Source organism: Hesperophylax consimilis, chromosome 14 (assembly GCF_061612785.1).
Source record: "Hesperophylax consimilis isolate HC1 chromosome 14, BYU_Hcon_1.0, whole genome shotgun sequence".
Taxonomy (NCBI): Eukaryota; Metazoa; Arthropoda; class Insecta; order Trichoptera; family Limnephilidae; genus Hesperophylax; species Hesperophylax consimilis.
Genome location: NC_142849.1, coordinates 28,989,826 through 29,481,653, shown reverse-complemented (window position 1 = coordinate 29,481,653; position 491,828 = coordinate 28,989,826). Strand labels below are relative to the sequence as shown.

Genomic DNA, 491,828 nt, shown 5'->3' with positions numbered 1-491,828 from the left:
ACAGTTTGATAATGGCCTCAAAAGCCGAAACAGCTGTCACATTAAAAACTGTAAAAATAACAGAAATACTTGCAGAACTTAATAATTATTATAACATTATTAAATTTGATTTATTTTAAATTTATTTAAAAAATTAAATGGAGTTCTACGAATTAAACACCAAAACAATAAATAAAATTGGTTGTTTCGGGTGAAAAAATGTAACAAGCAGTAATTGTTGAATGAAACACTAGTATATATTGAATTATTTCGCGGACAAGAGATAAGCCGCCATAGCTCAGTGGTCAGAGCTGTCGACCGGAAATCGAAAGGACACGGGTTCAAGTCCCGTTGGCGTCATGTATCTTTTATCAGGAGATTTTTCAATGTGGATGAGTGTTTCAGGCTAATAAATATTGCTTATAAAATAATTGTTATAAAAAATACTGATTCAAATACTGAACATGGGGCCATGACGCTGTAATATTAAATGTTAGATAGCAGTTTCTATGTTTTTACGTTGGCAACATTAGTACCGCGCAAATTTTTTGTGGTTTCATAATCCGTAGTCGTGGTGTTTTTGGATTTACCATCATATAATATGTTTGTTCTACATTGATGTCCATTATTAAATGACGAAATTGTTTAAAAATTCTATAATTAATTTGATTGTTTGACCTGAGAAACCATTTTGCATTTTCAATGCATTTTGAAAATAGGTATTTTGCATTTGAAATGCTTTTCTAAAAACCATTTTGCATTTTGCATTTTCAATTCTTGATATTTACATTTTCAATGATATAACAGATCACCATACAAATATTTTTATTTATGATTACAATAAAAACTTAGGATTAAATGACTCTAGAAAAAATATTAACATAATTTCCAAATTGAACAATGTAAAATTAAACAATAAATTAAGTAACGAATCTTGGTCCTCAATACTAAATTGCCAAAACCCAGACATGTGCGCAAACTTCTTTGAAGAAACTTTAAATGCTCATATCGCAGACTGTACAACCTTTATAAATAATCAACCAAGTTCTAAATTAAGGCAAATCAAACCATGGATTACGCAAGGATTACTCATATCTATCCGGAAAAAAGAAAAACTTTTCATAGACACAAAAAAAAACCCTACCAATAGCCAAGTAAAAAACGAATACAAAATATTCCGGAACAAACTCATTAAAATTATCAAAGACACAAAAGAAAAATATTACAGGGAGAAAATAATCCTCACAAAAGAAAACCCTAAAAAAACATGGAACACTATAAATGAAATAATGAATAAAAATAATAAAAATAAGTCTACAATAAATGTCATAAACAATAATGGAACTAAAATAAATGCTATCCGTGAACCAAAAATGTGCGCAAATATTTTCAACAAATTTTTCGCTACCGTCGGTCAAAAACTTGCATATAAAATTGACCAAAATTATCAACCTGATGACATACATGAAGATAAAATAACAAATAGCAATCTTTTAATTTTTAAACCGACTTCAGAAAAAAATATTGAAAACATAATACAATCACTTAAAAATGGTAGTGCGCCAGGATACGACGGTATAACTACAGAAATCTTGAAAAAATACTGCAATTTTCTAACCAAACCGATTACGCATATAATTAATATAAGTAATAAATACGGAATATTCCCGTCTAACTACAAAAAAGCCATTATAATCCCAGTATATAAATCCGGAGATCCAAAAGAAGTAAACAATTACCGCCCAATATCCTTATTATCCAACATTGCAAAAATACACGAAAAAGTAATAAAAAAACAAATTACTGATTATACAGATAACCAAAAAAGTATTAACCCTAGTCAATACGGTTTTAGAGATAAACTTAGCACACAAGACGCAATTGCAGAATTAACTAAGCTTATTTACAAAACATTAGATAGAGGCAAAAAATGCTTAAGTATATTCATTGACCTCAGTAAAGCTTTTGATAGTGTCTCACATTCAAAATTAATTAATAAAGTAAATAATATAGGAATTACTGGCAAAGCTAAAACATGGTTAAAAAGTTATCTCTATCAAATAACTCAACCGGTTAAAGTAAACAACGAATTAAGTGAAATAGAAAATATAGATTTTGGAATTCCACAAGGAACTGTTTTGGGACCTTTACTTTTTATATTATATGTTAATGAACTTTTTCAACTCCCAATCATTGGAAACATCATATCTTACGCAGATGATACAGTTATAACTATTGAAGGAAATTCATGGAATGAGGTCGTAGTATCAGCTAATAATGCAATAAATATCGTTAAACTATGGTTTGACGAAAATTTATTGACACTGAATGTCGAAAAAACCCATTTTATACCTTATAGCCTAACAGGGAATAACTCAAATGTAAATCTAAACATAAAAATTCACGAAAGAAATTGCCTCCTTAAATTCGCACCCTGTAATTCAAACTGTATAAACATTAGTAGTAAAAAAGAAATAAAATATCTTGGAATAATTATTGATAATAACATTAAATGGAAAAGTCAAATAAATTCCACAGTAGACAGAATGAGAAAACTAATCTATATATTTTTTAGACTAAGAAATATTGTATCATTAAAAATACTAAAAGATATTTATTATGCATTGGCGCACTCTGTCCTACAATATGGAATCGTGGCTTGGGGGGGTGCATATAAATCATCCCTACTCCCACTGGAAACTATTCAAAAAATACTAATAAAAATCATCTTAAAAAAGCCATATTACCACCCAACTATAAATGTTTTTCAAGATTTCCCGGTTCCCCCACTTACAAAAATTTATGACAAAATTGCACTTCTACAAATACATAAAGATTTCTTTAGTAAAAATAATTTACCACAATTGAATATTAGCAAAAGAATAATATCTGTTGGAGGACTAACCGTGCCACTAGCACGAACCACAACAGCACAACATCACTATATATTCAAGGGTGTAAAATTATTTAATAAATTACCCCTTGATATACGATCGGAAGAAAACTACGAAAAATATAAAAAAAAAATTAAATTAAAATACTCTTGTACCACCTCATAACTTTACTTATTGTTTAGAAATATGTTTTTGCCTTTTAAATTCTTTGAATCATTTATTAACTAACCTATATTTTTATTACTTTTATTGTTATTTTTGTGTTATTTTTTGTTTTATTACTAATATTTTTTGTTTAATTTAAACAAATGTAAAAATATTTTTGTTGTCCTCTCCTAAACACAAGCAGCTGCTTTATTAGGAGAGTGATTGATATATTGGTGTTTATATTGTTAAAAAAATTGTAACCTTGTTTATATGTTTCAATAAATAAAAAAAAAATAAAAATATGCATAATTTATGATTACTCGTTATTTACATTAACTTAAAGGTACTGAACTAATTTGGCTTTGAACGTGTCATAATTGACATGAATCGGCGACATTTATTGTTATCAAGTTTAATTTGTAGAACTCCATTTTATTTCGATCTTTTATGTTTTGTAAATTGGAAAGGTATACAGGGTGTATCGGCACGTACCCGACAAACTTTAACCAGCTATTCCTTAGCATATTTGGAGTAAAAAATCTTATGTGCACTTTGCTGTCCGGTAACGTTTTTTTTTAATAAAAAATTTATTATTCATATTTTCACTACATGTCACCACTGTTTTATCCTTTGACAAAGTTTGAAAACCCATCTGGCAAATATTTTATTCGAATTCCGTTGAATAATGCACGTGTGTACCTATATTGGCGCACGTTTACAGTCACAACGAAATAGCACGGCACCATTCGTCTCATTTTTAACTATTATTATTTAGTGTGTGCGAAAGAGCGAAGACGCTTTTTGACATACTTGCTTATAACAGCTGTTGAACACGAAACGCATGCCAATGACAGTGATGTAGTGTGGAAATTTTAAAAAATTTTGTTTTTAATTGAAAAAAAAATGCTACCGGACAGCAAAGTGCCCATAACATTTTTTACTCCAAATGTGCTAAGGAATAGCTGGTTAAAGTTTGTCGGGTACGTGCCGATACACCCTGTATAAAAGAAAAAACTTAAAATATATTGGTTTACTGCCCAGTCCATGCTCCTGAACAGAATCCAACACGAAGTTATTGTTGTGAAATGTATCGTCAGAAAATTTATAATGTCAGGGCAGTCAAATCTCGAATTTAATGCAATAAAAGGATTTAACAAAATTAAAACTTCTATAAACTATATATCACTTTCGGACGAGCCGCCATTAGAGGTACTCTATTGTACCTGTGCTGTGTTCGCTTCTCAGAGACCTGACTCTTAAACTGCGAGGGTTCAAACTTCTTGCCTTGGCCTCATTACACCGCAGTCAAAAACCCCATGCATAAATCATGGGATCTTTCATGGGATGGGAATCCTGACAGGATTCGGCATTTTTTTATGACTAGCAGAATTTATTTTTACTCCTCCTGATCTGATCTCTTGGGGCGTATCTGAACCAACACAAGGTATCCAAAGGTAACAAAACCTCAGCATCCGAAATAACAACATTAAAAAGAAAACGATAATACTTTTTACTAAATAAAACAGGAAAAATCGATTAATTTAATACATAATTCTACACCTACTCTGCCGAACAATCTCATCCTTGATGTGTACCCGGTGTTACTGGGGGTTATCCTTAGGAGATAGAAATATACCATGGTGAACTTTTCTGTAGGCCTTTTTAAGATGTACAATTCCGTAGTACATTATTTTGATATATCTCATAAGGTTTAGCCAGCGTCAATAATGTAGTGCCCGAAAATATATATTTACGACATTATTATAAAACATCGACTTTTCTCTACTTTCTAGAAATATAATATGCAAGTATTATTCATGGAAACCTTCCAGAATAAATTCTCTAAATGATAGTGAAAACCCTATCAAAATCCGTTGGTTAGTTTAGAAGAGCTAAGCGCACAAACAGACAGATGCGGATAGCCACTTTATTTTATACTATTTAGAGACTGTGTGCCCCGGCATTGCTTGTTTTAGAAATCATCAATTATAAAATTCTGCTTTTAGGGGTGGGGTGGTTTTCCGAAATCTTTTCTAGATAGTGACCTTCCTCCGATTTTGATGACAAAGTTTTCAAAATTTCATCAATCTCGGAATTAAACGGATGATTTGTATAAAAAAGAAATCCATGCCGCTCGTCCGCCACAGATAATCTTCTTTATACATACCCGCTCGAGAAAAGCGTCACAATTCAAAAGAGGTAAGTTTTGAGGATCATTTTGTAACTTTATCATGTGACATATAAAATTATAAGCAAATATAACAAAGTACAGTTAAAACAATATTTTATTTGAAGCTTTCATATTTTCTGTTTAATACTAGCTATACCCCACCACGCGTTGGTGTGGCTCCTTCCAGAACTTTCAAGAGGATTCTCGAACTTTCCGGAACCTTCTAGACTCACCAACACACTCCGCCACTCAGTTTGGAACCTTCTTGAACTTTCTCCTTCCAGGACCTTCTAGAGCAGTGATACTCAACCTTTTTCTTCTGCGGGCCACCACATTCATATGTTTGTAAAGCTACGCGGGCCGCAACACTATACTGGTCAGTGTTGCCAACGGTGTGAGCTTGATTCCCCCTTTTATTATTCGAAATGGGGGGGGGGGTTGTTAGAAATTCCCCACAAAAAAAAAAAATTCAAATGAGTGCTCCCCACAAAATATTTGAAATCCATGGGGGGGGGGGGTTGTTGCAGAACTTAAAGCTGAAAAAAAATTCCGCACAACCAAAAACATCATATGTAATTCCCCACCCACAGCAATTTTTCGAAATCCATGGGGGGGGGGGGTAGCTAGAATTCCATTTTCGAAAATTTCCGGCCGCGAAAAACATTATATCAAATAGATAAGAAGATAAGTTCAAGAGGTTTTTGTGTTATGTTTAGTAGCCTAAATAGCGATACATACGCCGTCGTTGGTAGTAACACCGGTAACCATTTATCTTTGGAACTGTCAAAAATTTATGTGTTGCCACGAGCAAAATTATTTGCACGCATATTTGTCTGTCAAATCTTTGTTTTTTAGAGATAGATCTAGCGCAGTGATACTCAACCTTTTTCTTCTGCGGGCCACATTCATATGTTTGTAAAGCTACGCGGGCCGCTACTGGTCAGTGTTGCCAAAACGGTGTGTAACGGTGTTTATTATTCGAAATCCATGGCGGGGGGGGGGTTGTTAGAGAATTTCTGTAAAATATTTATTCCCCACGATAAAAGTTCAAACTGAGTGCTCCCCACAAAATTTTGAAATCCATGGGGGGGGGGTTGTTACAGAACTTCGCTGAAAAAAAATTCCGCACAGCCAAAAACATCATGTGTAATTCCCCACAGCAATTTTTCGAAATCCATGGGGGGGGGGGGTAGCTACGGAATTCCATTTTCGAAAATTTCCAGCCGCAAAAAATTAAAAATGCGTAGTAACACTGATAACCATTTAGCTTTGGAACTGTCAAAAATTTATATATTGCCCGAGCAAAATTATTACGCGCATATTTGTCTGTCAAATCTTTGTTTTTTAGAGATCTAGCATGTACAGTAATATTATATAGATAGTATATTATACTTATACTATCCTCTTCGGGTTTCAATGTCTGTACATCAAAGTCGCAATTAATCTCAAATTAACGTGACATAGAATGCCAGATTTTGTAAATGTTCCTGATATTAAATGTATTGAGGGCCGCACAAAATAGCTCGGCGGGCCGCATGCGGCCCGCGGGCCGCAGGTTGAGTATGACTGATCTAGCGTGTGCAGTTATGGTGTGCAGTAGCAACACTCTTATACCATATTATATTATATAGGTAGTATATTATACTTATACTATCCTCTTCGGGTTTCAATGTCTGTATGTCAAAGTCGCAATTAATCTCAAATTAACGTGATATAGAATGCCAGATTTTGTAAATCATGTTCCTGATATTAAATGTATTGAGGGCCGCACAAAATAGCTCGGCGGGCCGCATGCGTCCCGCGGGCCGCAGGTTGAGTATGACTGTTCTAGAGCATTCGGGAACCTTCATGCACTATCTGCAATACATCAATGACTATCTGAAACCTTCCAGACTCACCGACACAGTCGGCGGGCCCATTCTGAAATAATCTTCAGCATTCGCAGCCTTCCCATAACAAAGCACATTTTCATCACCCACTCCCATCAAACTGTCTTACTTTCGATGTGACACCAAGGGCCATCTACCATGGTACCGGTTGCAGTGGTTGGTTGTCAAGAAAATTAGGCGGGTAAAGAAACGCGGGATTCTTTTCATAATATATATTAGATTAGGTAGTTATATGTATAGAAATCTTTCTTCAGAACATAAATGCACATTGTAACCAAATATTGATTTTTCTGCTGACCGCAGCAATTGTCAGAGTAAAATATTAAGTCCACAACAGTTTCATGAATAATTGTGGTGACAGTTGGTTCCATGATAACTCCTTAAAATGAACTTTCAACACACCTATGAAAAGTGCTATGAGGTTATGAAAAGTGATGAAACAAAAACAAGGTTAAATAGTTACATATGTAACCTAGTTTTTGTTTAATCACTTTTTATAGGCGTGTTGAATTTTCATTTTGATGAATTATCCGGTCACCATTTTGAACATATAAACTAAATGCATTGCCTGTGAAAGACCATGCTAAAAGCTATATTCTCATGGATCGGCCTATTTCAGCAAATTGCTTGCCATACATTCCTATTGGGATTGTATGTTAAGCGATATACTGAAATAGGCCAAGTTATGAAGCGTATAGCGTAATCTGTCAGCCACTGAACACAGAAATGTTTTAACGTATGTATTATTATAAAATAAATAAAAAGAACATATTTTCTGGAATAATATATTTTTAATATTTTTTTCAATAAACACATAATTTTTTTATTTTATATCTAGCACTCTTCTTTTTCCAACAGAGACAATTTTTTTTTTTCATTTTGAAAGAGAAACTTTGCTTTTAAAGCCTCCTTGTCTTCTCCCATTGCATTTTCAAAACTATCCCATAATTAGTAACAATCTTTTTTGGGAATAAAAAAACTTGTATTATATTGCGAGTTAAAATTTTTAGAGAACATAATGAGATTTCTGGATTCGCAATCTATTTTATAATCTATATATATATCGGGGAAATTTTTGCCACCATCCCTTGTCGTTTGTTTCCTCAAATAATGACTTTCAATTCTGGGAATTGAGTTAAGGCCCCGTAGTAAGCGTTCAAAGATGGTTTGAAAGGGAGATATGTAAATATGAATTTTTGAGATAGCAGGCTAATATTAAAAAACGATAATAATTAAACGAAAATGGTGAAAATGTTTAATAAAACACGACTCTTTGAAATAGAACAAAAATCTCTCGACAAATGCTTTATTTGCATTTAATGATAATATGTGAATTTTTTCATGCCTATAACATATTAAAAAACAGAACAAAATGTGTCTTTAATAATTTTCAGAGCTTACTTTGGAGTTTTTTTCTATCGAGGGAGTTTAATATAATTAACATTTCGGCATAACATATGTATATATTATCTAAAAAAAAAACTTGGAACTTAAAAACTTGTTATAAATCTGAAGAAATTGGGAATGCGGGGGCTTAATGTGGGAACGTACTCCATCTTTAATTGCCGAGTCAATTATTTTGTGGTTTGGTGCTTTCCCCTATGATTTTCCTCTACAAAACCATCAATGGCTCTAACGGTGCGGTTGTTAATAATTAAATATGTGCATACCCTCACCCTTTAATTTAAAAGTACTCGTAATAGGCGTGATTGCAATTCTGCACTTTTTCTGTCTTGCTATATCTGTACTTCGGTATAATTGCAATCTTTATCTTGTGAATGTAATTTTGTTGTCTATTTGCAATATTCCAGTAACTTTCTAAAAACCTAGTTCTTGACCTATTATCTAACGTACCAGCACATTTAAGGCACTTATCACCACACAGTACTCTAACCTTCCTGACGGCAAATTACTTATGGGATTTCGATCTTTAAGTATACAGCTGACCAGAATTTCTTAGTTTCTTTGCTTTGGTGATTTTCCAATCGCATTTTACCCTTTTTCTTTATCAGAATGCACTAGCAGGGATAGCTGACCAAAATTTATTAGCCTTTCCACTCTTTAAAAATAATAAAATTTAGATGATTTATATAGAGGCATTTTTATGAAAAATCACCTTCAATGAGCTGAACATATACAGGGTGTATCGGCACGTACCCGACAAACTTTAACCAGCTATTCTTTAGCACATTTGGAGTAAAAAATGTTATGGGCACTTTGCTGTCCGGTAACATTTTTTTTTAATAAAAAATTTACTATTCATATTTTCACCACATATCACCACTGTTTTATCCTTTGTCAAAGTTTGAAAACCCACCTGGCAATATTTTATTCGAGTTTCGTTGAATAATATACGTACGTACCTACATTAGCGCGCTTTTACGATCACAACGAAATGGCATGGCACCATTCGTCTCATTTTTAGCTATTATTATTTAGAGTGTATGAAAGAGCGAACACGCTTTTTGACACACTTGCTAATAACAGCTGTTGAACATGAGAAACAATGCCAATGACAGTGACGGAGTGTGGATTTTTTTATCATTTTTGGTTTTTAATTGAAAAAAAATGTAACCGGACAGCAAAGTGCCCATAACATTTTTTACTCCAAATGTGCTAAGGAATAGCTGGTTTAAGTTTGTCGGGTATGTGCTGATACACCCTGTATATAATGTATTTCTACAATGATCTATCTTATTACTAACTATAGGCTATACAACCTATTATCAACTTATGACTAACAGATCTTCCACCCGCCTTCACTGTTTTGTCGATCACTAGTGCAAAACTATAAGTACAATGCATTTTAATTTTATTAATTTAAACATCCTGATGAGCTTTTACATGATATACTGCAGAGATAATAGAAGGTTTTTATTTTTAAAACAACAACAAAATAAGTAACCAATAACTTCAAAAATGAACATAATACATGGTACATATAATTTTCCATGTAAATGTACAAAATACATATAAGAGAAAAAATAAATAAATTTTAGACAGGTTGATAATACGTAATTTATAATAAGTAAATGTAATCACTCCCACGCGATACCCCTAATAATAATGCTACATAAAAAAACATCATTAAGGAATGTCTTATATTAAATATTTATTTATTAATTAACACCCTTTTTCGGGACTTTTATATATGAATATTAAGAAATATACATTATTTATTGTACATAACTGAATTGCTTCATTAACAACATTTTATATTTATGTTCACTGACTTGGTATTTTTTTTTTTTTTTTTTTTTTTATTAACAAAATTTTTGATACATATACAATTCAGGTACATACATAGTAATATAGAATGAAAGAGTAACAAAAAAATCCCACAAAGGCGAAGCCTGAGCGTGGGTATTATAGTGTAAGGATAAAACAGTGGTGTTTAAAATATAGTTTTTTTTAAACTTGTTAAATGTATCTATAGAGATCAATGTGATTGGTTTTTTTTTTTAGAGAAGTTTCTATTTTTTTTTTTTTTTTTTAAATTTACAAACATATACACACACACACACACACACCCTTACACACACAGATACACGCACACACAGACACACGCACACACAGACACACGCACACACAGACACACGCACACACACTCACGCACACACACACACACCCACACACACACATAAAACATAGATGCATGTATATATTTCTTTGATTTAAAGAAATTAATCTTTAATTTACAGAGAGACATGTGGTAGTTTAGTTATTTAGAAACAGATGGCTTAAATTATAGAAAAAAGTTACTCGCTTCGAAATTATTTCTTATCCAACTTTTAACATTTTTCTTATATAAGTTCAGGTTTTGAGACATGTTGATGGAATTGGGTAAAGAATTGAACAATTTTGGGGCAATATAGTTGATGTGCCTTTGGCCCAGCCTAGTTTTGCAGTGAGGGACTGTGAACACGCATGTGGTATGTCTCTGGCTCGAGCGATTTGTGTTTTTGGTGAAATTGATAGGACGCGTAAATATAAATTTGAGACATTGAATACAATAGATCCGTCTTAGTTCCATGATTTCTGTTTCTTGAAATAACTGGTTGGTGGGATATGTCTTGGTCCTTTGGTACATTATTTTAATGATGGATTTCTGAGCGATTTCTAAGGGTTTTACGTGATTATTGTAAGTTCCTCCCCAGGCAATTATTCCATAGGAAATAGATGAAAGCACTAACGCGTCATAAACAAGTTTCATGGTTCTTATATTGACAATGTTGCTCATTCGTTTGAAAATGTAACTTAGGTATCTCAGTTTATTGACCGTCTTTTCTATATGGTAAGTCCATTTGAGTTGGCAGTCTATAGTAACTCCTAAATACTTGATATATTGTCCGAATTTCACGTCTTCGCAGTTTAAGCATGTCGCAAAGTTACAATTAGGGTTGTGGAACTTCAGATTAAGATTATTTTTAGGGGATGACTTTTGGGAATTGTAAAAGGGAATAAAGATAGTTTTATTCAAATTTAGACTGAGGAGATTTCTATCAAGCCAATCTTTGACTGTTGCAATACATTTGTTGGCTTTCCTGGTTGTTTCTTCCCACGTTTTACCTTGTACTGTTATTGCAGTATCATCGGCAAAAGAGAGAATTTTACCTGGTATTGCAATATTGCATAGGTCATTGATGTAGATTAGAAAGAGTAGTGGCCCTAAGACAGTTCCTTGAGGAATACCATGTTTTGTCAAGTCATAGGTACTTAAGCTTGTTCCTATTTTTGTGCGTTGTTGGCGATTCAATATATAGCTTTTTAATAACATGAAACTTTTGTTTTTAATACCGACTTTAGAGATTTTTTTTAATAAAATTTTGTGGTTGACTGTGTCAAACGCTTTCTTTAAATCCAAGAAAATGGTTAGCGTTTTAGTGTTAGAGTCAAGGTTAGAGTATATGCTTTTGGTTAAGCTAAAGATAGCGTCATCGGTGCACAGTTTGGTTCTAAAGCCGTATTGATTAGCTGAGAGGATATCATTAGATTCTAGAAAGTTCATAATTTGTCGTTTTAAACACTTTTCGAAGATTTTGGATAATTGAGAAGTTAAAGTTATAGGTCTGTAGTTGTCTGTTTTGAATTGAGATCCGGATTTATGTATTGGAATGATGTGAGAGAGTTTGAAGTCATTGGGGTAAATGCTATGCCTGATGCAGTTGTTGAAAATATGATGTATTGGAATGATTATATGCTTTTTAATTGATTTAATTGTGGTATTGCTAATGTTATCTGGGCCATTTGCAGACTTCTCTTTAAGGTTGTCAATTTGTTTTGAGATTTCAAGTTCTGTTATTTCGTTGAATGTAGATAGTTCATATGTAGTGACATTAGAATCTGAAAGGCCGGGAGGAATTTGATTCGAGTGAATGCTAAGACTGGGATTATCATCTATGAGGGTTGAGGCGATGTTTGTAAAGAAGTGATTGAAATTGTTTGCAATGCTCTCAGCGTCTTCGATGGTTGTGTTATTGTCAGTAATGATTTTTTGAGGAGTTTTATGAACTTTTTGGTTCCTGTTTGAGATTTCGTTTATGACGTGCCATGTTTTTTTGGAGTCGTTATGAGCATTATGTAGTTGTGTAGAGTAGTATTGTTGTTTTTGTTTTTTTATGATTGAGTTTAGGTAGTTTCTAAATAAAATGTATTCGTTCCGTTTGGTGTGGTTCTGTGCTTCGTTTTTGGATGTGCAATATTTTTCGTGATTTTTATAGATCTTAAAAAGTTTGTTTCTGTGTTGTATTGAGATTATTAGTCCGCGCGTAATCCACGGTTTTATGTGTTTGTGCTTACTTTTTGGCGGTGCTATTGTTTCTTGACTTTTTTTAATATAATTTTGAAGTATTTCATAGAAGGTATTTAAAGCCAAATTTGGGTTGTCATTAGATAGGACAGCGATCCACGATTCTTCGTTCAGTAAGTTATTTAAAGTTGAATAGTTGATTTTAATCATTGCTTTGTTTTTCGGTTCAACAGAGATGGATAAATTTGGTGTATGATGGCCGTAAAAGGTGGGATAGTGGTCAGTTATGTCGATTTTTAATGTAGCGGATTTATGTTGGAAATTTTTGTGTGTTTTTAGAAATATATGGTCAAGACATGTATCGTTTGGATGATTAGGTCTGGTAGTGTTGTTTATATATGATAGGTATCCTGTGGAGTATAGAACATTTAGATATTCGTTTGCGGTCGGATTTAATACAGCGTTTTGTATATTTATGTTAATATCACCCATAAAAAATGCAAAATCGAATTGATTAGAGCTGTTATTGTTGATAAAAGTTTTGATTTCTTGTGTAAACAAAATTGGGGATAAAGAAGGGGAGCGGTATGCTGTTAAAATTGAGTATTTTTTTTCCTTTGGAGGAGAAGGTTGCATGGACGGCATTTGCATATTTGAAATGAGTGTTGTCTATGCTAATGTTGGATATGGTGTGTATATTGTAAAATATGGTTATGCCATCGTGAGAGGTGTGTCTAGACGGAATTGAAAAAGTAGTGTAGTTTGGTAAGTTGAAAGGGGTACATTCACGCATTTGTGTTTCAGTGAGTGCAATAAAATCAATTTGGAAGGTTAACGAATTTAAAAGGATACAGAAATCATCAAAATTTTTTCGAATGCTTCTGATGTTCATGTTTAGTATGTTGAAAGATGTGTCGTAGAAAAGTGTGTTTACATCTTCAAAATTGTCACATTCAAGAGTTTCAGGGATGCTGTTTTCTTCTGAAGGGGCCATTTTTAGTTGAGTCCGGAGGTCATCTTTGAAGGTACAGGAGGGAGTCCAGGTTATTGAAGGGGTATGTCGCTCGCGTCTCTGATGTATATAATTGGAGTATCCTTATTTTTGCGGAGAAGGACGTTCCCGTTCTTCGTCCACGCGTATTGGTAACCCATCGCCTTTGTTGCTCTCGCTAGCCAGAGTAATTGCTTGTTTTGTGGCGTCAGCTTTTCATTTATGTAGATAGGGTTTATCGAGGTGGAGTGATTTATATCTTTGGCGGAGAAATATCCCGCTTTCTTTTTTTGGGAAAGGATCCTGTCTTTCAATTCTTTTGTAGCCATCTTTATTGTTATACATTTCTTTAGTGAGTTGGTGTAAATGTTTATTATGGAATTATTATTTAGTAAATCTTCACACCCTATTTTTTTAAAGATGCATTCAATAGGTAATTTAGGATTTTCTTCTTTTTTAGTTTCGATTCCGTTGATTTCGAGCGATGTTTCAAGGCAGTTTTGTAGAGATTGATTTACAACAGATTTTAAATTTTTGTTTTCTTTTTCCACTTCCTTAATTTTTTTGTGTAGTTTATTTCTCTCTACTTCATAGTCATCGATTTTTAGTGAAAGAAAGTCAATGGTCTTGGTGAGTTCGCACAGCTGGTTCTTGAGGTTTTTTACATCTTTTAATTCAGCAGAGAATTTTTTTTCTATAATTTCCGACATATCTTTTTTTAAGCTATCGATGTTTTTTTGGTTTTCAATGTTTTGAATAGCTATTTGAGACATTATGTCTTTTTTCATTACGTCCATTTTTTTTTCTAGGAACTGTATGATTTTATCTTCGCTATCCAGAATGGTTGTCTTGCCTCTGGTGCTGCTCATTGTGTATTTTTTAAAATAAGTTTATTGTTTAATTAGATGTTCTATATTTTTGTTTAAAGGGTTTCAAAAATATCACACGTTACAATGCAGATTAAAATTAAATTTAAAAGAACAAAAAAAAAAAAAATGCGGTTGAAAAAAAAGCAGCAAAGTTTTTTTTTTTTTTTGGAAACTGTGGGGTTTGAACTGACTTCCCGTATTCCACGGAGAGAATTGGCGAAACGTTTATACCACCAGGCTACTGACCGCCTGTGACGTATCGATAAATAATTATAATATTAATTGTGAGGGCACAGGTCCGTTTGTATTTGTTGTAATAAAAGGTTTTGATTGAGTTTGCAAGGCGGTCACTGTCACTTCAAATTGTCACTTTAATCACTTAAAATTGTAATGACTAGGCCGTTTAGACTAAACTAAATTGGATGAATCACTTCACTGGTTTTTCAGGTAAACACCAACCGTCGGTTGTTTGATTTTGGTGAGATTTTAACTATGAATTTGAGCGATTTTTGTGGAGCGATTATTTGACGTGCGCACTGTTTTAAATGTTGTCGTACTTGATTGTTTCCTTCCATTAGTATTCTGGGCAAAGAGGAATACATATGGTAGTTAGTCCCAGAATTTCTGCACCGAAGTAAATCCTGACTTCTAGTATTACGTTGTGGAATCCGGAAGCTTATCAATTCTAGCAATATATATATGTCGATATTTGAGGTGAATTTATTTCCAAGTGTATGAAGGCGAGTTATTGGTGCGTGTGTGTGATAGTTAGACCCGGAATTATTATTGCAGAATAATATACTTTAAAGTCGTTGAGTGTAGGAGTTCACAACGGCCCAGTTTGGAATGAATAATTTTATACTAAAAAGTTAAGTAATTTATTTTTCTTCTATTTTCCGAGTTATGACCAATGAACTTGATGCTGCGTTAGAATGTACGTATATTATTAATTATTTATATTCTGTACAGGCAGATATCATAGATACAGGACCATACTTACCTGGGAAATCACATGAGATTACTATTTGCTCTTTTCTTGATTTTCAGAATTATCTGGTAGGTGGGGAATTACATTGCCATTTTCAATCTGCTCGTAAGGGTATGTATTATTCATTTGGCGATCAGTCATGTCAGCTTGCAAAACAGGACTTTGAGCAGGTGTCTGAGTAGGACTTGATGAACAAGTTGAACAATTACAGTAAGATGAATCAGAATCATAATTTGGATCTTTCATAAAATAATCACCATCGATTGAAAATGAAATATCATTGTCAATACGCGGTTTAGGTTCTCCCATTATTGCATTTCTTGATGATGATCCAGGGAATGTTGTGCACTCATTCTGTATATTGCTGATAGAATTAATATTTATTATTTCTTGTAAGACAGTTCTCTGATTATTGGTGATAATTACTACATTTTCGGGTGTCCTGTCCTCATTTTCTGAAACATAAGAATTAATAAATACAAATCTTTGGAATAATTTAATTTTTATTTCCCCTCAGGCCTCTGGCATATTGTACGTTATATTTCTTAAAGACTCTGTCGGAAAGTTGAAGAATTTTGTGTATTTCCGCTTTGTAGTAAAATATAAATAAATGGAATACATCTGAATGTATCCAAAAAGGAAAAACTGTTTTTGAAAGGTGATAAAATAAACTATCAAATTTTATAAACTTATAATTTTATTGTTTACTTTCTCACAGGTATGGTATATTTTATTTAAGGGTATGATGACAGCTTAAAAAGGTAAGTTTTTAGTTTGGACTTGAATTCTGTTGGACTTGCTATGGATCTTAGTTCCGGAGGGAGTTTATTCCAAGCCTTCGGCCCAGATGCTCCGAAAGCGCGATCACAAAACTTAGTATTTGGCTTGCGCTTAGGTTCCATCAGTCTGCCTACAGCTGATGATGTTGCAGATCTAAGAGTTGACTGCCTCAGACCAGTGTTTTCCGGGACGCATAGTTCAGATATGTAGGGTGGGGACATTTCAGTGATGGATTTAAACATCATCCAGCATAATTTGTACTGGATTCTTTCAGGGCACTCGAGCAAGTGAAGGTTACGGAGGTGTTCTGAAATGTGCGAATATTTAGAAACCCTGGTTGTGAGCCGTGCTGCTGCATTAAACACTGAAACTCTAAAAATCCTCTATAAGTTTATTCTTCTCTGTTTCCTTATTTTCTTTACTTGTATAAACATAACATAAACCCTCTCAAAGAATGGTCCATTATGATGATTAATAACAATTATTTTTAAGCAAAACAACTGTGTATGACGATATACGTCCGGTAATAGTTTCACTTACGAAGATATGAAAACACTATCACAATACAAAATGTATCACTTCTCTTGAGTGACGTGACGCAGAAAGCAATCACTCTTGCGGCATTAAGTCTGTTGTAACAATGCTCTCAATCATAGCCACGTTCAAATACCATAGTGCTAAAGAGTTCCAACATCTAGAGGTGAGAGGTCTGTGGTCACGATCGTCGACTGCCCCGAGTTCGATAACCATAGCCACCGTTTCCTTTTATTACCGCCCTTGAGGTGATTTTCTCATGAAAACGGCGCTACACAAATAATCCATACAATATTATTATTATGTAGAGAGGTGACGATTTTTTTGAAGATAGAATCATGAAATTTGGAATCTGCCTACATATTATATTAAAAAATCACAATTTTTTAATTGCGACAATTTTCTTGAGGGGGCGCGACGTTGAGTACATACTCATGTTTCTTTTTAGGGTACAAGGATAATAAAATACAAAGGTGTTGTAAATAGGTGTTAATTATTTTTATTTATCAATTGACTATAGAGCCAAAAATGATATTTAATACAGCGGTGACATGAATACATATAGTGTGAGCATTAAAATATTGTTTTAGGTATACATATTAACTTGCGAAAGAGTTAAAAAAATATATAAATTAAATGATAATAATATGTTGACAGCACCAACATAAGATTCAAATCACTGGACGTTGCAAAAGCTAAAGAGTAACCATCTTGTGTTATAAATGCAAAGAATAAGTTGATCCGCACGAATTTAAAATACTTAAGCGATAATTTTACGAGATTAAAAAATATTTAGTTGGGGTGGTTTAGCCGTCTAGTTCGCCGCTGTGGCAGGCATCCTCGTAGCTCCGGCCGCCCGACTGCTCGGGGTTCAGCCTGATCATGTCGTCGATGCGGAGAATGGTGATGGCCGCCTCGGTGGCAAACTTCAGCGCCTTGATCTTAGAGATCTCGGGTTCCAGGACTCCGGCGTCTCTGTTGTTGACGACGATGCCCTTATAGAGATCCAGACCAATCCACTTATAATCTAGTTGGTCCGCCTGAAATAACAAGTATTATTACAAGTTGAATAACTGGGAAGACAATTATTAAGGTTACATTGATTTTTGTTCAGATCTGAGTGCATATCCAAACAGACTTATATTTCCGAGAACAAGTCACAGAAATAGGTCGCTAATGTTGTAAATAGTCATGCTACTATTCGTCAACATCCAACAAACAACGATATCCTAAGTAAGAACACGTTTGGAGTGTAGATAATTGATTTCTTTGGAGACACAGGAGGAACTACAGGGATATTCAATATTATTGAATACTCAAAATAGGATCAAAATTGAATATGTTTGAGGTGTTGATACATACTAACTTGAGCACGAGAATCTGTGAAGGTTTTCAACAATCTCAGTTAGGTTAGGTTTGGCTTAACATTCAAAAGAGTTGTTTTAATGCTTACCTTTGTCTGGCTGGCATTGTGGTAAGCCCTCAGCTTGGCTACCAGGTCAGTGGCGTCCAGCGCAGCGTTTACAGCCAGGGTCTTGGGGATGACCAGCAGGGACTGGGCAAACTGGGCGATGGCCAGCTGCTCACGAGATCCCTAAACATTACATGGGCAAATTATAAACAGATAATCATGCTTTACACTATATGCAGAACTTCCATCTCCGGCTCCCAGCCATCCGCTTTGTCCTCAGGCGATCCCGTCCTGCTCCAGTTTTTTAATTATACGGTTTACAGAGGAACATTAGAATGACAATATCATTAAATGGAAACCTTGATTGGGAAAGTGAAGCAGATATTGCTAGTGGTGTGCACCTGGGAATATTCCCCGACCTAATATAAATTCCCCAATGTCGGGATTTTTTTATTTTTATGAAAGTTATTCAGAATGAGGTTGTCTTTTTTTATGGAAATTTATTAAAATTTAAAGACTCAATATGTAATGTCAATAAAATTCGTGTTTTGATATCTCCAAAAATGTCCAAGTGTGAAGTGTGTTATGACGTCACACGAGATAATTCATAATGCTAATGGCTGTAGTGCTGTGGCAGTCATTGTATGTACCTTGACATCAGGAGCTTTTCAGACGGGTGCAAATATAAATATTTTTGTTCCATGATAAATAACACAAAGACAATTCAACACACATATAAAAAGTGATATAAAGTCATTGTAACGGACGTACTGCTCCGTGATCTAGCGGCTTCGGGCGGAACCTGGGCTACTCAGCGGGGACGCACGCCACTGCGCCGCGCCTGGGCTACTCAGCGGAGACGCACGCCACTGCGCCGCGCCTGGGCTACGCGGCGGAGTACCAACCGACAGCGGCGCCATCTAGCGGCTTCGGGCGGAACCTGGGCTACTCAGCGGAGACGCACGCCACTGCGCCGCGCCTGGGGTACTCAGCGGAGACGCACGCCACTGCGCCGCGTCCTGGCTACTCAGCGGAGACGCACACCACTGCGCCGCGGCTGGGTTACGGACCGACGCCGACGCCGGCGCCCCCGGGCGTACCTACTCAGAGCTACGCAGCGGAGGCGCAAACCACTGGCCTTCCACAGACTGCGGCGCCCCCTAGCGGCCCCGGTCACAGCCTCACCTACACAGTGGGGGGAGAACCCACTGTGCCACAAGCCACAGCCCAGACTGACGATGTCATTGAGAGCTCGCGCCGCGCCGTGAGGGCTCAAACCGGGACGGAGAAAAACCACGCTGCGGATCCACTCACAGACGGCGCTCCCCCAGGCGCCGCGACGCTGCGAGGTGGACCAGAGCCGCAGTACGGCTATCCCGGTGTGACCCGCGGGCCCGCCCAGTTCCCAGCATTTCCCCCGAGTGCAGACTCGCCATCGCAGCCCCCTATGGATGGATACGGGGCTTTCAACCGCGCAGACGAGGCAGCGAGGCAGACGCGGGACTGGGTGAACCAGGGGAGTGTCCCTCTCGCCCAGGTGACGGCCATGTTTGCCGACGCCCTCCGGCAGTCCCAGGCCGGCGGTACACCCCGCTCCCACCCCGAGGATGAGCGGATGGCGTCGCTCATCGCCCGGCAGTCCAGCGCCAAGGACCTGCCGCCTTACGCTGGTGACGCCATAGAGTGGCAGGCCTGGAAGGCACAATTCCTGCAGTCGACGGGATGCAGCCACCTGCGGGATGACGGCGGCCGAGAATTTGATGCGGCTACAGCGTGCCCTGAAGGGAAAGGCGCGCGAAGCCGTCAGCCCTCTCCTCCTGGACCCGGCGCAGGTGCCGGAAATCATGGATGTCCTGGAGCACCGCTTTGGGGGCGCGCACTCGGTCGCCGCGGTCATGTTCGACCGGATAAAGCGGCTAACCCGACTGCAAGAGGACGCATCGACCGAGGCTCTGGTGGAGTTCTCGGGCACGGTGCAGAACATCGTGGCTTCGCTGGGGAATCTGCGGGGCGATTACCTCTCCAACCCGGCCCTCCTCAGCGAAATCGCCTCGAAGATGCCGTTAGCCCTACGCCTCTTGTGGTTGGGTAAGGTGGCCGACCAGACGCACGCGGCCACCGTGGTGCAGCTTGCCGCGTTCCTGAAGCGGCTGACCAACGCGGTGCCGCGGTCGGGCCTCACCGACAATGGCCGAGCAGCGCGGCCGAGCAGCTCGGTCGAACATCAGCGGGCCGCCCGCCCGTATCGTGAAAATGTGCACGTGATCGACGAGCGGCCGGAACCCCGCAGTGAAGTTTGGTGCACACTGTGCAAAGACGACTCGCACAAACTCTACAAGTGTCCCCGATTCGCCGAAGAAACAATCAGTGCGCGTTGGGAACTTGTGAAAAGCGCACGGTTGTGCTTTAAGTGTCTGGACGGTGTGCACCAGACAAAACGGTGCGAGTACCGGACCAACTGCGGGGTGGGGACGTGCAGGGCCCCGCATCACCGCTTGCTGCACGATGACGCATACACTCGTGACCCCGAGACGCACACAGTCACGAACACGTGGGAAAGTGAGGGACAAGTGCTAATGAAAGTGATTCCGGTGACATTGTGCGGCCCCGGGGGCCGAGCGACCGTGCACGCGCTGCTTGACGAGGGCTCTGCAATAACCCTAGTCGAGGCAGATGTTGCAGACATCGTTGGAGCCGCGGGTCCGGTACGTGGCCTGCGAATTCGGGGCGCTAATGGGATGTGCTCATCCGATGCTACGTCCCGGCGGGTGAGACTGTCGGTGCGCGGCGACGGAGACGCGTTCACGGTGACGGCCCACACCGTAACGGACCTAGACCTCCCACGGCAAACAGTGGCCGGCCGCCGGCAAGTGAAACCACGGCTGCTGATCGGACAAGATAACGGGCTGCTTATCGTGTCGCGGGAGGTGCGGAAGGAAGTGAGCGGCCAGATGACGTCCCGGACAGCCCTCAGTCGCAGTCGCAGCACGCCTCTTGCTAAAAAGGTGTAGCCGAGCTCCACGGGGGGAGTGTAACGGACGTACTGCTCCGTGATCGGACGCGGTCGCCCCATATTAAAATCCTTTATTTTCCTTAACTTTGCCTGTCTTTAAATTTAATAAACTGGAGTAAATTATGTAAAAATGAAAATGTCAATGAATATATAAACAATAAATGAAACGTCGGAGCTTGGCTAGGAGACACGGGCAGAGAAGTATACCGAGAGAGCTGGTGGATTAGTAGCATTTAATTAGTATAGCATTTAATTCGGGCACGGTTATGAGAATCGTGCTTATACGAGAGGGAACGTTCGGCCGCGACCCGAAGCAAAGGGCCGTGCGCCGTCATAGCGTACGAGGTGGTTTGCCGCCCGAACGTTCCACCAGCGCGATTCTGAGGACCGTGCCCGAACAAAGAGAGGCCGTGGTCACGTTCGACCACAGGGCCCGAAATTACCGGCCGAGAGGCGGTAGCTAACCCGGCGGCGGGCCGCGGGCGCGCCACAAAACACGGGCCTCGATTCCAGGAATCAAAGAGAAAGCAGGCCCGTGTGAGCGTCGCTCGGCCAGCGAAGGCCGCCGGGGTCTTATAAAACGGGAACAGTCCCTTGAAACATTAGATATCCAGCAACCGCCACCAGCTCTACACTTCTCTCTGCTCAGCCTTCTACCTCGCTCCGACTTCTGACTCTACTCGCCTTCTCTTCTTCTTCTGACCCTCGCCTCACCCCGGACCTCTCTGCCCCTACGACAAGACCCGGACTCTACAGCAAGGACGAGTACTAGCATCGGACCAGCTACAACGGCTTCAGAGACGGCCCCGTTCTACCCCTCCACGCCACTGAAGGAAGACATCTTACGCCTCCACGGATTGGGATCACCGCCCCGTTTACAGTCTTGTGTGTCACGCATTACGTCTGGCACAGTCATTAAAAGCGATGAAAAAAAACTAACCCAGAAAGCTAACCTATTTTTTGTTTCATCACTTTTTAGGTGTGTTGAATTGTCCGGTTCCCAATCATTTTGAGAGTTTATATCTTCAGTACTATTCGATACTTTCCAAAAATTCTGTTCTCAGCACGCTCTAATTAAGATAAGATACATTTGTAAATAATATTAAATTTCATTGTAGGCGACAACCTCATGGAGATTGCACCATTCAGATGAAAATTTCCCCATGACTAGAGATGGCCCAATAATGAGATGATAACTTGAAAAGGGAATTACCAAGTAAAGAAACATTAAATAAAATATGAGGAAATTTGATTTGAAAGCAGCGTTATAAACTAGGAAGATGTATGAATGGTTATGTTATATGGTGACTCACCAGTGTGGTGGCAAAGTTCTCCAGGTAGATGGAGAGGGCAGCCTCAACGCAGCCACCGCCGGGTACCACCTTCTTCCCCTCGAGAACACGCTTCACTACACAGAGAGCGTCATGCACGGAGCGCTCCATCTCATCACAGTATGTGTCGCTTGGGCCGCGCAGGATGATGGAGGCTGCAGAGTGGGCCTTGGGGCTGAAGGAAAACAGTCATTATTTTCGCTGAAATAAAGACGATGTACGCTGACGTTGATGCTGATTTCGGAGTTGCCAAATTGTAGTGATTACACCCGGACATAGTGAAAAGTAGGTGGCACAAGTGAACTGAAGTGTCCCAAAGTTAACCTATCCTATTAACTTTATTTCTATGTTAACTCTTGACTGTAGATTTGAATGTAAACGGATGTTACTACTGACTTAGTACTTTTTGGTATTACCCACTTACAACTGCCCAACATTGTATTTCGCCATTTCATTTGATTGAAATAAAAATTCCATAAAGATGGATAAAAGAATGTCTGTATTTGAAATTTAACCAAAGAATGGTCAGACTTTTGGATCACAATACACGCCCTTATCACATTTCTTGTGTTCTTCCTTATTTTGTGTTAAATGCTAGATAGAAGGCTCAGAGGTTTTCCTCAGGGCGTGAATGGATGCTTTAGTGCTTGTGTGTACAGTTATAAGGAGTCTGCTTTTACTTTTCCACAAAAGTTTATATTAACTCACCCTTTAATGAGGATCAGCTCTTCATCACAGACGAGGTCTTGGACAACTTCTGCAGCTTCACCAATCATCTTGACATCGAAACTCTCCTCGCCTACAAAACAAAAAAGGTTAAATTATTAATATTTCATTGTTTTTTCATACGCATTGTCAACAGCATATTCATCATATTTTATATTAAGTGCCAAATCATAATGTTAAGCCGCGTACTCATAAGTGAGCTGTAACCATAAATCACAGTGTAGATGTGGTGAGTCGACTCTCATATACAACACAGCTTGGTTACTGTGCCTGTAATGGTACATCATGGTGATTTTTTAAATTTAATTTTCTGACTTCATGTCTGGGTTAAATCTTCCCCACAGGAAAAACTAAACCCTTCCACACACTTTTCCAAAAATGATCATCTAGTCAATCCACATTATGCAAGTGCATTATATAAGCATAATAAATACAAAATAATACAAGAACAACACGTCAAATCACCAGAGATCAAATGGGAAAATAATAATAGGAGATTTTTGAATAGCGACATCAATGATATAAGTTATTTTTTGAATTTTGTCATGTAAAACTATATCGGGTCTATTATGACTAATCGTTCGGTCTTTTAGTATAGTTTTATATTAATATATTTTATAAAATTAATTTTCTAAAAATGAATTTGGTTCGTATTTATAATATGGTACTATATTACGGCAGTCAATCAAGTTATGTTTAGTTACCAAACTTTGGTGAATTATTTTTAAAACTTGATTATGCCTAAAAGTACATATACTCGGACGGGGCTAATATAGAACATCCCAATATAATATGTTCCATAGTTTCCAGAAAAGCCAAACATTTTCTACGTAAATCATCAATTTGATTTACAATATCTTTGATTATATACATCTGGCTATGAGTATGCAGTTTTACAGGATCTCTTCATCATTTCCCAAAGATTATAATTAAATTCAACTGCTCATCTTTCAAGATAGCCTCGGCCATTTTAGTTGAGGAACAATAACAAAGACTAATGAAATCAAGACATTAACATCACAATCTGCACACTTGAGTGGGACTGCGCTTGAATAATCATTGAAATTCGAACATTATTAGACGAGATGAGCACACAAAGTCCAAAGCTGAATGCCAGAAGGCTTACGAAGACAATAATGAAGTTCTAAAGAATTGCGTGCCAGATCTGGACTGGCTGATTTGGGGAGACTCTTTGACCACCGCAACTGGTATTCTTGACCCATCGCCTTACACTAGAGTGGGAGGGATATAATCATATGTGCGTCACTCCTGAACACATTGATCTCTAGATTCCTATCTTTTACCTTCTCAGAACTTCCTTAAATTAAAAAAGGCCCTCCACACAGCATCCCAAAATATGACATAGACCCTGAGGGAAATTTACCTCAGGGACTTCTGTGTGGAACTAATGTTAAAAAGAATAAGGTGAACTTAATTCATTGACCCACCTTCCAAATTAGTGAGAGAAGTAAGATATTTGGCTCCGGTTGCTTTGGCGATCCTCTTCAGATCTGTTTTCTTACACCTCCTGACAGCCATGGCTCCCGCCTCCACAAAGTACTTGAGGCAGAGGTCGTCGATCCCTCCTGTGCACAGGACCACATTCACTCCGGTAGAGAGAATCTTCTCAATTCGCTCTTTGGTGATGTCGAGTTCACGAGCGCGGATGGCTTCCAGCTTCTCGGGGTCTGTTACCAAAACCTGCAAGTATAAATTTAAATTATGAATAAATATTATTCAGAATCTCCTGGTCATTCTTTTTATAAGATCACCATGTAAGCGCAATCAAAGGCAAAAAAAAACACCTAAATGTGGTCTCAAACTGAAGATGAACATTCCTAAGTTACAAATAAACTGACAATATTTAAAAAATTTCTAGCACCACCACAGTAAGCGGAAAATGTTGCTTGTGTTGTGATAGAGGACTTAGCCAGCCGAGGAATTGAACACACTATGCCTGGGTGGGACCCAAATGCGATGCCAACTCAGCCACTGACCGGTCGTTGTTGAAACTTGAGTGCTAATTAAAAATCAAGGTTTTGCCATTAATGGTTTACGTTTGCAAGCTGCACTAATTTTACATTTGAAACTCACTGATTAATATATTTTTAAATCATCAAATATTATGAAAATACCTGCGCCAAAGTTCTTTGTTGTTCAAAGATTATTAACACAGTAATAATGTAATGATTTGCACAGCACCATTTTCATATTCCACTATAAATATCAGAAGAAAAAATTATATTTTGGGAAGTGTTTAACGTAACACACTTCGGGCGGGAAGGATAGTTGTACCTTTTACACCGGTCCTATTTGAATGGCAGAAAAGGCATTGCTGTAAGATAATTTTATATTAACATTTCATAAAGGGTCCCAACTATCTGTATTTAAAAATGTGAACCAAGCCTTCCTCATTTTTTAATTCTTGTCTTTTGTGTGGAAGAATATTTTATCAAAAGAAAACTATATTTGAACCCGTAGAACAGGTAATACATTCTTACAGTTATCGCACCGGAGATGCGGAAGTTTTTTGTTTTTTTTGTCAGATAAAATACATATGTACATTTTTTTAGAAATAAAACATCACTAAATTGCTCACCACTGACTTTAACTTCAGTTTATGGAGTAGTATTACGAAAGTAGACTTTAATTTCAGAGAATAATTTTATAGTTGTGGTGTGGTGAGTACTATGCAAAAAAAATGCAATTCAAATATATGTATTATATTCAAAGATATAGCTGCTTCAAACAGAATCCATTTTCTCAAATGGGATCCTTGTTTTCGCCCGCTTGAAATGTGTTAACAGATATTATTAGCGGAATGTTTTCTAAGCAATATATAAGTAGTTTTGTTTTCAGGAGGGAGAGGGTAAAAATGATGTATTGAAGAACATACCTGGACTCCCATCTTCATCTTAGCCTTCTGCAGTGAGAAATCAAGGCAGGCGATCTTGGCATCTGTGACTTTCTTCACCATGGCTTGGGAGGCCACGGTGCAGTTGAGGGCGTAACCATTGACCAGGACACTCTCTCGAGTGCTCTTTCCATGGGCCTTGAGTACATTCACAGACTTGATTGGGTATAGTACGTTTCCTTTGGCATCGGTCTGCTTCACGGCGTTGGCGGCATCCACCACCATCTCCGAGAAGAAGTTCATGTCGGCCCCGATGATCTTGGAGGACATGGAGGTCTTGGCGCAGTTGATGATGCACTCTTTGCCGAGGGCTTCCGTGGGGATGGAGAGGTTGTCTGTTATGTATTTGCAAGCTTCCTTGCAGGCTAGTCTGTACCCGGCAATAATACTGGTGGGGTGAATCTTTTGCTTAACCATATCGTCGGCATTCTACAATTAAATTAATTTACATTATTAGATACAAAACCTCATTTCTACTTCAAACACTTAAGGCAGTATTTTGTGACAGGGTTCAACATAAATTATTACAAAACAGTATAACTTTATCTCCAACAACTCGGCATCATGCACACACTGGATCGAAATGTAACAGGAGATAATATTTTCTGCAGTTTCTTACTGCAGCATTGCGTATATAATCTTTAATTAGAATATTATCCCCATTTAAAAAAATCAACTCGTAAAAAAACAATTTATGTTTTTACTATAACACTCCTTTTTTAAAATGTTTTTTTGGTTTGAAGATTGAACCTTCCTACCCAGGAACTGGAGTCGACAACTCTCTCAACTGAGCCAAATCCCGATAGGATAAGACTGACATTTATTGCGCATTAACTGCAGTAACATTGAATTTTGTCCGCGCCTGTGTGCATGATTGCCACCAAAAGTTGATAGAATGCATTATCATCGACATTGAATCTATCTACTAAGTTTTAGCTCGATCGGATGCCGGGAAGTGGGTTAATTTCTACCTCCAAGATTTGCATTGTGTGATGTATTTGAAAATAATTCTTTAGTTGCGTGAATAGCACATCTGACATTTTCCAACATGTCTGCATAAGTCAGATTTTTCATGTAATAAAGTGTTAATAACAAACCTTAAGGAGTTCAGCAGCAAGAATGACAACGGATGTGGTTCCATCGCCCACTTCCTCATCTTGAAGCTGAGCCAGCTCAACCAAGACTCGGGCGGCGGGGTGTTCTACTTCTAGAAGCCTGGAAATAGTAAAAAAAAAAACAATCAATGCACGGCCACTAATTTAAACTAAATGTCTAAACATTGACTTACAGCACCCAGGATCACAATAACTTGTGTATCAATTGATCCCTCCTTTAACATAAAATGGTCAATTCAATTTGAAACTGAAGGTTAGTGCAGTCGGCATTTTGAAAATTTGTCATTATTTGAACTTTTCTGTCAAGTCGCTGAAAAATGTATTGCAGTTTTGTCCAATCACTAACAAAGCTTTTGAATAAATTGATTGAAAAAACAGAAAGGTGTTGACTACAAGTTGAAATACTAAATAGAGTTTTCACGTTAGCTGTTTTTCCGCAGTGGGCTTAATAATTGTCTTTTTTGACAGCAGTAGGGCCATTCTCAGGTCATAAAAAACCAACATCACAACACTTAGGGGGTATTTCACTATCTCTGATTATGTTCTGACCAAGCACTCATCCGCGGAATAGTCATTTTTTCGTTTTCACTATATCTGAATAACGCTAACGCTCAGGTTAAAGTTAGATTTGACTAATCAGTGCTCGAACTTCACGTTAGGCGCTATTCCTCGAATCAAAGATGGCGTCAAAACATTCCGAGTTTAACAGCTGAGAAGTGAGTCGAATTTTGTAGAATGAATTTGAATGCTTGTATGATCCATCCTGAATTATTTGATTGTGTTCAAAATAAGAAACAATGTATTAATTCGACACGAATCTATCTAAAATGACCTGATAATCAACATAACATAACCAAAAAAATGCACACTTCGCAGTGTACGGACTGTGACGCATGACAGCCGTGGCAGTAGGTGGAATAACTGCAAACATTTTGCGATGTTGCCAGACTATTTCGAGTGTTATCTATCCGGAAGCTAGAAACAATGGTGAAACGGTCGCCGTTGAATAACGAAGTTATTCTGATCTTTAAATCCAGCCAACGGATAGCTAGTCAGATATTTAGCCCGACATAGTGAAATACCCCCTTAGTCCTGGTAGTCTGAGACTATAAGTACAATAATTTGAAGGTAATAATAATCCAATTAGTGGAATTCTTCAATTTATCACTAAATAAATACTAAATATTGCATAAACTTATTGAATTCCACCATATGCTTAATTATAAATAGTATTTGGTCTCAACTTTACTACAAAAAAAAAACTAATTATGTCGGGGGAGATGGTGAAAGATGTATTAAAGTTCCATTTTTCTCAAGCAAAGTTAAGTTTGAAGGTTAGGAAATATGCATAAATTATCAAAATAACGCAAAAAAAAACCTATTTTGGGCATGTTCATTCAAAACCCCAAATAATTGTCTTCATTAGAAATTAAGTTGAAATCAAGTTTTGTTTTTGTTAATAACTTTTGTGTGAGGCGGAATTTGACAACTTCCGTTGTCAAATTAATACTGTTGCTGGGGCAGTTCAGTTATGTATAAAAGAAAAAAGTATCTATAATTTTACTATACTACTTTGTAAAAGCTACAAACATAGAGAAACAAAGGAGAAGGAACCTTCTTACCAGGTAATTTTTTTTTTGTGATTTAGTAGTAATGAAAGGAATCCAGAACATTCCATATTCTTTTGAATTGGTCTATGGAATGATTCTAGAAACTTCATTTGTAAACTGCTTCATGGGAAGCCTAAGGCGTTAAAAGATACGGTTGAGTAACTGCAGTCCAAAATCATTGAACTTAAAAAAGAACACCGCTCTTGGGCGGGGTTGTAGAAAGAATACATATTTGTGGCATTGAAACTGAATTTTTTATATGAATTATCAGGCGTAGGTTCTGCCTGGCAAAAATTGTGCAAACATTATTCAAATTGATAAAAAAAAAATGTAAGAAAAAATAAACTTAAGATTTGTATTGTAAATATTGAATCTAATGAACTTAAATTTCAAAGTAAATACTCACTTTAAAATGGTAGCACCATCATTTGTGACAGTAACATCTCCAATGTCGTCAACAAGCATTTTATCCAATCCCACGGGCCCTAAAGAGCTCTTTACTATATTTGCAATGGAACATGCTGCCATAACTGAAAACAAAAGAAACAGTTTTTGAGGTGTGACAAAATATAACGCCTACACAAAACAAAATAGGTTATAAAAATTACTAACACTATTACGAAGTTAGTAAGAATCTTAATCAGACAATGGTGGTTTGTTATGTTTATTTTGATATAAATACATGTTTTGAAATCATTATTTTTAATTCAGAAGGTATATAACATCACGAGAATGACAATCGGCGAAGCATGTGATACACCGCGTGCATTATGGGAAGGGTTTCAACGGTACAATTTTGTATGATTTCTTTTATATAAAGCGTTTATTTTACCATTTTGGGTCCGTACTGGGGCACCAGAAGTTCTGGTGCCTGCGACTGATAGAGCACTCGCAAGTGTCGACATTTTCTAAAAAATTATTCAGGAAGGTCTTTCTAGAAACAAATGCGGCGATGGAAACAAAACTCACAGACGAAGTATTATTACAGAAGTGAAACTTGCTACTAGTGGTACTTGCTCGCCAACCACAGACAATTCCATAGACGGACGTCGGTAATTACCATAAACATTACGACATTCTATTGGCAGGTACTTACCTTCTAAGCCATAAAAAATAATGATACAATCCCAAATTACATAATAGTTATTGTACAATTTACTGCTTTTCATATGAATTTTGGTACAGAAATTATCCTAGAGAAAGTGGGTCCCCAATTTTAAGGGGTGTCCACTAAAAGGCTATTGTCCATGTAGGTACTATCATCATTTTCTATAGTTTTCACACAGATAAAAAAGGCTTTAATATTGTTGGTGTGTATGGAATGTAACATTTCCCCCTTATTATTTTTTGAACATAAAACATTAATATTACACGAACTTTAACGATAGCAAAAAGAAGAAAATGAAATCTGCCATAGGCAGCTGCAGGTTCTATAATTTTTCTTAATTTAATAAACAAAATAGTATAAAGTTTTAGTTATTTTGACAAATATAAGAAATGAAGGACCTGATATTTTTTTTCAGAATCAAGACTACAAATAATTTTCACTGTTGTTTTTACTAATTCATGTTATCCACTTTAGTTTAATTTGAATGAAAAATAATAAGGGACTCACACCTAATACACAAAGCTAGAAAATTTTCTAAGTGCGCATATAAGGGGAGTGTTAGTTGATTAAACCCCCCCCCCATCGGACTCAGTTTTGCGTAAAAGAAAAGAGAACAGTATGCGTAGATTACATTCCTTGAAAATACAACAATTTTGCACAACCTCTTTTATCAATGTAAATAAAAAGGTGTTGGTAAGAGGTCCCAAAAAAATTCTATTAAATTTTTTCAACCCTCCCTTCTCACCTCCCCCCTACCAGGGTCAAAACCCTTACAAATATACACAATTTATATTTGAGGTCCCAAAAAAATTCTATTAAATTTTTTCAACCCTCCCTTCTCACCTCCCCCCTACCAGGGTCAAAACCCTTACAAATATACACAATTTATATTTTGCACATTTGATAAACAACCTTACCTTACCTTACATTAATTTTTATTTATTTTGTTTTTATTTATTACAAAATAATACCAGATATCAAATTATAAAAGTATGCAAAATAAATATTTTTTCCTAATTATTCTACTAGGTACTCCGTAAGGTGAGCTCTAGAAGCTTGTGTTTATGGTTGTTTATCAGCTGTAAAAAATTTAAAACACGACTAGTAATGCCCTTAATCTTTTATGTATTTACCTTCATTACTCCATGCGTGCACCTGAACAAGTCAAGAACATATAAACTAGTTACAATGAATCATTAGTGTTACCTATATACTTTTATACGTTGTAATGAGTGTATTTTATTTCTAAAAGAAAACCAAATATTGTGTGAAATTATTTATTTAATTTATATCACAAAACATCAATGTAATTAGTATTTTGACTCCTAAGAACAGTGAAAATCTGCCTCTCCCCTGCATCCAATTTAAGTTGATCATTTATCCAAGTGCTGACAGCTGCAACCCGAGTCCAAACCCCCGGAAAGTTGGGCCTTGCGCACCCAATGCCCCAGGAAGTGAGGCCGATCAGGACGCCATTCCTCACGAGGGGGCCCCCCGAGTCCCCCTGGCAGGCGTCCTTCCCAGGAGCCCCAGCGCAGATCATGCGCTCGGTGACCAGGAGGTCGGCTCCGCTGTAGGCCGTCTTGCATTCCTCTTGGTTGACGATTGGAATGGACACTTTGCGGAGAGCGGTGACCAATACTCCCCCTTCCTATAAAAAAATATAATTTAACTTCTGATCCACGTTGAAAGGAAAATTCTTTATGATTTACGAGCACTTTTTGGAATAAATAGGGTAGGGGTTTGATCATACCTTAGCTGTACATTTATTTGTATACTAAACCTAATTAGATATTTTGAAAGATACCTCTTCACCAAAATGATCTTAGTGGCTGAGTAAGCATCGCTTCTGGGCCCCACCCAGGCGTCGTGAGTTCATTTCCTCGACTGGCTAAGTCCTCCATCACGACACAAGCAACATTACTGTTGCGGTACTAGGATATTTTAACATATTATCCCGGGTTACCGGGAATGTTTGTCTTTCTTAAATATTTTTTTATAACGGCTCAAATTTATGAATGTATTTTTTGTACATATAATGTTTTAATAGCTGTAGTGGCGCCTAACCCAGAGTTACAAACTATCTATCTTTATATGTTTATTATGTCAAACGTTGCTTGAAATGGCTTTAGCCGTGTTTGGTGACCAGATCTGAATAGCCAGGTACTCCCCACCTTTCACTTCCTCATCTCCTTTCCCCTCACTACCTCAGCCTCACAACATACCCATTCGGGGATGCTATGGTCTCACTACCTCCAGACGGTTGGGAGCATTTGAGACACTTGTGCGGTATTCACATAAAAAGTCATTAGGCAAAGAAGCCAGATGACTTGATTATTTTTGCGACATCATTTGTAAAGGGAAGAACAGAAGTGCACCCAAAACGGATCCCTGGGGTACCCCTGGCGAGAGTGTTGCGAAGTTGGACAGTTTATTTCCAACCTTCACTTCTTGTATTAGCTATTTTAAAAAATTCAAAAAGTTCTATCCTGAGTATGCTGTAATTAATATATTTAAAAAACATGATATTTCGTTGTAGGAGACGACCTCATGCACGGTGAGAGAAGCTAAATCACAACTTTTGATGATGATTCAGAGACAGTTAGATATCAACGTAGGTTAGGTACCAACCAACATATAATAATTAATGATGACTATAAATAATATCAAACGAAATGGAGGAAAAGAAAAGAAAGGGACTACGGACTATAACATGAACCTAAAAAGACCAGAGCATTAGTGCGATCTTGTATGAATGACAATGAAGCCGAATCAAGGGTAATGTGAAATTGCCTGGCAGCCATCTTGCATTACAAACTTTTTAAATAGTTTGCATGCAAAGTGGTATAAATGAACTATTTTCATTTAATTTTTATATTATTAATGCAATTATAACGGCTTATAGTTTTTCTGGGAATTTGATGAGACATGTCATTCAACAATAAGTAGGCAAAGGCATTTTCATGCATTTTCCCCCTCATCTAGCGGCTTCAAATTGTTCTCGAATAGCTTTGTCCTTTAAGTTTTACATTTTAGGTTCAAGGGCGATAGCAATAATGGGTATAAATATTATTTTAACCTGTAATGACCCCCAACCAGAAGCAACGGCCAAAGCATTGTCGGGAACAACGAAATCCTGTGGGGCTATTGCCACTGTAGCGATCAGTACATTATCAATATTCAAAGTCTCCGACAGAAAGAGCAGAGAGACGTCGTAATCCATTTCCTTGTCGTTGAACTTCCTGTGGTAAATGGCTCGACTGAGGGACACCTCCTGACCTCCTCTGTCATTGTTTGTGGATCCCACCCGAATTATCACAACTGAAGGATCACGACTGGAAATTAAAACAAAAACACATATATTTACAGTCAAACCATGTCAAATTACATATAATACGAACTCAATACAAGGAGTAATGTTAATACATAGAATAAATAAATAAAAATACAGCTATGACAAAAATAGGCCACAAAAAATAAAGATAATGTCAAGTCAAGATAAACAAGGTTTTGATGGAGTTCACGACTTCTGCCACATCATTAAGGGCAAGTTATTTAACGGGATTTGAACAATTCATCCAATTTCAGCACGTTAATTTTCTAGTTCTGTGAAATTTCCATTCAAGTTCTGTGAAACAACCGGCGCATAATGGAATAATAACAGAACTTTCACGTAATTAGAAAATTTCAAATTTTGTAAAACAACTAGCCCTAAGACATGCACCAAAAAATTAAAAATCCTGACTTGAGTTGACAAGTCTGGCCATTCTGGACATAGGTGAATGGTATCCATAATTTATGAAGTATTGATTGAGGAAAAGTAAAGCAATTTTTTTTCGGAAGGGATATTGAGAGGGATGGGCCGCAAAAAAGTAGGTGACCAATCAAACTCTTCATAATTTTGAAAATGCCTATGAGATCTATGATGTATGGTAATAAGGTTGAGTATTTAAGCGATATATGGCGCTAGTCATAAAGCCTACTCCAGAATCCATCAGATGTCGCTAGAGTGTAACAAGTACTTGTGAGATGATATTGACAGGGAACAAGCTTCGCGAATCAGATAATTACCAACCCTCGGGTACTGAACAGTGTAGCTAAATCCAGAACTTTTTACTGTAACTCAAATAAACACAATTATAAGAAGAAACTTAGAGTTCCCAATACCGAAATCTGCATAGTAAGGCAGATATAACAAGATCAAAGTCCTTCATACGTTTTTTTAAAAGAAGAAAGCTTTAATTTTACAAGTTCATCGTATGAGTAATCGCCTCTTTCTACCCTTAACCTCCAAGCAATTCCCGCTGTACGGATGCGATTTGATCAATGAGGGCCCCGTTAACCGTTGATTCTCGGCCCGTATAAGCGATTCATCAAATTTTGACAAACCGTCAAGCCTAGCGGTTATGTCACTATGCACGATTGCCATCAAGCTTATAACTCTCAATACTCCTTCGATAGGCATGTTAGAGAGTTGCCTCTTGGGCCACTGGTGGTCGGTTGACTTGCTATATTTTTTACCCAGAGAAGATGCCTCATTTTAATATAACGGCTCTCCAGCCAATTGGCATAGCTCGTGGTTGTATCATTTTCTTCTATGGCTCTTGGAATTAAGACTAGGGGAATCTATTTTTCATCCTTCGTATAATGCGAACCTTTTTTTATTTATTTATTTTTTATGTGAAACCGCATGCACAAGAGTCTGATACTGCTCCCAACCGTCTAGAGCCAGTGAGACTATGGCATTCCCAATTGGAGTTTTTTGTGAGGCTGAAGGTAGTTGGGAGGGGAAGGAGATGGGGAAGAGGAAGGTGAGGAAGTGCCTGGCTTTTCAGATCTCGTCACTAAAACGGCCAAAGGCTTTTCAAGCAACGTTACAATTCCGAATTGTGGTCTTACACCAGGGCGATACTGGGAGTATCTTCCACTCTGGAACGTGCCGCAAATATACGTTATATGAATTAAATTGTAAAATAATAAAAATTAATTAGATAAAATTTACTTAGCGATCTACGGATTGCCAGTCAAAAACCTTACCGCTTGACCACTGCTGTATTTGACCTCTACAAAACCTGATTTAATAAATTCCTTCCTTACAGCATCTGCCTCACAACGCTGCCTAGCCGAGTAGGGATATAATTCCCCTGTTTTTACACCGTATAGACAGGGGTGATCTTCTGCGGTGTAACATAAAACAAATAAATAAACAGAGGAACTACCCGACGACACAATGGGCGGCGCTGATGACCGCCCTAGGCGTGACGATGGATCCTCCGCAGAACAGCATCCCGAAGTACAACAGGGCGGCCTGGTACGGCACATCCTGGATCTCGGTTAGCTCCCCGCCCACTATGTAGTTCGAGGATGACCTCAGGGCGGGAATGGCTGAACCTAAAATATAAACAAATCTTGTGTTACGTTGACAGGTACCTGATGAATATTGGTAGCATCACAAAAAGAACTACTTACTCAAAAATACGTACTTTTTAAAGATAATTTATTTTATAATAGTGTAAAATTTTGATGTGATTACAAAAGTCCTGGCAATTTTTTAAATACATCTTTTGAAAATCAATTTTCTTTCCGTGAGTGAGATAATGCACGATCGAGCTGAAACTCGACAAATATACTCGTTGTCGATGACAATGCATTCTACGAGTATCAACTTTTGGTGGCAATCACGCACACACACGCGGACATATTGGAATTTCTCTGAAATTGGAAGGCATTACAGCAGTTAGTATACGAAATAAACGTCGATCCGAATTAATTGGAATCTGACATAACCCCTTCAGCGTTTTAGGGTCATATATGACCGGACGTCTTAATGTAAATTTATTTTAATCTTTTTTTCTATGATGCGGAAATACGTAATTTTTTAATAAATAATAATAATTGTTCCCAGTTTGCCTCAAAAACTTATAATGGAATCCATTAGTAAAAAATTAAAAATTCATTACAAAATTTAGGCGTATTAGATCTATCAAAAAATTTATATATAAAGATGCAAAAGTCGGTCATTTTGAATACATGTAGGATAAAGAATGATTTTTTAAATATGTATGTTGAGGGATCAGTAGGATTTATAGGCCCTGTTAGGAGTTCTACCGAACCGAACCCTCTGATATGAAAATATCTGGAGTCGGTGAATTATTTTCCCATTTGATCTCTGGTGAGTTAACGTGTTGTTCTTGTATTGTTTTGTATTTATTTTGCTTATATAATGCACTTGCATAATGTTGATTGACTAGATGATCATTTGTGGAAAAGTGTGTGGAAGGGTTTAGTTTTTCCTGTGGGGAAGATTTAACCCGGACATAAAATCGGAAGTTTAAATAAAAAATGGAATCCATTAGTAAAATCCTAAAAAAAGCCAAAATGAAAAATTCGTATTCCGCACTGCTATTGTAACAATCGGTTTAACTTTAAAAATTATTTCCAATATTTATTATATGAACGAGATAAAAGTGACTGTATAGTTTTCTTACAATTACCCAAAAAGAAACGAATGTATTTTCGAAATTATCGAGTTCTCTAATTTTTTCTATGATTGGAGTAAAAAACATGGTTAACATTTTTGACATCATTTTTCACATTTAATATTAAAATTTACATTTACATTTAATATTAATTGTTTATTTTAACGAAAATTTAATAAAATATATGTATGGAGCCCATTTAAAATACACAGAAAACATTCCAAACTGAACAAAAGTGTTGGAAGTACTGAGGGTTAATGTTAGCGCGGTTGACTCATCGATCATTTTTTTTTATGTTTAAAAAGATCACAGCAGTTAATAGCAAGTCAATGGGGAGCGAGGTTTAATCCCCAGTGAAACCAAAACTAAATAAATTAAAATACATCTAATTATAAAAATGATGTATTACATTTAAAAAAAAAACTTACGACGAGGTGTTTCAGAGAATTTTGAACAATTCTTCAAATTTTAAAGTTAATTTTTAAGTTCCTATAATGATATAATAACAGAACTTGAATATGTCTTTCAGAACAGAATCAGAAAATGAATGTTGAAATTTGATGAATTGTTCAAATTCTCAGAAACAATTCGTCCTTAGTTTTTTTTAGTGATTTGTGTCTACATAATCATATATTATATTACAGTCACGAATGAATAATTTTTATTTATAATGTTACCTGTTGTTATAACACTCGCAAATAAACAATAAAATAACACAGTGAATACCGTCATGTTTTCAAAATACTGTCTTGTCTCTAGGAATACCGACCACTTATAAATACGCACCGGTATATGAATGAATTGAAAATATTTAATATTTTCAATTATCTTTCATTTTGAGACACTTTAATCAAAATAATAAAAATGTCGAACATGCTTACTGAAGTAGGTTTAAACGTCTTAAACAATAAAATTATTTGTGTATCTAATGATAGCTGATATGGGAATTTTCAAATTAGTTAACGAAAGATAAGTTGACAAAGTAGTTGATATCTACCTAGGAAGTAGATACTCCTAACTAGGAACTAAACCGACTTCGTCCATCGCGAGTTTAGACTATAGGAAGATTTTATTAAATATGAGTAGTTAGGTACTATTATTTCTAAATAACTTCGCCCGAGTTACAACACTATTTTTAGGTTAAATGTTGAGGTTAAGTTTAAAAAAAAAAAATTAAATTTAAACATTACGATGATGAAGGTATTTTCAGTTTATTTTTATGTTGTTTTTTCATTTGCCTCCAAAACGACTTGGTAGTTTTTATTCGTGGATCGTGCGTTGACGGCATGCCGGGCGACCTTGGTGACAGCCGGCTTACCAGACATTGGCGGTTTCTATCTCATAATGACGTTGTAGCCAGTTGGAACCGTTTCGGAAAGTGCGGTCTTAGATAGTTTTTGAAAACACAAATTATAAAAGAAAATATTAAAATTACATATTCTTAGTACGATAATCAAAAAAATAAACTTCATACAATTTTAACGGTATTCGTAGTTTGCTCCATTGAAGCGGTAAGTGGCGCCAAAAGAATCGGGTTCAAAGGAAGTCACATAGGTGTTGTGTAAAGTAGGTACCTACTGTAGATTTTGAAGTGTCGACAGTTTGCAAATGGCGGAAATTTTTGTTGATTCTAGTTGTAACTGTGTTGTTTGTATGTTTTTTTAACGCGAACATTGTAAATAAACAGAGCGATTAGACTATTTTAAACAGTGAAGTTTACTTAGCGATAGCTAAGCACTGACTTCGTAATTTGACGGTCGTTCGCCCAGGCTTGTAGGTACTCTAGTCGGCCTTGGTAATGGCCAATCTTGAATGACGTCAGGATTGGACACGTTGGATTTCAATCATTTTTCATGTCCAATAAATCTAATATAATATAAGTCATAATAATTTTTAATGTTATTTTTAACTGTCATTGGATTCTCCGTTGTATAATAGACAAGAAAGAAAGTTTCTATTATTTATTTTAATTGGTAGTAATGGAGGGACACGATATATTGTTTAAAATTTCCTTTTTTTAACTACCAATTTAATTTTCAATATCGTTAAAATTCGTGCGGGCTAGAATTACGTAAACTAAAAAATACCAGCGTAATTTGAAAACCGTGGTAAAGGAAGGTTTTTGGTATACATTGATTCCTTTGAATTCTATAATCTCTAATGAAATACCCAATGGTAATCCATTTATTGCAATGAACTTGTTTGCACCGGTAATTTAATAAACACGTAATAATAAAATTATAAATAGAAATCTCTCTAAACAACATAGAATATAATATTTACTGCTCCGTCATAAGGGGCTTCCCCAGATTATGAATGTGCCTTATAAATCATTACAACAATCTACAAGTAATTTTATATCACGTCAGTCAACGGAGGTAAAATATATGTATTATCTATATACTTATATGTTTAATTATTCAAACAATGAATAAGAAAATGTAAAATTTTTACCTAATCTCTGGAACTATACTTAATTCAGCTATTTTGTAAGAGGTTAACTTATTTGTGCATAACAAGTATACTCATGGGAGATCCTATGCACGAGGACTTCTGCTTCGATTCTGTATTGACCATCGACATTTTCAACGTCATTTACAGACAGTTCAGGGTATCGATTCTCCAATCCAGGCCGCTCGCAATCGCCGTCGAAAGTACATACATTGGTCGAGGTTCATATTCTTGAATCTTATCGAAGGTACGGTGACCGGTTAAATCATCACAATGATAATAAGGAAGTTGAGTGAAAAATATTTTGACTTATAAAAAATATGTTCATGTAGATCAAAAAATTTCGATTCTAAATATATAAATATATTTCTATATTATTATTCTTAGAATTAGTTAAACGTTCTTGAAAAAGCATAAAATAGCAATAAACTGAATACGCTCCACGATTGGTCGAAAGAATTCTGACGTCACATGTGTCGTGGCTTGTATATCACCGCATTGTCTATGGTGCATCTCTTTCTATTACATGAGAGATGGTCGGTTTAGATGAGAGAGGTGTATAGTATAGGCCAAACGTTTATTTGGGCCAAATCATAGCCGGTCGTGGAGTTAAAACTTCCAAGTAAGTATATCAAATTATTAATTGTGTTCATTTGTACGTTACGATAAATATAATACATTTTTACATTATAATAATCATTGCGTATCTACCCATCTGACATTTCGCCATAACCACTAGTTTTGTGCAGGTATATTTATTGATTTCGCATGACATGATAATTATTCTCTACTCATTATAATATATAATTTTATAATGTGATGATGGTTTTTAAATATTTCATCTTTTGTTTACCATGTAATACGGCACTGCTGAAAACCAGCTGCATTCCCGGAGAAACCCCTTTGTCAATAGGATCTATGTGAAAAAAATAGCTCCCATCTATTGTCAAATATTTATGTAGGTATTTGTTGTTATTATTATATAAAATGGATTTCTAAAGATACATATTCGTATAGTGCTTTATAATAATATGTTGTTTATTGCATCGCTTAGAAGTTTTTATTATTATACATGTCACATTACATGTGATTACACTTCAGGCCTCCGCGCAGAAAAGTCTCACAGTGAACAGGCTGTAAACCGTTATTTTACTTATGGTCTTACTTTTCTGCGCGGCGGTCAACAAATAGCGTCTTCAATACCGTGCCGGGCGGGCGGAAGCAAATATTCTAACTTAAAATATTAATTTAACTATGAAATCTTAATCAATTTTCTTTTTTTTAATAACACCAATTCTAATAGACGGTTAACATTGGTAAAAAAATTACTGGAATTCCTTATTGAAGAATTAAATTTTTTCCATACAAAATGTTTAAGCGACGTGGTTCTCACAGTTTGAATGACGTCACACCCACACCCCGCCTCTTACCGCTCGGATTCCGCTCGTTTTGGCGGGCTTAATAAAATTTAAACTTTGAGAATTAATTTAATTATGAAAACAGACTTCAAAAAAAAAAAAAAAAATCAGTATGAAAGTTTGAATGCGAACATTGATAAAAAAATTTAAAAATGGACTCAACTTCCTTATTCATCACACCTTTAAAAAGTTATATAAAGTCATGGAAAGTGATGAAACAAAAACTTTATTAACTGCGTTAAGTAGGTAAGGTCAGGTTTAATATTTTTTTTCATCGTTTCTAATGACTTTATATCACTTTTTAAAAGTGTGTTGAATTGTCACTGTGTTGAGTTATCATGGAACCAGAAGGTACATACTTACATACGCCAAACGTCAAAAGTCATTCCAATCGAACACCGAGTTGGTCGAACCACTCGTTGTTTGAGTGGAATGACTTTGTCGAGAATCGAGGCCCTGCAACAAATTTTTTTATGTATGTCATGTATATAAATAATATATTTGTATTATCTACATCGGCATCCATCTTAATGTCAGTTATCGATCAAAACTGCAAACAGAAATGTGTCTAGGACAAAATATAAATTTTATTAAATTAGGTACTTGGAAAAACATTAGACTTTTGTAGTCTATTTTTTTGCAGACACGTCTGGCTCTGTAAAATTAAAATGATTTTCTTCGGTGATTTAAGTTACAGATACACTATTACTCTTCATTGAGCTTAGCGAAGTCCTGTTTTAATTCGACCGTTTTGCATTACGTCCGTCTGCAAATTTGTTTGTAGATTCCATTTTCGTTTCAAGATGGTGGCCGTTTTAATGGTGCAGTCCAAGGTTCATAGAAAATGTATTTAACAAGGTTAGCTCATACAGGAACCTTTCTGAAAAAACACGAATAGGGCCGCTCGCAAGATCGTGACGTAGATCGAAGTCCAGTTGGAGTCTGAAAGGAACAATCTATTTCACTTTTAACTAGGTACATAATATAGTCTGTATGCGTGATCAAGTGAAATTTATTAGAGTCACTTGACGTATTGGAGTAAATTCAAATCTCCTAGTGGAAAATGGGCTTCTAGCTATTTCACGACTTTCTAGCCAATCACCGCTCTACCTCCTGTATGAGCTATGTAACTTAGTTATGTACATTTGCTACGAACCTTGGTTTCAGTCGACATTCTCTTTTCAAATATGAAGGCGTCGTGTTTATTTTTACTTTCTTATTCGAATTTTTCAATATTATGGTACCTACTCAAGGTTCATAGAAAAATGTTAAATAATTTTTTACGAACCTTGGTACCTACCTGCCTGAAGAAAATTTTGAAAAAAGAATTATCTGTAAAGTTTCTTTGGATACAATGTATAATTATTATTTGAATTTAACTTTTGATTTATAATAAGTAGGTAGCAAATTTAGCACTTACTACTTACAAATCTTACGATTTCAGAGGATATTAGATTTTGATTTATTAAATTAGAGAAAATTCAAAACACATTTTTTTAGACCCAATGTCTACTGTACACAGAATAAATAGTTTATGTTTTATTACAATTCTCTTATCGTATACTTTTTTGATGACTTGTTACATCAGTGGGTCATCAATTTTCAGCCTTGTCACGATTATAATTTTGTCCCTTTTTATGTGAATACCACACAAGAGTCTCAACTGCTCCTAAGCGTCTGTAGCCAGTGAGACTATTGTATTCCCAATTGGGGTATGTTGTGAAGCTGAAGGTAGTGGGGAGGGGAAGGAGATGGGGAAGATGAAGGTGGAGGAATACCTGGCTATTCAGATCTGGTCACCAAAAATGGCTAAAGCTATTTCAATAAACGTTCAAACTTACAAAAAAATATTAAATAAAATGTACTTGCGCACCTTATATCGCTGTATTAATTTAGCTAAATTCTGTAAAACACTCAATCTCGCATAATATAGGTGCTTAAATCTAGCTTTACAACAAACCCTCATCGTCTTACTAGCTAGATTTTTACACACCATTTCAACGATGGTGTTGTAAAGCCGGCCTCGAGCCTGGTTTAAAACCGTTTTAACTAAACATAAGCCATAGTAATAAGCCAAGTTTTAACATTTACACCACGGGTTTTAGGCTGATAATGTTTATTTTAATAAAAATCAACAAAGTTACTGCTTTCATAGTACCTTAAGTACTTTTTTATTCTTTAATATTATATAAAATATATAAAATTTCTGAACTCCTTTGTACGAGTACAACAGAACTTTCTATGACAATTTGTATTGTACCTGCTTATATCGTTTATAATCAGTTTATCGTATTATATACTACACACTTACTATATTATACTCCTGAACAACTTACCTATAACAATGTATACATGTAAAAGACTTCAAGGCCTGAATAAATAAATAAAGGATATTAGAAAATCTCGTTACAGATTTACGAAATTTGGGGTTTATTAGAAGGAAGTCAATTAGGCATTTATAATCCTTAAATCGAGTGTTGAAATTTGGAAATTCAAACACGTGTGCAATTTCTTAAGGCTCCCGGAAATTGCCGATGTTTTCCGATGGCGGCTGTCACCTTGTCGGGGAACATTCGACGACCCTCTCATTCTGGCGCCAAAACAAACGCCAAGACGTGCTACTCTCCCGCCATAAAGTAATAAGATCTTCACCATAGATAAAAAGCAACCAAAATAGATGCATGAATAACAATGTTCTTAAAATTCCATAGATTTTTTTAAGTAATGGATATAATTGAAGTGTTCCTTTTGAAGGGGGGTTCTTGACTGGTCCATGTAAGGGATGTTTTTAGGCGTGAGAGATGGGAAAGCGGAAAATGGCGCAATGGTGGTGGCCGCAGGCGCGGGAAGGATGGGTGCGCATGCGCCCCTTCTTCCCAAACGACCGCTCCCACTAAGCTAGTGCTGCCAGGTGCAATCCTATTTATTATTTCTTATTGGATAAAACTAAAATATTTTTTTACATCGATGGAATATTATTTTTCTAACCAAATTACAAATGGAGGAATGTTAGGTACTAATTATATAGATTAAATAAATTTATTAATAGTTAATTATCATGAATGAAAAATTGACATAAGTTCTAATTAATGATTCAGTATTATTAGAATTTACGTATTATTATTATTAACATGGAGAAAGTCTACACAACTGTCCTCACACGTGTAAACCCTTGACTGTAGCCCTCTCCCTTCAGTGATGTTCACCAGGGTTGTCGTTGGATGTTAACAGCTGATACCCGAGCCTTCTCCACATAAATATTAAAGTTAACGAAGAAAGTGTAATTTTTTTTTGTTATTGTAAATTTTCACGTAACTTTCTCGATTCTTCGATTGTTGGATTGAAAAAACTGGATGTCTTGTTGTCTGTAAGAAAAGTTTAATGAAAGTAGAATTAAAGGCAATTTTAGAGTTAAGTGAAAGTTTAAGAAATTTAAAGAAATAATTTTTTTGCCTATATTTAAAAGAGGTAAGGAAAAATGAAAGGTTTTTATAGTTTTGGGTAGAAATAATCAGATACAAAGCCCCGCATTCTAAATGGATTTGCAATGTGTGTTTGAATTCGGGAGGCGATGCGGCAACTCGGAAGTGGGTCCACAGCGGGTGATTCCTCACACGCGTGCCGCCAGCGGCCGAGTTAGCCCGCGTCACGGACCGCCGCGGGGAAGGGAACGATAGATCCCTAGTGTTGTGTTGTCAGGCCCGTTGGGACAAACATTTCATCTCGAGGAGTGATTGCCGCCATTTTAATTGACTGTCACAGGCCTGCAAGAGGAACCGAAGGCCCGCCGCGGGAGAAAACTAACGCAGAGGCTGCGCTCGATGGGAAAGATGGCGTCTATACCGCGCGATACAGAGTGAGTTTTCTTTCCGTTTTTCCGTCCCATCTGCAAGATCTCTATCTTAACCCATCACGAATCTATCGCATATTGTTCAAACTAGCGAAATGGTACGTTAAATGAGTCGGACGTTATTAAACAACGCTCGAAGATGCTGTTGTATTTGTTACATCACAAATCAATTTTCATCTCGTTAACAATGCACTTATCTGGCGTAGTTTTCTTGTTTTAAGTGTGAAATGGCGTATTTTTTCTGTATTGGTGATATTATTGTGTAGAAAGATGCATTAGAGGTGTGATTAACCCTGTTCCGTGTAAATTAGGTTCCGTGGCAAGGGGCGTGGTACGACCCGATTCGCGATAGTCACCCTTACGGAAAAGGTCCTTGCATCGCGGATGGGTCCTTTTGGAAGTGGATGCGACAGTCCGGGTTGGAACAAGTCCAAAGGGGATGGCCGTGCTCTGATGGCCGATTGTTTGTTTTTTTTGCACGTGCTTTGTAAATGACAGTGTGTCCACTATAACAGATCACTGACTAATTAACAATAACTTAAATCCTCCTTCCCCAAGTGTTGACTTTTATTTCTTGACCGCAGTCACCGTTTACTTAGTGATAACGACCAACCTTTGCTTTAATTAATTATGCTGAATGAAAGATATACCTCTCACGAAAACATCATCAAAACGTCGTTCTTTGTAAAAACAATATTGGCAATGTAAGAAGATTGGATCGTTACTAAATCGGTTTTCTTTTTTGTGATGTACATATTTTCACATTATTTTAAAGTAAAGTGATGTCCCATCGTGTACTCGTGTAAGAGCTTTTACCAATAATACTAGCAATCTTGTCTATACAACCGACATATTGATATTTCTTTTACAAAACATTATCGTACTCATCATACTAAATACTTACATGTTTTATGTTTACTGAAAGAGCATTTTGGTTGGTACCATAAAAAATATTCACATTTGATACTTGTTTTGTAAAAGTAAAACGTATTGCAACCTTAATTTAGTGAAAGCTCTACGTTCCAGAGTTAAGGTGATGCACTACGTCGTGTAATATTTTAAATCGTGCCGCTATCAATAACACCCCTTACGTAGATGGCGATAAGGTTTAAATTCCCGTTTAACACCATCCGCCTGTTTTGATTTATGCAAGTTAAAAACATGGCCAAAAAGTGCCTTTTATTTTATTTTGTGGATGTTTAGGCATAAATATTTAATTTTTTCCGATCATTTTATAAATAACTTAATTTGCCACATTATACAATAAAACCATAACCGAAAATGGGTTTGTGAGTAGGAGATTTTGAACTTTAAAGCAGTATTCATAGGCCTCATAAAAAGACTTATCTAAAAATACTCGATTATTTTAAAGGCCAAGATGTATTCTACTCGTAGTATTGAATTAAAGCATCTGAAACATTTCTAGGCGACCAAATTTTCAAACCAAAAACACATGATTTTGCATTACTACGTAGTGCATCGCCTTAATAGATCTTTTACGAGGCTTTTGAATTTCATTACAGATTTGTGTGTCACGTATCCTTTCATCTCACGTCTTACCCTTAGTAATGCTTTGTCTATTTGCAATGCCTTATTCTGTGTTTGTAATTAGGATAATATTCTGTACACAAGCCGGCAGTGTTTCTGTTTTCTTTGTGTATCAAATCTGAATCAAGCCGCCCCCTTCAAACTGGCCTTTATCCGAGAAGAACTCGTCAACGACTTGGGCCGGTCAGCTAGCTGTTGGATACTTGAAAGTTGGTCGGTGGGAAGTTTCAAGGGAATCCCGCTAACTATCGGGAAGTTAAAGTATGTTCAGTTGAGGGGGGAATAAGGGCTATCAACTATCAACAATGCATGAGGCAATCCCAACTAACTCTCAACCAACTACAGAATACCAACTTCTCGGAGGGATACATTCATTAGCCAACTTTTCTTTTACATTTTTTCAGTAAATTAATAGATCACAGCATTTACTTGTTTTACCTGTGGCATATTATATCGTGAACTCGAGGATATCATGGAGTCTCCACCTTCAGTGGAGATGTGTTAAGGAAAATATTACTTTGTGTCCAGTTTTGAAGGGTACCAATTTCAAGAGCAATCAATTTTGAAAATGTATTTATTTATTGAAGGCTTGTACATTTATACATTGTTAGTAATTTGTTTTATAGTATAATAATAAGTGTATAGTACATACTTAAGTAGGTTTTTATGTTGTATTCTTGTTATAATATCCCACTAAAATACAGAAATTTTCGTTTCTTATTAAATACTTTAAAAATACATACATTAGAAGAAAGACGTAAAATAAACGATTTATTCAAAATACTAAACATTAATTTCTACTGTTAATTTATTTATTAACTAACGCCCCTTTTCGGGGCTTTTACATATGAATATTAAGAAATATACATTATTTATTGTAGATAACTGAATTGCTTCATTAATTAAATTTTATATTTGTTTAAAAATAAATTGAAGATGTCCACTGACTTGGTATAATTTTTTCCCTCCATTGGTATTCTGGGCAAAGAGGAATACATATGGCAGTGCAAACTACTGAAACACATAAACCTACACATACCCACAATAACAACACGACAAAATACACTATTCCTCTGCAGCATACTTAATCGCAACTATATTGGCCATTCCCCTATACAGCGGCTTCACACTATGGGAAACAAATACTTGATATTGACTTCTTTTTACTATTTTTTCTCATGACAAACTAATGTTTACAAGACAAGGTTTCATGCATAGCACAAAGGATAGCAAATTATTATAAGCATAAAATATATAATAAGCAGTAATTGTTCATTGAAGTACTAGTACATATTGAATTATTTGGCGTGTTGGAAATAAGCCGACGTAGCTCAGTGGTCCAGAGCATCTGACCGGACATCAGAACGTGGGGGTTCAATTCCCGTCGGTGGTATGTATTTTTACTCGGAAGATATTTTCAATTTGTATTGATATTTCAGGCTATTAATAACTTATTTAATGTTAACTTGGCGAATTTTGTGGATTGTATTGAATATGTATTTTACAGTACTATTAAATCTTCTGTTATATTTTGTAAATGTATTTGATAACTGTATTTTTATTTTTTTTATATACTGTAATTTTATTCATATTATTTCTTCTTATGTTTATAAATTATCTGTCATCTTAAAATTTTACTACCTGCATGTTAAAGCCCTCTGTACGTAAAATACATAACAAAGTAAACTGAGTATGAATTATTTAAGCAGGTACAATACAAGTTATCTTGGAGAGTTCTGTCGTACAATAATTTTACATACTAAAAAAGAGTACAAAATAAGTAGTTAAGGTACTATGAAAGTAATTACAGAACAACGTATCAACTTACTTTACTTTATTTTTAAATCTTTTTATTAATGTTATACTGTTGTTTTTAATTTAATTTATAATTTTAATGTTAATGCCCAATATGGCTTTAATAAATAAATAATAATTTTATAATAGTTTTTCGATACTATTTTTTTTAACCTTTTGTGCTTATACAATACCTTTTTAGTTATTATATATTTAATATTTTTGAATACTTTATTTTTATTTAAATGGCACATGTTGGTTTTAACGTTTGTATTTGGATAAATATTTTGGTGATCTTTTTTAATATTGGTTTAACAAGCGATAAATTAAAGATGAACTCTTGATAGTACGATACAATCTGGTGTAATTCTAAAGTTAGTTAGAAAACGATTGATTTCTTGTTTTAGAATTTCTTGAAAAATATGGGTTTTTCTACTTTTCCCCCTAAACAAATTCTGCTGAATACTGCCCTTTTCCGGCCCTTCCAATTTTATAAATAATTTATTTTAAAGATAACGAATCAAAGTTAAATAATGGGTGCCATTATTTGTACAACAAACAGAATTAAAATATAAAAATGTGAAGGAAGAATTGTAGAAGATGATATAGAGTATAAATATAATATTATTTCATAACTAGAACGACAACGCTGAAATATTATATTTTGTTAGTATTTTATGAATGTTAAAATGATGTTCACGATAGATCTTTTGAGAAGTAGAAAAGGGATTCTCCTTTCGGATCCGTGGTCTTTAAAAATATTGAGGTTTTTCGTGGGAAAATATTGACTGATGAATTGAGGAATCAAACACTCACAGACACAAATACTTCCTTTTACGGTCTTGCCAAAGTATAACATCACAACTGCCATTCTACAAATAATTCAACACTCCTCACACACCAACACTAAACCAGTTTTTAATTCTGACATACACCAGCACAAAACACGATCACAAAATCAAATACATTTATCGTCATCTACTTACACGACCAAATTTGGAATTAACTCCTTACAATACATTGCACATAAACAATATAACGCATTACCTAGAAATTTAAAACTTCCGGCAACGAACAAAAAAACATTGGCAAAAGCTCTCAAAAGCTATTTCCTTAGCAGTTTCATTAATGACTAACACAATATTTCTCTAGAACTCCATAATAAATAACATCTGCGTTTATTTATTATAATGTATTTTGAAGTGAAACTTCTTTACGCGCGTCATGCAATTTCGAGGACCGGAGTAAAACCGACTCATGACCGAAACGAAAATGCGGGTACCCCCACCACCGATTAAAGTTCATTTGATCTAGTCAAAGTTTTGAAGTAACATATAAATGCTTCTTAGCTCATCCCGACAACTGGCGTTGGTGGTGTAATGGTCAGCATAGTTGCCTTCCAAGCAGTTGATCCGAGTTCGATTCTCGGCCATCGCACATTATTTTTTTGTTTTTAACGCCTTTTTCATTCAATATCTTATTTTTTAGTAGGTCAGAACATTTTTTAAAAGAAAATAATATTGCAAAATAATAAAAACACTTATCTCACTGTGATAAAACATTACTCCGCTAGAGCGCGCTTTGCGTTATTGTGTTGGATTAAAATTATTATCTAATCCGTATATTATGATAATTGTATTACATTTATTTAATTAATTTATTTATTTTGATAATATGTAATAATTTACAGAAAAAAAAATTAAAACTATCTCCCTCTGATAAAATATCCGTTCGCTAGAGCGCACTACGCGATCTTGTGTGGGATTCTATTTCTGTACATTGTACATTATTTTTAAAAATATATTATATTTTGGGTGTGATGTAGGTAACATTATAAAACATAACAAGCTCTCATATTTTCAGAACCTACATAATATAATCAATTTATGCGGCTTTGCTTACAGTTGGTGCTCAGCGTGGTTGGCTTTCAATCAGTTAAGCGAGGTTCGATTCTCGGCTGTGGCATTTTTGAAGTGAAACCTTGTTGAGGTGGGGGAGCCGCTCACGAACGTTCTCTCTCTTCTCTTCTTTCCTCTCTCTCAGACACCAGCGAACTGCGCCACGCCAAGCATCAGCTGAAACTAGAAGTTTCACTTCTGTCTTGCGTAGGCTTGACACACCCACTTTTTTATTTATTTGTCTTGTCCTTAATCTAATGTTGTCTTTCCCGAAATGAGTTTTATAAACTCACTGGGAATAATACATTATTACTTTGTTATCATTTTGTATTCTTCTTCTTCTTCTTCAATGGCGCTACAGCCCATTTCGAGCCTTGGCCTCCTTTAACATGAGCCTCCACCGCCCTCTGTCCTCGGCCGTCGTCTTCCAATCTGCAACATGGAGTAGTCCTCTGGCATCTTTCCTGACATCGTCCTCCCATCTCAGCCTAGGTCTGCCCGCCTTTCGTTTGCCTCCCGGGTGTCCTGTTAGAACCTTCTTTGGTACACGTGTGCTTGGCATTCGGTGCACATGTCCGGCCCATCTTAGTCTTTGGAGCCGTAAATGAATAGAGAGTCTGGGAGCTTGGTAGATGTCATATAGCTCCTTATTGTGGCGGATTCTCCATGCCTCTCCCTCTCGCACCGCTCCTAAGATTCTTCCAAGTACCTTTCTTTCGAAGGTGTCCAGCCGTTCCATTTTGTATATCTTGTAATAATAAAAAAAAAACCCACATAGAAGGCCCTGATGCAAATACTTTTCCTCAGGGCCTATGTCATTTGTAGGGATGCTGGGTGTAGGGCGTTTTTAAGGACAGGTAGGAGAGAAAGTTCTAGGAAGGAAAATGAATGAGGGGTCGGTAAGAATCTATTAGCCAGTGTGTTCAGGAGTGACGGACGTATGAATCCATTCCTCCCGCTGCGGTGCAAGATGATGGGTCGAAAGAGACTAGCTGGATGGGTCAATGGGTCTCCCAAAACCGGCCCCTCCCGATCCACAGAAGCTGGGAGGCAGGTGAATCCGTCGCCAAGATCTGAACACACCATATGAACCCGGGTACCCCTGCTAAGTGGCCAAACGTAACAAGCCACTTGGGGTGACCTATGGCAGAGGTTTTCGTTATCCAATAAATGGTTCGCGGGGCGGCGGTACCCTTACCCGCCTCCCAATTTGAAATAGGTTATCTTGAACCCCCTGTAGACCACTCAATTTGGTTGGTTCAACCGTTGTGTGTCATCCGTTGAGTGTTGCTTATAAATAACCCTGTCCTTGGTTCAATTTCATCAATTGTTCCTCTGGGGAATACACGCAGCATGCCTCCTACTTTATATACATGGTTTTCCAATAAAAGGTGTTATTTTGAATAGCCCGCTATTTCGATAGATGTTACTTTTGAAGCTGTCATCTTTTGACATTTGACAAGAAGAAACTACGTCATTAATAAAAATGGAACGATACACGCATCAACAACGCATTGAAATTATTAAAATTCACTCGAGTGTATCAAATGCAAATCATCTTGAGTGATGAGGCCCATTTCCACCTCAGTGGCTTCGTCAACAAGCAAAATTGTCGCATCTGGGGCTCGGAAAACCCAAGAGTTATTGTAGAAAAGCCTCTCTATCCTCAACGTGTGACTGTTTGGTGCGGTTTATGGTCCGGCAGAGTCATTGGACCTTACTTTTTCGAAAATGAGGCTGGAGCAACAGTTACGGAGAATGGATTGCGCTATCGAGAGATGATTAATGATTTTTTATGGCCGGAATTGGATGGTATTGATCTGGACAACGTTTACTTTCAACAAGACGGCGCTACGTGCCACACAAGCAACGAAACCATTGATCTTTTACGATTGAATATCAAAATAACACCTCTTATTGGAAAACCCTGTACAACGAACTTTAGCATTATTTTTTTATAAGATAACTACGCACGATGGCTCCCTAGGCAAAATGAGTTAAGTCGGTTTAACGGCTTAGCCACGCTACAGACGATTCAACTTGGTTGGCGGTTGGGTGGTTGGATGATGGTTGGATGCTCTGGCGGTACAACCGTTCACCTTGATGATACAACCACTCAACCAAATTGAATGGCGCCCATTATACACGAGGAAAGAGATCTGATTGTCAAGATTGTAAAGGATATATGAAATACACTTATATTAATACCTTGGATAATAATAATATGAAAACTCAAAAATACATCTCACTTTTGGCTTATCATGGTTTTGAAGCCAATCATAATTTTACCTACAATAGTTTCTACTACCCATTTCAAGCTGTATCGATCATATTAAGAAAATCTAAATTTGAATCACAGGGAGCTGTCACTACTAATATTACAGATCATGGTCGAATATTGCTGAAATTTATGAGCTTGATAGCCAATGACAGTGAAAAAATAAAAACCGTCGCAGATAACAATCAAGGTCAGTTGGTTTAAGTCAAGTTTAGTTGGCCTCTCAGAAGCTGGGCGTACTGTACAGGGCCCGCAGATACTTTAATAGTACACAACTGCTCACCCTGTACAAATCGCAAGTGCGCCCTACTGTCGAATTTGGCAGCCATCTCTGGTCTGGAGCCCCAAAATACCTGAAAAAAACCCTTGACTCTGTGCAGAAACGGGCGGTCCGTTTGATAGATTCCCCAATCTTAACAAACGGACTGCAATCTTTAGAGCACAGGCGTCAGGTAGGTATGCTGTCCTTGTTCTATCGGTATTACAATGGAAGATGCTCTGAGGAACTAGCGTCATTGATCCCTTCGGCACCGGTGCGTAGTCGGGATACACGCCAAACGCGCGCCCAACATTTGTACACAGTTGACACTTGTCACATGAGAACGGGTCGCTTCTACGATTCGTTCTTAAGTTCAACAGCTCGGCTGTGGAACGAACTGCCGGCCTCTGTGTTTCCTCCCTCCTACAACATGGGACTCTTCAAGACCCATGTTCACTCCTTCCTCTCCACAAAAAGACCCTCCACACAGCATCCCCAAAGATGACATAGGCCCTGAGGGAAATTATTTTCTTCAGGGCCTCCTGTGTGGAGTAAATATAAAAAAAAAAAGGTCAAATTAAAGGAAGAATCATGGAAGTCGTGTCATCACAAAATTTTTATTCTGCTGCAAAAAAAAAAATTTGAAAAAATGAGCGTGGAAAGTTGTTAAAATATTTTGTACATGTTTTTTTTTCTCATCTTGTCCTAATTAATCGCCATATATATATTTTTTTTCTTCTACATTTCATCGTTGTTCTTTCAAATTATTGGAAAATATGTTATTTCTCATGGTCACCCTGCATGTTTTTTACTTTATTGAAATAGGTTCCTCCAGCTTAGTAGGTACCAAATATATTAGAAGAACGAGATATGCTATGTTGGCCGCCGGACCGTAGCCGGAGTACTACCTAATTAGGGTACTTTGAACGGTATCGGGACGTGTACGCACAGAAATCTGTTCTATGTATTAGTGCGGATACCTTAGCGATGCCTTAGCGTAAGCGAAGGTGTGCAGTAGTATTGGTGAACAAAACCGGCGACACTCGGCAAAACAATTCCACTCAGTACGAACTGCGCATAGCACATCTCGTTCTTCTAATATCTTTGGTAGGTACCCATTATTCATGCATCAATATCGTTCTTTCAATAAACATATAACTTTGTGTTATTTTTATTATTTTGTAAAATTATTAACCTCGACACAGGCTAGTCCTAGTGAGGTTAAAAATTCTTTCAACGAATTGTTCAATAATAATTGATGGCGTTGAAAAAATTGTAAAAATGAATTAATTTAAGGTCTGTAAATAGTCTTCCATGTTATCCTCATTTTCTGTGGATTATAGAAAGGGGGTTTTCCGAATATTTTATAGAGTTGATATTATCGTAGATTTCTGTACAATGCTTTGATTGTATCAATCACTAGAAATTCACATCCATAAGTTCATACCTATCTGACTGTGAAATAATTATTGTATATAATGCGGTTCCTACTCATTATTACCAATACATATTTTATTTGTAAGTAGGCTCATCATAAATCGTTTGTTTTTGCTTCTGAATTAAAAGAATGTCAACCCTTGCGCACGTATTTAAGAATGTTATATATTCTAGTCAAAATGTTTTCAATTTGTTGTTGGATTGTTCCAAATCAATCATTTTACAGAATGAGATTTTTTAAGATGATTTTATTTATCGCCTATATTAAATCATAAAACAGACAATCTGCTGGAAATTTCTAGTTGAATGAATTCAAATACATTCAGCTAGCAATGTAATTTCCTTCACATAGTTTTTTGTTTATTTTTTACTATTGTTTATTCACGCCTTGAAGGCTTTTACATCTATGCATTGCTATAGGTTAGTTGTTCAGGAGTAAAATAATAAATGTAAGTAGGTAAATGTAACATAACAAACTGAATAGAAATAATATAAGCAGGTACAATATAAGTTATCATACAGAGTTCTGTTGTACAAAGGAGTTCATTAATGTATATAATAACAAAAGTACAAAATAAGTACTTAATGTAGTATGAAAGTAGTTACAGAGCAACGTGTAGTAAATTTGTTGATTTTTATAAAAATAAACATTATCAGCCTAAAAAACGTGGTGTAAATGTTAAGCTGCGCGTAAGCTTAGATCAGTGAATAACTTGGCTTTTGTTTGGTTAAAACGGTTTTAAATCAGGCTCGAGGCTGGCTTTACCACACCAACGTTGAACAGGTGTGTAAGAATCTAACTAGTAAGACGGTGAGAGTTTGTTGTAAAGCTTGTTTTAAGGATTTGGTGTTTTACACTATTTTACAGAACATATTTTTGTTGATATTAATAAAAATAAACATGATAAAATTGTACAGCTAAATTATTGCAGCGATAAAAGGAGCACGTGAAGAAGTATGAAAGATATAATGAGTAATCGAAGGTTGTACTGTGAAGTTTGATTAGTGTAATATTAAAATAATAACGTATTTAAAGTAAGTTTTTAAATAATATTTATTGAAAAATCACAAAGCAAGACGCCATGTTTTCTAGTCCATATTAATACATTCACTTAATTCAAAGATAAAATGTTTCGATAAACAAAGTGATAAAACTCGAGTAGATCTGAGTAAAACATCTAATGAATTTAATAATATAATTATCAAGTCAACACTGCACCATGTAACTAGGACTACGTCTAGTTCAATGCAATGGTATCATCAAGAGTACCTAGGTACCGAGTGCAGTCAGAACTACATGAACCAGCTACTCAATACACTTGTATGAAATATGCAATTTAGTTGTCAAGTTTAATGAAGTTACTGCAGTGTCTTCCGTTTCCCCTCGGGTTCGTCCTACACGAGTGCACTGCACAAAACTGCATCACAGCGCTCAGTACAACACTACCCAAGTACTTTTATTCGTTCAATGAGTAAAATGTACTGTCAGTTCATTTAATTAAAGCAATTAATGGATTTTACTGAAAGTCAGATATCAAGAAATTAAATTAAATTTATTAATACTTTCATAGAGTTCATCTCATATGTATTGTTCTTTTTTAAAAAATGCGTACCTACTATAAAAAATAATGAAATTTACTAATACTTTTTGGTTTTTGTTAGGAAGTTAACAAAAAAATCGTGAAAAGAACACTGTCGAATTGCACCGAAAACTAAATACCAAGTATCTTTGGGCATTTGCGGGGTAAGATGGGACTGAGGCGGGTGTTCCTAACTAGTTTAAGAATGTATGGCAAGCGATATAGCGTATCGCTTGCCATACATTCGCATTGGTAAGGTATGGCGAGCGATATGCTGAAATACGCCAAGCCATGATGCGTAAAGCGTAATTCAATTCAATTCAATTCAATTTGTTTATTCCTTTAAAAACATTACAAAATTACTTTTTATTTCGTTTTTAAGTACATTTGTAAAATGGTATTACATAATAAGTAAGCGGTGTATAAACTATACCAGCATCAATAGAGCTTGCCTTTTAAAGGCAGCTTCACCGATGCTAAATATGTCGATATCCGAATTAATTCTGTTCAACAGCAAGACTGCTCTCCCCACCGGCATGACCTGCAGGCAAGTTAGTCCTGCAGGCCGGGAGATAAAACAGTCTATGCTGTCGGTGACGGAGATAACCATCAAGAACATAGAGACGAATACTCTCCATGATAGTCGGATTTTCAAACCATCCACGAATCAGTTTGAAGAAGTGTGATACAATATGCACATCTCTTCTGACCCGTAGATGGTTCATACGGAGCATGCCCAAGAGAAAGTCAGTAGGATAGAGCCACGGGTAGTAGCCATACTCCCTCAGGTAGAGGAATCTCAGAAATTTCTTCTGCACTCTCTCCAACATGAGGGAATACTTCACCTGATGTGGGCTCCAAACCACCGATCCACTCTCAAGCCTACTCCTAACTAACGCAATGTATAGCACTTCAAGAACCCGGGTGTCTCTAAAATTCCTCGCAGTGCGTAGGACGAAGCCCAGCATTTTCAGTGAAGCACTACACGTCATTTCTATATGAGTATGAAATGTCAGCCTACTATCAAACATGATGCCAAGATCTTTCATAGTGGAGACACGTTTTAAACTTCGGGCATTCATGGTATACCGGTAAAACCAAGTATGACGTGCCCGTGTGAAAGAAAGAATGAAACATTTAGAAACATTGAATTCGATCCGATTCCGTTTACTCCAGTCAACAATTTTATTAATGTCCGATTGGAGTCTAATGCAGTCTTCTAAAGTTTTAATTTCCAAGAATAGTTTTAGGTCATCAGCAAAAAAAAGTGACCTGGAATGCAGAATATTTTCTGTAATATCGTTAATAAAAATCAGAAAGAGGAGCGGTCCTAAATTAGAGCCCTGTGGAACGCCTGAGAGCACAAGGAATAATTTTGACAAGAATATTCCATGAGATACAAATTGCTTTCTTCCAGTAAAATAGCTTGCAAAGAATATGAGAAACCGTAAAGAAAAACCTATAGTTGACAATTTATTTAATAATATGTCATGGTTTACGGTATCAAATGCCTTCGAGAAATCATTATATGAGCAATCTACTTGGTAGCCCTTATCTAAAGATTTGGAAACATAATCTGTGAGTACCAGTACGTTAGTATCTGTTGATTGACCTTTTCTAAACCCATGCTGTTCTGATATTAAGAAAGGCTCTACTTGAAACAGCACATGTTTATGAATTATCGATTCGAATAACTTAGCCGGGGCGGAAAGTATTGCCACTGGCCTGAAATTTTCGACAGATGTCTTTGATCCACTTTTGAAAATAGGACAAATTTTTGAGACTTTCCAGGAATCAGGAAACATACCAGTATCTAAAGATAGATTGAATATAAAACTTAGTGGCATTTTTAAAAATTCAACACATCCTTTTAAGAAAAATACTGGAAGAAAGTCTGGCCCAAGTGAATGTGTATGTTTCATGTTATTAATTGAAGATTTAACATCTGATTCGTCTATATGACTTATATCAATGTTTTGGGCTCCCTTCACATTCATCTTGGAAGCAGATATGGGATTTAGTAATGGAGGCTCATTACTGTACACTGATTGGAAATGAGTTGCAAATGCATTGGCTACATCCGCTCCTCTAACTTCCCGATCACCATGCATCATGATGTCTGTTATACCACCATCCTTGCGCAGTGATTTTACGTAGTCCCAAAATGCCTTGGGATCATGCTTGATATCACTCTCTATTGAGTCGACATACGTTCGGAATGCTATATGAACATTTCTTCTAACAACTGCTCTGAGGTTACTGAACATTTCATACTCATGTTGGTCACCAGTAGCTTTCCATTTTTTATGGTGAGCATGTTTTATCTCAATGCTCCTGATGGTATCTCTAGTGAACCACTTCGGATACCTACGTCCACCTCTGTTGGGAGGTTTCCTAGGGAAGCAAGCGTCAAATACATTATATATACATGAATAAAAATGGTGTAGCGCCTCATTAACGGTATCGAATTTAGAAAGTTCATGCCAATCCAATTGGCTCATCATCTGATAAAGTTTGACAAAATCACCCCTACCAAAAATCCATCCCCGCAAAGTGCCGTCTGTAGTTTTAGGTAATTTGGTAGTCTTCGGAGGCTTTTTACAAGAATACCGGAACTCTAATGCGGGGTGATATTTGTCCTCATATACGAGGGGAGAATCGCTATGTATGACATTTAATTCAATGTCACACAAAACGAGATCCAACATCCTCAACTCAGAATTGGGAATACCATTATTCTGGGTGAGCCCAAACACTTCGCATAAAAAATTGAGGTCATTTTCAACATCCTTGCCGCTACGCGCTGAATGGATGTTGAAATCTCCCAAAACAATAATATTCCTTCTTCCGAGAAGATCCACGTTTTCTTGAAACTTATCGAAGAATAGTTGATATGTTTCCAGAGTTGATGCCGGTGGAAAATATATTATACATATAAAAGTAACAAACAAATCGATTGTAATTTTTATCCACAAGTCTTAGATGTCAGCTTCCAGATCAGGCATGTGTTCGGCCTAAAACTTAGTTTTGACAGCCAAAAGGCAGCCTCCGCCTTGTCTGTGGCCACTACCACTATCTCTGTCTTTTCTGAACACTTGAAAACTGTCATCGAATAACTCCTGGTTGCACACACTGGAGTTCAGCCAAGTCTCAGTGAGCCCTATTACATCGTAATTGTTTACTAAAACGTTAGAATAAAATAGAGAACATTTAGTTTTCAGTCCCCTAACGTTTTGGTAAAAGAAATGAAAACGATACGATACTGTCAACTAGGTTTAATATTTGGTAGCCGTGGTGTAATTACCTTATTGACCCATTCTTTTAAGAACGAATGCTTAGGCCAATGCTTAGACTGCAGTAATTCTGCCACCGCTGACCCGGGTACACCGATTTTAAATGATGCATATTCTCCCCTCGTTTTGATTTTTGTTAGCTTAAATGAGGAGATACTGACAGATTTACTTATTGTTTTGAGGTGCGATGTTAAGTCATCTACTGTAGTGTCTGGATGCAAGGGGTAAAGATGGAAGTATTTTAATGTGTCGCCTACGTTATAGCGTGGTCTGTCACAGGCGTTAGGTGTATTAGCCGGTATATCTTAGAAGATCTTCACAGCTCTAAAGTAACGAATTAGTTTTTGATTTAGACTTCTTTCAAAATGGAAATCTTATTTTTCTTTATAGTCGTACTAGTAACTAATTAGTATCTAATTACTAACTAAGACAAAATTATCGACAACACAAAACAGTATGTATTATAAAGGTTTCGAAATATTCAATGCAGTTTTTCGTGTTCTATGTTCAAATATTAGTACGTAGGTAATGGAATATTTTTATTAATTTTGGAATAGAGTACACTAGATATAAAATGTGAAATTTTATAAAAAAAAATATGTATTAAAAAAAAAATATCATAGATTTCAAAAAATGTCCAGGCTTTCACTTGCTATAATGTTATAGAATCTAAAATTATGGGATAAACCCTAAAATCTAGGTGGAGTCATTGGCTTTAAATCGCGGTAAGCATTTCGTATATGTTTCCATATTAATATTTTGAAGAACGATTAAATGGAATGGCCAAACCGATCACCCATCGCTCGAGTAGTTATGTTTTTTTTATTGTATAGTTGGAAAATTAAGCTCTTTAGAAAAGGATCGTAAATGATTTAAATATTTGTGCCTGAACTTCGCAATTGTTTTTTACTTGCGTAAATCAAAACAGGCGGGCTTTAAACCTTATCTCCGTCTAGTATTATCGTTAGCGGTCCGTTTTCAATGTAACACGACGTGGTGCATCGCCTTAACACATTCATAGCCATCGATATGTTGGCTTGGCATATTTCACCATATCTATAGCAAGCGGTGTGGTAAAATAAGCCTTAAGTCCAGTTTTAAGTCAAAACAATGACTTATTTTATAAAACATTTATCAAAATTACTTATTTCGTGAGAAATTTAAATTACTTAATCAACCAGAAAGGTCATAAAGCGGATATTCACATTAATTATTTTATTTTATTTATTAATTTTATTTTAGCAATTTGTACATTTAAGTTTACAAATAACTAATTATTTTTTACATATTAATATTTTATGTTTTTTCTTGTTTTATGTGGCTTCTACACAACATCTTGAATTTTGTTGCTTAACATCTTATAATCAACCTGTAGTATTTTAATAAATTTAATTTTAAAATGCACTTAACACGTGTGTGCGGCCATCGATATATTATGAGAGTATTTTATTTTATTTATTTTTATTTTTGTTTATTGCAGAAACAAACAGTACATAATTACATAGATGACAATAGTTACAAAGTTATAAAAGTTAGTATAATAATTGGTACCAATGACATGTCGCTGACATATATACATAGGAGGTATATTATACATTTACGGTTAAGTTACATTTTTAAGTTAAGTTAATTAGTGTAGATCCTTCCCCAGCACACTAATTAACTTAACTTAAAAATGTAACTTAACCGTAAATGTATAATATACCTCCTATGTATATATGTCAGCGACATGTCATTGGTACCAATTATTATACTAACTTTTATAACTTTGTAACTATTGTCATCTATGTAATTATGTACTGTTTGTTTCTGCAATAAACAAAAATAAAAATAAATAAAATAAAATACTCTCATAATATATCGATGGCCGCACACACGTGTTAAGTGTATTTTAAAATTAAATTTATTAAAATACTACAGGTTGATTATAAGATGTTAAGCAACAAAATTCAAGATGTTGTGTAGAAGCCACATAAAACAAGAAAAAACATAAAATATTAATATGTAAAAAATAATTAGTTATTTGTAAACTTAAATGTACAAATTGCTAAAATAAAATTAATAAATAAAATAAAATAATTAATGTGAATATCCGCTTTATGACCTTTCTGGTTGATTAAGTAATTTATTCTGAATTGGTTGTCTTTCACCAGTGCGCTCCTGAGAATATTTACCACTCAGTACAGCAATATATTTTTATTTATTTATTATTATTTTTTTTTTAAATTTTTTATTAGTAAAAAAAGATACACGAATTACATTACACAATAATGAATATAGTACAGTTATTAATTACATAATATAAGTATTTGATGTACCCCCATAAATAAGCAGGGCTTGTGTGTATGGGGGGTGTTGTTATATTGGTTTATATTTGATATGATTCAGTTCAACTGTTCGGAATACTTTTTAAGGTGGCTTTTGAATTCGTTTATATTTGCATTCATGTTTCTAATTTTTTCTGGTAATGAGTTAAAAAATTTAACTCCGAGATATTCATGGTTGAACTGTCCTATTGTTTTTTTTACATTTAGGAGTAGGAAGTATGGACGTTTGTCTAAGATTTCTGTTATTTTTAAAGGGTGCAATTTTATTTTGAATATAGTTTTTATAAATTTGTAATGTTGCATGGTAGAAGTATAATGCACTTAATTTTCTGACCTTAAATTGTTTGAATAAAAGTTCGGACGAATATGAATAGGATTTTTTTCATATGGTTTTTATTATTAGTTTTTGTGATATGTAAATTGTTTGTGTTTGATTTTTATATGTACCGCCCCAGCCTATAATGCCGTATTGTATAATTAATTGACAGAAAGCGAAGTATGTGGTTCTAAGTAATTTTTCGTTTAAAATATCTCTTAAACATCTAAATATATATGTTAGTTTCCTTATTCTGTTGTTCAGAATATTTATATGTGGGGACCATTTTAAACGCTGGTCTATTGTTATGCCTAGGTACTTAATATCGGTCTTGCTTTCTATGTTTGTACATAACATATTGCATTTGTGGTTTTATGTATTTTTCACAGAGTGGATAATTATGTTTATTTCTTTAGGTGTTTCTTGTTTTTTAATGAAAAATGGTAAATAATAAGTTTTTTTAGAATTTAAAGTCAACAGGTTTTCATCAAACCATAAATTTAGTTCATTGATATCTGCATTTGCCATGTTATTTAATTAATATATATATATTATTTTATAATAAAATTTACTTGAGCCCGCCGGGATTTGAACCAGCGACCTTCGGATACGTAGCCAAGTATCGTTACCCCTCAACCATGGAGGCTGTCGTTTCCTTTATATCCAGCGCGGGGCAAGCGATTATATACATTCTAAGATCCGAGGTTTATTCGATCATTAGCCTAGACGCCTTTGTCGTCGCCTCTCGGTAAACCCGCGACTCATTGACTTTAATATTTACACAGATGTCACATTATTTGCATCTAATATGTGCTACGTGGCTGCCCTTCATCCTGTCCATCTCCCCGCGAAGTCGCGCCTCCCTGCCGATTATTCTATTAATAGAAATATATCCAGCGTAAACTATTCAACGCTGTTCCACCAAAACTGCCCACACATTTGTGAGAAGCCACGTAGGCATTTGATACGCATTTAAGTAAAAAAACACGAAAAATAAACTTGGGGACTATTTCACGACTTCTCAGTAAGCCGTTCATTAAGGCTACTTGATGAATTAATTTCATTAACCCTGTGTAATAAAACTTTATACATATGCTTATTACAAATCCTCGTCGATTCGGCTACGCATTCAAAATAATTTGTTATTAATTTCACTAACCCTGTATAGTAAAACTTTATACATAATATGTGAGCGCTTATTACAAATCCTCGTCGATACGGTTACGCACTCAAAATAATTTGTTAAAGGCCGAGTGTAGTTTTTTATTAATTTAAAATAATGATTATATTATTAAGCAAATCGATTATGATAGTGTTTTCAACAAGTAAAAAATTTTTTATACATTTTTTAAATTAACATAGGCTTAGTAATTATCAAAATCTAATCGAAAATATGACCTTTTTCAGACCGTAATACGTGCGTTTTAAAAAATACTATTAAAGGCTGAATATCGTCAAAAAATACCTGAAGGGGTTTTCTTTAAACGTACGAAAAAAAAAACTAAAAAATAAATAAAATAGGTTCGTAGTTTAATTTTTTCATAAACTCTAATTGTACTTGTTTTTAAAATGCAGATTATAAAACTTTGGATACGTTTATTTAACAAAACTAAACGATAAATTACTGGTATTATATTTTTCCATTTTTTAAAGTTAATTTAATATTTTTTATACTACAATTTAAGAAAGAACTTTTAGATTTTTAAATTACTTTTAAAACAGGCCGTCTGCTGGCGCCTATTTGAAATTTTAAATACGGTAGAACATCGAACTAAAAGCTTCTTTTAAATATCCCAACAGATGGCGCTATCATGGTTCGCTATTGACTCTTCCCATGTCATAAGCCAATATTCAACGTATAAATCGGTTTCAGTTATACAAGCCAAACGGCCACTGGCTTAGGTTATGCTATTCTGTACACTATACTGTAAAATTCTCGCCTCGAAGTTTGCGGGATCTAATATCGGAATGGGCAAGTAAATTTTATTTGGTTAATTTGTGTTATTCACAATTAATGAATTAATATACGTATGGTATATGCGCGTTACGTTCCATAGTGAAAGATACTCTCAGTATCGCCTGGTGTAAGACCACCATTCAGAATTGAAACGTTACTTGAAATGGCTTTAGCCGTGTTTGGTGACCAAATCTGAATAGCCAGGTAGATTCACTTATTCAATAAATAATACCCGTTCTGCGGTCTAAATTTAAATAATGATTTGTGGTCTTTCATCGGGGCGATACTGACAGTATCTAACGCTCTGGAAAATGCCGCAAATATAATTTTTTTTTTTTTTTTTTTTTATTCACATTTAAACCCGCTAAACTACTTGTGTAGTTTGTCAGCAGGGACATAGAGACAACATTTATACACTCATAAGATACAATTTGAACGGTACATAATTACATAAATTGGTTACATTGCAGAAAAGTTTAAATAGCAGCATAAAAGCCTTATATAATAAGCAAGTAAAAATAAATGTATGAACAAATTAGTATTATCAACATAAAACATAAAAGCCTTATAAAATAAGCAAGTAAAAATAAATATATGAACAAATTAGTATTATCAACAAGTACATCAATAGTTTCATAAATAGAGGTAGGTAGTCAGGTATTACAAAATAATTGTTTTTCCATTTTCTAAGAATATGAATTCCATTTCAGGGGCATCAGTATAGATCATTATTATCCAATAACCATTTCCTTAGATTATATTTAACATTAGCAGTATACATGTTATTATTTTTAATTGTCATTGGTAATAAGTTAAACATTTTGGGTACTATATAGTTTAAAGTTCTTTCACCATATTTATTAGTACATTTCGGAACTACCAGTCCTTCATTTTGAGTGAATCTTGTGTTATGTTTATGGCAAACTTTTTCCCTATACAATGAATCAGACAATATAACATGTTGACTTACAATATTATAAAACAATAATCCTCTGACAGGTAAAATATTCAGAGACTTGTATATTAATTTAATGTTACTTCTGTGTTGATTGTCATATTTATGGATTAACAATTTTATAATGGAGTTTTGTAATGTTTGTATATAGCTTATATTAGTTTTACAAGAATGTCCCCAAGAAGTAATTCCATAACGTATAGTGGATTCAGCCAGAGATAAGTAGATTAACTTTAAAGTACTTATAGGCACGAAATATTTTATTTTATAAATCCTACCCACAATAGCTCGTAGACGTTTACAAACATTAGCAATTTGTACATCCCATTTCATGTAGCAGTCAATAGTAACACCCAAATATACATAACTTTTGACAAAATCAATGGTTTCACATGAACAGGGCTGTGCAACATTTTTATGTATGCAGTCAAATGTGTGTGTATATAATGAAGGAATTACATTACATCTGGCGTGTGGAGATCTGATGTGCATAATTTTAGTTTTTTTGGCGTTTATAAAGAGGCCTGCATCATGCGACCATTTCAGTAGGGCAATAAAATCATGTTGCATAAGGTTCATTGCAGTAACCAGATCTTCGTGCGATATTACGAGCGCCGTATCGTCTGCATATACAAAATGTTTAACAAATGAAAACAATTTTCTCATAATTGAGACATAAATAATATAAAGGGTTGGCCCTAGAATTGACCCCTGTGCAACACCTGTTGAGATATATTTTCTTTTGCTAAATTTTTTAAGAATTTTTACTCTTATTTGTCGATCAGTTAGTAAATTTTTTAATAAAACTAGCAGCTTTCCTCTAATTCCTATTGCCTCCATGTATGTACATTGTGAAATAACACAAATTATTAAAATAAAATGTAGGTTGGTATTCGTGCACGCCAAGATTGTAACCCGCGACGTCACGGAGGTCGTCATCCTGTTGAGTCGGGCCATATCTCGATATTTTTTATTGTTTTTGTAAATTATTCTAAAAAACATGAATGAAAAGACTGTTGAACACAAGCGAATTTTGGGCCCGATGGCGTTTCTGTGGGCCTTAGAAAACAATAATGTTATTTATAACGGTTATTGTGACCGAGGTAGAACGAACAGAGGTACTCTGTTTTTTGACCAGATGTAGGTATATTTTTTACAATGCGTGCATCTGACGGCCGGCCTGTCCGGTGGTGAAGCTTTGGACTCCCATTCCGAATGTCGCGGGTTCGAACCCGGTGTACGCAAATAAAGAAGTATTAGCATTTATATCTGAACCTAGATATTTATTCTGGACCACAGAATCAATAAAATTTTATTTTGTTAAAAGTATTTTCTTATTTAAAATTTTAAGTACTTAAAAAATTATTTATTTATATTATTTCATTTAATTCATTGTTATCTATTGAATTTAATGTGTTAATTATTGTGCATAAAACTATGTAAAACCAAATGCCAAAATGTTTTTAATAGAGATATACATAATTAAGAAATTGGCACATACATCATCATACAAAGAATTGAAATGAAATAAAAAGAATTTGGCATTCTCAGACTATAAAAATATTACCATTCGTTATTTCGGCTACTGGCATTATACCTAGCTCTCTAATTAAAAATTTAGGCGTATTAGATCTTTCAAAAAAATTATATATAAAGATGCAAAAGTCGGTCATTTTGAATACATGTAGGATAACAAAAGATTTTTTAAATATTTATGTTGAGGGATCAGTAGGATTTATAGGCACTGTTAGAAGTTCTACCGAGCCGAACCCTCTGATATGAAAATATCTGGAGTCGGTGAATTATTTTCCCATTTGATCTTTTGTGAGTTGACGTGTTGTTCTTGTATTGTTTTGTATTTATTTTGCTTATATAATGCACTTACATAATGTTGATTGACTAGATGATCATTTGTGGAAAAGTGAGGGGAAGGGTTTAGTTTTTCCTATGGGGAAGATTTAACCCGGACAACAAAATCGGAAGCATAAAAAAAAGAAATGTCAGGCTTTCTGTAAAAATATTAAAATACATACAATTAAATTAAATGTTACCTTGTATATATTCGTTTATATTCTAATTAAATAAATAATACAAAAAATAGTGCCATCTGGTAACTGAAATTCATAACTTTTATAACGAAGATTTACACTACCGCCATCTTACTGTTTTCAGGCAAACGTTTTTAAAATAAATTCTAGTTAGAAAAAATATTGTTTTGGAAATGAACAACAGAGTTCGTGTGTGTCGAAAATAGTTGATTTTGTCAGGTATACAATCACTCTTAACCCTGTGAAGTAAAACTTTATACATATGCTTATTACAAGTCCTCGTCGATTCGGCTACGCATTCAAAATAATTTGTTATTAATTTCATTAACCCTGTATAGTAAAACTTTATACATATGTAAGCGCTTATTACAAATCCTCGTCGATTCGGCTACGCATTCAAAATAATTTGTTATTAATTTCATTAACCCTGTGTAATAAAACTTTATACACATATATTGCTTATTACAAATCCTCGTCGATTCGGCTACGAATTCAAAATAATTTGTTATTAATTTCATTAACCCTGTATAGTAAAACTTTATACATATGTAAGCGCTTATTACAAATCCTCGTCGATTCGGCTACGCGTTCAAAATAATTTGTTATTGATTTCATTAACCCTGTGCAATAAAACTTTATACATATGTAAGCGCTTATTACAAATCCTCGTCGAAAAATAAAGGACCTTACTGTTATACAACCATTAATGTGTGGCAAATGATTGTTTGTCACGTGTGTAAAAATTAAAATATGTTTATTAGTAAGGGAGGTATATATATTTTTAAAAGAAAGGCAAACATTCCCGGGTTACGAATAATATGACAATATTTGAAAATCTCCTAATACATCACAGTAAGCGAAAAATGTTTCGTGTGTCGTGATGGAGGACTTAGCAAGCCAGACGCGATGTCAACTCATTGACTGGTAATTAAGGTATATGTATAAATATTAAACATGTGTTTATTCAACCTGATTTTATAAGGTCCTGTTATTTCAAAAAATTTGAACAATTAATCAAGTTATTGAAATTTTAAATTATTGACGGGTCAGTTGTTTCACAGTAACTGAATAATTACAGAACTTGAAAATTAACTTTGTAATTTGATAAATTTTTCAAGTCTGTGAAACAAATGAGTGTTTATAAAAATGTATGAAAAAGTTAACTACGTCATATGAAAAAAAAATACTATTACAAAATCGTGTTTTTTGAATTTTTAAATTAAAATGTTTACAATATCGCACCCGATATAAACATGCAAGTGCGAAAAGTGACGTAATTACGAATCCACGACGACGTGGTATTAAAGATTGTAATGTGTAATGTTTAAAAAATAACTTTTTAAACGAGAAAAAAAAATAAAACACAGTAATTGTAATGTTTAGCCGTAGTCGATTCGACGCATTGTAATTTTCTAATGCAGGGTTAGTATATATTTTTTCAAAAGAACTAGTACCGACCCGGAGAAAAAAGAGCCCCGTCATATGAAAATTTATTAAAATACTGTTAAAATGTGATGGAAGGCCATTTCCTAATAAAATATTAGTACATTCAGATTATATCGGAAAACGTGTTCATGCAGCTGCGCTTATCCGGATGAATATAATGACGAAATCCTGATAACACATTCGAGTTTTACTGATAGTTTGTTAGGAAAACTGTCAATTCATTCGTTAAAAGGCTGCAGTCCCGATTTTAACAGGAATACGAATAATATGAACAGAATATTAATAATATTTTATATCAGTAAGTTTTCTACATAGACTTATCTTAGTGTAATCTCAGCACATCTCTCGTCTGTATGTATGTACGTAGAATGTAAGTTAGGGACTATTTGCATTCAGATCACGCGCTGGCAATTGAGCAAAAAGCGAGTATGATAGATGGAGTCCTTAGTCCTTCGCGCGGATGCAATAAAATAGTGGATTACCCTAGTCTCCAGTCGCCGGCCTTACGAGCACAGTATTTATAGCTGGCTTGTTTTCTCCACGCATGTATGTATTTATTTTGATTTTTTATATTTAAATTATAATATTGTTTTTTGCATTGGTACCCTAAAAAATAATATATAATTTTTTTTTTCAGTAAGTATGACAAAAGTATTAAAAAAGAAATTTTTTAGAATTAAATTAATATTTTAATTTTTTTATTATTATTTTAATATAGATCAAATGGGTTACATTAATACATACATATTTTGCAAAATATAATATTTAGGTTCATAATTGGTCATGTATACCTTATCAGAAAAGAGGAGCTCTTGTGCCTGATAAGGGAGCCACGATTCTTACTTAGATTCTATGTTATAATATTATGTTATGTGTAAACTATATATAATAATAGGTAAATATATATTTTTTTACTTTAAATTTTTTGGAAAAAAAGTTTGATTTTATTTATTTGTTCTTGTTGGTTCGTAATACAGCGCAATTCGGAAGGGAGATTATTGTAGTTTTTTCTGGCTTGGTAAATATAATGGTTTTGCATTTGAGTTGTTTTAAAGATTGGCGTAATAAATTAATTTCCATTTCTCATCAGTTAGTAAAATTCTTGATATTCTGTGTTATTTTTTTCTTTACACATTTTTATAATGGAAGTTTGCTTAAATATATCATCAATATTTGGTACTGGAAACAATTTAAAAAGCAATTTTGTTGGAAAAGTAGAGTTTTTTTTAAGTATTACCTTTATAATAAAATATATATAAATAAATATAATATTATAAATGGTACTTTCTTATTTTTTGTGACACCTCACAAAAGCACCCCTGTCTGTACAGTGTAAAGACAGACGAACACCCGGTTGGGCAGCGTTGTGAGACGGGTTAAGGTAGGGGGTGTAAATAGGGGATTTATTAATGCGGGTCTTGAATTTTATTAGACGAAGGAGGAAAAAAGTACCGGTAGCTCGTTTCACTTACGAGCCGACTTATATAAAAACGAGTCGAAGAAACTACCCGTTCTCAAGGAGCCAACATCAACTGTGAACAAGTGTTCCGCTCGTGTCCGCCGTGTTTTACACACGTGCGCCGGTACACCAGGTATTAATTCTGGCTCCATAGAGCAGGCCACGTGCTAAAATTACATTTTTTAATTAAGCCCCCTCATACCAAATTTCTACCGATTTATAACAAGCTTATCGTTGATGTTAAGGCGATGCACTACGTCGTGTAATATTTTGAAGCAAGCCGCTATCAATAACACACCTTACGTAGATGGCGATACGGATTAAATTCCCGCTTCACACCATCCACCTCTTTTGATTTACGCAAGAAAAAAACATTGCCAAAAAGTGCCTTTTATTTTATTTTGTGGATGTTCAGGCATAAATATTTTTTTTTTTCGATCATTTTATAAAAAACTTAATTTTTCACACTATACAATAAAATCATAACCGAAAATGGGTTCGTAAGTAGGAGATTTTGAACTTTAAAGCAGTTTTCGTAGGCCTTATACATTATTTTTTTCTGGGCTTATAAAAAGACTTATCTAAAAACTACTCGATTCTTTCAATGGCCAAGATGTATTCTACTCGCAGTATTTAATTAAAGCATCTGAAACATTTCTAGGCGACCACATTTTCAAACACATGATTTTAAATTACTACGTAGTGCATCGCCTTAAGTTCTTAAAATATAAAAAGTTATTTTTTAAGATAATATCTACACATTTGTTATGCCGAAAAGTTCATTATATGAAATTACTTCTATAGAAAAAAATAGATCCGAAAATCATTAAAAACACGTTTTGTTCTGTTATTTAATATGTTATAGGTATGAAAAAATTCACAGTGTATCTTCAAATGCAACTAAAGCATATGTCGACAGATTTTTGCTCTATTTTAAGCGAGTCGTGTTTTATAAAATATTTCACAATTTTCCATAAATTATTATCGTTTTTTTTTTAAACATAAGCGATTCCTTAAACATTCATATTAACATATAGTACCTCATTTTCAAACCATCTTCTTCTTCCTTTTGAACGCTTACTACAAGCCTTAAATTGTTATAGTATATTGTCTATAGTTAGCAGTATGATAGAGCCTCTGAAAATGAACATATATGTACAGCAAAAATGTGCATATATGTACAAAAAAAAACGGTAATTTGTAGGAACTATCCAATAAAATTCTCTTGAAATCAACCTCTCAGATCAGTGGCTACATTTCAATTCAATTATTAAAAAAAAATCTTTTCGACTCCTTCTTACAATTCCTCCCTCATTCTAACCGCCGATCCCGTATGACCCCCCTTGGCCCGTGTTCCTAGTGCGCAAGCGCAGTGCATCGTGACTCAAGGATAAACATAAAGGATTTGCTAAACAATGGCCTCAACAGCGAGATTTTGTGCGACCCGGAGCATTTCTACATTTCTAGCCAGCTTAGCCGATAAATAGTATTAATAATGCTGAAAACAAACAAAGACTTGACTGATTATCCCTCCTTCATTCAATTAGACCACTGTTTCCAAAACTTGCAACCTACTTGTATTCATTTACCCATGTAATATTAATTAGTTAAGGGGATGCCATACGTAGTAATGCAAAATCATGTGTTTTTGGTTTGAAAATTTGGTCGCCTAGAAATGTTTCAGATGCTTTAATTAAATACTGCGAGTAGAATACATCTTGGCCTTTGAAATAATTTTTTTTTAGATAAGTCTTTTTATAAGCTCAGAAAAAAATAATGTAAAGGCCTATGAAAACTGCTTTAAAGTTCAAAATCTCCTACTTACGAATCCATTTTCGGTTATGATTTTATTGTATAACGTGGCAAATTAAGTTACTTATAAAATGATCGAAAAAAAATTAAATATTTATGCCTGAACACATCCACAAAATAAAATAAAAGGCACTTTTTGGCCATGTTTTTTTCTTGCATATTTCAAAACAAGCGGGAATTTAAACCTTATCGCCATCTACGTAAGGGTTGTTATTGATAGCGGCTCAATTTAAAATATTACACGACATAGTGCATCGCCTTAAAACGCAGCTTTCCGTTAAGTCATTCTTTTATTTTATTTTATATTTTAGAAACAAACAGTATATGATTTACAGTGATGATACAATATACAGGAATAAGATACTTCATGTTGGGTACCTTTGATATGTATCCTTGTAATGTCTGCTAAGTGGTATGTTGATTCCTTAATTACCAGGTGACTTGTGTAGTTTATAGGTGTGTGTGTGACGTGTGTAATGTATGTGGGTGTTTGTGTGTGTGTGTGTGTGTGTGTGTGTGTCTGTATATATGGGCATTGGATAGTTTAAATTATTGACATGATGCCGCGTTTGAATTTGGGTAGTGAATCCGAAAAAATGTCAATGTTAGAGTTAAGACCAATATTATTTAGAGTATGAAGAGCTCGATTAATTGTCGAATTATATGCTGCATTTGTTTTATAATTTAGCGTGTGGAATAGCACTGTATGTCGTGTACGTCTCAAAGGTATGTTAAAGTTAATAAGGGACAGAAGTTCAGTACAGTCAATCTCATTGTTTAAAATTCTGTGTATAAATATTGAGTCAGCTACTGCTCGTCTTCGCTGCAAAGTTTCAAATGTACATTCAAAATTATTGCTGAATCTGTTGGTAATATATTTTATAATTTTTTTTTTTGGATACGTTCTATACTATCTATTTAAAGTTCATATTGTGGATTCCAAATAGGCGATGCATATTCCAGTGTACTTCTGACTAATGCGAAATATAACATTACTATTGTACGCGGTTTACTGAATATTTTACTTACACGTAGCACGATTATTTTAGATTAATCTTTATTACGAATTGTTTTACATTATGAGTATCAAAAAATATGCTTTGGATAAATTAAAGATTTTCCTATAGTTTCGCTTGAGTATACTTAAAATATAAGTGTTTATTACTTTATAAAAATGTAAGCATAAACTGCTAAAAATCTATTATTTCATTAGAAATGTATAAGAAATAACTTAAAGAATAGAATTTTTTAACTAAGATTATCTGTGACAGTTAAATGATGATCATGACATCTCATGATTAAATATATTCATTCTAACGAAACTATTCACAAAATAAATAAAAACTATTAGGTCATAGTATAAGTTTAGTATACTCGGGTGATATATGACACACTAAGAATAAACACATTTTTGACTTGTGTATTCCTTTTAACAATATTGTTCAATGCCATGAGTTGCTCAATTTAAGGCGATGTAATACGTAGTGTAATATTTTAAATTGAGCCGCTATCAATAACAACCCTTACGTAAATGGCGATAAGGTTTAAATTCCCGCTTAACACCATCCGCCTGTTTTGATTTATGCAAGAAAAAAAAACATGGCCAAAAAGTGCCTTTTATTTTATTTTGTGGATGTTCAGTCATAAATATTTAATTTTTTTCTGATCATTTTATAAATAACTTAATTTGCCACATTATACAATAAAATCATAACCGAAAATGGGTTCGTAAGTAGGAGATTTTGAACTTTAAAGCAGTTTTGGTAGGCCTATACATTATTTTTTCCTGGGCTTATTAAAAGACTTTTATAAAAAATACTCGATTATTTCAAAGGTCAAGATGTATTATACTAGCAGTATTTAATTAAAGCATCTGAAAAATTTCTAGGCGACCAAATTTTCAAACCAAAAACACATGATTTTGCATTATTACGTATGGCATCGCCTTAATGTACCTGCACGCTCCACACGCTCTTCAGTCCTATTCAAATCGGATCACCGCAAAACAAACTGAAAATAAAATTCCAGCTTGAACAGTTTCTGAAAAATTACAATAATATGACTGAACACTTTCATTTGCGAGCTGAATAAATATACTGTCATGTGTAACATTTTATTTCTGTTTATATAATTCTATTATGAATTTAATTTATTTTATTTTCATCCGGTCTTATAATATAATTCTGTTCTGTTCTAAGACAAGGAGGAAATCTGTAAATGGTTTTATTTTTAATTTAATGTAAATTTTTCAAACCCCTTTTCTCCCTTGCCCCCCCCCAGGGTAGAACCCCCCATATTAATGTTATAGCTACGCCACTTTGATTCATCCTTGCTTCATTACAAGTCTTTTACACTTGGTTGTTTCTACATGAAGATCACCAAGACGAAACAAATTATTTAAAGCAATAATGAGTCTCCTGAAATATCCATACAAATTGAAAATATCTCCTGATAGTAAAAATAAATGCCGTCAACGGGAATTCAACCCGCGCCTTCTGATGTCCGGTCAGGTGCTCTGTACCACTGAGCTACGTCAGCTTATTCCCAACGCGCCAAATAATTCAATATGTACTAGTACTTCAATCAACAATTACTGCTTATATTTTTTCACCTGTAAACAACCAACTTTATTATTGTAGGAAAGGCTTTGTTAGTGCTAAATTTCCCACTAGATGGCGTCGAGACATATTATATCTACATTTTTTGACCGGTCATTTGACCGGTCAGTGGTTGAGTGGGCATAGCGTTTGGGTCTCACCCGAGCGTCGCGTGTTCGATTCCTCGGCTGGCTAAGTCCTCCATCACAACACAAGCAACATTTTCGGCTTTCTGTGGTGGTAGTAGGAGATTTTCAAACATTGTTGGGTTATTCGTAACCTGGGAATTTTTGTCTTTCTTATTTAAAAAAAAAAAAAAAAATTTGTTGGTGAAATATTTTGACCTATCAAATATTATTATTTTTTTTAATGATAAACTAATGTTTATGAGACATTGTTTTTTAGGCAAAGCACAAAGGATAAAAATTATATGATTTAAAAAATAATAAATAGGACCCTAATTCTAAGACAAATACTCCATTTCCTACTAACTTATTTATTAATTACAGTTTTTCTTTAAAATGAAAAGTTACATTTAATATAATAGCACCCTTGAGGTGATTTTGCTTAAAACCGGCGCTATATAAATAATCCAAATATTATCATTAATACTAAAACTTAGGCCATTTATACACGGAGATATTCACAAGCGACTAGAGTTTTGTGTGTGTAAACATTGTTTATTGATAAAAAATCAAATAAATATATCTTTTTGTTCCATTCTGAACATATTTACAATAAACCGCTCTATTTTTACCAGATATCCTTTAATTACCCCTTCACCTTTGCTCACTTCCCACTCCAATACCAAGAAATGTATCTAATTACACAATACGTATATAGATATATATTGTGTATCTTATAAGTTAGTTTTAATATTCTCCTGATGAAGAAAGGGTACTTCTGAAACCGGTCGAGTGTAATTAAAATAAGGTGATCAAAAACAAATGATGTGTTTATATTTTTCTACTGAAATTTTTGATACTAATGAAGCTTTTATTTATTTTACAGGTGATCCGCACGGCGGGGATAGTTCTTGCTTATTACAAAGGAACTGACACTGACGATATGGTAAGTTTTTTCAATCCCGTTGCTGTACGTTAATAACCTAGCATTGTATTTGACTACCACCACAGACATAGGAATTAATAGACGAGAAGATAATGGCGAGGGGTAAAATCAACTGTTGAAGAACGAAGGGCGTAATAAATCAATCTGACAGTAAATAGGCATCTCGCATTATAATATCACCATTTACTTCTTAAAAGTAAAATCTGCTTTTGAATGAATAGACGTTTTTACATGGGAGCGCAAATTACTCGCCACGTTATGAACAAATTTGCGAAGTCCAAATTCGGCAAAAAAATTCGGTTCTATTTTCAGAGTCGAATATTTCGTTTAAGTATTTAGTTAAGACACTTTTATAAATCTTCATAATTTACTTCCCAGCAACCAACCAGCTTTGTGTTTCGCGTCCAGACGTTTCTCGATGTGATAGTATATGTTTCTAAAACTGATCTATATTATACGATGTGAATATGCTTAAAATAAAGTAAAATAAAGTAAAATAATGCTTATATATGGAATGTAATACGACAATTGGGTTTATTCTCTTTTTCACATCTATTTTTACAAATTTTCATAGTACAAGTCAACATTTTGCCGTGTTATTTCGTAAAATGAACCGATGATGCCTCGACCATAGTTCGCACAAGAATGATGACGTCACGTTTTCAAATTTCACTTGAGGCCATACGCGAGCCCAGCCGGCTCCAATGGAACCGGTATGGGGATTGGGGATAATACGCTTTTAATCACTTAGGGCAGGTCTACTAATATTCATATGTCTATGACTACCACCCTTTCTCGAACGAAGGCTTAAATGTGACTTAGTTTCCTGCTTGTGCTGTAAGTTTCAGGACACAGGATCACTGGGCACGATAGACGTGTAAACACACTACTAGAAACTAACCAGTCGCCTGCGCTGCACCCATAATATATTTTGAGATAAATTGCTACACTTTTATGAAAATTTTCCGAATTAAAAATTAAAAATAAAATGCTCATACAATCTGTACGCTGTGCGGGAATTGAACACGAAACCTTGTGAACTCAAAATTAAAGGCGTAAACCACTACTCTTTGGAAATGCATGGTTTTTGTTATCTGGTCCTTAAAATACACCAATATGCAAGAGTTTTATAGATTTCCCTCCGTCTTAGGTTTTAAACGATTTTGTTTGAGATAATTATGACATTGTCGAGTTTTTTGCCCGACTTTAACTTGTAGTTCTGTGAATAGTAAATTTCGCGTAATGTTGATTACTCCATATTGACAGGCGGAATAAAAAGGTACCATCAAACACGGCTACCATCTTGACCGGTCGACCGGTTACGGAACACACAAAAAAATTTACGACGGATGAAATGCAAGTGTTCGAGTCAAAATAGAACTTCGCTACGCTCAGTCAAATATGTAACAGAACATACGGTGTCTTGTCTTATTACTTGACAGTAAAAAAACAAAAAACATATATTTAAAGTCTCCACAGCTTATGACGGATGTGAATAACTGCTGAAAATAGCTACGTGTTATTTCCAAACAAAAGTTTACCAGGAAATTAAGATTATTAACAATTTTTTTTGGAATAACTTTAAATTACATGTGTAAAACCTCAAATTGTAATATATAATTATTTAAGACAATATTAGCGAATCTAAAACAAAAATTTGAAATAGAAAAAGATAGGTCATATCTAGGACTTGAACTCAGGACCCTTCCTTGCCTTGCCGAGCACCGCTGAGCTATTTGGACTCTATCTCCTTCGGTCATATTTAACTGTATCATACTTCGAATATGAACTACCAAAATTATCTTCTTTTATCTAACCACCCATTTTATTACCTGCTATCTTTATGTATGATCGCAAGACTCAACTCGAACTAAATGCAATCTAGACAGTGTCTTGAATAAATATATCTTATTTTAATGTTAATGTGACCGTATATTTTTCTAATTTTTCTATTTCAAATTTTCGTTTTAAGAATCGCCAACATTGTCTTCAATAATTAACTAATAATAAGTGTTTTTCTCCTATTAGATCACCCGTGCTTAGGATTAAATTTAAATGTAAATAAAATAGTGTGGATAATATAAATATATTCAGTAATGCTTTTCTGAAATAATTATAAATATATTATTACTATAACATATCTATAAAATGTATATTATAGATTTAAATGTTATAATATAGTTGTGAGTTTTGAATGAGAGTGAGATTTTGTTGAAGAGGTTTGTTTTTTTAATTTTTTTTTAATATTATATCCACACAGGAGGCCACGAGGAAAATAATTCCCTTAGGGCCTATGTCATCTCTAGGAAAGGAAGTAGTTAACATGGGTATTGAAGAGACCCGTGTTCTAGGAGGGAGGAAACACAGAGGTTGGCAAATTGTTGCACAGCCGAGCTGTTGAACTCGATAACGAGTCGTAGAAGCGACTCGTTCTCGTGTGACAATTGTCAACCGTGTACGTTGATATGTTAATATGTTGGGCGCGCGTTTGGCGTGTTTCCCCATTGTAATACCGGTAGAACAAGGACAACATACCTACCTGACGCCTGTTCTCTAAAAATTGCAATCTGCCTGTTAAGACAGGTGAATCTATTAAACGGACCGCACGTTTCTGCATAGAGGTAACGGTTTTTTAGGTATTTTGGTTGCAGGTGGCAGCTTGTACAGGGTTAGCAGTTGGTACTATTGAAGTATTTGCCCAGCTTCTCTGAGACTAACTTGACTAAATAGTTACTTAGTACCATAGTATAGGAAGCTTTTTGGCCCGAATGTTGTATTTGTAGTTAGTTACTTGTTAGCAGAGATGTGCAAAATGGGTACCCAAAACCATTTGAAATGCAAAATGGAAATGGGTCAAAACTTTTCCATTTCAAAATGCAAAATGCAAAATGGTTTTTAGAAAGGAATTTCAAATGCAAAATGCAAAATACCTATTTTCAAAATGCATTGAAAATGCAAAATGGTTTCTCAGGTCAAACAATCAAAATAATTATAGAATTTTTAACCAATTTGGCCATTTAATAATGGACATCAATGTAGAACAAACATATTACATGATGGTAAATCCAAAAACACCACGACTACAGATTATGAAACCACAAAAAATTTGCGCGGGACTAATGTTGCCAGCGTAAAAACATAGAAACTGCTCTCTATCATTTAATATTAGAGCGTCATGGCCCAATGTTCAGTATTTATTGTAATGGTATCACTCAATTGCCAAGTCTCCTACCAGGGAGCAATTTGACAAAAAATGTAAATTATATCTCATAGCGAGGTTGAGGACCGACTGATATTTGGGGCTTATGAAAAAAAGATGAGTGGAGATAGTAGGAAGAATGTTGCATTAAAGCATTTAAAATGGAAAATGCATTGAAAAAAGTATTATAATGCAAAATGGTTTTTAGAAAAGCATTTAAAATGCAAAATGGAAAATACCCATATTGCATTTTGCATTTCCATTTGAAATGGATTTATTTGAAATAAAGCACATCTCTGCTTGTTAGATATGTTTCTGACCTTGAGATCTAGTGTTTCTAATAGAGTAAGTGTTAGTTGTTATTTCTTGTTTTTTGAATGTATGAATATAAAGGATTATTGTTTTAGAATAGAATTGTTTGGTGATGTTACGTTTATTGAAGATTTCGTCAGTGCTAATTTTCGTTATGGCTTTTTGGGTTTTATTGAGTGATTTTAGGATTTCATTTGCACTACCCCATCCGATAATACCGTATTATATCAGCGATTGGCAAATATTTTTACTGTGGACATTCCTGCTAGTTATTTTAAAGAAAGACAAACATCTTCTGGTTACGTATAACCTGACAATATTTGAAAATCTCCTACTACCACCACAGTAAGCGGAAAATGTTGCTTGAAAAAAATTTAACACACGACGCCTAGATGGGACCCAAACGCGATGCCAACTTAGCCACTGACCGGTTATGAAAAAATAGTTTATTATTTAAATGTTTTGAAGCTCAAATATCAAAAAAGAGATTTTCTGCTTTATATTGATGCGAATTCATAGATTGATGCCGTTATGCTCACAGAAAAAAGCAGTGAAGAATAAAAAAACAGGGAGAAAGAGGCACGATTTAATTTTGAGAAAAAGGTCTTAAGATGAAAATCTCATTTGTCGTTTATCAAAAAGAGACGATAATGACAAAAAAGTGGCAAGATTTACGTGCGATTTGAGAGTGAAAAATATCCCGAGTTAAAATGTTTTCTTCCGACACTCCTGCAGAGGATTTCTTTTCGTATGGTTAAAATTTAAATACAACATGAAGATATAAATGTAGTTTTTTAGTGGCAAATCTTTCACGTTGACATTTATTTTTACTCCGCGTTTATGTTAAAATACGTACCATTATTATTTTCATTAAATTTATAGTGTGCATTATTTTTCATGTATGAATGATTTATTTATACGTTGGTTCCACACACGAGGCCCCGAGGAAAACCGTTTCCCAAAGAGCCTTAGTCATTTTTTTTATTTTATAGAAACAAAAGGTACATTGGTTTCAATGATAAAACAATTTACAAATATTAAATATTTCAAGGTGGATGTCTTTTTCTATATATATTTTTTTTAATGTGAATTTTGCACAAGAGTGCCAACTGCCACCAAACGTCTGGAGCAAGTGAGACTACGGCATCCCAAATTGAGATATGTTGCGAGGCTTAATGTAGTGGGGAGGGTAAGGAGATGTGGAAGAGGTAGGTGGTAGATAAGTTCCTGGCTATTCAGATCTGGTCACCAAACACGTCTTAAGTCATTTCAACTCTGAATGCTGATCTTACACCAGGGCCAAACTGAGAACTGGAATGGGTCGCAAATATACTATATATTGTTTTAAATGAATATTTTTTTAAATAAAACAAATAAATCAAATAAAATTTACTTGCGCACGCTGGGATTTGAACTTGCGACCTCCAGCTTGGTAGTCGAGAGCCTTACCCCTCTACCATGGTGGGCGTAAAAATTCATTATTGAAAACATTTTTGGAGAAAATATTTATTATCTATGGCATGAAAGTATCAAAAATGTTATTGTAGAAAGCAACAACTTTGTGGTTTGACATATTTAATAAAGTATAATACTTGAAGATGCTTGATCTTCAGCTTAAGCTTGAGTAAAGCGAAACCGGTCGGTTCTAAAAATTATTAAAAACTCGTGGTTTTAAAAACAAAAAGTATTTTATTTTATTATCAAAAATGTGTTAAGATATAAAATATAATAATTATCAAGACTCGGCGACCGTTAATTATAAATTTTGACCCAATTAAAAATAAAAGTACTTATCTGCTCCCCCATAATTAACTTTGAACATCTGGTTCATATTATTCACCCAATTTTTTTGGTAAAATTTTAACATTCTTTGTCTCAGCCACTAAACATTGAGGGGACTTTCTTCAGTTTTAGAGCAGTGGTGTTCAAAATTTTCAGAACCGCAGAAACCCGCCAATATAACTATTGAAAATAAAGTTTTAAAGAGGGTGACCGATTACGATATAAGTTTAAAGCATTTTATATAACTCCATATTGCTCGCCATACAATCCCATACAGACCTATCACAACAAAAAATATTTTTTTTTTTTTTTTTTTTTTTTTAAATTTAATATTTGTATGTTTTACAATAAATATACAATTTATACATATTATACAGTGTTATAAAGGTGAATAATAATAGCTTTTCCTCACCATAAAGAGACGAGGCTCTTGTGTTTGGTGAGTGAATCCTAGCTCAATTATATGGAATCATGTAAGTAAGTAAATAATATTTTTTCAAAACCAAAGGGATAAGTAAGAAATAGGCAAGATTTATCAATAATACAGTTTCAAGATTTGAAGGAAATAATAATAAGAATAAGATATGGACTTTTATAGTAGTTTTAGGTAATTTTTTAATTTTATTTTAAATTCCTGAATATCTTCAATATTTTTTAGATATAATGGAAGGATGTTAAAATATGTTATACCTAGATAGAGATAGGTATTTTGTGTGTGCTTCGTATTGAGTTTTGGGATTTTGATAGTTTTTTGATATCTTGCTGATGAATTGAATTGTAAGTTATTTAACTGTATTTCTTTATAAATTTGTAGAATTGAATATTTTTTATATATATTGTCTATTGTGGGTACGTTGAATATTGAAAAGAGAATCTCGGTAATATGATATGTTATAATTGTGGGCATGGCGACGATATTCGCTGTGATCTGCTAGCCCTCTCCTATCTACGGCAGGCGAAGGGTCAGAACAATTCTGTCATATTGACAGATCCCGTACAAATAAATGATATTCCGCGGCAGTCTTCCAATTGCTCATATGCTCACATACCTCGAGAAGAACAAAATTATCAACGACCGTCAATACGGATTCCGGCGGAACCGCTTGTGATCTTCTCGCGTATGTGTCGCATGTTTGGGGGCGGTGCCTGGAACGTCACGGTGAGACCCAAACGGTCGCACTAGACATATCCAAGGCCTTTGACCGGGTCTGGCGCCGAGGACTTGTCAACAAATTGCCTTCTTACGGACTTCCCGCATCCCTGTGTACGTGGATTGCTGACTTTTTAAGGGATAGGTCGATTCAGGCAGTTGATGACGGTTTCACCTCATCCTCACACTCTATAAATGCTGGCGTCCCACAGGGATCGGTTCTGTCTCCGACTTTGTTTTTGTTGCACATCAATGACCTTTTGACATGTGCACCGATTCATTGTTACGCGGATGACAGTACAGTTCATGATAGCTTTTTGTTTGACAAGCCCCCAAAGGGCACACAAACTCCAACGGCTCGGAGGGCTTTGAAGCAGAGAATGGACGGTTATCTCGAGAGTATTACCTCCTGGGGTAAAAATAATCTCGTCGAATTTAATGTTTCAAAGACCCAATCCTGTCTGATTACGTCTAAACGGGATCTAAATGATAATCTAGTCTCCTTCAACGGAAGCAATCTTCCGAACAGGCCTTCCATTGATATGCTTGGTGTAACTATAAGTGACCAGCTCAGGTATGGGGGCTCCATCGAAGCCAGAGTAAAGCTGGCCTCTCAGAAGCTGGGCGTACTGTACAGGGCCCGCAGATACTTTAATAGTACACAACTGCTGACGTTGAAGGTATAAAGAAACACTGATTTTTTTTCATACCTATAAAATGTTAAATAACAGAACCATTGATTTTATAATTTTCAGAGCACACTGAAAATCGGAATGCACGGTCACAGGTGTATTGTTAGTTGGTAATTGTAGCACATAATAATATGTACTAATCTACTACCTACCTAAAGTTTTTGAAGCCTGCAGAATTTTTCTTGTAACGTAGTAGAATTTTATGATGATCCTTTTGTTAACATTCCATATCCTCTCGAAAAAATTTCTCATTCATACTTTCAATAGCAGTGGCGTGGATCCATAAGTCTGAAAAACTGCGCCTACACGGAGAAAAATGAGTATTGCTTATTTATTAAAAATCTGTTCAAATTATTGGTAATCCGGTTAAAACGGAATTAACGGGTCTTAACGAATAAATTAACAGGTTTCTTGTAAAACCTTTACCAAACCACGAATATATTTTTACGAACACTTGTTCCGACATCGTGATAATATATCCTAAATTTACTAAAATACCTGTTAATTCATTCGTTAAACGCCTGCAATCTCATTTAATTACCGATAATTTGAAGAGATACGTAATAAATTATCAATGATCATTTTTCTCCGTGTACCTTCGAAAAAAATAACCTAAAAATAATTCAAATTATAATAGATGAACAAAGAACAAACCGAATTACGCAACTCAGTCTCGTGTGCGATATTTAAATAAAAAAATTAAAAAATCACACGGAACCCAGTTTGAGAACCATTGTCTCAGTAAATAAGAGTGAGAGGGGAATAGATGACCTCTACCGCTCTACACAGTTCTTTCATGGATGACTAATTCAGCTTTTGCAAAAAGGATATTATGATACGAGGTCAGAGCCTTTCTTAATTATTTGCGATTAAAGGAATAAGGGAGACTAAATTTAAATACATAAAGAGGCCCAAGAGAAAAATGGTTCGTTTGTTTTCATTCCTGCACCAAAATAGAAAAGATTATGAGTAATTTGGATCATATTTGCATTTAGTAAAAAATCAAAATAAGGGCTCTTTACAAAGCATATAAAAAAAAAACTTCTACGCCAATATCTTATGATAAAATTCATATGTTTTGAAAAACCTAATAAACAACAACGTTTAACACCTATCATTAATTAACAGTAGAAAATAATGCAATCATTTTAAGGCTACACAAGACTCTAATAACGGGGGCTTGCTCGAGGCTCACATTTAAATTAATTCCGACGAATTCGTAACAACAATGTATATTTTTAGACCGTTTCCTACAGATGTTAGTTTTTAATACTTAAAATTAATAATAAAAGCACCTTACCATTAAAATATTTTATTAAAAAAAATTTATAAAACGTTTAGTAACTATAAAATTAGGGGTAAGCACCAGATTTTATTTTTCTAGACGATGAATTAGTAACTTCCCGAGGGATCCCTCTAGAAACATCTGAGATTTTTAGTGATTTATAAATAATTAACTCGACGGAAAGATCGACTATATCCTGCTAGGGCAAATTCAACCGTAGGTCTTTCCAATACACCAGGGCCGCGCGTCGCGTATTTTTGTGCCCGGCTTCTTCACTTACGTCTTTATGATTCCGACTTTATTTTAGGGTGTTGTCTCTCTTAATTCAATATCGTATGTAATACATGAAAAAAATATATTGTATGCGTACTTCCCTCTTTAGATTATATTTTTAAAACTTTTGTTTACTTATTTATCAATATTCCTTATTACATTAGGTACTGTAAAGCCACATTAGGTCATCTAATCAATGGAAATTATCGTTAGATAATTACAGTAGCGGCTCATGGTCTTTTTCACTGGGTATTCAGAGAAATTCTAGGGAAGATATCATATTTACATACCTATTTCATAACATTTTATGGAGTTCCCACATTTTTAATTTCAAGCCCCTTTCATAAGTATATTTTGCCATTGTACAATAGTAGGTATAAATGGTTGGAGAAATATAGGATCAAGAAAATAAAAACGTACAAAAAATTTCTAATAACTACTATAAAGTAAAATAACACTTAAATTTCACCTAGTTGCCAGCGCAGGCGTAAGACTCGGCCAATCTCGGTGACACTCGCCAAACTCCCGAGGTCAAGCGGCATCAAACATTCTACTATTCGATACACCGATCGCGGCGCACAAAGATAGTCTTATTGTTAGCTTAAGTTATTGAATTTCACCGTCAGGGGGATTGCGTTGTTTTGTTTTTTTTTTGCATGAAGTATTTTGTGCTGATTCTATAACGCTCAACATGTGAGGATGTTGCTCATCGACCGTATTTTTCGGTAGTATGGATTTTATAGGCGGAATTTCAAGGTGCTGATATTATCATAATGCAAGTCTGTCATATTTGCTCTCTTCTTAATGAGGGTTCAAACACACTTTGGAGAAAATCGTTACTGGTTAATTAAATTGAAACAAAATATCGAGAAAAGTGAGGTTTGTGGAAATTAGGGCAAGAGAGATACTTTTCACTTTCCCTTTGAATTTCGAAGCTTTTCCGCCTAGTAAAGCAGAATAAAGAAGTAAACAACCGCGGTTCTGAAACGAAGTCTTTCGAGAGTTTGTTTTTATCAATAAACGAAGATAGAGGCCTCAAAAGAAAAGCAAACGATTAAAAGTTAACTAATTAGGTACCTATCAGTAAACCGGTTCGAACTAAATACTTTTTGCTACCCTTCATAGATAAGACTTTACTTTATATTCTGCTCTATTCAAGTCGAGAAAAACCATTGAATGATTTATTATTACAAAAACTAACTTAAAACTTATCTTAAAAAAATATTATCAGAAAATCGGTGAGAAGACCCAAGCAACAAAAACTATCTAACAAACTATATCTAAAATTATAAATATTTATTTATTTACGGAACAAGTATCATTCATTACAGAATAAATAATTATATTAATAATTTTACAACAAAAATTTACAATCAGGTTATAAGGAAACAAAATGTTAACTGAAAACTATTTTAAAAAAATACGTGAAACGCTTTTTTGGAAGTTCTTTCGGTGCTATTAAAAATATCTGCTACTTCTGTATATTGGTTGCCTAAACTATGCATGCATGGTATAAGGGACTTTATAAATTAATTGGTATTGTTATTATCGTCGCAGTGAAAGATATTTTAAGTTTGTGTGACTCTATTAGGAGCATGAAATGAAATCAATTGCAATAATGCAAGGCTATCAATTAGGTAATTAATTATTTTAAAAAGAAAAATTACATCAGTTATGAATCTTTTGTCAGTCAGCTTTATTAAATTTAGATTTTAAAGTAGACAGTAATAGTTTATATTTTGTAATTGTCAGTGTAATATTGACGTTTCTTTGGTCAAATTTATTTAAGTACCTACCTGCAAATTTTATGACTTCTAAGGAAATTTTGTGTTTGATTTCTTAAATCTAATAATTATTGCTAATAATTGAGCTGAAGTGTTTTACAAACAAAATATTTACAAGTCTCTTTAACTGAGAAAAATCCCTCCGATAATAATTTTATTTACGACCATGATATAACGTAATAAGTGACGCGAAAACCCTAAGATTCTCGACCCACCATTCTAATTCATTCAAGAAAAAATTCACATTACAATCACGGTCTTTGTAGCGTCTTGTCCTCTGGTTTAGAGAGTGCCGACTCAAACGCCACCTTCAAGGCGAAATTAAACAGACATTTTCAGCTTCCACCAGCAAGTTCTCCACTACCACCCTCCTTACACCCCTAATACTTCCCTTTCTGCCCAGCCACCCTCCCAACCCTTCCTACTTGAAATTCCTATTTGTTATATGGCCTTCGTGGTTGAGTTGTTTTGATTCTTGGTTACGAATTCGGAGATCGCGGGTTCAAATCACCTGACAGGCAATCAGAAGGTGCGGGTTCAATTCCCGTCGGCAGCATTTATTTTTACTCGGGAGATATTTTCAATGTGTATGGATATTATGTAATAATTAATAGTACAGTTCATGGCTATCCTACGAGAAGCTGCAAAGATTTAAGGCTTCTTTAGACAAATTTATCGGCAATACAAAACAATATTTATTATGAAGGTTTTAAAATGTTTAGTAAACTACCTTAAAAAATTAACGAAAAAAAGTCTTAGCTTTTAAAGTTTTTCGTGGGTTATGTCTCAATATTGTGAAGTCCAAATATTAGTACGTTGGTAATAGAATATTATTATAGTAGTTTTAGAATAAAATAAATATAAAAATTTATTTCAAGATAAGTTAAGCAACATACGTAGAATTCAACAAAAGGATATCTGACCGCTTTGATCACATGCTTTTTCAAATAGAAGACTGTAGATATTCACTGCCAGCGTTCTTAATTGGGGAGAATGTTCAGGCCCATTAAAATTGATCCGTTTCAAGTGATATCATGTACAATAATGTTGATTTCTCCCCTGTGCACCATCAGCTATCATCCATCAATACAACCTGCGCTGCCTCCTGTTATTGCGGAAGTTGTAACGAGCTCCCGATTCTACGACAAGACCCCTTACCCTCAACCTACCCCTACAGGCTACGGCCCCCTGCAGCTAGGGGTGATTTATTCAAATTTGGTTGGCGAATTCAAATATTTAATAACACTCGGATCAATCGCGAAGATATTACTTTCATTTTCATGGTGATGATTTTTCGATCAATTTTGAATCAGAATTTTGGAGGCAGTTACGGACTGGTACAATGGGTAGATTTGAGAGGGATTTCTTCTGTCAGCTGCACCGGCAGCGAAGTAATTAACAATTAAAATAATTTTCTGTTAAAATATTGCGTTATAAAGTAGGTTATATATTTCAATATTATTTAACATTGTTTCTGCTATTTTTTGTACGTTTTAATCCATTACTAATGCCATTTTGTAAATTTAGTTTCACGTTATCGGAAAAAGATAGGTTATTTCAGACCTTTTATTTTTTTAATTGACTGTGAATTTTATAAGAATTTCATGAGTGCGATGTTTTTAACCCTAGATTCATAACCATTCGTCCCACAGACCGCTCAAAACGTAAATTTGTTTCTAGTGTCTCGAGTGAAAGAGATAGAATGATGACCTCTCAAGTACCTTCCTAGATGGCTTGTTCATTAGTAACGCGGGTGCGTTTGCCTTGCAGTGAAGTCTTGTGGGCAAGTTATGGACCTTTGAGCGTCTGAGAGACGAATGTTTATGAATAGTGTAACTTTTGACGAGACTGCAAGTTATTTTGAAAACATTGTTTTTGATGAGTTCTGGTTATACAAAGTAAAAGTAAGTATATGATATTATTCTATATGAGTTATTATTTATAGTTACATCTTATTTTATCGTTCAAAATGTATTATTGTGTGTATTTTACATCAAATCTTTTTATTTTATTTTATAATGGATGATCGGCAAATTGAAGACTGTTTGAATCGTTTATCTGATTCTAATGATGATGATTTTACCAGTCAGCAAAAGGATGTAGAAATCAGTGATGTCGAAGATCATGTGGAATTAGATGAAAGGTCCCGACAGATTCCGACACTGATAACGACATGGTTACGTAAAAGACACAAAATGCCAACTTTGAAGAGATGCGTAAAAAGGAAAATCGCCGAAGTTTTAGATGAAATGCCTACCATTGCCACACCTGGTCTAAGTGGTACTCAAAAAAAGGTTTGTGGTTATTGTGATTATAAAAAACGGCATATGACAAGGTTCCATTGCAAGCAATGCAAAAAGTATATGTGCATGGACCATCGCGGACTCATGTGTGTGGAATGTAGCGATGAAATTTAATTTTAACTCGTTTATTATTTTTTTGTTACCTAATTAAACATATTAAAGAGTGCCATACTTAATTTATTTATTTTATTTACAAGTACCCCAAAACTCGTCACTTAAATTTAGTCGTCTGTGGGACGAATGTTTATAAATAATGTTCCTCTTAGATAAGGTTATGAATCTAGGGTTAATAACATAAATGCCTAATAATATTTCAAATAATATTAGATAAAAAATACGTTTATATTATACCAAAATTAATCCAAAATGTGTGATTTTTTTTGCTATCCTCTGGGAATATTATTATAATGTTTAATTGTATGAATGAGATAAAAAGTCAAGTGACAATTATCTTGCAAATTCCTTAAAGAGACTTTTTTTTGAAATTTTGGTTTTTTGAAATTTTGACTCTTTTTGATGAAAAATGTTGGTGGTAAGCTTTTTTTCAAATTTTTTGTGTTTGAAATGAATTTAAAATATTTATTTTATTTTATTTAAGTATACATCAAATACATTTTTTTTTTAGGTTTTTATATAGTTTCTTAAATAGTATTCATATATAATTTTTATGACATCTTTAAAAAGGAGAAATATCTAGAATACTAAATACCTTGGAAAAATTTCGAAATTCGATGAGAAATTATTATTATTTCAAGTTTATACAACAGATAAACAACCCTCGTTGACTGGATAAGCAATGTATATATATATATATATATATATATACATATATCTTTCAATGAACTATTTTATGCCAGTTTCTATTTTACGTTTCAATTGGTACGATTTTTTACTAAGACCTTCAATATTTAAACGTAAACCAAGAAAATATTTCAACACTTTTTGTACCTTCAAGTAGTTGCACTTTATCAGAACTGCTTATACATGATTTTCCAATAAGAGGTGTTATTTTGAATAGCCCGCTATTTCGGTAGATGTTACTTTTTAAGCTGTCATTTTTTAACAGTTGACAAGTAAAAACTATGCCATTAATAAAAATGGAACTATACACGCTTCAACAACGCATTAAAATTATTAAAATTCACTTGAGTGAATCAAATGCAAATCATCTTGAGTGATGAGGCCCATTTCCAACTCGGTGGCTTCGTCAACAAGCAAAATTGTCACATCTGGGGCTCGGAAAACCCAAGAGTTATTGTTGAAAAGCCTCTCTATCCTCAACGTGTGACTGTTTGGTGCGGTTTATGGTCCGGCGGAGTCATTGGACCTTACATTTTCGAAAATGAGGTTGGAGCAACAGTTACGGTGAATGGATTGCGCTATCGAGAGAGGATTAATGATTTTGATGGTATAAATCTGGACAACGTTTACTTTCAACAAGACGGCGCTACGTGCCACACAAGTAATGAAACCATTGATCTTTTACGATTGAATATCAAAATAACACCTCTTATTGGAAAACCCTGTATTATGTAGTTTTTTCATTTTTATTTTTTTTAAATTTTGTCTTAAACTTTGAATGTCCTTATTTTATTGGTCAATGATATAAAAATTCCGGGACCGGATAAATCGTCATAATGATAATTCATTACATTTAAAAAAAGTTATATAAAGTCATGGAAAGTGATGAAACAAAAACTTTATTAACTGGGTTAAGTAGGTTAGGTTAGGTTAGGTTTAATTTTTTTTTTCATCGTTTTTAATGACTTTATATCACTTTTGAAAGGTGTGTTGAATATTCACTGTGTTGAGTTATCATGGAGCCAAAAATTCCTAACACTGTAAAATATGAACGTATTAAGAAAGTTTGTATGGCAAGTAAATAAAATAAAATAAAATGTTGAGCTTTATAACCGGTGAGATCGTTTAGAGTCAGGGATGCTTTTAGAACCGCTGTCTACTTAATCCAGTGAACACATTAACCGTCAGCTAATAATAGGTGCATGTTTGGTTAATTTAAATTTAAATTGTGCTACTTCTGTGAAAGGGGGCTGCTGTACGCTTTAGTTACTCAGTATTCAAAGCAAGGACATTTTTTGTAGCAACATATGCACGAAAATGTTCCAAATATCAACCTACGTATTGCAAGTTGCCACGAATTGAAAATCCACGCCTTCGTATGAAGCTATCTGACGCTGTAGCTTCCGAAACGTTGGCTATCAGTTGACACAACTTCCCGTACTAAATCCGCAATGTCGTGCCGTTGCCGGGTGCCGGTGTCGGTTGCCGGGTGTCACAGTCTCTGTGTTGGTGCGATAAGCCCTTAACTTCACCTCCGACTCTCCCAATAGATAGCGCCACCTAATGATATGATGAAGATATCGACATTTAGATATACTCGTAGGAGTACAGTAAGATGTTAAAGAAGCATAATGGGGTATTGATTCCAGTAACCATTGTTAAAATAAAATCAAACAAATTACTTTTGAATTTTGCATCTTATCGATGGGAAAGAGTAGTAGGTACAATCAAATACTTTATTTACGGTCCATTAAATTCAAAGTATCGATGTTCGTATTAAATTAAAATAATTTTTTCGAAGATTCGAAAAAATGATGAAATGAAATGAATGAAAAATGAAGAAATGAAATGAAAAAAAAATCGAGAAATGTTCTTTTCACCGGGTATATTATTCTTTTGCTTATTTTATATGTGCATAGATGTTAACATTTTTTCTAGTTTTTTAAAATTCAAAATTATTTATCTGTCTAAATCTATCAAAGGTCTTAAAACCTGTATAAAGTATATTTAATCCAGTATTTACCTCAAAATTATGACCATTTTCTTTTAGACTGTACTAAAAAACAACTAAATATCAAGAGCAGGTTGTACGGTATCGCAGAATAGTATTTTTTAAATTAATAGATACTTTCTCTATCGCCCTGGTGAAAGAACACCATTCAGAATTTCCACATTGATTGAAATAGCTTTAGCCGTTACAAATTATTTCAAGCAACCAGGTCGCCTGAAATATCCATACAAATTGAAAATATCTCACGAGTAAAAATAAATGCCGCCGACTGGAATTGAACCCGCACCTTCTGATGTCTGGTCAGCTGCTCTGGACCACTGAGCTACAACACGCCAAATAATTCAATATGTACTAGTACTTCAATCAACAATTACTGCTTATTATTTTTTTTCACCTGTAAACAACCAACTTTATTTTTGTAGGAAAGACTTTGTTAGTTCTAAATTTCCCACTAGATGGTGCCGAGACATATTATATCTACATTTGTTGGTGAAATATTATTATTTTCTTTTTCACGGCTTTAGTCGTATTTGGTGACCAGATCCGATTTTTTTACATTTACTCCACACAGGAGGCCGTGAGGAAATAATTTCCTTCAGGGCCTATGTCATCTTTGGGGTCTTTTAAAGAAAGGGTATGAGTTCTGGGAAAAGGTCTGAGCGGTGGGTAGAAATCTGGGCGTCAGTGTATCCAAGAGTGACGGACGTATGAATCCATCCCCCCTACTGCGGTGAGGCGATGGGTCGTGAGAGTCCGGCTGGAGAGGACAAAAGATCTCTCTCAACCAGTATCAAGAAAGAATTAAGATACATAAGTACCTGATATTTTCATCATGGTTATTAAATCTTGTCATGAAAAGAAAAAAAAAATGAATTTGATAAATTAAGCAGTATGTCGTCAAAATACATCAGGTAGCCGTCAAAATACATCAGGCAGCCGTCAAAATGACGGTCTTTCTTATTATATTGTATTAGAAAAAAAATCTCTAAGCTAAGTAGAAATCGTTTGAAATAAATCAAATGACCCTGCTTGACCCTTTATTTGTTCGTTAAATTACGAGATGAGATAGATATTTATTTGATTTCGTATCAACCCAGATACATTGTATTGCGAAAGAGATAAAGTAACAGTTTTAATACAGATTCCCGTATTTATGTCTTAACGTATTAGCTACAAGACGTCAATGATTAAGTACTTAAGCCACTTTACTTTGAATCTGAAAGATGGTGGTACAATTCCCAACAGAATTAAGCAGATATGCACGTTTCTGAGAACAAAATAATGGGAGGTGTCAGCGTTATTGTATATTATTGGTATTTACCACGGAACAGATATTTCAAAGAATTGTAATCTATTGTATTACCATCAATTCAAATTATGCCCCAAACAGTGATGAAATGATCATTTTTTAAATTTAAATCTACATTACAAGCACCCGCTAAACTAACAAAGCAGTTTGTCAGCAGGTTAATTTTACACTATGAATTACATCACTAAAGCACACACATAGAAAGCCACAATGTAGAAAATAGAAGAATTACATTTCTCAAAGGCATGTATGAGTATATTGAGTGTGTTATAACATATCACAATCAATATACTCATAGGCATACAAACACGCAAAGGCACACGACACTCTTATAAGCATATTTATACAATTACATACTCTCAAAGGCACACATCATTCTCATGGGCATATTTATACAATTACATGCAAACACACTCAAAGGCAAACAACAATTCCATAGACATATGTATACAATTACACACACTCAAAGGCACGCAACACTCTCATAGACATATGTATACAATTACACACACTCAAAGGCACTGTAAATCACTCTCATAGGCATATTTATACAATTACACACACTAAAAGGCACTGTTAAACACTCTCATATCATTTATAAATTAATTGCAAATACACTCAAAGACACACAACACTCTCATAGGCATATTTATACAATTACATGCAAACACACTCAGAGGCACACAACACTCTCAAAGGCATATTTATACAATTACATACGAACACACTCAAAGGCACACAACACTCTCATATGCATATTTATACAATTACATACGAACACACTCAAAGGCACACAACACTCTCATAGGCATATTTATACAATTACATGCTTTCAATCAATGGATACTAATGTATTTATAAACAATATCAATGTAAAAAATCTTGCATTATTAACAATTTTTTATAAAGTTCAGTGGCGAAAGTTGATTAGCTTTTTACATCCATTGGCATTTTACGTGTATAAGATATAGAAGGTACAAGATAAGTTAATGTTTGTTGGACGTATTTATTAGTACCTACCTTTTGGAATGGACATACCTTAATTTTGATTAAATCTTGTAGTGTGTGTGTGATCTACCCTTTCTTTCAATATTTAATCTGACAACAGGTATTAGCGTTCAATTTTAAACCATTTGTTAAAGGAATAATTTTCTTTTTTTTTTAAAAAACATTTTACCAATTCATCAGAAGTGAGTAAAAAATTAACTTACTTATTGGCACACGGACACGCCACAAAACACTTAGATCGGTTTATATTTTCAGTGCACGGAGAGCAATCGATTTTTGCCCTCTGGATAAACTAACGGACCTTGTATCGAATTGACTTGATAATATAATTTCGGATTTTGTTATATAATGCACGTCTTACGACATCATGATAATATATTCGTAATTTTCTAAAAGTTTATCAGGAAACCTGTTAATTCGTTCACAAGGCCTGCAAATCCCGGTTTTATCCTGAATTACGAATATTTTTAAGGCGATGCACTACGTCGTGTAATATTTTAAATTGAGCCGCTATCAATAACAACCCGCCTGTTTTGATTTATGCAAGAAAAAAACATGGCCAAAAAGAGCCTTTTATTTTATTTTGTGGATGTTCAGGCATAAATATTAATTTTTTTTTCGATCATTTTATAAATAACTTAATTTGCCACATTATACAATAAAATCATAACCGAAAATGGGTTCGTAAGTAGAAGATTTTGAACTTTAAAGCAGTTTTCATAGGCCTTTTTTTCTGGGCTTATAAAAAGACTTATCTAAAAAATACTCTATTATTTCAAAGGCCAAGATGTATTCTACTCGCAGTATTTAATTAAAGCATCTGAAAAAATTCTAGGCGACCAAATTTTCAAACCAAAAACACATGATTTTGCATTACTACGTATGGCATCGCCTTAAGACATACTTAATAAATTAGCAATAGTAACTTTTCTTTGTGTGGTATCCACTGTAAGGATAAATCTGAAGTTATGTTCGAGGTGTTTCAAAGCGTCCTTTCTGTAGTGAGTCCCATCCCAAAATTTTGAAAAATTAACGTGGTAAATGATTGTGAAATATTTTCAAAATCGATCTGGTCGAGACGACGGAGAATTAATTATCTAGCTACTAAAGCCATTTCAAACAACTTTTTATTTATTTCTAAACGTTGAAAAATGAAAGTTTGATCTAAAAATTGACTAAAAATGTTATGTTCAGTGACTAGATCTGAATAGCCAGATCTCACTAATATCCCTCTTGTCCGAGAAGTATTAAAAAAATTTAACCCAAATAGAAAACCATTAAACCAGATACTTTGTAAAGCACTGCATAATCGAATTGACACTTTCAATTAATTCAGCGGGTCACATAGTGCCGTTTACGCCACGAAACATCAATTGTTGCCAAGACGTTGTGTCCCATTGCGCCAAATATGCCACCAAATGATACAAATAGTTTTAGAAAATAGAAAACAAAGTTTTTTTTAATTTTTAAATTTTAATTTTAATTTATTTATTTTTTATCTTTTATATATTCAATAATATTGTTATTGGGTTTATAAAAACAGTTTATTTTAAAACAAGTTCTGCTGTGTAGTTATTATTACGCGTGACAGCTGTTTCGCCCTCTGAAGGCATTATCAAACTGTCAAAACTTCAGAGGGCGAAACAGCTGTAACGCGTAATAATAATTACACAGCAGAAATTGTTTAAAAATAAACTGTTTTTATAAACCCAATAACAATATTATTGAATACATAAAAAATTAAAATTAAAATGGAGTTCTACCACAGACATATGAATATTAATAGACTAGAAATTAAGGATGAGGGGTAAAATCAACTGTTGAAGAACGAAGAGGGTAAAGCTGACTGTGATTCGTCAATAAATCAATCTGATAGTATATAGGCATCTCGCCTTATAATATCACCATTTAGTTCTTAAAAGTAAAATCTGCTTTTGAATGAATAGTCATTTTTACATGGGAGCGCAAATTACTCGCCACGTTATGAACAAATTTGCGAAGTCCAAATTCGGCAAAATAAATTTCTTCTATTTTCAGAGTCGGATATTTCGTTTATGTATTTAGTTAAGACACTTTTATAAATGTTCATAATTTACTTCCCAGCAACCAACCAGCTTTGTGTTTCACGTCCAGACGTGTCTCGATGTGATAGTATAATTATGTTTCTACAACAGATCCATATTATACGATGTGAATATGCTTAAAATAAAGTAAAATAATGCTTATATATGGAATGTAATACGACAATTGGGTTTATTCTCTTTTTCACATCTATTTTTACAAGTTTTCATAGTACAAGTCACCATTTTGCCGTGTTATTTCGTAAAATGAACCGATGATGCCTCGACCATAGTTCGCACAAGAATGATGACGTCACGTTTTCTAAATTCACTTGAGGCCATACGCGAGCCCAGCCGGCTCCAATGGAACCGGTATGGGGAGTGGGGAATAGTACGCTTTTAATCACTTAGGGCAGGTCTACTAATATTCATATGTCTATGAGTTCTACAAATTAAACTTAATAACAATAAATAAAAGAAAACCAAGTTTTCTCTTTGCATTTTAACGTTTACCTTAGACGCTCAGGCATATTTGAAATTAAATGTCAAATGAGAATATCAATATAAATAAAAATGTTTTTGAAACAGTGGTTCGTTTGTTAAGAAACTTAAATCTCCGAAAATTCTTCACCGATTGCTTTGTAATTTTGACGCAACATTGCATTCGAATACACGTGTGTTATTCTAAACATATATTATATAGATGTCATGCTTTTTTTAATAACAACGCTATCTGTTGGACAAACATGCTTTTTTGGAAAACAGCGCCGTTAGAAGTAAAATCAACACGCGCTATTGTTTATCTATCTGCACAGACAGACTGAGCCCACAGCACCGGGTGGCGGAGGACAGCAAGCGTAAAAATAAATCTCTAATTTACTGGAATTTATATCAAACATGATACCATATTCTCTAGGATAAAAGGGTAATGCAACTTGTCTATGACTACCGTAAATTATCTATATGTATATTGATTTGTTAAATAAAGTTTTAGGACACCATGGGAGAGGAGATTGCATCCCAGAGAACCAAACTGCCCACGATACCCGAAGTGAAAAAAAAAAGAAATTTTTGAAAGGCAAAATGTAATTATTTATGTGGGGATCTAATGCGTGCAAGCGAGAGATAATGCTTACCGATGTTATATAAATGTATGAATGCGTGTTTCGTTATCTCTTCATTAATCAGTTTCTTACAATAAACATTTCAACAATCTACCTACAATCTGTTTATCGAAAATATCACACAATACTCTTCCACAACCTTCTGAAGGTCTTTGTGTAGCCGACCAAAAACCCTCTACGCCATAGACATATGAATATTAGTAGACCTGCCCTAAGTGATTAAAAGCGTATTATCCCCACTCCCCATACCGGTTCCATTGGAGCCGGCTGTGCTCGCGTATGGCCTCAAGTGAAATTTGAAAACGTGACGTCATCATTCTTGTGCGAACTATGGTCGAGGCATCATCGGTTCATTTTACGAAATAACACGGCAAAATGTTGACTTGTGATATGAAAACTTGTAAAAATAGATGTGAAAAAGAGAATAAACCCAATTGTCGTATTACATTCCATAAGTAAGCATTATTTTACTTTATTTTAAGCTTATTCACACCGTATTATATGGATCAGTTTTAGAAACATATACTATCACATCACAATGTAGCGATTCTCAAGTGTGCTCATCGTTGTTTACTGGGGTAATTAAATTATGAAACATTTGTAAAAGTGTCTTAACTAAATACTCTGAAACTAACTACGACTCTGCAAACAGAAGAAATTTACTTTGCCGAATTTGGACTTCGCAAATTAGTTCATAACGTGGCGAGTAATTTGCGCTCCCATGTAAAAATGTCTATTCATTCTAAAGCAGATTTTACTTTTAAGAAGTAAATGGTGATATTATAATGCGAGATGCCTATTTACTGTCAGATTGATTTATTGACGAATCACAGTCAGCTTAACCCCCTTCGTTTTTCAACAGTTGATTTTACCCCTCGCCATTATCTTCTCGTCTATTAATTCCTATGTCTGTGCTTTACGCCAAGTTACCGATGTTACTGGGTCTAAGTTCTTTGGTGCCTAAAGGTGTCAGAGTTAAAACGCGTAACACTTCGCACAAAGGTATCTTTATGAAAACTTGTAAATCACATTGGCATATGGCGTGTCCCCGCATGGCACGAGAAAGGCAACAAACGCCGAGGTGAATTTATATGTAAATTGAAGATTGCTTTTCAACATTCGCATGTGTCTATTTATTTTCATCTAATGCATATTTAAATTGTGCGGTGAGACAGACCCACGCGGCTAGTCTCCGTATAAAATATGCGTATTGTAGGGTCCCTGTCAGCAGCCACCCCCTATCATCCTACTTCTTCAAAACCCACCCCAGTTTTCCAACCCCCCTCCGTCCCAGTTTCCCACCTACCCTAAACCCACCCCGCCCACACTCGCTGCATATTTCATGGCGGCAGATTATTTGCCACCCTTGCAACTCCAAGGAAACTATGCTTTAGAATTTTAGAATATTGTTTAATATTTACTGTACGGCAAGAAGCCCTAAGATGTGTACAGGTATTTCGTATTTAATTTTCACAACAAACCTCAAAGAAAGGCTTGAATCGGCTTGCAGCGCACTTAAAAACGATTATTTTTTGTGTTAAAAAGGAATAGATCTTGCAAGTAATATAAAATAAGTACTAATAATATTTATGAATGTATCCGAAAACTAAAACCTATTTTTAAAAGTTGACGAAATACGCCATCAAAGTTTATTATTAGAAATAAACATATTTTTTGAACAAATTTTGAATGCAAACATAAAAAAAGTACGAAAAAAGTTATTTATCTTTTATTTGTGTAATATCGTGTAGAATTATCTCCCGAAGTTCGTGCACATTTCCCCCGTCACCCTGTATATATAAGAAAGAGTTCAGGTATACAACTCTTAAGATGAAATTGGGAAACTTTTTCGAATCACGAAACTCCTCAACAGGAAGCCACAGATGCTCCTATACAAAATTATTAACTCAAAAGTTGAGTGCCCGGAGTTGTTAAACTAAATCGGGAGCATCTCCTATCCTTATTCTATATTCTTCTCCCTTTCCCCTATACCTACTTATCAGTTTTAAGGCATAATAAAACCAACTCATAATTACGTACCAATTCAAAATCGGGAGCATCTCCTATCCTTATCCTATATTCCTCTTCCTTTCCCGTTTACCTATTTATCAGATTTAAGGAATAATAAAACCGAACCAACCTCAAAATCGGGAGCATCTCCTATCCTTATCCTATATTCCTCTTCCTTTCCCGTTTACCTATTTATCAGATTTAAAGAAGAATAAAACCGAACCAACTCAAAATCGGGAGCATCTCCTATCCTTATCCTATATTCCTCTTACTTTCCCGTTTACCTATTTATCAGATTTAAGGAATAATAAAACCGAACCAACTCAAAATCGGGAGCATCTCCTATCCTTATGCTATATTCCTCTTACTTTCCCGTTTACCTACTTATCAATCTTAAGGTATAATAAAACTTTTTTGGCTAAACCTTAACAAAAATATATTTTTTTGCTTTTACCTTATTAGTAATTTAACCTCTTGTATTTAAAAAGGTGTTCGTTTCTTACAAATAAAAAATGCATTTGACGCACCGCTTTGATTATAGCAGACGAAATATCATAATAGATAGATGTTACACAGATTCCAATCAAAATGAATTTACGAAAAGGACCTGTAACCTGCTTAAATTTATCTCCTTGATTGTTATTGTTGGTTACATTTAGAGTATTGATTTAACTCATTTGTTATTAGGAGTTGATAACCTTCAAGATTTTGCGATTTGAAATTTCGGGTCGCTTTTTGTGAAGCTGGTTTTTGTAAAGTTGGTTTTTGTAAATTTGGTTTTTTTACAGTTGGTTTTTGTAAAGTTGGTTTTTGTAAAGTTGGTTTTTGTAAAGTTGGTTTTTGTAAAGTTGGTTTTTGTAAAGTTGGTTTTTGTAAAGTTAGTTATTGTAAAGTGGTTTTTTGTAAGGTGGCCATTTTTAGCGGCAGGGAACCACAGAGCCATTTATTAAAATGTAGGTACTTAGTCAACTTAGTTGTTTGGATACTCTTAGCGATCTTTAATAATATTCCTATTTGCGTGGGTACTTTCCTTCAAGGTTTAAATCAAACACTTCACAAGCGAGATCTCGCCTATTGTGTTCTGGAGTAACGCGTAGAATATTTAAACAATAACTCCGTTCTGGATCTTGATTTCGAGTCCCGGCATTATTGCTATTTGAAGTCCCATTTCAACTTTATAATTAGATATTGGTCCGACTCTGTCTATACCCGAATAGGGAACGGCAAACTTCCCAATATAAACTCATTTGGAGAGCGACAAAGCTTATCTGAACGTGCATACAATACGTTGTTATTTATTACACAGCATCCCATTGAGTTCTGCTTGATAAACAATGATCTTCAAATAGCTTTAACAATATTTCCTTCACGAGAGAAATTATTACACTGTAGTAGGTACGGATTTACAAACCTAACCAGGCAGGCTATTTTTCTGTTTTAATGCCGATAAATCTACATTAATTTGAATATACAAAAAAAATATATATATAGGTGGAAGATACTCCCAGTATCACCTTGATGTACGACGACCATTCCGAGTTGAAACGTTGCTTGAAATTATTTTTGGCGTACTTGGTGTCGATGTCTGAATAGCCAGGTACTTTCTAACCTTTCTCTTCCCCATTTCCTTCCCCCTCCCAATAAGTTCAGCCTAAAAACATACCTAAATTAGGGATGCCATAGTCTCACTGGCTCCAGACGGTTGGGCGCAGTTCGGACTTTAGTGTGGTATTTACATGAAAAAGAAGCCATAATTATTTTTATACATAATTTGATTGTATGCTGTACATTACCTACCCCACTAGGTGTAACCCGCTCTGAGGTGGTAGCAGCAATTAATAAAGTATTTAGTGTGTAAAGAAAGAATTTATAAAGTATGTAGTGTGAAAACGAAAACTTAATTTATTTAAATATAAACGACACGACATCTGCCATTAACATAAAATAAAAAAATATAGTTAAAATTACAATAATAAAGTATGCAGTGTGTAAAATCAGAATTAATAAAGTATGTAGTGTGTAAAAGAAGAATTAATAAAGTGTGCAGTGTGTAAAATAAGGATTAATAAAGTATGTAGTGTGTAAAAGAAGAATTAATAAAGTGTGTAGAATGTAAAACAAGAATTAATAAAGTATGTATTGTGTAACAGAAGAATTAATAAAGTATGTATTGTGTAAAAGAAGAATTAATAAAGTGTGTAGTGTCTAAAGGAAGAATTAATAAAGTATGTAGTGTGTAAAGGAAGAATTAATAAAGTATGTACTGTGTAAAAGAAGAATTAATAAAGTTTGTAGTGTGTAAAGGAAGAATTAATAAAGTATGTAGTGTGTAAAGGAAGAATTAATAAAGTATGTACTGTGTAAAAGAAGAATTAATAAAGTATGTAGTGTGTAAAGGAAGAATTAATAAAGTGTGTAGTGTGTAAAGGAATAATTAATAAAGTATGTAGTATGTAAAAGAAGTATTAATAAAGTATGTAGTGTGTAAAAAAAAAAGAAAAAAGCATTAATCTTTTTTATTAATAGATGTATTTTAAAAAATGGTTTGACTGAGGATTGAACCTTTCTCCCCGGGGACTGGAACCAACGGCGCTAACAACTGAACCAAATACCGATTGGGTAAGACCGGCATTTATTTCGCGTATTAACTCCTGTAATAATAATAATAACTATTTTTGGATTATTTGTATAGCGCTGTTTTCGTAAGAAAATCACCTAAATGCCATTCAATTTCATAGTATGCGTGATTACCACTAAAAGTTGTTAGAATGCATCGTCATCGACAAATATTTTATAAGTATGAGTGTGAGTATTGAGTATGTTGTCATCTAATTCAGTATTTTAACGTCAAAAATAATTTAGTAAAGCTTATTTAAAACGATTTTCAGAATTTTCTTCCATGAATTTTCACTCGATCAAAAAATATTTGATTAAACACTCGATGTGTCAGAATTTAGACATCGCTTTGCCATTAGTTTTTTCATAAAATTCTACGCTAAAGTATCAATACACAACATCAAATTCTGAATAAAATTTCTACTAAAAATAAACTTGCACGCCAGACTGATGTACATGGGATAGCACTTATCATGTTTGAATGCTTTTCCCAGCATATTTATATTCGACCTCGACCACTGGTCACTGATATCGACACTGGCTATTCAGACGAGTAACCGACCAACCACTCAATGTGACCCTAACTGTGCAAATCATACTTTGTCAGAATTTGCCGGGAAAAATATCACGGGATACCAAAATATCAACATTCTTTTACTCCAAATAATGTCAGATTCTGGTTAAAGTAAGTCAAGTACTTCCCTTAGCATTCTGTATTGGTCGGAAGCCTAGATATTAGTAATATTTCACGTGTTGTCTTTGATTTTAATAGAGGAATGTTCTTAATTTTTCTATGTAAATACAAATTACTATCTACGTTAGTACTACATCTGTGCTCTCTACTGTTATCGGAAGATCGAGAGCTTTCGAAACGTCAAATGTTTTATGCGGGCTAATTTGCGAGATAATTTTTTGCCTTACTAGACCATTTGTTTATTTCAGATTGATCAATTAATAACGTCAAAATCCCTCATCGCTCGACGAATAAAACAGTCCATATTGATAAAATTATGCAATTTACATATATATCGGTGAAATGGAAGTACGTAATTACTTACGTTAACGTCATAGTTGACATTTGTTTCTGCGCCTCGATGTCTAAAAGGGTAACTATTCTGCGGCTTACCATGGCTTAAGCGGCCGATTTAGCCTGGTTAAATTTGATCGAGGAATGTCGCACAAAGCGAAGTACACTTTTCATTCCTAACTAATATTATAAATGCGAAAGTGTGTTTGTTTGTCCCTTTTTCAGGTCGCAACGGAGCGATCGATCGACTTGAGTTTTTGAATAGAGATAGTTGAAGGATTAAGAAGTGACATATCAAAATTTTCATCCCGCAAAAATATTTCGTTCCCCGGAGCAAAACTCTTTGCACAGTAATTTCTCCCAAATACATGTAGAAGATAGTCTTTTTTATCGTCGCTGCACATCAAATATCGTTTATGTAACTCTGAGTACTTTCTGAAAAAATCGATAAAAAATGTTTTAAAAAAAAAACGGAAAGGAAAATAACTCTTCTATTTATGAAAAAAAGGGAAAAATATGTTTTATTCAATATAAGAATATATTTATTGCAATTGAGAATATCGCCTTTAATGCGATTAGATCAAATGACCCATACTATATGCACAGTTTTCGTCACATGGCCCATATTCTATGCATAGTTTTCGTCACCTGGCCCATATTCTATGCATAGTTTTCGTCACCTGGCCCATATTCTATGCACAGTTTTCATCACATGGCCAATATTCTGTGCACAGTTTTCGTCACATGGCCAATATTCTATTCACAGTTTTAGTCACATGGCCCATATTCTATGCACAGTTTTCGTCATATGGCCCATATTCTATGCACAGTTTTTGTCACAAGGCCCATATTCTATGCACAGTTTTCGTCACATGGCCCATATTCTATGCACAGTTTTCGTCACATGGCCAATATTCTGTGCACAGTTTTCGTCACATGGCCCATATTCTATGCACAGTTTTCGTCACATGGCCAATATTCTGTCCACAGTTTTCGTCACATGGCTCATATTCTATGCACAGTTTTCGTCACATGGCCCATTTTTAATACCAGCTAAAAAATATTTCATTTAACATTATTCAAATTTGATTCCGCGGCCATAGTCTAGTGCTGGAAAAATGTACCACATTATCACAAAATATAAGATCCTATTATCACAAAATATATGTGAACTTTTTGTATATACCTTAACAATTGATTTGTGTAGTATTATGTAGAGGATGTGGCTTTAATTTTTTATGACATTAATTTTTATACTATTTTGGCAAAGTACATTAATTTGACTTTGAATGCCACTTTTTGTTTCAACGTTTCATAGTGTTGATAACACAAATCTTTCTTTCATCACGGTACCAAGACTTGCAGAACATTTATACAAAAAAAACATGCAAACATTTTCTTCCGCAACATTGATATTATTTATTGGAACACAATTCCCAGAACAAAAAAAATTATGTTATAATTTTCCTTCTACGATTCTACGATTTCTTCTCGTATGATTCCTAAAAAGGGTGATGATCTTTGATTATCACAAGTTTTAATCACTGCAAATGTCTGAATTTAGATTCAGACAAGGAGAGGGTTTCGTATTCTGAGGCAATATGAAACCTATTCAACTCTAGCCAATTCTTCTATCGATATAATTTATAAAGAATATTGGTGAAAAAAGGATCCCCTACTTTATTTCCCGGCCTCAAAGATTTTAAATTTGTGTTTAATGTTACATAATTTTAAAAAAAAGTGAAAGCGGACATTTTTTTATATGGTTCGGCTGTTTGGGTCAAGCTATTTGCATGAAATGTGCGCTTGCAGATTCTTTTGTAGTTTTCTTGACAATGTTGGCTTGGTCTTTGCGTGTGATATGTTAAATAGTACTGCATTTAAAGTTCACACATATATCAAATTGATCTTTTTACTGATGGAGAATGAAATTTTTTCAGCCTAAAAAGTTGCTGAACATGTTTAAAAAACATATATTTAAGAAGGCGGAGACAGTACATGGATAATTTACGTGAGCACTCAGGCCATGGGTCCATTGTGCCTATCTCCCATTTCACCTCATTCCTTTAAGATGGGTTCCAGGTCCCGCTAGGGTCTGTGATTTCTCGCGAATGGAATGTAAGGATTTTCTCATTGAAAGTCCTTTTATGTTTGGGTTCGTTGAAGGCCCCACGAGGAAAGAGTCCACCGAGTTGGTTTCAGCTCTCCTTTCCACTACCCATTGGTTCTCCGAAGGCCCCAAGAGGGAAGAGTCCACCGAGATGGTCTCAGCTTTCCTCTCCACTATCCCTAGGTTGCCCATAGTCAAGTGCTTAGTGCTAACACACTCTATAGCAAGAGTTTTGTCTGACAGCATATGCAGTAGTCTGGTTTCTGTTGAGTGGAACTTTCTGTGTGCATATCGACGATTTGCGAATAATTCATTATAATTCAAGTGACAGGTTATTTGCGCAGCAGCTATTTTCTCCAGGCTCTTTGACAAGAATCTTATTTAAACGCAATATGTTGTTTGTTGGCATATGGCTCTTTTTCCTTAATAACCTCCTAAAATATTTGTTATTATCATATGGCTTAACTTTGTAGAAGGTGGAGAAAAGTATACAAAAATTCTGAATATTTAACTAATTTTCGTCAAAATCTTACATAGCCCATATTTGATGTATAATGACGATATATTAAATGTATCAATTTTCAATAGCAGATTTCCTAACAACTACTGTTTTACTTACAACAGTCTTGCGCTAACTGCTTGGTACACGACATAGTGAAGAGTTATGATTAAATTATTGTAATCTTCTATAAATAACATAATGTAAACCTTCCACATAAATCCTGTAAAATATTTGCTGAACATTTCCCATGAAAGGATTTCGGTGTATGGTCTCGTATAGAGGGAGGTTGCTGAAACAGCACATAGGGGGTAGTGGGTGAAATTCACCCCACAAACTGTAAAAATGCAACACGATAATTCTATTTACAACAAATTTATTGTTCTTCTCAAGGATGTCGTTGGGAGGCTCTTAACCTAACTGTTTGGACAAGGGAGGTAGACTGAGTTTAAATTGTAAAGTTGACATTAGAAAGGTTCGGAGAGCGCTTGGAAAATTATACAAAACAAATAAGGAATAAACAATGTCACACGCGTCACAACAGATTTCTTTGAGAAATTCAATAATAATTGTAGCATAGTTTATATTAGATGTTGAGAAAACATTTTCATGGCATTTCCTTAATTTTCAAGAAAATCAGTCTTTATCATCGTGTGGGTTAATAAAAAACATAATAATTCCTATGAATTTATTGCCGCTCGGTTTCGCTCGTGTGTATTACTTTTCCATGCACAGATATTTTAATCTATGAATTCGAATGTGCAGCTGGAGTAGTTTTTGAAATGTGAAAAAAATTGAAGATAAAAAAATAATTCCTTCGCTTGTTACTTGAACTACCAACATTGGTCGCCTACTGAGATATGTACCAATGTCAAGCTCTCATTAAACACATTTTTTTCTCAAATTGCTAAATGTTGGGAAAAAAAATAGTTTGAATTTTTGACAGTGAACTGAAATGAATAAATTCATGCCATAAGAAATGTTAAGGCGAAACTTAATGCTAAATCACTATTTTGATTAATCTTTATAGCGAATCTTTATATAAATATAAACTACTAAAAATATATTTTTTTAATAGAAATGTATGAACGATTAAAGAAAACAACTTTAAAAAATACAGTATTAAAGCAAAAATTATCTGTGACAGTTTCACTGCCTATTACCTACAATATAAGGGTAACCGGATAAATCATCACAATGATAATTCAACACATCTTTAAAAAGTTATATAAAGTCATGGAAAGTGATGAAACGAACTTTATTAACTGGGTTATGTAGGTTAGGTTAAAAAAAAAAATTTTTCATCGTTCCTAATGACTTTATATCACTTTTTAAAAGTGTGTTGAATTGTTACTGTGTTGAGTTATCATGGAACCAATATAAGGTAAACCAAGAATATACACATTTTTGGCATGTAGCTTCCTCTTAATTAATCGTCGCTTTAGAAATATTAGACAGAAAAAGCTTTGTAAATTTCATGTTGCCAGACTTCACTACTCGAGAATTTTGACTGCTTCAAACAAACACTTTCTATTTTTTTTTCGAATTGAACAAATACTTTGATACATGAAAAAGAATGAGTAAATGAAACAACACACTGAAAAAGTTGAGTAAATGATAAAACATACATTGTACTTCGCCACTTTTATTGAATTAATAAATGACAGAAAACCAGGTTTTGCATTTTTCAAGCTTCATCAGGGCTTCTAAGCTCTGATGAACTTTGATATAAGCCAAACCTGGTTCGCTGTCTTTCATTAACTATATAAAACCGGTGTATTACAATGTGTTTGTTTTTAAATTTAATATAAATATTCTACGCTGCTTTATAGTTAAGTTATTTCTTTGTTGTAATTTGACTGTCCCTGCAGCAGGGGTTACCGACCGTCGCAAATGCCGGGTCACAGACGTGCACCGGAAGGCACTAGGAACAGGAGCACAGAGGGTTGGGAGATGTGAGGGAAGGAGGGACTAGGGGCGGGGCTAATATATAGAGCTTTTACTGCAGTTGTGAATTTTTAATCCACCCGGCTGAAAGGTGAAAGGCAAAACGCCCGAGACAGAAAAAGCCATTATGGCTGGGGAAATTGGAATGAAGTGAAGGACGCTTACTTATGGCGGCCTCGCGCGTCGCGACGCCCTTAGTCCGTACATATCACTATTTAAATAACAGATAATGTAGCCCAGATGAGTCCATGAGGCCATGAGACCAACCTATGTTTACTTTATACTACAAAAAGACGATGATTTCCCGATGAGTGTATTTGTTTTGGGGCAGAATTCTGATGTTGTCAAGCATGGAATTTTTTAAAAATTTTTGTTCTTATTTATTACTTGAAAATAAGGTTGTCACAATATTTATATTTTTGATACTGACAATTCGTGGTGGAATTCCATTATGTCAATACATAATTCCATACCCCAAAAATAGAAGAAGAAAAAATACCTCAAGAATGAAAAAGTGTATTAAAATTTTAGATTGTTTTTAAATCGCTAGTTTGTTAGGTGCGTACAAACAGGACAACGTTTCCGCGAGCGAAAGGAGCGAAAGAAATTTTGTCCTGTTAATACGAAGCCTTACACACTGAATGCCGTAGAAATATGATTTATAAGATGTACGAGTTCTAAAATCATTTACCGTATATCTAGGAAGATCCGTAAACAATGCATGGCTAATTGAACAGGATTAAGGCACTGTTATAAGCATTCAAAAAGAGGAAGATGAATATTGCTAAATACGGTTTGGAAGGGAGATATGTTTATGCAAATGATAGAGAGAGAGAACTTTAATACATCAATTAACTATTATAATGAATAGGCGTAAGCGACTGTTGAGAAATCATTGAAATACGACTTATTTAAAATAGAGCAAACATCATTCGACAGCTAAGTTAAGTAGCTTTTAACCCTTAACCAGGTTAACCCTTAACCAGATTAACCCTTGACCACGTTAACCCTTAACCAGGTTAACCCTTTACCAGGTTAACTCTTAACCAGGTTAACTCTTAACCACGTTAACCCTTGATCAGGTTAACCCTTAACCAGGTTAACTCTTAACCAGGTTAATCCTTAACCAGGTTAACACTTAACCAGGTTAACCCTTAACGAGGTTAACTCTTAACCAAATTAACCCTTAACCAGGTTAACCCTTAACCAGGTTAACCCTTAACTAGGTTAACCCTTTACCAGGTTAACCCTTAATCAGGTTAACCCTTAACCAGGTTAACCCTTAACCATGTTAAGGGAACATCTTTCATGCATCATTTATCATTGATTTTACCTGGCAACCGCACAATTAGCCCCAAAATCTGTAATAACTAAAAATAAAACAGCAAGCGCATTTAATTGCTTGGCGTCCGAATTCGTATCTTTCTTGATAAAAAACGAAAAACCTACTACAGTGTCGGAAAATCGAAAAAGATCTAGTAGGATTTCGATCATTTTGGCTGCCTTTGGAAAATGCAGTCCATGAGGTTAAAAGGTTACTTTCATAAAGAAAATGACTGTAATTCCCTGTTGTTGAGCTAATTATATTAGGTATCTCTCGTGTCTTGTTTTGAATCTCTTGTAATATTTTTGCAATATCTGTAATTCGAGTGAGTTTGTACATAATTTAGCAATTTTGTGATTTTATGTAGATATTATAAATTTTTGAAATTTTATGTACCTAAGTAAATAACAACTGAGTTGTTATAACTGGATCGTAAAAAAGATTGTATGAATCCAATAAAATAAAATCATAACTTGTTGAAATTATAACATATTATATTTACTGATCATAAAAAAAGGAAACAAGTAGTCGGAGACACTCCACACAAGATAAGTTTAAATGTTTAAGCATTAGTTCCTTTCCCACAGAGACAGTTCCGCGAGAATTGTTTCAATTCAATCGGTACAAAGGAGAATGAGAACATTAGGCACTACATTGCGCATTGTGGATTTAGTGCCGTGATTGCGAGTAATTCACGAACCGTTTTATCGTTTCTAAAAGTTTGCTCGCGAAGAATCTATCATCAAAATGGCATAATCTTACTGGCACCAGATAGTTTGGACTCTTGTGCAGTATTAACAACAATAAAAAAATTTCTGTATTCATTAATCATATATTTTTTATTTTTACATTTTATCGCTGTAATAATTTAGCTATGTTTTGTAAAACACCCAATCCGGCGAAATTAAGGTTTTCTAAATACAAACAACAACAAACGGTTCGTGTTTATTTTAAGTACTGCATTGCTCTATAACTACTTGCATAGTTTTAAGTACTTATTTTGTACTCTCGTTATTAACTGCTTTGTACATCAGAACTTTCTATAACAGCTTTTACTGTACCTGCTAATATCGTTCATACTCAAGTTATTATGTTATGTACTATACACTTATTATTGTACTCCTAAACAACTTGGGGCATTAATCAAATTTTATAATTCACAAGTTCTGTGAATGTTCTATTCAAGTTCTGTCAAGCAACTGTCCCATAATATTTAGCATATTCCTATACAAAACATAAATTACAATTACCTCTTGGATAAAATGTCTCTATTGAAACTTTCAGAAAGAAGAATAAGCACAGATTTAATAACGTTATAAAGAATACTACATTTTAAAATTGACTGTCCCGAATTACTTCAATGTATCAATATCCATGTTCTCAAAAAATCATGCCGACATTTCTTACCTTTTTACTTCAATAACACCAGGACACTAGCTTACCAAAATTCTCCGATTCCGAGACTTCACAATCTCGGAAACAAATATTCTGATCTGGGTGATATATTTCATTTGAAAACTAATCAGTATAAATGTTGTATATTCTATCACTTTTATTCTTCTAGACACAAATAGACCTATGTACCCATATAACTTCTCCGCTTCTACTATTTTGTTTTGTTGAATCTTTTAAACTCAATTATATGCGTGAGTATTCATTTTTGCCATTATGTTTACATTCTTCTTTATTGTATTAAATTTTAAGTGTTTACTCTGATACAAAATGCTTGTATTTATTTTTAAGAAAAGCCCACTAGGGCGTGTAATAAATAAATAAATAAATTACAATAATGATGTAATAACAGAAATTGAATCACTTTGAAATTTCATGAATTATTCAAATTCATTTCCTCACATAGGGACACATGACAAAAGCCTTCAAGGCATAAATATTTTTTTTGTCGAGCCAGTGAGACTATGGTATCCCCATTTAAGGTGTGTTGTGAGGCTAAGTAAGTAACTGGCTGTTCAGATCTGGCCATCAATCACGGCAAGAACCATTTAAGCGACGCGCGACGTTTCGATTCTGAATGGTGGGCAATTTGAGGTTATATTCATTCAGTTATTCCAAAAATAAATATTTACTAAATAGTTCAGCTTCATAAATCCAAAAACAATAATTATAATATCTCGGTAGTAATCCACTGCATCAAATAAACTATAAATGCATAGCGCAGGTAGTGGGAATATCCATACATCTTCCAATATAAACAAATAAAGATATTTTAATACAGTCTAAACCTCGAAAGTTATTTTTAAATTACTACAACCTTACATTGCACAGCTGAAGTGGTACTAGACAATTTACACAGCTTTAATATATTTTGCTATTCTCTGGAAAATACCTAAATGTCTTTGAATAAGGTATGTTGGTTCTTCTACGTAAAAACTCTATTTTACTGAACAACTTCGAGGCCGAGTAGTCCAAAGCATTGGGTACAAATCCTGGGTTCACTCCTTTTCTCAAAACAAATTAATTAAAATGTCATGAGTGGGATTTTTCCAATTTCTGCTTTAATTAATTAAATATAAAATGACGTTCAAAATTTTTTTATTTTCGATGGCAATACAATAAAAAAGTTATGTTATTTCCTCCGTGTTTTTTTAACCATGTCACTGATATCGGAAATATTATTGACTGATCGTAGATAAGGCCTGTTTTAACTCGACCGTTTTGAGTTTCGTCTTTCCGTAAATTTGTTTGCATGTTTCGTTTCCTTTTCAAGGTGGTGGCCGTTAATGGTTCAGAAAAGATTATTTTTTCAAATCTGACGTCTTCGTTTTTAATTATTGAAGACAAAGACTAGCCTGACCCCCATAGAAATTGTTCAAAAAGCCATAATAAAAATAATACAAAAAAAAACCTCCAGACTTCCCCACTGAACGCGTATTCGAAGAATTCAAAGTTCCTACATTTATTTATGAAAAATTCAATTATTCAAAATATAAAAGAAAAAGATAAATACTCATTCATAGCTGAAAATCGAACCAGACTTAAATATATATCTGCATGCCCTAAACTACACACTTTTTTTGCCCAGCACCATTATACCCACCAAGGTAAACATTTCTTTAATAAATTACCAGAAGAAATTAGAAGCATTAATGTTAAAAAACAAATATTGTCCATATAAAAAAATATTTTAATTGATGATAAAATCGTTAACAAAAAACTGATTCCCCTAGTTTCACTTGAAAATCTCACAAATTAACCTACTATACTCTATTTATCCTCCATAATACATATTCTTTCTTCCTTCCAAATACAATAATTTGTATGGATTTTAAATTTGTAATATTTTTTACTTTGTAACCTAGTTATATTATTTTTTCGAAAGTGTAAACTTCTCTTCCATACACAAGCAAATGCTTTTAATGGAAGTGTAGTATAAATTAAAACAGTATGACCTGTAGATAAACATTTTTATTATTTTATTTTATTTTTTATTTAATATTTCGCACACCTAGATGAAGAGTAGTACAACTCAAAATACCTCTTTTTTCAGGAACAGCAAAAAACATTTTACTCGATTTTTATGTGACCGATTAAAAATATTTTTATATAATGTTGTTTGTTATTTTACTAGGATATTTATTTGCTCAATTACTTATCATCAAATACACGTATCACTTGTTTATTAATTAATTTCGTGTTATTTTAGTATTCGTGACTAAATCATTTTTTAATAATTTTATCAACTCAAATTAATCAACTATTATGAATTAGTAAAATTAAAATTCCTTACTTTTGTAAACAAAACCGGAGTATCTGGATTTGATATGTGGAACGCCCGAGAAACAAGACAGGTTCAATCTCGAATACCAAATCAACTAAAATAATTCACGCTTTATGACTGCAGTTAATCACGAATACAAAACTAAGTCGAAATAATCCAGTCTTTGTGCGTATTGACAGCACCTTCCCCTACAGCTGGTATGTCGTAATTGGTGATGTGTTACTGTTGTTGGTGGTTGGTGTACGTGGAGCAACTCAGAAAGACTAACTTACATCGCCATCACATTATTATTGATGGAGATTTTAAAACAGGTGTCTTTGTAGTTTGTGTAGTTTTCGACGCAGATTCCGAAAATCACAAAAACTCAATTTTGAATTATTTCGAGTTGTGCTACCCTTTATCTAGGTGTGCGATTTGAAAAAATTTTTTTTTTACATTGATAAGTATACAGGATATAAACAAGATATAAAACAATAGAAATTAAAGTAGCCTTTCCTCACCATAAAAAGACAATGCTCTTGTGTTTGGTGAGGGAATTCTCGTTCAATTATATATATGTTAGTATTAAGGTAAATAAATTATTAAGAAACAACACAAGATTTAAACAATATTACTTCTAGGTGTAAGTAGTGAACTTATTTTGGACTTATAATAGTTTAAGGTAATTTTTTAATTTATGGTGAAATTCCTGAATATTTTCGATATTTTTTAGATTTAATGGAAGGTTATTAAAATAAATTATGCCTAGATAAAGATAGGTATTTTGAATGAGCTTAGTGTTAAATTTTGGGATTTTAATAGTTTTCTGGTATCTTGCTGATGTATTGAATTGCAAGTTGTGAGTATTTGACTGTATTTCTTTGTAAATTTGAAGTATTGAATATTTTTTATACATTTTGTCTGCTGTAGGTACTTTGAAAATTGAAAAAAGAATTTCGGAAGAAAATTTTGACGGGTTTTTCAAAATTACTTTGATTACCAATCTTTGAACTACTTTAAGTGGGTTCAAAATTTTATTATATGTTCCTCCCCAACCAATAATACCATATGAGGGGTGGTAGGAATCTGGGTCAGTGTGTCCAGGAGTGATGGACGTATGAATCCCAATTGGGGATGCCATAGTCTCACTGGCTCCAGACGGGAGCAGTTGGGACTCTTGTGAGGTATTCACTATAAAAAAAAAAAAAAATCCCTCCCACTGCGGTGCAAGGCAAGGCTTCAATTCTGAATGGTGGTCTTACACCAAGGTGATATTGAGAGTATCTTCTACTCTGGTTCTTAGTTTCTGTCTACATCTGATTTAAAAAAAATCTGTGTCATAAACGTGCATAAAAATTGTATATTTATTGTAAAAAATACAAATAATAAACAAATATATATTTTTTTTAAATATCAGCGATTCCTAAACGAAAATTAGAAACAGAAAAATATACGGTCACATCTAGGACATGAACCCAGGGCCATTGCTTTTGTCCTTTGTCCTAGATGTGACCGTATATTTTGCTGTTTCATTTTTTCATTTAGGAATCGCTAATATTGTTTTCAATAATTAAATATTACAGTTTGTGGTTTTGCTCAGTAATTCCAAAAATAAAATCTTCGTTTTCTTTGGAGTTTCCTATCCGCATTTTTTCAATATTATGGTAATTACTTACCTGCCTGAAGAATGTTTGAATAAATGATTATTTATTTTATTTTTTATTATTATTATAATATATTTTTTAACATAATCGTCTTACATAATGTTTTCCCCACTGGGATTTGGATTCCCCGTGCTGGGGAAGACATTTAGAATTTTCCATATTTTATTAAATTTTAATTTTGATATAATCTAATGTGATCCATTTAACTAGTTAGAATGTGTGCTACAATTTTTTGTATTTCTTAAAACTTAACAGTTTTCAATGTAGATATAAAGCTAATATAGATTGCTTTAATAATACTTATATCACTTATTATATTACATAGGTTGTCTCACTTCAATCAGTCTGTGATTGGATGCAGTGCTCTATTAAATTCGTGGCTCCCTGTGTCCCAGATCAATTGTTTTATGAATGCTTGGAATATATTGACATTTGTTAGTTTCCTGTAGATGAGTGGTAATTTGTTGTAAAGTTTTATATCGTAGTAAATTAAATTTCTCTGTCCAAAAGTTGTTTTCGTTTTTGATTGTTGGATGTATTTTTGATTGAAAGATCTATTGATTTCGTTAGGTATGTTCGTTAGTAGATCAAGTTTATTATTTTTGTGGGTATAAATAAGTATGGTTTTAGCATAGAGTTGTTTAAGTGACATGATGTTTAGATTATTAACAATATGGTATTTTGGATAGTATTTTCAAGATGGCTTTTTGCTTAATAATTCATTCGCCATTCAATTATTCCATATTCTATTACAGATTGACATTTGGCCATATAGATTCTAATGAGTTCTCTTTTGTCAAGAACATTTTAAATTGTTTTAAAAAAAGTATGTAATATTTTTTTAATTTGTTAGTTTTACAGTTTACATGTTTTATCCATTTAAGATTTTTATCGATTTTATTGTCGTTGGGATAGTAACGTGTCTTTGAATACATTGTATATCTCGTTATTTGAATTTTTGTACATAAAATATATTGTTTATAATTAGGTAGATTAGGTACCTACTTACATATCTTATGATTTCTGAGAAAAACTTTTAACATTTTTATTTATGTATTATTATTTTAAATTTTTTTTTTACCATAACATGTCAACTTCCCTTATGTTTTATTATTTGTTCTGCAAAATATAACTATGTTATGCTTACATTAATCATGTACGACTATCATGATACGGGCATAAGCCTAGTATGGTAGTTGTAAATCATCAAAATTATGTAAGTTTTTTTAAATTTGTTAGTTTTACAGTTTACATGTTTTATCCATTTAAGATTTTTATCGATTTCATTGTCATTGGGATAGTAACGTGTCTTTGAATACATTGTAAATCTCGTTATTTGATTTTTTTGTACATAAAATATGTTGTTAGTAATTAAGTAGGTTAGGTACCTACTTACAAATCTTATGATTTCTGAGAAAAACTTTTAACATTTTTATTTTAAATATTTGTTTTACCAAAACATGTCCATTTCCCTTATGTTTTATTATTTTTCTGCGAAATATTACTATGTTATTCTTACATTAATGATGTACGACTATACAGGCATGAGCCTAGTATGGTAGTTGAGAAAATCATCAAAATTGTTATTTTTTTAAAATTTATAAAATAAAATATAAAAACCTCAAAATGAATTCGAAAACTCCATAAGAAGCGATAAGATTACGTTAATCACACTTTAACAGCAAACACTTACAGTTCTCCAGAAAATTCCCTTCCATTGAAATCATTTCCCCGGCAAATTTCCCCGAAAACTGTCGCTTTACCCGAACGATTTTTCCTCCTAACGATTGGCATTACCAGGAATGCATATTGACAGTAAGGGTGGTTCTCCGGCCAAAGTCACGCCCCCGCCGATATCTCCTCCCTGATCGATACCTAAAAGGTTAGATAAACCATTCCAATGGGCATTTAACCCCCGGAGACCTCTTCTCGAACATGGATATATACAGGGCCAGGGTAAACTTTTTGGCTGAAGTGGCACATTAGGAATTCCAACAGAACAGCGGTGAGCCGCAAATAAAATAATGTTTTTAGGCGGCACCATGATAAAACAGAACATTGAAAAAAGTTATGAATAAAAACTAACCTAACCCATAGAGCTATACAATTAGAGGCATTATTGCGTATCAATATCTTGTTGTGTTTAACTATTAGAAAGCGATAAGCGGTGCACGTAGACCGGATTCGGTAGATTTAGTTATAGCATCTGGAGCGTTAGTGGTTAATTGTGGGTAAAATGAGAATACAAATCTTGGAAGCGGAAATAAATCCACTCCCGACATCCGATCTAACTGAAACATTGCAGATAGACTCGATGTCGATCACAATGCATTCTATCATCTTTTGGTGGTTTTCCATACCTCAGAAATTGGATGACATTATAAAAAATTACAGCAGTTAATAAATGAAATAAAACTCAGTACCATACAATGTACAATAAGTGGTAGCGCGGTTCACTCATTTTCGTCAGTTCCTTGGGAGGAAGGTTCAATCCTCAGTCAAACATAACATATTTTAATATATATATATGTAAAATAGTAAAACAAACTTTTTTTAGCGGGTTGATTTAAAGAAAATACAATTAGAAAGGTACATATTGGCCGCGGGGCGCATAGAAATGTTTGGCGGACGCAGTATATCTATGATAATATAATATATAATATATACTCGTATATGTGCTCGTGGCATCTGGGTTCATTCTGAGTAGATATATTCTATGCACCGGGTTATGTGCGGTACAAAATATACTTTTGCGGCTTTGCGTAGGTAATAAAGTTCCAAATACACTTACTCCCTTGTCCCCACATGTTTTCTCGTATTTACTATTAATCACGAACCAGCCCGGATCATATATTATTCACCTGTGCGCAGCCAAATTCGATCAAAATAAATATTGTTAACACGACGAGGCATGTAGCATACATATTCACTTCTACGCGTAGTATGTGCATAAATGACATCATTATCCTCAGTAAAAAAGACATGTACATGGTTCTTTGCCAATAAATTTTAGAATGCAGTATTATCGGAGAGGGCATTGCAAATGACAATATCCTAAAATCAATAGTTAAACCCAAAAGGCTATTATGAGAATTATTCTGAAAGTTGCTGTATGAACTAGCATTGACGAAATCTTTAACACAAACATCGAAATCATGTCAATTAAACAACTCTATTCTGAAGCAATACTTCTTTGTATTCATAAATTCTAAACACAAATAATAACAACTAGTATCTACGTATATTGGAAACATGAGATATCAAGGTCAAAACCATATCCAACAAGCAACTACAAATGCATTATTTGGGCAAAAACATATATATATATATATATATTTTTTTTTAATTTGTGTATTACAGACTTGTGTCCATTTACAATACACATGTAACATTAACTACACAATGTAAAGAATAATAAATAAATGATACGAAACAATGAAAGAAAAAGAATAGAAATAACAAGTTATAAATAGTGATTTTTTACATTCATATGCCTCTTGAATTCTTCAAGGCTACTATTAAAAATATCGATAGTCTTGGAGGCGTTGTTTAACAGCGCCATACCTCGTGTCATGCTATGCCGAGCCAGTACGTCCGTTCTGCCACGTGGGATACATAGCAGATCATGGTGCCGTCCCTGGCTGTAGTTGTTCGGTACGTATAACTTATAGCATTCCAGAAGGTATGGGCTATCTATTAAATTATTAAGAATTTTGTACGCCGTTACTGCAAGAATTTTGTACGCCGTTACTGCAAGGGCCCCACTCCTCCTCGAGTGGAGACTTTGGTAGCGCGTTTCGGCAAGCAAATCTTCATGATGCATGAATCGCGAGTACTCTCCGTGCATTCTCAAATACATGTATCTCAAAAACTTTTTTTGAATCTGTTCTAATTTTTCAATGTATTTTTGTTGGTATGGGGCCCATACAGCGGAGGCGTATTCAATTTTAGATCTTATAATGCAGTTGTACAAAGTCATCATTGCCTCGGGATTGTAAAATTGTTTGCAGAGAATATATCCAACAAGCAACTAAAAATGCATCATTTGGGCAAAAACATATCCAATAAGCAACTAAAAATACACCACTTTGGCAAAAACATATCCAACAAGCAACTACAAATACACCATTTGGGCAAAAACATATCCAACAAGCAACTACAAATGCATCATTTGGGCAAAAACATATCCAACAAGGAACTACAAATGCACCATTTGGGAAAAAACATATCCAACAAGCAACTAAAAACACACCATTTGGGCAAAAAAGCTTCTTAAACTATGATATAAAACAGTACAAAAAATACTCTTTCTTTTAAAACTCACAACAATATTAAAAAAAAATTAAATCTATCTACTTACATAAATAAAACATTTCGGAGAATTTGAACAATTCATAAAATTTCAACGTTTATATTCAAGTCCTGCGAAAGATTTTTTCAAGTTATGTTTTTATTTCAGTTCTGTCAAGACACTAGCCTATAATTATATAATAACAGAACTTGAATAGAACTTTCACAGAACCCGTAAATTAACGTTCAAATTTGATGAATTGTTCGAAGTCTCCGAAGCAACCCGTCCTAAGGGTTCGTTTGTATCTCTGAAAGTTTTTCACCGATTGCTATGTACACAACTTAGCATTTGAATACGCGTGTGTTTTTATATTCTATCTACACACACATATATATATTATAAATACGTCACCAGCGACATGTAAAAACATGTATCTTTTTAAAACAACGCCATCTGTTGGACAAACATGCTTTTTTTTTAAACAGCGCCATCTGTGGGACGTAAAAGCACAACAACGCGTGGCGGGATACAGATAGTCTCGAATAAAAAATCTAGATACAAAGATTTTTTTCATGGTGATGAAAACAAAACCACTCAACTGCCCTAACACAATGTAAGACATATATAATTATTTTTAAAAAAACTATATGGTTCCATACTACTAAATTTTAAAAATATGTAAATGAAATCTTCTGCACGGGAGATCCCAATGAAGATATCATTATCTCTATTTGTTATAAAAAAAGGAAGATAATAGTATATGTATTATTTTTATTATTAGTACATATATTGATACGCAGTTTCTTTGTTTTATTTGGTCGCTTAAAATTAGGCGAAAATCGACCACTTAACCCCTGAAGTCGATAGGACACTAGGTTCGTTTTGGCATGCGAGAAAAAAGTCGCCTTTCATTTGTTTCGTGTTCAAGCAAAAGGCGACCGAGACGCCTCTCTGTGGGAAAAGAATTCAAGTTCAATTCAGCGTGCCAAAACGTGAACAGGAGTCAGCCTAATTTTGGGTAAGCTCGAACGGATTCGTACGGCGGGAGATGCCGGCAAAAATTAGAGGAACTCTGGCGGCAGAAACTGGAAGCGCTCGAGGCGCGCCATACTGAAGCGCTTCATTGCGCTTTCTCGCCGCCAGGAGGGCCCCACTCTGGCGAAAAGTCGAGTTGCGGCCGTATAATTGTCGGAGCTTCTCGATTGGGAATCGACGTTTTCCTTCCCTTTCGTGGTCAAGACGAAACCACGTGGTATGATTTATTTATAAAATCTACATGGTCATCCTAATGATTAAATTCCGTCGCAAACACGCAGTCTGCAGGTGAAATTATCGAAAAAAATCATCGTCCGAAGGTTTAGGAACGTTTTTCGGCCGTCCTACAGATGGCGCTCGGTTCAAAATGTCTTACAATAAGCGGCTAAAGTTTTGAAATTTGCAATTTGAACCGAAAAATGCCAACAGGCGGGCTTTTGGTTAATCAGAGATAATAGCCGATCGTAGACAAGCAGCGAAATGTTGTGAATTCAAAGAAACAATAAAAACTGTGTAGGTACTTACTTGGCAGTATATTTTTAAAAATCGATAGTGCTTTTGAACGAAATAAAATAAAGTTCGGTAAAAATAATTTGACACGGATACCGTCGCCCCGTAGTGAAAAACTACATCAATAGCGTCAAGCAAATTTATTAGTTGTACCAGGAGCGCAGAACTTGGATGAGGTTAGCCTGGGAGCCATTCATATTAAAGGTTTTCATCTGTTTATTTTTTAACGAGTAGGTGCCTAATTGCGTTATGTAAATATTTTTTCGGTAAATTTTTAATAGTTGGTGCAGGTACCTACACAGATGGTACCGGGTAGAGGTCCTAGGTAGGCAGGTACTGAGAGCGTGTTTTAGCCCGTTTTCTAGGTTAGGTCCGTAGTGTTGTTATATAACCTATGGATTTAAAATTTAAAAAAACGATCAAATCTGTTCAGGTACCTACTTTGGTAGTTAATATTATTAAAATCGATAATGCTTTTGAACGAAATAAAATAAAGTTTGGTAAAAATAATTTGACACGGATACCGTCGCCCCGTAGTGAAAAACTACATCAATAGCGTCACGCAAATTTATAAATTGTACCAAGTAGTAGGAGTAGGAGTAGGAGTAGGAGTAGTAGTTGGAGTAGTAGTAGAAGTAGTAGGAGGAGTAGGAGTAGGAGTAGGAGTATGAGTAGGAGTAGGAGTAGAAGTAGTAGTAGGAGTAGGAGTAGGAGTAGGAGTAGGAGTAGGAGTAGGAGTATGAGTAGTAGTAGTAGTAGGAGTGGGAGTAGGAGTAGGAGTAGGAATAGGAGTAGGAGTAGGAGTAGGAGTATTAGTAGGAGTAGGAGTAGGAGTAGGAGTAGGAGTAGGAGTAGGAGTAGGAGTAGGAGTAGGAGTAGGAGTAGGAGTAGGAGTAGGAGTAGGAGTAGGAGTAGGAGTAGGTGTAGTAGTAGGAGTAAGAGTAGTAGTGGTAGTGGTAGTAGGAGTAGGAGTAGAAGTAGTAGTAGGAGTAGGAGTGGTAGTGGTAGTGGTAGTGGTAGTGGTAGTGGTGGTGCAGGTACCTACGCAGATGGTACCGGGTAGAGGTCATACGAAAAACCGTACATACGATATGGGTATCAAATTACGCGTCTCGACTTAAAAAATCCGAATGGCTCAGTGAAAAAATGATCAGAAAGCTCCTTGGCACTTTTTTTTCTCAAAATATCCATTTCTTTCTCAACACACATATATTTTAATAAATTTGTGGTCACACATTCATTGCTTCATTCACATGCAAGCATACATATTTTGCGTGTTAATTGAGCAATTCTTTTTCCAAAATAACAAATTTGAAGAATGTCGGTGACAAAAACCGTACATACGATATGGGTATCAAATTACGCGTCTCGACTTACAAAATCCGAATGGCTCAGTGAAAAAATGATCAGAAAGCTCATTGGCACTTTTTTTTCTCAAAATATCCATTTCTTTCTATCCATACATATATTTTAATATATTTGTGGTCACACACTCATAGTTTCATTTATATGCCAAAATACATATTACATTTTTAAAAGTTTTTAAATTTTGCGTGTTAATTGAGCAATTCTTTTTCCAAAATAACAACTTTTGAAGAATGTCGATGACAAAAACCGTACATACGATATGGGTATCAAATTACGCGTCTCGACTTACAAAATCCGAATGGCTCAGTGAAAAAATGATCAGAAAGCTCCTTGGCACTTTTTTTTCTCAAAATATTCATTTCTTTCTAAACACAAATATATTTTTATACATTTGTGGTCACACATTCGTTGCTTCATTCACATGCAAACATACATATGACAATTTTAAAAGTTTATAAATTTTGCGTATTTTTGAGGTTAGGTTAGGTTAGAACATGAAAAATAGGTATTAGAATCAAATCACAAACCAGTCTATACAAACCTAGCGTAGACCACAAACTACTTGAAAACTGGGATATAACTCTTAAAGGGACGCGAGCAGGCGTTATTAAAGGGGCAATTTTTTTGTTACAGAAAATAACATGGATAATAGGTCTTAGAATTAAATCACAAACCAGTCTAAACAAACCTAGCGTAGCCCACATACTATTTGAAAACTGGGATGTAACTCTAAAGGGGACGCGAGCAGGCGTTATTAAAGGGGCAATCTTTTGTTACTTAAAAATTTGTAGTCCCACACCCTCGCCTCATCTACATTCAAATACTACACCACGCGATTAATTTTTACCCATTAGTTGCCTGCAACGGGCGAAAAGCTAGTATTATATTAAAATGCAGTTGAAAAGTGAAACATGATAAATAAATAATTAATTAGCGAGTCCTAACTTTTAACCCCCTTTTGTTGAAATCATCATTTTTTACCATGTATAACAGTTGTAATGCATTTGAAAGGCCACCTGATCTTATTTTTGAGAAATAAAAATGATATTTCTAAAAATTATCGCTACCTTCAGTTTAGTCAATCGTCGATACAACACTATTAATTACACCAGTACTTTTATTTTTGAAGTGACTTATTAAGGGTAGATTTCAACATCATTCAGTTTATTTCCCTTAAAGAATTTCACGAAATGGCTTGAGTCGTTAATTTATTCACGCCCCGCTTTTATATTTAATTTCAAGATTAATTATCTAGACAAAACTCACCCCATCAACCCGGGCACCCCTGCTAAGTCACCATACGTAGCGAACCATTTGGGGTGGTTTGTGGCAGAGGTGTTGGTTATCCAATGGCGGCGGTACCCACACCGCCTCCCACATTGTAAGGATTGTCAAGAAAGGAAAACAATTTTGATAACATAATTTTTATTATCTGATTGAATTTTAGAAATGAATTTTTAAAAGCTACATACTTATAGATGAAACGGCGAATGCGACCCCAATGAGCTGCATAGTCTGCTTTAATACTAGTCAACCTTCGATAGCAAAGGACTTGAATGTAAGACATCCACCATCATCATTATTATCAAAATTACCGTTTTTAGGGCAGCTTTCGTTCGTATTAATAATAATAATTGGATAATTTGTAGAGCGCCGTTTTTGTGAAAAATCACCTCAAGGGCGATTAAATACGTTTATATTACTTTATTCTATTCCAAAAGCAGCTATCAGTCCTAGACATTAATAAGGGAAGGTTTTGATTATATGGTAGCTAGTCCATAGCCTAAACCGTTGGCGTAATGTAACGTAGATAACGAATGTCCCACTTTTCGCAGCAAACATTTCCAGGCGGTGAGGAAAAACTTTCGCGTTAATCGTTAACACGAAAATAAACAGCGGCGTTATCTCCCCAGTGCATTAATATATTACCAACACGAACTGGGCGAGTACTGAGTGGGATCAGTACTGAGTTCAATGAGTATGTACTGGGTTAGGCAAGTACTGAACTGGGCTGGAAATTTAATGAAATGGAACTAGAATTATCATTATTTACTATGGTAACACAGATTTTAGAACAAATTGCAGTAGTTCAAATGTGAGGTTATATTTGACTTGCGAATGTGACATATCTGACTATGGACAGGATATCAGGATATTCACATAGTTTTTATTTTATTATTTTGATCAATTAATTTCATAAACAAAATAACTTCTATGCTAAGTTCAAAATTTTAATTTCCAATGAATATGATAAGAATCATATCCTTTCAAAAAGTAGCACCAATTTTTGAAAGCTCTTTGCTATTGATTACCTATAATTTGTAGAGATTCTTAATAAATTAGCAATAATACTTTTTCTAATATATTTCAACTCACTGACAAAACAATATAACATTTTTGATATTAATGTATAAAAAAGACACCTGTTAATTTCTGAAAATATTATGAGTAAGAAAACAAATTCAAATAAGTAAAGGAAACCTCTTGAACATAAAGTAAAAATCTTTTTACCTTCTCACTAAACACTCTCGAAAATTGATATAAACCGCCATGAAATTTGCACAAACTTTTCTGTCTGGTTTTTTCTAGGTCAATATTTTCAGCTAGCTAAGTAATTATGATATGTTTAATTTGTCAAAAATATGACAAAACGCCATGTTGTAATTTATTCAATATTTTTCAAATGTTGTTGTTATTAATGAATATAGCATTATAACACACCCTTTTACAGTACCATTGTGTGCAATATTTAAACAATATGCTATTTCATTTTCACATTACAGAAAAATTTGTAAAAATTTGTCCGCATTTACTGGAGGTACAATGACTACCCGTTATTTGGCGCTCAAAGAGTTGAAATTCAACCCTTCTCGTGCCTCGCCCGAGAAGCCTTATCTTTCCTTTAGGAGGGTGAAACATGCAACTACTAAAACCTCCCCCAAAACTCATGGAACTTCACAAAAAGGATTGAACATGACACTATGCTTACAAAATTATCGCTTAGAGTTGTTCAGATATTTTGTTGAGGGATGTTTACTGTTTAAGGGTTGGATATCGGATATAACGTTTGGATTAATTGTGTATGTCAGGTTTATCTTTGGTAGGCTTTTTGTTTTTGTTGAATTGTATTTTGCACGGTTATTTAAATTTTCCTCTGGTTTTCACCATCATTCTACTACCTAATTATAAATTGAATCTGTATTCCCAAATATTATACAGGGTTTTCCAATAAGAGGTGTTATTTTGATATTCAATCGTAAAATATCGATGGTTTCGTTGCTTGTGTGGTACGTAGCGCCATCTTGTTGAAAGTAAACGTTGTCTAAATCAATAATATTCAATTCCGGCCATAAAAAATCATTAATAATCTCTCGATAGCGCAATCCATTCACCGTAACTGTTGCTCCAGGCTCATTTTCAAAAAAGTAAGGTACAATGACATAATATATAATACCAAATAGTATAAAAAATAAATGAAAACCCACTAAGGCGCTGCCTGAGTGTGGGTAGTATAAAAACGATTACAATATTTCCAAGGACCTAAAGTATAATATACATAAGTAGAATTTTTTTGTTTATAGTTATTATAAAAAGTAAAGAGAAAACATTATGTACAATTTATACAAAAAGCGTTTCAATATCTGCGTCATTCAGCCATAATTTTACCTCTTTAACATATTTTATAGTTTTATTTATCATTTGAGTTTGTAGTGGTAGAAGGTAAAATGTACGAGGACCAATGAAACAACTGCTATGTGTCTGCATTAATATTTAGTATTGGTTTGGAGGGTGTAAAATATATTATTTGTTCTTTTGCTCATTGTGTTATCATAAATTTTGAAAATTTTTTGTTTTTAAATAAATATTTCAAAGTTTGTAATATAAATAATTTACGAATGTTAAATAATTTAGATTCTTTGTACACTAGGTCGGTTGAGAATGTTTTATTTTTGTTATATATGACTTTAATTATGTGTTTTTGAATTATTTGTAAAGGCTTAATAAATGTATCAGGTGCACCACCCCATCCTATTAATTATGCCATAAGTGATTGCAGATTGCACCAGGGAAAAGTAGATCATTTTCAATTTTTCAGCGTTTAAAATTTCCTTGAGTCTATAAAATATGTAGGTAAGATATCTTAGTTTAGAAGTGGTTTGATTAATATGTGATTGTTTAAGTATTTTACGTAGGGATTTTACGTATTCCTGCGCAAATACATAAGTCACCATTAATAATTGACTGAGTAATTGGGATTTCTGTAATTTAAAAGCCCATAAGACAGAAAAATTCATGGGGTCGTCGGAAGACCCACTTGGTTACAGACGTTTTGTTTGGCATATTGGCCTGTCAAGAGTTATTGAACACGTGCTTCGGAGAAGAAAATCAAATTTTATGTTGGGCGGTACAGCTGCACGAGGATTTGATTAGAATTTATTGAATGAAGCAAAGAGTGTGTCAAATTAAGAGTTGTGTTTCAGTCCATCCTGATGGCTAGTTAGTTAGTTTGTTAACTGATCAAAATATTTTCTCTTTTCAACCGAATTTTCAACACCTCAAAGTTGTAAATATTTACAAATATTTAGTTTTTCTCACAGTGGGTATTTTATAGCGGAAAAAACTATTCCGGTACCTATCCACGAGAGCCCCCAGGCCTTAGGGACAAAGTTGTGACAGTCCCACTCGAGACAAAGCGATTGTTTAGGTTTTCGCTGGAAGCTCAAGAAATGTTTTCACGAAAATAAATAATATTCGGGGATATAAAAGATGAACAAATCCTGACATCGCGCCTGATATTACTTATCTGACGAATATAAATGATTTTTATCTTTCAAATGTTTATATGACCAGTAATATTAACAACAGTACAGTTCTTTTTTAAGAGATCCTTGCATTGTGTAAAGATGTTTTGGATGGATACAAAATAACAATTATTCACATTTTTTTAATATATATGTGTATTGTAGAAAATAATGAAATATAAAGTACGAAGAGTAGATATAGCTTATAGGTACATCGTATTTCTTACAGTTTACCCAAATTATGTGAACATTACAAAGCGTAAAGGGGAATTTTCGCCAAAGTTTTTTTTTTACTTTTTTTAACCCTTTCAGGCCTCAGAAGGACATTACTAGCCACAAACATCATAATCCATTAGAGCCTTTGGAGGACAGATCTGACCCGGGCGTCCATACATTATAAAAGTTTTTTTTTCTATAATGCGTAGATAGGTGATTAGTTCGTAATTGGAAAGATAAATAAATTTTCTTCTTAGTTTGTATAAAATATTTATACATAATTACGTGGATAAAATAAATTAAATTGTAAAGTTCATAATGAGTTCATTGACAGTTGAAATAGTTTATTTTTATTTTAAAGAAGTAAAATAATGTTTTCTTTCTAATTACCCACACAAAAGGAATGTGTTTTATAAATATCAAATTCTTACAAAATTATGGACGTTGCCAGTCAAAATGTCTCTGTAAATTTTTTTGTTAACATTTTCATGATTGATTTCAAAAAATTTATATTTTACAACTATCAATATTTATTTCAAATTCAAACATTGCAAACATAATTTTATTTAGTTTCTAAAATGGTATTTCTTTTAACGACAAAAAGCAATATATAGCATATTTTAGATACCTCGGGAGCATATTTCACCGTGTCGTTGATACTTGTTGGTAAAATTATTTTAAACCTGAAGGGTTAAATATATTTTTAAATTCTTTCCACTTACTTTAAGTTATTTTTCTATGTTACCACAAATACCAGTTTAACTTATTAGTTCGGTATTTTTTTAGTGGAAAATTCTGGGACTCACTACCATATTATGTTTTTCTCAATTTTCAATTTATCACTTAATAAATACAAAAGATTGTTGCTGGGACAGTTCAGTTAAGTACAAAAACTGTACAATGGTAACATAATTGTAAGTAATTTTTTAAAAGAACTTATGGATTTTATAGCAGACATATTTTTCAATGTTTACAATGTCAAAATTTACGTAAAAATTGTATAGTGTCCACAAATATGACATGAGCTATTTAAAAAACCACGAAATTAATCTTACACCTCTAAAATTAATTACGATGTCAGACTTTGTTTCATTGAATGTAGAAATTGTAATAAATTAATATATATATAGTCGGGTAATAGTCTAAGGTAATAATAATAGTCGAGTCTTAACTAACTAATTGAACATCATGCCGTTTTCCGCAGGGGTAAGCAGAAAGCATGGACCGCCAAACAACTCGGTCTTGGCAAACACTTCTTGCCTCATTCACATTCATACATCGTCTCATACATATTCTTCTATCATATTGACTCTTGACATGGCCCGACTCAAATATCAGATTTTGATCGTACCATATCTTCCTCGGGCGTCCCCGACTTCTGCTACCATTCACATTTGCTTCATATATTATATTTACACTGCTTTCTTCTCTTATTAGCTCTACATACTCAAACCATCTAAGCGTCCCTTTCTTAATCTTACTCATTACGCTTACATCAGCCTTGCACTCCTTGCACTCTTTACGTCTCAGGGATCTCATTTCTATAGCATCCAGTCTACCTCCATCCGTGCCTGACTTTCATAGATCAGAGTGGGTACCAGCACTCCATTGTGGACTGCTAGCTTCGCTTCTTTGGACAATTTTTTGTTAGCGCCAACTGCGTTCAGTCCTCCATTAATCGCATGTCTTAATTCTATAATTATTCTTAATTCTATTCTTAATTTAATTAGTTATTTATTGTATTTGAATACATATATTAATAATGAATTGATTTGTGCACAAAGTAAACGTGCTTCACTTAATACATTTTGTTAAATCACAAATTTAGTTGTTAGATACTAATTTCCGTGTTATTTTGTATTGTAAAATATAAAATTTAATGAAATTAATACACCGCCCACCACCCTTAATACAAGCAAGAATACAAATTATTGTAATTCATTTAAATTAAATGATAAGTTTAAAAGCAAAACGGTAAAAAACACCTTCTTTGAAATTACAAAGAACTGATTTCATACAGTAATTTTCCAATTTGAAATTCAAATATTTATTAAAAAATATAATATTTTCCTGTTCAAACGGAGAAAAATTAGTACTATTCTTTATTAAAAATATCTTCAAATTATGCATAATCCGGTTAAAATCGGGATTGCGAGCCGTTTCCTAATAAACTTTTAGTACAATCCTAATATATCGGAACACGTGTTCATGCACCTGATTTTGCCTCGATAATATACTCGTATAATAATGACAAATTGCGAAAATATTATGATTTTTACAAACATATCTTTTGTTTCGACATCGTGATAATAATTTCTCTTTTACTATTTTTTTACAGGAAACCTATCAATTCATTCGATTGGGGCCTTCAATTCCGTTTTTAACCTGATCACGAATAATTTGAAGAGATTTTTAATAAATTAGCCATACTGTTTTTCTTCGTGTATGTGCATTCATTTCGGTATTATTTCAAAGAATTGGCTCAGCTGTACCACCAGGTACTGCCGGTGGAGAAAATACGAACTGCAGATGCCAACGTACTTATTTCTTGTTTAATAGCAAAATAACAAGGGGCAGAGAAAATGTTGTTACTTGCTAGAAATACTTAAAGTACAGAAGTACAGTATGTCCACAAAACGAATAAATTTAATAAAATATAACCAAAAAATTTCATCAGTATAGCATCACCGAGTAACTCCGATTTTAGAACAAAGATTTAAATTGAAATTTGAGGTTATGTTTGACATATCATCTGATAGGTTGACTGGATGAGAAAAACGATGTAATCCAATTTATCTCTGCTTTTTTTCTCTGGGGGAAGTTCTTCTTCTATGTAGTTTAATTTTGATCTAAAACCAAATAAATGGCTTATTTGATATGTGCATTTGAAAAATACAAATCAATCTTTTCCATGCAATTATCTGAAACAACCCATCTGTTTCACAGAATTTGAACAATCAATCAAGTTACTAAGTTTCTGGAAAGGTCCTATTAAAGTTCTGTTATTATTAAACCACTGTGAAACAACTGGCACATGATGAAATAATAACAAAACTTTAATAGAACATTAACAGAACTTGAATTTCGAATTTGAAATTTGATGAATTTTTCAAATTCTGTGAAACAACTAGTCTTGAAAGTGTAACAAGTTCGAATATTAAATTTAGTTAATGTGACGATTATCCTTCTTTGTGGTATGTAAAAAAAGCAGAGCTTCAAAGGACCTGCACCACAGTTTTTACAAAGATGACTTAGACCCCGAAGGAAATTATTGCTCAGTGCTTTAATTATCTGGTGCTTTTTAAAGTTACATTGTTTTTCCTTTCAACCATCTTGGTGTTGCCATTTAAAGTCACTTAAAAACGATCGTAGCGCCTTCCGTTTTTGAAGCGCTAGGAGTACAGCAGTACAAGGAGCACAGGAGCGCTTGGAGAATAGGTGTAGGTACTAGGAGAACAGGGGAGCTAGGAGGCTAGGTAGTAGGTAAGAAATCTAGGGGGGACCTACCCGAAATTCGCCTCAAGCCTGTTCCAACTTCCGCGAACTATTTGCATTAAAATTCCTGCCGCATCTGAGACGGACGGGTAGGGGTAGGTGAGGTGAGGAACTTGCTCCCGGGGGCGGAGGGTGGATACTTCATTTAAGCGCGGGATTATTTTAATCCGTTAATCTTATGAACACACTGAATATTTTTGCGAAAACCGTTCTGTAAAACCTGTGACAGACCACGCTATATTCTCGTGGCATGGCCGATTTCAGAATATCGCTCGCCATACATTCCCATTAGGATTGCATGGCGAGCGATATGCTGAGATAGGCCAAGCCATAATGCGTATAGCTTAATCTGTCATTCAAAAAATAATGAAAATCATTTTTGAATTCGAAAGTAAATTATAAATTCAAAATTACATTTGATTACTTCTTTATATTTAATTAGTTTTATCATTTTTATTTAAATCTAGCGCAGACCGGTCAAAAGTAAAAAAATATATTTTAATATAAGAAAAATTATAAAATAAAATTGCCAAGGTTGACCAAAATTGACCCCTGATCGAAATTGACCCCGGCTTTTGCTGATTTATTAACATCCTGTTAAAAAAGGAAATTGCAAGCCGTTTCCCAAAAAACTTTTAGTGCATTTATAATAAATCGGAACACTTGTCCATGCACCTGCGCTTGTCTTAATAATATAAAATGAGAATTTTATGAACACGTGTTCCGACATCGCAATAATACATTAGTGGTTTACAGTAATTTTGAAACCTAACAATTCATTCGTTAATTTGAAGAGATTTTTAATAAATTACAATATTTTATATGATTTTATGATATTTTAATTACGTTCTCCAATCTCTCCAAAATATACGTAAATTGCATAATTTTATCAGTGTGAACTCTTACATTCATCGAGCGATGGAGGATGTTGACGTTATTAATTGATAATCAATATAAAATAGACAAATGGTCTGGTAAGGTACTATAACAGGATTTTTTCAATGCCAGGACAGTGTTTTCATTGGTTTGTTTGTCATAATTTTATGAATAGTGCATTGACTACAGCAAACCAAATACTATTTAAAATAAATACGATCGATTATTAATATGAGAGTATGGAATGTATCGGCAGCATCTCCTATCCTCTTCCTATTTTCCTCTTCCTCTCCCCTTCCTTTAACACCAAATTAATTTTAAGAAACTAAAACTTCATTTCTAATGCACTTTAACATAAGAAACTTCTGTGGCTTGACTACAATTAACTTGTATATTTATATCTATCACTGCATATTATATAAAAGCTGTTTGTTTCTTACAAAATAAATAAATAAATAAATATCATCGCGAATAGCAAGCACCATGCTGATTGAAGTGCAAAACTTTATCAAAAAATCACTTAAAATAAATTATCCCGCCAAAAACATTTGACATTTTGAAAGCTCTCTATGGCGTAGGATCATAGATATAACATTCACGCAACGTAGAAAATCAAGTAATTTCCTCTAATAAAATCATAGACAATACATGTAGTATTCTGACATCTAGGCTTCCGACCTGTATGCGGATTATCTTCCAAGCCTCGCTAAACTCCACATTCCGACCAAGCCAAGCTTTAAATCAACCGATATACCGGGCCTAAGATACTAGGGAATAAATAGGCTGGAATATTGTAGTACAAGATATTTTTTAAAACATCTTAAAATTGACGGGTCAAGTGGTAAGGCTCTCAACTAGTAATTCGAAGATCCCGGGTTTAAATCCAGTGTGCGCCAGTAAATTTACTTTTGTAAATTTTTTGATGTTTCACAATGTATTAATTTAAAATAATATTTAGTTTATTTACTCAACATTTAAACATTGCTTGAAATAGGTTTAGCCGTGTATGGTGACCAAATCTGAATAGCCAGTTACTCCCCCACCTTCCTCTATCCCATCTCCGTCCCTTCCCCACTACCTTCAGCCTCGCAACATACCCCAATTAGGGATGTTATAGTCTCACTGGCTCCAGACGGTTGGTAGCAGTTGGGACTCTTGTGCTGTATTCACAAAAAATAGAATCAATATATTATAAGAAGGAATACACATAAAAAACATTTAAAAATGCATAAACGTAAAAAGGTATTTGACTGGGAGCCCGATCCGATGTAAGAAAAACAAATTAATACAGACGAAGAAATTAGTCATGTTTATATTTAAATATTACTCCTATTAGCATTACACGACATGAATTAGTTCCACAACCCAAGACATTAAATTTTGTGAGTGACAGCTGTTTTGTTATGCTTTCAAAATAATCAGTAAATATACCTGTTTCATTATAATATTGTAATTCAAAATACACCCCTTTTACATAGGTCCGTGGCGTGCATGGAGCCAAATAGATTTTTGCCCTCACAATAAATTAAAAGGCCTAATTAATAAAAACTTATCGATTTGCTTTGATAAACTATATAAAGAATTTTAACCATACAAAGAATTTTCGTTGTTATCCGAAGTATTCGGAGAGCATGATAATAAATATATTCGCTTTGGACCTTTGACAGAATTTGAACAATTCATCAATCATTTATCAATTTCAAAGCTAATTATCAAGTTCTGTTAATATTTCAGCTATGTGAAATAACGCCCCAGGTGGTTCGTTACGTTTGGTGACTTAGCGGCGGTGGCCGGGTTAAAAACAGTTATCAATTGTCAGAATTGTAGTTTTCTTTTTTTCGTGTTATACCTACTACCTACTAAAAAACTAACAAACTAGTTAAGCAACACGCCTTTCCCCGAAGGGGTAGGCAGAGAAACCGCCAAATAACTCGGTCTAGGCACACACTCCTTGCCTCATTAATATTCGTACATACTCTACTATTAACTCTTGACATGGTATCTGATTCACTCGGTCATGCCATGTCTTCTTCGGGCGTCCCCGACTTCTGCTACCATTTACATTTTAATCATATATTCTCCTTACACTCTCCTTTCCTTGCTCATTCGCTCTACATGCACAAACCATCTAGGCGTCCCTTTCTTGATCTTACTCATTACGCTTACATCAGCCTTGAATTATTTGCGGATCTCCACATTTCTCACATGATCATACATGGTTTTAGCACACATACGCCTCAAGGATCTCATTTCTACAGAATTCAGTCTACTTTCATCCTTTCTCTGCCAGTTCCATGCCTCACTTCCGTACATCAGGGTAGGTACCAACACTCCATTGTGGACTGTAGCTTCGCGTCTTTTGACAATTTTTTGTTAGCGCCAACTGCGTTCAGTCCTCCATTAATGGAGTTACTATATCTTTACTGATTATATAAATGTCTATACACATCTTCTTCTATACACATATTATTTTTTTCTCATTCTGTTATATATAATGGTTAAGGTAACCTTCTGTATGAGATTAAAAAAAATAAGAAGTTTAAAATCAATCCTGTTACATCAAACCTTTTTTAAAAGCCTTATTCGAATTGTCTAAAAATTATTGGCTCATAATTCTTCCTCCCTCATATCTGTACACCACTACCCAAAAACTCATCCCAATTGTCCGCATTCAATACGAGGAACCTAGTACGCATGCTTCTAGAAACGTCACCTACCAAAGAACCCACGCAGATGTTACGTAATTGTTTGGAGCCTACATACACTGTAGCCATATATAGGTACGTTGGAATAAAATCGAGAGAATTGGAGAAAACAAAGATTTCGGCCCATCTTGGCGATTGTCGGAAAAGCACACTCTATCGGCAATCGAGTCCGTTACTTTACAACGTGCCTTCACGGTACGAATTCTATAAAATTTTCACCTAGCAAATTGATCCCTTCTATAAAAAGTGCCTAGCATTTTTATCGCAATTTTATGTGCTTTTGTGGATGTTCTAACACTTTTATTACCGTAAAGGTACTGTCCATAAATAAACCACTCAAGTACTGTCCCCAGAGCGCTTCTATCAGACGAAACATTTGAAATAGTTACCAATTTTCACCGCTAGTCGTCGCCCTTACACAGTTAGCAACTTTCAGCGCAGCTCGTGCGGTTTGCGTTAAGGAAGGAAAACTCTTGTGAGACATCTGGCGGAATTTTTCAGAAGCTTTTGCGGTTTACCCTTAATTTACATTTTCACCGGTAGATGTCAGCAGAAGATATAATTTCAATGAAGTTGACTTAATGAAGGATTTCATAGGCGAAATATTTTACCACCGGCTTCGTTTTCTTCTATATATTACTAATTCTTATGATTTTATATATTTCACCGAAAACCATTTTCCCCTTTCCGTAAATTATAACACTTTCTCCGAAATGTTCTCGCAAAGCGGTGTAGATATTGGAAAAAACAATAGTAGGTGTAGCTAAATTCGATGGATATTTTAAAACTGTTTGTTTTTAATATCTGTGTATGTACACTCCAAAATTACCGATTTATCTGAAAATTTCAAAGTTTGTTCTTATTAGTGCTGGAATTGTTTAGAGAGTAGCTTGAATTGTAGAAGAAGTCGGGGACGCCCGAGGAAAACTTTATCGAGCATTATCTCTGCACGGGAATGAGATAAGGAGTCGAAATAATGTAGATTTTCTAAAGTAGCAATGTGGTATACATTAGTGAATAGTAGAAAAAGTCAAGGACACCCGAGGGTCCCAAGGAAGACTTATTTAAATTGAATTACTTATTTAACTCTTATTTTTGCACCGGAATGAGATTAGGAATTGATTTAAATCGATAAAATATAGTTTTTAACAGTAAAAATGTGGTTTTCATGATATTACATGAATTAAACGGTAGAATAGGCAAGATTAAATAATTATTTGTGGTAAAATGAAGTGTATCTACGTGACGAACGAAGAAAGATGTATGAGGATAGTGTGTGATTGAAAGTCAATGATTGAAGAAGTAGAGAACGCCTGACGAAGACATGGCACTATCAAGTGACAGGTAAAATAGAATTTATAACCTCAAAACTTTAATTTTTTTTTATTTTTTTTTTATTTTTTTTTTTTTTTTTAAAATTTTATTTTTTATTTTTTATAAATTTAATTTAGATTAAATTTGATGATATTATTATTAAGTTCTGCAAGTGTTTTAGTTTTTTATTATTGTGACAGCTGTTTCGGCTTACAAGGCCATTTTCAAACAGTTTGAAAATGGCCTTGTAAGCCGAAACAGCTGTCACAATAATAAAAAACTAAAACACTTGCAGAACTTAATAATAATATCATCAAATTTAATCTAAATTAAATTTATAAAAAAATTAAATGGAGTTCTACGAATTAAACACAAAAACAATAAATAAAATAAAAAAAATAAAAAAAAATAAAAAAAAAATAAAAAAAAAATCAAAACTTTAAAACCATTCCCGAGTAACGATTTGGAAGGTGCTTTTATGAGTGGAAGGAGGTGCATGGACCAGATCTTCTCATTGCGAATGCTCACTGAGAAGTTTCTGGCAAAAAAACAGAAACTTTTCTGTGCCTTTGTAGATCTACAAAAAATATATGAGTCAACAGGAAAAATCTATGGAAGGTGTTGTCCAAGTATGGTGTGAATATGAATCTCACTCAGCAATTGCGTCTCTGTATTAGGGAAGCACTGCATGCGTTAGGGTGAACAGTGGTTTGATATCACAGAAGGTGTTACAGAAGGCTGCGTAATGTCACCGTGGTTGTTCAATCTAAACATGAATAATTGTATGAAAGAATTGAAAGAGGTGGGATTGGGCGCGAATTTGAGTAATCTGAAAGTCTGTTGCCTGTTGTATGCTGATGATGCGGTGCTGATTGCACAAGTATTGGAGATTTACAGTCTCTCGTGTCTAGGATAATAGAAGTATGTATGAAGAATGAGTCAATGATGAATGTAAGTAATTCTAAAATTAAGGTATTTGAAAGAGAGAGTACGAAAACAGTGTGCAATATAGTTGTGAATAAGGAATATTTGTAGCAGGTGGATAAGTTTGTGTATTTAGGAAGTATGTTTACGAGAGATGGGAAAGCTGACAGAGACAATGATATAAGGGTAAATGCAGGTTATTCCATTAATGCAAGACTGAACGCAGACTGAATCTAGCAGTCCAAATAGAGTTTTGGTACCTACCCTGATGGAAGTGTATGGAAGTGAGGCAGATAAAAGTAGACTGAATGCTGTAGAAATGAGATCCCTGAGGAGTATGTGTGGTAAAACCATTTATGTTCGTTTGGGAAATGTGGAGATCCGAAGAGTGAAATGCTAATGTAAGCGTAATAAGTAAGATTAAGAAAGGGAGACTTAGATGGTTTGGGCATGTAGAGCGAATTAGCGAAAGGAAAAGGAAAGGAGTGTAAGGAGAATATATGACGCAAATGCGAATAGTAGCAGAAGTCGGGAACGCCCGAGGAAGACATGGCACGATCAAGTGAATCAGATACTCGGATCGGGCCATGTCAAGAGTCAGAATAATAGAAGAGTATGTATGAGAAGATGTGTGAATGTGAATGAGGCAAGAAGTGAGTGCCAATACTGAGTTGTTTTGCTATCCCTCCTCTCTGCCTACCCCTGCGCTGCGTACATCGTACATCGCAGCTTTGTGTTATTTCTCTTCAAGTGCGCTTTAATATAATAACTTTAAAACATCTACAGTGCTCCTTGCATAATTGATAAAAAATGAGAAAATATTCCCACATGGATTATAATTTATAATAGTATGTGGGTTTATATACATCCAGGGTTTTTATTTACACTGAAATACCTGAGAATGCCTTTGAGAACACCAAACATGTCACGCGTACAAGTAGGTAAACGGAAAATTCTTCTCATGAATAAACATGTCCCTTGTCATTTCTGATGGATCGGTTAGTTGACTTCTGCTCTGCCTCTGGGGTCCGCAATTTGCATATTTTATAAATAACTCGATCCAGCCAATAAATTTAGGTATTATTCATTGACTGAGTGTAACGAAGTGCCGTTTTAAATCGACCGTTTGGATTTCATCTGTCTGTACAATTGTTTACACTGTATTATTCAAGCAAGCCTTACTTTGACTATACTTTGACTATGATCAGATACCTTATAACATAAATAAACCACTTACTAGATAGATATCTTCGGGCTTTTTGTATGAAACAAATTCGTATTAAAAAAGCATAGATATCTAAATATATAGACAGTACATAGAGCCTACCTTTACACCAAGGAAAAACTCTGAAAGTTTATTCCATAGACAGAGTTTTTCGTTGGTGGATATAGTTGGCAATCATATGACGTCACAATATTTCGATTCTAACTTTCGATCGGAGTTATACGTCCCTGCTCTATAATATTAACTATACCCTAATTTGATTTAGTAAAGATTCTTTTTTCAAACGTGGAATCGCCGTCTTGATTTGGACTGTCTTATTTTTTCAATATTATGGTACCTACTTTCCTGAATAAAGTTTGAAAAAAGAATTGTCATTGATAGTGACACTTCTTTGGACAAATTGTATAATTCGTTATTTGAAATATGAAAAAATGAGACATAGAATATATGGTTTATAATTAAGCAGGTAGGTTTTTAAGTACCTACTTACAAATCTTATGATTTTAGTGGATTTTTTTTTGATTTAGATAAAATTAGAAAAATACTTTTTTGGAAGCGAAGTTTACTGTTTACCGAACTATTAGAATAATTTTTATTGCATAAACTAAGTCTGAACACTCTATAAATTTTTCATCATAATTCAATATCGTTAATGATCTAGAATATTTAATGTCGCTATCTCTAAAAGGTTTCCTTCTCAAACACAAGATTTACTAGGTTTGCCCTTCATCGCCTGATAATACAATAATGTTCCTTCGTTAAAACGATTTTTCAATTAACCTAACATAACAAATTATATAAAATATAAATTGTTCATAACTGATACACGAAGACTGTTATACATTGTAATGAGATAAGTAATGGATACCTCACCACCGTATAAATTAAGATAATTATATAGTAAGCATTTGAAATAAAAAATCGATACTTAAGTACTTCTTTGTCTATTTTTATTTCTTTTTAACCCAATTTTTACTGTAATTTGTACACCAGAATTCAATTCCTTTTGGTATGCGGGGCAGAAAGTACCTGCTTATACTGAATAATATACAATTTGGTTTCCAGAAACCAGTGGCACACATGACAAACTGATGAATCTATATTACGAGTCGATTCTGTAGCATAACTTTTTTTGGCTTTCGTTTTCAAGCGTTCGTTTTTGACCTTTCGTTTTTGAGCTTTTGTTTTCGAGCTTTTGTTTTTGTGCTTTATTTTTCGAGATTTCGTTTTTGGGCTTTCGTTTTAGAGTTTTGTTTTTGTGATTTCGTTTTCAAGTATATCGAGTTTGAAGTTAGAATTTTTTAGGTTACATTGAAAAAAGTGCTGGCTTCTGGATTAGATAACATCAAATATATTAAAATGATCTAATAGTTTATTAAACATGAAGATTTACTAACTATGTGATGTACATTCCCCATTTTCCCGCCTTTACACGGAGAAAAATGAGTACTGATTTTTTTATCAAGATACTGTTAAAAATGTGGCTGCCGGACCATTTCTTATTTATATTAGTCAATCAGAACATATCTGATCACGTGTACAACGCAGGTGACTGGTCCGAAAAAATATCATGGACAAGTTGTGAAAGTATTATTATTTTTCATAACACGTGTTCCAACTTCCTCCCAACATAATTGGGCTTTACTGAAGTTTGTCATGAAACATGGCCAGATTTGACCAATTTTTAATAAATCAAAAATATTTCATTTTAGTTTTCTCCGAGTAAATTCCACAAATTTCTGGAAACCATGTACATGGCTCTAATAATAATAATAATAGTATTTTTTATTCCATGATGTGGGGAGGTAAGTGCAATACCACACATCCCATAAAGATATACATATTTGTGTACAATATATACCTACGTGAAAATGCAAAAATAGATAAAGAAAAATAAAGGGCAATTTAGGACAACTATGTAAGGCGTGGTCTTGAGTGGGCTAAATACTAAACACAGCTAAAACCATTTTTAGAAATCTTTCAATCGTTTACCAGGGCGATACTGAGAGTTTCCACTCTGATGGTATAGTAAAATTTTCAAACGTAGAAATTCACAAAATGAAAAATGAAATATAAGTTTTCTGTGGATTCCACATTCCGTAACAATGGTCAACCCCGTCCCTATTTATTTCAAAGAATTTCCCTAAAGAAAACATACATTCACAAAAGACGAGAAGAATTTTTTACAAAAGACAAAGAAATTTGCGAAGCGGCCTTTCCGTGTCCCCTCAACAATCCATTTTCATCCCCGTTGACATTTTGTCTCGAAATCGCCCAGTAAAATGCTTTACAGTAATAGCTTTTCCGGGACTTCCCCCTGTGAATAAAATTTCAAAAGATATAAATTTTTTTCATATAAAAAGGTATTATTCGTTTGAATTTGCTTGTGGTTAGAAAATTCGTGGTAGGCAATAAACGATATTTATATTCATTTTCTCAGGTTTTTTTGTCTTATTTACGTTTTTTACTTTGAAACAAAAAATAAGATTTTGATTTTGGTATGATATACAGGGTGTATCGGCACGTACCCGACAAACTTTAACCAGCCTTTCCTTAGCACATTTGGAGTAAAAAATGTTATGGGAACTTTGCTGTCCGGTAACATTTTTTTTCAATTAAAAACAAAAAATTATAAAAAAATCCACACTCCATCATTGTCATTGGCATTGTTTCTCGTGTTCAACAGCTGTTATTAATTAGTAAGTGTGTCAAAAAACATCTTCGCTCTTTCATACACACTAAATAATAATAGTTAAAAATGAGACGAATGGTGCCATACCATTTCGTTGTGATTGTAAAAGCGCGTCAATGTAGGTACGTACGTACATTTTTCAACGAAACTAGAATAAAATATTGCCGGATGGGTTTTCAAACTTTGACAAAGGATAAAACAGTGGTGACATGTGGTGAAAATATGAATGAAAAATTTTTTATAAAAAAAAAATGTTACCGGACAGCAAAGTGCCCATAACATTTTTTACTCCAAATGTGCTAAGGAATAGCTGGTTAAAGTTTGTCGGGTACGTGCCGATACACCCTGTATTTGCAGGAATATCAAATTTGAATGATAAAGGCTGTATGAAAAGTTGATCGGTATCAGTTTCGTGTTAAAGTGTAAACGAACTGATAAATAAATGGTTAGCATTTTAGTTGAATCCATGCTCCTTACTAATGAAAATATGTATAGTTGATTGTTAGTGTGAAGGAAAAAAAATATTCGATCGGTGTGCACTGAAAATAACAGATGTATTTTTTGAGATTTGAAAATAAAATTTTATTTAACTACTGCTCAACCATCCTTTTCTTATGTAATGCCAGAGATCAAAATTAGTTGCAAATTCTCTAAAATATAGTAATGAAAAATAGATTTTCAAAAGTAACTAAATTTTTAAGATAAATTGGGTAACAGTGAAACAGATGCTGACCTTGAACGCGATGATATTTATACATTAAATAATGAACAACCTATTACCAAATACTTCATCGACAGTTTACTATACAAAATAATGAAATATTATAATGCGTTTCCGGAAACTATAAAGTCTTCACAAATTGACGGATTCAAGCTGTATCGTAGGGGCCATATTAATCAAATTAAATGTAATAAATAGTAAAAATTTAAATTGACCGGTCGGTGGCTGAGTTGACATGGCGTTTAAGTCCCTCCCAGGCGTAGTGTATTAAATTCCTCGGCTAAGTCCTCCATCACAACACAAGCAACATTTTCCGCTTACTGTGGTGATAGTAGCGATTTTCAAATATTGTCAGGTTATTTGTCACCCGGGAATGTTTGTCTTTCTTCAGAAAAAAAATAGACATGTTTCGTAAACTTGAATGTACAAATTTTCGTATTTGATGTATAATAGTTAAAATAAAATTAATAAATAAAATAAAAATTACGAAAATATTGCATGACCGCATCAAAATACTTCGAAAATAACTGCTTGCTGATGAAGGGTAGATTGTATTAATAGAATTGACATAAAGAAATCACCACCCGTACATCTAACACGATTAGAGGTAAAATTGAAATGAAGTCTCAATCACACTTGTAATATGAACTTTGTACTACACGTAGGTAACTTGTCTTTAGCACTGAAACTTAAAAGTTTAATTGTATACTTTCTTATTATAATAGAGTAAATTATTTTCAAGTGGTAATTTTTTTTTTAATTAGTAAAAAAAAGATACACGAATTACATAATATAACAATTACATAATATAATTACACAATATAGTACAGTTATTAATTACATAATATAAGTATTTGATGTACCCCCATAAATAAGCAGGGCTTGTGTGTATGGGGGTGGAATAGATGGTAATAGACGATTTCTGTGTGTAGTTTTTAAAGCCACCATAGACGAGAAGTCTTTTCCGCACAAGTAGTGGCAAACGGGATTAATGTTTGAACCGATACTAAGCTTCCGCATTCACACCGTGGTGCAGGCCATCACTTATCTAAATCTTGAGACAAAAATCTGGTTACAGGTATTTATATTTTTGATACTGACTATTTCTGGATCTAGGATTTGGTCAGTCGATATTTCAATTAATCTTTACTACAAATCGGTTTGCAGTATGAATACCAAAAAAATGATTTGGATAAATTGAAATTTTTCCTACCGTTCCGCTTGAGAAGAATGAAAAGAATTAAAATCTTAATAAAAATTTAAGCGTAAACTACTAAAACTGATTTTTTTCATAAGAAATTATGTTAAAAAGCTTAAAAAACAATAATATGGCTAAGATTTTCTGAGACAGTTTCCTTTGATTAATTTTTTTCTTTCTTATAAAATTATTCACAAAATCAATAAAAACCACTAACCGAAAATCGGACGTTTCTATATTCCGTTTGTCAAATTATCGTTATGCCTATAATAAGAATATACTCATTTTTGGCTTATGGCTTACTCTTAAGGGGATCACAACACTAAGGTTAAGAAACGATGGTCTAATACAATCTTGTTGGTGAATTTAGAAAAGATAGGAAACTGATTCACACACATGTTCCCAAACCCGACGACATCTTAAAACTGGTTAGACAAATTACATTGACATGTTGACGAACCCGACGACATCTTAAAACTGTTTAGACAAGTTAAATTGACATGTTCGCAAACCCGACGACATCTTAAAACTGGTTAGACAAATTACATTGACATATTGACAAACCCGACGACATCTTAAAACTAGTTAGATAAATTACATTGAAATGTCCCCAAACCCGACGACATCTTAGAACTGGTTAGACAATTTTACTGAATTATTCTAATTTACTTATATAATAAATCGTTTTGCTCGTGAGAAGTAAACTATATCTCCTGGCCCTGAAACCGTAACCCCTAAATCATTCCTTAGCTTCATCAATCATCGCTGAGGGTAGGTTGTACTATACTGAACCCTCCTTACGCTGATACGCCAAAGTAATTCCACGCTGTAGCTTAAATTTGAGGAAATTAAGGAAACCTTCTCACATTTCTCCTTGAAATATCTTCAAGCGACTCGCAAATACGTGCACATAGTGATATTATAAATATAGGTTTGGGCTCCTTCTGGGTAGACGTCGTAGAACTACAGTTTTCATGTAAGCGACTTCGAAAATTGCAAGATCATTTTCAAGACACATTATGTACGGTATATTCCCAAGGCCTAAGATTTTAGATAATGGAAAAGGATAAACTCACAGACATAGGAATTAATAGACGAGAAGATAATGGCGAGGGGTAAAATCAACTGTTGAAGAACGAAGGGGGCGAAGCTGACTGTGATTCGTCAATAAATCAATCTGACAGTAAATAGGCATCTCGCATTATAATATCACCATTTACTTCTTAAAAGTAAAATCTGCTTTTGAATGAATAGACATTTTTACATGGGAGCGCAAATTACTCGCCACGTTATGAACAAATTTGCGAAGTCCAAATTCGGAAAAAAAATTCGGTTCTATTTTCAGAGTCGAATATTTCGTTTAAGTATTTAGTTAAGACACTTTTATAAATGTTCATAATTTACTTCCCAGCAACCAACCAGCTTTGTGTTTCGCGTCCAGACGTTTCTCGATGTGATAGTAACAACTGATTCATATTATACGATGTGAATATGCTTAAAATAAAGTAAAATAATGCTTATATATGGAATGTAATACGACAATTGGGTTTATTCTCTTTTTCACATCTATTTTTTCAAGTTTTCATAGTACAAGTCAACATTTTGCCGTGTTATTTCGTAAAATGAACCGATGATGCCTCGACCATAGTTCGCACAAGAATGATGACGTCACGTTTTCAAATTTCACTTGAGGCCATACGCGAGCACAGCCGGCTCCAATGGAACCGGTATGGGGAGTGGGGATAATACGCTTTTAATCACTTAGGGCAGGTCTACTAATATTCATATGTCTATGGATAAACTTAAAAAAAATTGTTTTATTTATCGATAAAGGTTTTACCGACAATGTCGGTAATTTGTCATCGTGCGAAACAAACAACAGTACACTAAATAATATGCTCAATTTAGTCGATCTTAATGAACAGCTTGTTCTTCGGCGGTCCGCAGAAGTGATCGGGAACGATGACAAATTACCGGCATTGTCGATAAAGTCTTTGTCAATGTGCTTATGTGAGCGACCGTGGAGTAATAGGCGCCTGGAATACTTTGAATTTTTCTAATATATATACACTTTCTAATATATATACACTTTCTAATATATATACAATTTATACACTTGCGAGCCGAACCACGAATCATGGGATAGGAACACACCAACCGCAAACGCCGCGAACCGCCGCTTGCGGTAGGTTCGTTCCTTTCACATAATTCGTGGTTTGGCTCGTGCTTATAGTCGCAAGTACATACGCAGCATTACGGAGACAGCTATTGGTATTTGAACTATCGTTATATGCGATTATTGTCTTATTACTACAGTTCTATTAGTACAATAAATATATCGCTTAGGCACTCGCTGACGCTGCCGCATATTCGGTCATAGCGTAAAATGTGTTCAATGGCAAAGTTGTAGGCAAAAAATTTGTAGTTGTAGTTTTAGTTCAATGGCATAATGTAGGTGAAAATAATATATGCGTGTAAATTTAAAAAAATTCACAGTCCCCACTAGGGTTTCCTGTTCTCACTAGGGTTTCCTGTCCTCACTAGGGTTTCCTGTCCTCACAAAGGTTTCCTGTCCTCACTAGGGTTTCCTGTCCTCACAAGGGTTTCCTGTCCTCACTAGGGTTTCCTGTCCTCACTAGGGTTTCCTGTCCTCACAAGGGTTTCCTGTCCTCACTAGGGTTTCCTGTCCTCACAAGGGTTTCCTGTTCTCACTAGGGTTTCCTGTCCTCACAAGAGTTTCCTGTCCTCACTAGGGTTTCCTGTCCTCACTAGGGTGTCCTGTACTCACAAGGGTTTCCTGTCCTCACTAATGTTTCCTGTTCTGAGGAGGCCTGTAGTTTTTTAAACGTTTGTATTTAGTTTCAAGTTTTCTTAACATCGTCTTCATAATGTTTGTAAGTTGAATATCACTTTGTTCTCTCAGCCAAGTTTTTACTTTTGCTGTAAATATATTAATTTCCGTTAATTTTTTAGTTTGATTTGGTAGAGCATTGTATAATTTCGTAGTAAAGAATTTAATATTTCTCTGTACAAAAGATGTATTCAAACTATACATATTTTTTTTATTTTTCGTATTCACTGCCCAAATTCAAACGTGCCATATGTCAATAATTTAAAGTATTCAATGCGCATACATACAGACACACACACACACACACAAAACTCACACATACATTACACACGTCACACACACACCTATAAACTACACAAGTCACTTGGTAATTAAGGAATAAACATACCACTTAGCAGACATTACAAGGAAACATATCATAGGTACACAACATGAAGTATCTTATTCCTGGATATTGTTTTATCTCTGTAAATCATGTACTGTTTGTTTCTATAATATAAAATAAAATAAAAAATAAAATATTTTCGTTCTGTTTCCAGGACACAGTATGGCCCCAGAATATTGGCTCAACTCACACAGAAGCCTGTCCCTTTCGTTGCTGTGCCTGTTTGCTGCCTCTCTTCAAGTCACAAGTGGTAAGTCCACCCTTTCTACCTTCTTGTATTTTAGGCGGAAAATAACCGGCTTTCGCCAGAGTTCTACAAACACGAAAAAGCCACTAAATTAGTTGGATTTCAAATCGCCAATCTCGAACCGATACACGAAAACGTTATTATTTTTTTAATGATAAACTAATTTTTATAAGACAAGGTTTTTCATGCATAGCACAAAGGATAACATATTATTATAAGCAATAATTACTCGCCTGAAATATTCATACAAATTGAAAATATCTCCCGAAAAATAAATGTCGCCGACGGGAATTGAACCAGCACCTTTTGATATCCGGTCAGATGCTCTGGAATACTGAGCTACGTCGGTTTATTCCTAACCCGCCCAATAATTCAATATGTACTAGTACTTTAATCAACAATTACTGCTTGTTTCATATCCACATTTCAAAAATTAATTGATTAATGAGTAATAAATTATAGGTACGCATTACGAAATAAGGTTTTCATGGTTTCGTTTTTTATGTATAACTGCGAATAAACAACTTTTACTAATTTTGTTAGTTTGCAGCAACAGATTCGTTTTCTGTGTTGATTTTAATAATAATAATGTTTTTAATAACTGCATAATCATTTCAATATTCATAAAATTCATGCTAAACAACAACGTGTTTATCAGTAGGTACCTATTGCCGATATTTTATCTAATTGCATGGCACATTTTTAAACGAAACATTAAACAGAACAAGTAACAGATAAATTAGATAAAATATCGGCAATAGGTACCTGCTGACAAACACGTTGTTGTTTGTCAGCAGGTACCTATTGCCGATATTTTATCTAATTACATGGTAGATTTTCAAACGAAACATTAAACAGAACAAGTAACAGAAAAATTAGATAAAATATCGGCAATAGGTACCTGCTGACAAACAACAACGTGTTTGTTTTTATTGCCGATATTTTATCTAATTACATGGTACATTTTTAAACGAAACATTAAACAGAACAATAGAAAAATAAAAAAGTAACGGTCTCAACTGGGAATCGAACCCAGTATCTCTGTCTTCCGGGACAACATCTCTAACCACTCCAATTATTTTACGTAATTTTTGTCGATCATTTCAAATTCAGAATGAATAATTTTACTCTCAACTAATTTTTTCCGTGTTCTTGGCTGCTATGTTTATGAATGATTACAAAGTTATAAGGAATTTGTTTGTAACCTAGTCTCGGATAAACATATCCGATTTTTATTTATGCCGAAAAAAAAACTGCCGTAATTATAATGCTCGTAGAAAAATGAGTATTGCTAATTTATTAATCACGTTTTTAACCGGATTACCAAAAATTTGAAGAGATTCTTAATAAATCATTAATATTTAATTTTCTCCGTGTGGCCACACTTAAGATGGAGCAAGCGAAATATGATAAAACCGCACAAACAATTATTATTTCTTTACATAAAAAATAGGTTTGTAGGTTGCTATTTTTCTGACGGTATACAGAAAATGCCAAAATATTATATTTTGAGCACTAGTAGATATTTGTAACGTCCCTTTCTGTACATAATGACTACGGTTCCATGATAACTCAACACAGTGAAAATTCAACACACCTTTAAAAAGTGATATAAAGTCATTAGAAACGATGAAATGATGATTTTTTTAACCTAACCTACCTAATCCAGTTAATAATGTTTTTTTTTCATCACTTTCCATGACTTTATGTAACTTTTTAAAGATGTGATGATTTATCCGGTCACCAATGAATACGCAGTCCCACATTTCGTGCACGTTTATTCCAATAACATTTGCGTGGACTCCCGGAGTATTAATAACTTAAGTATACTATTTTAATTACCAAATTTCGCACAGGTTCAATGCGAGATAAATAATTATCTTAGCAACATCAAAAGCGTTGATGTGTTTGTTAATGGAAATGGCCCAATCCTAACCTAACCTATTATTTTAATCTTACCGTGAATTATTGATGCTTGCATGAATCAAGGAACAGTACATTATTGTGAATATTCGCATTTCTTATTCAAATATGCTTGTTTTAAAAGTAGGTCATCTGCTTGAACTATCTTTTAAGGGCACCGATTTCCACTTTATTTATAGAATAAAAAATAATACAATTATTGTGATGTGGGCGTTTTTCGTTGTCCAAAAGTCTAGGAGATTATCTTTTAAATTTCAATCTCAGAACTGCGTTTCATCATCAATATTAAATTGAGCTCCATACAGGAGGCCTTCAGTAAAATAATTTCCCTATGTCATATTTAGGGATGCGGTGTGGTGGGTATTTTTATGGAAAGAAAGGAGAGTTCAGGTGGGTTGGAATCTGGAGGTCAGTGAGTCAAGGAGTGACGGGCGTATGAATACATCACTTCCACTGCGGCGCAAGGCGATGTGTCGAGAGAGTCCGGATGGAGAGGTCAAAAGGTCTACCTAAACTAGTCTCTTCCGAATCGGCCCGCAATGCAGTAGGTAGGCAGATGCAACCGCCACTAAGACCCAGGCAATCATAAACCATCATCTCGGGCACCAAACGTAGCGAACAATGTGGGGTGACTTATGGTTATCCAATAAATGGTTCCCGGGGAGGCGGTATCTATACCGCCTCCCAAACTGTAAGATAAAGAGATACAGCACATGCTAAATAACCTAAAACCAAAAGGTACAAAGTCAGTGGAGACATCGGTTGGCATTCAATTCTGCAAGGATGGCTTCTATCTTAAGGCGTATTTTATATTTATTTATTTATTATTCATTATCCTATATACCAAAGTCATATCGGGTTTTTAAAAGGAATATTGATCATTTGTGTATGTAGGTGTAACAGGATACATGGATAATAGCATAACTATATAAAAAAATAATCAAATGCTATTACCATGTAAATAAGTGAAAACTAATTGTATGAATTATTTTAGTTATATTGTGCATTCGTATATGCATACAATTATTCATGTTTGTTGCAAACCAGTAAAACTGAAAACAGTGAGATAATTTACTCGTAAGGTGTATACTAATATTATAAAAGAAAGGAGTTAAAAAATAATATCAGTTGTATCCATAAAAAAAAGTAATGTCAGAATACCAATGCTGTAATTCATATCGAATTTAAATAATATTCAATATCTTCACTACTTTATCCATTTACTGATAAAAAAGGTATATCTCTACTTTTGTCGATCTCTACTGCTCCTTATGTCGAAGGGTGCAGTGTTAACCTCGTCTCTTTTAGTCCACCTAAGGTTAGTTCTCCCAACACTCCTACATATGATAAAAAAGCTGATTCGGCGGCTGACCATCTTCCATCCTTGCTACATTGTCCTCATTTACCAAAGTTTAGTCCCCCCAAGGCACTTTGGTGGTTGATAACCTTTAATCCTTGCTACACTTCCTTCAGTTACCAAGTTTAGTTCTCCCAATAGTCCTTCGTCCCCTGCATAGTATAAATAAGCCAATTGGGGGTTGGTCATCTTTCATCTTAGTTAAATTACTCTACTCAGTGGATCTGTGCCAATTTTATACATCTTGTTCGCGTCTCTTTCATCAGGGAATCCTGCATAAGATTTTACACCACGTCTTGCGAGGTTTGTTATATTTATGCTGACATTATTGTCTAAACTTTGTTTGATACTTAACAGGCATTCCGAACACTATTAAATATTTCATTCATGCTATAAGGCAAATACTGTAAGTATACTTACGGCTTTTTTGTTGTTTGTTTTTGGGGTGTTATGCCGTGTTGAGCTAACTCCTTCTTTAGCCGACGTTTCGGACATCGTTGCAGTGTCCATCATCAGGGCAGATCCGGTAGATCCGAAGATGTGTCTACCGGATCTGCCCTGATGATGGACACTGCAACGATGTCCGAAACGTCGGCTAAAGAAGGAGTTAGCGCAACACGGCATAACACCCCAAAAACAAACAACAAAAATGCTTTTGGCCGTGAAAATCTAAAAATTTACTTACGGCTTGTTATTATTTTAGTGAGAATCATCGCCTTTACGCGAACTATCCTGATGAATGAAGGTCTCTACTATTTACGATCTTGGGCTGCATGTAAAGCTGTGAGATTTGATCAATCGTACGCATCGATGTTCTCCCTCGACTCCTGTCATTTAAAAAATAAAAGTTTCAGAGGTTGTGATGACGGTTTGAATGCGTGCATAATTATTCGAAGATCTCTTCAAGTTGAAGAGATCAAGCACCATGTTGGCCAAACTGGATGATATTTTAGTACTGCCCTGGGAAAAGACCACTAGTCAAAATTCTCCTTAGCCTATCTCAATTTCTCAGGTGTCATAACCCTCCCACCCCAGGCATACTCGTGTGATTATCTCACGAGGACATCTCCTACAATGAATTTTCATATTTTTATACAAAAGTATCATATTGAACACATAAACCGTCTAAATGTTGATATTTGCGGTCGACCGAAAAGGCTGTGACACGGAAAAAAATGAGTATTGCCAATTTATTAAGAATCTCTTCAAATTATTCGTAATCCGGCTGAAAATGGGACTAATGAATTGATAGGTTTCCTTATAAACTATTAGTAAAATATTAATGAATTGCCACGATGTACGAACACGTGTTCATAAAAAACCTAACATTTTCGCATTTCGTCATTATATATTATTAAAACAAACGCAGGTGCATGAATACGTGTTCCTATATTATTACGAATTTACTAAAAGTTTACTTATCAGTAAGCGGCATGCAGTCGCGTTTTTAACCGGGTTACAAATAATTGAAAGATTTTTTTAAATAATCTGTAATGCTCATTTTTCTCCGTGTATGTTTCCTGATAAACTTTTAGTAAAATACGAACGTATTATCACGATGTTGGAACACGTGGTAATCCTTATATTTTCGCATTTTGTCATTATATATTACCAAGGCAAATGCAAATGGATGAACACGTGTTCCGTTATTTTATTCACCAAAATTTCTATCAGGAATTATTATGCAATCCTATTTTTAACCGGATTAAATTAGCAATACTAATTTTTCTCTGTCTATCTCGATACATGCGTAATGATACTGCAGCACTTCCATTCGAATCATGAATTATACGGAATCCTGTCTCTTGTCACGTCACGTCACATTGCATACGTTTTACTCAAGTACACTTTGAAAGTTCATAAATTCGTCATTCCTGGAGATATCGAATAACTAATGTTACTGTCATTAATAACTGTTTCAATATAATATATTTTCATTAAAAAAATTATTAGACGACTTCATTGAAAATCTATATTTGAACCAGACTGTTTCACGTTTTATAATTAATATCACATGAACGAGTAGAAATAATACTACCCGTATGGTTTTTTAATAATGCCTGAAATGAATAGGAATATTTTTCCAACGTGGATTATGAAAATGTCGGTTTGTATTATTATCAGGGCTGGTGGTGGTTAAGCCCCGATAGCGGGGGCAGGAAAATTAAAAAGAACCCACCCACATTGGTGTAATGTACCAATATACTTTGAAAATGGGAGATCAAAGATTTGTAGAGGGTACATCCATGAAAAGTTAACTGCAAGGGGACAAATAATGTCTCTTTTTTAGCTTATAAATCTTTACTTATAATGATATATTGAAATATGATTTAAGATTTTCAAGGCCAAAAGTATTTTTGTTATTTGTTTTTAGGGTGTTATGGCATGTTTAGCCAACGTTTCAACATGGCAGAAAGATGTGTTGATGATGGACACTGTAACGTTGTCCGAAACGTTGGCTATAGAAGAAGTTAGCGCAACAGGGCATAACACCCCAAAAACAAATAACAAAAATATATTGAAATAATTTTATACTTTTTTTTTCTGACCAATACCGGTAAAAAACCCTACCATCCGGATGGGAGACACCAACATCAAATTTGCAGACACGGTCAAATACCTAGGTGTAACACTCGATCGATCGTCCTCATTTCTGGCTCATGTTAAAGATGTTTCAAGCAAGGCTCAGGCGCTGTTCCTAAAGCTGAGGAGACTCTCCACCGCTGAATGGGGACTACGCAGTCCGGCACTACGTGCTCTCTACAGGGGCGTATACGTTGCGCAAGTTTCGTATGCTGCCTCTGTTTGGGAGCACCGCCTGGATAACTGCCTTATACTCCTCGCTCTTACTAGGGGCCAGCGAACTTCTTTGCTGGCACTATCTGGCGCATACCGTACTGTTGCTTCGGACGCTTTGCCAGTTTTGGCCGGCATTTTGCCAATCGATCTGGAGATTAGGGAAGTCTTAACCAAGCAGAGACTTTCCAGAGGATCCCCGGCAACCCATCTTGGTGTCGTTCTGACACCAGGTGGACCGGGAACTCTCCCTGGACTGCTTCGGACGATGAGGGACCTTTCGCTTAAAGAGTGGCAGGTCCGTTGGGATAGGTCGAGCATGGGAAGATGGACCTTTTCCTTCTTCCCATCAGTTAAACTCAGAATGGAAGGGGCCTTCCTCAAACTGGACCATCACATGACGCAGCTCCTCTCAGGACATGGGGAATTCAGGGGGAGGCTTCACAGCCTTGCCCTGTCTACCCATCCCAATTGCGCTTGTGGCAATACTTACCAGTCGGCCGAGCACATTCTGTGGCACTGTGAGATCTTGAAGGATGCCAGAGACGAAATGATAGACGGTCTGAATGTCCCCATTAGACCGGTGTGGAACACCGATCTTGTTTCTAACAGAGTTAATTTCGAATGTCTGAGGAAGTTTACTAGGATCTGGGTTGAGAGATGGTCTGAGCTTAGAGTCGCTGACTAGCGTGATAACTGAGAACCCCTGGTGTATTGCTCCTGCTCCATGACTAATTCTTTTACAAATCTCCGATTATTGTTTATGCTATTCTGTTCTTCTTATTTTTATTATTTTTCTTTCCTTACTGTACCAGCTGCTGCAGATGATTTTTCTTTCGCTTACATTTCTTTTAAATAACTTGTCTCTTATTTTTCTTCTTATTTTCAGTTTTCTTTTCTTATGTTTTACTTTTTTGTTATCTTATACTTCACATGCTGTCCTCTTTACAGACTATGCAGATTTTATTTTTACACTTTCAACTTTGTTTTTTTTTGGCACTTTTGGATTGTTTATTGTGTTCCTTTTCTCTTTTCTTTTCTCTTCTTTTATATGTATTTTTTTTTTCTTTTTTCAGTAACGGCAACGAGTTTACAGGCTAGAACTGAACTCCGTTGTTTGTCTTGTATTGTTTACTTCTCCCCAATAGGGGTTGGACAACGGGCCTCGTCCCCGCATACCTTGCTGGAGCTTCTTTTATTTCCTTTTTTTTTACCGGGGGACTCCGCCAATCACCTGCGCCACCCCTGAGGAGCGTTGGTGGTCAGAGGGGTGACTGTGCGGATTGGGGTAACCTCCACCCTGCCTCCGACCTCCTGACGCTTCTTTCCCCTAGGTTCTTTAGGGTTTATCCCTCTTTTTCCCATACTTATCTTCAGGGCACCACCGGGTGGTCGGCTAAGGGGTGTGGAAGTCCTGACCTGCACCAGTCACCCCAACCACCACCAATCTCTCAACAGGACTGCCAGACGTGGCTCGGCGAAACTCCCCCGTCACTCTATTATTTCACTTTGTTCTTTTTTGTGCTTACAGGTACTGGAGTGTGAGTTCCCTCCACCAACTATTTGCCTGACACTTGTTACTTGATTGTTTGATGCTCATTGTTCTGTGTTGTCCTTGGATTAATACCTGTAAGCGCTCGCATACCGCTTCCTAACACCGTATGCGGGGACATTGAAGGTCTAGCTTCATTTATATACTTTGTAGAGCCGTTTATTCAAAAATTAGATTCATGCGAGAACTCCGAAGGGGTGACCATAAGTCTCCTATACCGGGGTGGGACAGGGCGGGTGTAACCTTCAATGACCAATACCGGTTTATAACGGCCTCAGTGGTTGAGTGGTAAGGGTTTTAACTGGCAATCCGGAGGTCGCGGGTTGAAATCCCGGCGTGCGTAAGGAAACATTATTTGATTACTTTGTGTTATTTCTCAACTAATTCATTTAAAATAATAAAGCGGCACGTTCCAGAGCGGAAGACACTCTCAGTATCGCCCTGGTGTAAGACCAGCATTCAGAATTTACAAGATGATTGAAATGGCTTTAGCCGATGCCATAGTCTCACTGGCTCCAATTGGAAATTGAATATTCATTTAAACTATTAAAAAAAGTCAATAGGTATATCATATAAATAAAAATTGTATATGTTTACCCGAGACACTATCTAGGTTACAAAACAATTCACTAGAAATTTGTGACCATTCAAAAATAAAACTGTCAAAAATATGAGAAAAAAATTAGTTGCAAGATTACGTTTATTGAATAGGCCCCAATAGTCGAGTGGTTAAGACGATGTCCCAGTAAGACTAGAGATCCTGGATTAATTTTGTATTTGCCTTATTTTTTTTATTTCTCTGTCTTGTTCTGTTTCAGTTTCGTTTAGAATTGTTAGCATTATCTTCTTATTCAATTATGATGGTTTATTTAACTTTTGATGGTTGTAACCTTCGAAAGTTAAAGAAAAGTTGTTTAGTTAAATATTGAAAATTTTGTGTGGAAAATCGTGAAAATAAAATACTTAACCTTGGTGTAATGCTGTAATTTGGTTAAGTTATTATTATCCAGTTAAGGTAGTTTTAAGAATTTTTCATATAGTTCGGTACGTGCACCATCTGACAGAGATAGCATGTCGGTTGTACCCAAATGGTTCCAGATACAGCGAGGCCAGCCGATTCCTAGGCAGGGAGCTCACTTATAATTGTGATTCCCGTCAGAATAACTCATAGCCTCTGATATAACGGGTGTATGTCCTGCTAGAGCTTTATTGTAATTATCTACGATAGTTAACCACTCGTAATCTTGACAAACCAAAGCACTTATTGAGTACTCCCGATCACAGGTATATTTCATATCAAGACAATACTTACACAGTATACCAGTACATTACAAGATGGCGCAGCCGGTAGCATAAAATAAAATCTTCTCAACTGTAGATTTTCAAGAAGAACTACACTATAATAACAACAGTAACAATAGGAACCCAAAAATAAGACGTTCTAAAAAGTTTTGTTGTCGCTTGTCACCCGTGAGTTTATCCTCTTTTGTTCGTCAATCGTTGGAATTCAGGGAGGGATTTGTTCGACTTTGCAAAGGAGTTCCGTACCATATTTCGACTTCTGGGAATAAATATCGGAAAAATCACGGCCCCCTTTTCAAACGGAAAACTGCTGAGAGTTATTTTTGCCTTCTCCATCAGAATTGATTAGTATTTCTGAATTTTCTCCAAATTCCCCCACCCGTGGTGGCGGTGACGACTGAGCATTGTTTCCATAAAGTTATCTTCTCGAATGTGTTTCGATCACGATATCATATTATAAGAGTCTGAAGTATTTTTCAGTTCGACTGAAAGAGTAAGAAAGTTAATATTATCCATATAATAGCCAAGGGACGCGACAAAACTTAAATTCACAAAAACTTATAAATAAATACGAGTATCTATAAATTTGATTATTGAAGACAATATTAGCGATTCCTAAACAGAAAAATCAGAAAAAGATACGGTCACATCTAGGACTTGAACCTAAGACCCTTGCCTTGTTGGGGCGCCGCTCTACCAACTAAGCTAATGGGACCCTATCTCCTTCGGTCATATTTAACTGTATATTACTTCGAATAAGAACTACAAACACGGTCTTTTCTCACCGCACATTTTTATCGACTGCTATCTTTATGTATGATCGCAATATTCAACCCGAACTAAATGCAATCTATACAGTGTCTTAGATAAACATATCCCATTTCTATTTTAATGTGCGACATCTACTGAGTTGTTCTGCAAGTCAAGGATGAATATTTTATTTTTGGAATATCTTAATGAGTTAAATCACAAATTTTAATATTTAAACATTGCATTTCAAAGACCAAGATGTATTATGCTCGCAGTATTTAATTAAAGAATCTGAAACATTTCTAGGCGACCAAATTTTCAAACCAAAAACACAAATACGGCTCTTAATGCACTCCGGAAGATTAGCTCCATGAATAACCTTTCGGAATAGCGAAAACGGGCAAAGGATTGTAAGAGAGTTCTAAATAGAGTTAAGAGCGATCACGACCAGAGAATTGCGAAAAAGCTGGCTGACTGCCCCACTGGTAGCCGTGCTTTCTGGTCACTCGCTAGCTCGATCGGAAGAAATTTCTGCAGAACCACTTTCCCACCTCTGACCAAGCCTGATGGTCGGCTGGCTAACTCGGCCCGCGAGAAAGCTGAATTATTAGGCAAAATTTTCGCGGAAAACTCAACTCTTCAAGATAACGGAGAGACTCCCCCTTCCACTCCGCACTGCGGTTTTCAAATGGAGGAACCGAAGATCCGGAACAGAGAGGTTCTCCGAGTCTTGAACGAGCTGAAAGTCGACAAAGCCAGTGGGCCGGACGAAATACCTGCCTTGGTCCTCAAGAGGTGTTCTGCAGAAATGACTCCAGTGCTCGCGAAATTATTTAGGCTCTCTCTCAAAGGTGGAAAGGTGCCAGATCTTTGGAAAAAGGCAATCGTCCACCCAATCCCAAAAAAGGGGGACCGCTCCGACCCTTCTAACTACCGCCCCATAGCCATCACTTCCATACTCTCGAAGGTATTAGAAAGGGTGGTTATCAACAAATTGCTCACATATCTCGAGAATAACAATATCCTAAGCGATCGACAATATGGATTTCGTCGAAACCGATCGTGTGGCGATCTACTCGGATATGTGACGCATATTTGGGGGCGGTACATGGAACGTTTTGGTGAAACTCAAACCGTTGGGTTGGATATCTCCAAAGCCTTCGACAGAGTCTGGCTACGGGCGCTTATCGGGAAGTTACCATCGTATGGGATCCACCCAACCCTGCATAGTTGGATTGCAGACTTTCTGAGGGGAAGAACAATTCAAACCGTGGTTGACGGCTCTTCTTCCTCACCGCACCAAATCAATGCGGGGGTGCCACAAGGATCTGTGCTGTCTCCGACGCTGTCTGGTGCAATTTGATGAGAGCATTCTCCCCAATAAAGACTCCATTGAAAGGCTTGGAGTTACTATATCAGACCAGCTCAAGTATCGGGGATCCATAGAAGCCCGAGTAAATCAGGCCTCCAAAAAGTTGGGCGTCTTGTACAGGGCTAGGAGATTCTTCAACAGTGACCAGCTGCTGACCCTGTACAAGTCTCAAGTCCGCCCAACTATTGAATTTGGGAGCCACCTTTGGGCTGGTGCCCCAAAATACTTAATAAACCTGCTTGAATCTGTGCAAAGGAGAGCGATCCGTCTGATTGACAATCCGTTGTTAACAGACCGATTGCCTTCACTAATGCATAGACGCAATGTAGGCATGCTGTGTCTGTTCTACATGTATTTCAATGGAGCCTGCTCCAAGGAGCTAGCAGCATTGATTCCTGATGCACCGGTGCACGTGCGCGAAACTCGACGGACACGAACTGAACACCCGTTCACGTTTGACGTTGGCTTCATGAGAACGGGCCGTTTTTACGACTCGTTTTTGTGTAAGTCGGCTCGTATGTGGAACGAGCTACCGGCATTTGTTTTTCCTCCCTCCTATAATCCGAGCATCTTCAAGGCCCGCATTAACAAATCCCTTTCTACAGCCCCTACTTTATTCCGCCTCACAACGCCGCCCAACCGGGTGGTGACATAGTTTCCCTGTCTGTACACTGCACAGGCAGGGACACTCTTGTAAGGTGTCACATAAAAAAAAAATAATAAAAAAAAATGATTTCGCATTACTACGTATGGCATCGCCTTAAGATCTTGTGTTGCGGAAGTGTGTTTTATTTATTTTTAAATGTTTGAAATAAACAATCTTAGCATCGTTTTTTTATGTTTGAGACGACAGAAGTCTTGAAGATTTATTTTGTTAGTATCCTTACATTCTTAATTAAAGTAAACGTCCTAACGCAAGAACTATTGCAAGAAATGTCCAAACTATTTTTACACGGCCTTAAAATTGATTAAATCTTTTATTTCTAAGGACAACATTGATTGATTTTTATAGTGTATCTTCTTACTTTTCATATAAAATAAGGTTCTGTCGCTAGTGACACATGTCATCTTTATACAAACCAATGATTCGGGTAAAATTTCACACCTTTGTGCTTTCCATTACAGCTCTCGCCCGTTCAAAGCATCTCAAAATACTTATATATCTGTTTATATTTACTTTAAACGAAAAACATTGCGTTGCCAGAAATACTCGGTGTTTATAAATTTACAAAAACATGAAGAACATGCAGGAGAAAATATAGCCTATATGCATGTAACAATTGATTAGTAATTTGTAAAAAAATTTAAATGTACAAATTACTGAAATAAAATAAAATAAAAAAACATGATCTTTGCAAAGAACGAGAAACAACCTAAATAAATGAAATGATAATAATTGGTTTTAAGTCACTTTATTAATAAATTTTACTGTCTACCGGTTTCGGCACCTCCGTACCATCACCAGGACAGTTATAAAAATTATCATCATTATAAAAATCAATTCATAATTTTTATTAATTAATTCATAATTAACTGTCCTGATGATTGTACGGAGGTATCGAAACCGGAAGACAGTAAAATTTATCAATAAAGTGACTTAAAACCAAGTATTTTCATTTAATTTATTTAAAATGTCAAGTCACAAAGTGTTTCTAAAATTTTATATACTCTTATTTAAGCACACGGAGAAAACTTACTGACATGAAATATTGTTAATTTATTAAAAATCTGGTCAAATTATTCGTTTTCCTGCTGACGGTAAAGTAAAGATCAGTGAAGCACGAATATGTTATGGTTATGAGGAAGTCGGAACACGTGTTCTTCAAAATAATAATACTTTCGCATCTCGTCTATAACATTTTTTCTGAATGACTATTCTGTTAGGATATAGTCACACAGTGACATTTTAATAGTTCCCTGATAAATCAGTATTCTCATTTTTCTACGTGTAGGTAGTTTGGTAAAATTAACATTTTTTTTTAAATAATTGGCGTACCTAAATAATACCTGTTTAATTACACCTCCTTCAAAGTTGTAAAATGTTTATTATAGAAAGTAAAATCAAATAAACATTGAATTTATTTTTTATATAAAAGTGGTTTTATGTTATGTTAGGTAAATAATGTCACGGTTATGAAAAATATTAAATTATGGGAATAGCTACAGGAGGCATATTGGTCACTTAGCCTAGATAATACAGTCTAATCTAACCTAACCTAAGTTTTAAGTACAATTGAGAATAAGAAAAATAGACAAAGGGATTAGATTTATTTATTTTATTTTTTTACAGATCAACTTAACAAAACATATAACACTAACTGTGAAAAGATAAAAATAATAAAAATAATGGTAATTACAAACTACCTACACCTAAATATAGCAATGAAAAATTTTACAAAAACGTATGACCAAGAAGATAATTTTTTAACAAGATTTGATGGAATCAATCAAAAGTTTTTTTATTAAATGAAAAAACATACTTTGTAATACAGCACTTTCTTATTGAATTAATAAATGACAGCCAACAAAGCTTAGCTTTGTCCGGGCTATTATATTCACAGTTAATATAATAGCCCTTTAATTAACTGTTAATATAATAGCCCTGTAATTAACTGTTAATATAATAGCGCTCATGAAGCTTGAGATAAGCGAAACTTGGTTGGCTGTCATTTATTAATTCAATAAAAAAGTGGTGTATTACAAAGTATGTTTTTTTCGTTAAATATAATTTTTTTTTTAGTTATATTGCAAACCTAATGGTTGTAAGATTAGCAAGGCTATGTGCAATTGTGCATAAATGGTTCTATATTAATCTTTATAATGATTCAATTCACAGTAATTTAAATATTATTCACAATAAAATGTGTACAAGCTATTATGTCTTGTCGGGTTGATATTTGATATTAGCTCTTAGGTAGGCAGATAGCCTGTTCCAAGGAACAAAATGCACCAGTTTTTCGTTGTTATTCCGTAATTACAGTTTTTCTTCGAACTATCTACTAAGTGTGTTATTAATATGACATATGAGTGTATAATTTTAAGTGACATTATTGAACAATTTTTCAGACACCCCTTTAGCCAAGCCAGTAAACCATTTGGTTATTATTGGATCGATGTTTTAAAATTATAAGATTACATAAGAAAAGAAAAATAATAAACAAAAACCCTGTTATTTAGTGACCTCTTTAGAATATGCACTGCTTAAATGTTTGATTAGTGCGGTTTTGTACTCCAATAGAGGCATATTAAAAACATCAGCTAATACAGCACAAAGGTTACCAATGTTAATCTACTCTATTTATGACGGAATCGTAGCCTGAAACCGTTGTATATTGTAGAAGTTTTACAGGTAATATAGAAAGGGGCGTTAGATAAATATATATTTAAACCTATCTAGCACGATCAAGTGGATGAAAGAAGAATTGGCGGATCATCCAGAAATAGTTGACGCGATCAAGTGAATAAAGTAGATACGTGAGTCAGGTCATGTTAAAATTGAATAACAACAGAAGTGCATATTAGAATGGAGTTGTATGGCGGTTCATATTTTCTGCTTACCTTTGTTAAGAAATGATATGATGGTTAGTTAGTTACTTTTGTATGGAGTGCGGCTATTTATCGTGGGATAAATGCTACATTAGAGGCGTCCTTTTAGCGCGACTCTCGTAAAAGAAATGGCGAGCCCTTGAAGGGTTTTGTTCCGCCGCCCCCGCCCCCGCCCCCACCACCACACCCGCCCTTGCGTCACACCCCCTTCACCTCCCTTTCCCGCCCACCACTCCCGTAGGAGCCAGATCAATAATATTCCATCCCTTGAGAGGACCACGAGCTAGTGAATGAACTCTGAAGACACGTTGGCTTTTTTCACAATGTCAACTTTATTCGAATGCAATTTTGTCATTTTACTTTCAGAACTTTACGAATTGATAATAAATTAGCTGCTACACAAGCTGAGACGTAAGAACACTGCTTTAGTTAGGATTAAGAGATGGTGATACTAAAAGTACAAAATAACTATAAAGCACAAAATTTGTTTGCTGAAACACCAAAAACTCGGATGGCAAGCTCTTGCGTGATCAAATTCACGAAGATCTTCCAGTATAATTGGTCAACGTAACTATTTTAAGATTTGCAACGTTATTTATATTGTAAACTATGAAGTTTTGAAATATCCATTCAAATCTTAAAACATTGGATAGCGCGCAATATCGTTTGTTCCAAAATAACGAATGAGTCCAAAATCAATACATTACATATCACAAGAAGTTAAAACAAAGAGAATGATACAATAATACAATCCTATAGGATTATAAAAATTACAGCTATGACAAAATAGGGCACAAATATACAATAATAATATGTCAAGTCAAGACAGGGATAAGGTTTTAATGGAGTTCACGACATCCACCACATAATTATAAGATACTTATAATTATAATTTGTGGAGTGTTGATTAAGGAAAAGCAATTAATTATTTCTGAGTCTACGTGAAGGGATATTGAAAGGGATGAGTTGCAACAAAATAGGTGAGAGAAACATACTATCAATAATGTTGAAAATTCGGGTGAGATTTCTAAAGAAAGGTTTAATTTTACTTCAAATTCATCGGACGAATAAACGCCTCTTTCTAGCCCTAAACTCCGAGAAATTCACCTTAAGAAGCGAAGCTGTACGGATTCTATATGATTAATGTGAGCATCGTAGAATTGACCAAATAATGCAGGCGTATTTAAGATTAGGGTAAACCAACGAACAGTAAAGAGTTTTTAGGGTATTATTGAAGTCAGAGGTAATTCTATGGAAGAAGCCAATTAGGTTTATTTAACGACTTTATTAATGCGTTCACGAAAAGACACCTTGCAATCTCAAGTGTCACCGAGCACAGATTATTTATATGACAATAATATACTTTGTATACACCACTATTTAATCATAAAGGATTAATATATTTCGAAACCAATAGTTCCTTTGTCAGGATTGGTTGAAAACCATTAGTTTCAAACATGTCGATAAATAAATATATAAAAAAATATTTTCATACAATAAAAATGACGCCACAAAGTAATTTTGCAATTATTGAAGAATATATTATTATTTAGTTTATCATCAAAAATAGTTAATTAAATAATAATGTAAATAGCACTCATAATTATTATTAAACTTTCACTATCTTATTTTTTACAGTTTTATTTATAAGTACCATAGTTATAATAGAAATTAATTTCTAAGCTGAAAATAAATTCGTTTACACAGAAATGAAAGACAAAAGGAAATGATCCAAACTTTATGACGCCAAAGAAGGCTTCGGGAGTTTCTTGTTATTTTGAAAGTACATCAAAATTTTATAAAATGTTAAAACGTGACGATAACTCCCTAGCCATTTTTTTAAATTTAAGTAGAGAAGTTCTATCGTGCGTGCATGTGTAATATCCAAATCACCTTATTGGATTACGCATTTCGTATGATCAAAACAAAACCATTACAAAAGCGATCGCCCATTACTTAATCCAAAGTTAGGGTGTTTTTATTGAAGGATCAAGGCTAAAGGGGTAAATACTACATTCTTTTCGCCTCGTCTTCCCGCGGGAAAATGCCAAACGAAATTAAACTTCTACGAGGAAAAACTCCCTCCCAACGAGCCATTGTACTTACCTAAGTAATTATCAACCAAAATAATGTCTACACTTTAGCCATATAGGCATTACATGCAGTTAGAACATTGTATTATAAAAACGCGCATAAAATTAATATTTGATCCCCATTTATTAAATAACATAAACTATAAAAGACATCACATCTTTACAATGGTTATACACGAAATACACCGGTAGGGAAGTGCTCGTATACGTAAGTCACTAGGAACCAATGATAATTTCATTGAAATTATTCTTTAATAATTTGAGGTACAAAAGAAGAATCGGTCGCTTTTGCTAGGCCCTCTGCATAAAGTTCTAACCGTTGAGTCATTCTAAAGCCCCACTTGTCCTTGACCTGGCGACACAGGTTCAGATCCATTTTCACAATCAGGAGGCCATCCTTCACCCTGGACAACCCTGGTGTCCTAGAACCGTCAGGAGCTGCGACGTAGGAAGATCCGTAGAAGTGTCCAAATGTCTTATGCCCAGGAGCTCCGTCTCCAGAAGTAAACTCATTCGGGAAAGTTTCAGATCCAACACGGTTGATGGCACAAGTGAAATAACTGTTGGCAATGGCTGCGTTCCTGGCCTCAATTCCCCATAAAGGTTCACTCAAGGCTCCCACCGTAGCAGACGGATTGAACACTATCTCGGCTCCATTGATTCCAAACATCATCCAGTTTTGTGGATGATGTCGCCCGTAGCAAATATTCACAGCAATGTTCCCGTATTTGGTAGCAAACACCGGATGGCCTGTGTTTCCCTCCATGTAATAAGTGGACTCGTTGAAGTCCCCGACTCGAGGAATGTGATTCTTGCGATGTTTACCAATCACCTCTCCAGTGTGGCTTATCACCACAGCAGTGTTCCAGATGGTTTCGCCATGAGCGTCATCACGCTCTAGAATAGGTGAGATGATTACCATATCGTATTTTTTGCAGTAACCACTGAGGAATTTCGTTGACGGTCCGACCTCTGCCGATTCAGCAAACTGACACCAAGGATGCTTCTCACGAGTGCAGAAAGCAAATGGCATAGTCCAAGCTTCCTGCAAACACAGCACGTTGACTCCTTCAGATCCAGCTATGTCGATAAGAGCACCAATCTTCGAAAATATAGCGTCTCTTTGTTTCACAATGCATTCTGAAGTTGGTAGAACTATAGTATTTTGGATAGCTCCTATCTTCACCTCCCTTGCTGGTCGGATCTGTTCCTTTGCAGCAGTGAAGGAAAAAGCAGATATTTCGACATCGTTTCTTTCCGCGAAATCTTTGGTCTTAGTTTGCAGTGCTATAACGTTGTCATCACTTCTCCCGTAGAGAATTCTTTTCAACTCTGATTTATCTTCGATGGTTAATTTATTAATAATATCTTCAACACTCGATAATTCTTGTTTTTCGGACATTTTTGAAAAAATAATTCTATTCAGAATATTGTTTGAGTAATGAAACCCGACTGATAAGTGATACTAGTAAGTGCTGGTATACCCCTCAGGCCGTTATCTGTTCATTATTATCATTTTGGTTATTCTTGTTTCTCAAATGAAACGTCAGCGTTACAATTGATAGCGCATTATACAGGCCGGTCAGAATGTTTTAATCAGAGGAAATGTTTTATTTAATTAATGATTTGCGACGAAAGACAGTTGTTGTTGTTGAATGGCTTTGTTGTGGCTCTCAGAAAATAAATCAAGTCTATTTGTTTCCCAGGACCTCCGTTTGTCCTGGCCTCTTGATGCAGGTTTAATTAAATCTCCACCATCAGGAGGCCGCTCTTCACCCTGGATAGTCTTGGCGTCCGGCAAACGTCATGAGCCGCAACGTCGGAAGATCCGTAGAAGTGTCCAAACGTCTTACGCACAGGAGCTCCGTCTCCAGAAGTAAAATCAATCGGGAAAGTTTCAGATTCAACACGGTTGATGGCTCAAGTGAAATAAATGTTGGCCATTGCTGCGTTCCTAGCCTCAACTTCCCGAGCACGGTCGCGCTGTTGATAGCCAGAACGATATTGAATGTCGATTTTGAAATTATAACTTTAACATACGTTGGCAGTCCTCATGTACTTTTTGATACTAAGAAGTGAGTTAATAAGTTCATGAGGTCTTTAGTCCTAACATAATTAACAACTTTTGTTTCTCCAAGTTGGAACGGAATTTAAGACCATTTGTCGTGTATACGATTTCTTTCAATTCAAAGAGCTTAGCTAGTTCACCTCCATTGATTAATAAGCCAGTTATTTCAACGACATTATCCAAAATTTATGCAAATCGACAGCTTATCGACATAATTGGCTTTTGTTGATTAGCTGTCGTAATCATATTCTGACCGTGCTCGCAAATATCGTTAACTGACCATAGATAACGGATTTCGTAAATATCATATTGATCAGGGTTTTATCGATCTACCGTACCAGATACCCAGATTCAAAAATATCACGCACCTATCTGTTTACCATATTTCTTATATTATTGTTTTGAATGAAACGTTAATTTAACCACCATAGATATCATTTACAAATACTTCTCGCGCTGGAATTACCAAGTGCCTATTTATATAAGCATGTGATAAGGAATTTAATCTTTAACTTGTTATCGTAGTGGTGTGTACATGAATAATATTTAATTAATGATTACCACAAGATGTATTAATATCAATTAACAATAATCAAAGCAATAAAAATTTTAACTTTTATTTTTAAAAATTTCCGATTTTATGTCCGGGTTAAATCTTCCCCATAGGAAAAACTAAACCCTTCCACACACTTTTCCTCAAATGATCATCTAGTCAATGAACATTATGCAAGTGCATTATATAAGCAAAATAAATACAAAACAATGCAAGAACAACACGTCAACTCACCAGAGATCAAATGGGAAAATAATTCACCGACTCCAGATATTTTCATATCAGAGAGTTCGGCTCGGTAGAACTTCTAACAGGGCCTATAAATCCTACTGATCCCTCAACATAAATATTTAAAAAATCTTTCGTTATACTACATGTATTTAAAATTACTGATTTTTGCATTTTTATATATAAATTTTTTGATAGATCTAATACGCCTAAATATATATGTATTATTATTTTAACCATTATTACGATTTTGCAGTAAGCGGAGCTGGAGGTCGTGCGTTCAAACCCCAGCGTGCGCAAGTAAATTTTATTTGATTAATTTGTGTTATTTCACAAATTACTCATTCAAAATAATATATAGTATATTTACGGCACGTTCCAGAGTGGAAGATACTCTCAGTATTGCCCTGGTGTAAGACCACCATTCAGAGTTGAAATGTTGCTTGAAATGGCTTTGGCTATGTTTGGTTACCAGATCTGAATAGCCAGCTACTTTCCCACCTTCCTCTTCCCCATCTCCTTCCCCTCCCCACTACCATCAGCCTCACACATACCCCGATATGGTATGCCATAGTCTCACTGGCTCTAGACGGCTGGGAGCAGTTGGGACTCTTGACCCCAATTGCGGTATGTTGTGAGGCTGAATTAAGATCTGGTCACCAAACATGGTCAAAGCCATTTCAAGCAACGTTTGAATTTTAATGGTGGTCTTATACAAGGGTGATACTGAGAGTGTCTTCCACTCTGGAACGTGCCTGCTAATGTACAGTATATAACCAAACCTTCCAAAATACTATATTTATTCATAAAAACGCATTTGTTGAGGTTTGAGTACCAACTCCATAAAATTTTCAGAGCTTTAATGATTATTACTTAAACGTTTTTTCCTGCAGGTGACAGACGTCATATTTTGTGTTATTCGCGCGCGTTTGACGTTGGCAATATTTCCTCTTGGGTAGGTAAATCCTACCCTCATCACAATAGCGATGTTAAAAAAAAGACATCCCCTATCGTAAATTTCGGATTGGAACTGAAACGTTTTTAAGGCGATGCCATACGTAGTAACGCAAAATCATGTGTTTTTGGTTTGAAAATTTGGTCGCCTAGAAATGCTTCAGATGCTTTAATTAAATACTGCGAGTAGAATACATCCTGGCCTCTGAAATAATCGAGTATTTTTTAGATAAGTCATTTTGGTTCCATGATAACTCAACACAGTGACAATTCAACACACTTTTAAAAAGTGATATAAAGTCATTGGAAACGATGAAATTTTTTTTTAACCTAACGTAACCTAACCTAACCTACCTAACCCAGTTAATAAAGTTTTTGTTTCATCACTTTTATTTTTATTTTTTTTTATTTATTTATTTCATTTTATTAACGCCTAGAAGGCTTTTACATATTTATACATGTTATGGGTTTTGTTGTTCAGTAGCATTATAAAATATTTTAATTACATAGCATAATAAATTGAGTATGAACTTTCCATGACTTTATATAACTTTCTAAGGATGTGATGAATTATCATTGTGATGATTTATCCGGTCACCGTCTTTTTATATGCCCAGAAAAAAATAATGTATAAGGACTATGAAAACTGCTTTAAAGTTCAAAATCTCCTACTTACGAACCAATTTTCGGTTTTGATTTTACTGTATAATGTGGAAAATTAAGTTATTTATAAAATGATCGAAAAAAATTAAATATTTATGCCTGAACATCCACAAAATAAAATAAATGTCACTTTTTGGCCATGTTTTTTTCTTGCATAATTCAAAACAGGCGGATGGTGTTACGCGGGAATTTAAACCTTATCGCCATTTACGTAAGGGTTATTATTGATAGCGGCTCAATTTAAAATATTACACGACGTAGTGCATCGCCTTAAAGCTATTTTTTGCTTTTACTATTGCCGTATCCGTATAGGTGATTGTCACTACGTTCATTTTAAGCTGGGTCTCCAGTGGCATTGCTTGCACAAACATCGAACAAAATGTTCGCGCAAATATGGAACATTGAGGCGTGGTCACACACATGTTTGATACAATCACAATCGTAATTATTACGATTGTACCAACCCACCCAAGAGGACTTCTGTCCCGGTGCGACCGTACACCAGGGGGCATTGATTTGTTAGGAATTGGAACACCTGCTCAGAGGATGGGAAGGATGTTGAAGTTTAATCGACTGGTCTACATGGCAACCTTATAAGTCAATATCCACGGAGAAAAATGATTATTGCTATTTTATTAATAATTTATCATTGAAGAAGAAGATAATACTAATATAATCAAAAATAAATCCAAACGAAACAGGAAAAAGAACAAGACACAGAAAAAAAAAAGCTAACGGTCGCAACTAAGAATCTAACCCAGAATCCATTGTCTTACCGGTACAGGCGTCTTAACCACTCGACCATTGGCCAATAGCGGCTCGTGACTTTTGGGTGTAGTAGATTGCTAATATTACAAAAAAATGGCATTATTGATGTTGTTGTAACTGAACGAATTTTTTTTCAAAAATTCGATTCTTTTATGAAGATTTTCAGGAAATTTCAGTATAGCCGTGCGCCGCACGGATTTCCTGAAAATCTTCATACAAAAAATCAAATTTTCAAAAAATTAAAAAATGGTTTTCAACTAAAACAATATTAATGCCTATTTTGTAATATTAGCACTCTATTACACCCAAAAGTCATGAGCCGCCACTGCCATTGGGACTTATTTATACTTCACATTTGACGATATCATATTTCAAATTCAGAATTAACAATATCATCTTGCAACTAATTTTTTCCACATTTTTTGGCAGCTAACTTTTTAAATAATTACAAAGTTTCTAAGGAAATTGATTTGTAACCTGGATAGGGTCTCCGATAAACATATCCGATTTTTTTTACACTGTTTTTTACTTCTATGACTGTTTCTTTAAGTCTAGAACACGGGTTCGGACATCATGATATATATATTTTTTAAATTTCGATATAAAGTTTTTTTACATAAATTTTTCGAAATCTGTCTTACTAGGACACCTGTGTCGAGACAGAAGTATAAAGGTACTTAAAGAATACTTACTTACAGCGCCCTTGAGGTGATTTTGCACAAAAACGGCGCTATACAAGTCATCCAATTATTATTATTATTATTATTAAAGGGGTATTATAAAATTATTGAATCTATTATTTTATTTTGTATGTGAATTGTTGTTACTGTTTACTTGTAATTTGGTTTACAGATGTTTGTGATAGTGGGACGCCCTATACTTGTTATCCATTTCTTTATTTCATGTTTGAATTTGGTCATTGACTCTGTTCGTCTAATAGTGGCTGGTAGTATATTGTATAGTTTGCAAGCTATGTATTTAAAATGTTTTTGCCCAAATGTGGTTTTAGCAAAAGGAATTTGGAGAAGTTCTTTGTTTTTGGCTCGGGTATTGTGTATCGTTTGAGTTGGTTTGTATAGTGTTTTGCTGTTTTGGTGTAAATTAATCAAGATGGATCTTGCAAAGAGCTGTTTTATGTCTATAGTTGGTAGTATTGAAGATAGTATGAGAATTATTTTTATGATAATATATTGGTAATTTACTAAAAGTTTATCAAGAAACCTGGCAATTCATTCGTAATGCCTGCGATCCCTTTTTAATCGGAATTACGAATAATTTGAATAGATTCTTAATAAATTAGCAATATTCATTTTTCTCCGTGAGGGAATTTAAGATGGGCAGAAATAAAGGAATCGATTGAGCATTCTTTTGACTTTCTTCTTCGTACATTTCACTGCCTCTTTTTGGATCTTACTGGTTCATCTAGTATCTTCTTGACTCTTCTTGGCTCGTCTAGGCTCTTCTTGCATCTTCTTGCATCTTCTCGCCTCTTATTGGCTCGTCTTGTATCTTATTCGATCTTCTTAAATCTTCTTAAATCTACTCACATAATCTGTAGGTACGTGTTTTTGTCGCAGGAGATCCAGTTTTAATTTTTTATTTGCATAGTATGTTTCTTCTATCAAGTCAAGAGTACGGACAAACATTTAGCATAAATAAACTATGTGTATTTAATTGCTTTATTCCTTCCTATCACATCCAAATCTGGTCGGTTTGATTATGATTTAAATTTTTATTTATACAATTCATCAAATTTCAACGTTCATTTGCGAGTTCTGTGAATGTCCTATTCAAGTTCTGTTATTATATCATTATAGGCCAGTTACTCGAAAGAACTGAAATAATAATAGAACTTTCGAAATTGTTCAAATTCTCTGAAACAACCCGTCCTTAAGAGGAACTGGAGGCATAAAAGTTATTTACAAAAAACTGCACAAAAAAACGCGACAGCGGGAAGTTGCAAATTCAAAAGCCACCCGGCGTGCTTGAACAATTACGAGGAATGAGAGCCATCTGGACATTATTCCAAAAAAACATAATAGAGCTGGAATTACACAGAAAGTAAACAGAAAGCTAAATTCGTCGATCGCGTTGGCCGCACTTCTATCGACTGAAGCTATTCAGAAGACTGGCCAAAATAACTAAGTGGAAATCCGATTTTATTTCTCTAATCAATGCGTTGGTGATAAAGACTTAATTGATACGATTTGTATGCCTATTGTGACGTAGGTAGAAGCGTTTGCGACTTCTCATCCCCGGTCCTGAGACAAGTGGCGCCTAGAATAGCTTGAATTACGGCGCCTTTTGAAATAGCTCATGTTTCATCATTCTAAATGTATGAAAGAGATAGCATAATTATGCTGACGTATAAATAGGTATGTCTGCTTTCGTATTACGTCTTTTTACCAGTAAGCTTCCTTCATGTAACTAGTACAATTAGTGTAAACAGTGTACCCGCACTCTGTTATTATTAGTACCTAGTATTACAAAATGGAATCAGTCCAAAACAAAATTGGTTCAGTCGAGATCACCGCAAATTGATCCTACCGGCTGCGCCAATGTTTTCAATCTTTATATCCCGGGCGTAAATAGTTTGTAAGGTCCCAACGTAATAATAAATTTTGTACACTTTACACTTTGAAAGTCATTTTCAATTTGGTGCTTCATTTTCATTCAGATTCAGAAGGGTCCGTTTTAAATGCCATATTTAATAATTTATCTCTCATGATAGGATGCTGTTATTCCGAATTTATTTTTCCGTGCTATTCATCACCGCGCGACAGGTGAAACGGCGGCCAAAGGGGGCAGGTTGTATTTTATTTACGGAATTTGTTACGCATCAAGTGAAATATTTATACGTTGGACGGAAGGATGGCTTTGTTCGAGTTCCGGTAAGAGGTGATAAAACGTAAATGCTACTTTTGGAGATGAACCCGCTAAATTATGATTTTATTCACGTGCCCGTGGGAATATTTAAATCTGTTTATCCCGAAATAGAAATTCTGGAGGTTGCTTGAAATTAAATATTCTGACTAGTGCGTAGAATGAAAATGGTTGATAATATTGTAGTAATGGAAAATATGGTATTATTAACCTAATTCGGTATGCAAAAGAGCATTTTATTGAATATATGATATTAGTTACTTCAAAAAGGATAGAAAAAAATAAATACCCCCTTCAGACAAAGAAAAAGTCGTTGATGTACGGAGCAATGACGATATTTGGCGAATTACCAGAAAAAATAAAATTAGAAGAAAATATAAAAGAATTTATATTTAGATTCAGACAAAAATATGTGATTGAATTCACTAAAAATGTTTAAAAAAATAATATCGGCCTTACTAATAAACGTGGAGTAAAAATAATATCGGCCTTACTAATAAACGTGGAGTAAAAAAAATCGGAATACCGGGCTATTAAGCCCCGCATACCCAATTTCTACAGTTTTAAATTTCTCGTTAAATCTTTAAGTTTTTAATTTCCAAAAATATATATATTATTTTTGAAGATAATATCTATACATTTATTTTGACAAAACGTTAATTATATAAAAATTCCTCGATAAAAAAAATTTGCAAAGTAAGCTCCGAAAATTATTAAAAACACGTTTTATTCTGTTATTTAATATGTTATAGTATGAAAAAATTCACAGTGTATCTTTAAATGCAACTAAAGCATTTGTCGAGAGATTTTTGCTCTACTTCAAACGAGTCTTGTTTTATAAAATATTTTCATAACTTTCGCTTAATTATTATCACAATGACTTTTTTGTAAATATTAGAACGCTCCCTCTAACATTCGTATTAACATATTATCTCCTTTTCAAACCATTTTAGAACGCTTACTACAGGGCCTTAAGAGCCTGGAATTTGAACTGTTTTGGAAACGGTGCACATAGCAAAGGAGTAAAAAGGGTAAAAAAAATAATCTTGTTCCTTGAAGTATTTGGCCCATTCATAAATCGCCCGTAAGGCAGTTTTATAAAGATGTGTAATTTATAAATATCTTAAAGTCTTTGGGTGAATTAAGTATCAGGCTGTCTCAGAAATCCTACTTTTGAACAATAATTTATTGTAGGCTCTTAGTACTAATTTTAGTATTGTTTAAGTACAATAATTTATCTCATTTACAAAAGTTAGAGATTTAATAGAAAACTTCTGGTAGAAGATACGTGATAATCATTAAACTTTCGATTTCTAAAGGGCTTTAGAAATCTTTAAGTTTTATGGAGAAACTAACCATTACAAAGTATTAGCAAAAATCTAAACCACAAAGGGTGGAGCTTCTCTTTATAATTTCGATAAATTGTCGAATTACAATAGAAAGTTTTTATCTCAGCTGGTTCTGATACTGCTAAAACTCTAATAATTTATCATCGACCCTCGCAACAGTTCTTGAATACATAGGTCTAGAAGAGAACCTGGGTATTGAAGAGAACCCTGATCTTAAAGTAAGCCCGGGTCTCGAAGACAAACTGGGTTTTAAAGAGAACCAAGTTATTTAGTAGAAACTGCGTCCTGAAGAGAACCTTAGTGTTGAAGAGAACCTGCGTCTTAAAGTGTGGCCGGAGTTGAAAAGAAACTGGGTTTTAAAGATAACCAAGTTATTTAAGATATACTAAAAGAGAACCCGGGACATAAAAAGAAACTAGGTTTTAAAAAGAACCAAGTTATTTAGGAGAAACTGGGTCCTGAAGAGAACCTCGGTCTTGAAGAGATCCCGGGTGTTGAAGAGAACCCGCGTCTTAAAGAGTGCCCGGGGTTGAAGAGAAACTGTGTTTTAAAAACAATTAAGTTCTGAGAAACGGTGTCTTGAAGATAACCTGAGTATTCAAGAGAACCCAAATCGTAAAGAGTCTTGAAAACAAACTGGTTTTAAAGAGAAACAAGTTCTTTGAGTTAAACTAGGTTTCGAAGAGAACCTTGGTCTTAAAGAGAGCTATGGGTGTTGAAGATAACCCGGGTCTTAAAGAGATCTTGATCTTGAAATGAAACTAGTTTTTAAAAAGAATCATGTTCTATAACAGTATTGTACGTAACCTGTATTTAATTGCATTTTTATTTTCAGAATATTGTACGTAACCTGTATTTAATTGCATTTTACCTGTATGAATGTAATTTCTAGTTTTTTGCCTGTAACTTAACTGAGTTTTTGTAACTAGATAGTTCTCAAGTAAGAGAACATCTGTTAAAATCCAGTATAAATAAATAAGAGTAACTGGGTCTTGAAAAGAACCTGGGTAAAGAAGAAAACCTGGGTCTTAAAGAGAACTCATGTCTTGAAGAGAAACTGCATCTTGAATAAAACCCGGTTCTTGAAGAGAACCCGGGTCGTGAAGTAACCCGGATCTCGAAGAACACCTAGTTCTTTAACAGAACCTGGGTCTTACATTTAACAGGGATTGCGCCCAGAATATGCACAGAGTATAATATATACCTATATTATGACGGTAGATACTTCATACTTACCACTCAAATAATATCTATTACATATTATGTAACTTCAATGACATAACGCAAATCGATATGGCATTATATTGAGAGATTTAGTCAGGCGGTATCGCGGTTCCAAGCTACCAAAATAATTGGATCTGTTCGTGGGAATTGGTATAACGTTGTTAAGCAATGCTTATCGCACGATACGATTAAGTCAAGACACGCTTATTTACCGGAATTACCCGTAATGGGTTGGCCGTGACAGGGTTGAGCCTCCCATTCATTCCGGACGCCCATTAATAATATTGAAGTCAATTTATGATAAGTATAATATTTCTTCGCTTCAATTTAAATGGCTCACTTAATGATGAAGTAATTTTATATTTATTTTTATTAAAGATAGACAAATATTCCCGTGTTGCGAATAACCTAACAATATTTGAAAATCTCCTACTACCACCACAGTAAGCGGAACATCTTGCTTGTGTTGTGATGGAGGACTTAGCTAGCCGAGGAATTGAACACACTACGCCTGGTGGGACCCAAACGCAATGTCAACTCAGCCATCGTAATCAAAGAGGACTTTGTAAAAAGGTAATCGAACTAATTTAATAATCCTCGGTTATACTTCAGTTGAGAGGATTTGAACAAAATTTTGTGTTAATTTCATTGATCTTATAAGGATATAAAGCTTATATGGAAACTAACAATGAATTAGTTTAGTAGTTGATTAGAGTTCATTATTTATTAATCTTTGGGAAATCAACAGTTGGATGTTGTAATTTTTACGTTATATCAAAAATACAACCAACAGATTTCTTATTGTTATGGATTAATAAGTGAACAAGGTTAACAAAACAGAATTACATAAAACTAAAACTTGATATTATAATACAATAAGAAGACACGATGTAAATCAAATAAAATTAATGTCAGAAAAACATTATTTTATGGAATTTGATATTTATTCATCTCTCAATTGAATATGTCCACTTTTGATATCATTACATAGTTTGTCGAAGCAAGAATTTTGTTTTACATTGATCCACTTTGAATAGAAAAAGAGCGTGTGGAGCGCGCAGTAAATAAAATGCATGAACAAATTACGTACCTACAGCTAGTACAGGGTGCGTTTATGTTCCAGATCGATGTTTTTTTTTAATAAGCTTTAAATGGAATACAATTTGGTATATTATATTTAATTGATTGATTAAAATATCGTCTTTAACATTATGTATAAAATACGATGTCAGTCAAGTGGGCGTCTCTGGCCGTGGCGCAAATGTGAGCTCTTTTAAACACATTTTCACTACATTTTTGCATACTTTTGGAGTTATTTCGCTTCGAATGTTTATTGGTGTACACATTTTCCTTCAAAACCCCCATAGAAAGAAATCGGGAGGATTAAAATCAAGGGATCACAAGGGACAATCGATATCACCACTTCATTATGCGGGTAGTCTTGTAATTTTCTCTGCGTTCACAGTTGAACAATTATTTAATTGAATTGTTTTAATAATATCAATACGCTGTTGCGGCGTTAGATGCTCCTTAATAAACTGTTATCGACCAATCTCTACGACTTTCTAATGCCAACTGACAAATGTCATCCCAATCAAAATGGCGGCCTAATAAAATCGACCTGGAACATAAAACGCATCCTGTATTTGGGTTTAGATTTTAAATAAAACAGCTTCAATAATTCCAAAATTACTTCGTGGCGTCATTTTCAATATATACTTTGTATCCTGATGAAAAAACCTTTGGTTTTGAAACATGTTGATATTTTTTTAAAACTAGCTGTCCCCCGCCACGCGCTGCTGTTGCTCAGTCTCTATGTACAGATAGAGAAACAATAGGGCGTTTTGCTTCTAGGTCCAACAGATGGCGCTGTTTTTACCTGTCACAGGTGACATCTATATGACATATGTATATAAAAACACATGCGTATTCAAATGCAACGTAGTGTCATAATTTCAAAGCAATCGGTGAAGATTTAAGATTTTGAACAAACGAACATTGAAAACAAAGGAAACAAAGTTTGTTATTTTTATTTAATAAATAAACTATTATTTTTTTCAACAACGTGCTTCATCCTTGATGTGTATATTATCTACGGAGCTTTTAATGTCGGGGCTGGGGTACATTTCCTTATTTAATGTGATATGTTGCTGCATTGAAGCATAAAATACTAGAATACCTCAACGATAATTACAATTAACATGTACGTCATAATCTACGCCAATATGGTGTTAATTAATTTATTTTATTGATATTTTTTTTTGAAATTTATGCTTTTAAATATCAAGACGAATTATTTGTTTGCGCCCGTACATACGCCATATAAATATGAATTAATAGTTGTGTCCGTATAAGAAGTCAATTCTTTCAAGAAAGGCATACAAATACAATATTGGATTGAATCACCGATACAATATTGTATTTATATACCATTCTAATTAGAATTAGAATTGAGTTTTTATGCGAACAAAAATATTTATTCATATTCATATTATTCAATATTCATATTAATTTTCTTGCTCAATTTACCTATAGAAATAAAGTCAATTGCCAAATACGACAGTTTCGGAGTGAGTGTGATAGTGTCGGTAACCTGCTTCTTGTACTCAAATAGAGGTGTATATATTGTTTACATGTATGAGGAAGAAGATACATGTATGTTAATATATGCATGTGTGTGTATGTATGTATATGTATATATGTATGTGTGCATGTATGTATGTATATATGTGCGTGTGTATGTGTATGTTTGTATGTATGTACATATGTGTACTACTTTATATATTTGTGTTGATTTTAAAGAAAACTTTGGCAATTTTGTGAGTTATTGAAAACATTTTTTACCAACTTTCAAATAATTTTTTTTAAATTCTATAATAATTTGTTTACACTAGACTTAAATTCAAACTAACCATCCTCCATTGGTCACCATGAAACAGGCGGCTGCCTAGTATAGATGTCTAATGTATTTTCTTTAAATAAATGTATTAATCATGTAACACGTACTTATAAATAAATAAATATTGCTTATAAATGGTTGCAAACAAATAATTCGTCTATATTTAAAATCATAACCTGCAAAAGTGTATTTTAATAAAATAATTACTTAAGGCCATCTTTTTTAGCGTAGATTATAACGTACGTTACGTTCACCTCTTACTAATTATTGGGTAAAGGTGAGAGGAAGAGGAATATATCACAAAGATAGGAGATGCTCCCGTTATATTTCTATCTCACGTATTAATTTATGATCACATGCGTTAATTCTATTCGAAAACTTATTGCTAAGAATGTCTACTAATTGGATTTTTTTTTCTAAAGTTGGTTTGACTTTAACATCTCGATTTGTTTGAAACTAAATTGTACGATCAATTGTCTACTGATGATCGCATAAATGGTGAGTACAATTTCGCTTAAAATTGTCTTAAATAAACTTATGATCTAATCTCACTACCTCCAAACTGTGCAGTATCTGTGTGATTTCAAAATATAAACATTTTTTGTTTTTCCCTAGGGCATTCTGCAAAGTTTTATATCAATGGATACGTAGAATCTGCTCTAGATCTTATAACCCGTTGATAGGATCAATCCTGAATTTATTGGTGTACCGAGATTATCGGTAATGTGACGTAAATAGTGCGAATGATATAATATAAAATAGAAGCTTCTAAACATACTAGATAGATGTCAGCATAAACTTAACTCCTAAGCTTGCTTGAGATTTTCACGATGCCTTCAAAGTATAAAAAAATTAATAATTTTAAAAGGAAAACAAATTTACAACAACATTGATGTTAATTTTTCTTATTCTTTGTGCTGTCTCCTATCACTACCCTTATGTGACTGTTGAAGTCATAAAGTGGGGCTTATTACTGTATTACCTGTCCATATCCCCTGCATTATCAGTCGCTTTATACTGTTTTTTCTCACGTTGTGAAAAAAAATATCGAAATTTTCTTCTTTATACACGGTGTCCGTAAACTGATGAATCTATATTACGCAGAGAACCAATAATTTTTTTTCGATCTCATTTACATTATTTCGGCAACTGGTTTAAGCTTCAAACACATTATAAAAGACATCAATGAGCTGATATTAACTTTTTGGCAACGGATTTTTTTCAAATCTGACTTAAAAAATAAGTTGAAATAAAAAAAAGTGTACTACTGTTAGGAAGTGAGTTAGCTAAGAGCTTCACAGATGCACTCATAGAGGGCAGTGCAAAGAGCTTGCTTGGAAATACGCAAGATGGCAGCTAGTAGTCAGTAGTCGCTAGGGCCAGTTAGGCTGCTTCCAGACAAACATGGTGTATTGAATAAATCGCTGATTTAATAATAACTACAAAATCAGCTCCAAATTTGATTGTAGATTCACCAGATTCGAGTTTGTACTACTAGTTTCCGGACAACATGTATATCTAGTACAATTTCTCAATTTTTGACCACCAGATGAAAAACCTCAACTCTGACAAGAGTATTTTCAGGATTTATTTTTCAAAAAATAAATCCTGAAAAGGATTTATCTTTCGTACCAATGCCTGGTTTAGTGTTTGGGTTCCCGTGGCATAAAAACAACATCGAAAGCATAATATATAGTAAACTAAATGCAGTTTTAGGTCAAGGTTAGAGAAAACTTTTCTCATCTGAAAGAAGGCGCTCGTAACTATATCGAAACGTTTCCCAAATTCCAAAATTCATCTTGGGAAACAAGTTATGAAGTAAGTCTGAGTCCGAGCGCCCTTCTTATTATTTAATACTAGATATAATATATATGTAACTGGTAGTATAGTTGATATAATTTACATGCATGAAAACACTAATTCATTAATCTTCACCGCAAACAGATGCATGTATCGTGTCATTAATTTCATTGAATAAGGTAATTATCCTCAGCAGGTTAACGTAACACTAAGGACGGGTTGTTACACAGAATTTTAAAAATTCATCAAATTTTATAGTTATTAAATTTAAAAAAAAATTCTCCTCCTAAATTGAGAACCTAAGGTGGATGGACCAGGCATAAAACTCATCCATTTCTATTTCCTATCGCCTGCGCAAGTTGGTCATGAATTACGTCGCACGCAGTGACCGTGGGCGGTTAAATAACGCGTGATAACTTCATTGATTAGTTAGGCTATTAATATCCTTTTCAATTAAATATCGTCTTCAAGTAAGTGGTAAACAGTGATTAATATATACTTAAAGTAAGTAAGTAAGTAATTAAATAGAGTAAAATCATATATACTTCATTTAAAAAAATTAGGATGATGAACGAAGAGGCAACATTACACAGAAATAGTGTAATGTATTAGGGAGCAGTGTTGTATGGAAATGAGGCGATGTGATGTTTATTGGGGAACAGGCAATGTAGAGAAGAGATTACAAATAATATTCTCAAGTAATAGAGAAGAGATTTGTTAATTATACTGCTTTTTATTAGGTATAGAGATTGGACATGACAGTAAAAACTGTTCATGACAGCAAAAGCTGTTCATGACAGTAAAAACTGTTCATGACAGTAAAATATTTTCATGACAATAAAAGCTGTTCATGACAGTAAAAGCTGTTCATGACAATAAAAACTGTTCATGACAGTAAAAACTGTTCATGACAGTAAAAGCTGTTCATGACAGTAAAAACTGTTCATGACCGTAAAAGCTGTTCATGACAGTAAAAGCTGTTCATAACAATAAAAGCTGTTCATGACAGTAAAAGCTGTTCATGACAATAAAAGCTGTTCATGACAGTAAAAGCTGTTCATGACAGTAAAAGCTGTTCATGACGCCAGAGTTCATTGTTTGATTTTTGAGCAGTTGAAAATATGGAGCATACAATATGAAGTCTCACTGTTTCGGTATTCAGTAAGTGTACAAACAGATTTTCTGTTTTATAATTAAGTTTCCCTGTTTTGCCCTGAAACGACCTAGTTCAGTAGCCACAGTTTTCAGATACACAAATCTATTTCAAAGATGCTTGCTATAATAAACCCGCCGAGCACATCAATAATGCATGCTGCAACGCCGGTAAGTATTCCCAGGCAGAGCTCGTATGCACGTCATCACGGAGCATTCGAAAGGCACGCACGTCGTAACGTGATGGGTGACAGTGACTTGAATAATTAACGGGACTTTTTCAGTAGAATATATTTATATTAAAAAACTTAGTATTAATAAGTAATACATAAATATAAAATATACATTTTTAAATCGTTAAATAACATTTTCACAGAAGAAAACAAGAGTTGAACCCCCAGGCATCTGGCATATTTTATGAGAAGTTTGGAGTAAAATTACCGATTAACGCATTTTGTTAGACAAATGCATTAAAACTTTTATGTCGTTCTTATAACGAGTTTCTCGTCAACTGTTCAATTTTTTAAGTTCCAAAAAAATATGTGTTATGTTTGAAAATAATATCTAAACATTTGTTTAGCCGAAACGTTAATCATATGAAATTCCCTTGATAGAAAAACAACGCAAAATACGCTCCGAAAATTATTAAAAACACGTTTCGTTCTGTTATTTAACGTTATAGGCATGACAAAATTCACATTGTATCTTTAAATGCAACTAAAGCATTTCAAACGAGTCGCGTTTTATTAAATATTTTCACCATTTTCGACTAATTATTATGGTTTTTAATATACGCGCTCCCTCTAAGATTCATATTTACATATTATCTCCCTTTCAAACCATCTTTGAATGCTAATTACGGGGTCTTAACTTCTAGATTTGAATAAAATGCCTGGTGTTTTCTCTTTCTAACACCGTTTATATCATATTTCTATCTGTGACAGTAAGAGAGATGCAACGATTTCTATAAGACCATTTGAGCTGTTCTGAAAAGCGAACAAATTAGCCTGAGGATTTAATAACATATTTTTTCAAGCGTAAGAATACCGAGATTCAAAATTTCATGGTCACATTACAATTTTTACGATGTTATGTGAATTTGAAGGGTTACAAAACTAGAAACAAGTCGTCCCGGACAGGAACTTACATAAACTTTATAATGATAATATCACTTTTTTGCGGTAAAAATATTAACGAATAAGTACGTAATTAATTTTAACCCTTTCAAACCGCATTATTATTGAAATTTTTTGGTATTTAATTTAATTTAATTTGGCTTAACATTGGACGCCAGGGGGTATTTTTTAAGTGGTAGGGTAAAATAAATATTTAAAAAATACAAATAACTGTTTAATGTCAAAAATCTCCATTTACAACGTAGTGATAATCTCTAAGGTTTGAAACAAATAATATTTTAACTAAAATTCATTCAGAAATTAGGAAAATTCTAGAATTATTAAATCATTCAAAATTCGCCATACTTAGCAAAATATGTGCTTTAGTACCAGTGTTAATTTGAATGAACATTGAAATTCATTTACGATATTCTGGCAAATAACTTTGAACAGTGAATTGAACTGATATTATTGTTATAGAACATATCTTTATGCGTTAAAATATATGTAATTTGAGTAGAAAATATTGATATCTCAACATAAATAAAATAATTAATGACGGCATAAATTGTATGGAATTTACAATCAGTGGATTGCAAAATATGTACCGTTTTTGTAGCGAGTTTAAGGATTTCAACCTAGCGGAAAATATAGACGCCACAGGAAAGACTACAAGCTACAATAAACAAAAAACCGACTTTTTAAAATCGCTACGGTTACTGTTAAATCGCAAAGTTTGTGTTAATTTGAATTAACCCTGGGGATGAAAGGTTTAAATGTCTACATCATCCTATGCGAATTTCATTACCATTGTGCATATTGAAAATAAAGCATTTAATTTATTTTTACTTGTTTTTATAACTGGCAATACCATAATAGTTATACAATTCCAAAGAAACACACGTTCGCGAAATGAAGAAAAAACATTCGACAGTTTCTTCAATCTTTTTCGTTTTCATACAAGACGTGTGAAAAGTAAGATTTTTATGAACGGCTCTTAAGGTGCCTGTAAACGATCAAATTTGTTTGTCAAATTTAACGTTTGCTCGTCACGTGTTTGATGAGCAAGGCCTGGCAAGGCCGCAAACGTTCAAATGAAGTTTGTCAAATATTAATTCATTTATTTACAGCTTTCGCCGGGAATTGTCTTTTGACGTTTATTGTATCCGGTCTGAAGTGGGGTGAATAGCGAAATATTTTGTGTTGTTAAAAATGACGGATGCGGACAAAGCATTTCTTGCGTTAACATTAGCTCTGTGTCTTAAAAAGAAAAAAAAGAAGGTGTTGGTCTAGAGAATGGCTAAAATTAAGAACTAAATATACCAATATATATTTTTTTCACGTCTTCTTCCGTAATATTGGCGCGAAATACTTTTAATAAATCCGTTATTGTTTTTATTCCTATGTTTCTTTTATTCTTATCCATATAGTCCCTGCATTTTACTTTCCACAGTTGCGGCAGATCGCGATATATGGATATAAAATGTAATAAAAAGTCTCTTTCACTTATAACATTCGATGACGCAGCACTCTCCATAGTGATGGCAACACGAAACTGACGTTTGTTTGATAAACACCCCCGCAAACGTTCAAACATGTTGTCAAATATCGTTCAAACTTTCCGTCAATCAGAATTTCTGACAAACACGTCAAACACGTAGTTTGTTTGACAAGCACATCAAACAAGGCCGCAGACGTTCAAATAATTTGACAAACACGTAAATTTGACAAACAAATTTGATCGTTTACAGGCACCTTTAGGATGATCGTCGATGACGCGCACACAATCTCTGCCTGGGACTAGTAACTAGTACAGTACCTACATTGCACCACCAGCGAATGGTATTTATTAATGTGCAATGCCCCACATTGATTCATCCGCAATCTACTTCAATCTATTCAATCAGCCGGAGTAACGATATTTTATCCTCCATAAAAATGATGCATTGATTTTCATGCCAGTACACTTCCCGTTGGCATCACTGAAATGTCAGGTGACGTAGGGATGAGATTGCATTTCATGGAAGCGTTAAATTTTATGTGCCATTTAATTTTAATGTTATTTTAACAGGTTGCCTTCGATGCTAAACTTGAATAATCTTAGTTTCAATGACGATATGTGATAGGTTTGAAATGTTAAACTCTAATTGAAAATTTGACATTTAAAGTAGGCATAATATCTTCTGAAACCATGACTGATGTTAAATTAAGTCAATTTATGTTAAGTCAATCACATTTATTATCTACTTTCTTTACTTTTACAATAATAAAACAGAATGACCCTTTCATCACAAGCCGTTATTTCTTGAGGTCGAAAATTTGAGAAGGAAAAAATGTCGGAAAACAAAAGAACAGCGGTTAGTATGGTAAAATAGGAATCTACTAATATCGTTATATTGACAAAAGAAATTGGTTACTATGGTAAAAGAGGAATCTACTGTTATCATTCCATAGATAAATAAAAGATGAAGAGACATCTATTGACAATATTAGTTGTTGGTATTATTGAGCAAATCTTTTTATTATATTGTGCAGAACTTTAAAATAAAGCTGACATAACCTAAAACTTATTTTAAGAAATATATATGGTTTGTATTAATAGTACTGTGAACAATCATTCTCACGACAAAAAATAATGTTTCCAATAATCTCTTACTTATTATAAAAACCATTTTTTTCTGAAATCATCAGATTTGAAGTAGGTACTTAACCTACCTACTTAATTATAAATCATATATATATTATGTAACATATATTAAATTTCAAATAAGGAAGTATTCAATTTGTTCAAAGAAACGTTTAGGGGGAAGGTACCTAACATAATATGGAAAAAATGCAAATAAGAAATTCCATTAATGAAATTAAACAATAATAACTTCGTTTACAGCGAATTTATATGACCTACCGGTTTCGCTCAACAACATCATCATAAATGTACATAATTAAACATTTTAATTCAGTTAAATAATGTAATATAATAGTTAAAATCTTCAGCTTAATTTTCCACCCAGATGATGTTTGTGTTAAGCGAAACCGGTTGATCGTAATGAATTAAATAAAATCTCGGTTATAAACAAACTTATTGTTGTTTTATTTCAAGAAATAATCTTTACTGAACCGTTAAAACTGCCACCATCTTTAAAGGGAACCGGAACGTCAAAAAAAATTACAAACAGACGAAATACAAAACGATCGATCAAAAGGGTAAATCGTGGAGAACTTTGAGATGAAGGCATTATGCAATAAATTTAAAGACTTTTATTAATAATAAATTGTTTTTGAATAAAGATTGAAGTATTGCAATCCCTATTTGAAAGCTGTAGGGGTCAAGTCCCCTCCAGAGTAGCACCTCTCACCTCGATTCCGTACTTCATTCTTTATCTACAAACATAATATAGAGAGTCAGCCATTTCTCCATTGGGTGACATTGGAAAACTGGGCTAGTAAATGCACTGAGAGGTACATCGTAGTTGCATCGAATTTAAGAAACGAAAAAAAATCAATTATTTCATTTCACTTTATTTCATTGTTTGTCATAATAGTTTTGGGAAATACTCGTTTAATCAGTTTGCAGTCTTATAAAGTAGTACTATATATTAATTTATATTAAAAATCAATTATATTTTTAAATGAAAGACAAGTCGTAATCATAATAATCGAAAAAAAAATACAACACCGCTTATGAAAAGGACAGTCATATAAAGTTTACGTGCGTACGAATGAAATAGCTATATTAACGTCCCGTTATAGTAACGAACACGGCATTTATAAAAACTTCGCAAGTACACGAATACTATACAAGAAAATACAATAAACTATACACATTTACAATCTCCTTCCTGATAGTATGAAAATGAAGAATCGAATAATTTTTTTTTAACAATGAACTTAGTTATAATGTACTTTTATGTGTAATAATTAAAAAAAAAGTTATTGTGTATTATTCTTAAGTTTTATGTAAAATTACAATTGTTTTCATGTATAATGTTAAATAGCTTTGAATTATGTAGTTAGACAGCGAAATATTTATATATTTTTTAACTATAGTAAATAATTTTTAAAAAAAATTAACAAGTTTTTCCACTGGACTCTGTTCAGTGAAACTGCGCGCATTTTCCCAGTAACGTATCTCCATCTATTAATTCATCGAAGTTAACGATAAGTCAATTTAAATAGAAGTACTGGCAAATTATTGTAAACAGCGCACGTTTAAATGTATTTCATTTTAACTTCAATAATTTTAATCATTTTTTAATGTATCATATTATGATACAGTGCACAACAACACAAGTAAAATCTGTTTATTTTGATTTTAATGTAAATACTAACTGCAAATATAAAAACCCAATGGCCACATTGAGAAAAATACGAAATTTATGTCTTGATAATAAGGTCTTCTCGTTTTTTGCAAAAATCACCTCAAGGACGCTGTAATATGAAACGGTTAAGGATGTTTATTTGTTTATTATTTATTCAAAAAAACAGTTTTTAACATAAAAAAACATACTCATGCACATCTCACTAGGGCATTCCTGTATCAAGATGTGCAGCTTTACAATTATATCATTTAAAAAAATACATATATGTAAACTTAATATAATAATAACATTAAATGAAAACCCAAACGAGAAAAGTTAATGACACGGGTGTTTCGAGACCGGTAGACAAAAATCAACAAAATTTTAGTAACAAATGTAGGAAAAATAAAACAAAAATGTCAACAAAAGAAGCATTGGTAAGTAAGTTGGCAACAATAATATTCTTCTGTTAACTAAAGTACAAGGTACCTGTGCTGGCTTATTATAAAATAGTAAAATCCTCGAACAGCGAGCTCATGATAACGGCACATGACCAGTCAGTCACTGTCAGTCAACGTTACTATTTTCAGCTTGCAGCGTCATTTTCATCATGTTATGTCATGGACTGCCTCAGTATTCAGGGGACAATTTCTTATTATTGTTTCCCAATATGTAATGATTCCCTTGGCCGGGAGACCTGTCAGTCTTCGGTCCCTTATGTTGCGGCATAATTTGAAGTCGGCAGCCCACTTATTTTAAGTGACGCTTCACTCATGAAGTGACCTAGATGTCCCCCTCTGACCACACGTCAAGAAATAAATATTTAATAATTAATGTTGAAAAATAATACAAGACGCCATTATTTATTGCTTATTCACATTCAATCATTGATTGAGAAAAAAAATATCAAAACATAGTGTTAAAATCTCGGGCATACTAATATAAATGACTAAATCTGATAAACAAAAAAAACAGCGAAACCGGGTTACTATCTAAAAGTGTAAGCTGTTAATAAATAAGGATATTAAAACACGCTTACCATATCATTATAAAAATAGCTTCTGATAGTATTATTATCTGATGACTGTCCAGTTTAGGATTGTTGTAAACGGAAGTGGCGCCCTCTGTTATTTTAAATAATAATCGTTGAATTTTTCAAACCGCGATAACGTGTTTTTATCTGCTAGTCTAACTTATTGTAAAAATAGTATTAGTGTATAAATAACTTTGTATATCGAGTTTATTTTCATCACATCAAGTGGAAGAAACTACTCCATTTGGGGTCGAGAAACAGCGAAGTCAGAAAAAAATACTGTCAAGATAAGTTAAAGTTCCTCCGACCGCAATGTCAGAGTCGAGCCGGTCCGAGGGGATTCCAGAATGTGGAAACTTTCAGGGCTGGTTTACCGGATGTGGCGGGCAAGAGGAATAACGGAAATAGTCAAAGAGATAAGAACAAAGTCACAGAATAGAAAGTTGACAAAGAATTTTTTTGTAGAATGTCAATATTCTAAATCGAGAAAATATTCTTATGAAATTCGTAGGCATCCTATCAAATAAAATTATTTATGTACTCGAACATCGAAGATATAAATTTGACTAAATAAAAATGGTGTTTATATTTTTTTTACACTAACACCACACAGGAGGCTATGAGGAAAATTATTTTCCTCAAGGCCTATGTCATCTTTTGGGATACTGTGTGGAAGGTATTTTCTAAGGAAAGGAAGGAGAGAAATGGCCATAACGAATGGAATGTCCAGGAGCATTGCGTCGCAAGGCGATGGGTCAAGAGACCAGTTGGAGAGGTCAAAGGGTTTCCCATACCAGCCTCTCCCGATCTGGTGGGGAGAAGCATACTGAACACACCTCACCTGATGAACCCGGGCACCCCTGATAAGTCACCCAACGTAGCGAACCACTTGGGGTGACCTATGGCAGAGGTGTTGGTTATTTAATAAATGGTTCTCGAGGCAAATTGAACGTTTAAAAACAAACTAATCTTATTGAAGGATTAAAACTGTATTCGTGATTGTATTCCTAGTAGAGCCGCGTACAGGTCTTAGTATAACACTATGCGTCCCGGAAAACACTGGTCTGAGGCAGTCAACTCTTAGATCAGCAACATCATCAGCTGTAGGCAGACTGATGGAACCTATGCGCAAGCCAAATACTAAGTTTGGTGATCGCGCTTTCGGAGTATCTGGGCCGAAGGCTTGGAATTAACTCCCTCCGGAACTAAGATCCAAAACAAGTCTAACAGAATTCAGGCCTAAACTAAAAACTTACCTTTTTAGCCCCCGTAGCCTTAAATTAAATAAACCATTCCTGAGAGAAAGTCCAGTTATATTCAATTTTCCGATTATGTCCTAAATCCTGTATCTAAATTTCGCTAATAAACAATGAGATAATGATAATTAAGTGTTAATCTCAAGTGACCTACCAGGTAAGTATTTTACTGTATATTATCTCCATAAATAGTTAGTAATAACATAGATCACTGTAGAAATGTATTATAAGTTTGTACAGTGCCCTTGAGGTGATTTTGCACAAAAACGGCGCTATACAAGTCATCCAATTATTATTATTATGGTAATTTGTTATAACCTTTGTTGAAATACATTTTATTTATTTACCAGGCATATTTATATAAGTAGGGTTTACACACATTTTTTTACTCTTCCTTTTTAACCAGGGAAACTGTGCTGTGCTGCTTATATCTGTAAGCGGCTTAGCATAATTAAGAATTTGAATTCTGCAGAAAATCTACTTAAATGTATTGAATAGGTAGGGATGAAAAACAAAAATAAGTTTAACAAAGTTGAATACTTTATAAACAGGATGAGGTCATTTTAGAGGACAAATGTTAATATAAATCAGACGAAATAATATTGCATTTCCCTCGTGGACCGTGTTATTTCAAAACCGCAGACTAAAAATTTGATGAAATGCAAAAAAAAACATATTACATTCTGTGTTTTTCACATTCTCAATGTTACATATAAAATTAAAACGACTTTCGTTAACCTTTACATACCTGAATGTAAAAATCATATATCATCCGAAGGGGGGTCACTAGGGTCCCCCATATGTCACGTAGCGATAGGGTATCTTAATATTCTATTTGCCTTTTCTAGTAACACTCGGATATTAGTTTAAAAAAAATATAGCTACCGTTTTAACTTGACATCGCTCACCGTCGCTCAGCAGATAATGAAAAACGGTAAAGGATATATAACAATATCGAGCGTAACTTTGGAATTCCTTAGTCGATATATGGGATTCATTTAATGTATTTCAAGATACATACTGAAATATTATATCAGCATTCGAACCACTAATAGCTTATTGTCGCAATTTATTATGTACCTACTCTTGCAATATCATCAGCTCTGCTTTATTCCAACTGATTATAATAACTCCAAGTCCTCACCACCCGCCATCTACTTATTAATTGAAATTTAATAATATTATTTTTATTTTACTATATACATATTCTTAAATTTATTTACATTTACTGTGTATCTAATTTAGTAACTATAATAGCTATATTAGTCTATTTCATTATCTATACTTTTGTTATCATGCTATATAAATGTGTTTATTTCTTACTTTATAAATAAAAACTTTCTTTCTTTTCTTTACCTTATGTATACTGTAATGGCACTACTCCCCAATTAAAACACGAGAAACGTCTTTATCTATTGAATTGGGAAGTTACGTTAAAAAGAAAATATTTTATTGTAATTAGTTTTTAGAACTATATGGTTTCTTTCTGTAAATCTGTCATATGTATGTATTTCAAATAAATAATATAAAATAAATAAAAATGAAAAACGCACAAACCTGTTGTTTGGGGTATGTATATTACCCCCTTGCTCTTGTGCAGAAGTCTTATTACGAGAAACCCTAAATTTAAACGCTGCTTAAAATTACAATTGGGTTTACTGACCAGATGAGATTATATCCTTATTTTCCAAAACGAATTTCCCTAGTCTTTTCCCACACAAAAAGAGTATCATAAATTAAATTCCCACCCTCATCCCTATTAAGTAAGCTTTTCTTTCAAGTTGGCTGAAAAACTGGCATAAAAGCTTTATAAAACTAGGGCTCGTCACGGCCGCCGCAGATAAGTACTAAGCTGTCTTATCAACTGGACTGTAAACTCCACAAGCAGATTTCCTCTAAACTTTACCGTTTTTGCGGTCGCATTGGCGAACATAATTTGCAACTCGATATAAAAGTAGCTTCATCACTTTAACCCTTCAGAACATTCATCACTTTGGTTCAGCTTGCAATATTTTCTGTGATAAAAAAATACTGTTTTAGAAACAAGATAAAATTATCTTTTCGGTGTATGCAATGAAAATAAACATTACTATTTCTAAATAATAACATTTTAATATGAAACATGAATGAAAAATTTTAACCACATTTTTACTACGATCATAGAAAAATTGAGAGAACTCGAAATTTTGAAAACACGTTCGTTTTTTATGGGGAATTTGTAAGAAAAGTGATACTTTGCTTTTATCTCGTTCACATAATAAAAAAAGGAATAGTTTATAAAGTTAAACCTGAATTAAATATGAATTATGCGTTTTGGCTATTTTGAAGAATTTATTAATGGATTCCAGTATAAGTATTTGAGGAAAACTGGAAAGAATTATTATTTCTCTTTCTAACGTCAAAAAATTATGTATTTATGTATTGATAGAAAAAAGATTAATGTACTTTTATAAAATATGGACGCCCGGTCATATATGACCCTCAAATGCTAGAGGGGTTAAAGGGCTTCTTTTCAAATGCTTCTGTCAAGTTACTACTCCATTATATTATTTATCAACCCTCCTTCCTTCAATGGAAAACAAACGATACTGAAATTTAACTCTTCAGTCCTCTCCAGAAAGTCGGAGAATTTGTATGTATTTCCGCTTCTCAATTAAATCCAAATAAATGGAATATTTCTGAACGTATCCGAAAAATAAAAACTGTTTTTGAAAGGTGATGAAATACGCTTTAAAATTTTAGAAAGAAATAATATCATAATTTTTGAAGCATTAAAATTTTGAAATCAGTCATAAAAAGTTTTTGAAATGATGCATATTAAGTTTTTTCGTCTAAGCAAAAAAACACTGATGCATAAAACACATATTTTACTAGACAGATGTATTATAAACATTATGGCCACCCCACTTTTCAACGTTTCATATAAAAATAATTCATAATTTTTTTTTCTCAAATTGCGATCGGATACTTTGGGTTCATAGAGGTGAAAATCTTATTTATTCTATGGTATACTATATATTTGAATAAAAAGCTTATCGTTTCCTCTTTCTAACGCCGTGTAGATCATATTTCTGATGGTATAAGGGAGACAACGATTTCTATGAGTTCTCATGAGCTGTTCCAAAAAGCGAACAAATTGGCTCTACGGGTGTTTGTTCCTAAAACCGAACAAATTAGCTTGAGACGTTAAGCACTTGGTAAATGGTTTTTTACATTTTATCGGAGTTTTATAATCCATTTTTGGGTTTCAGTCTTAAATAATCAATTTTTGAAATACCTAAACTTTTACGGCTCAAGTCAATAAATAGCACGACTTCTAGCGATGACAAAAGAACCGGTAACGTGTTTTCAAAGACGAATATATAAAATAACAAGTTTTTCAGAATTGATTCAAAAAATTACATATTTAATAAACAACACTTTGCATCAAAAAGTAATTTCCATTTTTCTGAAGTTCCGTAAAATTGACCTATTTATCTTCTCATAAAATGATATTTATTTTTTGTCATTTTAAATAAACAGTGTCCGGGGGTGAAGTGCACTAACTTCGGGAGGTTATTATAAATGATGGTAGAAGTAAGAAAGAAGATTTTAAGAAACTTTTTTTCCCAAACTAAAATATTTGTCCCTGGAAAAATTATTCACCTTTTTTACCTAAAAACTACCTTAAATCGTTTGAATTTCGAAAAAGGTACTTTATTTTTTCTACTTATAAAATCATATAGAATCACCCCCCGAAATTAATGCATTTTAACCCCCGGACGCCATGTGTAGTAGGTACAAGATAAGTGAATGTTTGTTTCCCGTATTTATTTGTAATTTTTTGAATGGAAATAATTTCATTTTGCTTAAATCTTGTGTTCTGTGGGTGATATAATTTTCATTTATATATGGAATCCGACAATAAGTTTTGACATACAATTTTAAATCATAATAACAGCATTATTATTATAATTACAGCACGTATTTAACTTTACAATGATATCAACATATTTCAAACAATATACTTAACAAACTAAATGGTTGATAGAAAAACTAAATTTAATCTTAAATTTACCTTAAACCAATTTGATACATTGGTAATCTTAAATTTATCTTTCACCAATTTGATAACAGTATGCAAGTAATATTGACTTTCCGGTTCATGTTAGTAACGCCTTCCGTAATGTTCAACTGTTCGATTATTAATTAACTACAGCGGTTAACCTTAATTTGAATTTCAATTACGCAGGTCGTGTTATTGATGTTGGTTAATTAAACTGCCAATATTTTAAGGACTATACGTTCATTGTATTTGATCTTGAATGTATAAGTCATCATCGTAAGTATCTGTCATTATAATAATTATGTTACCACTCGGTCAGACAAAGAAGTCCAATATATAATTTGTCGTATCACATCGTAAACATAACAAAGCATTGACTGTTGTATCTCCAGGATTTCTTACACACTCACTTAATCAAGAAAGCTCCGACATTAACAAAACACTTGGACTTTTCTTGTGATGGATTGACAATTGCTCTGATATTTTGATTAGCAGACAGTCGGAATAATATCGATCTCAACTTTGAGATGCTCACCTTATTTTCTTACTAGTTGACACCGCAATGCTTTGCTATTGCAAACCGACTTATTCCACCATTCACTACTGTATACCACAATGTTTCTGTTAAAAAAAACTACATTACATCGACAGAGATATTGCATTAAGTATTCCTCAGGAGTCCCCGACTACTACCATTCAAACTACAGGGTTTTCCAATAAGAGGTGTTATTTTGATATTCAATCGTAAAAGATCAATGGTTTCGTTGCTTGTGTGGCACGTAGCGCCGTCTTGTTGAAAGTGAACGTTGTCCAGATCAATACCATCCAATTCCGGCCATAAAAATCATTAATCATCTCTCGATAGCGTAATCCATTCACCGTAACTGTTACTCCAGCCTCATTTCCGAAAAAGTAAGGTCCAATGACTCCACCGGACCATAAAATGCACCAAACAGTCACACGTTGAGAATAAAGAGGCTTTTCAACAATAACTCTTGGGTTTTCCAAGCCCCAGATGCGACAATTTTGCTTGTTTACGAAGCCACCGAGGTAGAAATGGGCCTCATCATTCAAGATGATTTGCATTTGATTCACTCAAGTGAATTTTAATAATTTCAATGCGTTGTTGAAGCGTGTATCGTTCCATTTTTATTAATGGCGTAGTTTCTACTTGTAAAATGTCAAAAAATGACAGCTTTAAAAGTAACATCTACCGAAATAGCGGGCTATTTAAAATAACGCCTCTTATTGGAAAACCCTGTACTATATTACTAGCTTACGTTTACCCGACGTTGCTCAACTTTGCGCTACCTTTTACAAAGATAATATGAATGTATTATATAGATAAACCTTTCGGAAGAAATTCTCTAAATGATAGTGAAAACATTATCAAAATTCGTTGCGTAGTTTAGAAGAAAGAAGCGCACAAACAGACAGACGCGAAACAGACAGACAGTAACATCAAGATTACTACAATAACCGTACTAATTATTGCACATTTACATACATTTTCGTTTGCCCCAACCAAAATCAAAAACACGTTTTCAACTAGCAATTTGTTTACAAAAATGTTATATTCTCAGCATGTTTGGAAACAAACCCAGTAGTGAATCACCAATTCTAGAATGGAAACCTCGTACGTTAGCTCCACGTCGTACTTCCATGCGTTCCTGGAATTTGTCTGACTCATCGGAAGGCAATTCACGGAAACATTTTATTTAACGGGCCGTATCTGCTCTAAAAGTCAATCGTTACGATTAAATGAACCAAGGATAAGTGCAAACCAAAGTGTTTATTGTATGCTCGATTCGTCAAGTTTATTTTTATTATTTTTAAAGATAGACAAACATTCCCGTTTACGAATATCCTGACAATATGTGAAAATCTCCTACTACCACCACAGTAAGTGGCAATGTTGCTTGTGTTGTAATGGAGGACATAGGAACAGTGAACACGCTACTCCTGGGTGGGACCCAAACGCAATCTCAACTCAGCCACCGACCGGTGGACATGGGTACTGCCGCACCAGGAACAAGTTATTGGATAACCAACACCCTAAGTATTTCGCTACGTTTGGTGACTTAGCAGGGATGTCAGAAGCCATTAAGACTATGACATCCCTGTCTTCCGTGAGGGGGGGAGATGGATAAGAGAAAGGTGGGGAGTACATGACTTTTCAGATCACGGGTAAAGCCATTTCAAGCAACTTTTCAATTCTGAATAGTGGTCATACACCAGGGAGATACTGAGAGTATATTTTACCCTGGAACGTTCAGCAAGTACACTATATATGATTTTAAATGAATATTATTTAATTCATCGAATAAAATTTACTTGTGTAAGCTGGGATTGGAACCCGCGATCTTGCAGATTGCTAGTCAGAGCCTTACCCCTCGATCAATGAACCATTTCAAAAACATTTCATCTTAATGACCAATTTTTTCTTCTGCTTCTTGCGTGTGGTGAGGGGTCAGAGGGGGACAACCAATTAAATTGATTACATAAACATAAATAAGTACCTACGCCAAATCGAGAAAGGTATTGTATATTGTATAATCATCCGTTGTTTGAATGTTAATTAAAGATGACTCCTAATAGAAATTTCCTTAGGTTTTATTTATTCAAACATTTTCCCATAACGAAGAAATACCGGAAATTTACCAAAGACGGAAGAAAAGCGGACAAAGAATAAAGGACATTTCCAATGATTTATAGTCGCAAACAAAGGGAAATAAGAACTTGTTAACTGACAGGATGTTGTCCTTGACACACTTATAATTGAAAAAAGCAAAAAAACGTCAATTTCAAAATTATTTTGACAAGAACTTAGTTTTGAAGAGGAAACGAAAATATATTAGTAACGAGAAATATATTACCAACTATATTAATTCTGTCTGGACTATGGAAGGTTTAATTGTAAAAAAACTATGGTCACACAATTTAGGTAATAAAAATTGATAATCTGCCTTTTTTTTTTTGTTATTTGTTTTTGGGGTATTATGCCGTGTTGCGCTAACTCCTTCTTTAGCCTTTTAGCCTTTAACCTTTTCCTTTTTTGGCTAAAGAAGGAGTTAGCGCAACACGGCATAATACCCCAAAAACAAAAATACTTTTGGCCGTGAAAATCTTAAATCATATTTGCCATTTCTTTAGTTTTAATCTGTCTCATGTTCTAATAAAATCTAAATAACTTTAATATTTCTGAATGTTTACGAAAACTAAAAATTGTTGTTGAAATGTGATAAAATACGCTTTCATAATTTATTATTACAAATAAGCATATAATTTCAAAATATATTTAAGTAATGTAAAAAAAAAGTTTGAGAAATATAAAATTACTGATAAAAAAACAAAAAATAAAAAAGCACACACATTTTACTAGACAAATGTTTTATAAACGTTATTGTGACCTCTCTTTTTTGTCGTTTTCTGTAAAAATAATTAGTAAAAAAAATAACATAAAGTTACATAAAATGTGCTTGAAAATTTTAATATTTCTGAGGTTCACTTTTAGTTTTGAATACAAAGCGTGGAGCTTTCTCTTTCTAACACCATTTCGATCATATTTATATTAATTTTAATTAGCCTGATATTGCTGAAACTTGTTTTTGTATTTTTAACAAATATCATATTCCTACCATGTTGATGAAGTTAAATTATTGTTAAAGTAGCGTATTATCATGGTGAAAAAAGCGAAAGAATCCGTGTCCTCATTTAAAATTAAGGATGGGTTATTTGACAGAATTTGAACAATCAAAGTTAATATTCAAGTTCTGTCAAAGTTCCATTCAAATTCTGTTACTATCCAGGTACTGTGAAACAACCGTAACGAAATAATAACAGAGCTTAATTACTTTTTCATTTCAGCTTTCAAATTTGATAAATTTTTCAAATTCTGTGAACCCATTTTAAATACTTACATTAAGGCATTAGAACAAAAATAATTTTCAATTAATTTATGATTATTGCTGAAGTTTGTTTTGATTTTTGTTAACAGGGCGACTGCACATGTCAAGTTAAATAAAAAAACTAACGAAGATTATCAATGTTAGTTCTATGGTATGTAGGTACTTATTTTCTATTCATCAGTGATTAGTCAAACTATATGAGTTACAAAATAGGACAAATCTTACACATATTGTCTGAAACCCATAGATAACAAATAGGATTCATATTCAGTAATCATCTCATTTGTCTTTCATTCTGACAGCACTCACTTAACCTATAAATCTGTTCATCTGTTTACGGCCTCTGGCCTCATAAAACACCCGACAACGCCCGACGCACCTGTGGTCTCACAAAGATACAGGTATTGGTGTGAATGTACCGTGTGGTTGTGTATGTGATATGTTGTACCAGTACAGTTCGGCAGTATAATATAAGGACATATCACATCAGAGTCAGACCCATAAAGACAGATTGCATGGGAAGAGTTGAATGGAGGACGGTTTTTCAAAACGAGCTTAGAAAAATATATATATATTGTATCAGTTTCGTGACAATTAAACACAATGACGTACACAAATAAAATATTACTATAAAATCATAAGCAGTCCATGTCACCAGGGGATTCCTGTGTCGAAATGTGCAGCTTAACAATCACAGAAAATATTTTTTTTAAATACATTTAAACTCAATGTAATTTTGAAAAATAAACCTACAAGATTATTACACAAATTATCAATGATTCAATACCTTTGAAGTTAGCAACAATAACATTCTACTGACTAAATAAGCATTACAAAGTACTTTTTTTTTTTTTTTTTTTTTTTTTATTGTTTAACTTATAACATTGTTACATTGTACATAAAATAAGTTAAAAATAAGTAATAGTGTAAAACATATGTTGTTGAATTTCTACTCCAATGAAGAGTGCTAGCTCTTGAGCTTGGCGTAGGAGTTATTTGACAATTATTTCATGTTTATATCAGTAATTAACATTATTACAGTACAATAAATATAAACTTAAAAAAGGATTGTGACGTTAATTTTGGTTGAAACATGAATTGAAGTTATAACATTTGATAGGTGATATTAATTTTTTTTAAAGATAAATTTGACCTTCTTTTTGAATAAAATAAAATCTGGTATTTTTTTCACTTCTTCGGGAAGACTATTAAAATATATTATGCCTTTGTAAATGTAGTTATTGTGCATTTGTTGTGTTGAAAATAGAGGAATTTGGATGTTAAAATTATGCCTTAAGGATGAGTTAAATTTAAGTTTTTTTACTACAGTTTCTTTATATATTTGTAATATTGCATCTTTTTTATAGAGGTCTTCAATTTTTGGTACTTCGAAAATTTTGAACAATGATGCTGAAGAGAAAGTTGGTTTTTTTTTCAAAATTACTTTGATAATTAGTTTTTGTACCACTTTAACAGAGCTTAAAAATTTTTCATATGCACCTCCCCACCCAATGATTCCATACTGAAGTAATGATTGGACTAGTGCGTAATAGACTTTTTTCAGGTTGTTTATCTTGAGAACATTTCTTAATCTAATGAATATATAGATACATTTTCTAATGCGTTTAACAAGTTCACATATGTGTCTGTTCCATTTCATATGTTGGTCTACAATTACACCGAGGTATTTTATTTCAGTTGTTTGGTTTAGTATGGTACATGATTCATTACAAACATCTTTGTTACATTTTTTGTTGTGTATTATTATATGAATGTTGGGGTTAGTTTTGAATTTATTTATTGTGAATGGTATATAAACTGTTTTTTTTGCGTTAATTGTAAGTAGATTTGTATCGAACCAGTTTTTTAGGATTTGGATGTCATTATTTGCATTTTCATTTACAATTTTCCAGTCATTACCCTTAATTATGATAATTGTATCATCTGCGTAAGATATAACTGTTCCACTGAGGTTTTGTTTGAAAATATCGTTTACGTACATGATAAAAAGTAAAGGACCCAAAACAGTACCTTGTGGTATCCCAAAATCACTTGTGAGTGGTAGACTAGATGCGTGATTAATTTTTACAACTTGTGTTCTTTGGTGAAGATAACTTTTTAGCCAACTTAATGCTGTGTCATTAAAACCTACGATCTTTAATTTTTGTATTAGTTTGACATGAGATATGCTGTCGAAGGCTTTTTGGAGATCAACAAAAATACCAACACATTTTAATGATTTGTCTAAAGCGTCTTGTATGGTACTAGATAATTTAGCAATGGCGTCTTTTGTGCTTTTGTTTTCCATGAATCCAAACTGATTTTCGTGAATTATATTATTAATCTTTATGAACTGAGTTATTCTTTTTTTGGCAATTTTTTCAAATATTTTTGCAATGTTTGATAGTAAAGAAATAGGGCGGTAATTTGTTGGTTCTTCCGGATTGCCGGTTTTAAATATTGGTATAATTACAGATTGTTTGTACATGGATGGAAAAACTCCGCTTTGAAAAATTGTATTGATTATATGAGTTAATGGTTTTGATACTTGTGCTGGCTTATTAGCCACAATCATAGGGTGACCACACTGACAAGAGGGATAATATGAATAATTATTTACAAAAAACAACAAAAAATAAATGACAATAAAAATAGGCAAATACAAACAAGTAAATAATAGTAAGTTAATGAATAAACGTAAATAAATATAATCAAATTCAGTACGTAAGAATATAATTTAAAATATATTTTTTTAGAAACTTGACTTATTACCACGTCTAAACCGGGCTTACGGCGAGTTTAAACTATACCAACGCTGAACCGGCGCTTAAAAAAACTGATAAATAAGACGGCATATCTTTAAACTTTTGTATTATTTTCTTTGTTTATTATTTTATTCATGCTAATCTAAACTGTGACAATTGTTATCAAAATTAGTCAAATTCAAAAAATCGCATTTAAACTAATAACGGAAATTTATTCTTTATTGAAATTACATTAAGTTACTTAAGAAACTGACCAAAAAATCCTAACCTATAGAAAAAAATTAACGATAGTATGAAAATAATTTTTTGCCAATATCTTTAAAAAAAACTTTTTTGGAGGTGACTATTTTTCACACTCATCGTCAGTTTATCCCACAAATCTGGAATATTTTTACTGCCCGGAACACTGTAGACATCAGTTATCCTTTTGGTAATTTTTTTTGGATATATATTCTTTTAAGTTTATGTAAACATAGGTTAAAATTATTTTCTAGCACGGTACAACACGCTAGAAGTGATATTTTTTACAAAATATTAACTATATAACTAACCCAGCATTAATATTCTATTTTTATTTTAATACGTGGTAACATTTTCGACAAACAAATAACCAGCATTTTAAGGGCTTTTACATATTTAAAAGAATAAATCATCCTTATTACTGCAAACCTTTTGAAAAACCTGTTCCAAAGAGCTTAAATTCACAACTAACTAAGTTCGATGCGTACCGTCATTAATTTTAGCTACCTGTCTAATATAAACCAGAGAGTTCACTGGAATTTTTCATACAATTTCTCCTTAAAAAAACACATCACTTTTATCTTAGTTTCAGATCCGGCTAAGTATTTTTATATGTAAGTACCTACTAACCTAGTTGCCCAATATAAAGTAAAATTTTGATATTACACAAAAAAAAGATTCGTTCAAGATTGAGACAGAAAATCGCTTACATAAAATCCATCGATATCGTTATCATTTTTATCACACCGCCAAATCAGCTGAAATCATTTTAATCATTGATCTAAAAACCTGTTCTAGTATAGGGATGCCGGGCACCCCCGGGGTGGAGGCAAGCAAGGGATGTGGTGAGGGGTGTGGGATGTGAGGTGTAGGCAGGGGGTAGGGCGGACGCCAGCAGCGCCGCGACGCTGAGAGACGCCTGTCCGCTCTCGCCCGCCGTGCCGCTTGGTCGCTACTAACTACACAAACAAACCCAGTCATATATCTATTGCAATTTATCTCAAAGATTCGCAAATCTGCAAAATTCTCTCTCTAAAAAAATTCTTTTATTAAAAAAAGTTTTGTGATTTGTTTTTGCTCGCCGCGTGTGCGCTTAAACTTTGAATTCGCGTCGCGAGTTTTTTGGCGGGACGCGTCTGTGCTTTCGAGGAAGGTGATCGACGTTTTATTTTTGAATTAGAGTTTAATAGAGTGATAAAAAAGTATTATTCACTATTGGAGTTTCTATCCGTCTATGGTGAGAGTAAGACATTAATTATTCTTTAAGGAACACTGTGCAACCAAGACTTTTTTAATTTGTGAAGCGTACACAATTACGAAAATGGGCATTGCTTTTATTATTATATCTGCAAGCAGTTAAACTACAAGAATACTACATAATACTGTCGTCATAAGAAAAAGGTAGTCTGTAAAAGTCGAGTTCTGAGTCTGATTTTACGAGACTCTTCACCTATTGTAATAAAAGGTACATCAGAATGTGATTTTTTTGCACATTCCTAGCTGCCTTTTTTCTTATGATGGCAGAATAGACCATGTAGTCCACAAATGCTGTAAATGTTGGCATATCCAAAGGAAACTATAACTTTTATAATAAATTCATAATAAAAAAGTAGTTAATTTTTGGAAAAATACACTATAATTGTGTATGATGAATACTTGGAGCAGGTTTATTTGTAAAGTATGTTTACGAGAGACAGAAAGACTGACAAAGATAATGAAAAAAGGGTAAATGCAGGAAACCCCATTAATAGAGGAAAAAACGCAGTTAGCGCTAAAAAAAATTGTTCAAAGAAGCGAAGCTAGCAGTCCACAAAGGAGAGCTGGTACCTACCCTGATATACCATGATGGCAGGGAGGCATGGAACGGATAGAGGAAGTGTGAAAGTAGACTAAATGCTGTAGAATAGAGACCCCAGAAGCGAGAGTGTGGTAAAACTATGTGTGATCGTTTAAGAAAGGCTCATGTAGGCGTAATTAGTAAGATTAAGAAAGTGACACTTAGATTGTTTGTGCACGTAAAGCTAATGAACGAAGAAAGGAGTGTAAGATTTTTTTTTTTTTTAAAGAAAGACAAACATTCCCAGGTTACGAATAACCCAACAATGTTTGAAAATCTCCTACTACCACCACAGAAAGCCGAAAATGTTGCTTGTGTTGTGATGGAGGACTTAGCCAGCCGAGGAATCGAACACGCGACGCTCGGGTTAGACCCAAGCGCTATGCCCACTCAACCACTGACCGGTCAATATAAAGCAAATGTAAATAGTAGAAGAAGTTGCGGACGCTCGAAGAAAACATGGCATGATCAAGTGAACCGGATACTTCAGTCGGAAGATGTCAAGAGTCAGAATAACAAAGGACTATGTCAGCGCCCTTGAGGAGATTTTTCTCAAAAAACATCTCTATAAAAATTATCCAAGTATTATTATGAAACGATGTATGAATGTGAATGAGGCAAGGAGTGTGTGCCAAGGCCAAATTGTTTGATGATCCGTCATCTCTGCTTACCACTGCGGGAAACGGTATGATGATGTATTAGTTAGTTTGTAAAAAAAATATTCTTTTCTTGGGACATGCACAGCATTTAATTCGTTGGACCGCACAATTTTGCCATGTAACGTACGTATAAATATACCTACCCTTATCATTATGTTATTCTGTGAATTAGGTTTAGTAGCTCAATATAAGCAACAATGGAAGAAAAATGAAAGCCTAAAGAAATCATAAAACATGAATCATTAATATAGTCCTGACAGATCATCGAAACATCAATTATTTTATTAAAGGAAGTTAAAATGATAGTAAACAAGTGTTAATAATTCGATAATAAAATAATAATTATTCTATTATAATTTGTTTATTTAGTGATAATATTTTACAAAATAATAAAAAACTATTTACAACATATTATTCCCAGTGAGTGTAAAATAAAACTCATTTTTGGAAAGACAACATTAATTAACATTTTTAAAATAAGGTAAACTTATTTTTACATAAGAAAACGAATTTAATAGAATGTTCAATGTACATAGATTTTAAAACAGACTAGACAGACTTAACACAGTTAAATCGGAAATATTTCATAACTGCATTAAAATAAATCATTTTGCTGTAAAATTTAATTTCACGTCAATGTCTATACATACGAGTAATGCACCGGTCTCTTATTCTGATTGTAGCTGCTTCCTGCGATCATGTTTCCAATATTCCTCCCCTGGATTGTAATTTAGTTAAATTTAATTTCACGGCAATGTCTATCCATAATGCACAGGCATATTCTTCTGATTGTAGGTGCTTCCTGTGATCATATTTCCAATATTCCTCCCCTGGATTGTAATTTAGTTAAATTTAATTTGACGGCAATGTCTATCAATAATACACAGGTATATTCTTCTGATTGTAGCTGCTTCCTGTGATCATATTTCCAATATTCCTCCCCTGGATTGTAATTTAGTTAAATTTAATTTGACGGCAATGTCTATCAATAATACACAGGTATATTCTTCTGATTGTAGCTGCTTCCTGTGATCATATTTCCAATATTCCTCCCCTGGATTATAATTTTGGGTAAATTTTGTAAGCAGGTATATCAAATTCAAGCACAGTTGGCGAGTCCATTTTTATGAATTTCTAAATTCCTCCGAATTAGGTTAGTAATTTTTTTATCTCGAATTCAAATAAAACAATTGGGCGAGTAAAAAAAAAAATATCATCAAAAAAAAAAAAAAAAACATTAAAATATACACAAAGAAATACATCTTTAAGAATAGATCATTTGGAATCGATCCGTTACCAATTTTAGTGAGAATCGAAGTAAATATACTGCACAGAGTTTTGGCGGCCGGACAGAAAGAGGCAACGAGTCATGAGGCCGGCCTACTAGAGCGTCATTCCATGCAAACAGCTAAAAGCATTGCTGCTTTTAGTGGGTTATGCCTAAATATTATAAAGAATAAGTTTTAATGTAATAGAAAAAAAGTTGTTAAAAGGTTTATACTAGATATTAAAATGTAACTTTTTATAACTACATAAAAAATAAAAAAAGAGCGTAGACCCGTTTTACCTCCCCCATTAAAAACAATACAAAATGTGTATAATTACCTACGTGTTCACCTACAAAAAAACACGTATAAAATATATAAAGCTGCCATTACCTGTCTTATTTTCTTGTTAAAACCTTCACGTGTTTTTTACATTCCTCTGTCGTAGGTTACATTAATTTGGAGCAAGTTACGTGCTGACATGTTTTTACTCAGTCCCGAAATAGACGCTCAGTCGTGAGGCGCATTAGGTAAAAAGTGAAATAAGACCAAAGAACTAATGACCATTAACCCTCAGCTACCCTAAGCGAGTGAGAGGGAGCTGTGACTAATTAGTCACCATTAAGAGGCTAACCGAATTAAATTATCGGGAAAAGAATCAATACGGTGATTCATATTACAATTAATTACTTTTAGTTAAGCCAAGTTATTTCAATCAACGTTCAAAATTAAATTAAAGTTTTATCTATTTATTTATTACAAGATTTATAAAGCTAATATTTTTTAGGACGGGGTTTTTCACAGAATTTGTACAATTCGTCAAATAATAAAGTTCTTTAAGGGTATTATTCAAGTACTGTTATTATTTAAGTTTTGTGTAACAACTGGTCAGTAATGATATAATAACAGAACTTGAATAGAACCTTCACAGAACTTGAAAATCAACATTGAAATTTGATGAATTAAACCAAAGGGTTTTCCAATAAGAGGTGTTATTTTAAATAGCCCGCTATTTCGGTACGTGTTACTTTTGAAGCTGTTATTTTTTGACATTTGACAAGTAAAAACTACGTTATTAATAAAAATGGAACGATGCACGTTTCAAAAACGCATTGAAATTATTAAAATTCACTTGAGTGAATCAAATGCAAATCATCTTGAGTGATGAGGCCCATTTCCACCTCGGTGGCTTCGTCAACAAGCAAAATTGTCGCATCTGGGGCTCGGAAAATCCAAAGTTATAGTTGAAAAGCCTCTTTATTCTCAACGTGTGACTGTTTGGTGCGGTTTATGGTCCGGCGGAGTCATTGGACATTACTTTTTTGAAAATGAGGCTGGAGCAACAGTTACGGTGAATGGATTGCGCTATCAAGAGATGATTAATGATTTTTTATGGTCGAAATTGGATGGTATTAATCTGGACAACGTTTACTTTCAACAAGACGGCGCTACGTGCCAGACAAGCAACGAAACCATTGATCTTTTACGATTGAATATCAAAATAACACCTCTTATTGGAAAACCCTGTATTATAAGCATTAATAATAGAAAATATCTCCCGAGTAAAAATAAATGCCGCCGATGGGAATTGAATCCGCACCTTTTGATGTCAGGTCCAGACCACTGAGCCACGTCGGCTTATTTCCAACACGCCAAATAATTCAATATGTACTAGTACTTCAATCAACAATTACTGCTTGTTATATTTTTTCACCTGTAAACAACCTACTTTATTTGTGTGGAAAAGGCTTTTTTAGTGCTAAATTTCTCACTAGATGGCGTTGAGACATATTATATCTACATTTGTTGGTGAAATATTTTGACTTCTCAAAAATTATTATTTTTTTAATGATATACTAATGTTTGTAAGACAAGGATTTTATGCGTAGCACAAAGGATCTGATAGTATTAATACTCTTGCGTCTGGACGATGTAGGCCCTCTGATTGGTCAAATTTAAATTGTCTGTTTCGGTTAAATTCCGCTAACTTGAAAATTAAGACACGATTTCATACTAAAATAGGATCGCCTCATAATAATACGAGATTTCTTCAAAAGCATCGTTTCTGTTCATATCATTTTTGGATAATATCGAAGAAAATATGTTTTAGAAAGTTCATAATCCATTGGATTAATTACATTACAATGAAAATTATCCACAGTTACGTGATTATGTTTGACGTTTATAAAAAAATCACGCGTTCCTTCAATGGCCGATACGCACGGCTATAGATGGCCGACAGAGCGCACCTCTGGCGGTTTAAAAATGAACCAAATGAATGGCGCGAATATTTAAATATGCAGCTCACAATATTTGACAACTTACGGTTAACAAGCATTTACTAAGAAGATTTCTTCTGGAAGCTTATCACTTTGTAATGGCATTTTTCATTATTATTTATATTTTTTTTTGTTTATTAATTATAACTGATTTTATATTGACATGTTTTCTAATTTCTAAACTTTCAAAATTATTTATTTGCGGTGCTTTATATCCTGAGTGAAGTATTTTAAGACCTGAATTTTTTATTGAAAGTGTGATCATTATTCAAAAGATGATTTGCAAACTCAGATTCACTATTTCCGTTTAAAGCCCTGCGATATTCTTTAGTTCTGACTTCAAAATTTCTATCGGTTCTACCTTTGTAAAAGAAATTACAATCATACCAATTGAGTTTTTAAACTCCTGATTTTTTTGTTTGAATTTTGCTATCTTTATTATTAACAATATATTTCTTCATTGTTATTAGTGTAAAACGCCAGTTGAATAGTACCAGGATTGTTTTTATATATAATTTTAGAAGTATCGTTATCCACAAACAGAATTCTACGCCATTGTTTATTTCTATCTTTAGAAAGACCGTTTGAAGAGAATATGTTTAATTTTTTTATTTAGTATTTCAACTATCAATTTATTAGAATAACCGTTATTAAATGCTATTTGTCTTATGAATATATTGTTTTATGGTTATATGCTATTTGTTTTTTTCAGGTCTCAAAATACTTCACTATAGATAATTTTCAAATTTTAGAAATGAGGAAACATGTTAATGTAAAAGCAGATATAATTAACAAGAATTTTTTTATAAACTCTCTTTTAAATATTTTCCCACTCAACTGGTCTTTCCCGTCTAGCGATATTGTAATTCCTAATTATTATAAACCCAGCCTACTCTTACCCCTCCCCCCTCCTTCCACTTCTTCTTTCACAATTGCAATCTATATTTAATTTTTGACTTCGGTGTATACACAATAAAATGTAAACATTATATTTATTCATTTTTTGGACAATTTGCATAGCGCCGCTTTTGTGAGATATCACCTCAGGGGCGCTATATTGTAATAATCTACCTTTATATATAGATTTTTACTCTCCTGATGATGTTGTATATATAATCTAACTTTAAACTTTATTAGATACAGTAACAGTGGTAGGTAAAGAATTACCACCAGTTGGAGTAAAATTAACACCTTTTAATTAAACCGACTGCTAATCTCATCGCACAATTCCCCTCCTTTTATTCATAAACACGGGTACAATTAATCAATATGTAATAATCTATTATTTAAGTCAACTTTGTTATAACTATTTTTAATTGTGACAAACTAAACGATATTGATTCAACTTATAGACATTGACGGTTGTAACACATATTCAAGCACTGCAAGTCTCCTATGAGCTAATTATATTAGGTACCTAAGATAACAGTTAATATCATTCAGTTGTAGACATGTAGTCAATAATAGTGTTTAATTTGAAATAATCCATCACAAATACGTAAAATTTCATTTATTCAAACAACTGTCATTCTTATTATGCGTAAATTTAGCATGTTATTATTAATTAACTCCTTCCTGTTCCGTGTTTTAACAATGTATATACCACCCTTTCTCTGTGAATGTCCTAATATCTATCTATTAAATGTAACTGTTGTTAATATCACTTAAAATGGGCGAAGCCCAAACAAGAGCCGCCCGAAGGGCCTAGCAGAAAAAAACCCGCGGAGCGGGTTTTTAACTGCTAGTAATAAATTATTACTAGCAATAATTAGTCGAATAACTCGATCGAACATTGTTTTTAATTACTACAATATTAGTATTGAGTCATATACTCACTTGAGTCTACAGTTGGCAATAATTAAGCAGAAATTTTATATGTGTTCAACTGCACGGAATATAGTTACAAGAAGGATATATTAACATACATCAATAATATTAATAACTAAGCTAAATATATAAATAAATAAATTTGTTTTGTTTCGATCTGAATCTAAGCGTTTATCTTTTAATTCATATCCTTAAACTGCGAGAGATATTCCAAAATTAATGTGGAAAATAAGGGTTCAAATTAAATTAAGGGAACGCTAACTGAACTGTCTGTGTCATTGAAAATTAATACGACAACTGCAATTTAATTGGATTTACGTAGCATTCCAGATAAGATTTAATTGGAATAATCCAGTAAAATGTAAAGCCAATTAAAAAGTGCTGAAGGTTTCTCGACTGCCTAATGTTCAGAGTGAATGAAGGTAAATTCAAGGGTGTAAAGCTTTCTCACCCCTTAAAATTATACCAATACATATATGTCCTCTGAAATCACAAGATTTGTAACTTTTGTAAGGTACTTAATTACCCACCCCCTTAATTACAACCCATGTATTTAAGTACCATTTTTTTAAAATTATCAAATAACGATAGATTAAATTTATCATCAGAAACGTCACCATCTCAATGACAATTCGTTTTCAAACATATTTGAGGCAGGTAGGTACCATAATATTGGAAAGCTGCAGATAAAAACTTTCTAAGATTTCACATTTGAAAAATAATCTTCGCGGAACCATAGACAAAGCTAGCCACCTAGTCAAAGTAATGATTGCTTGAATAATAGTGTGGATATCACAGATTCTCTAAAACGTAAATGGAACGTACAAAAAAATTTAAGATAGACCAAATGCAAAACGGTACGTTTAAAATAGTTGCTACTCTCAATCAATAAGCAGCGTAAAATTGCATGCATACAAACTTACGTATAAGAACACACAGTATTTTTTTTGTTTTTCAGTGTATTTGGTTTGGCCTCAAAATGCAATGTAAGCAATATATTAATCCGTTTTCTGTCAAATATCTCGTTAAACTTCCAGATTTAGGTAGTTAACTAACTATTAAGGATTTTGCAAGGATTTTAGTATCATGATTTTATTTGAGCTTATGCAGGTAGCAAAAAATAAAGGAGAAGTATATTTTTTTAAAAACCTGGATGAATAATGAAATAGCAGATAACTGTGAAAGGATAAGGGGTGATTCATGGAGAAAACATTCATCCGATAGTTACACATTTTTATGGTAAACTTATTTACTCTTCCAAGATGATATCTCTGTAAACAAGACGTACGTGTTTTCAGACGGCCGCGGCCGGTAGGAACTTTTTGATATAAACTGATTGTCTTTTCCAACTCTAGACGCCATTATGGATATTCCAAACTAGTGGACCTCATAATACTTCGCAATTGATAATGTCTTTCTCGTGCATCTCCTATTTCTTCTACCATTATTACTCTCCAGGCACTAATAAGAACAAACTTTGAAATTTTCATACATATCGGTAGATTACTTTTTGAGTTTTGCGACCACAAACAACGCTGAATTTTTGTATATTTCTAGCTGACGTGTACCTTGGTATCCTGTTAGATAGACATATACCACCGCAGATTTTTCTGTAGGCCTTTTTAAGATATATAATTTCGTGGTACATTATTTTGGTATATCTCATAAGGTTTAGCCAGCTTTAGCAATGTAAGCGCCTGAAAATATTTTTTTTAGGACTTGATTACAAAACATCGACTTTTCTCTACTTTATATAAGTATTATTGTATGCATAAACCTTTCGAAATAAATTATCTTAATGATAGTAAAAACCCTATCAAAATCCGTTGTATAGTTTAGAAGAACTAAGCGCACAAATAGAAATTTTCTCCGTGTGTTTACAACATGTTCATAATCAAGCTTCAGAATTATTAAGATACAAGAAGCAATTTTAATTTTCTAGTGAAACTTTGGTGCATGCAAACAAAAGGAAATGTTACAATGTTGAAAGCAGAACAAAGTCATTTATTATTTGCTATATGTATCTCAATAATGCCTTCTATCTCATCATAACTAGATTTTGTAAATAAACTATTCACTTGGCATCTTCAATCCTAGTTTTCCAGGATTAATTATTATTAAAAAAACATTAAATGAATCGAATGACATAGCATCATATACGAATATTTTTTAAGTGAAATAATTAAAAATTTATCGTGGTGAAAAGGGTTCAGGGTTTTTTATGTACAAAACCGCAAAATCCCCTGTTCATGCGATCCCTACATTTCCAGGACGTCTCTCAATTGCTAGCGACATATTATTCAATGTCCATCCGATGTGAGGTATTTCATCTCTTGTTTTTGTGTGGAACATGGCCGGGAATAATATATTCGAATGGAGGTAATTTAGTCACTCACTTCTTTTGCCATAAACTCAATATTCAAAAAATCACTGGAGAATTCTACTGTGACTGTGCCGATAACTTTTGGCTGAAATGTTCGAATTATTCGAAATTGATTCAAGTCCACTCTTCCTCAAAATGGAACGAAAACGATGTGCTCCTCTGGCTATGTGATATTTTTTTAATATGTTTTGATTACTTACTCAACCATCATGCTGTTTCTCCGCAGGGGCAGGCAGAGAGGACGGACCGCTAAATTATTAGGTCTTGGCACACACTCCACCTCATTCACATTCATACTCTTTCACTATTCTGACTCATGACATGGCCCAAATCAAGTATCGAATTTACTTCATCGTGCCATCTCTTTAGCGGGCGTCCCAGGCTTCTTCTACTATTCACATTTGCGTCATATATTCTTATACGCCTTTCATCGTACATTTGCTCAACATGCCCAAACCATCTCAGTGTCTCCTTCTTAATCTTACTTATTACGTTTAGATCAGCCTTGCATTCTTTGCGGATCTCCACATTTCTCACACGATCATACATGGTTTTACCACACATGTGCCTCGGGGATCTCAATTCTACAGTATTCAGATTTCCTATTTGAAAAGTTTGGAACAAATGATTTGGCGTCGTATCTTAAAATTATGACAAACACAGTGTATCATTATATAGTAAGTATATCGTGATGAAAATGAGACTATGAGCTGAAATAGTTTGCTTCGATCTATACGCATCAGACATAACAACTCTACAAATTACCGGTCATTGGCTGAGTTCTGCACTCATGCATCGGTCGGGAATACAATTCCTCGGCTGGCAAAGTCCTCAATCACGACACAAGCAACATTATCCGTTTACTGTGGTGGTAGTAGGAGATTTTCTAATATTGTCAGGTTATTCATAACATAACTCGAGGTTAGGTCAGAGCTTACCGTTGTAGAGTTTTTGCTGCCTCAAGTGCATTTTTTCTGATTTTCAGTTAATATTAAATTATTATAAATGTACGTATACGAGGGCATTACCAATAATAAATTAAATTTTACACAAATGATAAACAACCATTTATGAATCAGAAATGGTTGCTTATCAGTTGAGTAAAATTTAAAACATATTTATTAGTAGAGTACGTTTTTAAATGTTGTGAAATTTAACAAATAAAATTAAATTTTCAAAACATCTTTTTTCCGAATGTTTTTCGCGATCCGTCTAGAGTTTCAAAAGGAGAAAACCGTATTCATTATGAATCTTTATTTATTACTCTCCGCTTTGCTGAACTCTCGGATTAATAAAAACAAAAATCTCATCTAGAATCCCATAATCGAATCATGATTTGTCTCCCGAACCGCGATGTATAGGGTGGCTACAGTTGCTGTAAGGTAGGCAGGTGGATACAGGGTGAGGGTTGATTTGTAGGTCACGTTAGAAGGAGGGAAATAAAGTAGATAAGAATTAAATAGGTCACCCGTTATTACAAAACAGCTGACGTAAAGGCGGATGTTCCTCTTGACATAATTAACAATAAAACACCTTTGAATTTTGTGTAGGTACCAACAATTATTTCACTCTTAACGAAAACGATTTTTGTAAAAACAGTTTAGGGATTCCTACCACATGTTTTTTTTTAAATTATTAAATAAAAAAAATCTATCGCATTCCAATAATAATTGCACTATCGAAAAACGATGCAGCCATTCTAAATTTTACATCCTATTTAGTGTAAAATCCATGAAAAAAATCGGTTATGTTTATCCGACGTTACAAATCAATTTATTAGAAATTTGTGATCATTCAAAAAAGGAAGATGTCAAAAATATCGAAACAAATTATTGCACGATAATATTATTTTAAGACGAAGTTTAATGCTAAATCACTATTTTGATTAATCTTTATAACGAATTGGTGTATATTATGAATACCAAAAACATGCTTTAGATAAATTGAAGGTTTTCCTATCGTTTCGTTTGAGTAGAATACAAATAAATTTCTCAGTAAAATATGAACTCGTAAAGGAAACAACTTTAAAAAAATACAGCATTTTAGCTAAGATTAACTGTGACATTTTCACTTGACTAACTTTTTGGCTTTCTTATAAAATTATTTACAAAATAAATAAAAACCAGTAATGCGCTTAAAATCGAACGTTTCTAGACTCCGTTCGTTAAGCGATGTTAACGCCTATTACCTACAATATAATGTATACCAAGAATATACACATTTTTGGCTTGTAGCTTCCTCTTAAAAAAATGAAATTAAAAATGTTATGGTCGAGTGGTTACGGCGCTGTCCCGGTGAGAAAAGAGATCCTGGGTTCCATTACTAGTTGTTTAAGTTATCTTTTTTTATTTTTCTGTGTCTTGTTCTGTATCATTTTTCGTTTAATGTGTTAGTATTATCTTCTACTATAACATCCATTAAAACGCAATAACATTTTTTTATTATTATTGTAATTATTTATTTTTTAATGTGAAACCGCACAAGAGTGCCAACTGCTCCCAACCGTGAGACTATGGCATCCCCAATTGGGGTATGTTGTAGGGCTGAAGGTAGTGGGGAGGGAAGTAGAGAAGTACCTGGCATGAAACACGGCTAAATCAATTTCAAGCAACATTTCAATTCTAAGCGGTTCTTACACAAGGACATAATGAGAATAAACTTGTCGAAAATGCACTATATAATATTTTAAAAGCGTAAATTGTGAAATAACCCAAAATAATCAATAAAATTTACTTGCGCACGCCGGGTTTGAACTTTGAACCCGTGACCACCGGCTTGCTAGTCGGGAGACCAAGGAGGCCGTAAATATACGTTTTTATAATTTTAGAAGAATTTAACCTTAGAACTAATGAAATATGACACAATTTATTAGAAAACACTGTCTTCATTTCAGAAAAATCTTTATTATCTGTGTAATATCTATTTTAATATGAATCGATATAATAATTTTAGAACTTGCTATAATTCTTTAAAATGGGTACGCCCCTATATAAGTAAAGTGTAATTTACTAATGAGCAATGGTACTTTTCATCTGAAACGTAGCCTTTCTCGTCGGAGTATTTTAGAGTTCCTTTAATGAGCCCGAACTTATACAAATTCATGTTCTAGATCCAATTAACCCTTTCAAAATACTCACATTACCATTACTTTAAGTACGAGGACTTATGAGGACCTATAAGGATTTATATATGGTATGAGGATAGGTATGAGAGCATTGGTCTATACGTTAGAATTGTGTGGTTGTGGTTTTCCATACAACGATGTCTTTCAAAGCGAATGAGTTTCATGACCTTTTCGTTTTAAGTAATTTTAGTTTTAATTTTCTAAAGCTGGACACACACGACAGAGCCAACGAGCCAAATATCATCGTGTCAACACACATCCTTCGTTTAAATCTACCGAACTAAGCCAAAAATTCGTGGCACTGTTTGGTCGTATGTGGCAAATCCCCGAGCCAACGGCTCACCGACTCTGTCATATGTGTGTGATATTTGGATATTTCCAAGCCGAAATACATCCAGCATGAATGCCGACAATACAGACCTCGAGTTGTAAGTACGGCCTCTTCAAGCGTACGTGATTTTGCTCTAGGTGATAAACAATATATAATATTTATTACTACTTAATTTTATATTTACTTTTATCGATTATTTGTGAAAAAATAACACATTTTATGTATTCACATACGATTTTAGTTTAAAAATTTGAGTTGTTCAATCGATTGTGACATAGCATGTCATTACATAAAATTGGCCATTCTCGGAGTGGCTCGCCTCGGTTGTGCGTGTACCCCTAATTTAGACAGTGTTAGGGCTCACCCAAATGGTTCGTAACCAAATGGTTCTGCCGTGTGTGTCCAGCTTTAGACCAGTCATTCTCATTATATAGATCAATTAATCTAAGCGTAAATTAGTTTTTTATTGTAATTATAACGCTGAAAAAACCTTCAATTTCCTGATACTTCTTTTTAGGTCCGCTCCCCACAAAATGGAAATCGTAGAATCTCGCCATGAAGCTAAAAAACGAGACACAAATATTGGCAGGGAATATTTAAATGCGTGACCCCTCAGTTACGAGAAGGATAGCAGGATGCTATTAAGAACGGGGATTAACCGCAATTTTCAATTTATTTTCACAGAGTCAGAGTTCCAAAATAACGTGAAACGCAAAAGCGGCTAAATAATATAATATTTGCTCGCCGGCGAGGCCAGGTCGCCAGGTGTTCGTTTATTACGTCCTAAATTAAATGATGTTCACCAGACAAATGTACGGCAGATATATACATGAATACATGTGTACACCACAGCTACATCAATGTATATGGGAGAAGATATATATGGTTGATGTTAGTTGTAAAATGGGGGCTCTCTATTCTTCGTGGTAACCATGTAAATTGTGTATTTACAATAACTGTGTTTGGCGTAATAGTGTATTTACAATAACTGCTACTAAAAAGCCGACACAGTCCTACTACATATTTAATAAATGAAACGAAAATACCCTTTTTAAGGCGATGCACTATGTAGTAATGCAAAATCATGTGTTTCTGGTTTGAAAATTTGGTCGCCTAGATATGCTTCAGATGCTTTAATTAAATACTGCGAGTAGAATACATCCTGGCCTTTAAAATGAAAGAGTATTTTTTAGATAAGTCTTTTTATAAGGCCAGAAAAAAATAATGTATAAGGCCTATGAAAACTGCTTTAAAGTTCAAAATCTCCTACTTACGAACCCATTTTCGGTTATGGTTTTATTGTATAATGTGGCAAATTTAGTTATTTATAAAATGTTTGGAAAAAAATTAAATATTTATGCCTAAACATCCACAAAATAAAATAAAAAGCATTTATTGGCCATGTTTTTTTCTTGCATAAATCAAAACAGATGGTTGGTGTTAAGCGGGAATTTAAACCTTATCGCCATCTACGTAAGGGTTGTTATTGATAGCGGCTCAATTTGAAATATTACACGACGTAGACAATTTATTTTTAAATTTTATTGTCTACCGGTTTCGGTACCTCCGTACCATCATTAGGACTGTTATAAAAACTATGCCTTTAAATACAGTACACATATTATCAAAAAGAAAGAGACAGTATACCAGAGTGGGACAATGCGCGTGTACTTACGTCGTGTACTTACGACGCACTGTCTCTTTCTTTTTTTTTTGATAATATGTCTATATATATATACGTGTACTTCTAGAAACACATATACACACATACACATAAATAAATGTGTACTTCTGTATTTAATAGCATAATTTTTGATGGTACGGAGGAACCGAAACCGTTAGACAATAAAATACAGCAATAAAGTGTCTTTAAACCAAGTATTTTTTCGTTTCATGTATTTAAAATGTCAAGTCACAATACGTTTGATTATTTTGAAAAAAAAATAGACATAATAGATTATTATGAATTTTTTAATCTTTGGAAATTTTATCTTATATGATTTCACATGTTAAACTATTCTTTTGTAAAGTTCATAAGAAAAAGGCCATTAACTAAACCGCCACGAGAAAAGAAAAGTTTTATTGCCATAATGTATGTGCAAATGAGTGTTCAAAAGAAATTACGAAGTTTCCGTTTAAGTGTTGTCGCTTGTATTAACCTCTATGATGGCCTATGTTTGCACGGCTAAAAGCTTCCGCTAATGTACATTCAAGATGTCAGTAAAATTTTAACTTTTTAACAAAATATAATTTATAATAATCTTATATATGCTATGTACAAAACAGAAAAGTGTTTGTGTGATCCGTAACATTTTTTTTAAATGAGTTCTATTGAGCTTTTCCGTAGGGAAATTATAGTTTGACATAACTATTTTCAGCTCGCAATTTCAATTTTATCACTAGTTATGAAACTTTGAAAAAGCATAAAAAGACAATACGCAATATTGTTTACTGAATATTTATAAAAAGATTTCGAAATACATGACATGTACACAGGATAACAAATCATTATAAGCAATAATTAGTCGCTTGAAATATCCGTACAGATTGAAAATATCTCCCGAGTAAAAATAAATGCCGCCGACGGGAATTAAACCCGCGTCTTCTGATGTCCGGTCAGGTGCTCTGAGATCACTGAGCTACGTCAGCTTATTTCCAACACGCCAAATAATTCAATAAGTACTAGTACTTCAATCAACAATTACTGTTCATATTTTTTTCACCTGCAAACAACCAACTTTATTTTGTAGAAAAGGATTTGTTAGTGCTAAATTTCCCACTAGATGGCGTCGAGACATATTATATCTACATTTGTTGGTGAAACATTTTGAATTGTCAAATATTTTTTTTTTTTAATAATAAACTAATGTTTATGTTTTTAAGACAAGGTTATTTTATGCATAGCACAAAGGATAACAAATTATTATAAGCAATAATTATTTCAAGCGACTAATTATTGCTTTTAATAATTTGTTATCCTTTGTGCTATGCACAAAAAAACCTTATCTTATAAACATTTGTTTATCATTTAAAAAATAATGACATGTACACATTGTGTTGAAAATCGGAGAGTAATTCATTAAGCTTTCTGTAATTTCTATACGGGTGGTTAAGGTTCCGTAGAAAGCGGTCAAACATGGTTTGAAGGGGAGATTTATAATATGAATGTTAGAGGGAGCGCGCTAATATTTAAAAAAAAAAACAATAATAAAAAAGTCATTGCGATAACAATTAAGCGAAAATGGTGAAAATATTTAATAAAACACGACTCGCTTAAAATAGAGCAAAAATATCTCCACAAATGCTTTATTTGCATTTAAAGATACACTGTGATTTTTTTCATGCCTAAAACATATTAACTAACAGAACAAAACGTGTTTTAAATCATTTTCTTAGCTAACTTTGCGATTTTTTTTCTATCGAGGGAATTTCATATAATTATCGTTACGGCATAACAAATGTATAGATATTATCTTCAAAAATAACATACATTTTTTGGAACTTAAAAACTTAAGGAGTTAACGAGAAACTTGTTAAAATCGGTAGAAATTGGGTATGAGGGTGCATAAGAAAACGTATCAGGTTTCCACTAACAAAAATACTCATACTGTAATTTTTAAATTCGATGAAATACATACCAAAATTTGTGTACCGTTCGAAGGCAATTTCAAACATTTTACTCAAATTTCAGTAGAATTTCACATAGATCTTAAAAACTTACAGTCTTAGGACCTTTTTAAACAGGAAACCTTATACATTTTCTGACTTCTCGTACAGAATTTACAGATAAATCATTTGTAGTATTTCTTGCAGACCACAAGTTGTGCGCTGACCGTTGATTTATCACGACAATATTCTGTTAAGTTCTCAATCTTTCGTTTCAAATGAAGAAAAAGTTTGAAAATATATTTTATAAAATACTGTATCAAATACGACACCTAAAAGGATACTAATAAATTGAAAATATTTTAACCACCATCACCAAACGTTAATTTTCTTAGGTGCTAAAACATAGGATATATATTTTACTTTGTATTTTTCTAAAACTATTGACTGCACAATATATAGTATAAAAGACAGAAAGTAATGTAAATTAAATCAGTATTCGTTTCATGATTGAATCTGTAATGCCGAAAAGACTTGCGACTGAAGGATTGAACCGAATCTACCGTCACTACCTTCAGTAGAAGTAAACATAATACAGGAAATAGCCTTTGGATTGGCGTGTAGGAAATGCTATTTGCCCGAAATAGCCTCTCTGTCTCGACATTAAGGTGATAATCAAAGTAATAGCTCGGGATTTACTCCTGACTGGGATTTGGCGGCTTTCATTCAATTTAGAACGTAAATGTTAACAATGGCGTCCATAGCGAACCTGCTGAAACAATATTGTCAAATTCAAAGTCAGATTGATGTATAAATTCGTAGCTAACCGAGCGTAGAAATTTTATGTATTAACTCGACCGTTTTACATTTCGTCTCTAAATTTGTTTGTACTTTGCGTTTTTGGTTCAAGATGGCAGCCGTTTTAATGGTTCAGTAAATATTATTTTTTCAAATCTGATATCTCCATGTTTATTTGGACTTTCTTATCCACTGGAGCGTTCTGAAATTGCCTTGAGCGCTCGGAAATTGTTAAGTGTATGATGAGGAAATTTCCCGCCCTCTTTCAAAAAATTATATCACAGAATTTTAATATATTTTTTTATTTATTATAAATTTTTAAAGATACTAGTTTTATGCAGTCCCACAAAGCTGTAGGTTCTACAAATAATATATATAAACATTTTTAATTTTTAATACATGTATGACACAAAATTATACAATAAACAATATCACAAAATAATATATATCAAAGTACCTACCTATTTACAAATTATTTAGGCAGGTACGTTGAGATGTTCAGGAATACATCAATAATAAAGTTCAGAGATACATTGATTCGTCGCTTATTAGCCAACGCTTAGTGTTTTTGGGGCAGGGTCTCTCATTATTCCGAGGTTTAAAAGAATTATTAAATTTATTGAAAATCTCTGGTATTAAATATTTAAGCGTTCGGCTTCCATACTTATTTGTTACTCTTGGAATAATGAGGCCCTTATTTTCAGTGAATCTTGTTGTGTGATTATGCACCGGTTGCTTTTTATATTTGCTATCTCCCTCATTATCCATTATAATAATGTACCAAAGAAGACCCTTTATTGGAAGTAGGCCCTCAGAACCATACAGTAGTTTTAGATTACTTCTTTGTCTGTAGATATTCGGTGGTATAATTTTTTTTATTATAGCAATTTGTAAGTTTTGTATATATTTAATATAAATATTGCTTGAGTGCCCCCAAGTTCGTATGCCATATCTGAATATGGATTCGACCATAGAAAAATAAATTATTTTAAGAGTACAATGAGGCAAAACAAATTTCAGTTTATAAAAATTACTTGCAAAAGATCGGAGCTGGTTACAGATTTTAGCCACTTGTTTATCCCATTTAAATTTATTGTCTACTATTAGTCCCAGATAAGTATATTCGTTAGTAAAGTCAATTGTTTCACAGTGGCAAATATTTTCAATTTTTCTATGAATACATTCAGAATTATGAGCAATTTTTTTTTTTTTTTTTTCTTAAAAAGAAAGACAAACATTCCCGGGTTACGAATAACCCAACAATGTTTGAAAATCTCCTACTACCACCACAGAAAGCCGAAAATGTTGCTTGTGTTGTGATGGAGGACTTAGCCAGCCGAGGAATCGAACACGCGACGCTCGGGTGAGACCCAAGCGCTATGCCCACTCAACCACTGACCGGTCAATTATTTTGGGTATATTCCATATTCCCAGGCTTGGTGATTTTACATACATACATTGTGTTTTTTTAACATTAATAATTAAACCAACATCATGAGCCCATTTAAGTAGCTCGTTAAAGTCACTTTGCAATTGTTGAATAGCTATGAAAGGATTTTCATTGGATACTATAAGTGCAGTATCGTCAGCAAAAATGAATCTAAAGGCCTTTTTAAAGAGTTATGTTATGTTGACATATAAACTCTTATATTGCTAAAGAGCCATTAAATGCACCTACAGTTGATCATTTATCAAATATTTTTAGAATTCTTGTAGAAATTATAAAAAAAATCTTTTAATTTGTAAAATGTGAATTCTGCTTATTATTTACTTTAAAATTGCCGTTTGTAGTACCTACTTGGAACAATATTAAATATTATGACTTCCGTATGTTGTTTATGGCCTAGTTAATAAGCACTGCTATCAAATTTAAAATCTTACATGTTTTTTTAATATGTAAATGTATCAGTGATTTGTAAGAAAATAAATTTCATTAATTTCAGTTCTTGGAATGTCAGTAACAAATAAGTCGGAAGAGATTCTAGACATCTTTTGTTAGAGTGAGACACTGCTAAGTTTTATTATTATTTCAAATAAATTTTTCAAAATATCTCTTCATATTGCCCACATTTTGGCCAGAGTGAGCATGTTTACAAATTTGCCAAAATGTTGCCAAATAAGGTCCAGTGGTTAATAGCATTTTATCAATATAGCGGTACCTAAGTGCCTGAAGAATGTTTGAAAAAGGAATTAAAATAGATATTGTTAAGTTGCTTTGGAAAATTTGAATAATTCCTAATTTGAAATAATTAAAAAAATATTACATAAATTTTATAATTAAGCAGGTGGGTATTTAAGTAGGTACCTACTTACACACATTATGATTTCAGATGAAAATTGTTTGTTACACATAAAATAACATATCGTACACAATGTACGATGTGTTATTTTATGTGAAACACGCCCTTTAAGACCTAATGTTCTTTCAAATGAAATTAGCAATTACTTCTAAATTATTTAAAAAATCAAAATAAGAACACATTTTTAAAAAAATCTACCAATTCTAATTCAAGCACCGAATGTGTTCTAACACTGCCATTTTAAATTCAGGTCCGAAAAGATTGGTAAAGAAATGATGATATGTTATATGTTTTCTGTACAAAATACAAAATAACTTATTTGAATTCCTTGCAAATGAAAACTACAAACGAAAATAGTACTGAGAAGCTGTTATTGATTGGAGATGATAGGGAAAATGTAATTTTTTTATATTTACTCACAGCCGGTGGCATTCGCAAACTTTCACCGTTAAAAGTAGGTCTGCTTTCTGCTGTCGACCCCTAGTTACTTTATTTGATAATATCTTCAAAGCTCCAATAAAAATTCACTGTTGAGACAAGACCTTGGGGAATAAAAAACATCTGTCCCAACCATTATTCCTTTTTGCCATCGGGGCGTTCCAGTAGCCTTGAGATAATATATCGTCCAGAACAAATCAGTGTCATTGCCATACAAAACAATTAAGGAATGATTAAAAATCGCTAAGAACACGACATCTCGTATTTCCTATGAATACTTAAAGTTTTTAAGCTCTCAAAAAATATATATTATGTTTTAAAAATAATCTCTATTCAGATTCCGAGTTGAAAAAGGATTATTTTTAAATTAGTTTTTTTATTATATGACGGTACATATCTGATTGAAGAACGTTTGAAAAAAGAATTGTCATTAAAATATTGACGTGTCTTTCGACAAAGTGTATAATTCCTTTTTTAAATAAAATTTATGGTTTATAACTAAGCAAGTATTTATGTAGGTAGGTAGTACCTACTTACAAATCTGATGAATTTTTGGACCTGAGTACTTTTTTCTCACAGATTTTCTGATTTATATTTAAAACAGATTTTTAGCATAAATATGATACCCGTTGTAATTTGTTTCCAAAATGCAATCTCCCCAACAAATCATTTTCCATCATTATTTTAAATCATAAGAGAAACGTGTAAAAATGTTTACACTAATTTTACAATTAATCGAATTCCACTCATGTTTTCATGTAACCACGTTAAGTTTTGTTTAATTTTCTGCTTTTTTTCTACTACTTAAAAATCTTAAGAATATCAAAACATGAACCTGCTTAGCGAAAAACACAGTCGTAATTCATCAAATTTAAACAAACACTCGATTTCTGTGCTGATACAATTATCATCCTCTGAGCTTTTTTAGATTTATGGTTGCCCCGACTTTGGCTGGCCATAAACATATAAGCTCGCAAAGCCCAAAGGTAAATATTTATGTCTATATTTCATGGATTTATTCAAACACGGGTTTTGTGTAGAGTTTTAAAAACGCCCTTTATATAAAAAAAGTTTTGTTAAAAGTGATGAGTATTTCGTTCCCATTTGTTTGGATTAATAAAAGCTCTCGAAAGGTTATCTCTGGCGTAAAATTTGCACAAATATTTTCAGTACGGATAGTTATTTTCATCATGAATTTGTCAACAGTCAAATCAAGTTTTTTTTACTGTAATACGTATATTAATGTCTTTTAAAACTTGAAAAAAGGGTTTTATTGAGAATTGAACCTTCCTGTCCAGAAACTAGAGTCGGAAATTTTACCAACCGAGCCAAATACCGTTCGATATTCATGTCATTAAATTTCAGGGAAATGCATATATGTTCGCGTGTGTTTGCGTGATTGCCATCAAAAGTAGACAGAATGCATTGTCATCGTCAACGAGTATATCTGTGAAGTTTCAGCTCGATCAGGAAGTGTGTTAATTTCTTTCAAAACAAAAGTGAAATTCAAATGAATTAAATAAATTATAGAGAAAGAGGCTACCCTATATCTTAGAAGAAAAATATAGAGAAAGAGGAAACGTTATATCTTAGAAGAAAAATATAGAAAAAGAGGCTACGCTATATCTTAAAAGAAAAATATAGAGAAAGAGACTACGCTTTTTTTTTATTTTTTTTTTTATAGTGAATACCTCACAAGAGTCCCAACTGCTCCCGTCTGGAGCCAGTGAGACTATGGCATCCCCAATTGGGGGATGTTGTGAGGCTGAAGGTAAGTGGGGAAAGGAAAGAGGAAGGTGGGGAAGTATCTGGCTATTCAGATCTAGTCACTAAACACGGCTAAAGCCATTTGGAGCAACGTTTTAATTCTGAATGGTGGTCTTACACCAGGGCGATACTGGTAGTATCTTCCACTCTGGAACGTGCCGCAAATATAATATATATTATTTTAATTAATTAATTGTGAAATAACACAAATTAATCAAATAAAATTTATTTGCGCACGCCGGATTCAAACCCGCGACCTTCGGAATGGCAGTCCAATGCGTTACCACTGGACTATGCCGTCCGTCAAACTCTATATCTTAGAAGAAAATTTTTCTAAAAAACAATTTTGAAACTAGAGGGAGCTGGATAGTAATGCAAATTTATATACATATTTTTTACAAGTATTATTTTACTTTATATTTTTAAAAATTAAACAGTTACTTTTTCAAATTTCTGTGGTTGAGCACCAACTCAAAGGTCAAAAACTTATATTTAATGTAATTGTTGTATAGAGTAGTCCCAGCAGTATGTGAGTCATCGTTCTAGTATTTCTGTCTTTTTCGTTTTTATACAAAACGTGTGAGAAAGAAGAGGACGATCGTCGATGACATAAGTACAACCTCTCTCCGGGACTACTATAAAGTGTCAGATACTTGTTTCAGCGGTGTGTTAAGACTTATTTCCCTATGTTCATGTTATATCCTAACAAATTTTATTTTGTTTACATTTACGTCTTCTATTAAAAGATATGAAAAAAAATTATATTATTTCTGATAGAGTAAAACCCGAAGAGTTTTTTCCAAACAAATAAATCTTTTGAATTGTAAAAACACCTGCCGAAAATTATTTGTTTAGGAAATTGTAAGGAAAGTCACGGCACGCGTCTGGTATGTGTCTTAAACAGATAAGTCAGGTGGAAGAGGAACATTTACAATCAGTCTTGTGAAAAAGATAATATTAAAAATAAAACCGTTTCTTAAGAAGGCTTTCGCTATATCTTTATTATACCTGAACAGTGAATATCCTAGTTTCCTTCAACCTTTCTCTCTCAGGCAGTTGGGCAATCGCATAAAAAGGAATAATGTCCATAAATTATGAAAAGTTTAAGCCATGTTTATATTTTGAAAAGGTTCTGCATGAGTGGAAAAGGGATACAACGGAGAAAAGTTTTACAGCCTCCCCGAGTAGCGCGGCCAGGGATGAAATCATCTCATCTCAGCTTCAAGAGTTTCATTTGCTTATGTTGCTTTCGTTGTCTCATTTTCTATGGGGAAGTTTCATTATAACTTTCAGACCAAGTTCCATCGTAATTTTGAAAACTCCAGCCTGACCGTTATCGGCTGTTTACTCTTTGGGCAGTAGTACCTAATCTTTCCATCTTCAATACTTTTTTCTTAGCTTTACTACTTTTGTTCAAGTCACTAGCCAAAAGCGAGCTAATATCAAACGCAAACGTATACCGTCATAACGTTTATTTGTATATATACTCATAAGGTAAACATTGTAGTTTGTTGGTTTATTAAATTACGCACAACATATTGTGTCTTTTTTTTCTACAGGGTTGAAAATAAGTTTGACATTCTATACAACCAGCAAAGGGATGTCATTCAATGCAGAGGTTACCTAACTGTGAGAAAAAAAAAGTTTTGAAGAATCTTATAGTTTTTATGTAACAAATTCAGTCTCAAAATGATAGATAGGCAGGTTTTACTAATGTGACGAAGTCAGGACATAATCTTTTAATAATCAACTACGTAACCACAAACATATCTTCATATTCTCAGCACGCTTGGTAGAGCAGCACCCCGGCAATGCGAAGATCTTGGATTCAAGTCCTAGATGTGACTGTATCTTGTTCTTTACAATAAAAGATATAAATTTGTTTTAGACTACTTTAATTTTAATTGTACTCTACCGGTTTCGGAAGCACCCTTCCTTCGTCAGGAGAATATTAAAACTAACCTATGATACAAAATATTAACAAATATATACACAAAAAATATAATTTAGGTGTTTGAGTGGGAGGTTAACAATGGAGAACGGGCAATTGCGGGAATTCCGGCAATAACAGAGCGGTTTACTGGAAATATATCTAGAATAGGACTAAACGATAAACTAATTTGGTTATTCAATATACTAGCGTTATTTATATCTTTTATTGTAAATTATGACGAGCCACAAAGTAAATGCTTATTACAAATATGTATCTTGTTCCGTTTCAAATTTTCGTTTAAAAATTGATAATATAATTAAATATTACAGATTGATGTCTGACTCATTAAGTTATTACAAAAATAAATAAAAATTGGTTACTGGGAGATTTCGTAAAAACGTTTTTGATAATAATAGCACTGGTGTATACATAACTCCATTCTTCAACAAAAATTCTCAAGTAGATTTAGTAGATGATGCCAAAATGCTCTTTTGAAAAACAAGAAACAAAAACGTGATTCCTCACACTTTGAGAACCATTGTACTACCAAAGTCTACCCTTTTCAGATCGTTACAAACGACGCCTATCAATCTGGAACGTAGTTAGTTACATAATGCCCGGTTTGATGGGACAGTTGAACTGGGCGCTATCTTGAACAAACTGTCATTAATTTGGAAAGTGCCTTGATTTTTTATGGGAAGAAATGTTAATATTTCCAAGAAATTACTTTATGAACATATTTTTTTCGTACAGTTTGCTGTGCAATATTCTGTGCCGTAATAAACTAGACTGTTTACATTGAGTTTCACGATAAGTTGGGATAACTTCTGTTGGTCTTGGAAAAGATAATTTGATACGTAGGTATCGCAAAAATTAGTTTTTTAATTTTGGTTTCTACCGCAAACTGTTATTTGAACGAAGCACCGTGGAGTTATGTGTTTCGATACATTTTTACTGCACACCTAAAACTCAATAACGCCACATAATTATAATTTATTAAACAAGTAATTGTCAAGAAACAATTTTTTCCTCGGCTCCAGTTGATTGCCCAAACTGCCCAGCTGGTCGTTACTCCACTGATTATACCAATCGTTTTCTGTTGATATGTAGTTATTTATTTGAAATGTACCTAGGTTATCAGTGGCGCGCATGACAAAATCAAAATAAACGAGCACATGGGATTTCAATATCGAAAATTATTTAAGTAACAAGAAATGTTAGTTACTTTTATGTATTATCTTTTTGAAATATTACTCTAAGATGAGTTCTAGCCTAATATGTCCCTACTACAAATCATTGCACATTTGGATTACGCCCTGTTTTCCATATTGTTTTGATAACAGGCGCAAAAACCATCACCCTATCGGAATATGCTTTCTTTCTTGCAAATCAATGGTCTAATGTGATCACAACTTTGAAATTTGTGAAGTAAACAGAAGCATAATACAGGTTGAAATTTAAAGGATTGGTATATTCCTCAGGAACGCTGCATAATTTTGTATAGGCATTATTTTTATTTACAAACAGGAAATCAAGTGAGGACTTTTGGTATTTTACTAAGAATCTCTTCCTAATCCGTTTAAAAACAAGATTGCAGGCCCTTATATCCAATGGATTGATAGGTTTCCGGTTAAACTTTTATTAAAAATGAATGTAGATATTATCACGGCATCGGAACACGTGTTCATAAAAATCATAATATTTTCGCATTTCGTCATTATATATTATCTAGGCAAATGCAGCTGCATGAACACGTATTCCGATATATGAGTAATTTAATAAAAATTTTAACTGGATTACGAATAATTTAAAGATATTTTAATAAAAATGTACAAAGGCGAGTAGTAGCTGACAATAAAATCGACTGTACCGAACTTCGGTCCCTTATTAATTTTAACATACCTTCGAGACGTACACGACATACAGTGTTATTCCACACGCTTAATTGTAAAACAAATGCAGTATCTGATTCGCCAATTAAACGAGCTCTTCATACTCTAAATTATATTTGTCTAAACTCAAACATTGACATTTTTCGGATTTACTGCCCAAATTCAAACATGGCATTATGTCAATAATATAAGCTGTTCAATGCGCACACATATACACACACACAAACTCACCCTTACATTACACACACACCTATATCCTACTACACACGTCACCTGGTAATTACGGAATAAACATACCACTTACCAAACATTACAAGGAAACATGTCATAGCTACCCAACATGAACTATCTAATTTCCGCATATTGTTTCATCACTGTAACTCATGTACTGTTTGTTTCGATAATATCAAATAAATAAATCAGCAATATTCATTTTTATCCGTGCGCCATCTTGTTACTAGAAGATAAATAGCACAAAATAATCGTCGTGACTGCACGCCAATGGAGGTATACCTATAAATTCAAGTCCCGCATTGAACTCGCCCAATATTAAATCTAAACTATTCTCAAACGCGTCAGCCTTACCGTTTCAAGACGTAGTTCTGTCGCGTGGGATGTGCAGAACTCAGCATTGTCTCAGTCATTCACCAAGTACAATGGCGGCTGATAAAGCAGCGGACCCTTCTCGCTAATGGCGTCGCTTCCACTATTATTTAGTTCTCCAACTCGCGCCAGTGAAACAATCAACTCGCCCACCATGGCCGAATAGTTTTCAACAAAAAAATGGAAGAAAACAGCGGAACGAAAGAATGCTGCACCTTCACCCGAATGGTGTTTATTCTTTCTTCCGACGACATTGGAATGAGTTCTTCAAATGAAAAACCAATGAATGGATGCTCTACATTTTTTTAATCAGTGAACTGGTGTTTTCAGGAATTTGCGTCGGTATTTTTACACGTGCGCAATTTAGAAATTCTGATTGAAAAAATATTTAAGGTTTTATAATTTCACTCCAAGTAGCCAACATGGCTTTTGATAATTCCTAAGTTAAAACCACCTTTTTTTAATAGATATTGTAAACAAAACTTACTGCACGGAGAAAAATGAGTATTGGTTATTTATTAAGAATCTCAAATTATTGGTAATTCGGTTAAGGCGAAGCTTAATGCTAAATCACTATTTTGATTAATCTTTATAACGAATTGGTGTACATTATGAATACCAAAACATATGCTTTAGATAAATTAAAGGTTTTCCTATCGTTTCGCTTAAGTAGCTAGAATACAAATAAAAAAATATTTTTCAATAGAGATATATGAACGCGTACAAGAAAGAACTTTTTAAAAATACAGTATTATAGCTAAGATTATCTTTGACAGTTTCACTTGATTAACTTTTTTGCTTTCTTATAAAATTATTTACAAAATAAATAAAAACCAGTTTAGTGCTTGAAATCTAACGTTTCTAGACTACGTTTGTCAAGCGATTTTAATGCCTATTACCTACAATATTAGGTATACCAAGAATAAACACTTTTTTGTTTTGTAGCTTCCTCTTAAAAACGGGCTTTCAGGCCTTTAACAAATAAATAAATAGGTTTCCTGATATACTTATTTTGCCACGTATTCCGACATCGTGATAATATATTCGATATTTTTAAAAGTTTACCAGGAAACCTTTTAATATATTTGCTAATGCCTGAAATCCCATTTTAACCGGATTACCAATAATTTGAAGAGATTCTTAAAAAATTAGCAACATTCATGTAGTTTAGACAGGAAATCTGGATATATATATCGACATGACCTGCGAAAAATTTAAGTACGAACTCTTTATTTTCGCATTTACGAGGTTTTTGTAAAAAAAATAAAGTAAGTAAAAATTAAATAATGTTTACCGTAGGTACGCAAATGTCGTAAAAGCAAAGTCGTTTTATGCAAGACCAAAGTTATAGCTTTTAAAGATGATTTTTTAAATGAAATTTTAAGTGTAGAACGGAATAAATTGTTTGAAAGTTACAGCTTCCTGCAAACCTTTATTATCTGCATAATATTAAAAAAATAGTTAAGTATTTTTTTATATGATGATAACACGATGATAGTCGGTGGTACAATGACATCTTGATGGAGGAAAGGGGAAAGTGGTTGAGACAGCTACGCTATTAAGAGCTCTATAGAACTTTATATTTTTAATTGTAAATTATATTTTATTTTTACTGACCGCCGTTTGCCCTTTGAAGGTAATATTATTATATTAAGCAAACTAAACTTGATATTTGTAACCCAAACGGAGCGAATAAAATGAGCTAAACCACAAAAAAATAGTTGTATTTAAAATGTCAACCAATATATCTACTCTTATTTATTCTAATTAGAACGTCAATTGAATAATCTATTTATTTTTTGGAATAACTTAGTGCGTAAAACCTCAAATTGTAATATAACATAAAGATAATTGCCAACAACTAAAAATGCGCGGTGAGAAAAATGAAGACAATGTTGGTAGTTCTTATTCGTAGTATGATGCAGTTCGACCGAAGGAGATAGGGTCCCATTAGCTCAATTGGTAGAGCGGTACCCCGGCAAGGCAAGGGTCTTGGGTTCGAGTCCTAGATGTGACCGTATCCTTTTCTGATTTTTCTGTTTCAGATTTTCGTTTAGGAATCGCTTAGGTATATTGTCTTCAATAATTGAATAATCTATTCTCTAAGATGACTCAAATTTATCCAATTAAGAATTTATACCGATTTATACCAGTAACTATCTGACGTGTACCCGGCGCTGTTGTGGGTTATTTACCTTAAGAGATAGACATATACTATTGCACACTTTTCTATAGGCCTGCTCAAGATATAAAATTCCGTAGTACATTATTTCGATGTATTTTATAAGGATTAGCCAGCGTTAGCAATGTAAGCGCCCGAAAATATTTTTTTAAGACTTGATTACAAAATATCGATTTTCTCTACATCATATAAATATAATTTACATGTATTGTATATAAACCTTCCGGAAGAAATTCTCTAAAGGATAATGAAAATCCTATCAAAATCCGTTGCGTAGTTTATAAGAACTAAGGGCACAAACAGACAGACATAGATAGCAACTTTATTTTATATTATTTAGAGATTTCACTGTTTTTTAGTTCCTAAAGAAATATATATATATTTATTTTACATTTTAGAGCCGAAACAATAATTATATAAAAAATGGCAAAGTATGCCCCGCGAAAGTTATTAAAAACAAATTTTTTTCCGTTATTGGTAAGAAAAAATTCACAGCGTATCTTTAAATGCAACTTGGACAATTGTCTAAAGATTTTAGCCTATTTTAAGCGAGTTATGTTTTATTAAATATTTTTACAATTAACAATCATATTTACATATCTCCCTTTTAATTCACATTCTTCTTCTTTTGGAAAGCTTACTACGGAGCCTTAAAATTTCTTACAATCTTATGATTTAATTTATTTAATGAAAGTTCCTAGTTGTCACTAATGGAAACTTTAAAGAATCTTTGATTCAGAAGAAAACGATATTGTGAGCAAAAAAAAAAATAGTTCGGTAACTTATGATTTCACATAATTTATTTTAAATGTTCCATTCTCGTAGTGGTGTACAAATAAATAGACATCCAGAAGTCAAATTTGTAAAAATTTAGTTTAGACTTATAACTCTCCTCTACCCACCGATATGAATGGACAATCGTCAATCACGTGAATATAGGTAACCCATATAAATAAAAATCGCATATGTTTATCCGAGACACTAACCTAACATTGGTTTGTAACCTAGATAAACTTTTGTTTCTATTTTTATTTTATTTCCAGGGTTCCGCCTACCTAATATACATAAATTAAATGGTACTGACGTTTCTTATAGCCCCGCGTATAGTATCGGGAATACCAATATATGAAAATATCGTTGACAGAAATGATTGGAAATGATTGTCATCACATACAATTTTCATTTTACGTAATTAATTTGAATAGGTAGTTTCTTTTTATAGTAATTAAGGTGAATCAAAAGGCCAGTGATCTCGAATAATTACCATATTTTGATTTCAGTATTTATCAAAATACAAATTAAAAGCGCGAAACACCGCCACCAAGTATGTCAATATGCTACACTAACGCCTCTAGCGGCCAGCATTGTTGATACTGCCAATATTTTCCGTGAGTTAGCTTTACGTATTATCAATATTAACCCTTAGCACTTGAGTGCCGCCATAGGGGCGGCAACTCATGGTTTGCCGTAATACTCGAGTGTAACAACAAGAAAATAAAGTCTTATTTCTAAATATTTATAATAAATTGTTATTTTTTTTTTCTTTTCAATATAATTTGACTACAATCATATTACTGCAATTAAATAGTAATAAGTTAAGGGATTCTATTTTTCCAAAAAAAAAAATTTTTAAAAGTTGTTGTTTATTATTATATTTAATTATATTTCAATTCAAATGATTTATTTTAAATGTTTTATTTTTTCGTAGGAAGCAATCACTTTGTGGTTAGACATTATATATTAAATCAAATAAAACACTTCGTTTATTAACCACGACTTTATTATTATTACATCTACCGTTTCGCTACAGTCGAGCTTCATCAGGATGTGAAATATAACTTATAGTTTGTTAAGTTATATTTCACATCCTGATGAAGCTCGACTGTAGCAAAACCGGTAGATGTAATAATAAAAAAGTCGTGGTTAATAAACAAAGTGTTTTATTTGATTTAATATTAAATGTTTTAAGTTATATATATAGGTAGGCATTTACCAAAAAACTTTCGAGTGCAAAGGATATTTGATTATATTGTACTAGAATACAAAGTGTAACTTATCGATGTACAGCTTTCAGTTGGACGATAATAATAATAAAACAAGTAATAACGTGGAAAATAAGTACGGGTAGTAAGCAATTGAAAATGAAAACAGCAATCCTAACCACTTCACACTTAATTATTTCCGTTTACAAACTTTATTAATATTGTCTTTTCAGAGAATTCCATCGCAGTGAACTGGTTTTTTTCCTGTGATATCTGTGGTCGGCTCGTTATGAACCTCTCAGTCAAGGCAATATGTTTTTATTCAGAAACTATTTAAGGTCGTTCCATTTTAATGGGCCAGAAGCTGTTAGTGTTTTATGTATTTGAAACAGTTTTATATCCCAATATCTGAAAGGAAATCGCACGAAGGCGAAATACTTAGGAAATAAAAATTAATGGGAATATTGCGAACCGATTTATGGCCTAGAAATAAAGCTGTGGCACCAATCAGATTGTGCTTTTCCCAGGAGGGGATATCAGGATGCGTTGTGTGGGACCAAACTGTGATTTATTACATTATTAGGGATAGGTTTACTATCTGATATAGAAGTTTGTTAATTATTGATAATTTTATCAGTATTTTTTTAGTAGGAAAATTCAACCTTTGGTCGTAATACAGAACATATTTATTAGGTAGTTCGAAATAGTTATTAAATAGTGTGCTAAAAATCAACACGTGTATCATATTTCTTTACTGGTGGTACTTGTCTATCGGTCATTTTTTTCCATAGCTTTTTTTATGCTAAACTATATTAAAAGCTTCCCTGAGGTCTAGGAAGTCTGTTTGTTATGTAAAGTTTCACCCCTGGTGCATGCATTCGTAGAATAGCAAGCAAATCTAAAAACTGGGAAAACCTACCTAGGAAGATTGTTTCAGAGAATTTTAACAATTCATCAATTTTCAAAGTAAATTTTTAAAGTTCTGTGAAAATTCTATTCATGTTCTGTTGGATACTGCAGTAATTCAACTGGACAGTAATGATATAATAAGACAACTTGAATAGAAGCTTTACAGAATATGAAAATTAACTTAAAACTTTTGATGAGTTGTCCAAATTCAAATTTTCACATGGCCCTTAGAAAATTCCCACAAACGTCATGAAAAGTGGACAGCTTTTCTGTTCGGAATTTATAGGTTATTTCAGTCATTTTAAGCTTGCGTTGTTGTTTCCATCAGGAGCTATGGAACTTTGAATCTACTTAATTTATTTGTCCATTTAGCTGTTAACAAATAGGCCATGACGCCTTCTAGTTTATTCCATATTTTATTATTTTTATAATCGCCCAAAAACAGGGACTGAAAATAATTAAAAATTTCTATAATTTTAAAGTTAATCTCTCCCTATAAAATTACCTACCCACGTTGCTGGATTTTCTTCAACCCTGGCCTTTGGCCATTTTAAGATGAATAATAAATATAACATAACCTTCAAATAGTACGTTGATATCAATAATCCTGAGGCCATAAACACTAAATTGAAATAGTAATAAAACAGTTTCTAAATGTAATAAAATACTTCCTAATGCATTTCCAAGGTTATTAAGATACATTTTATTATTTAGCCGAATTTAGTTCTACTAACCAATAAAATTAAAATACATACATTTTCTATTAACTATTAATTTAAGTGATTTACGCATACCTATAATGATTTAATTTAAAAATTTCCATCATGACTTTAAAAAAACAAAATTGTGATTTAAATATCTCCATTCGGTACTCAAAAATAAAATCTGCTAACGAATAACTTATCCTTTTACAATGGCTGTATATTAAAACATGCATTACAGAGATTTATAGATGAATCTGACAGCATACAGGATATCTCGCATTGTAATATCACCATTCGTCATTTTTACCATGGCTAAAATTTCAATCACAAATAATAAAAAAAATTGTATTGATCGTAGATACAGATCCTCTTACAAGCTTTAAGTGATTTTTGTCATGATTTTATCCACATTTTTTTCAAGTAACTTACCACCCCAAACACAAAACACAGAGCACGAACTCTCAAAAGCAATATTCAACTTTGGGGTAAAGTTTGCGAATTAGCCGTGGAAAACCCGAATTAGTGGTAAAATCAGACAAACTTTCAAACTCTCACAAGAGGCTTTCTAATAAATTTCAATTCTGAACAGACGAATTTCTTTCCATGAAAGAAAAAAATGTCACAATGCCCTTTTGAGAAGTGCTTTATTTTCCACTAATAGTACGTAAAAATTACAACCGTATGAAATGAAATTTTTTATACACTGTGTCCAAGAATTCGCAGTAAAAACTGATGAATCTACACAACATTCGGAATCTTGAGCTTCGGAGATTTGGGCATTTCGTTTTCGAGTAAATCAAGTCTGTTATTTCTCCGGGGTTTTCCCACAAACTCTCTGATTCAATTACACTCATACTTTTTTGTGATAGATTGACAATTGCTCTGCTTTCTTGATTAGCAGGCTGTTGGAATAATCTGGACCCCGACCTTGAAGTTATCCCCTTATTTATTATTATTTTATTCTCGACAGCTATCGCTGCCTTTGGGTGACCTAATAGACTAATCTTGTGCCATCACGATATTACAGAGTCAGTAGTAGGAACTTATGTAATCAATCTTGAAAAAAGGGACATCTAACCGCTGATATCAGCTGTTTGTCTTTTAAAATGTGTAAGCAGAGATCCAAAAGCTATTTCACTCTTTAGATGTCGAAAAAAATATCAAAAATCTCAGATAGGTGTATACCATTCATGTGATAAGAAGTGAGCATTGCTTACTAAACATTTAATTTGTTACTAAACAATACAAGTGACTAAAACTAAGGATGGGTTGTTTCAGAGAATTTGAAAAATTCATCAATTCTCAAAGTTGATTTTCAAGTTCTGTGAAGGTTCTGTTCAAGTTCAAAGTCGATTTTCAAGTTCTGTAAAGGTTTTATTCAAGTTCTGTTACTATTACAATTTTGTAAAACAACTGGCCAATAACGATATAATAACAGAACTTGAATAGAACCTTCACAGAACTGAAAAATTAAATTAAAAGAACTGTTCAAATTCTATTAAGGACGGGTTGTTTCGGAGAATTTGAACAATTCATCAAATTTCAACGTTCATTTCCGGGTTCTGTGAAAGTCCTATTCAAGTTTTGTTATTATATCATTATAGGCTAGTTACTTGACAAAACTGAAATTAAAACAGAACTTGAAAAAATCTTTCACAGAACTGGATAATGAACGTTGATATTTGATGAATTGTTCAAATTCTCCGAAACAACCCGTCCTAAGTCATTCATTCAAATGAATGACTTATTATTTTGCTTAGATATTTCCTTGATCCGTCTTTACTGAAAAGGCCACAAAATATTCATCACATTCCAAGCTCTAAAAGTCTTATTTAACTTCATCAAATATCACACCATTCAGTCGAGAAAAACTGACAGCATCTCGTCGAGTCGTCATAAAAGAAGATTACAGTATCTTTACCTCCATTTTGGAGTGCATAATCTCTTTCATTCACTGAAGACTTTCAAAAGACGTTGGGTGTTTGAACTAGAATATTTATTTCGACTTCCAATATTCTCTCAGATTGATTTTGCTTATTGCCAGAGCCTTTTGCGTTATGTCGGGGATTGCTTATTTAATAATAATATATTATATGAGATATCTTCCTATCTCTACGAGTCCTAATTTGCCAAGTCATCTAATCCCATACAATATGAGATAATATCGAACTAAATACACCAATCGTTTAGCCATAAGTAGAATGCAATAAAAATGAATTCAATTTTCCCACACTGTTCCAAAAAGAATTTCCTTTATTTCAGTAAACCGAATACAATGGAAAAAGAGCCTTTTAATATTCCCCTTGGGATGGGAACCTACAGGGCATTACTTAAGGTTGCTTTTGGGGCATTCAATGATAACCCATTTACCTCTTTTTGTATACCACTTTTTAAAATCACTAAAAAGGTTCAAATGTATTGAATCGTATAGTTCAATCATATTTGAATTACATTCTGAATATTTTTTATGTGTCATCTCACTAGAGCGCCTCTGTAAAGGCGTCGGGCTATGTCAGTTGGGCAGCGTTGTGGGGCGGGTTAAGATAGGAGCTGTAGGGAGGAATTATTAGTGCGTGTCTTGAAGAGGCCCGACTCAAATGAAGGACTAAAACGAATGCCGGTAACTCGTTCCACATACGAGTCGTATTACACCAAACGGATGTTCCGCTCGTGTACGTCGAGTTTCACGTACGTGCACCGGTGCAGGCTCCATTAAAATACCTGTAGAACAGACTCATCATGCCCACATTGCGTATGTGCATTGGCGATGGCAATCGGTCTGTTAACAATGTATTGTCAATCAGACAGACTGCCCTCCTTTGCACAGAATCAAGGTTTATCGAGATTTGTAGGGCTCCAGCCTAGAGGTGGCACAAAAGTTTTAGTCAAAGTTTTTTGCGAAGCTACTAATAATAGTTTCCATATTTAATCTTACACATTTACGATAAAAATACAATTCCGTTTTTGATTCGAAAGTGGGCATTTAATTCAAATTGAACAAAAAGTTGTCATCTAAAAAAATTTTTTGGCTTTTCAATTAAGATTATTTCACTGATAAATTATATCCCCCTTACTTATAAACGCGGTATAAATATTACGCGGCTCCTAAGGTCGTCACATTAAAAACTTGACTTATTACCATAGTATTTGTTTGGTTAAAATGATCTAAAACCATGCTCAAGGCCGGCTTTACCACATCGTTAAACGAGCGTATAAGAATCTATTTAGCAAAATGGTAAGAATGGTTAGCAGTGTACTGCAATGAAGTTCTGATTTGAACTCGGAATGGACGAAAGTAAACGGATTACTATAGAAATGAGATCCCCTAGGCGTGTGTGGTGTAAAACCATTTACGACCGTATTACGGATTGAAGAAATCCGAAAATAATGCACGTTTATTTATTTATTGTTGTACGATAGAATAACCATCCATTTGCAGTACAAGATTTAAATATATTCTTAAAATTTAAGAAGATGTATAAAAGGATTTAAGGTTGAAGAGTACTTAAATATATCTTCTGCTTTAGAAATTTCATTGGAAATCACCATTCTTAATGCCATACTTATGCTGTGCAATATACTACGCAACATAGCATTCCAAGAGGAATTAGCTATCAAAAGCTATGCACTACACATAAACTGAAGGTATTGCAAGATTTGTATAACTTCTCGTTTCTGGGTTAAATCTATTCATTGCCTCGAGGAAGTCTGGTACATGAACCTCAGATATTTAACGTAATTAACAAACGCTTATCAGGTTAATATTAAAGGTATATGACGAACAGTAGCTGGAAAAATAGTCGTTGTCGCGCAGAAAAACATGCGAAATTCTGTATAACAGAAGAGTGCGTACGGGACGATGTGTGAATGTGAATGAAGCAAAAAGGAAGAGCTGTGAAACGTTACATCCAATCTACTTATCGTTGTGGTAAAACGCATTACGATTAGTTAGTTGGTATTTCGTAATTGCTATTGGTGAGAATTGATGGACAAATAAATAGATATTTCCAAGTTTTTAAAAACATTTCGAATACTTTGAGAAATTTTTGTTTAGCAAAATGTTGGCGCAATAATAATTATATATTGCCGTGAAGGTACATGAAATCTATTTAATATCTCTGGTGTTCTGACGGTTCATCTATCAAATAAATGGAAACGTCAATCCGGTTGTCTATTTGGGTCTGATATTTCAAGGATCATTTGATAGCGTTCTTCCCATTTAATCACAACAATGGAGTATCTCTGAGATTGCCGACAGATTAATTAGAAGTTCCTACAAATACATTGTGACAGGGCACCCAGTAAAAAATGTAACTAATGAAGACAATATTATCGGCTCTGGAATAAAAGATTTGAAACACAAAGATTCCATTACATCTAGGATTAAATAAATTAAAAATTATTTATTTTTCGGAATAGAAACGGAACAGAAAAATCAGAAAAGGATACGGTCACATCTAGGACTCGAGTCGGTCCCATTAGCTCAGTGGTAGAGCGGTGTCCCGGAAAGACAAGGGTCCTGGGTTCGAGTCCTAGATGTGACCGTATCCTTTTCTGATTTTTCTGTTTCATATTTTCATTTAGAAATTGCTAATATTGTCTTCAATAATTAAATAAAAAATTGAAACATTGGTTCTTGATATAATGAAGGATTTGTGACAAGGGAAGGTACTTACTTACTTAAGGTACCTACGTACCTTATGTATTTGTGTAACCATGCGCGTAGAAAAATCTGTATTGCAAATCTCTTCAAATTATTGGTAATCCGGTTAAAAACGTGATTGCAGTCCTTAACTAATGTTTTAGCAGGTTGCCTTATAAAGTTTTATTACATTACGAATATATAATATTTTTGCATTTCGTCATTATATATTGTCAAGGCAACTGCCTTTTTTTAAAGGCAAATGAGCATAATGCATGAACACGTGCTCCGATATATTAGGAATTTACTCAAAGTTTATCAGGAAACGGCCTGCAATCCTGTTTTTAACCGGATTATCAATGATTTGAAGAATATGTGTTGAGGAATATTTTATGTTGGAGTTTAGGTAAAAGAAATGTTGAAAGCATCTACAGATTCGTGTTTAGTCTCTAAACGAAGTGCAACCGAGGTTTCAATTCTAAATACGGTGGAATTCGTGAGGATTGCTTAGAATATCTTCACACAGATTTTCAAAGAAAATATAAAACGAGGTAAAAATACCCGAGTTTTTTCGTTATTTGACGTTATCAACATTATCATTGGTGAAAATGAAATCTAAAGTTACGATACAAACCCAAGTTTCAACATAATCGAATAAATTTCATTTGAAAAATTGTAATTAAATATTCAAAAACTTTATTATATCTTTTAAAAACGTTTAAACGGTATTTTTAAATACGGCCCTTTGAATTTGAGTTTTGTTTTCGGTACCTAATTAATTAATGCTTATCTTAGAGGGTGAAACTAACCCACTTGCTGGCATCCGATCGAGCTGAAACTCGGCAGATAAAAACATCGTTGATGACAATGCATTCTGTCAACTTTTGGTGGCAATCATGTATACATTTCCGTAAAATCGGATGATATTACAGCATTTAATATACGAAATTAAAGTCGTTCCTAATTCCTACCCGACCAGCATATGAAAATAGATACTGTAGTAAAAAAGCTTTGTTTTTGACGGCTTGATTTTTTTCAGAAATAAATTAACATTTCAAAGGTCCATCGCTCGAGACGAAAATGAAAAAGTTGAGTTTTTGTAGATATACAAACTGAAAGATTTGCAAATTTCATGCGGTTCACATTTGAGAGTTTTTACTGCTTCATTTAAACAGTCTTTCTTATTTTAAGTTTAGATCTGCTATTTTTATCGCATAAATTGTAGGTAAATGTAAAAGCGGGTTCACGTTTGACTAAAGCCATTTGAATTTCAAATCCCAAGACATCAGTTCCATTAAGGTCCGCAGCAAAATCAATAAAGCTCGTTTACCCTTCTCCATAATCCGCCCTTTCTATGACAAAAGCAACCTATTTGCATATACTCACACCTTTAAACAGCCTCCAGCAGAAGCTTATCTGAGTGTGAATGTTGTCTGATAATCTAACCTTTTACTCTATCTCCCCCCTTTACGTATTTTTGGCGTTCTTAGCTTACTTAGCCATGCGATTTTTTAATGCAAGCAGATGAGCAAAAGGTAACTGAAAATGAATTATAAATACGATGATTTCGAAGCTTTGTGACCTTTTACACGAGAAGGTAAGCAGAGCATTTGAAAATAGCGGAGCATCCAAATACAAACCTTTAAAAAATATACACTTAAAACAAATCATTTTTAATAATGTTATTATAATGAAGAAAACATCTTTTTCGTTAACACTATATTATTATTGTATCGTAATGAAGAAAACATCTATATAGTTAACACTATATTAATTAACATGTGCAGGGTTTTCCAATGAGGTATTATTTTGATGTTCAATCGTAAAAGATCAATGGTTTCGTTGCTTGTGTGGCACGTAGCGCCGTTTTGTTGAAAGTAAACGTTGTTCAAATCAATACCATCCAATTCCGGCCATAAAAAATCATTAATAATCTCTCGATAGCGCAATCCATTCACCGTAACTGTTGCTCCAGCCTCATTTTCGAAAAAGTAAGGTCTAATGACTCCGCCGGACCATAAATCGCACCAAACAGTCACACGTTGAGGATAGAGAGGCTTTTAAACAATAACTCTTGGGTTTTCCGAGCCCCAGATGCGACAATTTTGCTTGTTGAAATGGGCCTTATCACTCAAGATGATTTGCATTTGATTCACTCAAGTGAATTTTAATAATTTCAATGCGTTGTGAAAGCGTGTATCGTTCCATTTTTATTAATGTCGAAGTTTCTACTTGTCAAATGTCAAAAAATGACAGCTTCAAAAGTAACATCTACCGAAATAGCGGGCTATTCAAAATAACACCTCTTATTGGAAAACCCTGTATTAGTAACACTATTTTAAGTCTTCTATACAATTGCTACTTTATAGAATTACTTGTGTTTTTTCTGAGTTGCACTGTTTTCGCTTGGACCACTGCCTGTTTGGTATACAACAATGGTAGTCTACACATTTTGCGAGTAGGTTCAATGTTTAACATCCGAACAGTGCAAAAATTACATAAACTAAAATCATAGGTTTATTTTGTAGGCGAACACTGCAGCTAGTAGATAGATGTGACTGAACGTAATACGGTTCGTCAAAAATGCGCCACTCTAGTCAGTGTGCTCCAATTGCGTCTGCAAAAGACAGTTTGTTCACAAATTGAATTTTCAGTAGTCAGGCATACCTCATAGCCGGCTCTAGGCTAATTGGACCAATCTAGGACTGACTAGATCTGACTAGAAAAAAAACAAAAGCAAAGTGAAACAAAAATACATTAAAGTTAATTATTCCTTTAGTTGACGAAGCGCTCACCACCAAGCCAACATTTTACATGAATTTTCAGTGCGTCAATATATTTTACGCTAACGTCTTACCTTTACATTTCTAACAACGCTCCAATAGTGCTACACATTTGGCATGGCCTACCATGAGCGTAGAATAAAAAATGAAGAGAATTAATAATAAGTAGTTAATTTCATAGCGTATTTCCAACTATGGATACCATTATTTTTTTTGTTTTTGTTTCTGATCGATCTAATAATGTGTAATTTAAATATTTTCTTTTGTAACTAACCGCACATTCCTAAGCGGTTCAAACTGGCTACCACGGAATTATTATGTAGGTATTTTGAAAATGGCTCATTTTAAAACTTCACAGATAAATTATTCCTCACATTAAACATGCCATCAATACCATATTTTTTTCTGATAATAAAAAAATCCTCGAAAATACCCTAATCAATCTGACCGAGTTCTTTTCTTGTCAGACGTCAAGTTCGTGAAACCAGACTGTCCATTCGCAGTAATTCACTGTTTATTTCCAATTGCCTCCTCCAGGACCGTCGTAAACAGTGTTACCTGCCATTATTATTTCTCGGCCAGCTGTAACGTCTGTAAAGTCGAGCATCCTTTAGTATCCGAGGCGTTGACGCACAGTGGAATATTTTACGTCAAAAGTTGGCCAAAACTCGGTGAACTCTATGAAGTGATCGTGATAGAATGTTTTTATTTTTTATGAATTTTCAAAAAAGAAAATAGTGAATGCCCTACTGGTAAGACATACACTATTATAAGTGTTGAGCCATTATTTATTTATTTTAAAAAAGATCATTTTTAGTTTCAGTTTTGTGTAACAACTGGCCAGTAGTGATATAATAACAGAACTTAAATAGAACCTTCACAGAACTCGAAATTAAATTTTGAAATTTACAGAATTCTTCAAATTCTGTGAAACAACCCGTCCTAAGGACTAGGTTCTATTAAATTTATAATACAATAATACAGACAATTTTAAGAATGAACTAAACTACACTTTACGCCAAACTAATTTGGTTGTGTGGTATAATATTACACAAGAATTTAATTTTAATTTATTTTCGGTAAATTTATTTTTTTCGTTTTGCAATAATTAGCTTATAGACATGTGTTACACATACGTTCATAATTTGAAAGTTTATATGTATGGAAGTATTCCCAAAATTATTTAATGTATAAATCTCATGACAACACTCCCTACCTAAACACGAATTATTCTCAATTAAGGAGTTATTAATTAACAGCTTGAAACATTATATAATATAATTTGTTTCAAACACGTAAATATTTCCATTTGATGAACATTGTTAATGCCTTGAAAGCGAATGCCTTCTACTTATATATCTTAAACGATTTATTTTGTGACTCCATAGATAACATTCACAAAACGATAATAAAAAAATACTAGCGAAGAGAACAATAAAAATCGAATCACACAACGACTTCAATAATACTGTTTGCAGGGGTGTTATTATTAAAATGGCCGCCATATGATGTGATGAGTATCGAGCTTTCAGAATATGTAGAGTGTAAAGTGCACTAGTTTTGTGGGATAATTCTACATGATTTTAGAAGTAAAAAACATAATTTACTTTTTTTCAAAATTCTAATGTTTTAAAGGTATTTTTTAGTTAAAAAAATATGAATTGTTTGTACGAGAAAATAAATGTTCTTCTTTTCTTTACTTGTCTTTTTTACTTCTACCATCATCTAGAATCATCTCCCGAAGTTAGCGCACACTACCCCCGGATACCCTTGTTCAATTGATGGATTTTTAACAGAAGTAGAAGTTTGCGACTTATGGCCAACTTTATTCATAGAGATACCCGTCTGTGCGGCCGCGGCGATGCACCATCTGTTCAAACTCGACAAAGTGAATCTTGCGCTCTCTATCACATTTTACGTCCCCGGTAAAATGAACAAACTCAGGTGGGCACCGGGCGTTACAATTTAAGGACGTACTCAGACTCTGTATTCTCCTGGCTATAGTTTAGAGTCATCTGAGAACCACCTACAATGTTCTAGTTAAGTAGGTACCCGTTTTATAATTGACAAGTATCTTAAAGCTCCTTCAAACTGCTACATTGTCCCTAAAAGTTTAAGAGCATAGCTGCTGTGTACCTTTTCGTACTTTGCTTTGGGTACTAAAAGTGTATGACAACATTTAAAACGTTCCTGACATGTATTTGTATTTTTAAAAGTTACGATGTTTTAGCTAGAAACTTTTACATTATTTTATCTTATTACCAGACCACCTAAATAACTCATAATAAATAATAATGTTGTTGCCGAAGTTTCAAAGAAAAAAAACAGAAGATTTTCGAGAATTGCACCGACTTTTTTTTTCAAATATTGGTCTTCTAGCGGGAAAACCATCCCCCGACTCCACATTAATTATAGAAAATTTTCCTTAATTCTTCATATGGGTAAATCTTTTAATTTTCGTCATATTTATATATTATTTAATTTTTTTTTGTTATATTTTTTTTAATGATAAACTAACGTTTATAAGACAATGTTTTATGCATAGCATAAAGGATAACAAATAATTATAATCAATAATTAGTCATCCGAAATACTAATACAAATTGAAAATATCTCCCGAGTAAAAATAAATGGCACCCACAGGAATTGAACCCGTGCCTTCTGATGTCCGGTCAGGTGCTCTGTATCTACTGAGCTATGTCGGCTTATTTCCAACCCGCCAAATGATTCAATATGTACTAGTACCTCATTCAACAATTACTGCTTACCCAAATAAGCCGACATAGCTCAGCGTATACAGAGCACCTGATCGGATATCAGAAGGCAGATATTTTCAATTTGTATTTGTATTTCGGATGACTAATTATCCATTATAATTATTTTTATATTATTTCAATTTTTGACAAATTTACATAATTTAAAACCATTAAAACAAAACAAATACGAATTTCGTATAAAGCATTTTCAATTAAGAAATTTGATCTAATTTGATTTATATACTTATTAATGATGATTTTTTAATGGTATTCATAGTTTGTGAAAATTCAATGAACTGAAATTTACAGTGAAATTATATTTAAAATTAATTATTTTCTTCTAACGTCATTTAGGAAGAGGTTTCATTGATTACCCCACTTATCTGCGTTAATACGAAAATTGAATTACAATATTTGATTTCTGTTTTATAAAGCCTTGCCCATTTTCGTTATTGCTAACATTTTCTACATCAAAATAAAATAATTTATATGGTTTGGTTTCCTCTAGCAATTTTTATTTTCAAAAAGTTATTGAAAGTGAAGTGGATTAAAGTGGTGCTAAGTTTAATCTCCTGTGATTACGATTGTGGCCTTTTGGCAATATCTACACCAGAAAAGTGTAATTCTCGATTTTCAAGAATAAGAAAAGAAAATATTAAGAGGAACATTATTTGAGAGAAACTTTGTATTCGTAAAGTAAAAGGTACTTTTTTAAACAAATTTATTTATGATATTTTTTAGAATTCTACTGTTGAAAATATCATAGACTTAGCTGTGCCAATAAACTTTTCAACCTCAAATTTTTTGAAGCCTCTCTTTCCTGTTTATAAAGAGGCATACACAAAATCCGAGTGCCAAGGACATTCTCACAAAGCCAACAATAATCAATTTAAATTTAAAACGGACGTACATTGTAATATCTGCATTTACTCTACAATATCTCCCATTTTAAAGTAACTAATATTGCTTTAATTTTCTTAATTATAAGCAAGCGAAGGCATACCACAAGGATCTCTTTTACTACCTATTTTATATTTATATCTAAAAAAACAGTTATTTTTATTTGACGTTAGACCCAGTCTACTATAGTTATCAAAATAATATACTAAAAAGATAAAATAAGTGAGAATCAACAAGTGAACTTAAAAAATAACAAGAAGTGCACATTAATTAAAGAAAAAAACAAATAAGTGTTAATATCATCAAAGTAAAAATAGTGAATTGTTTTAGTGATAGTTTGTGAAGGCATTTTTTTTAAAATAAAGGTAAAACAAGTGTGACGTTTTATCAGTATTAAAAGCAAGTAAACGTAAGTTGCCGTCGAACGCCATTAACGTTTCTGTCGGGTCGGGGTTCCGGGGCCGCCGTGGGCTCCCACACAGACATGGTGGCTGTAGCCATCTGCTGCATCCTCGTGCTTCTCGTGGTGTTTATCGTGCTCATCATCGTGGTCGGACAAAACATGGGGGACGTGAAGCAGAGCACCTAGGAGGGACAGAATAGCGTAAGTTTACGGATTTGGAGGTTATTTTTTACTGTATATAATTACTCTTTCACACGCCCAAGGAGCTATTACATTGAGTATATATGTTTACAAATTTTTACACGGAGTAAAGTCCTAATAAACAATGGTTTACAACTGGATACAATTAGAACAAATTTAATAATCTATACAATTTTAGATGTTATTTTTTTTGTTCAAAATTTGTACATTCGTTTGCTGTAGGCGAGTAATTGGAGTGTTTGTTACATGCAATAAGTGATAATAAAATAGTTACTTATGTCTAGTGTGTCGAGTAGGTATTCTTATATTAACTAGTAGTTCTGTGAACGGTAGCAGTCCAAAACATTATGTGTCTAATTTTCTCTTATTTAATAAATCAAAATCATAATTTCTTCTGAAATCACAATATTTGTTAGTATGTGCTTAAATATTTACGTACTTAATTACAAACCGTATATTTTACACGGAGAAAAATGAGCATTGCTAATTTATTAAGAATCTCTACAAACAATTGGTAATCCAGTTAAAAACGGGATTGCATGCCTTTAACAAATGAATTAACAGATTTCCTTATAAACTTTTTGGTAAATTTCGAATATAGTATCACGATTTCGGATTGGAATTACAAAATTATTTGCAAATTAATGTGATAATTTTGGAACTCTGACAGTAGAGAATGCACGAGACAGATAGTTCTCTCTAGCTTGATTTAAGTGTCCAGGATTTCATACCACACAAACGAATTGAAGTCATCAAGCTTAAAATTACAAAATAAACTTATAATTCTGTCTGATTGCAGAAAGTTATAAAGTTGTTCCGCGTTGTGTTCGTTCGTTTGCTGAACTTTTATCATTTCACAGTTCACGGCAGACCGCAGTGTTACCTAGAGCATGTTTAGCTGTGGTAGACTAAAGTGGACTCCAGCAGAACTTTTGCATTGTTTCAAATGCAGTGGATTTTGAAGTTGATCTCTTTATTCTCTTCTTGACTCGGCTGCACAGTGAACACATATTGCACAAACATAATAACATACTGAAGCGGTTAAATAGAAATACTACTCCTTTCAGACACGAACCCTTTTGAAAAAACACCTCTTCATAAACACAGTGTTTGTAAAGAGTACCTAGTATTAATGATCATTGTTGCTTCTATGCCACTTAATAAAATTAGGCAGTTTTAAGTTATTTCTACCTTCCTAAACACTTCACTACCTTCGCTATGGAATCAAAAAATTAATCTGTGTTTGAAATATGGTTAAGTAGGTACTTACTTACATAGCCAATATCATGATATTTTAGTTAATGCGAAAAATCTATTAATGTCTAGAAATAATATTTGATGACAACTGATTTTAAATTAATTCATAATTATGCTCCAAATTACTTGTGTCATTCAAGTGAAAAGTCTTTTTGGCTACCATAAAAGCATGATATAACAGTAAACTGAAACTGAATATAAAAAAATATTTGTAAAATATGTAACAATAACATAAAATAATATTGATATTAGAACAATACTACATATAAGATAAATCACTAAAACTAAATTACCAACGATACTCTAATTTTTAGGATTCAACAAAGTGCTGGTATAGATTAAGGTTAATTCAAAGAAATCACCGAATGTATATATGAGACTAAACACCAGGCTAACATAACATGACACGTAACGTGAATACAGAATTCGGTAGGCGCTGGGCTGCCAAAACTGCAACTGACAACGTTCCAGCTGTTTTCACAGAGAATAGAGGTTGGTGTTTGTGACTCATCCGACCCACATTCCAAAAACATTACCAAATGCACGTAATTCCAGAGTAATTATATCATTTAATTGCTGACAAAGTGTGGGTCTATAATCTATAGGTGAATCTTCAAATTACCCTGGCCAGACAACGTGACCAACAGAAGAGTTTCTGCAACGAGTGAACGAAGAAAAACAAATATTGCTAATTTATTAAGTGTCAAATTATTGGTAATCCGGTTAACGAATGAATTAATAGGTTTCCTGTTAAAATTTTAGTAAAATACCAATATATTATCACGATGCGGAACACGTGTTCATTAAAATCCTAATATTTTCGCATTTCGTCATTATATATTATCAAGGCAAATTTAGTTGCAGAGATTCTTATTAAATTTGCAATACTCATTTTTCTCCGCGTGGCAACAACGTTTGAAATTGTATCGTAATAAAATAATAAAGTATAAAACCTCTTGAACGGTGAGCCCTGGCACCTTGAAATTTGCACAGGTATGTCTTTCTAGAATTTTTAGATGAACAAAACTATTAAAAAACAAGGAGGAGACAGCGCTTTTTAATTTACAATATGTTATAGTCTGAAAGCAGTGTAAGAGTAAGACAAAAAGAGTCTACTGCATATAAGTAGTCGCACTTGCTCAAGCTTTCTTCTCTCATCCTAGATCGCCTAAATAGGGGGAAGAAGAAATGTTTTTAAAATCAGATAGTAAATAGGTACTAATAAGACATATAAAACGAAAATTTAAAGATCTTGGCCACGTCGTGAGGAGAGTCAAATATAAAGTAGATCAATCAAGGGGAAGATGAAGCAGAATAAATAGCATGAGTAAAATTTGGTCTGCAGTCTGTATGGTAAAGGTTGCTTGAATAAAAGCCAACCTCCAGTAAGAGACGATACCAGAATAGCATAGATGAAATGTACTATATGTGGATCTTTAAACATATATAACTACACGCTTACAACAAATTGATCAATAGCATGGATTTCGCTGCTCCTACTTTATAAATAAACCCTCTTAAAGTGTTTGAAGTTGGTCATCAGTGACTGCCCCACATCCAAAGGTTCTGGCTTAGTAATAAATCCATTGATCCTACCTAATCATTTCCACGGATCTAATCTAGAGTCTGGTTTTGCCTGTTGTTTCAAGAATGGACCAAGTTATAATTAAAGCAACGACCTTTAAAATAACTGAACATAAAATAATATTTGCTGTTATATATTGGACTATCAAAATTGTCTCCTATGTATTATCTTCTCCAAGTTTATTATATTAGAAGGTGAAAAAAATATCTAAAATCGACTAATGCACAATGCACAGTATATGTGAAGTCTATTACTTTGCGGAAAAATGTGAGTGCAAAATGCCACTTTCACAGTTTTTTGTTTTTTTTTCTATTCAGCTGTGCAAAGAAAACATAAATGCTTGAATTGTTCTTATTTGTTTTAAAAGTGTGTGGCAGTGGCGGTTTTTCTATGAGGGTCATTTGGCCAATGACTTCCCAATATATACTTCAATAGTATTAATACAAAAAAAGGATTTAACAAACTATCCGATTATTAATTTAGTTTTAATATTCGTGCCACAGACATAGGAATTAATAGACGAGAAGATAATGGCGAGGGGTAAAATCAACTGTTGAAGAACGAAGGGGGTGAAGCTGACTGTGATTCGTCAATAAATCAATCTGACAGTAAATAGGCATCTCGCATTATAATATCACCATTTACTTCTTAAAAGTAAAATCTGCTTTTGAATGAATAGACATTTTTACATGGGAGCGCAAATTACTCGCCACGTTATGAACAAATTTGCGAAGTCCAAATTCGGCAAAAAAATTCGGTTCTATTTTCAGAGTCGAATATTTCGTTTAAGTATTTAGTTAAGACACTTTTATAAATGTTCATAATTTACTTCCCAGCAACCAACCAGCTTTGTGTTTCGCGTCCAGACGTTTCTCGATGTGATAGTATATTATGTTTCTACAACTGATCCATATTATACGATGTGAATATGCTTAAAATAAAGTAAAATAATGCTTATATATGGAATGTAATACGACAATTGGGTTTATTCTCTTTTTCACATCTATTTTTACAAGTTTTCATAGTACAAGTCAACATTTTGCCGTGTTATTTCGTAAAATGAACCGATGATGCCTCGACCATAGTTCGCACAAGAATGATGACGTCACGTTTTAAAATTTCACTTGAAGCCATACGCGAGCCCAGCCGGCTCCAATGGAACCGGTATGGGGAGTGGGGATAATACGCTTTTAATCACTTAGGGCAGGTCTACTAATATTCATATGTCTATGATTCGTGCATATATTCGTACGGTAAATGTGGGTTCTAGTACCATCTAGCGTCCAAATGAGAAGCTATTGTATATACCTACCGTGGGTCACTTTAAATTTTGTCCCTAAACTATCTCCTTTGTTTCTCTTTACTTTACAGACAAAAGAGGTAAACACTATCGTGTCTGACTTATGCATGATCATTCAAAATTTATTTTAAAGGAGTTTTCGAACGACATAAGATTATTAAGGTATTAGAGGGAGATGTCAATCGAAGATGTGAAAAAATGTCAATCGAAAGTTTTTTGTGTGATAAACGATAGCCATCTTGAACTTGAGTATTAGTTCTCGAAATTAGGTTTATCATCGTTGACGTAATTTGCATGGATTAATTTTAAATTCTGTGGATCGATAGAAATCGCAAAAAATCATCGAATCATGACAAACGTAATCAAATAAAGTGACAATTAATTTATGTTACAAGAGAGAATTATAAAGAGATTAGGAAAGAAAAAAAATGTGGATTTGCATGTGCCATAAAATAAAAGGTACTTTTTTTCTTTCATTATTTACTTTTTAAGTCTGCGGATAAAAAATGGACTGAGATTGGTGTGATTAAAAACTTTAATAGGAAAAGAACTTTTAAAAGAAAAATCTGTAAATAATTTGATAAATAATATTAAATTATACAATATTGTACTACTAGCTTAAGAATAGGTGGGTACCTGAAAATTAATTACACACAATATTCACTACGCATTAGCAATATGTGTTAACATTTCATATTATTTTTTTTCGATTTACCTAACACTTCTGGACCCTGATGTGTGGTATTACATCTTCATGTACTTACGTACTTCTAAATTGATAAAGTGTAGTAATTGAAAATACGTAATAATAAAACGTATTCCAACGCTACGTGAGATTATTTCAATAGCTTAGCGAGAATTTTCCATGAGTACCATTTTCCAAAGCAAACATTTCCACTGTTTATTTTCTCAGCTTTGAGCACAGTGAGCTGGAAATGCATGGCAAGTACTTGCAGTACTTCTAATGAAGACATACATTATTTTCATCTACTTAGTGATACTATTTTTATGGACGTATAACTTTTTGACTTTTTTACTATAATACAACCTCAGGTCTTTCTGATATTGACCTTTTTGTTGATTGAGAATTTGTTGGAATTAAGTTTAGAATTTTTAAGGTATTTTTAGACTCTAACCTGAGGTGGTTAACTGACTTAACAGTATTACACTGCGATTTATATAGATTATAGTGAAGTAAAAAGAAATAATATAATATAGTTAATAATCGTATTATTTTGTACATATTCTGTTTACTGTGAAATTGGTGTTTACCAACAAACCATAAAAACTTTTAAAAACTATTTGTAACTTGGTTGAATTCTGGAACGTTCGGTATGTCAGTATGTGGGACACCTGGACCAATAAAATGTTTTGTTTTCATCGTAAAACTTTAATTAACTCTCGGTTCTGACCATAAAATTTCCAATATAATAAAAGAACCAACCACTCATTGGATTGCCTTCTTTACTTTGCTAGCGACGTAAAGATTTAAGCTTCTTATATTCATAGCATAAATGTATTGTTCCCACCATCTAGTCGATGGTACCCACCCATTTCATAAAACAAATATCAATATTGTCACTGGAACCTTATTCATTTCTACATATAACACTTGCTTGCTATAAACACATGCTCATATTTTATATAAGTGTTGTTACAGTCGACACAATAGGCACAGTAGGCACAGTCGGCATATAGGCGCAGTAGGCGAAGTCGGCCTAGTCGGCACAGTAGGCACAGTAGGGACAGTAGGTACAGTTGGCAAAGTAGGCACAGTCAGCACCAGTGTTGCCAAGTTAGCATATTATATGCTAAATTTGGCATAATTACTCCATGTTTAGCACAACTATTATGCTTTTAGCATATAGCATATTTATTTGGCTTATTTTTACAGAAACATGAAAATAATAAAAACCAATTTTCTAACTAACAAAAATGATATCGATTGAAAAACTGGTGTCTCAATGGAGAAAAATAGTTCACATTAAATGGGAATCCTTGACTTCCACTGTAGAGTTTTGGAATGAAGTCATGCAATATAAAGATGCAGCTAATAATAACCCCTTCGGTGATTTATGTCAGTTTGCAATGTCTATTTTAACATTGCCGCATTCAAATGCGGACATTGAATGTGTATTTAGCCAAATGAGTCTGGTCAAAACAAAACTCCGAAATCGTTTGGCGGTGAGAACCCTGAATGCCATTTTGTACGTGAGAGTTGGCCTAAAGAGAGCAGGAAAGTGCTGTTATTCTTACACTGTTCCTGACGAAGTACTGCGCTGCTTTGAGACCAAAGAAAGTTACGACTCCGTCTCTCAGCCTTCCACATCAGCTGCTGTTAATGAAGAAGAAGATGAAGATGAAGATATTGATATTTTATTTCACTGATTTTATTTCTAAGTCAAATTTATGTTGGCTTTTTTTTGGCATTTTTCAAAGGAATTTAGCATATTTCTGGCATATTTTTCCCATCACTTTAGCATATTTTGAAGTTGTTGAGTTGGCAACACTGGTCAGCACAGTTGGCATAGTCGTCACAGTCGGCACAGTCGGTACAGTAGGCACAGTAGGCACAGTCGGCACAGTCGGCACAGTCGGTACAGTAGACACAGTCGGCACAGTAGGTACAGTAGCTGATTTTTGGTAATCATCAAGTACTAAACTGGCATAATAATATTGCCTATATCTATATCGGTAGCAGTGCGCGGAGACCGGTTTCGGTAGTTTCAGATTCCGATCGTACGATGTCAATGTGGAATAATTTGAAGCAAAAAAAATTAACCAATTTATTCACTTCGTGTCTCATTTACATCGGATATTCTGAATTATCGACAATAAGTTCAAATTTTGAAAATAACAATGAAAATAATTTTCTCTTAAGAATATACAGGGTGTATCGGCACTAACCCGACAAACTTTAACCAGCTATTCCTTAGCACATTTGGAGTAAAAAATGTTATTGGCACTTTGCTGTCCGGTAGCATTTTTTTTTCAATTAAAAACAAAAATAAATAAAAATTTCCACACTACATCACTGTCATTGGCATTGCTTTTCGTGTTCAACAGCTGTTATAAGCAAGTATGTCGAAAAGCGTCTTCGCTCTTTCGCACACACTAAATAATAATAGTTAAAAATGAGACGAATGGTGCCGTGCCATTTCGTTGTGATTGTAAAAGTGCGCTAATATAGGTACACACGTACATTATTCAACGGAAAAATATTGCCAGATGGGTTTTCAAACTTTGACAAAGGATAAAACAGTGGTGACATGTGGTGAAAATATGAATAGTAAATTTTTTATTAAAAAAAAACGTTACCGGACAGCAAAGTGCACATAAGATTTTTTACTCCAAATATGCTAAGGAATAGCTGGTTAAAGTTTGTCGGGTACGTGCCGATACATCCTGTATAAATTATATTAAATGTAGGTACTAGAATTCACCACAAAACCCATACAATTTTGAATATTAAACTTAAATTCGAGGCAAAAGTTCTACTGGAGTTACAGATAGAGCTAATACTGAAATTAGTATTTTTGTAGCACCGACAGAAATAAGATGAAGGATCCTGATATTTCATACTAGGGAGGTTGTAAATCATGATAACTTGTAAACTTCCTGCCTGCGAACGAATTTATTTGACTAATGGCTCTTTTAAGGCATCTGTAATCATCTGATTTAGGTGCCATCCCCTAACTTTATTTGCATGACCTTGATCTACAATTATACGAAGATGTGCCGATACAGCAAAACTTTGTCTACCAAAATATATATTATTTACACACAAAAAGTTTTACTGTCGTATCAGAGTTGATACATAGTAAAGAATTAATATTCATTTCATGACAGTCATACTCACAGTTTTTCTACTTTAAAAGCGCTCCGAAGTAAATATCAATTATTGTCAATCTATGTCTTTGATGCGATTGACAATTATTGCTAATTGATCGTTTACCAAGGGTAATAAATATAAACGACATATAAAACAGAATAAGCCACAGATAACGGCCTCAACTGAGAATCGAACCCAGGATTTCTGTATTACCGGGACAACGTTTTTATCCACTCAACCTAATTATTATACGTCATATTTTTCTACCTCATATTACCTTTTTATTTTACTTATTCTCTTTAAAAAGTTAATGAAATGTTGTTGTTTAATAGACTTAATTTGACTGTTTATTAATTTAGACTATTAGATAAAGTCGATAGGTATCCCATATAAATAAAAATCGGATATGTTTATCTGGGACACTATCTAGGTTACAAACCAATTAGTAGCAGCCAAACATATGGGAAAAATTGCCTTTCAAATTAAAATATTGTCAATTTTCTGTTTAACGTTTTTGTTCACAAATTAGAGAGACGTCAAAAATGAATTAAAATAAAATAATATTGGTACCTACTTTCTCGCAGTTGAGGGTTGTTTTAGATAATTTGAACAATTATTCAAATTTCAAAGTTAATTTTCAAGTTCTGTTATTATTTCAGTTCTGTCGAGTAACTGGCATATTATGATATAATAACAGAACTTGAATAGGACCTAAAAGTTCATTAGAATAATATCACATTAGGAAAAATAATACGCAGGAATATTTCACATCACTTCACGCATGCACCGACAGCCGAAATCAGTATGTTTTATTTTTTAACTTTTCGACAGGAGAACAAAACAACATTTTTAAAACGAGAATAATTCACAATTTGATCCTTTAACTGGACGTTCCACGCCTGCTACTAGCACTGAGCCTTCCATCTCTCCAATGCATTCGACGGCCATTCTAATATCCTGTTTGCATAGAGAAAGCAATCAGCGATTTCAGTGTAATTAGTTGAACGCCCATGTTGACACAGCGTCCAATAAGAGGGTTAGGCTGGATTGGGTTGGGTTGGGTTGGGTTAGGTTGGGTTGTATTGGGTGTCGTAAGGGTTGCGGGCTAAACGGGGATGAGTTACATCCTGCTTCGGAAACAATCCGTACTGAACACACATATTGATCTTTCACCTGACAGCTATTATTGGGTTGTCTTGTATCAGCAAATATGCGAAGGGAACGTAGATGTCTGTGGTCTATGCCAATGAAGGTGTTGTTCGTATCCTAAATAAATGGACATTATAAAATTTATAGATGTTTCGTTAGAAAATGGTAAACCTTGACACGGTGAATTTTGCACATTCGCTCTCTAATTTCTATGTCAACGCAACGATATTTCTATTACAAAAATCAGACAGAGTAGGCAATATGGTTTTATTCATATTTTAGATTGGTATACTGCTCAATTGTAAAAAAGATTGTTAAAACTCGAGCAAAAATTTGTGGCGGTCAGCAGAATTCAGCGAGTTATCAATCATAACTCTCTTGTTAACGTCCACAAAGGGTATTTTCAAAGTATATTAATAAATCTTGAAAGACGTATGCATCAGAACTAGATTTCATTGAATCTATCTATATATAATCCTTCTGCAATACAGCAGCACTCAACCCCATACAGCCGACACGGATATTTCCACTAGCCTCGTGTCAAAGAACCTAGTCGATTGAAAGCGATGGTTTGAAATCAGGTCAAGAACTACAAAACATCTTCTATATAAGGGCAGGTTCAGCATCCCCCCACGTACCCCCTCAACACCGTATCTCAAAGTAACACCCTCAGTACCTAAGATACAAGACACCTTTACCGTTACATACTTAGCGCAGAGGCTGGTAGACTAATACAGCTTGCAGATAGTTAGGCAGACAACTAAAATTCAGATAGATAAGTTGCCATCTACGAGCATTACACAAGATGCAAGTCCACTTTACATTTATATTCTTAGTTGGTAGGCTTTTAGGCTGGTACAATATGCACATAGTTACCTATATTGCTACCTAATATCCCTATAACATAGATAAGTCGCTTCCTACAAGTATAGGCTACTATATAAGCTAGCAAACTGGTACATCCTACCGATATGTAGTTAGTTATGTAGGCAGTTATATAGGTGCTTAACATCCCGGTAGATAAGCCTCCACCTGCAAGTACCGGCTTTACAGATTTAAGTACCAACTTAACGACTTGCCAGATAAGATTGCAGTTTTCTCCACTAGTGAATTGCACTAGTATTTCTTTTTTATTCGTCACTTGCATTCTGGTCCACGTATGTACCTATTACCTATACAGAATACATATATTTTTTTTTTATTTTTATAGTGAATACCTCACAAGAGTCCCAACTGCTCCCGTCTGGAGCCAGTGAGACTATGGCATCCCCAATTGGGGGATGTTGTGAGGCTGAAGGTAAGTGGGGAAGGGAAAGAGGAAGGTGGGGAAGTACCTGGCTATTCAGATCTAGTCACTAAACACGGCTAAAGCCATTTGGAGCAACGTTTCAATTCTGAATGGTGGTCTTACACCAGGGCGATACTGGTAGTATCTTCCACTCTGAAATTATTTAATACTAATAATAAAGAATTAATAAATCAAACTTAAAATTTATTCTAAATTCACAAGACTTGTAAATAGGTACTTAAATACCTACCTAGCAATATATTACTGGTAATATTTTTTCAATTTTAAATAAAGAATTATACAACTTGTAAAAAATGTCACAATTACTGTTATTTTTTAAACTTTCTCGAGGCAGGTAGGTACCATAACATTGAAGACATGCGAAAAAGAAAGGACGGGTTGTTTCAGAAAATTTGAACAATTCATAAATTTCAATGTTCTTTTTCGGCTTCTGTGAAAGTCCTATTAAAGTTCTGTTATTATATAATTAGGCTGGCCGCATACATACGTTTTCCGTATTCGATTTCCGAATTCGTTTTCCGTATTCGGACATCCGAATGCACGGAATCAGTAGAAAATACATTAACTGCCGCACACGTTCGTTTTAGTTCCGAACGCAACAAATTCCTTACGCACGTTCCGAATGCAAACCGGCGCGTTCGGAGAAACCGAATGGAAAAAACCTAATGACGTCATGTGGAACGCAGCTCTTGCATACATTATGTTTGTGCCGACGCAAACGTTCGGAAATTTCCGTTCAGTAATTCAGTGTTGCCAACGGATCTTGACCTAATATCGCCGTTTCTCATACATAAGGTAGCGTAAAGTAGCCGAATTTGCTGTTAGGTGGGACATGTTTAAAATTGATGTTTTTACGTGAAAATAAAAATTTGGAAGGGGGGGTGGTGGCTAGAGAATTTTAAAAAAATAAAATGTTTCCCCAGAAAATAAAAATAATTCATGGGGGGGTGGGTAGAGAATTTCAATAAAATATAAATTTGTCCCCAGAAAAAAATAAATTTCATGGGGGGGGGGGGGGGGGGGGGGGGGTGGCTAGAGAATTTCGGGACATGTTTAAAATTGATGTTTTTGAAGTAGCTTGGCGACCAGTCGCCTTTTAGATTTTTTCGGCGCCGATTCTCGCTCTGAGTAGCCTAAATGGCGATATATCGCCCTTGTTGGCAACACTGGTACTGACGTTTATACATTCCGAATGAAGAAAAACGAACGTTTGCGCTAGTCTCACGGAATTCCGAATACGGAAAACGAATTCGGAAATCAAATACGGAAAACGTATGTATGCGGCCAGCCTTATAGGCAAGTTACTTGACAGAGCTGAAATAAAAATATAACTTGAAAAAATCTTTCACAGAACCTGAAAATGAACGTTGAAATGTGATGAATTGTTCAAATTCTTAAAATTTCAAATATAATTTTCAAGTTCTGTGAAAGATTTTTTTAAAGTTCTGTTTTTATTTCAGTTCTGTCAAGTAACTAGCCTATAATGATATAATAACAGAGCTTGAATAGAACTTTCACAGAACCCGAAAATGAACGTTGAAATTTGATGAATCGCATTTTCTCAAACATAACATAACGTAACATAAATAAACTTAACATAAACATAACATAAAATAGGTACATAGCTAGTAAAAAGATTTTATTATAAATTTCAAAAAATAGGAAGCTGTGTAAAATAGTGGCCGTTTTTCGTTATTTAACAGAACAGATAGTTCCAAATTTAGTAACAGTTTTGCTTGAATAATAAAGTAGTTATATAATAAATAAATAAAATAATAGCAGCAGATGTTCTAAAATGAAAACGGAACGCACAAACAAATTTACAGAGAGATGAAATAATGCCAAACGGTCGAGTTAAAACAGAACTTCCCTGCGCTCAGTCAACTATAACCGTGACATTAAATTTAAAAACCAATAAACATGTGATTATAACATTGAATTTGACACATTTTTTAGAACGGGTGGTATCATCACCGTACGAGTGAAATAATGATTATTTCTGAAACGATGGTTTTATGTGTTACTAAAATGTATCACTCCTCCCCTGAAGAAATCATTATTAAATCACAATACCTACGCATTGTGTGTTTACACCTCAATTAACGAGACTACCGAAGTCTTTTACACGAGTAGATACTTAGTTTCTAAATAGACTCTATTATTCATGTGTTATTTTCTTTGAAAATTGTGTTACCTCCTTTTCGTTTTCTATTACATTATGACATAACAAAAGTCTTGTAACCGCCATTTTACTTCAAAAATGTGATGTCATCACGGGCTTTATTATGTTTCCAGTATCAGGCAGGTTTATCTACGCATTTTAAATGGATATTTAAAAAAAAACACTTAAATTCTTGTTCCTGAACGAACACAACGAAAGAGTTTTAGATTGCGGGGTTCATTACGTGAAAACCCTTCAATAAAGGCACTCTTTATTTGCATCCTTTTACGAGAGCTACCTGAGGAGACCGGAACTGGGTAAGGGTTGGCCGGAAGTAACATTTCAAAATTACGGGGGATCCAGAGCTTAGAGCTCTTTTATCGTGCTTCCCTTTCCTTCTCCCTTCTTTTATCTCTTATCTATATCTCCGTATTAGCGCCGTTTCGTAGGCGAATGCGAGATAAATTATTATACAGATTTTGAAGGTATTTTTAGATGTGTTATAAAATTCGTGTCACATTCTCAAGAAACCTGCAACAATTTATAGGTGAAATGTAAGAATTTTTGATATAATGCGTAGTAAACATGTGTTACCCCTTTATTTCAATCCCACCCCTAATATTTATTACAAACAGTTTTAAATATTAAGGGCGTGGGCATCCGTGGCTGTGTTGTAAGGCGCTTGACTCCAGAGGTTGCGGATTCAAAACCCAATCTTGTAAATTATATTGAAATTGGTATTATAAATTAGAAACATGAATTTATATTTGGGCTATTTATAGTTATTGTGTTATATTATTACTCTCCAAGTATTGTAGTTTTTATTGTTGTGACAGCTGTTTAAATCTTGCGTTTTTTTTTTGGATTTTGTTTTCTTGGATGAATGAATAAATAAATGAATTAAATTGAATATTTGAAGTGGAAATTAGCCCACATTCCCACATCCGATCGAGCTGGAACTCGACGGATAGACTCGTTGTCGATGAAAGGGCATTCTATCAACTGTTGGCGCCACACACGCATTTCTGTGAAAGTAGATGACATTATAAACATGTACAGCAGTTAAAATAGATGATATTATAAACATGTACAGCAGTTAAAATAGATGACATTATAAACATGTACAGCAGTTAAAATAGATGATATTATAAACATGTACAGCAGTTAAAATAGATGACATTATAAACATGTACAGCAGTTAAAATAGATGACATTATAAACATATACAGCAGTTAAAATAGATGACATTATAAACATGTACAGCAGTTAAAATACGAAATAAACCTCGGTACCATTCAATTAAGATTTGACTTAAGTGATAGCGCGTTTCATTATTTTAGTCAGTCCCTGGGGAGGAAGGTTTAATCCTCGGTCAAAATTAATCTATTAATCTTTGTTGTGGTTTATTTTTTTTGCGCTTCCAAGGAATCTATCTTTATTTATATTCTTCAAATTTTTTTCTAGATATGACAACCTCGTAGACGTTATGGGTTATATTTTTTTTCCAAATAAATCAACGGCCACGTATCTAATAGTGAGATTCAGGCACAAATCTATATATATGTATATGACAGAATCTCACCCTCGGGGATATCACCACAGCATATTGTAATGTCGAGCAAGTCTCACAAACCTGTACCCGAATTCGCCAGTGGGAAGAGCCACCTACTACCTGAAAACGGTGAATGCAAACTATGACACATTCTTCGAAACCTATACTTAGTTTGCACAACTTTTAAACAAGATGATTGTGAATAGTGCAAGAAATGTTTGTCAATAAAGTTTTTAGGCCTTCCATCCCCTCTACCCTTAATGGTAAATGGCATGATGTTTATTAATAGTAACCTAACAGATCAGGGAAAAAACAACTGATAAATATGTGTCACGCTCAAAACAGGATGAAAACCTTATAGAGAAACTGAGCACCGAAGTTAAAAAACTACTTAAAAGAGAACTAACAGAAAAACTAAAGCAATAGATTTCTTTTCTAGAAACATCGACGATTACGAGGAATAAAAGATAATTTACAAAAAATTAAAGAAGTACAAAACATTGAAACCCATGGTTAATCAAATCCATCAAACTTCTTTGGAGACATCGTTAGAAATCCAAGAAATTGAATTAAAAGAAAATGATGACCCAAAACTTGAGTGTGAGGATTTGATTACTCAAAACAGAATTATAAATTGCTACACTACTAAGAAATCAAATACTCTCAAACTTCACACTAAAGATGAAAAAGATAGGATACCATCACAAATAAAGAAAACGGAAAATTTTGCAGCAAAGGACATAAAATACTTTACTTCGGATAAAAAGATCTTTACTAACGAAAAGCTAACTCACTCCCTCCCTCCTCCCTCCAACAGCAAGTAAAATAAATTTTACATTATTTTTAAGGGAATTGTTGTGGACTGGAATGATTAGTTTTATTCTTGAATAATTTTCATGGAAACGCGCGGAAAATAAAAAATATTTTCAAATCATTATTACCTTGATTTCGTATACTGAGCATGACGATATGCAATCCCTTCCACCGGCATCAAGATGTCTCCTTTAACAACCTTTCAGTCACAGGTAAACGAGCTAAACTTTTAATTAAAATTCCTGAGATACTCGCTGTTATCCCTCGCTACTGTAAAAGTCTTCAAATAACCCTTATTCAACCCTCTGCCATAGTAGATTCCAGAGTGAGTAGGTTTCAAGGTAGGCACCTGAGAATGTTGGCATGAGAGTAAGAACATACCAGATTTCTATAATGGTGACTAGTGACTTGAAAATCCCGCAACCTTTTCAAATCCCGCGGGATTTCGGAATAGAATTTAAAAAAAAAACCGCGGAAACTTGCGGAATTCGTAGATTTTTTATTAAGTGATATCAAGTTGAAATAACAAATATTATTTTATTATTTGGTTTTAATTATTTTTCACACAAAAATATTTTACTAAAGATTTGCCAAGGTAACACAGTTAAGTCGTGAGGGTTTTTCATATTAATCATCTTTTGAACTAGCAATATTATGAAAAGGTCACATAATAAGTATTTTAAGAAGACGATAAAAATATAAAAGACACAGTCATTTGAGATCAATCATCTTAGGTTAAAAATACATAGAAAACGTAACGTTATAAGTATTTTAAGAATATAAATTATCAGATGTTAAAAAACATACTCTAGACATGGAGAAAATATCCATACTTAAAAGGACATTTTTGAAGACAACTCCAGCAGTTGGTCCACTGGTTGGTGGGAATGTCATCACAGTATGTTTTTGGTGTAAATTAAGTTTTTTTTTCAAACCCGCAAATCTGAGTATCAAATATTGTTGAAATCCCGCGGGATTGCGGGATTGCAAACCCTACTGGTCACCAAGCACCAGGCGGAAAACACCCTTTCACGAATAAACACGTTGTGAGTTGACTTTCATTAAATAATGGAATTCATAAATTTAATATACATTATCGCTTAACGGGTACATCTGCGACAACAGCGAAAAACGAGCACAATGGAATTATCGTTCTCTAAATTCTTATTAAACATACTAATTTCGGTTGTCGCTGCATGGGTTCATGTGTGATTTTAAATTGTATCCCTGTGTAATGAATAAAATTATCTAAGTTTTAATTTTCTAAATTAGAAGCGATAAATATCATACCAGACAAGCGATAAAGTGCGTACAAACATAATTTTAATAATTAATATATTTTATTTGAAATGTGTATTTCTTTTGTTTAATTGTTTGACAGATCTAAATCTAATGATTTTTTAACGTTTATTATCGGTTTTCTTTCGAAAGGTACCTAATTCTGGTGCTCTCTCTAATTATTTGTCATTTTTTTTATTATATAATTATAAAGACAATTGACAATATTTGTTTTTAACAGACAACGAATGGCAGATATTTGTAAATAATTTCAGCTTCACAAATCGTACAATTAGAACATTTCTTGATTTTGACGGGTTTGCGCTTGTACAGTGTTTTCCAATAAGAGGAGTTATTTTGAATAGGAATTGGATGGTATTGATCTGGACAGCGTTTACTTTCAACAAGACGGCGCTACGTGCCACATAAGCAACGAAACCATTGATCTTTTACGATTGAATATCAAAATAACACCCCTTATTGGAAAACCCTGTATAAAGTTATGAATTCTATCAACTCCAAATGTTCAAACCATCCAAGCTTTCTTTAAAAATTCGTTCATTGGGTTAGGTTTCAACGTTTGTTTGTTCATATACGGTTTATCACAATGTAATAAATATTATATTAATGCCTCCAGGATCTCATTTATGCTTCCATTCACTATTTGTTAATTACATGCCTCACTGCTATATAGGAATCTGTAAATATATTATCAACTATAAAATACAACATCTACTATAATAATATATAACATATGGGAATATATATGCAAATACCCTATAATATTCACAATACGTCCAACTCCAGTGAAATAGTGGCAGTATCAACAACTCTGGCCGCTGGAGGCGGTAGCGTAGCGCAACTTTGACATTCCTTTTGATGGCAGCAATTGAATTTATTTAGTACTTGGTAACGGTTTTCTGCGCTTTCTAAATTTATTTAGATCTATATTGATTTAAATACATACGTAAAAATGTTCCGAAATGTAGATTCTGTGTGTGCGGTTTACAGATGTAACAATTACAAACAACAAACACAGTCGTTAGTTGGTGAAATATAATATGAGTTCGTTAAATCCTAGCAATTAAAATGTTATTGAACGCATTTACGTAAAATGTGGATTAGACCATGAAAAATATATCTACGGAAAATAAAGAATATATTTCACATAAAATTCAATAATGTATGAAAAACAACCAAGGCCCCCAACTCATTCCGCTTGAAACGTTAGTGTAGCATGTTGCCATAGAATATATGGGAAATATCAGAAGTTGGAGGTAGTATTATCATAGGGTATTTGATGTAACCTAGTTGCAACACGACAACTGTACGTGGACAACTACATTATGAACACCTATGCCTATATAACGATTTACCTGATGTATTAAAAAAAAAACTAAAAAAAATTATTTAATTTGTTTTCAATATAAACAGACTGATTGATTATTTTATAGATGATTTTCAGATACATTATCTTGTTATTTTCTATGTATTTTCAATTATTGTCAAATATTTCTAATATTTTAGAATTATACTGGATTTTTTACCTACTATTTTTAAGCAATTACAGTGTACCATTATTATTTGTAGGCATTAGTAAATAAACTAGCTCCCCAGTTAGACCCGAGAATATTTACCTACGAACTGGGTAATTAAATTAGTTGATTAATAATGTTATGTAATATATTATTCATTTGCAACTTTGCGTTATCATTAGCCAGAACTCGCCACTGGTCATAATAATACTAATTATGGTATGCAGGGTGTATCGGCAAGTACCCGACAAACTTTAACCAGCTATTCCTCAGCACATTTGGAGTAAAAAATGTTATGGGCGCTTTGCTGTCCGGTAACATTTTTTTTCCATTAAAAACAAAAAAAGGTAAAAAATCCACACTCCGTCACTGTCATTTGCATTGTTTCTCGTGTTCAACAACTGTTATTAGTAAGTTTGTCAAAAATTGTCCTCGCTCTTTTGTACACACTAAATAATAATAGTTAAAAATGAGACGAATGGTGCCGTGCCATTTCGTTGTGATTGTAAAAGCGCGCCAACGTAGGTACGTACGTACATTATTCAACAAAACTCGAACAAAATATTGCCAGACGGGTTTTCAAACTTTGAGAAAGGATAAAACATTGGTGACATGTGGTGAAAATATGAATATTAAATTTTTTATTAAAAAAAATGTTACCGGACAGCAAAGTGCCAATAACATTTGTTACTCCAAATGAGCTAAGGAATAGCTGGTTAAAGTTTGTCGGGTACGTGCCGATACACCCTGTATATTATTGTGACAATTATACTACGGTTTCAGGCTACAATTCTGTAATAAATGGATTAGACAGCATCGGTAACTCGTATGCTATGTTAGCTGATGTTATTTTCTATTGAAGTATGTAGCTGTAGTAATTAAACATTTTAACAGTGCATATTTTAGCGAGGTCAGTGCATAACCGGTATTTTATTTTTCACTTCTTTTATTAGCTTTGTACTAGTGTCTATTCTTTTTTCTTTTGTCTTGTTTACATATGTAATCTTATAATTTTTCTTTTCTTTCTTCTTTCTATATTGTACTCTGAATATTGATAACTATCGTGTATATAAATAGCACTTGTGTCGTTAATTATAAATAAATACATAAATAATTCCTTTATGTAGGTAGGTATCTTTATTTAAAAGTGCTTTTAACTTTGTAAACTGTTTGTAGTGTTTGAAAACCTTCCGTTTTTATGACCATCATATTTGGCAGCAATTCAACTACTACAAAAATCTGCCTATTTTAGAAATTTCGAAACCCTAGGAATCACAAGTTCAGAAATATTCAGCCTTTCGGTTTAGCTCTGTGTTCCTCTTGGACAAAAAGATTATAATGTTTTGGTATCTGTTATTATAAATATATCCTCCTGCCGGGAATTTATTGGATTTCAGTGTTCTTCGGGTCTCGGGAGACCACCTAACTTTGTTAATCTCAGGATTTAGGAGTTTGTTCCAAACCTGCACATATTGTTGAACCCACAAACCTTTATTAATTGCGTTGATCCTCGACTTGAAGTAAACAATCGCCTAATTGTTGTGTGAGACAAACATTTACCGGGACCCAAACTTTTTTCATTTCATTATGAAGACGGAATACTGAAAAAACGTTACCTAAAACAAAACAAAACCATGTGTTAAAACTTTACGAAAACAGTTTCCCTGTTTTAGCACAGCTTACTCTTTTGGTAAAGGTATAATATTTTAATTGTCTGAAAATCATGAGTTAGAGGGTATTTCACCAACCTTTCGATAAGCTGTCAAAAGAGATATACATAGTATTACGTATATTTCTAATTGTTTATTTATAAAATATCTTCTTCAGTCTTCGAAGCTATGAATAGTGCACGGACTGATTTATTAAAATCTGGTTAAAAACGGTATTGCAGGCCGTTTCCTGTTAAATTTTAGTACATTCGTCGAAATATGTGTTAATGCACCTGCATTATTTGCCCTGAATGTCGAAATGTGAAAATACTAGAATTTTTAAGATCACGTTTTCCGGCATCGCGTCACATTCGTGTTTTACTGAAAGTTTATTAGGTGACTTATAAATTCATTCATTAAAAGCCTGTGAGCCGGATTAGTAATAATTTGAAGAGATTCTTAATAAATTAGCAATATTTTATATCCGTAAGTTTTCTCCACGTCTTGCGCTGTATTATCAGGTAAGTTAGCCGAGTTTTCTGCTTATTGGGAATATTTATTTATTACAATGGATAGTTATCTACAGGATGGTGAAAATACTAAATATAAACATAATTTAAATAGACTCAAAATCAATGTGTAATAATCCGTAAATAGTGTGAAACCATTATTGGTATGCGCCAGTACCTCTGTTTGATTTTAATTTCCGTTCACATATTTAAATACGTCCTTAGTCTCGACGGTGGCTTCCTGAAAACTGAAAACTCACCTCCCAATAGGAAATATAGGTAGATACAGGTAAACCCTCAGCACAGATGGGTAGACGGATTCTTATTCTCCATGGAAACCATCCCGGTATAATGCGGTTTCCGTGTGCACGCGATATTACACAAGAATCATTATGTACATTCATTAGAGTATTTAGCGAACCCTTACTCAGGGTGCCATGTTGGCTACATCGACAGAGTAGTATAACATATTGAAATGGCGAAACATATACAAAGATATGTCTTCAACTGACAATACAGGACAATTATGTATAGAAATATCAACAACTACATACCATGAATTGATAAATTGAATAAATGGGGGAAATTTCTTCAAAAAATTACGAAATATCTTGTCAACTACAGATCTAAAGAGAGTATATTATGCTCTATGCCACTCTCTACTGGAATATGGAATAATAGGATGGGGCTCAGCATCATCAAACCATATTAAACTACCAAAGAAAACTCAAAATTGGATCATAAAGACCATATTAAAGCTCCCCGTAAGGACGCCAACTACTGATATTTTTAATCTGTTTGATGTTCCAAGTTTACAAAAAATCTATGCTAAAAATATTCTAGTTCATCACTTAAAAAATAAACCAGAGGCAAACCCCTCTCACGATCATAAAACCAGAGCCAAGCAAACAGACATGCTAAATATTCCTAAATGTAATTCTACCTTTGGACAAAGAAACTCTGAATTTTTAGCAATTAAATTATATAATAAACTCCCTCTCAACATCAAACAAAGGAAAACGAAAAATAACTACATTAAGGACATCAAATCTTGGCTTAAGGAAATATCGGAAGAAGAACTAGCTAATATATTAAAAACATCATGTTAATTGCTGAAAACGTATACTAACATATATAGTCCCCCTCAGCACAGGATCTCCTAGTGAGGAGGACTTCAATGATCTGTTTTAATTTTATACATATATATATTTTATTTCATGTAAAAAAAAAATGGTGAAACATCTTAAAATAAAGTATTAGTTCCGTGAACAGTAGGCTCTGCGTAATGTAGATTATTCCGATTTGACAGCGCGCCAGATCGTCAGGGGGCCTGAGCGCGCTCTGTCTGAAGAAAAAGGTACTACCAACCACGGCTACCATCTTGACATGATTAATCGGACCTGGAACACACAAACAAATTTACAGATATACGAAATGCACAGTGGTCGAGTTATAGCAAGACTTCGCGGAGTTCAGTCAATGATTAACTCTTTCTGGGATCTTTGAATATTTGCTATTAATTTAGTTCCATTATGTTTATTTATTAATTAAGGATTTAGTTTATTTACACAACCTCAGAGTTTAATTGATGGGTGTTTACACATTGTCTCACTACTCTGGAGTTTGTGATGACAAATACAATACTAAGCCCGAGTATATACTCGCCATCTTATTTGTACACAACTTCACAGTTGATATGTTTATAGTCCAGATTAATTAATTGTGTTTCCACTGAAATAAAATACAATAATTGTCCCACTAGCTCCGTATCGGTACTGAATCATGGGGTCTCCAGTTTTTGTTAATTCGGTACAGTTTCCGAGACAGTGGAACGACTGGCTAAGATAAAGGGTTATATTGTATATTTGTTGAGCTTGGAAGAGTAAATACACTATTAGGGTATCAACAAGATAAAAAATCTCGGTTTACGCGTAACCTGCCAATATTTTAAAATATCCCACTACCATCAGAGTAAGCGGAAAATGTTCCTTGTGTCGTAATTAATACGATGCTAAAATCTAATTGAATTAGGTATCCGTGTTTTAAACAAGGAATGAAGCATAGATATTTAATTCACAATTTTGAATGACAGAGAATTTGAACAATTCTTCAAATTTAAAATTAAGGACGGGTTGTTTCGGAGAATTTGAACAATTTTTCATATTTCAAAGTTAATTTTCAAGTTCTGTGAAATATTTTTCGAAGTTCTGTTATTATTTTAGTTCTGTCAAGCAACAAGTCTATAATGATATAGTAACAGAACTTGAATAAGACTTTCACGGAACCCGAAAATAAACGTTGAAATTTGATGAATTGTTCAAATTCTCCGAAACAACCCGTCCTTAATTTTCAAGTTCTGTGAACATTCTTTTCAAGTTTTGTTATTATTTCAGTTCTGTCAAGTAACTGGCCTATAATGATATAATAACAGAACTTGAATAGGACTTTCACAGAACTAGAAAATGGATGTTGAAATTTGATGAAGTTTTCAAATTCTATTAAACAACCCATGCTTAAAGGATTAGAACTGTTGATTGTATAGTATCATTTGTAGGAGAATTTGTTTTACCTTTCAAATGCATTTACATCTGGGATCGGCTATATTCCAGTGCAGTTAATTTTAGTTGTAAATTAATATTTTTTAACAGTACAAGACTTGGATCATTATGTACTAATAAGTATTCAAAAATCGTCCATGTGCAAATAAATAAAAAAAACATTCGTTTTTCAATTTCCTTTTCCCGAAATTTATGCAGACGAGTTTCGAATGAAAATCCAATATGTCGGCAGATATCTGCGTAGAACCGGTAGAAACTATTTCCATGAATTAGCGACGCAAAGTTGGTGCAAACTTTACCACGAGATAGGTGCAAACTCTCGTTGAATTTAAGCAGACAACAATTAACATTAACCGCGGGCATCCGGAGGTGGGCTGACAGACAGGGCCGCCACTGCGATACTATGAGCCACTTACATGCTATTTAAATTACTTTTAAAAATTCACGTGAAAAGATTTTTCTGCTGAAAATACGGTAACACACCAATATTTATAAATTTAAAAAAATGGTTTTATAATTTTATTAGTTTGCGCACTTTCAATGAAATATTGTTAAATAATCTGTATTATTTCTATGAACTGGAAAACTACCTTAAATCCATATTTAAATGTATTAATCGGTTATAGTTAGGTACATCCTATCACTTTTAGGTATATTATCACTTTTCAGGTTATGTAAAAAAAATGTTACCGTTTTACAGGTAAAACTGTAAAAATTTTGAAAATTACTGCGGCTTTGGAAATACATTATTTTTTTACGTAATGAATACTTAGAAATGTTCCTGTAGTGAAAAAAAATCATAGTGCAAGTGGCTCAATCTGTTTCTGAAGCCCACTTTGTTTTAACGCCTGACTCACAGTACGGCAGTTAAAAACAATGTTCCACGTTAAGATAAATGTTGATAGCTCGTGAAAATGTAGAATTTCCGGAATTAGACGAAAATTCACAAAATACGGTTTAAGCAAAATTAAAACCATTTTCAATACCAATCATTCAAGTGTGTTTGTGACAAAGCCGACATTTCACACTTAAAAAAAAACATGTTTCATTCCTCTAGTCGAAATTATTAATACCATTACTTGTCACCGCTTGCCGCCATTGTGACATGGTTCGTGTTCGGATTTCAGAATTCGAATACCAATTATTGAAGTAGCATTTTAATTAAATTTTCTTTATTCTCCATAAGAGAACGTTCAAGGATACTGCGAAAGATGGTGCGAAGGTTTTTATAAATATTATTGCAAACAATTTTGATGGACTGTAATAATACTTGTTTATGAAACTTCAATATAGGATTGGGATCAATGAATTGCCATTTTTTCCCGCTACGATGGTAGGTACAAGAGGGTATAACTCCGATCGAATATTTGAACCGAAATATTGTGACGTCATGTGTGCCCAACTATATCCACCAATGAAAAACTCTGAAAATCTATGGAATAAACTTTCAAAGTTTTTCATTGGTGTATAGTATAATAACTAGGCTCCGAATGAGAATTATTATTTTACTGTATATGTATATTGGCATATCTATGGTTTTTTAGGTCAAATTTGTTTCATATAAAAGTTGATTTACGGGTAGGTAATCTATCCACGATGTACTTTAGGCACCACAGGAAGGGAATTATTGCTAATACGATAGGATATGTTTTTGAAATAATGCGATAATTGCGAATTGGACGAGCGGCGTGCTGACCCATAAAGATTCACGCGTAGGTAGGGATATTTTTCAGGTTTTCAAGATCTTGGGTTCTCAACCTCATATATGCACTGAAGGTACACACAATATTTTTCTGACGTGTGACAAAATTCAAGCAGGTAGGCACATAACTGACGCAACTAGATACAGTTATAAATGTTCCTTGGCTACCACACCAGTGAAATACATTATAAATTAACACATGGAAATCGATACAGAAGTGTATTTATGTTTGTGTAGCAAAACTATGTTTTTAGTTTTTAAAGCTTTGATCTTCTGTACGTAATGGTTGATTAATTTGACTGCACCGTCTACCTGGAACCTCTACTTTCCATCCATGCTCATTATGTGTCCAAATCATCTACCAAGCGATGACTTCACCAAAAGAAACCCTCGTAAAATGCACGTGATTGTAAAAATTATTGGATAAATCACAGCCTCACAAGTTTTTTCTTAGGCTAGAAATAGTGCCATACGTACGTCGGTTATTTGCGGTAATACGAGTATATAGGTAATCGACCACGAGTCATCGGTCCAGCTCGTCAGTGCCACGTCGTCATCCAACCATCGGTACGCGTTCCACTATATCCAAACATTTAATTAGGTTACCATATATGCTTTGAAGAATAGTCCAAATAACATATGAAACAGGTAAATACGTCGTAGCGATCTATTTTCTAATGAATACTGCACTAATTTACACAATGCACTTCAGTTTATCCTTTGATAGCTGCCCCACCATCAACCGTCAAGATTGGTATCAGAATTTCTTTGTGGAGTGCTTCCTTTGACAACCATTACTAGCGACTATCGACTATTGCATTCGTTCCTCCGATAATTGAATTTCCTGCATTCTCCTTTCTGTCGATGTCATATCAATCTTCCCTCTTCTTTACTCTCGCGAACATAGTTCTTCCTAAGTAGGGTAACAGTGGGGCTAGCGGATATGAACTGAGCAAAGGACTTGTCAGCTATTTACCAGGAGCTGCCATCTTACTTCTGCTTTGTACTTGAAGAGGGAATATCTTACGCTGAGAATACAAACAATAACCGCTCAAAATGGGGAAATCTGCGTGAATTGAGTTGTTTTATTTACAAGAAGGGATTATTATATTTTTGTCGTAGATTTTTTTAATAACCGATTCAGACGGATGGACTTTTAAGTTACATTTTACAAATAAATTATGTTCCTCCGGCCCTCTGCCACATAATTCGTAACATTAAATTGTTATGTATTCATGGGGCTGATGAACGCGTTAGGGGGGAAACTGTTGTGTCAGTTGTTATATCTGCCTTTACTTATGCAGACTTCGGGTGTTGGGAACTCTTTAAAACAGTAAAAGGTTCTAAATATAATTGCGTTTATTTACGTTACAATAACCTGTCTGGTCAACTACACTGTTCGTTACCCGAGGGTAGGTAAATCTCTGAGCCTCCAGAGGCTTGCACCGTCCGAAAATATCTCTCGCAAGTACCTGCTATACTAGCGACATCTGGCTGGGCCCTGGCGGAAGCTTTATGTCTACCGCCATCTATCGATTAACTACTCAACCTAATTACCATATATCACATTTATTATGAACATAAACAAAAACTTAAAGAACCACTTAATTTTGCAGAGGAAAAAATAATTAAATAAAAACAAACTTTTTAGGAAAATGCTTAAGGATGTACTTAATTGACGAAGGCTGGGTTCAATTCCTTCCATGCAAGTCAAGGTCATTAAAAGCTTCGAACCTTTTTCTGTTTGTGAGAACTGTTCTAGTGACGTAGGTGCCTGAAATTTTATAAAGTAAATGTCTGTTTTTTCCACGCGTAGGCGCGGATTTATTACGGACTTTTCGCGAATGCAGTGGTTGTTTGTTTAATTTTATAAATATAATTTTTTTCTAATTTTTTCTTAATTCCATACATTAATGATTATACTACCGAATAAAGAAACAATGTTATTTTTAGCATTTTCTTTGTAATAAATGTATCAGTAAAACCCAGTAGCATGTCCGTTTGTCCCACCGTTACCCAACACAAACTAATCCACTTTCTCCAAGAATTCACGGCGGTTAAACATTATATAAAGGAACCACGTGAAATGTTTATCGCGAGTAGAGTTTATAAACGATCATCTCAAAAATTGTATACATAATTTAAACCTTCCACAGTTAGAAAGAAGAATCTTTATCGAAAATGAGAAGAACAAAAAATTCACAGTGAAGCGAACGATATGATCTGACATGATTTGCACACGGTGAATGGATTGCGCTAGCGAGAGATGATTAATGATTTTTATGGCCAGAATTGGATAGTATTGATCTGAACAACGTTTACTCTCAACAAGACGGCGCTACGTGCCACACAAGCAACGAAACCATTGATCTTTTACGATTGAAAATCAAAATAACACCTCTTATTGGAAAATCCTGTATTTACGGTTCCATGCCAATTCAACACACCTTTAAAAAGTGATATAAAGTCATTAAAAACGATGAAAAAAATATTTTTAACCTAACCTAACCTAACCTACTTAACCCAGTTAATAAAGTTTTTGTTTCATCACTTTCCATGACTTTATATAACTTTTTAAAGATGTGATGAATTAAATGATTTATCCGGTCACCGTATTTACGATTATTTCAGGGAAAATCCTACATAATATGTTTATAATTACTTATGTTTTACTGTTTATATTATCTATACTACTAAATTTTAATAGCATGTAATAAATGAAATCCTCAACACGGGAGATCCCAATGAGAATATTATTATCTCTGTTTGATACAAAAAAGGAATATAATAAAACATTTATTATTATTTTCATCATATCATCATGCTACGAAGCTTTTTTTATATTGATTCAATTAGCTGTCAAACAAAAATACCAAACATTATTTGTTTTATATTTTTCTATTGAATCAAAGTCGGGCTCCAACTGCTGTAATAAACAAAATACATCACTAACAGTTAGTATCAACAAACACGGAGAAAAAAATATGTTTATTAAAATTTTGTTAAAAACGGGATTGCAGGCCGTTTCCTAATAAACTTTTTGTACATTCATAATATATCGGAACACGTGATCATATACCTGATGACAATGACGAAATGCGAAAGGTTTACAATTTTAGACATTGCCATAGCACATCTGTGTTTTACTGATAATTCGTTAAAGGCATCCAATCACGTTTTTGGGGAGATTTTTAATAAATTTACAATAATAACGAGGAACTGGTTAATTAATATTGCTGATTATTTACAAAAGAAAACCACTTCAATGACGTAAAGTCTAAAATTACACTTTGACTAAGTTCCAATAAACCTGACGAAGCCAGAACTTCTCGAATAACTTGGCAAGTTTCTACTCAGAGTGGGTAACGAGTTATAAAGCAATATAGCCCACGTTACTGGATTAGTAGGTATAATTATGCCATCCGGTATCATCCACTCATTCCACTAATAAATTAGTATTTATTTATTCATTCCGTTCCCGAATTCGTGACAAAGATCTTGGTTGACTATATTTCGAAAATTTAAATGAAGTTGGATCAAAGTTGATCAATTCAAGATACCCGGAGGAATTAGGATACTTTTACGAGATAGCAAAGTTGTTAATTTGCATTTGTGATTAGAGATTTTGTAAAAAAAAAAGTTGAAGGTTCTGATTACCAAAATACAAATAATAAGAAATATGTATTATTCTCTATCCATTGAGGTTAAACACTAAAACGGTGATATTATGCAAACTTAACCAATAATAATGTTTAACTGCAATATTTCAGTGGTATGCAGTTTCCTGGTTAGATTTTCGTGCGACAAATTAAAAATGTGGTTATTAAAATTAAAAACAAAAAAATCATACGTTAGTTTTTGAATGATTTTTTTTTAATGTTAATACCACACAAGAATTAACTGATCTTAAGTAGGACCATGAAATCCCCATTTGGGGTATGAATGAGACTGGAGAGAGAGGATCAGGGAGAGGAAAGTTGAGAAGTACCTGGATAATCAGATCTGCTCACTAAACACGCCTAAAGCCACTTCGAGCAACCTTCCTATTCCGAATTGTGATCTTTCACCGAGGCGGTTGTATTAGTGTTTACCCCGTGTTTCCTGTTTCTTGTTAAAACTAAAAGTATCAATAATTTCAGCATTATTAGTCGCATGTTAAGGTAGAAAAATTCTTCTTTTAATTTAACCAATGTATTGCATTTATACCCTATTTATAATAGGGGTGGTTTTTCAATGAAATATACCTATTGTGCTCTATAGTTTTAGTCAATATTTCCCAAACTACAATAAATTGACGAGTTATTTTAAATTTGGAATCTTATCGATTCAATTATTACCAAATTCGCAAAAAATATCAATTTAAAATTTGCGCATTTCCGAAAAAGTTCTAATCTTTTTCAATTGATTAGCGAAAGTGTTCACTATGGTGGGTTCCCAGGGGTGTAGTTCTCGTATTATGTTGCTTGCATGTAGTGTTGGTGATTAGATTCCTGTGATTGTAACGAGTGTGGTTGGTGTGTGTGCAGGGTCCCAGGGGCAGGGCGAACCGGCCGCGGGGGAGCGGGGTGTAGCGGCCACCCCCGCACCCAGCCCCACCCCCGCACCGACCAAACCGCCAAGTACGTGACACTCACTTCATTTTAATAGCCTTAGTACAATGATACCAATACCGAGCTAAAAATGAGCTCTTATAAAGTACCTAGGTATACATTTATTTTCAACCCTTGACAAAATTATAACAAAGTATGCAAATAATCTCAGTTAGGTTAAAATTGGTTTTGATTGGTTTCAATAATTTTGGGAGTCTAGTCGTTCATATAATCATTTTTTTCAACTGTTTAGCCCTTCCTCGTGCCTCACTACTTAACGCCGCGTGTCCCCCAAGGCTCACACCTTGGTCCATTGCTCTTTTAAAAATATATGTTAGAGGTTTGATATTTTTAATTCATAGTGTATGCTCTAGATAACTTAACCATTTCAACATTATTAAGCTAGTTGGTAGCTATAATATTTACTCTGTGCCGCAAAGCAAATACATAATTATTCTTGATGTCATCTAAAAGCATGGGTACAAGCGAAACCTAGTCGACATTAAGCATAACTGACTAACTGTGCGTCATTTAGAACATAATATATTTTTTTTATTTCATGTTAGAGCAATCCCGATGAGTTACAAAACTCTGAGAGGAACTTACAATACATAAGTGGGAGTTAATAGGCACTATTTTACATTGGTATTTTGATATCAAATATTAATAATATCATCTCAAACTTTAATATGAAAGGTAGAATAATTTTTTTAAAGATAAGCTCGTTTGAACGATTTTACACGTAATTATATTCAAGATGGGTCGATTCAATTAGTTATTCACGGTGGAAGCTCACTACGTATTAGTTATCAACGATGTGAATTCGTGTGGTGTATTTCGTGGTTCAGTCTGCCGTAATTATTTAGCTTTTGGCCGCAATGGCAACGGCTCGACGCGACCGCGACGGCGAGATCGGTAGATAGATGAATTTTCAAACTACTAACCGGGAATTATATTATAATCGTGGGTATATTATATAATGTAAATATATAATATCGCCAGATATTTACTCCAACTACGGGGCTGGGAAGCACTCGCTCTTTGCCCTATTTCTACATTGGTAGTGACGTGTGGTACATAAAATGGTACATGTCATCCAGGGTTCTGAAAAAAATTTGTTGAATGTTAAAACCTGATATTAAATGCATGGTAAAAATACGAATGAAATTTTGAAATCCGGTATCTTTTTTGACAAGTTTTTTTTTAAGCTTCAATGTGTGACTAATCTTTATTTGATATTGTGAAAAATGCTCACATATTATTATCTACTATCAATTTGTATGTAGGTACGTCACGAGTCCACTATCAAAATACATATTATGTTAATATAGTATATTGGAAATAAATAACCCACGTACTTACGGCTAATTATTATAAAGAGGTTAGGTTTTAATGTAGTTGTGCACAACATTAAAGTAAATAAAATAGTAAATTTAATAAGGGTTTGAAACGCCCCTCCATAGTATCCCAAGATACTGGGTGCGAAGCTAAGAGTATTGTGGTTTCGTGGTGCGAAGCGACGCGACTTTTATCAATTCCATTTAAATTTAGGACGGGTTATTTCAAAGAATGTGAAAAAATCTTCAAATTTCAACGTTAATTTTCAAGTTCTTTGAAGGTTCTATCCAATTTATGATATTATTTCAGTTTTGTGAAGCCACTGGCCAATAATGATATAATAACAGAACTTTATCTTCATCTATCAATCATTCTTTAGCTTCATTCCACATCGATAACAGCATAAATAATTATTCCAAACCTTTTCCGAACTGTCCAATTGAAAAACAACCATTGTTCATCTTTTTAAAACATATAATATTTATCGTGCTGTCTCCCTCACGGCCATGACCTAAGCGTCCCTAAGCTTTATTTGGTATCTAATTTTTACGATAAACGAAAGACATAGTGCCATCGCGTTTATTCTATGGTGCGCATTGAACATGACAGGAGATGCCGAAGCCGGGGACATTCTTTAAATTGACCCTGCGAATCGTGTGTACTTGTGAATGAAAGCTTCTATTAGAGACAATTGATGTCACTGCTTGTCATTCGCCGCCGCTGCACGTAGCCCTGATATTTCGCTGTAAATTTCAAATAAATTAAGTACAAGTTTTCTAATAAGAGGTGTTATTTTGATATTCAATCGTAAAAGATCAATGGTTTCGTTGCTTTTGTGGCACATAGCGCCGTCTTGTTGAAAGTATTTTCCAGATCCGTCGTTTTCCAGATCAATACCATCCAATTCCGGCCATAAAAAATCATTAATCATCTCTCGAGAGCGCAATCCATTCACCGTAACTGTTGCTCCAGCCTCATTTTCGAAAAAGTAAGGTCCAATGACTCCACCGGACCATAAACCGCACCAAACAGTCACACGTTGAGAATAGAGAGGCTTTTCAACAATAAATCTTGGGTTTTCCGAGACCCAGATGCGACAATTTTGCTTGTTGACGAAGCCACCGAGGTGGAAATGGGCCTCATCACTCAAGATGATTTGCATTTGATTCACTCAAGTGAATTTTAATAATTTCAATGCGTTGTTGAAGCGTGTATCGTTCCATTTTTATTAATGGCGTAGTTTCTACTTGTCAAATGTCAAAAAATGACAGCTTCAAAAGTAACATCTACCGAAATAGCGGCTATTCAAAATAACACCTCTTATTGGAAAAACCTGTATAAGACCAGTTGTTTTGATGCACATAATTTATTATTATTGTCGTCCTATAACTTTGAAAAATACCAATTGACCTGAGGGAATAATCTCCCCTGGGTGTTTTACAATCAGGATCGGGTTGATCGGCATGCGGAAGAAAATTAAAGTACGTCCCTCAACACCCTGTATATTAGAACAAAAATATCATCTAAATACAAAAATTGCAAATCTGAAAGATTCTCAATGCGTAAAAATCATTGGAAAATCTGAAATTTTAAATTAAAACAATGTTTTTTATTAATATTTATCATGGTGTTGTTCTTAATTTACGTAATATGTCAATACGTAACGTTCATAATAATATACATTTTGAATATAGAAAATTCCTTTCTCCTAGAATGTCAGAATTTCCTAGATTGAATCGTGAAATCATAAAACGATTAAAATCTTCATGGCAGGTTGACTTTTCAGGTCAGTTTTAGAAAAGCGGGAGGCTTAATTCGGTCTTGGAAAATTCAGGAGCGGCGCGGCATGACCTCACATGCTGCTTTAGTTCCTCGTTATAACTTGGAAAACTCAAATATTTTATGAGCTTGAAATTTTCCAGACAAAGATCGGAAAATTTTAGTTTTAAACTTTTCTACGAATTTTTATTTTCTTTACTTTAATATTATCGGGGAAATTGCACAGACCCGTCAAAAAATTAACCAACGAACCATCACGCCGTTTCCCCGCAGGACCGCGTTCGACCGCGAAACAACTCGGTCTTGGCAAACACTCATTCACATTCATACATAGTCTCATACATACTCTTCTATAACTCTGTATCATCACTTGATCGTGCCATGTCTTTCTCCCAGGCGCGGCGTCGCCGACTTCTGCTACCCTTCGAATTTGCGTCGTACATTCTCCTTACACTCCTTTCTTGACTCTACATGCCCAAACCATATAAGCGTCCCTTTCTTAATCTTACTCATTACGCTTACATCAGCCTTGCACTCTTTGCGGGTCTCCGCATTTCTCATATGATCATACATGGTTTTACTACACATACCCCTCAGGGATCTCATTTCTACAGCATTCACTATGCTGTCATACTTTCTCAGCAAGTTCCATGCCTCACTTCCATACATAAGCACTCCATCGTGGATTGCTAGCTTCGCTTCTTTGGACAATTTTTTGATAGCGCCAACTGCGTTCAGTCCACTATTAATGCATTTACCCTTCTTTCAATATTTCTGTCAGCCTTCTCATCTCTTGTAAACATACTTCCCAAATACACAAACTCATCCACCTGCTCCAAGTATTCCTCATCCACAACTATATTGCATACTGTTTTCTTACTATCTCTGTCAAACACCATTGCTTTAGACTTACTTGCATTCATCATTAACTCATTCTTCATACATACAGGGTTTTCCAATAAGAGGTGTTATTTTGATATTCAAAGAAAAATGCCATTTTTTAACATAAATGATCGAATGTTTATTTCATTATAAAGAGAAAGGTATGCCGTTAATAGTAAACAATAACATCAGTCAAATGACCACCACGACCACGCCTACAGGACCAATTTTTTCTACAGGACCAAATTTTAGTCATGGCGACAACTACAAAAATTTTTTCTTTGTTTGTGGAAAATCATTTACAAAGCCCATACCATTTACAAAGCCCATACCATTTACAAGGCCAATACCATTTACAAAGCCCAAACCATTTACAAAGCCCATGCCATTTACAAGGTCCATACCATTCATAAAGCCCATACCATTTACAAAGCCCATACTATTTACAGTGCCCATACCATTTACAAAGCCCAAACCATTTACAAAGCCCATACCATTTACAAGGCCCATACCATTTACAAAGCCCAAACCATTCACAAGGCCCATACCATTTACAAGGCCCATACCATTTACCAAGCCCAAACCATTCACAAGGCCCATACCATTTACAAAGCCCATACCATTTACAAAGCCCAAACCATTCACAAGGCCCATACCATTTACAAATCCCACACCATTTACAAAGCCCATACCATTTACAAGGCCAATACCATTTACAAAGCCCAAACTATTTACAAAGCCCATACCATTTACAAGGTCCATACCATTCATAAAGCCCATACCATTTACAAAGCCCATACTATTTACAATGCCCATACCATTTACAAAGCCCAAACCATTTACAAAGCCCATACCATTTACAAGGCCCATACCATTTACAAAGCCCAAACCATTCACAAGGCCCATACCATTTACAAAGCCCATACCATTTACAAAGCCCATACCATTAACAAGGCCCATACATTTACAAAGCCCAAACCATTTACAAAGCCCATACCATTTACAAGGCCCATACCATTTACCAAGCCCAAACCATTCACAAGGCCCATACCATTTACAAAGCCCATACCATTTACAAAGCCCATACCATTTACAAGGCCAATACCATTTACAAAGCACAAACCATTAACAAAGCCCATACCATTTACAAGGTCCATACCATTCATAAAGCCCATACCATTTACAAAGCCCATACTATTTACAATGCCCATACCATTTACAAAGCCCAAACCATTTACAAAGCCCATACCATTTACAAGGCCCATACCATTTACAAAGCCCAAACCATTCACAAGGCCCATACCATTTACAAAGCCCAAACCATTTACAAAGCCCATACCATTTACAAAGACCATACCAAAGTCCATAAGTCTTCATCGTGAATGAATTGACATTGCCCATGTAAATTCTTCTGTTGGGGCTCTTGGGGAAAGCAATCATATAACAATATACACACGAAGAAAACTTTCTGATAAAAAATATTTCAAAATTATTAAGAATTTCTTCTAATTATTCCTTATCCGGTTAAGAACGGGATTGAAGGCCCGTAACGAATGCATTGATAGGTTTCCTAGTAAACTTTCAGTATAACACGAATATGCTATGGCGATGTCGGAACACGTGATCATGAAAATCCAAATATTTTCGTATTTCATTTCAGCAGTCTCGTTTTTGACCGGATTACCAATAATTTGGAAATATTTATAATAAATCAGCAATACTCATTTTTCTCGGTGTACAAACACCATATCAAAAACTTTTAAAAATCAAATAAAGGTGCGTGTTCTAAGTTCCATGTTCGTAACTTTCGAGCAAAATGAGCAGCTTAGTTAGTATTGTTTAGTATTTCCAAGGGAGTGATGATTTAGTTCAAAAACAGATTAATTATTTTAAAAAGCCTGTATAAAAGCCTCTTATCAAAACTACTTTCCACCAAACTAATGGCCACTATTACAGCAAGAGGAGATCTCGTGCGAAATCTGAAACGGGGAGAGAGAGCACGAACGTTCATTCGGCTGTATCTCCGGCCGTTTTTCATGCTGAAAGTTACTTCTCGTGTTCCATCTTCCATCATAAATGAAGTTAGCAGGGCCGGACGAGCTAACTTATTTAAATATTAATCACGTCAAAAAAAAATCTAAAAAAATGGACGCGAGACCGCCAAATTACAGAATCAGTGCTGTCCCAGTCTGTCTGTTATACACTAATCAGCAGTCACAACGAGAATCAACAACAATCCGCCATTATTTGCAAACTGTCGTTGCTCGGTGGCACTGACTTAATCACGTAAAAAAATGTTAGCTAGCCACTTGTCGCTAATTTTGGAACGGCATTATCGTGACACGACAAATAAGTACATAAGTACATAGGTACTAAAGAAAAGCGCTTTCGAAAACGCTTCACCTTGACGAGTCAAATATGTTGTTTTGAACTTGAAATCCACAACTGTGTACAAAATAAGGTTTTAATATTCTTCTTCTGGTACCTTCTCCTATCGGAAGTTGGCTATTATCAGATCAATCTTCACCCTTTCCGGAACAGCTCTGCGAAACTGCCCTCGTACCAGCCACGTACATTACGAATCCTCGAAGTTCGGCGTTTCTTAGTACACTAATACCTACTTCTTCTTATTCTGATACCATCTTCTATCTGAGGGGAATCGTAGCCCGGAACAACTCCGCTGATCTAATCGCGCGTATACACTTGCGAGCCGAACCGCGAGCCAAACCATGCGAAAGGAACGAAGCGAAAAAACGAAAACCGCTTGTGGTTAGTTCATTCCTTTTCCATGATTCGTGGTTCGGATCGCAGTTCGGCTCGTAAATATATACGTAGTTAAAGACCACCTTGTGTTAGTCTATTTAAATTCCATTACTATTTAATTTCTAGTTCATCCCTGGCTGCAATGGTTGCAGGATGAAATAATTCCTCTCCCCCGGTGCCCGTTTATCGGATGATTTTCTGCTCACTGAGCCCCGCGCTGCTTCGGGGATCTATTTCTAAAATCTCGGCTTTCTTGATGAAATTAGTAAGACGTTACACATCTACTTGAATACTGTCTACAATCCACGGTCCTCGCGATTGAATGGTCAATCTTTCGTTTCCCAGGATACTATAGACTATATAGGGTATGTATTGAATAATAGAGAAATCTCCACAGTCTTAAGAGGGAGCTACAACCCAAAAATGTGTATATTCTTGGTATAGGTACCTTATATCGTAGGTAATAGGCATAACAATCTTTTGACAAACGGAGTCTAGAAACGTTCCATTTCAAGCAAAAATCTAGTTTTTATTTATTTTGTAAATAATTTTATAAGAAAGCAAAAAAGTTAGTCAAGTGAAACTGTTACAGATAATCTTAGGTGTAATACTGTAATTTTAAAAAGTTATTTCCTTTATGCGTTCATACATTTCTATTGAAAAATATTTTTTTTAGTAGTTTGCATTTATATTATTTATTGAGTAATTTATTTTTTTATTTGTATTCTACTCAAGCGAAGCTATAGGAAAAACTTCAATTTATCTAAAGCATATTTTTTGGTATTCATAATGTACACCAATTCGTTATAAAGATTAATCAAAATAGTGATATATTATTAACAAATTTCTGTAAATCTCGATATAAAATCAAATATTACCATTCTTGATAATTATTAGCAGGTGGTATAAATCCGTTTGAAGATTAGAACCGAAATATTGTGACGTCATATCTATAACGCCTAACTATATCCACCAATGAAAAACTCTGAAATTCTATGGAATTAACTTTCAGAGTTTTTCATTGGTGTAAATTTTAATATGTAGGCTCTGAATGAGAATTGTACCGTCTATACATTGGCATATCTATGCTTTTTAGGACCAATTTGTTACATACAAAAAGCCTGACGATATCGATCTAGTGAGTGGTTTATTTATGATCATATCTCCCATCGTATTCTTTCGGGGTATGCGACCATTTTTCTCGTTTTTTTATTATTAATTTCCTTACGGTTACGGTTATTTGTATAACGTGTGCGAATTTCCTAACCTTCAAACTTAACTTTGATTTAGAAAAGATGGAACTTTAATTCATATTTTACCATCATTTAAATAGTTGTTTCTTGTAGTAATTGTTAAAACCAAGTGATATTTCTTACATACATTTTTTTAAATTGACTTTCGTTTTCGGTAATGAATGAATTCAGAACTTCCCGGTATCGGATCGAGCTGAAACTTGGCAGATAAACTCGTTGCCGATTACAATGCCTTATATCAACGTTGGTGGCAATCAGACATAAACAGATTTCTCTGAAATCGGATGACATTATAGCAGTTAATAAACTAAATAAATAACGGTCCTACCCGATGGGCAATAGGCTAGGTTGGTACAATTGTCGATTTCAGTTCCTGGAAAGGATGGACAAACGATTTTCTCATTCAAACATTTTAAAATATGTAGAAGTATTATTAAAAAAAAATACTGGTTGATTTTTTTCGTGTAGCGTAGAGCGGAAATCTGCAACTCTACCCAAGCTAATTTATTAAAAAATCTTCTCAAATTATTCGTATTCCTGTTAAAAACGGGACTACAGACCTTTAAATAATGACATGACAGATTTCCAAACAGAGTAGATATCAGTAAAACGCGAATGTGTTATGAGGGCGGCCGAAAAAGAGTTCATAAAAATGCTATTATTACCGCATTTCGTCATTATATTTTTCAGGAAAAGAACACCTATTTATATATATTCTGTATGGAAACATATATTTTTTCAGGAAATGGATTGCCATCACGTTTTAACAGGATTTCAATAAATCAGCCATACCCATCCATATCTCCGTATACATAATACATAGTCACTAAGCGGGAAAGCTATTTCGCTTTCCCAAATACATATAATGTTTTAAAAGAGTAAGTTATCTACAATTTAGCGAAATTTCGCTTAAATTTAACCTGTGGAAGACAGTATAAAACCGTAACATTTTTTGCTAATACCTTAGAGAGAAGAAGCGGCAGTCACGTGAATAACTTTGTACAAATAAATTTTATCGATTTTCTATAATATAATAACGTGACGTAAGTTTTATTTCGTGCTTATTATTAGATGGTGGACTCGATTAAAATTGATAAAACATTTTGCGAAAGGTTTTACAGATATTTCGCTAGAATTTCCGCGTGGAATTGATTTCAAAATGTTTGCTTTTATTTCTAAGAACAATACCTGTCAAATACTGGCAACCGCTTTTCCAGACTGTCAGACTGAAACCAACTGAAACTGAAATATATATTACCAGATTTTCACTAAATGACTCCACAAATTTGAAAACATCTTTCATTTGGATAGAGTGAAAGGGACATCGGCAATTGCGTAGTTCGATTCAATTTATTTACGGAATCTTCGCTGTTTTAAAATACCTAATGTCAACAGAGAATCTAAGCACGAACTGTTTATATATTGGCATACTTATATTTGCAGGCGAATCAACGAAATAACCACCTTTTTTATTACTAGCTGACGCGTACCCGACGATGCTAGACTTTTCTCTACTTTGACTCTAACAGACAGACGCGGATAGTTCCTTTTTATATACTATTTAGAGATTTGACTTTAGATTTAGTTTTCTTTTATGAATTGATGAAATGGAATCTTGGAAGTGGAAATAAAACCACTTCCCTACGTCCGATCGAGCTGATATTCGGCAGGTAGACTCGTTATTGATGACAATGCCTGCTATCAACTTATGATTACACGCGCAAACACACGCATTTCTCAAAAAATTGGATAAAATTATGTTAGGCAGCCCCTGGGAAGATAGGTTAATAATTATAGTGATTTGTTTTTGGGGCATTGTGTCGTGTTGCGCCACTTCCTTCTTTAACCACAGATTATACATCAGCCCTGATGATGAACACTGCAATGTTGTCCGAAACGTTGGCTAAAGAAGGAGGTAGCGCAACACGGCATAATACCCCAAAAACAAATCACTACAATACTTTTGGCAGTTAAAATCTCAAATCATACCTAGGTTAATAATTATTATTAATTAGAAATCTATTATAGTAAAAAAACTTTATTTTATACGGGTTGATACCACAATATCTACGGTGGCGACACCTCCGACTTCACAGACATGTACCTATGTACGTCGATCTGTGCTGCGCTAATTCGCCCGTAAACAACGCGATCTTTTAAGGTTCTATTCAAGTTCTGTTCTTTTATCATTATTGGCCGGTTATTTCACAAAACTGAAATTCCAACAGAACTTGAATAAAACCTTTGAAATATGAAGGAATGTTCAAATTATGTCAAAAACAACCGGTCCTTGGTGAAAATGGCACAGCGAGCTGAAAACTGGTTGCGTTGACTTACCGAGAAGGCTGTACAAACATCATGGCCTCTGTTTCAAATATGAATACGGTTTATTTTAAAAGAAATATTTTCTTTAATTAAACTTTTGTACAATCATCCATTTACAAGTAGGTACTAAGATTTATTATTTAAACATTATTTTTTCGTAAGATAGGTACCTATACAAACAAGTTTTGAGTTTATTTGAAAAGTACTTATTTAAATATATCTATTATATTAGAATTTTCATTCAATATCTTCATTTGTCTTTTTGTGCTAGAACATATGTACAAATATACTATCCGTGTTCAACATTAGACATCTGAAAGCGGGCGATAAAACATCATTACATTAAAAAACACACCGTTTGGTTGGTATGACTGAATCTGCTAATTCTGATACGTTCCGACATCACAACCAGTCTACGTGAGTAATATATATATATATATACGGTCACCAATGTTCACTAGCTTCAGTTTGGCGAGCCGGATCACCAGTCCCAGCTCTCCGTAAAGATACGGTTCAGTGAACCGGCTCGATTGAACGACGGCTCGCGAATGAATCAGCCCCTCTCCCTCTACCATTCATTGTTATATTTCATTGTAACTAGTGGTATATCAGTAAAACTATGCAGTTATCAGTTATGATATTATGCCCCTATTTTAGTTTTCTTAACTAATTTTCTGAAATCAGTGCAAAAATCCTATTTGGATTTGAAAACCATTAAAAAATCAATGTCGCCCATTAGCCCAGCACTTATAAAATGACACAAGCCGTAAATGTATAGTGACAGATTTTCAAGGGCAGTTAGGCTTCGTGTCATCAATTTGCTACCCCTGGAAGGGATGAACGTTTATGTGGCACGCCCGGCTGCCCCAGTCAGAAAGTGATTTACAACCCCTGGCCCTGTTTGGGGTAAGTGAAAGAAGATAGCTTGGGGGAAACATTTTTTCCACAGAACTTTTTGCTCACCCAAGACATGATAATTTATCAAACGCAAATAAGATGCTTAAAAGGCGTGTAAATAAAGCGGGGTTTTTCGCAAAAGGTTCTCAATTTTTCGATTTGTTATGTCATTGGTTAGATATTAACAGATCCCTTATTTCGCTAAAAATGATTTGCGATCTTTCGCAGCTGTGTATATTCTATTACCCAAAATGTTTGCTCCATTCCACCATCTTTAAAAATTCCGTAAATTTTGTGTGAAAATTTCAAAATTACATTCGTTATACAGTTTAAAAAACGCGTATCGCTTTGATCATCAACTATGGTGTTATGAAAATGTGTTGGTAGGTACTTGTGTATTGCATATACCATTCGAGACTTTTCTGTATGCCTTCTTAAGATATACAACTCCGTAGTACATTATTTTAATGTATCTCAAAAGATAGCAATGTAGGTGCCCGAAAATATTATTTTTACGACTTGATTACAAAACATCGACTTTTTTCTACTTTTTTATAAATATAATATGCAAGTATTATACATTTAAACCTTTCGGAAAAAAATCTCTAAATGATAGTGAAAACCCTATGTAAATCCTTTGCGTAGCTTAGAAGAACTAAGCGCACAGACTCGGATAGCGACTTTATACTATTTAGAAATTAGAGATTACTAGGTAAGAAAAAATATATGTGTTTATTCAAAAAATATTTTGAACGTTTTGGGTTAGGTCTTAGAAATACTTATTTGTCTGCTTATGCTTTTAATTTGGGAGGCGGGTATGGGTACCGCCGCTCCGGTAACCATTCATTGGATGACCAACACCTCTGCCATAGTCACCCCAAGTGGTGCGCTACGTTTGGTGACTTAGCAGGGCTACCCGTGTTCATGGGGTGAGGTCAGTCCAGGTCTTGGCAACGGATGCCGCTATAGACGATGGATACATATGTACGTCCGTCACTCCTGGACACAAAATACCTCCGCACAGCATCCTCAAAGATGGCATTGGCCCTGAGGAAAATTATTTTCCTCAAGGCTTCCTGGATGGATATAATGTTAAAGGAAGGGATTTAAAATTAAAGAAAACTTTAAAATAAGTCTAAAATGTGTTATAATACTTTTCAATGGTAAAACGAACAAAATAATGAAAATGGCTAATTATCTACATTATCGAGTTAAGACCATTGTAAAAGTAAATTGGTGTGATTTCCAATTACGAATTTCGGAACACCATGTATAAATTAGTATTAACCAATTACAATAACGACCGGCCAAAGGCTGTAAGCCGTGACCATTTGTAATCCAATAGCTCAAAAATAGCCTAAATTGATTTTAAAGATTTATTATTATTTGGTGATTTGATATTTTTGGCGGTTCAATAACCCAAAGGTCGTGCGGGCGCTACTGAAACTTTAATGTCACGGCTCCGGCTGTTGCGGGCAGACCGGCAGACCGGCAGACCGGCAGACCGTCAGACCGGCAGACCGGCACACTATAGCAGCTTATTAGTCCATTATACTCGTACAGACGCCATGCCGCGGAAATGAAAATCGGTAGATGTGAGTTGAAAGAATCGGTAGATTGGTGACAAAAATCGGTAGGTCGTAAAAATGTTGCTGGATTATGAATATGTCGCCTAAATATGTTATATTTCCCTATATTCAAGAATATTCATAAGGTATGAGGTATTCTCAAATGCTCAGTACTGGATTCTCCAGTGTTTTCAAATACATGGGGGGGTGACTAGGGAATTTCGAAGGAAAATAACTAACATAATAACCAAAAATATTTTCAAATCCATGAGGGGAGGTTGCTAGGGAATTTCATCAAAAATTTACCCATAAAATGGGTTTTTATTCTTTTTCCCAACAAGTAATTTAGCTTTCAAAACCATCCGTATATTTCTTTTGTTAATATTAGTAGATTTTAACCGAATTCGGTATATAACTATCAAATTTTTCCGTAGATTTAAAAAAAGGTTGATTTTCACAAATTCTAAAATTTCGGTACATCAAAAATTGATAGATCTACCGAAATTTCGGTAGGAATGGCATCATTGGTCACGGCTCCGGCTGTTGCGGGAAGACCGGCAGACTTGGACAGACTATAGTCACTCATACAACAATTTAGAGGGGTGGATTCTCATGATATGCAAAGACACATAGATATTATGTGTATAGAAATGGGGAAGTCCGATCTAGATCGGAGAGTACCTTAGGGTATTTTATTTAGTCCTAGGGGAATACTCGGGACAGTGACCCGACCATATACATAGACAAAGTTGATTATAACTAATAGTAATGGGAGTAATACAGTTATCGGGTTCGAAAGATAAAGGTTACATCGACTCTAATTTATCTAGGTACCCATAGTATTGAAAATCTCAGCCAAAGTTAGCCACCTAGTCAATGCAAGGCTTGAATAATAAAGTGGATGCAACAGATTTTTTAAATTTCAAATCAATCAACCATCTGGTAAAAGTCAGCCACCTAGACAAAGTCAGCCATTCAGTCAATTATTTATTTATTACACGCCCTAATGGGCTTTTCTTTAAAAAAAAATACAAGCATTTTGTATCAAAGTAAAGTAAACACTTAAAAATTAAAACAATAAAGAAGAATGTAAACATAATGACAAAAATGAATCCTCACGCATATACCTAATTGAATTTAAAAGATTCAACAAAACAAAATAGTAAAGCGGAGAAGTTTTATAAGTACATAGGTCTATTTGTGTCTAGAAGAATAAAGTTAATAGAATATGCAACATTTATACTGATTAGTATGAAATATATCACCCAGGTCAGAATATTTGTTTCCGAGATTGTGAAGTCTCGGAATCGGAGAATTTTAGCTAGTGAGAAGCTAGTGTCCTGGTGTTATTGAAGTAAAAAGGTAAGAAATGTCGGCATGATTTTTTGGGAACATGGATATTGATACATTGAAGTAATTCGGGACAGTCAATTTTAAAATGTAGTATTCTTTGTAACAGTATTAAATCTGTGCTTATTCTTCTTTCTGAAAGTTTCAATAGAGACATTTTATCCAAGAGGTAGGTAATTGTAATTTATGTTTTGTATAGGAATATGCAATTTATAATTTATAAACCTTAGAAATTATGTAGTAGATGCAGCAGATTTTTGAAACCGGAAACGGAACGTATAAACAAATTTAAAGACAGGTGAATTGGCAAACGGTCGAGTTAAAACATAAGTTCGGTCAATAAGATATGTTTGTTGTGTTGTTGCAGAGTGTGACCAGACGTTTGTGAGCGGCGGCGAGGAGGAAGGTGGTGCCTTCTCGGCGCCCGAACTGCTGAACCCGGGCAACCACTCACGTCAGTGCCTCTATACCTTCCTCGCCGGGCCCGGACAGCGCGTCGAGATCGTCTTCACGCAGTTCAACCTCCGAGGCACGCCGCAAGAGTGAGTCTCTTACTTCAATACCATACCCATCACCTGTGCTTCTCGAAAAGCCTTCTGTAGAACTCAGCATACTCCATCACATATTATAAAAGATATCCTATGCACAACGTGCAGAGACGGGCGGTCTGTTTGATAGATTCCTCTAACTTAACAAACGGATTTCAATCTTTGGAGTACACGCGTCAGGTAGGTATGCTGTGCTTGTTCTTACGGTATTACTAATGAACTAGCTTCATTGATCTTTTCGGCACTGGTGCATAGTCGGGAAACTATTGTACACGGTTGATATTTGACACATGAGAGCGGGTTGCTTCTACGAGCTGTTTTTGAGTTCAACAGCTCGGTTGTGAAAAGATTTGCCGGCTTTTGTGTCTCCTCCCTCTTAAAACATCCCTTCAAGATTCCTTCACTCCTTCCTCTCCTCAAAAAGACACTTACACCATCCCCAAAGATGACATGAGCCTCCTGTGTGAAGTTAATGTAAAAAAAACCTTGATTTTCTGAAGTTTCCCCAGACATTTCTTATTTCGTGTAATTTTCAGAAGAGGACATATAGGTATGCGAGCCAATAAGTCCAGGTATATGACAAAATTTCATCCAAGAATCTAAATGAACCATACCCAACCACATTTCTTCTCAGGCCACATCACTATGTTTTAAAGTCTTTTCCAGTGGGTCAAGTTATTGACACATCTTTCGTCATCAAACATTTTATTCAAAAAGGAACACGTCAAAAATAATATGTTTTACATTTTCCTAAGGGAAAAAATGCTTCAATGTAATATCAGAAGAAGATTGAAATTCTTGGCACGTTTTTAATTAATATAAACCCCAGTTAAATGTGGTTTTGAGTGCTGACACTTGCACAAATTACCTACTGAAAAAAACATAACGGTCTCGTTCAAAACGGAAAGTATGTTCGCGATAACTACAACTCATAATGTATGTAAAAAAAACAACTGAAAATAGAAGACATGATAAGTGTGATTTTAGATGTTGAGATGTTTATTAATGATTATAAGAACAAATTTCTACAATAAAACTTGGCGGGCCGCATGTTAAAACTTAGCGGGCTGCAGGTTGAGTATGACTGATCTAGATTCATAACTCGGGAGGAATTCGTGGGTAGAGGTGTGACATCAGATAAGTAAAACTATAATGAAAGTTGTATGCATGATGGATGAGAAAATCTTATAAACCCTACATTTCTAAATTATTATTTATACCAACACATATTCAAGGAAATGTCTTGATATTTTACTGAAGACCCGTGTAGATTCTTCGTAAAAGTCTGATACTAATTAAAACTTATATTTTTCAGTGGAGCAGCGGTGGGAGAACTTCCAGGGTGAGTATTATTATATTCTCAAATTGCCTAAAAATATTTAATAATTACTAATACCATCTCCATCTAATATTAAACCAGTATATTCCCAGTAATGCTCTCAAAGTGTATTCAATTAAAACATTATTTGCTTGTTTGTGTGCAGATGCGTGCACGAGTACATGGATGTGTATTCGGAGGCGGTGAGCGGGGAGGCTGGTGAGCTGGTAAACAGCCCCTTCGGTGGACGCTACTGCGGGCCCATACCGCCTCGCCGCCGCGTGTCGCTGCATCGCGCAGTAGCGCTATCCTTCTTCACCGACAAGCCGCACACGTTGCCCACACTGTTCCAGGGCACCTACAAATACATCAATGACTGTAAGACCGATACCATGATCTCACTTTTTATATAATATCCCCATGTAATATTTTACTGCTCCACCAAACAACACTGATCTGGGTGCCAAAACAAAGACAGGGCCAGCAACTAAAGGAGCAAAAACACCACTTGCAAGACCAAATTCAACTGTAGGTGTGGCAGCCTCCAACACTTAACTCGAATTGCAGAGCTGGAAGCAATGGGAGAAAGCAAGCAGGATGAGACAGTCCAAAGAGCTAGTGACAAGCTCAAATAAAGCAGGTCTGGGCCGCCAGGGATTCTGACCATCTATGAGTACTTTGTATTGATTCATTCTGAACATACTGAGTTAATCTAAGTGTAAAAAAGAGATGTCCTATTATTATCAGTGAAAGTCATTAATGTAGGTAGGAAGAGATATGGCTTGAAGGACGGGCAAAAACTAAGAGACTGGTACAAGGCAAGAGCAAACTCAACGATTATCTGTCCAGGTCAGGTCCGGTCCGGTCAGGGGAAGTTCAGTTTCCTAGATATAACAAGACTGCAACCATGTTAGAAATGTTTGTTCACGATAAATACGGGTAGAGATAAATCTGACATGGTCATTTGGTCATTTGGCTAGTAAGTTATAATAATATGTACAGAAACTAACTTTCTGTATTTTTATTTTGCAGCGGAGTATTTCGTGGGCACGGTTGTGGAGCAAGCGACATGCTCCTTCACCGTGCACGAGTCCAAGCGGAGGAAGGGGGCTCTCCTGTCGCCCACCTACCCAGGGGCTTATCCCAAGGGGCTTAACTGCGCCTACCAGTTCCTCGGGCGGCCCGGCCAAAGGATACGCATCGAGTTCCGGGACTTTGACCTGTTCTATGGTGGGCCACAGTAAGTCAATTCTTCTATTTTTTGCATTTTTTATAATAAAAAACTAACATTAGCAACACAATTCATTTAACAATCGCATCACGATGTAGTAAGTTAATTAAAAAGGACTTTTCATCTCATAGTCGTAGACTGAAGTAAAACCAGTAATTATGACTTACTGATAGACCAACAGCGACAACACATCAAGAAGCTTCTCTCCTTAGGTAGAGTTTTACTGTCTCTCTTATTTTCTTCCACATTTGTATGTATTTCCTTGTACGTTTGAAATAATTTTATGTTACATAAGGCCGTCTCCTACATTGTGAGAAACAGACACCACTTTAACCTAAAAATTGACACTTTCTAGCTGCCCATTCGACTATGTCCGGGTATACGACGGCCCGGACAACTCCTCAGCCCAGGTGGGGACGTACTGCGGCCAGCAGAGGAACCTGGTCCTCTACTCCAGCGACGAGAGGCTGCTGGTAGTATTCTACACCTTGCCCCGGACAGCCAACACGCAGAACAGGGGTTTCAAGGGCATGTTTGAGTTCTCGGAAAGTTTTGTTAAGCTTGGTAAGAGACGATAATTATTATTTTTGTTACAGTAGCTACTTTCCTTTACACTACATAGTTTGTTTTGTTGGTGACTTTCTTGCAAACAGTCCTAAGTCAACCAGAAGACCTCTTACACAACATGAACTCTTGATCTTATCATGCTTTAGTTTCCTTCATTCCTTTGAAATATACAAATATGTATTTAGATTTTATGTATTTTTCTACTATCATCAATATTTTTACATAATGAGGTTTCAAATATTTTTTATTTAATCTTAAGTTAGCTAACATCATTGTGATTTTATAAAACAAAATAAGGCAAACATAATATATGTTTAAATTTATTTAAATCACAAACAAAATATAAAAATTAGAGGTGGACATACTTTTTAAATTCCTTTTTAAAATTAATCATATTTTCAATCTCAGTAATTTAATGACTAAATATCTCAGTTATTAATCTTAAGCAAGGGATTTTGTTGTAAAGTTGGACGGCCTGGTATATGAGAGATTTATGGGTGCTTGATTTATTCCTTGTTCGCAATCTAATTTGGTTTGCGTTTTTCATCCCGTATAAAAATAAATAAAAAATTAAAAAATTGTCTTTTTTCAGATTTTATAAGTAAAAATGATGCAGAGCATATACGAGGATCCGAATGTGACCAAAAAATCCTCAGTAGAAAGGAGTCTACGGGTTTCGTTTTTAGTCCAAATTATCCGTTTCCGTATATACCAAAAATTGTTTGTAGGTAAGTTATCCACAATTTATTAATAGGTTTTAAAATTTGATTTAACTGACATATTTATAAATTAAGAATGTTGAATATTATTGAAGGGTCTCCATACAAACGATAACATCATATTTTATATAAAGTATTCTACATACGTCGTAACTTGCTTCTTATAATATTGATCGGTGATAATGACCATTCTTCTACGATTATTGATGGGTCCTTCATAATACAATATATATTTCTATTAATGAGTTATATATAAATAATTACCTACATCGATGATTTAGACACATTATATTGGTATGCATACATTAATAAATATGTGGAATTGAATGAAAACATGAGTTAGTATTTACAGTTGAAAATGTAGGTTATAAAATTAAATCATATTTTATTAGTTACATTTTACAAAATAATGAAATTACATTTTTAACAAATTTTAAAAAACAAATGTTCAAACAGTGTTCTAAAAATTCCAATATTTATAATTGGGTGGTCTCCTTACCATTTCATCACGTTAACATTTGAATTTGAAGTGTTACAATCTAGAAATAAGTCGTCCCGGATAGGAACTTATATAAACTTTTTAAAGATAATACACTTTTAGGGTAAAATTATTAACAAATAAGTATGTACCTATGCGAATTTTATTTCCATTGTGTGCATTTTATGAAGTAAAACATTTAAATTTTTATGTTTTTATAGCTGGCAATACCATAGTACATAGTTATACAATTCAAAATAAACATAGATAAATATGATTACACACATTCAACATTGTAGTGTCTTATCTTTTTCATTTTCATACAAGACGTGTGAGAAGGAAGATTTTTATGAACGGCTTTTCGAACGATCGTCGATGATGTGCATACAATCTCTCCCTAGGACTGGTCTAAGAAGATTTTGCAAATCAGTAAAAGTTTGTTATTTTTGTTCCAGATATTTTATTTATGGGATGCAAGATTCACAACACTTGGAAAGAGTGCGATTGGAGTTTGTTAAATTTGAAATTCCTAAAGGAGAGAAGGTGGGAGAGTAAGTACTGACATTATTACAAAGCTCATATTTACAAAGGGGTAGGCACTGATGGACGAAATTATCTATGCATTCGAGCTTGTTGCTATTGTAAATATTTTGGCTAAAAAAAATGGATTAAGGCGATGCCATACGTAGTAATGCAAAATCATGTGTTTTTGGTTTGAAAATTTGGTCGCCTAGAAATGTTTCAGATGCTTTAATCAAATACTGCGAGTAGAATACATCTTGGCCTTTGAAATAATAGAGTGTTTTTTAGATAAGTCTTTTTATAAGGTCAGAAAAAAATAATATATAAGGCCTATAAAAACCTGTTTAAAGTTGAAAATCTCCTACTTACGAACCCATTTTCGGTTATGATTTTATTGTATAATGTGGCAAATTAATTTATCTATAAAATGATCGAAAAAAAATTAAATATTTATGCCTGAACATCCACAAAATAAAATAAAAGGCACTTTTTGGCAATGTTTTTTTCTTGCATAAATCAAAACAGGCGGATGGTGTTAAGCGGGAATTTAAACCTTATCGCCATCTACGTAAGGGTTGTCGTACACGACGTAGTGTATCGCCTTAACAAATGTATTTCTCCCTCATTCGTTAGTTTCTGTTTTGGCTGCCCGTTTAGTTAACTTTTTAGATCTATATTTAGGAATCTACCTAATAGTCGAAGTGTAATTTAAAAATTTAATATATAGGCATATCTGCTTTTTTATTCATTCTAAATGTAATAAGTCATGTAAATTTCCCATGAAAAATCTATTTACAAAGTGAGTAATCTTGATTAATTCTTCGCAAAACACGTAATTGTTTTTACTTAAAACTGCACATACCAAATGTGTGCACCAGGCCATAAAGACTTATCTAACCTAATATAATGAATGTATGTAATGTATTTAAGCATAACTTTTCACAATGATTCCGAATAATATGTATGAACCAAAAAATAGAATATTTTAATTTTATATAATACTAGCTGAAGTCTTTAGTTCTCTAAATTGCGAGTTTCGAATTCCAGGACAGGGGCAGCTTGCACCGATGGCTACCTGAAAGTCTACCTCAAGGGCCAGGAGGCCTCGGATTCCTATGACAAGTTCGACATGGATCTGTGCGGAGAGGTGGCACCTCCCATAGCCGTGTCGGATGGACCTAGACTCGTCCTCGTCTTCTCTTCCGGAGACCTTTGGGGGCGGGGATTCAAAGCCAAATATTCCTTTGAAACAGGTAAGTAAATTGACTAAAGATCGTACTGATTATTTTTAGAACCTACACTGAAATCTATCTCTACACGAAAAACTAATCTGCAAAACTTCTTTTTCAAAAGAATTTTTCTTTGATCACCCTAATTTCTAAAACTGCAGTAATTAGCACATACACAATTTAAGGAAGCTCTTTTAATTTAAATCCACTCAGGAGGTCCAAAAGTTTCTTTCAAGGCGAATAGTCTTAGACTTACAAAACCCGCTCCGGAAATTTTGCAAATCTGGAGATATCGGGAAAAACTGTTTGGAATACCTTGGTTATAACAAAAACTTACATTTCATACTGAATATCTAAACAATAACATTATTGTTACATTCAACTAAAAATATTAATATTATATTTACTTTCAATGTATTTCAACACTTTTTGGAAATGTACCAAAATGAGCAGAAATTTCCAGAGCAGGTTTTACAACTCCACGACTAATATCATCTTTCGGTAAGCTGTATCGAGAGTCTTTTTAAGAAAAAGAAGAAGCAAATTAAGGTCTACGAAAGGAGGACACAAAAAACTAGCGAATTATCCCACAGCGGAGCTCTTGGCGAGTTTCCTTGTGGCTGTGCAGCATGAACAGATAATATTATAATGTTACATTAAAGAGTCACTCCAAACTTATATCTCTTTGAATCACATTAAACTTGAAGACTGCGGCTGTAAGACATTCTCTAAATGTATTATTACCATAATTTTTTCATCAAACTAATAATATTTACTGCCTGTTTCCAGAATACCGTATCCCCGGAACCGCAGCGCCTGATGGCAGTTGTTCCTTCACGTACCGCAGCTCCTCCCGCAAGAAGGGGGAGTTCAATTCTCCCCGCTACCCCTCCAACTATCCCTCCGAGACCAACTGCACATACATGTTCCTCGCCACCCCCAACGAACAGGTCACCATCGTGTTCGAGCACTTTAAGGTCAAGGCGGATTCTGTTAACAGCACCACCGGCGCCTACGGGTAAAATTATTAAACCATTTTCTTTCCAAATTTTAATTATATATTATATGAACAAAAATTTTGTATACTTTTTAACTGTATCTAACAATGGCGGCCTCCTCGGTCAAGGGGTAAAGCTCTCGACTAGCAAGCCACGGGTTCAAATCCCGGAGTGCCAAGTAAATTTTATTTGATTAATTTGTGTTTTTTCACAATTTATTCATTTAAACATAATTTGAATAATATTATTACAATGTGCGGCACGTTCCAGAGTGGAAGCTACTATCAATATCGCCCTGGTGTATAAGACCACCGTTCAGATTTGAAGCGTTGCTTGAAATGGTTTTAGCCATGTTTGGTGACCAGATCTGAATAGCCAGGTACTACTCACCTTCCCCTTTTCCATGTATTTCCTCTTCCCACTTCCTTTAGCCTGACAACATCCTCAATTGTGGATGCCATAGTCTCACTGGCTCCAAACGGTTTGGAGCAATTGGGACTCTTGTGTAGTATTCGTATAAAACAAATAAACAAACAAAATCGGCAACTTTGATAATTATTCATAGTTTATGGATTCGATAATACTGTGAGTATAATATTTAACAGAGTATAAGTTAGTTAATCCCAATGAGTAGAGTAAAATTTGTGGAGTTTATCAATTAAACAAATAATTAAATTAACTACACAAACAAATAATTTTAAATTCAACATTACGTTTAGTTTTGATGTGTTAAAACAAAAACGGCAATCTCCACCATTGGTCTAAAATTAGTTGGGCAATGGATAGAGAATCAAAAATACAATTGACAGCTCCAAAAGTTTCGGAGCAAAAATGACAGAATTCCATACATTTTTTTAATTATTGTATTTACTTCCACAACAACAACAGAAATCTCCTACAGGTAGAACAAAAACGGCAGTATATGTTTGGGCCAATCAGAGACCCAGAAATAAAATATTCAACATGGCCGCCCCATACAAAGTGTGAACCTAAAAAAATGGCATTTTCATTTCCTAACATTACATACCGGCAAAATCCGCATGTGTTTGCAATACAACCAGCAGTTTCCAATCTCAATACAACAAATGCGGCAATCTCCATCTATTAATTGAAAATAACTCAATAATTTACCAATTAATCGCAATAAAATAAAAATATTACTCAAAACGAAAAGAGGAGAATGCCGTCTTTGTTTTAACACGCCTCAAGTCGTTTTATATTTCCTCCTACTATGTAGCCGACGTTTCGTATAGTCTTAGTAGTGTACATCATCAGGGAGTTTGTACACAGATGAATACCTCAAAAGTCAAACACATCTATAGGAATCTGACCTTATCTACTCGGTTGTCACACATGTGATCCATCGGCGATTATCCCCATATTATATGTGATTCATAAAGTTTCAGTAAAACACATGCATTGTGTCAAAAAAGTGATAGTATAGATTGACAGGGCCGGCCCTGGGCCAAACGTTAACCTTAGCTTAACTTTTCTACCTAGGTAGGAGATCAGTGTAATCAATCATATTTGGATAATTTATGTATTCGCATAGCGCCGTTTTTATAAAAAATAATCTCAAGAGTGATGTGTTAGGCGAGGTATTGAGCGCCTTGGCACCTTAGCAATACGAAGCAAGTAGCGGACCACTTCAATTGCGCCCGATATAAGGCTAATGGAAAAGGCCAATGTTTTAAAGGTTGACATTATTACTTATTTACGTTTCAGTTCCCTGACATGTTACGAAGACTGGGTGGAGGTGTGGGGAGTGGGACGGACTGGGTGGTCCCCACTGGGCCGGTACTGTGGCCTCACCGCTCCGGGGCCCCTGGTGTCCCCCCGGGGAGCCCTGGGGCTGGCTGTCTTGCTGCACGCTGACGACATCGGAGTTGCCAGTGGATTCAAAGCGCGTTACAACTTTGAGGTATAATTGTGTTCTTTTTTTTACTATGATTTAAGTCAATTTTTGGTGTTTTGAGTCATGTTGTTTCATGCATATTTTCGAAACTGTAACTGTTTGTTTGAAGGATTCTGACATCAGCAATAAAATACCTCTGTATCAAGACAGATCATTTTGAAAATCCAAATCAAATACAGTCAAACTTGGTTATAACAAGCACGAGGGGACCGACTAAATTTACTCCTTATTGTCATTACTTGTTATATCTAAAATAGCATTTTTTAAAGTCTTATGTACCTATCTACCTGCCTCTACTCTCAGTATATTCACAAATGTACAGTATATTTTAAAAATATGAGTAGGCATTACTTATTAAAAAAATAAATTAGAAAAATGCTCTTCTATTACTCAAATTTATTATGAATGAATGTTTTAAAGATTTCGCTTTCATGTTTCTCAATTTTCTTCTCAAAACAATCCACTCATTATAGCTATTACATATCACCTGGTTTAAGGCTTCCAAGAAAAATATCAATAAATTGTCCATCTTATTATTAAAATCACGGTTTTCGGTTGTAAAATTTTACGTGTCACAAATCCAATTTTTGGCCCAATTTTTGCCGCCCAAAATATAAAAGTTTGGGGTAATTTGTGAAAACCATGGCTGAGACTTTTATAGAGTTTTGGTTCATTTACGTTGCATGTCCTAAATAGAATCAGATTTTAATAACCGGTTTGCATAAAACAAATTTTAAAAAAATCAACAGAAACCTTAAATCTTGAATATCACTATCATCTCTCTCCCCCCCCCCTCAATGAAAACAATAAAAATCCACTTGAAGGTCGCGGCCTGTTTGAAAAAGAGGTAAAACGGCATCCCTCTGCTGAAAAACTTGTGCATAACTGTCATAAATTTACCCCACAGCACTCACCCACTTAACTAAGTACCTTATTAAACATATTTATTGGTTTTCAAAACAAAGTTGACGATGAGTTGTAATAAAAAAGGAGACATAAAAGGGAAACGAATTTGCAAAGCCCAAATTTGGCAAGACTTTCGCAGATTTTATGACAATTTTACATTGTGCCCGATGGATAGGAATGTTTCACATAGCCGAAGTTTCACAGGTAGTGCCATAAACGTCCCTATGTCCCTAATGGGATAGAAAATTCCCCCGAGCCGGCATTGTGTACCGGGCAATCAACATTTATCCACGCTTGAAATATCCATTTTGCCAATTTACAAACATTTTAATATTAACACATTGTCGTCGGGACACGGCCTTTGCCGTTTTTCGCGGACTGTCGTTCAACTGCGGGACACGGCAAATGCCGTTTTTGTCGACTGTTGGTTTTTGGCAGGAAACGGCATTATACGGGTTTGTTATCAGCGTGAAATACTATGATTCATAAGTGGAATGGGCTCTTCAATTAGGTGAGACAACCGCAAAAGACTCTTTTTTTTTTTTTTTTGACAAGAAGTAATTAAACATACGAGTTATTGAGTGTGCGCCTTCGACCTTAGGCGACACTGTTCAATTTACGCGATCAGATTTCACACATCCAGCGATTGTAAAATTGCGGGCATGGCAAATATATATTATTATTTATTATATAACTATATGATATGAATAAACATGTTATCTTTTACTTGGAATTTTTAAATATTGAATATTGAATGCTATTTACTGAATTAATATTAGGTTTTTATATTCAGCTTTGAAATGTGGTGAAATTATGATGTAATCAAAGCAATTATAATTTATTTTTGATGATCAAATGTCATATATGATTTCTTTGAAAATTTCAATTGAAAATATTATTTGGTTTAGAAATTGTGTCAATTTTAGGAAAGCGATATATTTATGCGCTAATCGCGAAAAACACCCGCTATAGGCTAGAGTCTCTTGTTTGAAGCGCCCGACTACAATGTGTGAAGATGAGAACCAAATTATTCATTTTATTTTCCACTTTTAAACTCCACACAGGAGGCCTTGTGGAAAATAATTTACCTCAGGGTCTACATATGTCATTGTCATCTTTGGGGATGCTGTGTGGAGGGTCATTTTAAGGAAAAGATGGAGAAGTCCTGGAAATGAAAAAAGGATGAGGGGTGGATAGGAAACTGGAGATCAATGTGTCCAGGAATGACAGACATATGAATCCATCTCTCCCACTGCAGTGCAAGGGTACTGCGATCGAGAGAATTCTGCAGGAGAGGTCAAATGAGAAATGATTAAAAATAATATTAAAACTTGGGCGGAGATGAGCAGTAAAACTATTCAATTACAAATAATTGAATTAATAAGTAGTCACAGTTCAAGGCCGAGTTAAAAAAATTAATTTAATAATTTTTTTCAGTGCATGTATATACTTTCATGCTCACAATATGTAATGAACAAAATGTTCTTTCAGATTGCTAAGTCCATCTTTGGAGACTGCGGTGGCAATATGTCAGGCATGGAGTACGGAGTAATCACCAGCCCCAACTTCCCATCAAACTACGACGGGCCCGGCAGAGGTTTGGCTTCCAAGACGTGTAACTGGTTCGTTTCTGTTAAGCCGCTACACAAGATATTGCTCAATTTCGAATTCTTCGCCGTGGAGGGAGATCCTTTAGGTAAGCATTTCACTTCAGTCTTCATAGATCTATCAAATTAGATTTGATGACATGCAATTTCATGCAGCTGCTGTGTATTTAAAAAATAAATACAAAGTTTGACACGACCGTGTTTTAACCCACCGGCCTCCGAATTGTTTAGCTAAAAAATTGTCCTTCACATCCGAATTAATTTAATACCAAAGTTTTAAATCTGCAGTGGTGTACTAAATCTTACATAATTTTTAAACTAAACATGCAAACGAAACAATTTTTTTAAATTTACTTGTGCATTGAATTAAGGTATGTAAAAAATATATGCAGTTTTTAAAAAAGTAATAATAATATGATTAAACGAGGATATAAAAATATTTTTTTTATAAAAACAATTTTTTTTTCATTTTTTTATAATTGGGTTAAGAAAAGTTTTACAGTAATCATACTTATTACCATAATATATTTTTTTTCAATTTGGGCTGATGTTAACCGCCCACCACGCGTTTTACGAACAAGCTTGTCAATTCCCGAACCACACGCCATTTTGAAAAAATTCAATGACGCTGAAATATAACAAAATTTCAATCGTAAATATCAGGAAAAAAACTGTACCAACGGAGTCCTGCCAATTACTACGAAATAAATGCTTAATTATCTACAGAGCGATTGGCATTTAAAATTTTAAACACAGATGTCAATAATGTATACCTTTTTCGTATTTAAGCCGACAGACATCAGACCCTCAGTCGTTTGATTTTAAGACACATCGCCGTACACACGCCGGGATGGCGTCGTTTGTTTATTGATTCATTTATTGGCAAAACACCGATAGTGGGACGGTCACGCCGCCTCCCACGCTCAACCCAACTTGGTTGTGTTCCCCTTTCCGTGATTTGCTGATCTATCAATTTTTATATCTATGACATAGATACATGCATTATAAAACCGAATTCGAATTAAACTATAAAGAAGTGGAAAATATTGAATATGGTAAAACTCGCTAAAGAAATTATTCCCACATAAGGAGTTTTAGCTAAAACTGGTTCTTGCCCAAGAAGTTTTAAAAGTTCTGGGGTGAATCCACCACAAATCCATCAAGAGTGGCGAAACATACCAAAAATTATCCTTTTTTCCGAAAATTTATTATTATTTATTTATTTTTTTTATTTGGTACAATATTTTTTACATTTCAAAGTTTTCCAGTAATGTTGGCCTCACTGGGTGGCTTGCCCGTGCTGATTATTTATTATTTTATTACTTTATTATTGTCTGCCTCTAAGATGTTTTAAAATATCGGCAGTAAAACCATCTTAAACCGAAACTAGTATCACAACATAGGTACCTGAAATTAACCTTTTTTCAACAGCCATAAAGTGTACAACTTTATCGAAGCAAATTACGCGAGTTTCACAGTGGCAGCTCGAGATTTTTGTGTTTGCTATGATTTTAAAGATAAGAAAGTATTGATGTTGTTGTAGCCGGAAACAATAAAATGTTTTTAATTCATTTTACCTATGAAATTTTAAAATACATAATACTAATATCTATGTGTACTAGAAAAAAAATCTTCATTTAAAAATTGCCGAATTTGGATCCCACCTTTTGCCTTTTTTTTCCGGTCCCTTGGAAAACTTCTTAAGGCGTATTAACCAGCGACCGAGAATTCGAATTTCGTCAAAAGACAGTCTCGCAATCGGACGTTTTTTAGAACGAGACAGAAATACCATATTCATTCCACTGCCAGCCGTCCACTCCGCGCGGCGGTCAAAACCTACAGCATGGTTCTCGGTAATTAGAGTTGAATCGGTCACAGTAATATACTACGCGTTTCCCGACACCATGTATACAATGGTATGGTTTTGTGCGTGTAACTCGCGTAACGCCGGGAATAATTGCTAGTTTATAAATACCCCGATATTGACGGTTTCGGTCACCATAATATCCATGATTCACAATATATTGTAGGTATTACCTATTTACATAATAAAATAATAATAATATTAATGTAAATTACACTTACACATACCGACGGAATTTTAGAGACAATATTTGCTTCAGAATCACAATCATTCGTCGGTAGGTGATTATTTTCCTTGAAAATTAAACAACACAAAATTATCGCTAAATGTTATAAAAAATATATGCGTATTCTGACTGATTCGTTTGAACGACCCTGTAGCATATAGAGTACGTACAATTTACAAGGATAATTAAATATGACTAACCCTTTTTTTTTCTGCAAATATTTTTCCCATGTCGTTTTTGATGACGAAATTTTTGTTTTCTTATAAAAATTTTGTCCGATAGTATTTTTCTCCCCATTTTAAAACACGGAATTTCGTTAAAATGTTATCAAGTGGACTGGCGTGGAATAGACGTCCGCTCGCCGCCCTGTCGCAGCGGGGAATGATAAAAATTTCGGCTTGCGCCGAGGTAATCAGAAACAACGAACAAACAATAAACGCGAATCGAAATTAATTACTATTATATACTTTAAGAATATATTTCTTGGTCATAAATTATTTTTAATGTTTCAATAATATCATAGTAAATTATTTTTGTAAAAAACTCTCAACTATACCAATTTGTAAGGTCATAAATAAATAGTCAAATTGAGGGATTTTCGTCACAAAACGCGTCCTCGGATTAATTTATTAGTAATTTTATTTGAAATAAAAATAAAATTCTTATACATACATATGATAGATAATTTATTGATTGTTTATACTGTATTATTATATGATTTGAAATATTTGTTGTATAATACAACTTCGCCTTTGAAAATGCAACAAATCTGCGCATCGTCCAACGGTAACACTTTATTATGGTATGAAAATAATATTATTTTTCAAAATTTAACATCTTACTTTAATAGATAAAATAACGATCTTTCGAAATCGATTTGTGTTTTTCTCTAGAAAAGTGTCCATATGTCTAAAACTGGCCTCAAAAATGCCAAATTTCAGGTCAAGTCTACCTATTTCGCCTTAAGCCTCCGCATACCCAATTTCTACCGATTTATAACAAGTTCCAAAAAAAAATATATGTTTTTTTTTTAAGATAATATCTATATATTTGTTATGCCGAAACATTAATTATATGAAATTCCCTAGATAGGAAAAAATCGCAAAGTAAGCTCCGAAAATTATTAAAAACACTTTTTTTTCTGTTATTGAATGTGTTGTAGGCATGAAAAAAATCAGTGTGTCTTTAAATGCAACTAAAGCATTCGTCGAACGTTTTTTGCTCTATTTCAAACGAGTTGTGTTTTATTAAATATTTTTACCATTTTCGCTTAATTATTATCAGTTTTTAACGTTAGTGCGTTCCCTCTAACATTCGACATTACATAACTCCCTTTCAAACCTTCTTTGAACGCTTACTACGGGTCTTAAGAGAGTTTCATTGTACATCAAAACTTTGACTTTTCTAAGAGAATCATTTTTTCAATTGATTTTTCCTGGTGTTAATTTTTGCCTGTTGTCAGCAAGGATTCATTTTTATGAACGATATCGAAAATACACTTCAATAAAAATTTAAGAATTTAAATAAATCAGTACATAATTCAATTAATCAGTCATAATGATGAATTTGTAATTTCAGGTCGAGGTTGTCCAGCAGCAGTGGTGAGATTGTGGCACGAGACGGTGGGCCCACCCATAGAACTGTGCGGTGAAAAGGCACTCACTGACAAGTGGCAGTACATCACTGAGACCAATACACTGAGGCTGACGTAAGTATAGTCATGGCTAATAACCAATACTTAAGACTTTAAATCAGTGGCGGTTTGTAGGGTAGAAAAGTGGGGAGGCATAAATATTTTCAAAATGTACCTTACTATCAGAGATGTGCTTTATTTCAAATAAATCCATTTCAAATGGAAATGCAAAATGGGTATTTTCCATTTTGCATTTTAAATGCTTTTCTAAAAACCATTTTGCATTTTGCATTTTAAATGCTTTTCTCAATGCATTTTCCATTTTAAATGCTTTTTTGCAACATTCTTCCTACTATCTCTTCTCATCTTTTTTTCATAAGCCCCAAATATCAGTCGGTCCTCAACCTCGCTATGAGAGATAATTTACATTTGTCAAGTTGCTCCCTGGTAGGAGCCCTGGCAATTGAGTGATACCATTACAAAAAATACTGATTCAAATACTGAACATGGGGCCATGACGTTGTAATATTAAATGTTAGATAGCAGTTTCTATGTTTTTACGTTGGCAACATTAGTCCCGCGCAAATTTTTTGTGGTTTCATAATCTGTAGTCGTGGTGTTTTTGGATTTACTATCATGTAATATGTTTGTTCTACATTGATGCCCATTATTAAATGAAAAAATTGTTTGAAAATTCTATAATTATTTTAATTGTTTGACCTGAGAAACCATTTTGCTTTTTCAATGCATTTTGAAAATGGGTATTTTGCATTTTGCATTTGAAATGCTTTTCTAAAAACCATTTTGCATTTTCAAATGGAAAAATTTTGACCCATTTCCATTTTGCATTTCGAATGGTTTTGTGTACCCATTTTGCACATCTCTGCTTACTATACCTATAAAAAAACCAACACAAACTATAACCAACAATAATAATAATATGCAAACATGATGAAGTTAATTACAAGACACCCAAACACAAGATGGACTGTCAACTGCAAATTCGCCGAACTAAATTAATCCAAATAGCTGTACTCTGTAGGTACTGCCACGTACATCACAAATTTCAAAACGATAGAAATCTTGGCATCCCTCAAACTAAAGAATGCGCGACCATGTCAGCTATCGTTCATTTCGGTTCCATGTGACTTCCCCACCATCTGCCATCATGAAATCAGTGGCTCTCTGAGGCGGCCCTATCTTTGCTTCAAAAGTGATTTTCGTACTGCGTTGAGTATACTGCCCAAGCAGAAATCCACGTGTGGCCGGCTGCGTCACATTAGTATGATAAGTCACATTATAAAGACAACTAGTCCCAGTGAAATACTAAAATATTAAAGGTAATATTTAAATTGAAATAACTTAAATGTTTTATGCAATTTATAAATTCATAATACATATTTAAATCAAAGTTTTGTTATATTTTGGAAGAACGGATACGTATATGTTTTTCACCTTTTCTCCTCTATTTTTAGGGGGGGGAACCAACCATTGCTTTATTTCTTGCTAGAGCAATCCCGATGAGTTATTAAACTCATTGTAGGACGGGAGGAACTTACAATACATACGAGGGTGGTCTGAAAAGTTTCCAACCTCAACACAAAGATGGCGGTACTCATCAATAAAAGCTAGTGAATATAGTTAGGCAACTTTTGACAGTTACTCACCAAAGTTTCGGCCATTTTGGACACGCAGTTTTTAGATGACAGTCATTTGAGTGAGTCGATGTGTGTGTTTTTGTGAAAATGGAAAAATTGAGTATTGAGCTGTTTTTAAATTTTTGTTTTTGAAAGGCAATACGTCTACGCAAATCAAAGATGAGTTGGATTCTGTGTATGGAGACTCTGCACCATCATTTACCACAGTGAAATTTTGGGCAGCTGAATTTAAACTTGGCTCTAAGAGCTTGGGAGACGATGAACGTTCGGGACGTCCAAAAACTGCAACTACTGACGATAACATTGCTAAACTTCACCAAATAGTGTTAGACGACCGCCGAATTAAAATGAGAGAGATAGAGATTATGAAGAGATTTAGAGGTTATGAAAATGTCCAAAAAACTTGTCTGTCACATATTAAATCAAGATGAGACATGAGAAAGCTGTCCGCGCATTTGATGCCGCGTTTGCTCACATTAGACCAAAAACGTGTTCTAATGAAAATTTCCAACGCTCTGTTGGCACAGTTTAGGCGCAATAAATCCTAGTTTTGGCGCCGATTAATTATTGTAGATGAAACTTGGATACACCATTATACGCCCGAAACAAAAATACAGTCAAAACAGTGGATTGCAAAGGGGAAACCGGCTCCAAAAAAAGCAAAAACTGTTTTCTCGGCTGGGAAAGTAATGGCGACTGTTTTTTGAGATATTCATGTAGTTATCTTAATTGATTATTTTCAAAAAGGAAAAACTATAACAAGAGCATACTACGCATCATTACTTGACAAGCTGAAGTCAGAAATTGCGGAAAAACGGCCACATTTGCAGAAAAATAAAATCCTGTTTCACCAAGACAACGCGCCGTCTCACACCTCAGCAGTTGCCATGGTAAAAATCCACAAATTACGGTTTGAACTGCTCGACCATCCGCCTTACTCACCAGATCTAGCCCCAAGCGACTTCTTTTTAAATATTGAAGACGATATTAGTGATTTCTAAACGAAAATCTGAAACAGAAAAATCAGAAAAGGAAACGGTCACATCTGGGACTCGAGTCCCTCGGACTCAGTCCCAGATGTGACCGTTTCCTTTTCTGATTTTTCTGTTTCAGATTTTCGTTTAGAAATCACTAATATCGTCTTCAATATTTAAATATTACAATTTGAGGTTTTACTCAATAAAGTTATTCCGAAAAATAAATATTTATTCTAGACTTGCAGAAAAGTCAACAGATGTCGCACATTAAAAATAAAAAAAATAAGATAGGTTTATCTAAAAAGACGCTGTCTGGATTGCATTTAGTTCGGGTTGAATCTTGCGATCATACATAAAGATAGTTGCCAGTAAAAATGTGCGGTGGAAAAAAATGAAGACAATGTTGGTGGTTCTTATTCGAAGTATGATACAGTTAAAAGTGACCGAGGGGAATAGGGTCCCATTAGCTCAGTCGGTAGAGCACTGTCCTGGAAAGACAAGGGTCCTGGGTTCGAGTCCCAGATGTGACCGTTTCCTTTTCTGATTTTTCTGTTTCAGATTTTCGTTTAGAAATCACTAATATCGTCTTCAATATTTAAATATTACAATTTGAGGTTTTACTCATTAAAGTTATTCCGAAAAATAAATAAGACTTCTTTTTATTTCTTAATCTAAAAACTGCGCTAGGAGGACAGAGATTTTCGTCAAATGAGGAGGCAATCACCTTTGTGAATAATTATTTTGCAGAGAAAAACGCCGAGTACTATTTGGATGGGTAAGAGAGATGGGAGAGAAGAGTGTAGAGTTACAAGGAGACTATGTAGAAAAATAAATAAAAAACCTTGTTTCTTTCTTAGGTCGGAAACTTTTCAGACCACCTTCGTAGATGGGAGTTAATAGATATAATTTTACATTGGTATTTTGATAAAAAAATAGTTTCACATACAAAAAAGTACAAAAATAGAAAAAGGGAGGCTAAGTAGAACAAAACAAGAAAAAACAAAAAAGGAAACAGACAGGGAAATACACATAAGCACAAAGCCAAGGTAGGAATTTACAAAAAGGTACTTACCCACTAATCATTGGTAAAAATAGATTATGCTCGATTATAAATACAGGAGATAGAAAAGGAGAGAGAAAGAAATAAGAAAAAACACAACACGACAAGATTACGTATTTTCGTTTTTTTGTTTTAAAAAAATATTCTTTTAAAGCATGACTTTGAAATTTTTTATATGCTGGCTCTTTTTATACATATCTGGAAGAGAGTTATAGAGTGTGTAGGCAAAATAGTTAAGAGATTTTATCACATATTTTGTAGTGTGTTAGAGGAATGCGGATTTTATTGTTATTACGAGTATTGTGGTGGTGGATATTTTGATTTAAATTCTGTTCAGTTTTAAAGAATCTTCAAGAGATGTTTCATCATCACTGCATACATGTTGGGTTGCTCCAAAAGCAAGAGGACAGTTTTGCATTAATTTTAGAAAACTTAGAAAAACACCGTCCATATACATCCACCTACGTATGCATGTATGTTAGGCTGCCTGATACCTCTTCTTCCTATAGGATATTATAGAGAAGCATATTTATATAACTAGTACATCCATATAATTGTGTACAATTGTTACATATTATGTGCTAATATAAAAATAATTTGTACCAATAAAGTTTCAAAACAAGTATGTTCAATATTTAAAATATCAAATTAAACTTTACAAATTGGATATTTTCACAAAAAAAATGTGTAGACGATTTAAAAAATATTTTTTCTGTTTTTGATCATAGTACTAAAAATGAGTAATTTTAATATTTTCATTCATAATTATTGTATTTAAAAATGATCTAAAACCGCACATTCCGTTACGGTTCCAACTGGCTACAATGTCATTATGACATAGAAAACGCCGGTAAGACGGCTGTCACTTAAGTTGCGTGGCATCAACAAATAAAAACGAACATGTCGTTTTGGCAGCAAATCTAAAATAACACCTTTTAAATTGTTATAGAAAATTTATTTTTCAACATCAAAATTGAATAAAAAAACCTTCACTATCGCAATTTTTTCGAGAATAAAAACTAAACATTTGAAATAATACGTTTAATAATAATTTTAATACGTTTACTACTTACATCTAGAAGTAATATTGTTTAAATCTTGTGTTGTTTCTTTATAAATTATTTACCTTAATACTAACATGTACATAATTGAACTAGAATTCCCTCACCAAACACAAGAGCATTGTCTCTTTATGGTGAGGAAAGGCTACTTTAATTTCTATTGTTTTATATCTTTTTTTTATCCTGTATACTTATCTATGTAAAAATATATGTTTTCAAATATTAAATAAAAAAATTTAAAAAAATACCCTATTATAAAAATTTAACATACTTATTCTGTGACTTCTTTTTAAAATTTTAACACATTTAAAAAAGAAGTGATGAGAGTAGCTGGTAATCTTTTATTCTTGCCTTGCCCAGCGGAGCCGTTCCATTTTCATTGATCTTCTTATCGACGACCTGTATTATGATTGTATTAACATAATAATATCTGTGCTTTATTTTTAGATTTATTTCCGCCGACAAGTCAGTGGGTGCCCAGGGCTTCCGGGCCGTGTGGACGGAGGTCCGGGAGGTGAAGGTCGACAACCCGTGCGATCAGTTCACCTGCGTCAAGTCCTCGCTGTGCATCTCCGACAAACTGGCCTGCAACCGGGTAGACAACTGCGGGGCAGATGACAACAGTGACGAGACACATTGTAGGTTCTAATACATTACAATAGCCAATACATAGTCGGTAGCCAGTAGTCAGTAGTCAGTTAAGTAGTTACTACTAGTTTTTATTATTTTATTAGCTTGCCAAAAGTACGCAATATTATTACAAAGTTATATTATCAAACCCTTTTTAACTTGCTAAGTCATTTAATATTATTACATACATTATATATCTGTACCTAAATACAATAAATTTGAATGGTGCGTTAATTTTTCACTTTTCATTACTCGTGGAAACTACACCTAATAAATGTAAGCAGCACGTGGCTGTCATTTGACGAAGGTTTTTGCTAAATGTGAATGCCGAATACAGGCATACAGTTAAATATTTTCTGACATTGTAACCCCTTTAAACTTCTTAAGAATGTAATTGATATGTATTGAAAGCAGAACAACTATCTTTCCCAAACAACCCCGATCCTTGTAATTAATTCCTCTCACCGTAATTCTAGACAATATATATTATGTTAACCTCACTATTTCAAATTACTTTGAATGTTACCAACATACCAAAATAATAATATTTGGATAAACAAATAGAAGATACCTTCAGTAAAACCTGCACATAAGGCTTCCTTCCATGTAAGAAGTTTTCACATTACTTTTTTTTTTTTTTCGGTCCACGAAAACTGAAATTAGACAATGGCTTAGTTTGGAATCTGAACACAGGAACAAAATAATTAGGATTGTCCTGCTTAACTCTTTGAGTGGCGGAAATGCCTATGGGTCACGAAAAATTTGTACCTATTGTGGCTGATAAGCACAATCCAAACATATTTTCTTTTTTCATGGGATTTTCATGATTTGTCATCGTAAAAAATTGTATGTAGCTTACTAAAATAAATCTTACTCTATTGGCAACAAAATAAACAATAGTTCCTGCCTTTATTTTTTAAAGAGCAGCTATTTTAAAATAATAACTTTACTACTGCGTAATTCTTCAACGCGCCCGACTAACGCACAGTTTGTGAAGTGTGTTGTGTGTTTTATTTTTTTTTTTTATTGTTAATAACAATTTTACCTTTATGGAAAATATTATAAAACTTCAGGAATGTTTTCATAATTCTTTGTAATATTTTTTATGAGAGAAAAAAAACATTTCTATACATATAAGTAGCTATTCTGGGGAAACCACTTATGGTATATTATGCAGGTACTATTTTTATAAATATATGCATTCATTATCTAGTAAGACAGTACAATATCCCAAAATATATTTTTGCAAAAATCAGGTAAGTTATTACAAAATTATAATGTGAGCTGCGCGAAAATTAGCAGGTCGCGGGAGCTTGGTGTTAAGAGTTTTTTTTTAATAGTCCTTTGAAAAAGTTTATTAGAGAATTTTACTGTAGTAGCGTAGTAATTGTCTTATAAAATGAGAGTATTCGAAACACCCGGAGCCTACTTACTGAGACACAGGTGACTGATTCAGGTCCCAACCTGGGCAAGAGCGAGAGCAGCCTGGTGGAGTCGGACTGGAGCGGCTGGCTGGTGTGGGGCAGCTCGGCGGCCGGCGGCATGGTGGTGGTTGCTCTGATGTGGTGCCTGGTGGGCGGGCGACGGAGGCGACGCAGGTCCCGTGCGCGCCTGCTGCCGCCACCCCCGCCGCCCCGCCCGCCGCCGCCCCCTCCGCCCCCCGCGCACCCGCGCTCTCCTCCGCCGCCCCCGCACTGCGACCCCTGCGGGGAGCGCCTCGCCAATGCCGACACCGTCTGACACCACTCCTACTTCATTATAACTAATTACATTATTAACTACCTACACATTCTAGGGCACTATTTGATTTGACTCCTACTATAAACTAAAGATGAAGTCTGGCAACGGGATAGGAAAGTTCTTTTCAATCTTTGTGGTGACATTGCAAATAAAATACAATACAGTAGCTTTGATTAACATCAGTATATAATAATGTTTTGTGTCGACCATGGGGATGAGTATATATCTTTTGCTTTAGCCTAAAGCGTGGGGGCGTCGAAGTCCACACGAAAGCAATTTCAATTGGATTTCGAATTCAAATTTGAATTCGTTTGGATTATTTGAATTCGTTCCAAGAAGAGCAATGATATTGCGTTCAGAATTCGATTCAAATTTACACTAGGCAAACCCAAAAGATACAGGACTCAAGTCAATTTTAATTAATTAGGGAATCCCTAACTAAGCTTGGGTCCAAGCAAAACCCAGTTACCCCATAAAAAAAATATTAAATAGGAGTGTAAAACGAAGTAACTATTCTTACATTATTTAATGGATAAGAAAGAGTTGGCACAAACAAGTCCATATACATAGTCTTCATAGATATTGCCTAAAAAACTTTGTTAGGGGTCAGTTATTATACCTAGCAGCACTGTGTGGGTGAATGTTTGCAATGGCAGCCTTTTGGTGATGGTGATCTTATAGACTATGAATAGTCATTTTAAAAAAATCGCCTATGTGGCCGCTAGTGAGAATTGGGCCCGAGATATTTTCAGTGAAAATTGCTTAGGATTGCAAAGTGGACATCGATTTGAAAGTTATTATTATAATACATTTGCCCAATTTGCATTGTTGCCAAATTTCCTGTCTTTTGGTAGGTATCAAATCTAAAATGAACCCATTGTTGTCCCGTGGAGCCCCGAATCAAAGATGGTCACATCATTTCTTCCCAGTCCATTCACACATATTTTATTGTAATTGTATTGTTAGTGATGGCTGACCATCTGCCTCTTTATTATTTTGAACCACAATAATTGATTAGTTTTATTAAATTGTAATAAAAACACACAATAGCACAACGATGCACAGTTATCCAACTGCCATCAAAGTCTCATCAAAGAATTAACAATAAATTAATCAGTATTATAAATTATTCGTTATATATTCATATAAGTATGTTTTAAGCGTAAAATTTTGTAAAATTAAAATAAATAAAAAAACTGAGATTTCATTAGTAATTGCAACAGTTTCGAAATGCATATTATTAATGCACAAATGATAATATAAATCCTTCAATTGTTTATGAATGTTGTTTTAGTGCATATAGGAAAGGATAAAAAAATTATTTGTATTTTTTGTTCTTTAGTTAGTTGGAAATCGAGAAATCTCAACTAGAAACTAAAGGATTCATTTTCACTCTTCTGTATAATACTATAATGTAATTGATTTGTTTGACTGGAGGTTCATTAGACTTGTTCATTGTTTCAATTCAAGACTTTGTGGAGTGACAAAATATACCGAACGGTACCAAGTAATGATTCTAAGAAGAAGTTAAATTGTTCGTTGTTTGCGGCTAGCTGTGATAAAATACTATTTACTGTCGAATGTACTTAACAAATATTTGTGTGGGGAATTTCAATACCGAACACCAGCACCAGCTTTGGTTCTGGACTCCAGTAATAACTAAATGTTACCAGTGATGGTTTTAGACAGGTGGGTGGGTGGAGTGGATATGCAAGATATATATTCTGGTTGTTCAGTGGTCACCGGTCAGTCACAGTCACCCATTACCATTACATTCGGCCTTTTATCCACATTTTACACTTTAAGATGAACATGGCAACAACTAAATCGTCCAATCAGCCAGCTGTTTTCTTTTTTTTTATCTATAAATAATATAATAATTAAATTTATCTTGTGGTAACCCACAAGCTGATAATACTATTGTATTATGTTTAAATAGAGCTATCTTCATTTTATGTAGTGATAATGAATAGTAATGATTGGTCTTAATACTGATATTGTGTTTTTTACTGGTTAACTGATAAACAACTAAAGTATTGATAATAACATTATATTGTAACACGGACAGTTTAAAGTGAAATACACACGCGATACACATTTTGACACCAGTTTTTCATTGCTCCCTGAATGCTTGCCACTAGCTACATAGTCACTTGTCACTTGCTAGAGGAACGAAGATGAGATATTATCAGAGAAGAGCAGAGCGTAGCATAGACCCATAGCCCACACGCTGAAACCATCCCTGGCTAGTCAAATCGTCTCAAGTATGTATAAGCGTTAGCTGTTACTGTATATAGAAGTATGATAATTGTAAGTCACCCAAATATGATCGATGTTAGTAATTTTATATGATATATTGTTCTGGAACGCCTGTGGTAAAGGCGCTACAGCACTTATCGTTTTATACATGCTCACAAAGTAACATACATACATAATTAAAAGAGAGAAGTTTCTAGTTAATGATTGGGGTGCGGTGCGAGGGTCTCTTTACTCTTTACCTCACTTAAACCATTTCCACTTCTTCAGCTTTCATATAGTAGTATATACTACATAGATAATGTACATTTGTAAGGTTAAATTTTGTACATCTGTCGATTGGCTAAACATTAGTTTGTTGGAGAATGGGGTCGCACCGCCCCTCTCGGTGGACTGTACAATACACACATAGACACATAATGTAAGAGTGAGACGAGACGAGACGAGATGTTTGTTTGTTTGTTTGTTACAGTCAACTAGCTACTATTGTTCTGTTTGTTACAGGCAACCAACTAAGGGATAAGGAAGGGAGAAGGAATGTTATATCTTCAAAATAAATAATACAATGAAATTGTAGTCCACATAAAAACTGTTTTATTAAGATAATGGGTAAATCCAAAAAAAAGAAAAGGTGACAATCAATGTCAATTGTCAATGGCCGGAAACATATAAACTAAATTTTCACTCAGTGTATCCTTATTTCTCTTAATAAAACGGATAATCGGGCAAACAAGATTAAATTAAGCAAAAGCAGAAATAACATTTTAAAATAATTACAATAATAATTTGCTGGATTCGTGATTAGTGATATTTTAGCTGTAAATGGTTTATTCCATTAGTTAACATGAAATTCATTTTTGTACATTTCAAACATTACGTTATCAACAAACAGTTTAGAAGTGAAACACCTTACATGATCTATTTACTGCTAAAATACATCACATCGCAAAATGCATTGCCAGGAATAAAATATATTTAATAACATATATTTAAAAAACAGACATTGTTTCGAGCAACAAAAATACTCTCGACTAAACAGTTTAGGAAAATATATTCCTTGGGCGGGATGGGCCGACACAGCCACCCCACAAGCAAAACAATAATAACCTACAAGACTTGGGTGATGACAGATGATAGAGGACAGGGACGGGGACAGGGGGTGCATCGGCTTACCGACAGCAGACAGCCACGCACTCTGCACTCTGCACTCTGCACTCTGCACTCTGCACTCCAGCTCCAGCCAGCTCCACTCACCACACCAACACAAACTACTATCCATATGTACTTTACAATACATACATACATACATACATACATCACTAAGTTTATGCAAATTTAAGCATAACAGGACACTTACAATCAAAATACTCAAATGGATAACATCCTACTAAAGATTTTTATCAGAATCAAATACAAAATTGAAAAACATGAAAGTCAATTGAATAAAAACACATATAATAGAAAAAGGTTCCTCTCTAACACAAGGAACCGCAATGAATGTAATGTAACCATGAACCAAAGATTGATTTATTCCCCCTGCGCAAGTGTAGTATCCTCCAGAACAAGGGGTGAACCAAACAACTACAACTCATTTACTATCCGTATCCGTGTCCGCGCAACCGCAGGACCCGGTAACATTGTGCCGCGTGCACATGCGTGCACACACAATCAACAATGTAGAGATCATTATAAACAGCGACGGCTTCTAGCCTGTCCATCCATGAAAGGTGCCCCAAATATAATTATAACAGCCAATAAATACTTATCAAACGAAAAATATTGCAACAAAATTTGTTAAAGAAGTAATTTGCTCTCCATCTACATTTCAAGCACATCATGATTTCCTTCCCTCGAATTATGTTATGTACAAGCCAGAGTCACCACTCCGGCTGTCCTAACTAACCAATCCTTCTCGCACAGCACAGCACAGCACAGTACAGTGACAGCTCTCAGTCCCAACCAACTTAATAAAACAAACACATTTAGAATACGTTCACTTACTTAAAATGGGTATCAGCCTTAACAGAAACGTTAAAGCCCTTTAAAGCTATCACAATGACCGCCTTGGGTCGTAACAAACACTTCTGCTATCCATCCTAAAGTCCATCTCGCTTTAAGCCAAGCCCTCTGGCGTAACAAACAAACAAAACACACACACACACACTCTACTCTCTTTCCCTAATATTTACTATAAACAAACTCAAATCATTTCTCTCAAAGGCTGTGTTTGACACTAGTAAGGAATTAAATATCGTATAACATGTAAATATTACCAAAATTACACATCTGAATACAAAATTGAGCTTCTGCAAAATTACAACAATGGACACGAGTAAATGTATATTATTTAGGAGAATTGCAGAGGGGAGGAGCTTCCTAGAGGTTCTAAGTCCAAGAGTGGCAGGAGTCCGTCTCCCAGCAGCCCTCATCCGCGGGTAGGGGCTGCGACAGGTGCAGCAGATGGTCGTCCTCATTCCACACACTCCTGCGGCGCTTCCCGGCCCCTCCGGTCCCCCTGGGCCCCCCTTGGTTCTGGTGACTCCCATCCCACTTGCGTTTACCTGCCACAGAATACACTTGTCAGTTGATACTAGCGGCTTTAGGACTACATACTCATACAGACTACATTTGTACAATTCAACTAGGTCACGGAAGGGATATGGAAGGGAGGGTACCTATTACACTCTCCTACTATTCAGGATGGGCTTGGACTTGGATTTGCTCATTAAACACACACTTGCAAGTAAACTGAAAGCAGAAAAGTCACCATTATATAAGTCATACTAAAGTATTGTATTGTCACACTTTTCACTTGCAATTCAATTTATATTATAAATTTAGTAGGCATTAGTCCCTGTCCTGTGACAGGGCTGGCTCTATGCAGGCGCAATTCTGGAGCAGTTTGTTCCGGGCGCCGAGTTGCAAAGGCGCTGATTATACCTTGACCTTGATATTATTTTTCATAAAAAGGCTACACGGAAACACAAAACAATATTTATTACAAACTCGGCGTCTACTGGTTTTGACAAGGGGCACTAACTTTATTGGCCCGGCCCATTTCGAAGGCATTCAATACTTTTTAAAGTTTTCTTTTAAATTGGCCTGCATTGAAAATGTTGGGACTTAAGCTAAGCTTCTAGTTTAATGACCCAACTGGTTATATATCTCACTCGGAAAATGTCATGTATTTTGTAAATTTTGTACTATTTTTTTAATGAAATTATTCCACTAAAGCCCACACCATAATATAGTTTAATATAAAAATTTGTAGTATTGACAATTAATTACTGAGAATATGTGTGCACACTCTATTAGCCAATAAAATAATCAATAGAATATTGTTAATATGGATAGATTGGTTACCTGGTAAACTTCCCTTGGCGCGTGGATTGCCAGTGGTGCGTGCGGTAGTGGGGGCCGGCGGGCCACGATCGGCGCGGGGCCCCCCAGGGCTGCGCTCCCCCCCCGCCTGCCCCAGCCCCGCCGGCGCCCCACCTGCCCCACGGCCCGGCCTCGCCCCAGCCCCACGTCCACCCTACACAACACAATGCAACATACATTACATTACAACACACGACGCTACACTACACTCTACATACTACACACATACTGTCTAGTCCAGTACAGTCCAGTCACAACTAGACACTATTCGTACATCAGTTATCCACCATCACAAGTGAGATCAGTATTGAACACTGATACAAAAATAAACTCAAATTGAGTTTCGCCCTACCACTACCCTGAAGCTTTCAAGCTAGACTGTATCAAATCCATTAAGTACAGGAAAATTATATCTATAGAAAAGTATGTTTGCATTCCATTGGAATATTATGGTGTGCAGAATGGAAATTAATATTCAATTCTAACGTAAGTCCTGAAAATACAAATATAAATAAAATATTACTCACAAGTTTCCTCTGAAAGATTTCTTTTTATAAAATAGATTTAAAAGTTAATAGAAAAAAACACACAAAACAAATATCGTTTTTAAACTCTAAATAAATTGTGTTTATTGAGAACACTGAGACTTCACTAGGAAAAAAATACAAATAATTTATCATGATTAGAAAGGGAATATCAAAACGAGAGAAATTATAAAAGTATTAATAATTGGTTATCAGGAAACATATTTTGACCAACAAAGAACCCATTAGGTTTTGTTAAAAAGGAAAGAAAGCAGACAATTTAATAAGCAAAGCGGGTTAGTATAATCAGATCTAATAAGCATGGGAATAATGAAAAGCAAATGTTAGAAAAGCATTAGATAATAAATAATAGTAACATCCATTTGGAAAACATACAAATAACCCATTTACATTTCCAATATAATATGTATTACCAACATGATTTTGAAATACGAGTATGTATGCAATTCAATTATTATTACTTTTCCAAGTTCAAGATTCATCTGGTTTCCATTTCTTCTGGAATGTATTTAATTTACAACACAAAACACCAAAGTAGAGTAATCTTCCCCTTAGGTGGTTAGCGCAGAATAAATATAAAAATGTTGTTTACTCTTTCAGCCAATATTGATACAATTGCATGAAGTGAGAATGGAGTAGATATGTATTTAGAAAGCTTGAATCGGATGTCGAGTGAGATGGTTGCTAGTTGCTAGTTTGCTAGTTGCTATTGCACGCATAAGGCTGATTGATTGCAATTGCTAAGTGTTCACAAACAACCACCGGCGCCGACAGCCGACCTGAATGCCGCAGGGCCAAAACAAAATAATATGTTACTTAAAACTAACCGATTAAATTTAGTAGGCCAATCATTAAAAATCAACAATGATAAATAATAGAAGGATAAATAAATTTTGCAAATATAACAAAGTGAAATGATAGTATTATAGATTATAGGGACGTAAACCCACCGGTGGAGGTCTGTTGCGGGCGGGCTGTCCCTGTGCGGGGGCCGCGTAATCAAAATACAACTCATCGTAGCCATAATAGGGCTCCGTGTAGCCACCGCGGTACCCGCCATACCCGTAATAGTCGTAATCATAATCTATAAACACACACAATTAATACGGGCCCATAGCAACGGCACCCTATCCTATCCTTATTCACTACTTTATCAACACACATACATATAGGTACATTTATTACATAACAAGTTTCATCTTAAATTACAATTAACTTATTCAAAGGGATTAGATTTAGTTAGCACATCAAACAATCCCATCTCAAGACAAAATGTTATTAATAAACAGAACAAAAACCATGCTACATATTCAAAAGTGTTGAGGCATCTTATAAAATCCAATAGAGTTGGCAGCTGGCACTGTTGGTAATCCATTAATTGACTGTATGAAACAGTGATCACAAATAGAGGTATGCAGTGTGTGGGATGTAATCACTAAAGAACACTTTACTATCCAGCCAATGTTTCACTCTATATATAATGCACACGAGCCACTCATTCAAAAATCCTCGAGACAAGTACTAGGCGTTTTTACATGATGGACTCTTTCCACAATACACATTACACAGGGAATATATTGGGGATCCATCACCAGTCCTATTACAACTAATGCAACCAGCACACTTGTACAGACAACAAAACCACACCAAATATTATTCAATTGGGGTTCAACCAACATGCAACGTTCATCTTTAGGGAAAAGGATTTTTTTAACATTCTGAAAATCTAAAATTTCAAGTAGCCTACATCACTTTTAATGATAGATTTTTACAGATGTAATAAAAAAACATTTCAGTTCAAGTGTTAATTTAGTTGACTAGGACTAACTCACACGGGTTTATAATGTTAAGGGAGTTACTGTTATATTAGCATAGATATAACAAAAGCGAGCAAACAGCGTTGGAGAGAGATCAATTGAAAGGGTCCTTCATCTGAAAAAAGATGGTTAAATAGGTAAAGAAAAGTCCATTAGTAGGCTGTGAGTCAGTGAAGGTAGGTGTAGGAGGTTGGTTGGAGAGAAGCCGCTAGGGGATGATGAGTTGCGAGGAAGGGCACTTACCATATTCCTCGCGCTCCAGGGGGCCGCGGTTGTTGGGGCGGCCTCCTCGACCCACTGGCCCGCCCACTCCGCCCACTCCTGACGGGGAACACCTGGAACACAGGCAACACAACATTAGTTACAATCAGCCCTGTACACATATCACTAACCCATACCATTGGCCTCCAACCATGCCGGCCGGGGGCTCATTCTGCGCTCCCAAGTGATGTCTCAAATTTTATATGCCTATAATGAAGCATTCATTTCTCAGTGTTGGTAATAATACGTAGGTCAAGTTTTTCCCCGATATTTACAAATGAATTTTTGTCAGTGAACAATGTCATGGTGGGTGCTTTAATAAATAACAATGTCATGGTGGGTGCTTTAATAAATAACGAGTAAATTTTTAAAAATTTGAAAACTTTCAAACCGTATCTTTAAACATCTAAAGATATGGTTTAAAAGTTATTTTAGATTTAGTCCACCATAGCAGATTTAAAATTTTTGGTACAAAATCAATTGGGAGGCGAGGGCTAATGTTTTAGTTTAACAATTGGGGTTCAATGGGTTTAATACACACACTATAGTGGTAAGGGTCATAAGACTCACCCGCCACCTCGGCCGTGCAGCATCTGCATCATCCTCCTCTCCCGGGCACGCAGCATCTCCTCTTTCTTCTTCTTGTCGGATGGGGGCTTGGCTAGTGACACCTCTATGTGTGCACCGCCCATATCCTTTCCATCTAGATCTCGCATTGCCTATCAGAGTATGAGACATATAGTATTAGAATCATTTATTGCCTCTCTACTTGATAATATAATGACTAACTACATTTTACAAGTTTTACCTTCACTGCGCAATCCCTGTCTTCAAAATGGACAAAGGCGTAATCTTTTAACTTTTTTACTCTCTCTACTTTTCCGTAGCCTTCAAAGACATCTTTTAAAGTATCTTCTGAAGTATCCTGAGTTAAATTCCGCACATAGAGCACTTTAACCTTTAAAAAAATTGTAAACAAGTAAGCACACAAGAAATATTTAAAATTTTAATTGAAAGACATACGAATTGGGTTTATTTAATGAAATGAATAATGAATACCTTGCTCATGGTCTGTTCGTCGGGTTCTTCCTGTGGATCGGCCCAATCTACAATAATATCACAAGTCCAAACCTGGAAACCATTACAAGTCTCGTTATATTGTACATTTATATTCCTATAAGGTACACTAAACACTATATCATGTATGTATATATGTACTAGAAAATAGACCAATTGCATGCTTCCCTAGTACGTTTTCACAACAATAATTAAATTAATTAACAAGGCATAATAAATTAAAGGAATACTGGAACGAAATGAATAAATAAAATGAAATAAATTTAGCAAATAAAGAAAACATAGAGATGATATTATGGATATAGATATAGATATAGGGACATACATCATCGGCTGGATAGCGCTTGACGCGAGCAGGCTGTAATGATAAGATCCCTCTTCATTTTACTATTTTACTTACAAAGGGGAAACAAAAGAACAAACATTTAAAACACAACGCACCTTGAACCTTCCGGATCCCAGCCTTCTCTTGGCCAAGGAAGCTTGTTTATGTGATTCATACTCGAGGAAGCAAAAGCCCCGGTTCTTCTTCTTATCATCAGGGGAACTGTATATTATTACATCCATCAGACCAGCTGCAAACAGTTGTTACACAATACAGAAACAAAAACATTGCACACGGTGTAGCCACCACACCACTCTCACACTCTCACACTCTCTCTCTCTATTAACAGCACTCTTGTATCTATCAACAAACCAACCAACCAATCAATCAGCCACCCAAACAACTAATTGCATGACTAATTTGTCAACAAAATGATGAGACATGCAAGCAATTGCTATTATGGGTGCTACAATAATAAATAACACCAAAGATGAGAAAAAATCTTAAAATTAAAGAAAATGACTTTATCTAGATTGTAATTTTAAAATCTAACCTAGAGCACCCTTATTTTAAAATTAAATACAAATACTAAAATAATCGAATCAACCTTTCGATATCAAAAATATTCAAGAAAATTCTACGTTACAAAAAATAATACTAATTTAAATTACATAAAAACAGACAACTATAAAATAAAATGAAATCAACAAAATAAATAAGTTAAAAACATATTGTATTGAACGTTAGATTAATAAATGAATGTAGGCATTTAAGAAGGTTTAGGTTCTAAGTGTAAGAAATTCTCTTGCTTTTGTAAAAATAATTCAAAACAATATCTGGAATATTACATTTAGATGTACAAGTTAACATAATATTAGATTGAAAAATTAAAGTGAAAAATCATAATAACAAAGAAGTGATAATTTCCATAAAATCAGATAAAGTGTGTTTATATGATATAAAACAGAGTAGAATAATATAGCCAGAATACTTTTGCTGCTGGTAGGTAGTGAGTGGCTAAGGATGATTTAAAGAATGAAATGGCAGCGCCAAAGATAATCTAGCTATAAAATAAGAGACCAAAGAATTTCTTATTAATTACTGAAAGACTTACGTGCATGCCTAGTAAACTCTTCAAATAAATCATCTCGATCTCGATTCTTAGGGATATTTCCCACAAACAAACGGTGGTTGTTAAATGAAATTGTAACGCCAATCTTTTTGCCCTTTCGAATTTCATAATCATTCAGCTGTAAGAATAATTTGGAAGGAAAACAGCCAATTTAGACGGCTCGGTAGAGATCTGGTGACAGCCACCTGCAGCCAGGGAGTGGAGGAACGGGGGAGCGGGGCCAGTGATGAGGGAGACAAGCCAGGTGCGGAGGGTGCACAGAGTTAGCCCGCAGCCGGGCCCTCGCAGCTACTTGTTAGTGGCACCCAACACCGGCGGGGGCCCGGCTGGGGCAGCCAGCAGTCGGCCGGCGACCAGCCAACCACACAACCAACACGGGAAGAATTAAAGCACGGAGCAAGGAGCGGACGGCGGACAGACGACCAAACTGATCAGTAATAGTTTCAATAATTTAGATCAACTTTACCTGCTAATTTACCAAACTCCTCCAGTATCTCCTCTTTGCCTTTCGACTTGGGTATGTTTCCCACGAAAAGTCGTAGATTTGGAACGCTAATGTTTATTTTCAGACTCTTGCCCGGCTTTATTTCGTGATTATCAAGCTGTGGGAAAACATAATGCCAAATTTCCTTTTAGTAAATTTCATAACTCAAAAGCTACAGTTAAATGTCAATCAAACAAAAGGTCCCACACACAGTGAGGACTTCATTTGCTTGTGTTCCACGCCCCACACCCAAAGAGAGCAAGATCTTTGCAAATAAACGGTACCATATACCAATATTAAAGACTGTTCATTTCAAACTAAAACATGGGACCAAAATAACACAAATATATATATATATATATATAGATTATGGTTATGAGATACATACATTATAAATAAATATATTATAAAGAAATAATGCAAGGGAAGATTCGAGTCTTTAATTTTGATATGAATACATAAGTAAGTTGTACCATCCTAGAAGTCCAATTTATTAAGAATGGAAATGAGACGCCGAATTCAGCCAAATGGCCGTACGAGCAAAGAGGAGAGCCTGTAATCAATTTACAATGAAACTGCGAGCCAGTTTCTAATCAATATGTGAATATTGCCAATTACCGCAACAGCCTGGAAACTTAGGATCAGTTTGCTAGTGAAAAGATTAATAATAAAATACAATCAACACATTCACAACATAAAATTATAAACAAAAGATGGTACAACATAATAAAAGGGTTATGTGGGGCTTTTGGTTGGGACTTTCAAGGAGGCAAGCGAGGCTATTATTTATACAGTGGAATTAACCATACACATTACACATTACAAGTCAGATTCAATCAATCAGTGCTACTAATCTTGTAAAACATTCAAATAATTCATTTAAATTAAAATTTTAATAAAATAAAACAGCAAAGATAAGAATGTGGATTTTAAAAAATTTAAATTTATTAAATTGTATAAAATAATAAATAGATAAGATAACCTTGTAGATTTTAAAGTATTTAAATTGTATAAAATAATAAACAGCAAAGATAATGCAGATTTTAAAGAATTTAAATTAATTAAATTGTATCAAATAATAAACATCAAAGATACTGTAGATTTTAAAGAATTCAAATAAATTAAATTGTATAAAATAATAGACATCATAAAATAAATTTAAAAATACTTTGGAAATTGCCATAAACAATAAACTTAACCTTATTTTAATATTGTAATACACTGACTGACACAACATGTTGGTTGCTGTTGTGCTAAATGTCTATCTAAAATCTATGGGAAAGTGATAGATTACTTACAGATTCAACCTGATATTTTCTGAATCTTAACCAAAAAGCATACTAAATAGTTCTCTGCATTTTCACAAATAAAAAAATCTAATAATAATGTACACAATCAATGAACAATCATGTCAAAAAAGTTTAACCACATTATTTTTAAAGCCAAGTGTTTTCAAAGAAATTCTTAGATTTATGTGTTCTTGGAAGCTAAATGCTGAATTTATTTATGTACAAACATGGGACCATTTAAACTAGTGTACTGTTATGGAAATCAATGAAATATTCAATTCGATAAATGTTACTTTTTAATTAAACCACTCAAACATTTGTAATTGGAAAATTCTTTGAAAAGTGAACAAAAGGTGCACCACTATTATAATATGAGTCGTGTAATTTCTATACCCGCTATATCAACTTTCATTGATTTGGAGAAAACCGCAAAAAACTGTCACATCTCTAGCGTACATAAGTAAATGCATTAAAATTTTTTATATAATGAATTGGAGTAATAAAATTTCGAAAAGCATTTATTTTTCTATATATGTCTAGCAATAATTAAGTAATTTCGATAAATCAAATGGATATAGCGGATTTTGATACTCACTTCGTGATTTTGAAAGTCAACTGAGGCGACATGGCGGGTTTAGAAACTCACGCGTAGATCATTTTGACATACGAGCGTGGCGTCAGAGCGGCGGCCATATTGTATTTTGGCAAAATAACTGCTTGTGATTCGTTGAATCCGATATAGCGGGTTTTGATAGTGACTTTCTGTATGATATAGCGGATTTGGTTTCTCACTCGCAGTTTTAACATGGTTTTTGGTCATGATAAGGAGGGTTTTGAAACTCAATTTTAGGCTCCTCTTGTTGCTCGCAAAAATGTGAACAAGATGTCATACTCAGATCATTTTGTCAAAAAATCGGATATAGCGGGTATAGAAATTATAGGATTCATATAATGGTGACATTAACCAGATTGCCAGTAAAGTTTCCATAAATATAAAAGGAATACCCAGTGAAGTGGTCCTCATAAAAATAAATCTACTACAAGTTGAACTGTTGGCAAACACAACACAGCTTTGTACCATATGAATATGTGTAGGTACATAAAAAGCTGTCGTAATACAAAGTATAATACGTTACCTCTCTGACAGCATTTTGGGCCGCATCACGCGTAGTAAACGTAACAAATGCATAACCTCGATTGGTCCCGGTCATGGGATCCATCATGAGGCGCAGGTCCCAGATGGCTCCGCAGTTCTCAAACAAGGGAATCAGTTCATCCTCATACATGTCCTTGGGGATCTTCCCACAGAACACCTCACAGCCCGCCCCGGGGGTGTTGCCCTCCCAGCCCGGCGGGGGCCCCCCGTACTTGCGTTGCCCTGAGCACAAGAAAACAACCAACTTAATAAAATACTACTACTATAATACTCCTACTGAGTTATCATTTTTGGAAGAGTGCCATCTATGTTCTGTGATCATTAGATACAATGTTGGCAGTTAAACACAAGCCGATAGCATGTGGTATACTATACATGCCAATGGAAAATAACAGAAACCCTTAGTGACAATTTCTGATAATTTATTTAACAGCAGTCTTCAAATTACTTTTGCATCAACCCAATTTACACATGACTGACATAAATGAAGAATTGTTACCTGTGGTCACATCGAGCGTATATCCAGTGCGTTGGAGAATTAGTTTAATTTTCTCATCATCGGGCCCCTTGGCGGGCAGCACAATAGCTGCCGCGGGCCCTCCCTGCTGCACAGCGCGGGTCTTTTGCCTACAATGGAGTATAGTTAATCAACTTGTGTTTCAAAATATCATATTATCTAATTTACGCAATAAAAACAAAGAGATAGTGATTGGTGGTGCCGTTTCAAAATAATTTTGTTTTCCATTCCTCGCATGCCGCTTAGAGTGATCAGTCGATATAACACAAAGTGATAATAATGGAATTGTTCTTACCTATAAGTCTTCATCACACCGCAGAGGTAGGCACTTTTATTGGACACGTGTTCGAGGTTAGAATCCAAGAACTGTCCGAGGACATTCAAAGCGCCTTCCACGGGGAACTCTATTAGTGCATCTAAAGCTCTCTCATCTAACTCAATGTGAGCTAGCTTGCCAGTCTTATAAATGTCATCTAATTTAATAGCCACCTAAATAAAAGAAAATGCAAAGTTAAATTATTAGATTCCAATATGAATCTTACTGGATTTAGTTTGATTTACAGTGGTGTCTATTTCGGTTTATCATCTCTGTTTCTTTCTCAACTCTTGGATAAATTTGTAGGATTCAATCAAATTAATAATTTGATTTCATATAAATTCATCTTAGGTTTAAATTCGTCATTCGGTTTGGTAAAAAAATCTTTGAAAATAAATGACAAAATTTTCCTCTCCCATGCAAAATAATGTTTTAAAATATGAATTAGTTTCCAGCAAAAAGGGGTTGTAAGGAATATAGACTTTTACTCTAGAGAAAAATTAATTGTATGATTATATTAGTTTAATTATTATACAATTAATTATCAGTTTAATTATAGACAGAGTGGCAGATACTTTCATTATCGCTCTGGTAAAAGACCACCATCCAGAATCGAAACATTACTTGAAATGGTTTTAGACATGTTTAGTGACCAGATCTGAAAGCCAGGTAATTCTCCACCTTCCTCTTCCTCTCCCCACTACCTTCAGTCTCACAATATGCTATAGTCTCACTGGCTCCAGACGGTTGGGAGCTTTTGGGACTCCTGTACGGTAAGTATTCACATTAAAAACAACAATAATTGAATTTAAAATAGACATCATTTTCAGAGCAGAAGAGTTTTGAAATAATTTGGTAACCATAGAAATGCAGGTCCTTCTATAATGCATAAAATAATATCCTGTGCTGAAAAAGCCTATTGTGTGGGGGTCTCTTGATGTGGTAGAGAGATCTTATCAAAATAAGAAAACATTAAAATGTCCAACATACCTTACTGTCTAAGCCATACTCTAATAGTTTGTGAAAGTCTGGAGTGCGGGTATCACAGTCTTGTCCAGTTACTTCTAAGGACACTTCTCCATTACCCTCCGCCATAGCAACTGCAAACAGAAACAAAATTATTTAATTTTTCAACAATATTTTTCATGAAAACCTTAGCAGTTATTGCGAAAAAAAATTGCGATAACTCACTAATTGAATGGGGCATATAAATAAATATATAAGGTTTAGCTCGAGAAAGATGTTTTAAGAATTACTGGCCTGAAGTAGTGCACGGAAAATGTTAATTTACGTTACTTTACTTTCAGGAATGTACCCATTTCAAACAAAAAGAAATACTAATGCGAAAAACAAAAGACATGAAACCAAAATAGAACCGTTCAAAAGTAGATCAAACTTCGAATGCAACAAAGAATAAAAGTACTTTTGGGAATCACGACAAAGTAGGCAAATTCGCACTAAAATACATTTATAGGATTGTAACTAAAGGAGCCTAACAATAGACACTGGTCGTAGGTATAAGATTAAAGAAGCTATTTTCGCGGTCATTGACCGGAACTGCAAACGAGTAAACAACGACTGTCTGCCCGCCAATAGTCGACAATCATTTTTTGCAAAATTGCACTTTTTTCCAATTTGAAAACTTATCGCAGTTAAAATCCACTTAGTTCTGATAAAACATTGCTAATAATTTTACGTCCGCGGCGGAAAATGCACGACGATTAAAAACTGCATGCACTGAATGCAACTTCGATCGACACCAACCGGCCGGCGGATGCACCGAAACTTTATTCAAAAATATTTGTGTAAAGTAAGCATTTAAGCACGACACTAATATATTAAATGATGTAAAAAGATATAACACACAGAAAACACTGTTAGTTGAATGTATAATTAAAACATAGAATGGCATATTCACCTAAAAACCTATCTCTATCTATGTCAACCGTGCACACAAATGGCGGCACCGGACAACGTCAACGTGATCGGCGCTACGGGGTTCTCAAAATGACGCTCAAGGTGCCTTGCGATTTCAGTGCATTCTTTCCAAACTTTGTTTTAATACTTTGGCACGATGGTATATTTTTAGATTTTATTTGTCTCTAGCACTTTATATGTACTCAAAACTTTTTGATTAAATTAAGACTATTGTCCGAGAAAATTCGCGTAAACTTTAAATTCGCAACACATATTTTTCACTATTTCGCACAAACTACATACCGTTAATATTCGCGAACCATTCCCATTATCGTCCGATCAGAAACTAATAAGTGCACTGTTTAAACATATCTTTAATAATTTAGCGAGCAAATAATGTAGTAATTTAAGCGCGACTGTACAGCAAATAACTTTCTCTCCTATTCGAATGAACTGACGATTGAATTTAAAAGCGCGGCAGAAATCCGGCGACTATTGGCCTCCACCTATATGCAAATTATTTATCTTGGTACCTGCCGACATGCTTGTTCATTGTCTGCTTGCAAAACGCAGCAGTTGTACAGTACTAGTGTACACTCACACTGTACTGTTGTACGCTTGTACAGATCTGTACGAGGGGGACGTGAGATATTCAAATTTTAGGGTGGAGTCTCGTCTCTCTGCAAACGCTTTTGTTGCATGAAGTGCAATGTCTGCAGCTAGATCTTGTAGACATGGAAATTTAAATACCTACATTACTACTTACTACATCGGAGCTATCATCTCTTCATGGTACACTTTGCACAATACGTTATGCATTATCATATTTATTGATGCATTTATCTGACCGTTCCTATTAAGATTGTGTATTATTCATCCACAATATAAATTAAAGAGAAAACAGTTTTAAAAATTCTTTGAAATAATTGAAAGTACCTACCCAGATGTCTTAAAATAATAAAAAATAGCATCGTTTTTAATATTAATATATTGAATTAAAGTATAATATATTATAACATTATGTAAATAACCATTTAGTATGTACTTAAAGACAGAAAAATATTCTTATATTGAAGATAACATAAGATGATATCGGAAAAAAATCACTAAAAAAATATAATGAACGAATGACCTAGGTAATAATTTGTTCCGTTATTTTTATGCTAAAAATATTTTATTATGATATTATAATACTAATAAATATGTTTCACTGGAGCTACCTAAGTGGTATTCACAGTTTAAACATAAAGTACCTATATTTTTACTGACAAAACTAAAAATAAATAAAAATAACCATTCAATATGTGTCCTGCTTTTTGAATTCGTTAAAAATATTAAACGCTACGGTCATCTTATTATTATTTGTCCAACTTGGGGTTGATTTTTTTTTATAGTTCACACAGAATCCGGTTAGGACCCCTCGAGATGAAACTTTAAGCTTATAATGACTGCATTATCTCTCTGCAATTCATTTCGCTGTAAATACGTAAATAGCATTACCGGGAACTGAAACAATTTATTCAGACTTCAAAGTGTAAAAATAGGTACCCATACAATAATACTAAACTTATTCTCAATCGAAGAATATTACAATGCTATCTTATTATAGGGTTTTCGGACTGAAACAGTACCCATATATTATTATAGATTTAATTAATAAAATAGTGTGTGTAGGTACTTAGATACTACCTTATCGAAACAAACTTTAAATAACATATTTTAACAAATTAATTTTTTAAACATCAACACCAAAATGTGTACTTTTTAAATCGTACCTTCCTATTGTGAATTTTATACCTACCTAGATTTTTAAATGTCTATCTTGGAAGAGCAATAATGTCAGCAATTTATTCTGAAATGTAAATCAGTGTTTCCCAAACTGTAGGTAGGTACCCCTGGTTGTACGCGAAAGATCGCATGTATTGCAAAAATATGGTTCTTATTTTTTCAAGTCGCTAACAAAATAATATGAGAAATACAGAAAATTGAATTCCAAACATGAAACCGTTATGATTATTCTTGTTCAATGCAAAAAGCCCTCTGTTTTGTGTTAAAACAAGTGAAAAAAAACATTGCTTTCTACATCCAAGACAAAAATATTTACGGCATGTTCCAGGGTGGAAGATTGGAAGATGCTCTCAGTATCGCCCTGGTTTGAGACCATCATTCAGAATTATATATTATCGTGGTTTGGCCGATTTCAGCATACCTCTCGCCATACGTTCCCATTGGGATTGTATGGCGATCGATATGCTGAAATAGGCCAAGCAATGATGCGTATAGCGAAATCTGTTTAAAATGGCTTTGGCTGTGTTTGGTGACCAGATCTGAATGGCCAGGTACTTCCCACAATCATCTTCCCCATCTCCTTCTCCTCCCCATTACCTCACTGGCGTTGGGTCTCTTGTGCGGTTTCATGTAAAAAATAAAATTATCAAACACATTAGTATTTCTTATTGACCAATAATTTATTGAAAAAATATGAAACAAACATAAGGTTGTCTTTTTCAAAAGCCTCACTCATCATGTAAACGACTTTGCGAGCTGAAAATAGTTGCGTTGGCATAAAATCCAAACAAAAAATCCATATAAAATCTATGCAATCGAAATTTCACTATGCTCGTTCTTTCCAAGAGTTTTTGTTGTTTTATTGACCAACACAAATATTCTGTTTTATACTTCAAATATAGCGCTACATAAACAGTATTCATATAAAATATGCATTGACCTCATCAGATAACAAAAACAAATATAATTAGAAGTGTAAAAGATTAGGCCTAGTCAATAGAAAGTTAAATCATAAAAAGTGCACAATTTGAGGACGCGACGCAGCGTCTGGTACAACAGACATTATACTTGTTCTTGTAAGATACGAAATCTTTTAATATTATTATATTTGCAATCTAAAAACATATTTTACTCTATATAACGTATTATTAAGTTTTTAAATGTTCCTTAATATTTTCGTAATTGAGGTTGTGAAGTGACAGCGTTTTTGCCAAGACAAGAATATTAAATATTTTCTACAGTTTTATTTTTTTACCAATGATGTCTTGAGTATATGGGTAGATTTCGAAACAAATAATAAATTACATAATACAATATGTACATTTTATAAATAACCGTTTCTATATTAAACTCGTGAAATTTTAAAAAATAAATACATATTTTATAAAATAATTAGTACTAAAGTAGGTACCTACTGATTATTATTTTTAACAGCAAAAAGACAAAACAAAGTCATGGGCAACAATTTTAAAACCTTCGTATTCTTTACTATGAAAATTATAGGGGTAGGCATATGTATATGTATGCGGGGAAAGTTATCTGTAAAGGGGTGAAAACATGTTGTTAGTTTGAGAAACACTGCTCTGAAATATACATTTTTTCATGCGAATCAAGTGAAATACTTTTATTTATAAATAATCGAATAGAGAGAATATTTTTTGTTTTCGATCCCGCATTGCAACTTCAGTATGTAGGAATTCGTTTTCGCAAGTTCGTTTTTAAATACATGCATGCAAATATTGCAATTGGTTAAAAATAAATTACCGCACGGAGCGGAGGCACGGTCCGAAATCCCTCAGTCAAGCTCCATCAAATTAATTTTATTTTTATGCAAAGCTTTTAAGTAAGTAATAACTTTTCAATTAGGTAGGTATATTGTAATTTAACCTACGTATTAAAATAGTATCAATGCCTTTTTTCATCATTGTCAGCTAATTATTTTACCTCAGTAATACATGTACCAACATAATACACGAGTAGGTATGTGTGGAAAGTACCTATGCGAAAAACTATCGAGCGGACAAAAATCTGGTTTCCCTAGTAAACCGTTAGTACTTGATCTAGTTATGTAATTTTCTATTTATGTCCTGATAATGCCGTGGAATATTTTGCAAAATAATTGCGACATAACCTATCTTTGCATTTTTATCGCCATGCAGCTAACTGAGGACACTGCCACGATGCGCCAATATTGCATTCTTTAAATCTAAAGGTGCACCGAGTGCACTCGTGTAAACCTGATTACACATTGTAAGGCTTAGAAAATTTCATGTTTGAATGTTAAGGTGGTAGAATTGTCATGAAAATTAATGTTACCCGCCAAAACAAAAGTCTGCCATATTTGGCGAATTTACATTACTACTCTAGCCCAATAACGATGTGCGCGTGTTCATTCCTAAAGTTGTTGTTTCTTCAGAAATATTTTGGCCTGCATTTGCGAATGTTATTTTTTTTAATCTCAAGGAAAATTTTTATAAAATGATAAATATAGATTTATACAAAACAGACAGTGCAGTTTTGAAGGGCCGGTACTCCCCGTGTGGTGAGGGTAGGAATCTGGCAGAGATATCATTGTATCGGGAGGGTCGTGCTGTTTTCAGTCGTGACCATAGTTTGGTCAGGACAACTCCGGGACTTCGCCGTACGTACGTTCCTTGAAGATAGCCACCCAACGGGCCTTCCGGCTACAATTTGCGACTTTTTCTTGTGAGGCTACCTGAAGGAAAACATTTTAAACGTCTGCATTACACCCTGAAAGAAATCAAGGATCGAATTCAGGAGGAAATCGCCGCTATACCCATCGAGATGTGCCAAAATGGGCCGAAAACTTCAGAAATCGCTTTCATCAATGTATCGCTGCTGAGGGCCATCATCTTCAGGACTTGATGCTTAAAACGGCATGATGTACCGAATAAAATAAAATAAACTCCATTTATGTAAGTTACGCCATTTTATTGATAGCCCTTCAAACTGTTTTGTCTGTGTTGTCGCACCCAGTATGATTGTAGGTGTATGGTACCCAATATTCTTTAGCTTTCACCTTCGCTTTTAGGTTTTACTAGTGCAGACCAGTGAAAAATCACAGTCCGATTTCTCGACAAATCATTTTCAATTTTAAAATGACAATAAAATAATTGTCTGTTCAAATATTATCTTATAGGCAGGTACGTTATCGCTTGTCTGAATTTTTCAAAAAACACTTCCAATTTTGAAAATGATGACACAAATTCAAAGCAAATTCGAGTTATAGAACCGGAGTTACAAACATACAACAAAAAATAGTAAAAATATGATGTGTCTTATAGATTCTGGTTCAGATTAAAATGTCTCTCGCATGACGATCGTATAAAGAAAAAGCCGTTTATTTAAAATAAGAACGAAAATAGTTTGTAGAAAAAATAATACACAATTTCTTTGTATTGCGATGAAATTGAGCTTGCACTTATAGTCTAGACAATAATTAAACTTTTTGTTTCGATCGCAAAACTTGTTTGTGTAAATAATAGAAGCTCGGTTATTTCAGCTGAGAGGTCTGACGAACACGTTTTCATCGCACTCTACTTGTTTCCAGGCAACGCCCCCTAACAATTGGCCAGTGTTCATCTTCTAATCACCAAATAGAATCGAACCCTAAACATTTTGAGAAGTTTTGTTTTTCCCTGATATACTATTATTACACCGACACCATTTTAATTTTAAAATAACAGTTACCTACCCTTTCCAGCAGATTAAAAACACTTTTCCCTCGTACTGTAAAAACAAGACCACTGACAAAATCATGTTTAGCCAACTTAACCGCTAACGTAGAGTAATTAAAACAATACTTAACGTAGAGTAATTAAATACCATTATCCTAAAAAAGGACATTGTCATCAACCATGGGTGTCTAGTTCATGGAGGTTGAAAGGCCATACCTACGTTTCCAAAGAATAGCAGAATGAAGTAAAATATCGTAATTTACATATTATGAACATATTTGTTTTCTTTGGTATGCATAGATTAATTTATTCCGTTCATGGGATACGATAAATATAAGTAGCAAAGATGACAAAGGAATATAAATTTTGGAGTAAGTATAAATTATATGTAAATAGTACCTAGTCACAGAGAGAGGTGGTCATTTTCCGTCTCACACAACTTGTATGACAACCAAAAAGACAGTGGATAATAGAGCGTTGACGTCGCGTACGACCTCTCTCTGGGACAACATTGTGCAGCTCTTTGATAAGAACACCAGATTTTTTCACGCCAAAAACAAGATAAGACCTAATTTCTAAAAATCTTAAGAATGTAGCACACGCTAATGTGGAGAAAAAAATTTATTATGTTTATATTACATAAATCATCGTAATGACAGCAAGTCTGAAATCGAGTATCTATATTGCTTTGAATAAGTAGTCAAAGCAATATAGATACTCTAGATATCAAATAATAAGCTAGATTAAATTAGTATTCCAAATAACTTTCTCTGTTATTTATAGCATCAATCCACCAGAATTCTGAAGAAGCCATTGATAAAATGGAACTTCTTGATTTCGAAAACGGATTCGTAATACTTATTATGTACTGTTATTGTGTGTGCACAGGGCCGGCACTGTGCAGGCGCAATTGGAGTAGTCCACTCCGGGCACCGACTTACACGGAGCCATGGCGCTGATAGTACCTAACACCTAACAGCGTCCTTGAGGTTTAAACTAGCGCCGAATACTCATAAATACCAGACGCGTTGTCGCAGCGTTTTGGCATTTACCGAGCGCTGCCGAAATATCCCGAATGGATAACGTCTAGTATTTACGAGTATGCGGATCGGCCCTGCATGTGCAAGTACCTTGAGAAAGCGAAAATAAATTTTCATGCCCGCGCTCTATAGACTTTGAGCAGACATTTTATTAAAAAGAGTTTTTCAAAAATACGTTGCTGTTGTTAGAGTAAGGTATATTGAAGTTTTGGTACATGAGGCGCATTTATTTCACGAGAGATATTAATTTAGTTCAAAATTCATTAAAAAAGCGTTCCTCAGCATGGAAAAGAGTTTTTCGTTCTAGGCCATCATTTGAAATTATGGAGAGAGTGAATTTACATTATACTAACTAACCGAAGTCCCAGCGCTGATAAGGATTTATACAGAGTTTTCACAATCTCATGTGGACACTGGCCTTTCTCTTGTTCTGTATGTCAAGTGATAAAACTGTAGATTTGTATATAAATCAAAGCCATACCACCCGCCAAAGTGCCCGCCACAAACACTATTCTTTAAACACACAGATATGGATAGATAGATACCAACTAGGTACTTGAAAATCATAGCGTATTTAAAAATAAATAAAATTAGTTAATAAACCAATTTTATCTAATTTAGTTTAGAGGAGGGTTCTAAAAATTATATTTACTAGAGATAGCGATTATATATATTTCCTACTTTATAGTGTTAATAATTTGTCACATATATTTTCCAATCACAATTTTATATTATTGTTCTAGTGAGAATCCAACTAGAAAAATGCTTCCTAAGTAAAGTACCCAAAATAGGGCCGCCGAGAAGAGGGGATCAGAGGGATATAAATCACCGGGCCCGAGGTTTCCGAGGAAGCCCAGAATGGGTCGCTAGGAACCCAAAGGGTCCGAGCAATCGCAGTACCCTTTATATTATTATAAAGCTCCTTTTGAGATAACTTTGTCATGACAACTCCGCTATACAAATCAACCAATTATTTTTAAATTTTTAAACCAATTAACAGTATTTTATAAGAAACAGGACATTGAAAACAATATATCGAATTTTTTGGGGCCCCAACTTCAGAGGGGGGGGGGGTCGGCTAGTTGCAGGGTCAGGGGCCAGCAATGAGTCAAACGGCACCTAGCGCGATTAAAATGTTGGCGTCCCTTGTCAAAACCATTAGAAGTCTATATATAATTTTGATGATTTATATTTTTGTGTAGCGTAGTTTTTATGAAAATGAAAAATAATCTCAATGGCGAAGCGTAAGGACTGTTAGATGGGAGGTATTATTAGCGCCTTGGCTATTCGGCGCCCGGAGCGCATTGCTCCAATTGCGCCCGCATAGAGAGCCGGCCCTGGCAGGGCCGGCACTGTGCAAGCGTAATTGGAGAACTCTGCTCCGAGCGCCGACTTGACAAGGAACCAAGGAGCTAAGAAGTCAAGACGCTACTACCTAACACCTAACACAGCTCCCTCGAGATTTTCACTAGCGCCAGGCACCGTTTGGCTAACGGCTGGCCCAGGCTGGGTGCCAAAATAATACACATTGAGGACACAGGACTCGGAAAAAATATTAAATTTTTTTATATTAGTCTAAAATGGAGGGTTTAGCTAGCAGAGGATTGAATTCAGACATCTGTATTTGCTGTTATTCATACTAGCTGACGTGTACTCGGCGTTGCTAGTGGTTATCCTTAGGACATAGACATTAGACCATCTCGGACTTTTCTGTAGGCCTTTTTATGATATACGATTCCGCAGTACATTATTGTGATGTATCTTGTAGGATTAAATCAAAACATCGCCTTTTCTCTACTTTCTATAAACAAAATATGCATGTATTTTTTGTACATAAACTTCCCGGAAGTAATTCTTCAAATGATATTGAAAACTCTACCAAAATCCGTAGCACAGTTTTGAAAAACTAAGCCCGTAAACAGACATACGTGAATAGCGACTTTGTTTTATACTATTTATAGATTCCACTCAATACGGAAAATACGTTCAATACGGAAACGGTTTTCTTTTTTTATATTATCTGAATATTTTCGATATTGTTAAAAAATGGTTCAGGTGAAGAGGGAGATAAAATCGAATCCAAAGTCAAAATACAAATTTTTGGGGGCAATCTTTAAAGTCTAGAGCTGGTATCAACCGATTTGATTCAAATTGGGAGAAAGGAAGGCAGGTAGTAGATTAACTCGAATGTAGAGTCAAAATGCAACATTTCGGCGGCCATCTTGAAATTCTGATTTTCAAATGGATTTGGTATATTCGTAAAGAGTAAGGAAAGGAGTAGGTAAACTACAATTTAAGTCAAAATACACAATTTCGGCGGCCTTCTTAACTTCTCCGATTAGCAGTAAATTTCCAACTAATGAGTGAAAATTACGTGTCTAAAAATGGATTTCACATTGAAAAAGTTAATCGGCATATTAATTACCCATTCTATTCACTTTATTGGAATTGAAAAATGTATAGACATATGCGAGAAGTATTTTTTTTCCCAAAGCTGCACATTGCTATTGTATGTAAAAAGGGGCAAAACTTTACCCAAAATGAACTTTTATCAAATTGGGCCAAACCCAATAAAAAGGGCCTGTATAATGCTATAATTATAATTTTTTGTAAAACAACAAATTTATAACTTTTAGGAATTTTGAACTGGCTTACAATTTCAACACTTTGTGTAACAAATTAAAGCATTCTAGCGAGTTATACTTTTAACTATTGGCAACATTATACAGGGGTGTGTCAGGTGTGTCAGTTATTTATCTCTGATTCATGTTTTCGGCTTGCGTTGTTTGCTGTTTGTGTGAAAATTGTTTTGTTATTCGTGGAGAATAATATGTGTAATCAGGTTATTTTTCAAATAAAATAAGTTGCACACTGAAAGTGCAATGCACAAGCCATAATTTGGTTTCCTTTTATTAATTCCTCGTGAAAAAGTTATCACGATGGAAAGCCTTACCGTAGTTTTAATTTGTTTGTGTTGGATGGGCGTGAGTGGCCAATTCGAATGGCAGGCCAAAGACAGTTTCGATGAAGTGCAATACAGAATGGACAGAGTTACGGCAGATAATTGTCCCATTATGCACTTGGGCGATCTCTATTTGCCTGAAGATTCCGTGTCTCATTTACCGGACATCAAAGACATCAATATTAATCCTGTGTTCCCGAACAGAACCGCCTTGCTTCATTTACACAATTTAGCTCTCAGTCGGTCTTTCTTCTGGAGTTATATTTTACAGTCCAGGTTCATCCGTCCAGCGATCAATGATACGTACGATCCTGGTATGATGTACTATTTCCTGTCCACTGTGGCTGACGTATCAGCCAATCCGCACATCAACGCTAGTGCAATCTACTTTTCTCCAAACATGTCTTATACATCATCTTATAGAGGATTCTTCAACAAAACCATGCCTAGGTTTGCTCCGAGAACATACCGTGCTGACGATTTCAATGACCCCATCCATCTTCAAAAGATTTCTACACTTAACACCTTTACCGTTAAAGATTTGGGTGGTATTCCTCCCGATACCTTATCGGAAGATTACACATCAGATTATTATAGAATTAACGAGTGGTTCAAGCAATGGCTGCCCGACATTGTGGCGAGCAGGCACGACACCAAGACTACATATCAAGTAGAGATTAGATATGCCAACAACACCAACGAGACTTACACGTTCCACGGACCTCCTGGTGCTGACGAGTACCCGGGACCTGTAAAATGGACCCGCCCATACTTTGACTGTGGAAGATCCAACAAGTGGCTGGTGAGCGCTGTGGTTCCTATTGCCGATATCTACCCCAGACACACCCAATTTAGGCATATTGAATATCCAACGTAAGTTCCTTTCTTTCATTTCATTGTCATTGTTAATTCTTATTAATTATGACTCAACACTTAAGTATTTATACAACATAACAATAAAGCAGGGTCACATGTCAACTGTAATAAACCTAAGGTACATTATTTCTAATGGAGTTTGTTTCTATATTTTCCAGGTACACCGCCATCGCAGTTCTCGAACTAGATTATGAACGAATAGACATAAATCAGTGTCCAACGGGCCAAGGCAATAGTGGGCCCAACAGATTTGCCGATACTGCTCGATGTAAAAAGGAGACAACTGAAGTGAGTGCAACAATATTATATTTTACATTTCATTTATGAAGGTAGCTTGAATGTCTTGACTTCTTAACCTTTTGAACGCCGAGCTTACCTCCGTCGTGTGTAAATTCTCGCCGTGCGCCAGCTGATTCTATTTTCGTAATAACTTACTTGTTTTTTGCAAAATTATGTTTTTGTAAATTGTAACGTCTTACCAAATGATGTGTTTATAATAGTATACAGGGTGTCCGGGGGTAAAGTGCGCTAACTCTGGAAGGTGATTCTACATGATGGTAGAAGTAAAAAGGATAAATAACTTTTTTCGAAATTCCAATGTTTATTTTCCTATATAAAAATATTTTTCTGTAGAAGAATATTTATTTTCGCATTCAAACAATTCAATTTTTTAATCTAAAAACATAACATTGGAATTTTGAAAAAATTAAATAAATTTTTAAAAATAACTGCGCGTTAGGCGGGCGCGTTGAAGAATGACACAGTAGTAACTTTGTTATTCTTTTAAAATGGCTGCTCTTTACGAAACAAAAAGCAAGAACTCTTATCTCATTGTTCATTTTGTTGCCAATAAAGTACGATTTATTTTAGTAAGCTACGAACATCCCATGTAAAGAAAGTATAATATTTTGATAGTGCCTATCAGCCACGGCGCATTCAACGGGAACAAATTTTTCATAGCCGATAGGCACTTCCTGCACTCAAAGAGTTAAATGATAGGTTTAGTATTAAGTTGTTCCGTTTCTTTATATTAAAAAAATATTGGTTAATTTCTTGATATTCCTAACGATAGCGAGTAAAGCTAAGCATGTGTGAGAAACTGTGCCTCTGTTTCCATATACATACCTGTTTTGTTTTTTAAAGTATATTTTATTTAGTTATAAAATTTAACATTTTATATCTTGTGTACATCTATTCTAAAACTACTATAAAAATAGTCTATTACCTACATATGTACTAATATTTAGACTTCACAACATCGAGACATAACCCACGAAAAACTACAAAACTTAATAAATATTAATTATTATTTTTTTGGTAAACTAATGTTTAAGACAAGATTTTTTTATGCATAGCACAAAGGGTAACAATCATTTTACAAGCAATAATTATTCGCCTGAAACACTCATCCACATTGAAAAATCTCCTGATAAAAGATACATGACTCAAGTTCTAGTATTTCACCTAAAAATGTAGACAATTTGTTTCGACGCCATCTAGTGAGAGAGTTAGCACTTACAATGCCTTTCTCATATAAAATAAAGTTGGTTGTTTTCAGGTGAAAAAATGTAACAAGCAGTAATTGTTGAATGAAACACTAATATATATTGAATTATTTCGCGGATAAGAGATAAGCCGCCATAGCTCAGTGGTCAGAGCTGTCGACCGGAAATCGAAGGGACACGGGTTCGAGTCCCGTTGGCGTCATGTATCTTTTATCAGGAGATTTTTCAATGTGGATAAGTGTTTCAGGCGAATAATTATTGCTTGTAAAATAATTAATAAATATTGTTTTGTGTTGCCAATAAATTTGTCTTAGGAAGCCTAAAATCATTGCAGCTTCTTGTAGGATAGTCATGGACTGTACTATTAATACTAACACTTTTTAACATATAATCTGTTCATGTACGCCAGCCCGCAGCATGCACATATTGACACTGCTCACGCATTATACACCAGCTACCCAATGTCTAATCTTTAACTGTTACCATGATTGCAGTGTGAACCTCTCCATGGCTGGGGTTACAGAAGAGGCGGATACCAGTGCAGATGCAAGCCGGGCTGGAGATTGCCTAATGTAGTTAGAAGGCCTTACCTGGGGGAGATAGTAGAAAGAGCTACCGATGAACAGTATTACAACAACTTTGACTGTCTCAAAATTGGATGTAAGTCATAGATGTACATAATAATAATAATTACCATCAGATAAAAACCCGATGCCACGGTTTGAAAATTTGAACGGTTCTCTTTTAAAATAACAGAGGGCGCCACTTCTGTTTACAACAATCTTAAACTGTACAGTCATTAAGATAATAATCAGATTATCATTGAAGTCATCCTGAAGGCCATTTGATATCCGTAATAGTTCTTCATCAGCACAAATGAAATCAGATTTTCTAATGATAAAATATATTCAATGCTTGAATTTTCTGTAAGTTTTTTGTAAATGCTGAAAAGTTGAAAAGCTAAAAAAATAACTTTGTGTAATATCTTTTAAAATGCGTTGAAGCGTAGACCTGGCTTAAAAAAGTTTTTTATTTCTTTGATGAAAAAAGTTTAAAAAGTAGTTTTTTTGGGATCTTTATGCGATGCAGATTCACCGGTTTCCCGTTTGTACTATGAGTTTTCGGACACTGTATGGTTTTGTTGCATGAAATTAATGGTTTTTCTTTATCTAAATCGTTTGTTTAATTCTAACAGGGGTACAGAAGATGCCGGTTCAGTGGGAGAAGGCTCACCCCTTCATCAAGATGCTGTACATGGACCGTTTCTACGAATACCAGAACTACACCACTGGCCCGGCCTCTCTGCACAGCCACAAGATGAACATTGATCAGGCACTGAGGTTCATTCACAGCGTGCAGCCGCACAACTGTTCCAAGTATGTTCAATTGCATTTTATTTTATCTATTCTATAGTGTCACAGTTAAATGAATATTTCAGAGCTCCGTAGCTCATGATGGAAATATGTTTCCAGCTGAAAATTTTTACTGACAAACAGATTTTCTGTTTTTAGATACTTTTTCAGCGGTCGATCTTGTGTAGTAAATTATATATCAATGGTTTAAAAGTACATTAAAACTAGGATTCCCAATTTGTTGATCACGGAGAAAAGTTTGGTCATCCTAATAATAAGGATTGTGAATTTTTAAAACAATTTTTATTACCATATTTACAATTTACGACCATTTATGAAACTATTAATATCAAAAAAATTGGTTTTACTAGATTCGTGCTTATCTGTTAACCTCTTGTGTGCCGCCGTTGCCGATAGGCACAATCAAAAAATGTAACTTGAATTTTAACTTTGAAATTTGATGAATTGTTCAAATTTTTGTAAAACAACCGAAAGTTGCTTATTGAAAAAAATGATATCCGACTTAAACGTACCACATATCTCACTAAATTAGAAGAATATAGGAATGACGGACGTCCAATTGTGTATTCTGATGAAACATACATTCATAGTACACATACAACACCGCGTGCGTGGACTGACAACTCCAATAAAGGAGCTAAAGTTCCTGTGTCTAAAGGCAAACGTCTAATAATACTTCATGCATGCAGTGAAAATGGTTTTGTACCCAACGCACTGTTAACATTTAAATCTGATCAGAGGACTGGCGACTACCATGGTGCTATGAATTCTGCCAATTACAGAAAATTGATCACGGAAAAGGTTTTGCCAAATCTGGAACCAAAATCTGTGCTTGTTATAGACAATGCGTCATACCACAATGAAGAATGCGAAAGGATCCCGACATCAAGTTCAAGAAAAGGAGTTATGCTGACCTGGTTGGAAAAGCATGGAATACCGTATCCGATTAAAAACACAATACCAATATTGTATGATATTATTAAGCTCCACAAGATACGAGTCAAGAAATACATTCTGGACCAATTGCTGGAAAAGCATGGTCACTCAGTATTGCGTCTGCCACCATACCACCCAGAGCTGAACCCAATCGAACTCTGTTGGGGAATAATAAAAGGACGCGTAGCTGTCAGGAATGTTACTTTTACGATGGATTCCGTCCAGACTTTACTTGGAGAAGAAGTTGTCGCAATTAATGCCCAGACATTCAAAGACATTTTTAGAAAGGTCAAGGAACAAGAGGATAAATACGAAAAATTAGAACCCAAGATCGATACTTACACTGATGAATTCACAATACATCTTGGGGAATCAGATGAAGATACCTCCGTTGGATCATCTTTAGGATCTTCAATCAGTGGGGAAATAAGTGGTATAGGTGAACTTTTAGATGATTCTGACTAATGTGCTAAAGGTCCAGTGGGATAGTTTTTATCGTAAATTATTGATATTATCTCACTGTTCTTAAAAATTTTGTTGCTTATATTTTCATTTCATTTATATACTTTTTATCTCCATCATAACTTTATTTATACTATTTTTTTCTCATGTTAAAGTATTTTATCATGTTAATATGTACTGCCTTTATTATTTATGTAAAAGCCCTCTGGGCGCAAAACAAAATAAATAAAGAAACAACTAACAAATTAATGTTCTCCAAAACGAGCTTGAAAAAAAAATCATTTGTCATATACTTGGTTTATAAATGTGTAAAATCTACTACTTAAGAAATTCTAAAAATTATAGTACTTTATTTAAAATTAAATATCTAGTCATATAAACATTGGGAACTCATATGTCATAAATATATTGGTTTATAAATGTGTACATTCTAATTATACAATTATAAATGTTCTCTAAAATATGGTATGGAAAGAATCTCCTACTTATGATCTCACTGAAGAAACCACTCATTCACTCTGAATGCAATTATTGATGTTTTCCGAAATGACCCTGTAAAAAAAATCACATCTTTGCGATTCTTTCAAAGACATAAAGAAACCATCCCTTCGTTAAAATAGATAAATAAATATTCTAGGAAACGATAAAATTTTGGAAATGTGGGTTAATTATACTTCTAGGAAATATATCAAATTAACATTAAACATGCTTTGTAAAATAAATATTACTGGTCAGAATAATAATTATTCCCCGAAAAACAATTAGGTATAAATTCCAATTGCCGTAATTTCCGTGAATTAGGGTCATTATCGATGGAAGTTTGTTATGTACAGCATTCTTACATAAATGACTAAGGACGGGTTGTTTCGGAAAATTTGAACAATTCATCAAATTTCAACATTCATTTTCGGGTTCTGTGAAAGACTTATTCAAGTTCTGTTTTTATATCATTGTAGGCTAGTTGTTTGACAAAACTGAAATAAAAACAGAACTTGAAAAAGTCTTTCACAGAACTTGAAAATGAACGTTGAAATTTGATGAATTGTTCAGATTCTCCGAAACAACCCGTCCTAAGAATTGTTAGCAATACCATTGTCTTTTTTAAGAATACCTACCCATTTGAATTCAATCCTGAAAATTATCACATTAGTTTAGAAAAAAAAATGATAAACTTCAATATTTCAATAACGATGTCGTAAAACAAAATAAGTTTTATGTGACCGACTTCAACACGCTTTGGCTTAGGACGGGTTGTTTCGGAGAATTTGAACAATTATTCAAATTTCAACGTTAATTTGCGAGTTCTGTGAAAGATATTTTCTAGTTCTCTTATTATTTCAGTTCTGTCAAGCAACTAGCCTATAATGATATATTATCAGAACTTGAATAGGAATTTCACAGAACTTGCAAATTAACGTTGAAATTTGATGAATTGTTCAAATTTTCCGAAACAACCGGTCCTTAGAGTTCTCAATTGTGAAATAATCATCAATTGTTTTTTTTTTCAATCTTAAATCGAAACACGCTGTATGTAAGTTTTGCATCTGTGTGAGTACTGTGATGAAGCCAACTTAACTTGCGAGACCTATACCTTAATAAGTTGGAAAACAAAACAGTGTTATACCTACATTTATTTTAAAACAAGAGCAATACTAAAATATATACATTTAAAAATACAATGAACATTTAATTTAAATTTAAAATATTTTGTTAGTGTAAAATTGTTGTCTTGCTTGAAATATGTTAGCGTTTGGTAGTACATATTTGCAGATTTTACCCTGTAAATAAAATAAATTATAAATTATGTAACCATTGATTAGTTAAAAAACATGTTACATTAATTCAAAATATTCACTAAATACTTAGTTGTATATTACCAATTTTCACTAAATACTCACGAAATACTTAGTTGTGTTGTATACATATTACCAATTCAACCATTTGTGAACATTTATAATTGGTCTGTTTCTTTTCCATCCTCCTTTGTATATTAAATTAATATTAAGATTTTATGTTCCTTAACCCTTTGCACTCCTAATTTTTTTTTTAATTACCTACTACCAACTCCTTAATTAATTTACAAAAAAGGGATAAAAAGTGGCCTCAATAAAAAGTTAAACAAAAATTTTTAAAATATGTAATTTTTATTACTCTTTCTTTACAAAAAGAAATGTAAAACTATATTTTCACCTAATTACTGAGTATTATTTTCAAGACCGAACGACACATGTGCTTTCTCGGCCACGAAATATTTGCTACTAAAAACAGTAAAAACAAATGTAAATACACAAACAGAACAAAATATTATGTGATAACAAGTGAATAGGTATAATAATCCTTTGTTATGTGTTGGGAGAAATCCCTCAGCGCTTCCTATTGTTACGCAGGTAGACAGGCAAGTACCTACCTACTTACATGCGTCGCAACCAAATAACTGCGCAGTGCATTTAGAAGGTTAAAAATAATACGATTTTAAAAATGATCTAAAAGGCGAAACTTGACGAGATATATGTATTTTGCGTATTCGGAATATTCAGAATGAGATATTAAGGACGGGTTGTTTCGGAGAATCTGAACAATTCATCAAATTTCAACGTTCATTTTCGGGTTCTGTGAAAGTCTTAGTCAAGTTCTGTTTTTATATCATTGTAGGCTAGTTGCTTGACAAAACTGAAATAAAGACAGAACTTGAAAAAATCTTTCACAGAACTTGAAAATGAACGTTGAAATTTGATGAATTGTTCAGATTCTCCGAAACAACCCGTCCTAAGTGTTTAAATTATCAAAAATACATTTGATAATTTAAATTATTTTTCGAAATTGCGTTACTATAATGTCGAGTATGACTCGACATAGGAGTTGGTGTAAGAAATATAATGTCGAGCCACACTCGACAAAGGAGTGGTATGAGTTAAAATAAATAAATATTGAAATAAATCCAATAAACATACCTTTTAAACAATCTAACGATATCTGAGAGCCGTCGGAGACAGTTAGATTCGTTTTCTACTAACACGTACTTACCCGATTTTGATGGCATGTGTTTCCCATTTCGGGTTAAATACTATTCACCGTCATCCTTCAGGGTTTTACGTTTGATGTCCTCCCATTCATCAGACTTCGTGAAACTCACACTCAAATGCGACGCCATCTTGGATGACTGTTACGGTTGATTAGGAAATACTTGTTTTAACAAAAAATATTGCAAACCAAAACTGTACAGAGATGAGAGCAGTAAAAAGAAATCGAGCTTCTAAATCATTTACAATTATTATCTCATATTAGACAAAACGACAATGAGATTTACGAGTCGAGGCTTCAGTTGATGAAGTGGTTTAGCGGTAATAGTTTTGAATAACTAAAATTAAAACAACAGAAAATTTTTTCGTAAGAAGTTGATCCTAATAAAAATTAAAGTAAAAAGTAGCTCCCAACCTCAAAAAGGTTGGGAAACCTTGCTTAAAAATGTACCCGTAATTTAATGAATGTTTGTCTCTTTAAGGTACAATAAGCAGGATCTAATTTTGCACGGAGATATCGGCTTTGGGGCCCGGGAGCAATTTGAGAATGAAGCTAAAATGGCCGTCAGACTCTCTAACTTCATCAGTGCATTCTTGCAGGTAACACATATTATTTATATACGTACCTGAAAAAAATTCTTTGTGGTTTTATTGTATTTAAAATTTAAAATTTATTTTTTATTTTCTTAGATATCCGATCCGAAAGAGGTGTACTCTGGAAAGCGGGTGGCCGATAAGCCCCTCTCGGAGGATCAGATGATGGGAGAGACCCTGGCTCTGATACTCGGAGATACCAAGATCTGGTCTGCGGGAACCTACTGGGACCGCAACAAGTTCACCAACCGCACCTTCTTCGCTCCCTACGCTTACAAGACTCAGCTGAACACCAGGAAGTTCAAGCTGGAGGATTTGGCCAGACTTAATACGACAGGTAATTAATGCTTTTATCACTACTTGTCAAAGCTATTTAAATACATACCGCATATTGTATAGGTGTCATCCAATTTACGTAACAACAGATTTTAAACAATAGAATTCTTCTAATCCATACTCTATAAACGATAGCTAAACAAAAATCTCTCCTCTCTAAGAAAAATGCCAATGTGGAATTCTCGATCATAACCTCACTACAACCAAACAGTTGCTGTAGCTGTCATTTTTATATCCTTTGTGTTATATCCTTTATATATCACGGAGAAGTAATTGATAAGTCCATCTCCGATTTATAACATGAATTTATCACTGAACACTTAATACAATGTTATTAAGGCGTATTAACCAGCGACCGAGAATTCGAATTTCGTCAAAAGACAGTCTCGCAATCGGACGTTTTTTAGAACGAGACAGAAATACCATATTCATTCCACTGCCAGCCGTCCACTCCGCGCGGCGGTCGAAACCTACAGCATGGTTCCGATGAAATAACAATTATTGTGTTTGAATTTTCGGTTGTAGCTTTCTTCCTAATAAGTAGTTACATACATATTTGTAAATTATACGTCGGAGTGCGTAAACATAAATAAATACAAATGCAGTGCGTTGACATAGTAGGTACAAAATAAGTAGGTATTTGAATAAACATTTTTTTTAAATTTTTCAAATATTTTTATTCACTTGTTTTTTTTTTAAATTTTATTTTACATAGGTTTTACAAAAGTGATTAACATTAAGTTTGATTGTAAAAAATCTCTCGTCTTACATATTTATCCGTTTGTAAGATAGGTATTACCAGTAAGTTTTATTTCTAATACTTAACCTCTCAGAAAAGGACTTTTATTTACTTTGTGTTCCTTTGCGAACTGTCAAAACGCGAAAATTTTTGTGTTATTCACGAGTTTTGTTAAAAGCTTCATAACTCACGTTTTGGGAAACGTAGCCTCATTCTAAAAAATGTTTTGGAAAGATTATGAAATTCACTATCGTATTGTTTTGTTATACGTAAATATTTGCGTGTCTAAATATACATTTTCTGAAAACGTCAAAAATATGTAAAAATCGCTGACCATTATTTCAAAGCTGTGAAAAATGTACTTTTTTCTGAGTATCATAAAGAAATAACACTTTATATATTGAAGAAATATAATTAAAAACTATTAGTCACCTCAAAATATTAACCGTCCAAACTAAAATATTTTTAATAAATTATTTAAAAACGCAATAAATTATGAACGAACAAGATGACAGATTCAATCGACTCAGATAATGCACCTCTACATTTCATAGATATTCTAGAATGCAGACGCGTAGCGTTATTCATTATCGATACTCTGTTTTTTAAATCATGGCAATCCGTATACTAGTGATGGAAATAAATCGATTTTTGTAAAATCTCGCGCGTTTACGTGAAAAGACGTACTAATGTCTTGACCTCTATTATCATATTTACGTCTTTTGACGTTCTAATGTTCCGAGTGGTTAAAGTAAGTATACCAAAATAACCTCGTTTTTTTTTCTTCTAAAACAAGAAGCTCAATTCACAATATGACATTATGAAACTGACAAAAAGTAACACGAAAAATACTAAATATGTTGAATTATACCAATGTAATAGGGAATTGGACAATGGAATAGAAATGATTAACAAAAATATGATTTGAATCGCACATCACGAATCAAAACCGTTATTTTGACGGGAATCATATACGCATAGATTAAAATGCGGCATTTCCTGCTCTTTTGTAGCCAGTTAAATATATTTATATGAGGAAGATTTCGAAACAGAAATTGTACAGCTTAATGTGTAACTAAGAAAATTTTATTACAAATAAGTTTACATGCAAATGGAATTAATCTCCTTCGAAGTACTGTGCTTGACTAGAGATATACTTATCCCAACGTTGAATCCATGACTGGAAACATTTTACCACGAGTTACCCGACACCATGTGTACAATGTACTGTTGCATACGTGTTGCTCGCACAACGCCGGGTAGTAAATTATGGTTTATGATTATCGCGGTAATTACTGTTGAATCGTTCACCGTAATATACCATGCATTTCCCGACACCATAATAATAATAATAATAATAATTGGATGACTTGTATAGCGCCGTTTTTGTGCAAAATCACCTCAAGGGCGCTGAAATCACCTCAAGGGCGCTGGTATACAAGGGTATGGTTTTGTGCGTGTAACTCGCGTAATGCCGGGAATTATTGATATTTTATAATTACCGCGATATTCACGGTTTCAGTCACCGTAATTTCACCACGAGTTTCTCGACACCGTGTACACGTGGTAATGTTGCATGCGCGTAAATCGCGCAACACCGGGTAGTAAATGCTTGTTTATAATTACCGCGGTAATTAGAGTTGAATCGGTCACAGTAATATACTACGCGTTTCCCGACACCATGTATACAAGGGTATGGTTTTGTGCGTGTAACTCGCGTAACGCCGGGAATAATTGCTAGTTTATAAATACCCCGATATTGACGGTTTCGGTCACCATAATATCCATGATTCACAATATATTGTAGGTATTACCTATTTACATAATAAAATAATAATAATATTAATGTAAATTACACTTACACATACCGACGGAATTTTAGAGACAATATTTGCTTCAGAATCACAATCATTCGTCGGTAGGTGATTATTTTCCCTGAAAATTAAACAACACAAAATTATCGCTAAATGTTATAAAAAATATATGCGTATTCTGACTGATTCGTTTGAACGACCCTGTAGCACATAGAGTACGTACAATGTACAAGGATAATTAAATATGACTAACCCTTTTTTTTTCTGCAAATATTTTTCCCATGTACGTTTTTGATGACGAAATTTTTGTTTTCTTATAAAAATTTTGTCCGATAGTATTTTTCTCCCCATTTTAAAACGCGGAATTTCGTTAAAATGTTATCAAGTAGACTGGCGTGGAATAGACGTCCGCTCGCCGCCCTGTCGCAGCGGGGAATGATAAAAATTTCGTCTTGCGCCGAGGTAATCAGAAACAACGAACAAACAATAAACGCGAATCGAAATTAATTACTATTATATACTTTAAGAATATATTTCTTGGTCATAAATTATTTTTAATGTTTCAATAATATCATAGTATGTATATTATTTTTGTAAAAAAATCTCAACTATACCAATTTGTAAGGTCATAAATAAATAGTCAAATTGAGGGATTTTCGTCACAAAACGCGTCCTCGGATTAATTTATTAGTAATTTTATTTGAAATAAAAACAAAATTCTTATACATACATATGATAGATAATTTATTGATTGTTTATACTGTATTATTATATGATTTGAAATATTTGTTGTATAATACAAGCCTTTGAAAATGCAACAAATCTGCGCATCGTCCAACGGTAACACTTTATTATGGTATGAAAATAATATTATTTTTCAAAATTTAACATCTTACTTTAATAGATAAAATAACGATCTTTCGAAATCAATTTGTGTTTTTCTCTAGAAAAGTGTCCATATGTCTAAAACTGGCCTCAAAAATGCCAAATTTCAGGTCAAGTCTACCTATTTCGCCTTAACTTAATGAACAACACACACCTGATCTGTCACTCGTAATCCAAGAATAGCAATGGCCGTTTACTATAACCGGTGCAAACACATTCACTCTCTCGTTCTTGCATCCCTATCTCACTCTTTCAAACTCACATATACTACATTTTGTTAATTGTTAGTTGTTCCTAGTATTGATCCAAAGCATCTGCATTGCTACAAAATGTCCAACACAATTGATGCCGTGTTTAACATCTCATAACATCCTCACCCGGCTGGTCGCAGGAGTCTATCGTCATCGACAAGTTTACAAAATGTCGGCAACGTGTGGCTTTGTTCGAACTTCCGCGCAGATATATGGCAGTAGTCGTGTATTTGATGAATTGTTCAATGTGAAAATCATTAGATAATCTTAAAATACAGCCCAACAATACTTTCCTGATTATAAAATCTTACAATGTCTGGAATAAGTCGCCTGTTTAGGAATGGCATAATTCCAGGTGGGATGCATATACCCCGGCGTCTGACTAAGGGTTAATTTTAACCTTGAAATTTGAAGAATTTTTTCTAATTCTGTGAAACGACGCGTCCTTAATGTTTTAATTTTGTTTCCAGAGGATTTGTACACCAACAAGGACTGGTTTCAGTTCCTCAAGCAGAGGTGGTCAACTAACTTCGATTCTCTCGAGAAGTTCTACATGAAGATAAAGATCCGCTACAATGAAACCGGAGGCTACATGAAGAAATACGAGCACTACCCCAACTTCTACCATGCGGCCAACTTGGAACACGGATATTGGACTAATCCGTACTTCGACTGCCTGGGGAAGGTACCCAAATGGGTCATCACTTACGCAGTTCCTTACTTCGGGTGGGATAACCTGAAGGTTAAACTGGAGTTCAAGTAAGTTGATCACAAATATATTTCATTAAATGTTGTTACGGAGATCTGCATAAGGGTCTGCATAGCTCCTATAAGCACTCAGATCTCGCATGTTTGGTAGTGGCCCAATTCCGTTTATTTTTTATTTATTTTACTCTTTTGTATACCCTTAGGGCTTTTATATTGGGTACATGAGATGGTTACAGGTAATAGTAACAAACAAATGTTGCTTATAATAATTACTTTTATTACGATGGTTATCAATTGATTAAAAAAAAAGATAATCTAAAAAATATTTAAGGTTTGTTTTAAAATCAAATTAGTTATGTTAAAAATGTCGATATCATTTATATATTCATTTGTTAAACTATGTACATAGTTGAGGAATTGGTGAATATGTTTCATAATTTGGTGATATTTAAATAGCTCCTTATGTCTAGTGTGTCGAGTAGGAACCCTTACGTTGACTAGACTAGTGTTGTCAAGCTCCGAATTTACAATTAGATGTTGTGACAATGTCTCCGGGTTCCACAGCCCCCTAGGTATCTGAGCCATTTCCTATCTAAGGTGAGACATTGCATAATGGACATTTCTTCCTGCAATTCATTTACTACAGCTATCGTGCTTTTCACTCACAATAGCTGCTTGTTCTTCTGAATTGGCACGGTTCTGTTAAGACCCTGTTAAAAATGTACGAACCATTAGCAAAGTTCACCACCAGTTACTTTACAGGCTCCTGCCTAGCACCTAGCGGTCAGAGGTAAAACTAGGGCTAACAGATGAAACAGATGTTTTGCCTTATCAATTGGCTTTCTTTGACAGTGTTTGTTTACAATTAGCTTGTCAATGTGTTTTACTTGGTTAGATTATAAAAAGCCTCGCTGACTGGATTCCTTCTTCTTCTCTCCTATAAAATAGTAACAAGCAGTCATTATGGTCTACAGACCATTAGTAAAAGTGTTTTGTCCGGGTCGGGAATAATTTAACTCTTTGTAACATTAAATAAAGTGAAATGCAGTGTCACGTAACAAATCAACACGTTTAAAAACTACCGCGAATTCAAATTAGTTAGCTGTCAGTTGACACCATTGTTCGTTGTGCGCATGCGTCCGCATTGCGCACGGTTAAGTTGGTAAACTGCACAATGCTCGCGCACGCTGGCTGACGAAATCATCAACGGTCACACTTAAAATCTAACCTCGGCCTTGACAACATGTGTGCTTTGCAATTAACAAAGACGCTCTCGTAGCGCGCCCGAATAAACGGCTATTTTTGTGCAAGTACTTTAAAAACCGGTATCTAATTTTGTACCAATTTACGATGGAGAATTGCACGCGCAATGGCGCGTACAATACAGAAGATATCCCGCCATATTAGTGATTCAACATGTACGTGTTGTTCCTCCTGCAATTCATGTAAGCTGATTAATTACCATTTCTCCACATGTGCCTTTATGATTAGAATCGTGTCAACATCCAGGCTTTCCAGCCAGAACTCTTAACTATAGAGAGAGATTGTTCCTAACAAACAGCTAGAAATATTTAGGATGTTAATAACCCTTCTCATTTGTGTATCTGTAATGTAATTGTGCTTGTGAATATACTATCATACTCCCATTTTGTGTTTCTTTTGACGAATATGGAGTTGTCTACTTGGCATTTGTTCCCCGTGTAAAAGCCCGTTGGCTGACCTGAAACCTGAAGATATGGAACTCTATTCTCTACCACCTGAGCTAACGCCGAAATGTACGCTGGGTAAGACTCCTTACCTTGGCACCTTTTTTACAGCAGTTTTGTGCAGTAAAAACAAAAAAAACCATGCGTCTGTTATTGAAGACTTCATCAAGCCCAAACAAATGTTAACAGACCCCTACTTATGTATTTGTCCGTATTGAGTCCTGGCTCATTTGGGGTTTGTTTTCTTCTTCTAAATGTTTATTTTATTTGTAGGGGAGTTGTGGCTGTCACTATGGACCTAATGCAGCTAGATCTGAACCAGTGTCCCGATGCCTACAGTGTTCCTAATGCCTTCAAGGGAACGCACAAATGTGACAAGAAGACGTCCTATGTAAGTTTACCATATTTATTTAAAACAATTATTATCACATCACTACTTTACAATGTAGATAATAGTGAAGTGACAATGATGAATAATGTGTATACTTGAAAAAAATATTGCTGCAAAAGTAGGTGAATACTTATCAAGAAACGTTAAATATCAGTTTTTTTTATTTTAATTCCTTTTACATAATATTACAGGGGAAGCAAAAACTACCGTCAACAAACAAGGTTTAAATGAGTATTGTGCGATAACATGATGTTGATGTTGACATATTCAATACCAACTTGGCAAGTTTTGTGGATCATTTAAAACATTTATTTCAACAATACTCCTAAACACATCATGTAAACCTACAAATAGCTGTAATTTTCTGTTTTTGTTTCTTGTGTTTGTATGACTTGTTGCATAGCTTTTATCAAATGTAACTTTATTCTTATTTTTTATGTTTCAAAGTATCTGTCAAATTAAAATTATACTACCAACCATGTAAAAGCCCTCTGGGCGTTAAATAAATAAATAAATAAAATAAAATAAAACAACAGTTAAACTTGTGTACATAGCCAAGTTGAGCCCGATTCCTTGATTTTTGGTGTAAATAAACATTTTGCTGAAATCTGCAACATAGCCGTTTTTGCAAGCACAACGATGATATTTATAATTTTTTCAACTTTAAAGACATTTAGTTTTGATCAAAACATAAGGGTAGCTATAATTAGCTTACTGCTGATATAACTAGCAAATAGAATTGATTACATCTTGAGCAGTCGTCCCATGTGTCGGTAAAAATCGATCCATATACTTGAATTGTGGCCTGCAAACGAGTCGGGGGGCGAGCGGCAGCAATGTGATATAATTCCCGTATCCAGCTAGCATGCCGGCCATCTTCTCGGTCTTTTGTCAAATTACCTGTTACAATAGTAGCTGTGAGATAATTTGAAGAAGAGAATAGAAAATATTCAGCTTAAAGGCGGTAAATGAGAAAACAAATCTGCAATACCGACAGTTTACTGGGCCAGTTACAAAGTTATTAGATACTTGACTATGCAGCTTTTAATGTACAATATTTCCTGCAAACTTTCAGCACTCGTTTCATGTCGATTCTTTAGATTTATTTGGAACGAAGGCCTTCATTATAAACATGTTCAAGCATATATCAATATAGTAATTTGTTATTTTCAGTGTGTTCCAATCCTGGGCAGGGGCTTCGACACGGGCGGCTACAAGTGTGAGTGTCTCCAGGGCTACGAATACCCCTTCGAGGACCTGATCACGTACTACGACGGGCAGCTGGTGGAGGCAGAGTTCTCCAACATCGTCCACGACCGCGAGACCCGCATCGACATGTTCACCTGCCGCCTCGCCGGGGCTGCCGCCATGCAGACCTCCATTACCGTCTTCATCAGCATGATCTTCGCCATCTTCAAGTTCAGATAGTCCTTCCACTCTTGGAGAACGTTGGCCCCTTTAGGTGTTTCCCTCCATCTTATGCCTAAGTTTGCACTCATAGAATAAAGAATAACACAAGAAGTGACTTATGGGCACGTTTCAGCCCATCTTACAAGTCCAATTTGGTCCTATATTTCCATACAAAACTGTGTTTCAACCATGGCGATGTATAATTTCAAGCAAGTGTACTAAATGGTCTAGAACCAAAATGTACTAAGTCAGTGGCATATTTGTTGCCATTCAAATTTATATAGAAGGCACTTCTAGTTTTCTTCTTTATCCTATGATTGCACTATTTCCCTTACATTACAACTTGACCTTCCAACACTCCATTTTTTAACAAAATAATAATAATATTTATGTACATTTGTGACATTCCATATTCTTTGCATATTGAAATGTTTCGAACAAAGCCTGATGGATGTTCTTAAACCTTTTTATTGTTAGATTTTAGAATGATATTAGTATCTCAGCATCCTTATGTTTGATACTTGATGTACTTTTAAAGTACACATAAGAGTTACAGTGAAACTCACTTAAGAAGTTTTGTTTTTCGGTCACTTGAAGACTGAATTTGAAAAATGACCCAATTTTTTGTAAGTATACGGTTTTTCCGCTTAAAACTAGAAAATACCCTGAAGTAAAGTCAGAATCTTAACGACGTAAGTTAAGCAGCCGTGCACAAAAATATGCGACGCGCGGACCTGGTGTATTGAACAGACCTGCGGTTCAATTTGCCCTATCGAAAAAATAAAGTGGGAATCCTAACGACATAAGTGATCAAGTTGTGTAAAAACAATATTCGATGCGCGGCCTGGTGTAGTGGACTCACCTACGGTTGACTTTGCCCTAGCAGGCCTAGAAAATCGATCTTTTCGTGGGGTTTATTTGAGTTATTTCTGATGAATGTATTACTAAAATCTCAAATGTTTCTAGAGGAAGTAATTTTTATAGTTGAAAAACGTTTTATGAAATTTTCAAACGATATTTTAATGGTAAGGCCCGGTTTTTATTAATCTTAAATATAAATGACTTACATCCGTAGGGATCCCTCTAGAAACATTTGAGAATTTAGTAATACGTTCATCAGAAATTATTAAAATATGAGTGTCGAGCAAACCCCTGTTGTTAGAGTCTCCTTAATTTTTTCTCCGGTCCCTTGGATGACTTTTGAAAGTTTCACTGTATACGGAATAATTTTTTATTTTTTTATTGAAAATTACTTAATATTGTGTGCAAATCATTCATCCCTTTAGCGCTTTGCGCACATTTTCTTTAAGCTTTTGTTTATAAAGCAATTGTGTGACTGTTCATAAGAGTGCTGTGTAAGCTCGCTATTTTAATATATGCATATTATGTAAGTTGGAAATGGGACAAATTTTTTATATCATCCAAAGTGCAATGTTCTGTATTTTATGGTTTCACGTCTACCAAGCTCTCAAGTTTTTCAAAGTCAATTTGTTTAAGCCATAATTAATTATCCAATCATAACTATAAAACAGTGTACTGTTGGCAGCAATCATTGTGGGAAGTAGCTGTAAATTTAGCATATTTGCCTGAAATATGCTGGTAGACGTGAAGCTAATAAGAACCCAAGGGTTTATACAAATTTGCACTAAAGATATCACCTCCAACAATCAAAATTTCTCTTTTGTTTATAATTTTACGAAATACGCACTCATGTTTAGAAGTTATGTTATTTTTAGAACACTGATAAGAAAAAAAAAAGGTGTGTTAAACATAATACACGTTATTATTATGTATGAGTGTTTTTATGGTCTACTTTAAAACTCATTGTTTATGTGTATTTATTTCTATTTTATTATTGTATTTGTACAAATGTATATTTTTTGATGCTTTGTTTAAATGCAATATGAAAATATGTGAGAATGAATAGCACATTTGCAAACAGTTCTGTTTTGAGTATTAGTCCAAGGATCAGCTGTTTCATAGAATTTGAACAATTCATCAAATTTCAACATTCATTTTCGAGTTCTGTGAAAGTCCTACTCAAGTTCTGTTATTATATCTTTATAGGCGAGTTACTTGACAGAAAAAATAACAACTTGAAAATTAAGTTTTAAATTTGAAGAATTGTTCAAAACATCTAAAACAACCCTTCCTAATAATCAACATGCCGAGATCTGATTTATTGATATTAATTTTTTACAAAATCTAATCTAATCTAAGACACTTTTCAAATAATGTACATATGTATTTACACTTTGCAGTTTATTTTTTTTAAACTATGTACTGTGTTTATCTATGGTTGAATCTTCTTCAATTATGTATTAATTTTTAATATAAAATGTGTCGTCTGAATATATTTTTGACAAATATGTATCAATAACCTTAAAAGAATTCAAATTACGTATATTTTTGTGTTGAAATTTTTGTGATTCGATGCATTCCACATTTTTGTGATTAAAATTAATAAAGTTGCCCCAAGAGTTTTTAAAATGATGAAATGAATCACTTATTTGCGTGATGCAAGTAAATTGTAGTTACTATGTGTTCTTTAGATAAATTTACTCATAACTAAACAGATAAACTTGTTAGCTACCTATTTATAGTCATGCCAGTCCATTACTGGGGTGAGTCATTGCTAAAATTGACACATGTTTATCTTCTGTCTTAGTTGATTTGAGTGCCATTGAACGAAATTGCAAATATTGTTTTAGTGCATTCAGAACAAAGAAAAAATTTCATTGTTATGAATATGACTTTCGTTTGAATGTTACTTCAATAAATTTTTTTGTTATTTTTTAATGGTAAACTAGTGTTTATAAGGCAAGGTTTTTTATGCGTTGCACAAAAGATAGTAAATTATTATAAGCAATAATTACTCGCCTGAAATATCCATGCAAATTGAAAATATCTCCTGAGTAAAACTAAATGTCGCCGACGGGAATTTAACCCGCACCTTCTGATTGCCGTCAGGTGCTTTGAACCACTAAGCTAAACCAATCAGAACCCGTCGACGGTAATTGTTTTTATTCGAGAGATATTTTCAATTCGTGTGGATATTTCAGGTGACTAATTATTGCTTATAATAATTTATAAGAACTTTTGTTTTTAGTAACATTGTTTGTAATTTGTTGGTGGCAAAGATATTTTTTAAGGAATGCATTAGTTTTCTATTGATTTTGAAATGCGATCTGTACTGCTTCCGTCCTTTAAGCATTTAATGTACAAATATTGAGTTATCTCAACCATAATTAATAATTGTTATTTTTTACATTTATATTTATCATGTAATGAAGTACCGTAGAATTATAAGTATAGTATTTTAGAGAATTGATATTAAATAGTGCCTTGTACTATGCCACTATGTACCGTCCTTGTTACAAAGAATTAATTTTATTAAATCTACCATTCAATTTATCAAATATGGTCAAAACTGCATTCATTGCTTTTGTTTTATAATGTTTTCACAAAACTAATAACAAACATTGGTTTAAGCCATTTGTTTATACCTTTAGGAAATGCCTTATCAAAAGTTTATAGTGACAGTTAGTTCATATTGCACCGTTCATTTTTGTGAGTATGAATAAGTTATATTTTATATCTGATTTTATGAAAATACATTGTTTTTTATGATACATGCTTTTTATTTTTTTTTTACTAAATTTATTCTTATTTTTATGCAATCAAGATACCTAGAATCTCTTCGGGAAACAAAAAAATTCAGGAAGTTGATAATTACCGGATTCGGATTATTAGATTTTAGCTGAAGAGACTCAAAAACTTGACTGTTTTTTAGATTTTGTTTTTTATTAATAAACTAGCTGTACCCCGCCAAGCGTTGCTGTGGCTCGGTCTGTCTGTGCAGATAGAGAAACGATAGCGTGTGTGGTTTTACGTCCAACGTTTTACGTTTAAAATGTTTTTACCTGTCACAGGTGATGTCTATTTAATTTGGGTATAAAAACACATAAGTATTTGAACGCAACGTTGTGTCATAATTTCAAAGCAATCGATGAAGAACTTTTGGAGATTTAAGATTTTGAACAAACGAACATCAACATTTTTATTTATATAGATTGGCAGCATTTATTTAAACATATTATTTGGTATGTATTATTTTTGTAATACAGTGAAACCTCTATCATATTTGAAGGTACCTATTGAAAAAAACCATGAATGCCTGAAAACAATGGATGGCGGTAATCTAGAAAAATGCTACATTCATTCAAATGTTGTGTCACTTGCGTGTGCTGGACAGTTATCTACAAACATTAAAATGTAATAATATTATTTATGCCCATTAACCACATCAAGGTTCCTTCAAAACAAATATAAAATGTTTATAGTATTACATACATGCCTTTTTGTCTGTGTGCTATTTTACAGGAAAACTTTCTATCATATTCTTAAGGCGATGCCATACGTAGTAATGCAAAATCATGTGTTTTTGGTTTGAAAATTTGATGGCCTAGAAATGTTTTGCGAGTAGAATACATCTTGGCCTTTGAAATAATCTAGTATTTTTTAGATAAGTCTTTTTATAAGCCCAGAAAAAAATAATGTTTAAGGTCTATGAAAACTGCTTTAAAGTTCAAAATCTCCTACTTACAAACCCATTTTCGGTCTTGATTTTATTGTATAATGTGGCAAATTAAGTTATTTATAAAATGATCAAAAAAAATTTAAATATTTATGCCTGAACATCCACAAAATAAAATAAAAGGCACTTTTTGGCCATGTTTTTTTCTTGCATAAATCAAAACAGGCGGATAGTGTTAAGCGGGAATTCAAACCTTATCGCCATCTACGTAAGGGTTGTTATTGATAGCGGCTCAATTTAAAATATTACACGACGTAGTGCATCGCCTTAAAACACCTACATAGGTTTCCGCGATTTGCCAACGTGCGAGGGGCTCGTGTATATCAGTTCTATTACCACAGTGGCAGGACTCGCCCTTTCGATAATGTGTCTTTTTGGTTTTCAAAGATTTTCCGCACAGTAAAAAGATTGCATGCGCGCACTGTCGTGGTTAACCCTGCAACGACATAACGAACAACTAATGTCAAAAATTAAGAATGTTCCACATGCTGTTTATGAGTGCCGTTAATTGAAACCAAGTACAGGGTGCGCCAGAGAAACTTACTTATTTGAAAAAATTCCCGACCGTTGAGTTGGGCAGGTAGAGGGGCGGGAGGGGGCGCATCTGGAGGAGGACGTCCCCAAGTTTGTTTCCCATTCTCGTCAGTTGCCATATGGTTGCCATTATGCTGTGGTCTAGAGAGCAGCGGGCATGAATTTGCTGCGACAACATTTCCCCAACCGCCTCATCTCTCTCCGAGACGATCTCCCATGGCCGGCGCGCTCTCTGGATTTGACTCCATGTGATTTTTTTTATGGGGTTATTTGAAATCCCTTGTTTATGTCGATCGACCACGGACCATAGATCACCTGAAGAACAACATTCCTGATGCTATTGCCAATATTCCGATTGATATGCTGAGAAGAGTGGACGAAAACTTCAAAAAACGACTTAACCAGTGTATGCGCGATGAGGGTCGCCATTTAAAAGATGTAATTTTTAAAACAGTATGAAAAAAAACTTGGTACATTGCATTTTCAAATAAAAAAAAATTACAACAATAACTACAGTGCTTTTGTTTTTATTAAACTTTCAAATAAGTAAGTTTCTCTGGCGCACCCTGTATTTAGTTACGAAATATGGTTTTAAAACGATACATAGGAACGATCGATGCTATCTATTTTTGTGATTTTTATTTGAAATTAATTTGGGAGGGAAGAAATAAACAACGAATGTTGGAAAATGATAATTCGGTTGGCGATCGATTGAGAATTTACTGTATTGCTAATTCATTTGGATAAATAAATGATAAATTTACAGTTAATTATACTGTACTTAAATTGGGCATATTCTGGCCATGAAGGTCGTAGACTCGCCAGCTGGAATACATAAATTCGTATCTTCCAATGTCTTTTTTGATAATAATAGTGATTGTCAGTTGACATTATGGTTTCAACCATAGAATAAAGAGTAACACTAGAATTGCCTTCCATACAAATTTGAATGAAAACAAATGTTCCATTTAGCCCAAAAGCCCAGCACTCCATCTCACTTAAATTCGTCTGAAATTGTAGATCTCCATACCATTCGAAATTCGTATACACAGTTTTGTATTGGAAATTTAAACCTCGATTTCGCAAATATTGGGATCCCGAATCAAGCTAACAAGTCACTTTTCTTGTGTTATTTTTTATTCTATGATTTTAATTATTTTTGAAGGATGAGAATTTACTAATGTTCACATACTAAAACGTTTCTTATCTTTGCATATTTAGAGACATCTATTGACTAGTAGTGTTACCATTATAAGCCAGTAAGCAAACCATTAAAATAAAATTCCCTTTACAAAATGGTTTATATCCTTACATGATTAAACTGCTTCTATTCGTTCACAGATGTCTCTGCCAGTCAACTAAAAAAATCTGTCCTGTTTCGCACGTTCTTAGACATCAATCCTAGTATAAGCAAACCATTATAATACAAATTAATATTCCTTTTTTCAAATGGTTTCCTTCTTTACCCGTTTAAGTTGTTTCTATTCACCTATAGATGTCACTGCTCTCCAAATCCATTTATAATGCATTCGTGTTTCACAAGACTTTCTCAGTTCAGTTTTTATTCGTTGAAACTTTTCTTCATTAATGAAATATTTCAGCAAACATAAATATTGAAGTGATTTTTCACGAAAATGGCGCTATATCATTAGCCAAATATTTTTTTTTTCAAATTTGGTTTCAAACAGTCAAAAATAATTTGATGAAAAATTTAAATACGTAAAAAGTTTAAATGGTGGAAACTTAACATATACCTGCTTGGCTTTTTACCCCGCCCGAGTACTGGATTTTTATTAATTTCTTATTGAATAAAAAATATAACATTTCGATCAAAAACGTGTCACGAGTCGTGATAAATTATATTACTAAACAATTGAATGTTAATTGAGAATGTTATGTGACAAATTATTGATTTGTAACTCTGCTTTATAAATTCACTAAACAAAAACAAACAAAAAATATAAAATACTCTAGTCGAAAACTGTTCCGTAGAAATAAAAATTCCAAACAGAAAAGATGTGTTCATAAATAAATCACTTACGATGTGCTCATTTCGTGATGTCAAAGCAATGCGTTGGAAATAAACAAACGGATAATTCTTAATTTAAGATTATCAGCTCGATGCTCTAGGTAGGTAAGTGATATGATAGATACCTACTCAGGAATGACTAGGAGTAAGTAATAAGTACCTTACGTATGTTTCCCCACGTCTAATCTATGTCGGCACCCCTGTCCCCGCCCTGTGGCTTCCACCCTGCTACTGCCGCCTGCCGCCTGCCGCCTACCGCCTGCCGCCCTGATCGCAACATGATTTGCCCAGCGCTGTATCGACTAATTAAAACTTCGCGCCGTTCCCATATTATTAGCTCGTTGCTAAGTGCGCGCCATTTGAAAGCAGAACTCATTATATTCTTCACAGGACCAACCGACCAACATTTCCCTCAGAAATAAAATATTAGGCAGCTTATCTACCTACCTTACCTAACAAAGTGGGCAGGTAAGTACTGAAGAAAAAATGTAGGTACTTACCTACTAATTGTTTTGAAATATTTAGGTAGTATTTTGAGATTTTTAGGTTACAGGTTATTGCGAAGACTGATGGATTTTTATGTTTATTTTTTAATTCGTTGCCACTGCCGCATCACCTGCCTATCCAAACTTAATATTTTTAAGTGCAATAGGTGCTATATTATGTGGTTTTTGGTTTGCTAATAGATAATATATCCATTGCGACTAGTTAGAGCCCCGCATCGAGAGAAACTGTGAAACACCCGCAAAAGATGCTTTGCAAATGTATCAGATCAAATTTCAATAATTATAGAGATTTTTTTTTGGAAATTGTGACGAGAATAGAATTTACATAAGTCACAAAATAGTGAGTGTCATCTTTACCACAATACTCCAACTTATGAGCCTTAATTATTAACCTCAAAAGTCACATATATATTCTTTTATTTGCGGATAATATCACAGTTATGGCTTAGATTAATTTAAGGGTTTGTCTTATTATATCGAATTCCTAGGGATAATACAAATTTCCTATCAGAGTTTGCAGGTTATTTATAATAATTGTTATAGTTGTATTAGAACTAGGGTTCGTCCAGAGCACTCATTATTGACAGATATAATACGATTATTTCGATAAAAACAATAGTAACACTTATTTAGCTTTTTCTCCTGTTATTATGTTTATTATCCTCAAATTCGAATGAATATATGATAGGTAATTATGTATTCACAACACAAAAGGTGCACAGACCTAGCCACTTTAATTCTTTTCATATCTTTGCCTAGCTTCACGTCTGTTTCCCTCTGCTTTCCCTCCAAGATTTAATCCGCATGTCAAAATAATTGCTTTCTTTTTGTTTAGTAAACTATAAAAAGGGAACACATATTCAAAAACGATAGAAAATGTTACCAGAATATGCCTATTCCAATTTCCAAACAATGTTACTTATTATTTATCGAATAAGTAGGTACTATCTGTGTAGGTACCTAAATAGTGTTGTAAAAATATCGTAGTGTGCGGGTAAGAGTATCAATATACCTATATTACGATGAGTAAACACAATATTTTCTTTAAGACACATTACATGGGTATATTTTTTAGAACAAGCTTTGCGTTGGTTTTTCCACCATTATGTCGTTACGCCATGTTCCATGTTTACCTACGGCCAAGCAAATAGTAAAAAAATACACAATGTTAAGTAGGTACTTAAGTATCTAGGAAAATAAAGACATTTTTGGCTTTTGTAAATATTAAAATATCAAAGAGACATTTACGAACAAATAACATAAAGGTTTGCCGCAGTCTCAATTCCCAAAACACAGTTTGTTTTGTTATTACGAGAAGCCTTTAAATGTCGAATAAATAATACACGATCATTAGGCCGAAATGTGATGAGATGTTTTTTTACCAAATTGGTTGGATAATGTCTGTATAAATATGTCGCGGGTAAAGGCTCCAGTTTAGGTTCGAAGTAGGTTGCTGTGTAAGTAGATCAGCTGTCGTAAACACGGGGATTGTGAGCAGGTTGGTACAATGATTTTAGTACCTACCCACCTAATCATTAGCACTAGAAACACGTATGTTACTAATTAAAACAAAAAATCCTCTGAAATCATAAGATTTGTAAGTAGGTACTTAAATACCCTTCTTATTAATTACAAAACAAAATTTCAAATAAGGAATTATACAATTTGTTCATAGTATGTGCGTATCTGCCGCCATCTTTATCAATACTATTTATAATAGTATTTAAAGATGGCGGTGGTGTATCTCAACGACAATTCTTTTTTTAAACTTTCTTCAGGCAGGTAGGCACCGTAATTTTTTAATAAAATCGAATAAGTCCAAATAAACACGACGATACGTACATTTGAAAAACATAATCTTCACTGAACCATAGTCAAAGTGAGCCACCTAGGTAGTCAAAGTAAGGCTTGTTTGAATAATAAAGTGGATGCAGCCAATTTTAAAAAAACTGAAACGGAAGGCACAAATAAATTTACAGACAAACGAAATGCAAAACGTTCGAGTTAAAACAAGTCTTCGCTATTACAGTCAAATATTTCATAACAAACTGATATCAGGTTTTAAGGTAGTTTTTAGGTTAAATAGTTGAATTGTTTATATTGGAAAATATCATTTATGGAAAAAATATTCTTGCATGGGAAAATAAAAAAAATTGTTTCGAAAAAGTTTATTTCCTTTTTTACTTCTACCATCATATAGAATCACCTCCCGAAGTTAGCGCACTTTACCCCCGGACACCCGTATAGTCCACTTCCAGTGATAGATTGACAAAGGGATAACGAAGACTACAAATATGAGACTCATCGATATACGAGGAAAATCAGCGCCAAATACGGTATGAAAACAGCAAGATGGACTCTTAGAGCCAGCGAAAGAAAACGGATAGATTCTCTTGAAATGTGGTGCTGGAGAAAAATGTTCTGGATTCCACGGACAGCGAGATGCACAATTGGGTCCATTCTGGAAGAGCTAGTATCCACAATAATAGGCTTTCAACTATTTTCATGCCTATTTGGACACGTTGCTCGCCAATCTGAGGACTTAGAAACTCTTAGCCACTGGCAGAAGAAGCAGAGGAAGTTACGAATGAGCTGAAGTTACCAAGTATCATTGGCGTCCGGGAAGTCGGTGTCATTGGCAGTCCATACAGCGCAGAAACCTTGTCTACCATGGAAATTGGAGTAAAAACCTGAAATCAATGTAATCAGCTAAAGTGCACTTGTTCGAGGAACGAACAAGGGTTGGGATAGCCGTATTTTAAAGGGCTATTCCACACAGATAAAGCATGGATAACGCCTATGGCTTATGACAGGCGAATGCGATAACACAATTTGTAAGGTTAATTCACAGTCAGCTTACCGGGTGGCGAACGAAATCTGCATCTCGAGAATCATCTGTCAGCACTGGAACGGTGATCGTTGTACGGTAGCACTCGTTATGTTGAATTGGATTGCGATAATTGCGATAAAATACGTTTAAGGGATTATTCCGATAAATAACCGGCGATAGTACACACATTGGTTTTGACAACCGTTTCGACGCGATTCTACGGCTCACGGCACTCCGTGATTATAGCTGACGTGTGTGATTTCAAACTGTACAGTTCAAAATCAGACCATACTATTGGTCAGCACACGGCCTGTCAAAAGCAAATCGGCGTGACGGAACAGCACTTCTAAAGTTCTCATAAAGCAACCCTAATAGGTTGTGCATCCCTGACAAATGTAAATTTTCCTAAATACATTCACGTACTTAGAGAGATAGCTAGCTAAGTGACCTGGGTAGGTAGGTACCAACTTATTACTTAGCTATTGTAAAGCTAACCACCATAAAACATCATTAAACTCGATTATTATAAGAGGCATTTACTCGAATACTCTATTTGACAAAGCCGCGCCTTTATGACCGGAAAATGTCATGTTGAAAATATTAATAATATAAGGTCAGAATACGTAATGAATAATTTCCTTTGTCACGACAAAAGCAAATGGAATTTGATAGAAAATATTTAATTACGCATAGTAGTACCTGCTCTTAGTGTTGCCATAATTAATATGCATTTTATAAAATCACTAGCAATAGGTACCTACCACCCAGCTTCGTTAGAGTTGAATTATAATGAATTATTTAAAAAAATGGAACCAACGTTTTATACGACATTGTTAACTTAAAATAATTATATCAGGTAAGTCAGGTCCACAATGGAGTGTTGGTACCTATACCCTGATGTATGGAAGTGAGTCATGGAACTGGCAGAGAAAGGATGAAAGTAAACTGAATGCTGTAGAAATGAGATCCTTGAGGTGTATGTGTGGCAAAACCATATGTGATCATGTGAGAAATGTGAAGATCCACTAATAGTGCAAGGCTGATGTAAGCGTAATGAGTAAGATTAAGAAAGGACGCTTAGATGGTTTGGGCATCTAGAGCGAATGAGCGAAGAAAGGAGTGTAAGAAGAATATATGAAGGAAATGCGAATGGTAGCAGAAGTCGGGGACGCCCGAGGAAGACATGGCACGATCAAGTGAATCAGATACTTGAGGCAAGCCATGTCAAGAGTCAGAATAATAGAAGAGTATGTATGAGACCGAGTTGTTTGGCGGTCCGTCCTCTCTGCCTGCCCCTTCGGGGAAACTGCGTGATGGTTGTTACTTAGTTTGTTAGAAAAATCCTTGCAAAATTCGTGTCCCAAGAGTTTATGTTTGAGAGTTTGTAATGCTTTAGATATTACATTTATACAACATAGCCAGTTGTTAATCAAATTTTTAAATTCCTAATTTATTTTTATTTATATAAATAAATTATTATATATTAATTACATTTTATTTTGCCAAATATGGCTCCTATAATTCAGCTTGATTCTATCAATTGATGCAGATTTTAAAGTTTTATACATTATAATATTGCATTCCTTTGTATAGTTAACCATCGGTTATTTATTATTTTATGTATATAAGTATCATCGTGTTGAAGGTCAACATCAACTTGAACATATGAATTTGGATAAATAAAACATGTAACACAAAATTATTTCATTAGATAAGGATTTAGAGAACCTTTTACAGTGATAAGGTATTTAGACCTACGAACAGATTTTCTGCTTGAATTTTTAGATAGGAAACCAGAAAACTAATTTTAAAATGAATGACTTGAAATGAAAACATATACCGTAAAAATGAAGAGATTTATTTCAATGACAATTACAAGACGTAATTCTAAACTATTCACAGTTTACATAAAGCGCCGCGGGATTACATTGTGTATATTTTTTACAAATCCCAAGACATGATATTCCCCGGAGACGAATAAAGAAAGAACCGACGGAAGATGGCGTATATAATATTTTGTATGGGCCGCAGCGACCAACTTTCGGCTCGTCTAACAATCTAACAATTGGGCCTGTCTCTTGCATCTCAATTAGCATTAATCATCTTTTCAGAATGATTTTCCGAGCCGCGAGAAACAATCCACGGATTATGGCCGCGACTCGCCGCGCTCAACGCTCAATGGGAACCCGTATACTGTACAGCTTCCTACAGAAGATATAAGATAGAAGAGCGGACAGATGTGAACAGGGCCGCAGTGAGCTTTGGGCGAAAATATGCCAATCTAAGCTTAAATACTATATAAATAAACTTAAAGCTCTAAATAGCCGACTAAAAATGTGATTATATTGAAGATAAAACTAAACGAAACATGAAACAGCCACAACAAAGAAAATAAAGAACCCAGGATCTCTGTCTTACTAGGAAAAACCTTTTAATCACTCGACCATTAAAACCTGATTATTTTACATCTTTGTCTATCATCTTTTTTTTATTTTCTGTGTCTGCCCACCAAACGCTTGGCAGAGCGGATCGGTAGAGATTGGTTGAGAGAGACCTTTTGACCTCTCCAGCACGACATAGAGGAGATGGATTCTTACCTCCCAGAACTTCTTCTCCTTCATTTCTCAAAAAAACTCGTCGCACAGCATCTTCAAAGATGACATAGGCCCCGAGGGGAATTATTTTCCTCAGAGCTTTTCCGTATGTGGAGCTAATGTAATAAAATATATGAAAATTGAAGAAAAATCGAATTTCTTGGTCACAATATGAAAAGCGGCAAATACAAATTTCTTCTTTAGTTTTTCTTCCTATCCGAAGATCGTACTCTAATCAGGGCTCGCACGATCTAAATGGCGCCTGGCACTAGAAAAAACCTCAATTGTCCTGTGTTAGCTGTTAGGTTATTATCAGCGACTTGACTATTCCAAGAAAACTCCAAAATCTAGGTCACACTATAAAGAACGAAAAATATAAGAATAATTAACCGATAATCCAGGGAAAAATCTATGAAAAGACGTAGGTTGTGAAGGAAGACGCTGCACTTCGTGGCTTCTAAATCTACATGACTTGTATGAATTCAGTTCTGCAGAACTATTGTTCCGTCTGCAGCTTGAAGACTTAAAATCACCTAGAAAAATATGTATTTGTATCATAGCAAAAAAGATAGTGTAGATTTGAAGGGCTTTTAAAAAAACGACGCAACTTACAGAAATGGGGTTTATTTTATTTTATTCGGTACATCATGCCGTTTTATGCATCAAGTCCTGAAGACGACATCAGATGAAGGCTATTTATGAAATTTTCAGCCGAATTTTGGCACATCTTGACGGGTATAGCGGCGATTTCCTCACGAATTCGATCCGTGAGTTCTTTCAAGATGTGAGGCTGATATTTTAAAATATTTTCCTTCAGGTAGCCACACAGGAAGAAGTCGAAAATGCTCAAATCAGGCGAGCACGCGTGCCACCCCACGAAGAGACGAAGCACGCAGGGAACATTTATATCAGTTTCGTCATTGAAACTATCAGTATGGGCTTTGGCACCGTCCTGTTGAAATCAGATGTCTCCCAGATCTTAGCTTTGTTAGTTCTTTCAATTGAGGTTAAATTTTTTTTTACAACATGGAAACATAACGTTGAGCGTTGACAGTCGTGCATTTTCCTTAAAAAATAAGACCCAATCACCCCTTATTTATAAATCGCATACCACACGGTCACTTTTAGGGGATGAAGAGGTCTCTCATGAAGTTGCCTTGGGTTATTTTCAGCCCGGTAACGAAAATTTTGTTTATTCACCGCTTCACAGAGATGGAAGTGAGCCTCGTCAGTAAAGAAAGAACGGCCATTTTCAAGAAACGTGCGGACAGCGAAGCCCTGGTGTCTGGACCAAACCACGATAACAACTGAAAACGGTACGACCCTCCCGATACAATGAGACCCCTTCAATGAGTGATGTACCGGCCCTTCAAAACTACACTGTCTGTTTCGCAGCACCCTGTATCTAAATTTATTTGTTATGTAAACACTTTTCATGAAAGATTTATTGATACTAACTTACTTATACTCATAATTTCAGAATCAGCGACTTTTTAATCTATATGAGATTAATATTTTAAGGTCATATTACACTGGTCGACATTAATTTTTTTAAGTGCAGTCCCTTAAGCATAGCTAATTTTTTATATGTATTTAGTATCCATCAACACGAAATGAAACAAAAAAAAATTATAGGTCAGGTTTTTTATTATTTAACCAAGTTTTTTTACATAATTCTTCCATAGTATGACGACGGGTACTTACTTAACAAAATTTCAAAACTAATTCAACTTAATTTTTTTCGCTCCTGATTTGCCCTTGTGAGTATCTTGAGAGTCTCTCTGCAGGGTCCAGCAATAGTCTGCTAGCATAGATGAACTCCACTTTACTTGGTATCGCTTTTCCATAGCCGCAATGACCTGGTGAAATCGTTCGCCGTGCTCGTCACTGACATCTCCCATATTTTCGGGAAAAAAATTCAAATGAGAGTGAAGGAAATGACATTCGAGCCTAGTGTTGCCATATTATAAAAAAAAATCAATGATAACTCACGAATAAATATGAATTAATACACATTTTAGTAAAACTTAAAACCCATAAAAACCTGACGTGATAGAAAAAAACTAATCACATATCTGAAATCAGCGTGAAATTTCCTGTCAGATTTAGGTACTTTCGTTAAAGGGACAAAAAATGTGTTGGCTAGTGTTATTATCGAAGAGGGCTCTCCCCTTTTTCGGCCGCCCGAGTGCCCCACACCCATAGCATCCAAACTTGAGGCGCCCCTGTCCCTGGCAGCCAGAACTAGAAGCAGGAGGTAGGCGGCGGCCAAAAGGCGGAAAAAAAACTCCTGTCTAAAAATTAGACAATGACATTTGAAATGTTTGAATGACAAGTGGAACCTCCTCGCTGCGGCGTCTTCAACAAAACCTGTAACCAACCATTGGTCTTCTTTCTGCACCTTACTGGCAGTGCCGACAGGTGTGATTGTCTATTCTAAGCTTCAAACTAAATATTCCCACTTAAGGTTGTTACTGACATATAAAGTTATATTACGTGCGGCCAGAGCATTATTACTGATATTACTAATATTGCAAATTTATTAAAAATCTCTTCTAATTATTCACATTCCTGTTAAAAACGGGACTGCAGGCCTTTAATGAATGAATTGACAGATTTCCTAACAAACTACCAGTAAACACGAATGTGTTATGGCGATGTCGGAACACGTGTTCATTAAAATTATAATATTTATCAATATATAATAACGGGATAAACGCATGCAGCTGCGTATTCCGATATATTATTTAATTTTTATTTATTTAACGCCCAGAGGGCTTTTACATGTAGGTGGTAAAATTTTAATGACAGACAGTTTTGAAACATGAGAAAGAAATAATAAAAATAAAATTACATTAAAAAATAATATATGCAAGAAACAAAATTAAAAATAACAAGAACATAAATTTATAAAATACAGCGATTTGACTGGTTTACAAAAATATGACTTCTATTTAGGAATAGTGTTGAAATAAGTCTTTTACGTGATCCACAAAATTCGCTAAGTTAATATTAAATATATCAACATTACCTAAGTATTGGTTTCCCATAGTGTGAAACCCTTTTATTGGGGAGTTCGCAATGTAATTACGCTTATGTGTGTTGCAGTGGAATAGTGTATTTTGTCGTGTTGTTATTCGTAAGTTTATGAGTTGCAGAAGTTCGCAAAAGTCGAATTTAGAGTTTAGGATCTTGAATAAAAAAGTTAAGTCGTTTATTTTACGCCTGTCTTCCAATGTGTGTATTTTTAGAGTATGAAAGTACTAATAATAGTTTATTAGGAAATTGCCTGCAATCACCTTTTTAACAGGATTTAAATAAATCTGGGCTACCTGTACAAAAATTTTGTGTGTTTTTTTATTTATTTTTGCATGGATGCATTGAAATTTTTTGAGGCTAGAAAAATACGCCAGGAGCCATTTTAACTACCATTGTGAATGCGGCAATAGAGAGTTTAAAATTATAGTATGTACCTACTTATCCTAGTACCTATGCCAAGAAATGGTTAGCTTATTTAAAAATAGATCGCCCCGTAAGATACTATGGTGGTATGAGCCCTTGACTCTGTATAGAAACGGGCAGTCTGTTTGATTGATTCCCCCGTCTTATACAACTGATTATTTAGAGCACAGGTGGGAATGCTGTCCTTGTTCTACAGGTATTTTAATGGAAGATGCTCCGAGGAACTAGTATCATTGACCCTTTCCATACCAAGCCCGACATTTTTTGTACACGGTTGACAATTGTTACAGTTTAAAACTCGGCTGTTGAACGATTTACCTGCGACTCTGTTTATTTCCTCCTAACGTATGTCTCTTCAGGAGATTTCTTCTTCTCATCAAAAACACCTCCACACAGCATCTCCAACGATGAAAAGTAAATTATTTTCCTCAGAACCTCCCGTGTGGAGTTGGTGTAAAACAATAGAAAAACTAAATGATACCACCATAACGATTGACGATTTATTGCTTAGAAACATGACATTTTACTAAAACCATCAAAAATAAAACTAAAATCTTACCATGGAAAGGAAATGGTAGAATTGAATTAATGAGATATTAGACCGACTAACAAATAAATTACTTAGATTGACGTTACCATAAGATAATACTTAATTGAGAATAAATAGACAGGGCAGAAACAATGTTTAACCAAAGCTCATAAAAAATACCACATCAGCGGTGATCTCAAAAGGAGCAGAGAGCTTAAGGTAAGTAATAGAATTGGCCAAAATAGGCCTACACCCAGCAATGGGTAGACGAAAGTTTAAAAGGAATCAGATAGAAAAGTCATATTTATCAACTCATCTTGATTCTAATTCTAATACACACCATCTTATGATTGGAGAATTGTAGATCACAGATTGGCAGATCATCTCGCTCTAGTGTAGATCAGGTGAACAGAAGATCAGCGGGACACAAGACCACAACATCTGATCCGATAGACATTTCAGATTGGACCTGTCTAGTAATGATGATTATATTGATTATAATTCCGTGGTACAATGAGGCTGTTTTGATGACCGGCTTCTAGGAATACCGTAACACGGAAGCATGAGCATGACTCAGATCGATAATTCTACTTCGATCAATTTCATATACCTATTAATTCAATTGATGTAGTAGCTCATATAATTCATGACTCGGTACTTAAATTAATTTTAATTTGATGACGGAGAGGATAAATAAGAACTGGCAATAGAAGAATTTTGTAAGTAGACACCTACTAGTAACGATAGCTACTCCTATTTTCCGGACATAAAGAAAGTCTCAAAAATGGTAGAGTCACATGGGGTAAGAGTACGCAGCGATATTTGTAGCACACTCGTGCATACTTAATTCTGTGATGCTTTAGGACGCCTTGAATCCGTTCGTGTATACAGTAAGCCCAAAACAGAAAATAAAAAAAATTATATGTAAATTCATTTTATCATGTTTTTCTTATTAATTTGTTTTACCTCTATTACCGTTGGGTGTTACTGTGTAATAGGGTGTATCGATTTTTAACTTTTTTTTTGTTTTCAAATTCCAAGTTGAAATAAAGTTGCTACTAGGTACCACAACTTACCACAATTTTTTTTGGATTTTTAAAAAAATGTGTAGATCTCCCGCACAAGGCCTAAAGTTTTAATTTTTTTCAAAAAATATCAATTTTTTTTTAAATTTAAAAAAATAAATTCATAACTTTTGTGTTTATTCCAAGTTAAAAAACAGTAATATTAGGGCATAAAAATAAGTAAGAAACGGTTTTTTTTTATAAAATATGGTATTTTGGTCTCCCGCACAAGCCCTAAAGTTTGTTAATTTTGATGAAATTTTGTAATTTTGTGTACATATATGAACCATGTTTTTTTAAAGTTTAAGCCACCGGACTTAATTGTACTTTTCTTACAGAAGGCATAAAATGAGACAATATATATATACATAATTCTTATATACATACACTAAAAATATATAGCACATATATACTATATATATATAATATGTTTTATACCTGAAAAAAGATAGTTGGACGGTGTAAATTGTATGAGAAAGGTGTTGAAAGAAACTGATGTTATTTGCTATTACTGTTGTTTATTACAAAAGTATAAAAGGTTATAACATGTCATAAAATGTAGTATAAAAACTAAGTACAAAATGTTGCTGATTACTTTCCATACGACATAAGTGGCAGTTTTCTTGTTCTACTGCAAATTTACTGACTTGTTTAAGTATTCGTCCTTTCATCTTGGCTTCAAAACCTTAAATCAAAATTATGTATAGTATTTACATAGGCCTAGTGAAAATTTTATAAATGTTATTACAGTTCCCAAATAAAATTTCAATTTAATATGGAAGACAGTATGATAAAGACGTTATTTAGAAACATTATAACTACAAAATAGTCGAAAAAAACTTACTTAAATTCTAATCCTTTGCAGAGGTTTTGTACTGGCTCTTGGTCTCGAACGTAGGTAACTCTTTACGGTCTTCCAGTCTGGCACGGATAAAACTATCTCTTTCGATTAGCCCACATACTCGCTTCAAAGCTTCTGTGACTTCCTTGACAATTCGTTCCACCGCTTGAGTGTGAGAAGGAATTCTAAATTCAACCTTTCCACTTCTGCCAGTTTCCGCAATTGACTCCAACTTTTCAAGGCTCATATCAGTAACAAGAGGGGGTTCGGTTACTGAAGTGGATTTCCAATCAATCATATCTATATAGTCTTCGGCATCAAAATTGATCTGAGGGGGTTTAAATACCCTTACCCCTTTCCTTACGGTTGAGCGAGCTTTCTGGATTCTCTTATAAGCCAAGGCTCTGATATGTTTTCGTTCATCGAACAGCATAGCTATCAAAACATGCTCTGGGTGAGCCATGAAAGCATTTATCTGTAACGTTGCATGGACGACTTTTCTTAGCTCATCTACCAAGTAATTGCTGAAAAGAATCATTTTAAAAAAATGAATGGAAGGTTGCGGGATTTGGGGATTGCACTTAATTGAGAACCATGATGGTATGTAGACCTTCATCATGAACTCTGCAAGCTTTCTTAGCTGAGGGGTCGGATCATCGGTGGCTACATACAAACGAAGGACTCGATTTGCCAGAGTAAGCCACCTGGCGTGCGAGATGTTGCCGGGGTTTCGTTTGGCCAACTCTTCTGCAATAGAATTGTCTTCCATATTAAATTGAAATTTCATTTGGGAACTGTAATAACATTTATAAAATTTTCACTAGGCCTATGTAAATACTATACATAACTTTGATTTAAGGTTTTGAAGCCAAGATGAAAGGACGAATACTTTAACAAGTCAGTAAATTTGCAGTAGAACAAGAAAACTGCCGTCGTATGGAAAGTAATCAGCAACATTTTGTACTTAGTTTTTATACTACATTTTATGACATGTTATAACCTTTTATACTTTTGTAATAAACAACAGTAATAGCAAATAACATCAGTTTCTTTCAACACCTTTCTCATACAATTTACACCGTCCAACTATCTTTTTTCAGGTATAAAACATATTATATATATATAGTATATATGTGCTATATATTTTTAGTGTATGTATATAAGAATTATGTATATATATATTGTCTCATTTTATGCCTTCTGTAAGAAAAGTACAATTAATTCCGGTGGCTTAAACTTTAAAAAAACATGGTTCATATATGTACACAAAATTACAAAATTTCATCAAAATTAACAAACTTTAGGGCTTGTGCGGGAGACCAAAATACCATATTTTATAAAAAAAAACCGTTTCTTACTTATTTTTATGCCCTAATATTACTGTTTTTTAACTTGGAATAAACACAAAAGTTATGAATTTATTTTTTTAAATTTAAAAAAAAATTGATATTTTTTGAAAAAAATTAAAACTTTAAGCCTTGTGCGGGAGACCTACACATTTTTTTTAAAATCCAAAAAAAAATTGTGGTAAGTTGTGGTACCTAGAAACAACTTTATTTCAACTTGGAATTTGAAAACAAAAAAAAAGTTAAAAATCGATACACCCTACTGTGTAACCAATTGTGTCAGAACGGTGTGGTCCAGATATATATAGATAGATTTTTTTAAAGTTTATTTTATTTTTGTGTGATAAGGTAAGCGTGCGGGGTAATGGTACGCAACGGATGCGTACACTTATACCTACTTACAAAAATAATTATAAATATTTCGTCCGATGTTAAATTTTTACAGTAAAATATTCCGCGCCAACCAAGAGCAGATTAAAAGCATAGTGCGGACTCTTATCCTACGGTATGCGTATGGTTATGCCGCCCACGTTTTAAGTGTGCGCAGTTGTGAAAGTAGTGAAATTTTTAATATAACTTTTTGACTTATGAACCGTATGAGATTTATATGTTTGTTTCAAATACCCGAATAGTCAATCATATTAGTAAACCAAAAATTGAAATACCATATATCTAAAGCTATTTAAATTACAAAAATCCTATTGCAAAACGCGTGTTACCCCACGTGACTTTACTTGTGAGTACTTAACTTACAAATGCATTTTCAGACTCAGGTAAAAATCTGGAATAAGCAATGGTTGCAAGCTGGGATTGGTCTATTTTTAAAGAGAGCTTTAGCATTCAGAAGTTCTGCTAGGTCATGTTCTGTAATGTTAATACATTTAAAGGAATTACAGCGGAAAAGCGCTTAGGTATTATATCGTTCAGGTTCAGGAATTTTGAGAGATTCCGGAAATTAGTGATTTTAAAAACATTTTGTTTATGTGAAATGTGATTATTAACTATACAAACGGACATCTGTTTGTTTATATATGATGCACACTTCCATCTCTGTGGGGTGTAGGTATCAATGCACAATTTAAGGATTTTATAATTTTTAATTTTTTCGTTCGTTCGTTTTTCCTTTGACCACATCATTAGTATTTTTAGTAATGATTTCTATTCGACAACAAGGTAGGTATACCTCCAAATAGGTAGGAACCTAACTCTGCAAAACTTTTTCAAAAATAGAATGTTATCTCTTATTTTCTTCTTATCCCTTTGATTGGCTGTTAAACGGCTAGCGGGTGGCGGTGATGTTATATAAAAGGTGTACATACGAATATAAGTAGTAGGAAAGACCGTGAGAAGAACCGAGCGGCGAATTTCCGAGACAAAGAAGTCGAAAACGGCGCGAATTTCCCCCCAAAAAAGAAAAAAAGCGCGCGAAGGCGCGCTAGTCCTTTTCTGGCAGATTTCTGTGAGCAGTGGATTTCCCAAGCTGTCGGGATGACTGTTTTTTTGTTCTCTCTTTCCCCATTCTATTCCTCTCCCCCCTTTCTGCTTCCTACTTCTCCCCGTTTCTCCTTCTTCCCCCATTTCGCCAGTGCCGAGACCTTCCATGGGAAACGGTCCCGCTGGTTGATGGAGCAACGGCCGTCCAGTGGCGGAGAATATATTGTACCCAGAATAATATGTTCATACCTAAGCAACTTTTTTGTTTTTGTTTTTCTTTTCTTTATTCATAAAAATATATTTGGATACAGGTTTTTTACATGCTTTTCGACTACCACACTGGACACATGTCCGTATTATGGTAGTCGAAGAATACTAGAATAATATTATTGTTAGCTCAAAAATCTATAATTTCGTCTTATTATTATTTTTTTAATAATAAACCAATGTTTATAGGACAAGTTTTTTTATGCATGTCACAAAGGATAAAAAAATATTTTAAGCAATAATTAGTCACCTGAAATATCCATACAAATTGAAAATTTCTCTCGAGTAAAAATAAATGTCGCTGACGGGAATTGAACCCGCACCTTCTGATGTCCGGTTAGGTGCTCTGGACCACTGAGCTACGTCGACATATTAGGTGTGGAAAAAATATAATACGCAGAAATTGTTGATTGAAGTACTAGTACCTACATATTGAATTTTTTGACGTGTAAGTTATCTCCTTAAAAAATGAAAAACAGTCGTGATAAGTCAGCTAAAGTATTTAATCAAAAAATGTATACACCTCTTATGAAAAGGTTAGCTATTCGAACAATATGTGTGTACAAATAAAATAACTATATAAACGGCAGGCTTAGGTATGTCCATTGGACCTAGTTCAGTGAAACCACGTGCGTTGTCTCAGTAACGTATCTTCACACTAATTGATCTCAGGTTAAAAGGAACCAAATATAATAATTAAAAATCCAATATTGAAAGCACCTTACATTCCACTTACGGAAAAAGTTCCCATCTGTTTTCAGGATTGAAAGTTGGATTTCATGCGAGACTAATAATAAGCAAAAAGACGAAGATGTACGAAGAAAAATGAGTAATGCTGATTTATTAAAAATTATTGGTAATCTGTTTAAAAACAGGATTGCAGACCGCTTCCTGATAAATATTTAGAAAATTCGTAAAAATGTCGGAAGACGTGTTCATGCACCCGCGTTTGTTTTAATAATATATAATGACGAAATGCGAAAATTTTAAGATATTTATAAACACGTGTTACGACATCGTGACAATAATTTGGCAATAAAATTACGTTTTCTCCGTCTACTTTCAAACATATAGCACTTAACATTAACAGTAAAGTTGAACTCTTTATAGCACGCCAGTGGATCTCCAGAAATGGTACACCATTAATCATGCGAGAGTTTTACTCGACTGCACGCTGTTCTCCGTATACCCGGGTAGATACCCGCTGTAGATGATGCTATTCCGTCTCCCTCTCTCGTCGGCTCCTTCTCATCTTATTCCTAGGCACGCCACTGGTAAAATTTGGACAGGGTGAGCTAGGAAATTGTTACAAGTTATCAACATTGTGTAATGGCATGAAAACATGTGATTTTATTATTTATGTATTGTAGATTCTTAATTCAGGAGAAAAAATCATAATACATAATTGTATATCCGGACAAATCCGAACACTTTTCGAAAAGTGATATAAAACAAGGTTGACTAACTTTAGGATTTTAAACTATTTTGAAAATGTTTTTTTCATCTTTTTAAATTTTAAATTATTCTTCAAAAGTGTGGTGATTTGTCACAAAACTCATTGCCATATACTCGTATATATTGTACCCCCAAAAAGGACTTCCTTAAAACATTTAAAAAATCCAGCCGGTACCTATCTACTTTTTATTTTAGGTTTTTGATACATTGGAACATTTATATAATACAGTTTAATAAAAATGAAAAAAATTACAAATGTTAAAAAAACTGCGAAGAAAATATCCCACAAAAGCAAAGCTAAATTTCAAAGTATTAGGTATATAAAGTAACTAATAATTTTAAGTATTAGGTATACAAAGTAACTAATCATTTTAAGTATTAGGTATATAAAATAACTAATCATTTTAAGTATTAGGTATATAAAGTAACTAATCGTTTTAAGTATTAGGTACATCAAATAACTTATCATTCTAAGTATGAGGTATATAACGTACATTTTAAGCATTAGGAATATAAAGTAACTGATCATTTTAAGTAAAGGTATATAAAGTAACTAATCATTTTAAGTATTAGGTATATAAAGTAACTAATCGTTTTAAGTATTAGGTACATAAAGTAACTTATCATTCTAAGTATGAGGTAAATAACGTACATTTTAAGCATTATGTATATAAAGTAACTAATCATTTTAAGTATTAGGTAAATAAAGTAACTAATCATTTTAAGTATTAGGTATATAAAGGAACAAATCGTTTTAAGCATTAGGTATATAAAGTAACTAATAATTTTAAGTATTAGGTATATAAAGTAAGTAATCATTTTTAGTGTTAGGTATATAAAGTAACTTATCATTTTAAATAAATATTAGGTATACAAGTAACTAATCAATTTCTAAAGGTAAAATTAAACAAAATGTTGTTAAAAGCAAAATAAAAACACATAATATATATAAACTAGCAGTTAAAAACCCGCTCCGCGGGTTTTTTTCTGCTAGGCCCTGCGGGCGGCTCTTGCTTAGGCTTCGCCCATTTTAAGTGATATTAACAACAGTTACATTTAATAGATAGATATTAGAACATTCACAGAGAGAGGGTGAGTATATATATTGTTAAAACACGGAACAGGAAGGAGTTAATTAATAATAACATTCTAAATTTACGCATAATAAGAATGACAGTTGTTTGAATAAATGAAATTTTACGTATTTGTGATGGATTATTTCAAATGAAACACTATTATTGACTACATGTCTACAACTGATATTAACTGTTAACGTACCTAATATAATTAGCTCATAGGAGACTTGCAGTGCTTAAATATGTGTTACAACCGTCAATGTCTATAAGTTGAATCAATATCGTTTAGTTTGTCACAATTAAAGATAGTTTTAACAAAGTTGACTTAAATAATAGATTATTACATATTGATTAATTGTACCCGTGTTTATGAATAAAAGGAGGGTAATTGTGCGATGACATTAGCAGTCGGTTTAATTAAAAGGTGCTAATTTTACTCCAACTGGTGGTAATTCTTTACCTACAACTGTTACTGTATCTAATAAAGTTTAATGCTAGATTATATATACACCTTCATCAGGAGAGTAAAAATCTATATATAAAGGTAGATTATTACAATATAGCGCCCCTGAGGTGATATCTCACAAAAGCGGCGCTATGCAAATTGTCCAATAAATAAATAAATATAATGTTTACATTTTATTGTGTATACACCGAAGTCAAAATTAAATATAGATTGCAATTGGGAAAGAAGAAGTGGAAGGAGGGGGGAGGAGTAAGAGTAGGCTGGGTTTATAATAATTAGGAATTACAATATCGTTAGACGGGAAAGACCAGTTGAGTGGGAAAATATTTAAAAGAGAGTTTATAAAAAAATTCCTTTTAATTATATCTGCTTTTATATTAATATGTTTCCTCATTTCTAAAATTTCAAAATTATTTATAGTGAAGTATTTTAAGACCTGAAAAAAACAAATAGCATATAACCATAAAACAATATATTCATAAGACAAATAGCATTTAATAACGGTTATTCTAATAAATTGATAGTTGAAATACTAAATAAAAAAATTAAACACATTCTCTTCAAAAGGTCTTTCTAAAGATAGAAATAAACAATGGCGTAGAATTCTGTTTGTGGATAACGATACTTCTAAAATTATATATATATATATATATAAACAATCCTGGTACCATTCAACTGGCGTTTTACACTAATAACAATGAAGAAATATATTCTTAATAATAATGATAGCAAAATTCAAACAAAAAAAACAGGAGTTTAAAAACTCAATTGAGATGATTGTAATATCTTTTACAAAGGTAGAACCAATAGAAACTTTGAAGTCAGAACTAAAGAATATCGCAGGGCTATAAATGGAAATAGTGAATCTGAGTTTGCAAATAATCTTTTAAATAATGATCACACTTTCGATAAAAATTCAGGTCTTAAAATACTTCACTCAGGATATAAAGCATCGCAAATAAATAATTTTGCAATTTTAGAAATTAGAAAACATGCCAATATAAAATCAGATATAATTAATAAGAAAAAAAAATATAAAAAATAATGATAAATGCCATTACAAAGTGATAAGCTTCCAGAAGAAATCTTCTTATAAAACGCTTGTTAATGGTAAGTAGTCAAGTATTGTTAGCTGCATATTTAAATATTCGCGCCAGGCATTTGGTTCGTTTTTAAACCGCCAGAGGTGCGCTCTGTCGGCCATCTTGAAGAAACGCGTGAATTTTTATAAACGTCAAACATAATCACGTAACTGTGGAGAATTTTCATTGTAATGTAATTAATCCAATGGATTATGAACTTTCTAAAACATATTTTCTTCGATATTATCCAAAAATTATATGAGCAGAAACGATGCTTATGAAGAAATCTCGTATTATTATGAGGCGATCCTAATTTAGTATGGAATTGTGTCTTAATATTCAAGTTACCCGAAACAGACAATTTAAATTTGACCAATCAGAGGGCCTACACCGTCCAGACGCTGGGACAATAATACTATCAGATTGACTTTTTATTTATTTATTATTTTAAACTCTCTGACGAGCTTTTACATGATGCATATTTTAGATGATTAACTGCATAATACAGTGCCAACAGAATGTTTTATTTTTAAAACGACAACACAAAATAACAATACATAAATCAAGTATGTTCGTACTTACATACAGTCATTAATATGTATGTTAAAAACAAAATAAAACTAAAAACGAGTATGCGATGTACTTGTAGGAAAGTATATTAAAAAGATTTAAAAAAATACAAAAAATGATAAAATTTAAGAATGAGCAAATAGGTCTGAAATTAGTTGCCTTTTGAAACCCACAAAATTATTAACACCAAACATATCAATAAGTTAACAGTGTTTGTTTGCAAGGTGATTAAATTTTGGAATTGGTGAATAAATAGAGTACTTAGTATTGAGGTTATTGTTACAATTAAATGTGTCTTTGCTTTGAGTTTGTCTGGCAGGTACATTCCCTTGCCATTATTAAACTACATATGCCGACTAGGAAAACAAGACAAAATATAACATTCTTCTGTAATACATACTCGACCAACTATCAGACACACTCTCTGACCAATAGGATACATGATCTGGGCAACAAGTATGGGGGTGCTATTGATTTATTTATTGACTCCATATATAGAATCAAGCATAATCTACACCAGCACTTTGTCGAATCCTACAAATTAGAGTAGCGTTGGTAAATTAGTTTTAATGATTTGTCTTATATGTAGTGTTGATGTAATTTCTTTTTTACTTTGTTACTCTTACGTTTTACTAATATTGCTTCATATTAAGTTTTTTTTAAAATTATTTTTAATATTTTCTCATTATACTTGTAATCACAATTTTACAATTGTGTATTTTGTACCTTCTTTAAAATGGATTACATCTACCTATTTACTGTCAGTATCTCCTGTATAATACAGATATTCTCCTATGTACCTACACTGCATCATGTATCACTTCTATGTAAAAGCCTTTTTATAATAATAATAATAATGATTTATTGTCTTCTTTTCTTATTAACACATAGATATAATGATATCCTCACTGGGATCTCCCGTGCTGAGGATGTCATTTACATATTATAATTTAATTATAAGAAATTAATATTACAACAAAGTATAATGTAGTATATATATTTTTTTTAAGTAATTTTAAAATAAGTAAGGTACTGTTTTTTGGTATAGTTCAGTTGATTCTGTTTTAGTCTGTGTTTGATTTAGGATTTTTGATTTATTTTAGGCGTATATATATATAAATAAATAAATAAATATAACATATTACAAATTAATGCCAATAGTTCAGGTCTTTTTTTGTCTTTGTCAATTAGAGATTTAATAATTTTTAATAAAAATCATATATCAGTTAAAATTCAAAAATCTGATGGTTTGAGAAGTCTGGTTTCGGTACGTAAGTTATTAAAATTTATTAATTCGATGGAAATATTTATTTTAAAATTGATGTGCCGAAAGAACAGTATTATGTCTAGCTTTTGAATTAGTATATATTTTTAAATATGGAAAGACCACCATTCAGAATCAAAAGGGTGCCTGAAATGGCTTTAGTCGTGTTTGGTGACCAGATATTAATATTCAGGTACGTTAAAACCTTTCTCTTCCTAATTTCCTTTATTTCCCCATTCACTCAATCCTGTAACATACTCCAGTTGGTGATGCCATAGCCTCACTGGCTCCGAAATCATATGGAATTCAAAAATGGGCTATTAAAAAAGTCGCCGGTATTTCCGAACTAATTTGTAAATCATCGTGTTTTTGAGATTTTATTAGACACCCAGCACATCCTCTTGTTAAATGTGTAGATATTGTGTTGGTAGGTGCAAAATTATACGTAGGCAGTCTGCTATTTTTATTCAAGTATTTATGTAGGTACCTTCGTAGGTTGCGTTTCCCTGTTATGTTTCTAGAAAAGAGGCTTTAATACTTGGCAAATATGTTTAGATAGGACCCGATGTACTCCAATTATCGTGTCATTACAATATTGCTTTTGATGTTGACTAACTAAAAGAAAATTAGATAATAGTTTCACTAAGAAATCAAAAGAAAATTTCTACAACAATATTTAATCCAATTTCTGTCCAGATTCTATTTTTAAAAAGTGCAAAGGAAAAAGAAAATCATGAATACATACACCAAACTTATGACAAATGGAAACCAATTTCAAATAGCCAATTTTAAAACAAGCAAATGCAAAACCATTATATTTACCAGACCAAAAAAAATAAAATAATCTCTGCTTAATTGCGCTGTGTTATTGACCAATCTAAACATACAAAATAAAATTGAACACTTAAAAAAAAATTAAACAAGGAGAAAAAGTGATCGTGTTAAAAAAGTGACAGCATGCCCAACTTCTCGATAAAATATTAGTCATTCATAATATATCTAGAACTTATGTTCTTTTCCTAATTTTTCATGACGGAATGCGACAGTATTAGTTTGTCAATATCAGTATTTTTATGAACACATGTTCCGCCGTTCTAATAAAACAAAACATTCGCTTTTAACTGATATTTTTTTAGGAACTCTTTTAATTCATTCGCTGTAGGCTTGTAGTCCCGTTTTTAACAGGAAACAGAATAATTTGACAAGTTTTTTTAAAAAATAAATTAGCAGTCTTTTATATCAGCAAATTTTCTCCGTGAAAAATATGTAATTATTTGGTAAGTACAAAAAAAACATTAATTTCAATTTCAAGAACTCATTTTCAAAGTAATAATCGTAGCTCCCGTATAAGGCACAAGAGATTCTATTTTCTGATTAGGCATAAACATGACCAATAATTAAATATAGGTATAAACGGAAGTCATGTTTTTCATATCTAAAAAGCAATGTTCGTGTGTTCATGGCCTATAGTTTTGAGTTCAGCTTTTTTATTTTTGTTGTGAGTTTTGAACGAAAGAGAGATTTCGCTGTAGAGTTTAAAACCATGGTGTAAAAAGATTTTTTGCCAAAATATTTGTTGTTGCTTGCTGGATATTTTTTTACCCCTGAGATTAAGGACGGGTTGTTTCAGAGAATTTGAACAATTCTTCAAATTTCAACGTTCATTTTCGGGTTCTAAAGTCCCATTCAAGTTCTGTTATTACATCACTATATGCTAGCTGCTTGACAGAACCGAAATAATAACAGAAATTGAAAAAGTCTTTCACAGAACTTGAAAACAGATTGCAACAATAACATTTGGCTGTCATCAGTTGTTTTGTTTTGCTCTATCTAAAATTAATTTTTTACTATTCTTTTTTGTTTTCTGGCAAAAAAAAAGTGTAGTGTGTTGTGCCTTGAGGTTTCTTCTCCCTCCTGATCTTCCAGGAGTCACTTTTCGCTGCTGATTTCCAGATATTTATAAACTTTTTTACTTCTGTCATTTTTCATACTATTATTGTAGTTGTTTACTGTTGTGAATAATGGAGGAAGATTTCCCTCCTGGACCCCCTACAAAGCCCCCAGATCCCTCTCCAGACCCCCCAGACGGGGAAAATGTAGAAATTTCTGACAGTGATTCTGTCATCTTGACTTCGACCAAAAAAAGGAAATTTACTCCTTCTTCCCCAATAAAACTTGACTCGCCTTCGACTTCACTGTCCCCACCAGCACTTTCTCAACTTCCTCCAACAAACTTTTATTCTCCTCATTCCCGTGGCCCATTCATAGCATACGCCCAAAAAACTGAGCAAGGAAAAACCATTCACCCTCTTGAATTTGGCAAATTCCTATCAAATAGCAAGAATCTTTCAATCAAACCTGGAGGTGTAAAAGCCGAGGGTCGCTTCCGAATCTCCGTCGAATTCCTCTCAGGGCCAGCTGCCAACAGTTTCATCAAAAATATCTTCATTTCATCTAATTCAAAGTTCAAGGCATATATCCCTACTTTCAATGTCACTCGCATGGGCCTGGTCAGAGGTATCTCGACCGATCTGTCCATCGAAGAAATTCTGTCTTCACTTTCAACCCCCCAACACATTGGTAATCCCATAAAAGCCAGGAGGCTAAATTACAAGGACTCCTCTGAGGGTATAATTACCTGGAAGCCCTCCCAATCTGTTGTTATCACCTTTGAAGGTCAATCTCTTCCCTCCCATATATATTTATTCTTCAACTCATTACCAGTTGAAATGTATACATATCCCACCACTCAATGTTTCAATTGCTGCCGTTTTGGTCATACCAAAGCTGCATGCAGATCTCAACCCAGATGTTTTAAATGTGGAGAAAACCACGCAGCTGACCAATGTCCTTCTTCCTCCTCACCTAAATGTTTTAACTGCTCAGGCTCACATACAGCTATCAACACATCTTGCCCAGAACAATCTCGCCAAAAAAATATTAAAATTTCAATGGCCTCTCAGAACTTGTCTTTTCTGCAGGCTTCTAAATTATTCCCGCCTGTCAAAAAATCATTTGCTGAGGCTTTATCCAGCAACTCCTCATCCAACCCTCTTCCCTCCACTACAACAACTTCTTCTCGTTCAACTAAATTCACATACAAAAACGCTATCTCTAAACCGGCTCCTGGATACGATCAGCAACAACACAACTCACTGCTCTTAAATCCCAATGGTTCACCTCTTTCAAATGCCACAAATGGGTGTGCAAATAATTATAATCCGTCCTCAATGAACTCTCTTAAACTTTCTGAAAAACTCTCCCAAGACAATTCTTCATTTATCCAAACTCTTATTATGCTTCTAATTGACCTTATTTCTTCTCAAACTAATCTACCGTCCAACGCTGCTACTATTATTTCCACATTAAAATCATTTATTCAAAATGGCTCTTCAGGATGTCAGAATACTTCAGTGGAATAGCCGAAGTGCTATTTCTAACAAATCTGATCTCCTTAACCTATTAAATTCCAACTTTATTTCTTTGGCTGCTATCTCGGAGACTTGGTTTACTCCATCCACCCACTTTAATGTGGGAGGGTATTCCTGTCTCCGCGACGATCGCCCGGAAGGTTCGGGCGGCGGTGCTGCCCTTTTTATTAAAAAATCCATATCATTTTCCCCAATAAATAATATCAAACCCCCCAATGCTGACTTCCAAATGGTTGCAGCTAAAATAAAGGACACATCCTTTATTTCAGTCTATCTTCCCCCAACAGCCCACTTCAATAAACAAACTTGGTTGCAAATTGTAAGTCAACTAAGCCCTCCTTTCTTTATATTAGGCGATTTTAATGCCCATTCCCCCGTCTGGGGTTCTGCTTTCTCCGACCGAGATGGTCGAAGTGTGATGGATTTCCTAGATCAATCCAACCTTTTCCTTTTGAATGACGGATCTCCTACTAGGATCTCACGCCCCAGCACAAACCCCAGTGCAGTGGATCTCTCGATATGTTCTACTAGTCTGGCTTCTCTCTCCTCGTGGGTGGTGTCCCCCGACCCTTGCTCTAGTGATCATTTCCCGATCATCATTACTTATCAAACTTCTTTCCAATCGGACAAGTCTCATATTTCGACAAAGATTAAAACGAAACACACCAAATGGGATGAATTTAACTCTCATATGGACAAGTTCCTACTAAATTCACCCGCCACCGATATATTTTCCGTCAAAGATGATTATAATAACTTCAAATCAATGCTCATAACTGCAATAAATAAATCAAATCCTCCCCCTAAAACTAAATCTCTCAAAAAACTCCCTCCAACTCCCTGGTGGGATGAGGAATGTTCCAAAGTAGTAAGAATTCGGAAAGCTAAATCTCTTTCCTATCGTTACAATATGACTATGGAGAACTATCTTATATACAAAAACGCTGAATCCAATGCCAAAAGGGTATTGAGGTCAAAAAAAAGGTCCGGGTGGTACAACTTTTGTAGTTCAGTATCTCCGAACACTCCAATTTCGGAAGTTTGGTGTATGATCCGAAGATTTCGATCCTCCTTCAGTTCACCATCTCCTCGAGCGTCCCATTCTAAATGGATAGATGAATTCTTGGACAAAATTGCCCCCCCTTCTGTTCCTAACTTAGATGAAATAACGCCCATCTATAATACTCCCATGTCTAATCATTGGCTAGACTCTCCATTCACCTTAATTGAGCTAAAAAATTGTTTATCAACAGTCAAGGACTCATCTCCAGGCAGAGATGGTATACCTTACAGCATAATCAAAAATAGTAATGATAATGTTCTAAACCACTTCTTAAGCATCTTAAATAAAATCTTCCAGACTGGTATAATGCCTGATGACTGGAGTTCTCAAATAATCATCCCTATTTTAAAAACAAACAAATCTCCAAATTTTGGATCCAACTACAGGCCAATCGCTCTTTCATCCAACCTCAGTAAACTTTATGAAAAATTAATTAAAAACCGATTAGAATTTTTTGTCGAGAGTAAACAGCTTCTCTCTCCATCTCAATTTGGATTTAGGAAAAAAAAATCCACTCAGGATAACCTTGCCATCATCAGCACTGATATTAATTTATCAATTTCTAAACAGGAAGTTTGTCTTGCCGTCTTTATAGATATAGAAGGCGCCTTTGACAATGTTTCCATCCCAATCCTGAAAAAAAAACTTCTAGGCCTTGGCCTTCCCCCCATGTTTGTCCAATCAATTATTAATCTATTTCTAGATAGAAAAATTTTCATTGAACTTCCAGATATTTCTCCTCAAAGTAGGTCTATTTGGAAGGGTTTACCACAAGGCGATGTATTGTCCCCCTTACTGTATAATATATACACATATGATATGCATGTCACTATTCCCCCACAAATAAAAATTATCGAGTTCGCAGATGACATAGCTTTCTTCTTATCATCCAAAATCATCCCTCTTGCCGTCAAATATCTTAACGAAGCCATGAATGCCCTTTGCACATGGCTCACGTTAAATGGTCTTGAACTTTCAATCCAAAAGACTCAGTGTGTCACCTTCTCAAACCGCCATAAAAACCCCCCCGTTCAAATTTTATTTAAAAATTCTCCAATCTCCAACGCTTCTGAAGTAAAATTTTTGGGAGTAACATTTGATAGGAAACTTAAATGGTCTTCCCATATTAATAATTTAGTTACTAAATGCGAAAAAAATTTAAATATCATCAGATCATTATCTGGCGTTTGGTGGGGAGCTCACCCTACTTGCATTAAGTTGCTTTACAATGCACTTATTCGAAGCCATCTCGACTATGCCTGCCCACTTTTTAGTACTGCCTCAAAAAATGTACTTAATAAATTAGACAAAATTCAATCTAAATCTTTGCGAATAATAACTGGAGCGATGCAATCGTCACCCATCAATTCCCTTCAAGTAGAATGTTCTGATCCTCCTCTTTATTTAAGGCGTCAACTATTTGCTGACAAATTTGTTCTTAAATGTTTAAATTCTAAATGTCATCAGGTTATCCCCAGCGTCTCGTTGTTCATTGACTCAAACCATTCATCTACAATCAGAGCTTCAACTAAACCTATTCCTGACATCTGTAAAAATTTTAAGTCTCTCTCAGAGCTCCACATCATCCAAAATGATCTACTTCCCTTATACAAACTAAAATATAGTCACGTCACCCTATCCCCAACAATATTAGAAGGGATCGGAATCTTTAAAAGTCATTCCAATCTCCCGGCCCGAACTGTCAATAATATGTTCAATGACATTATTTTATCTAAATGGCCCAACTTTTCTCTTTTATTTACTGATGGATCCAAATCTCCCGACTCTCCTAACTGTGGTATAGGTATTAACGTTTACCACAATAATTCTAATGATAGAATATTTCATTCAATTTCAAATCAATTTTCAATATTTTCAGCTGAGTGCATTGCAATAATAGAATCTCTCAAATATATAATCAAAAATAATTTTGAACATTCCCTCGTTCTCTCTGACTCTCTCAGTTCCCTCCAAAAACTTAAATCCAGTCCTCTTCTTCATCCTGATGATCATTTTGTATGCCTTATTCGAGAGATGATAGCATCCATTCAAAGCTCTGGTAAATCTGTAACTCTGATTTGGATTCCTGGACATGTTGGTGTCATGGGTAATGATATTGCGGATGCCTTGGCAAAACAAGGAGCGTCCAACCCTGTTGTTACCCTCGTAAACCACATTCCCTTATCTGACATTTTTTCCATCATCAAAGAAAGATCCCGCAATGTTTGGTCAGAGTATTGGCACATTGCTAGTCAATCCAAGGGAGCCTGCTATGCCTCAATACAAAGGACTATACCATCAAAACCGTGGTTTCAGCAATTCCCTCATTTTTCCAAAAAAGAAATTTCTTCACTCATTCGAATGAGGATCGGTCATTGTTCCGTTCCTTCCCATCTTTTTAAAATTCACGTCCTTGACTCCCCAGATTGTACATTCTGTGGTCTAGAAGTGGGAACTTTAGATCACATATTTTTTGGTTGTCCCTCTCTAAACAAATATCCTCTCTTCTATCAAGCCTTAACTAAAATTGCCTCCCCTCCATTCAACATTTCATCTCTTTTAAGTCTGAACTCGACTCCAATTTTCATTATAATTTTGAAATTTGCCTATTTAAATAAAATTAATATTTAAATTCACCTTTCAATACACCTTTCTCAATAATTTTAAATGATGGCCAAGAACACCCTTGAAGGGTGAAAGCCAGAACTAATGGAAAAAAACTTGAAAACAACTTTGAAATTTGAAGAATTGTTCAAATTCTCCATAATAAATATGTTATTTCTAGTATGCTGCATTTATGAATATAAAGGAGTATTGTTTTAGATTAAGGTTGTTTAATTGACAAGTTGTAAAGATTGTTGAAGATGTTGTCAATGATAGTTCTTCCAGGGTCTAGAATATAAGAATATTTTTTTCTTTGTTGCTTTTTGGATTTTAATTAGTGATTTTAGAATGTTGAAATTTGAACTGCCCCATCTGATAATAACGTAGATTTTCTAACAATGATTGGCAAAGAGCCATTTAAGACTAAATGCTTATGTTATCCGTCAGTTAACAATTCAACATAAACAATTTTACAAAAAAAACATTTCATCATCTATCGACGCCATCTAGTGAGAGAGTTAGCACTTACAATGCCTTACTCATATAAAATAAAGTTGGTTGTTTTCAGGTGAAAAAATGTAACAAGCAGTAATTGTTGAATGAAACACTAGTATATATTGAATTATTTCACGGATAAGAGATAAGCCGCCATAGCTCAGTGGTCAGAACTGTCGACCGGAAATCGAAGGGACACCGGTTCAAGTCCCGTTGGCGTCATGTATCTTTTATCAGGAGATTTTTCAATGTGGATGAGTGTTTCAGGCTAATAATTATTGCTTATAAAATAATTGTTACCCTTAATAAAAAATCTTGTCTTAAACATTAGTTTACCAAAAAAATAATGAAATAAGTTATTTAAATTTGTGAGAAAGGATAAAACACGACTCGTTTGAAATACAGCTAAAATATCTGGACAAATGCTTTAGTTGCATTTGTCCAGATATACTGTGAATTGTTTCATACCCATAACATATTAAATAACAGAACAAAACGTGTTTTTAATAGTTTTCGGATCTTACATTGCGATTTTTTTCTATCGAAGGAATTTCATATAATTAATGTTTGGGCAAAACAAATGTATATATATCATCTTTAAAAATGAAATATATTTTTTTGGAGCTTTAAAACTTAAAGGGTATAGAAACTTGTTACAAATCGGTATAAATTGGGTATTCGGGGGCTTAATTAATTAGCAATAGTCATTTTTCTCCATGTGGCGATGATACCTTACTAAAATTCGTGGCGATGAATCCATTAAAAAAAAACTAAAAATCGGCGTCTGGTAATATAGGTACTTAAATAAGCGACAATGGATTATTTGTCGTTTTCATTTAATTACAGAAAATAATTCAAATTTCGTACAAAATAATCCATTAGAAACACGCTACAGTAGCGTACACTAGATATGTACAGTATAATATAATATTTTATTCTCGTTCTAACTAACACATAGTCAGTAAATAGTGAATACTCGAAGAATCCATTTCCCATGTAGGTATGTAGTGCCAATAGTGGGCAGCTTGTCGCAAGGCGTTCTTTGATCGGAAATACGTTAATCATTTATTAAATCCACAATAGTCAGCAGTTCAACCTACTCACAGCAATACAGCCTTTAAGAGGCGATTAATTACACGAGCCGGGGGGTTTGTGGAAATCCACAGCGATTTGTTAAAGTTGTTGTCGATAAAATCAGAACTCGAATGCGGCTGGCGGTTCCATTTAAAACACCTCGAGTAGTTTATTTTGCTGGGTTTTTGATGGCGTGCGTTTATTTGTTTTTATTTCCACAGTGACAGCTCTAAATCCATTATATTTTACATTGAAATATATGAGTAGTGCGTAGGAGATATGTACTTAATAAAACATAGGGAGAAATAGGCTCAGGAAAATTTCTGTACTTAAACAATATAAATTCGACAAAAGGTAGATCGGTTTGGTAAATACTGACAAAATAGTATAAGGTAGAACGGTTAGGTAGATACTGAAACGTAGTAGAAAGTAGAAAGGTTAGGTTAATAATGAAACGCAGTAGAAGGTAGAACGGTTAGGTAGATACTGAAACGTAGTAGAAGGTAGAACGGTTAGGTAGATACTGAAACGTAGTAGAAGGTAGAACGGTTAGGTAGATACTGAAACGTAGTAGAAGGTAGAACGGTTAGGTAGATACTGAAACGTAGTAGAAGGTAGAACGGTTAGGTAGATACTGAAACGTAGTAGAAGGTAGAACGGTTAGGTAGATACTGAAACGTAGTAGAAGGTAGAACGGTTAGGTAGATACTAAAACGTAGTAGAAGGTAGAACGGTTAGGTAGATACTGAAACGTAGTAGAAGGTAGAACGGTTAGGTAGATACTGAAACGTAGTAGAAGTTAGAACGGTTAGGTCTATATTGGAACGTGGTAGAAGGTATAAAGGTTAGGTAGGTAATGACAACGTAGTAGAAGGTAGAACGGTTAGGTCGATACTGGAACGTAGTAGAAGGTAGAAAGGTTAGGTAAATACTGACAACGTAGTAGAAAGTAGAACGGTTGGGAAAGGTTATATATAGGCAAACTGACAACGTATTTGAACGACTGTAGAACGGTTAGGTAGATACTGACAATGAAAACATTAATATTTTGTGCAACTTTAAATAGCAAGTAGACAAACCCAATGGAAAAACCAACTGGAAAACAAGCGTTATATTTAAGAAATACGTACCAAATAAAAGCGTTTTGGGGCTATTTGAGGCTTTTGAAGTTATTGTTGTGAGGCTCCGTAGTAAGCTTTCAAAAAGAAGAAGAAGATCTTTTAAAAGGGAAATATACAAATGCCAATGTTAAGAGAGCGCGCTAATATTAAAAAAAAAACGATTATCATTGATAGGCGTAAGAAAAAATATTTAATAAAGCATGACTTTTTTAAAATACACCAACAATCCCTCAACAAATGTCTAAAGTAGTATTTAAAGAAACAACTGTAGTTTTAATGACAGAAATATCTATAACACGTTAATTAACAGAAAAAAATGTGTTTTAATAATTTTTGGAGGATATCTACTTAGCGTTTTTTTTCAATTGAGGGAATTTCATATAATCATGGTGATTATACATTTACGGAGCCGAAATGGTTTTCGGCTCGGTAAATGTATACATATAATTTTAAAAAATGACATACATTTTTATAGGGAAAGTAATTTAAAGTGTACAAGGGAAATATGTTGTAAATCGGTAGAAATTAGGAATGCGGGGGCTTCATAGACGTACACAATAAGTATAGCATTTAAAAATAGTAGAAATACAAACTCATAATGATAATGTTGATGAGAACCTTTCGACATGTTGTTCGATGTAATGACATACCACACTGGCAGTGGTGGCTCGTGACTTTTGAGTGTGATAGAGAGCTATGTTTGAAAAAATTGAAATTATTTATTTTTTAACCTTTGTCGTTCTGTTCAAAATATTTTTTTTTTCAAAAATTTAGAATTTTCTAATAAAACCGTTTTCGGCTAGAAAAGCATCAATAATGTATATTTTAAATAGTATTCTAGCGCGCCCAAATATCACTGCACCACCCCCAGCGCAGGGTGGAGTTGACTTTATAAAATATGACCAAAATAGGCAAAACATTGAATGCAATGAGCCGTCGAATATCATTCTATTATTCATTTTTTCACACTAATTTTAAGTATTTGTTCATTAAACCATAACATTGCAAATGTCCACACTTATTGAACTATGTAGATATTTAACATTTTCCGAAATAAAACCTAAGATTTGAAAGAAAGCTATTAAGTTTCACAAACCACGCAGAAAATTATAAAAATCGAGGAAATCAATGAATCGTTAAACAAGTGGAGATAAAATGTTATTTTTATACTGGAAGGCAAGTTTTTCATGGGTACGGGTCATATCTCAAATCCCAAAGATCATTTTCCCGATAACCGAAAATAGAAATTCCGTATGAACAACTTCTCGCACGCCATGTTGCTCAAAAATAACTTTTACGTAGTACCTAGGTTCTAGCGCAGACATTGGATATTATATTTAAGGAGCGTTTTCACAAGGAGAAACATATGCAAAAAACAGTTTTAAGCGAACGGTCAGTCGAGGCTTTTATGAAAATGATAAATTGATGAATAATAAGAAAACTAATATCACTTGTGAAAAGCCATCTTGATTTAAAAAAATAAGTCGAAAATTGAGAATTTGGACAAAAGCGAAATATGTACATATTTAAAAAAAAGGTGACCGAATAAATCATCACAATGATAATTCATCACATCTTTAAAAAGTTATTCAAAGTCATGGAAAGTGATGAAACAAAAACTTTATTAACTGGGTTAAGTAGGTTAGGTTAGGTTAGGTTAAAAAAATAATTTTTTTCATCGATTCTAATGAACTTTATATCACTTTTTAAAATTGTGTAGAATTGTCACTGTGTTGAGTTATCATATTTTCACAAAGCGAAATACCTATACATTTTAGTTCTACAATAAAATCACTGTCTTTAAAAATGTAAATGTAAAGCTTACATCATCTTTTAAACTACCCACTTCATATTTATAAAAATTCTTAGTTAAAGTTTTTTTTTTTTTTAATTGACCTTCACTGACTGAAAATTTTTACATTTTTTTTTAGACAATGTATAGATAGTCCCACGAAGCTGTCACATGGCTGCTTGTCTGCAGGTTCTATCTCAATATACAATTATAATACAATGTAAGTCTCCCGTCATATAAAATATATAACAGACTCTTACATACAACCATAGAACTCACTAAAGCGTCCCAAGTACACTAACACTTTGAATGACAATACGATAACGTACATTCAAAAGTACAAGACAATATAGCACACAGATAACACACATTCAAAAGTAATACATATACGATAACACACATTGAAAGTGAATAACATCGTACTGTAGCACAATGCAAAATGATAAAAATATAAAATTTTAATCTAATTAATTTAATCTAATCTCTTTTCTGATAAGGTATACATGACCAACTATGTACCTAAATATGATATATTGCAAAATATGTACGTATTAATGTAACTATGATCTATATTAAAAAAAAAAAAAAAAAAAAAAAAAAATAATACCTGCCGTTGATACGTACATATAAAAAAATGCACAAGTAAGTAAAACCTAGAAAAAAATTTTGATAGGGAATCAGAAATAAAGTTTATTTTTAATGCAACTGATGACAATCTGAGTGGAAATAAAATAATAATGTTTCTTTTTCATTAAATACCTATACTTAGTTAGTTCTCTTTTACATAAACATTAGTATATGGATGTTTCATTTTCTGAACATTTATCGTATTTTGTTACACATAAAGCAGAAAAGTGAAACGATTTTGTAAAAACTGAAGTAGCCATTTTGTAGACACCTGTACCTATATAAAGGATAATAATAAAAAATGGTACATATTTCTCTTTCTGAAAACGTTCCTGAATTGTAGAATTTTTATGCTGAATGTTAAAACCCGTAAATAAATATTTTAAAACGTTTTTTTATTTGCCGAATTGAACCCCGTCAACTGCTGGGAAGGCAACTATAGTAATCATTAAATTACCAACTATTCTAAGAACGGGGGCATAAATTCATTGTAATGATGTGTACAGCAAACGTAATAATAGATTTGAATTTCGTATGTTTGTACTTAAGAATGTTTCTATGAATTCTGAATGAATGAATTCTACTGTTTAATAATAGTACAAATACCTGCCTAATTTATCATAATTAAATAAAACAAATAAGAATTTTTAAGTTTTTTAAGAAATATCAAGTATACTTTTGCTACTCATTTTCTAATAAATGTAATATCTATAGTAAAGGAGGGTCAAATAGCAAATATAAAATAAATTTCCAGAGTTATTATTACAGAGTCCTCTGCGTGTAAAGTCGTGAACTTTTTAATAAAAGTGTGTTTTATCTGGAGTGACCTGCCAGATATGTTTTTCTATATATGTTTGTAAATAATAAGAAAGTTTTTCTGAATCTGTTTTTAAATAATAAAATTAGATAGGGCCTAGGAACTTGTAATAAATTCAAGGTGATTTTTCACAAAAACGGCGCTATACAAATCATCCGATTATCATTAATAGTGTTACCTGTCAATAGGTACCTACGTACTTATTATTTGGGTAAGTTTCGCAAAACACAATATTTGAATTTAAAACTACTGGTCATAGTCGTAAGGATTACATTTCCAGGCGGAAGGATTACATTACGAACTGATGAAACTTCAATATAAAATCCACGTACATTGTAATGTAAATAACGCATATTAGGTATATTCTGTACGTTGCACTTCTCAGAACGCCTATATGAGTACATAACGTATTGTCTGTTTGTGTTCTGATTGGAAATTGAGCTAGAGCCGGTCATTTTGTCCTTGAGTTATTACAATGATTACCGATTTGTCCACCAATAACAAGTTGACCAGTGGCCAGTGGCCAGTAGCACGGTGTTAGCACTTAGTCTGGCCCGGTGGTGCTGTGTGTGCTACGCCAGGGCTACGGAACCTTTTCTCTCCCACCCACGACACACAAAAAGAGAATCTAAACAAATAACATACGTTTCGAAAGCACGAAAGCTTGCGATTCTAATAAAATGATTATTAGAGGCTATATATTGCGTTGCAAACATATAAAAGTTTTATATTATTTAATAAGTTTGTAATATCTATTAAGGATTTGATATTTAGAAAAAAAACACGCCAATAAACGGAGAGAAATCTATTTTGCCTGCACGATAAATTAACAGGTAATAAGATATCGTTTAAAAAAAATAATAACAAGTATATTCCGGAATGTGGGAGGGTTAGAGCAAACCCACACAACCCATAAAATCCTCACAACTAGGATTCATAATAAATAGTGACTTATATCTAAGACTTATTTCTAGTGAATACATCTTTAGTGATTTAGTATGAGCGTTTATTCAAACAGAATAACACAAATGCAGCTGTCAACACAAATAAAATCACTTCTTAACTTTTGGCAGTATTTAGCAAAAAACCTATGAACAAAAATAAACTGGATAGGTACATGGACCTCGCAAGCAGTTTCACTTGGAGCGTGAATTGCACTAGGGGAGAGGGGGCATATAGTTAGAAAGATACCTCAAAGTTCTACCTTGAGGCGCGATGGTATCGCTAATTTAGAAAAATATCAGTCAATTTTTGTGTGAGCAAAATGCTCATGGCGCGCCTTCTAAAAGGTAAAAATATTATTAGCCTTATACTCTTACAGATTCATTGTTTACAGTTTATATTGTATTTTAATAACAAATGTACTAATTAGATGTTGAATAGTTATAAAAAGCTGATTTTTTTATTTCAGGAACTTGTATTATTTCACATTAGTCATTTGGGATTTTTCTTCTCTTGAAAGTAATATAATAAAACACCTAGAATTATCTCGCGGTACACTGGTTTCGTTGCCCTGTGCTACCGACTTGCGGCAGATTGGCTCCCGATAGCTTCGCATTGGTCGCATTAACTTGGTTCGCGTCACGATCAGACTTCACGATATTTCGTTTGAAATAAGAGCCCGGGGCTGTTTTCAGGAAAAAAAAACTATTAATTATGTTCCCAGATACATCAGGCCGTGACAGGATTTTATTTCACGAATAGGAAATTAAGAAAATATCGATTAAAAACTGGCAGCAATGAATTTTTGATGAGGAAGTGATATATTAGTATTAACATTGACATAAATTATGCAGGGTTGGCCTTACTTACCATAAGCTTATATTGACCAGCCTGGTTCCAATCAAAACCATGCAATTTGCAATGAAAACATAGTTGTTTTTGCAATACTATTAGTCAGAAAAAAATAATAGCAATAAACCTTATTGGCACTCTTGCCAACTATGTTTTCCGGTCATGACTCCATATTATTAACAAGGCCCTAAAGACTCTTGGCTTTGTTTTGAGAGCTGCAAAAGATTTCAATAATTTAGGAACATTTATTATGTTATATAAAACCCTTGTCAGATGCCAACTTGAGTATAACTCTACGTTATGGTCTCCATTTTTCAATATTCATTCAGATAACATTGAAAAGATTCAACGGAAGTTTCTAAGGTTCATAAATTATAAATTGCATATTCCTTTACAAAACATAAATTAAAATTACCTCTTGGATAAAATGTCTCTATTGAAACTTTCAGAAAGAAGAATAAGCACAGACTTAATACTGTTACAAAGAATACTACATTTTAAAATTGACTGTCCCGAAATACTTCAATGTATCAATATCCATGTTCCCAAAAAAATCATGCCGACATTTCTTACCTTTTTACTTCAATAACACCAGGACACTAGCTTACCAAAATTCTCCGATTCCGAGACTTCACAATCTCGGAAACAAATATTCTGATCTGGGTGATATATTTCATTTGAAAACTAATCAGTATAAATGTTGTATATTCTATCACTTGTATTCTTCTATACACAAATAGACCTATGTACCCATATAACTTCTCCGCTTCTACTATTTTGTTTTGTTGAATCTTTTATATTCAATTATATGCGTGAGGATTCATTTTTGCCTTTAAGTTTACATTCTTCTTTATTGAATTAATTTTTAAGTGTTTACTCTGATACAAAATGCTTGTATTTTTTTTAAAGAAAAGCCCACTAGGGCGTGTAATAAATAAATAAACATTACAATTTTTTTCCAGAGCAATTTAAATATTTCAAAATAACATAATTTCAATATAATTTCGGCTGTGTATACGTAACATTAAAAAATGCGCATTTCTCTGACGTTGGATGATATTATAGCAGTTAACACATGGAATATATTAAGGTTCTACCCGGTCGGGATTTGGCTTATTTGTTAGCGCGTTTGACTCCCTATCTCTGAGAATGAAGGTTCAATCCGCAGTCAAACAAAAAAAAAACTTCTATTAATAAAAATACCTAGATGTAGGTACTATAGTAAAAACTTATTTTTTTTGATATGGCATGATTTTCCACGGGTCTGCGCTATTATAAAATAATTTAATAATAAACAGATTCATACTTAAATTTGAAACTAACTATGCACAATGAGTGTGAACCGAAAAAAATTATAATACTACTGTGCACCCGCCGTTGGTCGGGGTTGTGAATGATTTTGAGTTAAGTTTGTGAATTCTAAGATAAACATCAAGTTTTCTCTACTTTCTATAAATACAATACACAAATATTATATATGTAAACCTTTCGGAAGAAATTTTCTAAATTATAGTGAAAATTTTTTCAAAATTCTTTGAGTTGTTTAGAAGATCTAAGCGCAGAAACAGACAGACGCGGATATCGACTTTATTTTATACTAGGATGTTGACTTATGACTTATAATAGGATGCGATAGTTATACATGCCTATTATATATAAAGTGATATTACATGATCTCTACGAATGTTGTTAATAACACCCGACTAGGTGTGCTGAGGTGTTTGCATGTATTTGGAAAGTGTTAAAAACACATCATCGTCCTTGAGGTACTCCAGGAGTATACTGTGGTTCCACCCATGGTGGCAAAATTCTATAAATAATAGGTTAATAGATGTTACAACATAATGTTATATTTTACATAGTGTATTTTAGAAGTGTACTTAAAGATACAGAAAAGACGAAATATAATAAAACAATAAACAAATATATGCCAAGAATATTTGAATACATCATTTTAAAAACAGAAAATCTCCTAATGAAACTCGGATACATGATACAAGAGCCTCAAAAAGGGATATACGAGATGTTCCAAAATTCAAGACAATTTTTGGCCAAAGAAACCACATATATCTGGCAACCAAACTTTACAACATCCTTCCTCCAAGTTTGAAAAAGATAGAAAAGATAAATAAGCTTAAGGAAAAAATCAAAACATGGGTGAAAGAAATTAATGCAGACATACTAGAAAATGTTTTAAAAACATCATAGAAACTAAATAACAGAAAATCAAAGAAATCTACCAGTCCGCCTCAGCACAGGACTACCTAGTGAGGAGGACTAAGAACAAACAGATGAAATATTATAGATTATCATATATTGTAACTCTCATCAAACCTGTAATTAAATAGACACTAATAAAAAATAAAATAAAAAATACAGAATTAGATGATAATCAATGCAAAAATTTAAAATGCTGCTGCCGTAACCACCGCATTCCCGATTTCTAACATATTTCTCATTAACTCTTTAATTTTTTAAGTTCCAAAAAAATATATGTTATTTTTCAAGATAATATGTATATCTATGTATTTGTAAGAAATTGTTAAGAAATTTTTCCTCTATTTTAAACGAGTTGTGTTTTATTAAATTATTTCACTTTTATTGCTTAAGGCCCCGTAGTAAGCGTTCAAAGATGGTTTGAAAAGGAGATATGTAAATACAAATGTTAGAGGGAGCGCGCTAATATTAAAAAAAAACGATAATAACTAAGCGAAAACGGTGATATTAAATAAAACACAACTAGTTTGAAAGAGAGCAAAAATCTCTCGACAAATGTTTTAGTTGCATTTAAAGATAAACTGTAATTTTTTTATGTCAATAGCATATTAAATAACGGAACGAAACGTGTTTTTAATAATTTTCTTAGCTTACTTTGCGATTTATTTCTATCGAGGGAATTTCATATAACTTTAAAAAAAAGTTTTGGCATAGCAAATGTATAAATATTATCTTCAAAAATATTTTTTTTTTACCTAAAAAACTTAAAGAGTTAACGAGAAACTTGTTATAAATCGGGAGAAATTGGGTATGTGGGGGCTTAATTATTATCATTTTTTATTATAGGTGAAAATATTTATAGGTGAAAAATAACGTCACCCACTTCACAATGGTCACTGAGAGACCGGCGTGGATTAGATTTTAATACAAATCTACAGTTTTATTACGAGATTGATGAAATTTTACACACTTTACATTCAAAACACAAGGTCATTGTCTACATCTGATTTAAAAGAAAGTCAGAGTAAAGCTAGAGCAACGCCGGGACTTAGTTAATCTATTTCATTCGATAGTTCACTTCTGGTGAAAGGATTATCTAGTATTTTCTAAATCAGAGTGACGTGTGAAATATTTCACATATATGAACACTATTTAAAGGTTAACGGAAATCATTATCTTTTTGGCAGTTGAGCAACATTCTAGCAATATTCATATTTCCATGAATAATTTATAATAATATGTGTTTATACTTCTTAAGAGAGGTCGATGTGTGGCGCCATTTTGGTGGAATAATTTACAAACAAACATAGACATTCTTTGAATGTTTATGCACACAACCCTTAAAATAACGACCCATCACTCTATTTTTTAAATAACTTTGATGGATGAAACTAATGTTTTCCTTTGATAACCAAAGAAACAAAAACAGAGAAAACATGTTCATATTTTAGACTGGTTTGACTATCACATCATAACTTTCTCAAAAGTGTGGATGTAAGTAGGTAAAAAAAGCCACAATTAACAAGTATGGCCGCAAGAACATGAGGAAAAATCCATAAATTGTTAATAAATAATAATAATATTTACAGAAATTTTATACCCATATTAAAAATATCCAACAAAAATAAAAAAATTATTACATGAATTGAATGACTCATACATAATTTTATGCTGCGCATAGACACGCGAAAAAAACTGGCGAGCCGAACCTCGTATTAACCCACGGGAAAGGAACGAAGTAACCGCAAGCGGCATTTCGTGCCATTCGCGGTTACTTCGTTTCTTTCCCATAAGTCGTGGTTCAGCTCGGAATTTTGCACGTGCGTATAAACAAGCGATGGCTTTCAATGGATGATTTTCAATTTGGTTGGCGGGAATGGGTACCGCCGCCCTGGGAACCATTTATTGGATGACCAACACCTCTGCCACAGGTCACCCCAAGTGGTTCGCTACGTTTGGTGACTTAGCAGGGGTGCCCGGGTTCATGGGTTAAGGTTTGCCCAGGTCTTGGTGGCGGGTGCGTCGGCCCACCTTCTGCGTGGCGGGCCGGTTGGGAGATGCTGGTTGAGGGAGACCCTTTACAACCGGTTACCGCTGTCCGGGCCGCTCGATAGTACAGGGGCCCGACCCTCAGGCTCACGACTAAGGGTGGGCTGCCCCATCAGCGAGTGTAAAAACCCCGCCACTGCTGTTGTGCCGGTTCGTGACCGGAGGGGACCCAGCAGCAGCGTTTGGGGCGCATTGGATGCCCTCTCCAGCCGGACTCTCCCAGCCTATCGCCTAGCACCGCAGTGGGTGGGCTGGAACCAAACGCTCATCACTCCTGGACAGCCTGAACCCCATATTCCTACCCACCCCTCACACCTTTCCATTCCAGACCTTCCTTTCACTTCATACCCTTAAAAACAAAAAAAAAACAAAAAAAAAAAAATTAAAATCATGAATATACATAAAAACAAACATAACATCTTTACAGCGGCGAGTAGCAGGCGTCCCCGGTGCGGGCCAAAACTGTTGGTAAATTTTGCCAACATTCGCGGCCTGCACACAAATTTAAATTCCGTCCATCACCATCTTTTGTCCCAACGTCCCAACCTTCTTTTCCTATCCGAAACTCAGATAGCCGAGCCGCCAGACTCCTCCTATCTGGACTGCCCGGGCTTTACCCTCGCAAGCAAATTCCGACTGAAAGGAGGAGTCTGCCTCTATAGTCGAGCTGACGTCAACTGTGTGCGACTATTGAGTCTGGAAAACTCCAGATTCGACGTAATGTGGGTGCGCGTCAATCTTGCCAGTACGGCAAGATTCTACGCATGTCTATACCGCTCACCGAACCATAGCGAATCAGACACTTCCGAGCTCTTCAAACATTTGAGCGATACTATTGATGATCTCTTGCCCCGCTACCCTTCGGCCGAGTTTGTTGTTCTGGGGGACTTCAACGTTCATAACGAACCATGGTTGAAGTTCTCAGGCCCAACGGACTCGGCTGGCCGACAGGCGGAATCCTTTGCCATTTGCTACGGATTAGAGCAATTGGTTCAGGAGCCTACAAGGGTTCCTGATGTCCAGACTCACCGCTCCAATCTGTTAGACCTATTCTTAACTACTGTGCCACACGGTTATAAGATTGACGTCACAGCGCCTCTGGGATCATCTGACCACTGCCTAGTGACGACATCAATCCCCGTTAGCCTCAGACCAACCAATGAGAGGCTGAGGAGAAAAGTGTGGCACTATAGGTCAGCAGATTGGTTCGGTATGCGGGCCCATTTCAATGCTTTTCCGTGGTCAGCTGTTTGTTTTCGGACTTCGGACCCTTCAAGATGTGCCCAGGAGATTGGTGAAGTCATCAAATCGGCGATGGATGGCTTCATACAATCGACTACTAAAGAAACTGGTGTGGGCTCAAAGCCGTGGTTCAGTCGACAATGCTCCGAAGCAGTTCGACGAAAAAACGCGGCTTACCGAGCCTACAACACATCTCGAACGCCCGAAAGCAGATCAGCATACAACAAATCGGCAAAGGAATGCAAGAGAATCATCAATAGGTCAAAATTCGAACACGACCTGCAGATCAGCAAAAAGCTGGCTGCCTGCCCGCATGGCAGCAGAGCATTCTGGTCGCTTGCGGGCTCAATAGGTCGAAATTTTTGCAAACCCAGTTTGCCACCTCTTACCAGACCTGACGGCTCACTAGCAAACACCGCCACCGAAAAGGCAAACCTTTTAGGGAAAATGTTTGCGGAAAACTCGACCCTCGACGACGGGGGTGCTGTTCCGCCGTCGGTTCCTCACTGCGGCTTCTATATGAAAAAGCTGAGGATCCGGCATCGGGATGTACTCCACGTCATACGGGGGCTCGATGTTAACAAAGCTAGTGGACCTGATGGAATACCTGCCCTGGTATTGCAGAGGTGTGCTGCGGAAATAGTTCCAGTTTTGACAAAGCTCTTCAAAATGTCCCTGAAGTGTGGCACTGTGCCCTCTGGTTGGAAAAAAGCGGTAATTCACCCTATTCCCAAGAAAGGTGACCGCTCCAACCCGGCCAACTACCGCCCCATAGCGATCACATCAGTTCTGTCCAAAGTGATGGAACGTGTGATCAACGACAAACTGCTCACATACCTCGAGAAGAACAAAATTATCAACGACCGTCAATACGGATTCCGGCGGAACCGCTCGTGCGGTGATCTTCTCGCGTATGTGACGCATGTTTGGGGGCGGTGCCTGGAACGTCACGGTGAGACCCAAACGGTCGCACTAGACATATCCAAGGCCTTTGACCGGGTCTGGCACCGAGGACTTGTCAACAAATTGCATTCTTACGGACTTCCCGCATCCCTGTGTACGTGGATTGCTGACTTTTTAAGGGATAGGTCGATTCAGGCGGTTGCTGACGGTTTCACCTCTTCCTCGCACTCCATAAATGCTGGCGTCCCACAGGGATCGGTTCTGTCTCCGACTTTGTTTTTGTTGCACATCAATGACCTTTTGACATGTGCACCGATTCATTGTTACGCGGATGACAGTACAGTTCATGATAGCTTTTTGTTTGACAAGCCCCCAAAGGGCACACAAACTCCAACGGCTCGGAGGGCTTTGAAGCAGAGAATGGACGGTTATCTCGAGAGTATTTCCTCCTGGGGTAAAAATAATCTCGTCGAATTTAATGTTTCAAAGACCCAATCCTGTCTGATTACGTCTAAAAGGGATCCAAATGATAATCTAGTCTCCTTCAACGGAAGCAATCTTCCGAACAGGCCTTCCATTGATATGCTTGGTGTAACTATAAGTGACCAGCTCAGGTACGGGGGCTCCATCGAAGCTAGAGTAAAGTTGGCCTCTCAGAAGCTGGGCGTACTGTACAGGGCCCGCAGATACTTTAATAGTACACAACTGCTCACCCTGTACAAATCGCAAGTGCGCCCTACTGTCGAATTTGGCAGCCATCTCTGGTCTGGAGCCCCAAAATACCTGAAAAAAACCCTTGACTCTGTGCAGAAACGGGCGGTCCGTTTGATAGATTCCCCAATCTTAACAAACGGACTGCAATCTTTAGAGCACAGGCGTCAGGTAGGTATGCTGTCCTTGTTCTATCGGTATTACAATGGAAGATGCTCTGAGGAACTAGCGTCATTGATCCCTTCGGCACCGGTGCGTAGTCGGGATACACGCCAAACGCGCGCCCAACATTTGTACACAGTTGACACTTGTCACATGAGAACGGGTCGCTTCTATGATTCGTTCTTAAGTTCAACAGCTCGGCTGTGGAACGAACTGCCGGCCTCTGTGTTTCCTCCCTCCTACAACATGGGACTCTTCAAGACCCATGTTCACTCCTTCCTCTCCACAAAAAGACCCTCCACACAGCATCCCCAAAGATGACATAGGCCCTGAGGGAAATTATTTTCTTCAGGGCCTCCTGTGTGGAGTAAATATAAAAAAAAAAAAAAAAAAAAAGCGAGCCGAACTAATACTAATCAAACCATGATGACCAAATAACTCAGCTGTAGGTTAGATTGTACAAGATGTCGCAAAAGTCCATATTTGATTTCTTAAGACAGTGCCTTTGTTTGTAAATAAAAATAGTTGTAGGTATTAACACTAAATTATTCCGCGTTCTGGAGGGAGCATAGCCATTCCTCGTTTACTAACATGATATATTCTGCTTGTGTTTATTTCACAAATGTAAAAAAAAACGATGACATAAGACGCCATTTGCTAAAATGACAGAATCTTCCGATGGCGTGATGACTTTTGCATCACATTGTAGAAATAGCACTGTGGGATTTTTTTCTTTCTAATAATAAATGAAAACCTACACCTAAAAAGATATTAAGAACAAAAAACAATAATATAAATTGTAGGCAAAGCTACTTATAGTAAACCACACTTGAGGTAAACTAATGATAGCCTCCATGATCGAGTGGTAAGGCTCTTGATTAGCGATCCGAAGGTCGCAAGTTCAAAACAGAAAGTAATTTTTTAAAAATTGATTTATGTTATTTCATTTAAATGAATATAAAGCATATTTGCGGCACCTTCCAGAGCGCAAGCTGCTCAGTATCGCCCTGGTGGCTACCATTCATCAGTAGGCAGACTGATAGAACCTAAGCGCAAGCCAAATACTAAGTTTGGTGATCGCGCTTTCGGAGTATCTGGGCCGAAGGCTTGGAATAAACTCCCTCCAGAACTAAGATCCATAACAAGTCCAACAGAATTCAGGTCTAAACTAAAAACTTACCCCTTTAAGCTGTCAAACCCTTAAATTAAATATACCATTCCTGAGAGAAAGTCCAGTTATTTTCAATTTTCCTATCATGTCCTAAATCCTGTATCTAAATTTCGCTATTAAACAATTAGATAATGTTAATTAAGTGTTAATCTCAAGTGACCTACCAGGTAAATATTGTACTGTATATTATCTCCATAAATAGTAAGTAATAACATAGATCACTGTAGAAATGTATTATAAATTTATACAGCGCCCTTGAGGTAATTTTGCACAAAAACGGCGCTATACAAGTCATCCAATTATTATTATTATTAATTGAAACGTTGACCAGATCTGAATAGCCACATGCATCCCTACCTTCCGCTTCTACATCTCCTTCCCCATCCCAATATCCTCCAGTTGGGGATGCCATAGTCTCATTGGCTCATAGCGGTGGGAGCAGCTTGTGCGTTATTCACATAAAAAACTACAATTAAATTGCGTCATATAAATATAATGTCCGACATAATTACAATAAATTAATCTATGTGTAGTAGGTTAGTTAAAACTACAAAATATCGCAAATTCCAGTATAATATCTTGTATTAAAATTCACCCTTCCGCAAGTCGTCTTACTGATGCAGCATGATAACGTTTCAAACTTCGCGTGTCTCTTCTTCCAGCGATGTTTCATTACATCAACCTCCCTCACATCTGTGCTACCCTTATTTTCATCACTCCACCTACTTCGGTTCACAGTTTCCAGGGGTGGTGGGTGGTGGGTGATGGGTGGGACTGTTATCTGACTTGAGGGTAGAGAGAACTGAAAAGTCTTGAGTACTGACGGAGGATGCAGAAGTATAACCCCTCACAGTAATAGAATGAGGATTATAATTTAGCATCCCTTGGAAATCGGCTTAGAATATAATAAACTTGATTTGGATAAATCATTTCTGAAATACCCACTGCAAAATATTTGACGAGTGTAGTTTTATTGATCAGATGTGCTGTAATTGTTTGTTATTAATCAATTATTTAACCTACAATAAAAATATTTAAATTTGTTTTAGACCACTTTAATTTTAATTACACTCTACCGGTTTCGGAAGCAACTCACTCACCAATAGGATGCGTGATCTGGGCAACAAGTTTGGGGGTACTATTGATATATTTATTGACTCCATTTATAGAATTAAGCGCAATTTATACCAGCACTTTGTTGAATCCTACAAATTAGAGTAGCGTTGGTAATATACAGGGTTTTCCAATAAGAGGTGTTATTTTGATATTCAATCGTAAAAGATCAATGGTTTCGTTGCTTGTGTGGCACTTAGCGCCGTTTTGTTGAAAGTAAACGTTTTCCAAATCAATACCATCCAATTCCGGCCATAAAAAAACATTAATCATTTCTCGATAGCGCAATCCATTCACCGTAACTGTTGCTCCAGCCTCATTTTCGAAAAAGTAAGGTCCAATGACTCCGCCGGACCATAAACCGCACCAAACAGTCACACGTTGAGGATAGAGAGGCTTTTCAACAATAATTCTTGGGTTTTCCGAGCCCCAGATGCGACAATTTTGCTTGTTGACGAACCCACCAAGGTGGAAATGGGCCTCATCACTCAAGATGATTTGCATTTGATTCACCCAAGTGAATTTTAATAATTTCAATGCGTTGTTGAAGCGTGTATCGTTTCATTTTTATTAATGGCGTAGTTTCTACTTGTCAAATGCCAAAAAATGACAGCCTTAAAAGTAACATCTACCGAAATAGCGGGCTATTCAAAATAACATCTCTTATTGGAAAACCCTAGTTTTAGTGATATGTAGTTTTGTTCAAGTTTCTATATTATTTTATGTTACTGTTACATGTTTTGTATTCAGTTTATCAGTTTACTGTTATATCGTGCTTTAATATTTTCTTGTATAATTTTCGATAGCTTACTAGATATATTCTGTTTTTAAAATCCATGTAATCCATTTGTGTTATTTCACAATTAATTAATTTAAAATAATATATAGTATATTTGCGGCACGTTCCAGAGTGGAAGATACTCTCAGTATCGCCCTGGTGTAAGACCACCATTCAGAATTGAAACGTTGCTTGAAATGGCTTTAGCCGTGTTTGGTGACCAGATCTGAATAGCCAGGTACTTCCCCACCTTCCTCTTCCCCATCTCCCTCCCCTCCCCAATACCCTCAGCCTCACAACATACCCCAATTGGGGATGCCATAGTCTCACTGGCTCCAGACGGGAGCAGTTGGGACTCTTGTGCGGTATTACTGTAAAAAAAAAAAAAAAAAAAAAAATGTAAAAGCCAGGTTGGGCGTAAAACCAAATTGAATAAAAATTGAATTGTGTACTCTGTACTCGATATTTCGCCTTTTATAAACCCTCTCGTTAACTAACGTGTCTTGGAATTTCCTTTGCAAGAGTGAAACTGTTTTCACAACTATTTTAGAAACATATTCCATATACGGAAAACAATTAATTTATTTAAATATTGACCAAATTCAGCCCTGGCATTAGACGAATCGTATCTCCCCCAGACGGGAACTTAATGCAATTTTCTTGTGCTTTTCCATCACAATATTTGGTGAATAATAATACAGGGGTACCATACACGGTGACCGGATAGATCATCACAATGATAATTCATCACATCTTTAAAAAATTATATAAAGTCATGGAAAGTGATGAAACAAAAACTTTTTAAACTGGGTTAAGTAGGTTAGGTAAGGTTAATTTTTTTTTCATCGCGTATAATGACTTTATATCACTTTTTAAAAGTGTGTTGAATTGTCACTGTGTTGAGTTATCATGTAACCATAATAACCTACCTGACAAAACAAGACAAATACAAAATATATATATTTTTAAATCTTGAATAAATAATGGATCATCAACAAAGGTCGTGCAATAATTAGGCAACTCGCACAAATATAACTCTAAAGTTCTCTAATCCCATTGTTGTTACCAATGCCAATCTGATTTAACTCTGGCAAATATTTTTGCTTGAACTCATCAATTAAGCTTATCAAAAATGTACCTATTGTTAAAATAAAATTATTAAATAAAGCACTAAGTGCCAAAAAACTTTTGTCACACATAGTATTTTTGTAAATATTTCGTTAGGCACTTAGATCTATTGTGTGAAATAAGTAAACATGAAACCAAATTAGCAATATTTTCAATATGATGGTTACGTAAAGAATATTTTTAACCCAATAATGTAGTGTTTTTATTCACTTAAAACCCTACATCTCAGTTGACCGGACTTATATTTTATAAAAGTATTTTTGTATTTTTTTCTATCACGCAAAAAACGTTATTTTTTGACTTTAAAAAGAGAAATAATAATTATTTTAGTTTAGTTCAAATATTTATAATATTTTATTGATACCCTTGATAAAATCATAAAAATGGCAAAAATGAATAATTCATATTTCGCGCCGCTAAGGTAACAATAGATTTAATAGGTTTAAAAAAAATAACTCATGTAATTTGTAGGTACTCTGCACTGTCAGACAGGGACAGGTACTTGGGTGGAGGAATGCAAGGACATACGTTAAACGGAGATGCATATAGTCGCACCAACGACTCCTATTATTACATACCTTTATTGATACTGAATTTTTTGAGTGCTTATATTGATATTTTATCTAGGGCGATGCACTACGTCGTGTAATATTTTAAATTGAGCCGCTATCAAAAATAACCCTTACGTACATGGCGATAAGGTTTAAATTCCCGCCTAACACCATCCGCCTGTTTTGATTTATGCAAGAAAAAAACATGGCCAAAAAGTGCCTTTTATTTTATTTTGTGGATGTTCAGGCATAAATATTTTTTTTGTTTTTCATTTTATAAATAACTTAATTTGCCACACTATAAAATAAAATCATAACCGAAAATGGGTTCGTAAGTAGGAGATTTTGAACTTTAAAGCAGTTTTCATAGGCCTTATACATTATTTTTTTCTGGGCTTATAAAAAGACTTATCTAAAAAATACTCGATTATTTTAAAGGCCAAGATGTATTCTACTCGCAGTAAATTAAAGCGTCTGAAACATTTCTAGGCGACAAAATTTTCAAACCAAAAACACATGATTTTGCATTACTAGTACGTATGGCATCGCCTTAATGGCTTTTATGCAAAATAATTTGATGAAATTTACGCAATTTATTTACCTCTGATTATTTTATCTTTGTTTAAAAATTATCTAAATAAATAGCACAGCTATATATACAGGTAAGAAAATGGGTAATTACCCAATGAGACCTTTGTTGAAGCTTTTCGAAATTGTGCTCTTGCAAAAATATTTCAGTTTGTTCATCTTTTATCTCAATTCAATTGTGTCAGTCTGTCATTTACATGTCGACGTTGCGAAATACGAGAATGGGTTGTATTTTTTCCAGTATTTAAAGCCAACGGTACACAGTTTTGCAATAAAAACACACAAAGGACCGCCATTAGCGACACGTCTCAAAAGATTTAGGCTAAACTGAAACAAAGACGCCTAAAGTCAAAAGTTGGCGAAAAAAAAACGCCACCATATTTCTGCCAAGAGCCTTATTTCGCAAGAGAACCGCACAAAAGACGGACACAAAAGGAAATTTGCAAAAATAGCTTTGCGCTACTGGTAAAAGGGTTAAGTATATTTTTTTGTATACCCCATCATAAATTTTAAATAGGCAAATTTTTCGGTTGACAGAGCGACGCGTGTGAAAGTTTTTTCGAAAACAAGAATTTCGAAAATTTAAACACTTTTGTTTATATGTTTTGTAAACGGAAGCGTAAAGGGTTTTGACTGCACCGAATTCGTCGTGTACAGCATATGTAAATTAGGTTAAGTTGTCTAAGTACTTTTTTGATTAATCATCACAACTTGATGGATATTAATATGCAAGCTAGTTTCAGTAAACAAGATATTTAATTAGTTGTTTAGATAGGAAATACACTCGGCTTAAAACACATACACTCTCTACTAAATTAAAAGTGGCTACTGTAGACAACATCGGAATCTATTAAATTTGAATAGGTACTTGTGTTAGATTTGTTTTAAAATAATTACTCAGCACAATTAATTATAAAAATTTAGACGTGTTTTGTTCGTACCTATTTTTAAAACGGCGTATAAATTAATTAAAATTAAGATGTGGAGATATTTCCCACCTGCATGTTTGTTCCATAAATAGATTGAACTTGTAATTGAAATAAATCACGAAACTGATTTCATTAAAATATAAATTAAGTTGAAATCGTAGGTTCACATTTTTTAGATTACCTACAACTTATATGAATACTTAACTACAATCTGAATGGGAAAAATTTACAGTGGTAGCAGAAGTCGGGGACGCTCGAGGAAGACATCGGGTGAATCAGATACTTGAGTCGGGCCATGTCAAGAGTCAGAATAATAGAAGAGCATCTATGAGGCGATGTATGAATGTGAATAAGGCAAGAAGTGTGTGTCAATACCTAGTTGTTTAGCGATCCGTCCTCTTCGCCTACACCTTCGGGAAATGGCGTGATTGTTAGTTTGTTAGTTAGTATCTGAAATTAAAAAAAAAATCTGACTGCGCAATTGAAAAATATTTGTTAAGGGGTACGTCATCAAGTTTTCTTTATAAGTTCTATATGATTTTCAGTTTTATTTTCAATAATCATTGAATGAAATTAACATATTTCCCGACATCCGATCGAGCTGAAACTTGTCGTCAGTGACAATGCATTCTAATGGTGGTGGTGGTAATGTGATGATTTTAAAGCAGTTAATATACGAAATAAATATCGGTCCTCTCTGATCGGTATTTGGCGAGGTTGTTAGAGTTGTTGACTACAGTTTCTGGGTAGGAAGGTTCAATCCTCAGTCAAAGATTTTTTTTTAATGTTTCAAATGACTTAAATATATGTATAAAAATTTATGTAAAGGCATTACATACAGTACGGGTTGATTTTCTTAAAGTTTGTATATTTGAAAATCTATTATCTTGTGCAAAAATTACGTGCAAGATGAGGATTGTTGTGTTGACCTAAACATTTCAGACTGTGGAAGCTGTTCAAATTGCTTGACGCTAGAGCTTTATAAATAGGAACCTAAAATAAAATAAAAATACGAAAATTTCAAAAATAAACTCATTCAAAAGAGAGGAAAGAGACACGAAGGCAGAAACAAGTGATGTATAATAAAATTAGCTCAACAATCGGTATGTATTTTCAAGCAATATCAGGATATTGTTCTCTAAATTTGTACAAATTTTCGTCGAAAATGTCTACTTCAGCACACTCATTTTTATTATATAGTCGACACATTTGGGTCAGGTGGCTAAAATAAGCGTTATAATTTTATCAATGTATCGATTATATATATATATTTATTTATATATATGTGTAATTATAATATTATCATTATTTTTTATTTTTTATTTATTTTTTTATTTTTTTTATTACATTTTAACATTTTCTTTAATAAATTCTGTAACATTACTTAGTGTTAATTTTTTTGTTTTTGTTTTTATGTGAAACTGCGCAAGAGTTCCAACTGCTCCCAACTGTCTGGAGCCAGTGAGACTATGACATTCGCGATTTGGTTATGTTGTGAAACTAATAGGGACTGAGACTAGTAGTGAGGTGAAGGAGAAAGGGAAGATGAAGATGGGACAGAACCAAAGCCATTTCAACAACGTTTCAAACATGGTGGTCTTACACCGGGGTGATACTGAGAGTATCTTCCACCTTATATTATTTTCTAGTTTTGCTGGTCGAGAGTCTCACCCCTCAACCACAGAGGCCGTACAGTTTTATGATAACAATAACGTAAAAGCAGATTTAATGTTTATCTTCAGTTTGTTCATCCTAAGCTTGTAGAATGAAGAAAATTAGAACCGAATTTAATAGGTCGGGATGAAAATTATATAACAGCAGATATAAAATTATTGCAATGAAGTTAAAAATAAATGCAACAGTCTGCCACCCAACAGGATCATGGTTAGTGCGTAGTTGAATATATCATTAAATAGTAATCAGGTTTAACCCAATTACAGTTAGTTTCTAAGAGTCAGTTAGTTGTTGATTAATAACCCCCTTGGCAGGCAGCGGTACAGTGTTTAGAACCTTATTGTGCCCCAAAACACATGAAAAGGATTCTGGTCCTTTTGACTCGGGCCCAGATGTGACACGGTCTAATTTTGAAAAGGTACATTCTTATCTTCCCGTGATTAATTATCTTTCCATCCTGGCGAGCTTTAAAATGGCAAGAAAGACATGTGTGGCTCATGGAAATATTTCGTATCTTTTTTTGTGGATGGAATCATTAATTATATACTACCGAGTAAGGACGTTTGGAAATTTCTCAAAGGAAAGAAATTTGAATGCCTCGCCAGTTTCTCTCGACTGGCTGAATAGAAAAAAACATTTTTATTATGCCAGGCAACGGAGCGGGGCATAAGGGAGAAACACAACTCTGACTGTTATTATTGTGCCAATTCGGGCTGACTTTATACTCAAAATTCGCCAGATCTTGTTACAGTTGAGCGCTTTAAAATAAATATATTCTAAATCTGCAAATATTTATCTCTTCAAATCCAATCTTCATATTAGTACCAATCAACGATATCTACAGTCCCAATCAACAATAATAAGCATATCTTCAAGGAACTACACCCTTAAGGCGATGCCATACGTAGTAATGCAAAATCATGTGTTTTTGGTTTGAAAATTTGGTCGCCTAGAAATGTTTCAGATGCTTTAATTAAATACTGCAAGTAGAATACATCTTGGCCTTTGAAATAATCGAGTATTTTTTATGTAGGTAAGTCTTTTTATAAGCCCAGAAAAAAATAATGTACAGGCCTATGAAAACTGCTTTAAAGTTCAAAATCTCCTACTTGCGAACCTATTTTCGGTTATGATTTTATTGTATAATGTAGAAAATTAAGTTATTTATAAAATGATAGGAAAAAAAATAAATATTTATGCCTGAACATCCACAAAATAAAATAAAAGGCACTTTTTGGCCATGTTTTTTTCTTGCATAAATGAAAACAGGCGGATGGTGTTAAGCGGGAATTTAAACCTTATCGCCATCTACGTAAGGGTTGTTATTGATAGCGGCTCAATTTAAAATATTCCACGACGTAATGCATCGCATTAATATACTGTTATAATATTTATTTATTTGTAAGAAACAAACAGCTTTTACAAATTATACAATGATAAATATACAAGTGAACTGTAGTCAAGCCACATAAGTTTCTTATGCTAAAGTTCACTGGAAATGAAGTTTTAATGTCTTAAAATTAATTTAGGGTTGTAGGAAGGGGAGAAGAAGAGGAATATAGGAAGAGGATAGGAGCTGCTCCCGATATATTCCATACTCTCATATTAATAATCGATCGTACGCATTACTTCATATTGATATTTCTTTAGATTTTTATTAAAAATGTCAATGCTGTGAAATTTTATAATATATTGTGCACATACACGAGGGATTGAGGAATTTTTTCTAATATTTGTTCTACACATAAAATAAATCAGATTTTTGGGTTGATCTTGACGGAATATGAAAATTTATCATTAATTTAATATTAAGAGTCCAAACCATTATTTAGGATTTTAAACAATACGATTTGATCACAAATTAGACGTCGTGTTTGGAGGGAGTTGAAATTATGAAATTTAATGGATTCGGTATAATTTGAGAAGTGTAAGTTTAGTTTATAATTTATGTGTTTAAAAACTTATTTTTGAATTATTTATATTCTTTCAATATGGGCTTGGTATAAAGGAGTCCAGATCGGTGTACAGTGTTCCAAGTGCGGGCATAATATGCAGTTCCAGTATAATATACAACCAACGGACAAAGTAATTTTAAGTAATACGCAATCATCATCCCACGTCATTGAAATAATCCATACAAAATTTACCAAAATGGATTTTCAGAAAAAAAAAATGTTGCGGTCTGGATAAAAACAAAAAGGTACGGAATTTTTTCATCGCTTAAAAACAAAAAAAATCAATCATTGACATTATAATGATTTAAGATTTTCACGGCCAAAAGTATTTTTGTTATTTGTTTTTGGGGTGTTATGCCGTGTGTGTCTTAAATGATTTACCGAATGACAACCATGACTTAAATTGTTTACCTTATAGGTATTGTAGATATCTTCCCGACGCCCTAAAAAGGTTTTTTCTTGAAATTGACACATCTGCCCTGATGATGGACACTGTAACGTGTCCTAATGTCAACTTTACGAAACAAAAATCATTTAGAGTACATTATCATTCTGAATTGACACTGCATTGAAATATTATTAAAATGGAACTCATTGTATTATAATTGCATTAATTTAAATGTTAAATAAATTAAATAGGTTTGTACCTACATAGGTTAAAACACACAATAATTATTATTCCTGGAGCCAATGGGGTCGTGGCACTTTCAATATGGGGGAAATTAGTCCTGAGAATAGGTTGAGAAAGGTTTGGTGAACCTTGCTTCCGTTTCTAGTGGTCAATTCTGAATTCAAAACAGTGGTTGGCTGGATTTAATCAGAGTTATTTTCAGCCTACAGGCTTTTCAGCGTGCTTCCCTTTACAACAGCAAAACTACACTCGCAACAGCCTTTTTCTAAAGTATATCACTTATCAATCTTCTCCTTGATTGTCAGATGAATAATCATGTATTTGTCGCTCACTATCATATGACTAAGATAGTAGAGGTCTCTTATTTCTATAATATCTTGTATATCCAATCTCTAAATTTTGGATTGCTAATGAAGAATTTCTGAAATAGTATTTTGAGGATACATCCATAAACTTACACTTCAAATACTCATGTATTCAAAATCAATGAAAGTTTTGCTTATAATGTATCTAATTACAAAACAAATATGAATCCACTTCAAGCAGCACATCGAGGGTTATCTACGTTACTGATAGCATAGAATGTTCTATCTCCCAGCCTATAGGACTAACTGGTCTTGCCAGACAGCAATCTGCTGTTGAACAGAATCAATTCGGATTTCGACATATTTAGCAGTTACTAACAGTAAAGATGTTTATATTTATGTAAAAATTCTTATGTACAACTGTATTTAAAAACGCACTAAAATTGACAATTTTGAAAAGTTTTTTCAAAATAATAGATTGATTTAAATCAATTCTAATTAGTGGTTCAACAGAGCTTTACTGAGAGTCTATTTAAATTAGATGTTTAAATCTCTTTTGTGTGGGTAAGCAGTTTTTATATTAGGTTGAACATCTATTGTTTGTAGTTTTTATTAGATATTATTTAATTTAATTTATTTGCGGTTATGAACAGTCTCTATTCATGAGATTTTTGTAGTGTTAGTAATTTATATAGCATTGAGTAATAAAATAACTAAATATTTAAGACAAAATTAAAAAAAAAAATATATAAATACGTAACAATGCAATAAACAATTTTGATAAAGTACAACTACTTAAAATCTACAAAAAATGTTTTTGAAATATTTCCTAGGCTTACATATAAACATGGTATAAATAATAACAATAAGAGCAAGTGATGTTATTCAATTAAAAATTACTGAAAGCAAAAAAGAGAAATGTGCAGAAAAATATTATAATTTAATAATAATGTTTTCTGACATATTTGGTAATATGTATCGATGTTATATCAAACTATCAGTAAAATATTTAAAAAATCCGATACCTTTGTAAAATATCAGCCAACCATGATAAATTTTACTGGGAAAATCCTTAAAAATGATGTAAGAAGTAATATTATACAATGTCCCATTTTTTTAACGTCCGTGCATATATATTGGGTTTCACAGAGGATTGTGTTTAAGATTTATTGAAAACTTCCTAGGGCTTAACACTCCAAAATGAGTAAGATTAATTATGTCCGAAGTTGCAGATGTCAAGTAGTGAACGTTTATTCAAAGTAAATATTCATAATGAACATACGTGGTAAAAAATAATGGTCCCCAAATACCTTTTACTCGCCTTTTGAAAATGAAGTAGTTAACATGGTTTACACAATTGTGTTTCTATAAATGGTTATAGGAAGTTCTAAAAAGAGCCCGCGTGCAATACACTTGGGTAGACGTCTGAAGAAAATAATTTATCATTGTACAATTTCAAGAAAAAACGTTTTTTAGGGCGTCGGGTAGATAGATATCTACAATACTCCAAACCCCTTTTAGCTGATTGTTATAAGGCAAACAATTTAAGTCATGGTTGTCATACAGTAAATCATTTAAGACACAATTGTTCCCAGGTTAATTATGTAAGATTAAATCTTTACGATATAGGTTATTACCGAAATCAGTTAAAAATTTGAAGCTTATTAGTTATGTCATTTATTTATTACGTATTAAGGAAGTTCAAAATTTATTGTCAAGGGACCTAGATTCCAAATTAAACAAATTCCACTGAGAAATTTTCATGATAAAAAATATTTTGAAAATTTATTGATAATCCGGTTAAATTATTCATATTTTTGTTAAAAACGGGATTTCAGATCATTAACGATTGAATTAACAGGTTTCCAATCAAAATTTAGATGTTAGAATACATGTTCTAAGAATAATTTTGTCGGATTTCGTCATTATACAGGGTGTCCGGAAACTCGTAGTACAAGCGGGAAACTGGTGAATCTACATCACATTTGGAGTCGATTTTGTAGTATATTTTTTTTTTATTTGAGCTTTCGTTATCGAGTAAATCGAGTTTGAAGTTGATTTTTTTTTTTTTTTTTTAATCAAATTCTTATAAATTATTACTGAAGATCAAAGTACCCAACTAATTAAAACTATTTGAAAGTAAAACAAATGAAGAAACTCGGATTTGAAGCATTATTTTGAAATCACCCTTCATTTAACCCGGTGTAATCATAAAATATTTCTGCTCTGCAGGGTTAAAACATCTGTTATTCAACCCTAAACACCAGAAAAAACTTTAACACTAAAATAGCCGAAAAATATTTTTTTTTGGTTTTTTTTTTTTTTTTTTGAAAATGCTCAAATCAAAAAACTTTATGTTTTTTTGGGTTCCCCATGTGGTGTAGATTCTCCAGTTTCCCGCTTGTACTACGAGTTTCCGGACACCGTGTATTTATCGAAATACGAAATGCGAAAATATGATGATTTTCATGAACACGTATTCGCAATAATACATTTATTTTTTACTAAAAGTTTGACATGAATCCTATCGATTCATTTGATAGGGCCTGCAGTCCCATTTTTAACAGGATTACGAATAATTTGAAGAGATTTTTAATGATTTTATATCAGGATGTTTTCTCTTTGTGACACCAGGTAAACATATCTAAGTTTAGGCATGGTTGTCAGTACTATTTGTCAGAGTTTTAATTTGCTTTATGCATTACTATAATAGATTTAATCTAATTAATTTAACCACTATTTTTTGAAAATATTGTACCTAAGACAGTTGAAATGAAAAATTGGATGGAGAAAGAGTAGAGGAGTATTATAACAGGAGAATAAAGCAATTAAAAACTGGTTACTAACATTACTAAAGCTTTTTGTAGCTCACCAGGGTGATACTGAATGTATCTTAATAACTAAATAATTAAATTACCTACCCATTAATAAAGTAGTTTAGGTTAATCTCAGCCAACCACGCCTACCATCTGTAATTAAACATCCCGCTTTAGAATCATAATTCTATGTCTTAATTGAGTACCTGTTTAAGATTTTTTTGTAGGTATATACATTTTTTATTTATTTAATAGTAATACATGAATAATACAAATTAAGCTACCCCACGGCTGCTCATCTACCAGTTCTTCTCATTTTATTTCAATCTTATTAGTGATATCCTTCTCATAAGTAGTTTGAAGGTAAATATGAGCATAGTACAAACAAAACTAGGATATGGATTAAAGAACAAAAAGGGCTATTATAAGGCTATATTCAAATCAAAAAATATATTAAATTAATAGAAAATATACCTGCATAGTATCTATACATTATACATAACGAGACCAATAGAATAGCAATCCATATTGCTTACTTTTATAACTGCCTTGAATATATATTTATTTATTTATTCACAAAACAGTTTTTTAAAATAAAAAAAAAACACAATCTGCACATCTCACTAGGGCATTCCTGTGTCAAGATGTGCAGCTTTACAATAACATCATTTAAAAAAATACATATAAGTACACTTAATATAGAAAAGTTAATGGTTGTGTCGAGACCGGTAGCAATAATAAACAATTTTTTTATTAATATATATATACAGGGTGTCCGGAAACTCGTAGTACAAGCGGGAAACTGGTGAATCTACATCACATTTGGAGTCGATTTTGTAGTATATTTTTTTATTTATTTGAGCTTTCGTTATCGAGTAAATCGAGTTTGAAGTTGATTTTTTTTTATTTTTTTTAATTTTTTTTTAATCAAATTCTTATAAATTATTACTGAAGATCAAAGTACCCAACTAATTAAAACTATTTGAAAGTAAAATAATGAAGAAACTCGGATTTGAAGCATTATTTTGAAATCACCCTTCATTTAACCCGGTGTAATCATAAAATATTTCTGCTCTGCAGGGTTAAAACATCTGTTATTCAACCCTAAACACCAGAAAAAACTTTAACCCTAAAATAGCCGAAAAATATTTTTTTTTGGTTTTTTTTTTTTTTTTTTGAAAATGCTCAAATCAAAAAACTTTATGTTTTTTTGGGTTTCCCATGTGGTGTAGATTCTCCAGTTTCCCGCTTGTACTACGAGTTTCCGGACACCGTGTATATATATGTTTTTTAACTTTGCATTATTTTTTAAATATTTAATTTAAATTCGTTTGATTTAATATAATTTCTCTAAATAGTATAAAATCAAGTCACTATTCACGTCTGTCTGTTTGTGCGCTTAGATCTTCTAAAATACGCAATGGATTTTGATAGGATTTTAACTATGATTTAGAGAATTTCTTCCGAAATGTTTATGTATATAATACATGCGTATTATATTTATAGAAAGTAGAGAAAAGTCTAACGCTGACTTAAACTTATACCTGAAAATAATGTACTACGGAATTGTATATCTTAAAAAGGCCTATAGATGGTATATGTCTATCTCATAAAGATAACCCCTAGCAATGCCGGGTACACGTCAGCTAGTCTATATATATATATAAAAATTCACCCTGCGTATGTTTGTTATCGCTAAACTCGAAAAGAAGTCTACCGATTTTTGTCGTTTGTTTTTGGGGTGTTATGCCGTGTTGCGCTAACTCCTTCTTTAGCCGACGTTTCGGACAGCGTTGCCTTGTCCATCATCAGGGCAGATCCGGTAGATCCGAAGATGTGTAAATTTTGGCTGTCGAGTTTGTGCTTATTTGTTTGTGGCCTGGGCCCGTCCAAGTGCGAAATGCCAACGGAAGTGGCGACATCTTGTGGTGAATTCTGAAAGCACAGTATTTATGTTAGCCTGGGGCCCGGCTAAGGAAGGCATCGGCTAAAGAAGGAGTTAGCGCAACACGGCATAACACCCCAAAAACAAACAACAAAAATGCTTTTGGCCGTGAGAATCTAAAAACTTACCAGAAGTCTACCGATTTCGATGAAAATCTCAATGTTTGTTCTTATTAGTACCAGGAGTGTTTAGAGGGTGGTTTTAATGGTAGAACAAGTCGGGGACGCCCGAGGAATCCACAAAGTCGAATTAAAGTCGATGTCATATAGTTTTTAACAGTAACATTGTGGAATACAATCGTGAATGGTGGAAGAAGTCTGAGGCGCCTGAAAAAGACATAAGAAATAGCGTTACATGGTACACTTGTATTTTACTATAAAAAACATCCCTAATTTAACAATATATAAAAAGTATTTTTAAGTGTTTATGATTTCATATTATCACATAGCAAACCATTGGATAATTCGTCATAGATACGTATTTCAATTCGGTGAAACGACTTGGTCAAATAGTTCTCGGAATATGTCATTCATTGGTTTTGGTATCTCCGTACAAAGCAAGAGGTTATATAGAACACGGTTAGTCGTCTCCGTTTCTATAATATGTATCGTATAATATTCAAAATATGAATTCCATTTGTAAATCTTTGCTAATTCGTGTCTGCAGAACTCTTGGAATTTATGGTAAATGTTTTGTAAACCATCAAGAAGTATCAATTATATTAATACCATTGTTACAAACTTGGAACGAAATATCAGACAAATCACGAGTGCTGTCGTAAACGATGCAAGACATAATTACTGTGTTTAGAGCAAACATATAATTAACTACCAGTGGCGTACATTGCTCCACGACCAAAGTGGGTATGAATCTCTATCTCTTCTTCTTCTCGATTTTCTTAATCTCTATTATACTAAAATAAAGTCACTATCCGCGTCTGTCTGTTTGTGCGGTAGTTCTTCTAAACTACGAAATGGGTTTTGATGCATACAGGGTTTTCCAATAAGAGGTGTTATTTTGATATTCAATCGTAAAAGATCAATGGTTTCGTTGCTTGTGTGGCACGTAGCGCCTTCTTGTTGAAAGTAAACGTTGTCCAGATCAATACCATCCAATTCCTGCCATAAAAAATCATTAATCATCTCTCGATAGCTCAATCCATCCACCGTAACTGTTGCTCCAGCCTCATTTTCAAAAAAGTAAGGTCCAATGACTCCGCCGGACCATAAACTGCACCAAAAAGTCACACGGTGAGGATAGAGAGGCTCTTCAACAATAATTCTTGGGTTTTCCGAGCCCCAGATGCGACAATTTTGCTTGTTGACGAAGCCACCGAGGTGGAAATGGGCCTCAAGCGTGTATCGTTACATTTGTATTAATGGCGTAGTTTCTACTTGTCAAATGTCAAAAAATGACAGCTTCAAAAGTAACATCTACCGAAATAGCGGGCTATTCAAAATAACATCTCTTATTGGAAAACCCTGTAGTTAGTAAATTATAAAATTCTGATTAAGTTAATATTTTATGTGACAAATAATCAGTTAATAATTAATTAAGAGTTGATAAGTGTTATATTTTGTATGAATTAAGTTAATTGAGGAATGTGAGAGACGTATGAATGGATTTTAGGGGGTTACAGTGTTACAATAATGAAAGCTCAAAAGTAAGATATTGGTAACCAGGGCCGGCCCTGAACCAAACGGCTACTGGTGCTAGTGAAAACTCAAGGGTGCTGTATTGGAAGTAAGGTATTATCAGCACCTTAGCTCCTCGAATCTTTGGTTCCTTGGTAAGTCAGTGCTCGGAGTGGAATAATTCTAAATGTGTCAGGATTATATTTAAATAATTTTAGTCCATTTTTTATCGGTTAGGTATGTACTAGGATACAAGATGCTATGATACGAGAGTCCATTTCAGAAACCTTATATTTTTGTCAGGATTTGTTAACCCATTCAGGCTAATTTGTTCGTTTTTGGGAACACCTCATATGGTCTCATAAAAATCGTTGTGTGTTCCTTACTGTACCTAATGGTTAAATGATGACGAAAATGGTGTTGGAAAGCGATAATAACACGCTTTATATTCCAATCTAGAAGTTAACCATAGAATATTTAAAATGTATGAAACTCTATGAAACCCACGGTTCCAACCGTAATTTGAGAAAAAAATAATGAGATTGTTTTTGTTATTTTTTTTTTGGGGTGTTATTCCGTGTTGCGCTAACTCCTTATTTAGCCAACGTTTCGGACAACATTGCAGTGTCCATCATCAGGGCAGATGTGTTATTAGATCAAATGCCCTGATGATGGACACTGCAATGCTGTCTGAAACGTTGGCTAAAGAAGGAGTAAGCGCAACACGGCATAACACCCCCAAAAAATAACAAAAATACTTTTGGCCGTGAAAATCCTAAATCATATTTAATGAGAATGAATTATTTGTTAATAAGGTATTTTTATATAAAACACAAAAAAGTAAGGTGGCGATGATTTTAATAATAATATTTTAATTATTTTTTCGCTGTCCAGTAATTTTAGTTTAGTGCTTAGACTTAGTTATAAAATTATACGTTAATTTCTAATAATTTAATTTGAAATCGTATTTCATTTTAAAAACATTTGTTTTTAGTTTTCGGATGCGTTCAGAATATTTTTTTTTGCAAAATACTGGAAACAAAATAATACAATTTTTGAAAAAAAATGGAAAATCTCTCTAGGTGAGACCTGAGGGGTTAAATAAGTGCCGACGCAAAATGAGATACCTCTTAATTTATCTTATTGACATCTATAAAACTAAAATTAAAATGGTTTTACCTAAAACGATTAGTTTATAATACCTTAGTGTTTATTTATAAGCTAAAAAATTAAATTTTACCTGACTATATGTCAAAGAATGTTAGAATTAATAGTGCAGTTCATTTATATCCTACGAGAAACTGCAACGATTTTAGGCTTCCTAAAACACACTTATCAGAAACACAAAACAATATTTATTATGAAGGTTTTAAAATGTTCAATGAACTCCCGGTAATTGTTAAGGAAGCTAAAAGTCTTGCAGTTTTTCGTGGATTATGTCTCAATGTTGTTAAATCTAAATTTTAGTATGTAAGAAGTAAATAATATTGTAGTAGTCATAGAAAATAATATATTAGGTATAAGATGTAAACTCTTATAACTAAATAAAATATACATTAAAAAAAAAAAAAAAAAAAAATAGAATCATAAGAGAGTTTTGATTTTGGTAGGTTTGATAAAGATTCCTTGGAACACATCGGATACAGGGCGACACGAATTGGCCTTATTACAAGGGTCATTGTTCCACACTACATTGTTTGGCGTTTTCATTGTTACATTTTCCAATTTCGTAGCAAACACGAGACGTCGCTTTCGTCGAATGAACGCCCAAAATATGTTAATGCCATTCAATCTTCTCAAAGCCCGGTCCGGAGTGTCCAAGGGGCTTAGTGGGGGTGTAGGGGGGTTTAATGGGGGTTCAGGGGGGTTAGGTGTATATTGGGGATGAATCATCCCCGGACTTACAAAAAGGGGTTGGTCACTCTCGAATATTGCGCCGGCCTAAGCCACCGTTGATCTGCCCAATCAACACGTAGCCCCTCCGTATTATCTAGGAAAATCCACCCTAATAGAAATGATTCTCTCTAGAATAGAATAATTTTTGGCTCCCTTATAGTAAAAAAAAGTGAAAAAAAACTAAATTTGAGTATATAGGTCCCAACGTAAGTACAATTAATGAAGTCTTTGGTTTTAATTCAATTATTTAGGAAAATTGTTTAATAGAAATATGACAATGAGAGACATTAATATTTTTAAAAATTTGAGCCCAAAATATAAACAAAATTTATATAATGTTAGCAGTTCATTTGTATAATTATGTTTCGATATATTTATTTAAAGATCTAAATTAAAATCAGATATTATTATCGGGGTGACCGGATAAATCATCAAAATGATAATTCATCACATCTTTAAAAAAATATATAAAGTCATGAAAAGTGATGAAACAAAAACTTTATTAACTGGGTAGCTTTAGTAGTTTATTAGTAGGTTACGGTAGGTTAGGTTAGGTTAGGTTAATTTTTTTTTCATCGTTTCTAATGATTATATCACTTTTTAAAGGTGTGTTGAATTATCGATATGTTGATTTATCATGGAACCTATTATCGAAGACACTATCTAGGTTACAAATAAAATCTTTATAACTTTGTAATCATTAACCCAAATTAAATCTTCCATATTCTCAAATAGACTACAAATTATTAGAAAAATCACTAAAAACTGAAAAATGGGAAGAAATTTTAATAAATAAATAAATGCGCCAACCAAAGTGCATTACTGTTTGAAAACACTTTAAATAAACACGTTTTAGAATCAACAAAAAAAAAACAAATCGTCCCCAACTCAAAAACAAGAAAAATTAAACCTTGGATTACTCTAGGATTAATAAAAGCCACTAGGAAAAAAAATAAACTTTATAAAATAACACAAAGGCCACAAGTTAACAATAAAATTGTATTATACTATAAAAAGTATAAAAATATACTAACTACACTAATAAGGAAAACGAAAAACGACTACTACTCAAAAATTATAACAGAAGCTAAAGACAATAATAAAAAAATATGGTCAACAATAAATGAAATAATAAATAAAAAGAAAAAATATAAGCACATATCAGAAAACTCAGATGGGGAAATAATATATAACGTACAAAATGACACAAAAAAATGTTGTAATATTTTAAATAACTATTTTAATAACGTGGGAAAAAACCTAGCAAAATCCATAAATAAGACCAATATATCTAATCCACAACAAATAACACAATGTTATTTGTGTTTCAAATTAATAAATTTCACCCAGTCACAGAAATCGACATTGACAGAACTATTTCGAAACTAAAAGGAGATTCTGCCCCCGGCTTTGATAACATAGATACTAAAACAATAAAATCGATGAAAGAATACTTAATTCACCCCATAACACATATAATAAACCTAAGTCTAGCAAATGGCGAATTTCCCAATATCTATAAAAGAGCAATTATAACCCCCATTTATAAAACAGACTGTCGTAAAGATCCACAAAATTATCGCCCGATTTCACTTCTCTCGAATATATCAAAAATATATGAAAAAATTGTAAAAAAACAAATTTGGACATTCTTAGAAGAAAATAAAATAATTAATTATAACCAATTCGGATTCAAAAAAAATACAAGTACTCACGACGCGATAACAAAAATAACCAAATATTTATATACGGCCCTAGATTCCGATAAAAAATGTCTTGGCATATTTATAGACCTCAAAAAAGCTTTCGACAGCATATCACATAAAAAATTAATAAGTAAATTAAAATCAGTAGGGATTAGTGGAAAAGTCTTAGCATGGATAACTAGTTATTTATATAAAAGACCTCAACAAGTAAAATTACTCAATCAAGTCAGCGATTCAAAATATAGCGACTTTTCAATACCCCAAGGCACGGTTTTGGGACCATTGTTATTTATTATATATGTCAATGATATATTTAATATTTCCAAATATGGAGACATTGTCTCTTACGCTGACGATACAGTCCTACTACTAAAAGCAAACACCTGGTCAGAACTAAATAACATGGCAAATACAGATATCAATGAACTAAAATTATGGTTTGATGAAAACCTGTTGACTTTAAACTCTAAAAAAACTTATTATTTACCATTTTTCATTAAAAAACAAGAAACACCTAAAGAAATAAACATAATTATCCACTCTGTGAAAAATACAGAAAACCACAAATGCAATATGTTATGCACAAACATAGAAAGCAAGACCGATATTAAGTACCTAGGCATAACAATAGACCAGCGTTTAAAATGGTCCCCACATATAAATATTCTGAACAACAGAATAAGGAAACTAACATATATATTTAGATGTTTAAGAGATATTTTAAACGAAAAATTACTTAGAACCACATACTTCGCTTTCTGTCAATCAATTATACAATACGGCATTATAGGCTGGGGCGGTACATATAAAAATCAAACTCAAACAATTTACATATCACAAAAACTAATAATAAAAACCATATTAAAAAAACCCTATTCATATTCGTCCGAACTTTTATTCAAACAATTTAAGGTCAGAAAATTAAGTGCATTATACTTCTACCATGCAACATTACAAATTTATAAAAACTATATTAAATAATACAAACGATTTTATAGATATAAAACCTACAGCCAGCCTAATAATAATACACATGAACGTTAGATCTTTGGAAAAAAATTTCGAAGAATTTCTAATAACTATTAAACAATTAAATAGACTTGACTGTATAATATTATCAGAAACGCATTCATCGAGTGAAATTAATTATAATATACCGGGCTACTCGTACTATGCAACAAAATATAAAATTAACAGAAATAGCGGCGTCGCCATATTTGTATCAAATATTTACGCTGTCACAAGTGTAAATGAAATAATGGTGAGTAATGTCAATTTATTAAACTTGGAGATAAATTTTATGAATTATTCATTTAATATCATTGCTATTTATCGGACACACTCTTCTGCTATAACCACGTACATAGAAGAATTAAAAAAAATATTATAACATCATAGAAACAAAAAAACAATACTCATCGGAGATATTAACGTAAATATCGCTAATGACTACTCCTCTAACGATAAAGATAACTATTTAAATATGTTAGCAGAATTAAATTACATTTCATGTATAAATTCATACACCAGAAACATTATCGGACAACGACCATCTTGTATCGATCACATATTCACAAACACCAAAGATATACAAAATATATCATCTGCGGTAATTAAAACAACTGTAACGGATCATTTTGCATGTATATTTAAATATGACTACAAACATCAAAACCTCCCATTACCAACCACAACGGCCGTTAATAATACTGATAAATACAACTATAATATTAATATAAATTTTCTCACTAAAATATTAAGTAACGAAAAAGAATGGCAAGAAATATATCAATGTAACGATGTAGAAGAATGCTGCAAAATATTTGATAAAAAACTGAGTTTTCACATAAATGCTTGTAGAAATATTACATCTAACAAAACATCTTCAAAACTAAAGCCAATCAAACCATGGATAACTCATGGATTAATCATCTCAATTAGACACAAAGAAACACTCTACAAACAATATACAAAACAACCGGAAAATATAACATTACAAAAACATTTCAAAGCTTATAAAAAAAAACTTACATATCTAATAAAAAACACAAAGGATGACTACTACAAACAAAAACTTGAATTATCTGGAAATGACAGTAAAAGGATTTGGTCCATCATAAATGAAATTGTCGATAAAAAACATTTAAAAAATAAAACAATCAACAGTGTAAACCATAATGATTCAAAAATCTGCTGTAAAGATAAACCTCTAGAACCCGCAAATGTATTTAACAATTTTTTTGCTAATGTAGGAAAAAACCTCGCTAAAAAAATCCAACAAGGCCTTACCCCAAATGACCCAAATACTACAGTAAATAATGAGCATAAATTTGAATTATTTCAACCGACAACACCAGAAGAAATTGAACAAATTATTTCAGGTATGAAAGGAGGTTCTGCCCCTGGTTTTGATGGGGTCACAATACAAACACTGAAATGTATAAAATCACAAGTATCAAAACCATTAACTCATATAATCAATACAAGTTTTCAAAGCGGAGTTTTTCCATCCATGTACAAACAATCTGTAATTATACCAATATTTAAAACCGGCAATCCGGAAGAACCAACCAATTACCGCCCTATTTCTTTACTATCAAACATTGCAAAAATATTTGAAAAAATTGCCAAAAAAAGAATAACTCAGTTCATAAAGATTAATAATATAATTCACGAAAACCAGTTTGGATTCATGGAAAACAAAAGCACAAAAGACGCCATTGCTAAATTATCTAGTACCATACAAGACGCTTTAGACAAATCTTTAAAATGTGTTGGTATTTTTGTTGATCTCCAAAAAGCCTTCGACAGCATATCTCATGTCAAACTAATACAAAAATTAAAGATCGTGGGTTTTAATGACACAGCATTAAGTTGGCTAAAAAGTTATCTTCACCAAAGAACACAAGTAGTAAAAATTAATCACGCATCTAGTCTACCACTCACAAGTGATTTTGGGATACCACAAGGTACTGTTTTGGGTCCATTACTTTTTATCATGTACGTAAACGACATTTTTAAACAAAACCTCAGAGGAACAGTTATATCTTACGCAGATGATACAATTATCATAATTAAGGGTAATGACTGGAAAATTGTAAATGAAAATGCAAATAATGACATCCAAATCCTAAAAAACTGGTTCGATACAAACCTACTTACAATTAACGTAAAAAAAACAGTTTATATACCATTCACAATAAATAAATTCAAAACTTACGCCTACATTCATATAATAATACACAACAAAAAATGTAACAAAGATGTTTGTAATAAATCATGTACCATACTAAACCAAACAACTGAAGTAAAGTACCTCGGTGTAATTGTAGACCAACATATGAAATGGAACAGACACATATGTGAACTTGTCAAGCGCATTAGAAAATGTATCTATATATTCATTAGATTAAGAAATGTTCTCAAGCTAAACAACCTGAAAAAAGTCTATTACGCACTAGTCCAATCATTACTTCAGTATGGAATCATTGGGTGGGGAGGTGCATATGAAAAAATTTTAAGCTCTGTAAAAGTGGTACAAAAACTAATTATAAAAGTAATTTTGAAAAAAAACCAACATTCTCTTCAGCATCACTGTTCAAAATTTTCGAAGTACCAACAATTGAAGACCTCTATAAAAAAGATGCAATATTACAAATATATAAAGAAACTGTAATAAAAAAACTTAAATTTAACTCATCCTTAAGGCATAATTTTAACATCCAAATTCCTCTATTTTCAACACAACAAATGCACAATAATTACATTTACAAAGGCATAAGATATTTCAATAGTCTTCCCGAAGAAGTGAAAAAAATACCAGATTTTATTTTATTCAAAAAAAGGTCAAATTTATCTTTAAAAAAAATTAATATCACCTATCAAATGTTATAACTTCAATTCATGTTACAACCAAAATTAACGTCACAATCCTCTTTTAAGTTTATATTTATTGTACCGTATTTATGTTAATTAGTGATATAAACATGAAATAATTGTCAAATAACTCCTACGCCAAGCTCAAGAGCTAGCACTCTTCATTGGAGTAGAAATTCAATAACTTATGTTTTTCACTATTACCTATGATCATCTAATTTTATGTAAAATGTAACAATGTTATAAGTTAAACAATAAATAAAAAAAATAAAAAAAATATTCAAAATAAAATTGCACCCTTTAAAAATAACAGAAATCTTAGACAAACGTCAATACTTCCTACTCCTAAATGTAAAAAAACAATAGGACAGTTCAACCATGAATATCTCGGAGTTAAATTTTTTAACTCATTACCAGAAAAAATTAGAAACATGAATGCAAATATAAACGAATTCAAAAGCCACCTTAAAAAGTATTCCGAACAGTTGAACTGAATCGTACCAAATATAAACAAATATAACAACACCCCCATACACACAAGCCCTGCTTATTTATGGGGGTACATCGAATACTTATATTATGTAATTAATAACCTACTATATTGTGTAATTATATTATGTAATTATTATATTATATAATTCGTGTATCTTTTTTTTACTAATAAAAAAAACTAAAAAAAAAAAAAAAAAAAAAAATTCAAAAAAGTAGCAGCTAAAAATACGGAAAAAATTAGTAGAAGATAATCTGCTAATGTAAAATCATTAGGTACCAATGGCCGAGTGGTAGGAGTCGTTTTCCCAGTGAGACAGAAATCCTGGGTTTGATTCCCAGTTGAGACCGTTACCTATGTTTTGTTCTGTTCCATGTTTCGTTTAGAATTATTAGTATGATCATTGTCTTCAATTTCTTAAAAAATATAGTACTTACAAAAATTTTCTCCAATGCTTTATCTGTCCTAAATCTATTTAATAAACATTTTCAGTTATGAATAATATATTATGCAGGTAGGTTAATGTATTTTTTCAATTAACGCTACCGACTGCTTGCAGCTGTCATGTTGGAAAACATTAACATAAATGTCATTAATTTCTTGACATATCACGTGTAAGGTTAAATATTTTTTTATCCTCGATTTAATTCATTACAATAAAATAATTGGCCAGCCATAGTGGGAAACACTAAACTGAACTATAAAAAATATATTATTTAAATTACGTGCCTAATTTAGTAAAAAAATTGTTCTATGACAAATCAGTACAACGAAAAACACCGTTGGAAGATGATATTAAGTCATGAAAAGTGATGGAATGTCATGAAAAGCGATGAATTGTTCGGTTTCCAAAAAATCGTGTAGGTAACAGTTTCCATAAACTATACTCAATATTTTTTGTCAAAGTGTTTTATTACTAGCGCAGACCTGTGAAAAATCACAGATTATTAAAATTCATGTTTAAAAAAAAGATTTTTACTATTTTCAAATATTATAGGTATTATGAGTATTATTATTATTACTATATCGCTTGTCTGAATTCACATAATCAGTTCCAATTTTGAAAATTTCAATGCTAATTTGAGTTCACTGATCGTGAATAATTTCGAGTAGGAATATTCCACTTCACGCACCGACAACCGAAATTAGTATTTATAACTAGCGCAAGTTCATGAAAAATTATGGGATATTAGTATAATTCCAATTTTAGAAGAAAAAGCAATAAAAATATGTTTTTCTTAAAATATTACGTTATTCCTAGGTATTTCGCTGTTCTTTATTTATTTATTGAAAAAAAAGTTCCTAATGAAAATGAAACTTAAACTTAAAGCAAATTTGAGTTCATGCATGGATATTTCACATTTCACACACCGACAACCGATGTGGCTACGTTTGATTATAACTTCATTAAAATGGCCATAAATAAATAATACGCTAGGTATAAACAAGATAACCTACAACTATAACGATAAAAATTTAGATATATCATTATATCTGCTTCATGTGTACCTTTTATCGCTGTATTACTTTAGCTATGTTTTGTAAAACACTCAATTTGGCGTAATTAAGGTTTGCCAAATACAAACATGCTTTGCAACAAACTGTTCATGTTTATTTTTATAAATATCAACAAAGTTACTACACATTGCCCTTTAACCACTTTCATAGTACCTTAAGTACTTGCACTGTACTCGTGTTATTTACATACAATTATTGAACTCTTTTATACAAAAGATAACTTGTATTTTACCTGCTTTTATTGATGATACTAAATTTTTTTAGGTTATGTATTGTTATTTTTATTGTACTCCGAATGACTTACCTATAACAATGTTTACATGTAAAAACCTTCAAGGCGTTAATAAATAAATAAATACCTTGCTAGGTAGGTACTGCTAATTTTATCGACTTCTAACAGAATGCATTGGGCAATTTTTTTCTTCTTAACACAATAGTAAAATTAATGACGAAAATATAAATAAAAACCAATTTGTAAATAAGTATATTGTGTGTTAATAATAGATTTAATTGATCATTTAAAGATGCTTTTGAAATAATCCAACCTTGCCTAATTTAGTGGGATGGTTTGGAATACAAAAATCAATTTATAAAGCATTATTTTCGCCAAAGGGGAGTGGAAAAATAAAAGAATTTGAGGGTCTGAACGCATTTGAAGGAATGGTAGCAGACATTTCTGTTCGGTTTTTTATGAGCAGTCATTTATAACCAAGGTAGAAATGGAAATAAAATTGTAAAAATAAAAACTGGAATACTAAGTTCTTTTGTCGAAATAAAACTACGTTCCAAGTTAGCAGCGGGGTTTCTTTTGGTAAATTGAAAAAAATACCATTTGATGAACCTGCGCCGGTATCTAGGTAAGACCAAGGTATAATAACTGACAACCGTATATATACCTACCTACCTGCATAAACACTAGTGGATGGTAGGTACCTAGGTATATCTATGTATAAATGTGGGGAAGAAGTCATTTTACTCGGCCATTTTGCATTTAGTCTGTCTGTAAATTTATAGTGATTTATTTTTGGGGAATTATGCCGCGTTGCGCTACCTACTTCTTTTTTTAATTTTTAAAATTTTTATTTATGTTTTTTATTTTTTATTCCAGATCTCGGGGAGGGTGGTAAAATTCCACGAGCTTCATATTATACATAGTATATATCAAGCATATATAATTTTTTTTTGTAAGATAATACGGTGACCGGATAAATCATCACAATTATAATTCATCACATCTTTAAAAAGTTATATAAAGTCATGGAAATTGATTAAACAAAAACTTTATTAACTGAGTTAAGTAGGTTAGGTTAGGTTAAAAAAATAAATTTCATCGTTTCTAATGACTTTATATCACTTTTTAAAGGTGTGTGGAATTGTCACTGTGTTGAGTTATCATGGAACCGATTATACATAACTACACAGTACCTAAATGAAAAAAAATAGAATAATAATATTACAAAAACATAATGAGAATAAAGTTTTTAAGTTTTTTTAAAAAGATTTTTTTTTTAATCTATTACATCAGGAATTGGTTCCATCGCTTTATCCAACGTTTCGGACAGCACAGCACCCTTGAGGTGGTTTCTCACGAAAACGGCGCTATATAAATTAGCCAAACATTATATCAGGGGATCATCAGGGGAGATGTGTAATCTAAGGTTGTGGTGAAATTTTTGATCATGTATGAAGATGCGATACCTTGTTCATGTTTATACATAAGCACACATTTCACCACAACCTTTGATTACACATCTGCCCTGATGATGGACACTGCAATGCTGTCCGAAACGTTGGATAAAGAAGTAGGTAGCGCAACACGGCATAATACCCCAAAAACAAATCACTATAATACCTATGGCCGTGAAAATCTCAAATCATACCTGTGTAAATTTGTTTGTATGTTTCGTTTCTGTTTAAAGATGTTAATAGTAAAAAATCTTTTTCTAAATGTGTAATCATCATGTATATTTGCACTTTCTTATTGATTTCAATATTATGGTACCTACCTATCTGACTGGAGAAAGTTTCAAAACTATAGGTATAATTCTTTATTTGAAAAAAAAATATAACAAAAAATACATGGTTTGTAAATAAGTCGGTAGGTATCTATTTAAGAACCTACCTACAAATTATTTGATTTCAGAGGAAATTTTGGTTTTGATTATAAGTGAAAATCAGAAACATTCTTTTTGGAAGCGAGGTCCACTAACCGTTCACAGAACTACTAGTTAATCTGTACCATGCTATGCTACCCGACGTCGCCCGAGTATCACGATTCATTTTTCTAACTGAGCAATTTTTTCAAAAACATGAACAAACTATGTAGCGTCTTTTCCTCAAATTCAAATGAAATTACTTTGTAAGCTGAAAACATTTGCGCTAAACTATACATTTCAGAAAGTAAATATTTCCTCACTAACGAGAATTGAGGACATCTTGTTAGTGAGTAAAAATGTCTTCATTAGTAAGATGTCCTCAATTCTTGTTTGTGAGGACATCTTTACTTGCTGAAATGTCTAGTTTAGCGCCAATGTTTTTAGCTTACAAATAAAATTACTTTGTAAGCTGATAACATTTGCGCTAAACTAGACATTTCAGCAAGTAAAGATGTCCTCACTAACAAGAATTGATGGCTGCAAATCTCTGATACACGGAAAAAAATGAGTACCAATTGCGTAATTTATTCAAATTATGCGTAATAAGGTTAAAAATAGGAGTGGAGACCCTTAAAGAATGAATTTTTGGGTGTCCTGAAAAACTTTTTGTAAAATACGATTGTATTATCACGATGTCCGAACACGTGCTCTTACAAATCCTAATATTTTCGCATTTTGTCTTTATATATTATCAAAATATGGTGCAGGTGCTCATGCACATGTTCCGATATATGATGAAATTACTAAAAGTTTATCAGGAAATGGTTTGCAATCCTGTTTTTAACATGATTACCAATAATTTGAGGAGATTCTTAATAAATTAGCAATACTCATTTTTTAACGTGTACTTATGCAGTTCCGCTGAGTTATTCCCAGCTGCAATCTGCAGGGTTAACAACACCTTTATGCATGGAGAAAAATTAGTACCATTTTTTTATCAAGATACTGTTCAAAATGTGACTGCAGGATCATTTCCCAATAAAATATTAGTCATTCAAAATATATCTGGAAATGTGTGCGATACGAAACTATCATTATTATAAAGAACACGTGTTTCAGCTTCCTCATAACATATTCGTTTATTATGAAATTTGTCAAATCATTCGTTATTGGCCTCAAGTCCCATTTTTAACAAGAAAAACGAATAATTTCACTAGATTTTTAATAAATTAACAATATTTCATATCGATAAGTTTTATCCATGTCCAACCTACTATAGGTGATGGCATCAGAAGAAGAAAAAAACATGAAGAACTAAAAATATAAAATTATTTTAGTTTTCGATAGGGTTAATAGGTTGAACAATTTGATTGACTATAAACATATTATTATTGTTATTCTACGCTTCAAAAATAGAATCAGTAATGTAACTATTCGCACATTCTATGTGCGTACATTGCGAACACAATATTTTGACAGGCTGTATTTTGATATGTTGTCGATAGTGTCTGAAGGTACCGTCTTCTGATTATTGATTAAGGCACCATATTCAGGTAGGTACTCAATGAACACGGCTCCTTCTTGTAGTTTTGCCTGGTTTTGTACACTGGTATCATCCAATCTTGTTTTATATCTCGCGGAATACCCGTGTGTACTGGCTTATCTAATGTATCAAAATCACTGAGGAAGATTCTATAATAAACTAACTGAGTAGCTATATTACCAACCTATCTACTGATGATTTAACAGGGTGTATAATGTTCATTTAAAAAGAAAAAAAATCATTTAATTGTTCATTTCAATGATGAGATTAAGGATTTGAGACATACTCTTTCATAATTCCGGACTCTACAACGTAATACTAGAAGTCAGGATTTATTTCAGTGCGAAAATTCTGGGACTAACTACCATATGTATTCCTCTTTGCCCGGAATAATAATTGAGGGAAACAATTATATCAAATCAGTGGACATCTTCAATTTATCTATAAACAAATATAAAATGTTGTTAATGAAGCAATTCAGTTATGTACAATAAATAATGTATATTTCTTATTATTCATATGTATCTAAAAACCCCGGAAAAGGCGTTAATTAATAAATAAATAATTAAGGGTTGAAAAATTTACGTTTTTAATTTATGAACAAAATAAAAAAATAAAATCACGAGGTAAAAATAATTATGCTTGTTAATTAAAAATGATATTATCATGAGATTACAATATTGTTACCTATTATAAAGTTAACAGCGTTAACAGCTTACCAGCTATTATAAACTTCATGAGGTAAAAAGATTATGACATCATCTTATATACCTAATATTATAAATAGTCGTCATGAGGTAAACAGAGTTCGATATAATCGTCATGATGTAATCAAATACCGCTAATCTGGGTGAATATGTACGTTTTGCAATATCAGATTCATTCAAAATCATATTTTTAATGTGCTAAAAGGCTTTATTCGTTTGCAAAAGTTTTTTGTGTGGTCAATCGAAACTCTCAGTGTTCCCCTGTTATTGTCATTTTCCAAAAATATGGTCTGTTTTTATTTTCCACCAATACGGGGTCAATCGAAACGCGAGTGGGGGTAATAGAAACGGCATTTTTTTCTGAGGGGAAATTTCTTATTAAATGTTACACACACAGTCACATGGAAGAAAATGACTACAGCGTTTTTTTATCAAGATGCTGTTAAAAATATGTCTGCATGATCATTTCCCAATAAAGTATAAATCATCTGAACAAGTGTTCACGCAGTTGCCACTGTCCAAATAAATATAATGGACGCGATACGAAATTCTTCGACTTCCTCATAACATACTCGTATACGTGCTCTTGGTTTTTTATGAAATTCGTCTATTCATTCGTTATAGGCCTCGAGTCCCATTTTTAACAGGAAAACCAATAAATTGACAAGATTTTTAAAAAATTGCAAATATTTCAGATTGGTAAGTTTTCTCTGTGCACTTGGGTCGTATTGATTATGTAACAACTTGTTGCATCTAGTGTTCCAGTTAATCTCTTCCGTGTTACAAAAGTTGTTAAGTCTTCAGGAATGGTGAAGGATGCTATTAAATATATTAATTATATTATCTTTGCTTTGGTTCTATGCGATTAACACAAAGTTTTATCAGACATGAAATACACGCCGATCGCAATGAACTTTTTGAAGTTTGATATATAACACACGGTCAAGTTTCGTATCGTACCTTGGTTGCCGTTGGATAGAAAAATAAATCAATAAATACCTGGGGAATTGTTCCTATTCGCTGCGTAGTTTCTATTCACTCCGTTTTACGGTAGTGATTCTTGAGATTTTAAAATGTTTATTTTAATGTGATAACCACCAAAATTCTTCCAATTGTCCGGAGTTGTGGAAACTATGACATTTAATATTGGAGTGAAGGTCAGTAAAAGAATTGAGTAATTTTGGGTGAACCTGCGTGCTCAGATCCTATGGATAAATCTCTCATCAGGTTGAAATTAAAAAATATATTTTGAACAAGGATTTTAATTTTTGATCGATACTGATCTATTCGCCACTGTCAGAATTTTCAGCAAGTTTATTGGTTCTTTATATAGAGCGGGGCAGTAATATATTTTGTATTTAGATAAGCGCACTTGAAGTGAAACAACACAAAACTGCGCTATATAAATACGATGTTATTATTATTATTATCAGCGCCCTTGAGGTGATTTCTCACGAAAATGGCGCTATATAAATTAGCCAAATATTATTATTATTATTATCAAAATTTTTCATCGAAAGCTCTTTCGTAGGTACCTATTACGCCACAAAAATCTTCACTAGACTCTCAAAGGTCTTGAAAAACATTGAAAAGTAGACCTATTATGGAAAAAACTTTGTTTTTTAAAGTTCTAAAAGGGTTAGAAAATATGAGTAGCTAGGTAGCTACCTATCTATTACTAGTAGTAGTACCTACTCAAGTGGTGGGCAGTACCTACCTACTTTCCTATCAAACAAATCACAGGTACAATCTAAGATCGAAGCATCAAGCTGTTTTTGATATATCACATTATGTCGGGGAATAGAAGATACAGATAAACGATTATTGATAAATTACTTAAAATCGCATATTTATTACACGGATCAGATCTCGAGGAACCGGTCCATGTCTGCCACAGGAGGCTGGGATGGATTGACGGGCCACTGACACATCGGAGATTCTAGATGTAAATAAACGATTGGATTGGAAGATTGATAATAATAATTCTTGGGCATTTTTCTTAAATGTCGGTGTTTCGTTTCTCGTTCCTATTGGAAGTGTTCGTTTTGTTTTAATAAACGACTAATCAATCTGCTAATCATAATCCTTTGTAGGTAGGTATAGTATTTTATTCGTTTCTCATACCAATCTCGTAAAAATGAAAAATTACATGCTTTCTACGAGCTAAATAAATAGACATTTATTTGCTTTCGCTGGTGAAAAAAAAGTTTTTTTATTAAATGTGAATACCAATAGTCCCAACTGATCCCAACCGTCTGGAGCCAGTGAGACTATGGCATCCCCAATTAGTTGTACATTGTGAGGCTGAAGGTCGAAGGGAGGGGAAGGGGATGGGAAAAGGGAAGCTGGGGGAGTACCTGACTATTAAGATCTGGTCACCAAACTCGGCTAAAACCATTTCAATCAACTTTTTTAATTCTGAATGGTGGTCTTACACCAAGGTGATACTGAAAGTATGTTCCACTCTGAAACGTGCAGCAATCGTACTATATATTATTTAAAAAAAAATGTGAAATAGCACAAAATTTCTCAAATAAAATTTACTTGCGCACGTCGGGATTTGAACCCGTCACCTTCGGATTGCTAGTAGAGAGCTTTAACCTTGACCAAGGAGGTCGTGGGTAGATATTAAAAGAATTTCCAACACTAGATAACAGTTGCTTGGTTAAGAGGCTACGATCATTTGCTACGAATTCGGAGGTCGCAGGATCAAATGCACAACAAAACCCTTTAAGCGAACTAATTATGCTCACATTAACCTTGCATTCTGTGCAAATCTCCACATTGCCTACTCAGACGACCGTATATGGTTTTACAACACATACGCCTCAGGGATCTTATTTCTACAGTATTTAGTATACTTTCAAACTCAGGAGAATTTTTATTTTTAATTATCTTCATTTTTATTAGTAATTATCTTCTACCACTCTATTTAAAAAAAAACCTATTATAGTAAATTAATTAAGGCGATGATAATATAACTTAGGCGAAATAGATTTTCAAAAGTACCTAATTTAAATGTTATAGGAACTAAATTGGATTACAGTGAAACAGATGCTGAATTTAACCGCGATGATATTTATACATGAAATAATAGATAACCTGTTACAAAAATACATTTTAAACAAAATTATACACAACAAGGACAAACACAAACATTACAAAAGGATGTGCAATGAAATCAGGCTTCCAAAAACGATCAAAGCGAATACGCCAAATAGTTTACTATCGAGATATACTGTAGGAGCCACATTAAGCTAGAGAAAATGAATTAAATAAATTTTTCTAAAAACGTTTGAACAAAAGATATTTTAATTTGTAACAACTTCAAAAGCAAAAATAGTCTAGATAATTACCGAGATGACCTTACTGAGAAAAACTATCTACCTATTTCCATTTCTGAATTCCGCAATCTAGTTTCTTATGAATTATAACGTGTTATTGTATGCAAAAACTTAATCAGTTCCTTTGTTCTCTTTTCAAGTGTGGAGGCCATTTAATTTTTGAATTTAGAATAATAAGGCCGGCTGGCTATGGCCAATCAGAGAGCGAGCCGGCTGAAAGGGATTGGCCTCCCTTTCATGTGGATTGTGGTATCGTGTGTCGCTTTATATGTGTTGTGTTATTGGTTGTGCGTGTTTGTGGAATGAGACCGTGTATATATTGTAAAGCCAGTCACACACGAATCACCGATTTTATTTAAAAAAATTCTTATTATTTTTTCATTTGTTTGTATTTGTGGCCAAAATTTGTATGTCACACATAATCCCTGTATTACAATTTGTAAATATAGTTTTACTTTGTATTTAATCTTAATTTACCCAAGTAGACATATTATTATCTACTTATTGACTGAGAGTAGCTAAGTCCAATTTTGTTCGACCATTATATATGTCATCTGTCAGTAAATATGTTCCGGTTCAATATGGTGGTCGTTTTAATGGTTCAGTTTAGAATCTTTTTAATTTTTTGTAGAAACAAAGTTTTCTTTAAAACCACGATTTTTTATTAATTTATTGACCGACCGGTTTCTCAAACATCATCAGGGTGCAAATTAATACTGTTGGAATATATTTTTTATATCTCAATGTATTCACGATATCAGAATAAAATATTATGAATAAATTTTTTTTAGTCAACTCATTTGTTTTCAATCAGCCAGGCCTTTTCCACCATGAGCTATTGAGCTTTAAAATAACAATTAACCCTTTAAAAAATAGATGAGTCGCCGTATCGTTTAATCCATAGTTATCAATTGTTTAGTATTAAAAACTTATGAAACTTCTGTTAGTACCTACCTACCTAAGTACCTTCACCTACCTATTTAATGCCGAAGAATTGCTTCTTTTACAATGCAAATCTAATATTTTATTAGTACCTACCTAAGTATATTGGAGGTGGGTAGGTACTCAAGAATGTAAAACGAGAACCTTAGCATGTCATCACAAAATAGTGTTTCTTTTTATTAAAAAATGATTTTTTGTTTTTGCAAAAGTTTAGTCCCTATACACCCGGCTTTACACACGTAGGCACAATCCATGTGTGTGTGTTCCACTAGCGTAGTGACAGGGCTTAGTATACGTGAGTGCATGTTTCACTATACGAGTGGATAGCGTATAGCTCTCGCGATTGGTCGGAAGGCCGTGACTGACTCTAGAACGCATGATTGCACTCATTAAAGCAACCATGTTTTTTATACCAGATATATTTTTCTAGTATTCATAAGATAAATGGATTTGATTTTTTGGCATTTATATAAATAGTGCGCTTTATCATTTTTTTCTGTACTTAAAATTATTATAATTTTTAAAAATAAAACAATCACTTTGTATTTAACCACGAATATTTAATAATTATTGTATCCTGATGAAGCTTGGTTTAAGCGAAACCGGTCGATGTGTAAAATAATAAATATTCGTGGTTAAATACAAAGTGTTTGTTTTTTTTAATATAATGTCTAACCACAAAGTAATTGCTTCTCATGAAAAAATTATTATAATTATTTTTTGAGTATATTTTATCATTTTTCTTTTATACTCTTAGATCAGCAACATCATCAACTGTAGGCAGACTGATAGAACCTAAGCGAAAGCCAAATACTAAGTTTGGTGATCGCGCTTTCGGAGTATCTGGGCCGAAGGCTTGGAATAAACTTCCTCCAGAACTAAGATCCATAACAAGTCCAACATAATTCAGGTCTAAACTAAAAACTTACCTTTTTAAGCTGTCATACCCTCAAATTAAATATACCATTCCTAAGAGAAAGTCCAGTTTTATTCAATCTTCCAATTATGTCCTAAATCCTGTATCTAAATTTCACTAATAAACAATTAGTAGATAATGATAATTAAGTGTTAATCTCAAGTGACTTATCAGGTAAGTATTGTACTGAATATTATCTCCATAAATAGTTAGTAATAACATAGATCACTGTAGAAATGTATCTATTATAAATTTGTACAGCGCCCTTGAGGTGATTTTGCGCAAAAACGGCGCTATACAAGTCATCAAATTTTTATTTATTATTATATACAGTATTTTTATTTTAACTTTAAAATATGATATGGAACTCGTGAGATTGCACTACCTTCCTGAGATCTGGAATAAACAAGAAAAAAAAGGAAAAATCATTATATTTCAATTAAAATAAAAATATTTTTTCTATCATATGGAGAAATTTATGTGTATTAAAACAAACAAGCACGAGAGATTTAATGTTTTAACAGTTCAGACCAACAGATATCAAAGTTATTCTTTAAAAAAAATCATGATACCTAAGTTAAGAAATATTTCGTTAAATATTCAAGTTAAAAAAAAAAACAAAAAAAGCTTAAGTATCACGTCCATCACAAAAATCCGGACTGTACCGAATCCAGAGTAATATGGGCTATAAGCTATAAGCACAGAACTGTGGAGAAGTGTCCATTTTCATTATACGGAAAGAATTACAACAATAAATCATAATGACGTTTGATTTGGTTCAAAGTGAAATATTTCAACGACGTACAGATTTTATTATTTCGTTTTGTTATTAGCGGAACCGTGTTTTTGTTACAAGTCCTTTTCTTCTTTTCCGAATCGTATAGCCAAGAGATTACAGCGACGATGGCTTTGTGTGAAGCTCGTCGTGGCGTTATGTAACATATATACACTTATCTACGCAGGCAGACAAAAGAAAAACTAAATAAACAAAGATTTAAAAAAAATTAAACTTAATTTTTTATTCACAGATTATCGACACAAAAAAAAACAATAAATTGTTTTCAGTTCACCCAATTTTCCAGAGTAAAAAGTATTATATTATTTTTAATGGTTTTTATAACTTGTGTGTATTCAATGCTGTCATCAAAAGTTGTTATTAGTGTGTTGTATATTTAAGGGGCAATAAAATCAATATGCCTTTGGGCTAATCTGCCTTGTCTTTGGCTAAAAGGGTTTGAATTTTTTGTTAAATTTTTAAATAAATTTTAAACATTGAATGCTTTAGGTTTGTTTAAGGCCCAAAATATCACTTTCTTGGATCAACGAAGATCAAGAGATCACAAATTTACTGCTGTAAAAGTTTAACCCCAATACATTTGGAAGGAATTGAGTGAATTGTCTGCTAAGAAATAACCACCCCTTCCCCCCAATAAAATCTGTACCTTCCTTTATCCAAGATAGATTAAGACATCAGTCAGTACCTACTCATGTTGTTAAAGGGTCAATGTTTAACTTCCATCAGCGGAATCAGTTAGTTATCTTGTTACATTTTTTGGTAGACTGGCAAAAAAATTGTTGGATGTAGGTATATAAAAAAAATATTGCATTCGAATGTTAGTAAACATGTAAGCAAAAAGTAGACATTTCAAATAAAGAATTATTAATTAATAGAATAATGTTGGTACCTACTTTATCGCTTGGCTGATATGATTTATACTAAACAGTTGGAATTTCGAAAATTAAACGTTAATTTGAATCAAGTAATTTTACGTTTTACGTAGAAACGCAATTTCAAATCACTTCGCTTATGACCATGCACTGATAATAAAAATTAATTTGTTTAATTATCTTTATTAATTATCTACTAATATTACATTAAATACGGGTTTTTTGATCCTTGCGACTTACGATAACATTTTAAATAACGTAGGTAGTTAAATTATTTTAAAATACGTCTATTTGAATTTCATTTTTGTTTCCGATGATGAATGAATGCAAGACTTGGTAGCAGAAATTAACCCACTTCCCGATATCCAATATAGCTGTAACTCGGCAGATATACTCGTTATCGATGACAATGCGTGCTGTTAACTTAATCACGTACCTAAATTTCTCTGAAATGGGACGATATTATAGCAGTTAATATACTAAATAACTGTCGGTCCTACAGGGTCGCTGGGAAGGAAGGTTCAATCATCACACAAATCAAAAACATTTTTTTATGTTTTAAAATATATTTAAAAATAGACGTAGGTGTTATTATTTATACTTTTTTTATAACTTTTTTTATACCTACGGGTGTTTTTTTTACTAATCAGTTCCAATGCAAGGAATTTTCAGTAGAAAATCTTCTAAAAATGTAGGAACGCATTCCCAAGGCAATAAATATTACACAGCGTAGTAAAAAATTCAACGGTTCCCCAAAATGATAAATGCGTGAAGCACACACATGTCATATTGCATATAAATAAACAACGCATTCGTGCGTTATAAGTTATACATTTAAAAAAACTTACCCACCAATACAAGCCTAGTTGAGAAAATCTCTAGGGAGGTTTTATATTTTATCCTGCGTGTAGTGCCTACTGGATTGTGGGTAGGAACTAGATATGCGGTAGGTACCTAGCTAGCTAAGTTATACAATACTGGCCCTACCCATATCTGGATTAGGTATCCTGCTACCAGCTCTCCACAAATAATGTAACAAAGCAACTCTGCGCAGCTTGGTATTCTGCCGCCAGGGCTGTAGCCAGTAAGATCACAACGTTTCTAACGTTTTAATCTACGTAGGTACATGCTTTTCACGGCTATTAATTAAAGTTTAAAATCAAATATCGTATTTGTATTTATTTAGCTAAAAATCGCCCTTTTAAGGGTTTTTTTATAGGAATAGTAAAAATTATACATAACTGGGCGTCTAACACGATCAAATTGAAAACTTAACAATATCGGATCGATAGGCTCAACTTCCGACGATTTCCTAACGGTATCCCTAGCACGGTTGCGCTGTCGATAGCGGAAACGACATTAAAAAAGAAATTGCTTTATGATAGCAATACTGAAGGATCTGTTTATGGATTGACATTTCTAAACATTAAGCGGCTACGTATAAATTAAAAATACTAACAAATTGATAATGTTGATTTTAAATAATTTAATATAAATTGGCAATCCGTGTGCACTTTTTGACAGTATAACTAATAACTTACATCTTTCGGTACTCAAAACTGGAATGGAATCAATCAATGGCGTTTTAAATGAATTAATTAAGTCTATGGGTCATGGATTCAATTTCTTTCAACTCTAAGAGATTCGTTTATTCACATCCATTAATTGATAAGTCAATTATTTTTCATAACGAACGACATCATTCAAAAAGTTGTGTATATTTACAGTTAACCGAATACCTTGGAGGCCTCACTAAGAGCGACTGCTTTTGTATACCGACTGTAAGAATCATATTCTGACCGTGCTCGCAAATATCGCTAACTGACCATAGATGACGGATTTCATCAATATCGAATTAATATGGGGTTGTATTTATCGATCGTGCTACATACAGATAATACACAGAACTGCCTCAGTAACATTTTTTTGTATTTATTTAGTGATAAAATAAAGATTTCCACTGACTCGGCAAAGTACAGGGGCATAAATAATATTACTTGAACATAAAAACATTTGCGGTGCCATGATCTTACTGGCTCCAGACGGTTGGGAGCAGTTGGGACTTTATTATTGCAATTTTTTAATATTTATTGTAGGTTGATAATTGTTAAAAATTCGAGTCAGAAAGCCAGAATTCACCGTTTACGTATTTTTAAAGGATTAATTTTTCATCCTCATAAAAAAAACAGGTGCTACTAAAACTGCATAACAACACAAAAGTGCTACATAGTACCTCCATTTATTATTTTAATTATTCTTAGTCCTCCCCTGCAATCTCTCCAATAGTAAGGTACCTCAAAACGCTCTTATTTGGCAGCCATCAACAGTATCACATGCTTCCCTTCTCTTACCGCCATCCTCTCCCCTTTCTCCTCCCCGTTCCATCCCATTCCTTCCCACCATATCCCCGCCTCCCTTGGTGGAACTACCCTGTATACTATAGGACTATTTATACTCCCATACTGTGTACCCCAATTCACTCGCTGAATTATCAGAGGTGGATACAATACCAATTTTTATTCATTTTAAAACAAGACATAATTTGAATGGATTGAACAGTACAAATAATCTCCATTATGTTAGGTCATCTACTAAAATAATTTCCTTGATACAATAAAAAAATATTAATAAGTATTATAAAACTTTTCTTTGTTACGAACATATTTTATACCATTCGTTAAAATAAGTATTTAAAGTCAATTTGTTATAAAGTGTAATATACATATAATATATACTATTAAGAAGCATAATCTGTTGTTTTCATTTCTCACGACAAATGAATGATGATGACTTTATGAACTCTTTTAAAACTTTTCTGTATTACTTATTTGTATATGTATTTTAAGTCAAGTTATGGAATGACTAACATCATTTAATAGTAATGTTTTTTTCGATCTTAATTTCTTATCGCATGTTTTTCTGTATTACTTATTTTTAAATGTATTTTTAGTCAAGTTATGGTATGCCAAACACGATTTAATAATAATGTTTTTTCGTTCTTAATTTCTTATCGCATGTCTTATTTTTATATTTATTACATACCTCTTTGTTTCCTTAAAATAATTTAAAAAATATATATGTAGGTAGGTAGGTAATATTATATTTTTACAAATACTGATATTGATAGTGACATACTTAAATTGTATCATTCCGTCATGATATCTATTAGGAAAAAACACGTGTTCTCGATATATTCTGAATGACTAACATCAGGAAGTTCGCATGCTGTCACTTTTTAATAGGATCATTTTTCTCCGTGCAGAAAGTAATTTCACACTCCCGATTTCGAACGAATGGAATGGAGATATACGATATTAGGTTAGGTTAGGTAAGGTTAAGGTTAGGTAAGGTTAGGTTAGGTGAAGTGTAAGAGAGACAGAGTGTGTGCTAAATGGGCTAGTACCAAAATGTGCTAAGTCAGCAGCAACATCGGTTTCTAAACAAATCTAAATGGAAGGCATTTCTAGTTTGTATTATATATTCAGTGCTTAAATTTGCAACACTTCCCAAATAAGGATTCATTACGTCCACTGGCTCTGGGCGGTTCGAACGTTTGAGCGATATCTACAAATAAGGATTATTTACGTCCACTGGCTATGGGCGGTTCGAACGTTTGAGCGATATCTACAAATAAGGATTATTTACGTCCACTGGCTCTGGGCGGTTCGAACGTTTGAGCGATATCTACAAATAAGGATTCTTTACGTCCACTGGCTCTGGGTGGTTCGAACGTTTGAGCGATATCTACAAATAAGGATTCTTTACGTCCACTGGCTCTGGGCGGTTGGAACGTTTGAGCGATATCTACAGATAAGGATTCTATACGTCCACTGGCTCTGGGCGGTTTGAACGTTTGAGCGATGTCTACAGATAAGGATTCTTTACGTCCACTGGCTCTGGGCGGTTCGAACGTTTGAGCGATATCTACAGATAAGGATTCTATACGTCCACTGGCTCTGGGCGGTTTGAACGTTTGAGCGATGTCTACAGATAAGGATTATTTACGTCCACTGGCTCTGGGCGGTTCGAACGTTTGAGCGATATCTACAAATAAGGATTATTTACGTCCACTGGCTATGGGCGGTTCGAACGTTTGAGCGATATCAACAAATAAGGATTCTTTATGTCCACTGGCTCTGGGCGGTTCGAACGTTTGAGCGATATCTACAAATAAGGATTCTTTACGTCCACTGGCTTTGGGCGGTTCGAACGTTTGAGCGATATCTACAAATAAGGATTATTTACGTCTACTGGCTATGGGCGGTTCGAACGTTTGAGTGATATCTACAAATAAGGATTATTTACGTCCACTGGCTATGGGCGGTTCGAACGTTTGAGCGATATCTACAAATAAGGATTCTTTATGTCCACTGGCTCTGGGCGGTTCGAACGTTTGAGCGACATCTACAAATAAGGATTCTTTACGTCCACTGCCTCTGGGCGGTTCGAACGTTTGAACGATATCTAAAAAAACTCTTTTTATATGTTACCTTTGGTTGAGCGCCCCTTTCCTTGTAATTTCGTAGAATGCCCGGCGGTAGTCAGGCTGTCGAAAACTTTGAGTCTTGCTGTTAATACAGGGGTCGCTATTTTTTGTCCCCCGGGAGGCCCTTTCTACCCTCTCTCCTTCCCCTCCCTTCGATATACACTACCCTAGAACACAACACATACTGTGCAATATATAGCGGGACAGAGGGGAACCAAATAGGGAGAATATAATAATACGTCGAGGGGATAAAAATGTTCAAATCCCTCGTATAAATCTACTAACGTATCACTTCAACGGGCTTCCAATCTTACAACCTACCCCAGTCGTATTATTCGTGCATTGGTGCATTTCGTATTGCTGAAAAATATTATGGCAGTTTTGTGTTTTTTTTATCTACATTCCACGCAAACACACTGGAATAAAAACCTTGTTATTTATTATTTTGAAAAAAAAATCAATAATTAATGATAGTAATAATAATAATAACATGGCATTTTATAGAGCGCAGTTTAGTGTCGTTTCACTTCAAGTGCGCTTTACTATAACAAACTTAAAAACGGTAATTTAGTATTAGTATTTTAACATAAACTTTATTGAATGAAAATTTTTACATTTTTTTTTTTTTTTTAGACAATGTATAGATAGTCCCACGAAGCTGCCACATGGCTGCTTGTCTGCAGGTTCTATCTCAATATACAGTTATAATACAATATAAGTCTCCCGTTATACAAAATAAATAATAGACTCTTACATACAATCATAGAACTCACTAAAGCGTCCCAAGTACACTAACACTTTGAATGACAATACGATAACATACATTCAAAAATACAAGACAATATAGCACATAGATAACACACATTCAAAGTAAGACATATACGATAACACAATGTAATAGAATTAACATAACACAAATAAAAAGCTTGCTAGTGAACAAAAAAAAAATACATTAATTTATATTAGAATTTAAACTTTCAATTAATGTCTTTCCTTTTCTTATTTGTTTGCTCTATTTTTTATAGATATACAGATTTTTCATTTATAAGCCACATCTTTACAGTTTTCATGCTTAAACTCTTATTTTCTGAAAAAACAAATTTATTTTTGAGCTTATTAAAAATCACTGGTACACAGTACTCCAGCGTTCGGCTTCCATACTTATTTGTTATTTTAGGTATTTTCAGCCCTTTGTTTTCTGTAAGACGTGTGCTGTGACTATGTACCAGTGGTTTTTTATAAGTACTATCGCCCCAGTTATCTTTAATGGTAAGGAACCAAAATAAACCTTTTATTGGGAGCAGGCCCTCAGCACAATATAAGAGTTGCACATTGTGTCTTTGTCTATAAATATTAGGTGATACAATTTTTTTAATGATAGAGGTTTGCAAATTTTGTACATACTTAATATATGTCATGCTTGTATTTCCCCAGCTTCTAATTCCATATCTAAGAATAGATTCTACTAATGAGAAATATACTAGTTTGAGTGTGCTATGAGGCAAGACAAATTTTAATTTATAGAAACTGTTTGCTAGAGCTCTTAGCTGGTTACATATTTTAGTAACTTGCTTATCCCATTTAAATGTGTTATCTACTTTTAATCCCAGATAAGTATACTCGTTGACAAAATCAATTTTCTCACATTGGCAGTTGGATATTATTTTTCTATGGATGCATTCAAAGTTATGTGCGGTTAGTTTGGGGATATTCCACATTTTCAAACGTGGTGATCTGATATACATGCATTTTGTTTTCTTTACATTTATAACCAATCCTACATCGTGTGCCCATTTTAACAGTTCATCAAAGTCGGTTTGCAATTCTTGAATCGCTATTTGAGGATTTTCATGAGATACTACAAGTGCGGTGTCATCTGCGAAAATGAATCTGCGCGCCTTTCTAAATAGTTTCGACATAGCTATAACATATATAATATATAATTTTGGGCCCAAAATTGACCCCTGTGGGACACCAGACCTTACAAATTTAGATTTACTCATCTCATTCAATATTTTTACCCTCATTTTTCTATTTGATAAGTAGTTATTAAAAAAAGTTAGCAGTTTACCACGGATTCCAATAATTTGTAGAAATTTTATTATTTGTTTATGGCATAGTGTATCAAAGGCTTTAGAGAAATCAATAAAGAGTACAAGTACATGTTTTTGAGAGTTGAGCTGGGTGTTTATGAAATTAGAAAAATTATTAAGTAGTGCGTCACAGCTTTTTTTTTTCTGGAACCCGTATTGACATTCGTCAATGATACCAAATTTATTTAAATATCCATCTAGGTATATTGCTATATATTTTTCGAGAATTTTTTCCAAGGCAGGTAATAGGGAAATAGGTCTGTAATTATTTATAATTGAATGATCACCGCCTTTAAAAATAGGTCTAACAATACTAGTTTTTAATTCTTCAGGTATTTGGCAAGTATCAATTATTGTGTTTATAAAATGAGTAATTACTGGGCTCAGTATTTTTACATGTTTTTTTATATCATACATACGTATTTGGTCCAATCCTGGTGTTTTTGAGTTTTTCAATATTCCGATAATAGATTCGATTTGTTTTACGCTAGCTCTGGGTAGGTACATAGAATGCGGTAAATCGTCTAGCTGGCACGGAGACGCACGGACATCACATTTGTGTAGTAACTCATTTACTCCCTCATCAAAGAAGTTAGCAAAATTTTCTGCAACTTCATCCGTCGGTTTGGTCTTCAAGAAGAATTTAGATATAACTGCGTCACAACTGGATTTGTTTTTTCTTCCTAATATTTTGTTTATTTCGTTCCACGTTTTTTTTATATCCTTAAAACAATTATTGAATTTGTTATTGAAGTACGTTTTTTTTGCATCTAATATTTGCTTATTTAGATTATTTCTGTATTTTTTGTAGTCTTTTTCATAATTCTTGTTTGTTGGCATGTTTTTCCATTTTCTCCATAATTTATCCCTCGTTTGTATATTTTCTATGAGAATATCGTTCATCCAACTTTTTTGATTATGGCGATACGTATTTTTTACTAATTTTGTGATACTGCTTTTTTCGTAGATTTTTTAAAAGTGTGATTTAATGTCTTGATATATGATATCCGGATCAGTGTGAATTTGAATTGAGTTCCAATCAGTTTTTGTAATCAATTCTCCAACTTTTTTTTCAGATAGTACAGTGTTGTATTCATGGTGCGATATTTTGCTTTTGTCCTTAGTGTAAAGGTATACTACAGACACGGCAGTTATATAATGATCTGCTATCCTTGTTTCGCATACGCATGAGTTAATTTCACACTTTTCTTTTTCTCTAATATATATGTGATCCAGACACGTCGCAGTTGTGTAGGTATTTACCACCGCTTCTCTCGTAATGTCATATATACATTTCACTAGACCGTAATTAGCCATTAAATTTTCGTATTGCAGAATTATTGAGTCGTGTTTATTTAATAGGTTTAAATTAATGTCTCCAAGTATCAAGATGGTTTCCTTAATATCAATGTTTCGTATTATATTTTCGAGCTGTTGTAGGAAGGTTTTTTTGTTCGTGTTCGGGGGTCGATATAATGCAAATAGATGTATACGTTTGTGTTTGTTTACGGAGAAGGTTCCATAGACGCACTCGAATGTAGTAGCTATTATATCTTTTTTTTCGAATATATGGTTTTCTTTAATATAAATCATAATCCCGCCTCCCGATCTTTTTGTTCGGCAATAATAGAACGAGTTAAATCCTGATATTTTGTATAGATTTACACTGTTTTCGTCTATCGAGGTTTCACAGAGTATTATAATATCAATTTTATTTAGTTGACTATAAATACTTAGTAGGAATGTATTCCAGTACTTGGAGATAGACCTAATGTTCAAATTAACGACATTTATTGATTGATCGCCTGTTTCATGTTTGAATTGGGTCCAGTTTTCGAACTTTTGAATCCGTTCGTATTCTATATCTGAGGTCTCAAAATCAATATTAGACGCCATAGTCAATTTTAGCTAAGTCCTTTTGAAGGGCTTTATTAGTAGTAATGTTCTTAAAATTATTAATACAGTGTGCCTTACCCAATACAGATCTAATATTATAACACTAAATATACTGTTTATACAAAGTTAAGACAAAATTTAGAATAACAATAACAGCAGGACAGGACAAAACAATAACATTAAAAATAAAACATATTATAAAACAGGAGGCAGTTTGTGCTCAGAAATGAGAATCTTCTGGGCAGACATTTTAAAAAGGTACAATAAGGAGGCAACCGAAACCAAACAATTACCCGAAGTTTTAGAATATGTCTTATTATAAAATATTGAAAATAAGTTAAGATTTATGAATGGTAAGATTTTTTAAATAATTTTGCTTTTAAAGCCCGTTTAAATTCAGCCTAATTCCGGAGATTAGTAAGAGCTAAATAAATTGTACAGCGCCCTTGAGGTGATTTTTCACAAAAACGGCGCTCTAAAAATTATCCAATTATTATTATTATTATTATTAGCTGAGGGAAGTCTATTCCAGATGAGCGGGCCTGTTACACGAAAAGAGCTATGATGAAGAAGATAATACTTATAAATTACAGAATTAACAATGTTATTTTTCAACCAATCTTTTAAATTGATTATAAATTTCTGAAGAATTGGGTTGTAAGCTAGAGAGTGTCTCAGATAAACATATCCGTTTATTACTTATATGGGATACCTAATGATTTTTTCCAAAAGTCTAAATGAATATTAATTATTTTATTGAAACAACTTTTTAAGGTTATATCCATCAAGGTAATATATTACCGAAGAAGAATAAGATAATACAAATAAACCTAAACGAAACATGAAACAGAACAAGACACAGAAAAATAAGTTTTTTAGAAAATGATCGTATGAAATTTAAATATTTGTGTTAGGCGGGAATTTAAACCTATCGCCTTCTACATAAGGAGTACTATTTATTGTTAGCCTCCCGATTCCAAATGTTAAGTGACGTGGTGCATCACTGCAAGTACAAACAAAATATGTGATGGCAATCATCCAATATTGATTCTACTCTACCAGTATGGTAATCATGTAAATTGATCATATTTCCATAATATTCTGTTGGTATGTCCACATTTTTTTGTAAATATTCGATTGCAGAATGCATTGTTATTTCGCATTCACCATTGTAGGCAATAGTAAGCAAAGGTCTGTATCAAAATAACAATGATTTTCCGAAACAGCAAATATCCAGAATTTTGAAACCGATTCAGAAGATTAATGGTGGCGTACCTACCAGGCAATGGTAATTTGATTGTACAGATTAAAAAAATATATCATTCAGGTATTAGGTACCAACCTATTACAGATGCAATGGAAACGATTTAGAAATGTTTTTATTGTGTGGAAATTACAGCATAAATAATGTTAGATCACGTCTCAATTAGATTAAAGGAAAAAAAATATTATTGAGCCATTTTTCATTTTATTCGTCATTATTAGGTAGGCACTTAATGGTAAAATACAGTATCTTATTGTTAATAGTAGACAAACCTTAATGGCTCTGCGATCTTTTAAAATATTTTAAAAAGCAACACCAATGTGGCTCATTGTAAAATTAATGTAAGTTTTATAAAGCGCAAGGGTCCAAGTGTGTATTTTTACTTTAACCAAACCGTATTTTCAAATTGGCGGTACTTTTCAAAAGGGATTCGTCAATTATTTAACACTTTACAAGAAAAAAATCATGGGAAGAGTATTTGTTTGTGTTTTTGAAACTACACCATTTATTAAATCAAATCTTATTTGCAAATATAAATATTTTAAAAAATTGTTAAAAAATCGAGTTACGCTATTTCTCCTCGTTAGCTTAAAAGCAATTTGAATGTGAAGAACAAATTTAAAAGAAAAAAGGGAGTAGTTTTGTATTACAATGGTAAAGCAAAATTAACAACTGGTACATACTTTTTTATTAGTATCAACTTATAGTATCAATTGTATAAATTTGTACATTATTATGCCACGTTACAAAATGATTGGATGGTGTTCCTTTTTTAAATTTATGTATACTTTTGGGTTATCATATCTGGCATATGAGGTAGGATTACATGCTAACCAACTTTTGTTAGAATCGTTAAGAAACAGATTTGTTCAACTGGAATCACAGCAACTGGAGCAAAGGACGAACATAGCACGACACCAAAAAATCACTTTCACAACAAGCTTGCAGTGCCAGAGTGTCAGGGGGTTTTATATTAGGTGGTGTGAAGACTAACACCACATCCTAGGGTATAAGGATTTGGAGGTAGACAGCAGAAGACCAACAGGCAGCCCTATCAGTTTCCTATAGGCAGTCTGGACCTTTCGCTATCTCTACTACATATATCTAATGCTATCACAGACTTAGAAACTGAGAACAACTTTATATATCTAGTTCCATCTATAAGGGTTTAAAAAAACGAAGGATGTGCATGAAAAAAGAAGCAAAATAAACCATAAGCAAAATACAAAAGACATGAAGTGAGGTAATACGAAGACCACCAAGATGTGACTCGTCAGGGCGTTGATTTTCTCCATATTTCTATACGGTATGGAAACATGGACACTTAGGATGGGTTGTTTCGGAGAATTTGAACAATTCTTCAAATTTTCAAGTTCTGTGAAAGTTCTGTTACTATTTCAGTTCTGTCAAGTAACTGGCATATAGTGATAACAGAACTTGAATGGGACTTTCACGGAACTCAAAATTGAACGTTGAAATTTGATGAATTTTTCAAATTCGATGAAACAACCCATCCTTAGAGTCAGTGAAAGAAAGCAGGTAGACGCCTTCGAAATGTAATGCTGTAGAAAAATGCTCAGGATTCCATGGAAAGTGCATCACAGTAGGTTTTCAACTGGCTGCCTACAACGTACTTTAAGATACTTGGACACGTGTCTGGCCCACCTCAGGACTCAAATTCACTGCAAAGTGCTTGGATAGAGAAGCAGATGAAGGTCATTAATGCGCTGGAGTGACCAAGTATCATTTGCGTTCAGTACTAAGACGGTGTCTTTCGCTCTTCACACAGCTCAAAACCGCGAGGAGTGATCCTCCGCTAAAAGGTACTAACTTAACGCGATGCACTACGTAGTAATCCAAAATCATTTGTTTTTGATTTTGAAAATTTCGTCGCCTACAAATGTTTCAGATGCTTTAATTAAATACTGCGAGTAGAATACATCTTGGCCTTTAAAATAATCGAGTATTTTTCAGATAAGCCTTTTTATAAGCCCAGAAAAAAATAATGTATAAGGTCTGTGAAAACTGCTTTAAAGTTCAAAATCTCCTACTTACCAACCGATTTTCGGTTATGATTTTATTTTATAATGTGGAAAATTAAGTTATTTGTAAAATGATTGGAAAAAAATTAAATACTTATGCCTGAACGTCCTCAAAATAAAATAAAAGGCGCTTTTTGGCCATGTTTTTTTCTTGCAAAAATCAAAACAGGCTGATGGTGTTAAACGGGAATTTAAACCTTATCGCCATCTACGTAAGGGGTGGTATTGATAGCGGCTTGATTTAAAATATTACACGACGTAGTGCATCGCCTTAAGGAGAAGACTGCCTACACACTCACGACCAAGAGAGTATTAAAACAATGAAATAGGTAATAGGTACCTTATTTTTTTTTTTTAAATTTTGTATTATTTTCCATTATTTTACGTAAATTTATTATTAAGATAAAGAAATGGTTATTATTGGTAGACGTTATTTGTTTATTTGTTAAAAAAACATATTTCTTATGAAACGCAGTAATCAAAATTATTATTAGGTAGGCACTTACCGTTTATCTTTTTCTAAAACAGCTCTATCATTTTTTGCGTCACTCGCGTCTCCTTCATTCGGCCGATTCATTTGCCGGCCATTTTTTCATCTCCCCAAAGCCCAAAGCAATGTTACAAAAAGCACCGAAAGAATTCTTCCCTGTCCGTATATATTTAATAATACCCCGGAGAATTTCGGCGAATTACTGCCCGGGGAATAGAACCGGGTACCCTATCGTTACAGTGGGTATATTATACCCTACACGCCTCGTGTCAAGGTAGTGGTGGGGTCCCCGGGATGCTGAGGTCTGCCCCAGAGATCGAGGCTCTGCGGATTTTGAGAATCGTTTCAAAACAATAATGGTAAAAGGAAATACGCCGCAAACAATGTGCATATTTAATAACACTTTAGAAAACCTGACAAAATTATTACTTTATTTCTACTTTTTATAAAATATGAATAGAGATAAGAGCTTTAGGTGAGAGCTGTAATTTTGAGAGTGTATGTATGATGTAGGTACATTTACCATTGAAAGAAATGTTATCGTCTGAATACTTTAGTATTTTCTTAGTAGCCTGATTGCAAATGTACTTTATAAAAAAACTGAGCTATAATAATGAACCACGTAACATTATGTATATTTTACACAATGAAGGCCTAACTAATAAACGTGTTAATAAATTTTACCTAAATGATAAACAAATTTTTATGATACCTGGGGAGTGAAGAACGTATCGGGATAAAAAAATGGCCACCCTCACATTTCAAATCTTAAGGCCATGCCATACGTAGTAATGCAAAATCATGTGTTTTTGGTTTGAAAATTTGGTCGCCTAGAAATGTTTCAGATGCTTTAATTAAATGCTGCGAGTAGAATACATCTTGGCCTATGAAATAATCGAGTATTTTTAGATAAGTCTTTTTATAAGCCCAGAAAAAATAATGTATACGCCTATGAAAACTGCTTTAAAGTTCAAAATCTCCTACTTACGAATCCATTTTCGGTTATGATTTTATTCTATAATGTGGCAAATTAAGTTATTTATAAAATGATCAAAAAAAAATATTTATGCCTGAAAATCCACAAAATAAAATAAAAGGCACTTTTTGGCCATGTTTTTTTCTTGCATAAATCAAAACAGGCGGATTGTGTTAAGCGGTAATTTAAACCTTATCGCCATTTACGTAAGGGTTGTTATTGATAGCGGCTCAATTTAAAATATTACACGACGTAGTGCATCGCCTTAAATAGAACAGCTGACATAGTTGGAAGAATGAATAATAAATTATAATAGTGTATTAATAAGAACTATCACAAAAAAATTTTACTTTTTTTATTTATCTCAGCACTAGGTTTTAGCCCCCAAAATTTCGCGATATGAGCGTGGATTGCGGTTTAAAGACAAGAAAAATCTTTATAATAGCATTTCATCTGTAAAGCTAAGGACGGGTTGTTTCAAAAATTTTAACAATTCATCAAATTTCAAAGTTAATTTTCATTTTCTGTTATTATTTCAGTTCTGTCTAGTAACTGGCCTACAATGATATAATAACAGAACTTGAATACAACAATAATAGAATTCGCAAATTAAGGTTGAAATTTGATGAATTGTTCAAATTCTATAAAACAACCCATCCTAAGTCTCTAATTCAATTTCACAAACATCGTATTTTCCCACCAATCTCGCTTGAAACATTATTTAGCCAATAGGTACATAGTATCTTTTATCCCCTTTTTTAGTGAGATTATTCTCCTTTTGTATAAAATCACCTGTTGCTAATGACTAATGACTCTGCGCTCGATAAATCTACCTGAAGAGTCCTGGAGCCATAATACGACTATACCTTTTCCTCAAACCAAAATTCCAAACCAATTTTGGTGTTCGGAATACCAATTTAACAATTCGTCAGAACCAACCATAACATTTGCAATTTGATTGACATCTAATGAAACATTTAATCGTAGGTCTAACAACTCTAAAGACATATCTGATCACATCTTCAGTTTTTATAATAGGATTGGGACAGAATACAATAAGATTCTTTATATAGGTAATTTAATAAACTGAATATTATTTTATTTACTTATTTACGCCTTGAAGGCTTTTACATTTGTACATCGTTATAGGTAAATTGTTCGGAAGTACAATACATGGCATAATTAACTGTGTACTGGTATACTGGACACCTATGCCAGTGACATTGACTGTAAAATGCCGGTTTCCTCTCGGGGGTACCTTGGGTAAGGATTTGCAATGAAACACAACTTGCGAATGTCGTCGGACAACTAACTGGTTGGGCCAATTGTTTGCGTATTTATTGGGTTCGAATTCAATAATTTCTACACGTGTTAATGTGGAGCAATTATTACAGAAATGTTATAAGGCATCATAGCGCCGAAAATTAATTACGAAGGTCCCACAGTTTTGTCGTGCGAGTAATTCATCCTTGAACTGGCGATTTGACATGTGTGCGGTGTTTTAAAATCTTATCATCGTGCGAGATAAGCCTCAAAGGAGTCGGCATCGTAAAATGTGTGATATCAGATAAATATTCATTTTCTTGATTATTTAATAATTATTTAGGTACATCCATCTGCTGTCCGGTACACTGAGTATGAAAAATATAAGCAGGTACAACACAAGTTATCATAGAGAGAACTGTTGTACAAAGGAGTTAAATATTTGTATATTTATACAAGAGTACAAAATATTTGTTTAAGGTACTAATTTTGTTGATATTTGTAAAAATAAACATTTGTTAAAAATCATTTTTGTATTTAGCAAATCTTATAATGCCAGATAGGGTGTTTTACAGTACATAGCTAAATTAATATGATTGACATTGAATTATAAAAATGTAAAAAAGAAGATATACTAATGAATCTAAACGAAACATGAAACATTTGACACAGAAAAAAAAATAACAGTCACGACTAGGAATTGAACACAAAAATCAGATATGTTTATCCGAGACACTATCCAGGTTACAAACCAATTTCATTAGAATCTTTGCATCCATTTAGAAAGGTAGATGCCAAAAAAATTATGGGGAAAATTATTTGCAAGATTCTGAATTTTAAATTTGAGATCGACAAATATGACTTGTTTATTATATAGGTCTAAATAGTCAAGTTTTTTAAGACGCCTGTCCTGGTAAGATAAAAGATCCTGAGTTCTATTCCTAGTTGTGACCGTTATCTATTTATTTTTCTGTGTGTTATGGTGTTTCATGTTTCGTTTATATTTATTAGTTATTAGTATTCTTCTACTCTTCTTCAATGATATATTACATAGGTGAATTATATAACTGCTTCAGCAGGGTTTTTCGAGAGATAAATTTAGAATAGGTTTTTGTTCATACTCGTGCAAACGGTATTTGATAAGGTGGATTATTTTTGGGACATCGGGACATCGGGATACTGGGACAGGTGTATTGACTTTTTCAGAAGCAGGGAGTGGCAATATAACGTATTCGGGATTATGATAATTCTCTAACTCAAACTCTCAAGTCATTCTGCTCGTCACTGCCCAGTGTGTAGTGCGCACTGTGCACAGTAGGCTTTATGGACATGACCGGCTGAATTTATTTATTGTGTCAAGTCGACATTATGCTACCAGTCCAGTGTGCTGGACCCAGTGGCGCAACTATTGCCTGGGGGCGAAGATCTAGCCGATAAAGAACAAAGCTTACTGTGTAGGTATATTTTATTCTATTGGAGCCAAATCCTGATGTCATAGATAAAAAAAAAAATAATTAAAAAAAAAATATATATTTTTTTTAAATATTTTTTCTTTTTAAAAAAACATTAATAACATTATGTTTTTTGCATTATTATTATTATTATTGTCTTTTTGTTTTCGTTTATTTTGTATGTATTATCTTACAATATTTTTTATATTTACTTTATACCTATATATTATATGTATAATATGGAGCTCGTGGGATTGCACCACCCTCCCCGAGATCTGGAATAAAAAAAAATTAAAAAAATTGTATTTGTATTACATTTACCGCCTTGGTAGCCAATACGAATACAGATTTATTTTTAAATTCGGATAATTTTGAAAAAATTAAAAGGTAATACTATTTTACATGGTTAAAATAGATACCTACACTGTTATTAAAGTCCCAAATTTTTCGCATAGTAAGCAGTTTACGTCGCAGTAAGCTTTTCTGAGCAATTCGCTATATAATCTAGAATGCTTTATCAAAGATGACTATAATACATCTTTACGCAATATATCGTGTAAAATAGATTAGTGAACTGGTAACTTTGATAAGATTGTAATTATTTATGTCGACTGTTCGAAACCGTCAGGAGCCAGCGAGACTATGTCATCTCCAATTGGGGAACTTATGTTATGAGGCTGAATGTATTGGGAGGGGAAGATGAAGGTGGGAAAATACCTGGCTATTCAGATCTGGTCACTTAACACACCTAAAGCCATTTCAAGCACAGTTTCTATTGATTCTGAATGGTAATGTGTCTTTATTGGGATACTGAAAGTCTTTATAACTATTATTTTTTTGGTAAACTAATGTTTAAGACAAGATTTTTTTTATGCATAGCACAAAGGGTAACAATTATTTTACAAGCAATAATTATTCGTATAAAATTAAATAAATTCGTAAAAAATAAAATTCATGTAAAATAAAGTTGGTTGTTTTCAGGTGAAAAAATGTAACAAGCAGTAGATAATTGTTGAATGAAACACTAGTATATATTGAATTATTTCGCGGATAAGAGATAAGCCGCCATAGCTCAGTGGTCAGAGCTGTCGACTGGAAATCGAAGGGACACGGGTTCTAGTCCCGTTGGCGTCATGTATCTTTTGTCAGGAGATTTTTCAATGTGGATGAGTGTTTCAGGCGAATAATTATTGATTGTAAAATAAGTCTTTATAACTCTATAATAATATGTTAAAAAAACCCTAGATGTTAGGTAGATACCTAATAGAATAGAGGACTATAAATAACAAAAAGATATAGCATTACACTTACTGAGAAAAGCTAAGTGTAATGCTATATCTTTTTTTATATTAATACATGACTATACATATCAAAAATATATAGTAGGTATTACACTTACCTTTTCTGTCCTGACAAAGGACTCTAAATATCAAAAAGATATAGCATTACACTTACCTTTTCTGTCCTGATAGAGGACTATAAATATCTAAAAGATATGGCATTACACTAACCTTTTCTGTCATAATAGAGGATTATAAATATCAAAAAGATATAGCATTAAACTTACCTTTTCTGTCCTTATAGAGGACTATAAATATCAAAAAGATATGGCATTACAATTAACTTTTTTGTCCTAATAGTGGATTATAAATATCAAAAAGATAAAGCATTACACTTACCTGTTCTGTCCTGATAGAGGACTATAAATATCAAAAAGATATAGCATTACACTTGCCTTTTCTCAGTCAGCTTGGTAGTAGGTAATTACCTGTTATTCAAATGTCGATTCATTGATATGCTTTGCCTGAAACTAATCAAGAATGTATATTGATGATTATTTGAACACGATTTTATCTTGACGTTAAAAATATATATTGAAAAACCCACGAGCTTCTGCCATATTTATACCTACCTACTCGATTCTTGGTGATTGTAAAGTGATGCCGATATAATATACCTTGGAAGGTAGCTATTCTTGTCCTTAGTTTCTGTAACTTCCAACCCTTATGCGTTTTCAGATATACCTAACTACAATATACCGACCATTATACCGTCCACAAATTTGTTTGGATTCAAAATATCACCAGGCTGCACATTATTGAAGAAAAAAATACTATGGTTATGAAAATATTTTTTTAACAATATATTTTTATAAATATTTACCAACCTTTTCCGTAATTTTCTCAATGCCACAATTTACACAATTTTCAAATTTAAACAAAAAAAATGTTTTTGTGTTTTAGTGTTTTAAAATCGTTCCATTCTTTAAAACAAACAATGCAAATGAATCATGGACAGATTCCATAAGTTTTCTTGAAATTTTTTTTTGCTAATATTAATTATGTAGTTATGTGTTATATTTATTATGTAACTATTATATTTTCCTGAAAAAACATGATTTTTATGAAAAATGTAAAATGAAAGGGATTGAGATTTTTCAAATTATTTTCCTGTCATCTGAGCACACATTCGTGTATTAAAATTTACACACAAATGATTAAAATAATAATAGTTTTATTGCCAGATACATGAATAGAACATAAAACCCAATTTAACTATATTTGCAATAAAACAAACAATAGAATATAAAAAATAAGATATGAAAAGCAAAAATTGAAAAATCAACATTAGAAGAAAACATAGGGTATAGAGTAAAATCAACAAATAAAGAAAATACCTACCAACAGATTACATTTTTACATTCTTACATTAGGGAAAAAATAAAATTAAGATTTATTGAATAGGTAGAAATTTATTATATTTTCTCTTTATATCCAATAATAATTAGAAATGGAGACAAAATACGGTTGGCGGCATGGCGGCATGGCGGCATGGCAGCTACCAGCCTTTGGCGTGACCGCTCCCCAAGGACGACGTGTCACGGGCGCGGCAGTCCAGTGGCAAAATGAACACATTGAATAGTGGACAGTTCTGAACAGTGAACACTGCTGTACGTAGTGGTGATCTCATGGGGGATGAGCTGAGTAGTCAGAGCTGGGGAGGTCCCCGCTGGGATTAGAACCAGCACCAGGGCCCGACATTGTCTGGTCAGTTGGTCAGTCGGGTCTGAAGTAGCCGACGTTAACCCTAAATGTGCGAGGTTTGCAGAAGTCTGTCAGCGAGAATTTTCTCCTATTCACTGTAGATTAAAAACTTCAATTTCTTCCATGTTATACTGCATAAAAGTTCTAACTACTCATGTTCGGAGCCAGTGCGATTGTGAAATGTTCAATAACAATAGGAAACTCCAGTCCTTTTCGTTTTTTAATCAATAATAACCTTGTAACTAAAATTCAAGTACACATTTTATTTATTGTTATTGTTAGTTTTACTAATTAAAATAATCTTTCGGGTCTCCCAAAATCGCACCAAATCTGGAAGTGACGTGTGACGTCACCAGTAACCAGTTCCAAAAAGCCTACGTTTTTTATTCATTTAAGAACACTAAATAAAATATTAGAATCTCATCAATAATGTTATTGTATTGAACCAAAGTGCAAAAATACATCAATGATCGGACCTGATTTAACAATTTACTGGTATTTAAAACCTGCATTACTACAAAATAAAAGTGTGACTGTGGACCTTGTAGACCATAGATATATTATTAAAATAGACTGGTTGTGATGTCAGAACGAATCGAAATCTGCAGATTCAGTCGTACCTATCAACCAAACGGTGTGTTTTAATGTGATGATGTTATATTAGTTTTTAAACAGCTTATTTTTCAGAATTAGCGATTATTGATCTATTTAAATACATATTTTTAAGCCATAATATTTTCACTGGTATTCCTTAATGTAGGAATGTTTTAAAACTAAGCTACTAGCAATCAAGTCATGATGTTGTGGTTTACCTCCAGCTCGTCGAAAAGATGTTCCGATTTAGTATTAGGGCATGTCTATCTCTTCTGACATCATGCGTAAGTGGATAGTACACATAATTAAACAAATTTATACTTCTACCTCTCAAGTAGGTAGGTAACTATGTGCGAGATCTTTTTGTGAATTCTTATTTCATGCACTTTTGCGAGGTCAATCCTGTCTTTGTACCCCAGTCATATTATTATTATTATTCGTTCAATCTCCTTGTCTAAGCAAACTTTATTTGTAGTGGAGATGAGAATGGGGAAGAATATAGTTTGTAAGTATCTGGTTTCGTTATTCAGAAATCTTTGAAATTAGTTGAAAAGTTTCATTAGTGGATGGTGTTATTTTACCAGAGCTGTAGCGAGAGAATCTTCCAAACTGGAACTTTTTTTACTTAACTTCTTTGCTCTCGACAGGATTTCAACCCGCGATCTCCAAATTTACCTATCCAGAAACATCTCTTCATTTCAGCTTACCTCTAGAATATTTACATACATAATTACACAAAAAACTAGAAAATATGCGAGTAGGTGGTAAGATTAAAGATGTAATTATTATTAAAATGAATAAATTTGCAGCTCTGAAATTAAAATCAGCAGCAGTATCAAGTCTCCAGTGTACCGTGTATGAAAGTGAAGTAGCCGCCAATAGAATTCATAACCCTAAATTGTACGACGATTTGGAAATACTCGCCAAAGTAAGTAATAAAATTTTACCATTATCATTTTTATCGTCTTGGCAAGTAGATGCTGACCGCTTTTAGAAAACGGCTACACTCCTGTCACTCTCCTGTTTTTCATTCAGTTACTTTTTTCGAAGGATGATGTGTTCGCCTCCTTGCCTTGCCAGAAGAGTCGAAGGTACCTATATGTTTTATAAATCAAAGGTTAGTATTTTAGATTTTACTCTCATCTGTTTGAATATTTTCAGATATTGGATTTGTTTCTTCTTAATCCCTAGTGTGCCAAGAAATCCATGCTGGATTTGCTAGTAGATCACCGCAGTTGTCTCGATTTTATGGTATTTTGAACCTTGAAATATGCTTCTAGCATACTGAAACATAATTAATTCTATGACAAGGAAATAATGCATAATCATATTTTTCTAGCTTGTCGTTTCGTCACTTGCAAATATGTTTATTTTATCTTTGAATCACGACGTCCGAGAATTCAATGTAAAATATTTGTTATTGAAGACAATATTAGCGATTTCTAAACGAAAATCTGAAACAGAAAAATCAAAAAAGGATACGGTCACAATGTGTCTTCAATAATTAAATATTACAATTTGAGGTTTTACTCAATAAAGTTATTCCGAAAAATAAATAAAATATTTGTACTTTTATTAATTAATTTATATTTACTGTATTAATTTGCACGAAACCTTCATACGACTTATTTTTACTGGGAAGAGCGATAATTTACCTGGGAGATTTGATATTTTTGAATGTGTTACATGTGCATTAAACTATATATTTTTACAACATTATAGAGGGAAAACACGTTTCTTTAAATATAAGTAGCTATCCTGGGGATCTATAAAAATAAAAACATATAAACTATCTGGTTATCATTATCTGGTAAGACGAAAAAATTTACTAAAACATGATTTTGCACAAAGTAAGTAAGTAATTTCTAAAATAGTGTCAGCCAGCGTACGGCGGGCGATTGGGACTTTATTCCTGGCATTCCAAGGGTTAAGAGAAGTCTCGATCTGAAATACCTTTTAAGAGTAGATGACCAGTGTAATTTTTCTGTTAGGAATTTATTGTAAAATCCCAAAATGACTGAATTCAACCAAACAGAATGCAATGCTAAAGAATGGTTGGTTAAGCACCATGATATAATTTATTTTGTTTCGGTTAATTTATAATTTCCTAGTATTTTAAATAAGTACCTCAAAGATTGTGTTTCATGCCTCTATGTATTTATAATGTGCACTCATCTTATAGTACTTACCCGGAGACATAAAAAATGGCTTAGTCTATTTTTTAAATAATTCGAAAATAGAACAATTTGTCATCGTGCTTTTCGGTGTTCTATTGTTTCTTATTACTGGTGTTTGGAAAATTTGGCACAAGCGGCACAAGCAAGATTGAATAATTTTCTTCTCCTCACCATCACATAACATATTGATTGATATGGCACCTGATACGAAAATAATCTTTTGCCCATATTGTATGGGCCAGATGAAGCATTACTATTGGAGAAAAGGATCTCCATCAGTTTAGTGGACGTTTTTATTTTACGTTTAGGCAATTTTTGAACATAATATTAAGAGGTTAGAGCGATACGTAATTATTTGCCAGTTGTTATACTTTCTAGGGCATAAATCTCGACTTTTTGTAGGCTATTTACTTTTTCATTTTACTATTGGGGGCTAAAACATATATTATGATCCGGCTCGAAGGACCAATTATTTAGAAATATGGGTCGCCAAAACCCTAGATGTAAAATGTTAACATACTTAATCCGGCGTTTAACGGTTAAATTAAAAACATGAAGCGGTGCCAACATACAAGGGGCATAAAATACATTCCGACTCGGCGGCGAAATCAAATGATTCTTCTCAATGGGAATAAAATGGAGCTACATTCATACTTCCTCCGCCATCGGAACCCGTACCTAATGATATTTACATTTAAATCTTTCAATTCTCTCGTGGTTGTGGGCGTCTGATCTGTAGATCTTTGCATTTAATATTCTTAGAAATACACGCACGAATTACGAATAACAGAAATTAATTTTTCTACCAGGAATATTTATTTTGAATTTATTTGGCCAACAATGAATCTAGTGGAAAAAATCTAAATATTTTCAAAGTCAATTATCTAACAATTTTATTTTTATTTTTTTTTTTATTTAGAAATTTAAAAATAAAATATTAAATTGTCAACATATTTTTACATAAAAAATACAATCATTATTTTTTATGACTAAGGGTAAATAATATATTTACTCTACATAAATCATATTTTTTCTCATAAAAATCAACCTCACTAGGACTAAGCCTGTATTGAGGTTAAAAATTTACATTTGAGTGAAGCAAAAATAGAGTAATCACAAACATAAAGTAATACTATATACAAACGCAAAATAATTCAAAAAGAAAGAAAAAAATATGTATAAGATGAGTTAGCAGTTGGGTAATTTGACAGTATAATGTAGCAATATTTGAACCATAACTAATCATTATATATACCTATATTACATACTATATGTATCTTGATGTTAATTAATACCCCCCTAATTGAGAATAACGTGTGTTTAAAGGTAAATTTTAGCAAATATGTTGCATTGTTTGACTATTATTAAAAAAATATAGTGCAGTACTGAAAAATCTTGGGATAATCTGAATTCTCGATTCTTGAAAAATCAGTTCCAAATTTAAAACAATAAAATATTGTATCATGTGTACGTAGGTACTTCATCGCTTGTCCAAACCCCGTCCGCTTTTCACACCAACAAAAGTAGAATTTTGATACTTTTTGATGAAATTTTGCACACCTGACCTTCAAAATAAGAGGAAAAAATCTGTTCACATCAGATTAAGATAAACTCTGAGTAAAGCACGTGCAACGCTGGAGACTTCAGCTATAATGTAAATAAATTAAGAGAATGCACCTAGTAGGTAGGTACTTATTGAATTTCACATGTTGCAATTTAAAAAAAAAAATCCATGTAGCAAATGATATGTGTAACAATATATGATATCGACAATTCCATATTTGAAAGTATTGTACGTCAAATAGAAATGATCTTTTCTCTCAAACTCATTTCCATGGAATTATTTTTAAATTATCTCCATTTTATATCTGCGTTCAGAATAACAAGTAAGTACCTACCTACTTTAATTCTGTATCCAACGCCAAAAAAAATACTATTGGTATTACCTACATATTATGTTCTTTCAATAAAAGTTATTGTGCACTTTTTTTTCAATTCTTCAATCACTAATCCAATTAGAGCATGAGAATTTAGCGTTGTCAGTATTGTCATAAAACAAGACCTTAAAATCACTTTACCGCTTCTGTCATCCTTGAAGATTTTGAAATACTGTCAATAAATAACTCAAAACTCAACCCTTTACACGGCATGCAAATACTCTGTCAAAGGGCCATAAATTTAGGGATACAGTTAAATTATCAGCAAGTGTTTTGACAAAGAGAAAACATTCCTAACCCTTTGTCTAATCTGGGCACCGCATTCTATGCGAGCTTCTGTTTGCAATCTTGTATTCAACTTCCGTTAAAACTCGAGGGATTTAAAACAATTGTCACATTTTGCAGAATTTTTATTGGCCTCTATATAATATTTCAGTATTTTTAGTTATTTGTAAGTATCTACCTTCTATGTAAATTTGCGTGCATTCGACAGGTCGAAAGTGTCAAACTGCAGGCAGTTGTGTTTTGAAAAAAAATATGAACATTATTATTGTCGACAAAAAAAAAGAAATGTGCATAGATTTTGGCAATAGGTTGTTAAGTGTGCCTATGCCCGTTTTTGAAATTTTTAATTTGTACTAGGTAAAAAACTATACTCTCAAATATCGTTTATGTGAACGCAACATCAGATGAGAGTAGAGATGGCAGGAGTTCCACTAAAGAACACCAAGGAGTTTGTCTACCTCGGGAGCAAAATAACATGGGACGGTCGGTCTAAGGGCGAGGTTGACAGCCGTATACATCAGGCCAGGCTTGCATTCAATAAAAGGTCGAAAATAATAGAATCGAATAATATAGACCTAAAACTGAGAATACTCCTCATCAAGACCTATGTATGGAGTATCTTGATATACGGCTGCGAAACATGGTGCCTATCCGAAAGGGATAAACGGAGACTAGAGGCTTTTGAGATGTGGTCCTATAGAAGACTGTTAGGAATTTCCTGGAGAGACCATATTACAAATGAGGAGGTTCTCCAAAGAATCGAAGGAGGAAGGCACTTGCTCAGGACCTTGTCCGAAAGGCGTGCAAGATGGATCGACCATGTTATACGACAAGAAGGCCTCTTGCATGTCATAATGGAGGGTATGACCGAGGGGACCAACTCTAGGGGACGCCCACGCCGAGAGTACCCGGAGGACCTGCTGGTGGACGTTCGCTGCTCATCATATGCAGAAGTCAAAAGAGCCGCACAAGACAGGGAAGAATGGAAGAGGAGATTAGATGAAATTACTGCAAACCAATCCCAGGATTGAAACCAGAGAGAGCGAGAGAGAGAATGCTATGAATGGTCTAGCATGGATTATCGATAAAGCCCTGTGTCAATACGGTATTGACGTAATCCGTCATCTATGGTCAGTTAGCGATATTTGCGAGCACGGTCAGAATATAATTCCGACAGTCGGTAGACAAAACCCTCTACGTTTAGCGCGGCCTCCAAGGTGTCGAATAAGCTGTCAAAATGTACAAATTTTTGGATAATGTCGTTCGTTATGCAAAATAACTGACTTATTACTGAATGGAGGTGAACTAACTAAGCTCATCATAGAATTGTAAAATCGTATACACGATCTACAGACTTAAATAATTCATCTAAGACGCGATCAATTGATTCCGTTTCAACTTGGAGAAATAAACTAAAGAGAACGCATCGTGAACTAATTAACTGCCTTTTTACTGTCAAAAAGTAAACGCGGACTGGCAATGTATTTTCAAGTTATTATTTAAATTAGACACAATTAATTTATTCGTATTTTTAACTTTTACGTAGCCGTCTAAGGTTTAGGAATGTCAATTCATAATGCGACAGTGTTGCCAGCATATGTCAATTTGCACTATCAATATCGCTCTGGGTATCAACAGCGCGATCGTGCTTGGGAAATCATCTGTAGTTACGCCTATCAATCCGACATTATAAATTTATCGATTTCACGTGGGGCTGTTGGGCATAGTAAATCAATATATTATCGGAAGGTATTCTCAGGAAAATAGAAACAGAGGTCGCCCACAGATGAAGAAGGATGCCAAACCTTAAACCTAAAGAGAACTGCCGGATTTAGCTTGAGGTATACCTAATGTCAGAAAGGTTGTTATTAAGTTTGTAATTTTTTTTTAAGGTTATTTATTTATTCTCTAATTTTACTTATATTATAAATAATGAATGATTAGCATTTACGAGTACCTATGTATAAAATTCTCATTCGACTCGCAACAATAATTTCTTTTGTTACCTGTTTGTTTCTCAATCTACAGAGTTTTAACTTTTTTTATTAAGTTATCACTGCCGACTCGGGCAAAACCCAAAACATGTGTTTTTCTAACGTATTAAGTATGTTTGTTGTAAGTCTTTTAACTTTAGTTAAAAAAATAGTTGTATGTTGTAAATATGTATGTGATTAAACTACTAGTTTTAAGTTAAGTCACTAGTTATAAATCTTAGTTGTAGGCCAGTTACATTTATACAATGTACATTCATATTTGTACAGCATCCTTGAGGTGATCTCACAAAAACGGCGCCATATAAATCAGCCAAATATGTTATTATTATTGGCCTCCTGGTCGAGGGGTAAAACTCTTGACTAGTAAGTCGGAGGTTGCGGGTTGAAATATCTGTGTGGCAAGTAAATTTAAGTTAATTAATTTGTGTTATTTCACAATATTATTAATATTTTACATTTAAATAATATGCAGTATATTTGTGGCACTTTCCAGAGTGGAAGATACTTTTAGTGTGGCACTGGTGTAAGACTACCATTTGGAATTGAAACATTGCTTGAAATGGCTTTGGCCGTGTTTGGTGACCACGTACTTCTCCTCCATATCATTCCCTTCCCCGCTACCTGCAGTCTCACAACATACACCAATTGTGGATGCAATAATCTCACTGGCTCCAGACGGTTGGAAACAGTTAGGGTTTTATGATTTTTCAGTCATTACTTATTACAAAACATATTGATAGTATTCTATGTATCTATATATCTAGGCAGAAAATGAATACACAAAGTTATTACTGACATTTTATTTATTACAATAGATATTTACATCGTTTTATCTTATCCATAATGACAAGCTCTCTTCAAAAATATATAATGTTTAATTTTATTTCTACAAATTACACATTATGGAGAAAAAATCATAGACGATGCGATATAATTCAACACTAAACCATCGTATATTAGGTACATTCATATTGTTTGCACGAACTCATTTAAACATAATATAAATTAAGTATTATTTTATTATAAACATTTATACGCACATTGCAATTATAATTAATTTAATTAACACCAGGATGTTAGGAACTTGTAATGAGAGAACTAATGTTATGATTGTATACACGTAGTTTTGAGAAGGGTTGATTGGTAAACATATTATTTTAAAATTAGATAAATATTAAATAAAGGTAGGTACGAACACATTATTAGTTCATTTAAGGCGATGCACTACTTCGTGTAATATTTTAAATTGAGCCGCTATCAATAACAACCCTTATCTACGTAGATGGCGATAAGGTTTAAATTCCCGCTTAACACCATCCGCCTGTTTTGATTTATGCAAGAAAAAAACATGGCCAAAAAGTGCCTTTTATTTTATTTTTTGGATGTTCAGGCATAAATATTAAATTTTTCTTCGATTATTTTATAAATAACTTAATTTGTCACATTATACAATAAAATCATATTCGAAAATGGGTTCGTAAGTAGGAGATTTTTAACTTTAAAGCAGTTTTCATAGGCCTTATACATTATTTTTTTCTGGGCTTATAAAAAGATATATCTAAAAAATACTCGATTTTTTCAAAGGCCAAGATGTATTCTACTCGCAATATTTAATTAAAGCATCTGAAACATTTCTAGGTGATCAAAGTTTCCAACCAAAAACACATGATTTTACATTACTACGCAATGGCATCACCTTAAGGCGAAGCACTTCGTATTAAAGGAAAATTATGTGTTTTTCGTTTTGCAAATTTGACACATCATGTCCTTTGAAATAATAAAGTTTTTTTTTTTGTGTTTTTATAAGCCCAGAAAAAAATTACGCAAAATTTTTCACTATTTTTTTTCGTGTTTTATTCAAAGCTGGCGGCTTTTGTTAAGCTGGAATTTAAACCTTATTGCTATCTACACAAGGAGTATTATTGCTGATGCCCGATTCCAAATGTTACAATCGTGGTGCTTCGCTTTAAATAGATTTTCCATCTTAAAGGGGACATATTGTACGGAAATTTATTTGCGTGATTTTTTGATTATTATTCATACAGTCAAAAAACCAAAAAATAATTGACTATAAAGGAATAATTCATACATTTTTATATTACAAGTAGTTTCCTACTGAACATAATGCACGTAGTTATAATTTTCACTACTTTTTATTCTGAAAGTATCTGGAATAACATAATATTGAAATATTCGATACATTTCTGTACATCCTACTACCAGAAATTACATAATTTGAAGTAGTCGATGATGATTTTATATGATCGTTACTGTACGAGGTTATAAACAGCGAAAGACATAATATAATATGTATTTTAAGGAATGATTGCCGAAGTATAGGCACCTCTAAGAGGGGTTAGACCAAGGCTGCCCAACCCCAGGCCCGCGGGCCATAATGTGGCCCGCGAACGAATTATAAGTGGCCCGCGTGAACCATTTTCAAAAAACCCGCCAATCCGCCAATTTGAAAAAGTGTCGCGGGCCTGCGGGCTTGCAAAACAAACAATGCCGCTTGCGCGCGGTCACCAGTGTTGCCAACGAAGGCGATTTATCGCTATTTGGGCTACTCAGAACGAGAATCAGCGACGAAAAAATCTAACCTGTTGAACTTACCTTTTAAACAAAAATACACCGGTTTTGATATAGTATTTTTTGCGTCCGAAATGGAATCTTGTAGCCACCCCCCCCCATGGAATTCGAAAAATTGTTGTGGGGAATCACATAATAATATGATGTTTTTGGGTGCGCGGATTTTTTTTCAGCGAAGTTCCGTAACAATCCCCCCCCCATGGATTTCAAATATTTGGTGGGGAGCACTCATTTTTCTTCACAGAAATTCTCTAACAACCCCCCCCTATGGAAATAGGAACCGTCAGGTATTCAGTGGCCCGCCAGTGATTCAAATCGTCAATTTGGCCCAACTGTTAAAAAGGTCGGGCAGCCTTGGGTTAGACCATACAAAACGTCGTCAGAACTAAAATGGTGTAGTTAGGCATATCAATTATTAAAAAATAAAACATTTAACTCTCATTGTTTAGCCGATTCTGTGATTCTTTGATGATTGAACACTGTTGACTTTCTGGCTACAATAGCGAAAGTTGGAGCCAGTTTGTTATAGAAGATCGGTGCATGAAAAGCATTTTCCAAAAAAACAACCTTACATGGAGAAAAATGAGTATTAATAATTCATTTAAAACCTCTTCAAATTGGTAATCCGGTTAAAAATAAGATTGTAGGCCGTTAAACGATTAGCGAATTCCTAATACATCAAAACACGTGTTCATACACCTGTATTCTTGTTAATACATAATGTTGAAATGCGAAAATGTGAGATTTTTATGAACATGTGTTTATTAGGAAATCTATTAATGCATTCGTTAAGCCCCCGCATTCCCTATTTCTACCGATTTAAGTTTCTCGCTATATTTTTAAGTTTAAAAATATATATATATATATTTTTGAAGATAACATATTATACATTTACTATGCCGAAATGTTAATTATATGAAATTCGTTCGAGAAAAAAAATTGCAAAGTAAGTTCCGAAAATTATTAAAAACACACTTTGTTCTATTATTTAATATTTTTTAATTTTTTTTTATAAAAGAAAGACAAACATTCCCGAGTTACGAATAACCTGACAATATTTGAAAATCTCCTACTACCACCACAGTAAGCTGAAAATGTTGGTTGTGTTGTGATAGAGGACTTAGCCAGCCGAGGAATTGAACACACTACGCCTGAGTGGGACCCAAGCGCGATGTCAACTCGGCCACCGACCGGTCAATAATAATATGTTATCAGCAAAAAAAAAACACAGTGTATCTTTAAACGAAACTAAATCATTTGTTGAGAGAGTTTTGATCTATTTCAAATGAGTCGTGTTTAATTAATTATTTTCCCAATTTTCGCTTAATTATTATCATTTTTTTAATATTAGCGCTCTCCCTCTAACATTCGTATTCTTATAGAATTCTTAACAAATTAGCAATACTCATTTTTCTCGGTGTACATAATCGTAATTTACTGCTAAGAAGAAAATTTTAAACTCGAAATGAACTCCTAATTGAAAATATGTCTTTGCCGTATTACAACCCTGTTATATGTAATGTGTACTAAAAATAAGCGACTATTTTGATTTAAGTATAGCACAATATGCTTTAATAACATTGAATATTTTTTTTAAAGTAGAAATAATTTAAAATGGTTCTGAAACAACAAAATACATAAGTTGTCGCTTATTGTACGAAACATTTAAAAGGACACTATAACTCTTAAACATTTCAATTAAAATTAATAGGTATTGTCACACGTTATATTTACTGGTGATACAAAAATAAAGCTAAACACATTTATTTCGTTAAACTATTTTCCACCCAAATCATTTTTCAATTTAAATTTAGTACAATAATAATTAATTGGTAAAGTTTTAGAAATAATCACATAATTACTCACAAATGCCACTTATTAAATTGTCAAATATTTTCAAAAACACATTAAAATAAATGTCACTAAAAAGAGTTTTTTTTCACTCAAGTCGTTCAAATAGCACTCACTGTTTGTAGGAGTTATTTATTTTTCAATGGATAAATAACTAAGCTGAAATTTCACGGTCAATCTGATTTTTTTGTTTGTTATTGATAGATGGCGGTGTAATCACTAGGACAATGTACGCTTGAATGAATTCAAGTGTTCGATCACTTTGTTAAAAATAAACATGTCCAAAGCAATTTGAATGAACATCACAATTGATTGTTAAAAGTGCGCGGTCATGGCACGGACTTGGCTTCTTCTGAAGTTCTATAGCGCCGTCAGTCCGTAATCCGATTTGATAACCGGTTGGTTTGCTTGGCCCATCCCCAGGCCGCAGCCGGCTTGGTTCATCGGGGACATGTGGCCTTCTGGGTGAGTTCCTGTGTGGTTGGGGTATCCTGATAGTCCCATGTGTCCTGCCATGGGATGCTCCATCTTGGGATGCATGCCCATGCCGTGGTGAGCCATCTGATGAGGGTTGGCGGACATGCAGCTTCCGTGGGTGGAGGAAGGACTGACGCTCGGGTTGTGTTGTGGCTGGTGCAGGCTCTGGCTGTGCATGTCCGTCATTATGTTATCTGTTACGTTTTCTATACTATCAGGTCTTCCGTGGTTAACATTCTTCTTCTTGTCTTGACTATTGTTCTTACTTCTACTCTTTGGTGTGGATCCTCCTTTAGTGGTGGTGACGCCGGCGGGGTTGGTTTTCCGTCTCACGTTCTTCGTGTTGGGGAGTTTGTTGTCTTTCTTCCATTTCATTCTTCTATTTTGGAACCATATTTTGATCTGCCTTTCGGAGAGGACCAGCGTGTGGGCTATCTCTATTCTCCGTCTTCTGGTGAGGTACCTATTATAGTGGAACTCCTTTTCCAGTTCTAGTATCTGGTGTCTGGTATATGCTGTTCGCTGTCTTTTTGGTTCCATCCCTGGTTGAAAAGAGCCATTCGCTGCAAAGAAATAAAAAAGTTAGTTAAATTATCCACCTAAGTAATTCAAAAATCTTCTTTATAAAGGAATTCTCAGATAAGCAGGATACTGTATTAGAAAACAGAAATAAACGTTGCCCACAGATGGATGAGCTGCCGATCTTGAAATGGCAAGAATAGAGACATTTGAGGGGGCTCCGTATTAAAAGATGGACACCAGAAGGCTCATTCAGAAAAGGGAAAAGTCAAAAAGGGAGGAGGTAGAATCCAAAATATGTTTGTACAAAAGCGAACATACAGAAATCATCAGAGGTTTAGTATTTAGGTAACATGGAAACACCCTTACTTAAATATCAATTTTAAAAAAAATCAAATCTAGACAAAAGTGGTTTTGATTTTCTATATCTACCTAGGGAGGCACAGAAGGAATGTGGGCTTGGATTTAGATACAATCCGAGTACATTGTTTGGGTTGGAACCTTTTTCCTCACAGACTATCCAATACAGTTTGACCCCTGCACAAGTAGGTACAGAAGTGTAAAACGTATTTTCAAAAATTCCGAGGGTCGTTTGAAATATTGGGCTGTCCGAGGCCGGTGAGGGAATGCTGCGGTAACTGTGATTGGTTCAGGAGAAAAGGGATCAACGTGCATTCCATTATAATTTTACATAATATTTCCTAGTCAAAAAAATCACAAAATTACTATAATAATATTGTTAGAATTTATAAGTATCTAATTGAAAAGATTTTAAAAAATGTTTGTCGTTCTTAAAATAACCTTCTATTTTTTAACGGTTTTGGACAAAAGTAACATATTCTTTTGAATAAAACTACGTAATCAATAAATTCAAAGTCAAAGATATAAAAAAATGTTCGTCTTCCGTATTGCGTGAACATTATTAAATAATTGTAAAGAATTAGTTGCTATAGCTGAAAGTAACCGACAAAGTAAATATATATGTACACGTGATTGTAAATGTTAGGTAAGTACCTACAGCTAGGAGTAATATGAAATGAATACAATTTCCAAGATAGCGGCTCGTTGCCATTACATTTGGATGCCGCGCGTCATCGATCACGCGGTTCAAAGAACCATTTTTTTCACAAGTTCAAGTGTGAGGGTATTAGTCAATATCTCCAACAATGCAAACGACAAAAGATTAATTTATTACCTCTTCAATTCAAAACTGTTAATAAAATAAACGAGCGTCTTTTATCTATTTCCTTTAGCAAGATAAATCGGTAAGTTTCCAAACCACCCCGAAGGGCCAAAAGACGAATTGATTTGGAATTATTTACAAATTTTGGAGAGTCCTACTTAGGATAATGAGCAGACATTAAGGACACAAAGAGGAACCCTTGAAATCAAAGGACCGAAAAGTATTTCACGGGTCTGTGAAATCCCTTCGCACTGTCGAAGGGTTTTGAAACAAATTACCACAATCAATTATATGCAATGTTTGTTGTCCCAAACCGCAAGGAAGTTTTGTTCCCTCGGTGTTTTGACATTTTACTAATGTCTTCGGCTTTTACTAAAAGCACACAGATTTTTTTATAGATTCCTACACATTTATTTTGCATTTTGTGGGAGCAATTCACATTAGAATATAATAAATTGTACAGCAGTAAGAAATGCGTCCATAGAGGTTTGATCGATCGGCACCAGGGGAACGATATTTGATATCGAGATATTTTGAAAATCGTATTTAGAATGCTCCGTCACGATTCGTGAAATTTGAAATATATTCTGTTTTTGAAATACCTACATCAATATTGGTAGCACAACAAACTGGCTTGAAAAGAATTTTAAATTTGTTTTGCTTGTTGCTTGGTGACCGTGAATATTTATTTTGTAAGTTTTCAATCACATTTCAATAGATTGCAAACCATATTATCAATTTGAGTTCGTTTTAAATGGCAACTAGAAATTACCAAACTGATATCTATTTGATTCACAGACGAGAAATACAAGAAGGTAGGTAGGTACTACCAATCAAGGAATAATTAAATTAAATTACATTTCGTTATGTATCGATTGCTTAGATAAATTATTACTTATTCCTATAGGTACCTACCTATTGTAAGTTTCGGTTTTAACTTGATAAAGCGCTATTTTCTAGCAAATTTACAACAAACAGGGTGCAGGTATGTAGGTAACAGAGGTCTCAACTAATGCATGATATTATGGGTCCGTTACTGTTTATCATCTAGGTATGTTAATGACATATTCATACAAAAACTAAACGGGAAAATAATATCGTATGCTGATGACACTGTCATAATAATCGAAGGTACGGATTGGAAAACTGTTAATAACTTGGCAAATGCTGATATTAATATACCTACTAAAAATTTGGTTCGATAAAAATCTTCTCCCCTTAAACACAGAAAAAACAAAATTTATCCCATTTTCAATCAATAAATTTAAATCAGAACCAGAGTTGAACATTATAATACACCAACGCACATGTGGCAGAACTAACTGCAATCAAACTTGTCCTATCCTTAGTCCAACATCCAAAATGAAATATCTTGGTGTATATATGGATCAATATTTTAAATGGAAAACACATATTTGTGAACTCGTCAAAAGGATTAGGAAATGTATTTATATATTTATAAGACTTAGAAATATTCTTAGACTAGAAAACCTAAAAAGAGTGTACTATGCGATTGTTCAATCTATATTACAATATGGTATTATTGGTTGGGGAGGAACATATAATAAAATTTTGAACCCACTTAAAGTAGTTCAAAGATTGGTAATCAAAGTAATTTTGAAAAAACCGTCAAAATTTTCTACCGAAATTCTTTTTACAATTTTCAAAGTACCTCAAGTAGACAAAATGTATCAAAAATATTCAATACTTCAAATTTACAGAGAAATACAGTCAAATACTCATAACTTGCAATTCAATACATCAGCAAGATACCAGAAAACTATTAAAATCCCAAAATTTAACACTAAGCTCATTCAAAATACCTATCTTTATCTAGGCATAATTTATTTTAATAACCTTCCATTAAATTTAAAAAATATCGAAAACATTCAGGAATTTCACCTTAAATTAAAAAATTACCTTAAACTATTATAAGTCCAAAATACGTTCACTACTTACATCTAAAAGTAATATTGTTTAAATCTTGTCTTGTTTCTTAATAATTTATTTACCTTAATACTAACATGTACATAATTGAACTAGAATTCCCTCACCAAACACAAGAGCATTGTCTCTTTATGGTGAGGAAAGGCTATAATTACTATTGTTTTATATCTTGTTAATATCCTGTATTTATCTATGTAAAAAAAATATTTTTTTCAAATATAAATAAAAAAAAAAGTATTTATCATGACGAAATGCAAACATATTCGAATTTTCAATAACACCTGTTTTGAAATCGTGATAATATATTCGTAACTTACTAAAAATTTATCAGGAAATCTGTTAATTCATTCGTTAAGGCCTGTAAAACCGTTTTTAACCGGATTACCAATAATTTCTTAGATTCTTGATAAATTAGCAATCCGTGTAGTCGAAAAACAATGTTTGTATTTATTTTCTATTATTTTAGTCAATAATTCGCACCCGTCGCGAAAACGTTATTATGTAGGCAACATTGACTTGCCATTAATGATTTTTAACTTTTTCGTTAAAAACCATACAGGCCTACCCATAGATATTTTATTCCTAACTACCGTACCTTGGACAACTCTCATTATTAGATAAAATTATTTTTTGATAGATGTTAAAATTCAGAAAAAAATATAATTGTAAACAGAAGCTGTAATTCAGAAAAGATTTAATTCAGAAGTGATGCTAAATTTCCTAATAGGTATATACTAGCAATCCCAATAGATGACACTAAATTTCTGAATTGATGATATTTTTTTTTAATATACGCTTAATTATTATATATTTAATATTTTTTTAACCTATGGTACATGGGATAAAGGATAGTTTCTGAAATTCTAACAGGTTTTAGAAACGATGCTAAAATTTAGAATTGTTGGTTATATTCAAAACAGGCCTTAAAATTGACAGTAAGCACAAAAAGTGGAATTCATAAAAGAAATATGCGAAAATATACTTGATATTTTCTAATTTCAGTAGATACCTACCTAGGTACTGACCGAAAACATATTTAAAAACTTTAAAATATTTGTAAAGAGTTTGGTCAAAATCATATTGGTGTTTTGCAAAGTGTTGAGAGAGATACATTTGTTAAATGCATATTTTAAAATTTCACTTTTGTTTTCGGTATTGAACGAATGCAAATCTTCAAGGAAATTAACCTACTTTCCTACATCCGATCGAGCTGAAACTCGACAGATAGACTCGTTGTCAATAACAATTAATTCTACCAACTTTTAGTAGCAATCACGCACACACACCCGGACATTTATCTCAAATCGGATGACATCATATCAATAAATGTTGGTCTTATCCAATCGGGATTTGGCTAGATTGGTAATGTTGTCGACTCCAGTTTCTGGATAGGAAGGTTCAATCCTTAGACAAAGCATATAACATTATTTTTTTATAATTTTTAATATAACCTTTGAAAATATAATTTTGCACAAAAAAGGCGTTAGGTATACAAATAATCCAAATATTATCATTATGATTGTACTAGATACCTACGCCAGTGACATCTACTGTAAAATGCCGGTTTCCTCTCGGGGGCACCTTGGGTAAGGATTTGCAATGAAACACAACTTCGCGAATGTCGTCGGACAACTGACTGCTTGGGCTAGTTGTTTGCGTATTTATTGGGTTCGAATTCAACAATTTCTACACGTGTTAATATGGAGCAATTATTCTTAGGTATATCTAAACAGAAATATTATAATTCGTCATAGCGGCAAGAATTTATTACTAAGGTCCCACAGTTTTATCGTGCGAGTAATTCATCCTTGAAATGGCGATATGACACGTGTACGGTGCGATTTAAATTCTTAGCAAAATGACTCATCGTGCGAGATAAGCCTCAAACGATTCGGCATCGTAATAATAATAATATCATAGCATTTATATAGCGCAGTTTTGTGTTGTTTCACTTCAAGTGCGCTCCAAAGTGCGTTTCACTTCAAATGTGTGATATCAGATAAATATTCATTTTCTTGATTACTTAATAATTATTTAGGTACATCCATCTGCTGTCCGGTACAATGATTCTAATAGTAAAAAAAATTGTTTTTACCGGTTTATTTTTTTACTGAGCGCATCTATAGAAACATTTTCTAAGCTAGTTTTAACCTGTCGACTGTGGGTGGGGCACTGGTATCCTCCATACAAAAATCGATAACATTTTGTTTATCGAATTTAACCCTTATCTACAAAGGAACTGTGTGAATAAGTAGTTGAGAATCGCTTGCGCTAAATAATGCTTCAGAAAATATTTTTTATTTTATGGATGCAGCTTCTCTGATGGCTTTGAAATAAATTATCTACGACCATTCAGCGTGTCATTTTTTTCTCAAGGTCACGGACGTTATCAAATTCAGGTTAATCAATTTTAACTTATTCTTAGATAGGAAAGCTAAAATGAAAACCTATTTCACTATTTTCTTAATTTTGTGTACATGCCTACATGTGTACATGTGTACATGCCTACATATTTGTCTGTGTCATGTGTACCTGCCTACATATTTGTCTGTGTCATGTGTACATGTTTACCTGCCTACATATTTGTCTGTGTCATGTGTACATGTGTACATGCCTACATATTTGTCTGTGTCATGTGTACATGTGTACATGCCTACATATTTGTCTGTGTCATGTGTACATGCCTACATATTTGTCTGTGTCATGTGTACATGCCTACATATTGGTCTGTGCTATTATAAACATCTTAAATGAACCCATGAATATAATATTTACATATAAATATTTCATCAGCGTATTGTCTCAAAATTATTAGGTAGAATGTATATCTGTAATCCCCATATACCTAATACGTAATCACAGTTCAAAGGTATTAAAAATTACCGTTGTTAATCTATATAAATAAAAGGCAACGTCCGTGTGTGTGTACTTTATAAACTGAAAAACTACTTGAACGATTTTCAAAGTTTGTTCTTATTAGTGCCAGAAGTGTTAAGATAGTGATTTTAATGATTTTAATATCGCATTATCTCTAGAGTGGAATGAGAAACGCGGTCGAATTAAAGTCTGTATATTGTAACTAACTAATTAACCATCGCAGGGGTAGGCAGTGAAAACAGACCGACAAACTCAACTCGATCTTGGCACTCACTCCTTGTCTCATTCACATTCATGCATCGTCTCATACATACTCTTCTATTATTCTGACACTTGACATGGCCCGACTAAAATATCTGAGTCATCTGATCCTGCCATGTCTTCCTCGGGCATGTTTTTTTAATAGTATCAATGTGGTATAGAGTAATGAATGGCACGATCAAGTAAAATAACTACTTACTTTAAAAAAGTTAACTTATACGTAGATAGGTGAAATATAAATACAAAATTACCCTTTTAAATGAATACTAACTTATAACTTAGCATTCATTATATATCTATGTATAGTATATTAATTACAACTTTATATTATATATAGTTATTATGAATAATCTAAAACCTTGTGCCTATATTACGATAGAAGAGGAAGATGTCATTTTGACCTGCAACTAGTGGAAGTGATGGACAAAATGACTTCTCAAATTGGTAAGTCGAAGTCAAAGTCACATCTACTTGTTTATATACCTACCCACGAAAATCACTAGGTAGTGTAATGTACCTGGGTACAACGTCCCACAAATAGTCTTGTGGGTAGGTACATATTATTAACTACAATATAGTTAGTACCCTTCTAGCTTCATGAAAGAATGTTTACATGGTAAAGTGAGTTCATCCTGCAATTTAGTGCGAGTGTAATGGAGTCCGTTTATTTGGATCAAGGCACGGACGTGTGTAGGTACCTACTCATAGGTAATTCGGTTAGGTGTCGTGTTGTCTGTATTGTGAAAGGAAACGTGTGAGATGAAACGCCTTTGGTCAAATGAATAGACCTTCAGTCTTGCAAACGAAGGCCCCTAATTATACTATAATTTTGCTTTTGCGAAATATGCCTTTTGATGGGAAAAATATGTTTTTAATGAGCTAACGTGATGAAGGAATGAGAATTTAAGGGGTGTCTAGGTAATCTACTCACCTATACTATCAAATACATAGAATAAATAATAACACAAGAAGTGCCTTGTGGGCGTGGTTTGTGATCCAAACATAAGCCCAATTTGGGAAATATATTTCAATATTAAATTGTTTTTCACCATGATTACGAAATTAAAAAAGGGACGGCGATATATACTTACAGGCAAGTGTAAGAGAGACAGACCGCATGATAAATGGTCTAGAACCAAAATGTACTAAGTCTATTTCCACTCAAATTTGTATGGAAGGCATTTCTAGTGTTCTTGTTAATTCTATGATCTATGTGACCTATGCTTCGTCAATTTGGAACCCACAATAAATGTTGCATATTCTTCGAATAGATCGTATTCAAAACAAATTTATCAATTATTTTACCTTCAAATTCGACAGTAACTTTGAATGTACGTTTCAAACTTTGCAACAAAGGCGAGCAGTAGCTTTTCGTAGAATCTTTTAGTAGAATTTCAAACAATAAAATCGACCGTATCGAATTTCCAGGTATCTCCAATTAATTTTAATATGTACTCTTTGAGACGTACACATATCTACGCTTACTAAAAAAATGCAGCTTCTGATTCGTCAATTAACCTTACTCTTCATACCTTCTATAATATTTGCCTAATCTCTAACATTCACGTTTTTTCGGATTCACTGTCCACATTTAAAAGCATATTTATTCCTTCACAGATCACCACTTCTCACACCTACAAACATAATCACACATACATTTTTTTTTTAAATTTCTAATTTTTTCGCAATCAGCCTCAAAATATCTACATTTGTTAATTATTGTAATGTGTTTGTATATTCAATAAAAAAAAATACATACCTACATACTTAACGCATATACGCACGCATATAACCCGGTAATTACTAAATATACATACCACAAATAAGACATTAAAAAGAAACATAATATCATATACCATGTAATATTTTATATCTATCTATATATTATATTATATGCTACTTATTCACTACTTACATCTAAAAGTAATATTGTTTAAATCTTGTGTTGTTTCTTAATAATTTATTTACCTTAATAGGTACTAACATACCTATATATAATTGAACTAGAATTCCCGCACCAAACACAAGAGCATTGTCTCTTTACGGTGAGGAAAGGCTACTTTAATTTCTATTGTTTTATATCTTGTTTATATCCTGTATACTTATCTATGTAAAAAAAAATATTTTTCAAATATTAAATAAAAAATAAAAAAATATCTTTATATTATTTGTTTACTGGTTTTATCTACCATTTGTTTCTATAATATAAAAAAAAAATAAATATACATATTAGCTCATAATAATAATTCTTGCTTATTCATTAGCCACTTGAGTGATTTTTTGTCATTTTTTACCATTTTGCGAAAACGTTTTGTGCAATCACTTGTCATAATTATGACATATTTATAGAACCCAAAATATGTCATAATTCATTAGCTTTAAGCCGCAGTAAGCAGTTTTATATGTTATCATATTAATATTTTGAGGAATGATATTAATTAAATAATATGGTAAATGTATGTATACGACACCAATCACTCCAGTGGCTATAGCGCCATTTTAACCTAAAAATTGACTTACTAACACAAGTATCTACCATTTAAGAATGAGATAATACTAATACATCTAAACGAATCGAAACTAAGGCGTTGTCCCAGTTGAAACCGTCACTTTATTATATTTCTGTGTCTTGTTCTGTTTCATGTTTCGTTTCGATTTATTAGTAGATATAATTTTCATCTTCAAAGACATATTAAAGCCAAATTGCGATACCTGCCCAGCTATTCGAAGTAGAATTAATTTTGAAGGTAACGATAAACTCACTACTAATTACTCTATTATAATATTTTGCTAGATTATACTTGTTAACAAGTCACTTTTTTAATACATATTAATTTTCTGTTCAAAATATTCTCTGTTATTATAACATTCTATACCTTTGCGATGCCATACGTAGTAATGCAAAATCATGTGTTTTTGGTTTGAAAATTTGGTCGCCTAGAAATGTTTCAGATGCTTTAATTAAATACTGCAAGTAGAATACATCTTGGCCTTTGAAAGAATCGAGTATTTTTTAGATAAATCTTTTTATAAGCCCAGAAAAAAAATAATGTATAAGGCCTATGAAAACTGCATTAAAGTTCAAAATCTCCTACTTACGAACCCATTTTCGGTTATGATTTTATTGTATAATGTAGCAAATTAAGTTATTTATAAAATATTCGAAAAAAATTAAATATTTATGCTTGAACATCCCCAAATAAAATAAAAGGCACTTTTTGGCCATGTTTTTTTCTTGCATAAATCAAAACAGGCGGATGGTGTTAAGCAGGAATTGAAAACTTATCACCATCTACGTAAGGGTTGTTATTGATAGCGGCTCAATTTAAAATATTGCACAACGTAGTGCATCACCTACAGAATTTATTTTACATTGATTACTATTTATTATCATGAACACCTCATACCTCGAGTTATGTCAGATCTTATACAAAACTAGTATTCATAACTATTATTACACTAGTAGATATTTCTTTTAATTACATATTGTCGCACTGCACCTCCATTAACAACTGAATCACTTGCAATGATATTTTTGTGTACACATTACTTGTTCTGTAATTTATTACCAATATTCTCCCATGTACCAACCACTGTATGCTTACAATCCGATGTATCATTATAATTGTAAAAGCCATTTTATGGCGTTTAAATAAATAAATAAAATACATATTAAATTGATTGGTGTAATCATCAAAGTTATTAAAAGAAAATTTATTCGAATAAAACTTCTAATTGGATAATTTTTGGACTGTGTCATTTTTGTAAAAAAATCACCTGAAAGTGCTTTAAGACTGTGAATAATTAGCAATATTATAATACACAGGTAAGTACCTACCAAGTTTTTTGTGCATATGTACTTACTTAGATCTATCGATGGGTTAAACAAAGAATTATGATTACAGATCACGATCTGTGAATAGTGTGGGGGGATTATACACGCATAATTAGAATTTACTAATTACCTATATCTGTCAACAGGAAATATTGTCATCAGATAGAAATGCACGTATTAAGATATTTTCTGTAAATTGCTTTGACAGATATCACGTAAGCAAAAAGGTGCTGCATATGCATTTTGGAATAAATATGTAGATAGGTACCTACATATCTACATATTTTCAGTTACAACAACATGCAGAAAGTTGAATTAGGTACTCATTCTTACCACTATAGTTCACTGAAGAGCAGCCCCCTATTCTACGGATATCAAAATGACTTTCATAAATGGCTGTCTAAGATAATTGATATACTTTTAAGATACCAAAAAATGCATTTTCGGCTAAACTTACTTAAATATTTTGAATATTTTCCTGTACTGTTTTTTATTGTTTGTTTTGGAGATTGATAACATTACAATACGTAGAAAAATGAGTACCTATTGCTGGTTTGTTAAAAATCCTATTAAAAACTGGATTGCAGGCTGTTTGCTAATAAACTTTTAGTGGATACTTTTATAATGTATCGGAACACGTGTTCATGCACCTGCGTTTGTCCTGGTGATATACAATGACGAAATGCGAAAATATTAAAAATTTTATGAACACGTGTTCCGACATCGCAATAATCACATACGTGTTTTACTGAAAGTTTCTTAGAAAACCTATCAATTCATTCGTTAAAGGCCTGCAATCCCGTTTTTAACGAGATTACGAGTAATTTGAAGAGATTATTAAAAGAATACCAAACCATCTAACTATCCATATCCATCTAACTAACTAACTAAACATCACGCCGTTTCCCGGAGAGGTAGGCAGAGAGGACTGACCGCCAAACAACTCGGTCTTGGCACACACTTTTTGCCTCATTCACAGCCATACATCGTCTCATAAACACTCTTCTATTATTCTAACTCTTGATACGATTCGGCACAAGATTCACTTGATCGTGCCATGTCTTCCTCGGGCGTCCCCGACTTCTGCTACCACTCGCATTTTCGTCATATATTCTCCAAACAGAATGATTCGTTTTTAATTCAAAAGGTATTCAAATTAGTATTAAAATAACATATTTATTTTATATATGTATGTGTTATTTTATTTATTTGTTTTTTCATATACAGGCCATAAAAATTCAATTTTGCATGATTTTAGAATCAAATTTAGCATTTTTTGTGTGTTAATTGTAAATATTAAAATAAATGATCTTCCCTTATCTAAAGTTAAAATATAATGAAGAAATAAATGAATATATCGCATTGTAAGAAGGATGTTTTTAGGGTAATTTTTAAAATTTTTATACCTACGTCAGATTTATGATCGAAAGTAAAACGGTTGTTTAAAATTTAAATGCTTTTTAAATCATATATATTTTTCTTAAAATAATTATTATCAACTCACAAATAATTGACAAAGTTGCCACTAAAATCATAAAAAATTAACTTCTCGATGGCCTATGTTTAATAATTTAAAACATAAATAAATAAAGTAGCACATATCCGTAGGTACTATATATTAACTACACATGTGTATTAAAAAAATAATTTTATAGTTATGGATATTTTAGCCTAAAAGTTATGTATGAAAAGGGCCGCGTAGCCATTCCTCTTAATAAATTAACAATAATTTATATCGGTAAGTTTTATATCTGTATGGAGCCAAATCGAATTCTAAAAGGTTCAAAAAATTATAAACAGAATTTGAGACTTCACGGTTTTCTTCCCTAGATGAGTACCTACGTACATACTCAAATACTGGTAGGTACTTTATAAAAAAGGTTTAAAAGAATTAGGTTAATGGAATGATAGCAATCTTGTTGTAGGTATTCATATACTCTTAAGAATAAGTGGAACCTATTCATAATTCATGAAATAAAACATACATTATCAGTCTTTATAAGCTTTCATTCAAGTTATATTTGCGACAATTTGCCATTTATCAGCCATCGCTAAACAAAGAAAATTACTGGCGCCAAACCGGACCACGTGATCGCAAAACAAAATGGTGGCCCGTCGACCGGCGCGGAGTCTCCTGTGACGTTAGATATTAATAGGCGGTTATTAAAATAATAATATTTGCTGCATTCCTACTTAGTTTCCACTAATTGACGCCTGACACGTCTGAAAAGCGAGCTCCGAGCTCACTGCGTTTGTAGTTTCGTAATAATTAGGTACCTACCAACTTTATTATGAAATTACATATAACTAAGTATGAATGTAAGGTGCCTACCTAAATACCTTTGGAATTTTTTTTAATTTAGACTGAAAACATGCACAGCCTCATTTTATTTAATAATTCGATTTCTGAAGAAATAAATCTGTGTGGTTGAATTTTTCTTTGAGTAAGTAGGCACTGTTTTAAAATTCGCTCCACACAGGAGCCTCTGTGGAAAATAATTCCTCTCAGAGCCTATGTCCTCTTTGGGGATACTGTGTGAAGGGGTTTTTTTAGGGAAGCAAAGTGCAGGGAAGGAAAAAGGCTTGAGGGGTGGGTGGAAAGTGGGGGTCAGTGTATCCAGGAGTGACAAACGGAGGCCTGCCAATTGGTAGGAGAAACATTCCCCACTTAGACCGGGACAAACATCACCATAATATGAACTCGGTCAGTGGGCAACCCTGCTAAGTCACCAAACGTAGCGAACCACTTGGTGTGACCAATGGCAGAGGTTTTGGTTATCCAATAAATGTTTCCCGGGGCGACTGTACCTGCTTCCCAAATTGAATGAATTGGTGAATTAAACACACATTTTCGAATTCCGAGGTAGGTAGGTACCTACTATTTTTTCATTGGCTTGCCTTGCCTGACAGATATCAACTTAATTGTCCTACCTGGGATATAAGAGTTGAAATCTTCTGCATACTGGTGACACCAGTTTTGTTATAATCGATGTAAATCACGCGTCTCACACGGTGAAAAATACTGATATAAAATATTACTAATTTATTGAGAATCTTCGAAGATATTTTCGCGAATTAAAGCGATAAATGGTGTTTTTAGCTAAAATAAAAAAAGATTTTTTAGTCGCTATAATCTTGTATAGACAGATCGTAGAACGAACATGACCCACTCTACTGTAGAAACATGTGCCATGTTGAGATTCAATCAATAATACAATAAACTTGTTTCAAGTGATTTTGCTAATTTAATTGTTTTTCCCCTCTTGCCGACTCCCATTCCTTGACGTTATCCTATTTAGCTATAAACGCTATGAAAACCCAAAATTATAGCTATAAAAGCTATTTTTTCAATAATTAATGCTAAATTTCTTAAAAATTAAAGCTTTGAATGGGTGTCTCTAATAATGCGGTTAAAATGGGATTGAGGGCCTTTAACGAATGAATTGGTAGGTATCCTAGTAAGAATAAGCTTTTAGTAAAACACGAAAGTATTTTCACGAGATGTCGGAACACGCGTTCAATAAATATCCTAATATTTCCGCATTTCGTCATTGAATATTATCAAGTAAATGCAGGGGCATGAACACGTGTTCCGATATGTTGGGAATTTACTAAAAAATCTCGTTTTTTACCGGATTAACTGAAATTTTGAAAGATTTTTAATTCATTAAAAAAATTAACAACACTACTTTTTCTCCGTGTATACACATGTACTTTTAACAAAACAAGAAGAAAAATAAATGATCATGTTTTGATTTTTTTATTTCATTAATTTAATTTGGCGGCGTACGGTAGAAATACCAATTTTCTGAACTGAAGTTAACTCAAGTGGTGTAGATACTGGTGCTTATTTATTGTTATTACAATATTGTTAGATAAGTACAGTCTAATTATTGTTATTATTAGACTGTACTTATGATTAGAATAGATTCCAGAGACATCACATAGTCTGATGGAACAAAATATTTATTGCGAATACGAGATTTTTTATAGGTTAAAAGTATCTATTTATCTCTTATTATTCCCATAATGCACACAATCCACTTTTTTTCTGTTCATCACATGGAAACTTATGTCCAGAAGCTCTCGAGAAGCACAAAGGCACTCTTAAACATTGAGGCATTTTAATTAAAATTATTAATAGTAACATTTTGTAAAAAAACTTTCCTCACGGTATAAGAATAACTAGCATGACCGCCAGCTCACTACCGCTTTTGTTAAAGAGGTTTCAGGTTAAAAACGGGATTGCAGGCCCTGAACCAATAAATATATCGAAAGCTTTCCTAATAAACTTTTAGTTAAACACGAATGTAGGGGTAGGTTTCATACTTAACCTAGGTAAATAATAAAATGGTGGGTGGTTAGGCACCTACCTATCTTACTATAAAGGATAAAGTTATTTTTTTAAACTTTGGATAGGTGCCTACCCCTAGGTAGGTACCCCCGCCTTAAGGGAATTAGAAAAATATATTTTTGATACCTACCAACGTGGCATTGAATTAGATATATTTTTAAAAATACAAGGTAATCTGTTACAAAAAGATGATTTGATCAAACAAGTAGATGGTTGTATAAATGTAGATATACCTATAAGTACCTACATATTGTGTTATTGGTGCAATCAAAAACAAAAACGTCGACTTGAATGTATGGTTTTGCATAACTTGTGGAAAATTGAGTTATATATGTTAAGGCGATGCACTACGTCGTGTAATATTTTGAATCGAGCCGCTATCAATAACACACCTTACGTAGATGGCGATAAGGCTTAAATTCCCCCTTAACACCATCCACCTGTTTTGATTTATGCAAGAAAAAAAACATGGCCAAAAAGTGCCTTTTATTTTATTTTGTGAATGTTCAGGCACAAATATTTAAATGTTTTTCGATAATTTTATAAATAACTTAGTTTTTCACATTATACAATAAAATCATAACCGAAAATGAGTTCGTAAGTAGGAGATTTTGACTTTAAAGCAGTTTTCATAGGTCTTATACATTATTTTTTTCTGGGCTCAAAAAAAGACTTGTCTAAAAAATACTCGATTATTTCAAAGGCCAAGATGTATTCTACTCGCAGTATTTAATTAAAGCACCTGAAACACTTCTATGCGACCACATTTTCAAACCAAAAACCCATGATTTTGCATTACTACGTATGGCATCGCCTTAAGAATTTAAATAAAGTAAAATTGTATTAAATCATAAAACACACTTTGTAATACACCACTTTTTATAGAATTAATAACCGACTGAATTATCTGAAGTTTCATCAGGGCTATTATATTAACTAATTATAATTACGTTCATATATATATATATATATATATATATATATATATATATATATATATATATAATATATAAAAAAATATAAGAAAAAAATATATAAGAATTATATATAATTGTATAATTTATTAATTATAGATAATTATGTATATTATTATATAAGAAAATACAATGAGAGAAAGAGACAAATGGAGAACAAGTAATCAGATTGGTGACACGGCGTCAACGTATCTTCTCCATAATTTTAAATAAATTACAAAGTTCATTTTTTCACTTAGTAAATAATGTCACACCCTGTATTTGCTTCCTTAAAAAATTAAATTAGATTAATAAAAGGTCTCTTGCAAATATTTTTTAATTTTCTAAATCTGAAAAATTATAGAATACCAATATTTAATTAAAATAAGACTGGGGTAATGAAATTATTATCGATTAAACAACCGAGCGTTTTATTTTCGATTAAATTATTGCATCGTGAATTCAGTGAAATTGTAGGAACAATGCTAATAGAAGTTTTGTTGAAATATGTAAACCACCATTAAAAAAATACCCACGACAAATTTTTAATGGTCGTGGCTGCCATAGATAAAGTTATTTTAATCTAGTTATAAGCGCGTATCTATTTCTCTGTTTCTTAATTCTCCTAATTGAGTTCGCAGTTCACTTGTACCTATCATTCCGACCAACCTAGTCTAGTTAGACAGGTACTTAGATATTAACGTTATTTACCAAAATACATTTATATTTTGTGTAATGTACAGTGGCGGCTCTTGCCTACCTCAGTGGGAGTCTAATCGGAGATTAAAAGACAGAGAACAAAATTCTTTCAAATACATGAAAAAAATCTTACCTATATTTATCTAGATCTAAAGAAATCTCATTATCTACATCAATTTACTGATGTGTATGTGGCTGAAGAAAATAATGTCGTAGGTAACAAAAAATAGTTTTGTATAAGAAAATTACAATTTGTCTATAAAAAAAAAACTGTTTATTTTTATATGTAAAAACTAACATCTTCATTAATTGGTTTTTTGATAACTACATAAAATACGATAATTACAGAAAAAAATCTGTTGATTTTTGTAAAATAGGTAATATGTTGTACAAATTTTGTGTCAAAAAATCTCATAATCGCTATCCCACGGTTACCTAGTAAAAACTCAAGATTTGTACGTTGTACCGTTTTGGCGCCACGAATAAGTTTTTGTTAGAACAGAAAGTCCCATAGTCAGTGACATTCATAACGCACACATGTCATATGGGGTGACCGGATAAATCATCAAAATGATAATTCATCACATCTTTAAAAAGTTATGTAAAGTCATTGAAAGTGATGAAACCAAAACTTTATTAACTGGGTTAAGTAGGTTAGATTAGGTTAGGTTTTAGTTTTTTTTTTCATCGTTTCTAATGACTTTATTTCACTTTTTAAAGATGTGTTGAATTGTCACTGTGATGAGTTATCATAGAACCGTTATATGGGATTCATTTCGGGCCAGCTCTATGGCAATATAATTCGGGCGGGTGAATTTTCCAGCACGGAATTTAAATTGCGCGCTGTAATGTTGAAATTATAATAAAGGTTTGTTTTATTTTCTATTATTTTTTTAATGAAGTTAAATGCATAATATATTTAACCAGCTAAGGTATTTAACCAAGTTATACCCATTCGTTGTACCTAGTTCGGTACCAAGTGGTGGTATAAATATCTACAAAACTACCTAGTACCTACTCAACTCAGATAGGTAGGTAATCAACGTTAATGGAACTCAATTATTGTTTTTTGCACGCTAGATTTTGTTATAAGTAGGTTAACTAGGCATGAAGAAAATTTAGACTTGCTTCTACTCGGTTTATTAACAAGAAAATGCACGCATGGTGAGAAAGAAATAAAATGAGGTGGTTTTATTACAAAATTGCGTTTTTTGGCATTGTTATAGAAGATCTTTTTAAATACATCTCGGCAGATAGACTCATTGTCAATGACAATGCATTTTATCAACTTTTGGTGACAATCGGTTAACCGCATTTTTTCTGAAATTGTAAATTGTAATTTCTGAAATAGGTATAATAAATAAATATCGGTCGTACCCGATCGGGATTTGGCTCAGTTGTTAGCGCGGTTGACTCCAGTCCCTGGGGAGGAAGGTTCAGTCTTCACTCAAACAATTTTTTTGTTACACTGAAAAAAATGAGTTAGCTAAAGTGTTAAGCTAATTGAAGTTGTGTAACCATCGCCTAAAGTTCAGCTACTTTACCTAAAATACTTTATGTGCAGATACCGTCGTTGTTTAGTAAAATGTGCTTGAGCTATTACAACTAAACTTTAATAATAGCACACTAAAAGCATACTTACCTAAACAAAATAATCGGTTTGGTTAATCAAGCTAAAGTAATTTACTAAACCTATTTCACTTTACTAACTTAAGTTTATGTGTTACTTCCCAAAGTATTTAGCTAAATTTAACTAAACATCTAGTTTGGTTAAATGTTTTGTTCATATAGCAAAACTGAGGTTGGAATATCTAAATTTGGTATTTTTACATAACAATTAGTTGCTTTGCACAAACTTAGGCAAAGTGCAACAAAACTTTAGTTAAAATCTCCCGAACTTTGGTAGATCTGTTTATCGCGCAGGTGTTCATTTACGACGCAGTTATCAGATCGCCACAGTTCGCACCATACGTGAATTGACGTTCGTTGCGCGCGTCGCGAATTTATTTTTGAATTGAATTGAATTTATGTTAACCGCTGTTCCTAGTTCCTAGTGATAATGGCAGACAAAACCGTGGAGGATTATTTAATTTCTTGGAATCTGGAGGCTTACATAGAAACATTTAAAGGTGAGTTTTCTTTTTTCATTTTTTTATTGATTTAGAATTTAGATCATGGAACTATGATATTATATATTATGATAATATCCATTCTATTTGATTTAGAAACTGACACCTTCATTATTCCATGACTCAAGTACCTACGCAATAGATTTAGAAGATTTGTATTTATTATGTACCTAGTTTGAAGAGTGCGTATTGACGCTACAACCAAGATTGTGTCAGGAGTCATGACACAAGTTACAGAAAGTGGTATATAAAAAAAATAATAATTGGATCACTTGTATAGCGCCGTTTTTGTGCAAAATCACCTCAAGGGCGCCTTTATTTCTTTGTTTGTTTCCGCCAGTATTATTTTGTATTGAACGAATGTTGTTTGAAACTGTAGTATTTTCTAAGTTACAATTTTACCCTAGCCAGAAACTAGAACCAACCAAACTAGCTTTGAAATCGTATATATTATGTTTTAATAAATGTGTATTGCAAATTATTAATTCGGACATAACATTTTGAACATTGAATTCTGTTGTTTTTTTTGGGAGGGATATTTTTTTTTAAATACAGGGTGACCACCCATTGTTAATGTTTACATTTGAAATTTTCATATAAATGAAATAATTTCATTATTAAAACTATTTTATCTCCGCTTGATTCATGATACAGGGTGTTCGGTATCTGCTGTTGTATAAATATACATTTTTTTAATGAATAATTTTCATTCCTTTGAAAAATAAATTTTTATTTTCTTGTTTTGAAATTTTTTGTATTATCAGGTCATTTTTTTTCTTTGTTTCAGACTCAAGCCATAGACTCGAAAACACTCCTGATAATATCTCAAGATGATATTAAAGAATTGATTCCGACTGTAGGGCACCGGGCACTGCCTACAGCACACATTAATGCGCTCAAGGATGTTATTGGACAGGATATAACCTGTCATAAGTGTAAGTATTTAAAAGCAGTAATGATGACATATTGTTTACCTAGGCCTTTTTTGGCTAACCATTTGGAAATAGTTGTACCGGACGCGATTTTGATACAAAAATAATAGTATTTAAAATAATAATTCCTGTAATTAATGAATAAATCGACTGCCGGGGGGGTCAAGCAATTCCAAAGGGATAAAAACAAAGCTTGCCCCCTTCACCCTTTCTTTCCCCTTTGTGTACATACCCGCTTTTTGTTTCAGATTGAAGATATACCTTCAACTTCCAAACAAACAACGCCCATATATTATCAACACGATGACTTCCTTGTAAATGACATTTCCTTGTTGGAAAATAAAAACAAATCACAAAGAATAACGCAAGAAGCTTTTGAAGAGCAAATTTCGAATGTAAGTTAAATAATTTTAGTAAGTTTCAGATACCTAAGTATCTTAGGTTAATTGTTTTATACATTCCGATATATGTATTTTAGTAGTGGCAGCGTAGAATAGCCATCCTGTGACTGATATTATGATGATTATAGAAGTGGTTATTAGTTATGTAATCAATATGCAATTTAATTTTGTTTTCCAGGACTTACGCAATCATCTCCTATCAATCAATGAACGGCAAGCACTTTTAATGCAGTTTGAGTCAAAGGGTCTGTTGGACAATTCTGCCAGACTGTGCAGTACTATTATAAGTAAGGAATTGCAGGGTAATCCAGATAGATCCATTACAAGCAAGAGATTTTATGAATTTGCTTTTCAAATCACCAAAGTCTTTAATAAAAAAAGCGCAGCTGTATATTTCACCCCATATGTGTGTTTTGGGCCTACCCAAAAAATTGCTGCTAAAGGTAAATTACTAGACACATACAGGCAGCGCCGAAAAGAATTTGCCAAATCAGGACACAAACATCTTTTACTATATTTAAAAAAAAAATTATAATAAAAAATGATAATATAAATGTGTGTATGATCAAACGTGTTTTCTTTTTTGAGGCTTTGCTGGTAGCTGGAAACAATATTTTGAGAGACGATTCTTAAGAAAATAACTTTTATATGAATGAGGTTTTTAATAAGTACTTTCTAGTCTTACAAAACATAATATTTATTTATTTAGGTTTCATCTCTCAAAAGGGTTGTAATAAACTACCTGCAACTCAAAGTATTTAACCCATGATTCTGAATTATGGGTATAATCCTTCGAGTTGATGGTGGTTACATTTACACCCTGTATTGTTTTCAGCTAAACTGCAAAGCTGCACTTCCTATTTAATTTAGATAATCTTACCAAAAAGCTAAGCTACAGTACCTAAAGCTAGCTAGCAGTAGAGAGCTAAAACACCTATATCGGTAGGGCTATTCCAACCGAAGTTTAGTTAATCAACCTAACCATTTTGTAATATTAACTAAATAATAAGGTTACTACATCTAAACAGTTCAGTTTTTCTAACCGAACACTACAAAATGGTTTAGGTATATAATTTTTAGTTTAGGTAACACAACTAAACACAAAGCTGTCTCAGCCGATTAGTTTAGCTAGAATACCTGAATCGTTAAGCTGTCATAAATACAGTTTAGGTAACACAACTAAACACAAAGCTGTCTCAACCGATTAGTTTAGCTAGAACATCTTAATCGTTAAGCTGTCATAAATACAGTTTAGGTATCACAACTAAACACAAAGCTGTCTCAACCGATTAGTTTAGCTAGAATATCTTAATCGTTAAGCTGTCATAAATACAGTTTAGGTAACACAACTAAACACAGAAAGCTGTCTCAACCGATTAGTTTAGCTACAATATCTGAATCGTTAAGCTGTCATATATAAACTGCTGTTTAGCAAACAGTAGCTAAAAGTTCGGCAGTCACCACAGCAACTAAACTGTTTAGTAGATAATTACTGAAAATTTGGTAAATCGTACCTAAACATTTCTTTCAGTGTAAGATTTAAAAGACATTTTCAAAGTTCTCAGCAGTTAAGAGCCTGTCCCTGGGAATGAAGGTTCACGTGATTCGGGACATGTGATTTACGTGATTCGGAAAAGTAATTGATTTTAACCAATGAATATTAGGCGCATATGTACGTGCAGCCAACGAAAAACAACATAGGTATCTGGATTACGCCGTGGAAGTAATAATCATGACGTATTATTTCATAGAGCTTTCATAAAAACGAAGAATTCCAAACAAGTCTAAACCTAAGCTTTGCAGTTTAAACTTGCAGTGTGCATGCGTGTTCCTCACAGAGCGTCGGACCATCCCAATATAACATGAAAATAAACCTACATTATAACCTACCTACATACTTAATTCACGGCGTTGAAATAATATTATTTGCTTTAAAAAACCCGGCGGTCAATTCAAGATTACGGCGTAAATGGAGTTTTTCTTCTTAGTTTAGTACAACTTCTATTTATATCATTGTTAGTGAATATATTTATACCTACCTACTTGTTAAATAATAATTTTCTTCAAAATGCCGGTTTTGTAGTTCAAGGATACATGATAGGGACCATCGAAGTAATAATTTGTTTCTATAACAGCGTAGATGGCATTTAACCATACGGAACAGCGGATAATAAAATGTTTAGGAAAACCATTGTATTCAAGAAAAAACGTAAACGAAGCCTTATGTAAAGATAAATTAACGAGATTAATACATTTTATGACTTCAAACACAATTGATTCATTAGGTGAAATGTAAACCATTATAAACAAAACAGAGTTAATACTCTGGATGTGCAAAATGTAGTTGGTCGATTTATTGTTTGTAATGTAATTATTAGGTATATGTAGGTACTAGGTATTCAAATTCTCCGTTATTTTTATCTGTATTTTGTCTCTAAAAGCCCCACAGGTGCTCATTAAAAAATAAATTTTTGAATGGCTCTATGTTAAATAAAATAATGTTATTAGTAGTCTTTTTTAAACTTCCGATTTTATTGTCCGGGTTAAATCTTCCCCATAGGAAAAACTAAACCCTTCCACTCACTTTTCCACAAATGATCATCTAGTCAATCAACACTATGCAAGTGCATTATATAAGCAAAATAAATACAAAACAATACAAGAACAATACGTCAACTCACCAGAGATCAAATGGGAAAATAATTCACCGACTTCAGATATTTTCATATCAGAGGGTTCGGCTCGGTAGAACTCCTAACAGGGCCTATAAATCCTACTGATCCCTCAACATAGATATTTAAAAAATCCGTCGTTATTCTACATGTATTCAAAATGACCGAATTTTGCACCTTTATATATAAATTTTTTGATAGATCTCATACGCCTAAATTTTTAATGAGAGAACTAGGTATAGGTAATGCTAGTAGCCGAAATAACGAATGGTAATATTTTTATAGTCTGAGAATGCCAAATTCCTTTTATTTCATTTCCTAAATTTGTGTATTTTCTTATTTTTTCATTAGCAGATTTTTGAGTAGGTATTACAGGAATTTGGAATAGCGACATATAGGTAATATTATACGAAAAAGCTTACAAAGTTTAATTTGACGATGTGAAATCGTGTTATTTCATATTATCGAAGAATAATTTCCGTTTTCATATCTATTTACAAGTTTGTAAATGGTGGTATAGACAGCCCTAATTTACTCAACTTCATTGAATTTTATTTACCTAAGAAAGCTAGCTACCCGTTCCAAAATCCTGTTGAAATGTAACAATACTAGGACTGAGCATTTAAAACACTCGCTTTTACCCTACCTAAATTACATGAAGCTAATAATATAACATCTATTTAAACGGCACGTAAGGTAGATACAAGAAGGCTATATTATCATATATTTTCAATCTACGTTACTTCAATTTATGTCCGCTTATACCTTATGTATGTTTTTGGATGTCGTTGTTCGATCTAATACAACATTTAATTTAATATAATTATGTAAGTTTTTGTACATTTTTATTTGTGATATATTTACTTAATTCCCAAGGGGAGGAAAAAATAAACAAATAACATCTCTTAACTCACCAACACCAGCAACGTGAATCTTCTTCATCCAGGGATAGATGACTCTATCCCCGTTATCTGATCCTTCATCTTCTTCCTCCTCGTCCAATTCCGGACTGCCATCCATCATCAGTCTATCCTCATCGAGCTCCGACCTTTCATCTATAGACCCTGAGTCCTCCAGCCGTAGTCTCAACTCTTGCAACTGCTGGGCTGCCGGAGCGGCTTCCTCAATCCGCTTCTCAAGTCTAAGACCGAGCTCAGTAAGTCCAGGAAGACCACCTTGCACCCCCTGGACTTGTGGAAGATGTTCTTCAACAGGGGGGTGCTGGATTTGTTGAGGGTAGTAGGCGTAGTTGTGGTATAACGGCGCAGAGTAGGCATTGTGATGGTGGTATCCGTATTGGTGGTGACTCTGGAAGAAGTCTGGGCCTGGGAGATAGTCAGGTTGGTATTCTTCTGTGGGAGGGAACTTGGGCTCCGGCTGCAGGTGGTGGTAGCCCGCGCCGCCCCCCGGCATGAGGAAGGAGCTCATAGCCCCGCCCCCCGAAGCGCTGCGGCCAATGGCGGCCGCCCAAGCATCATGGAAGCGCTTGCGCCCACGTTACTGTCACTCCAGAAACAGGGCCGAAACTAAACTAAATATTCTTTTTTGTATCAAAAAAATAATAATAATATTAAAAAAAAAATGATTGCAAAAGCTTGATGAAGTTTTCTTCGATGTGTGACGAAGTTAGATGCACAAAAACACTTGTCCAATAA

The 491,828-nt window shown here is 33.9% G+C and overlaps 8 protein-coding genes across 14 annotated transcripts; 3 read left to right on the top strand and 5 right to left on the bottom strand.

The window, feature by feature from the left end:
* Nucleotides 1-17,464: 17,464 nt before the first annotated feature.
* Nucleotides 17,465-30,119, bottom strand: CCT1 (chaperonin containing TCP1 subunit 1). Its single transcript, XM_089639360.1, has 9 exons — nucleotides 29,943-30,119; nucleotides 29,517-29,640; nucleotides 27,483-27,600; nucleotides 26,368-26,814; nucleotides 24,920-25,172; nucleotides 23,454-23,544; nucleotides 22,728-22,920; nucleotides 18,444-18,584; nucleotides 17,465-18,030 (listed from the first exon to the last, which is right to left on the bottom strand). The coding sequence occupies exons 1-9, from the start codon at nucleotides 30,013-30,015 to the stop codon at nucleotides 17,797-17,799; spliced, it is 1,674 nt and encodes a 557-aa protein (XP_089495486.1). The 5' UTR covers nucleotides 30,016-30,119; the 3' UTR covers nucleotides 17,465-17,796.
* A 1,237-nt stretch (nucleotides 30,120-31,356) lies between these two features.
* LOC149418177 (trypsin 3A1-like) lies at nucleotides 31,357-39,280 on the bottom strand. Its single transcript, XM_089639904.1, has 5 exons — nucleotides 39,223-39,280; nucleotides 35,438-35,648; nucleotides 33,298-33,553; nucleotides 31,542-31,869; nucleotides 31,357-31,373 (listed from the first exon to the last, which is right to left on the bottom strand). Exons 1-5 carry the CDS (start codon nucleotides 39,278-39,280, stop codon nucleotides 31,357-31,359), a joined length of 870 nt encoding a protein of 289 aa, XP_089496030.1.
* Nucleotides 39,281-44,195: 4,915 nt separating this feature from the next.
* Nucleotides 44,196-309,984, top strand: LOC149418175 (tolloid-like protein 1). Of its 3 annotated transcripts, XM_089639714.1 has the most exons (18): nucleotides 44,196-44,422; nucleotides 74,432-74,491; nucleotides 143,259-143,354; nucleotides 268,463-268,555; nucleotides 283,048-283,222; nucleotides 284,544-284,570; nucleotides 284,713-284,924; nucleotides 285,579-285,786; nucleotides 286,133-286,341; nucleotides 286,937-287,072; nucleotides 287,997-288,092; nucleotides 289,111-289,316; nucleotides 290,082-290,310; nucleotides 292,016-292,211; nucleotides 294,603-294,807; nucleotides 298,387-298,516; nucleotides 303,645-303,835; nucleotides 305,284-309,984. In XM_089639714.1, exons 3-18 carry the CDS (start codon nucleotides 143,267-143,269, stop codon nucleotides 305,565-305,567), a joined length of 2,685 nt encoding a protein of 894 aa, XP_089495840.1. In that variant the 5' UTR covers nucleotides 44,196-44,422; nucleotides 74,432-74,491; nucleotides 143,259-143,266; the 3' UTR covers nucleotides 305,568-309,984. The 3 variants fall into 3 exon arrangements, with proteins under 3 accessions (XP_089495840.1, XP_089495841.1, XP_089495842.1); XM_089639715.1 differs by lacking the exon at nucleotides 268,463-268,555; XM_089639716.1 differs by lacking the exons at nucleotides 44,196-44,422; nucleotides 74,432-74,491; nucleotides 143,259-143,354; nucleotides 268,463-268,555 and adding exons at nucleotides 196,278-196,480; nucleotides 238,752-239,747.
* pyd3 (beta-ureidopropionase pyd3) lies at nucleotides 159,658-161,502 on the bottom strand. The gene has a single exon (XM_089639723.1). The coding sequence runs from the start codon at nucleotides 161,442-161,444 to the stop codon at nucleotides 160,287-160,289; it is 1,158 nt and encodes a 385-aa protein (XP_089495849.1). The 5' UTR covers nucleotides 161,445-161,502; the 3' UTR covers nucleotides 159,658-160,286.
* Nucleotides 309,985-310,056: 72 nt separating the features above from the next.
* On the bottom strand, nucleotides 310,057-322,333 carry Syp (synaptotagmin binding cytoplasmic RNA interacting protein). 5 transcript variants are annotated; one of them, XM_089639721.1, is made up of 14 exons: nucleotides 322,042-322,333; nucleotides 321,114-321,223; nucleotides 320,103-320,296; nucleotides 319,790-319,917; nucleotides 319,271-319,512; nucleotides 316,828-316,963; nucleotides 315,346-315,479; nucleotides 314,887-314,958; nucleotides 314,636-314,785; nucleotides 314,398-314,546; nucleotides 313,810-313,901; nucleotides 312,694-312,833; nucleotides 311,187-311,358; nucleotides 310,057-310,384 (listed from the first exon to the last, which is right to left on the bottom strand). In XM_089639721.1, exons 2-14 carry the CDS (start codon nucleotides 321,216-321,218, stop codon nucleotides 310,209-310,211), a joined length of 1,890 nt encoding a protein of 629 aa, XP_089495847.1. In that variant the 5' UTR covers nucleotides 321,219-321,223; nucleotides 322,042-322,333; the 3' UTR covers nucleotides 310,057-310,208. The 5 variants fall into 5 exon arrangements, with proteins under 5 accessions (XP_089495847.1, XP_089495845.1, XP_089495844.1 ...); XM_089639719.1 differs by lacking the exons at nucleotides 316,828-316,963; nucleotides 322,042-322,333 and adding exons at nucleotides 316,344-316,479; nucleotides 321,315-321,872; XM_089639718.1 differs by lacking the exon at nucleotides 322,042-322,333 and adding an exon at nucleotides 321,315-321,863.
* Nucleotides 322,334-331,302: 8,969 nt separating this feature from the next.
* Nucleotides 331,303-351,658, top strand: LOC149418172 (uncharacterized). Its single transcript, XM_089639713.1, has 9 exons — nucleotides 331,303-332,401; nucleotides 332,563-332,692; nucleotides 334,404-334,569; nucleotides 335,105-335,285; nucleotides 340,183-340,300; nucleotides 340,391-340,631; nucleotides 344,790-345,078; nucleotides 347,007-347,124; nucleotides 348,298-351,658. The coding sequence occupies exons 1-9, from the start codon at nucleotides 331,506-331,508 to the stop codon at nucleotides 348,550-348,552; spliced, it is 2,394 nt and encodes a 797-aa protein (XP_089495839.1). The 5' UTR covers nucleotides 331,303-331,505; the 3' UTR covers nucleotides 348,553-351,658.
* On the top strand, nucleotides 336,045-336,683 carry LOC149418173 (uncharacterized). The gene has a single exon (XM_089639836.1). It carries the CDS (start codon nucleotides 336,045-336,047, stop codon nucleotides 336,681-336,683), a length of 639 nt encoding a protein of 212 aa, XP_089495962.1.
* A 115,636-nt stretch (nucleotides 351,659-467,294) lies between the features above and the next one.
* Dfd (homeotic protein deformed) lies at nucleotides 467,295-491,601 on the bottom strand. The gene is made up of 2 exons (XM_089639358.1): nucleotides 491,088-491,601; nucleotides 467,295-467,974 (listed from the first exon to the last, which is right to left on the bottom strand). Exons 1-2 carry the CDS (start codon nucleotides 491,599-491,601, stop codon nucleotides 467,295-467,297), a joined length of 1,194 nt encoding a protein of 397 aa, XP_089495484.1.
* Between the last annotated feature and the right edge of the window lie 227 nt (nucleotides 491,602-491,828).

Bases quoted from the DNA above. Each gene is read 5' to 3' on its own strand.
- CCT1 (XM_089639360.1), bottom strand. From the start codon at position 30,015: ATGTCGACACTTGCGAGTGCTCTATCAGTCGCAGGCACCAGAACTTCT. The intron at 25,173-26,367 runs GTATGTTCTTCA...TTATACTTGCAG, and splicing joins AGATGAAGATGGGAGTCCAG to GTTTTGGTAACAGACCCCGA. The intron at 22,921-23,453 runs GTGAGTTAATAT...GTTTTCCTTCAG, and splicing joins GAGCTGATCCTCATTAAAGG to CCCCAAGGCCCACTCTGCAG.
- LOC149418177 (XM_089639904.1), bottom strand. From the start codon at position 39,280: ATGTCGATGGTCAATACAGAATCGAAGCAGAAGTCCTCGTGCATAGGA. The intron at 35,649-39,222 runs GTATACTTGTTA...AATATTCATCAG, and splicing joins GTGCATAGGATCTCCCATGA to GTACCTGTCAACGTAACACA. The intron at 31,870-33,297 runs GTTAAAATAATA...ATTTTTTTATAG, and splicing joins CTGGTTGGGGGTCATTACAG to GAAGGGGGAGTATTGGTCAC.
- LOC149418175 (XM_089639714.1), top strand. From the start codon at position 143,267: ATGGCCCCAGAATATTGGCTCAACTCACACAGAAGCCTGTCCCTTTCG. The intron at 283,223-284,543 runs GTGAGTCTCTTA...TATATTTTTCAG, and splicing joins CTCCGAGGCACGCCGCAAGA to TGGAGCAGCGGTGGGAGAAC. The intron at 287,073-287,996 runs GTAAGTTATCCA...TTTTTGTTCCAG, and splicing joins ATACCAAAAATTGTTTGTAG to ATATTTTATTTATGGGATGC.
- pyd3 (XM_089639723.1), bottom strand. From the start codon at position 161,444: ATGTCCGAAAAACAAGAATTATCGAGTGTTGAAGATATTATTAATAAA.
- Syp (XM_089639719.1), bottom strand. The intron at 319,513-319,789 runs GTAACAATTCTT...TCTTGTGCTCAG, and splicing joins TACGCTCGATGTGACCACAG to GGCAACGCAAGTACGGGGGG. The intron at 314,547-314,635 runs GTAAAACTTGTA...ATACTCTGATAG, and splicing joins ACAGGGATTGCGCAGTGAAG to GCAATGCGAGATCTAGATGG.
- LOC149418172 (XM_089639713.1), top strand. From the start codon at position 331,506: ATGGAAAGCCTTACCGTAGTTTTAATTTGTTTGTGTTGGATGGGCGTG. The intron at 332,693-334,403 runs GTGAGTGCAACA...CCATGATTGCAG, and splicing joins GTAAAAAGGAGACAACTGAA to TGTGAACCTCTCCATGGCTG. The intron at 340,301-340,390 runs GTAACACATATT...TTATTTTCTTAG, and splicing joins TCATCAGTGCATTCTTGCAG to ATATCCGATCCGAAAGAGGT.
- LOC149418173 (XM_089639836.1), top strand. From the start codon at position 336,045: ATGAATTCTGCCAATTACAGAAAATTGATCACGGAAAAGGTTTTGCCA.
- Dfd (XM_089639358.1), bottom strand. From the start codon at position 491,601: ATGAGCTCCTTCCTCATGCCGGGGGGCGGCGCGGGCTACCACCACCTG. The intron at 467,975-491,087 runs GTGAGTTAAGAG...ATTTCTTTGCAG, and splicing joins GATTCACGTTGCTGGTGTTG to CGAATGGCTCTTTTCAACCA.